We start from the raw sequence: 563,621 nt of genomic DNA, 5'->3' as shown, positions 1-563,621 counted from the left end.
CTGTTAAAGGAATAGTTCGACATTTTGGGAAATTCACTTATTTGTTTTCCTTCCGAAGGTTGGATGAGAAGATTGATTTTACTGTTGTATCTGTGTGTTGTTAAGCTGGAGTTATCAGCTCGTAAATGGGGCTAGCCTGGCTCTGTCCAAAAGTAACAAAATCCTCCTCCCACCACCGCTAAAGCTCACTAATTAACACATATTACAAGTGTAAAAATGATAGTTTGTTGTTTTACTTGGTTGTCAAGTGTGGGACTATTTCTCGGACGGGCACAGGGACTTCCTGGAGTCCCGTTGTCACCATGAGGTTGCCATGCAAAAACTCTCAGAAGTTACCATGCCTGAAGAAGAAATAGTCCCACACACAACCCCCCGTAGAACCGCCTTTTGTTTTTTTAGATTAAACAAACAATATAAAATGTGTTAATTAGTGAGCTTTAGCGGTGGTGGTGGTAGGAGGACTTTGTTATCTTTGGACAGAGCCAGGCTAGCTTGTTTCCAGTCTTTATGCTAAGCTAAGCTAAGCTAAGCTAAGCAGCTGCTGGCTCTGTATTCATATTTAACAGCGTGGTATCAATCCTCTCATCTAACTCTCAACAAGCAATAAGCATAATTCCCCAAAGGTCAAACTCCTTTAAAAGATCCTTTGGGAAACAGGGAGTCTAGTTTGTGTTTGATTTCCCACCCAAAAGAGTAGAACACTTTAAATTATCTTTGCTCACAAGACCATTGTTGATTCAAAACTAGTCTGAACAACAACAAGTTCCCATCAGTTTGGACGTCTGACTGCAATAACTGATGAAGTTATCCCCAAACTAATGTTTGAAATTAGCGCTAATTGTGATTCGCCTCAGTATTTAACAGCAGATTTGATACAACATCCCATGTGCTGTTGCTAACAGATATGCATCTCCTCTCACCTCCCGTCACTCCTAGTTAAAAAAATAACGTAGTGGCGCCTCGGTCTCGACGAGATTTATTTTCCTAATTCCACCCCCCCGACCGACGCTCCCTTTACTTTCTATGCAAACTTTCTAACGTGGGAAAACACATTGACCTCTCTGCAGACTGAGTCAGTGACGGGACACGACACTTTAACGCTACATAGGTAGACGACCAACCCCTGGTACCAAACTCCAAAACAAACCTGTAAATACTTAACACTATATTTAAGTTCTGATAATAATAATCCCAGCTTTTTCTTTTTGTCTTTGAAATTTTAAAGATAGAGCTGTATTTATCGTTGCTGTCAGCATATACTGTAGCTTCAATTGACAGCATTATGTACATAGGTCACCTTTTAGTATTATTTCACATTGAAAAGTAGAGGATGGAAATGACTATTGAGCTTCTAATAGAGTTTCTCTCTAGTTTTGTACGGTAGAAGGAAGGATAGTGCTAACACGGTACAGTAGTGGCAGTCCACTTGTTTCAAAAGTTTGATATATAAATATATATATACATACATGCATATAAAGCTGCTAGATACAATCACTAATTTTATTGTGTTGACAGAGAAAAATCAGCTATGAACGACTGTTAAACCCTAATTCTCCAACAGCATATAACCATGACAGTGAGTTTTTAAATGTTTGATTGCTCTGTGTGATGTGCATGTGTGTGGGTGCGCGAATGTTACTATATACGTGCGTTCATGTGTGCCCACGACTGTGTGTGTGTGTGTGTGTTAGTTTGCTGGCCGTGTGCGTGCGGGGATGGTGTGTAACCAAATGTTTGGTTGGTTGTCATATTCTCCCATTGTAATTGGATATGCCCTGCGTTATTGCAAGCTGAACCAAGGTTTGATGAACCTGATTAAAACTTGCTGGCTGAGAAGCAAAAATGTAGGACGTGCATTTATACAAAGTGTAGAGAATGCTGAAATAACACTTCTCATTCTGCATTAACCAGCACAGTGCAACTTCCTGTCATGTACTGTATTATATATGCAACATGTGTCTGTCTGCTTTAATATATATATTTTTTTGACCTGCATTATATAAGACTTCAGTTTTAACCACTTTGCTGCTAGTCTTTTATCCTCTTTCAATCTTGGAAAAATTGTGCATATCTTTGGGGAATGCATATACAAGTGTACATTCTTGACATTGTGTAGATTAAACAAAAAGAAAAAAAGCTATATAAACCTGTTTCTCTTCAATGTATTGTTTTAAAAACGGTTACTTTTCACAGCAGTTGAGTGGTTATGTTTCAATTCTCCGATGCTTTGGTGCACTGATGATACTATATGTAAGCTTTTTTTCATCTTACAGCGCTTGATGTAACATTTATGTGATTAGTTCTAAATAGTGGAAGACATTTGTGTTTTGAAACTTGCAGTATAAATGGTACTACTCTTAACTATTCTGTAAACACTGCCTGTTTTCTTTCCTTTTTCTTTCACTCTCTCTTTGTGTATATTTCTTTCCTGTGCATCTATTTTTTCCCCCCTTGAAGTTTCTTAGTGCCATCGGCTTTCACATCCTGACAACCTCAAAAAAGTGCCTCACGTCCATCCTAGTTTCCATTTTATAATTTAACATCTCTCGTTCTGGTTCTGTTGGTTTCATTCAATACGTCTAGGTATTTCTTCTCATGGTTCGAGAATACCAAGTATATGATTTATAGTCCCAATAACTCATGTCATAGTTGTATTTTCTTTATACAGATGTAGCTCGTTACTTTTCATAAATATATAATGTAAATATGCATACATATGTTTGTAACTGTTTTTATGTTACATCATACACTTGTAATTTGACATATCAAATAACATTATCATAATAAAATGGTGAGTTTTAATCTTTTGCTGTGTAGGCATCATTGTGTTTCTTGTAAATCAATCCTTTGAACAGAAAGGAGTGTTGTATCGCGAAGACAAACCCGAGTGCACATGCTGTGCAAGCGTACTGTGATTAGGAGTCCATTTAAATATCCTTCTTCCTCTTTTGTAGTTCAACTATCAAGACTGAAATCCCCAGTCAATTCTACTTCTGCATTTTCAAAGACACGCCGGTACTAATGTGTGTAAAATCCAGACGGCTAAATTTGACCGGAAATATATGAAAAGTAGAGCTGAAACTATTTGTTCTAACAGCAAACATATCTGCTACAATTCTGATTATCAATTAATGTGTGGGTCGTTTAGGTCAATTGTCCAGCAAAAATGCCGAACATTATTTGGTTCAGCTTCATAAATGTGTGACAGTAATATGCTGATCCTCTGTATGTTTAAGTTTTGTACCGTTGGTCAGACAAAACAAGACATTTGAAGACGTCAACTTGGGCTCAAAGAAATTGTGACAGGCTTTTTTTTCCCTCTATTTTCTGGCATTTTTATAGACTTAATGATTCATTTGGGGAAAAAAATAGATTAACTGATAATGAAAATAATCGCTAGTTGGAGCCCTACTCCAAAGGCTTCAAGGAGGTGACAAGACACTGTATTATATTGGTGATTATGTTGAAGAAGAATGCGATTTAAATTGGCATAAGTTACAGAGAAACTACTTACTCTAACCCATACACATCATTTCCTATTAACAATTTTTGGAATTTTCTTCATTAAAGGGACTATTTGTAACTTTCAGAAATGCTTCTTAACAGCGACACCTGTGGCCTTGAAATCAATGAAAGTCAGCGTCGCGCTTGCTCGCTCTAAATAGACATGGACGTGCATTGCTCAAAACAGTGAGGCGACACACGTCAGCTAAAAGCACAATATCACTCTATATTTCAGCTGCTTGGCAGTAATGTTAGCTGACCAGACAAAGGTCTCTCCATGAATCACTGCTGATCCTAGTGTTGGCTTTTCCTGCCTCAGCGCAGGCTCAGGCAGCGGGGCTACTCAACGAGTTACGTTATCGCCTCCCGACCGCAGCCGGCAGCCGCAGGGAGACACCGGCACCCGGTCGGTAACGAGACGACAACGTAACACGTGCAGGAGCCCCGTCACTTCACAAGACACGGAAAACCTCTGTTGGTCTGGAGGAGCTGCAGCATTTATTTCTGCACAAACGTCCCCTGTACATTCACTAGATATTCTCAGAGCTTAACTAACTCTTCTGCAGTGTGGAGTGAGCGCGCGTTCACGTCTAGTAGAGGTGGAGCGAGTACGCGAGAACGTGCACTCTGTCTGAGTGAAGGTAAGCAGGCAGCGGAGACGAGGCTCCGGCCACAAGCGAGCGTGCATATGCGAACGCGCATGTGTGGCGACCCGCTACATTTATAGCTTAAAAAGTTACAAACAGTCCCTTTAATGCATCAATAAGTTAACACTCTGACAAGAGCCATACTTCACAGTGAATACCTTTACTGTTGAAACATTTCATTGCTAAAATGTGGGTACATTTCTGAATTTTAAATTGGAGTTTTCTATTGTGGTATATCCAGTGTTGGGGAAGCTACTTTGAAAGCATTGCTTTGCAAGCTGCCAATTACTTCACACTGGAAGAAGTTGAACTACAGCAAAAATACCCTAGGGAGACATCTAGTTTGGTTAACTAAAGCTACTTAGAAAAAAGTAGTTCAAACTACTTTGTAAAAAATGATCAAATTGATAATGTATATGTGATACAAAATTATAATAAAATATAATACATATACGTGCCCACTTGTTCACAGGACATACATAAACCAAGAAAATAAAATACCACACTAAAAGATTTTAACCTGCACTTTTTTTTACACCGTTTGACCGACTTGAGCACCGGTCTAAAAACAAAGGGCCTGTTGTCTTACTCGTCAGTTTTGTAACCTCTGACTTGTACAATCTTAACAACTAAAACAATCTTTAAGTTAAACTAAGTGAAGATGATGACGCCGTCGCTGTGTGCGCACTGAGCAACGCCCAACCTTTTGCACATGCAGGCACTAGCCTACAGAAAGGTCGTTCAAGGTTCGTTATTTGTCATTTGTCAATTCATGCAAAGCAGATCACTGGCAATGAAAATCTTTGGTTTCAGGTTCCTTCAACAATGCTCATTAAATATGTAAACATAAAAGGTGAAATCACACAAGCAAAAGTAAAATGATAATTGGACATTTTTTAAAAGGAAAATGATAATTGGAATTTTGTTAATAGTCTGTTTATTGTCAATGCTGTATATATTGCTCCTATTTTTATACTTCCTTCTATTTAAATGGTTCATATTTTGTTACACTTTGTTTAGCTCTTTTTTTTACTGTGTTAGCTGATGCATCTTGTTTTTTGCACTATCCCCTTTGCTGCTGTACACTGCAAACTTCCACACAGCAGGACTAATAAAGGAATATCTTATCTTATCTTATCTTATCTTAATCTAAGGCATAAAATAGTGCAGTTGAAATATAAGGCTTAAATATAAACATAAGTGAGTATAAATTAGCAAATTTGTAATTTTGTTGAAGACAGGTGAAAGGTGAAAGGTCAGGTGTGTGGTGGTGGCTGCATGGTGAATGCATTTAAATAGAAAGGGTGGGCAGGGCTGATCAAAAGGGGCTCAATTACAGTAGAAGCAATGGTAAAATAATAATAAAAAATCATTCCTTACCTTTATGGCCCAAAATAGTTTGTAGTTTCAATAGATAACTAGACAAAAAATGACCAAAAAAAAGGAATTTAGCTACTTGAATCACTGTACAAATATGAATGTAGATTTAACTACTAGTTTAATTACATGTATTTCACTACTCCCCACCAGGGTCTGAAACTAACCGTTTTCCTCAACTGCCACTGTGGCAGGTCACTGAACATTTCTACCGGCCACTCCTTTATTTTGTCTGCCACTTCTGAAACGCTTTAAAATTGTAAACACTGAGTCAGTGGTAACAGACTGTAGAATTATGGAATATATCATGTAACCTTAATGCATGACTATATTTGGTAACACTTCATTTTACAGGTCCGCAAATTTCATGGTAATTAAGTGATAATTAGCAAGTAACCTATTTGAAAATTCTTTGGAATTACTGCCAAATTAACCCCAATATTTACCTCAATTTATCAAAAATGACTTTATTATTAACATGATTTAATAATTCTATGCTAAAATAGTATGTAATCGTTAAAATAGGGCCCTTAGACGCTGCTCTTCATCGGAGGTGGAAAACCAAAAGTAATAGAGGACACTTCTGATCAGCACAAATCTCACCATTGTGTGACTTATTGTCTACACAAATGTAACCTGGTAGCTAATGTCATGATTCAGGGAGTTTTAAAAGACATTTCAAAGAAGTTATTTGCTAATTATTATCTATTGACCAGCAGACATGGACATACAGCATATCAATTAACTTTTTATTCTTTTCCTGGAAATGTATTAAATAAATTACCAGCTATTGAGAAATAGCAGAATTTAATTTTCAATAAATGTATAGGTAAATATTGGGGTAATTTGGCAGTAATTCCGAAGAAATTTCAAATAGGTTACTTGCTAATTATCACCTAATTACCATGAAATTTGTGGACCTGTAAAATGAAGGGTTACCATATATTTAATTTAGGCTTTAGAATTGCTTTTTAAAAATAATATTTCTTAATATAAGGAAAACCTGCCATGGTGGCAGGTGACCTGAAATTTCCACCTGCCACAACCAACATTTACCCTGTATTTGGCAGGTGCTAACTTCATTCCCTGCTGAAAAAATATGTCTGGAGCGGCAAAACATTTGAGCATTGTGATGAAGGTAACACAGTTTATAGCCTAAGTATATAGTATATAAATCTAATGCAGTGAGGGCCAAATGTACTACGGAGTATTAGGGCCACATTGAGGGAAAAAACATCTGAGATTTCCAGAATAAAGTCTTAATATTACGAGAAAAAAAGTTGTAACATTAAGAAAATAAAGTCATAACTTCACAAGAAAAGAAATTGTAATATTACGAGAATAAAGTCATAACTGTACGAGAATAAAAGTCGTAATATTACAAGAATAAAGTCATAATTTACGAGAAAAAAAGTCGTAATATTACGAGAAAAAAGTCGTAACTTTACGAGATAAAAAAGTCGTAATATTACGAGAATATAGTCATAACTTAACGAAGAAAAAAGTCGTAACTTTACGAGATAAAAAAGTCGTAATATTACGAGAATATAGTCATAACTTAAAGAAGAAAAAAGTCGTAACTTTACGAGATAAAAAAGTCGTAATATTACGAGAATAAAGTCATAACTTTACTTGAAAAAAAGAAAATAACAAGTAAAATTACTACTTTATAATATTATGACTTTATTCTCGTAATATTATGAATTCATTCTCGAAATCTCAGATTTATTATTTTTCCTCAATGTGGCCCTAATACTCCATCGTACCATAGACCTACAACAATGATAAATAAAAATGAAATGTAAACAAAAAACAGTTATTATTATTATATATATATTATTATAATTATGAATTTCCATTTTAAAAATCCAATGCAGACCCCTGGACTACTGTAATTGTTATACTTGGGGCGGAACCATTGCGGCGGAACCAAAAGTCTTCAAAGTCGCACGTTTCACTCCGGCTCACGTACGGAGTACACCGGAACTTGCAAGGAAGGAAGCATGAGAGCGCTGCAGAAATGAATGAGTGCAAAACCTGTTCATGTTGACCGTGTTGTCATGTTTTCAGTAGAATAACACATATAAAAGACACAGATTGAGCGATGGAGAGCGACATTCTGGACTCGTTGGAGCAGCTTGGGTAAACTAATCCACTGTTATCATGTTGTGCTGTTATCCTCACAGTCACCGTTATGCTCCTCACTGTGTGTGTTTATAGAAGACACGCGTGGCTGCAGTAGCTGGTTGAAACAACACCTCTTATTGAATGTTTTAATGCCTCATCTCTCTCTCTCAGCTACACCGGTCCTCTGCTGGAGGAGAAGGCGCTGCTGGGAGCCGCAGAAGGAGGCCTGTCCTCACCAGAGTTTGTGGACCTGTGCAGGTGGCTGGCATCCAGCTTAAAGCCTCTGTGTGATCTGGAGGAGAGCATCACTTCCGGTCCAGGTGAGCCACATACATCACATTCACACCATTCTGATGCTCAAAAGGTTAAACAGACTTAACTTTCTCTTAAAGTGCAATTGTCATGAAGAAGAAAGAATAAAGGCACTTTATTGATCCCCGAGGGGAAATTACATTTTTTCACTCTGTTATTTTTACATGTACATAGTACACACAGGACCTATATACATGCATTAATGGAGAGATGTCAGAGCGACGGGGCTGCCCCTGACAGGCGGCCCGAGAAGTTGGGGGTTTGGTGCCCAAGAGGCAAACTGGCATCTCTCCAGCTACCAGTTCACACTCACCCTCCGGTTCCCAAGCCAAGTCCCCATGGACTGAGCTACTGCCGCCCCAAAGCAATAGAGTTGTGATGTCACATGAAAACTCTATTGCATGTGTGCAAAAAGGTAGTAATTCACCCAAAACACTTCATTCATGCTTCAAAACCGTAGTTATTGTGTCAGTCCATTGGCCAATGCCACCAGAAGGAAAAGTTGTTTTGTCATTGTGTGAGCCGTACTGGTCAAAATGTTTAGATTCAACCCTGGAAATGTTTCTTATATACAAATCTCTGTTTTGTTCTAATTTTTCCTTCACACTGATTGCTTACAGTATGCTACTATACCAGAATGTCAGTTTTGTCCAGCTGTATGCTATTGTGTATCGCACTGAGCTTTTTATTCTCATTTCAACAGTAGGTCCAAGTTTACTGGGAAAAGTCAATACTGTAGTAGCTACACAGGAAAAGGATATGCACATTTGTATGTATACGGTAAATATATTAGTGTAGGTAATGTGTTGTTATAAATAGAAAATTCACCTTTGAGCTTTCATGTAAAGTCGTATATAGTGAACAGAAAATTTGACATCCTTGCCCAAAAACAAAACCAGCAACAAGCAGGTGGTTATTGTTCCAAATTGTAGACAAACTGTACTTATTCTTTTGCATAAGTGCCAAACCACGTGCAATTTGCTAGATTTCCTCTCTGTCCTCCCTCCAGACGACATGGACAGCCTCCAGGTGGAGATGAGTGGTTTGCTTAAAGAGCTGCACTCTCCTCACGAAGAAGCCGTTTCAGGGATTCTCAAGGGCAGTGTGCGAACTGCAAAAGATCATCTCAAGTTTGTCTGTATGTAATCAAATCGTGCTCCTTTATTCCAATCGTTGTGCTAAAAGTTCTCCGTGTGGTCAGTAACTTAAGAATATGATTTTTCTGTTTTGTTATTAAGTGTTTCTAAGCTCCGAGCTCCAGGCAGCTCAGATTGTGAGGAGCAGAGGAGTCGCTCACAAACAACAAGAAGAGAGTCCGGTGTGTGAGGAGCTCCTGGCAATCTTTCAAACACTGAACCTACCAGAGCCCAGAGGACAGGACGCAGCGGGAGTTTTCTCTCAAGTCCAAGACAAGGTGGGACTATTTAATGCTGTTAAAGTACACTTATATCAGGGCCACCATATTTACCCTGAGAGTCTTTGTTGTCACTCAAGGCCAATAAAAAGTGTAGTTGTTGTGCATGCTGGTTTGAACATTGTAGTATGGAATAAATATTCCCAACCACGTATTGCATTGTGTTGTTTTAGATATGACAGCTTCATTGTTTTTACTTCCTGTATATTGTGCTTAATGCATTTAATACTTTGTGTGTGATTGTAGGTTGATAAAGTACTTAAAGATCTTCCAAATGGCTCCATTGAAAAGCCAGTATTAAAGAAATCTCTACTCAGTGAACAGTGGGTGAGTAGATGAACTGAAATATGAACTAATATGTCTGTATATATATATATATATGAGTTGCTGTGTGTGATTTGTAACATTTAAAAGTGTGTTCAACTCATTTGGGCTTTTTTTTTTTTTTTATCTCTGCAGGAGAAGTTGCACAACATAAACACAGCTCTGTCCTCAGAGTACGAGTGTCGGCGCAGGATGCTGATCAAACGGCTGGACGTCACAGTTCAGTCATTCGGGTGGTCGGACAGAGCAAAGGCACGTTTAATCGCGTTTGTTTGCCCTCTTTCTCAATCATAAAAAAAAGTCTAAACTGATGACAATTATGGGAGTAAAAGCTGATTTTTATCGTATGTGTGCCTCTGTGGTTTGTCAGGTAAAGGTGGACAGCATGGCGAGGGCCTACCAGCCCAGGAGACACTCTCTGAGGCCGCAGTCCACGGTGGACATGGCTAACCTGCTGGCCGCCAGAGAAGACATCTGCAACGTGGTGAAGACCAGCAGCGGCTCCAGCAGGGAGAAGACGGCGTGTGCAGTCAACAAGGTATAGGAGAACTTTTCCCCCTCTCTCTCTCAGTGAATGATTTGATGCTTTCTTTCTGACACAACATCTCTTATCTACAGATTCTGATGGGGAGAGTCCCGGACAGAGGAGGACGACCCTCAGAGATACAAGCCCCGCCTCCTGAGATGCCACCCTGGCAAAAACGACAAGATGGAGGAGGTGGTTGGGGAGGCCGCGGTGGTGGAAGAGGTGGAGGTGGTGGAAGAGGAGGAGGTGGCTGGGGAGGAGGAGGAGGTGGTGGTGGTGGTGGTGGTGGTGGTGGTTGGGGAGGTGGAGGAGGTGGTGGATGGAACCAAGGAGGACATGGTGGACATGGAGGAAAGAGAGGACGGTACCAGTATTAGTTTTTGCTCGCACATTTTTTTGCGTTGGTATTATTTAAAGTGATCCGGATGTCGTGTTTGACATGAACTCAATTCTGTTTTTTCCCGTGTTTTCTATGGAGGGAGAAAACAAGTTTTTTTTTATGTGATGGCAGTGAAACTCTTCCTCATTTAGATGATGCAAAATGCTTATATTTTTTTTTACTTTTATTAGTGTTTCATTTTGCATTTTTTTTTTTTTTTAAATACCAGTAATACCATGACATCATTACAAGTACTTTTTTTGTACAAGTACAAATGACAAATGATTGAACATCTGCACTGGGCCATAATACTGTAACTGTGTCTCAAGTCCATACTAATTCTAAGGAGGATTTTAGTATGTATTGTTTTCACACAGTTAAAGTGACTGTTTTAAGTACGCTTAATTTAGTCAGTAAGGGTACTAAAAAAAAACTTTATTTTTGAGCGTGTTGTTGAAAGACCCTATTCTCCCACAATGCAATGCACAATAGGAATAGAGGACTGTTCCAAATCGCATACTTTTTAAAAAACTTTTAGTACATACTGCAGCTGCCCTTATAGAGTACGTACTGTTGCATGGAGTATGCATACAATTGGGGCATACTACTTCGTCATAACATTGCATCTTGACCCTCTTGCTCATATAGCCGCTGCGGAGAGGATTGTGGGTCAGAATAAACAGAAAAGCATGCTGGCTTGCATTCTGCAAAATGCAACCGCATGTACTAGGACATCCTGGTATTTTTGGCATACTGCGTATTAGGACATACTAAATCTTTTTCTGGCATACTAAATAGTATGGTAGTATAGTATGGGTATTGGAACGCACAATGAGTGGCTGCGTCCGAAATTGCATACTATCCACTACATACTCAATATGTGTACTATTGTTCAACATACTTAAGTGTGAATAAACAGTAGTATGTATCTTTTCGGACGCACTGAGCAGTTGTGTTTACGTCGTCACTTCCTGAGAGCCTCCTTGCCGGTTGGAGACGCGAGACCTGTGCCAACCTCATGTGACCAAAACAACGGTGTGTGAGAATCAGTCTGAATTAATTTAAATTATATATATTAAAGTTAGCAAAGAGAAATCTTATACTTACTTAAATTGAAGCGTTATTGACATTACAGAGCTGTCCGTCAACGTCTGTTAGGAACCATGTCACTAACGCATTGCATTGTGGGATATTTATGCCCCTGTAGTGTCCATATTTCACCGGAAATAGTATGCAATTGGCGTTCTATTGGTTTCATACTAAGGTTTCGGGACATACAGAAAAATCTCACATACTGTTCTAAGCGTACTAAATGGCATGTTAAGTGTGGAATTTCGGGCGCAAATTTGTGTGTTGTTGAAAGACGCTATTCTCCCACAATGCAATGCACAATGGAAACGTTGAAGCTGCTCACAACTGGAAAACATTAAAATAAATTAAAAAAAAACTTACTATTCAAATTTTGGAAAAGAATAGTTCACTGGTAAAGTAAGTAGATTTCTTTCATACTAAGACTACAGATGAGTATATACTGTATACAATTAGTTGGTAGTGTGGAATTGAGACACAGCTTGCATTTTTGTCAAGGTCGAGAGGACCTAAACACTACATACTTTTCTTTCCAGCATAAAATACGAGTTGGTTACTGTAAACATTTTGTCCTTCATGTAACTGAAGTGTTAGAGGGATTTAAACATGGAGTGAAGGATGTTGAAGAAGATGTCTGCAGAAAGTAGACAAGCGATCTTTGCGTAACTAAAGAGGTGTCGGTGTGCACCTTGAAGACTGAAACCACTGCTACCTGTCGAAAAATGAGCTGAGGACACGAAGAAGATTGGACTCAGGATAAGAGACTCTTTTAAAATCCGTATTTTACAGTTTGGACTGAAAAATATCAGCTCTCGCCTCATTTCCTTGAAGATTCTGTACCAGCTGTGATCTATTGTCACATCTGAATTTATTTAATAAAGACCTCTTCCAATAATGTAAACTCCTTATGTTGATCTAACAGCTACTGAACTAGTGCAACCAAACATGGAGAGCTACTTCCCACCACAAGGTGGCATCATAGATTGATGTAAACTGAAATTTTATTTCCAAATATTTATTCTTGGCTGAAAAGATTTTCTACACTCGTTTTTGTTTTTTTCCAATGGCATACCATTTTTTTTTTTCAATAGATACAGTTTATACATAGTTTGTACAATAACCAATATTCATAAAAGCAGAATTTTACATTGTGTACATTATGAACAACATACCTGTACATGGGCAAAACAGTTACACCTTGGCCACAAAAATCACTTTTCAGTCTCCACACTAAGACTCAATCAGTATCTTAAAACCAAAAAACACAAAACCTGAAGCAAATTCATACGGGCTTTTAAAAAGATCCAGTTAAAACACATCTCAGTTAAGATGCATGTTTCTCCAGTTAAATTAGATCACAGCCCACGCGTCCAGACACAAACAACAAAAACATCAGGGTAAGACAAATGAGGGATTAACAATCACTTCACTTTGGCCACATTATAAATTAAGTTGGCGCCTTGAATTGATAATATATATAGGCAAAATATTTCAAATTAACATTGTTAAAAAGACTTCATGTAAACTTTGCCATGCCTGTGAGCATTGTTTGTAAATACGTCCTGTAGCTGCAGCAGGAAATTAAAGTGTTCATTAATAGTCATTTGTAACAGCAGAAAGTGTCCACACATGGACATTTCTCACTGGAGGGAAAACTTCTAAATGCTGTCAAATGACCTCACTTCCCAATTGGTATGTACTAAATAATGACACAGTGACAAACCTTAAGGGGTCTGAGCCAAATTCAAGAATCATCATGATCACTATTGATATGAATCATTGTGCTTCATGCAGGGATGTTTCTCAAATGACTGGATTGGCATTAATAAAACACATCACTGCAATCAAACGAGCATTAAATGACACTGAATGAGAACACTTCAATTTCCTTCTTACTATGCAAAAATAGTCTTTTCAACTTTACAAGGTAGATTTAGGCACTTTGTCTTGACAAAATATTTTTAAAGTACTTTGATTTTGCTCAAATACAGCACTCCAGATTTGATAAAAAAAAAAGTATAAAATTTCCAGTTTTACTGTCGACTCAAAAACCTGCCGTCTTTCTTAGCTCATAAGCTAAAATGTATTTCTGGAACCTGTGCAATGTGTTCGTACTTCGCATCAATCCAGTGTTTAACAAAGACCAATCCCTCTTTGTGCACAGAGAATATACATTTGTGTTCTTAGCAGGTGTTTTTGTTGTGGATGATGTTCAGTGGGGCTTTTTTAACATGAAAGTTACTCATACCAAATAGCACAGCTGAATCACATTAGCGTCATTCTGTTGAATATAAATCTATATTCTTAAGTTAAATGCAGGGACAAACCCCCCCTGTCTGTACCACCACAGGCCACATGATAAAGTTAAAATCCATCTGGGCTCCGTAATGATATTTTTCTTCATTCCTACAGAAATGTCCTTCATTACCAGAACCAATAGTTACCAAACAGCAATCCAAAACATTTAATTAAAAAGTGACCTTTGTCAAATGAAAATGCAACTGTTTTTGTTTTTTTATACATATCCATAATAAAGTTTTTTTTCAATGCAGCTTAACATTGGTTCATTATGTACAGCAAAAGTACTGTAAAAGTGCTGGGCTTTATTAAGCATGTAAAAAATAATATATATAATACTGTTTAGAGGCAGGTCATAAGTCTTTATGCTCCTTTGTGTGGTATCGCTTCTTTCTTGTATATCCACACATCATTCCTTCAGCCTTGCCTAATTTAATACTTCACCAAACACGAGGTCCGCCACATACCGACCGCTACGATGAACAGATTCACACAGCGGCTGCATCGTCACAGTGCAGTTTGGCATAAACCTGGAGCGAACTCCATCCTACTATCACCTGTGATGGCGGCGTACACCGGGGGGGACGAAGACGGGCCACTTGTGTGCTCATATAAGCCTGGAGTTGCGGAGGTACTGGATGATGACCTTGTAGATGAAGGTGTACTGAGACAAGGTCTGAACCATTATCATTCTCTGACTGCGCAGCTTGAACAGGTATTTTGGGACATCCAGCGTCTGAAATAAGACATCTTTTTTAGTTTGATGGCAAAGCAAAACCAGGAAAATATACACAAGCTGAGGTCATAACTTGGAAGAAGCTGTAGTGCAGAGGTTTTATTTCAAGTGAGGACGTTACCTCATTGTGCTCCAGACAGGCTATCATGATCTCAGACAGGATGACCACACCGGTCCGTCCCACTCCAGCGCTGCAGTGGACCAGCACAGGTAGGTTGGTGTTCTTTGGGTCACTGATGCTGTTCGTGTGTCTCCTCACAGACTGGATCTCCTCCAGGTAGGCTGGAAAAAAGACAAGACTTCGAGATTTAATTAGGTACACAATAATATGAATATTGAGAGATTTGGAATATTTACTAGGGCTGTCGATCAATTCAATATTTAACATGATTTTACATAGTTAATCGCGATTAATAGCACATTTTTTATCTGTTCAAAATATACCTTGAGGGGAGATTTGTCAAGTGTTTAATACTCTTATCAACATGGGAGTGGATAAATATGCTGCAATGGATCATCTTCACTAGTTATCTTAATTTCCTGATCTAGTATCGTGTGGAATGAATGTTGCCATCAATGCAAAACATAAATCAGACGTTCAGTCTTCCACGTAGATATCTGATCATGAAAGCATGATGACCATAAAAGGATAGACGGATACAGATCCCACTCACTGAGGAAGCCTTTCAAGTCCTCAGGACACCCGTGGTCAGGCCAGTCTGTGTACTGCAGGTGCCAGACAGTCCTCTCTTGGCCCGTCAGGAGGTGTTTGATCTTCAGCCCCGTTGTGGCGTAGCAGCCGGACTCTGTGCGGAACCGTGTTGTGATCTTGAAACGGCCGTACGTCACCGTGTTGTGTCGTGAGCCGAGTCGGGGCCAATACCGGAAGCTCTTTTCTCGGCCGCTCTCCTGAAGGAAGCAGATGACGAACAAAAAGGTAAGTCTGGGTAATGATGAGGAATGACTAATGTGGAGCAGTAAATATGAAATCGACGCACCTCTTCGGCGGTGACCATGGCGATGATAGAGACACCCTGTTCCCACACCATCTGCCAGAAGTCTGGACACGTGTTCGACAGGGGACCCTGCGAGGCAATGTAGCTCCACTCCTGACAACCTACTGACATCTAATAGGACGGGAGACAAGATTATTGTAAAGTCACAGGAGCTCAGTAATTCTTCTAAAAACTGAGATTTAGAAAGAGAAAGAGCAGCAGTAGAGAACTTCTATTGTGTCAGAGACTTAATAATGAAGGAGTGAATGTGACTAAGCAACACCCCTGTATGAGTAGCATGTCTTCTACTCATGAGCAGCTGGATGTCTGGTTATCAGGGCGGATGATAGACGCAATCTAGTAGATGACGGCAGTTATTGAAAGCACGAACAGTACATGTAGGTGTCCTCGTAAAAGCCTTCAATTTGACTTTAATCCATTTTAAATACATACCCATCTGTGTTTATTATCTATACCAACCAGTTACGCCAGTTACTACGAGCATCAATACGGCTGAAATTCACCAGTTAACACGGTTAGCAGACACTGAGTCACTACGACTTGCCACCGCAGCAATGACGGCGCTGCTGGATAGCGGAATACACAAAGCAGCCGCTGGATTCGTCTATAATGTCTTCGGAGGAATAATAATGCACAACTTCAGTTATTATGGGAATAATTGCACTAATTAATTTAATCTGACTCTCTCAATTGCTGAATTTGAAGAAGGCCATTCTTATTTCAAAGTGCTTCCATTGTTTTGAAATGTCAGTGATGAACTGATGGTGTTTTGCTGCATGTCAAAATCTGTGTTAACTCAAGAGGCAGACAGATGTGAACAGCTGTTCCATCCAAACAAACTAAACCAGACAGGATCTCAAATCAAGAAGACAGTTGGCAATTAATTAAATCACTGTTAACTCACTAAGTCTAAAGTAAAACTATAGTCAAAACATCTGGTTTATCACTAAGGGAACTCTATAGAAAATATGGGAATACAACAGGAGTTTTCCCTTAGTGTATTCAGGAGGCTCTAACATGGTTTTCCCTTTGTGGTGCATATTGGATTTTGTCATTATTGCCCAACCCCAATAGATCAGAGAAAAACTGCATTTTCAGCAAAACTGAGTCTTGACCTTACTGTCTGGGTGTGTCGGTGCTTTATCTTGATGATGAAACAACATCATGTACAAGAGATAAGTATTACGCATCTCTGCATAACTTACTTTAATATGTGACGCATTGATGTATCCTGTGTTGTTCTCTTTAGTGGGAACCAGCTCCACTCGGGTGTCGTCGTAAGGCAGGACGTCCTGGAAGCGGTTTTTGTCTCCGCTCTCTGGCAGCAGGGCGACAGTGCATTCCCCTGCTGGACGACGCTTCGGGATGCTCTCGTACTCTTTCAACAGCTCTCCCCGCTCCATATGCTGCTCCAGCAATTTACACTAAGACATACACAAACAAGGACACAGTAAATACATCAGTACCATGGATAATGCAGTCCTGGATCTTAAACAAGTTAACCTCATTTTGACTTCCTTAGCCCAAATCTATTTAATTTGATAAGTACATAAATGATGTGGTGAGATGCACAGTATCATTCCCAGATCTTTGGTCAAAATTGAATCAGCAGTGATACTTTGCATGACACATAAACAAATTTGGATTAACAATTATTATGAGGGACTCTGATACACAACCGGCAGCTCGTTTGTGCTTTACTTTCTATTAGAGTAGTTTTACTTTCTATTAATGTAGTTTTACTTTCTATAACTGCAGACATTTTCGTGCTTGCCATAAGAGGCAAGACTTGTCAAACCTGTAAAAACTGGAAATATGTAGCACCACTAGTTATTTTTGACAGTGTCAAAACACCAAAATGAGATGTATTATTATCGTTTTGACAAAATTTGATGTGCAGTAGCTACATTTTGTACATGATGAATAGATGGATGACATAAGGAGATGGATTCATACAATAAATAAAAGGAGCATGCAAACAACTACCGTGTGTAAAAGTGAACACTCAATGAACTACTAGTTTGTGTACTGAAATAAACTACATCTTTGGTTGATAATTCTTGTGTGTACGAGACATTTGGGAATCTATTGTATGCTCACAGATAACAAAACATAAACAGTGACAACTGTATTTTCACTAGCAAAGCAACAAGCATCAAGATTAACAAGGCTGACTAGTTCAACTGTACGTTAACGTCTGGAACAGGAATATTGACTAAGACTTTCTTCCAATGTAACCTACATAACAAGGCCTCACCTACCGAGAGCTTAATAACACCCACACAACCATGGACAAGTCATTACCAATACACAAGCAACATGTAACAAATCTCATATGCTCTCATATTTGCTTTACAAACCCTTCTGTCAAGAAGCAAATCACTGACAAAATCAAAGACTAAAGCGTCCTACCCTCTCGTCATTAGAGAATCTTTCAGGCTCATCCTTGATCTCTTCGTGCATTGGCTGCCTGGAAACTGACAGGCCATTGAGCTGGGCCACCTTCAGAGGGCCCATCTTCTTCACCTCTGACCTGGCTCCTTTCTTCATGCCCTGGTGTGACAACAGAACGGAGACTGATTAAAAAGTGAGGATGATTGTGTGTGAGCCTCGCAGTAAGTATACAAGAGGGGAGGGACAGCGCAGCCTCGCCTGGTGTTTGCTGAGTGAATGTCACCTATCCGGTTTTCCAAGGTAGTCCAACCACATTCTTTCTTTCAATACGTGTCAGAGTGAGCTTGTTTGCGTCACTCAAAGCTAGCCACTGAAACTACCTCTCTTACAGTGTGCGTGCATACTCATGTGATCTTGATATGAGGCAATAGACATGTCATGCTACTGAGAAAAAAACAAGTGCCTACAACCCACTATTATAGAAAATAATAACATGTACTTTATTAATCCCTCGAGAGCATCTCGGTGCCCAGGAGGCGAACTAGCACTTCTTCAGCTACCAGTCCACACTTGGTCCATGCGGGGACTTGAACCGACTACCCTCCAGTTCCCAAGCCAAGTCTGCACGGACTGAGCTACTGCTGTGTCTGGACAAGACACAGGGAGCAGTTCTTTGGTGGAGCTGGGTTCTCTGAGGTATTACAGCGCAACTACAGAGCAATATAAAGCTGGAGTGTGACTGAATGTTGTGCATGTATGTTAATAAATTACAGTAAAGCTGCTCAAAAAGCTGAAAACATTAACCAGCTGCTAAATCATCAATCTTTCTTTCTTGAACATTTAAAGACAAACATCTAGACATCTTTAGATAGGAAAAATATGATATCTCTCAGAGATATCATGGAGAAATATCTCCATTTCAAAATGTTAATTAACTACTGCACTATGCTAATAATGTAATGTAACTGGGAGTAGGACTCACCGGAGGTGGCAAACCTTCTACTGTTTTCTTCCCAGGAGGCACATCAGACACAGGCCTCTTCTTGAAGTCTTTTTTAGTCTTCTGCTTGGCCTGGCCGCTCAGGTCTCCCTCAGAGACCGAGGGCATAATCCTGGGCTGGCGTAAATCGGACCGCATGTACAGAGGCTCACCCTCCTGGATCAGGTGGTGAACCTTGTAAGTCAAAGAGCTGGCTATAGAGGGGTCAAGAGAGGAGCCTATGGGATATGCTGGAGGCGGCTCTATGGGTGTCTGTTGCTGAGGCGTCAGAGAAGAGAGAGATGTCAAGCTGCGGTGCTGTTGTGACGCCTGCTCAGGACCAGCCGCTGCTACTACATCCTGAGAGAGTGGAGTGTGACGTCCACTGTCGTCCTCAAACTCCTCTTCTTCGCCGCTACTGTGAACCAGCATGGTGGCATCTGAAAGGGACTTTTTGTGTCCATACTGCACGTCCTCCTTTATGCCACCCCTGTCCGCTGTCTTTGTACGTTCCAAAAACACGTTGAGCTGAGAGCCCTGAGAGCGACCGCCGCGCAGCGCCGGAGGGGGCGTGGCAGCTTCAGCCGCCGAAGAAGACACGGTCCGCTCTTTGACCCTTATCCCCTCGAAACTGTGTGCTAATCCAGCGATCTCAATGGAGTTCCGCTTCTGAGCGTGGTATGGGTGTCTCTGTGGGGGTCCGTAGTAAAGAGGCTCCGACACTTCCTGTAAAGAGTGGGCGACAGGCAGGCTGTCCTCTTGGAAAGTCTGGACAGAGTGATGCACACGCCTCGTGATGATCAAGTCTGGGTTGCTGCTGCTGACATACAGGTGACGCGACAGGTCAGGTGTGCTGTTGGCAGGCCGAGGGTGGGCGTATGGGTAGGGTGGAGGTGGTCGGTACACGTGTGTTCTCATGATGTTAGGGGCTGGATACTCCTGTGCCTGTTGTAACTGGACGTTAGTGAGCTCCGGGACACTAACGGCCCCCACTACGGGCCTCCTCTCTGTGGGGTAGGGGTATGGAGAGGGGCTGTGGAAGCTCGAGCCGAGATGGAAGGGATAATGATAGTGTTGGGCTGCTCCGCCATGCTCCCCCCTGATCTCTGGCTGGCTGTAAACTAGAGGGTCTGGTCTGCTGTAGGCGTACGAGTTTCCAATGTTCAGGTTTCTCATGGAGTGGCTCTGCCGGTGCTCTTGAGACAAAAGCATCCCTCCTCCTGCTCCCCGGTTCTGCTGACGCATCACCGTCTCATAATCGGGAGTGGCGCGGTAGGAAGGGGGGATGAGAGCGCTGTGGCGATGCGAGGGGACATAATCCGGCCTGGTGATGTCACTAGTGATAGAGGGGTTGGAGGACATGGGCGAGGGCTGATGGTAGTGCTGGGGATTGGTTAGAGAGCTGGTGCTGTGGGCGCTGTACACACTGCCGTTACGTAAACGCCCTCCGCTGCTGTATTCCTGAGGAGAGCAGTCCAGGCTGGTCTGGGAGTGGTAGTAATAACCGTTCTGACTGTTCATGTACAGGTTGTCTGTGGGAGAACAAATAAAAAAGACATCCTAAAATGAGCAATGGATTGTAATTACAAAACAATGCAACATTAAAATTGAGCTCATTTTCAGGTTCCTAGTTGCAAGCCACTCTCTATGTAACGGTTACCTTGTGATGATGTGTAAGGCTCTGTGAAATGACCATTGTAGTGCATCTGTGGAGGGGGCATCATGTAGGCCTGAGGCTTTGGCTGTAAAGCAACAAGAGGGATTCAGTTACGGCTCATATGATCCAAACACTGTCCGAGAGCAAAGAATTAAATATAACTGTGTGGTGATGCACCCCTAGATAAAGATGTGAATATACATCATGTGATGCAATACAAGCCAGGAAATCAAAATTTGAAAAGTGAAAAAATGAGTGAGCATGGGCATTACCAGAGATATTCTAGTAGAGGATCTTCGTCTGACTGGGTTGACGACTGGCTGGGTTTGGCTGGTGGGAAAAGAAACGTTGGTCAAAAAACGTTGACCTAACCCAATAGTGCTACTACTAACAATGCTTCTTCCAATACCTTACTTTGCCATTTTGTCATTTAACTTTGAGAAAGCACACACAGCAAGGTGCAGACTTCTCCAGTACACCATGCAACATTTCTGCTGAAGCACACCAGCAAGCACGGTGTAATGGAGAAGGGTTGTGCGATGTCTTTTTAATTTTGATTGACTTGCATTTAACAAAACTCAGAAAGCTTCTCCATGTTAAATCTTGTCTTAAAGGAACAGTGTGTAGGATCTGGCGGTATCTAGTGGTGAGGTTGCAGATTATAACTTCTCCTATGTGACAAGCGTGTATGAGGGCTACGGTGGCTGATGAGGAAACGCAGATGGCCCTCTCTAGAGCCAGTTTTTGTAAGAGTAGAGTGCTTAGAGTGTGTGTGTGTGTGTGTGTGTACGTGGGAAGTGAGTGGTGAAGCAAGAGAGAGAGCACGACGGCGACGGGAGCGAGTAACATTATCGACTCCGGCCCAAGTAGGAAAAAATTAACAGTGATTGGTTTGTCCGTTCTGGGCTACTGTAGAAACATGGCGGTGCAACATGGCGGACTCCGTCGAGAGTTTCCGCAGATATAAATGGCTCATTCTAAAGTAATGAAAAAACACAAGGTGATTATACACTAAATAAAACATACTTATTAATATTATATTCCATTTCTGCCAATAGATCCCCCTAATTGTTACACACTGGTCCTTTAACACATGGAGCCAAACAAAAACTAAATAAAACTTTAACTACTTCTAAAATAAGAAAATTTTGATCTGGAAATATCTGATCAAAGCAAAAGTAAATGAGTTACTGTGACAGATACTGAACAACAGATTGTAATTCAAAGATTTAAAATGATTTCATTTCAGTGATTATGATCCCCTTTAGCTTCATCAAAACAGAAGCTATTCTTTCTCTGGTCAAATCACACACAACAATAAATAATAAACCAAATATATTATTTCCTTTTACATGGGTGAAAAGTCACTACATGCTTCACAACCCACGGCCCATTACATATATACAGTAGAGAGTCTGTTCACTTTGGCACAGTTGGCAAAACAACCAGGAAGGGATGGGTGTTGGCACCTGCTTGATAACCACACTGTAGGCGGTGGCTGATAGTGTTGCTCACCCCTTATTAGAAGGCAGAGAGGGACGAGAGAGCATTGGAAAGCGAGGAAAGGATAGATTGAGAAGGGACTTCTGGGAGCCCTCAGAAGGCAGGGGGTCACACTCCTCTCTGAAGAGAGAGGAGGAGAGGAGGATAGAGGTGAGGCTACACCAAAGAGGAGACACATGCACGAGACGACAAGGAACAAAGAGACAGGAAATAGGCTAGACATGTAAAAAAAACAAAAAACAAAACACTTACAGGCTACTCTTGTTAATCTTATAAAACTTGAGCCTGGCCAGACACATCCGGCACACATATTTGGAGGTTTCCATGTCTTCCTACAAACAGAAAGAAGAAAAATCATTAGATGCTGAGACAATTAGTACAGAGGTGGCGTTTGCTCAGTTATCTCAAAGCCATTCCTGTGTGCCCTCAAATACTTCTACATTGAGTTTCGGCTAATGGTATGTGACTTTATGACCAACACATGCGCAACATATCCAAACAACCCCAGTGACAGCCACACCCATTGAAAAAACATAGGTACATTGTTCAGACTGGCTGATGGTAAGCTCCAGGACGACGGCAATTTCTAATTTTGCTAAATCTAATTAGAGGCTGAAATGTCCCAGGGGATGGGTAGAGAAGAGAGGTTGCAACGGCAGCAGAGACTTACAGTCTGGAACTGGACACTCTCCTCTCTGTTGGCGAGCTCCAGGACAAAGAAGGACCTGTTGTGACTCATGTTGTTAATTTCATTCCACCTACATAGCCAATTTAAGCAGAGAGAAAGAGGGGGAAAAACACATGATGTCACGGCGGTCACAAAACCATGAAGCATTTTTAAAAGGGGCTGTGGCACTGCTTTAACAACGCGTAATAAAAACTATACCCGTGGGAGTCAAAAAGGTATCTAGCACTCATAATGGTATGTACTGTAGGTAGATACAATGTACACTTACTCACTAGACTGAGAGATAATGCTCCCACAGACCGTATCAGTTAATATCTACCTGACTCATTTCCTCTAGGGCCACATTCAGGTCTAGAAAGCATTAAGGAACATTAAAGGAGACAACCTCACCTATAAAGAACTTTGAGCTGTGCCACAAATCTCAATCTATACTGACATACAATTACTGCTCAGTCACAATTTATCAGACAAAGCTTTTATATTCCGATCATATTTCAGGACTTTCAGGAATTGCTTTAATAATCAAAAGACTAAACTTACCTATATAAAAGAATCGGCCTGCCATTTTTATGCTTTACAAAGATGCCATCGAGGCAGGATCCCATGGAAACATCTGTGCCTGTACTGTCCTATTTTGATGAAAGGGGAGGATAAAGACCAGAACAGAGCAGTCAGCAGAACAGTCTTTTAGGTGAAAGAATCCAGACAGACAATACGCAGCTTATGAGTACAGATTCTAGTAAGATCAACGTCATGCTTCTTCAACGTTTAGATTGCAGGCTGGACTTAAAACCTACCTTGGCTTGATAGCTTTCCTGGCCATAGCCTTCCATTTTCTCCACCTCCTGCATGTACAACATCTCTGCCTCTGGGGCTGACAAACCCCTGAAAAAGACAAAAACGGCAACAAAAATACAACCGTCAAAACCCACTGAACCTACATAAAACAACAAGACAGGAAAACTAACAAGCAAAGCAATGCATAAACTTATGGTATAGTCATTCAAAAAAGTCATTGTGCAATCCAGTTTGATGGCTTATATGTGGCCTTGATGAGATTATACATTAATCCAGATGATGACAGATAATAAAAAGGCAATTAGATTAGCGATAGATTGCCTAGATAGATGCAAAAGAACTGCGTTTGTCTGTTGATCCACACACAGAACAGGCCGACTGATGCTGAGAACACCTGCTGCTCACCTGAAGGACTGATAATGAAGAGCCACTTTCTGAGTGGCCTCTTCCAGCACTCGCTCATCCTGGATCCAGTCCTGCAAAGACAAGAGTCGGGATTGATACAATGCTGGTATTAAAAAAAACAAATGAACACAGGACAGATGCAACATTTTTCATTTTGCATGTTGACCATAAAAAAATAAAATGCTTACAATAGGGAACAGCGCAAACTTCTGGAGGAACTCCTGGGAATCATATCGATTGAAGTCTCCAAAGTCAGCTGTGGACACAAAAAGACACTAAATGAGTCAAGGCATACTCTGCATGAAACTGCTCTCTGAATAAACTATTACATGTACATTTCTGCATTTAGCACAAGTCAAAATAAAGAATTGCTGGTGTAATGCCTTTTGGAAAGCTGCAATGCACGATGACAAGACAAACTAATTTTAGGAGAGGAGGGGCCCGTTTGGTAAGAAAGGGAATTGCTTCAGCGTCTGACAACGTAGAGATCCAAAACTGTTACCAGCTTCAGGCTGCCTGCTGGCAACATTCACAACTATGTTGGGTATCCCAGGCATCAGCACTGCTCAAAAGCTACAACTGCCCTTCACACCAAAATATCCTAGCCAGAGAGAGAAAATGGGAACAGCACATTTACAGCACAAATGCAAAGTTTGCATGGCAACTCAAGCAGTGACTAAGGGAACTTGCAATATGATTCTATGGGCTTTTCTTCAAATGCACACATTGCATGCTGTCCAGTTATTTGAACATGGCTGCAGCAGTAAGTGATCTCAGCAGCTCTGCTATGCTAACACCCAGCCCAGTAAGTTGCAGTGCCTGATATAACTTTGCCAGCAGCGTTTGAGATTCTTCTGGCTGGGCAGAAGTTGGAGGACGAGTTCACATTCACACACAAACACACATCTGACAATTTTAACAGGCTAATTTAGGTTTAATGGTGCTTGTTAAGTGCTGTATATTACAAGAATCATGAAAATGTTCTTATAAACCCTTGGATAAGTGATTGAAAAGGTTTGAAAAACTACTGTAAGCCGCAGACACAGAGTATCAAAACGAAATGTGGTTCGCAACACAAATTCAACCTATAGTCCCTTTTTTCCTAGCTGTGCTTTGAGAAGAAACTGAGTTCTGGATGCAAAAACTATTTTTCTCCTGCAATGATGGAGATTAAAAGGTAACTGTTTGAGATTCACTAGGCTTATTGGAGTTTATTATATCCCTAACTCTGTCAAACTTACAGGGTTTGGGAAAAAAAAAATAACTGGCACAAGCCTCCTGTCCAGAAAGCATTGAAAATAATTTTAATGCTTCCAGTACAACAATTTTGTAGATGGGGGGGAAGTTTTGTATTTCAGCAGCCGATATCACAATTTATGGACAATTGCTGTGTAATTGCACCAGTAATTACTTTGCCTGGGACTTAAAGATGTCACTTCAATCAGATTTATGCCAAGAAACACCATGCTTTTCAAACTGATTGACTGTTTTTGTTGCACGGCTAGTATAGTACATCCATATTACCTTGCACTGCCAGGCTAGCTAAACGAATAGCTTGTTCTAGTGAGCATGAGATCCTGCCCTCCAGAACATCCTTCTTCAGTTGTAGGTAATACTGATATCTGTGGAGAAAGAGAGGGTTACTTATGAGTGGAGAATAGACAAGCAGCCAACAACCAAATAGGACAACTTTGTTTAGGTTTGCAGAAACAGCTGAAAAGTCATCACAGAGCAAACCTTCTCAAATGCAGCTGTATTCAAATAACTTGATAACATACACAACATAATATTGATTCATATTTGATCAGCGCTGCCTAGTTTGACCGTTCGGTCAGAGTTCGCGAGTGGTTGATAGCCGGCTATCATAGACAGCAGACCTCAGATCAGCCCCGACTGCTTTATTTCCTGCGGTCTGTGAAATCTGGGTAAGAAGACATCACTCTAAACTGGCATCTGGGTCAGGGGCTAAAAACAAAAACTCAGTTGCACTAAACTTTGCTTGGCGCAAATTTCATAACTAAAATGTATAACCTTTTGACTGCTATTTCTGAAGATAAATAGTCACTAAGCTAATAAGCTGAGACAAGACACCTCATGTCACTGATAGAACATCACCTTGTAATCTCCTGTTGCAGCTGGGTGACACTGGGTATGTAAAACACGACTCCAAAGTAAACGGTGGGCTCCAGCCCGTACTTGTCCAGCTGCTTTTTCAGCGGCTTCTCCAAGTCGATCCATCTCTGCTGGTTCTGCTTGTTGAAGTACCACAGGCTGAAGTATGTTATCTAACAAGCAAAGAAAGCAGGCACAAACATTACACCCAAACATTACACCCAAACGACGCTGTGATCAAGGAAACTCTAAGACGACTTGTATATCTTGCAACCACAATTTCGGTTTTTATTATCTGTCGTAAACTAGAAGGAATGCACACTTACCAAAATATATTACATATTAAACTTTAACGATATTGTGTGACTGCTTGAGATCAGTATCTCCAGTTTTGTCACTTAGTGCACAAATCTGCAGGTCTTCTCCTAATTGTCTACATAACATTCAAAACATACGTAGACCTGAAAACTCAATCATTACAAACTTCTCTAGATTTATAGGCTGTTGGCACTCCCTGTTTAGTCTTGTGACTGCCTGAACATCTCACAATGAACACTGGTAAGAGAAGTAACCTCTAGGTTTGCTGTTTATTTAAGACAATTTAGCTGAAAGAGGCCTATTGTGATTTGATTTGCAGCCACTCTCAAACCACAACCAGAAAAAAACTATTTTTTATTTCATAATCAGGTGAAATAATAATGACCTGGAGCAGAGAAATAACACATAAAACATAAATTAGGGCATCTAATTTCTTTGAAGGTTGCCTGCAGTACAGTGCAGCGGTTGAGGTGTGACAGTGAACTTTGGTTGTTTGATCATTGAAAACAAATATCGGTACTAGTCTTAGTAAAAAAAAAATCTCATTCCTAAATCAATTATCCTGCATAACCTTTCTACCACAGACTGACTGAGGACCACATGATTGCATGAACAACCTCTGTGACATCAAAAGCAAACAATACGGTTATCACCCTATGCATACAAGAAAAAACTGTTAACGAGGGTGGAGGCCTGTCAGTAGCAAATGAAGCCTTGCTACATTATGCAGCAAAATAACAGTTCAGACTAGGCCAGATCGCCTGTATATTCAGCGGTTTTTACTGTTGATTTGCAGTGCAACTGGAAATGACAGCATCTCTTTCAGCTCATGACCAACAGGTGGTTTTCACTGTGTGACCATAGTGACCAAATGCAGTCATGAAGCTCAGTACATTATTCAACCCTGACTCACTGAACTACTCCCTGACCATGTTGTCAATGCTCTGTGAGAGCTGGCACTTCTGTTTGAATGAAAATGTCAAAACATGTATAATATGTTTGATAATCTGTGTCTAAGTTGGTTACATACATGTAATATTAGGGCTGTCAAAGTAAACGCGATAATAACGCAAAATCAAGGCTAAATAACGCTCCAAACTTGCTTGAAAAACTGTCGTGGCCATTTTCAAAGGGGTCCCTTAACTTCTGACCTCAAGATATGTGAATGAAAATGTGTTCTACAGGTACCCACGAGTCTCCCCTTTACAGACATGCCCACTTTATAATAATCACATACAGTTTGGGGCAAGTCATAGTCATAGTTATGATTTGAGCATATTTTTTTTATGTTAAATGCAGAACCTGTGAGGGTTTCTGGACAAAAATTGTCATCGCTTTGTGTTGTTAATTGATTTCCTATAATAAATATATACATACGTTTGCATAAAGCAGCACATTTGCCCACTCCCATGTTGATGAGAGTATTAAATACTTGACAAATCTCCCTTTAAAGTACATTTTGAACAGATAAAAAATGGGCGATTAATTTGCAATTACTCATGGACAATCATGCGATTAAATCACAATTAAATATTTTAATCAATTGACAGTCCTAGTAGTAATTAATGTAGAGAATGCAATTGACACATTCCTAAATCATGTCATAAACAGGACAGAGATGTGATGAGTAAACAATGATGAACTGGTTATTTCAGTTTTCTGTTGTCAAGCTTAATAGTTCCTTCTAAGAATGTGACCAAAAGACAACCTTGAACTTGTGGTGAGTTAAAAAAAATAAGGTCTATAAGAGAGAACAATCAGCACTTGTATTGCATGAAAAACACATACATACCTCTCTTAACTCAAGTCTCTGAGCAACTGCCTCCAAACATTCCTGCCCGGTGCTCTCCACTGAAAGTGTAAACTCAACAAACTCTCCATTGAGCAGCTGAATCCGAGTGACAAGACAGCTCTTGCTTGAAACTGTATACCTTCGAGTCCTTTTGAGTTTTAAGCCAAATGGCAAGGGCATGTTTTCACACTTCTTTCAAGAGGGTGGTGGTCTTCACTTCAGTCCAGAGAAACTATCCTCCTTGCTGTGCCCCTCTGATTCATCATCATCATCATCATCAACAGACAGATCTGGGGAAAAAACACAAGAAACCTCTTAATACATCTCCAAAACACCACAACTCACAAGAAAGTCTAGTGTAGAATCACAAACTTGGAAAAGGGGGGGATGCAATTTTAATTTCCTAATTTATTTCGAACATGTAGAATAAAAAAAATAAAATAAGAAATAAAGAAAAAGAATGATCAGTGGACAGTCATAAACAAGTAGTATTTACATACAATGAAAAGCATAAGAAAAATAAATTGTCAGCACTTGATGCCTTGATTTACATATTCACTTCTCCATAAGTCAATTATTAATGATTAACCAGCTTCCTTATTGAGCCATACATATACTCTAATTCAATTTTAACTATAATTATTATTATTTATAATTATTCTAACTATAATTATTACCTTTAATCTGTTTCATACAGAAATATAAATACTGTTATAATTATCCTTTATCAAAATATACATTTGTTATCAGTCCAGAATACCAATTCATTACTTATAATATAACTTAATCACAATACCAATTCGTTACTTACATATTTATCTAAATCATATTGACTATCACAACTTTAGTGACCATACTCATCACTAAGCAATATGTTAGGATACTTTTATATAATCCTCACACCCAGTCTGTCACCCTGAGACCAGACAAACATCTTAATCTTTAAGTAATCCTCTTAAATGCTGCACATTTTGCTTTAAATTAACTTGCTACCAGTGTTTCCATTTCTCTAAAAGTTAACACTGAGGAAAATAAATAAAAGAAAATATATAGAGACTTGCAGCATTTTGCATTAGGCTACTTTACCTGTGTAATAAACATTGTTTATAATACATTTTTAAGCTATTTAAAGAGTTTAGATTAATCCCCTTCCAGTGAATAGTCTGATCCCAAACATTGACAAGAGCTACCTGATTCAAAACGCAGCTAACTAACTTCACTACATCAATGTATTACTTTATCTACGTTATAACTTAACTAAACACAGCGTTACTTAACTTTAAAGAAGTTTGTTCACACTATTTGACACTAACTAGCTACTTTTCATTTCTACCTTTAATACATGCTTAACTTTAAACCGTAACAACTAGCGGTAAATTAGCTTAGCATATGTTCCAGCGAGTAGACGGCACCCTGTTCGGAAGCTGACGTCGCCGGTAAATATTTTGGGGAAAAAAAAAACGTTACCGTTAAACCCCCCAGATGCTTTGATGAGTAGCCCAACTCTAGGATTCGGTCCTGAGGTTATTCCGCCACATCAAAGTCAATGGGATAACTCCACGTTTGAGATATTTATCGGATATTACAGGCAACTCATGAGTCTAGTAGTTTGTTTGTGGTTCAAAACTAACGTAGCACCTCCATGCCTCTTGGTTCTAGTGATGTGTGGGTCGCGAACGAGCCGGTTCAAAGAGCCGGCTCTTGTAATCGAACGATAAGAGCCGGCTCCCGTCCGAGAGCCGTTTTTTTCTTTTTTTTTTCTTTAAAGGGACTATTTGTAACTTTCAGAAATGCTTCTTAACAGCGACACCTGTGGCCGTGAAATCAACGAAAGTCAGCGTCGGGCTCGCGCTTGCTCGCTCTAAATATACCTGAACGAGCATCGCTCAAAACAGTGAGGCGACACACGTCAGCTAAAAGCACAATATCACTCTATATTTCAGCTGCTTGACAGTAATGTTAGCTGACCAGACGAAGGTCTCTCCATGAACATGATTTAGATCTGATGCTAGTGTTGGCTTTTCCTGCCTAAGTGCAGGCTGAAGCAGCGGAGCTCTGCAGCATGTCTCCCTGCTCTCTCCGCCCGCAGCCGGAGAGAGCAGAGGAGACACCGGCACCCGGTCGGTAACGAGAGGGTAACGTAACTATCTGAAGAGCTCCGTCACTTCACAAGACACGGGAAAGCTCTGTTGGTCCGGAGGAACTGCAGCATTTATTTCTGCACAAACGTCCCCTGTGCATTCACTAGATATTCTCAGAGCTAAACTAACTCTTCTGCAGTGTGGAGTGAGCGCGCGTTCACGTCTAGAGGTGGAGCGAGACAGCGAGGACGCGCGCGCATTCTGAGTGAAGGAGAGCAGGCGGCGGAGACGAGGCTCCAGCCACACGCGAGCGCGCATATGCGAACGCGCATGTGTGACGACCCGCTACATTATACGCTTAAAAAGTTACAAATAGTGAGGACTGTTTGTAGCTTTTTACATGTATAAATCTACCGGGTTGGTTTCCCATGCGCGCTTGGATATGCGCGCTCGCGTGTGGCTACGCTGTTCAAACAAGACTCCAACACAAACTACACGGAAGCACCAAAACCTCAAAGTTATATATGAAGCCCATCTTGCAAAACAGTGTTAGCCGCGGTCGTAATACGCGGGGAAGACCGTAGCTTTGGTCTCCAGGGCTGGAGTCTCTGCTGTACTCTGCTCCACTGCTCCTCTGCCTGCCTGCCTTCTATTCACTCACACACCGCGCTCGTTCTTGCTCCACCTCTGCACGTGCATGCGCGCTCACTACACACTGCAGACGAGATAGTTTAGCTCTGAGAATATCTAGTGAATGTACAGTGGACGTTTGTGCAGAAATAAATGCTGCAGCTCCTCCAGACCAACAGAGGTTTTCCGTGTCTTGTGAAATGACGGGCCTCCGCAGCGAGAAACGTTATCGTCTCCCTCCGGCTGCGGTCGGAGACGATAATGTTTTTCTTCCTGCTTCAGCCCCTGAGGCTGAGGCAGGAAAAGCCGACACTAGGATCAGCATTGATTCATGGAGAGACCTTCGTCTGGTCAGCTAACATTACTGCCAAGCAGGTGAAATATAGAGTGGTATTGTGGTTTTAGCTGACGTGTGTCGCCTCACTGTTTTGAGCGATGCTCGTTCATGTCTATTTAGAGCAAGCAAGCTCGAGCCCGACGCTGACTTTCGTTGACTTAACGGCCACAGGTGTCGCTGTTAACAAGCATTTCTGAAAGTTACAAACAGTCCCTTTAATTCAAGGCAGAATGATAGGACGATGTTCTCCGTGCCACAGGCACTCCATGCACTGACTGTGACTGAATGTTGTGTTAATGACGTCCGTGCGACCAATCAGGTGATGACAGACAAGGATCGTACCATCAAGCAGGGTGGGGCGGGGGTTGCGCGGCGCGCTGACGGTCTACAGGTACAGAGCAGGAGGGAGCGGAGGAGAGAAAGAGAGAGAGGAGTGTGGTGCGCGAATAGCAGACAAGATGAGTAACAGTTGGAAACGAAGCAGCATGTTAAATTATGGTATTCTGGAAAATTATAAGGTTTAGTATAATTAAATTGAATAATTTAAGTGATTTATGTGCACACATACTAATTAAAGGTCAAAACAGCGCTAAATTTGGCTGAATTATAAAAGGCAGAAGTGGTAAAATGAAGAACCGTTTGGGAGCCGAAAGAGCCGGCTCTTCTTGGTGAGCTGAGCCAAATGATCCGGCTCACTAAAAAGAGCCTGAATTCCCATCACTAGTTCACTCAAGTTCCAAGCGTTGTTTCGCTTCCTGGGATTGGAAGAGCAACAAGCGTATTCCTGTCTACATCCGCAGCGGCTCTGTATATATAGCTCTAATAACTGTGCTTCAGCACTTGAAAAATCGCCGAATAACATTGGAATTTACTCAGACTTTTCAATAATTGCACACAAAAAAATATGGTTTGCGGTATTTTTGTGTGGCAGACGCTTCCGAAATGCATTGTAGTGCCTTCCGTGGCGGAGGGATACACGGTTGGTTTTCAGAGCCATGACATCAGACAGCTGGAATGCCGAGCGGTGAAAATGCCAGAAATGGGACAGCTGGCCTGCTGCTGCTGCTGCTGCTGACCTCTCTGTTTACCTTTTTACATTGACTGACAGCTGTAATCGCAAACACAGAATTTTTTGACAACTTTGTTCAGGTTTACAGAAACAGCTGTAAAGTCAAAATCATTTTTTAAAATTTATTTGCACATATATAAAACTGCAGAAAATCCAGTCAATGAAAAAAAAACAAGAAATGTGTCAGGAGAGGTCAAAAAAGGACCTCCCCCCAACACCAGGAGAAAAAAACAAATAACAAAAAAAAGGAAGAAAGATCTAAACTAACATAATTTTAAAAATTCAACAAAAGTTAAACAACAACAAGAAGCACACCAAATGTGCAGAGAAACCCTAACCAAACAGTGGGAAAACAATCCAATAAAAAAACAATGAAATACATACCCTTGACTTGCATATAGACAAATGTGCAAATAAATGAAATAAAATAAAAAATAAATAAATTTTTTTTTTTTTTTTAAAAATTGACAATTTATCAGAATAAGTTTTTTTTTTAATTATTATTTTTTATACAAGGAATTTGACTCCAATAAAAACAATGAAATACATACGAAAAACAGTACAGAAGAAAAGAAAATATATCTAAATATATCAAAAGATAATTAGACATCATGAATTAAATGTGATAATTTCTTTTTTAAAATGTTCTAAGGATAACGACCTCTTGATAACGTGTATTTTGGTGTTCCATATTTGTACACCACAATATCTGAGGGAGTACTGGCCATGTTTTGTTTTGTGAAAAGGCAGGTGAAGATGATTAACCTGTCTAGTATTATGTGAATGAATTTGAGAATTAGATTTAAAGAAGTTGCTAAACGATGATGGTAAAGAAGAAGGCAAGAACATATATTTATATATAAACACACATATCTGATAAATATGTATGTCATAAACTGAAAGAATGTTCAGTTTCCTGACAAGTGGAGCAGAAACCTCCTTAGAGTTTGACAAAGTTAAGGTTTTTGTTTGCAACACCGTCTTATTTTTGTTTTTAATTAGCCTCTACTGAGTCACCAATTTGGCTTTAAATTTGTCCCTGAAGGAAGATTGGATCATTGTAGCTGCTAAGAATATAATGTGGTTGAAAAACATTAAAAAGAGAATACTTAAAGAGAAAAATGAAAGAGACTAAATGGAATAGCCAGTGAATCCATAGTTAAGATATCATCACAACACAAATGCAGTACCAGTTGGCTATAAACAATGTTCTCTGACTTCTTATTTCTTCTCTTCCCTCTGTAATACTGGGCAAGATGGTGTTTCAGTTCCACAGCTACTTCTTACAAAATGAAGTGTAGCCTGCACTTCTCCATGCACTGTGCGCTGCAGGATATGCAGACACATCTGCTCCATCTGGCCAGAGAGGGTGAAAAAAAAGGGGTGATATTCACAACACAGACCTACACCCTTCTACCACTGAGTCATGTAAAAATGAATAATACATAGTTACTTGATTTGTCCCCATGGGGAAATTGGTTTGCAGCACAATCACAAGGCATTTCATCAAAAATAACCATTCTGTGATTGTTTTTGATGAAATGCCTTGTTATCATGCACTGATTTTTACTCTTTTTTTTTAAAGAGCTGATTAGTTAAACCAATTTTCACTTGGATTTTCTGTCCACAAGCACACAAAACTTCACATAAAAGCTGTCCCCTTTCACAGCAGCCACCTTGACATGTCATTACAGGGTAAACACAGGTGTAATTAATAACACTAGTTATGGCCCTGATCCATTGAGGTGGGCCAGGGCCCTGGTATTGTGCATGCTGGCTCACTGGACCGGCTGTGACACACTAAATAAAAACGAAACCTTAATTAATTTCATCAATTGCACCTGTGTCTACCCTGCGATGCCATGTCAAAAGAGAGAGCAAACAAACAAAAATACTGCTAATTATTGTTGAAATATGGAGTGTGTGTGTTTTTTAACATGATTTTAAAGGGGACATTTTCAGGTTCATACTTATATTTTGGGTTTCTACTAGAACATGTTTACATGCTTTAATGTTCAAAAAACACTTTATTTTTCTCATACTTACTCATATTGATGCTGTAAGCCATGTTTGAATGTTTATATGTGTGTCTATATAGGTGCTGAAACTGCTCCAAAGATTGTGGAAATTACAGTTTGAACGATGCATCTTCACCCTTCACATAACCTCTGTCAGCAAACCATTGCACACAACATCATCATCATCTTGATTGTTACAGAGTCAGTTGCGTACCCTATAGTATAGGATATGGTCTACTGTATATTCACTGTCTATCATTAGAAATTCTTTCTGGCACTTTTGGAAGATTTGCACTGTTGTTGTTGCTGGTTGCAGGTTGAATAATAAACCAGTTTCTAATATAGTCTTAATAATCAGATGCCTGCATACAAGAATCAGAAGAATAGAAAATTTATTGCAATTGTAAAGACACTTTCTGGTGACGGTCAACTTCTAGTAGCTACATCTCAGAGGCATAATGTCAAGTCAAACACACAGAAAAATGTAACCGTTTCTTTACAACAAAAGTGTTTTTTCTAGAAATCTGAAAATGAAAACTGCAGCTACACTATATTTAACACTGACTGGGCACACTCTCTGCAAACCACTCAGACTAGAGGACGCCACTAATTCCACACATCTGACATCAGTGGGGTGCTATGGACTATCCTTTGCAAATGTGCTAATCATTCTAGTTACTATGGGGCAATAGTTCACTACGGGCAGTATGTGCTCACTTTACAATATCCCAAATGAGACATTCAAGTCTCTGGTGTGCTCACAAAACCCTGTTTGCTTATGTGAAAATGTCATTGTGCTTTTGTAAAAAGATTTTAAAAAGCAGGATAGAACTACAACACCATATCAGTGCGGCTTTTAAAACATGGAAAACAACCAGTGTTAAAACACATTTACAAAACTATACTTTCAAAAATGTCAGGCTACATTTCACTCTGGAAAAAAAACACTCACTTGGTAACAAAAATATTAAAGGACATTCAATTCCTGCAGCAAAACTCAGAACTCGTCGTCACTGATGGAGGCGACTGTGTTTGCATGTTGCTCAGTGGCAGTCTCCACATTGTTGGACACGTGAAGCGACTCTGACAAATGTGTCCCCAGATCGTCAAGCTCTTTAGATTGTCCATCATAACTGACTTCAGCTTGGTCTTGATGACATTCTTTGTCGCTGGTTATAGTGGTGTATTCCTGGTTTTCATTGCTGACTTCTTTGTCCGTCTCAGCTGTGCCTACCTGATTTTTATGGTCCCCTTCACCCATTCTTGTATTATCAGAAAAATGCTCACTGAGCCAAGGAGAGCTAATGCCCCTCTCCTGATTGTCTTCCTCTCCGTCCTTTTCATTTGTTTTAGTTGGAGAGGCAGCGGTCGTCTCAGGAGAGCATAAGGGTGTAGACACCAAAAGGGGATCAGCATAATCTGACGAATCACAGTATTTAATAGGCGACGCATAAGGGAACAGGTCATTGTCCTTTTTGGTCTTAACTTGTTTACCCCTGGATTCCAGATGTGGTAGGAATGAATCAAGCAGATCACTCTCCTTTTTTTTGAGCTCTGTACCGGAGGTGGATATGTTGGTTGGCTCTTCAAAATCTTTACGTAGTACTTCCAGAAGGTGGCGCATTTTACCCTAAAAACAAACAATGCAATCAGATGCATGAGAAGAAATTGAAGAGTCCTTTGTGACAACCTTTAACCCAAACACTTAAACAAGAACTTGCTTAACATATTTGGTATTCTGCATGAAGTTCTATACTCACCACATCAAGCTGATGCCGGTTCATGTCAATATGGCGCTTTATCACCCGATCTAGGAGCCTTGCAGAGGACATAGACACAGACAATGACTCTGGAGGTAGTAACACACACTAGCCACTGTTTAACACTCATTATGAGACACGTATCGCTATTAACAAAGTGGCATCCAGGCTGCACATATGCTGTAAATATCTGTGAGCTAACATAAAGCATAGACAGTAGTCTTTGTAGTTCATCGAAAATAGTCACAGAAAAAATGACAAACCTGTCAGAGATGTGCCCCCTTGACAATATATCCTCCGTTACAGCTGAAATGAACTCGAGGTACATTAATTCTTCTTCCCTGTTGAACAACAGTACAGATATTATTTTAGATGGTACTTAAGATTCACAAGAGCACCATACTGTCAAATCGTCATACATAAAGCAATAGCTTTCTACTATATACATTGAAAGCTGTATAAGGATTATTAGACATTATCAAAGAGAACTTACTCTGCAGATACACTCCTCATAAAGGTAGACTTCCCACCTTCTTGTGAGACCCTAAAACAGGAGATTCAAATTTATCTAGAACATCACACAGGACATTATGCTTGTAATGCAACATAGTATTTTCACTTCATGATTTTACCTGGACAAGGAGTCAAAGAAATCCTGGTCTCTGCTCTTGTTTGCTTGACTCAGTTGTCTAGATGCTGAGAGATATGTGCCATTGAATTCATCTTCAGACCACTCATGCTCTGTATTAGATCCCTGTAAAGCAACAGGACGGTGAAATGAGGAGGCATATTCAATATTGTCAAGGCTGTCTGGTGATCAAATGCTTAATGTTGCTGTAAACACTTCAGTTCTTTATGGTTTGAAGGGACAATAAACCACACAAGGACTACTGACATTGAGCAACAAATAATTATACCCCTCTATTTTTCAGTCTTTACTTGGATACTGTGCCACAGAATGTCATCCGGTTTGGTCAGTGTGGGTAATACTGTAAATAATAATTAAATCCTCAAAATTACCTGAGATGGCTCATAAAATTCCTGTGTGCATTCCTTGGTTTTTGTGCTGCATAAAAAAAAGATAGAAATCAAGTTATTTTTTAACATATTAGAAACACGTGTTGCACTTGTTAAGAGAGTTGTTATATAAATAGATGAGTATAAGTAAATATAGTTGAGATATTAAGACATATCTATTGCTTTCCTTTGAAAGATGCATCCTTTGAAAGATGTTTGCTGAGTACCTTCCATGATATGTCTCCTGTCGCATCAATCTTGAGTTGGTGCCATCCTGAGTAGGTTTCCTCCGTGGTGCTCTGTAGTAGCGATATTGTGACAGGTATGAACTCTTCTCTGATTTCAGTGTCTTAGGGGTGAACGGTTTGTCTTTGGTAAAGCGCTGTGAATGTTTCTGGAGCAGGTCTCCGCTGTACGTCTTCTGAACGGGGTCCTGGAAAGTCTTGAAGCAACTCTGATCTTCCAAAGCTCCCAGCGAACACGCCGACTGCTTTCTGCGTGCCTCCGGGCTTTGGTACATTCTTTCTGACGCTGGGCGAATGTGATGAGAATGGTTCTGGGAACCGACTTTCTGCGATGGATAAACAATCTCCTTGGCATGGAAGGAGGAGTTGAACCTCGGGCTGGAGACCGTGGAGCTCCTTGAGCAGAGGTAGTGGCTGTCATCGTACTGCACAGATAATCTACTCTGAAAAGCAAACACGTTTGCATTGAAATAATATACTGTAGGCTTTGCTTTAAAGCCTTTGAACGCTTGTGATCATGGAGTTTTCTAGTAATGGCTTCTGCATAAGACACGTGTGCATCATATGAAGCAAGGAGAAGCACACTAGTGACCCTGGTCTTGATTTCTTACCTGGGCTGAGGAGCAGGAGGCTATGCCATTCCTCTGTGAGAGAGAGTGGGCTGACTGAGGACGACCCCCTTTCCTCAACCGCTCCTGTCTGATCTGATCATTGTCTGTAAACAGGCAATGAAAAAGTCAATAGATACAGGAAATAGTCTATAATAGGCAAAGACTATGGGAGGGTCAAGAGAGCAAATGTGATAGCACAGGCTTAAGCAGAGAGCATTACTGTTACCATTAAAGATGAGGATGAGTTGCATCCTGTACTCATATGGGATGAGTTGCATTATTGCTTATTGAGGTTACCGTCAGTGCAGTAATTGGCCTCTGCCTGTATTATGATTCATGGAACAATTTGAATGGTGGTGCAAAGTGGTGAGTTCAAATAGAAAACGTTGATTCTGATTACCACGGAAACATCAATACCTGACTGTTACTGGTTACATTTAGACAGCATTTAAACTATTATGCTATTAAAAACCACTGTGGGTGTGCTAAAATTAGAAATATATTACCCATAGAAAATGAGCCCAGAAATGTAAGGTACAAACTCATTACAACACGGAAAAAGTGTTTCCAGTTGAATTAGTCATTTATTATTTGATACTTACATTTCACACTGTGTATCAAGCTTTTGGGTACTGAGGCATCAATGGCAGCTACGGAACAAGGCACAGATGTAAGTCACAACAGATTATTAATCTGATTATTATGCAACAGAGACACGTGTTCTAACCACTTCGACACATAAGGATATTATAAATGCAGGAGCTGAATTAGTTTGGTCAACTGTAAGGATCATAATGCATCCCTGCCATATAGCTCACCTTTAGCTGAGTAAACCTTTTTGTAATGAGACACCATGTGGTCTTTGACGATTGACTGTGTCAACTTGCTGGAGGAGCGAGGGCAGAAAGCTAAAAACACAAGACAGAGAACATCATACACTGTAAAATTAAGCTTGTATCTTATCTTACAAATGGCCAATACTCAGTTGACTTATCTCTCATTGTAATATTAGTGCATATTAATACTTACGGCTGCTTTTTAAAGTCTGACCTCTTGCACCAGGGCTGCACCCCATTCCAGATGATACACTCCCTAAAATGAACATAGATGTATATGAACATGTTGACTCCCATAGTAATCTAATAGGTTTATAAACTGACAAATTATCAATGACAGTTTTAATAAATGCTTAAATATTTTTGTAAACTGAATACATTTCTAGGTTTTTTTAATGTTGGTCAAATATATACGCAATTTTAAGACTCACTTTATGCTTTGTGTCATTACATATAACATTTATTGACTAAACAATACAAAATATTTTTCTTTAAATATCGTTTGAGTAATTATATGAGTATCATTACATTGACTAATTATAGAAAATAATCTTGCAGTCCTTTAATCAGGGTAATATCTAGTGTTTATAAATTGATGTTCTAGCTCAAGTATGTTATTATTAGTATAGTTATACTTTATTTTTTCAAGGTTGTTTTCATATATGCAATGTACAGTTCGTAATTACAATAGTTTATAAAACAATTTTTAGGTAGATGAGCTTATAGACAAACTCATTAAGTACACTAGAGAAAACAACTTCAACATTGAAATAAAATTAAGAAAATAAATAATAATAATAATAATGATAAAAAGAAAGAATAGAGTTAAAAAAAACAACAAAAAAAACACACACATAACAAAACAAACAAACAATAATAACACAAAAATAAGAGAGTAATAATAAATTAAATCAACAAAATAATATATTAATAATATAGTATGTAATTATTTGCTTTAAAGTAAGTTCAGGACAGATGTTTTATCAACAAGTATGTGATGCAAACAATAAATAAATAATTTTCAAAAAGTTTGTTTATGAGCAAAACATACTATTGGAGTATTAAGTTTACAGTGATTGGAGTTTATTAGTCTTTTTCAATGTTAATATAGTTGGTGTTTACAGTAATAAATGGTCATATGGTACAGTCAAAAACGAATACCTTTGTGAAACTAAAGCATAATGTCGTCTTCATCCTAATGTAATCTTAATGTGTTTATACATTTCTGTCCTAGCTCTAGTATGTCTTTATTAGTATAGTATGTAATTATTTCTTTTTATACTTTATTTTTTCAAGGTTGTTTTCATATATGCAATGTACAGTTCGTAATTACAATAGTTTATAAACCAATTTTTAAGTAGATGAGCTTATAGACAAACTCATTAAGTACACTAGAGAAAACAACTTCAACAATGAAATAAAATTAAGAAAATAAATAATAATAATAATAATGATAAAAAGAAAGAATAGAGTTAAAAATCAACAACAACAAAAAACAAACACACATAACAAAAAAAACAATAATAACAAAAATACGAGAGTAATAATAAATTAAATCAAGAAATAATATATTAATAATATAGTATGTATTTATTACAGGACAGATGTTTTATCAACAAGTATGTGATGCAAACAATAAATAAATAATTTTCAAAAAGTTTGTTTATGAGCAAAACATACTATTGGAGTATTAAGTTTACAGTGATTTGAGTTTATTAGTCTTTTTCAATGTTAATATAGTTGGTGTTTACAGTAATACATGGTCATATGGTACAGTAAAAAACAAATACCTTTGTGAAACTAAGGCATAATGTCGTCTTCATCCTAATGTAATCTTAATGTGTTTATACATTTATGTCCTAGCTCTAGTATGTCATTATTGGAATAGTATATCATTATTTTTTTTAGAGTAAGTTCAGGACAGATGTTTTATCAACAAGTATGTGATGCAAACAATAAATAAATCATTTTCAAAAAGTTTGTTAATGAGCAAAACATACTATAGGACAAGTTTACAGTGATTTGAGTTCATTTAATGTTAATATAGTTGGTGTTTACAGTAATAAATGGTCATATGGTACAGTTAAAAACGAATACCTTTGTGAAACTAAGGCAATAATGTCTTCATCATATTAATGTACCAAAATAAAGTAACCTAACCTCAGCTAGCATCGTGTTACAAGCTGCTAACATCCCTGTTTTGGTTATGTATAACAAGTTGATTAAAAGGCTGACCACTGTCTGCATAAACCTGAAGCCACATTAGTGAGTTTTATCTGCAGATAGCTGCCTAAGCACTATTTGATGCTGATTAACTAGCCAAGCAGCTAGCCTAATGCTTACAGTATTTACATACCTATTCTCGAGTCCATGGTGATGTTATACTCATCGTATCCCATTTTCCTCAGAGATACTCTTGGCCAGCGACGGCAAAGCTTGGATAAATCCAGGAACTACAGCTGTACACATGTTTACCGCTGAAACGTAACGTATAAAAGGTAACAAACAAGTCTCTGCTAGCTGTTAGCTTATGATAAGCAGATGAGCGGTGGAGCAAAGCTTCTCCGTCGCCATGCTGGTTGCTATGATTGCTTACGTCATCACGCTCATGCGTAAGGAAAGTCACGCCCACAAGCATCCCTCGTTTGAAAACACACACCTGCCACTTGATTGGGAAAAGGAACTGAAAGTTTTATTTATTTATTTATTTGCACATATATAAAAGTGCACAAAACAAATAAAAAAAAAAGGAAGAAAGATCTAAACTAACATAATTTTAAAAATACAACAAAAGTTAAACAACAACAAGAAGCACACAAAATGTGCAGAAAAACCTAACCAAACAGTGGGAAACAATCCAATAAAAACAATGAAATACATAAAAAGAACAGTACAGAAAAAAAGGAAATACAATTATTTATTTATTTATTTGCACATATATAAAAGTGCACAAAACAAATAAAAAAAAAAGGAAGAAAGATCTAAACTAACATAATTTTAAAAATACAACAAAAGTTAAACAACAACAAGAAGCACACAAAATGTGCAGAAAAAAAACCTAACCAAACAGTGGGAAATAATCCAATAAAAACAATGGAATACATACAAAGAACAGTACAGAAAAAAAGGAAATACAATTATTTATTTATTTATTTGCACATATATAAAAGTGCACAAAACAAATAAAAAAAAAGGAAGAAAGATCTAAACTAACATAATTTTAAAAATACAACAAAAGTTAAACAACAATATATAAATATATATATTTATAATATACATATATAAAACTGCACAAAGTCCAGTCAATGAAAAAAACAAACAAGAAATGTGTCAGGAGAGGTCAAGAAGCCACAGGCTTATACAAAGGACCTCCCCACAACCCCAGGAGAAAAAAACTATAACAAAAAAAGGAAGAAAGATCTAAACTAACATAATTTTAAAAATACAACAAAAGTTAAACAACAACAAGAAGCAAACAAAATGTGCAGAAAAACCTAACCAAACAGTGGAAAACAATCCAATAAAAACAATGAAATACATACAAAAGAAACAGTACAGGAAAAGAAGAAAATGTATCTCAACATATCAAAAGATAATTAGACATCATGAGTTAAATGTGATGATAATTTCCTTTTAAAGGCCTATTTAACCCAGAATTCAATACAAATCTAATACATGAATAATTATCTAAATTATTTGTCATGCAATAAATGTTTGGCTTTATTTTAATCCCACTGGCAACAAACAGCACATGTCTACTAAAGACAGCAGAAAGAAAAGTAGACAAAATTACTAATATCCCCCCATGTGTTTCAATATTGTGATATTTCAAGATTCAAGATGTTTATTGTCACGCCGGTTATACAAGTACAAGCGTGTGAAATGCTTTTTGCTGGGAAGCTCCATCAAAAATAATAAGTTATATTACAATTATAAAAGGAAATACTTTGTACAAGGCATATTAAGAACATATACAGTCATATTAAGAACATATACGGTATATACAGTATAAGATATATGATTGAGGTATTGCACTTGTTTATTGCACTTTTTGTGTGAGAAGGAGTCGTATGATTTATCTATTTAAAAGTCTGATGGCCTGGGGGAAAAAAACAGTTCCTCAGTCTGCTGGTGAGAGTCCTGGGGGTCCTGTATCTTCTACCAGAGGACAGGCTGTTGTGGGGGTGTGTGTTGTCCTTAATGACCCTCAGGGACTTCCTGAGGCACCGCATCTAAGGTGTGGATGTGATATTTTTGGAGCCACTGTTTGAACGTTAGACAAACAGGGTGAGGCAGGTGGAGCCAGTGTGAAAAGCCCATAAACTGCAGGAAAAAGCCAGGCTATATATATTGCCCTCGCTGGTCATAAAACGCAGTGTTGTGGCATGAACACTGGAGCCCCTGTGTTTACCAATTAAGAGCTAGATTACACAGAAATGACTTTGCACCTGCACTGAATTTTATACAATTGTTTTCCTGATACTGAAGTGCAATTACAATTTTTACCAAACAGACAGTAGCTAGAAATTCAGGACCCTTTGAAAGCAGATTTCAAGGGCCCTGAAACAGTAAAAATTTATTTATTAATACTTGTTCAGTGCCATCCATGGTCCCAGGGTCCTAAATCTCTACTGGCTGGTAGCCTATCTTGTTTATTAGCCTGCTGGTGTGCTGTTTTTAGGACATCCATCCATCCATTCATTATCTGCAACCGCTTATCCAAAACCAAAACCAGCAAAGTTACCTCATTTACAGAATGTCGCAATGGGATTAACTGACCAATGTGGGAAAACACAGTCTGCAACGAATATAAATACTGATTCAACTGAGTGCATCAACAACAATCTGTCAGCAGCATATTGTTAATTCTGCCATGTTCCTTGTATTGTTCGATAGACCTTTTAACCCCTCACGTCATTTACCAACAAAGGATTGTGAATTACCTAATCGTGATGTGAAACAGACTCTTTGAACAGCATAGTTAGTCTTAAAATCAAGTCGTGCTTAGTTTAGTTTTTCATTACCAGTTTTAAAAGGTACAAATTCATTTAAATGGCCTATTAATACCTAATGTTGCAATGTTTTCTCATGTTTTTAAACCTGTTGTAAACCCCAGTGGGCTTCTCTCTGTACAGGAGTAAAACGGGACTATAGCATATTTTCAATCGTGATGAGTTGAGAAAATCTTTATTTGGCTTTGACAATATATATGTCAAATTGATGTGGACATAAAATCACAGTTTGTATAATGCTCCTAAACATTTTGTGCTCCGAAACACTTCCATGTCATTTTGCTGTCAGAATAAATGCTGCTACACTAACCCTTGATTTTGTTTTCTTTATTGTTTCCAATTGAATCAAATTCAAATAGCTTTTTCACAGTTTCTCATAATGGAGAAAGCACAGGTGGAACTAATAACATCACTGATGGCTCAGGCAATGCAGGAGGCCTAATTAACTGTATTAGTTACACTTGTGTTTCAAAGTCTCTGTTGTGAAAACAGACCTATTCATGTTAGTTTTACTCCACATTTTCCCCCTGGATAACTGTTCTGTATGCTGAGTGTCTAAATATTACATATATGTTACATGTTACATCACTGCTAACCTTTTTTTCTTTCTATAAAAAATGTCTGATTGTTTTGGATTTCTTATGTGTTTTTACTTTCTAGGCAGCCATGAGTTTCTTTCTTTTTTTCATGGCTGGCCCTGTCATCTTCTCATTAAACCATCATTAAACCATTGATTTTATTTATATAATCAATTTTAAGTACTTTCTCTGCTTGATTTTCTCCTTTTGAGTGTGTTTTTGGCAATTTTGTTTGTTAAAACTGTAAAATAAGGACTATTATTAACATAATGCATTGGCTAATGAAGACTGTATTTGCAGTTACAGTACCATAACATTGACAAAAATAAAAGTAGCTTTCTCAAGCATGTTTCAGATCTTTGCAAGCGTATACTTTCACACAGTCAATGAATGGGAATCAATGGGATTAGGCAGGATAGAAAATAGGTAAAAATACATAATGTAAATAGGCTTGAATGGGTGGAAAAAACATGCAAAACCAAGAGTACGGTCCTTTATATTAATATAATATAATAATATTGATACATATATTATAAAATATTAATATATATTATATTATATATATTATATAATACTAATATATATATATTATTAATATATATATATATATATGGTCCTTTATAAATATATATATATATTTTATATATATATATATATATTTTTTTTTATATATATAAATATATATATATATATTTATAAAGGACCGTTGTCTTGGTTTTGCATGTTTTTTTCCACCCCTATATATATATAAATATAAACTTGAAAACAGGCAACACTTGTTGGACATCTTGGCAACACAATCACAACAAAAGTGCAATATTTTGAGTTATACTACACACATACCTATATGCCTACAGAATTAATCTGATATATCCTGGTCTATTGCTCCCTAAAATGCTCATCCTCATCATCTGATTTAGCAAACTACATAGTTTAAACAAGGGGTATGAGGGGATGGAGATGGAGATGATGGAGGAGGTGACTTGTCTTTACTTCATAAATAATGCACTGTTTCCCATACATGCGAATGATGTAATGCTTTAAGTCTGCTGCTGATTTGGTGTAGTACATCTCTGCACCATGTGCTCCGTCGCCGGTTGCCAAACGATGAGAGGATAATCCTGTTTTTGGGGTGGATAAAAACACAAAGAGTGAGTATTAAAAAAACCGGATTATAAAAATGAATGAAAAATAGCTGATTGCAAAGCTATAGAGGCGAATTTCCTCCAGCTATAGTTACAGTATAGAAGGCAGGTGGAGAGTGGAGCATCTTTGAGGGATGAAAAGGGAGGAGAGAGCATCCTTCCTTCTCCTCGTTGTTCTTGCTAAATTGCTTTTTTTGGACCCACTCTGGCGGTGTTTGTGGAACCGGACCACTGTGTGTGAGTGTGAGACGTGATGTGGGTTGGTCTGCGGCTCAGTGAAAGGGTCTCAAGTAGCCTATCTCTCTCTCTGTCTCCAGTCAGACGAGCACCAAGCGTCCAAGCGAGGTGGAGACAAAAAGGAGGAGGAGGAGGTGGCACAGAGGCAGACAATGCGGTTTACTCCTCCGTTCAATTTACACCCACATCCACAAAAACATCATGTCTCGAAGATGTGGGAGAGAATTCCTCGCGATTTTGCTTATTTTTCTAAATTTTTTTATATAATCGGATTGGACAAAATTTTCTCCTGTGCGTTTTGATTGAGAACCAAAAAATAAAGATGAAATTTCCAATAGAGAACCCAAGGAAACAAGTTAACTGGGACCCAGAGCAAGGTTGGTGAATATTCTTATTGTCTTATAACTTTAGATGTGAAAAATGTGATTTAATGTTACTCCTAATCTCAGCAGCAACATCTCATGGAGATATATATACCTGAGACACAATAAATCACACCAAGCAGGCTGCATTCACAGGCTTTTTTTGCACAATTTCTTATTCATTGTACTTGTTTTCTCTTATTCTATGTTTATATTCTGCTAAAAAAAAGAAAAAAAAGGACCCTTGACATGAGACAAAGCGGTTGGGGGGTATTTCTTTATTCTCCATCCTCCTTGTGCTCAGTTGTGCGAGGAAACGCTGCTGGCACAGCGGAGCTTCAAGCGCGTCAAGGTAGCAAGAATAATAACCAGCGTGAAACCGGAAAAGGTGTCAAAATAAAAGCATGGAAAGTTGTTAAAACTAAAAGAGTGCTCCACAAGGAGGAAGCCAGGAAGTTCCTGGTTCCCTCAACAAAAAGCCAATGGGATTTTTTCCATTGGCTATTGGTATTGTATTCGCTTTCCGCACCGTTGTGACGAAAAGAGACCTGAGCCGGAAGGCAAATCCTCGATCTACCGGTCTATCTTCGTTCCTACTCTCACCTATGGTCATGAGGGCTGGGTCATGACCGAAAGAACTAGATCAATCGGCCGAAATGGGTTTCCTCAGGAGGGTGGCTGGCGTCTCCCTTAGAGATAGGGTGAGAAGCTCAGTCATCCGTGAGGGACTCGGAGTAGAGCCGCTACTCCTTTGAGTTAAAGGAGCCAGCTGCGGTTCGGGCATCTAGTGAGGATGCCCCCTGGGCGCCTCCCTTAGTAGGTGTTCCAGGCACGACCAGCTGGGAGGAGACCACAGAGAAGACCCAGGACTAGGTGGAGAGATTATATCTCCACACTGGCCTGGGAACGCCTCGGGATCCCCCAGTCAGAGCTGGTTAATGTGGCCTGGGAAAGGGAAGTTTGGGGTCCCCTGCTGGAGCTGTTGCCCCCGCGACCCGACCCCGGATAAGCGGTTGAAGATGGATGGATGGCTTTTGGATTATTGCAGAAAATAAGCTCTGTGGCAAACAAACATTTATGATACTTACATGTTTTGTTTAGCAGGATAATCTTCACATAATGAACACCACTCCTATGATTTTTGAAGCGTAAAATGCAATAGCCAGAAGTAGAAAGCTATACGTTAGGCTAACAAACTACACCACAGTCACATGAACACAAGTATACACAAGACTGTAATGGTACGTGTCCACAGGGGCGCTTTTTTTTTTATCGCTTCCCAGCATTGGATGCTTGATGGGCTGCAATAAGACACCTGATTGTAACAATGTGGCGGCTCGTTTGGAAACTTTCTTCTCTCATTTCATGAAAATAGTTCACCGAAATGTGTTTCTGAAAACATTTTATAAAAGAAATAGACCATGCAGTTGCTGAATCTGTCTTTATTTTGGATCGACAATGCTTAGTTTAAAAGTTTTTCCGGAGTTTCCAGAGGCGGCAAGTCGCGTCGGACACCCCTGATTTGCATAAAGTAGCCTTTATGCAAATGAGGAGCGGGCGATGTGACGGGTCCGTCTCTCGAATCGTGTCTCCATGCTACCAGAATGCATTGCAGGGCTGGTTACATTGACATTGAATGGGAAGCGTGGAAAGGACGGAGCCTGTGGACACGTACCTTAATGGCGGACGAGTCGGCGTGATGACGTTTAGTAGTCTCATTTAGCCACTTGTTAGCAACCGCTTTTTTTAAGACACGCAAAATTCACGAGTGGGGTACTTATTAGTGTATTATATGTCGTAGAACTAAACTTTAAAATCTCTTCAGCTTGTGTTAACCGCAGACCTTATTTCAGCCATTCTATGCATGAAGCTATACTTTCCAACTACCAGAAATGGGTTATTTTCATAGACGTGGCTGGTCACTCACGGTGGGTTATTACCAAATAATGCCACAGGAAATAGGATATGACTCTGTGCCTCATAATGCCAATATTTTTTAGGCCTATAGTTACAAAAATCTGGGGGTTTTGCTTGGTGTTCTTGAAATTAAATGTTCTAATTTTGTTTTGAGATATAGGCTATAGCTAGATTGACAGACAGACTAGGCTACTTGCAACGTCCTCAGTAAAGGTTTTATTTTGAAATTATTTTTTGCCGGAAGTCTTTGGCCTTCTTATGGGATTCAGACTGGCTTGACACTTGATTTTGAGTCTCAGCTGGTGAGTTTAATTTAAAGCCTACCACCCGTGTCAACCCAAAATATGCCCTCATGTTTATCATTACTAGCCTGCTAGTTTTGTATTTTGTTCATCAGTGGTTAAAAAGTGTATTTTTTTACACACAATATGCAGCTGACATAATGAAATGTTGACAAACTGAGTGTTTCAAGTGTCACACCACAATTGTGCCACAATAAACAGTGAGGTAAATGGTTGATGCAACACTTTATTGCCATCATCAAAATCCTTTTTCTTCCATTTGTTTTTATGTACCTGAGTCTCCTGTGAACATTTTTTCTCTGCTTTGCCCAGACATGTTTGAAACAGAGAGTGAGGGCTGAGAGAGAGAGAGAGAGAGAGTATCAGATACTATCAGATAAAAAGCACTGCTTTCCACTCAGGCCTTATTTAATTTGCAAAAATCAATACGAGGCAAATTCAGTGGGCTGAAAAGGATTTAGATGAATGCCACACAGCCTCAAAATCTGAAATGCAAACCAAATTATGTTCATCCCAGTGTTTGCCTCTATAAAACTTGGATATACACATATATTATTTACTTATGATTTTATTATTTGTAGTTTTTTTTCTATCTTTTAGCTGTACTAAAGCCAGTGAAATCCAGCTTTCTGAACCGCCCTAGAATGTATAGCTGTCGCTACCAGGCTGCATAGAGCTGATTTATTCCATTTCACTCAAAATGAGATGAAAGGCAATTAATGCCTCAGTAACACTAGTTATGGGCTTAGTCCAATTTGCAATTAATGCACCCATTGATGTTCAACCGCATCCATCAACACGAAATACAGAAGATGACGTAGGGTTATAATCTTTTTGCTGCTTTACCTCTCAGCCTTAATTTCCTAATTCATCTCATGTTCTAAAAATAGCCAGACACCGCCCTAAAGGCATGTACTATAGATTGAAAGTGGCAGTTTTGCACCTTCCTAATCTTTTGACATCACTTTGCTGTTATTGATCCACTTGTGATACTCACTCAGGCATTACCTAACAGGATTCATAGTTCCTGGATCAGCGAATGAGACTTCCTGGATGCCCTTGACTCATCAGGGTGGGATGTGTGCTTACATTTGACTTAGCATATCCCGTAAGTAATCACATTCCAGTGAACAAAAGAGTGCATCTCTCAAACAAATCCATTTGGTATTCCTACCAACGAGAGTTGCATGATTATAAACAACAGGCTCCACCCATGGCTCGGAGGCACGCCAAGCTCTCCTGATCTGAGAGAGACGGGGGCGTCGAGGGGTGAAGGCCGGAGCTCTGAATAGCTTATACCATGCTTTATACACATTAAAGGAATCTAAATTTGGCTGCCTCCTAGGTGCTTCTTGCCATTTGGTTGACCTGCTCCAGCACCCATGCATTTATTATAAAACCCATCCAGGAGCCAATGACTGAAAGTGGCACTTATCCGTCCCTCTCTTACAGTCTATTAGAAAAATTGAATCCTGCTTCTTCTCAGCAAAAAGGGTAACTCAATTTTCACCTCCACCTAGCAACACTGTAGGGGTTTAGTTGCAAATGGTGTGTCTGTAAATGTAATGTTTTTTGTGTATGTACCTCCATGTAATATACATACAATAATTTGATTATTTACCCTATTTCTGGTTTTTCATTCATGACAATAATTTGATTACAAGGTTTCCTGCATTGAGGCGAGATAGCTGTGGACGTCTGAGGCTCCATTTGACAGGAATAATGGCGTTTATCACGTGTAGAACCCAAAAGAAATTCTCAGCATGTTAAGATGTAGGCCGGATAACAGGCCTTTTTGCTGATAGCTTTCAGTGTTTGCTTTGTGAAGAGCCATTTATTAACTCAGAGTAATGGAAGGAAATCACTTTCTAATGCATCATGCAGGAGGCTATAGGTTTTCAATGGCTGTAATGAGCTTGTGTTTATGTCCTTGTAAACTAGTGTTCAGTGTCCTTGTCCAGGTGCTGAGTCCAAACCTGTGCAGGGATTTCTGCTTCCCAAGGAAGGGTACATAATCAATTTTGATACCTCTGAAGACCAAATTTGGGCTCGAAACACCGAAAGGTTGTTATTTTTTGGTGCAAATCCTTGTGAAATAGAAATAATTTATAAACGAGTGTCCCTTTGCTGTTATAGTATTTGACAAGCCACATGAAAAGCTTAAAGGTGGGAGGAAATACTGTAATTAAACTCATTCCATGCATTGCAACAGACTGGTTATCACAGACCCGGACAAAAGAAAACACATAGGGATCTGTAAACATATCAACAGTGTGTAATCATTTCAAACTCACTTAAAAAGCCTCAATAACCGCCTTCAAAACAACATCTCATCAGAAGAATTTTTTCTCAACACTCAATCTGTCTTCACATTTCTTCGTATCCAGTCTGTAACAGATTCAGGGCCTTCAGCCAAGAACAGTCTGTTAATTTTCATTTGCCTAAATCAGAAGATACAGAGTTGCTGTTTCTGTCTTAGTATCCTCCAACACAAAGTTAAACAAAACATAAATTAATCTCTTTCCTCTGACTCTTTCCTAGTGGCGGTCCAGACCAACTTGGTCCCTCCCAAAAAGGTCCAGTCTGGCATGGCGAAGTCCAGTCTAGTCCAGGCCAGCGTGGCCACCATGCAGAACCCCATGAGCTGCGAACCTAAGGCCAACGGTCACTGTCCGCTCCCGCGCCTGTCCATCTCCTCCCGCTCTGCCAGCGTGGTGGCCAGCATGGACGCCAGCAGCTGTGACGGCGTGGCCGCGGCGCTCCACTCGGTGATGAAGTGGAAGACGGTGCTGGCGGTGTTCATCGTGGTCGTTCTCTACCTGGTTTGTGGAGGTCTGGCGTTCAGGGCACTGGAGCAGCCGAACGAGAGCGACCAGAAGTACAGTATCACTCTGGAGAAGGCTTCGTTCCTGGCGAACCACCCCTGCGTTACTCCTGAGAAGCTGGAGGAGCTCCTCAAGGTGAGTGATTGAAGGTGGAGTTTTAGATAAAGTGAGACATGGTATTCACATTCAACAGACTTTTCTCCTTCCAGCTGTTCAGACAGACCTAAAATAGTACATTGCATTTGTTGAATCGTCTCATCACCGAACATATAAGAGGATAGGAAGATAAGATAAATGTAGTGAAAATGATCTGACGAATAATACAGAGCGTCATTCAAATTGATTGGTGGATAAGAGGAAGAAAGTCAGAGGACTGACCTTTATAGCAGCAGTTTTCTATGGTGATTGCTATCAGGGGTAATTAGAGGTTCTGGGTTTAATACATTCTGGTTTCATTAGCTCGTCAAATGATCTTGAAAGGCTTAGGTGCTATTTCCTTTCATGACCAGATCACCCTTTAGCAAATTAAGCCTTCAATTCTGGTGTCCACCGACTGCTGCATAATTTTACAGAATAGTTCACGTCCATGTAAAACTTGTCGTGTAACAACATGTCATGTTTGTTTTAATACATAATACATACAAGTATTCTATTGTTGTGTAAAACATTTTGACTTTTTAGCGGACTCATTTAGAACAGTTTTGATTTCAAAGATTATTTGTATTTATGACAAACTAGCCTGGTCTTAAAGCAGCTTTAATTGATATTTTCATAATAACAATGTATGAAATGTCAATGTGACAAGAATGCTATGCCAATGTTGTGTTCACACCTCGTTTCCGCTGCCTCCAAGTGGTAAAAAAAATCGGTTATGGTCTTCATCAGCAGATAGAACAGCTCAGGGTTCATCACATGACTGTGTGGAACTGTGTCAGCCACGGGACAATAAGCGGTCATATATGGATACTAATATATGATGATGACACCTGTGCTTGTTCCATTCATTAATGAAGATCATGACATGCAGCTGAAAGCTCAGAAAAAGCTAGTAAGTTGACCTTTGAGTTGAGACCAAGGTCAAAAAGGTCAAGAATGAACTTCCATGCTCAAACTCTTGTTGCTAAGTCTTGTTACTTATTTTCTCCTCACAAATGTGTATTTATGGCTTCAGACTTGGAGCAAAGCAAGTTTGTAACAGAGGAGTGGCTGTACCTGTTGCTTTCATTTTTCAAGTCTAGTATGTGTTGCAAATTTTAGAAATGATTGTCAACCCCCAGTACTCTGGTTTGTTTTTTTATTGTACTACCCTATTTAAGTCCACTTAGCTTACTAAGTTTTAAGGGTTACATTGAACTCAATTACCCACTACTCTCTGCCCCCCCGGGTTGATGACAGATGATGGGTAAATGTCATGAGCACACTTAGAGGCAAGTCCATCCTTCAGCAGGAAGCACATTAATACCTTCAAGGTCACCACAGAGATACCCATGATTCTCGGTGACACTTCACATGTGTTGACAAACACGCTGTGCAGTGCACGCCGGCACATGTTACATAACAGTACATAAAAGTAATCTCGGACAGCGTCAGTCAGCGTGACCTTTATGCTGCAGAGGGGAGAGTTGTAAATTGTAATTGCAGAGCTACATTGATTTTGTTGTAAAAATTGTAGTGAACAACCTACACTTTGTTTTATTACAATAGTACAGTGGGTTGTTTTGGATAGATAGATAGATAGACAGATAGACAGATAGACAGATAGATAGATAGATAGATAGATAGATAGATAGATAGATAGATAGATAGATAGATAGATAGATAGATAGATAGATAGATAGATAGATAGATAGATAGATAGATAGATAGATAGATAGATAGATAGATAGATAGATTGATTGATTGATTGATTGATTGATTGATAGATAGATAGATAGATAGATTGATTGATCGTCAAACCAATAGGTGACGTTACGGTGACTATGTCCACTATATACAGTCTATGGCTGCAGCTGTTAAACCGGCTGAATAAGCTGCTGAGCTGCTCTGCAAATGAGTCATGGTCTGGACAGTCAAATCACTGCAGGTTTGGGGGCTCTACCCATCATGATGTTTAACCTCCCGCCATGCCTTCTTTGCATTTCCAGATAGTTTCTGCTCCACCATGTCTGTGTAGTGGATCTTGACCAACTTGGCCTTCCTTCTGAACTCTTTCTCCAATTCCCTCACCCTGAGCTTGTCTTCTGAACCAGGCAGATCTTCATTTCTTGTTGTTTGGATGAAGCGTTATTTGTTTGGTGGGAGTGTCTCCTCACTGTATTAGATATAAAAGGTCACTACATTGGTCAGTGAATTAAGATCACCACCACAATCATTAAAAAACAAATCCCAGTTCGGTTCAAAACACCCCTTTAGTGTTTCAGCCTCTTTATTGAGTTGTATCTGAAGGCCTTATACACTCAATATGTATTAAATGAAATTGAATAATATTCCAGAGTGAGGCTTTAACAACACCCACACGTTTTAAATAAAGGAAATAGCTCACGGCCACAAGAGCACTGTTTTCTTAACTGTGAGAAATATTTGAAGCCATGTTTCTCTTCTACCAAAAAAAGGTGTTATATAGCTTACTATTTTAACAAGAAATTTAGTAAAACTCAAGGTTTGAAAGATCTAGTTAGATCTCAGGAGCTGAGTGACCCTGATACTTTACATGACACTTCATCATAGCCTGTCTGATCACAAAGTGAAATATGCCATCTATAAGAATGATTCATTTAGTGGCAGATCTATCACATGATGTGAACCTGGATAAAACAGTCAGTTATAAACATGACTGACAACCCTTTAAACTGTGACACAGAGGTTGATTCAAGCTGACCTAAAGCACGCTGTCTCTGCAATAATCCACATGTTTTCAACATGTGGCGTAAAAAGCTTTTATTCTCAACCAATACCTGTGTGAACAGGACCAGATAACAAGCAGATCGTGAAAACAAAATATCATTCCCCATCACATCATGACTTAACTGTGCATGTCGTTTTATGGTGTCAGCCGCTTTATAACGCAGGGTATAGCCATGCTTCACGCCGATCTCTGCTATCACATCCAGAATTATAGGTCGAGATTTAAGGTCACTACATCAAGCTGACAGGTGCAACTGGAAGCGGTATTGGAAAATAATTTGAGATGTGTCGGCGTGCAGTTTGCTGAGTGGAAAGTTTGATTTGTGAGGGAGTGCGGTGATGGAAAAAAAGCGGGACTGAGATCAGTCAAACACTCCTTTGAAGAGAAAGAAAAGAGAAGAATATTCTGCGTCAATATTATTTTCTTTGCAGGTTATGGCTTTGTAAAGGCAAATCCCTTTAACCAACAACAGAAGTACCTATTTAGCAGCATTCTACACATACCATATGGAAACACAGTAGATCTTGCAGAATAGAAGAAAGCAAAAAAATATAAAATAATGTGCTTTTCATGTTTTTCTCATGTACACAGAATAGTAAATACAAGATTAGTGCCACCGTGGACCCCTCTGATTCTCTTGAGCTTTGAATAACCCTAAAGAGTGAACCGACAACGTGGCGTTTGGTGTGCTCCACTTTCCGCTAGAATGGCTCCATTCGACGATGGCCTTTTCAACATTGCTCCGGTGAATATTGGATTGGTCTCTCCTTCTCCACACCCACGTCTGTTCTGTTATTCTTTCCCAGCGAACCATCCTTTCTTATTCTTCCCTTGCAACGCTCAACCTTTGAGCCACAAAAGTGCTATGATGAGTTTGTAAAAAAAATCAATGACAGTATTTCCTAAGGAGACAATGTGGACCTGTGGTCCGGAGGGAATCAATTATTTACTGCACGGGCCAGCAGATGCAGACCTCCTGCTGCTCCAAGCAGCAGCAGCACTAGTAGCAGCCGCTGAATCACAGAGGAGACCGTCTCCTGGACTTAACGACCAGATCCAGACACATGACATAATGTATGATGGCACGTCGCATCAGTTATTTGCCCCTATGAAATTTCCCAATTTACAATATTACACCTGACAAATTGAATGCATTGAAAGAATAGTTTGACATGTTGAGATATTTGCTTTTCTGCAAAGAGTTAGATGAGAAGATCAATACTACTCTTATGTCTAAATGGTATATAAAGCCAGCAGCCAGTTATCTTAGCTTAGCATAAAGACTGGAAACACGAGAAATAGCACAAATCTGCCAACTGTTACCTATGAAACGCACAAAGAAACATATATATATACATATATATATATATATATATATGTATATATATATATATATTTATGCAGTATAACTTAACGCAAATTTGTTTTAACGCCACATAATTGATCTTTCAGAGGTTGTAGCGGGTCAGTTTTAAAGCTAGAGTGAAAATACTGGTATCATATGAAACTAGAAAACCTAATTGAATGGAATGGAATCCATTGGTACCAACCATGTCACATTAGCTTGTGCGAAGGAGGCTAAATAGCACTCCAAACGTATGCTAAATTTTGGCGAGGTAAAACTGGCATGGCCATTTTCAAAGGGGTCCCTTGACCTCTGACCTCAAGATATGTGAATAAAAATGGGTTCTATGGGTACCCATGAGTCTCCCCTTTACAGACATGCCCACTTTATGACAATCACATGCAGTTTTGGGCAAGTCATAGTCAAGTCAGCACACTGACGGCTGTTGTTGCCTGTTGGGCTTGAGTTTGCCATGTTATGATTTGAGCATATTCTTTTATGCTAAATGTAGTACCTGTGACAATATATGTCATTGTTTTGTGCCGTTAATTGATTTCCAATAATAAATATATACATACATTTGCATAAAGCAAGCATATTTGCCCATTCCTATGTTGATAAGAGTATTAAATACTTGTGCTATTAAATACTATATAATTAGTTCTGCACCTCACCTCCTGCTCACCTGTTCTCACTTCTCCTGTGCACCCGATTCGACTGTTATCAGGCCATTAAATAGGTGTTATTGGTCGCTATAAGCACCATAGAATAGATGTGGGTCAGTTTAGGGGTCCTCTACGTAGTAAAAAATAGAGCAAAACTTAAAAGCAACATGTTCTATCACGTTGTAAAACTGAATGAAATGTTACATTTTGAACATAAACAAAAAGTCGTCTTTAGGTTTAGGCAACAAAAGTTAAGTTTAGGGAAAAACATTATGTTTTGGCTTAAAATAACTACATTTCAAAAGTGAAAGTGAAACTTAACATTCACATGGGATGTAAACCCTGGCCTCCTTGGTGAAAGCCCTGTGTTTTGTGTCCCATCCATCACCCACTACCTCCACCTCATTGTGGATTTTCCGCTGTCTATACTATAGTGCCTGACTTCCGCTTCTGCTCCGGTCATAATTACTACAGTCACTAGACCGGTAGTCGCTGTTGTCTTCTGTTATACCTTCTTTCGGTAATCTACCATGTGAATAGATGATAAAACCTACTATTGGATGCAGTAGGCCCCTTTTAACCCACATCTATGGGGCTTATAGTCAACAGTCACTATCTATACCACATTTCGTCTTTGTCTTTCGTCACTCTTGGAGTTTGTTGTGCTAGATTATGTTTTGGCTGGGAGCAGTGACTTAACTCCCTGTTAAACCATAACTTGTCATATTACGTGTTGGTAGGTAGATTTTGTTACCTTTGACCAGGCTAGCTGTTTCCCTCGGTTTCAAGTCTTTATGCTAAGTGAATTTCCCAAAATATCAAACTATTTCTTTACATCAAAAAAGATAATATTGATTCATCACTCTACTTAACTATGGTGCTACTTTAACGTATACTATAAGCAAAAATAACGAATGTCATGCGAAGTGTGAAACTCAAACTGACAAATGACACATTTTTTTTTGTTGCTGTCTCAAGTAAAGGCCCTCGGGACATGCTTCTTCACAAGTACTCCATCAAAGAGTCTGTCTGGTCTTTTCACAGGTTCTGTTATCGGTCCGTTCGTGCTTTGTCAACCTGTCACTCAGACAAAGATCCTCTGTGGCGAAACAGCAGTGGTGACTCACTGTTGTCGAACTGTTTGGCGGAGGAGTTAACTGAAAAATGGCAGCGTGTGTGTGTGCGTGTACATCGTGTGTGTGCGTGAGACGGAAGAGGACGATGTATAGTAAAGTAATGCTCAATAGAAAGTGTTAACAATGTGTGTGTGTGTGTGTCCATGCATGTCTGTTGACCCCCTCATGTCTGCTAAAGTATCTGTGCTGTCCACCTACCCACTGTGCACCCACTAAGGCAGCAGACCTAATTGGCTTTTTCCAGCGCTGTTGGGATGACTCACACTTTGGCTCAATGTGAAGCCGTGCTGTTATTGACACCAGTCAGGACTCATTTTTTAATGACTCACTTATCTACAAATAAACTTTATTATATACACTGAGCTACCTGCAGTAAATCCACGTCAGGACACGCAACCAACACCGTCATGTCTTTTTTATAGCATGAATTACATGATTTAAAGTTTATTTATTATTCTTTTTTTTAAATATATGGATTTATAGTTGTTTTTGAGCACGACTATCAAAGTTAGGCTGCTTTATTAAAATGCCCATGAGGAATCGACTCCTCAGGGGTCGACACAATGTGCACCAAAAATGTACAGACGTGTGCATTATAGACCCTTAATGTATGTCTTCAAATGTCTTAACACAAGATACTGTGGATACAGTGGTGGATTTCCATTTTACGCTAATTTACACTCTTCTATACAGTATATAATAATACAATAATACACTTTTTTACTCCACTACATTTATTTGTCTATAGGTTTTAAATACAAAAAAAAAAAAAAGAGAATATATAAAGTAGCTAAAATGAGGTGAAAACAGGTGTACCTAATAAATTGGAGTGTTAAGCCCCAAAAAAACCACTAACATCTGGCTGTTGTCTTCAAAGGCCACAATTGGCATTTATTCCTGTGACAAATGACTCTGCAGTAGTCACGGGTATTTATCAGCTCCAGCAAATTTTCCCTTTCCGGTGCGATGCTATGTGACGTGTGCTGAAGTGAATATATAATAAATAAAATCAACAGATTTGAACGATTATTATAATTTATTAACTTACAAAACATAAATTTAAAATGTTTTCCTTAAAGCCACCAGACTCCAGTCAGACAACAGTAATTTCCTCGCTGATCATCGTAAAACACACTTCATTCAAACTCGACAGAAACAAAATAAAACTCATCTTTGTTAGTCTTTCCACTGTTCCAACAATCACCAACTCTGGTTTGAGAGTTTGAAAGAGAGATTGAATAAGTAACAGACATAAAAAAATAAGTAACCACCGTACCATTTTCACTGTTTACAGTGACATTTTCCCTGCTTCCGCCTGTTCTCCTTTGAATAGTGTTTCCCTCCTGTTAAAATAATAGCATCCGCCTTAGTGGTTAGGGTTAGGGATAAGGGTTGGTTCAGGTTTAGGAAGGGGGGAAACACATCTTGACGGGGAAACAGTATTTGACACACTGGCATGTCTGTGACGTCAAACATGACACAGCAGGAAAAAAACAAACACAGAAATGCCTGTGCAACGGCACTGGCATACTCTCAGTGGTAAAGGAGTCTATCGCTGTTTTAGCGGGTTTTCCCGTGTTTAAAAAAACCTGCATATACACACTAATTTTGGTGGGAAATGGGTATAATATATACTATTATGACACTCACAGGAGTCATTCTGCTCTCATTCTGCTACTTTAAGTACAGTTTGTTGTTAATACATCTGTGCAATACTTGTACTTAAGTAAGATTTTGAAAGCAGTATATTGGAGTATTTGTACACTGTGATAATTCTACTTTCACTGGAGTAAAGGATTTTCAGTGTTCTATTTTTTTTTAAAAACAGTAGCCTAAGTCACAACTGTAAGGTAATAGTAAAAATTATGAAAAAATAGCCAAAACAAAAACAAAAACAGGCAGATTTTGTGCTAAAAAAAATCATGTAATATGTCTGTACTGCACTTTATGGATTTTGTTATTCTTCCGCTCTCTTCACAAACAGTTCTGATAAATTTGAATCAGCCTTATCTGTGATGGACCAGAGTCCTTCCTGCCTGGCAGTCATTTGCTTTAATGCTTCAAGGTGGTTAGGGCAAAGCTACAGATATTAGTGATGGCGAGAGTGCTGCAGCGGAGAGTGCTTGGCACCACGCTGGCTGGATCGCTGCCGTCACCTGCTGTGGGGTAGAAAGACACACTGAGAGGATAAAGATCTACAGTGAGTTAGCTTTGCTCTCTAATGATCCTGCAGCATAGAATACGAAAAACACACATTAGCGGAGAAGAGGTGGTGCAGCGATTGTGTGTCTGCAAGAATGTCTGTGTGCCGATTCTACCGTGCAATCAAAATGGAGGAGAGCCCGTGTGAAACGAAAACACCATGCGTCGATCTTATTAACACCCTGCAACACAAATCAAAGTCAGCACCCTCCTTGTGGCTCAAAAGTGCCCGTGGAGAAAGAGGATTTTCCACATCTTTAATGCAGCGTGAACTTGGCTGTGAAAAAGGCGAGAGACAAAAATAGACCATCTCATAAAGTATTCAGATAAATTGTGAGGGTATTTTTAGCTCTCCCTTGGCTCCAGAATTAGGCTATTTGGGTTATAATTACCGCTTTGATATTGCCCCTGTATAGTGGCTGTGTCTGCTAAAACCTATGAAATAGCATTACTGTAATGGGCTAATTTTAGATACAAAAATCTGTCTCATCAAGGGGGTTGCACTGATGGAGCTGAGGTAATCACATGCAGGATTATGAGTAGGCATGTGCAGCGATGTGTGTGGAAGTGGCCCTCCACTCTGTCTGCTTTGAAATGTATGTCACGAGAGTTGATACATATTTTATTGGATGGACGTGCATCTCACTAACAGCTTGCAAGGATAGATTGAGGGGTTGCCCTGAATGAAGAAGTTGTACTTTTTTGTATATCTCACCAGGATGGTTGGTAGATGCACCGAAGCTATTACCGAAAGGCATCCCTCGCAGTGACTTCCATGTCAGCAGAAGTGATTACTTGAGCCCGGAGGCAAAATTCAAACTATTAATTTCCCACGGAGATAAGAAAATAAATGCTTTTCTCACAAAATGCCCATAAACAGGGAATTCAGAAAGAACACAAGATAGCAGATTAACTTTTCACGGTCTACATAATGGAGCTCAGAAGGAGATCATTGAGAATAATGATGCAGTGAACGCAGAGCATTGTGGCTTCTTAATGTTTTCCCTAGACAAGCTGGGGATAAAGAAAAAAGCTCAGGGACCGAAGAAGAAGGCTGACGCAGAAGAAAAGAGCAATAAAGGTCTCTCTGCTGCAAGTGAAAGTCTATGTAGATTTAATCAGCGTGAAGTGTTAAAAACATACAAAGTGGAGAAACAGAGCCAGACACTGAGTAGTGTGAATAGATCTCGTATTGTATGTTTGTGCATATAATGTACACACTGTAGTCTACAGGAAGTGTTTTTCATATGTTGACATTATAATGATTATACGCATAATAAAACAGTGACTGTATTGCAGAATACTAAAATTACTTGCGTAAAATGTTTTGTTGTTGGGCTCCAGAAAACTTTAATTGTAACAACGTTTCATTCCTCAGACCTTCATCAGGTTATTTTCAATAAATACCTGAATACCAATACCAATAACTAATAGAAATAACCTGATGAAGGTCTGTGTAGTGAAACCAAAATCTAATATTTTCTGACTGGAAGTGAAGAGGACAGTGTGTGGGAGTTTTTTTGCTCTGTATTGTCAACCTGAGGTTTTCTCCTACGCACCTACTGACATACAGATGTGCAAAAGTTCTTCTCTTCTACATTTTTACGACTCCAATAAAACCTGAAAAATCACCCTATAGTTGTCGCAACCCGCTGATAAATGCATCTACACTGCTTAATTTTAAGGGGTCACAAGCCAAAAAGGTTGTGAACACTTCTCTGGATATCTAGGGCTGGGCAATGTGGCGGATGTAAATATAAATGTATGCAAAATGTAATAATATTGAACAGACTGAATCAATTGTAACTGCATCCACTTACTTGTTATCACAGCTTTATGACGTGGGTCTAGGATTAATTCAATTCTCTCCATCTAATATGTATTCCCCTCCCTCATTAACATTATAATTTGTATTTTTTTTCTCTTTCCAGCATGCCATCGATGCTGTGAGTGCTGGAGTGAGTCCTATTGGAGACACATCCAACAACTCCAGTTACTGGGACCTGGGCAGCGCCTTCTTCTTCGCTGGAACTGTCATCACAACCATAGGTAAAGTTTTAATGTTGCTTAAGGTATTATTACAGAGGTGTGACCGATTCATTCAGACAGTAGTGTAATGTTGATCGGTGAAAATCACTAAAATGGTACAAAGAATTATCACAAGCTGCACAAAACACTTTTTATTCAATTAAATAAAAGTTTCCAGCATGGTCAGACAACTATGGAAGCCCAAAGTGTTCAACATTAAATAAAAAAAAAAATACATTATTACATAAATGATTATATGACTAAATTGTGAGATATATATATCAATGAACCAACAATTGGTGCAATAATTGAAGAAATAATTGAATCTTAACTCATTTGTATGAGACGCAATTTCAACAATCTTATTTTCATAATAACAGACTTTAACTGTATATAATTTTTATTCCGTTATAGACATTTTTATTTCAAATTCAGCTTTTATTTTGTAATGTGAGTTTTATTTCATGTCTCTGTTTCATGAAAAAAAATAAAAAAAAATTTTAATGAATTTTTTTTAAAAAATATTTCTGACTTGATTATTTTCATAATTGTATTCATATATTTGACCTAATTTGGCAACACTGCTTATGTGTAGAGAAAAAACAATATTACATTGTCACTATTGCAAAATTTGAATCTTTACAGAAAATGCAAGACTAATGGCAAATAATTAATTTTTCAAAAGGCATTGAAGTGCTTTAGAAGGGATTTGTCCTTTCAGTTTATCAACGGTGTTTTCTGGTTACACATCTCTGTAAAGCTATGTAAATCCTTCCCTCTTATTGCTGCCCTCAGGTGATTTTTTAAAATCCCTTTGCCCTCATGAGGCGGTGCTAAATGATGCAAAGCCAACGCACATTGGGATTTAACAACCTGTGAATTTCAACATTATCAAGGATGCTGACAAACTGCTGACATGGTGGTTTCACTTTATGTCGGTGTCTCTCCCTTAAAAGGCTTTCTTTTCTTTCACAAGACAAACAATTTGTGATTTATCAAAATTATTTTAAAAAGGAAAGTGAAAGGCCTCTGGATGCCTTGAAGCTTTGAGCATCTACAATAGATATAATCCCATATAGGAGCCATGATTCCAACATCAAAGCTGGTGCATTCAGGTTTTCTCTATTAGCTGCATGTTCCTTCATATAAGCGGTAAAAAAATCACAATGTCCCTGACCTGTTGTTATAGTGTAGTCCAGAGATTTAATTAACTATGGCATTTGCTAATACGCCATGGAACAGTGGCTTTCAGTAGCTTCATTTATCTGTCCAGATATATTATTTTGAAATATCAGAAGACCTCCAGCTTTTAAATGACATAACAGTTATCTCCCTGTCTCTCTAGGAGCTTATTTATCGCAGACCCCTGCAACGGGAACTAAGAAGTATAACATATGGGCTTCAATTGATTATGTTGCATAAGAAAGACTTGATTGTCTTCTTCTGCTTCTCATCATACTCTTAACACTCCAACCTCCTCTTCCTCCTCCTCACCACGTCTTCTCTGCCATGTTTCTTCACTCTTTTTTTCCTCCTCTTCCTCATGTTTTCCTTGTTTGTGACAGGTTATGGAAACATAGCTCCAAGCACGGAGGGCGGGAAAATCTTTTGCATCCTTTATGCCATATTTGGCATCCCCCTCTTTGGCTTCTTGTTGGCGGGGATTGGAGACCAGCTGGGTACCATCTTTGTGAAAAGCATCTTGAGAGTTGAGAGGATATTCAGGGTGAGTTGCAAGTTTAAGCTAAGTTTTAATTCGGTTTTATTCATTTTTTTCAATGGGATGTTTACCCGTTTCGGATTTGTTTAATAGATTGTCAGTTCCTTTTGATCACACTAACATCGCTTGTATTGTTCTAATATCATCTCCTGTTTTGTTTTTCTCAGCAAAAACACAAACAGATCAGCCAGACTAAGATCAGAGTGACGTCCACCATCCTGTTCATCCTGGCTGGCTGCATTGTTTTCGTCACCATCCCTGCTGTCATCTTTAAACACATCGAACACTGGACCACACTGGACGCCATCTACTTTGTTGTGATCACACTCACCACCGTGGGAATAGGAGACTACGTGGCAGGTAGAGCTACGCGACAGTTGGCTGTTTCTGTCACAGATTACTATTCAGTCGAACTATCATGACTTATTGTTGGTATTTTCCCTTCCCCTCCAGGTGCTAACCCTTTGATCGACTATAGGAAGTGGTACAAGCCTATGGTTTGGTTCTGGATCTTGGTGGGTATGGCGTACTTTGCGGCGGTCCTCAGCATGATTGGAGACTGGCTTCGAGTACTGTCTAAAAAGACCAAAGAAGAGGTGAGGCTCATTTAATTACACAGTTCAGTATTACATTAGAGAGGTAGAAAACAAAAGGTCACTCAGTCACTGCCTCCTCTGCCCCTTGTGTCTGCTCTCTTATTTTGCCTTTTAATTGCTGCTTAGACGTCAAAATGTTCTGTAACAGGCTGCTATTGTTTGAGACGTTCAATATGAAGCTCTATAACCTTTAAGTCCAGACAGAAGACAGAGAATAAGATGTATGAACTCAGTGCAGGGCTTGAATAGACTAGATCAGGGGTGCCCAAACTTTTTCCCTTGGAGGGCCAAACCTGCCCACTTCAAACCAGTGAGAAAATCAGAAATCTGTCATGTGAAATATCCAAAACTGTTCCAACTTTGGCAGAAAATGTTGTCATCATTCAAGACCCCATCTCTCATATGAAGAACAAGCTGATTCAGTAATTGGTTTTCAGGGACTTTAAGAAAGTTTAGTTTAAAGAGGACCGATTATGCCAAAGGGAATTACTGCTCCTGAACTGCCTGATACGCCTTGCTTGAAGTCCCGCCTTCTCTTCCGTAACATGGTGATGTCACTAAGTAACACATTTGACAGAAGCAGACAGACAAACAGAGCGTTTCAGACAGAGGGTGAAAAGATGTGATGCAGCAACGGTATGAGAAAAGTAAAGTGTTTTTTGAACATATAATGTTCTAGGAGAAACCCAAAATACAAGTGTGCACCTGAAAATAAGCTTGATCGGTCCTCTTTAATACAATCACAAGGTCTTGCTGCTCCAGATTAGTACCCCATGTGATTTCCAGATCTGTTTCTGATCCTTTCCTTACTGCACTGTTGTCACAGGTTGGGGAGATTAAAGCTCATGCAGTCGAATGGAAGGCAAATGTTCGAGCAGAGTTCCGTGAAACGCGACGGCGCCTGAGCGTTGAGATCCATGACAAGCTCCAGCGGGCCGCCACCATCCGCAGCATGGAACGCCGTCAGCTCGGCCTGGAGCAGCGCGCTCTCTCCCTGGACATGCTCTCTCCAGAGAAGCGGGCCCTGTTCGCCAGCCTGGACGCTGCCCGCTTCAAGACGTCCTCCCAGGAGAGCATCGACACCAAGCTCAACAACCTGAGGCTGAAGGGCGCCTGTGAGCCGTACGACCATCAGGGGAGCGAGCAATCGCCACAGACGGCGTCTTCCTCGGAGGAAAATCTCTTCAACCTGCGCTTTGGATCCCTCACCAAGCTGGCCAGACGCAACAAGAACCGCGACTTACGGAGGAACATTTACGAAGACGGACGACGGGCGAGCGTAAGCATAAACAATGGCAGCGCCATGCTGGGTGAGGAGAGGACGGAAGAAGAAGAAGAAGATGGGGAGCCAGATGAGGAAAGCGGAGAAATGAAAGAGGGAAACACCAGTCTGACAAACCTGTCACAGTACGCAATGGAGCGCAGCAAGTTGAATGAGTTCGCACCAGTGGAGGCCAAAGACATAGAGAACGACTAGGCATTGAATGGAAGAGTGCTTCAGAGACAGACAGAGTGAAAGAGACAGAGACATAGAAGAAGAGTGCATGGACCTTTGAGATGTCAATAAATGTGCCTTTCTGTTTCCTATGCTTAGATTGGAACTGCTCCCAGGAAATTCAGTCATCGTGCCATAGCCATGGGAAGAAAATGTGTTGCCAAAAAATTGAAGAGACAGAAGAGGCTGTAGTTAAAATACCTCATATTGGATGTTACTGTAGAATGGGCTACTTAAGAACTCTCCTCTCTACAGGAGCTATCTTTCCAGCTCCGTTGTCTTTCGGCCTTGACGACTCTTACGAGAGACACTTGGGCAACGGCTGTCTGTTAATGTTGAATTTTATTTTTTAACAATGTGGGCAGGACATCCAGAGAGCTAGCTTCATGTCATCCATCTTCAGAAACATTATCGATCCCCACTTTGTCATCTCAGACTGCGGTGGCTATTTTTAGCCTGCAGCTACTAAAGGACTACAATGCTAAATGAATGGAGGGTGGGAGGTTGTGTTTCTGCCGGATCAATAGACAATACGAGCATTTACCTACCTGACATGTACAATTATTCCTACATGGTATGTGACTTTGAAAATGCAGCCTTGGGGTATAAACTACTACATACTAAGAGCTCTATTCACCTTGATTGTGCATGGTTATTAAAATACAACCATAGCAGTTAATTGACTAACTTGAAAGCTTGAAATGACAGCTGTAATGATGTTTCTTTTTGTTTTAATCAAATGAAAAGTACTGCTTTCTTTCATATATTGTGAAAAACAACATGTGTTTCAGTAATGATTTCCACCACTATGGATCAACACTGTCAACACATTTAATCACCTTTTGGCCATGAGATTGTCAGCCATGTTGAAAACACTTTTGTTTGTATATGACATTCACTTTTATCAAAAAATGTCTTCAGACTGCTTAAATTATTTTTTAATTGACGAATGTGATGCTGTTGACTTTGTGCTCATCAAGCATGTTTGCATCTGTGTTTACTCCTTTTTATATCAGCCAAGAACTTGAGTTGAATTTTCCATTGAACTGTAAAATATGAACGAAACATGTCATGTTTCTTTTTTCGTACTTCTTTTCTGAAACGTGGTCAATCATCTTCACACGGAAATGTGTTTTCACCATATGAACTTTTTTTTACAAACAGGCACTGACACTACCCGACGCCTTCTTTAAATACAATTATTAAATGTATCACTAGCGTGCACTGCATGCATTTCTAAAGGCGAATTACACACACTGGTTGTTGTCCTGTTTATCTGATATCATTAACGTTTTCATGACCAGGACCTGTGACAAGTTTGTTGTGTACAGTTTATTTTATGAACAGATCACATTAAATGTAGTGAGTGCCTTTTTCCAGATAATAAACATGAAAAAATGTTTTCGCTCTTCTCCGGACTGGTTTCAGCAACAGTTTGATTGACAGATGGTTCATCCAATCACCTGCCATGTATTTTTTGAAAGTGCCTGCCCTTTTCCAAACAATTTCCAATGACGTCTTCTCAGATGGTTCTGTGTAACAAACCAGCTGGCAGGTCAGGTTAGGGTATATCGGAAGTGTATTGCTTTTCCAAGGGCATTGCTACAAATTATATATTATATCATAGGCTTTTTTCACAGCAGACAATATGACTTGTCAGACTAGAAAAAGCACAGGTGTTACTAATAACCTTAATGATGGCTTTGTTCTATTTAAGTCACCAGTGAGAGACAGTGAGTCAGCATACCAGGACCCTGACACTGGAGCAGCTAACTGGGATTTAGCCATCATAAATTTTATTATTCACACATGTGATTTCGTCAAAATTCAGACTAAAATTTATAGCTCCTCACTGAACTCATGTTGAACTGTGTTTGTAAAAATTGTCCAAGTAGTCTCAGAGGCTCTAGGCTACACAATACAAAGAAAGAATCATGTAACTTAGCCTACACACACCAGAATGCAAGCTGCTCTTACAGCCTGTTCGTACAAAAAGGCAGTGTAATGTTGTGCTATTTATACACTTTCCTGTGAGACAGGGTTGGCTCTATAGGGCACGGGTTACAGACTGTTACTTTTTGTGGTGTTTTGGCCATCATCCGCTCAAAATATTTTGGCAGACATAAAATTGGCAGTTTTGAGATGAATGTGTTTTCAGAGGACTGTTTTTTTTCCATTTTTATTATATATTAATTCTTAGGCCTAAACACAACATCTTCCCTTGTTAAACGTGTACATCCTTTAACTGCAAATTTCTAATAGATGAGTTTCTCCTGGTAGGTGGCTGTGAGGAATTATGGTCCATTTAACACCACTGAATGGTTACATTTGACCTCTAGCATAATGTAATTGATTTCTGGTGCCATACCTTCCTGTAAAACATTGTAGACAAATGTGAAAATATTTTTTTAGCAATTTCATTATCCAAACTGCAGTTATAAAAAATATACTAAATGCTACTATATATGGTATTAATATTGAACTGTTCTATCTATCTTGAGACCAGAAAAGAGAAAGGTTAGATTTGTACTTGTACTAACCCAAAAAATACCAAGGCACACTGTTTTCAAAAATTAAAAAGCCAAACAAACAAGTGATAGCTCACAGATAGACCAAGGCTGGTGTCAGCTGCAAGGCAATTGTAATCAGGGTAGCACAGGATAATTGACACAGGTGCTGGCAAGCAGGTAGGTGTGCACATAATTGGGTCAATTCTAACAAGGCATCAGCATCTTTAAGGTTCAAGTCCAGCATAAATAAACAATGACATTGGATATTGACAGACATTCATATACTGTAGATAAATAAATATACATATATATATATAAAATAAATATACCTATATTAAAATAGATTAAATATATATATGTATATATATTTATATATACATATATATAAACTTGAAGATCCAAAATCCAACATGTTCCAAAATGTTTCTCCCCTCTTAAACATTTTTATGGCCTTTATACCTACCTTTATATTCTCTTTCAGTTTTCTTTTTGTTCTCCCCTCATAGTAATAGCTTCATACATCAGACCGGCACAAGTCAAGGCAACACCCCCTTTTCGGGGCTAGACAACCAAAAATCCCATAGACTTCAATGCAATTTGACATGTGTTTGGATTGTAATTGTGACAAGCATGTATGCATTCATCTCTTGTTAACAATTGTTTGTTTTATACACGTGTCTAATAATGGTTACACTGTTGCCGTCTATTGTTTTCCCCCAAAAGGGGGCGTGGCCATAAGAGCCTACTCTGGATGATGTAGTGCCGGTCTGATGTATGGGCTTTGTAGGTGGTATACTACACGAGTTGTAATCCAAAATAACTATAAACAATTTTACACTATAAAAGTTTTAATTAAACCTGTACTAGGCAAAAGTTTTTTTGGCATCATTGGGCAATAAATCCATAAAAACTTTTCAGCATATTGTAATTCAAGTGTCAACGAGACTTCTGCACCTCCTCAAGGCTCTGTTTTCAGGCTTTAAAAAATTTAGCCTGTGACGGGACACTCCAGCTGGTGGGCGGTGGTATTTCCTCAACTGATCTCAACATTGCTGCCAGGTCACAAACTTTCTCATTTTACAGCTAAACAGTATACCACAAGATGATTCTGAAACCATTTGAGGTGAGAAATAGGTATTACAGTAACAGAATATTGATTCATATTTGATCAGCGCTGCCTAGTTTGACCGCGTGATCTGAGTTTGCGAGTGATTGGCAGCCGGCACCGGAGGACACAGAGGCACATGATGTTTTTCAGATTACCTGTCTCATGCACTACTGTCAGGATATAGTGACCGTTTTATAAAAATAACTTTTTTTAATCATATTTGCTCCATTTCTACCCACTGCAGCTTTAACTGGAACACAATGCATGTAGTATACCACCTACAATGCCCATGTGGCTGTTTCTATGTGGGGAGCATGAAAAGAAAACTGAAAGAGAGAATTCCTGAACATAAATATACCATTTACACGGGAAACAGGGCCAAGCATTATAAACAGCCCCCAGACTCAAGAAAGAAGAAACTGCTTGAACGAAGAGCTGGACTATGTTCCATAGCTGTAAATATATTTGTTGTGATAGGATGACTCACCTCCCCCCATAAAATCCCTTTACTATCCTCCGTTATCTCTCTGACTCCTCACTGCACCTGTGTCAATTATCCAGAGCTACTCTGATTGCAAAAGCCCAGCAGCTGACACCAGCCTTGGTCTATCTGTGAGCTGTCACTTGTTTTTACATGCCCTGAAGAAGACTGTGAGTTGAAACGCGTCGGCGCTGGGCCCATTTATTAAAGGCTTTTTAATTTTTGCAAAACAGTGTGCCTCGGTATTTATTTTTTAGCTATGACTTATTCATCACAAAGTACAAGTCTAACCTTTCTCTTTTTTGGTATAATAAAAAATATTCTTGGATCCAAAGAGCACCTGTTTTTTGATACAGGCATTCCTGAAGCCAATTGGTCGCTCTATTCTATCTATCTATCTATCTATCTATCTATCTATCTATCTATCTATCTATCTATCTATCTATCTATCTATCTATCTATCTATCTATCTATCTATCTATCTATCTATCTATCTATCCATCTATCCATCCATCTATCTATCTATCTATCTATCTATATAGTACACACCTCAAATCCTCTCATTTTACTGAATTTATTCAAACAATATATCAACAAAGCATCACTTCTCTGCACACATGAAATATATTTTTATTACTTTCCTTTTTTCACTCATCTCATGTATTTGCTTTGATGCCGCAATTGGGTAATTAAATGACAGAATTCATTATTATGTAACCGACTCCTCGCGTGTTGCAGGATGCTGCAGCCCAAGGTCTCCATCCGTGCACGTCTGTAGCTCGTAGCCACAGTCACGTGTGTCAAAGTGTGTATGGCACCCAGGAAAAAAACAAAAAACCCGGCCGACAGCACCACAAAAGAAATTAATCAGGGAGACAGGTCAGTAAAGGCAGAGCTATAAATTGCATGTACTGTAATAGAAAGGGTGTGTGTGTGTGTGTTTGTGGAGGTTTTCCCTTCAAGGTGGAAGTGACCTCAACCAGCTCTGCACCACCCCTCTTTTGTCTGTCTCTCATTATCTTTCTGTCCTTCTATCTCTGTTCCCACACATGATGAACCATTTAAAATTAATTATAATATATATTTTCTCTATTTGTGTGTTGTTCATTAGTCTTTTTAGTTCTTAGACAGTCAATCAGAGACATCGATATGGAAGAGGCAGTACAGTACACTAGGTTTTACTACACAGCAGGAAAAACATCAATCTTCTGACAAACATGTCTATCAAGCATCGAGCGATGAATCAAAATGCGATAAAAGTTTTTGGGGGTTTTTTTTGCCACAGAAATTACAGCAATATTCACAATGGAATAATTACATCTAGATGAAAAATAATAACTTTTTTGATTCCAAAAATGATTATCATTTAACGTGCCAATGCAATCCCATACAACACCACCAGGCAACAGAAAGTCTTTTTTGACCCTCACACCCTCCCAGTTATAAATAGTCTAATTTTGACACATTGTATCACATGATGGCATGTTTCTGATGAATCAAACAAGGAGCTAAAGTGGGTTTGATGTTACATTTTAAGCCAGTAGTGCAGTAGCATACACTTTCAAAACCTTATGTAGTGCAGTGCCAGAAAGGGAAAGTGAATTTTGATAACACCTTTTAATCAAAATTGCTAGAAAAAGTACAAGAATGTGCATTTAATTTCTAAAGATGATTAAATATATATTTCATTTTTTTTAATATATATATTCATAAACTGTGACGTTACATTTGCAGCCTCAAGTGAGTGGGTGGGTTGATAAGTGGGCAACTCCGGGTCTGAGAAGTGAAGCCAATGTGGAAGTGCCTTAAACTTGCATTCTATCTAATAGCCAGCAGGGGGCGACTCCTCTGGTTGCAAAAAGAAGTCAGATTGTATCGAAGTCTATGAGAAAATGACCCTACTACTCACTTGAGAATTAACTCAGTAAACATTGTAAAACATGAGTTTATGGTCTCAATCGCTAGTTTCAAAGCATGATGTTTATTTAGTAAATTATGGTCCCATTTAGAGTCAAATAGACCATAAAGCAGGGTATGCTTTAGGGCGTGGCTACCTTGTGATTGACAGGTTGCTACCACAGCGTTGTCCGGTCTGGGAGTTGTCCACGTTTTTGTCTTAAAACTTTAAGTCTTTCACAGTGCGTTTTCAGTTCATGAAAGTTAACCTTTTTGGTCGCCCAAAAATGTCTTATTCAGAGTTGTACTTAGCTCCACCCTCTTGTGTCACTTCTGATTGCAAGAAAAACACATGGTGACGGCCAAACTCAAGGCCACAAACCAATGCGTCATGTCACGGTGACTACGTCCACTTCTATATACAGTCTATGGGGTTGACATATTGTCATTATTGCAGTACTTATTGGGTCATACGTAGCAAACATTTGAAAAATATACATCTACTGCTCTCTAATCTGTCTCTAATTATCTCCTGCTCAAAATCTGCACACATTTTTAATCTTCCTATGCTGCTCTCTGCTTCCTCCCTTTATTTCCTTTCGTTATGTGTCCGTAGTGCAGAATCTTCCATATCAACTGTGTTATTTTACAACCAGTAGGCAGAGAGATGAACTGTTATGGGTGGCTGCTCACATCTGATTGCACCCAAAGGCCTCCTTTAAATCGCAATGAAAGGTGAGAAGGAAGAGTTTGACCTTGATGGCTTCTTGTGTTTTATTCCTTACCTCCATATTACCTTACTGGTGTGAAAGACTGCATCTGTCTCATTGGCATATGCAATTTTAGGTGCAGTTTAGATTAAATTGCAGATTTAATGAGATGATTTAACAATGTATGCAACAGAAAAAATCTATTTATCCGGCCAGCTTTGGCCAAGTATTTTCATCCATCTGGCCTTCTTAAATTATGACACTTTGCTCGAGTGAGAGAAACTGATCTTACAACTTCTCTGATGCCAAAATGCATCTCTTATGGCACCATTTATTTCTGGCATACTGACAGTCAAAGAAACATTAACTGATGTCAACTATCAGAGCTTTACAGCTCTTACTGAGCCATTAGAGAGCTGTGCAATTTACCCCGAAGGCTGCTGCAGAATCACATCTATCAAGAATTATTTGAGAGTGTATGTATGAGAAAAAAAGGCTTTTGTGTCTCGCCCAGAGAGGATGGCCCTGCATGCATGAGCACACATCCTAATCTCACCAAGTCCACAAGTGCTCTTAAATGAAGGCAATCTCTGCAGTGAAGGCAGCCACAGCTACAACAGAAAAATCACTCTTATTTCTATTTTTACTTTATTTGCGTGATGGAGGGCACAAAACAAATTCACTCTCTGTTGCAAATAGATCAAGTAGAGAGATTGTAAGAGTGAATCTACCCACTTTCACCTCCGTTTAAATGTGTTCAAAATGGCCATGAATCACCCACAAGCAAGGTCTCTGCGGGGGCTAACTCATCTCCTATGTTTGTGCATCTTTAGTCATGCATAAAGCTTTCACGTAACGGGCAATTATGCACCCAAAACCACAGCTTTTCTTAGACAGAAATCGGCTCCCTCTTGTTAGTGTAACTAGGATCTTAAAGCATTATACACTTTGCCTGACTTTGACCTGCGAAGTGGCATGACTCACCGAGGCTGTGGGTGGAATTCACTTTGTGTCTTCTCCAAAATTCAAAATGGAGGATGTTGAGATATTGTTTCTATTTTAGGTAATCCCCGAAATACCAAAAAGCGCCTTAAAGACTGAAAGGAGAAGATAGGATGTTGTATGAAAGATAGGATCGGTAATGCTGAGAAACTAGTAAGAGTAAGCTAGATTTAAAAAAAAAATATCCAATCAAAAAAGCCAGCCCAGTTTTGCCAACTCTTTTCCAATGAAAGTAGCTAGTACTAGCTCCAAAAGTCCCTAAATCTGGTGAGAAAGTCGACAAGTCGGCAACACTGACAATCCATCTGTTTAAGCCTCCCTTCAAAGCCACTCCCCCAAATTATCATAATGAACTTTAACAACGAACATGGCTATTTTACTAATGATGCTATCAGCCCCACCTTGATTTTACTCTGTTAATTCAGGTCTGAATGAGAGGATAGGGCGTTTTCTTTAGCCAACATTTAGTCTGTTTTAATCAAACTCTGGTGCGGTTTGTTTGGGCAGTTGTGAACGCAGAAATCCTACTCTGATGCGGACCAAAACAATCGGTCTGAGACCGTTTGCGAGAGGTGGACTTTCCACCAAACCCTAAACCCAAGCGAACCCTAGTGCAGTCCGATTGCAGTGAGAACATAATCCGACCAATTGATAGAAGTGAATCAAATTGCAGGCTTCCGGGTATTTGTTGAGATGGACATAGGTAAACGACAGGTTAACATGAGTGGGAGAGGACTGACTTGGACTTCTTTAATTTTGCTTGACATCTGGGCCGAAGAGAACACACAGAATACGCTAAATGAAGTCCACAAAGATAGTGACGATTATAAATTCAAAACAAACTGGAGGAGAAGGGATTTGTGTGCACAGTCGATCACAAAAGGAAAAAACTTTGACAGCAATATTTTTTAAGTTTAATTCAAGTCCGTGATTCCCTTCATAGAAGTGGCATCTCTTTTAATTTTGTCTACTTTCATTTGTGCACTGTGAAACTGAACCAGACTAAATAGAAAACGAACCAAAAGTTTCACTCTGATTCGGACAAGCCATACGGACTTTGGCTTGTGAAAAAGCCCTAAGAGAACAAATCCCTGATCCTGCCATGTGAGATTATTGTGAAAAGCAGAAGTCACAAAAAAGGTTAATCTAAATTTTAGATGAACGCCACAAATTAATTACAGGAAACACATGAGCATCAAATGTGCATGTTCTGTTACCTGTGTTTTGATCATGGCTCATACCAGCCAAAGGGAACATTTACAGAATTATATTGAAAAAAAGCAGTTTAAAGATCATTCATCTTCCTGTTGGTGAACTGAGTTTGTAAACTGACATTTAACAATTTCAAACAAATCAAACCTCATATGCAGATTTTTTTTATACCCACATTAAAGGTTGACTGATAAGTGCTTCTTGTAAAAAATCACTGAAAAGAAAAAGTACCAAAGAGGTAGATGAAAAAAATTAGTTAGGCGTTCAAGAAGACAACAAAATGCCATTTTCCTATTTTCAGCTTCAGCTGTCGATCACCAGCTGAATCAGGTTCATCTGATTCATAATAAGTCAAATTGGTTACACCTGATCTGCACCACAGGAGGCTAGAAAAGCCTGTTTCTTCCAGCATTTCTGGTTTGTCTTTCTTGGTTGCTGCAGCTGTGCCACTGCCTGCAACTTTTTAGCACACAACAACTTAAAAAAAAAAAATTGTTGTATTACTTGGTCTTTGTAGTTGGTATAAATTATATAAGACAGAGCCAGTTGTAACAATCATTTCAGCAAAATGAAACCCCAAAGAAAGAAAAAAAGCATTATGAACCAAGGTTTTTATGTAGAAAATTGAAAACCGAGATAGAATTTCATCTAATACATTAAAATTAAACTCAAACATTACTGCATTATAGTGCAGAGAGTTGCCACCTCCTTTAAATGATTATAATTTCCCCACATGGATTTGAGAGGTTGTTACCAGAACAAGGATTATGTTGTGAGGAAAGTGTGAAAGCGCTGATAGCGACAGGGAGGATGATGAAGAGGAAAGGTTGGAGGGAGTGTCAGACAGTCATCTGGATGAGCCCAGCGTGCTTGACATCAAATGCAACGGCAGAGAGATGTGAAATCTGCCTGACAACGTGTCTGGCAGCTGAGACACTGAAGTTAAGAGAGGTGCAAGATGATGTCATCTAAATCAGTCACGAGAAACTGACAAATCAAGTACATGTGACACTGAAGAGGGCTTTAGCTCAGACCAGGAGTTGTGTTTGAACTTAAGACAGATTTGGGATTGAATGGGGTTGACAACTACAGCAAAACTGTTTAGTTATTTAAAGCAATTGTTGGGGTGTACTGGTGCCCCATTCATAGATGTATAAAGAGAACTGGATACAGCGTTGTAGGCAGGTTCCCGTTCAGTCCTATGAAAGTTGCTCAGTGGTGAATGAAGCCAAAATAGCTTGACTGCCGAGTCATAAAGTACCCGGATCACCCGGCGCAGTAGCGTTTCCTTTAACCCCGCTTCCCAACCCTCGCTCCAGTCTCAGTCTGGGTCTCATTCACATGAACGGAGGAAGGGAAATAACTCTGGATTTGTCTATCGGTGCATTTTACAACTTTTAGCACCTAATGATTTAAATAAGGTCTATTCAAGTATTCATGCTGGGAAGTTGATTTACCTCCAAAAAATTATCCGCCGAGTTACAGACGTCTCTTTCCCAATGTAAGTCTATGGGAAAAAGTCTTTTTGGGCCCAATGGCATCACGTGACGGGCACGGAAGTTGTAATTCCACTGTTTGACTGTTTGTGTGAAATTTGTGTGAAAAGGGGCTTGGTGAGCATATCCCATCAGAAGGTGAAAGCCTGATTCAACAGTGGAAATCCTGCAGCAAAAGCTGCTATTCCAGCATTGGCAACAACTGTCTACACTGCAAAGCAACCCAGAAATGGAAGATGTAGCCAAAAGTATTACCAACCTTTGTGTGTGTGTAGCCTAACTGAAACCGTGAGCTCATGGCTACGGTTAGCAGAAGGCTCATTTTCTTTCCATCTCTGAAACGTTTTGCCAATATTGTAGCTCGCTAGAGCCTCAAATCACAGTGTGTCATCTCAAAGGGCTTTACAGGCCCACAAGGTTGCAAAGAAAACAGGACGGTAAATCTCATAGAATTGCCGCTATATAACGGCATTGGGATCACAATCACGATCGGGATGATGTTAAATGAATGACTAGTAGGTCCTCGTACAGGTTACTGTATGAAGCATGTGCATATGCACGTGCTCTTCTGGTGGGAGGGGCTTAGGACAGAAAGGGGAGAGCTGCAGGATGAGGGCTGTATTTTAAAATTCTGGTGTTTTTCTGGTGCCTTTTCCAGATAACTGCCTACCCTGGGGTTCAATATGTTGAAAGATTATTATGGATTTTTTGCCCAATGATGCAAAAACACAAAGCAAAAAAACGGCCTACCACAGCTTTAATCAGGTATGTCCCATTGAGGTTGGAAACATCCAGGGGATACCTGAACAAGACAGCAGCGTTTTAAAAAAGTTGTGTACAAAGCAACCCAAAATCAGAAAACAGATAAAAAATTTAAAAAACAAACAAACAAACACAATTAAGAATGGAGGCATTTAACATATAGTTAACAATGGTCTTGAATTCTGCCAGGAATAAGATTAAACATGTTGATGATACATATGTACAGACAGTATATTCATTTCTTCAAAAGGACTTTTCTTGATGGGAATAGAAAAAAATGTTTGTAAAGAAAGTAGAATTTAAATTATTTTATTTAAAATCAATGCAAACCAATGTTCTCGCAAGTCCTTCTGGTTAGATGGCCAGTTGAATATGACTTGATGCCCTCGTAGACAGATAAAATGCTCACATTTCCAGCATTATGCTGCACCATAACAAAGAGCTCTCTGCTTCTCTGCTCTCCAGTGACTAAAAATAACTGTTATTATGACTGAGTCAGACTGCGCACGTCTGGCAAGTGGGAAAGAAACAAGTGAGGCACAGTGAGAAAGTTTGGATTATAGATTGGGAGATAGCCGGGCAGAGATGCGTCTGAGGAAAGCAGATTTATTAATGGTTTTAGATTAGAATAATTAATATTTTAAATAGACAAAAAGGCATGAAAATGAGTGGCAGCGTTAAAGAAAGGAAAAAGATTTCAGGCAAATGAGTCAATGAGGAAGGAAATATTACAGTTATAGTTTTACTGCAGCAGTTTATAGCTGTATAAACTGCTGTAAAACCACTGTGGTAAATACAATAAAACTACACTTCTTTATCACATGTGTGTGTTCAGTTCAGATGTTCTCCGCGGCACGTGTATGTACATTACCCAGACTGTTCCAACAGCCTGCCTGCCAACACCCAGTGCTGGTCACAGCTGCCAGGGCTGGGATTGGCCAAAATGTGGCTGTGCATCCTGATTCAAGATGCTGTTTTTTTCTTTCAACCACATTTCCAAAGGCTTGTTGCATGAGGAGGACCTTTTCAGTGACAAGATCCCAGAAGTGATCTGGTCAATACATACAGATTCACTATTGAGGTTTTGTCCTCAACCAACAATTTTACTTTGAACACAGAATCTACTGCAGTACCTACCTTTTTATTACAAGGAAGATTATGTTTTTATTACACGTGTGTGCATACAATCACATCACCAGTGTGCATTACCATTCGTTTATCATGCCTGAGAGCGAGCAGACTATCACACACACGTGCCACCGCTGAAACTCTGCCAACATCCAGGTGAGTCCCGGGAAACCCATTGATCCTCCGTTATCTCCATCTCCTCATACACCTGTACTTTACATATAAAGAGGGCTGTCTGTTGCAGACTCAAGGACGGTGAAAGGTGAGAAGATGGGTATTCAGATGGGCTTTTTAGCCTCCAGCTTCTGCTGATGCAAGTTATTCAGTGTTAAGTGAAGCATATTATCTTACATGGATGGATGGAAGAAAGTGGCGGAACAAGGACTCACATGAACAGCACATGTCCTTGCCAGCCTTCGTTGTTATGAAGGCAGAATGCCACACACCTGAGAAAAACACGTGAGATGCAAACCCACATCTGAGGTTGTCATATTATACATCAAAATAAATAAGTGCACGTTTAGAGCACATTATGGGGACTCACCTCCCATCTGGGGACATAAATCTGGTCCCCACAAGATTGATCTTTGTTTAAAGACCAATGGTCAAAGTCTGTGTGTGCATGTGTGAGTTTGTGTGTATGACCTGCAGGATTGTGTACTGTATGGCTAATGTTATGCACACACTAGAAAGACCACTACAGACCACCTCTTAGATGTATCATGTTGTAAAAGTAAAGATAAAAGAGGACAATACATTTATGTGTTAGGTTTGATGATGCTGCAATAAAACACTACAGGTTATGTAATAAAACAATTTGTGCAAAGGCAACACCGAAATGATCAACTATTCCAAGTGTAAACAGCTTGCTGCACTTCCATAATTGTCCACTAGAGAGCTTCAGATATCCACGTTCAGCTTGCCGCACCTTAGACCAGCAATTAAAAGTACTTGTAAAATTCACTGTTATTACTGAAAAGCTTCTTGAGCAATTTATTTGCAAAATCACAGCATTTTGGATCATAATGTGTTGGTAGTGAGTGATTATATTTTCTATTAATTTCACAATATGTCCTTTCAATGTTCAGTGTTATATAATGGGATGATGGCACTGACTTGACACATTGGGAAAGAAGGAAATAATTTGCGTTAAATTCAAATACACCCTTTCCATGACAACTGATCCACGCTTGTGACACAAAAAGCTGAAGTAAAACAGAGTAAAATGTGTCCTGTTCACACTTTATTCAAATGATGAATGGCGCCAAATTTGCATTAAAATCCCTCTATTTTCCTTGGGCCTGTCTAGAGAAGGTTTCACACAACAGAACAACTGTGATGTTTGACAAATACAAATAGACAAAACAAATGTCCACATGAGTCACTGGCACTGCTGATAAAGGGTGTACAGTATGCCGTATACCCTTGATAGCAGGATGTAGGCCTACTATACAGTACAAGCAAAGGAAACTGTCAGTTTAAACATGCAGGGGGAAGACAAAATAATGCAGAATGATGCATGTCAGAGTTTGACACTGTGTGCTTAACTTAAGTTTAAGACATGTGCATGCAAACATGATTTTGTGACCTCACAACTATTTTGGAAGCCAATTGAGGTCCAATATGCAAACCTACACAAGTGAGATGTGCTAACATAATGAGAACTTTAACCTATTTTAAACTTTTAAAATGAGAAATATTTGCATAACTTAAAACATGTTTTGCAGAGGATCTTTAAAGAGTAATTTCATCGATAGGAATGTATGGAATGTGGTACATTTAATCAAGTATTGTTCTTAAGTACAAATTCAACATACTTTACTTGAGTATTTCCATTAAATGCGATTTAACCCTTCTGAAAAAGCACATGTGAAATGCAGTCTTTCAAAGTGAAGTGAAAGAAGTGAAACAATTCTTATGCAATGCTGTGAATCACATGTGAAATTAACTGACTGACCGGACTAACTAACTACCTAACTAACTGACTGACTGACTGACTGACTGACTGACTAGTAACTAACTAACTTTGAACTACAAACTAACTAGTACATAACTAGTAAGTAACTATGAACTAAAAGGTAACTAACAGTTAACTGTTAACTTACTAATAACTATCATTTACATTTGTCTGACTTAAGTGTTAATTACTAGTTTCTTTCCAGATTACAACTTTTCATACCCATACAAGGATGACGTGTTCCTTGATGGGTTGAGGAAAACAGGGCTGTTTTTCTGAGCTCATGTAAAATTTATATTTTAGAGATGTGTGGTTTTCACAGGACAGAGATGCTACAAACACATGGTGATGTTATAGAATATGATGCATTGCTGTAAATTAAACTACCTAACAGTATATAAAGGAGTTAAAATTCGCAGGAGCCTAATATTAATCCAAAAACATAATATATAATAGTGAAGCACTGACAGGGACCATTTTACTGCACAATGAATACTTTTAATACAAAATGTTGCTGATAATACATACATACTTTCACTTGAGTAAGCTCTCTGAATACTTCTTCCACCACTGACGGGGTTGGGGCAAGTTGAAAAAGACAGATTAATCCATTGTTAGTGTTGGTCTTTTAATGAGATTAGTTGACAGTAAGAAAAATATAAACAACGCCAGCTTTGTCCTTTTAATATCAGACAACTTTTGCCATTTAACAACTGTCTTACATTTGAAGCAGTGTCTGTAATTGTGTTGCCAACTCCAGGATCACTGTTTAATGTCTAACAGTAAGGTTTACCACAAGGTTGTGACATGATTTAGTCCCGCACTTTAGTTAACCTACACCACATCTTCATCTTTACTCCTCTTCTTTACCTGGAAGAAGAGAACAACCTGATCGACATTTGCCTTCCCCGTTCTAGTGATGAAGCAGTAAAGGAGGGGGTCAGCAAGGCAGTTGAGGCATGAGATAGCTATGCTGATCTTGTAAGGATAAAGGAGCCATGCAACGTTCCTGCAGTCGTCCCATAATGTGCGGAGGAGCATCATGACGTGGATAGGTCCGAAGCAGAACAAAAGGCAGAGCAGAACTACTGTCAGCAACTTCGAAATCCGTTTACGTTCCTGTTCCTCTGTGGCCTGGTTGGATTTCACCGCCTCACAGATCCCCCAGGTGGAAAACACCAACAGGAGAAAGGGAATAATGAAACCCAGGATGAAGCGTGCTACATTAACCCGAGCCAGGTTCTCTGACATCGGGAGGAAAATATCAAAGCACAGTGAAAACTTGTTGTATTCATGGTACGAGTCCTCCCAGGTGATGGTGGCGGCGTTGAAACAGACCACCAACACCCAAATGGCAACGCTGACCGCTGCTGCAGTGCCGACTTTCCTCAAGAAAGTGAACTTTAAAGGGTGAACCACTGCCAGGTAGCGGTCAACAGCGATGCAGCAGAGGAAAGCATCGCTGGTGTAAAAGTTAGTGAAGAGAGAGCAGACAGACAGCACACACACGTAGCCGCCGTGGACCCAAACTCCATTCCAATGGAAGTCGAGCCACAGAGAGAGGCCGATGGTGAAGGTCAGGTCACTCAGGGCCAGATTGAATAGATACACACCGAGCTCGTTCTTCTGTCTAATGTGCTGCCAGGACACGTAGAGGGAGAAGGCGTTGGACGGGATGGCAGTGATGATGATCGCCAGGTAGAAAAACAGAAATGACCTCCTCCTGGACGCGCTGTCAACCGAGTAGCATTCTGAATGATTTGTGGCCAGGCTTAAGTTTTCCATCGCAGATGAGGCGTTCATATGCTCACACCTTGTAGAGAAACAAAGAAGGAATAACACAATGCATATGAATTCAGTTTATTCATCAGAGAGTACTATTCAGCAACAGCTAAATAATGTCTTCGGTGGTTATTTAGACTTAATGACAACAAACTTTTAACAGAAAGTCTATTATAAACTAGGGGTATGGTGTTTAAAATTCATGGGCGTTTGTAAGTCAGAGAGGATCTACTGAAAGATGCTATTGAGTTGCATCATGGGAAATGTAGGATTCAGTGTTTTTGGGGCTTGACCCATGCTTGAGACTAAAAAGTCAGGCTATCTTAACCTCTGCTGCTTTGATTTTGACATTTAAAAAACACTGTCTCATGTGAGCCCCCCAACTTTATAGAGGTGACATAATAAATCACTGGAGTTAAACCAACAAAATACCCCTCCACTCACTCCTCCCCTTTTTCAAGACAACGGTAATGTGAGCCGCCGAGTAAAAAAACGTCAGAGGTCATCTTTACCATAATAACACTACTTTAGGAGCAACAGAAGTCAGACGGCGGCTGGCGTCACCACAGTTTTGCACTCTGTGGCTCACGTTACCGCAGTTTCACAAGCATGTCGCAAAACTTTGCTGGCATCAGGTGACATAAAAACGCAAAAGGCCCTCTTTCCAGTGTTTGGTTTGTCCTGTAGAAACATGGTGGACTCTGTGTAGAGGACCTGCTCCCTATGTAGATATGAAGGGCTCATTCTAAGGTAAAGAAAACACAACAATTCTTAATTTCAGGTGATTATACACTAATGAAAACATAGTTTTTTTATATTCCATTTCATTTTTATATTCCATTTTTGCAAATAGTTGCTGCGAAATGTTACCGTTCCTTTAATCACAAATTGCTTTACCTTACTGGTGATTTTTTTTTCAATCAAGTCTTGATTTGTTTCCAGCTTCCAGGAAACTTTTGGTTTTAATACATTTCAGTAAGTTTGGAAATTCATCTTGCCTGGTTGTAATTTCATCAGCTTTATTTCTTAAATGTTTTTATATATGTTACACTATTTGCTATTTTCAACTACTCAGAGTGTTCTGTCTAAAAACATTTCTCTTGTAGCTGGCTCTAAAATCTCTGATGTTGCACTTTTTTTTGGAAGGAGGTCATTTCACAACACATCCTGCATCACCACATGACAAGAAACATGATGTAACAAAAGCAACTGTTGATCAGATGTTATCTGTGATGGATAATCTAGCTAGTGCAACTTTCAAGTCAAAATAAAAACTGTTTACACCTTGTTGAAATGAATTAAAACCAATGGCCGACTAGAAGTTAGGACATCAATCTAAAAACATATGCTTTGGATTTAGAATGGGCCTATACACTAGTAATGGGCTACTTAATGGGCTAAAACATGAAAAACCTGTGGTATGATCCTTTAAGTCTTCAAGTGTCAATCATAAACATACATTTAATCAGCAATTATATTATAAGAAAAAACATAAACTCAACATAACTCATATGAAGGTCTACTTACTCTTTATTCAGATATGTTTCCGCTCCAAATTCTGTCCATAAAACTCATTATTATCAAAATGAAATCATTAAATCAGTTGCATTCAGTGGATTCATTCAGTTGTCTCGTCTTCCACTGCTTCAATCAGCCAGCTTAAAGAAACAGGAAGAGTCAGCAGCTGCCTCCTTGTCGTCCCTGACTACCGTATGTCATTTACTAGGTGACAGGCCATGACGGAACAAACTGCCGGTGTCAGAGGACCACACGGCAGATTTAATTTGGGTACTAAGTCTATATGAGGCTGCTTGGCTTTTTGTGTGGTATGTCAATATAGACATGGACTCAGGTAAAGCTGAGGCTGATTACTCTGCCTGTTTGAATAATTGTTTCCATAGCGTACTTATGTTGTTATGGCTGAGCCTATATGTGCTCTTAATGGATAAGTGCATATATATTTTTAAGTATGCATGTCCATACATTGAAAGCATAATTTTATCAGTCCTTGTTCTGGGTAAAAAATAATTTAAAAGTTCAGCCAAAGTTAATATGAAGCTTCAGCAAAGTTAGACAAATTCAATGGAAATCTTCCACCAAATGTCGTCTTTTAGTTACCATCCCTCTGCTGTAGCTCAGCAAACAAACACTGTCTGCAGAAGCACAAAGAGACCAATAACTCTTTCAATGTACATATAGACCTGTAAGTACTGCATTAAGAAAGACTTGCAAAACTGTGAACCAATCCTTTAATGCAAAAATGAACCAGACAAAAACAATCCAATGGAGGCTAGTTTAAATTTCTTCTGCTCAACTTCAATAATCAATTATCATAACAATTAAAAAAATAAATGTAAATGTGATCTTATTCACAGTTGACCATTGTACATTACAGTGATAAAAGAGAGGATTTGTCCGTTAAAACATCAACAAAAAGGCGTAGGTTTGGTTTCAGAAGTGGGGAGGCACAATAAAGTCAAATTAAATAATTTAAAAAGGAAAATAAAAAAAATTTATGCAGATTTATATAAATGTGTGTGTATATATATATATATACTGTATATATAGAGAGAGTGCATCAGTACCGTACCTTATACTTTCTGAATATACAACTGATGAGGTATACAGTATGTGCCTTTACTACAGCAACACTACAGCTCTGTGCTTTACTGTCTTATCTTTGACTGGTGTTTCAGTGGAAATAACGCCCTTGCATCAACAAAACATTGTCAGTAAAAAGGCATCAGTATATAAACACTTAGTTTCTTGGTATTACCTCTTAAAATACAGTCCGAATTAATAGTTTGTTTTCATTTGATTTGTACGGAAACCTTTCATCTGTTTTCCCTATAGGAGGCAATGAAAAGTAACTTCTTAAAAAGCCTACAATTTTTTTTTTACTTGTTTCACAGACAAAAAAGGAACTTAGAAAGATTATCCTGACAAACATTTTTTCCCCACCTATTCTTAAGTCATAAACACAGGAGAGAAAATAGTTCCGATCAGACTTAGAAAATGGATCACCAGAAAAAAAAAATTCTCGCTTGCCTTTCAGGGCTTCCGTAGATTTACAATTATGGGTTATAAATAAAAATAACAATAAAAAAGATCATTCTGTTGTTAGGAAATTGACTGAATTCCACTGGAGCTCTTGGGCCATTTCCTCCTCACAAAAACTCCCCAACATTTATCCACAGCTTTCCTAATCTCTCTCCGAGCGCTCTCACTGATTAAACAGTATATTATGGGATCCAGTACACTGTTTATGGTCGTTGTGGCAACTGTGACCAGGTACGGATCCCTGAGCCTCGTGGCCCAGATGCAGGCCCCGGGCTCCAGCGTGGCCCTGAGCAGCATGACAATCTGGTATGGCAAAAAGGCCACTATGTAGGTTAGAAGAAGGAGGAACAACAGCACTCCTACTTTCCTGCGCTCCTCTGTCAGGATGGAGGCGCTCTGTCGGAGTGACTGCATGATCTGCTGGAAACAAAAGGTCATGATGAAGATGGGGAGCAAGAAACCCAGGATGACTCGTGTGAGGGCGAGGTGGGCATCTTCTTGTGCCATGGGTATTCGCTCCTCACACAGGTCTCTTGAGGAGAAAGCTTGCAGCGCCTCCGTGTGGTCAAGCAAGATGATGTGGATGGAAATCTCCAAAGTCCAAACAGCAAGACTCACAAGTGCTGCTGTTCGCACCTCTCGGACCCAGTGGAAGTGGAGAGGGTAGACCACTGCTAGGTAGCGATCAACGGAGATGCAGCAGAGGAGGCCTGAGCCGACGTAAAAGCTGTTTTGCATGATCACAGCCACTACGCTGCAAAGACCACCCAGAGGCCTCTGCAGGGCCAGCTCAATCCACACAGGCAGAGAGATGGTGTAGAGCAGGTCAGAGATAGACAGGTTGATGAGGTAGACCGCTATGTTGTTCCCATTCCTCATCAGCATCCAGGCTACATACAGAGACAGGCAGTTAGCCGGGAAGCCCACAATAAAAAAAAGAGAATAGACCGCTGGATACATGTGCTTTTCTATTGAGGAGTCCACGGTGCACGATGTAGATGTTGTGGTGTTAGTCTGGTTGAGAGGTGCTGCGTCCATCCTTACGTGATGGTGATCAAACCTGAATGTGGATGGAAATAGAGAGCTCTGTTGAACCGAGATAAGGTCCGCAATGCAAATAATTCCTGCGGCTTTCCTTGTTGTCGACTGTCATTTCCGCAGCAATGAAAGTCAACACAGGGTGAACCCAAAATATCTGAACGTTTGTAGGATTAAATGGAAATCATATGTGTTGTCAGCTGTTCCACCAAAGAGAAATTCCCCCTCTAACCACCTCAGATGTTTTTTATTTAAATGATAGAGGGAAAATTATCCAATATTTCATAAAAAAGAAAACTAGAATGATTTAAAAAAATATATATAATGAATGAATGAATGAATGAAAGACTTTATTTCGAACATAAAAAAAATAAAAACAGATACAAAATAATAACAAACAAAACAACAAACACAGTAATAGTGTCCGAAAAGGAGTAGGTAGAAGAAAAACTTATATTTCCCTACCCCTTTCTCACTTCTCCTCTAATAACTCATATATCATAGAATGATAATATAATATAATACAATATAAAAACTATCCCAGATTTATTTACATCCCAAGTTGAATATATGAACAGCATCCCAAGTTTATTTACAACCCACAAATCCATCCGGAGTTAAAAAGTATATAACCAACCTTTAACACAACTCTTTCTCAACCATATACCTCCCAAAAATATCTTTTTTGTATAGCTTTTTTAAATTGATTTATATTTGTGCTCCGCTTCAACCCATCACCTAACCCATTCCACAAATCCACCTCACAGACTGAAATACACAAACTCTTCCTGTTGTACGAACACAATGCTTTTTAAAATTAAATTTCCCTCTTAAATTATAACCCCCCTCCCCGTCACAAAACATTTTTTGAATATTGCCCGGAAGTGACAAGTGTCTTGCTTTAAACATAATTGTTGCGGTTTTAAATTTGACCAAATCCATAAATTTCAATGCATGTGACTTTAAAAACATTGTGTTCGTATGTTCCCTATATCCCACATTATTTACTATCCTGATTGCTCTCTTTTGTAGTATGCATAATGGTTGTAAGTTGCTTTTATAAGTGTTACCCCAAACTTCCACATAGTAATTCAGATATGGTGATACAAGTGAAGAATACAGAATGTGCAGTGATTTATGGTCCAGTATGTGTCTTGTTTTCCCTAAAACTGCTATATGCTCTTTGCCAGCTTTGTTCTTACATTATTTATCTGAGGTTTCCAGCAGATTTTGTGGTCCAGTATTACACCCAGAAATGTATTTACATATACTCTTTCAATATTCACATCATCTATTATCATTATTGTACTTGTATGTCTATTTTTTGGTTTCCAAATAACATAAATTTAGTTTTGTCCAAATTTAATGACAATTTTTTTCTGTCAAACCACCGTTGCAATTTTCTGATTTCTGTTGTGGCCACCTCCAAAAGCTGCTGCAGATTTTCCCCAGAACAAAAAATATTTGTTTCATCCGCAAATAAAACTAAATTCAGTGTCCTTGATACCCTACCTATGTAATTTATATACATAATAAACAGTTTTGGACCCAATACTGACCCCTGTGGGACCCCACAAGTAATACCTGAGCATGTTGATTTGTAGTCCCCTATTTGCACGTACTGCTGCCTGTTTCCTATATAACTTCTCAACCAGTTCAGCACTACCCCCCTTATACCATACCTTTCCATTTTATTGAATAATAACAAACGTGTCATTTTTTTCTTCTTCATTCATATCCCATTAATCATCTCATGACCCCTCAAATGTATTTTGTGACCTTTTGGGTCAGTTAATGCTATTTATGCATCGATGCATCAGTATCACTCTCACAATCTAATGATATATGATAATATATCAGTCATGGGGGCAATTTTTCTGCACAAAGAGTACTTTTACTTTTGTTGCTTTTAGTGTATTTTGCTGATAATACCTCTGTACTTTTACTTGAAAAGGATTGAATGCAGGACTTTTACTTATAATAGAGTATTTTTACATGTTGGTACTTTATATATTGGGCTTTCCAGGAACAGCATGCATTCGCATACCCTATCATTCCCTGCTATCAGTGCAAATGCAGTGCAGTGGAGGATTCTGTTAGTTCAGTTATGTTTCATTAAGATGACATTTGGCAAAGCATTGTGCTACTGAGGTACAGACAGCCTGCAGGAATAGAGATCTGGTTGTTGACATGCAGGAATACAGATCTGGTTGTTGACATTGCAACAATACTCTGAAGCAGGGAGGCCTCGTTAGTCTATTTTTAGTCTACAATTTAGGGACCACAGCTCACCAAATAAAGGCTTGTTGACGGTGCTGGAGTTGAATTCCGATGCTAAATTAAAAAAAAGGGAAAACATCCACCCACTCCATTCTGTGCAGCATACCCTATCATTCCTAAGAAATCAATGATTCACAGATTAGGCAGTGTGGATGCTTTTCTTTAGAAGAATATTTGCATGTAGGTAACACTGAAGATCAGGAAGCAAATTGTTTTTTGACAGTTGTGTTAGTCTCTTGTGGTTTCTAACAGCACAATATACGTGCACTGTAATACAGACATATTTCAACAAATACAGTTACAAGTAGAGGCATTGTAGATGTAAACAAGCAGTGGTGGATGAAGTACCTGAAAGCCACACTTGTGTAAAAGTACAGATATCTAACCAGAAAATGAGTTTAGTAGACGTTAAAGTAGAATATTACTTTAGTAAAAGTCTTAAAGGATCAGTGTGTAACAATTAGGGGGATCTATTTGCAGAAATGGAATATAAAATTAATAAGTAGACCACATTTTGATGTGTAAAATCCCATTTAAATAAACATATATTTTTTTATCTTCCATATTTTGATAGTTTAATAAATAATAATAAAACATTGCACTCACTAAGTAAGATGAGCAACCTCAGTGAAAATTATTCAGGTTACTGGGCAAGAACCTCTGAAAATAAGAAGCAATATGTAATATGCTGATATTCTGCTGTAATATTTGTGTCATCTTGCAGAGAAAAACAAATGAAAGCCTTTTTGTTGGAAGGAAATTTAAATGTATTAAAGGTGCAGTGTGTAGGATCTGGTGGTATCTAGTGGGGAGGTTGCAGATCGCAGCAAACTGATTCTTCTCCTGTGTGCCAAGCGTATAGGAGAACTACGGTGACCGATGTGAAAATGCAAATGACCGTATCTAGAGCCAGTGTTTGGTTTGTCCACTCTGGGCTACTGTAGAAACATGGAGACCGGCTCCATGAGGAGGACCTGCTCTGTATGTAGATATAAATGACTCGTTCTAAGGTAATGAAAACACAACAACATTTATTTTCAGGTGATTATACACTAAAGAAAACACATCATTAGTATTTTCTTCCATTTCTTCCAAAAGATCCCCCTGAATGATACACACTGTTCCTTTAAATAGACTTGCATCCTGAACTATAGACAGAACTCTACCTTTTATTCATCGTGGAAAGCTTTGTCAAAACTTTGCAGTGCTGACAAAAAGAACTCATAAGAGCATACAGTCACATAGGTGTAAGTTTATTCGCAGGTCATGCAAAGATTAAGTCTTTGCATTCATGCCACTCCAGGTTTTACATAAAATTGATGATGCAAATAGTTTAACAACTGATTCCCAGAGGTTGTTTCGGCAACAGTGCCGTTTGTTCAAAAAAATACCAACATGACTGTGTGAGTCATTCTTTAGGCTTCTGTTACTTTGAATAGTATGCAAATGTATGCACAGTGTGGAGGCCATTCTCTTTTTATGTTAGCTTTCTGGAGTCAAAGAAAGGATACATGAGTTACAGTTTCAGAAACAGAGAGAATACGTGGTTATGAAATATATTTTGGGGTGTTTAACATTAAAATATTCCAAGACAGTAAAAGCAACACCATGTAACGGTACAGAGAAACAGATTCAAAGACATATCCAGAGACGTGCACAAAGATAGGCGTGGAACATCTTTCCATTAGTGTGTCATATTAACACTTTAAACTGTTGCACAGAGACACAAAGTCTGTTTCCTTCTCTTTTAAACATTACTTCCATTATCTTAGTTTGTGCCCATTACTTCTGCAATATAAAACACAATCTGGTAATGCGGTTTAATTATGTGGCAGTGTTATTGTTATATTAAGCCTGAAAGCATTTCTGATGAAGCAACAGTTAGGGCATGAGTGTTAGAATGGCAAATACGGTACATTTAGTCTCACATCCTGTTATGAAATATCTCATCCCTTGCAATAAAAATGACCACACCATTGATTTCCTCTCATCTGTTGTTAGTAGACACATCAGAGCGTTGATATATCTGGCCGTATATGATCATCTGTGATGGTGTCTCGTCCTCCTTCTTCCTAACTTTCCTCCTGAAGTGTTGCCCAGAGAAGACATGAGTTCAAGACACTGTTTAGAAAGGCCAGATACACTCCAGGTCAGTTTTTACTCTGAGATCATATCTTCTCATGGAATGTGTTGAGAAAGGTTTAAGACAGCGAACAGACCCAACACAGTAAGAAGTGTAGTGTGCCGGCATACATCAGAACACCTTAGCTCACCACCCAATTCGACTGGTATCAGGCCATTAAATAGGCGTTATCGGTCGCTATAAACAACATAGATGTGGGTCAGTATAGGGGCCTATTACACCTACAACATTGTAATACTGAAAGCAAAACTTAAAAAGCAACATGTTCTATCACGTTGTAAAACTGAATAAAGCGTTCCGTTTGGAACAAAAACAAAACGGCTTCTTCAGGTTTAGGCAACAAACTCACTTAGTTAAGTTTAGGGAAAAACAACGTGTTTTGGCCTAAAATAACTACGTTTCAAAAGTGAACACTTGTGAACAAAAAGACAAGTACACATTGTTGGTTTCACACAGGATGCAAACCTCAGTGTCCTGGATGAAAACCCTATATCCCATCCATCGCCCCAGACCTCCACCCCATTATGGAGTTTCATGTTTCATGACAGCTCCTGATTTCTGCTTCTGCTCCGGTCATAATTACTACAGTCGCTAGAGGTCGCTGTCGTCGCTAGAGGTCGCTGTCGCCTTTTTTCTGTGATTTCTACCATGTGAATAGATGATAAAACCTACTAGTTGGTGTAGTAGGCCTCTATTGACCCACATCTATGGTGCTTATAATGATAGCCTGACAACAGACTAATTGGTTATCTTAAGCTGGGGAGACACCAAGCTGACATCAAAGAACTAGCGGTGACAAAGGTGAAATACATACATGAAATAAAGCGGCGTTTGCCGACCATTTTCACACCATTCTCACTCACCACTTAGCTTCATTCCAGATGGCCATGTCATTATGATATATCCTTGTATTGGAAAGATCAGATGAGATGAAGATGGAAAAAGAAAAGAGCCTTCTGTGTTTTGCCTCTTGACTTTACTCGTTGGCTTGCTTTCCTCACGTCTGTTTCTCTTCTCGTGCACTGCTTCTTTTAAGCTGAACAGCCAATCAGAATGATTCCTCTCACCGACGGACGTCGCCGCCGATTCAACAAGCTGAATCGTCCAAAAAAACTAAAAAATGGGCAGACGGCGGTGCGGGACACGCAAAAACTAGGCCGATGGGCGCTCACGACGGCCCCAAACTGTCCGACGGACGACCGTCAGCTTGGTGTGCCTTTAGCTAAAGCCCATGGTTATGTTCTGCCCGGAGCAAACAATCAAAGAGGGTGTTCAAACCTCATCATATTGAGCAGGATCTTATTACTTCAAATATTTTTCTTATCTTACTTCTATGAAAATTATAAAAAGTTAAAAACAAAACATACCCCAGCTTCTTAGAAAAAAAAATAAATAAATAAAATCAGCCTGAACCTGCAGATCAGCTTGAGACAGTTTTAACACTTCTCAACAGTTTGGAGCGTATGAAGGTGGTGTTGAGGGTCGTTGTTCTGTCAGTGCTCCATTGCTTAAAGACCTTCCTAACTTTTTTACGGAAGTTCTCTCCTACAATGACGTATAGGATGGGGTTGAGAACACTGTTGAAGAAGGCTAAGTACATGAAGATATTCTTGCAGGTGTTTAGGATGGAGGTGATGCTACACCCACTCAGGACTTCGGCTTTTAAGAGCGCTTCTAGTATCTTAACCACGTGGAACGGCACCCAGCAGATCATAAACGCCAGGAGGACCGCCAGCACCAGAGTGGTGGCCTTTTGCTCCATCCTCTGTGTGTTTAACATTAACCGGTTATTCAGAGCTTGAATAATCTTGAGAGTGCAGTAAGAAATAATGAAAATGGGGATGATGAAGCCAAAAACGAACAATATCCCATCAAAGACCAGCTGCACAGTGTGGTTTGGGTAGTCCAGATAACATGCAGTTATATTATAATCAGGATAATGTTTCACTACCCTATAGACCAGTGTGGGGACACTCAGGAGCAAGCCGAAACACCACACCAGCAGACAGCCCAGTTTGGCATATTTTGGCCTACGCATTCTACCATGGGACAGCGGGTGCACCAGTGCCACATAGCGATCTACGCTAACCAGAGAGAGGAAGTAGATGCTGCTGTAGGCGTTCATATTGATGCCCATGTTGATGACTTTGCACAGGAACACACCAAAATGCCAATTGAAATCGTTGGACGCGCTGACAGCCCAGAAAGGCAAACAGGACATCAGGACGAGGTCAGCAGCAGCCATGTTGCTCAAGTAGATCTCAGCCACGGTGCAGGCCTTCTTGTGGAAGTAGAAAACCATCAGGACAAACACATTCAACACGATTCCCAGCACAGTGATGAGCAGGATATAAACCGGCAGCACAGTGGCGTACCAGACCTTCATTTCTGCACCAGGACACTGCTGTTCTGCTGTTCCATTGGTGTTGTTTTGGTCTCCATATATAGCGGCAGTGCTGAAGTTAGAGGGGACGCTGTGGAGAGTTAAAGAAAGACAAGGTAACTTTGACATTTTCTTTAAAATGTTGTTTCACTCCAATTTTACACAAATGTCGAAGTTCACATTGAGTTGATAAAGAAGGACCATTGTTAATGTTAACACCTGGGGTTTTCTTGCTAAGACCAGTCAAAGTGGCTGTTGTGAAAAAAATCCATAAAGTGATTCATGAAACCTTTAATCTTTTTCAATTTGTGGAGTTCTAATGTAAAATAGTTCCAGCGACTTGCAACCCCGCCCACACTATTTCCTCTCTAACCTCCTCCTCCTTGTCAATTTGACAGAGGCACAAAGGGACTCCGTCAAAATCCAGAGGGAATCGGTGTCATGCCGAACGAGAACTGTGCGGTGGGGCATCCAGCAAAATCCAGTTGAAATGAATCTGAACACATTCACACAAGTTAAACAACATATTCACTGCAAAATACACTTGAGTCTTTTCCAAGAATGTGGAATGAAAGGCGTAGCAGCAAGCTACGGAAATGGAATGATCACAACTATGCATGGGCATAAACAAGATTAAATTCGGCAAAAACAAAGCCTCACAGTAATTAATTATCATAATATGGAATATGAGAAAACACTGAACACTGTGAAATGCTGTGAGTTAATGCTGTCTGTTGTGACATTGAATACTGAGTGACACAGAACCCTGAAATAGTTGTTTTCCAACTTTAATGCAGTTCCCAGAAAAGTTGATTGTGGATAAAATAACATTTAGGCTCAAGATGAGTCAGTTTTACAATCATCTTATCAGACAAACACTAGCTCTTCAAGACTGCAAACGTTTTCTCATAACTCTGCAAGTAAAGACAGTGGCATGGTTTGTGGTCCGACCAAGGTCGTGATCTTGTAAATATAATATTGCCAACCTATGGCTGTTTTTGTGTAAATTTTATGTTTTTGTTGTTGTTGTATGCTACTATTTTTTATTTTTTTATTTAGTCAAAGCAACCCACCACCAGTTTGATTGAGTGTTAACTGGAATGCACAAAACAACCAAAAAGATTTATGAAAATTAATAAAAATGTTGATGTTTTCTTCTCATTTACAATTTCTCATTATTTGTAAGTATATCATCAAATTAAATATTCTGTTAAATGTCCCTTGTGAGCTGTTAAATGCTGATAAGCTTAACAAATCATTTTCAAACATTTGTTAAGGATAAATACAGTATTTGTTTGATACTTGACTTATTTTTGTGAGCTGACACAGCTCTTAACAAAATGATGAAGACCGGGAAAATAAACCATGAAGAGACGTGAGACACTAACAGGACAATTATTATAATTTGACTGATTAAAATTAGTAGCAGGATAATTTCTGTAAATATTCATGCTATTTCAGGGGGAGAGTGCAAAATAATAATAATAATAATAATAATGCAAGCAATGCAAAAAGTGAAAGAAATTCTGGATTCAGATGTTTCCACAAACATTTTATGGTGAAAAGAAAGAAATAATGGAATAATATCTGAGTAACATGAGTAGGTGGCAGCTTCCTTGCAATGACTGATGAAAGATGACATTCACTGGGATGCCCAGCTGGCCATGAACCGCTATGTTGCCAGTTCTCGTCCCCCTTTTAGAATGAATACATTACTGTTGCATCATTTGTTTGTACTTTTTTGTGTGTTGCTCTTTGTACTTAAGCCATAAACAATTGTAATTTAGAATAATCTTTTTGATATAATATTCACATATGAAATACTGCATTCATGATAATACATATTTTATGTAATACATGTATATTTATGTATTAGTAAAACACAAACCAACTTTTAGCAGTTTCGATATTATCATTTTCAAAAGATTAAAAGCAGTTATGTATCTGTCTACCAGTAACAACACGGCAGCCCGTTTTCCCCACTTGTGTGCTACGGTTGAAGTTTTTCTTGTGTATTCTTTCAGAGTTGGAAGAAGTACTCAGATCTTGTATTGAAGTAAAATTAGAGATACCAGTGTAGTAATACTCTGTTACAAGTGAAATTCATGCATTCAAATTATTAGTATTAGCATCAAAATATACTTAAAGTACCAAAAGTAAAAGTACTCATTATGCAGAGCAGCCCATTTCAGAATAATATATGTATCAATCATTGGATTATAATTATTGTTGCATTACTTTAATGTTAAAGCTGGTAAAGGTGGAGCTCATTATATGGAGCTCTTTATATACTTTATTTGCTGGGTAGCTTGTGAATTCCTCCCAGGGATCAATAAAGTTGTATCTATAATTTCACATCATAATCGACATATAGTTGATTATATTTAGTATCATTAATCTGAATATGAAAAGTAAGTGGAGTAGAATTATTAATAAATTAGCAGAAAATGGAAATACTCAAATAAAGTACCTCAAAATTGTACTCAAGTACAGTAGTTGAGTAAATATACTTAGTTACTTTCCACCACTGATTACAATTTTGCATGTATTAATTTAATTTAGATGCATTAAAGAGTAATTTTCTTTAACTCTCCTTTCTATATTTCTGTATCAAACACTGGTCAAACCCTTTTTGTTGGCTAAATCTCATCAGCATCTCACAGTAGACATGTTGAGACAAGTATTGTGGGAGAACTGCAATCTAGATGCTGGAACAACAAGTTACTGGGTTTCATTTGAACATGTCGCGTCTGGATTGAACTATTTTTTTCCGTTTGAGATCACTTATTTATCATAAAGATGAGTACATTTCTATAAAGACTCTGTATACCTTCATTCATAGACAGTGTTATAAAGCACCAAACATTACTGATGACGAACATTGTTAAGTTGTTCATGGCTCTTGTTAATATTCTAACTACAGTGAATAATGGTGAAACATAAAAAACAAATAAAGCGTATGCATACCTTGTAGGCAGGAGAGCCATTCCTCCAGAGGAAGTCCAGATGTAAAATGCCCAGATACTCTTCACTGTTCCAGTACCTCCTTCTACTGTCTTCTGTCTCTCTCTGACTCTCTCTCTCTTAATGAAAAAAAGAAACTAACATCCAATGATGTCAGACAACAACGCTTGGAGATGTCGGTTGGCATGCTGCCTGATTCTGTCAGGTTTGTATAAACTGAACCTGCAGCCACCAGCACAACATTCCTTTCCAGCTATAACAGTAAGGAGTCAACATCACTTCACTAAAGCTATTTTAAATAAACTGATAATAAGATTAAGTTTGCTGTGACATTGTTTGCCAGGCAACAAGGCGTGCATTAGTGCATTAATGTGAAGCTTTTCTTCTTAAAAAAACAAAACAATAAAATAATTTTTTTGGTATGTTAAGACTTTATTATAGCGACAGTAGAATGATGACAGAACAGGTTTTCTGACCTTTTTAATACCTTCCTAGCTACAGGAGCTAGCAGTAGTGACAATGCTTGCAATAGTTCTGATGGTGCTGACCATAGACTGTATATAAAGATGAAGAACATGACACTTTCCCAAAAGAGAAGCCAAAACATCTTGATTGCCCCCTGGTGGCTGGCTGCAGTATAGGTCATAAAGCCAGAATCCTCCATGTTAACGGATGGGACGTGAGCCAAACTACAAAGTCAAAGTACATGTCAAATAATTTTTTCCCAGAGATGGTTTCTGTCATTTAAGGTAGTTCTTATCACGCTTATGTATGTTCAAGTGTTAATTTTTCTGATAAGTTTGGTTTTAATTAGTTATTTGATGATATAAAAAGGGGGTGAAATGTCGTAATTTACAGCTGTGAGTCTCTCTCGTTGACAAGCTGCGGCCGTGCTCGGCTCGTGATTGGTTTGGGCGGGTGACCTCGACACGGCTTCACCGCCCAATCACTACTGCGCAGACTCTGGCTCCAAATGACCATCTGACCATCTGAGACTTTTGTAAATTAAATTTAAGAGTTTTTAATACCTTCTAAGACCTTTTCTTTTTGGAAGAAACTGAATTCAATCCTTCTTAAGACTTTTCACGACCTGCAGATGCCCTGCAGGAAATAAGGGTTGTACAAAACACCGGGCTTTTGCCCAGGAGATTGGTGTTCACGTCCCGTGTGTAACCAGAAATCATCATTGATTTATCACGAAACTTTGGTACTTAAGTTACGCCACTTCCGGGGTTATTTTAACCCCACGATCTTTTCCTAAACCTAATAAAGTAGTTTTTGTCACGGAACATTGGTACTTAAGTTACGCTGCTTCAAGTCTGGCGTAACTTAACCACGATATTTTCCCAAACCTAACTAATTGGTTTTGTTATCTAAACCTAACCAGGTTGATCATTTCCTAAACCTAACCAAGTAGTTTTGTTACCAAGTTGTTTCCTTTGAAGATGGAAGTTTATTTTGAAAAGACTTAAGCGGAAATTGACGCTGGACATTCATAGGAGAATGCACGAAAAATGAGGAATATGTTTTTGTAAGATATCATATGAACCCTTGTATGAGAATACATTGTGTCTGTACATACATGCTAACTCTTTTAATGGTGCCAATTTGCCATAATGTAAAAAAATATAGGCTTAAAAATGGCTCCAATGGCATAATACATGTAGTAACAGCCCATTTGCTGCACTTGTATGTTTCTGTCAGATTATCAGATTAGCAAAAATATTTTTTGACTCACTCCAATTTTACACAAATGTCGAAGTTCACATAGAGTTGATGAAGAAGGACCATTGTTAATGTTAACACCTGGGGTTTTCCTGCTAAGACCAGTCAAAATGCCTGTTGTGAAAAAAATCCATAAAGTGATTCATGAAACCTTTAATCTTTTTCAATTTGTGGAATTCTAATGTAAAATAGCTCCAGCGACTTGCAACCCCGCCCACACTATTTCCTCTCCAACATCCTCCTTCTCGTCAATTTGACAGAGGCACAAAGGGACTCCGTCAAAATCCAGACGGAATCGGTGTCATGCCAAACGAGAACTGTGCGGTGGGGCATCCGGCAAAATCCACTTGAAATGAATCTGAACACATTCACACAAGTTAAACAACATATTCACTGCAAAATACACTTGAGTCTTTTCCAAGAATGTGGAATGAAAGGCAACAAGATTAAATTAAGCAAAAACAAAGCCTCACAGTAATTTGATTTTGATAATAGGCCCCTGGAAATGGATGTTGGAACATACAACAGACCAAATGGCTGACAGATCATGAGTTACACATGAATACCTTAGAGATTTATTCTTTTTACTACTGCTACATGTCAAACCTCTCATCTTTTCAGTTAGATGTTAGTGAGAAACTTTAGGAAATATCAATAATACAGTCGATATGGTGACTTGTTCACATTACATTAGCAGACTAACGTTAGTGTGATATGTTAATTGACTTCAATATATAGCTAAAGCTCACAAAAATTAATTCATTTAGTAAATAACCTTTCATGACTTAATTTATTGACAAGTTAGTGCTGCATAATAGTGCTTCACATAAAGGAAAAGTTAGGGAATCACCAAAATAATGAGTTGAGGAATATGAGTTTCCAACAGGTTATGCCTTATGTCATGTCTTTGAATTAATGTTTTTATTGTTTAGTATAGTACTTCAGGTGTTCCATTGAGTTGATTACACAAAGTATACACAAAAAAAGCTTAAGTAATGAGTGTTGATACTAAACTGTATATGTTGCGACTGAATAAATGTTTTGTTTATATGTCAAGATATACCGTACAAGGGGAAATATGAATGTAAACGTACACAAAGTACATGGGTTGCCATACATGGGTACATGGGTTCTCTCATGTTAGCCTGCAGAGTGTGAAACTGCTTTGTGGAGTCAGTACAATGAAACAGATTCAGATACATACTGTGTGTCTGTGTCTTCATGGAGACTGTAAACATTAAAATCTGCTTCCATTTCTTCTACAGATTACAGCCATTATCTCTGGTCATATCCATTATTTCTTCAAAAAACAGTATTAAACATCCTGTTATAGTACAGTTAAGCCATATAACAGCATTATTATTGTGTTAAGTCTTGTGAACATTAGACTCATATCCTGTATATTGCATTGATTTTTCCATATAAGCAGCAACGGAAGTGGATGTCATGTTACATCTGATCCTTTGCATTAAAAATGATCACGGTCTTAATTTGCTCTGTTCTGTTAATGTAAGTGGACACAACAGAGCGTTGATATGTGGTCATGTCTGATCCTCTGCGAGGATGTCTAGTCCTCCTGTAGATGGCGCTGACTTTCCTCCTAAAGTACTGCCCTGAGAAGACGTACAGCAGTGGGTTCAAGGTGCTGTTGAGGAAGGCCAGATACACTGAAACCTGGCCTCCTATATCCAGAGTGTGACCCCAGAGCTTCTCATCCAGCGCTCGGACATCACAGAGTGTGTCGAGGAAGGTGAAGACCTGGAAGGGACCCCAACATAGTAAGAATAGTAGTGTGACAGCGTACAACAGTGCTGTTGCCTTTGTGTCATTAGTGTCATGAAAAGCAACACTTTCCTTTCTCAGAACTAAAGCCTTGATTATGTTTCCACTGCTGAAAACAATGACAATAACAGGGAGTACAAAGCCCACCACATTCATCAGAATCTGATGGGCCAACTTCCAAGAGCTGTCATGACTGTAATCCAGTACACAGGACATTGTCTCCAACCCCTTGATGAACTTCACCTTTCTGTGAACCATGGTTGGCATGCTCAGTATGACCGCTAATATCCACAGGATGGAGCAGATCACCTTGGCATAGAGTGTCCGTCTCAGCCACCTGGCCTTCATGGTCTTCACAAGTGCCAGGTAGCGGTCAACGCTAATCATGACCAGCGTGTAGATGCTGGTGTAGAAATTGATGATGATGACGGAGTTGACCAGTTTGCATAAGGCATCTCCGTACGGCCAGTTGAAGCCGCTGAGGATGTACATGGCCCAGAAGGGGAGGCCACACAGGAGGATAAAGTCCGCCAGCGCCAGGTTGCTCAGGTAGATCTCCGCTACAGTCAGTCGATCCTTGTGGGCGAAGAACACCACCAGGACAAAGCTGTTAAAGAGGAGGCCTAGCAGGGATAAGGTGAAGATGTACGGGGGAATGATGGTGTGGACGAGCTCCCATTCTGCAGAGATGGGAAACTCTGATGGACCGAATGGCGGGGACGTACTGCTGTTTTCAGACCATGGTGTCGCCACAGATACTAGCGTCGTTGGCTCCATGGGCTAGGAAACAAAATAATTATACGTCAGTAAAATCCTCTTATTTGATTTAAAGGAACAGTGTGTAACATTTTGGGGGATCTATTAGCAAAAAATGGAATATAATATTCATAACTATGTTTTTTTTGGTGTATAATCACCTGAAACTAAGAATCATTGTGTTTCTGTTAGCTTAGAATGAACCCTTCATATCTACATAGGGACCGGGTCCTCTTCATGGAGTCCGCTATGTTGCTTCGCCATGTTTCTACAGTAACCCAGAACAGGCAAACCAAACACTGGCTCTAGAGGGAGCCTTTAATGTTTTTACGTCACCTTCAGCACTGAGGAAAATAAACAGTCACACATTAATAAGTTGATTAACTTCCCTTTAGTTTTAACAAGACTTCAAATATTTGCCAAAATAACTTGTTGAAATTTGTTTGCATGTAGTACCTCAAAATCATTTCCTGCTATCAAAGAGGCTGAACAACTGACTACATTATTTCTTCTCAAGCTGTGTATTAAGACAGTGTAACACCTGTTAGTATTGTTTAAAGTACAGACTTTGACGCTAAAAACAAAAAATAAGACGGGACATGAAAAGTTCTTACCGTACGTTTCACGAAAATGTTCCTCCTATGGTCCAAATGATAACAGACACGTCTGTTGCGAGGCTCATGTGTGTGTACACAGCAAGTCAGAGGAGAGATCTGCTGCAAGAGTTTTTGTATATAGTTGGATTCTTCCACACCCTTCGCCAAGGAGGTCAATATATCAACTTGTTTATGAGAGAGTCAAATCTCATACACATATTAGAGAAAAGCTGAAACTGCAGTGCACTAACTGTGTCAAAGAGACTGTTCACCATCATCAGCGCTACTGCAGACTAGAAAGAAAGAAAGATAGCATTGCTTCATTATTACTAATGTTTAATATTAAAGGAAGTATTATGTTATTATTTAAAATAGTACTTATGTGATACTGACACAGTGTTTTCATGCAGTCATAACAGCATTTCTCAACTCCAAAGGGAATTATTACGTGGAGTTGATATAAATGTGCTACCCATCCATCTGATTTAACCGATTAACGGGGTTATTGTCTGTTTATACAGTTGGTAGTACCTGACTTATGTTGACATATCAAAAATTCATTATTTGCTTTTTAATTTATAAACATAACAAATGTTTGCCTGAGTAATAAAACATGATTTATGTCCCTATTTATCATTGTACCCGTGTGTAATCCTATCCTAATCAATCCTAAATTTCAAGTCAAGCTGATGAAATGGCAAAAATAACAAACTTGATATGGCTTGAAACCAGATAATAATCAAATTGGTCAGAAGTTTTTTTTGTCAGTGTGCAATGTGAAGTGTTATCTAAAAATGAGTATGAGGCAGTCTGAAAAGTGAAGTCAATGCAGAAGTTCCTTAAACTTGCATTCTTTCTAATAGCCAGCAGGGGGCGACTCCTCTGGTTGCTAAAAGAAATCAGATTGTATAGAAGTCTATGAGAAAATAAGCCTACTTCTCATTTGATTTATTACCTCAATAAACATTGTTAACATGAGTTTATGGTTTCAATTGCTAGTTTCAAGTCTTCTTCAATACAGCATGATGTTCATTTAGTAAATTATGGTCCCATTTAGAGTCAAATAGACCATAAAGCAGGGTACGCTTTAGGGCGTGGCTACCTTGTGATTGACAGGTCGCTACCACGACGTTATTCGGTCTGGGAGTTGTCCATGCTTTCGTCTTAGAATTTTTTGGGTGCCTGAAAATATCTTATTCGGCGTTCGGTTTTACTTAGCTCCACCCTCTCATTTCACTTCTGGTTGCAAAAAAACAAGAATTGCGACGGCCAAAATGCCAATCTCAAGGCCTCAAAACGGCATTGAACAAACCAATGGGTGACATCACAGTGACTACGTCCACTTCTTATAAACAGTTTATGGTATGAGGCAGCGGCATCCCTTTTAAGGTCAAAATGATAACAGCCCGGTCCATACAGTCCATTAAGACATTCTGAAAGGGAATCTGGCTTGTTGTCATTGTAGAAACAAACCTTCCTTATCAAAACAAAGACACTCCATGCTTCTAATAGTCAGCTAATAGATGATACTTTATTGAAGACAAGAAACACTCATACATTATTGAATTATCTTGAAAAACATCAAAGTTATCTTTTTTAAAGCCTTAGTAGACATTTTTTTATTCAGGAATTCAAATGCTTTGTGGTTGATATATTGTTCACTCTATTTTTTTATATAATGATAGAGCAAAAGCCAAAGTTATATTTCACTCTTCACACACAGTACAGTGGCAGGATAACACAAAAACATGCTGGATTCACTTCAAATATTTTGTGGCATCAGTTGGAGTAAGAGCCAGTTTCAACCTGGGAAGTTGCCCAAGAAAACAAACTCCAACGTCTTAGAAAAACAACAATCAGCAACAATCAGATGGTAGCTATAGAAACAGAAAGCACAGCCTCAGATTACGCCCACCAAATTAAGCTTTAAGACAGCCAACCTTGGCTTTTGTTTAACAACAGTAGTGAAACTGCTCTGATTTAAAATAATTATAATCATATGACATCAAGTTCAAGACTGACAAACACAACACAGTACAGTATAATGGCAAATATTTGACAAAGTTAGTTCTAGAGGTTATTTTCAAATAAAGAGAATCTGAATTATTTTATCTCACAACAGATTACTTACAGAAGATTGATACCACTCTTGTGTTTGTATGGTAAATATGAAGTTGGTTAGCTTAGCTTAGCATAAAGACTGGAAACAGAGGGAAACAGCTAGCCTGGCTCTGTCCAAATGTAGATAATCTGCACTTCTAAGATCACGAATCAACACATTGTATCTCATTTAATTAATTCATACAAAAGTGTAAAAACTACAAAGTATGGTTTTAAGGGGGGTTATGAAACAGACTATTTTTTTGCTTTTTGTACGGAGTGACAAACTATATATTATGTTAATTAGTGAGCTTTAAAGCCAATACACAACGGTGGCATTTTTTTTCGTGTGATTAATTCACATGTCAATATATTTTTTTAACTCCTTTTCTCGAAAAATAGAAGACAAATATTACGCTGCCAAAAAGCGACATTCACATAAGTAGCGCAGTCAATCTACTCCTTCCGTTCTTACCTTTCACAATAAAAGCCCTAGATATATAATATTCGCAGGCGAGTATTTTGCATTTTTGCGTATTCATCACGCCCCCGGTGTGTAACAGCCTTTAGAGGTGCTGGTAGGCAAATTTTGTCACCTCACAACAAACAACAGGCTCTTTCCAGTCTTTATGAGAAGCTTAGCTAATAGACTGCAGGCTGTAGCTTCATATTTAGCCTACAAACATGAGAGTGGTGTCAACTTTCTCATCTAACTCTCATCAAGAGAGCAAATAAAGTGTATTTCCCAAAATGTCAAACTATTCCTTTAAGTGGCAATGTGACTGTATGATGGTAAGTGTATACAAAAGACACCATCTGTTAAATAAATAGATTTTTTTAACAGCTGTTTTTGGTCAAAGTATTCTCAATATGTGTTGGTAGATTTAGATTTTAGTACTCTCAGTTTGTTTAGTTGAGTTGAGATTGGCATTGGAATGACCGGACTTCCCCCACTGCCTTTTCCTCCTGCACAACATTAGTCTAAACACTTCCCGTGCCCTCTGCTTAAAGTGCTTCCCCACAATCACATACAGGAAGGGATTCAATGAGCTGTTACTATAGCCAAGGTAAGTCGCCAACTGGTTTCCAATGTCCAACACATACGCCCACGTACATCCAGAGATGATTTTGAAATGATCCAAGGTGTCCAAGAAGACCAGAACCTGGTATGGCAGCCAGCAGAGAACGAACACAGCCAGAACGACGAGAACGAGGTACGCCGCCTTCCTTTCCACGCTGCCTCTGCTGCCTTTTCTCATCTTCTGGCTGCTCCGAAGGACTTTAGTGATGTGGTAGCAACAGAAGGACGCAATGGTAACAGGGATAAGGAAGCCTACTGTGCTGACAGTCATGTTGTAGCGCAGCCTCCAGCCTTCATGGGGATATGCAAGGAAGCATGCGTCAATGCCCAGACTAGGGAAGAATTCCACGGAGCGGAAGAGGATAGCAGGGAAGCTGAGCAAGATGCCAGCAATCCAGATACTGAAGCAAATCCCGCGTGCCCAGAAGGCCCGTCTCTCCCTCCCCTGTGTCAGGGGTCTAGTGAGGGCCAGGTATCTGTCTACGCTCACGAGCGTAAGGAACAGCACACTGCAATAATAATTCATCCCAATGACAATGTTGATAAGCTGGCACATGGGCTCCCCAAACCTCCAGTGGAACTTGTTGATAATGGTTGCCACCCAGAACGGCAGGCAGGAAACCATCAGGAGATCAGCTGCTGCCAGGTTGCTCAGGTAGATGTCGGCCACAGAGCTGCGGCGCTTCTGGAGGCAGAACACACACAGCACAAAGGAGTTGCCGATCACGCCGAGGAGGCAGATGATGGACATGTAGGCAGGCTGCATGGTGTGAACCCAGTCCCATGCATCTGTGTTGTTGCAGACGAGCTCAGCTCTTGTGGCATTCTCCATAAGTGATGCGGATCACTGTGAGAGCTGTTGCACGGTAACAGCGATTTTAGAGTTAGAAAAGCAAGGGTGTGTTCAAAACAGCTATATATAAAACCTTTTAACTGTGTAAACACAGGTTAAATGTCTGCGTCGCCACCTTTACGTCATGATTCAAGTTCCAAAGTGAGAAGGTATAATTGATTTACTGGAGTGTTAGTGATTTAATGGTGGTTTATCAGTCAGAGCACACATGCCGGCGTCCAAGAGGAGAGTCTTAGCAACAGATATTGTATGGAGTATGTCTATGATTGAAACCCAGGCCACAAATGCATACCTGCATGGACTTACAAACACATATTGTCTAATTACAAACACACACAATGAGAATTTATATATTAAAAGAACTGTGTGTAACATTTAGGGGGATCTATTGGCAGAAATGGAATAAAATATTAAAAAGTATGTTTTCTTTAGTGTATAATCACCTGAAAATAAGAATCGTGTTTTCATTACCTTAGAATGAGCCGTTTATATCTAAATATGCAGCAATTTCTCTTCACGGAACTGGCCGCCGTGTTTCTACAGTAGCCCAGAAGGACCAAATCGAACACTTGCTCTAGATAGGGCCATTCTGGTTTTCCCGTTTTCCCGTCTGCCACCGTAGTTCTCCGACACGCTTGGCACACGGGAGAATTTCAGTTGGTTGCAATCTGCAACCTCACAGCTAGATGACGCCAGATCCTACACACTGCACCTTTTAAGTCAAACTGAAATTTGGATTCTGATCACTTTTTGTGTAAGGAAATATAAACTAAGCAGCCCTGTCTCCTAAAACTGACGTTCACATACAACTAAACTGCATTCTATATTATGTTCGGAAGGAAACGTATTTCGTTACAGATTATGTGTGTCTTTGACCTATCAAAAAATACGTTTGCAAGTCCGCGGACGGCTGCAGCAAGTGACGTAGTACAACGAGCGATGCGCAGAGTAGGCGACATAGACACACAGTATATTGAGCGACCGTCAATGAAAGGGAGAAAGCGGTGGGAAGGTTGGTGAATGGATCAAATTAACACACTCGACTTCCCCCCTTGAGACTGTCGTGAAACATAGTCATGTTAAGCCAAACCTTGATATTTTTTATTAAATCTAACCCTGTAGGTTTGTTTCCTAAACTAAACTAAATTGTTCTGTTGCGTTTTTGTTTTGTTTTGGTTCAATTTACAACGTTAACCACGTGTTTAAAACTGCGAACGTAATCCAGGAGAAAACACATTTCCCTTGAAACGTAATTGAGAATGCAGTTTAGGGAACAAAATGTTGTAGGAGACAAAGTTGAAACTAAGATGATACTGCAACTATTGTGCATACTTTTCCCATTTTTCAGAGGAGATTAAAAACATTTTTGGACTTAGCTTCTAAGCTTCAGGCCTTTGGCGAGACTTTACTCCTGGCAGACTGACATTTGAAGGCTGGCTTTACAAGGAGACACGCTGTCAACTTCCATGATGCTACTGACAAGTTTTTATTCCACTCAGAAAGTGTAATTTAGCAAGCTAGGCTAACCAGCATAATCCTGAAAGGCAGAAAAAGATACATGGAACCAGGTCAAATGAGTATTTTTGGCATGCATTTTCCCGTCTGAGGTAAATTTGTCTGCCTGCATGTTTTTTTGTTCCACAACAATTTCCAGCTCTGGCAATGGTCATGCAGCCTGACTCCTAAAACACAGATTTCCTGTTTGGCACGACATGCCTTCATTTTGGTGACAACTAGGGGTGTACCCTTGGCCACAGCCCACAATGAATCAACATTGGACCATTAAATTGGGTGTGGGGAGAAATGTAAAACGAGACAACTGATGTCCATGCAGCCAACAAAATGGAGCATGTCTGTGTGTCACCACTGGAAACTCTTTGACAGGATCCTGTTTTTAACTGCAGACAATGAGTCAGAAGCACCAGAAAACAAATAGCAAGCACGTTGTTGAGGCTCTCTTACTCTGCGTCCACAGGATGAAGCACGTTTTTGTGCTCAACTCAACATTTAAATACGATATAAAGATTCAAGAGACATCCATAAAACCATATGTATGTTTTATTTGACCTGTTATGATCAAAGAAAAACAAATACTGGTACTATTTACAATCTGAGTTATCAGCAATACAAGACATACTGTATTTAGATAAATTATTTTACAGCAACCAGGCTGATTTAGATCTCACCACCTGTACATTCAAGATACAGATGTTTGCATTTGTTTGCAACAAGAGGACAGCTGTAGTTTATTGTATGTAATGAAACAGTTACATACATATATAACTACATTTCTTAAACATGATTAAGCGTGTTTATCTTTTTGAGAAGACGTATCGTCAAAGATTGATTTGACGAAGGGTAATTTGGTCCCATTACAACACAATTACATCCACTGCAAATCTAATAATAAATTTAGCTTATCATTGGAATCATTTAGATTTGCGCAAATGCCTGTTCACCACAGTAATCTTTCTACAAAGTCTATTTTTAAGGGGAGCAATGCTTTTGAAAGCAGTATTTTATACCAACGTCTTCAATGTAGAGGACATGTTTGATGAACGTGAGGACTCAATGGTGGCTGTTCTCCTAATTCTCCACTGCTTGAAGAATTCACAAACTTTTTTACGGAAGTTCTTCCCTACAATGACGTAGAGGATGGGGTTGAGGACGCTGTTGAAGAAGGCAAAGTAGGTGAAGATCTGATTACAGATGTCTAGGACGTGCTCGAGGTGACACCCTCCCAGGACGTCAGCTCGTACGAGCACGTCCAGCGCGGTGACCACGTGGAACGGCACCCAGCAGATGAAGAACGCCAGGAGGACCGCCAGCACCAGAGTGGTGGCCTTCTGCTCCGTTCTCTCAGCATTGAACCTCTCTATCGCCTGGACCTTCAAAGCCTGAATAATCTTGATGGTGCAGAATGAGATGATCGAAATGGGGATGACGAAGCCAAAAACGATCAACATCCCATCAAAGAGCAGCTCCACGGTGTGGTTTGGGTAGTGGAGAATGCATACAGTACCATAATCAGGAAAATATTCCACTTCCCTAAAGACGAGTGTGGGGACACTCAGAATCAAGCCAAAACCCCACATCAGCAGACAGCCCATTTTGGCATATTTTGGCCTACGCATTCTACCATGGGACATTGTATGCACCAGTGCTACATAGCGATCTACGCTAACCAGAATGAGGAAGTATATGCTGCTGTAGGTGTTCATCTTAATACCCAGGTTGACGACTTTGCACAGGAACACACCAAAAGGCCAATTGAAACCGTTGGATATGTAGACGGCCCAGAAAGGCAAACAGGACACCAGGACGAGGTCAGCAGCAGCCAAGTTGCTCAGGTAGATCTCGGCCACGGTGCAGGCCTTCTTGTGGAAGCAGAAAACCATCAGGACAAACACGTTGAACATGATTCCCAGCACGGCGATGAGCAGGATATACACCGGCTGGCCGGTGTGGAGCCACTCCCAGTCGTACATATCAGAGCAATCTGTGCCATTGGTGTTGTTTTGGTCTCCATATAAAGCTGTGATGCTGAAGTCTGGGACGCTGTGGAGAACATAAAACAAAGACAGTTAAACATTATCATGGCAACAAAAACACTTTTTCGAGTCAGATGGGAAGATCGATACCACTCTCATGACTGAAAACCGTGGGAAACAACTGCAGTAGCCTGGCTCTGTCCAAAGGTAACAAAATCCAAGCTGTTGAGATGAACACAACAGCTTGTACAGCCTTTCCATTACTATCAAACTGTGTGAACATCCATCCATCCATCCATCCATTATCTGTAGCCGCTTATCCTATTCAGGGGCGAAGGCGGGGTACACCCTGGACAGGTTGCCAGACTATCACAGGGCTGACACATTGAGACAGACAACCACATTCACACCTACGGGCAATTTAGAGTCAACATTGTCTTTGGACTGTGTGGAGGAAAACGGAGAACCCGGAGAAAACCCACCAGAACATGCAAACTCAACACAGAAGGGCCCCAAGTCCTGCAACCCTCTTGCAGTGAGGCGACAGTGCTAACCACTGCACCACCATGCAGCCCTGTGCGAGCATGAACATGACTGTAGTAATTGAGCTTCTACAGACGGTTCATCATAAGCCTGTGAGCTCTCTAACTTCGTCACATGCACCACCAGCAGCCCTGCCTCTTCCCATAATTTGATTAGTACTTCCCTTGTACCTGCGTCTAAATCACGTAGAACAGTAGTCACCATGTTCCAATAATGAGCATCATGCTTGGCCCTGTTCACCTTAATTTCCCTAAGGGCATTTAAATTTGCTTTGCACACAATATGAGATATCATCCTAGTTGTCCGGGAATCTGTTTTGCACTGAACCGTTACGTCAAAGTCAATCATATTTTTAAATGATAGGCACATGAGAATGTTTCTGAATGTATTAAGATTCAAGAACAATCAATAGAGCTGCAATTTTAGAGTGTAGGTCTACACCAAATGTATCACAGATGAGTTTTTTTTTTATTACTGTACTTAAAGTAGAAGATATCAGCTCTGTGTCAGTGAATGCATAAGCAACTGTTGCAAATAGATACTTTACAATAACCAAATATTTGTTATAAAATGTTTTCTTTAGTGTATCTTCTTATAATTGGGGCCAAAACTGAGCTCATATATGATCCACCGCAATCAATGTAATTTTCATTAAATTTTCCATTCCATCAAAACATCGATTACTGATATTTTTGTGTATCAGCATAGAACAATAAAAACATTTAACCAAAATTGACATAGCAAAAACAAAAGGGGGCACACTAACATTAAACATGTTGAGAGGAATTTATGAGATGGTAAAAGACAAGTCTCTACTGGTAGATTCTATTCAGGTTTTCTATATCCTAGTATGTTTTGTTGTAATTAACGGTATTGTTCAGTCTTGTGTATCAATATATTATATATGTTACCCAACACATCTTGACGTATAATACATCTGAGGACATGCAAATTTATTTTGAACAAGTTTCTGTACATAGTTATTGACATAAAAAGATTATAAAGCACAACACTACTGTTTCAATTCTCAATGTTAAAGAGGAGGAAATGTATCAATGCTAATGTGAAATGTTTCACAATATATAAACGAAAGGAAAGTCATATATACCTTGTTGGTTGAAGAGTCATTCTACCTGAGTAAGTCCAGATGTGAACCGTCCAGATGCCTGACTACACTGCTCCAGTAACACTCCCTTACTCTCCTCAGTCTGACTCTGACTCGCCCTCTTCTACGGTAGGGAACTGCAATTAAAAGGATGTCAGCCAACTTCAGTCTTTATGCTCTCTCTCTCTCTCTCTCTCTCTCTCTCTCTCTCTCTCTCTCTCTCTCTCTCTCTCTCTCTCTCTCTCTCCTGTTTTTCCCCTGCCCTCCTCTGAAGATCACACACGTCAATGTGTTTGTGATTTGGCGTAGTTAGTGTTTATTTGCTTGATGTTTTATCATTGGATAAAGATTTTCCAGTATGCAGCCACTTGAGCTGATCCCAACCGACTTTACTGTCTTTCAGAGGCTGTAGCAAGTTCAGTTTTAGTGCTAGAGTGAAGGGAATGATATCAAATGGAACTAGAAAACCGAAGGAATCCATTAGTACCAACCATGCTAGCAGTCATGCCATCTTGTCAGGAAGGAGGATAAATAACGCTCGAAATTTGGGCTGAATTTTGGAAAGGAAAAACTGGCATGATCATTTTCAAAGGGGTCCCTTGACCTCTGACCTCAGGATATGTGACTGTAAATGGGTTCTATGGGTACCCACGAGTACCTATGGTTACCCCCTTTACAGACATGCCCACTTTATGATAATCACATGCAGTTTGGGGCAAAAACCATGCAGTTTTTTGCATGCGGTATAAATGTGTTGTTTTTGCCTATTCTAAAAATGGTTTGAATATATCTGCATATTTGGGTCCCTAAACAGTCTTGGAATTACATAAATTGGGTATCACTGTAATGCTGAGACTCCTGTGGATTCAATGAGCCTAACTGTATTCATGTGTGATGATGTTAGTCCCAATAGTAGCCATTTCATTATAGTGAGACCATTTTTTGTAATTTGATCTCCCTGTATAAAATGACCTGTGGTCACCTCTAGGATAATCACAGCCTCATGAAACTTTACAGCCACAAACTACAGATCTAGAGCATTCAGAGGATGGATGGCTTTCCTAGCTAGATTGACAATAAGGGGGTTTCTGAGCAGCTTCCAGAACGGAAGTGCTCACCATCCAATCACTGAAAAATGCAGTTCTTGCAGAAATCTCAAACTATTAAAAGGTTTTGATACCAAATCACAGCATGGCTGTTTCTATGGTGTTCCTCAAGGTCTTGGTGTCTTAATGTGGTATTTTGGAGGGATTTTGACAATTTTTATCAATTCTCGTGTCGTAAAAAAAGGTTAAATTTTGCACCAAATCTGTGTAAAAAAATGGTATCAACCCCCAAATTGCTGCAATAACTTATGAAACATAATAGAGCATGGGAATGGCCATCATATACTTCAGTCATAATGTTCTTAGCCCTTATACACTTTTACAATTTATTTTAAATAATTGATTAATTGATTAATTGATTAATTAATTAATTATTTCATTCATTCAATTATTTCCAATTTATGACTAGAACAACTTGACACACAGTGCTGATCTCAAGGTTCCCAGCTTTCAGATGATGTACACCACTTCTATGTGACATATACTGCTAACCCCTAAAGACCCCCTGTATCCCCCTAAAAAAGACAAAAACGGGTCTATTGTGGGTCTCAGAGGGTAAATGAATTTATGCACTGCTCGTTGTGCATTAGAGACAAATGAATCAATTTCCTGCACTGCATTGTGTTTATGTAAGATTGCTATTACAGTGAATAACTCTGTGAGAGTCGGGTCTGAAGTACATTTTAGAATCAGAATCAGAATCAGAATCAGAATTGTGTTTATTGCCAGGTGTAAGAGATTTACACTAGGAATTTGCTTTGGTTATGTTGGTGCAAGTCAAACAGTATAATAACAAAAGGAATAGATAAAAACGTTGGAATAAAATAAGAATAACAAAAAATTTAAATAAGAATAACAAAAAATTAAAATTCTCCCAATATACAATATACAAAATAAGCTATAAACAAAAATAAACATGATATAAACAGATAGTGCAAATATTGCCGGAGTGCAAACAATCAGGTATCAGAGGGAGAGAGAGGGATACAGTAGGGGGTGGTATTTAGAGTGTATGAAAGAGGGGGAGAGCCAGTGTCGGCGGGGCAATAGTGTGTGTGTGTGTGTGTGTGAGGGACAGAGTCACAGGGGGGCAGAGGGGCTGTTCGAGAGCCCCACTGCCATGGGGAAAAAACTGTTTTTGTGGCGTGAGGTTTTGGTCCTGATGGACCTTAACCTCCTGCCAGATGGCAGAGTCTGGAATAGATGGTGTCCAGGATGGGAGGGGTCGACCAATCTTCCCTGCCCTCCTCAAGGCCTGGAGGTGTACAGCTCCTGGAGGGAGGGAAGGTTGCAGCCGATCGCCCTCTCTGCAGCACGGATGTGTCATGTTATCACCTGGGCAGTATAGTAGTTTCCCTGTGTTTCCTGTGTTTCCCTGTCCTTTTGTCTCCTGTGTGTTTTACCCTGTTAGTCTGGTCTGTCTGTCGAGAAGGAGGTGTGGCCATCTCCTCCTCCCTCTCCTGGGCGGTGGTTGCTGGAGCAGCTGACACCAATCATCTAATCAAGATACACTCTGCAGTATATCAACCCTGGTCTTCCTGCCACTCATCGCCAGATTGTTTTCGTTGCCACAGTGGTAGTACGCTTTCAGGCTCACTTACCTTGCTCATTAGCTTCCTTTTTTGACTTTGTACTTGCTCGCTTTAATCATGTTGTGCTCATCCTGTTTTTGTATTTTTGCCCTAGTGTGGTATACCTACCTGCCAGCTGCCTCCGCTTCCTGCTGCACCTACCTGCTCACTCTCCAACCTCATTGCTTCCTCTTGGATCACAGTGGACTGGGATTACCATCTGGAGGAACACTGGAACCCCATTCCCCATGCTCCTCGCTCCCCTTTAAGACTTTCAGTCTTCAGTCCATCCACAACAGACTTGGAGAACCCTGCCCTGTTCACTATTTAAATGTATTATTATTAATAAATTCTTTCTTGTTACACCTTTAAAACCTGACTAGTGTGTGCTGCTTTTGGGTCCACGTTTTGTTTAACCAGAACATTACAGGATGACCCGCTGCAGCCTGGCCTTGTCCTTGGCGGTGGCAGCGGCGAACCAGACGGTGATGGAGGAGGTGAGGATGGACTCGATGATGGCCGAGTAGAAGTGCACAATCATGGTCCGTGGCAGGTTGAATTTCTTCAGCTGCCGCAGGAAGTACATCCTCTGCTGGGCCTTACTGATGAGGGAGCTGATGTTTAGCTCCCACTTGAGGTCCCGGGCGATGGTCGTGCCCAGGAAACGGAACGACTCCATCGTGTTGACTTGGTAGCCGCGCAGGATGAGGGGGGGGGAACGGGGCTGAGTTTCTCCTTAAGTCCACCGCCATCGCCACTGTCTTCAGAGCGTTCAGCTCCATGTGGTTCTGGCTGCACCAGGATGCCAGGTGGTCAACCTCCCATCTGTAAGCGGACTCATCACCCTCGGAGATGAGGCCGATGAGGGTGGTGTCGTCTGCAAATTTAAGGAGCCTAACAGATTGGTGTCTGGAGGTGCAGCCGTTGGTGTACAGGGAGAAGAGCAGTGGGGAGAGAACGCAGCCTTGGGGGGCACCGGTGCTGATGGTCTGTGTGTCGGAGACTTGCTTCCCTAGCCTTACGTGCTGACTCCTTTCTGTTAGAAAGTCTGTGATCCACCTGCAGGTGGAGTCAGGCACGCTCAGCAAGGAAAGCTTGTCCTGTAGCAGAGCTGGGCTGATGGTGTTGAATGCGGAGCTGAAGTCCACAATGGCTTCAGAAGTGCATTATGATAGGGACACTGTTGGTTGGTTCCTCAGGGAAACATGTCTCTAAACGTGTTCCTAATAACGATTCAAGAGACATCCATAAAACCATATGTATGTTTTATTTGACCTGTTATTTTCAGAGAAAAACAAATACTGGTACTATTTACAATCTGAGTTATCAGCAATGCAAGATATACTGTATTTACATTCATTATTTTACAGCAACCAGGCTGATTTAGATCCCAACACCTGTACATTCAAGATACAGATGTTTGCATATGTTTGTAACAAGAGGACAGCTGCAGTTTATTGCATGTGATGAAACAGTTACATAAATTTATAATTACATTTCATAAAATTGATTAAAACTCGATTATCTTTTTGAGAAGGCGTATCGTCAAAGATTGATTTGAGGAAGGGTGATTTGGTCCCATTACAACACAATTACATCCACTGCAAATCTAATAATGAATCATCATTGGAATCATTTACATTTGCGCAAATGACTGTCCACCTTTCTACAAAGTCTATTTTTAAGGGGAGCAGTGCTTTTGAAAGTAGTATTTTATACTGATGTATTCAGTGTGGAGGAAAAGTTTGATGAACGTGAAGACTCAGTGGTGGCTGTTTTCATAATTCTCCACTGCTTGAAGAGCTCACAAACTTTTTTACGGAAGTTCTTCCCTACAATGACGTAGAGGACGGGGTTGAGGACGCTGTTGAAGAAGGCTAGGTAGACGAAGAACTGAGTGCAGATAGTTAGGACGAACTTGAGGTGACACCCGCCCAGGACGTCAGCTCGTACGAGCACGTTCAGCATGGTGACCACGTGGAACGGCACCCAGCAGATGAGGAATGCCAGGAGGACCGCCAGCATCAGAGTGGTGGCCTTCTGCTCCGTTCTCTCAGCATTGAACCTCTCTATCGTATGGATCTTCAAAGCCTGAAGAATCTTGACGGTGCAGAATGAGATGATCGAAATGGGGATGATCAAGCCAAAAACGAACAACATCCCATCAAAGACCAGTTGCACAGTGTGGTTTGGGTAGTCCAGAAAACATTGAGTAATATTACCAGAACGATTATCCACTTCCCTAAAGACGAATGTGGGGACACTCAGGAGCAAGCCGAAACCCCACATCAGCAGACAGCCCAGTTTGGCATATTTTGGCCTACGCATTCTACCATGGGACAGCGGGTGCACCAGTGCCACATAGCGATCTACGCTAACCAGAATGAGGAAGTAGATGCTGCTATAGGCGTTCATCTTAATGCCCATGCTGACGACTTTGCACAGGAACACACCAAAAGGCCAATTGAAACGGTTGTATATGTAGACGGCCCAGAAAGGCAAACAGGACACCAGGACGAGGTCAGCAGCAGCCAGGTTGCTCAGGTAGATCTCGGCCACGGTGCAGGCCTTCTTGTGGAAGCAGAAAACCATCAGGACAAACACGTTGAACATGATTCCCAGCACGGCGATGAGCAGGATATAAACCGGCTGTCCGATGTAAAGCCACTCCCAGTCGTACATATCAGGGCAATCTGTGCCATCGGTGTTGTTTTGGTCTCCATATAAAGCTGTGGTGTTGAGGTCTGGGACGCTGTGGAGAACATAAAACTAAGACAGTTAAACATTATCATGGCAACAAAAACACTTTTTCGAGTCAGATGGGAAGATCGATACAACTCTCATGACTGAAAAAGGTGGGAAACAACTGCAGTAGCCTGGCTCTGTCCAAAGATAACAAAATCCTACTGGGTTCAACTGAGTGATTTGTTGTCAGGGAAATACGGTCATCCCCTGAGTTTGCCTTAATGTTTCCACAGGTGCAGAGATGAACACAACAGCTTGTACAGCTCTTTTCATAACTTTCAAACTGTGTGAACATCCATCCATCCATTATCTGTAGCCGCTTATCCTATTCAGGGGCGAAGGCGGGGTACACCCTGGACAGGTTGTCAGACTATCACAGGGCTGGCACATTGAGACAGACAACCATTGACGCTCACATTCACACCTACGGGCAATTTAAAGTCAACATTGTCTTTGGACTGTGTGGAGGAAAACGGAGAACCGGAGAAAACCCACCAGAACATGCAAACTCCACACAGAAGGGCCACAAGTCCTGCGACCCTCTTGCTGTGAAGCAACAGTGCTAACCACTGCACCACCGTGCAGCCCCGTGCGAACATGAACATGACTGTAGTAATTGAGCTTCTACAGACGGTTCATCATAAGCCTGTGAGCTCTCTAACTTCGTCATAAAACAGAGCAGCCTATTTAAATGTCCATCTCCACACTATATATATATATATATAACTGCTATTAGGACTACTAATTGCTGCATTGCAACCTTTACATGCACCACCAGCAGCCCTGCCTCTTTCCATAATTTGATTAGTACTTCCCTTGTACCTGCGTCTAAATCACGTAGAATACTAGTCACCATGTTACAATAATGAGCAACATGCTTGGCCCTGTTCACCTTAATGTCCCTAAGGGCATTTAAATTTGCTTTGCACACAATTTGAGATATCATCCGAATTGTCCGGGAATCTGTTTTGCACTGAACCGTTTCGTCAAAGTCAATCATATTTTTAAATGATAGGCACATGAGAATGTTTCTGAAAGCATTAAGAATCAAAAAACAATCAATAGAGCTGCAATTTAAGATTATAGGTCTACATCAAATGTATCACAGAGCAGTTTGTTTTTTATAACTGTACTATAAGTACAAGATATCAGCTCTGTGTCAGTGAATGCATAAGCAACTGTTGCAAATACGTACGTTACAATAACCAAATGTTTGTTATAAAATGTTTTCTTTAATGTATCTTCTTATAATTGGGGCCAAAACTGAGCTCATATATGATCCACCGCAATCAATGTAATTTTCATTAAATTTTCCATTCCATCAAAACATCGATTACTGATATTTTTGTGTATCAGCATAGAACAATAAAAGCATTTAACCAAAATTTATATTGCAAAAACAAAAGGGGGCACACTAACATTAAACATGTTGAGAGGAATTTATGAGATGGTAAAAGACAAGTCTCTACTGGTAGATTCTATTCAGGTTTTCTATATCCTAGTATGTTTTGTTGTATTTCACTGTATTGTTCAGTCTTGTGTATCAATATATTCTGTTACCCAACACATTTTGACGTATCATACATCTGAGGACATGCAAATATATTTTGAAAAAGTTTCTGTACATAGTTATTGACATAAAAATGATTATAAAGCACAACACTACTGTTTCAATTCTCAATGTTAAAGAGGAGGAAATGTATCAATGCTAATGTGAAATGTTTCACAATATATAAACGAAAGGAAACTCATATATACCTTGTTGGTTGAAGAGTCATTCCTCCTGAGTAAGTCCAGATGTGAACCGTCCAGATGCCTGACTACAATGCTCCAGCAACACTCCCTTACTCTCCTCAGTCTGACTCTGACTCGCCCCCTTCTACGGTAGGGAACTGCAATTAAATGGATGTCAGCCAACTTCAGTCTGTATGCTCTCTCTCTCTCTCTCTCTCTCTCTCTCTCTCTCTCTCTCTCTCTCTCTCTCTCTCTCTCTCTCTCTCTCTCTCTCTCTCTCTCTCTCTCTCTCTCTCTCTCTCTCTCTCTTCTCTATCCTGTTTGTCCCCTGCACCTCGTTTCAAATAAATATCTCATTACAAAAACGTCTTAACCCTCTGAGATCCGTAGGATCGCGGATGATCCCAACCGACTTTACTGTCTTTCAGAGGCTGTAGCAAGTTCAGTTTTAGTGCTAGAGTGAAGGGAATGATATCAAATGGAACTAGAAAACCGAAGGAATCCATTAGTACCAACCATGCTAGCAGTCATGCCATCTTGTCAGGAAGGAGGATAAATAACGCTAGAAATTTTGGCAAAATTTTGGCAAGATTGCATGATTATTTTCAAAGGGGTCTCTTGACCTCTGACCTCCAGATATGTGACTGTAAATGGGTTCTATGGGTACCCACGAGTCTCCCCTTTACAGACATGCCCACTTTATGATAATCACATGCAGTTTGGGGCAAAAACCATGCAGTTTTTTGCATAAAATGTGTTGTTTTTGCCTATTCTAAAAATGGTTTGAATATTTCTGCATATTTGGGACCTTAAACAGTCTTGGAATTACATAAATTGGATATCACTGCAATGCTGAGACTCTTGTGTATTCAGTGAGCCTAAATGTATTCATGTGTGATGATGTTAGTCCCAATAGTAGCCATTTCATTATAGTGAGACCATTTTTTTGTAATTTGATCTCACTGTATAAAATGACCTGTGGTCACCTCTAGGATAATCACAGCCTCATGAAACTTTACAGCCACAAACTACAGATCTAGAGCATTCAGAGAACGGATGGCTTTCCTAGCTAGATTGACAATAAGGGGGTTTCTGAGCAGTTTCCAGAACGGAAGTGCTCACCATCCAATCACTGAAAAATTCAGTTCTTGCAGAAATCTCAAAATATTAAAAGGTTTTGATACCAAATCACAGCATGGCTGTTTCTATGGTGTTCCTCAAGGTCTTGGTGTCTGAATGTGGTATTTTGGAGGGATTTTTGATCATTTTTATCAATTCTTGAGTCGTAAAAAAAGGTAAAATTTTGCACCAAATCTGTGTAAAAAAATGGTATCAACCCCAAAATTGCTGCAACAACTTATGAAACATAACAGAGCATGGGAATGGCCATCATATACTTCAGTCATAATGTTCTTACCCCTTATACACGTTTACAATTTATTTTAAATAATTCATTATTTGATTAATTAGTTAATTGATTAATTCATTCATTCATTCATTCATTCATTCAATTATTTCCAATTTATGACAAGAACAACTTGACACACAGTGCTGAGCTGCATCTCAAATTAATCTTCAGGTTCCCAGCTTTCAGATGATGTACACCACTTCTATGTGACATATACTGCTAACCCCTAAAGACCCCCTGTATCCCCCAAAAAAGACAAAAACAGGTCTATTGTCGGTCTCAGAGGGTAAATGAATTTATGCACTGCTCGTTGTGCATTAGAGACAAATTAATCCATTTCCTGCACTGCATTGTGTTTATGTAAGATTGCTATTACAGTGAATAACTCTGTGAGAGTCGGGTCTGAAGTACATTTTAATGGCTTTAGAAGTGCGTTATGATAGGGACACTGTTGGTTTTCTTAGGGAAACATGTCTCTAAACGTGTTCCTAATAAAGATTCAAGAGACATCCATAAAACCATATGTATGTTTTATTTGACCTGTTATGTTCAGAGAAAAACAAATACTGGTACTATTTACAATCTGAGTTATCAGCAATACAAGACATACTGTATTTACATTAATTATTTTACAGCAACCATGCTGATTTAAATCTCACCACGTATACATTCAAGATACAGATGTTTGCATATGTTTGTAACAAGAGGACAGCTGTAGTTTATTGCATGTGATGAAACAGTTACATAAATTTATAATTACATTTCATAAAATTGATTAAAACTCGATTATCTTTTTGAGAAGGCGTATCGTCAAAGATTGATTTGAGGAAGGGTGATTTGGTCCCATTACAACACAATTACATCCACTGCAAATCTAATAATGAATCATCATTGGAATCATTTACATTTGCGCAAATGACTGTCCACCTTTCTACAAAGTCTATTTTTAAGGGGAGCAGTGCTTTTGAAAGTAGTATTTTATACTGATGTATTCAGTGTGGAGGAAAAGTTTGATGAACGTGAAGACTCAGTGGTGGCTGTTTTCATAATTCTCCACTGCTTGAAGAGCTCACAAACTTTTTTACGGAAGTTCTTCCCTACAATGACGTAGAGGACGGGGTTGAGGACGCTGTTGAAGAAGGCTAGGTAGACGAAGAACTGAGTGCAGATAGTTAGGACGAACTTGAGGTGACACCCGCCCAGGACGTCAGCTCGTACGAGCACGTTCAGCATGGTGACCACGTGGAACGGCACCCAGCAGATGAGGAATGCCAGGAGGACCGCCAGCATCAGAGTGGTGGCCTTCTGCTCCGTTCTCTCAGCATTGAACCTCTCTATCGTATGGATCTTCAAAGCCTGAAGAATCTTGACGGTGCAGAATGAGATGATCGAAATGGGGATGATCAAGCCAAAAACGAACAACATCCCATCAAAGACCAGTTGCACAGTGTGGTTTGGGTAGTCCAGAAAACATTGAGTAATATTACCAGAACGATTATCCACTTCCCTAAAGACGAATGTGGGGACACTCAGGAGCAAGCCGAAACCCCACATCAGCAGACAGCCCAGTTTGGCATATTTTGGCCTACGCATTCTACCATGGGACAGCGGGTGCACCAGTGCCACATAGCGATCTACGCTAACCAGAATGAGGAAGTAGATGCTGCTATAGGCGTTCATCTTAATGCCCATGCTGACGACTTTGCACAGGAACACACCAAAAGGCCAATTGAAACGGTTGTATATGTAGACGGCCCAGAAAGGCAAACAGGACACCAGGACGAGGTCAGCAGCAGCCAGGTTGCTCAGGTAGATCTCGGCCACGGTGCAGGCCTTCTTGTGGAAGCAGAAAACCATCAGGACAAACACGTTGAACATGATTCCCAGCACGGCGATGAGCAGGATATAAACCGGCTGTCCGATGTAAAGCCACTCCCAGTCGTACATATCAGGGCAATCTGTGCCATCGGTGTTGTTTTGGTCTCCATATAAAGCTGTGGTGTTGAGGTCTGGGACGCTGTGGAGAACATAAAACTAAGACAGTTAAACATTATCATGGCAACAAAAACACTTTTTCGAGTCAGATGGGAAGATCGATACAACTCTCATGACTGAAAAAGGTGGGAAACAACTGCAGTAGCCTGGCTCTGTCCAAAGATAACAAAATCCTACTGGGTTCAACTGAGTGATTTGTTGTCAGGGAAATACGGTCATCCCCTGAGTTTGCCTTAATGTTTCCACAGGTGCAGAGATGAACACAACAGCTTGTACAGCTCTTTTCATAACTTTCAAACTGTGTGAACATCCATCCATCCATTATCTGTAGCCGCTTATCCTATTCAGGGGCGAAGGCGGGGTACACCCTGGACAGGTTGTCAGACTATCACAGGGCTGGCACATTGAGACAGACAACCATTGACGCTCACATTCACACCTACGGGCAATTTAAAGTCAACATTGTCTTTGGACTGTGTGGAGGAAAACGGAGAACCGGAGAAAACCCACCAGAACATGCAAACTCCACACAGAAGGGCCACAAGTCCTGCGACCCTCTTGCTGTGAAGCAACAGTGCTAACCACTGCACCACCGTGCAGCCCCGTGCGAACATGAACATGACTGTAGTAATTGAGCTTCTACAGACGGTTCATCATAAGCCTGTGAGCTCTCTAACTTCGTCATAAAACAGAGCAGCCTATTTAAATGTCCATCTCCACACTATATATATATATATATAACTGCTATTAGGACTACTAATTGCTGCATTGCAACCTTTACATGCACCACCAGCAGCCCTGCCTCTTTCCATAATTTGATTAGTACTTCCCTTGTACCTGCGTCTAAATCACGTAGAATACTAGTCACCATGTTACAATAATGAGCAACATGCTTGGCCCTGTTCACCTTAATGTCCCTAAGGGCATTTAAATTTGCTTTGCACACAATTTGAGATATCATCCGAATTGTCCGGGAATCTGTTTTGCACTGAACCGTTTCGTCAAAGTCAATCATATTTTTAAATGATAGGCACATGAGAATGTTTCTGAAAGCATTAAGAATCAAAAAACAATCAATAGAGCTGCAATTTAAGATTATAGGTCTACATCAAATGTATCACAGAGCAGTTTGTTTTTTATAACTGTACTATAAGTACAAGATATCAGCTCTGTGTCAGTGAATGCATAAGCAACTGTTGCAAATACGTACGTTACAATAACCAAATGTTTGTTATAAAATGTTTTCTTTAATGTATCTTCTTATAATTGGGGCCAAAACTGAGCTCATATATGATCCACCGCAATCAATGTAATTTTCATTAAATTTTCCATTCCATCAAAACATCGATTACTGATATTTTTGTGTATCAGCATAGAACAATAAAAGCATTTAACCAAAATTTATATTGCAAAAACAAAAGGGGGCACACTAACATTAAACATGTTGAGAGGAATTTATGAGATGGTAAAAGACAAGTCTCTACTGGTAGATTCTATTCAGGTTTTCTATATCCTAGTATGTTTTGTTGTATTTCACTGTATTGTTCAGTCTTGTGTATCAATATATTCTGTTACCCAACACATTTTGACGTATCATACATCTGAGGACATGCAAATATATTTTGAAAAAGTTTCTGTACATAGTTATTGACATAAAAATGATTATAAAGCACAACACTACTGTTTCAATTCTCAATGTTAAAGAGGAGGAAATGTATCAATGCTAATGTGAAATGTTTCACAATATATAAACGAAAGGAAACTCATATATACCTTGTTGGTTGAAGAGTCATTCCTCCTGAGTAAGTCCAGATGTGAACCGTCCAGATGCCTGACTACAATGCTCCAGCAACACTCCCTTACTCTCCTCAGTCTGACTCTGACTCGCCCCCTTCTACGGTAGGGAACTGCAATTAAATGGATGTCAGCCAACTTCAGTCTGTATGCTCTCTCTCTCTCTCTCTCTCTCTCTCTCTCTCTCTCTCTCTCTCTCTCTCTCTCTCTCTCTCTCTCTCTCTCTCTCTCTCTCTCTCTCTCTCTCTCTCTCTCTCTTTCTCTATCCTGTTTGTCCCCTGCACCTCGTTTCAAATAAATATCTCATTACAAAAACGTCTTAACCCTCTGAGATCCGTAGGATCGCGGATGATCCCAACCGACTTTACTGTCTTTCAGAGGCTGTAGCAAGTTCAGTTTTAGTGCTAGAGTGAAGGGAATGATATCAAATGGAACTAGAAAACCGAAGGAATCCATTAGTACCAACCATGCTAGCAGTCATGCCATCTTGTCAGGAAGGAGGATAAATAACGCTAGAAATTTTGGCAAAATTTTGGCAAGATTGCATGATTATTTTCAAAGGGGTCTCTTGACCTCTGACCTCCAGATATGTGACTGTAAATGGGTTCTATGGGTACCCACGAGTCTCCCCTTTACAGACATGCCCACTTTATGATAATCACATGCAGTTTGGGGCAAAAACCATGCAGTTTTTTGCATAAAATGTGTTGTTTTTGCCTATTCTAAAAATGGTTTGAATATTTCTGCATATTTGGGACCTTAAACAGTCTTGGAATTACATAAATTGGATATCACTGCAATGCTGAGACTCTTGTGTATTCAGTGAGCCTAAATGTATTCATGTGTGATGATGTTAGTCCCAATAGTAGCCATTTCATTATAGTGAGACCATTTTTTTGTAATTTGATCTCACTGTATAAAATGACCTGTGGTCACCTCTAGGATAATCACAGCCTCATGAAACTTTACAGCCACAAACTACAGATCTAGAGCATTCAGAGAACGGATGGCTTTCCTAGCTAGATTGACAATAAGGGGGTTTCTGAGCAGTTTCCAGAACGGAAGTGCTCACCATCCAATCACTGAAAAATTCAGTTCTTGCAGAAATCTCAAAATATTAAAAGGTTTTGATACCAAATCACAGCATGGCTGTTTCTATGGTGTTCCTCAAGGTCTTGGTGTCTGAATGTGGTATTTTGGAGGGATTTTTGATCATTTTTATCAATTCTTGAGTCGTAAAAAAAGGTAAAATTTTGCACCAAATCTGTGTAAAAAAATGGTATCAACCCCAAAATTGCTGCAACAACTTATGAAACATAACAGAGCATGGGAATGGCCATCATATACTTCAGTCATAATGTTCTTACCCCTTATACACGTTTACAATTTATTTTAAATAATTCATTATTTGATTAATTAGTTAATTGATTAATTCATTCATTCATTCATTCATTCATTCAATTATTTCCAATTTATGACAAGAACAACTTGACACACAGTGCTGAGCTGCATCTCAAATTAATCTTCAGGTTCCCAGCTTTCAGATGATGTACACCACTTCTATGTGACATATACTGCTAACCCCTAAAGACCCCCTGTATCCCCCAAAAAAGACAAAAACAGGTCTATTGTCGGTCTCAGAGGGTAAATGAATTTATGCACTGCTCGTTGTGCATTAGAGACAAATTAATCCATTTCCTGCACTGCATTGTGTTTATGTAAGATTGCTATTACAGTGAATAACTCTGTGAGAGTCGGGTCTGAAGTACATTTTAATGGCTTTAGAAGTGCGTTATGATAGGGACACTGTTGGTTTTCTTAGGGAAACATGTCTCTAAACGTGTTCCTAATAAAGATTCAAGAGACATCCATAAAACCATATGTATGTTTTATTTGACCTGTTATGTTCAGAGAAAAACAAATACTGGTACTATTTACAATCTGAGTTATCAGCAATACAAGACATACTGTATTTACATTAATTATTTTACAGCAACCATGCTGATTTAAATCTCACCACGTATACATTCAAGATACAGATGTTTGCATATGTTTGTAACAAGAGGACAGCTGTAGTTTATTGCATGTGATGAAACAGTTACATAAATTTATAATTACATTTCATAAAATTGATTAAAACTCGATTATCTTTTTGAGAAGGCGTATCGTCAAAGATTGATTTGAGGAAGGGTGATTTGGTCCCATTACAACACAATTACATCCACTGCAAATCTAATAATGAATCATCATTGGAATCATTTACATTTGCGCAAATGACTGTCCACCTTTCTACAAAGTCTATTTTTAAGGGGAGCAGTGCTTTTGAAAGTAGTATTTTATACTGATGTATTCAGTGTAGAGGAAAAGTTTGATGAACGTGAAGACTCAGTGGTGGCTGTTTTCATAATTCTCCACTGCTTGAAGAGCTCACAAACTTTTTTACGGAAGTTCTTCCCTACAATGACGTAGAGGACGGGGTTGAGGACGCTGTTGAAGAAGGCTAGGTAGACGAAGAACTGAGTGCAGATAGTTAGGACGAACTTGAGGTGACACCCGCCCAGGACGTCAGCTCGTACGAGCACGTTCAGCATGGTGACCACGTGGAACGGCACCCAGCAGATGAGGAATGCCAGGAGGACCGCCAGCATCAGAGTGGTGGCCTTCTGCTCCGTTCTCTCAGCATTGAACCTCTCTATCGTATGGATCTTCAAAGCCTGAAGAATCTTGACGGTGCAGAATGAGATGATCGAAATGGGGATGATCAAGCCAAAAACGAACAACATCCCATCAAAGACCAGTTGCACAGTGTGGTTTGGGTAGTCCAGAGAACATTGAGTAATATTACCAGAACGATTATCCACTTCCCTAAAGACGAATGTGGGGACACTCAGGAGCAAGCCGAAACCCCACATCAGCAGACAGCCCAGTTTGGCATATTTTGGCCTACGCATTCTACCATGGGACAGCGGGTGCACCAGTGCCACATAGCGATCTACGCTAACCAGAATGAGGAAGTAGATGCTGCTATAGGCGTTCATCTTAATGCCCATGCTGACGACTTTGCACAGGAACCAACCAAAAGGCCAATTGAAACGGTTGTATACGTAGACGGCCCAGAAAGGCAAACAGGACACCAGGACGAGGTCAGCAGCAGCCAGGTTGCTCAAGTAGATCTCGGCCACGGTGCAGGCCTTCTTGTGGAAGCAGAAAACCATCAGGACAAACACGTTGAACATGATTCCCAGCACGGCGATGAGCAGGATATAAACCGGCTGTCCGATGTAGAGCCACTCCCAGTCGTACATATCAGGGCAATCTGTGCCATTGGTGTTGTTTTGGTCTCCATATAAAGCTGTGGTGTTGAAGTCTGGGACGCTGTGGAGAACATAAAACAAAGACAGTTAAACATTATCATGGCAACAAAAACACTTTTTCGAGTCAGATGGGAAGATCGATACAACTCTCATGACTGAAAAAGGTGGGAAACAACTGCAGTAGCCTGGCACTGTCCAAAGATAACAAAATCCAACTGGGTTCAACTGAGTGATTTGTTGTCAGGGAAATACGGTCATCCCCTGAGTTTGCCTTAATGTTTCCACAGGTGCAGAGATGAACACAACAGCTTGTACAGCTCTTTTCATAACTTTCAAACTGTGTGAACATCCATCCATCCATCCATCCATTATCTGTAGCCGCTTATCCTATTCAGGGGCGAAGGCGGGGTACACCCTGGACAGGTCGTCAGACTATCACAGGGCTGACACATTGAGACAGACAACCATTGACGCTCACATTCACACCTACGGGCAATTTAAAGTCAACATTGTCTTTGGACTGTGTGGAGGAAAATGGAGAACCGGAGAAAACCCACCAGAACATGCAAACTCCACACAGAAGGGCCCCAAGTCCTGCGACCCTCTTGCTGTGAAGCAACAGTGCTAACCACTGCACCACCGTGCAGCCCCGTGCGAAAATGAACATGACTGTAGTAATTGAGCTTCTACAGACGGTTCATCATAAGCCTGTGAGCTCTCTAACTTCGTCATAAAACAGAGCAGCCTATTTAGATGTCCATCTCCACACTATATATATATATATATAACTGCTGTTAGGACTACTAATTGCTGCATTGCAACCTTTACATGCACCACCAGCAGCCCTGCCTCTTTCCATAATTTGATTAGTACTTCCCTTGTACCTGCGTCTAAATCACGTAGAATACTAGTCACCATGTTACAATAATGAGCAACATGCTTGGCCCTGTTCACCTTAATGTCCCTAAGGGCATTTAAATTTGCTTTGCACACAATTTGAGATATCATCCGAATTGTCCGGGAATCTGTTTTGCACTGAACCGTTTCGTCAAAGTCAATCATATTTTTAAATGATAGGCACATGAGAATGTTTCTGAAAGCATTAAGAATCAAAAACAATCAATAGAGCTGCAAATTAAGATTATAGGTCTACATCAAATGTATCACAGAGCAGTTTGTTTTTTATAACTGTACTATAAGTACAAGATATCAGCTCTGTGTCAGTGAATGCATAAGCAACTGTTGCAAATACGTACGTTACAATAACCAAATGTTTGTTATAAAATGTTTTCTTTAATGTATCTTCTTATAATTGGGGCCAAAACTGAGCTCATATATGATCCACCGCAATCAATGTAATTTTCATTAAATTTTCCATTCCATCAAAACATCGATTACTGATATTTTTGTGTATCAGCATAGAACAATAAAAGCATTTAACCAAAATTTATATTGCAAAAACAAAAGGGGGCACACTAACATTAAACATGTTGAGAGGAATTTATGAGATGGTAAAAGACAAGTCTCTACTGGTAGATTCTATTCAGGTTTTCTATATCCTAGTATGTTTTGTTGTATTTCACTGTATTGTTCAGTCTTGTGTATCAATATATTCTGTTACCCAACACATCTTGACGTATCATACATCTGAGGACATGCAAATATATTTTGAAAAAGTTTCTGTACATAGTTATTGACATAAAAATGATTATAAAGCACAACACTACTGTTTCAATTCTCAATGTTAAAGAGGAGGAAATGTATCAATGCTAATGTGAAATGTTTCACAATATATAAACGAAAGGAAACTCATATATACCTTGTTGGTTGAAGAGTCATTCCTCCTGAGTAAGTCCAGATGTGAACCGTCCAGATGCCTGACTACAATGCTCCAGCAACACTCCCTTACTCTCCTCAGTCTGACTCTGACTCGCCCCCTTCTACGGTAGGGAACTGCAATTAAATGGATGTCAGCCAACTTCAGTCTGTATGCTCTCTCTCTCTCTCTCTCTCTCTCTCTCTCTCTCTCTCTCTCTCTCTCTCTCTCTCTCTCTCTCTCTCTCTCTCTCTCCTGTTTGTCCCCTGCACCTCCTTTCAAATAAGTATCTCATTTCAAAAACGTCTTAAATGTGAGCATAGTGACGTTATACCCTCAGCATTAAAGTGGAGCAGATGTGTGCTTGGACTATGATGAAAGCCACTTAACCCTCTGAGACCGGCTGGATCGCGGATGATCTCGACCGACTTTACTGTCTTTCAGAGGCTGTAGCAAGTTCAGTTTTAGAGCTAAAGTGAAGGTACTGATATCATATGAAACTAGAAAACCGAAGGAATCCATTAGTACCAACCATGCTAGCACTCATGCTAGCTTGTCAGGAAGGAGGATAAATAATGCTAGAAATTTTGGCAACATTTTGGCAAGGATAAAATGGCATGATCATTTTCAGGATCATTTTCAAAGGGGTCTTTTGACCTCTGATCTCAAGATATGTGACTGTAAATGGGTTCTATGGGTACCCACGAGTCTCCCCTTTACAGACATGCCCACTTTATGATAATCACATGCAGTTTGGGGCAAAAACCATGCAGTTTTTTGCATAAAATGTGTTGTTTTTGCCTATTCTAAAAATGGTTTGAATATTTCTGCATATTTGGGACCTTAAACAGTCTTGGAATTACATAAATTGGATATCACTGCAATGCTGAGACTCTTGTGTATTCAGTGAGCCTAAATGTATTCATGTGTGATGATGTTAGTCCCAATAGTAGCCATTTCATTATAGTGAGACCATTTTTTTGTAATTTGATCTCACTGTATAAAATGACCTGTGGTCACCTCTAGGATAATCACAGCCTCATGAAACTTTACAGCCACAAACTAGAGATCTAGAGCATTCGGAGAATGGATGGCTTTCCTAGCTAGATTGACAATAAGGGGGTTTCTGAGCAGTTTCCAGAACGGAAGTGCTCACCATCCAATCACTGAAAAATGCAGTTCTTGCAGAAATCTCAAAATATTAAAAGGTTTTGATACCAAATCACAGCATGGCTGTTTCAATGGTGTTCCTCAAGGTCTTGGTGTCTGAATGTGGTATTTTGGAGGGATTTTTGATCATTTTTATCAATTCTTGAGTCATAAAAAAAGGTAAAATTTTGCACCAAATCTGTGTAAAAAAATGGTATCAACCCCAAAATTACTGAAACAACTTATGAAACATAACAGAGCATGGGAATGGCCATCATATACTTCAGTCATAATGTTCTTAGCCCTTATACACGTTTACAATTTATTTTAAATAATTCATTATTTGATTAATTAGTTAATTGATTAATTGATTCATTCATTCATTCAATTATTTCCAATTTATGACTAGAACAACTTGACACACAGTGCTGAGCTGCATCTCAAATTAATCTTCAGGTTTCCAGCTTTCAGATGATGTACACCACTTCTATGTGACATATACTGCTAACCCCTAAAGACCCCCTTGTATCCCCCAAAAAAGACAAAAACAGGTCTATTGTCGGTCTCAGAGGGTAAATTAATTTATGCACTGCTCGTTGTGCATTAGAGACAAATGAATCCATTTCCTGCACTGCATTGTGTTTATGTAAGATTGCTATTACAGTGAATAACTCTGTGAGAGTCGGGTCTGAAGTACATTTTAATGGCTTTAGAAGTGCGTTATGATAGTGACACTGTTGGTTTTCTTAGGGAAACATGTCTCTAAACGTGTTCCTAATAAAGATTCAAGAGACATCCATAAAACCATATGTATGTTTTATTTGACCTGTTATGTTCAGAGAAAAACAAATACTGGTACTATTTACAATCTGAGTTATCAGCAATACAAGACATACTGTATTTACATTAATTATTTTACAGCAACCATGCTGATTTAAATCTCACCACGTGTACATTCAAGATACAAATGTTTGCATATGTTTGTAACAAGAGGACAGCTGCAGTTTATTGCATGTGATGAAACAGTTACATAAATTTATAATTACATTTCATAAAATTGATTAAAACTCGATTATCTTTTTGAGAAGGCGTATCGTCAAAGATTGATTTGAGGAAGGGTGATTTGCTCCCATTACAACACAATTACATCCACTGCAAATCTAATAATGAATCATCATTGGAATCATTTACATTTGCGCAAATGACTGTCCACCTTTCTACAAAGTCTATTTTTAAGGGGAGCAGTGCTTTTGAAAGTAGTATTTTATAACAACGTCTTCAGTGTAGAGGACATCTTTAATGAACGTGAGGACTCAGAGGTGGCTGGTTTCCTAATTTTCCACTGCTGGAAGAGCTCACAAACTTTTTTACGGAAGTTCTTCCCTACAATGACGTAGAGGACGGGGTTGAGGACGCTGTTGAAGAAGGCTAGGTAGACGAAGAACTGAGTGCAGATACGTAGGACGAACTCGAGGTGACACCCGCCCAGGACTTTAGCTTCTACGAGCCCGTTCAGCATGGTGACCACGTGGAACGGCACCCAGCAGATGAGGAACGCCAGGAGGACCGCCAGCACCAGAGTGGTGGCCTTCTGCTCCGTTCTCTCAGCATTGAACCTCTCTATCGTCTTGATCTTCAAAGCCTGAATAATCTTGACGGTGCAGAATGAGATGATCGAAATGGGGATGATTAAGCCAAAAACGAACAACATCCCATCAAAGACCAGCTGCACCGTGTGGTTTGGGTAGTCCAGAGAACATTGAGTAATATTATCAGAACTATTATCCTCTACCCTATAGACAAATGTGGGGACACTCAGGAGCAAGCCGAAACCCCACATCAGCAAACAGCCCAATTTGGCATATTTTGGCCTATGCATTCTACCGTGGGACAGCGGGTGCACCAGCACCCCATAGCGATCTGCGCTAACCAGAATGAGGAAGTAGATGCTGCTATAGGCGTTCATCTTAATGCCCATGCTGACGACTTTGCACAGGAACCAACCAAAAGGCCAATTGAAACGGTTGTATACGTAGACGGCCCAGAAAGGCAAACAGGACACCAGGACGAGGTCAGCAGCAGCCAGGTTGCTCAAGTAGATCTCGGCCACGGTGCAGGCCTTCTTGTGGAAGCAGAAAACCATCAGGACAAACACGTTGAACATGATTCCCAGCACGGCGATGAGCAGGATATAAACCGGCTGTCCGATGTAGAGCCACTCCCAGTCGTACATATCAGGGCAATCTGTGCCATTGGTGTTGTTTTGGTCTCCATATAAATCTGTGGTGTTGAGGTCTGGGACGCTGTGGAGAACATAAAACAAAGACAGTTAAACATTATCATGGCAACAAAAACACTTTTTCGAGTCAGATGGGAAGATCGATACAACTCTCATGACTGAAAAAGGTGGGAAACAACTGCAGTAGCCTGGCACTGTCCAAAGATAACAAAATCCAACTGGGTTCAACTGAGTGATTTGTTGTCAGGGAAATAGGGTCATCCCCTGAGTTTGCCTTAATGTTTCCACAGGTGCAGAGATGAACACAACAGCTTGTACAGCTCTTTTCATAACTTTCAAACTGTGTGAACATCCATCCATCCATTATCTGTAGCCGCTTATCCTATTCAGGGGCGAAGGCGGGGTACACCCTGGACAGGTCGTCAGACTATCACAGGGCTGACACATTGAGACAGACAACCATTGACGCTCACATTCACACCTACGGGCAATTTAAAGTCAACATTGTCTTTGGACTGTGTGGAGGAAATCGGAGAACCGGAGAAAACCCACCAGAACATGCAAACTCCACACAGAAGGGCCACAAGTCCTGCGACCCTCTTGCTGTGAAGCAACAGTGCTAACCACTGCACCACCGTGCAGCCCCGTGCGAACATGAACATGACTGTAGTAATTGAGCTTCTACAGACGGCTCATCATAAGCCTGTGAGCTCTCTAACTTCGTCATAAAACAGAGCAGCCTATTTAAATGTCCATCTCCACACTATATATATATATATATAACTGCTATTAGGACTACTAATTGCTGCATTGCAACCTTTACATGCACCACCAGCAGCCCTGCCTCTTTCCATAATTTGATTAGTACTTCCCTTGTACCTGCGTCTAAATCACGTAGAATACTAGTCACCATGTTACAATAATGAGCAACATGCTTGGCCCTGTTCACCTTAATTTCCCTAAGGGCATTTAAATTTGCTTTGCACACAATTTGAGATATCATCCGAATTGTCCGGGAATCTGTTTTGCACTGAACCGTTTCGTCAAAGTCAATCATATTTTTAAATGATAGGCACATGAGAATGTTTCTGAAAGCATTAAGAATCAAAAACAATCAATAGAGCTGCAAATTAAGATTATAGGTCTACATCAAATGTATCACAGAGCAGTTTGTTTTTTATAACTGTACTATAAGTACAAGATATCAGCTCCGTGTCAGTGAATGCATAAGCAACTGTTGCAAATACGTACGTTACAATAACCAAATGTTTGTTATAAAATGTTTTCTTTAATGTATCTTCTTATAATTGGGGCCAAAACTGAGCTCATATATGATCCACCGCAATCAATGTAATTTTCATTAAATTTTCCATTCCATCAAAACATCGATTACTGATATTTTTGTGTATCAGCATAGAACAATAAAAGCATTTAACCAAAATTTATATTGCAAAAACAAAAGGGGGCACACTAACATTAAACATGTTGAGAGGAATTTATGAGATGGTAAAAGACAAGTCTCTACTGGTAGATTCTATTCAGGTTTTCTATATCCTAGTATGTTTTGTTGTATTTAACTGTATTGTTCAGTCTTTTGGATCAATATATTCTGTTACCCAACACATCTTGACGTATCATACATCTGAGGACATGCAAATATATTTTGAAAAAGTTTCTGTACATAGTTATTGACATAAAAATGATTATAAAGCACAACACTACTGTTTCAATTCTCAATGTTAAAGAGGAGGAAATGTATCAATGCTAATGTGAAATGTTTCACAATATATAAACGAAAGGAAACTCATATATACCTTGTTGGTTGAAGAGTCATTCCTCCTGAGTAAGTCCAGATGTGAACCATCCAGATGCCTGACTACAATGCTCCAGCAACACTCCCTTACTCTCCTCAGTCTGACTCTGACTCGCCCTCTTCTACGGTAGGGAACTGCAATTAAATGGATGTCAGCCAACTTCAGTCTGTATGCTCTCTCTCTCTCTCTCTCTCTCTCTCTCTCTCTCTCTCTCTCTCTCTCTCTCTCTCTCTCTCGCTCTCTCTCTCTCTCTTTCTCTATCCTGTTTGTCCCCTGCACCTCGTTTCAAATAAATATCTCATTACAAAAACGTCTTAACCCTCTGAGACCCGTAGGATCGCGGATGATCCCAACCGACTTTACTGTCTTTCAGAGGCTGTAGCAAGTTCAGTTTTAGTGCTAGAGTGAAGGGAATGATATCAAATGGAACTAGAAAACCGAAGGAATACATTAGTACCAACCATGCTAGCAGTCATGCCATCTTGTCAGGAAGGAGGATAAATAACGCTAGAAATTTGGGCAAAATTTTGGCAAGATTGCATGATTATTTTCAAAGGGGTCTCTTGACCTCTGACCTCCAGATATGTGACTGTAAATGGGTTCTATGGGTACCCATGAGTTTCCCCTTTACAGACGTGCTCACTTTATGATAATCACATGCAGTTTGGGGCAAAAACCATGCAGTTTTTTGCATGCGGTATAAATGTGTTGTTTTTGCCTATTCTAGAAAAGGTTTGAATATTTCTACATATTTGGGACCTTAAACAGTCTTGGAATTACATAAATTGGATATCACTGTAATGCTGAGACTCTTGTGGATTCAATGAGCCCAACTGTATTCATGTGTGATGATGTTAGTCCCAATAGTAGCCATTTCATTATAGTGAGACCATTTTTTTGTAATTTGATCTCCATGTATAAAATGACCTGTGGTCACCTCTAGGATAATCACAGCCTCATGAAACTTTACAGCCACAAACTACAGATCTAGAGCATTCAGAGAATGGATGGCTTTCCTAGCTAGATTGACAATAAGGGGGTTTCTGAGCAGTTTCCAGAACGGAAGTGCTCACCATCCAATCACTGAAAAATTCAGTTCTTGCAGAAATCTCAAAATATTAAAAGGTTTTGATACCAAATCACAGCATGGCTGTTTCTATGGTGTTCCTCAAGGTCTTGGTGTCTGAATGTGGTATTTTGGAGGGATTTTTGATCATTTTTATCAATTCTTGAGTCGTAAAAAAAGGTAAAATTTTGCACCAAATCTGTGTAAAAAAATGGTATCAACCCCAAAATTGCTGCAACAACTTATGAAACATAACAGAGCATGGGAATGGCCATCATATACTTCAGTCATAATGTTCTTACCCCTTATACACGTTTACAATTTATTTTAAATAATTCATTATTTGATTAATTAGTTAATTGATTAATTGATTAATTCATTCATTCATTCATTCAATTATTTCCAATTTATGACAAGAACAACTTGACACACAGTGCTGAGCTGCATCTCAAATTAATCTTCAGGTTCCCAGCTTTCAGATGATGTACACCACTTCTATGTGACATATACTGCTAACCCCTAAAGACCCCCTGTATCCCCCAAAAAAGACAAAAACAGGTCTATTGTCGGTCTCAGAGGGTAAATTAATTTATGCACTGCTCGTTGTGCATTAGAGACAAATGAATCCATTTCCTGCACTGCATTGTGTTTATGTAAGATTGCTATTACAGTGAATAACTCTGTGAGAGTCGGGTCTGAAGTACATTTTAATGGCTTTAGAAGTGCGTTATGATAGGGACACTGTTGGTTTTCTTAGGGAAACATGTCTCTAAACGTGTTCCTAATAAAGATTCAAGAGACATCCATAAAACCATATGTATGTTTTATTTGACCTGTTATGTTCAGAGAAAAACAAATACTGGTACTATTTACAATCTGAGTTATCAGCAATACAAGACATACTGTATTTACATTAATTATTTTACAGCAACCATGCTGATTTAAATCTCACCACGTGTACATTCAAGATACAAATGTTTGCATATGTTTGTAACAAGAGGACAGCTGCAGTTTATTGCATGTGATGAAACAGTTACATAAATTTATAATTACATTTCATAAAATTGATTAAAACTCGATTATCTTTTTGAGAAGGCGTATCGTCAAAGATTGATTTGAGGAAGGGTGATTTGCTCCCATTACAACACAATTACATCCACTGCAAATCTAATAATGAATCATCATTGGAATCATTTACATTTGCGCAAATGACTGTCCACCTTTCTACAAAGTCTATTTTTAAGGGGAGCAGTGCTTTTGAAAGTAGTATTTTATAACAACGTCTTCAGTGTAGAGGACATCTTTAATGAACGTGAGGACTCAGAGGTGGCTGGTTTCCTAATTTTCCACTGCTGGAAGAGCTCACAAACTTTTTTACGGAAGTTCTTCCCTACAATGACGTAGAGGACGGGGTTGAGGACGCTGTTGAAGAAGGCTAGGTAGACGAAGAACTGAGTGCAGATACGTAGGACGAACTCGAGGTGACACCCGCCCAGGACTTTAGCTTCTACGAGCCCGTTCAGCATGGTGACCACGTGGAACGGCACCCAGCAGATGAGGAACGCCAGGAGGACCGCCAGCACCAGAGTGGTGGCCTTCTGCTCCGTTCTCTCAGCATTGAACCTCTCTATCGTCTTGATCTTCAAAGCCTGAATAATCTTGACGGTGCAGAATGAGATGATCGAAATGGGGATGATTAAGCCAAAAACGAAAAACATCCCATCAAAGACCAGCTGCACCGTGTGGTTTGGGTAGTCCAGAGAACATTGAGTAATATTATCAGAACTATTATCCTCTACCCTATAGACAAATGTGGGGACACTCAGGAGCAAACCGAAACCCCACATCAGCAAACAGCCCAATTTGGCATATTTTGGCCTATGCATTCTACCGTGGGACAGCGGGTGCACCAGCACCCCATAGCGATCTGCGCTAACCAGAATGAGGAAGTAGATGCTGCTATAGGCGTTCATCTTAATGCCCATGCTGACGACTTTGCACAGGAACACACCAAAAGGCCAATTGAAACCGTTGGATACGTAGACGGCCCAGAAAGGCAAAAAGGACACCAGGACGAGGTCAGCAGCAGCCAAGTTACTCAAGTAGATCTCAGCCACGGTGCAGGCCTTCTTGTGGAAGCAGAAAACCATCAGGACAAACAAGTTGAACATGATTCCCAGTACGGCGATGAGCAGGATATAAACCGGCTGTCCGATGTAGAGCCACTCCGAGTCGTACATATCAGGGCAATCTGTGCCATTGGTGTTGTTTTGGTCTCCATTTAAAGCTGTGGTGTTGAAGTCTGGGACGCTGTGGAGAACATAAAACAAAGACAGTTAACATTATCACGGCAACAAAAACACTTTTTCGAGTCAGACGGGAAGATCGATACAACTCTCATGACTGAAAACGGTGGGAAACAACTGCAGTAGCCTGGCTCTGTCTTGTACAGCTCTTTTCATTATTTTCAAACTGTGTGAACAACATCCATCCATCCATTATCTGTGGCCGCTTATCCTATTCAGGGTCGTGAGGGTGCTGGAGCCGATCCCAGCTGACATTGGGCGAAGGCGGTGTACACCCTGGACAGGTCGCCAGACTATCACAGGGCTGACACATTGAGACAGACAACCATTGACGCTCACATTCACACCTATGGGCAATTTAGAGTCAACATTGTCTTTGGACTGTGTGGAGGAAAACAGAGAACCCAGAGAAAACCCACCAGAACATGCAAACTCCACACAGAAGGGCCCCAAGTCCTGCGACCCTCTTGCTGTGAGGCGACAGTGCGAACCACTGCACCACCGTGCAGCCCCGTGCGAACATGAACATGACTGTAGTAATTGAGCTTCTACAGACGGTTCATCATAAGCCTGTGAGCGCTCTAACTTCGTCATAAAACAGAGCAGCCTATTTAAATGTCCATCTCCACACTATATATATATATAACTGCTATTAGCACTACTAATTGCTGCATTGCAACCTTTACATGCACCACCAGCAGCCCTGCCTCTTCCCATAATTTGATTAGTACTTCCCTTGTACCTGCGCCTAAATCACGTAGAACAGTAGTCACCATGTTACAATAATGAGCAACATGCTTGGCCTTGTTCACCTTAATGTCCCTAAGGGCATTTAAATTTGCTTTGCACAATATGAGATATCATCCTAGTTGTCCGGGAATCTGTTTTGCACTGAACTGTTACATCAAAGTCAATCATATTTTTAAATGATAGGCACATGAGAATGTTTCTGAATGTATTAAGAATCAAGAACAATCAATAGAGCTGGAATTTAAGATTATAGGTCTACATCAAATGTGTCACAGAGTTGTTTGTTTTTTATGACTGTACTATAAGTAGAAGATATCAGCTCTGTGTCAGTGAATGCATAAGAAACTGTTGCAAATACGTACTTTACAATAACTAAATGTTTGTTATAAAATGTTTTCTTTAATGTATCTTCTTATAATTGGGGCCAAAACTGAGCTCATATATGATCCACCGCAATCAATGTAATTTTCATTCAATTTTCCATTCCATCAAAACATCGATTACTGATATTTTTGTGTATTAGCATAGTACAATAAAAGCATTTAACCAAAATTGATATAGCAAAAACAAATGGGGGCACACTAACATTAAACATGTTGAGAGGAATTTATGAGATGGTAAAAGACAAGTCTCTACTGGTAGATTCTATTCAGGTTTTCCATCTCCTAGTATGTTTTGCTGTATTTCATTGTATTGTTTACTGTTGTGTATCGATATATTCTGTTACCCAACACATCTTGACGTAAAATACATCTGAGGACATGCATATATATTTTGAACAAGTTTCTGTACATAAACTCGGGATTTATTTTTTTTAATTTGTGTTTGGTGGATTATTTCTCTGTTGTTACAATGCTAATTGGCATTGCATTTTACATGGTTGGAAAGCCTGTTTATTTACCTTCACAATGATGTCCAACTTGTAAGGATCATGCATTTGTGGGATGAGCAGCACAGCTGATTATGTGGGTAGCACCGAAGTAAAATTTGCCAAAATTCTCTGCCAATGCTAAACAGTGTATTCTCCTGTTGGTATTGACTCTTGTTTTGAGCTACAGGTGCTGCCAATCAGGTCTAGCCTGTTGGCCGCTGCACCCTACTAAATTGATCATTTGGTGTCTGCTACAAACACTGACATGCCACATTGAACTAATCTGGATAAGGCCCGTGCGGTAAAGCAAGATAAATCCTGGTTGAGGAATGGAACGCCATCCCACAGCAACGTGTGACCAGGTTGGTGACCAGCATGAGGAGGAGGTGCCAGGCTGTTGTGGCTGTGTATGGATCTTCCACCGCTACTGAGGCTCCTGACGGTGTTTTAAATGAATAAAGTGTAAAATTGCCAATATGTCTTGTTTGTTCCTTGTTACTGATAGAGAGTTCAATCATCCAATCCACCAAACAACTCAAAACAAGAGTCAATACCTATAGGAGAATACACTGTTTACCATTGGCAGAGCATTTTGGCAATTTTTCTTGGGCACTACCCACATAACCAGCTGTGCTGCTCATAACAAAAATGCATGTTCCTTACAAGTTGGACATCATTGTGAAGGTAAATAAACAGGCTTTCCAACAATGTAAAATACAATGCCAATTAGCATTGTAACTACAGAGAAATAATCCACCAAACACAAATTTTAAAACTTTTTTTTTAGTTTAGTTTAGTTTAGTTATTGACATAAAAATGATTATAAAACACAACACTACTGTTTCAATTCTCAATGTTAAAGAGGAGATAATGTATAAATGCTAATGTGAAATGTTTCACAATATATAAACAAAAGGAAACTCATACATACCTTGTCGGTTGAAGAGTCATTTCTCCTGAGTAAGTCGGGATGTGAACCATCCAGATACCTGACTACACTGCTCCAGTAACACTCGCTTACTCTCCTCAGTCTGACTCTGACTCGCCCTCTTATTTGGAACTGCAATTAAATGGATGTCAGCCAACTTCAGTCTTTATGCTCTCTCTCTCTCTCTCTCTCTCTCTCTCTCTCTCTCTCTCTCTCTCTCTCTCTCTCTCTCTCTCTCTCTCTCTCTCTCTCTCTCTCTCTCTCTCTCTCTCTCTCTCTCTCTCTCTCTCTCTCTCTCTCTCTCTCTCTCTCTCTCTCTCTCCTGTTTGTCTCCTGCCCTCCTCTGAAGATCACACACGTGTCTATGTGTTTGTGATCTGGCGTAGTTAGTGTTTATTTGCTTGATGTTTTATCATTGGATAAAGATTTTCCAGTATGCAGCCACTTGAGCTGGAAGTTAAAGTTTTAAAATGGGTGGGTGACGTCTCAGTCTAAATACACTGCGGGTATTATAGAGAATTTAAGCAGAAGCCACATTTTTGAGGAATTATTGGATATTATGTGGGAAATAATAATGACATTCACAATCGTTTCAAATAAATATGCCATTATAAAAACGTCTTACGTGTGAGCATAGTGATGTTATATCCTCAGCATTAAAGTGGAGGAGATGTTTGCTTGGACTTTGATGAAAGCCACTTAACCCTCTGAGACCCGCAGGATCGCGGATGATCCCAACCGACTTTACTGTCTTTCAGAGGCTGTAGCAAGTTCAGTTTTAGTGCTAGAGTGAAGGTACTGATATCATATGAAAATAGAAAAACCGAAGGAATCCATTACCCCGTGTGAACATGAACATGACCTTTGAACTTTGTCATAAAACAGAGCAGCCTAATTAAATGTCCATCTCCACACTATATATATATTTAACTGCTATTAGGACTACTAATTGCTGCATTGCAACCTTTACATGCACCACCAGCAGCCCTGCCTCTTCCCATAATTTGATTAGTACTTCCCTTGTACCTGCGTCTAAATCATGTAGAACACTAGTCACCATGTTCCAATAATGAGCAACATGCTTGGTCCTGTTCACATTACTATCCCTAAGGGCATTTGACTTTGCCTTGCACAATATCATCTTAGTCGTTCGGGAATCTGTTTTGCACTGAACTGTTAAGTCAAAGTCAATCATATTTTTAAATGATAGGCACATGAGAATGTTTCTGATATGTATTAAGAATCAAGAACAATCAATAGAGCTGCAATTTAAGAGTGTAGGTCTACATCAAATGTATCACAGAATAGTTTGTTTTTTTAACTGTACTATAAGTAGAAGATATCAGCTCTGTGTCAGTGAATGCATAAGCAACTGTTGCAAATACGTACTTTACAATAGCGAAATGTTTGTTATAAAATGTTTTCTTTAGTATATCTTTTTATCAACAAATCAATTACTGATATTTTTGTGTATCAGCATTGTACAAACAAAACATTTAACCAAAATGTATATAGCAAAAACAAATGGGGGCACACTAACATTGTGACATTCTGTCACTCTCACTCTCACTCTCACTCTCACTCTCTCTCTCTTGATCTATCTATCTATCTATCCCCCCATCCGGTCTCGGCAGATGGCCGCCCGCCCTGCGCCCGGTTCTGCTCCAGGTTTCTTCCCAGTAATCGAGGAGTTTTTCCTGGCCACAGTGCGCTTGGTGGATACTGTTGGGTCTCTAAACTATGGTGTACGGTCATAGACCTGCTCTATATATAAAGCGTCTTGAGATAACTTCTGTTGTGATTTGACGCTATACAAAAATAAATTGAATTGAACATTAAACATGTTGAGAGGAATTTATGAAATGGTAAAAGACAAGTCTCTACTGGTAGATTTGTCATGTTATCATCTTGGCAGCCTAATGTTTCCTTGTGTTTCCTCTGTTTCCCTGCCCTTTTGTCTCCTGTGTGGTTTTCCCTGTTTGTCTAGTTTGTCTAGTTTGTCACTGGGCTGAAGCAATGTTGGGAAGAGGAGGGATAAATTCTTTGTCCTATGATTGTTTCATGAGTGAAATGAAGAAAGTTTTTGATCACCCTGTATGTATTGGAGACGCTGCTAAACGTTTGCTTAACCTACGACAGAGTCAAAGAAGTGTGGTGGATTATTCTGTGGAGTTCCGGATTCTGGCTGCGGAGGCTGGATGGAATGACGAGGCATTAAAAGGAGTTTTTCTACACGGTTTGTGTGAGCAGTTAAAGGATGAACTTGCTGTCCGTGATGATACTAACTCCCTTGATGCTCTTATTGATCTGTCTATAAGACTGGACAACTGTATGCGGGAGAGACGCCGGGAGAAGAACTACAAATCCCACACTCCCGTGAACTCCTTTGCTGCGACCTCTACTCTCGCGAGAGTTGCCCCCGGCCCGTCAGAGACTCACGGCTCCGGTCCCAGCTCCTCTGCTCACTCTGATGAACTCATGCAGGTGGGCCGGGCTAATCTCACTCCCGCTGAACGTCAGAGACGGATCCGAGCGGGTGAATGTATCTACTGTGGTCAAGTCGGACATTTCCTTGCTGCATGTACTCTCCGCCCAAAAGAGCGGGCTCACCAGTAGCTGTGGGGATACTGGTGAGTAAGACTGACGTCCCCATCAACACTAGACCTCGTACTCAAATACCTGCTAAACTGTGTATGAGTAAAATGTCCTTGCCCCTGTTAGCATTGATTGACTCCGGTGCAGAGTTTTTTAGATGCTGAGTTAGTCTCTCAGGCTGGCATCAGCATTGAACCCCTTGAGACTCCTGTCAGAGTCTGTGCTTTAGACGGCAAGTCTTTAGCGTTAGTCACTCACCGCACTGAGCCTCTTTCTCTAATTCTGTCTGGTAACCACCGTGAGCTAATACAGTTTTTTGTTTTCTCTGCCCCTAAGACTCCTCTTGTTCTCGGACACCCGTGGTTAAAGCTACACAACCCCCAGATCAACTGGTCGACCAGTAAGATTATGGGCTGGAGTAGTTTTTGTCATTCCTCGTGCTTGCAGTCGGCTTTACCACCTGTAGAGATCAGTGTTGCTTCTCCGCCCTGTGTTCCTCCTGACTTGTCTGCTGTGCCTAGTGAATATCATGTCGGGGAGGTTTTCAGTAAGGAGAGAGCGTTATCTTTGCCTCCTCATCGTCCATATGATTGTGCTATTGAGCTGCTACCTGGTACCACTCTGCCTTCAAGCCGCCTGTACAATCTGTCACGTCCTGAGAGAGGTGCTATGGAAACCTACATTAATGACTCTCTGGCTGCAGGCCTCATCAGACCTTCCTCTTCGCCTCTAGGGGCAGGATTCTTTTTTGTTAGCAAGAAAGACAAGACTCTCCGCCCGTGTATTGATTTTCGAGGGTTAAACAATATCACGGTAAAGAACAAGTACCCTCTGCCATTAATCAGCTCTGCTTTTGAACCACTACAGGGAGCCACTGTCTTCAGCAAGCTGGATCTGCGAAACGCGTACCATCTGGTACGGATTCGGGAAGGAGATGAATGGAAGACAGCATTCAACACACCACTGGGTCACTTCGAGTACTTAGTGATGCCTTTTGGACTGACTAACGCTCCTGCAGTGTTTCAAGCACTGGTTAATGATTTTTTGGACCGGTTTGTGTTTGTCTACCTGGATGACATTTTGATTTTTTCCTCTGATCTCGTAGAACACCAGCTTCATGTGCGCCAAGTGCTACAGAGACTACTGGAGAACAAGCTGTTTGTGAAGGCTGAGAAGTGCGAGTTTCACGTCAGCTCTGTTGGATTCCTTGGTTACATCATTGAGAGTGGGCAGGTGAAGACGGATCCGGACAAGATCAAGACGGTGGCAGAGTGGCCTGAACCATCCTCCAGAAAGCTCTTACAACGCTTCCTTGGATTTGCCAACTTTTACTGCCGGTTTATCCGTGATTACAGCAGAATTGCTGCGCCACTGACCAGGCTCACATCTCCTGCTGTTCCTTTTCGCTGGACTCCTGAGGCGGATCAGGCATTTGCCTTATTAAAGGACCGCTTTACGTCCGCACCCATCCTGATGCAACATGACTCTTCTCTTCAGTTTGTTGTGGAGGTTGATGCCTCGGACATTGGTGTGGGGGCTGTTCTCTCCCAACGCTCCAGACCTGATAAGAAGCTACATCCCTGTGCTTTTTTCTCTCGACGCCTGTCTCCAGCTGAGAGGAACTACGATGTGGGGAATCGAGAGCTGTTGGCAGTGAAGTTGGCCCTGGAGGAATGGAGACACTGGTTGGAGGGTTCGGAGATTCCGTTTATTGTATGGACTGATCACAAGAATCTTGCCTACATCCAGTCAGCCAAACGATTGAATTCCCGCCAGGCTCGGTGGGCTTTATTCTTTGGTCGATTCAACTTCACCATTACTTACCGCCCTGGTTCCAAGAACATCAAGCCTGACGCTTTGTCCCGGCAGAGGAATCACCAAATGTTCCAGACACCATTCTGCCGGCAGCCTTGGTGGTGGGGACATTAACCTGGGAGGTTGAGTCAGCGGTTCGGGAGGCTCAGCGTGAAGAACCGGATCCAGGTACTGGCCCTGCTAATCGAATGTTTGTTCCTGTGTCAGTTCGCTCCCAGGTCCTGCAGTGGGGACACGTTTCCCGGTTCGCTTGCCATCCTGGGATGAGTAGGACTTTGTCACTCCTCAGACGACACTTCTGGTGGGCCACAATGGAGAGGGACGTCAAGGAATACGTCCTCGCCTGCACAATCTGTGCCCGGGGAAAGACATCTCATCGGCCGCCTGTGGGGTTGCTCCGCCCATTACCCATACCTGGTCGCCCTTGGTCCCACATCGCCTTGGACTTTGTCACTGGTCTTCCTCCTTCTAATGGTAAGACAGTGATACTTACCATTGTTGATCGGTTCTCCAAGGCCGTTCATTTCATTGGTCTTCCCAAGCTTCCTTCAGCACATGAGACAGCTGATCTCTTGACTAACCATGTTTTCCGTCTGCATGGTATTCCTGTGGACATCGTCTCAGACCGTGGTCCTCAGTTCATTTCTCAGGTTTGGAGGTCTTTTTGTCAAGCCCTTGGAGCCACTGTCAGTCTGTCTTCTGGTTTCCAGACGAATGGACAGTCAGAGAGGGCTAATCAGGATTTGGAATCCGCCATACGTTGTGTCGCTGCTATTAATCCATCTTCTTGGAGTTCAGTTATGTTGGATTGAATATGCGCATAATTCTCTCTTCTGCTGCCACTGGTGTTTCTCCTTTTGAAGCCTCATTAGGGTACCAGCCTCCACTGTTTCCAGCACAAGAGGAGGAGTTGGCTGTGCCATCTGTGCAGCACCACCTTCGACGCTGCCGCAAGGTCTGGAAGGACACTATGGCTGCTTTACTTCGTACGGCTGAGAGAAACAAGAGGATCGCGGATCGTCACAGGACCCCGGCTCCTGTCTACATCCCAGGTCAGAGAGTTTGGTTGTCCTCTAGAGACATTCCGTTGAAAACTGACTCCAGAAAACTGGCTCCCCGTTTCATCGGACCGTTTGAAATTGAGAGAATTATTAACCCTTCCACTGTCAGACTCATCCTGCCAAGATCCCTAAGGATTCATCCTTCTTTCCATGTTTCCCAGCTGAAATCGGTCCTCACCAGTCCTCTGGTCCCTCCTCCCGCCCGGATCATTGACAACCAGCCAGCGTATACGGTCAGACGATTACTGGATGTTAGACGGCGAGGCCGCGGTTTTCAGTATCTGGTGGACTGGGAGGGATACAGTCCAGAGGAGAGGTCCTGGGTACCTCGTTCCCGCATCCTGGATGCTGAGCTGGTCCAGGATTTTCATAAAGCGCACCCTGACAAACCTGGAAGATCGCCTGGAGGCTCTCGTTAAGGGGGAGGTACTGTCATGTTATCATCTTGGCAGCCTAATGTTTCCTTGTGTTTCCTCTGTTTCCCTGCCCTTTTGTCTCCTGTGTGGTTTTCCCTGTTTGTCTAGTTTGTCAGTGTGTTGGGAGGTGTGGCCTTCCTCCTCCTCCTCCTCCTCTGGGCGGGCACTGCTGGAGCAGCTGAAGACAATCAACTAATCATCACACAAACCTGCAGTATATCTACCCCGGTCTTCTTGCCACTCATCGCCAGATCGTTCCGTCACCCACAGTGGTACATATCGTATTCAGGCTCCCTTATATTTTGGCTTTTTGACTTGCTCGTGCTCGTGTTTTTGGATTCACACTATTTTTGTCCTCTGTTCAGGTCTGTTCACCTGTCAGCTGTTGCTGCTTCCTGGAACTACCTGCCTGCTCACTCCTGCACGCTGCTCCCCCTCAATCTGAATCCTTCCCTCCAGGAACTCCAGCCCTGTTCACAGATATATATATATATATATAGATATCTTATTTGTAATAAATTATATTTGTTACACCTTAAAGAGACTTGTGTTTGTGCCTGCACTTGAGTCCACGCTTCTGGTGAACAAAACTATAACAAGATTCTATTCTGGTTTTCCATCTCCTAGTATGTTTTGCAGTATTTCACTGTATTGTTCACTCTTGTGTATCGACATATTCTGTTACCCAACACATCTTGATGTATTATACATCTGAGCACATGTAAATACATTTTGAACAAGTTTCTGTACAAAAATGATTATAAAACACAACACTACTGTTTCAATTCTCAATGTTAAAGAGGAGATAATGTATCAATGCTAATGTGAAATGTTTCACAATATACAAACCATATGAGGCTCATACATACTTCGTGGGTTGAAGAGTCATTCCTCCTGAGTTTGTCCAGTTGTGAACAGTCCAGATGCCCGACTACACTGCTCCAGTAACACGTACTTACTCCTCAGTCTGACTCTCACTCGCCCTAATATGGAACTGCAATTAAAACAATGTCAGCCAACTTCAGTCTGTCTGCTCTTTTTCTCTCTCTCTCCTGTTTGTCCTCTGCCCTCCTCTGAAGATTACATGTGTTTGTATTCTGGCATAGTTAATGTTTATTTACTGGATGTTTTATCATGGGATAAAGATCTTCCAGTATGCAGAAACTTCCGCTGGAAGTTAAAGTTTCAAAATGGTTGGGTGAGGCCTGTCTTTGTCTAAATACAATGTGGGTATTATAGAGGATTTCAGCAGGATTTTTGTGGAATTATTGGATATTATGTGGGAAATAATAATGATAATTACAATCGTTTCACATAAATATCCCATCTGACGTGTGAGCATTGTGATGTTATATCCTCAGCATTAAAGTGGAGCAGATGTGTGCTTGGACTATGATGAAAGCCACTTAAATTAATTTATGCACTGCTCGCTGTGCATTAGAGACAAATGAAACTATTTACTGCACTGCATTGTGTTTATTGTGAGATTGCTATTACAGTGAATAACTGTGAGAGTCAGGTCTGAAGTACAACATTTTAATGGCTTCAGAAGTGCATTTTGATAGGGACACTGTTAGGCAGTGGTTACCTGCAGATGGAAGCATTGTAAAGTCACACATCCTTGACAGATCATTGTGATGTGATTTGCATATTTTTAATTTTTACCTTGTGATCACTATGATAAAATGATTGTTGCCATTTCAAAAAAGCAATTTGTGAGCACTGCTTCCTTGATCATATTTCATCATTCCACGACACAAGTTTTATTTTTTCTGTTTTTTTTACGCCTAGAAACACATCATCCATTTCAAGCGCCTCTCTAAGGTGAAAGAGAAGACATTTGAAAACATGGCCTACCTTCAACTTAATGTGTCCACAACTTAAGATCCTGCAGGTTGCACGTCTGACGCGAGGATGGGTGTGCTTTCACCTGGTGTGACTCACCGAAAACCACAGGATTGGACTAATAATGGTGGCTGGTGTAGGCTTCTCTTCTGTCTGCTCTTCTCTTGCTGTAGGCAAGGTATGTTTTATGAGTAGAGAGGGTAAATGGCAAAGTTCTTAACCCCTACCATTCTGCCCTCTTTTTTATTGGGGTGTTACAACGATTTGGTTAGAAGAATTTATTAAAATGATCAATAATCTCTCCAAAATACCACATTATGAAATACATCCTCTGAATGCCTTAGGTCTCTAGTTTGTGGCTGTAAAAGTTTCATGAGGCTGTGATTATCCTCGAGGTCACAACAGGTCATTTTATACAGTGAGATCACGTTTAAAAAAATGGTCTCACTACAATGAAATGGCTACTATGGGGACTAACATCATCACAAATGAATACAATTGGGCTCATTGAATCCACAAGTATCTCAGCTTTACAGCGATACCCAATTTATTTAATTCCAAGACTGCTTATGGACCCCAGTATTGTTGGATTTATTATGTACAAGAATGCTTACAATAACCTGACTGTTGGATTTGTTATGAATAGAGTGATTGTGAGGAAAGGGAGGTAGCAGGTGCTGTTTTTCCTTTGCAAGGTCAAGAAGAGGAAGGAGTCAGAAGGAGATAACGAAGAAGACGTGCAGCAGAAACATCACGCGCCATAAGTTCATGAATATTAATATTGTGTAAACTATGAATAGGCTGGATCAGGGATAGCTCGGGGTTCAGACTTCGCGAACTGACCCATGCACTGTATGTTGTCAGGGACACGTAGACTGGATCCAGATATCTGTATACTCTTTTATTTTACTTATGCAACATTGATTGTTCGGAATAAATTGTATTATTATGCTTTAACCCGTCTGTTTGGAAAATCTCTTTGTCACACAAGATTAACCAGCACGTAACTGGGCCTTGACCTCTCGGAGGTAGAAGGCCAGTTCCTTCAGTATGCAGAAATATTTAAATACACCATTTTAGTATTGACGAAAATAACACACATATTTATACTGCATTCAAAAAAACTGCATGTGATTATCAAAGTGGGCATGTATGTAAAGGAGAAACTCGTGGGTACCCATAGAACCCATTTACAGTCACATATCAAGGTCAGAGGTCAAGGGCCCCCTTTGAAAGTCGTGATGCCAGTTTTTCCTCGACAAATTTTAACATAACCTTGTAGCGCTATTTAGCAATCTTCCCGACAAGCTATCATGACATGATTGGTACCAATGGATTCCTTAGACTTCTAGTTTCATATGATATGATATGATGAAACTCAACCCAAAACAAACCTCTGGAAGAAAGAATAGTGTCCGGGCATGCCGGCGGGCCGTCGGAAACAATTCACCCATTTGGTATCGTCTGGCACACTCATCATCCATTGCTGCTCTCCTGCTCTATAAGGTCACAGACCCTTCCCCTCTGTGTGATGTCAATATTGACCCTCCAATCTCTTCCTAATCTACCAAACTAAGATTTATAATAGACCAATTACACTAACACATTTTTCTGTACACAAATACACATGTGTGTCTGTCGCTGTGTGTATTGCTAACAATGCAGGATGATGGACTTGTGGCTCAATCATCACGCCTGTGGTTATCAGCTATTATCAGAGGACTGATGATCTTCACAGAGGTAACATTTGGATGAACAACATGGCAGTTTGAGAGACATTAAGAGCTAAATAGGGGGAACGCACTTTAAACCCACGGCCATTTTCAAGTTGGCATTGATTAGAATAGACAAAAGGCTTAAAAGCAGTCAATAATGTGTGCAAACTGAGCTGGTGTGTCATATTCATGTGATGAGGGTGCAGTAGATGCATGACCATGGCTGCGGTCTTTCTTGAAGTAATGTTAAAAGGATGAATTTGCCACTTCCTGTTGATCCTGACACTTTTCCAAGACATTTCCTTGGAACCAAACAGCATAGGAAACTGTATATCCCAACAATAGAATTTGGGCTGAAGGATGGGGTGAAGCCATGAAATGAATTGCATGAACCGTCTCTCCCTAAGAAATGTCATTCGGCAAACTGTGTTATTTATTGCGTTATTTCACCAGAATGACCTGCACTGCTGCTTCCCAGAAATGACTCCATGATCTCAACTGTCAACCAACAATTCTGTGACAACGCTAAAACACTGCCAATGAAAACATTCATGTGTTTTAGTGTGGTTTGTCATCTGAAGCCATGTGCTTGTCCCTCCTAAAGTTAAAGTAAAATAGGCCTTTTGTATTGTAGACAGTTTTCATGAGAAAGTTTTTTCCATCGAACATAAAAAAAAATACTGCTAAGTGCTGACAGGAAGTTCTGTGGTTTAACCAATGCATTGTTTATGGAATGAAAAGTTGCTGTTTTCCAATGCAATTAGCACCACAGACACAATGGTTATCTCAAAACCTCAGCAAATAAAACCTCAATTATGAGTGAAAAATGAAAAAATATGTTATTTTTGTAATACGACCCTTTGAAGCACAATGGCCATTTCCAAACATAACTAGGACTGTCAATCGATTAAACTTGCCCCAAACTGCATGTGATTATCATAAGGTGGGCATGTCTGTAAAGAGGAGACTCGTGGGTACCCATAGAACCCATTTTCATTCACATATTTTGAGGTCAGAGGTCAAGGAACCCCTTGAGCCATGACAGTTTTTACCAAAATTTAGCGTAACCTTGGAGCGTTATTTAGACTCCTTCGAGACAATCTAGTATGAAATGGTTCCTTAGGTTTTCTAATTTCATATGATACCAGTATCTTCACTCTAGCTTTTAAACTGAGCCCGCTAAAACCTAAAAATCACAAGTTGCGTTAATGCATTAAAGAAATTAGTGGCGTTAAAATGGATTTGCGTTAATGCATTATTATCACGTTAACTTTGACAGCCCTAAACATAACATTTATTAGATATAACAGCATTGTAACTTCAGTTTAATACGTGTGATTTAAACCTCTACCATGGCCCTATAAGTTTATAGAGACACACTCGATGAATCCTTTACATTGTGTCGACTACGTGAGGGTTAATGTATTGTAAAATAATTTATCATAGCAAACTGAAAGGACATTGAGTAATCATGACAACGGACTACAACTCTGTCCGCTGCCGTTAGTTATGTCTCAGTGGTGTGTAATGAGGTATATAACAAATGTCTGGACGAGGGGGCGGCAAGGCTCATGCTGATCTTCGGAAATACTCAGCTCATTTCCTGTCTCCTTCTGCCTGTCTGCTTAATGCTTTTTTTCCAGTCTGTGTGCTCTATTACTCGGTGCTGATCCCGCCCCCGTTTCCTCTTTCGTAACTCCTGGGGCACGGCTCTTCTTGTGAAGTTTAGATATTGTTTTGACAGCTGTCACGTACAATCAGGGCCTTTGAAAGGACGGTGAATGAGGCCTCATCATACCAATCCCAGGGTCTGATACAGGGAGTGGCCTTGGCTCTGGTGTGAAACCACTAATGCAACTTTGAAGAACGCTGTGTGATACCACTAATGCAGCCAACCCTGGAACAACAAGCAATCTCTTCAAAATTAGGATAAAATTCAACCCATGCTTTTAATGCTGTGCATTTGACTGCTCAAAAGTTCCTGGCAGAAAATAAACAGACCACCCAATATTACATGTTTTTACCGTTATAGAGACTGAGGCAGGTTTTGGAAAGGGATCTGCCTCTTGCACCATATTTTTCTCTCTAATTTGAAACGCTGATAAATCATTTTCATCTTGCTTTCAAATATAGGCAATGCCAACAGAGCAAAGTAAATGTGGTAAAAATAGGATTCAATTTCACATCCCTTTTTCGTATTAACAAACCAGCCATCACAAGACATTATGCAACACATTGAGAAAACTGCCGGTGGGCGGACGCAACCCAAACATCTGTTGTCTGGGTTATAGTTTTGTTTTCATTATGTAAGTTGAATGTCAGGACAAATAAAAAACAGTTTAGCATACGCCCGGACATCTGCCATTTATGGTGAAATAAACATGTTTATGTGTAGCGACCAGGCTGAGAGCTTGCGTCTCTAGATGTGGGTGTTAATAGTTTAGAGAAGAACTGAGTGAGGTTGGAGTGAGAGGTAAACTATGTGGGAGAAAGCAACGTAATTGCGAAATTGTTGTTATGACTCACAAATGATTTTAGTGAACTACATAACTTCTAAGTGAGTCTACTTTGTCAACATTTGAAAATGCTATTGCCAATGCCATTTTCAAAGGGGTTCCTTGACCTCTGACCTCAAGATATATGATGAAAAAGGGGTCTATGGGTACCCACTAGTCTCCCCTTTACAGACATGCCCACTTTATGATAATCACATGCAGTTTAGGGCAAGTCATAATCAAGTCAGCACACTGACACACTGACAGCTGTTGTTACCTGTTGGGCTTGAGTTTGCCATGTTATGATTTGAGCACATTTTTTATGCTAAATGCAGTACCTGAGAGGGTTTCTGGACAATATTTGTCATTGTTTTGTGTTGTTAATTGATTTCCGATAATAAATATATACATACATTTGCATAAAATAAGCACATTTGTCCACTCCAATAAAAGTATTAAATACTTGACAAATCTCCCTTTCAGATACATTTTGAACAAATAAAAAATGTGTGATTAATTTGCAATTAATCATAATTAACTATGGACAATCGTGCGATTAAGCGCAATTAAATGTTTTAATAATTGACATACCTCATTCAAAGGTATGTCTGATAAATGAAAACTAAAATACAATGTAAGACAAACAGACAGACAGACAGACAAACAGACAGGCATGTCTTGTCTTAGACAGTCAAATAATGTGTCTTTTCACTCCGATGCTGACTGACAGACAACAAATGTTACCCTCAGAGGGACAAAAGAGATGATGACTGCTTGTTTTACTGAATGACTTCTGATAGTATGGTGATACTCACAGAGGGAATTGCTGCTGCATATCACTAACTTGTCTCCTCTATATCCCTGAAACACCTCTTCTACCTAAAAAGGAGAACTTTTAGAAAACCTGATGCAATGAAAAATTTATTTTGTTAAAACTTTCACTCTTTCACTCTTTCAACCATCTTTCAAATAAGTTGCTTCTTATTCCTGTAATTAAACTATAGAAATACAGTATATCTTGTACCATATCAACTAAACACATCAATATTAGAATTAAAATAATCTATTACTTGTCCTGTATGTATATACAGTAGATACAAGTGTGAGTATATTTAGAACTACTGAAAACTGAAGACAAATTCCTCGTTTGTTTGCCAAAAAAGTTGATTTTGATTATACAGTATGCAGTATAAAATGCATGTACCGTTTACCCTCCTCACCCTCATCAAAAATATTGATATGGAGCCCTCTACTGGATGAAATATAAATTGTTCTGAGGCTGGACATTTAGTAGACAAAATACTGAAAGGGAGAGCTGGGCTCTCCTCTTTTGAAAACACACATGCACATTAGAGCATGTATGGAAATAATTAATCAATACTTAAACACACACACATTGCGTCCCTGTGACTGTCATCAGACGTGATATTTGTCTCAGGCTACTGAAATATTTGGTCTGTGAGCATGTGAATTTGTGGATTATCTCATCTGACCTGTCTAAAATCTGATAACATACACTGTAACCTTAAGAAGTTATTAAGTATATTTACATTTATTTATGTACTGTACTTAAGTAGTTTTCTGCTACTTTATACTTAAAGTACATATTTGCCTCTGCATAGTAGTGGAGTAGAAGTATAAAGTAGCAGAAAGTGAGTACCTCAAGTACCACAAAATCGCACTTAAGTACAGTACTTGGGTATATTTTCTTGGTTACAGTACTTCCTACAACTGGTAATAAGAATTTAAACACTTACACGGGCCATTCTTCACAATGTATATATACATATATATATATGTATATATATATGTATATATATATATATATATACGTATATATATACTGTATATGTATATCCTTTATTTAATCAGGTAAAAGTGAGTGACCTGGCCAAGACTGCAGCATATGCATTGTTACAACAATAAACACAAACAATACAAATAGGCAAATACAACTAATATTAATTAGTAGTTTATATGTAATACATAAACATAGTTATAATGCATAAAATAGTTATAATTTTAAAAACATTTCAGTGAAACATTTAGCAATCACACTGACCAAGAGTGCTATTTTCTTGATCCTTTAAAATCAACTTAAATTCCCTAATAAGTACTTTTGATGTTTTATTTCAATTATAATACTTGTGTGTTTTTACTACACTTTAACGCAGGACCTTTACTTGTAACGGAGTATTTTTACACCATAGTACTGTTACTTTAGATACTGACCTTACAGGTGTCATGAATCATAAATAACATGGTAGATATAGGAAAACAGGAAACAGTGTTTCAGAGTGAGCAAGAGATGACAAAGATCAGCATCGATCAATCTCTGAGAGAACACCTGTCACGCATTCATCACAACACAGAGAAATGGACAGAGGTTTCCACTGTTAATCCCGATCCTCTTCCTCCCCATTCTCTTGCATTTTTGCTCTTCTCAATCATCCTGTCATTTTCTGTCAGACAGTCCATCTGTCTCTTAACTTGTCTTCGCTCTCTGTTCAATGGATCCCCTATTAGCCCCCAGAGTGGTTTCCACTTTAATTTTGGCCAGCAACCAAGTAAGTGAGGCTCAACTGTGTCTGCCAATGGGTGCGTCAGGCAACCGGAGTGATACATGTCAGTCTCCATGGTGACAGGCTGCATGTTCTGCATGCTGATATCAAATCATATTCAGTGTAGTGACAGAGCTGTGGCGGTGGTCTGCTGAGGGATGGGCATCTTATTCCCACAACTCCTCTGGTACCTACATTTAATGTTACATCTGCTTATAGATCAAACGTCATGTCTACTTAATGATTAATGATTGAAGAAGTTTGCCTGTGACTTTCATTGTAGCCTACAGCATAAGAACAGCTGTGCTGGTTGTATTTCAACCCGCTCTCATCCCAACTTTCTAACACACTGGGTATTTTAGCATGTCAAACTCAGTGGTTAATCTCTCAGTCTGAAAAGTGAAGCCAATGCGAAAGTGCCTTAAACTTGCATTCTTCCTAATAGCCAGCAGGGGGCGACTCCTCTGGTTGCAAAAAGAAGTCTGATTGTATAGAAGTCTATGAGAAAATGACCCTACTTCTCACTTGATTTATTACCTCAGTAAACATTGTAAACATGAGTTTATGGTCTCAATGGCTAGTTTCAAGTCTTCTTCAATACAGCATGATGTTCATTTAGTAAATTATGGTCCCATTTAGAGAAAATTGACCATAAAGCAGGGTTTGCTTTAAGGCGTAGCGGTTGTACTTAACTCCACCCTCTCGTTTCATTTCTGGTTGCAAAAAACAAAAGATGGTGACGGCCAAAATGCCGAACTCGAGGCTTCAAAACAGCAGTCTGCAAACCAATGGGTGACGTCACAGTAACTACGTCCGCTTCTTATATACAGTCTAAGGTCAAACTATGACACTCCACTATGGTCGAAGTAAACACGTGGTTAACACTGTGAGTTCAAACTAAAACATTTGGCAAACATCATAGTTTGGCTTAAAATGACTGTTTGTAAAGTGAAAGTGAAACTTAACATTGTGAACACAAAGACAAGCAACACGTTGTTGGTTCCACATGGGACACGAACAGCGGTCTCCTGGATGAAAGCCCTGTGTTTGTTTTGTCTAACATTTTGTCAAACGTTTTTTGTCAACGTGAATTATTGTTGTGAAAGGTGCAATACATGGTGCTAAATAAATAAACTTTCCTTGGCTTAACTTTTCATCCGGCGCAACCAGCAGGTCAAAATTTAAACGTGTCCACCACTTTGGTTTCTGACCAGATACCTGCAAAACTGATGGCATTCCATTCAGCTTCAGCTGTACTTTGTGTTTAGTGCTAGTCAGCAAATGTAGCATGCTAGCACTAACTGAAGTGAACATGGTATGCATTACTGTGCTGTCAGACAGTGAACAGCGGCCGCCGTGGCTGCCACCTGGCAACATCAGTGTTCCTGTATTATGAATCGGCCGCCATGGCTTTGCTCTCTGTCACTGTCCTTGATAAAAATGAGTGTTGTATAAGAAAATAATAACAGCAATAAGCTTAATATGTAAGAGATTTGGCTCAGGGCACAGGAGGGCAGGGCTGTATCCATCTTGTTCAAAGGGCAGCTTCCTCATAAATTGCCTTCTCTTTCTAAGGATGTTTTCTATATGAGATGACAGGCAGAGAAGGATGCTTTGTCTCTCTTCCTGCCTCATAGAAGAGAGGGAGAGAGAGAGAGAGAGAGAGAGAGACCCAGCCATATTAAATCAAAAGAATAGGGCTCCTGCCTTTTGGATGACGGGTAATGCTGAGCTCCCATCATGGAGTAACAGTAATGAAGCATTTTCACCGAGGCTGCTGCAGCGTCAGGGGGTGGCGGAGCCCCCGGGATTGCATTAAAGACTTTCTGTTCCCTGTCACACTTGGCACACTATTTACCATCCCATGCGATTGGAGGTAGAAAGGAAAGCTTAATGCACAAGTGGATTACATGTGATTTCTTTCACATCTCGCCTGCATTTTGTGTCTTAACAAATGGCAACTATACTAAATTAATCAGTGGGGGGGGGCTTTCAATTATGACTCTTTTTTGGAGGGAAATTAACAAATTGAATCTTATTGCGGGTGCACATCATCAGTTAACTACTCTGTGTCAATTTCTGCAGGGGCTTATCATCTTGTTTAATCGTTCTGCTCAGTCAGAGCTGAAGGTGCTGCTCTGTGAGCTCCTCATCAGAGGTTATTGCATCTGTAATGAGCAGCATCATTAGAGGGCGTATTTGTGTGTGAGAGAGAAAGAGGAAAACCCAAGATAGAAACAAGCAAAATCAAGGTCCAGAAATGGCTGCCACAAGCCAAAAGGTGCCGTCCAAATCCATTATAGCCTGCTGTTGCCATGGTAGCAGCCCACCTAAAATCATTTTCTCGCCAACCTTTCTTCCCTCTTGTATGTTACCAAGAGGCACACAATGCCAGACAGTTGGGGAAATCTCTGTAAAATCTCTGTTAGTGTGATGACAGCTGTCAGTTCCTCACGTCGTCATCGGACCGGAGAATAAAACTCCATCCTGCTTGTGCGCTCAAGCAGTTACATCTATCATTCCAACGTCAGAGTCGATTACAGATGATGCAAACACAGCATAATTCATATTACGCTCTGATACCTTGTGCCATATCAGTGCCTCTTTGGATCAGAGTTCAACAAATATGTCGTGGAGTGGAGGCCAGCTGTGGATCTGATGGGAACAAGCACTCTTTCTTATTCTTGGAAAGTGACCTCAAACACAGGAAAAGTCCATTACTGATTCCGATAACAACCTAATCCCATTAGTCAGAAAACCAAATTAACTTACATGAAGCAAACTAATGTATCTCCATTACCTCCCCTCTATTGTGGTCTGCTGCAATGAGCTCATTCACCTGGGGATTGCCATTAAACTTTTGACCTCAGGTCCCTGCTGCACAACTATTCCCATGTCCGGATGCTGATGACTGCTGGTAACATCATTATAGAAAAATAGCTCCGTGTCTAATGCATCTGGTGAGGTGCAAAAGTTAGAAAACTCTCAAATCATCTCAAGGTCTGAAAAGACCAAGCCAACTTTTTGAGAGTTTGGTCCAGTTTGTCAACTTGTGGGACAGCACTGTAGGTAGCTCTGTCAGCTCTGTTAGCAGCATATAGTATGTTAGAAAGTGTGATATAGTTTGTAGCAGGAGGAAGGAAATAATCTTGACAGGACAGAACTCCAGCAACACTTGTAGTATAAAGAACAACTTGGTCATAGCATCTATATGTTTGTCTGCAGAGTTACAGCTTCTTAAAAGAAAAAAAACACTACTTTAACCCCTCTATTTAGCATTTATAAACACTATATATACATTAACACACTATAATGTAGTTGTAAGCACATTTACAGACATTTTAAAGTGCTTATTTGTATACAGTATTTGCAAACAAATAAGATATCTCCTATAAAGACATGTTTTGTATTATTACAACTGTGTTTTACTATATTGTATCTGATTATTAATACATTAATTAGTGGCAATTAGTAGCAATACCACAGTGTAGAAATACTCTGTTACAAGTAAAATTCCCACATTCCTGCAATTTTACTTAAGTAAAAGTACAAAAGTATTAGAATCACTATGAACTATAAAGTATGAAAAGTAAAAGTACTTTTTATTAAGCAGAATGGCCCATGCCAGAATAATATATATGATATTATGGATTAGAATTATTGCTGCATTAACGTGTTCATCACTTTGCTATTGCAGCTGGTTATGGTGTTTCAAATTTTAAATACTTAACTACTCGGCAGCTTAATCTACAATAATATATATATTTATTAGTTGATTCAGATTATTAATACAAAATATATATCTGTAAAGTAACTACAGCTGTTAGATAAATGTAGTGGAGTAAAAAGTAATAAATATTTCTGAGCTGTAGTGGAGTGGAAGCATGAAGCTGAAAATGGAAAAACTCAAATAAAGTACAAGTACCTCAAAATTGTACCTAAGTACAGTGAGTAAATGTACTTAGTTACATTGCATAACTGCCATCCAGGCATAGATCTGCTATAAGGTTTGTTTTCTGAGTTTTAAATTAATGATGATTAGGTGCCAGTCCTCTCATGATAAGTTGGTCTAATCATATTATGATCAGTGAGGAATCATTGTAAATAAGAACTAATAAGAACAAACACTGTTGTGTATTTGTGTTTTTCATTCCTGCATGATTCGGTATTCACTGACAGATAAGTGTGTGTTGAAGCTGCATGCAGCCTCCTGATGATACTGAAGAGCTCCAGTGTTACTCACACCCACATATACTGTGAGCCCAGACACTTGCACGCCGTAATAGACGTCCTCTCCTTCCTCCCCCCTCTTGCTGTTGCAACGCTTTTTCACAAATAACAATTTACTGTTATGGGCATATTGATGTGACAAATTAAATAGATGGTAATGTATAGCCTTTGTTGAGGCACAGGGTACGTATAGACCCATACTGTACGCTCTCATGTGTCTCTGAAGTGACAGTTTGACAAGATGTGTCTAAGCGGCTTGGCATACATTAGCATACCCAGCACCTCATCACCAGGCTGTCACTCTCCACTGGTCAGGAGTTGGGCTGAAGTGTTACATCCTGTGAGACTTGGGGGCAACAGAGGAGGAGACGACAACCTCTACTCTCGTCTCCTCTCCTCTCGTCTCCTCTCCTCTCCTCTCCTCATACTTTCAGACCGATTAATCTCACCCTGGCTTTAAATTAACGACATTATCTATTATTCACAGGCAAAGGCAGCCTCCATATAAATGAAGTCTTAGCCACTGTGGATTTCACCTGAAAGTCTAATAATTGCCATGCATTAGCATAGATTAGCCCAGGCAAGGTCAATGGTTATCCATTTCATCTCGCTCTTTCGAAGGAATTTTTTGAGACTCCCTTGCCTCTAGGAGTCGGCGGCTGTGGCGAGCCCCCTGGGGCTTTTTTTTTTTTTTTTACTTCCCACAATTGAGTCACTTGATCGGATAAAGAAGAAAAGCACAACAAGCAGCGGAAGCAATGTGAAGGTTGTTCAAGGATCGTGTGCAGCCGACTTTACTTACAGCTCTATCTCCTCGGCTGAGGGGGATCAGAAAGGCCCGTGGCGAATTTGAAGGGAGCTGATCCAGACATTATGAAACCAAGCTGCCTTTTCAGTGTGGAAAAGGGCTGGTTCAGTTTGTGAGATGGCGTAAAGGTTGAGCAGTAGCCTACACTTTCATGGAATTATGAATGTGATCTCTAAATGTATTTGACATCACTTCTCCCCAGGGTGACAGGGATTTGCAACCACTAACTTCTGGGAGTAAGCCGTTCTGGATATGATTGTTACAGTTATAAAAGCACCTGTGATGCTGTGGATCTCAGTAAAAGTGGAAAGTCATGATAAAAAAAGGTTGGATTACTTAATCATTTTGGTTGGCAGTGGATCTTTAACTTACAGAACAAATGTATTGACTGTACACAGAGAAAGTAAAGAAGCATTTCTTTTTTTGTAAATAGACAAAATCATCTTACTAATATTGTTTTAACAAATTTAGTTTTTTAAGTCAGCAAGGATCTAGGGATCGCAATGTCGGTCAGGTGGCCTGTTGGTTGTTGAGACTGATGTATCTAAAGAACTACAGTAGCCTACTGGTTGATTGCCATAACATTTTGCACAAACATTCATGGTTCCCAGAGGATGAATCCTAATGATCCCCTGTCTCTTCCCTCCAGCAAATTGACATTTTTTTGTGAAATCTCTTGACAACTACGGAATGGATTGTCATCAAATTTGGCACAGATGACCAGCAGGTCATCTCATCCAGGAAGCAACCTCCAGGTCTGAAAAGTGAAGCCAATGCTGAAGTTGTTATGTTCTGGTTTACAACAATAGCTTGAACTCAAAATGCAGACACAGACTCAATTCTTTAAAGGTGAACAAAGATAATTTATTTACACAGATAATAAATGTTCAATGAACAGAGCTAATTGGTTCCTGGTGGTCCGCAATATGCAGAAACAAAGTCAATACTTAATATACGGAACGGGGGCACGGGGAGGGGGTGTCCAGAAATCCTTCCGGAGGAACAGATGAATCCACAACAGCTCCGAGCGGTGGAATGGCGTCAGAGAGTGAAATGGCAGGAATTAACTACAGCAGGGTTCCAGGTTGAGGAGGAGCAGAGTGCAGGAGTGAGCAGGCAGGTTGGAAGCAGCCACAGCTGGCAGGTGAACAGACCTGAGCACAGAGCAAAAAACGAGGTGAGTCCAAACAATCAAAAACAAGAGCGACAGCAAAGACAAGAGCAAAATACTAGGGAGCCTGATTTAGTTTAATACCACTGAGGGCGACGGAACGATCTGGCGATGACTGGCAGGAAAACCGGGGTAGATATACTACAGAGGTGTGTGTTGTGTGCCCAGAAGAAGGAGGAGGAGGAGGAAGGCCACACCTCCCAACACACTGACAGACTAGACAAACCAGGGAAAAACACACAGGAGACAAAAGGGCAGGGAAACAGAGGAAACAAAAGGAAACACTAGACTGCCAAAGTAATATCATGACAGAAGTGCCTTAAACTTGCATGCTTTCTAATGGCCAGCAGGGGGCAACTCCTCTGGTTGCAAAAAGAAATCAGATTGTATAGAAGTCTATGAGAAAATGAGTCTACTTCTCACTTGATTTATTACCTCAGTAAATATTGTGAATATGATTTTATGGTCTCAATCACTAGTTTCAAGTCTTCTTCAATACAGCATGATGTTCATTTAGTAAATTATGGTCCCATTTAGAGTTAAATAGACCATAAAGCAGGGGATGCTTTAGGGCGTGGCTACCTTGTGATTGACAGGTCGCTACCACGGCGTTGTCCGGTCTGGGAGTTGTCCGTGTTTTCATCTTACATCTTTAACCATTTCACAGTGTGTTTTCAGTTCATGAAAGTCAACTATAACCTTATTGGTTGCCTAAAATGCCTTATTTAGCGTTCGGTTGAACTTAGCTCCATCCTCTTCTGTCACTTCTGTTTGCAAAAGAATAAGATGACGGCGGCCAAAATCCAAGATGGTGACCAAAATCTCGAACTCAAGGCTTCAAAACGGCAGTCCACAAACCAATGGGTGATGTCAGTAATTATGTCCACTTCTTATATACCGTCTATAATCTCAACATCTACCCCATGGATTACCAGAAAACTTGGTACAGACATCCACGTTCCTCTCAGGATTAATTGTCTTGACTTTGGTGATCTCTTAACTTTTTTATCTAGTGACCACATACCTGCGATGACATCCCTATCAACCTAAGCTGTACTTCATGTTTAGGGCTACTTACAAATTATAGGATATCAACTGTACACAGAAAAGCCCTGAAGCATTTCTTTTTTTAAATAATGTGCCTTTTTTTAGGTAGGCAATATCATCTTTGTTTTATCATTGATTTAATATTGTATGTTTTTTTAGTCTGTTGGTTCAGCAAAACCAGTATGAAGACAGAGAGAGATAGAGGGGTGCAGGGGTCCACAGAGGAGGGAATCCAGGTGGTTTCTAAACAACTTGTGCCTGTGTCAAAATGACAGATGGCGCCATCTAAGTTTAGCATCAATCTCACCTCATGGTTTAGCAGCGACTGGTGATGTCTGTCAGTGGGTTGGCTTCGCCAGGAACAACGCCAGGTGATTCAGACGGGGAAAAGATGGAGCTAAAACACCTTCTCGCATGATCGAGCACAGTGCACAAAGCCAGAAGGTTGCATTACAGCCAACAACGTTTCCAGTGAATCATTCTTCACTTGACACTTAAGGTCCAGAGGAGCTGCTTCTTTTGTCAACAGAGAAAAACTAAAATGTGTTATTACAGAAATTTTAATAGTAGCATATGTCTTTACAAAAGGAGCATTGTGTATGTGGTTTACAACATGTCTAAATACAGTATTTCTACAGCAACCATTTATTAAAAATAACAGGCTTGAAAAGTCCTTCTTTGAACATTGTACTCATAATAACAGTGTGTCTGAATTTCTCCTTACATTGGCACAGTTGATACAGTAAGCTAGTATTGTAATTCGCAGTGTATGACCATTTGAACATGTACAGTAGTGTTTACAAGACAGGTTCATATCTTTTAACCTAAAGCATATTGATAATATCTCCTAAATCCCAGAAGAAACATAAGATTACTGAAAAAAAAAAAGATTCTCTTTCTATTTCTCTCTCAGTCTAAATATATAGATCAGTCAGTTTGTCAATAAAATAAAACTACTCACTGACTTTGAATTCACATTCAGAAAGAAAAAAAACATTTCATCAGTGGCTTGCTTAAAACATGGAAATAAAACAGTGTAAGCAAAGCACAAATAATTTAAAGTTTAAAAAAATGCAATGGTTACCAGATGTAATATTTGTGTAAATCCAGTGCAATACTTCCTGTGATTTTCTTTGTGTGCAAGCAATTATTGAATGCTCAGAAGAAAAAACATCAGTGGCTGCAGGTTGATGCTTCAGTCTCGCAGTAAAGTTGTTGCTCCCAATTAGGACGAGGATAGGTTGCCATGGAGACAGCTGCCTCCAGACTCCACAGTAACACAAAACTAATTTACTGAACAGTGACAAATTTAGAGGGACAGCTTGATATATGACAACATTTCATTTCAAACTGAGGCATCCTTTCCCTTCTCACATTTAGTATACATTTATCACAAAGTTCACTACAGATCTTGTTGGTGTTAAATTAGTTTTGAACACGTATATTTTCCACATCTGCCATGCCCTGTTGACACTATTAAGTGATAATAAATCATTTTACAGAAAACAACAACACAAAACGATAAGGTGCAGTCAGTAAAGTAGGGTACGTCATCTTGCGATTCAATTTGTGCTTTTAATTGTATTTTGTTAACATCTGTAGATAATATCTAAACATGACTGAACAGACCATGACGATACAATTAGATTTTCTAATAATCCCTGGTGAATATTACTGTAAATATTGAACAATAAGAACATTCATTTCAAAGAGTTTGACTTAGTTTTACACCACTCATCTAATCATAAAGCCATTCATTGTGTATAATTGAGTTAGCATTGCATTGCAGATTTTAATGTGTTTCTTTGTTTCCTGTCCTGTTTAGATACTATATACATGTTTGTTTTTTATATATGTTGCATCCACAAATTAGTCCTTAAATGAGCTAGGGCCTCAGGGCTGCCTCCATGGCATGAACATAATCCCAGCGCTTTCTAAATGTTTTAACACCCACCGTCTCTGTTCAGCTGCATAATTAAACAGCAGTGCCCTAAATTGCTAAGCAGCTATCTGGTGGATGTTTAAGATGGCCTGGATCAACCTGAATTTTAAGCCCCATTTAATCTCCATTCTCATCTCCGCATTATAATGAGGGTGTTGTCTGAGGAGAAACATGGAAACAAACTTAAGCTGAAAAAAAAGAAACACGTTCCTTTGATTCTTGGATGAGAGCGCCGGTTTCTGTTTTTAACTAAAGAGCCGTCGAACACAGGAGCTTCTTTTCAAACTTCCAGTTGTAGCATCCAAAAATGCTCTGCAGCAAAGACCCAGTCTTCCCCTCTGATGAAGAAATATAGTAGTCTATATGTCATTGTCTAGTGTCACAACTTCCACACCCTTAGGGCTCAAACTGATCCAAAAGCCAAGTGCGCGAGAGAGAGAGAGAGAGAGAAAGAGAGAGACATAGAGAGAGAGAGAGTGTCTGTCTACAAAGCGTGGCCTCGCTCACGGGTCCAGAGAAAAAGCAGGATGTGTGTGTGTTTGTCTTTGTAAGCATATGTTCATCAGAAAGTGCAGGCGTAGACAACGCCAACCACCACAATGTTTCCAATTGTGGCGATGATGGCGATCCAGAGCCAGATGGCGTCGCTGGACATGGACTGCGACTCGTCCTGCTGGCCGTGTACCGAGGCGGCAGAGGCGGCGGCGTGGACGCTGGCCGAGGAGTTGAAGAGCGAGTGCTCGCCGCTGTAGTCGTCGTTGGGCGAGGAGTCCATGAAGGCTCCCGTCATAACTGGGATCTAGGAGGGGAGGAGGAAAAGTAAGGAGAAATGTGAGGATATATTTCAATTTTAGCACTTCTTGTTTACCTGCATTTGAAGGATGCGGAGAGAGAAGTGAGACGTTTCGCATCAGGTGTTTCGTTTAGGTTTTCATTTTCCAATCCCTCACAACTACTACCGAGGACATGTCCTCTGTACTTTTAACACGTTGTCATCCGAACTCGACACATACTGACGCTTTCTCAGGACCACTTGGCGGCGCTTTACATTTGCAGTGAACACGTGGTTAACGTTGTGAATTTAAACAAAAACGCTTGCTTAGGTTTAGGCAACAAAACCACTTAATTAGATTTAAGAAGAAACATCATGGTTTTGGCTTAAAATTTCTACGTTTGTAAAGTGAAAACTTAACGTTTTCCACAGTTACAAAACTTACATGTGGTGAGTATTATTAAGAAACATGAGGTAGCTGCGTCACGACATCATTAGTAAATGGTTACAAGGTTTCCCACAAAGGCATGCGGGGTCCTCTACCGGCGCTCAAGGGGTGCCTTTGCGTCGGTATCACACGTTGAGGGGCGTGACATCAGTACCCTATGCCTTGGGAATGAGAACAAGTTGGTATTTTTCAGGGAAAATTATGGTTTTAGCAACCTAGGGGAGTTACATTCCACAGTTAAAAACTTACATGTGGTGGGTATAATTGATCCTGATTCCAGTACTTTTAGACTATATTTATATTTCACTACTCTTGGGCAAATAAAATCAGGATGCTTCCTGGCAGAGCTTTGAAACATCATTCAGCCCAATTCAAAATCTTTCCGATACTTTGGTTTATGACCAAATACCTGCAGAAATAATGACAATGTGGGAACATCGTAAACATCATACCTGCTAAACATCAGCATTATGAACATCATTTGGCATAACGAAGATAGCATTTAGCTCAAAGACCTGCTGTGCCTTACAGCCTCACAGATAGTGATAATGTTTTCAATTACATTGCATTTTTTCACAGTGTTGTTTTGCTTAAAAAGGAGTAACCATTTTAAGCCCGATAAAAACAAACCACTTTACATTCCTAGTGCAGGGAAGAAAAAGCTCGCCTTTACTGACGATCATGGCACGCCAGATCGTTTCCTATTGGTCATGCATTGGCAAGTCTGAGTGCTATATTAAAAGAAACGAGAGGTTGCTGCGTCACGACATCATTAGTAAATGGTTACAAGGTTTCCCACACAGGCATGCAGGGTGCTCTACTCTATCTCACACACCGCTGAGTGTGTGTGTGTGTGTGTGTGTGTGTGTGTGTGTGCGTGTGCGTGTCTTTGCATGTGTGTGTATTTAGGAAGCAGTGCTTGATTAACTTGGAATGAATATTTCAGATGTGGCAAGTGAAAATGATTTATTGCTTGGGACAATCGGAGCCCTGTGAAGGTTAGCCAACTGAATCCTTTCATGTGTGCGCGAGAGTGTTTCACATGTGTTTCCATAGCAGGGTATATGATTGAGAAATGCATGAGAGACCCGTTCCAAGCTCAGACTGGAAAACAGACTCTGCTGAAAATGTTGAAAAACAATGCTAAAAATACCTCGGAGGAATGTTGAGCGCTCGCATACACAGAAATTCTCTCTTGCTCGCTCATTTGCTCACCTCTCTCACTCTCACCCTCTCACACTCCCCTTTCTCTCTCTCATGTACACACAGGCTAATGCTCAAAGGCATTAACACACACATACTTCAGTTCTTCCCTCACACGGGGGAAAACACTGTTTAGAAAGCATTCTGCTGCTCTCCGTTCATTGGCCCCTGGTGGTGAATAATGACATGACACATCCTGTGGAGCGCCTGCTGTTCACATGAGCATGATGAAGGCAGACAGGCGTGCATGAAGTCCAGCAACCTGGGTCTCCCTGCCCCCCACCCAGTGACGGCTGATTCCTCCTGCTACAACATCTCATATGTACCTTTCATCCATTTCGACATTTATTTTTTCTATTATGAGAAGATTCATATCAAAAAGTCATACGCACATCACATATACATAGGTGGTAGGTTATTGGAAATTAGCATCATGAGAAAAATAACGTCTGCACACTGATTCCAAACTACAAATTTATTTAAATGGACAATATTTTGATTCTTGTTGGGTCTTCATCATTAAAAATGGTCACCACACCCAAACTTTTAGGCTCTAACAGGTGTGGTTAACCATTCAACCTCCTCAGGGTGATAAACTACTAAACATTTCAAAACATACGTACATAATAACTTACCAAGTGTGGGAGTACAGAGACAACAAAACATCAATATATCAAGTATGTCAGTTGTTGTAATTTATATTAAAGGAAACGTTAAAATGTTGTACACAACAAAAAAATATAAAACACTAAAAATGAAGAAAATTTCCGCATACATACATCATAGTTTTCTATTAACATACATGCATATATTGTTGAGACTATACAGACAACCATTGACAAGAAGCTATTCCAAAAAATAAACTTACATTTACAAAAATCTAAATTTACAAGAAATATTTCTTGGGTCAGATACCAGTTCATAAACTCTCTGTTTTGGACAATCAAGTAGAAAAATATATCTCGATGAAAAAAACAACATATTAAAGATTCCCTGAATTGTTTTGTCTTAATGTATTTATTTAGAGTAACCTTGTAAATAAACCAACCATGCAATGGTTGATGTTGACGGATGTTTTATTGCTCATACAGCATATGATTATATGATTCAAGGGCTACACTTTTTAATAAAATGTGCATGACACAATAACCAACATAAGTAACTGACTATCACCTAACCCTATAGGCCTCTGGCTCTGGCCCCTGCTCAACAATGACATGCCCAAAATGAATAGAGTGTAACTCTGCAACTACAAGGTCTATTTGTATAATCTTGGTATCATAATCAAAGTAACACTTGGGAGATTTCTGCAAAAGTGTAAGCATCTGTATATATGTTACTGGGTATATGTAAATGAAGATGGAACAAAGCATAAATTAAAGAATTTATTTCCGCCTAACAAAACTGTACACTTTTAGAGTGAATATCCCTTTGGAATAAAGCAGTTGTAGCCCAAAACCTCTAGCAAACCATAGCACAACACCTGAACAATACCTGTGCACAGACTGATGCTAATGAAGGTGAAGTAGAGCACAGTTGGAGAAGTTTTAGTAGAGGCATGTTCAGGCAGAATCTTCAAATCGGCCATTTGGGTACATTTGGGTACCATCTGTGCCATTATTTTAATTAACTGTAAACCTCATTTAATTTCATTTACATATTACTATAGGTATTAATTTCATCAAATACAACTGTTTTCGGTTTTGTTTTGAAAAATCAATCAATCAATTAGACCTCTATACATGTTCCCATTCAAAGAAAACAATAAACCATTGGTCTATGTGGACAGCTCATGCCTGTATTGAAGCTCAATGCCTTTAGGATGAGTGCAGTACCACGATTCATCCACCAGATAGAGACATAAACCAGGTTTTCACATGGATGGCTCAGAATAGGCTGTTTGATGCTGGAGGAAGACAGAGTGCAAATGCTCCTCGATACCACGCAAAATAATCGAGATGGTTGGAATCGACTCAAAACGACCCAGAGACACTGGAGTAGCCATTAGCAATGTTGATATGCCAAACACAATTTTTTATCACGAAATAGGAAAGGTAAGACATAATTCATGGTTATAACTGTATATAGTGAAGTTTATTTTTTCTCTTAACGCTTATAAGACTCATACCAATGGAATCTGTGGAGTCTCCGCTTTCACAATGACATAGTTTGGGCAGGTAGCATGAAGTAACAAAATCACTAGCACCACTATGCGCCCACACACCTTTAGCGTGTTTTTGCTATGTGCTCATTTGGTTGCTTGGTGTTGGAAGTGTGTTTTGTTAAAAATGGTTATCATGACATTTTAGCCAAGCCTCTTGTGTGGGTATGAAACATTAAATAGCTGATTTAACAGAAAAAAAAATATTTAAACTACCCTCCGGTTCAAAATCCTGAGGAAAGTTGCATTGGGCCAACTCCAAGAAGTGTTGACAGTAATAACTTTATTTTTCTGACGTATAACATTAATAAATCAGTTTTGTCATTCAAATCTTGTCTTAAAAGGTTATTTTGGAGTCTAAAGGTCTCATCTGACCTCCCTCATCAACATGCTGCTGATTTAATTATTATTTTTTTTTTTTAAATCAGACCACACTGTGATCTCTAGACACAATGTAGAAAACCTTATCCTGCATTCAAAGCTGCATCTAGCTTAATCTAACGTTCAGTCAGACGATAACTGAAGCTCTCCACCCTGTCTGCATTCTTTATATTTATGTTTTATTTATAAGTAACTCATTGTCCACAGAGTGAGCTGTTTGCATAAATGGGGAAGTGTACCGAATAAAATGAAGTGGATGCTGGGAGTGTGTGCAAAAATATTCCAGTAGTAAGCCTGAATCTAAATATTTGATTGCTCACTATTTTTTGGCAGAGATGGTATATACAGTCATGTAGATAGGCGGTTTCAATTACATGTCAGAAGTATATCATCATTTTTCAAGGGACCTGCTCCTCTATCCAGTCATCCAAGCCCACAACTCCCATGTGGATCATGCACTTGAGGTTAGCGCAGCAAGCGGTTAAGCACTAATGGAAAAGAGGGAAATAGAGACCTGGAAAAGGAGCATCACCAAGCATCTGAGCACTTATGCGGGTATTAAAGGTCATCCCCTAAGCATTACTTACAGAAAACTCGTGCGCGTTGATATACATGGATGACTTCTGTAATAAACTGACCAAAGTTTCCTGGAAACTGTACACACTCACTTCTCCTTCCACTCTTATTACGGTAAACTGATAAACTAAACATCCACACAGAAAGATTGGTTCTAAATATCAGTCATTGTGTAAGAATTGAGCTCCTGCACACAGCGTAGATACTCAACAAGTATTCCCCTGGCAAAGGTGAAAGTGGTCTGATTTCCCAGGTTATCAAGTCCTTTCTTTAAACTTTAGATTAAAACTGAAGGTGAACTGGTTCAAACTAGGAACTAAATTGTAAAATTTACTAAATTGTCTCGAAGTTCACAATTACAATTGCATTGCTTCCTAAATGAGCCAACTTTGAAAGGCATCAAGTTTTTGCTCATTACTCTTTTGCATTACGAAATAATAAAGGCACAGTCACACATACGCAAAATTAAGATTTGCCTCCCGTTCACTTCCACTCTATGCGAGCGATGGGGCGACAAAACATTTGCTTTCGTTGGCAAAGCAAATGCGCATCTTTTGCATTCAAAATGCAGTTCAACTTTGTTGAACTTTTAGGCAAATATCACCATGGCAGGAAATGGTCACTCGCCTGCATTCATGCATGTCTGACCATGCCCTAAGGATCCAGGAAATGTGAACCTCAAGAGACAGTTTTCTTTTTAACTTAATGTTGTTCATGACCTGTTTTTAATGGTTTAAACCAGGGGTGTCAAACTCATTTTCGTTCATGGGCCACATTCAACCCAATTTGATCTGAAGTGGGCCGGACCAGCAAAACCATTGTATAATAACTTATAAATAACAACACCTCCAAATTGTTCCCTTTCTTATAGTGTGAAAAAGTACAAGTACATTTTGAAAATGTTCACAATTAATGAACAATCCATTTACAAAACAGATGATGAACAGCCTGAGGTGTCTCGCTGATCCCTCGTCTACGACTAAAAAGAGACTGCTGTTCCTCAAACCTGCCAACAATTCATTTATCGTCTCTGTTCTCAGTTGTCCTTGCAAGTTCTCATATTTGTCACGATGATGAGTCTGATAATGGCGCCAAATATTATATACCTTGAGCACCAAAAGTTGCTGTGAACACACCAAGCCCACTGACTTCCCATTTACCTCTGAGAAGAAATAGGAACTGGTCAATTTTCTTGGCAAGCCCGACACTCTGTGTCCACTTTTTTCCTTTTTGACAAAGACATTTTCCAGCGGCAGCTCCTGCTCCTGACTGACTTCCCTGCAATTTTCTCACTTTGCAAGTCATCCAGTGGACCGGCTTGGACCCTTTGGTGGGCCGGTTCTGGCCCTCGGACCATATGTTTGACACCCCTGGTTTAAACGCAACAGGTAAACAATCTTTAGATTGAAAAATCATTTTAGATGTCCTCCATTTTATGCTCTTATTTGAAAACAGACCATACTACCATCTTATGATCAGTTGCTGTAACTAATCATAGTAGTCGGCCAAATGGTGGAATAATAGAGGTAGCTTATTCTCCACAGAGGCCCCATTTACACTGATAAAATCCAGATTAGATTTAATGCACTTTCATTTACAGTAAATTTAGCCACATAAAGTGCATGAGTCTCTGTTGGCTAGATCATAAATCTAAATGCAATCTGTCTTGCTTTTCTCAGGGCTACATGCAAATCAGGGTTGGCTCTACTCCAGTCCAGAGTGTGGTGGTAATGCACCTGAAGCTGTTTGGTAACTGCTACAAAACAACAGAAGGAGCACGACTTCTTGCACTTTAGCAGTTTAATTCCAAATATGACAGTTAAGCCAGCTCCCGAGGTGGTTTAAACAATTTGATTTCAATCTGTCTCGAATGCTTCTTGGATGCATTTACACATAGCTTTTTGGATATCCAATAGCTTTCCAAGCCTCCCAAGACGACTAAGTGTAAATGAGTTCATCTCAGCGAGATGAACACAAGAATCAAAGCCAAACATTGCATGTGAGATATTTGCAATCGTTGTAATCTTGTGTGGATTTACATCCCTCATGTGGAAAGGAAGAGAAGCACAAACACTGATTTCAGAAAGCTTTGAAAGGGACTTTTTCAGTAGTTGAAAGGAAAGCTATTGAGATAAAACACTTTTGTGGTCTGCTGTAAAACTACAATTTGACGTCTAGATCTTGGATTTGATAGGTGATGAGTGAAATGAATGGGATTAAAGGTAAACAACTGTTTCAATTGTGTGGTATAGTTTGGAGAATAACATCCCTCCATTAACCAGCACCAGAGAAATCTCCTGACTTGCATATTTCACACCTCCTTGGCTCTGAGTGATGCCTACACCTGTGCAATTCTCCACACGGGAGGACCCCAATCTATGGGAGACGACACAGCTCCTTTCACTGTACGATTCCACCTGCTCTGCACTCCCAGCTTTGATTTATTCGTCCCAGCTGTTCCTCGAGCAGTGCCATCCTACACGGGTGATCACAGTAATTGTGAAATAGAATGGACTGTAATTGCCTCCTGTGGGACGTAGCCACCAGTAAGTGCTCAGTGAAATGGCTTCGGAACAAACAAGCAAAACCAAATAAATGTCTTTGGGTAGCGGGGAAACCAAAACATATACCTAACCACAAAATCACTCAGCTGTTGAGACAAAATCAGAGAGAACAAGTTGGTGTTCTGCACTCAGGGATAATATGAGGTCAAATCAAAAAGTCGATAATTGTGTCCTTGTGGAGAACAAACTTCAAGGTGTACTCGAGAGAACAAACTGTATCGGAGAAAACAGGCACAGAGGCGGACCACTGCTGAGCAAAGAATGGCCACTGTGTTTGACATCACACGCACATCAATGAAAACACGCAGTTGTTGATTTTCCCAACCGTCACAACCATCTCTGCTCTATTGACTACAGTACTGCAGTGCTTGGACGGGTGTGACTGTGGGCTTTGTCTCCATATGATGTAAGCTTTGGTTTTCATGGATTTTTAGCCGACTTTTGTTTTGAAATCGAACTTCAGCCATGACGTTAGAATAGATTACTGTAGGACACAAGGGCACACAAGATTGCACTTTAAGATAGAGTGTTGTAGCTACTGGAAAGTGTACTGATTTTAAAGACATTGCTTCTGGATTTATGTGCTTTTGATATGAACAAAACCTACAGCTATTATAAAAAGGCTCCCTATCTTTGGTCAATGTATCCTCAATCAATGGTTCAAAGTTATTCCTCATTTTTCGTGCGTGAGTAACAGGATCTGTTTACTGCCGTGGGTCCTCTCTGGCCGCACTTCGCCGCAGAATCAAACACGAGCGAGCAGCTTTTCATAGGCATTGCATGGCAGCTCGCCACAGGCCGCACTTTGTCGCTGCTCTGGTGTGAATTTGGTGTTAGGCAACAAAATTACTTAGTTAGGTTTAGGAAAAGATTGAGGTTTGGGTTAAAATAAGTCCAGAGGTGGCGTAACTTATAAATCAACATTGACTTCAGGATATATATACGAATTACAATGCATTACTTTCCTGTTTTGGTATATATGAAAGAAAAGTTTTTTTAAAGACAGTACTAGCCCTGTTCAAAGAGGAGTTCTCTCTCTAGGCCAAGTCACAAAGTTGTAGTCCTTGCAGTACTACACAGTCGTGTTGATGCCTTAAAGTTTGTACGATATCGTCGGTGCTGTCCAGGGATCTCAGTGGTTTCACAGACCGGGAAATTAACTGTGGCTCATGCATGCTGGAAAACATCTTTAAGCACTGCTGCAGTGCTTTGAAAAACATGCATACCCCTTGAGGTTTTGCCCAACTTTCTGAACTACAGCATGGTTTTAAAATATTTCGCAATTGCTGAAGTTATTCAAATAAATAAGATATATTTGTTTGTACCCACATCTTTATTTGTATGTGTGTTTTGAGTCCAAATCTGTACCGGTTGCACCATATACTGCAATGACATGGCTTTCCTTGTTTTCCCTATCTTTTTGAGGCCATATTACCACAGCTATTTTCATAAAAATAAGCTTGAAAAGACACTACATTTCCATGACAGTCATGCTCATCTGAATTTAAAAGCAATGACTGAGTAAAACAAGGAGCCATGCAAATATTTTATTACACACATCACCCTCAAAAATTAAAAGGCCTGTTTCACAGCAGACATTTTCACTTTGTCATAATAGGAAAGGCACAGGTGTTACTGATAACAGTAACAATGGCTCTGCTCTATTCAAGTGAGGGAGCCATGACAGCGAGCCAGCATGCACAATGAAAGGACCCTGAAAATAAAGCAGCTAAATGGAATCCAGCCATCATTCATCTTATTATTTACACCCGTGCTTTTCCTACTGTGACATGTCAAAATGTCTTCTTTTAAAAAAAGGCCCATACTGTCCAAACATGGCTTTTGTTAGTCACCTGAAAGCAGCTCACCCAGCAGCAGCTACTCAAACACACACACACGCACACACACGTAATTGCACACAGATGTGACTTGTTGCTCTGACAAACCTCTCACTGCCTCAACTCTCAATCACCACCCTGCTGCTGCCACAGGTGTGTGTCACCATGTAGATTAAAACATCAGATTAAACTTGCTGCGTTAATGCACATTGAAAAATATTTACTGCACGATAGTCACAACAAGCTCATTTGGCAAAATATCTTAATAATATATATAACAATATCGAAATCTATAATAATATCTAAATAAGAAATCAAAGTGTTTACCAGGCACATGGGTCAGGTTATGCACATCTCCCTGCATGTAATTGTAGGGAGAAACTATATTAAATTTAAAAACTTCCTGTCATCTCCAAAGTGCTGTGGCATCATAGTGGTTTTGTAAGAGAATCACTAAACAAAATATCTTCTCTTTAATTCATGTGTGGAGTCAGAAAATCACTGCTTTTTGAAAAATGGATGCATACCGCACTAGATGCTTGTCTGGTGTCTCCATTACTGCCCCACATAATCCCTATGATAGACACTACGTAGTGAACGGTAAATGGAGCCTTAGACACTTATGAATCATTGTTATTTTGCATCATCACTGAAACTGTAGGCACTATATGAGGCATACATGCCACACAGAATTGGGACACTCAAATTAAATAGTGAACAGAAAATATTGGGCTCTATAGTAAATAGGGAGTGATTTCTACAACGGTGAATTAGGGCCATTGTAGGTAAAAATTAATAATTACGGAGCTGGGGGAGGGGGCTAATATTCTGAGAAATTTGCAAGATTATGAAGACATACATTTACAAAAAAAACTTGGATATTCTCTGATATTAAAGTGGTAAATTTACAAGAAAAAAATCAAACATTTGCAAAATTTTAGTCATAAGATTACAAGAATAATTTTATGACGGAAAAATAGTGGAGTGCAAAACTGTGGTAATGAAAAATAATGGGTATTTTTGTTGTTGTTGTCGTCACTTCACTTTAAAAGGTTGGATCAACCTCATCACACCACATATGCCACCGTTAAACAATGCAGTGACGTGAGCCGCCGGGTGCAAAAAATATTATATTGTAGCGGACTCTCCATCCATTCATCCATTCTCATCCGCTTCTTGTAAATCTTGTAAATGTTTTTCTCATAAATTTGCCACCTTAATCTTAGAGAATATTTAACTTTTCTTGTAAATTTACGACTTTAATCTTGGAGTTTTTTCTCAAAACATTAACCCCCCTCTCCCGGCTCCGTAATTTTTGTACCTTTTATCATAGATGTCAGACACAGCTACACATGTCCCCCTTTTGCAGGGCTCTTTGAGCTCTCAGCTAGTGCACACAGTGATTCTCCTAAGTACTGCAAACTATGTTACAGAAGAACACACAAACTTACTTGGTGGACAAAATGTAAAAAAGGAAAACATTTTTCCACTGTCACTTCCACTTTCTTGCTATAATTCTGATGGCCAAACTAAACTATATACTGCTAACTCTGCTCTTACATTAAATCTGTTTGTATGTTTATACCTTGGTTTCTTTCCACCTGTACAAAACTGTAAAGTTACAACACCTCAAAATTTCCCAAAGGAAGGATAAAAATGCTGACAGTTTTTTTTGACAGGTGGTGTTATCTCTACAATTCATGATACTATAGATCAGGGGAATAAATATAATGGGATTACAGTATTGCAAAAAAGCAAAAGATTAATCTCTTGCGTGTAAGGTTGGCGGCTTGCAAATAGAAAGAAGTAGCCACTCCTTCTGTACAATAGCAGCCACTTAGTGAAAACAATAGATTTGGTCTGTACAGTACTATACACCTAGTCTTGCCATAAATCTGGAGGGAGATTTACAGAGGTTTTAGGGAGGCTTGTTCACCCGCGTAGAAGTGGTGAGACCTCTAGTTTCAGGCCTGGTTCCTACTGGTCAGATTTACAGCTGTGCTTTCATTGATTTTCCCTGTCTCAGCAGCCCAGCAGCATTTTTCAATAAATCTTATAATTCAGTAGAACAAGTGTAGCCCAAGTGATCCTCGCCTGACACCCCGGTCAATCTGTTGGCAAGGTGGAAACTGTGCAGCGCAGGGGAAAGTTTATTATACTTCTTTGATATCATGAATGATAAATGCATCACCTTCATGTTTCTTTTCTCAATGGTATACCTGACCTCAATGTGATAGATTTTGTACTATTATCTGCATTAATATTAAAACAAAAAATAGGAATAATGAATAAAGAAATCTTTAAAACATGGCAAGTGGAGGAAATAATGCATGCTCACATCTGGAGTTGTTACTCACTGCTGATATATGCTGCTAATTAGTAGTTGCGTGATGACTCGAGATTTGAGATGAAACTAAAGTTATGAAACATTAAAATCCGCCACAAACAAAGAGTGATTTCTTATTCCTGCCAGATGACAACTGGGAAGCAGTGCCGGATGATCACACGGGAAAGGATTTGAAGTGATGAGAAAGAGTGAAAGAGACAGAGGCTGTATGTGTCTGCAAAGCTGAAGTTTCTATTGTCCTAGAGTCTGACTCTTGACATGTGTAAGTGTATGTCTGAGTCTGTTTGTTCTGTGACGCCCCGAGCTGTAAAGACCCAGTTCACACAGGAATAAAGAAACAAATCCTAAAACCAAACATGACAACTGTCAGCAGTGTCTAAAACACAACAAAGACAGACAGGATGAGGATGAGGGATAAGTGGAGCTGGAAAGTTGAAAGACTTTTACACTCTGACGACGAGGCAGTATTGCATCTTTAATCTTGCAGAAGATGCACTGACTGCACCCACATTTTCTCCCCAAAACAAGGAATTAAGAAGCTCCGATCACAGACGATGCAAAGCTGGTACAGTATCAAACAGTCAGCCTTGTGAGTCTTTTCCACATGTATCCTGTTCTATTATTTAGATGATTATTGTGGTGAATACCTCTCTAGGCTTTAAGATTAAACTGCTGAAATTCTACTCATGCTTTCTTCTCTCTTTGTCCGCACGACTTTGGTTGTTGAGACAGAAGAAGAGTTCAACACAGTGGGCAACCTCCGTGTCTGAAAAGTGAGGACAATACGGAAGTGCCTTAAACTTCCATTCTTTCTAATAGCCAGCTGGGGGCGACTCCTCTGGTTGCAAAAAGAAGTCTGATTGTATATTAGTCTATGAGAAAATTACCCTACTTCTCACTTGATTTATTACCTCAGTAAACATTGTAAACATTAGTTTATGGTCTCAATTGCTAGTTTCAAGTCTTCTTCAATACAACATGATGTTCATTTAGTAAATTATGTTCCGATTCAGAGTAAAATAGACCATAAAGCAGGGTATGCTTTAGGGCGTGGCTACCTTGTGATTGACAGGTCGCTACCACAGTGTTGTCCGGTCTGGGAGTTCGGTTATACTTAGCTCCACCCTCTTGTATCACTTCTGGTTACAAAAAAAACAAGATGGCGACATCCAAAAACCAAAATAGCGATGGCGACGGCCAAAAACCCAGATGGCGATGCCCGAAAACCAAGATGGTGACACCCAAAAACCCAAGATGGCGATGCCCGAAAACCAAGATGGTGACTCCCAAAACCCAAGATGGTGACACCCAAAAACCCAAGATGGCAATGCCCAAAAACCAAGATGGTGACACCCAAAAACCCAAGATGGCGACGCCCAAAAACCAAGATGGTGACACCCAAAAACCCAAGATGGCAATGCCCAAAAACCAAGATGGTGACACCCAAAAACCCAAGATGGCAATGCCCGAAAACCAAGATGGTGACACCCAAAAACCCAAGATGGCAATGCCCAAAAACCAAGATGGTTACACCCAAAAACCCAAGATGGCAATGCCCAAAAACCAAGATGGTGACACCCAAAAACCCAAGATGGCAATGCCCGAAAACCAAGATGGTGACTCCCAAAACCCAAGATGGTGACACCCAAAAACCCAAGATGGCAATGCCCAAAAACCAAGATGGTGACACCCAAAAACCCAAGATGGCGACGCCCAAAAACCAAGATGGTGACACCCAAAAACCCAAGATGGCAATGCCCAAAAACCAAGATGGTGACACCCAAAAACCCAAGATGGCAATGCCCGAAAACCAAGATGGTGACACCCAAAAACCCAAGATGGCAATGCCCAAAAACCAAGATGGTGACACCCAAAAACCCAAGATGGCAATGCCCAAAAACCAAGATGGTGACACCCAAAAACCCAAGATGGCAATGCCCGAAAACCAAGATGGTGACTCCCAAAACCCAAGATGGTGACACCCAAAAACCCAAGATGGTGATGCCCGAAAACCAAGATGGTGACACCCAAAAACCCAAGATGACGACGCCCAAAAAACCGAGATGCAATGCCCAGAAGCCAAGATGACAATGCTCAAAAACTAAGATGGCGATGCCCAAAAAAACAAGATGGTGACGCCCAAAAACCAAGATGGCGACAGCCAAAATGCCCAACTCTAGTATTAAAAATGGCAGCCCACAAGCCAATGGGTGACTTCACGGTGACTATGTCCACTTCTTATATCCTTTCTATTGTTCAACAGGAGTAAAATGCAAGACAGTGGCTTATTAGCACTTTCTCTGAGTACTTTTTAAAGAACTACAAGGCGGGGGACATAATTCAAGCTTTTTAACATAAGGTTACTTAATGCATGTACATACATTACAAGAGTGTCAGAGATATGATATATAACACATTTACTCATTTTTAAAAGAAACTACAATTCAGTTTACAGGTCGATTAATCACGAAAATGCTTCTCTCGCACTGCCAAATCCCTGCACTAAAGTACATCCCTTTTTTATTTTGACATTTTTAAGCTTGATTCATTGACTATTCACATATTCATTTTGAGATACTTTTCAAAAATCTACAGAAAAATGCTTTTTCACCAAAGCCTGGGGGGCCATGTATTATTTATTGGAGCAGATATTTTAAATATGCATAAAGTGGATTATGTGCAGCAGCATGTGTTCTATGGTAGAGTTTACACCAAAGAACACGTCATGCTATAGAAACACAGATTTCTGACTGAGCAATGTCGCACACCACTTCGAAAATCTCCATGCAGAGCTCATGTATTTTACATTGTGAGCCATTTCAATTAAAACACACCCAGTGGAGTCCCATGTTACCTCTTGTATGTTCATGACTGGTAAGAAAAGAGACGTTATTCATGGAAAAATCACATCTGTTGACTGATCTCTGATCTCTGATCTCTGCAGCTCTTCATGATCTGTGTAATGTTCCATTTTAATCTGTACCATGAATAATATTATAGTCGTGGAGAGGAGGAGGAGAGTGGGTAATCTGTCAGCAATAAACACATTTTAAGTGACTTTGAGAGGCTGAAAATCCCTGTGCTTCATTTATAAATGAGTCTGTGAGATATTTACATAATTTCCACTTTCCCAAAAACATTTTGGCTGATAAATCATTTCTTCAATTTAAAAAACAGTCTAATCATAAACCTGTATTGTGAAATCATGAATTTATAAACAGAATATAAATAAATGCAGATAAACAAAACACATTGTGCAGGTAGAAAATGGCTCATGTGGGTTCGGCGTGGGTGTGAAATGTGGATGTAATTAAGGTAATTGGCATGCACCCCCCGCTCTGTGGAGAGCCTCTCCCTGTAGGAGCCTGAGGGTGGAGCTGATGCTTATCATGAAGATTCAGCTCACCTGTGCTGATTACACAGAACACTATATAAGCTTGTGGCCGTCAGTCTGTCTCTGTTTGTCTCCTGATTTACACGCTTTTTGTTTGGCTGTGTTTGGGCTGTCTTTTGTTTATTTTCTCCCAGTTAAGGAAAATACGCCTATGCTAGATTTCAAGTCATTAATGGCCTCTGCTCTTTGTCAAACCTTGGGCTCACACAATGTGTTGGATTTAAAAATTTGGCTGCATTAAAACCATATGAGCCGATTCTAACAGACAGTCAATGTCACTATATTTAGATCATACAGAATGGTAAAATAAAATTCCCCTTTTTTAAGACTGCGAAGAAGAAGAAAAAAAAAAACAAAGCTTATGACTAATGTAAAAAAAAAAAAATCATCTCTGAAAGCAACAAAAGTGAGGCTCATTTCAGATTTTTTTTTTGCTGCAAATGATTGCAGTGTTCTTTATCTTGCCATGGTTACATATACTAACTCTTGTTGCATTGCTTTGCATTGGGAATATTGTGGGCAGAGTTCATGGAAACAAGTCTTACCACAGATTGTCAAAAATGTAAAAATATAAAATAATGGTGTGTATAAAGACACAGCTTGATTAAATGAAAATATCTAATCATGCATCTTTTTATTGCAGACAATTTCCTCTGTAATAAAGTCAAATCATTATCATTATCAAACCTGAGGGAGGTCGTGTATCTGGGGAGCTTTTTGCATGTTGTGTAAGAAAGCTGCCTGAGTGGGGGGGAAAAGAGATCACCACACTCTGTGTATCTGTTGCTGGTGTCAGCCGCCCCTACGGCTCCATCCATGCCTGCTCATTCACTGTGCAATACAGAGAAATTCTAGGCGAAGAGATGGAAGCCCTTAATTGAATCTCCACTCATGTAAGACTTGGCTCGGGGTGAGGTGCAGCAGGGGTGGTCCTGCTTTGCACCCACTCTTAATATACAGAGCCAGCAGAAACCCACCGATGGAAGATGAAAAGCTCTCATTTTAGCTCAACTATCGACTAAATCTCTTGGTCGCACAATTTTTAATCTGCAATCTGTGTCCCTTACAGTATAAAAACATACTTTTAGCAGCAGGAAAAGCTTGTTTCAGCACAGTAAGATGCTCCCTGCTTGTAGGGACTAATCTAATGTTACACAAGTAAAGGATGAGTATATCCAACAGTGCTTCATAATACTAATATTGTCATTTGCTCTGCAGACTACTTTCAGCATCTCATTGATATGCACGTCCTTTGACTTCTCACCAGTGCGATGTGAAAATGCGGGATTGCGGAAAATCCGCATTTGAATTTTCCGCATCGACAACTATGCACATCGGATCTGGTGTGAATTATCCACGTTGCCGTGTTCCATTTTCGTCAATGAGGCCCAATGACTTTCCTTCTAAATAGTGCATGTGTCCACTCCACACAACAAAAACCTATCCAGACATAGAATGTCTGAGGGGCTAGTGTTTACTACAAAATGCATGAACTAATCCCAACCCCAAATGTGATGCTAACGCTAAATGTTGTGGCTAGCCCTGTTCCGTAACCAACATATAACTTTAGCAAATGCATATCAGCTCCATTACCATCTTCATTGTATCCCAGCTGCTGAGAGATCTCAAGCCTTTATTTGTGTTTTTCGTACTTTATTGGGTGTTGAGAAGGGGACTGCCTATTTTTAGTCCGAAACACCAATAGTCTGAAAAATATCCGAAAAAAGCCCATTTGTCTGACCGTCCGTTACCCCGAAAGCAAACGCTCATTGTTCGGAAAATACACTCTCTCTGTGCAACAAACGGAAATACATGGCTAATTATAATGCAGAATGACGAGGATATTTTTTATGACATCCATTGGAAGAAAAGATTTTATTGGTCAAACATATATTTCTGTAGATGGAAGTCCGCTGAAAAAGCGGTTCGTCCGAATATTTTTTTCCCAATGCAAGTCTATGGGAAAAAGTATTTTTGGGCCAAATGGCATCACTTTACGGACACGGAAGTTGTAGTACCACCTACGAAAACTTGCTTCAAAGCCTGGCACTCTACAAGGCCCAAAAGAGATGTGCACTCCCCTCCAACCCCAACCAAGCCTCCGGGTCATGGTTCAGTCTTGGGTCCCAGACCTCACTCCGTCATCGTCTACCATCTATTTTCAGCTCTCTCTGCTCTAACCTTGTTATGGCTGGCCTCAAATCTTTTCCTTCCTCATTCCCCAAGGCTGCAATAACTTCAGAACAGCAGAGTCACTCCTCATCTTAGGTGGGCCAAAAAGTAATCTCCTCAAGAAGTGCAACACCCAGCCTGTTCGCCCCCAAAAAGGCGTATGAATGACACGATAATGTGAAAGGCATTTAGTCTGTACCTATACTGACTGCAATGTTGACGCTAGTGAGGTAGAAAAAAAGCGGGAAAGACCACTTAAAACAAACACCAGGCTTTTATTCTTTCATCTTTCATTCATCCTGAATGACATGTTTTGCAATGAATGTATGGAGTTTATGTTCTTGACAGAAAGACTTTGCAGACCTTTATCTATCTATTATAAAGCTATACAAAGTCCTAGTGGTTGGAGATTTGAATCTTCATATAGATGACACTACATGTAATACTGCCTCTGAATTTCTCAATCTCATCGAGTCCTTCGATTTTAAACAACGTGTATCTGGCCCTTAATACACAGTTGAGCACAATGGACCTTGTTTTACACATGGTATAGATGTTGAACCTGTTGTCTCTAAGGATTTATGAGTCTGGGACCACAAATGTATTTTTTTTACATTAGTCTCAGCCTTCTTGCCATATGAGACGGACCCGTTTCATAAACGTCCTATCATTTGTACACTGATGACATCCAGTTGTATTTTTCCTTTAAACCTGATGAGCCTCATAAAATTTCTATACTGAACGACTGTTTACATGAAATTAGGAACTGGATGGCAAATCATTTTCTGCAGTAAAAGGCATATAAAACTGAAGTCCTGATTCTTGCTCCCGATAACCTTCACTCGGTGTGAGAGTGAGTTTTGATGCTCACATTAGGATGCTGACTCGATCATGTTTCTTTCACCTAAGAAACATAGCCAAACGTAGGCCTGTTGCATCAAGGAATTATATAGCAATGCTAATACATCCTGATCCTATCGTCAACTTTAAAATCAATTTTTAAGTAGTTAAACAACTTTTTCTTCTCAATGTAGCTAGCTTGCATACTGATGATCAGATAACAGACTCTGCTTGTTTTTCTCCACCTTAGTTTTTCTTCTCTCCTATTCTTGTCCTTTGACCTCGGGTGAATATGGACCCGTTCTTCAGGCCCCTAACTGCCTTAAAAACCCCACAAGTTTTCTGATAAATTTATGAGGTTTACACAATGGTTAAAAGGAAACCTTACTGCTGACTCTTGCACCTTCTTATGGCTTGCATGTAATATGTATGATTACAGTGCTAACAGCATCTGCATTTTCCTCAGCGTCTTTATCCTTTTTTTCTGACTAGGCAATTTGTATTCACATATTTCTGCAGCTCTCTCCTTAATATCATGACTGATTAATTTCTGTGTTCCAGAGTTAAAGTGATCTGCATGACCCCGCATACCATGAAATATTTACATTTACATTTATAGCATTTGGCAGATGCTCTTATCCACAGCGACTTACACTGTACTGTAGGGCTGTGTCTTTCTGTACAGTAAGATAACTCCACTGGGAAATGCGAATGAAAGGTAGCAGGAGTTATTCAGAAACGATAGCCAGATGGAAGGAATTTCTCTCACTCTAACTTGCATATAACATGCATTGAAGTTAACATGCCCACACACTTTGGACGTAATTAGGTGCTTATTGTTCTGCTCAGTGTTTGTTTATTAGAGGTATAGTTTGACAACTTCTTTTTTTATTAAATTCCCAAAATGCAAACTTTGATTCAAACACAGAGCGGACCTTTTAGTAGACCTACATCACTCATTAAGCAGTATCAGCAAACTTTCTCCACTAACTTCTCTTTATACTCTTATAATCCTGTGTGTGTGTGGAATATATCACCAGAATAGATGTACTGTAGGGTGGTTATTAATGAAAATCCCTCCACTTTTCTGATCAGCTAATCAAACACTGCAATCTTTCTTGTTGTGCACAGTGTGTTTGCGTCAACCTGTTCGGCAAACCTCCAGCTGCAGACCCCTCTGAACCATCACTCTTCCTGTCAAATATAAATTAAGCATAACACGTTTCAATTCCTCAGAGCCTTTATCCCTGTATTGTTTGTTTTTTTAACTCTATTTTTTACATATAAAAGCACCCTTACAATTATTTTCCCCTTGTTCTGTTCCTCTCTTGTGTAATAGCCTGCTAGCTGCCGTCACAAACTGTCAATCTTATGGAGAAACATGACTAATTATCCCCCCTGTTAAAGCTGTATCCCACTTCCATACTAATTCTAAGCAGGTTATGAGTATATATTTCTATTCACAATGGAAAAGAGACACATTTAAGCATATTCAAAAGTAGGGATGCATACTAAAAACTGCTTAATTGGATGCAGGATGACCTAAACCTGTCCAATACCTGTCAGTCCTATTAATAGGGATACACCGATTCGACTTCTTCAGTCCCGATAGCGATACCTGGGCTTTGGGTACCGAGTACCGATCTGATACCAGCGTTTAATTAACAAAGCTGTATGCCTCGCTGTGTGGAAGTGACTGGGATCATTCTTTTATGTGTAAGGCAACATCAGGCTTGACTTAAACATTGCTTTCCGAACTTTGTAAAACAAAATGTGACAAATAAATACATAGATGTAAATTTAGTGAATTGTTATCTATTATTAAAATAATAAATCGTACATCAACAACTTGGTGAAAAATCTTCAAATTTAAAACAATTCAGATGTAAACCGTTTTAATGCAGCAACAAATTGGTCAAAACTTATTAAGGAATTAAAATTCCAGTATATATTATATGTAGCCTATAAACATAGAATTGAATTGAATAGATCAGCCCCATTGTCACCGATATCCGAACTAGCTATTTGAGTCGGTATCGGCCCGATATCCGATCCGGTATCGGTGCATTCCTAACTATTAAGTCATGTTTACTCCTTTTGGTTCATTTGTAACAAGCCAGTGTTTTTTCACTGGCCATTTATACATATTTATCTCAGCCTCTATGATAAAGTTTCTTCAGTCCCAATACTGTTCCACTGTACTCTGTACATACAAGTGATTTAAGATCATTTGTGGCATTCACCTCTTGTCTCATGAACAACTGAGCAGACCTGAAATCATAATGCCTAAATCTGAATGAATTTAGAGTTTAAATATAATACAGAAATTAACAAAAATAAAAGATATAACTAAGTAATATTCTTTTTGCCATATCATGATCTCACTATGGCTTGCCATTTTACTTCACTTTTACTTTCATTTGCTTATTTCTCCATACAAGCACGTATATATCAGTAGTTGTTGGGAAAATTCTGACTCTGACCCGCCTCGGGGTCTTTATGCAGGTCGCTGTCCAGTATCATCATTTGTAGCACCAACAGTGTAACATAATCTACTGTAGGCTATAATGTTCTCTCTCCTCTAATATCTGTCACATGACCACCTCTCATACTGCATTAGTCATGGACCGCTTTGCTTTAGAAACATTATTTAGCTGCTGATTTTCAAAGGCAGGACTTGAAGCTCTGCTTTGGGAATTTCTTCTTTTTGGCTGGACCGCAGAGGGCCAGCCCTACAAACGCAAAAGTCTGTCACTGAGTGAGTGAGTGACTGAGCGTTGAAGTTACATGATTGGTCAGCCGAGGAATGGAGTTTCCTCATAGGCCGTTGCTCTTTCAAAATGAAAAGCAAATGAGCCTGTCTAGCGCGACGCGTCCGGCTCATGAAACGTGGCCCAAGCTGTTAAAACTATGCGATCTAGTTCTACAATGAAACGCGATTCAGCAGCCGCAGAGCCTATCTCTCACTTAAATCGCTAAATGTTTTCAGACGTAGACTTTGGTGGATTGTTTAGACGGAATAACAGAAAGTTTACGAACAGCCCGCCATGTTGTTTCCTGTTTGAAGCGGCAAGCAGAAAACCAGGGACTAATCAGGTGCATTTCACGATACGTCAACGCTTGAACGGCCAGTTGAGTGGAGCAGCGCATCCCCTCGTGTCCTCACCGGACCTGGTGGACATGTAGCACTGGATTTAGCATTATAGGTATGACCACTGACTATTTGTATAACAATTTAGCCACAAATTCACAGAGTCTTGTTACTCTTTGGCAACATTTTTGTGAATGAAACTTGCCCACAAACAGCACAGAAACAAGTTTGTTCAGTTACGAGAGTTTCCTGAATCCAACTAAGAACAGAAACGAGTAAGAGAGGTTTAGGATAAGAAGAGGAAATGTTCTTGCATAAGGCCCGTTGTCTTTGTTGAAGCCATGATCGACTCTAGTGTTTCTTCAGTGTCTAAATTGCCATCAGCACGACAACACAACTGCTCAGCATCTCACCGCCTGTACCGGTGTAGCTGCTACAGTACTGTATGTACCGCTGCAGGTTGGCATCAGCATTTATGAATGGTTGCTGTATGTATTTTCCCTGTGGGAGGAGGGGGTGTTATGAATTTGTCACGCGGGTGCCATGTTGGCCTAGTTACAGTGTTTCCAGATACTGTAACCGCTCAGCATGTGCTCCCTCACTCTGCATGCCCTCAGTCTTGAATTAATATGATGTTTACAGTATGTGTGTGTCCATGTATTTATAGTGTGTGTGTGCATGTACAGTGTGAGACATTAAGAAGAGTTTATGAATAATGTGACGTAACACATGTACGCAACAGCTCAAATCATATTGCAAAGAAAAAAATCCTTATTCACACACACTTGCACACACTCTTTAAGGCGCTGTTTATTGTTTCGAGCCTTCTGTCCATAAATCACAGCTGTAAATAAATAGATCTATGTGTCGTTCACACTGTGAGATGGATAGGGAGCAATGAGGTGGGCGTCACGACACACAGCCTTGCCTGTACGTGTGTGTTTGTGTGTAAACTGGCTGGGAGGAGCATCACATAAAAGCCAACAAGACTCCCAGGTGTGAAATTAATCAATTACAACGTGTTCTCAGTCTCTGATTAGTAATTGCTGCAATAAACAATGTCATTGCTTCTAAATGATACAAGTGTTTGACTGTTTTTTTTACACACAGGTAGGTAAATGGTAATCCAACACAGCATTGACCCTGTAGGGGCTGTGTAATGCTTACAGAGTAGCTGTAAGCCCAAATGGATATGGAGGTGCAAACCAGAGTGTCGTGTTGCACTACAGGTTGCAACATGGAGAAGCTTAATAAGCAAAATGCAGGAAATCATGGTAAAAACCTCATAAGGTAATGTGTTGTAAATAGCTCAGGGGTAGAAACTCAACACCAACAGAGAGAGACCATAGATGCACTACTGAGATTGGTGTATTGTTAAGACTGAAACTGTGGTGAACACAACATTATGGTAGGCCTATTTAGCTCAATACACATTGCAGCATCTGCAAAAACAATGGCTTGAAGCTCTGGCTGCGAATTGAATCACAACTACTTGTAAGCGCCATAAAAAATTCAACATTTTAAGAAAGATCTAAGTTAGTGTACTTCTCCACCGCTCATGCATACCAGCGGGCATTCCAAATGATTTCCATACGTAATACAACCGACTGTACCGTAAGTGCCTGATTCATCATCTGGACATTAAAGTTGCATGCACCCAAAATGAGAAGGTTCGCAGTCAGATTTGCTTCATATAAAACATGATAAGAGCTGTGGAGCATTAAGCCAGGCTGCTATTGTATGACTAAAATAGCTGCTATTAATCTGATGGGGTAAAATATCAGCAGCAGACTTCAGCACGGAGGAGGGGTGTAATTTACCTTTTGAGGAGTTCATCAGCGGGGAAATTGAAATTGGTCCATTTGTAGCCGAATAATCAGATGCATTTGACACAAATGAGCTATGAGACTGAAATGCAGTGAGTGAGATCTCAGGGGAAGGGTATCGCATAATCCAGGATAATGAGATGCTGTGTAGATACAGTCAAATTAGTCCTGCCTGAGCTGCGGCTACATACTGAGAAACCTTAAATTCTGCCTTGTACTTCACATTTAAGATTTTTCTCGTAGGACAACAGTCTTTTTTTGGGGATTAAAGTTAAATTATGTTCGATATAACCTCATCTTCTTTGCAGATTGAACTAGAAGTGAGTGAGAGGGAAAGAAGGAGAGAAAGGCCTGCCTGAACGCTATTAGTTTCAGGGCAGCTTTCTTTGAAAAACCCCAAGGTCAGACTCAAAGTGTAAGGCCCAGTGATCAAATCAAAAGCAGGTGTTGATGTTGGTGTTAATATAGAGGCATTGTTTGAAGTCACTAGGGCTTTAAAGCTCAGGGTGAAAACTGACATAAATCGTGGAAAAAAAACTGTGCAAGAAATGCTGTTGTCCAAAAATGGAAACCAATCTAAAAAACCCTTTAAAATTATGTCTGATAAATTTGTGCTCTCCACTCTTTCTGTTTGTACTCACAGGGGTAATTTACTGAAATTGCACCCAGGGATGAAAAATTGACATCTCCTGGCAAGCTGGAAAAGCTGCGCTGGAGACTCACTACATAACATGATCATATAGTTTTATTACTTTGTTTAGCATGCTAATGATTAAAAAAAAAAAAAAAGCATAATGATCTCGATGAATTACGGCAGCCATGGTGATATTTAACTACAATCATAATTCATCTCTCCTTCCTCCCTGATAGTGTGTAATCAGCTGCTGCCATTCAGCATTTTGCCAGCCTTCACAAAGGCAAAGCAGTCACACACTGTTTAACTCCCATCATTTCCACCCATGTTTCTTTTCATTAAAATGAGCTCATGAGCTGAATTCAGATTTTAATTTTATGTGCGCTACAATGGCAAAAACGTCAGCATGGAGCTTAAAGATGAACAGGATGAGTCAATATTTATCCGAGTTATACCCCAAATCATTTTCCTGCAGAAATATATCAATACAGGAGGACAAAGCTGCTTTGAAATTATCTCAGGATGAGTTAAGAATAGATTATTTATATGGGAATACATAATTCATACCTGCTGAATATCACAGGCACAGTTATATGGGAAGCATCATGCAGTTAGGGGGGGGTGAGGTCTATCAGGGAAAGATGTTATTACTTCATACTTGGCTGTCATAGTCCATTAAGTCTCCCTTTCATTCTCCCCGGGTCTTCTTTCAATATGCAATCACTCATTTCAGGTGCAAAACATCTGGGAGATGTTTGTGTCTACAGCCCAAACATGCTGTAAGCTAAGATAGCATGGAGACAGTGGGAAATTACGTACAGTAATGTGGCAGCTGAGTCGCATAATTTTCATCACTGTGTTCTGTCAACTGCCACTCAATCTAACCAGTAACTGACACATCGGTAAGCCCTGCCCTTAATTACGGTTGCTACAGCTGTCAAGCTCTCTGGTCTTGCATGGCACAATGAAAATGATGTCAGATTTACCCCATCAAAAAGTTATTTTAAGTGTTTTTCAGGCTGAAATGACAACTGACGCTAACAGATTTTATCTGCTATATTTAGGTGGCAAATTAAGCTTAGCTTAGCGAGTTTTAAAACGAGAACCCTGTAAAGAGATCGTAAATATGCACTAGTTGGCTATGTAACTGATATTGTGCTAAAATACTGTGGCTAAAACTAACTTTAGGATCAGTGGGCAATCTCCTGTCTGAAAAGTGAAGCCAATGCAGAAGTGCCTTAAACTTGCATTCTTTCTAATAGCCAGCAGGGGGCGACTCCTCTGGTTGCAAAAATAAGTCAGATTGTATAGAAGTCTATGAGAAAATGAGCCTACTTCTCATTCGATTTATTACCTCAGTAAACATTGTAAACATGAGTTTATGCTCTCAATCTCTAGTTTCAAATCTTCAATACAGCATGATGGTCATTTTGTAAATTGTGGTACCATTTAGAGTCAAATACACGATAAAGCAGGGTATGCTTTAAGGCGTGGCTACCTTGTGATTGACAGGTTACTACCACGGCGTTGTCCGGTCAGGGAGTTGTCCATGTTTTCAACCCTTTCACAGTGTGTTTTCAGTTCATGAAAGTTAATTGTAACCCTTTTTGGCCGCCTAAAAATTCAGCGTTCAGTTGTACTCCGCTCCGCCCTCTTGTGTCACTTCTGTTTGCAAAAAAAGACATGGTGACGGCCAAATACCAAGATGGCGACGGCCAAAATGCTGAACTCGAGGCTTCAAAGCGGCACCCCACAAACTAATGGGTGACGTCACGGTGACTACGTCCATTTCTTATATACAGTCTATGTTTAGGATGAAGAATAACCATGACGAATGTAGTGCTATATTTAATAATGATTTTGGCTGTTTGGTGTGCTAACACAGACAAACACTGTTTAATCCCTTCTTTACATTTTTGCACAAATGAACAATCTTCTAAACCTTTTATATAGGCTACTGAGTTTCACTCTGGCATACGTAGCCTACACTGCTTCAACTGACAGGCCTGCCGTGCTTAGTTACGGTTGCTAAGTTATGATTGGACAATCGCTGCTCAGGGAAGCAAACGTTCAATTTGTTTACAAGGTTTGTCGCCTGTTCAACCGTTATCAGAGCCAAAAATAGAGACCAGCAGCTTCCTGGTGGTTACTCAATTGTTCCCAATGAGAACATTAAGATTTCTCTCTTTAACAGGAAGAGACTGAACCTGGTGCTGCTAATTTAAACCGACTCTCTCCACTATCAGCAACAACTAGAAAACCTAAACCATTATTTTTTTTAGTGAGTCTTTGGTTTGATTATGGGAAGGATGACGTAAAAACCTGTCATCCAAAACAAACCTCTGACCAAAAACATTGTTTGTTCTGAATGCTCCTGCCTCCAGTGTATTATGTTCTCTCATGCAGTACATCCTTCAAGTAAACCATGAAGTGACCCTGCTGTGAAAAGCAGAGTTACATCTTCATCACTTTTAGGCTTTCAGTACATTTTCCTCATTAAAAAGGTCTATTTTTTAGCATTGCATACTGGCCCTTCGCAGCCTATTTATGTCTTTGAATGCTCCTGCTGTGAAGTCACACATTCATATTCTACACACAGAAAAACTAATTCACGCTCACTGTGGTTTGATTTTTAACATTCTTCTGAACAATGATAGAATAAATGAAAGAATAAAATGTGCAGAAAAAGCAAGTATGAACGACACCGAAACAAAAAGGCTTCAAATCGTCTTTTCCAGGGGAAGCTGCTAAAAATAGAAAACAGACTTAACAAAGACAGATTCACCTGCTTTTCGTGTATTTAAAAGCATTGATTATTCTTGTGCATACGACTCCTTCTAATTGGTTTCAGGTAACTGTTGTTTTCTCGACCTGTTTACAACACTGCAGGGTCATAAAAGAGGAAGAAGGCTGAGAATTGGGGCTGTTGCAAGTTTTCACTATATAAAAAACAATTGCTGAAAAGGCAGACAAAACACCAGAGGGGAAATGAACTCCTAGAGATGAAAAGGCTGGTGTGCCATTATTACACACTTCAAATAAGCCTCCACTATAGAGACCGGGAGATTTATTTTTTAAAAGGGACAGTCCGGGCGTGAAGTATACACAGCAAGATAACATGATTATGTAATTGAATTTTTGATGCAATTGAGAACAAAGATGGTATCGATATAGGCCTTGTGGCGCCGGCTTTTCTTGCAAACTGTGTTTAATAGGAAAATAATCTCATCTGTGAACTATTCAACTCGCATTTCCATATCTGGCTTCATATCAGGGGGCGGCGCTGCACAAACAAGTCTTCCTGCTACATATCCAGCCAGCCTTTCTATGATCATAATGTCACTTATATGACAGTTAATTTGGTCCAATCGTTTTATTTTGACCTTATCATCAAAGTAGCTTTTGCAAATAATTCTGCAAACTACAAATACATGCTTGTTGTAACCGGCATGAGCATGTGGAGCTGACATCAGGACAACTTTAAAAATCATCTACTCTGATTGTATTGATTTTCTGGCTCTTATTGACTTTCTGGCTCTTATTGTCCTATCACGGCGCCAAAATGAACCAAAGTGTATTTGCCGGTCTAGTCTGTTCATGGTCCTGTTGTTGTGGGTAAATACAGACAGCTCTGTTTGTGTTGAGGCTGTAAATCTCATCTGTCCTTTCTAACACAAGCAGAGATTGACAACCCTGTTCGGTAGAATGACTGAGAGCCACAGCTTCACTGAATAACTAATTGAGTAATGAGAAATGCAAATGTCCTGTCGTGAAAAGACAAAACAGGTTTTCAGCAAGAAGCTCCTGGTAATTTTAGACCCAGGACTACTTTTCAAGGAACTAAAAGGTTCCTTCAGCCCATTGTTGTCAGTGTTTCCACCACGGTCTAAAGACCTGCAAAGATTAAGCAAATTAGTCCGCTGAGGTATGAAAAAGCAACATGACATCGGACGAGGGCTGCTGGTGGTCGCACGGAGGTTAAATAACGCTCCAAACAATTTTGGCGAGGAAAAACTGTCATGGCCATATTCAAAAGGGATCCTTTGACCTCTGACCTCAAGATATGTGAATGAAAATGGGTTCTATGGGTACCCACAAGTCTCCCCTTTACAGACATGTCCACTTTATGATAATCACATGCAGTTTGGGGCAAGTCATAGTCAAGTCAGCACACTGACACACTGACAGCTGTTGTTGCCTGTTGGGCTTGAGTTTGCCATGTTATGATTTGAGCATATTTTTTATGCTAAATGCAGTACCTGTGAGGGTTTCTGGACAATATTTGTCATTGTTTTGTGCTTTTAATTGATTTCCAATAATAAATATATACCTACATTTGCATAAAGCAAGAATATTTGCCCACTACCATGATGATAAGAGTATTAAATACTTGACAGATCTCCCTCTGAGTTAGGCTACATTTTGAAACAGATAAAAAATGTGCAATTACTTTGTGATTAAATCATTATTAATTAAAGACAATCATGCGATTAATTGCGATTAAATATTCCAATCGATTGACAGCCCTACTTTTAATGTTATCAAAGAAAGAGAACTAGTCTCCCCTCTTCCTAAAATGGTCCTAAATCGATACTAGAGTACTTCCTTGTTTTATGAATGAAGCGGTACACGAGTTGATGATCGATGGTCATCAATGCAAAGCCCAGCCCGGAAGTTCCCTACTTTCAGAAAGTACTACCTCCCGACCAAGCCCTTTTTGGGGTTAAAATGTCCCCGGAAAACGTTCCCCTACCTTCATTAAGACCCTGGTCCCTACGGTCAAAAAGCAATGTTCCTCAAAAATGTCCTAGTTCCGGGGGAAAGTTCCTGCGGCGGAAAAGAGGCTAATGGAAACAGACCTATAGCATCTCATTTAAGAGTTAACTGTCCAGACATGTAAGTAATGGAAAGAAAATACACATAGAGAGTTCTGTGTTGACATTAGTTCTGTGGCTTTTTTTCACGCATGGGGATCAGATGTTGCCACAATAGTACATTTTTAAAAAGGTCTCTGCGTGCATGCACGTGTGTACATGTAAAAGGCCAAGGCCAGTGGGTCACTGTGTGCTGGATAGACAGAGCCTTAAGGGTTTCCCTGCCCTGTGTGGCAGATCTGTCAGCTTAAGCGAGTGTGAGACTGGCAAAATGCCCAGGATGGCTCCGGAGCCTGTCTACAACACATCAAACTTGACCTCAACATCAGTTAGTAACCAGGGCTCATTTTTGTATGCCTTAACATCTGCCATTTTGATCATTTCGACAGCATCTGCAAATGGTGCAAAGATGTACACGGTGTGATTAACACTCACAGTAGTTGGTCTGGGGAAGAAAATGTATAAGTGAGTGCAATTTAAAAATAAATCTTAATATCCATATCTAAGGAGCTAAGGGAACTTATCTGAAACATTTCGCAATTCAGTCTATTTGTAAAGATAAAGAAGAAATCGCCTCATTGCCCTCTGATTAGTATTCCAAAGCTTCACCGTGATTGTCACCTATTAATCCATGTTTTGCAATGCTTGAGGATGCCACCACTTTCAGCCTAATGAAGTATGGCCTTTTTCATTTCAAGCCAGTGAGGCATCGCTGCCAAATGCAAATCATTCGCCAAACACAAAAGCGCACACATTGTTCTGCAGAGAGCTATTTAGCATGTTTCTGTGATATTGTACAAAATGATTTTAATAAAAAAAGAGTGGCAGCGAAACAACGGCCAATTATGGTATAACACACGATGCATGTTCTTGTCTTGGAGGATGTGTTTTTGCTGAACGTCACGGTCTTTAGGAAATTCAATTCTGAAAGATATATACCACTAATGAGTTTAATGTGTGCAGCAATAACAACCAGTACATCCTCTTCCTCATCCTCTGCAACACGGAGAAAATCAGTAACCAGCTCCTCTGAGTTGGACTTCTCTAAAAAGTTTCCCTGTCTTTAGGAGAGAACAGTTATGGCGGCATCCGTCATCTTTCAGAGACAAAGTGATGGCGAAGGTCCAATGATTTGCAGGCGGCAGAGCTACGCTGAGATGGATGGGCAAAAAAATCATCCATTGTGAAGTCAATCTTCAAAACTCCAGGGACATTTGCCTGACTTCATTCGCAGTCACCATTACAGAGTGACTCAGGGCACTGAATTTCACCTCAGCAAAATTAGCCATTAGCTTTCTGATAGGGCTGCATTCTTTAGGAGGAGGTGAATAGATGCCAGGGCAAAAAGGTGAACTGGAAGAGCAGCCAGAAATAAATATGATGTGATAGGGTTCATGGGGAACTGGAAGCAAAACCGAATTTAAGTTATGACTTCTTGCACTAAATAGTTGTCACCTTCCATCATAACAACCGTGTATCAATGTATTAATCAACACTAATTCCGTAACCATCTTTTTTTGATGCTTCAAGTCTGTTTTTGTTGCGTTTAGTGAAGCGTATTCTGCATAGACAGCTGATTAAATCACACATAATATCCAGCTGTATATGTGTTTTGAACTTATTAACCGTATCTACATTGATTGAACAAGGCGACTGTCTGTCTGTTCCAATACAGGCAGACTCCCCTCACTCACTATCGGGGAAATAAAATCAATGACTCAATACATAAACATTGTTAGTTTTTTGCCATGGAGCCGACATGAAAACTATTTTGGTTCAGTAAATTTCTGCTGTCAGTCAGCCAGCCGCTGTCCACTCAGCTCTCCAGGAGCTGCTGCTGACAGACGGCGAAGACGGTGTCAGTGTGGATTGGATGATGGACTGCTCGCGTTGCTCAAGTCTGGCTCAAGTCTGGCCCGCGTCTAGCTCAAGTCTGGCTCACATGTGGCTCATTTTTATCACCAGCTTTTCTTAACAGCCCTGCGTTATGCGGGGCACATTACATGAGAATCAAGCCAATTTTGGGCCCGATTTCCCCTTGCCAGACAATAGTCAACAAAGCCCCAATTTTCTTATGGTTCTAAAGATTATCTTTCCAGATATTCTTGTGGTGTCATCAGTTCGGAAGTCCATCCTGGCCGCACCGATTTCAAATCCTAAAATATTAAACATGCTCAATATTTATGATCAGATATCCTGTTGTGTGTGTGTAGGGAACCTCGAGGACAGACACTGACGCTAACGCAGTCACGTGGGAAAGAACGATAGCCAACTGAGAACCAAGCTGACTGAAGGAAAGACAACAACCGCTAATGCATGATCTAATGCAAAACACAAAGCATAATGTAGTAGTATGATGGACCTCAGAAATGGAGGAACAACTTGTTGATTTGTGGCAACAACACGAGTGTTAATTACCTCCGCCAAGGCCGAAGGCCTAGGAAGGAGGTTATGTTTTCACCGGCGTTGGTTTGTCCATTTGGTTTTTTTAAGCATTACGATCAGCCAGAACATTAAGACCGTTTAGACCGTTTAACTTATGCACAGTGTAACTGATGACGCGTTGATGACGCATGACCCCGCCTTCTTCCTTCAAAGAGAGAGTGGGGGTTGGGGGGGAACAACTGTAGAATCTGCGTTTTTTCACTTTAAACTCGGTTAAATTACAGTTGAGTTCGACCAAAGCACAATTGGTGATTGTTGGAAAAGTAACGACGACGGTTTAGGTGAGTTTTATTTTGTTTCTGTCCAGTTTGAATGAAGTGTTTTACGATGCTCCGCTACGTACAGCTGATCTCAACATAAACAAAAATACACGTGGATGATGGCGCAAGCTGAACGGAGAGGGGGGGCGGAGGTCTGCGCTCTCCGAGTGCCATTTTAGTTTAACATGTCTCCATGACGTCATCCACTTTTTTTATTTTTTCTTCGTGAATTTTAAGTACAAAGAAGTGCAAAAACATAACATCGCTAATTCGTCTTGCCCGTCTTCTGCCATGTTTGGCCACGTTTGATCGCGAGAGATTTCGCGAGATTTCTGGTTTTGAGAGTCGGGACTCTTGTTGTTCATAAATGAAAGCTATTAGTGTGGTGTTCTGTTTTTGCCAAATCGTTGCTCACCACACACTATAGGAACAAAACTGTTATATTTAACATAACATGTCGTTATGCGTGGGGTCTTATCAAATCTTTTAAGATTTGAAGAATCTTTTGGTGTGGGCCAGCCTTTAAAACAGAGCAGGACGTTGGTGGGGACGTTTTGTTTGGTCACCATCTGCTCTGAGCACTTTCACAACTTCATTTTATAGACGGAAATGATTCATCAGTTTCATCAAGAAAATAATCAGTAGATGACTGCATCTTTCACTGGTGATAATTTAGTTTCCCTGTTACTGCACAACCACATTTTTACTATACATTTGGTCTACCACTTGTTTACGGTTTCTATTTTCTTTTCTTGTAATACCTATCATTAAATGTGTTGTCCAATATTGTTTTCACAGTTTCACAATTGCTTGCAATAAAGATTCAAAAGAGCTCCTTGTCTTCCACTTTTACTGACGACTAGTTTGTTTTGCTCGCTGCGTAGCTGTGCATCCTCATGCGTAGTCAGGACAGAAGAAACATCAGCACCAGAGTCTCCAGCTCCAGCTGAGTGCTTTCAAACACTGGTATTCAACCATTCCCAGTTGTGAATATGAGTAACTGACTGCCCACATAAACAGGCTGACAGCAGTCTGCCTCCTCCACTGCTGTCAGCTGCTGTACGCCTGGTTCCCGAGCACTGCTACCTAACCAAAGTTTCTAGAAGCACAAGAGCACATATAGCCCTCGAAGACATGGTATCACCAGTGTAATGAGAATTATAACATTGGTTAAAAGTTTGCACAATATGCTGACTGTTTTGGCGTCAGGTCTCTCCACTGTTATTACTCCACCTCTATTTCAATCACATTGAACAAAAATGTATTCTCAGATGGCTCCATGCTCCAATGCGTTTCTATTTAGGGGGTTCTTGATTTAAAAAGATTTGAGAGCATTTGGCTTAGTCTGGCCCGCAGAAGGAACAGCCATTGGCAGCAAAGATAATGCTCCCAACCCTTTTAATAGCAGTTGCACAGAAAATGGCAAAGTAGATGGCACCAGACGAACCACAAGCAGCCAGACACTGAGAGGAAGAGGGGAGGGAATAATAGCCTGCCATATACTGTATGTATGTATACATATAAGCTCCTAATGAAAACAAACCACATGTCAAAAACGGATGCACAATAACAATGTTCTCTATTAAGACAATTGAGATTCAAATGTATTAATATGCAAAGCACAAGTAATACAATATGCCACAAGGTCCAATCAAACTGGTGTCATTTCACTGCAAAAATACAATCAAATAAAAGAGCATCATTAAAACTCCCACTTATTTCATTTCATTTTTGTCACACACAGTCCTGATACAAAATCACACCAAGGTACATCATGTCCAAGTCAGACATCACCTTAAATACAACAAGCCTAATAAACTTATAAAGGATGATTACATCAACTATTTTAAAAGACCACTACAATAATATTATAGGGGGGATAAGTGCCATTAGCAATATGGAAATATATATAGATTTTCCAATTGAACTAAATTATGATGACATACATCTTGATTAATAGTGTTCAGTCATAATGTATTGAAAATGTAGAATAGTCGAAGCGCACATGAACTTGTTGACCGGCCACGCCCATAAAATCTATGGACAAATGTAATAAAAAAGTTGGGACGAGCCGAACATCTGTGTGCAGATGTGGAGGAAAGACGTCTCACCTGCGCGGCCATGAATGACAGATCCATACTGTTGCTCCGGTCAAGCCAAGGCACTCAATGAAAGATGCAAACGTGCGTAGTTCTCTTTCTCCTCTTTATTCCCTCCGATGGAGCATTTGCCTTCTTTCTTTTTATTATTTTTCTAACTCGGCATCCACAGAGCTCTGTCTGTCTGCAAGTTGGCGGACTTCACGTGAGGAGAAGCATGTCGAAGATGAAGAATGAAAATAAAAAGGAGGAGGAGGAGGAGGAGGAGAAAATGAAGGGATGTGTGACAAAAGAAAAACAGGAAGAGAAGCTGAGCAGGCGGAGAAATGAAGAGATGAGGATGCGAGAGACAACATGCGAGTGAGAGAGGGAGGTAGAGGAGGAGGAGGAGGAGGAGGCGGAGGAGCTGGACTGTCACATGGAACCTCTCTCTCTCTCTCGCTCTCTCTCTCTCTCTCTCTTGTTTTTCTTTCTTCTTTGTCTCTGTATCTTTTTCTCGACTATTTGCTTATCATTCAGCCTTTTCTCTAAAATCATTTTTTTTTTCTCTACTATTACCTTCTTATTGAGATGTACACTACATTTATGAGTATACACGCCTACCAACTCTACCTACCTGTGTACCTGGGGCTGTTTTTTTCATAGTTTAGGGATGACAACATATTTAAGAAATATAGATTTTTGTAATGAAATATAAAATAATCGAAAGTAACAGTGTGTAACAATTAAGGGAGATCTATTGATACAAAATTTAATAGAATATTAGTATGTTTTCTTTAGTGTCTAATTACCTGAAACTAAGAATCGTTGTGTTTTTGTTACCTTTTGAATGAGCCGTTTATACAGTATCTACATAGCGAGCAGGAGTTTCCATATTTCAGTAGCCCAGATCTGACAAACCGCTGTGTTAACTCTTCGTGCTTGGGCCGGAGTCGATAACGTTAATCGCTCCGGATTTAACCAACCGTCACTCCACTCAGCTGCCAGGAAACCTTGAGGAGTTGCACCATTTATTTCTGCACAAACTGCAACTTCCACTGTACATTCACTTGATATTCTCCAAGCTAGACTAACTCTGTCTTCTCCACTCACTTGTTCGCTCACACATATTTGCCGCCGCTCTCTCTCTTGCTTCACCACTCACTTCCCACGTACACACACACTCTGGATCTGCTATACTCCTACAACAGCTCTAAATAGGGCCACTCGCCTTTTCACGACGGCCACCGTAGTTCTTCTACACACTTGGCACACAAAAGAGGTTGCAACCTCACAGCTAGATGCCACCAGATGTTACCCACTGTAATTTGGATTCATGTCATACTAATTGAGCATGGACATATGTCATAGTCGCAACTTCAGAAATGGTTTAAAATCTTCTTCATCTTTGTTTTTTGACACAATATTTTTCAGTTAGATGGTTAGAAATGGTTGAGCAAGGCCCTTTACTCCCTGTAATAGACAATTTATTATTTGTTTTGAGTATTATCTGCTTTTGCTCGGGTCTTTGTTTTCTTTTGTAAGAATTGGGCAGCACTATAGGCACCTCTGGTTTATATACTGTAGCTAGGTAGGCACCCTGGAGGGGTCAAAGGAGCCATAGCTTATTTTTTGTTTTTCGCTTGCTTGGCAAAAATTCTAAACTTCTGTATGGAGAGTACACTTCTTCTGCCGAGGTAAAATCCATTTCCATGGTGCATCATTGACCTTTTGATATCAGGTTTGCTTTATTTCTGATACTGACTGCGAGAAATAAACCTAGTTGTGTTTCCAACGTCATCCAGGAACACAACAGGTGTGTGATTGAGATGTTCTCGGGTAAATTAAATCTGCTGATGAGCAGATGTCAAAGGTGCGAGCGTGCGCACTTGAGCTTTCTTTCTCCAGAGCCCTTCCCCGAGGCTTGAAAACCCGTGACCTAAAACTAATGACACATTCTTGAATTAACTAGGCCTGCAGAATAAAGGATGCTGCTATTATTCATCGGAGAGCCTCTTCAAAAAGCCAATTAACAAGCTCTTACAGTACGAGGAGTGATTTTGTTTAATAGTGACCCCGGCCTTCACTGTGAATACTAAAATGGTTGAGTAACACCATAGTCTACATACAAAAGAGCTCAGACAGATTGCACTTAAATTTTCTTTGGGTTAAGTATCACAGACAGACTATTGTCTTCCCTTCTAATCTTAAACTTAATAATTTTCCCTCGAACACAAACACAAAGTTCTTTGTCCTTTCAGAAAGAAATTGGCTTTTTGTACGATATTTGGCAACAACAATCAGTGATTGTCCTTGGAGTTATGGGGGGAAATACTAATGGATCCTAGCTCATGTTAACATCCTAAGTTTGTTCCTGTGGTGTGTTTTTTTTATATAGTTTACCATAACCTCTGCCATGGAGGGGATGAAGCAGATCTCCTAGATCAGCAGTTAAGAATCCATCCTCCATGTCTGCTTTTTTGCTGAGCAGGCATACACAACATCCAGTCCAATCCTCCGGTGTGGGGGAGTTCACCTCACTTCAGTTCACAGCTTCACTTCCAGCTTCTCAGAAGAAATCTTCCAGCTTCTTTATTAACTTCTGTATTACAGTAGCTTTATGTGTCATTTAGAACTACTAATATGTAGTCATAATGCCTCAGGCACACAAATGTCAATATTATTGCATTGCATTGTGTAGTTTGTCATGGTTCAGTACATTTATGTTGATCTTTACGGGTGATATTTTAGGTGTCTTGCCATTTTTTAATGAATATGTAAATGACTCACTGGGATATTACTGTAATTCCTGGGAGTGACACATTCACAGTTAACATGCTTAGTTTTAAGCACTCAGTTAGCATAAATTAGCCCTTAGGTTCAATGTTTTTCAACCAAGATCTAATTAAAAGGCTGTTTCCCACCATTTCAAATCACGTATGGCACAACCTCAATAAACTGTGTTGCAGCTTCTCACAGAGATTAAACACAGTCCAATAGGGAAATTGTTGAGGCCTTCAAACACGGGGATAAATCAGGATGTTTTCACAAACAGGAAGCTCACAGGATCAACAGACATGTTTATATGCAGTGAAAGGAGAGTGGCACGCTTTATATCAGGTTTTATTGACTGTAGCTACATCTGCACCGAAAGCAGCGTGTTAAAAGTAAATTAAAGTCGATTGAAGCTCACGGAAAAGCAACGTTTGTGATCCTTTTTATTGGAAGAACTGATAGGCATACACTTCCCATGTTTGACAACAAAGATTTAGTAGCTATGGCTGTTAAAGGCTTAGACGATTTCCCCCATTTGGGCTGTGTTTAGGAAGCTGCGGTAGTAACGTTATCATTGTGCTGCACACATTCAAAATGATGAGAAAACGCTTTGATAAGCCGTGCTCTGAAAAACAGGCATTTAGGTTTCGGCAGACAAGGAATTCAAAAGTTGAATTCTCCAGTAATATTGTGTCACTTTGTCAGACGGTGGAACGCTTTGCCTCGAGTGACTCAGTGATCCAGTTAGCAACGCAGCACATATCCATATTCCCCACTGATGCTGTGATTTATTAGTAGCAGAAATATCTTGGCATTGAGTTTACCGGCCAAATTATTTATAGAAATTAGATTGATTAATGAGCCAATACTGGCGTAATGCATGGAGGAGTTACATCATTACCTGAACACTAATCATTGAGCCATCCATGTAAAGAAAAATCAGGTGGTCCAAATACATAAATAATGATAAAGAAGCATCTTTTCAGACTGATTAGCACTTTGATTTTATTTCATGACATATTAGAACCACGTTTAGGAAAAGAAATCTGAGATTTTGAGAATAAAGTTTAAATATTTTGAGAAAAAAACTCTTTATTGAAACATATTTCAATAGTTGTAATGTTAATACTCCATCATAGTCTGTCTGAATCATTGTGTCAAATGACCTGATCTATAGGTTTCTCCTAAAAGCATTTAATTATGGAAGATTTTAGGATACTGAAATTAAATGAAACCAGTTACTTAATGTATGAATCACATAACAGGACATGTTTTTAGGAAGCTTCTCTCATAATATCATGACTTGTTTCTCACAACATTACTATTTTATTCTCAAAATATCATGACTTTTTTTCTTGAAATACTGCGGCATTGTCTTCAAATTTCATCTTTATTCTCAAAATATTTTTTTTTGAATTTTTTTTTCTTGTAATATTATTATGACTTTATTCTTGGCCTTTATACCATGGTCTTCTTTAAACCTTGATCAAAAAAGAAAAAGTATACATTTTTCAACCCTGTATGTTGAACCACTGTCTTAAAGGTCAAGTCTGTTAAACTTATGATTAAATTGAATATCCATCTGTACAGTAACGTGGTAAAACACTAAAAACAGTGCATTTGTTCGCAAGAAAACATTACGTTTGTCTTCATGTCAATGGCCTCTCAGATGGTTCTGTGAAACAAACCAAGGATCAAGTTAGCACACTGTAGCTACCAACAAAGACAAGGCTTCAACAACAGCATCACAGCCACACAAGACACTCCATCACCTTTTTCTGTGCTTTGAATACAAGACAATTGCAGCCACAGTAACATTCAGTTTAGTCTGATTGTGCATCTCTGCGGTTGCCCTCCTCTGTAACAAACCTCGTCTGTTCTGCAACCTCTTTCCTTTTGTGATGGACGTGCCACTGGGCATTCAATGGCCCTGATTCACAGCAGTATAATCTTGGTAAAAATAGATTATTAACAAGCATCAAACTGGGTCTTGTCATGTTACAATATTCCAGGTTGATGGTAATGAGTTGGAATAATGCCATGCCACCTACTAGGCCGGGCTGCTCAACATTTATGAATGCCTGTGGTGTGACTGATGTGGTCTGTCACCCAGGCCTACATTGCCCAGAATGTGCGTGTATTGTATTTGTGTGATTTTATGTATTTATGTATAACCTGTGTGTGCGTGTACTTGTGAATTCATGGAGGATCGGTCATGCTCTTTGATTAATCCTAAATATCCTGGATCTTGGGGGACTTTTGTTGTAATTTTGGCTGTGACAGCTGCGTGTCAGAACCTATGAATAGCATTACCGCAGTAGAGTATCTATGCGTAATCAATCAAAAAGCAACATATCATGCATCAAATAGGGGGATTTTGAGCCGATACCATAAGGGAAACGATATGCAATGACTCCTCCTCCACACACACACAACGGTTTATTATTTGTCTAAGAAGATGTGAGTAAATTCATGCTCCTCCTCCCACACAAACACACCATGCGACACACACTTCATGTGCTGTATAAGCTCTTTTCTCGGCTTCGTGCACTCACCGTACAGTACGGCTTAGTTTGCCACTCCTCAACTGATGCATAGCCAACAAGGCAGGTGATTCATAATTAATGCGCAACTGAATATATCAAAATTCATCATGTGTGTGTTTGACCATGGATAACACACTGGGATGCAGTCTTAACATTGCTTTACACACCATGTTTTTCCCCACATTTCTCACACGAGCCGACTGCGAGTTCATATTCCAGTCAAGTTTCAGTCTCCCTCTTGAAACTGATAGCTTATGAGTTGTTATTTTTTTACTTGCACCTTATGTGACCAGAGTCATCTATCATCATGGTGCCCTTTTTTGTGTGTTTCCATTTGGCCACAAGTCTGTTTGATTTTCATCAACAAAACAGTACGAATGGAGAAGCCTCTCTGTGCATCTGCGCGCCACATCTGCTCTGGCTAAATTAATGCATCTCAACCATATCACGGTCCAAAATTGCAATAGCCTCTCTGGCTTTGTTTCTGTGACAGCGGCTGTTATAGACCAGTCAGATGTGATAAAGCACATTTCTCAATGACCACAGGTGAAAGAGAGTCGTGTATGTGTGTTTGTAACACACACTCATGCATATACAGTACGTAACTGTAAGCCAGAGCATATTTCTACTATGTGTATCATGCTTGTGTATGTTACCTAAAGCTACATATATATGTAGAACTTATGTGATTATAGTTTCTTTTGAGACATCCGGATCACATGTATTTTTGTATGTAGAAAAACACCTGCTTGCTTTAGGCCTTATTCTGCTGTCTGTGTCTTTTTGATACAGTACTACAGCTAGAGCTGGGTATCGTTTAAAAACGTATAATACCAGTACCCTTAAAGTGATACCAATACCAGTAGAGTACTTCATTTGATACCTTTTAGCCTAGTAACCATTTATCTTACCTGAAGTAATCAACAGTTGCGGCGTGTCCTCTTGAAGAAAAGATGAAGACGCTGGTGTTGAAGAAGCGAACACGATGCAGCAATCCACCCTGAAGTTTTCTCCATGCTTGATGGGGTGCTTTATCATGTTTTATCATTTTATGCATTTATGTTTGTCAGACGCCACAGGCGGGTAGTATAGCCATACTTTCAAACTTTTCGGTGGCATCTCGGCACGCTGAACTGCCAACTCCTTGAAATACACAGCGCAACAACCATACAAATGGTCATTTTTTTCTAAGTCTTGGTTTAAAACCGATCAAATGCAGGTATCGTTTGACTGGAGAAGTTTAGATACTACTTGGTACTGGGTTATTTCGGTTAATATCTTAAAGGTATTGAGTACCGATACCCAGCCCTAACTACCACTGAGAGTCTCCAAAGTAAAATTTTCAGAGTATACGCATCGTGGCTCCTCCAAAGATCTAAGTCAGCCATGCATCACCTTGCTACATTTGAAGCAAATTTTAACTTTTTTTTCAGGATTCTGTCCATCAAGAAACAGAATCAAGAGTCAAAGTTCCCTGAGTAAAGACATCCCTGAAGAATAGATGTTCTTAAATGACTAATGCAGGGGCCATTTGGAGCACATGCCTGTTTGGAGTAGGCCGATTGCCTGAAGTGCTGCTTGCAGCGTTCTTGAGAACCGCTCATTGCTTGTTGGCTCCAGAGAAGTCATGAAGAGTTTGGTTGTAACGTTAGTATATCCAGCATCCAGCAGCAAAAGGGACCTGCAGTCAATGAGCTACGGCCTGTAAAGGCCCGCTGCGGACAACATGCTTGACTCAGTCCGCAGAGCCCTGAAGCCCGCCCCCGCACAGAGCGTTGTTCACTTGTTCATTCAAAGTTTAAAATTAAAATTAATATTGAACGTGCCGCATGTCCAAATTGCAACATATTCAACACTGCATGTCCTTGGGTCCCCATCAACACATCCACCAAGTGTGAAATAGATCGGATGGACAGTTCATGAGATATGTGAAGGACACACGCACATACCCACACAATACAGAGATTCCTTGCTTTATAGTTAGATAAGGCCAGCATTATTCTATAGTTTTGTTATTGTCAAAAAATCCCTTTGTTAATCCCATTAAAAGACCAGAAGCAATTATTTCTTTGTGTGTGGCACTCAGCACCAACACCTTTGGTTCCTACTGAAGATGTAAATCTTTAACATTTTAGCAAAAGAAGTAAATTCCATTGTTGGTTTTGGTATTTTCGTGGTATCTGTACACACTTCTTTATTGCCAGACTTATATGTTAATACTATGCCACAAACAGTCAGTTCAATAGCTATCCTGCTAGCCTGAATATTCTCACTGCTCCTAAATACCTGCGAGTAGTTTCAGGTTGTATGTGGAGTCCTAAGAGAGCAGACACTCTGTGCCCTTTTCCCACTTTGAAAGAAAATTAATCTGCGTAACACCATGAGCCGAGCTCCCTGTGTGCCACTGCTTTGTTTTGCTTTAATGCTACCAGGCAACTTCTCAGGCATGGGGAAGATTACCAGTCACATCAAAAGAGCCAACTGCCAATCTCAACCTGATGAGAGCTGGAGAGTTTCTCCCCTTTTACTTAAAGGATTCCCAGAGGTAATCCTCTAACTTTCCACATGTATGTGTGACCAGAATACCTTTACTTCTTTATGTAACATAACAGATTTTAGATTTTATTTTCAAATGGGAAATTTGATAATACATTTATATCCAGTTGCTGGTGCCCCCTCTTGTGTTTATTGCCAAGGGCTAATACACATCCTGCTGTCTATATACCACTCAAGTTAGTGGTGGTGGAGCGGCCAAGTGTGTGAGCTTGTTCACTTGAGATGGAGAAGAAAACAGCACAGGAGTTTGACCCCTGTCCGTTCACCCTTCAGCTCTCATTGCATCAGAAACGCTCCTTTTGCTGCAGCAACAACATCAAGGTCCCATACGTATAACCATGGCCTTTGACAGCTGGAATGGGGCCACACACACACACACGGTCAAAAATACCCATAAACATTACAACATAACTTTTAATCCGCAGGAAATATGGGCTGTGTATATCACGTTCATTCCAAAGAAGCATGGAAATTAAATAATTTTTCTCTTTCTAACTTCCACAAGAAAAAGGTTTAGCTGAGTAGAGTGAAAGTGTTCAGCCGTCTGGGACTAAACTAAAAGCTTTCATTATTAAAGCGCAGATTCAGATCTGTCCGTCTGTTCTTATTCTGTCACATTCGTAGCAGTGTTATTGATCATATCTGTTCTCCCGGAATCAGCTTTTATTCACCCTACAGTAGGTGAGTGATAAAAGTAGGCAGAGAATGATTTGACAGCGCTGTGGGTCTGATGAGTTGTAAAGCCCCCGGGGTGACAGGTAGCGGACCAATTGGTGCACGTAAAAGTGCTGCCACGTGCTTGAGCTGTCACCGTTGCTTGATCATGAAAGACCTGAAGCACGGCTCGCTGATGATTTTGCAGCGGTAGAATTTATCCGTTCCCTGTTGTTGTGACTAATAAGCCTATGGGTACATCTCATAAACAAATAGTGTACAGTATATGAAGAAACACCCTCTGGCAAACATATCATTCCTCACTTTGGCTTCCACTCGTTGTATCTTATATTCATAGTTCAGGTATAACTGCCTTGGGCGTCACAGTAGCTCGGAGGAGTCACTCGGAGGAGTGAAAAGCTTTCTCTGTGAGTTTGCCTGTTTTCTCGACATCTGGGGGGGTTTTCCTTTGGGTGCTCGGGTTTAGGCCACATCAAATGAAGTCATTATAATTTAGGCTTAGGAACAAAAGAAATGCCTCACTCTAATCCAATATCCCATGCCTAGGTGTGTCCAAAATCCTTTTCTACTTCCTCTCTTTCATTACAGGAACCACAGGGGGCACGCTGGAACAAATCTGACTCCCTGGGCTCCTCGCTATACCGCACCTCCCGGCACATCATCGATCCCAATTCAGCCCTCCGTTCATCCCTTCATGCTTGGCCCCATTTCATAACACTCTTTGATCTTCATTCATCCCCTTTCCCATGTAATAATATACTCGTTCGCACACTTAAATGCTGTGGTCTTTGTTAGTGAGAAGAAGAACCAAAAGAGCTGAAGAATTATCACTGGAGTTGCCCCCCAGGATGTTGTGCTGTCTACTCCTCCTAAACTGTTAGAAAAAAAAAAGGTCATGGGTCAAATGCAGTTGGCAACTTTGGTCTGAGAAGTGAAGCCAATGCAGAAGTGCCTTAAAATTGCATTCTTTCTAATAGCCAGCAGGGGGCGACTCCTCTGGTTGCAAAAAGAAGTCTGATTGTATAGAAGTCTATGAGAAAATGACCCTACTTCTCACTGGATTTATTCCCTCAGTAAACATTGTAAACATGAGTTTATGGTCTCAATCGCTATAGTTTCAAGTCTTCTTCAATACAGCATGATGTTCATTTAGTAAATTATGGTCCCATTTAGAGTCAAATAGACAGGGTATGAGATGGAGATGGCCAAAATACCGAACTCGAGGCTTCAAAACCGTAGTCCACAAACCAATGAGTGACGTCACAGTGACTTCGTCCACTTCTTATATACAGTCTGTGGTCAAGAGCAGTGAATTCTCTATGGACTTACTATAAATGTTGGGTAATGATCAATATTTATCTCTCAAAGGGATATGACACAACATGCACATCACAACTATCAAGCCAACCTTTAGGCCATGTCTTCCTTTTGATCACACATATCTCTTTTTACTGCCATTCAGGTACAGTAATATCTGCTCCATTCCCTCCTGGAGCAATATTTAATACAGTCTTAAAAGGATCTGCTTCCATTTAATGTAAGGCTCATGATATCTTCATCCGAGGGAAACCATGTGACACAGCAAAACTCATTTATTATATTATTTTTTTGGCTGTCTTCCCACGTCCTCCATGTGCTCTCACCCATCCTAAAAAAAATGGAAATGAACTACCCCGCCATAATCTACTTCCATGATCACCTGATTAATTTTGGGTATGTCTGTCTGGGATATTCATCTTAGCCCGAGGCTTGACTCACCCCCGTCCTCCACTATAAATAAAATTGACTTTCAAATGTCCTCTTGTCATTTTTGTGCTCTTCCTGGCACTGATTGATTTTTCCTGTGTGGTAATGCATTTAAACAGAAGTGGACCACAATGAAAACAAGCTTTTGCAACAGGTTCGGTTGCATGCACAGACACAAACAGTCTGCTTGGATGCCATGGCACACTGCCACTCTGCTGCTGGCCCACTCTGCTAGGGCGTGGAAATGTGCACACGTTTGACTTTTAGTGGCAAATACAGGGCAAACCCTCCTTTATGGTATTCCCTCCCCTTGTGGATGTTAGTGTGTGTGTACAACATTTTTTAGTGTGAAATGAGACCAACATTGGACAACCTGAGACACCTTGGAGGCTCAGTTGTCTCAGGTGCATGTCATGTCGCTGGAATGTCTTGCGTGTGAATCTGGCCTTGGATCATTGCTGCATGTCATCCTCTCTCTCTCAAAGTTTTATCTCTACTATGAAATATCCAATAAAGGGACACTGTAAAACAGCCCCTTCCACTGCAATTTTATAAGAAAAAAAATACAACAAACTACACCCTCAAAAATGACTACACTTGTGTGGTATTGACTTTTGGGACCCATTTACGCTATTCGCCGGGTCAAAACGACCCAGGACATAATTGGCATTTTAAATCAATACAGAAATTACGTGTAAATACTTCACATATTTTACATTGATCTGGGCACACATTGTCTCAGCAGTATGTGAGGTGTTACGAGAAACTCATCTAGAGGGTATCTTTTCTTCTGGAGGTTTCCATGCCATCCAGATCACAAAAGCTTTTTGATGCCAAAACATCCAACATGTTATAAAAGACCACAAATGGCGATTGTAAGGTTTTGTTTTTTTGGGCAGCATGGTAGGATAGCCACTTATTTACATTGCTCTTTGTGTCATTATAGACCAGTATATGATTTATTTTACTGTAAGAGAGGTAGTGATAAAGAAAATCCACTAGCCTGCTAGAAATAACAAAAAATGAACTTAGAGGTGTAGTGGGTGGGATTTGGCGGCATCTAGTAGTCAGGTTGCAGATTGCAAATAACTTAAACCTCCTGTGTGCCAAGCATGTAGGAAAATTACGGTTCACGACGCGAAAACGCGAATGGCCCTATCTAGAGCCAGTGTTTGGTTTGTCCACTCTGGGCTACTGTAGAAACACAGACTCTATGAAGAGGACCCATGTAGACCTATACAATTCGTTCTACGTTAACAAAAACACAATTCTTAGTTTCAGGTGATTATACACTAAAGAAAACATAATTAATATGATATTCCATTTTTGACAATAGATCCTCCTAAATGCTTCACTCTGGCCCTTTAAACTTCTCAGGTCAAACTGACCACCAGACAGTAGCGATTTTAGACTCTTTTTAGTGGTGCTCAAGCACACCAAATTTCATCTTAGCACCCCTAAAAAATAATTATCAAACACTCTGCGACCTACGGGATTGCCGATGGAAAACTGGCATGGCCATATTAACAGGTGTCCCTTTACCTCAAGATATGTGAATGAAAATGGGTTATATGGGTACCAACGAGTCTCCCTTTTACAGACATACCCACTTTATGCTAATCCCTTGCGGTTTGGGGCAAATACCATGCAGTTTTTATATCCAGTATAAATGTGTTATTTTCGCCTACTTTAAAAATTGTGAATTTGAATATTTCTGAATACTGGGGTCCCTAAACAGTTTTGGAACTGCATAAATTGGGTATGACTGGAAAGTCGAGACTTTTGTGGATCCAATGAATTGTATTAACACCCGGTGCCTGAATTTTCCTTTACATAAATATCACGATGCAGAAAAGGCAAAAATTGGTGCATAAAATTTGTCAGAATGCAGGAAAATAAGTGATTGATGCTCAAAAGAAGGACATCAATTCTTGGGCGTGTACAGCATGTGTACTGTATAGCTTTTCTATAGTTTTTTAAATTTAGAACAGGTGGACTTGAACGCCACACATGGGTTAAATCAACACCTCTCTCACACAGAACACCTTCACTAAGCTAGACGGTTCTGCAGGAATATTGCATTACGTTGTACAAAAATACAAAACCACAAATGGGTTGAGGTTGATTGAGATGTTTAGAGTGAACCACTCTTGTGTGTCAGAAATGTGTCTTGCAACCAAGCTATCAAAATGTTACTATGGTATCTATGGGACTTTGTTTGTGTTGTGTTGCTGCCTGTGAATCAAAGCAGACACTCCTGCTCTGAATATATCTGACTGACAGGCAGCAGCTCCTCCACCGCCTGCTGCCAGTGTATTATTCCGATTTTACACTCCGCTGAGTTTGTGTCTTGCTTCCGTATGCCATTACTAACAACATGGTTATGGGCTTCCCTTGTGACCTAAGGGAAAGCACTCTCACAGCACACCCAGGTCAAAGGTCGCACTGAACCACGAATTGCATTCAAGGACAATGGATGATTCATCTCCGTGATCAAATCCGCTACAGTAAATGTCATCTGCTATTTTCTGATTAGAAGTCCATTTTGGCATCAATTTCCTTTTATTACTCTGTAACCTGCTCAAGGTCGTTTTATAAGAGCCTGATTTTATTTAGAAGCTGCAGATAAATGTCAAAACACAATATTCAGTGTTTAATGATTTCATTTAATATAAACTCCTTTAGATCACACTATTTATCATCATTTTGAAAAAGTTATTTAATCACATATTTGGCCAAGACTATCAACTAATGGAGTGAAATTATTTGCTTAATTTTAAAATTTTAAAATGTAAAAGCAAATCTACAATCTAATAAATGATATAGTGGAGCTGAGGCAAGTTTCAACAACAAGCACAGTAATTGCATGCCTCCCATTAATTAAACACCTCACATTATCTTAACTTCACTTGACATTTTTGCCTCTAGAGAAGTCCAAACTTTCATGCATAATTTGTCCTTTTGTTCAGATTTAGCTTTACTTTCTAAATCCTTGTGACAGAAGGATTAAAGATGCTACCAACCATAAACTAAATAAGATGAAATAAGCACAAGATCCTAACATGACTCTTCACTTTTTCATGTTTCCTACAATAAATGTGGGCTCATGCTGTCTCACCTACTGCGTTCTGGGTTGAATATCTCATGGAAACAAAAAGAACATTTTGAGCATCACAGCACTTGATAGAGCAAGCTGTGTCCGTTATTACTGATTGCACAGACTTTAGTTGAATTTTAAATCTTACTCATTTGGGTATTTGCAGGCCTTTTTTATCTTGAAGAATGAAAATAGGAACAAAACATCACTGCACCTTGTGAGGTGTAGCGTTAGCAATGTAGGTGAACATTGCATCAACTAAGTTAACTAACAAAGTTGCTAGGTGCTACGGTGGATGACTTGAAAGTAAAACTCTGTATTGTAACACTGTTGAATGCATGAATTATCTGTTGATTTATATTGATGGAATGAACATGAATTAACTTTTTCCACCTCAGAATATTTCAACAAAAATATATGTACTGTGGAAAACTCATAGGAACATCATATTTATACCATAAAAGTAAAGAGTGTATTAGTATTATACAAATTATTTAAAGGAACAGTGTGTAACAATTAGGGGGCAGAAATGGATTACAATATAAATTTTTAGGGCTGTCAAAGTTAACGTGATAACGCATGCGTTAAAATGTGTGATTAATCTCAGTTAATCATGGACAATCATGCGATTAATTGTGATTGAATATTTTAATCCATTGACAGCCCTAAGAAATAACTGTTTTCTTTGGTGTATAATCACCTGGAAATAAGAATCGTTGTGTTTTTGTTACCTTAGAATGAGCCATTTATATCTACATAGGGAGCGGGTCTTCTCTCCACAAAGTCCACCATGTTGCACCAGACCGGCTTGGGCCGGAGTCGATAACGTTACTCGCTCCCATCGCCGCCGTTCTCTCGCTCTTGCTTCACCATTCACTTCCCTTGTACGCACCGGCCCTGCTACAAATGACCTACGCTACTCTTACAACACCCAGCTCTAGATAGGGCCATTTGCTTTTTCACATCGGCCACCGAAGCTCTCCAACACGCTTGGCACACGGAGGAGGTTTCAGTTGGTTGTAATCTGAACCTCACCGCTAGATGCCGCCAGAACCTACACACTGCACCTTTAACATGAATATCAGAGGTGTGCTGCCTTCTAAGAATATTATCAGAAATGTCCACTGCAACTCCGAATGGATAAAATGTATGTTTTTACAGAAAACAAATCTTAATTTTTCCACCTACTGTTTCTGGATGTTTCTCTAAACAGATGACCTAGAAGAGTGTTGATCAAAACTGAGACACTTTTTGTCTTTTTCTTGCTACAAGGCTTTCTCAACAGCGAGACAGGGCTTATCCCACACTTATCCTTTGTGATTTAATACAAATAGCATGGCCTGTCCATCAGCTGGCACCCACGAGGTCTTCAGGAGCACGGCTTTGTCCTTATTGCCTGCTGTAAACCATAAACAGCAGACATTTCTCTGAGCTATAACGTGTACCTGCCAACGCGCATCCACAATCCCCTGCTGCACTGTCACCGGCATGCCCACGACTTAACCTTTCACTTCTCATTCTCCACAGCTGCTCTTCTTCTCCCTTCCTGCATCGCACATTAAGATTGCCGCCTGAATATGTCATGGTGCATGGGGAAGCAGAAGGTTATGGCTTTTGTGCTGTGTGATAGATGGGACGCGCGAAGTGTCACAAAGCATCTATTGAACATCTGGAGGCGAGAAGTGACAGGTGCTGATTTGCCCACTCTCGAGGCTGTGCCCTTCAAATGGTGTACAAGGGTCAACGCTATTTATTTTTTTAGCACAACGCATCATTATCATGTCACAGTTTGTATTTGGTACCTGGAAAATTGTATGTGTTTTCAGATGATATCAGGCTTTCCTTGATGTTGCAGCCTGAAAGTGTGTGTGCTCATGTGCATGACAGTGTGAGAACTCGGGTCACTGATGACAGGGGTCTTATCCTCCCCTTGAGCCTCCCCTTCAGTAGATTTCCCAGTGGAGCCACCTTTACCTTTCCACACTGTGTGTGTGTTTTTTTTCTCCTTCCATTTGTGTCCGGGCTTTTCACTTTCATTTTAAGCTGCAGGCCATTTCAGCTCTGTCACTTTGATCCTGTGCACCTGCAAGCCTGCTGTTGTCATCTGGGAGGACTAAGGCAGATGGAAAATACTAAAGAATTTAATGTAGTAATTTAATTTGATCGTTTTCTTTTACAAGCGTGCACTTTGACTTTTACACAATCCAGCAGACACAGAGCAACATTAGCATTTACTTGCAGCAATGTTTCTGGCCACCAATGTCACTCTCATTTTAGCTGTTTTGGGCTCTATCAGCTACTGAGGGAAATATCTGGCTTTTCAGCTGCTAAATGCTCCACCAGCTAATCACTAACTGTGTCTCACTGCTGTTTGGTGTTGGGCAGGTTGTTTACAGTGGGTTTTTAAAACTTTCGCTGGAAATAGCTGCCTGCTGTGTCCAACAATGATGCTATGAGAGCGGTGAGAGTGAACCAAAACAGTAAAGTTGTGGCCCGGACAAGGTGCTCTATACGATATTCAGAGCATTAATATGTTAAGAGACGTGTGGAGGCAACCAAATTGCTCCCAATTTTGCATTTAACACCTTGTAACAATGAGCTAACACCCCCCCCTTTCACATTGTCATTTGATGCATAGTTATGATTAAAACATTGAATATGGACAATTCAAGTAAAAACATCAAAACAGCATTGTTACTATGATGCTAAGAAATATATTAATGCTGTAGCTAGTTGAGCTTATTTAACAACTTTATATATGTTCGATACTTCAATCTGTAACAATGCAGCATATTTTATAAGCTCATCATATGTTTTGAATGTAGAATCTGAATCTGCGTACTATAATTCCCACTGAAATGTAGTGGCGTAGAATTATAGAAATGGAAATAGTTAAATTACAAGTAAAAGTGTACTTGAATAATGTACTTTCCACCACTGCTATAAACCCTTAGATAAAGTATTTTAAGTTTTGTAAAAAAAAAAAGAATAATACCAGAAAAATTATAAATTCACATAAATACAGATACATGTGTGTATACGGCTATCAACGCACTTTAATGTTTGTACTGTCGACACATGTTAAGATGATGCTGGTTAGGTTGCTGCTTCTTGCAACACCTCTACGGAGCCACATAAGACAAGAACCCCTGTTTTATATTTCTTTATGATACCATATAAACAGTATTTTTTATTTGTGGACATAAAAGGCCCTCAGTGGACCACTGCTTCACTCTAGCAGGCAAGGAAAGAGTTTAGGGGTCAGCGTATGAATCGTTGGAGGATTTTCTTGTGATGATGTTTGTGGGCAGAAGATGTGCTATTTAGCATTTCATTAAGAATCCTTCAACCTCAAATGTTGAGACGTTTATCTGCACCTCGGGGTCTCTTTGGTGCAGTAACTAAAACTCAGCTTTCATAATGTGAGGCTGGTAGTTCCTCCGTGTTCCCCCCCCTCTGATTTATCACATCAATCAGCCAGTTACTGTATGTATTGTTCTCACAGTCGCAGCGGTGAATCGGCTGAATGAGTTAGGATGCAATTGGGTGATGACGTCTAACGGAAGCAGCAGAGGCCAGTAATGAGCTTGTATGTCAGGGCTGTAATCTCATCTGCATGTAAATGTATTCTGCTACATGTTGGCCCACTAATTTATTCATCCAAATGTAACTTCATCAATTTTATCTCGCTATCAACACCCCGCAAAAGTCGGTCTGAAGAAGAGAAGTGGGGAGAGGGGGAAGTATGGTTCCGCCATATTGTTGAAGTTTCAGCGGGAAACATGGGAGAGGTATTTTTATTCTCTCTTGAAATGCGAGAGTGAGAAGCAGTGTGTCTTGTGTAAGGTTGTGTAATTGCTTCATATTTAATATGACAAACATGCAGCCGGGTGGCTGAGAGGCTGCCTCAGACGAAAGGAGCGGTTGCGTGCTCTTCCTTTTATCCTTGTCGGCGTGTTTCCGGTATGCACTTCTCGTGTTTGCTGCAGCGGTGCATGAAACGTGTCGCCGGATGAGTGTGGCCAAGCACTCACGTTGAACCTGTCTCACTGGCGTGTATGTGCAGACGTGTATGTGCAGACGTGTGTGTGTGTGTTTAGTGGAAGTTGGATAGTCATGTAAAATCTGTCTCGTCTTGTTGCACTCATGAAATGTACTTCGACTATTTTTGGGAGAAACATAACCTTGATTTTTTTTTTTTCAGAATCTCAGTTTCTTTTCCCAAGTCTGTTGTTCATTATGCGAGCAGCACTGTTGCCTCATAACATGAAGGCCCTTGTTTCAAACCACCCAGACGCTTGGGAACTTTTTGTGGGGAATTTGCATGTTAAGTTTGTGTCTTTCTTGCCGAGAGTTAGCTAAGAAGGTCGAGAAAGATGGAAAGTTACATGGTAGTATTTTAGTAGTAGTTATTTTTGATGGCCGACGGTTCATACATCCGCCCAGTACCTCTGTTGCTTGGCAACCCTCTCGGAAAACAAGACTCAGGGAAGTCACTGTGCTCAGCTGTTGTTCACCAAGAAATAGGGTCAAGACGGTAGCCCATCATTTGAGAAACTCTTGTGAGATGGTTAAGGTTAGGCATTGACCTTGAATAGTTATGGTTAGGATAGGTCATCAGGCAGCGAGTCTTGTGAGAGTTTTTGCACGTTTTTGCCATTTGTGGGTTACCTTCTAGACACAACCAAGAAATAGCTAGAGCATGTAACTCCCCCTAAAATCAAAAACTGTCTTTTTGTTCATATACGGATTAATTAATTTACATTGTGGTAATCAGTGAGATTTAGAGGTGCAGATTTTTAAACTTTGGACTGAGCCAGGCTAACATTTTCCACCTGTTTGCCATCTTTATGCTAAGCTAAACTAATTAACAGCTCAGGCTGTACTCATTCACTGTTTGCACTTTAACCTATGAAAAGTAATGCACCATAATTCGTATAAAAACCCACACAGGGCTTTCACCCAGGAGACTGCTGTTTCTCTTCCACGTGAAAGCAAAAGTCAACATTGACATATTTTACCTTAGTTTTGTTACATAACTTACGCACTTGACTATGTAAGTTGTATGAGTATATTTTGCCATACTACACAGACGAGAGTGGTATCAATCCTCTCATTTTCTCGCAGCTCTCAGAAAGAAAGCAAATAAGCCTATTTTGCAAAACTAGTTCTTTAAATAACGTTATAAATTGAGTTTTGATATATTTACTGTTAAAGGGTCAATGGGACTTGTGAAAATGAGGTTTAAAAGAGAGGTAAAAATTGATGCAGCAGAGAATGTGATATCCTTACTTTAATGGTCCCTCGTATGAGTCGAGCTCCAAGAACACTGGATTCTATGCCATAATGCTACTCTGTATCTTGACCTTTGAAATGACTTGCAAGTTGAGTGCTCCCTGAATGCACCATTAGTTTTGGTCTCTGTGAGGGTAGACGTCTCACTTGGAGGTGCAGGTTCAGGCTCCGAAATGGGACACAGTTAGCCCTGTTATAGACTGGTGTCCTGTCTAGCATCACCTCTCGTCAAATGCATTATAGAGTCCAGGCCCTCATGACCCTGCTAACCAGGTAAAGAAAATGGATGGACTGATGGAAGACTGTTGCACGTTGCTGCCAGAGTTTCCTAAAATATGAATCCTCACTACTGAAATATTGATTTTGTGTTTTCTTGCTGTCACGATGCCGTCTGGGGACAATGATTCGATCACTGCGTAGTTCCACTGGAGGGCTTATAATCTTGTAGACCAGATGAATGGTAAGTGGCCTCTAAAAGGCTGTCAGTGTTTATTAAATGATAGCTCTCTGAAAAGGCCACCAACCCTGTCTGTTCACACACACACACACACACACACAACCATAACAACCACACACACAACCATAACAACCTTTCCCTCAAGCAATGAAGACGTGCAGTTTGAGACACAACATTGAGGGATAAACATGGAGACCAATGTCACTCTGTCAAGTAACCGAGCTCAGGAATCATGCTATCATTTCAGATATGTTAGCTTCATTTAGCTGGTTAGATGGACCATCGAGGGTTTGTCTGTGCTGTTGAATACCAGATAAAACAGATAATAACAGATGTCAGTTTGTGGTTTACTCAAACACATTACAAAGTTAAGCCACATTGTTAACTGGTTAATCTATTAAAAAAATCCAGTAGCCAGTCATTTCAAGCTATGAAAAATATTGCTAATCATTTTCCTAGTTTGATCAGATATTGCAAATGTACACTTTACCCCATTGCACTTGCAAAATCTGTGAGTTTAAAGTAGTGATCTGCATTATTTTCCTTTTAGCAGATGCTATTTACACCCAGGTATCAACAATACTATTTGCACCCTACCCGGGCACACATTCAATATTGTATGTGTATATGTAGTGTATGTACATTTTTCCTAAACCTAACCAAGTAGTTTTGGTGCCTAAACCTAACCAAACTGCGACTGAAAACTAAGTCATCTAAGTGAAAAATGGGCTTCTCACAGGACTGAAACCCCAGTCCAGGGTTAATGTCCTGAGTTTGTCTCATTCTTCCACTACAACCTACTCCTTGCATGTACTTTGTCACTCTTTATATTGCTACCTGGTGTAAATAGACGAATAGCTGCTGTGTGACTATTTTCACCCAGGTGCAAAAAAAACACTTTCCCTTTTATAATCACTGATTTGTTCAGTATGATTTTAATTTTAGGGTTATGTTATTTAAATAAAAAAAAAATCCAGTCTCTTTGTTTTAGGTATTTTGTCTGAACATTAAAAACAGTGTAAATCTAATTTTCAAAAAATAAAAAATGCAAAAACAATTTGATTAAAAATTCCATTTGCAGTGCAAGTATTTAGCTTTTTAATTACATTTTGAAGGACTTTTGAGTTTATCTCTCAACTTCATATTAGTGAAAGAATATTCTGGGCTGTCCTCATCACAAGAGGACACTTTTGCTGTTACTAGTGGTGGTCTCGTTGTCTGAGGGGCAGTGGCAATAATTTAGTTTATTGGCTTTTTAATTACTTTGAAGGACTTTTGAGTTTATCTCTCAACTTCATGTTAGCGAAAGAATATTCTAAACTGTCCTCATCACAAGAGGACACTTTTGCTGTTACTAGTGGCGGACTCTCTGTCTGAGGGGCAGTGGCAATAAAAATAAAAAGGGCACCAGCTGCATGTGTTGGGACACCAGCTGCATGTGTTGGGACACCAGCGTGCAGAAAGTTTTCTAGTATTAGGTCAGCCTTCATGACGTTGCATCATGTTTCCTCCATTTTAAGGGCATCCAAGCAGGCACTTCATCATGTTTTCTCCACTGGGCTGGCACCTTAGAGGGCACTTTAGGAAACAGCAAAATGTGGATGCTTGGAAAGATAAAATGAAGGTGAAAGTATACAGGGTAGTCAGTTTAAAGTGAGTGTATTCCTTTTATTTGTTGAAAAGCAAAACGTGTATAAATTCAATCAACTTCATAAAAACATTTGCTCCTTTAAGTAATCATCCAGTAGAGCAACAGAGTTTTATTGGTGACCTTGGTGGCGGAAAACAAATAGCACCTTGAGTAACTCAAAAAGCACCACTTAAACATGGCACCAAACCGATCAATACACAAGAAATTTATGGCTGTTCCAAAATAAAAACATAATTGAATAGCGCTTTGCTCCAAAGATGTTTCCAAAATGGAAAAAAATGTCACAAAATATCACTTCTTTAAAGCACTCTGGGACCCAGACTATATGTATCGTGTGTCACGCTTTGTTATTCCTGTTATGTTTTACAGCTGCTTTTATGAAGAGAACATTTTTCTTTCCTCCTTTTTCCAAGTTCTGTTCCCAAATCCACACAAGAGCCCAAGATTAAATGTATAATAATGTGGTTTCTTTTCGAGGGTTGGATGAGGTCGTGCGATGGGTGCAATTAACGATTATGAATTATTCATATGTACAAGAAGATGCAATACATTAGCCGTTCATCCCCAGAAGGTGACACATTCTCGGCCAAAGCTAATGGAATAATTGTCTCCTCTCATTTTGTCGGTGGAGTCAAACGAACAGACACTTGAAAATTACCGGCTCCAAAGGTCGTATTTCATGTTGGACTCATATTTTACCAGACATTTAAAGAGGAAGAGGGACGAGTCCAAGGTCATGTCCGTTTGTAGACTCATTAAGAAATTGGTCTGGTGTTACACAGTCTGTAATGACGTCATATTTATTGTTAGTATTAACGTGTAAATCTCATGAAGCTCATGAATGTGTGATGCCTTTATTTTCACTTGTACCCTACCGAGCATTAAGTGGTATTAAGTTGTCTCTTAAATTATGTTTTGACATGGGTGTTAGTCTTCAGTGTGTTTAACAGCTTAATTTAGCTTCACATAACATGTCTTTTTATCCCTTCATTTTGAATTTAAATGAAACACAACGCTGAGCTGCAGCCGGTAGTCGGTGGCGCTGTGGTCGGTTCTTCAAACAACTCACTAAATCAAGGAAATAAATAATCAGCTCTTGCAGTGCAGCTTCTGTTCAGACTCTTTTCAAAACCATTGCATTATTCCCCTTGTTTCTGTGTCAGTTGTTTGTGTCTTTGGGATAAAAAAAAAACCCTGATTACCTGCAGGATGAGTTCAGCAGGGGGCGGCTGAGTAAGCCGGTGTCTTGACATGATCGCCTGGGAAGATGGACAACTACACTTTAACTATTGTTAAACAATGCGCTGTAGCGATTTAACCACAGTTTAATGTTTTTTTTATCTCAGCATGAAGCCACATCCCAGTGGGAGGCAACACTCAGATGTCATTGTAGTGTGTTTGTGTGATTTTTCAAATCCTTGGCTGAATATTAGAGTCAGAAATGAGATTTTGTTCTGAGTGGAGCACTGCCTGTTTAAATCACCATGTTGAATATCAATCGGCAAGTGGAGTGGACACCATTTTGCAAAAGGCTGAATACAGATCAGTAGCGAAGTCACACGTTTAAAGCTCCAAACGGAATATAAGCAGTGAAATAAGTCCCCAAAACCTCATGCAAACAAATAGGATTTTCCTCTTGTTGGTGTCTTTGTTGTTACCTTCTGCATCAGCTAGATGTCAGCAGCTGACAGATTTTGGTGGGGTCGCATATTTGAGCAGACCACAGTGAAATGTCGGGATGACCTCATATCTTATAGAGCATTTCATTTAGTGGGCTGGGAGGAGACAAAATATCAGAAATACTGCAAACCAATCTAAAAACAAAACAGATAGTGGCTGGTTTTCTATCTTTAGTTCACAATATGTTTAATTTTAGAGGCTTTTGTCTTTGGTGGTGTATCAGAATCAGAATCAGAAAATACTGTATTGATCCACAGAGGGCAATTGGGGCATTACAGTTGCTCTTGTATAAACATAAAGAAATGTAAGAACATATAAATAAAGGAGTAAATAACATGTAAATGATGTACATATTGCTATAATGTGTACATAATGCTACAATATAAACACAAAAGAAATATAACTAAGACAATTTAAAATGAGAATATAAGAAATATGTACAAATATTTGCATTAAGATGTGCATGTATTGTGTATATCATTTTATATTGATTATGTAGCATTCCCTGTACTGCATTTTTGTGGTTAATTAATGACCATTGCACAGATTAAACTGTATATTGATTGATACTTGGAATACACTGAATAAAATGATGATTTTCAATTAGAACAGCTTTTAATATTCATCTTGAACTGTATAAAATACTGATTGGCTCCCCCCTCTCTGTATCCATCAGCAGAGGGCAGTGTGTGTCTTCTCTCCTTCACTCTCTCCTCTCGTCTTTAAAACAGACTTGTCTTTGGAGCCGTGAAATTACTCTGGCGGCTCAAATGAAGACATCCCCCCTCTGTTACTTGGCAGTCATCTGCATGCTTGTTTTGTCTGCCTCTGTCTCCTACTCCTGTCCTTACAGCACCGCTTAATGTCAAACAAAGCAACAGTAGCTCTGTGCTTTCAGCCCGACAGAGGAAGGTGCTCGTGTCCAACAAGCAGACAGCGACTGTGATGATCGTGACCCCATTAAAATGTGACTGTGTGCCAAAGCTGGACTGCTGCTGCTGCTGTTGCTGCTCAAACACCTGATGAGGGTCCTCGTTTATTGCAACCACTGATGAAGATGATTGATGATAATTAGTCATGTTGGGGTAGTTTGTCTGTTTTGTTTGTGTATTTTAACAGTTGCATCTATTATTCAGGCTTAAATTTACCTTTACAGTTTAAGCTTTTCATGTCAGATTATGTGACAATTATTTGAAACTTAGCTGACCAGAACCAGAGCTCATGAAAGGATGAAAAGTTCACTGGTTTTTGACCTTAACTTTGGCTGGTGAGCATGAAGTGCGTTGGCTCGCTGTGGTGAGGATATTAGCCTTGTTATCCCTCTTGCATGCCATGAAAAACCCTGCGCAGAAACTTCAAGACAAATCTTATGATTCTAGTTTTGATATATTCAACACATGATGCTCACTGTGCTGACTGTCGAAATATGATTCACTTTCTTATGTAATGCATCCCTTTGTAGGGGGAGTGTTACCAGATCTTCAAGTAAGGCTTACATCAGCCTGTGTCATTTTGATCTACGCTATAGTGTGGATTTCTGTCATTTTTTTCAAGGCAATTTATGCCTGTTTTCACTTTTATTAAAGCATTATACTGCATAAAACAATGTGAGTTGAGAAAAATCACTTGATCTCTTTTATGTTTTCTTTATGAAACCTCAAACCCACTGGATGAAGAGCTGAAAACTTAGTTATTGGTATCATTTTTCTAATAAAGCACCCTTTATAAAGGGTTTATAACTGATGGCCATTGTTAATTATGTACTAATGCTTTATAATTCAGTTATGAGCTATTATTAAGAACAACTTTAGGGGTGCCAGGTTATGAAAAACCTCCTCCAGTATGTCAAAACACCAGCCAAAGAGATTTTTTATAGTGCTCTATAAAGCTATAAATCTATAAAATAGTAATAAATTATTGACCAATAATGAAATCTTTTCAACTTATAAACCCTTTATATTATATCGTAATAAATGCTGTTATTATGTGTTGTTTTGAAACTGTTTCCCCAAAGTAGACAAAATACAAAACTCTTATAGTAATGGTGCACATACAGTATGTTGTCATTTTCGTATGAAGACGTTGCACCAGGGAAAAAAATCATACAAACATAAGATGCTCCTTGGATACCAGAGATGTGCTTCAAACAGCAGGAACGAATGTACATTCAGCGACTGCCCGGCGTGTGTGCCACCTCAACAACCGGACTGATTGAAGTGCACTGGGGTGTTTCAGCCCTTGAATACGACCGGTGTCTGGACGGTGGCTTTTTTTTTCTGCTTAAACCTCGCTTCTACCCGGCCTTAATCATTTGGCCAGGGAGTCATCCATTCCTCTCCTCTGGGTACAAATCAGACTCAAAGTGAGAAGTACAGTAAGAGCAAAACCTATTCTGCTGAGCTTATCCACTACGATCTAAGTAGTTAGCGAGCATTGATTTCACACCAGATCCAATCTATCTTGTTTTTTCTGACCAGCAGTTTAATGTTTTAGTTCCAATGCAAAAAAAACAAACAAAGGTGGATATATCTGAATAAGTAGTTTTTCATACACGCTGTGCTCATAAACAGACATTTTTCCATAATAGTCAGTTTTGCAGAAGCCCCACGGTCTGCACTCTATCGATCAGCTCAGCAGTGACAGATACTGGGAGCTGAGTCGTCCAGTCTCAGCTTGAGACACCACAGCCGTCCCATCCTCCACTTCTGCTTCTCCTCTGCCCATTAAAAGAACTGCTTGCTGTGATCTGTCCTTCCCCATGCAGGCAATCCATTTCTTTATTTTTACTCCAAAGTCTAAAATCCAAGTGTCATGTATATTTTTTCACAGTAACATCATTCAATGACATAACTCAGTGAAGTCAGATTTTATTAGTTGTGATTGATTATTAGCTCATACATATATTGTACATCCTTTAAATCTAAACCCTAAAACTTCCAGCACAGTAAGCTGAGACGCAGCGTGATCTCCAAACCACAAGTGAAAATCTTCCAACTTACTGTAAGACTTTCCAGTCGGCTAACACAATACTTAGGGAGATCAACCTGGATTAAAGAAAAAAGCAAAAGTTGGCTGACAGTTGACAAGAGATCTACTTAATCATGCCGCTCTGTAACACCAGACCCTAAATAGATATTAACATAATTAATCATAGTCAGTCACTTGAGGTCAAAGAGCTGCACTGAAATTAAAGAGGACCTATTGTGCTTTTTGTGCTTTTTCCCTTTCCTTCAGTGTATTATATAGATTTTCTTTGTGCATGTAAAACGTCTGCAAAGTTACAAAGCCCAAAGTCCAGGCCAAAGGGTGTTACTCTCCTCCACAGCAACACTGCTCCTGAACTGCCTGAAACACCTCGCTTGAAATCCTGCCTTTTCTTCTGTAACGTGGTAATGTCACCAAATGACGCATTTGCACAACTAACCAGTTTGGCTAGTTAGAGTTTGGTTCGGTTGATGTTTATTTCAACACCCCACCTCTTCCACCAGAGCGGAATGTATTAAAGGTATAATATACAGGAATTTTCTGAAAAACAACGTATAGACTGAGACAAAAATAATACCTCTCAAACATCACTTATTACCCAATATGGTGTCTGTATCTGCAGAGACCCTGTCCTCTGCTTGTATTTTCTCTTTTCTACTTATTTTGCTGTGTTTTGGATGTTTCTGTGCTTCAGCAATGATGTTTTATTTCTCTGCTTCACTGCTTTGTTCTCACTAACGCCGCTCCCTCTCTTCATTCACTCTATAGCTTGCTTGACCATCGCTGCTCTCTCTCTCTCCCTCAACAAACAGCAACCAACAACTGTTACATATTATACCATTACATATAATAATAATATAATATATAATACCAAGGTCAGTTTACTTTGAACACATGTGTTTCCTAATGAGTTTACTAATTTAATGTTGCAATGGTTCCACCACTATTTTCATAGTTTGTGGCTGGAATGAGCATTTAATTAATTCTAAAATCAACACATCTACATTTTCTAAATACGTATGAATGACAGAAAAATACAGGTCAGTGTCTTACCAAACAGAGGCTCATAAACTTTTATATTCCATTCACTGTGTTGATAATGATGACCCACTTTCTAAGGTAAAGATGACTACAAAGCATGTTTGCTCTGTCAAGTGAGCATCCTTGGCTTGCGTCCTAAATGCAAGACAAACTGCTTTGAAGCATCTTCTCCTTCTAATGACTTTCTCTTCCTCGTCTTGTCTACTGCTAATAAAGCAGTGTGAGAGAGTGTGCGTGTGTTTCTTTGAGTGTGTGTTTTAGGGAGAAAAGAGATGGATGTGTGGGTGTGTTGTTTGCATGTGTTTTATGATCTTAATACAAGCATAATGATACGAGAACACTTTGGCTCTCGCATAGTGAGGGGGAAACTAATGACTTTTTTTCTCATTACTTTCCGCTAGTCAGGTTTTAGCTCCTAGTTTTTCAAATTGTGCAAAGGTGGCAGACAGGTAAATTACTCACATCAAAGTTGTACGAAAATGTATTCCTCACTTTTTGTGTGTAAGGAAATATAAACTATAATGATACTTCTTTTTTTTTTAAAGGAACATAAAACTTTTTTTGGACAATGTCTAACCTTCAGGCCTCAGGACGGTTGTTTCCTACGCCAGCGGACATCTGAGAACATCTGGTCAGGTCCGAATTTGACTTGGAGATAATTGCGGGTAACGGGTCGGTTCTAGTTCTGAGCTTTGCTAACAATGCCGGTGCTCCTAGCTGGTTAATTGCTCATGTTGAAGTAGTATTATGAACTATATTTAGTGCCTGTCCACACATATATTGCACTGATCAAATTGCACAACCCGGTATCACGGCAAAGCACGTAATAGACTCACCTGTCAGCCAGAGGATAGCGTGTAAGTGTCACTTTTGCCTCACCAAGGCATGACTATTGCACACGTATGTGACGGTGCAGTACCAGCAGGGGGGGGCAACAAAACCACTCACTTCGGTTTAGGAAAAACCGAAGTGAGTGGTTGGCCTTAAAATAAGTACGGAAACTAAGTACAATACGTACGGAAACAACGTAACATAAGTATGGAAAACACATCACAAACGTAACATACAAAACAAAACACCAGTCTCCTGCTTGAAAGTTCTGTGTTGGTTAGACCCAGCCACCTCACCTCCAGCCCACCATAAGCAGTCTTTCTCACTTGTTATTCTACATCACTAACTTACCTCTAACCACTAACCAACCATCCAGTACCAACTACATGGCGTGCAAATGACACGCCTATAAAGCAACAACGGTGTTCTTATTACACGCTTTGCCTTGCGCATTATTTTGTCATTTGTACGCCTTTTCTTGCGACCGGGCTGAATTACAGTACCAACATAGTCGGTCAATATCAAAAATGTAGGCTCTCACTTTAGTTAAACGAAATCAAAATGTCTTTTTAGTCAATACAATTGAGGTTTGATCAAATATGTCAAAATTAAATACTGATTTCCTAGCAGTAATGGATTTTATTTTTAAGAAAGGAAAAACACCCTTCTCAATTCCTTTAAAAAGTATATTCGGTGCACCTCCTGTACCTTTGCTAATCCTCTTCACCTCACTAGTACAATAAGATCTCCGGTGAGGACCTCAAATGTGTGATCTTGAGCAGCTATCTTAGCCGACAGGTTGATCTCCAGCATAACACGACTAAAAACATTTCCCATGCAAAAAAAAAAAGATTTGTCATCTCTAACAGTCGAGCTGAACCTTACGCATTGACACTTTCCTCTCTCAAAGTTTTACATTTATATCAGGATTTGTCATGGCTTTCAAGCCCGTCCTCTGATTTTGATCACAGGATTTATTTCTCTGCATGAATAAATGTGAAGAAAGGCAGCTGGATATGTGCACCCTTTGTGACGGGAAATCTATATAGGACACATCTGTTGGGGGAATCGTCTCAGATCTCTAATTGAGGGAGGACTTTGGATTCAGGGAAGTCACGACATCGATACTCTGGAGTGAACTGTGACCTGGTTAGGTAGAAAAAGAGTTGCTTTGTTTCACTATTTTTTTTCAAGTTTTTGAATTTCACCTTTGACTGAGAACGCAGACGGTTATTAGAAATCGGCACGACCTGGATCTAATCTACTTGTCTCTTGCCTCAGTTTGTATTTGAGTGGGGGGGATGAACCAAGATGTGTCCTGTCAAGATCCCCACCTGAGATTACATACAGTATATTACAGGAGGGATGTATTTTACCTTCATGCTGTTTCCTTTCTCCCTCAATCTGCTTCAGCTTCACTTACTGGTTTCCTACATTTCCCAGAATGCCTTTTGACAACCCCAGAGAATGTGCAATTGTGTGCATCCAACTGTTGGGCCTATATGCATCGAGGAAAAGAAAACAATAGTGACAGTGATATTAAGAGCAAGGCGGCGAGTTTTTCCAGTCGAGAAAAACAGACATATCCTGGTCTATTGAGGAAAAAGATTCGGTGCAACTGACCATCAACTTGAGTACTGATGTTTTTTCACTGCTGGAAATATCTCATTGTTCATGACTAGTTATCTCAGAGAATACAAACCATTCAAACCAACTAACAATGAGGCCCTGGAGATTAACTGATGTGTATTTTGATGTTAACTGCATATTTTATATTCTAAAAAATCCTTATTTTCATATTTAGATGGTATTGTTTATCCTTTCGTATAGCAGCCATTAAACTGGACCCAGTTGCTCTCCAGAGGAAGCCGTTCCCCTGCTTTTACTTTTACCTTAAATCTGAATTTTGCTGTAATGCTCTTTATGATAGAATTTCTCTTTTAAAGGTATAGTTTGACATTTTAGGAAATACTCTTACTCGCTTCTTTGCGAGAGTTTTTGTGCGATTATTTTGCACGTTAATATATTTTTTCAAACTGTTGTTTTTGTCATGAGTAGTTTCACACAGAACGCCAAAATTACTCGACGAAAGTGACATAATTTTTTTTTGGAGCAAGGTCAATTTTTGGATCTTTCGCACTGCAAATAAAGGTATCAACCAATCACATTATGCTGTTTGAAATGAGTTGCGCCAATATTTATGAAACAACAATGTGGAGGCTCCTTCATCCGAACCAGGACGGCAAACTTTATTACTCCTTTCATCCTTAACAAAGGCAGCTCCCACTCTTTCCGTTCTTACCTTTCACAATAAAAACCCTGGACATATAATATTTGCAAGCGAGTATTTTGCTTTTTCGACACACACCCAGTGTGTAACGGCCTTTAGATGAGCTGGTTGATATCATTCTCATGTCTGTCCAGTAAATATGAAGCTACAGCTAGCTTAGCTTAGCATAAATACTGGAAACAGGGGGAAACAGCTAGCCTTGTCTGGGAAAAGAAGAAAGAGAATAAGTATATTTTCTAAAATGTTGAACGATTCATTTAGTAATCTTGCAAAATATATATAAATTTACTTGAAAATGCAACAAAATCAAAGAGATAAAAGGTGCAATTTATGCTCCATGTTGTTAACATTTTGTACTGTTTGTTGTTTGTACACGTGATATTGGTGTCTTTAAAAAAAAGTGAGTGAGAGAGCGAGACTGATCACTTGCTACAGCTGAGAGGCCTCAGAGGTACGGCAGCAGAGATAAAATGATCCTGGATCAGCTCTCTTTTTAGCTTATATGGTGTAAAGCTGCAGCCACAGCTGCCGTGTTTGTAAGTGATAAATTATCAGTCGGTAGTGTTTAAAAAGAATACAAATGCTATCAATTTCTTCTTTAGATTCTGACTCTGAACGCACTGTTTGGATTTAATTACAGCAAAACTTGTTATTGCCAAAAACAGATTACACATTTGACCCTTTTCCCAGTCGAGTTGAATTATTTTCACATTGGGTGTGATCATGCTTGAAGGGTGGTGTTTTGTAATGAAATAATCTGTATTCTGTTGATATGATTATTGGAAAAAAAAGCCAGCGAGTTCGAGTCCTACTGGAAACTCTGCTTTGCAATGTGACATTAAATTTTAATGTGTTGCTGCTGCCACAGGTTGAATTGCGTTTGAATCGCAACAGAAGCCGCCTGACGTTGCCAGCCATGAGTATGTCTTGTTGATTTGGTGTGGCTTGTGCAGTAAATGGATTAATCGCCCGCACAGCTTTTCTGTGAAACCATCAAAACGATGTCAGCTCAGCTAGATAGAGATGGAACGTCTGCGCGGACAATCTGCTCGCTTGAATCATCCATCTGCGATGCACCACAATCTCCTGCACATTGTTCATGAAGCATCTTTCAGCTTCAAAAGAGGGAGAGATTTCGAAAGGCTGTGCTGGCTGGATCCAGGTGAAACAATAGCTTAAAGCAGGCTTCTGGGCATGTGTGAATTTAAGCAGCTGGGGCTCCTCAAACAACACTGTTTTCTTCTTGGTTCGTTGCCTAATCCATTATATTTAAAGAAAAAGTGGAGACAAGCTGTTTTTAGTCTCATTTTTTTCTCCCCCAACAGGATTATTCCAGTATGTTACCAGTCACAGAGCACTCTTAATGGAGTGGGAAATTATCCTGACACATATATGACCTAAAAGCAAAAGGAGATGGAATGAAAATAAATTTGTTTAGGGCGATTTGGTTTCTGTGTCTTTGTCCTGCTCCGTCCATTTTTCTCCATCTTTCAGATCGATTTGCGGCGAGACAGAGAAATATGTCAACGCTGTAGACTCTTTAAGGTTTGGTTTCTTGCTCCATCCTATTCTTCAAGGCTCTGTTGTAATCTCACGCAGCTGTCAGATGCAGGAGAATATAGATTTTCAGACTTTTCCACTTGCGCTAAACGCTTTCTATCTCAGAATTCATGATGCTGAAAGTCTTTGAGAATTGATGTATATTACATTTAATGAATGTAGCGAGAGTGCACCGATGCTAGAGTTGTGTTGCATGAAACGGAATTTATTACCATTGATCTCCATCCTTATAAACCAAGACAAAACATCCGGATGAAATCAGTTTCAAGATGTATTCATTTAATGTTTTTTAACCAAGCCACAGGCTGAAAAAACTTTGAGACCTTCCATTTGTCACCCACAAGAGACTATTCAATGAGTTTAAATAGATTTAGCATACACATAAATAAAACATAAGAAGTTCAGATTACATAGCAAGATAAGTAAACAATAAGGATAATAGGAATAACCAACTTTTACATCAAATATGAATACATTCGTAAGACTTGTCCATGTGCTTACTAAGCTTTCATTTTCCTTATTCTGTTTAATAAGTAGGAGCACCTCACCCAAGACAACTGACTTTATTATAAGCAATATTGTAAAAATCCAGTCCCATTATTCTTCTTCTACTCTCCTGGCTGTGTGACGGGTGGCCTTATAAAGATGTGGGTTTTTTTTTATTTTCCTTTCCTTCAACTCTCGACTGGTGAGGTTGAGACACTTTGATCTCAGGCACTTTCTGAAATCATGAGGTGGTCGACTGACGAACACAAACGTAATATTTTAGCCTGTTGTTGTTTATATCCATACATTCTGTACATACTGTACATCATTTATTTATAGGCCTTTTCTTTCTGGCTTCTGCCAAGGAATAGTTGGACATTTTGGGAAATACTCGCTAGTTAGATGAGAAAATTGATATCACTCGAAGATCTGTCCGTTAAATATTAAGCTACAGCCAGGAGACGATTAGCTTAGCATAAAGACTGGAAATGTTGAAAATGACAGAATGCAAAATTGAAAATGCACCTGAAACATTTATTAATAAGTGTAACTTCCTCATACAGCGGTTCGCATGATTTCTTACGAAAAGTTATTCCTCATTTTTGTGATGAAACGCATGTCAATTTCTGCTCCAGTCTTTTCAAAATAAACTTCCGTCATCATATGAAACAACTTGGTTAAGTTTAGGAAAAGATCATGGTTTGGGTTAAAATGACACCGGAAGTGGTGTAACTTAAGCACGGAAGTTACGTGACAAATAAATCAACATTGACTTCTCTGTTTCACACGTGACACGAACTTCTGGGTGAGAGTCTGGTGTTATTGACCCAACCACCCACCCCGACCTCCTCCCTACGCAGCGTTTGTCACTCTTTAAAGTCCCTGGTGATTATACCAATTGATTTTGTGGGATATATACGGATTATAGTGCATTACTTTTCGTAGGTTTAGCTACGAACGATGTATGAGAACAGCCTGCACTCTCATATCTTTCAGTTAAATATGAAGCTACAGCCAGGTGACGATTAGCTGAGCATAAAGACTGGAAATAGGGAAAATAACAAAATACAAAATGCACCTAAAATAATTGTTAATCAGTGAGAAGTAAACAGAAGTATAATTTGTACAAAGGGTTATGCACCAGACTATTTCTTGGCTGAGCGCAATGACTTCCTGGAGTCTTGTCGTCACTGCGAGGTTGCCAGGCAACCTGCGGAAACTCTGATGCTGTGTTCACACTACGAGCGACACAGCATCAGGCTACAAGTCATTTTCAATGGAAGCTGGTGACATGAAGCTACAAACTGACGCCCAACACTTGTCGCTGTGTGATGTGCTACAAATAAAGTTGAGCTGGCCTCAACTTTTTTCAGCACTCCAATGACACGGTGTCAACCAATCATATGTTTTTGTTTCACCCTGAAAAAAAAATGCCATTATCCAGTTCCCAGTGTTATTAAACAACATAATACATCAACGAGCGCTTGAGCAACACTTCAACAGCAACTTGTAATCAATGTAGCTGGCCACGCTGGCTGTTTTGATGCTTTTGTCACTCATAGTGTGAACCCAGCATCAGCGTATATTTCCCAAAATGAAGAACTATTCCTGTAATGCATTTTAATGAAATAAATCTATAAATAAGAGGTAACGAAGAAGATTGTTACAGGGAAATAATTTTGTAGGCCTCTTGTACAAAAATGAATGAAAAACAGAAAGTTGATTTCAGTTGAGACTGTCACATCACCCGACCTGATTCAATTAGTACAAGCTGAAACATGCTGGCCCAGATTCTCATCAACCTATAAAAAAGGAAATAATCTTCGACACACTTTCTGCTCATGTCTTACCCTCAAGTACATAAATGCTGCCTTATTTTCAGACCTGGGTCAAATCAAATTTAGTTTATGTCTGAACATATTTCATCTCCCAGAGAGACAAAGTCTAAGATATTGAGGACAAATGACACAGTGCCAGTTCAGTCAATCAAAGAGCAAAATACCAAAAGTCACTCTAAAAAATCCTGTGATCATGTACATTTCACAACATTCACAGTATTGTCCAGTGTGGTGAAACCCACAAAAGGATAAAAATGAAGAAAAGTTGGCCCAGGTCTGGGAATGACTGAAATTCCACATTTCACAGAGTCACAATTTAAGAACTTAAGAAAAGATTTTGTATGTTGTTTCAGACAAAAGTAGGGTACTTTTATAAAATCACCCAATAAATGACCTTTCATCAATAAAAACAACATGACACTGGCATTGAATTATACGTATATATACAATAAGTGAAACCTTTCACAAAGTAGTAATAACCTGATCATTGTATACATCATGGAAATAGCCATTTCCTCATGTTTTAAGGCATACAGTCATTATGCACAAGTCTATGTTTGGATCATTGGTGCACAAACTGAGATCGACTGGCTGAAAAATGCAGACTATTCTAAATGATATGTACACTTATGGGTGAACAGGTTACGGTGTGATCATATCTGTTTGTAAATGTGCATGTTGGTGTATTCCTGCAGGCTGAAATTCATGGTAAATCTCAGTGTCAACCTAAATAGCTGCATCTGGCTGAAGCCGAGTAAAACACTGTTTTCTCCTCCAGAAAAGATGCCGCCAGAGCTGAGACTTTGACAAATGTCAAAATCATTTCCCCACAAATGGATGCATCTTATCTCAGTGTTGATGACCCTGAAGTGGCGCATTAAAAACTTGAATAATAAATGCTAATCAAGCCATTTTGTACTAATCTGTCTGATCTCCCACCAAGCGCAATGCCAAGTGCACCCATTTCAGCACTCTAAACTGACTTTATGCCATTTAAAGACACTGTTTGTTTCAGTAAATGCACGTTAAACAACTTAGAATTGTGTGAATGTAACCCATTTTCACTTGATATAGTCTCCAGTGAAATAGAATGCCACCCAAAGTCAATTTTTACACAAAACAGTGAGAAATACAGTATAAAAACAAACATTAAATCAAGCTGCATAATAATTTTTCTTCACTGTTTAAATCTTATATAAACGTATGTATGTTGTGTTTTACTGAGAGATAGAAAATAATAGATAGCAATGCAGATACCTGTGTTTACCTTCTCTGTACATCTTCATCTTTTATCCTCTATGGAAGTATTTCAGATCATTTCCATATTTCAGTTAATAAGAACATCTGAAAAATATTTTTCCAAAAGTGTCCACGCTCTCGCTGCAGTCTTTCATGTCCATGTGTTGATGGGAAAAGCTGCATCTCTTTGAGCGTCTCTTGTCAGCGTCATGCATTTATGTACAAGTCAAAAGTCACCAGGTATTCTGGATAATAAAGGGGAGAGGAACGAGCCAGTTTCCCATAGTCTTAGTTGTTTGAAGTGATGCAGGATGGACGCCATATGGCGATCACATAGTCTTAGATCCAGTTCACCACTGGGGAAGTTCAGCCTCTTCCCTGCTCCTTCCATCTTTATCTCCAAATCAGTCAACATAACGTATAGCTGCAAAGATGAGCTCTGATCTGCCCGCTGATGGAGTTCAACAAGAGTTCAAGACCTACAAGGTGGTGTAGATGTAGACAAAGATGATGACTACCAAGTTGAGAATGGTCCCAATGATGCCCAACAAGGCCAAGATGCTCTCCTCCTTACCCTCCTTGTCTTGGATTCCCTTTTCCTCATCACTGTGGAGAGTGTTTACCATTTTCCCTGGAAAAGTCTGCAGTTTTCGTCTCAGACCAATCTGGAGCGAGCAGATAAGAGAGAAAACAGAAACACAATCTGTATGTTAGTTACTGCAACTGGTTAATTTAAGTCCTTTGAAGATGCTCTTTGCACAGTGTATGGTGGACAGCGATAATGGCAATAAAACAAAGAGAAAATGTGTTTGTGAGGCAATAAAATAATTAAAAAGTAATTAACAAAGTGATATTTTTTCTTCTTTGATCACCAGTGTTTTAAGAAAATACTTTGAACGGTAAACGGATTACATAAAAATACCAGTTTAATGTGTTTTTAGTGATACAAATGCATTATCATCTGAGATGGCCACATCTGTTTTACGGACCGTTTAATCTATAAATGCAAGTAAAATATGGGGTAAACAGATTTAAGAGTCAGTGCTTGGGATGAAAAAACAACAGCAGGGGTGTGAGATGTTTGTTTGTTGCTTTTACTGTTTGTGAAAGACAGAAAAAAAAGTAAGTTAATGTGTTGTTATTCCATCATGTCGTACTTTATTAAATATATTGGTTTGTATTAGGGCTGTCAAAGTTGTCGCAATAATAACGTGTTATTGTGTTGTTATATGTGTTATGCAAACTTGTTTTAACGCCACTAATTTCTTTAACGCATTAATGCAACTTGCATTTTTCTGTTTTTTACTGGTATCACATGAAACTAGAAAACCTAAGGAATCTACAGGGAATGGCCATTATCAAAGGGGTCCCTTGACCTCTGACCTCAAGATGTGTGAATGAAAATGGATTCTATGGGTACCCATTAGTCTCTCCTTTACAGACATGCCCACTTTATGATAATCACATGCCGTTTTGGGACAAGTCATAGTCAAGTCAGCACACTGACACACTGACAGCTGTTGTTGCCTGTTGGGCTTGAGTTTGCCATTTTATGATTTGAGCATATTTGTTTATGCTAAATGCAGTACCTGTGAGGGTTTCTGAATATTTGTCATTGTTTTGTGTTGTTAATTGATTTCCAATAATAAATATATACATACATTTGTATAAAGCAAGCATATTTGCCCACTCCCATGTTGATAAGAGTATTAAATACTATATAATTGTAATACACTTTTTGAACAGATACAAATGTGCAATTAATTGCGATTAAATAGTTTAATCAATTGACAGCCCTATTTTGTATGTAAAATTCTGTTACTTGTAAAATATTTAATTTAAAATGTTCGACCTTTGGACAGAGGTGTCCCATACACACAGGCCAGGCCACACATACACACAAATATACACATTAGAAGACTGTATATGTGTGGGGTCTACGTTGATACTTCACGTTAAGTGCTGATCTCTGCACGTTGCACCAAATTAAGCCTCTGTAAAAGTATGTTTTATTCAAGGATATGGGAAAGATTTTCCATCAAAAGTAAATGACTTATCTCTGCTCCTTCAATAAAATATAGTCATCCTCTGAGTTTAAATGTGGAAAAAGAAGTCAGTGAACACACAAGATTTAGAATCTGGTGTTGAGCAGTTTAAACTGTTTCATTAATGTGGATGATTGAAATCAATTTGCATTCACAGGGTTAAACGCTTTATACATTATCAGTGTAAAAATGCATCGTCAATAAAGGCCTAATAATAAATGTGTGCTTTATGTCAGATTTAATCCAGGACAGTTAATTGATTACGCATTAATCATGACTGGTTGATCTATTTTTACACCAACTGTGTATCTGGATTCTGAAGGCTTTCTGCAAATTGTAAATCTTAAATTTTTTACTACAAATGGGAGACTAAACTATAAAAAGCACTTGAGTGGTTGAATAAAGCCGACAGCTTGTATAATTCTGCCAATTACTTGCTATAAAAATTAGGAATACATGTTTTATTTCTCTTAGAGATGGTTATTGCCACATTGAAATTTATTTAAAAAAAATGTAGAAGTGCTTTTCAACTCCTGTGACACAAATAACACAGGTTTACCTCTTATATGAACTTTAGCATACCATGCTTCATCTATTTTTCAGTTATTATGAATATGTTATATAGTATGATGTAAGACATGTTCACATGGCTGTTTTATTCATTTTGGCTTATTACCTCCGCCAAGGCCGAAGGGAAGGAGGTTATGTTTTCACCGGCGTTGGTTTGTTGGTTTGTTGGTTTGTTGGTTTGGAGGATTTCTCCAAAAGTCTGCGATGGATGTGAATGAATTGTTTTGGAGGGGTGGGTTGTGGCACAATGAACAATCCATTAGATTTTGGTGGCGATCCGGATCATGGTCCGGATTCAGGATCGTTTTAAGCATTACGATCAGCCAGAACATTAAGACCTCTGGGTATAACACATGCACAGTGTAACTGATGACGCGTTGATGACACATGACCCCGCCTTCTTGCTTCAGAGAGAGAGACAGAGAGAGACCGTGGGATGGGGGGGGAACAACTGTAGAATCGGCATTTTTTCACATTAAACTCTGTGAAATTACAGTTGAGGTCGACCAAAGCATACTTGGTGATTGTTGGAAAGAGTAACGACGACGGTTTAGGTGAGTTTTAATTTGTTTCTGTCCAGTTTGAATGAAGTGTTTTTACGATGCTCTGCTACGTACAGCTGATTTGCAAAATACACGTGGATAATGGCGCAAGCTGAACGGAGACGGGGGCGGAGGTCTGCGCTTTCCGAGTGCCATTCTAGTTCTTGTTGTGGTAATACTTGTAATACCAGAATGAACGTTTGCAATCGTGATAACAGTGTATACCTCACAAAACAGACACTCCTCTTGACTGACATGTTGGACATCAGAGGAATAACCTTGGCAGCTCTTTGAGTGAAAAAAAGACAGCAGAAATCCCAAGTTCTGAGCGTGCCAGCATGCATGTGTGAGTTTTCAGGAGTGTTTGTGTATTGATTGGTGTAGCCCGGGGTGGTGTATTAGAAACTAGCTGTATGTTTTCAGCCCGCAGGCGCAGCAGCTTGTGCAAGTTGGTATCCAAATACCCTCTCAGGAGGAAAGCGCTCCTTTTGCGGGTCAATGGGTTTCATACGTCGACTAGCAACAGTAAGGCTTGTAAGCTAATGCAGACTAAAAATAAACCTTTTAAGAGGGAACTGTTCCTCTTAGTAAAAAAGCTTAGACACAAGATAAACAACACATTTTTGACTTCCAAAGAGAGTTCACAAGAAGATGCCCTACCTGGGTACACATTGTGCCTTTTTGGCTAATGTACTTTATGAGAACGGATCTGACTTGCAATAATAAAAACAATTCTGTCTTTTAATGCTTTTGTGTAGAGACACTGCTCTGTTGGACCAAGAACACACTGCTAAAATGGCAATTCAAATGATTCACCATTTATTTGCTTTGGCATCTGTATTGCTTTCTGTTTACCTGAAGAGGAATCATCCATCAGAAACTGTGATGTTGTCCACTGATCACCAAAATTAAGTTTATTCAAGTGTACTATTAGTATACTTCTTTTGAACTTAAAATAGGAGAGTATACTTTCAGTTTACTTTTTATGTACTTATCAGAGATATACTTAACAAAAGCATACTTAAGTATACTTGGTTTATACTGACAAGTATACAGAAAAGTCTAAATTGGCTTATATGCCTACTCACTTAATCTTTTCTTCGAGATATACTTAAGAATAGTATAATTAAGTATTCTTGCCTTATAGGCCTACAGAAAAGAATACTTGACTTGTAGTTGTGCTTACTTTTTGATAGAGTAGCCTATTAAAGTGTGTGAGAGTCTGTTAAAGGATGTTTTGATATTAATTTACTTCAATTCATCAAGAATTTTTCATCAAGAATTAATCAAGTTTTTGGATTATCCGTTCACCGCAGAGGCCTGCGAGAACAACACATTTAATTATTATTTTTAATCTCATCACAAATCATCAAGTCAAATAGCAAAAGGCAAAAGTCTCTTTATGTAATACATTAATCACTGGCTAAGTACTATAAGTTAAAGTATACAAAGTATTCTTTCATGAACTAAAAAGCAGAGATGCTCACAAGTCATTTTTTGCAAGTCCAAATCAAGTTTCTATGCCTTCCTAAACATTTCTTTTTCCAACAACTTCACACAGTTGTTTACAGTAGTTAACCTTTGCAAAGCCCACATTATTAAGGCCCATTTGCGGGCCGTCCTTTGCAATAATTGAAATTGATGTAACCTTTTGAAGGAGCTCTGCCAAAGTGGAGATTTTTACGTCACTAGTGCAGCTTTGTTCCCACCTTTTCTTTTGACTCACTGATTGTTTTCTTGGACAGTTTGGCAGAGGGAAAAAGGTCTTGGCAGAAATCTATTAGAGTGCATCGATGTTTAGTTGTCGTCTTGTGTATATGAATTAACAAAGAGGGAGAATCTGAGAGAAGAAAACTGAGAGAGCTGATCACAATAAGATAAAGTCAGTCATTTGAATAAGACAAGGCCAGTGCTACCTTTGAAATATTAGATTTCAAACATATGAATCATAGAAAATTCAAGTCAATTATAGAAAGACCACCATCAAGCTTTGTGTTTATGGATTACCTAACTGTATAAATTTATATAAAAGGCTTTTCATACTGTTAACGTCAAATGCCTTTTGTTCAGGTCTGTTTATATAAGGTTAAGAGCATGAAAGCCGGTTGTCCTCACTGAAAGGCTAAACATCCCACACGGTGACTCTGAATGATGGCAGTGTCCAATCATCGGCATGCATTGTGCTCTTGATGCACATAAAAACCCCATCAGGTTGTGTTTCTGTGTTAAAGTGCGCCCTCCTCCTCTGATCTGTAACAATGGGCTTTGATTGCCTCTCCTGGGGAGCACCATAAACGGGGCTTCCCTCAACATGAATGGAGATCTTTGTGTGGCGCGCTGGCTGGATGTGCCCTCATGCATGAAGACGCCTGCTCGCTGCTGATATAAACAAACGCTCAGCAAAAAAAAAAAACAAGGGAGGGAAAAATGTGCCAGAGGAGGTTAAGGGAGGTGGAGGAGGACGAGGAGGAGCAGTGGTGGAAAGTAACTAAGTACATCTTCTCAGTACAATTTTGAGGTTTTGTATTTCACAAAAAAACAAAGACTATTGAAAAAGTCAGAAAAATTATGTTTTTTCCTCTTACCTCTCCCATTATTCATCTCATGACGCCTCAGATTTATCTAGTGACTGTGTAGGTTGGCAACCACTGGACTAATCTACCGAACTGTATATAAAGTAGTTAAAACAAGCGCCACCTCGACCAGCTACAACCATAAAATGGTACTTACAAAATGATGCATACATATTAATGATCTAATAACGTAGGCTGTTCTCATACACCGTTCGTAGCTATACCTACGAAAAGTAATGCACTGTAATTTATATCCCACAAAATCAATTTGTATGTAATCCACGTAGTTGTGAACCAGGAAATATAAAGAGCAACACATTTTGCATAGGGAGGAGGTCGGGGTGGTCAAAAAACACCAGACATTTGCTCATGAGACCGCTGTTTATGTCCCATGTGAAACCAGAAATCAACGTTGATTATTTGTCACGTAAAACGGTCGCTATATCGTGACAGTAGTACATGAAACAGGTAACCTGAATAAAATCATGTGCCTCTTTGTCCTCCGGTGTCCTCTGGTGCTTCTAACGGCATCTGCAAGATTTCACTTACCGGAGGAAAACAACCAATCAGAGCTGATCTGAGGTCTGCTGTCCAGCTGCCGTCTATGAGAGCCGGCTGTCAATCACTCGCGAACTCCGACCAAACGGTCAAACTACGTTGCCCTGATCAAATATGAATCAATATTATGTTACTTTGATGCCTATTTCTCACCTCAAATGTTTTCAGAATTATCTTGTAGTGCATGGTTTAGCTGTAAAATGAGAAAGTTTGTGACGCCGCCGTCATTGTGAAATCTGGTGAAGGAACGCCAAATTCCGGTCACATGACCAGAGCACAGCCAATAGGAACACTCTCAATGAAATGACCTGTGATTGGTCAAAGTCCCCCGTCACAGGCTAGATTTTCTAAAGCCTGAAAACAGAGCCATGATGAGGTGCAGAAGTCTAGTTATCTCTCAGAACACTTGAATTACAATATACTGAAAGGTTATTATGGAATTTTTGCCCAATGATGCCTACTGCTACGCTGCTTCTGGAGATATCTTAACCCAAACCACAATGTTTTCCTAAACTTAAGTAAGTAGTTTTGTTGCCTAAACCTAACCACATTCGTAGGAAAAAGCACAAAAAATTAGGAATAACTTTTCATAAGATATTTTACAAACGGTTGTATGAGGATACGTTGAATAATGTAATTTATGATAATTGGCTATATCAGTCACACGATACATTTTACTGCAGAACAAGTCATTTTACTTTTGATTGAACTTAATTTTACTGATAATACTTAGGAGTAGGATTTTGAATGCAGGACCTTTACTTGTAATGGAGTATGTTAATGTATTGGTAAGGATCTGAACACTTCTTCCACCACTGAGGAGGAGGTAGTGAAGGAGTGTCCAGGCTCTGCCAAAACATGGGTGCTGAGAAAACAGCTTTACCACCGAGTACAGCTGTGCGTCACACAGCAAACCTTCTGGACACCTTCCAGTGCCTCCTCAACCGTCGTCTCCAGTGTTCAACAGAGAGCGTTCGGTTTCAAGTGGCAGCCAGCGCTGGCATCCTGCGATGTGCCATAATCATTAACCACCCATAACGACTCCCCGTGTCTGTTTAACACTCAGGACAAGCTGGACAGGAAAGTCACTGAAATATACTCACGTTGCGTGGCATATCAAATGAAAGCATTATTAATCCAGTCAAGATACAGTGCACCGTCTCCACCTCTTATTGATTAGTCATTTGACTGTGTGCTATTCTAAGGTAGGATTTAGTTATCTCAGTATTGATTCCTGTTGTCACTCAAGAGCTGGTTTCCAACGATTCCAACACCCCTACGTCTTAACTTTTTAACCCTCTGTGATTAATCTGTGCAGGTCTGCCACTGTCAGGGTCACTCATCATTCAAATATGATACATCGCACCACCTCTGGATCAACAATTTCTCAATCAGAAATGAAAAGCATCTGCTTGAGAGTTCTTTTTTTTCTCTCACACACCTGGCTCTTCACTTGTACAGCAAAAGCCAGAAGCGTATTTGTATAAAAAGAGCAGACAGAGAGAGTGAGAGAGAGGGAGAAAAGGGGGCGATGCCATACCTGAGACAACAAATCCGGACACTCCTGCTACACTTAACAGAAGCTAACATCCTCAGATCAGATCAGTGGAGAGTAAAACCTTTTGCCACTTGAATAATCCCGAGCATGTCAAACGACTCCAGATGCTAACAGAGTCTGACAGGCAGGAGTCGCTTTTGGCATTGTTATAAAATGGAATTAAAGCAAACAGCTCCCTCCCGAGTGTGTGTACACACAGACACACACACACAGGTTGATGCCCATCAAACGCTGACACAGACACGCACATTCAGAGCATCTCCTATAGAAACATACTGTCTCGTAACAATGCATATATGTGGAAAAATCCAAAAAAAGAAGAAGAGGAAGAGAAGAAGAAGAAGAAGACGAAGTCATGAGATTTCACAGTTTTGTAGTGAAATCGTATGATGAGATGCTGCCAATAGTGAGTGTGACCCATTTTCCATAACCTGTACTCATTGTTCTGTGAGTGAAATGGAAGTGACAGATCTATTTTGGATGGGACAAGAATTGCATTCGCAGGGAACATTGATCAAAAAAAAGATCCTGTGAAAGACCCAACAGAAAAGTTCAGACATGCAGGAATCTGCAGCTTGAATTGACGGACGTGGGATTTAAATTTGACAAAAAAAAGGGTTGTATATTGTTACAAAAAAAGCATTTTTGTGTATCATTTCCATATGAGGATAGCGTGTAAGTCTATAAGGACTGCGGAAGCTTTGTTTGGAATTAATTTGAACTAAGAAAACTAATGAATTGTCCCATATACAAAAAGCTAAAGAGAGACTTTCATTTACGATCCTGCTGTTACATAAGAAGCTTTTAAACTTGTTAGCAACATGCAACTCCCAGAGGGCCATGTGGACGTGTTTTCTGGACAAACACATCTAATAGTGTCTCTCAGAGTAGAGCAGAAAAGACAGTTTGATTGTGAGGCGGCAGCATCCAGGGTGTCTCTGCTGCCCTAATCAATGATTCATACAAAGACAACTGAGCCTGGAAATATCCCACATTTATAAAGAATATATCATGATGATGCATATTAAATTCATAGCTACATACTGTCATGGCATTTAAAAATGGTGAAAAATGTATTTGTTGATGGTTTATAGTTGACACATGATGATGAGTTTAATAAATAAAAAAAATATATGTGGGATGACAGTGGTAGTTTAAAGACCTACCTTGCAAAGCATCAGGAATAATATAGCATTGGACATGCTGGAGGGGGACGCCTTTCCGTAGTGCACAGACATCCCTGGCAACTAAGGTGAAAGTCGACCCCTCTCATCCTTCGGCTGTGGAGGTGCACAGGATCCAGAGAGGGCAGGCTCGTCCAATTTTAGGGCTCTCGTTGGATGTCGTACCCTGCAGCGCTCCTCCAGCGTCTCCTCCCCGAATTTCATCTCACTAGTGGCCAAGTTCTAGCTGCCGTCACTTTCTCCTCCTCAGCCTTGTGAGAGCTGAAACTGTGCTGCCCACCTCCTCGCCGCTCTTCCTCCTCTTTCCTCTGTCTGTTTTGTTTGCCTCCCCACCTCTGCTTCTCCTCCTCTTCCTCTTCTTCTTCTCGTCTGTGAGGAAGGATGATGTCAAGTTGAAGAATGGAGTCAGTTGATGGGCAGATGGGGGTGGGAGGGTAACAAAGCTGTTTCATGTGAACATTTCCATCCTCCTTTTGTCTTTATTCCGCAAAGCTTTTAAAAAAAAGAGAGATTTCAGTCTCCTCCTGCCAAGACGCCCCTCTGAAGCCTGATTAAAGGCTCATCTCCTCTATCAAACTTTTATACTGCTCTCAGCAATGTAAAACATGTTTAGCTGATGTCTTGGCTTTTTAAATGTTTCATGCTGAAATAAAAAAGGAAAACCCCTGCTGAAGTGGTGGAAGCCCCTGATTGCTCTACATGATGTGTAATTCAACATACCTTTTCTTGTGCTCCAGTGGATGAGCGTGTATCCCTAACTAACTGAGCAGAGCGAGAACGCTGGACGCCTATAAGAGAGAGACAGAGATAGAGAGAGAGAGCAAGGAGAGGAGAGGGGGGTGCTGTGAAGGAACCCGTCGCCTCGAACTGACGCTGTCGTGGTTGCTTTCGCTCCACAGGCAAGAGGTATCCCCTGCTCCCTTTCTCCCGCGCATGTTAATGCAGCCACGGTTGCCTGGCAACCGACACAGGGGAGTCACACAGAGCCTGACGACAAGAGGCATTTGTGACAGAGGCCGGGATGAGGGGCGAGGGTCTCCTCGGTATGTTTTTGTGAAGATTTTGTGTGCGTGTTCATGTAAAATATGCCAAGCTGACCAGCCATCGGTCAATGTGTGCGTGTGCGTGTGTGTGTGTGTGTGTGTGTGTGTTTGTCTTTCTTTGTTTGTCTTTCTGTGTTTGTGTGGATGAATGCTCCTGTCAAAGTTGGACAACCGTCAGTTAATGGGAGTGTGTGTGCAAGACAGAGTGAGTAGGTGTGCGCTTGAATTGTGTGTATTCATGCATAAGGTATAGGTGTGTGTGTGTGTGTGTGTGTGTGTGTGTGTGTTTAGGTGCGTGTTTGTGTGTGTGTGTGTGTGTGTGTGTGTGTGTGTGTGTGTGTGTTTAGGTGCGTGTTTGTGTGTGTGTGTGTGTGTGTGTGTGTGTGTGTGTGTGTGACAGAGACGTGAACAACTGTTTTAATGGATAAAGCCGGACAGACACTGTACGCATTAAAGTCCTGGTCAAACCAGCGCTGACTATATTTCACTCCAATGGAATCAGCATGATTTAGTGGATTTGCAAGTGCGGGCAAAGTAAACAGTAAAAGTAAACAGTAAAGTTAATCTTTTTGTGAAATTTGACCCCCAAATCTGGGCCATTGACCAATGAAAAGCTGTATTGACGGTGTTGACCTTTGCGGGGACCGAGAGTCGGAGAGTCCTAAATGGAGGAAGCTGTCGTAGCTTATTAGATGTGTTGCACCATTCACTTAACTCATCTCTGTCAGAGTAAAACAATTCCGCTGTTTATTTATTGTTTTTTTACTCTGTATTTATTGTTTTTTGGTCTTAATGTTTTATTTAAGTGCCCTGTGTTTTTGTGTGTGCTAAATGTATGCATCCCACTGCTGCATAACCAATTGCCCCACTGGGTAAAAATAAAGTCATTGATTGATTGATAAAAAAAAAAAAAGCAACGGTTTGTGGAGAGTTATGATACCCCTTTTGCACCAAGGCAGTTCATGAGCCGGTTTGGGGAATCTCGAACCAGTTCAGCTCATTTCGACAGCAAAAGAACCTGCTCTCGGCCAGGAAAAATGGCTCCGCTGCAACACCAACACTAGGCTGGTCCAGAACCACAAACTGCGTACATCACCAGCTGGGGCTGGTTATCGTGACCAACCATAACTTTGTGACCATCATTTTTAAAACCAAGAGCTTTTTTAGGGACCTAAATTCAAACCAGTGGTCCATGGAAGAGACAAACTGTCTCCTTGCACTGTGATCCTCCACAGAAATTCAAAATACACCCGAGCATTGGAGACATAACCTGCTCGCAAAGCCAAGAGCAACACTTCTTAAAGTGATGATGTAGTCCGGCACTGTTGTGTTGTGCTTGAAGTTGGTGTTAGCGTTGCTAGGAAACCGGAGGCTTATACAGTGACGTGATGGGAAGGTTTGCTAGTTGAACCAACTGCGAACAGACACCAACGCCAGCCCAGAACCAGAACTAGGTTGGAGTCGATGGTACCAGTAAGCCTTTTGAGTGTGAACTTATCATCCCGTTAGCAACTCAGAGAGCTGAAGGCTTGTTTTTCCCTCTTCAATAATCTTTTATTTTTAATAAAATGGTGTTAAATGATGATGCTATTGTGACTGACTAGTTTTAGCCTGACCTAGCCTACCGAGTTAGCAGTTAGCCAGCTTCAGCGGCTCACCAACTGTGAGTGTAGTCACTATATCACAAAGCTTCTAGAAACAAATATTTAGCAAAGATGCAAAGATTAATTTCGCTGTACCACTTTCTTGTACAATCAGGCCTTAAGCCCAACTCCTTTCAGAATCAGGCTGATTTTCTGCCATAGTCTGTCATTTGACATTCAGTTTTGGGGCGTTCAAAGAGCCTGAAAGGTTGTTTATAAGGTGTAGTTAACACACAAAGATCAATACATGTCAGCCTATAGCTAGGTGCAAGTGTGTGTGTGTGTGTGTCAGAGAACAACCGTCAGTCAACAAGACTGTCGTATGTGTGGACAAAGAAAGGTACTTGGTGTGTTCACAAGTCAGGTGTTTTCATGCATCAGATGAAAATGCGTGTGTTTGCATATCTGAGTTTCTTACATTCTTTTCACAAACACACGCGTCATTTCGTCGTCATGCGCATTCATTTACAAAACTTCCTTATCTCGCCCTCGGAAATGCGAGGGAAATACGACACATCAGTGTCAGCGACGGGAGCGTGTAATGGATATATTGATCAAAGCTGAATAACCTCCGGGACATTTACTGTGCAATCCGACACCAGGACAAACCCTCCCAGAGTCAACCGTCCCGTCCCATTCCTCTCCCTCCGACTCTGTTTTCTCACTTCACCTCTGCCAGAGGGAAGGACACAAGCTTTCAGTGTTTGAACTGCGAGCAAGCGAGAGAGAGACTTATCTCTCTGTCTTTTAGAAGAAATGACTCACCCAGGCCATGCCACCCATTTCTCATTTAAAGAAAAAAGCAGTTTCACGACTTGAATATTTATAGTTATTCATCAATTCACAATTGGGCCTTTGGCTTTCTGCAAGGGATATATCTTTCCAGTAAAGAGGACAGAATAACTGCTGCATCATAATGGGTTTTGTTATGACTTTTGGGGTTCCAGCTTGCTTGTGTTTTCATTACCACGGACGGTGAAGAAATTTTGTCTTCCTGTGTTTCTTTAAGCATTTTCCATTTCACTGATTCTTGAAGAAATATTAACAAAAGTAGTCTGATGTCACATTTAGATACCGGGTGATAAGGTTTATATTTCAGCAATGCTGGTGAAAATTCAGAATCTGTGGTAGTGAAATTAAATAAAATCGTTTGGAAATAGATTTTCCTTTGAACAATATTTCATTATGTGGATGCGTTCGGCTGCTAATGGAAATGTTTAGAATGTGAAACAGCTGCCAACAAATTAGTTTAGGCTTGATGTTGCTTTGCGCACGAAATGACCCGGAATGGACAGCAATAAAAATGGAAATGTAAAGGAAACATTCCCTCCAAACTGAAACCACCGGTGTGCATAATTTTATTGCAGACTACCCATTCCTCTCTGCCTCGAGATTAACTAACTTGGACTGTCGCTGCCTGCACGAGCATTTATAACAATTAATCAGGGTGTCCGTTGAATTTGTTCTTTGCCATCTGGTAACCGAATCACGGAGCGTTTCTTCTACTGCATGGTGATCATCCTTTGGCTCACATCAGTTTCCATTCAAAGAAGCCAACATCAGTCTCAGCACATGGCTCAGGTATACTCTTTACTCTTTATACTGACCACAGAGTGTGCTTTATCCTATACTTGTTTGAATGTCCAATTATTAAAGCTGCATTAATCAATATTTTCATGATAACAATGGATCAACTCAACTCTGCCATCTTGAGATTTTTACGTAATTTGGAGCCAGAGTCTGCGCAGTAGTGATCCGGGAGCTGGACCCGCGGAATCGAGGTCCACACACCCACCCGAGCCAATCACGAGCCAAGCACGGCCGCAGCTTATTAGCATGAGTCACCTAGCTGCTACGTTAGCAATATAGCTGTTTGGCTAGAAAGACACACCAACTAACCATAATATCTCTATAACTACATTTATGATCAAATTGACACATTCTATTACTCAGACTTGTGACGGTTATGGAAAGTTAAAGTTACATCTTCGGCTCCACGACTACTAAAAGAGATCAGATCCTCAACGATCCTACCCATCCTCTCCATCAGAAATTCAAAAGGAGTAGCAGATCAAATAGCAGATTCCTGCAGAAAAAAATTAGAACAACGTGGTATAGCAAATCTTTTGTGCCGACGGCAATTAGACTTCTAAATGAGAGGTAAATAGACTTTAGCCCACCCTTTACTGTATACTGCTTTGGACGGTGTTTTCTCTGTATACTAAGACAGTCGGATTGCACTTTGCATAGAGGTATATTTTATATTGTGGAGGGTGTATTTTTTGTACCGGCGGTATTGTACTGGATGTTCTGCTAGTGTGTGTGTGTGTGTGTTCGTGCTTGAGGGGGGAGTGTGCATGGGAGCGCGCTGTGCGCAGGATCCTGGGAAGTGTGTGAGGTTTTTATATGTTGTTTTTATGAGACGTGTATATGACCACATGAATTTCCCCTTGTGGGATACTAAAGCTGACCTTTGGCTTCACTCAGAGCAACTGTCAATCACAGCTGTAAATCATGATGTCACACACCCTTTTTATAGCATCAAATAACTAATTTTAAGAACTAGTTTTGCCCATGTCGCATCCGCTTACATGGAGGGGGCGGGATTTATGATATGTACTGCAGCCAGCCACCAGGGGGCGATCAAGATGAGTTGGCTTCACTAATAAGGAGCTGTCATATCGTCCATCTTTATACACAGTCTATGCCCTGGATGTGTAAATAGCTTTTTAGCAAAAAACAATTTATAAAATGATGTTAATGTCACAGTAGGTTTACAGTTTGCTCAGCTGCTAACAATCAATTAATTCAAGCTTAACCTTATAAATATGAATTGGTTTCAATGTTCTAGTTGGAGAGAAAAAAACACACCTAGAGGTGATATTGGCAGAGGGTATTACAGAAATAACTTTCATGTAAAGTAAGCTAAAAAAGAGCGCTGAGAGGGTGTCAGATTTCAAACTCTGAAAGCCTTGAGTTTACTTTAATTAATTTCAAAGGGTAAGCTACTCTAGCACACCTTTCATGAGGTAGATCTAAGGACACGAAGGCCTTTACTGCAAATTGGGGTGAGAGAAAATCTCATCCACACAAACTCCAGGTATTAGTGTTTTGTTTTAGATTCAAGGGTAAAGCTAATGGAATCTGAGGGTCTTCGCAATTCGGATTAGCAAAGAAGTAATCGGCAATTAATGCCTCTGGTTTTCCTCATCACATCTGCTCTGTTTAGTTTGTTTGTATTCGCTCGTTCAACCTGTGCTTTCTAATTTGTCCTTCAGAGAACGCAGCTCAGTAATGCCACCTCATTAATTCTTGAGAAGCCAGAGAGTCGTGCCCCGTACGAACAAAGTTAAACAAACACTGCACTCATAACCCTGAACTTCTGTTGATTTCAGAAGAAATGTAGGCTATGAAGTTGAGTCCGCTAAACCTCTTATTGGCGTCGGAAAACCTTAAAGAAACATCAAACACTATCTGAAGGTCTGAGAAACCACAAAGCGATAGTCTTGAAAGAAAGCTGTCTAGACATCTCCACAAGACTTCAATCTCCACGCAGGCATTTTTCCTTTTTTTGTGGGGCTAAAGAGACATGGCTGAAAGTTAAGTGGGATCCTAAGAGTGGTTGTACGAGGCTAAGGAGTAAGGCAGTGTCACGGCTACCATTAATCCTAATTAGCGGAGAACATGACAGCAGCGGTGTCCTCCAGTCAGAGAGCCAGACGGCTAGTCCGGTTTCTGTCACTAATAGAGATGCTAAGGCAAGGGAAATAAAAAGATTCAAACTTTGAAAGATGTTTCATTCCTTCATTCTCTCTGGGAAAGATGGATGGGTGATGAGCAGAAGCAAGACAATGTAAAAGCATTCCTGTTGATCCTGTAGTAATGGAATCCTAGTAACTTCAAATTGGCGCTGTGTGTGGCTTGAAGAATGTAAAACAACAAGACAAGCCATTAAAGATTGATCTGAAAGTTTTTGTGATGTGTGTTTTCTTCTGCTTTGGTGCTCAAGGGGCTTAAAGTCTGATAGAATGAAAAAATGAAAAACGCTTGACCTACAGAAAAAAGCTAAATCACTTAGAAATAGTTGTAGTAATGCTTTTAGGCTTGATTGGTCAAAGCCTGCTGCGGGCCAACATAAGACTTGGCTTCCTATTGGCATTTTCATTCAATTATTTCATTGTGGAGCTTCATAATCAAATAAGATCCTATATGTTCATTGGAAGTCTGATTTGACCCCTACTTCAAGATTTTAGCAGTCTTCCACATATGGCTTGGATATAGAATTATGTATTGCATTTAAAATGATGGATGGGAGATAAATTAGTGCTCATATTGTGATTAGGAATGTAATATTTCAAAATGAATGAAAGATTAATGCTCGAGCTGGAAGGCTCCCATAAATTTAATTTACTTAGTTGTTCAATGCATTTCATTACATATTTAAATGATGTGTTTTTGTGACAGATGTGGTGTCAGAGGGGGCACAGTCGTGACTTGTTTAACATATAATTTGGGATTACAAGCACTTTGTTTCTTTGTAAAAAGGTAATGTGTTACTCCCGAGGTCGAGGCACAGATCATTGGTTCATCACTGGTTCTTGTTTTAAAACAAATCCGCCAAAGAAACATTTTCAACCAACTCGTGGAGCTAACGTTAGATAAAATCTGCCAGAAACAGTTGGAGCACTTCTCGTCCATGTTAAAATAGTTTGAATCGGCACAAAGTCTGTTTTAAAGCTGTTCTGGAGCTTTGGATCGAATCACATGATCCTCCTCAGAAAAATTAAAATCTACAAATCCATATTATTGGGCAAACGCCATCTGCCCAGGAAGACCGTGTTATATATTTTGTATTTAAAATCGTAGACTATTCAGGGTTCAATGTTAATGTTTTGGGATTTTTTCAATTGCACTGTCGGGCCCAAAGTCAATTTTTACTTGCCCCTATAAAAATTGTTTTATTTATTAATGGTTATCAAATAACAACAAAGACTAGGTAATTGTCATGTTTAATCTAGATCTAAGCAAATTAATCTGGAGTTTTGTGCACATCTTCTAACGCCACCCAACTAAACTCCTGTTTCCAGGAAAATTGAAATGCTGGCTTGCACTTCAGTTCATAAACTTTGTCTTTGCCTGCCGCCATTTTCACACGAGTGCCCGAGCCGTACTGCACATGTGCAGCTCTCAACAGAGATGAGAAGGAAGCGATATGGCTCACTCTTTTGCTAATTCCATCATCAGCTCCAGATAAAACTATGTGTTTAATTATTTTTTGATCAGGCAAGTGAGTTGCTAAATTTACTAGCCCGACTTGCCCCGGACACGAGGGCAATCCTTATTGTTGAGCCCTATTTGAAGGTCAAGAATAAACAATATAATACTATATAAAGACAATAAATATTGTGATGAGAATAGAGGTTGACATGGCTTGAGACAGGCTGTTTTCATACATCGCTCGTAGCTACACCTACGAAAAAGAAATGCACTGTAATTCGTATATATCCCACAAAATCAATTAATATATAATCCACATAATTGTGAACCAGGAAGTATAAAGAGCGACAAACGTTGTGTAGGGAGGAGGTTGGGGTGGATGGGTGGGTAAAAAGACACTGGACTTTCGCCCAGGAGACCGTGGTGTTTATACCCCGTGTGAAACCAGAAGTCAATGTTTATTTATTTGTCTCATAACTTCCGTACCTAATTTACACCACTTAAGGAGTTATTTTAACCCAAACAACAATCTTTTCCTAAACCTAACTAACTAGTTTTGTTGCCTAAACCTCACCAAGTTGATCTTTTCCTAAACCTAACTAAGTTGTTTTTTCTCGTAACTTCTGTACTTCAGTTGCACCACTTCTGGTGCTATTTTAAACCAAACCACAATCTTTTCCTAAAACTTACTAATTAGTTTTGTTGCCTAAACCTAACCAAGTCGATCTTTTTCTAAACCTAACTAAGTTGTTTTATTTTGAAAAGACTGGAGCGGAAATGGACACATGCATCACGTGTTGCTGGACATTCGTAGGAAAATGAGAAATGAGGGACAACTTTTTGTAAGAAATCATACGAGCCGTTGTCTGAGGATACGTGCTTGAGAATATGAGTCTTTTCTCTCTGAGAATGAATCTTCTCAGATGCTCAGACTCTCTCTCTCTCTCTCTAGAGATATTGTCTATATCAAGCGAAGAGCCAAAAAAAGCAGCTGGTGAGAATACTAATGAGAGCTTTTAACACAAAGTGTTTGATTGTTCCTTTCAATAGCAGTTTATAAACTACACATCTCAACATAGACCTTAAGTGGGATATCATCTTTAAAAACATCAGATACACCCCCCCACACACTCACACCTTTCTTCTCCTCTCTGTCTTCCTCTGTCTCTCCTCCTCTTCTCTTTCTCTAAAGGCCAGCCCGATATCCTCCGAGCCTAATCTCAGACTCTGCTACTTACATCAAAAGCCTGTCAGCTTGAGCTCATGAAAGCCTGTTTTCTGAGAGCTGCAAGTCGTCCGACTGGAACACTCGACGCAGCAGCTTTAATTTTCATCCTCCGAACATTCGACGGAGGAGCGTTATGTGGTAGCCCATCCTGAGGCGTCTGTGGGTCAGCACATATACACTTTAATAAGTGCTTTCTTCCAATGGAAATGCATTCAAATGTATTCCCGTTTACATCCCTCCCTCAGCGTCAACTATAGAAGACTGAACTTTTGCAACACAAACAAAACCTCATCATCAACCGGGCTGATATGCGGAATAAAAAGGCGTGAGGCAATCAGCTTTGATGTTGAGCTGTTGTTCAATATTACTGTCAACTTTTCAGAGTCAGTTATGGGGGCCATCTTTGTTTGCCAGCAGGTGTATGACGCGTCTACACTTCAATAGATACAGTAAACAACATCTTGCTTTGTGGGAATTTTTTCATGAAATTTATGCATGTTTAAAATATCGAACACATCTACTGACACAATTACTGTGTGTATAAACAGCTTTCTGAATCTTGAGGTGTGTGTTTTTGAGTATAAATGACATGAATGGATGCATGAATGCATTGAGATAATAAAATGTGACATTGCCAGCAGCTGCAGGTAGAAAATAGCCTGCAAATTAATCAGTCTCATCATTTTAAACATTGATTAATAGAAAAAAGGAACAAAAGCAGTCTGAGATTGCTGTCGAGAATTTCTCTAACGGCACGCTGTCTTCCGAGGCTCTGATGGTACAACAGAAGGTGCAGTAATAAATCATGTGTTGCATACCAAAAGCATCATAATAGCTCACAGGTTATTCAATATTGAGATGCTGAGACCTGAATCCGAGTGTAGAGAACAGCCTTCAGTCGACTTCTCTTTGAAAACAACTTTTAGCAAAACATCGATTTGATATTCTGATGGATTTCTCCCTCAAATCTTCTTCACCGTTATCGTTGTTCAAGTCAACAAATGCAGTGTTGTCCTCGCTCAATAAAGCAACTATGCACTAACAATCTCCTCCTTAAGAAAATTGGCCTTAAGCGGTGAAATAATAAGGATAATAATCAAGGACAGAGCAGCATTAGCAAGGCTAAGAAGCATCCACAACATCAAATGATTATTTTTTTCCTCCAACTTAGATAAGTAGGCTAAGTAGGACACTGTGGAACTGAGAAATAGATCATTATCTAACTGAAAAAAATAATGTGTTGAGAAATTATTCTGGCAATTCAAACATACAAAAGCCTCTTTTATGTTGGGTCTTCTGGGTAGTGACAATGTTCATCCTTCGCCGTGCACCATCTTTAATACGCCTGGAAAAAAATTTATCTGGGGTAACTCATTGGTCCTGCTTATGATGCATTCTCTGTTCATACGATACACAAATTTGTTGTTGTATTGATGGTGAGTCGAGTGTTGAAAAGCACACATAGGGTTTTAAAAAGGGGTGTTGATACATCTGTCTTTTCTGAAACGGTTGCAAACCCATCTGCCAAGTCTGTCTGACGAATGATCCATTTGGTGGGAGACATTAACATATTGAACATGGGGGATATCGAGCCAAGGGATTACAGCAACACAATCCTGGATGGATCCGATCGGGAGGTATTAAAAATGAAATAAGAAATCTCGCAGCATCAGGCTGCTCTGTTCTGCTCCGCTCACTGCAGGTGATTTAGGAGGTTTAACAATAGTACTGATCCTGTGGGAAGATAAGTCTTCTTCTGTCTGACCGTTCTTCTCTTTTTCACACACAAAGAAACAGCAGTTCTCACTCAGACATGAGAGATTATCGGTCGCAGCTTTGGACTGAGTTCAAGCCCATCGCTGAGAACTTACTTTCATCGACACAACAGTACAGTATGTTCCAGACTATCTGTGTTTAGCCGGAGGATGTGTCTGAGTGTTATGATTCAGTCAGTTGCACAGAGAAAGAAAAAATAAGTTACGCTTATATATAATCAGATGTTCTCTAATCATTTAGTTATTCAAATAAAACAAGGAAAAATCACTTTGTTTGAACTGGTCACAAGACGTGCAACTGGTAAGAATGGTTCGAAAGAAAATCAAGTATCAGAATCAGTATTTAAAATGCAACTTGATCTCATCCCTATGCGTCATATTTTGCCGCATGGGCACTAGCCTGCATGCTTTTGCGTAGTATCTTGATGCAGAAGATTCACACATGGTTAACATTGTGAAACATTCGCAGTTAGGTTTAGGCAACAAAATGACTTGGTCAGGTTAGAAAAAACATCATGGTTTGGGTTAAAAGAAGTACGTACTGTAACTTAAGCTACAGACTCAGCATCATGTCACGTGATATAACGTCATCAGTAAAAATAACTCAACGTTTGGTCTTCTGGGTGAAAGTCCTGTGTTCGTTTGACCCATCCACCACCGCTCCTTCCCACCCTTAGCTGACTTTCTCTTTATACTACATCAGTTGCTCTGAGCATCTAATGATGTAGATGAGTTTACATTGCAGTTAGTTGAAATCCTGGTGTGTCTCATACAGACGCTAAAGGGTGCCTTATGCATCGGTATCATCAATATGCCAAGGAACACTGCCCAAGCATCGGTATTTGATGAGTTGGGAGTGAGACCAGGCTGTTCAATTCAATTCAAGACTACATTAAACTATACTGTACTTTTATTTCTCTATGATTTAAGGTCAGCTTTGTACCTGAAAGATCCCTTGTCCTTAAACTGAAAAGAGTCCAAAGTTATGTATATTTTATTTTTATAGTTTCACTCAGATGATGAAATCTGGAAATCATTTAAAAAGCAAAAAACGATTGACTCTTTTACCATTTCTTGTCTGTGCTGGCTGGTAATTCATAAAGTATGGATACTGCTGTGGTCACAGCTATCATTTCTCAGCACCACGTTCCTTTATTAAATATTAAAAGAAAAATGATTTTAGGATTTATTAAACCTTCTAAAAAGCAGTTGACTTCATGGGTGTGATTTTATTCAATATTTCAAAACCCATAGTAACTGAAAATACACCTCCATTGTTCTTCTTTGTTAAAGCAACAGTGTGTAACATTTCGGGGGATCTATTAGCAGAAATGGAAAAAAATATTCATAACTGTGTTTTCATGTTTAATCACCTGAATCTAAGAGTTGTTGTGTTTTCGTTAGCTTAGAATGAGCCCTTCATATCTACGTATGCAGGGAGCGGGTCCTTTTCACAGAGTCCGCCATGATTCTACAGTAGCCCAGAACAGACTAACCAAACACTGGCTCTAGAGAGAGTCTTTTGGATTTTTAGGCTGTAGTTCTCTGACACGCTTGTGAAACTGCGGTGACATCAGCCACAGAGTGCAAAACCGTGGTACCATCAACCGCTTTCGGATTTCCAGTGCTCCTAATGTTATTATGGTAAGGATGGCCTCTGAGCGAGGTGAACGGCGTTACCATGGTTTTGCACTCAGCGGGTCACGTAACCACAGTCTTGTAAAGAGAGGAGTGAGCGGAGGGGTACTCAGTTGGTTATTGGTGTCAGTGCAGCACATAACAAATCAAGTTGTGTCACCATTTAAAGGAATGGTCCTGATTAAATTGATAAAATGTAACATATATGCATTTGTATAATTCATTCTGGTGCCTGTTTGTGTCATTTTAATAATGAGGACAGTGGCATGTCGATCTGAACACTAATTCCTTCCCTTTAGCATCAGAGGACCAGTTTCCCACCACTAGAAACTCCCCCAGCATCAAAACTGTTCCTTAGTTATTAAGCTCTGAAGATACTGGCCCCGGTGGGGAATTATAAATTCTCGACGACTGCTGATAGCCGTCTTATTTCAGTATCTTCATGATAGGCGAAAAGCGTTGGGCGCTCAGTGAAAAAGGCTGATATGGAACATGTCATTTTTTAGATGATAAACCTGTTTAATTCCACTGTACTTGACACGGCACGGAGAATATGCATGAGTGAGTATGCATTATTAAAACGGCCTGTTCAGGCAGCCCTAACGCAATAAGGAGAGGGATCCTCCGTGTTAATCTTACAGGCGTTTCCCTGCTGCTGACTGTGCGTGTACCAAAAGTTAGAGACTATGTTTCAGGTCTCATTTCATAATCGTGTGCAGCGTTTGCATATTTTACTGAAGATTTCAGAAGAGGGAGAATCTTGATAATTTCTCTCTTTGGATTTCTTTTATATCCGTACAAAGATATCAGAAAAGATGACTAAAGTGACAAATTAATCTTCAGGAGGGGTGTGTTGAGCAGGAAATAAGCACAATTTGAGGCAAGTGAGTCAATATGTTTGAACAAAAATAAAAAGAATAGATGCTAGTTACATCTAATGTCACTTAGACTAATATGGGATTGAGTGAATGTCCACATAGTTGTGCAAGAATATGTTAATTTCCTTGCTCACAAGCAACGGTAAATACATTTAGCTTCTCCAGTAGACTGTAATAATTGAGATCCAGTTTCATAAACATTAGCATTAGCAAATCTATAAACTACCCTGTGAGTTTTACAACATTTACCGACAGTAAATGTAAAATTGAAATTGCACCCTACATCTTCTCTCCCTCTTGTGTTAAGTTTTTGAGAGTCCTGAAGCTCCAACCTCTTTATGCAAAAGAGATTTCATCAGCACATTTAGAGAATTTATTAGAATCCGTGAGAAACTTTCACCGTCAAAGCCATCTGCACCAATTTCATGAAACCACATTAGAGGAATTTTTATCTGTTTCCAGCTTCTACCTTGATTTATATTGCACTTAATTTCAATAGGAACAACATATTTCTATGTCGGCTTCCTTTAAAGTATGTGCTGTTATGGATGGGAAATTGTGTTTTCCTTTTTTTCCACACAGGCAGACAAGGGAAGCATACTTAAAACTCGGGAATGCACATTTTGATTTGTGAGAATCTGACTCTTTGTCAACCCAAGTGTGTTCATCAATCTCTTAACATCCCCTGAAAATAGACGTACCATAGGCGGTCGTGGGCATACCAACATGCCCCCTGATAAACATTTATCTGAATTGCTATTGTCACCCCTCGTTAGTCGTCATTTCATTCAGCGAACGGCTGAGTATTAGCGAATCTTCACTCGCTGGAGCCACAGCGCCAGGCCCTCACGTGGCCCCCGGAGCAAGTCCAAGGAGCTGAGGGAAGCAGACGTCAATAGCGGTAAGCCAATTAAAATCACTCTTCATTTAAGCTGTGATCTCTATTGATTTGCCTTTCAATTCTCATCCATCAGACCAGCGGACTGGCTTGAAGGATTGGAGGGATAGACTGTCTGACTAACTCAGTTTCTCAGCTGCCACTGTACCAACTACCAGCAGCTTTTCAGAAAACCAAGGCAGGCTGTTTATACAAGCTGTTCTGTAGACTAAACAAAACCCTGAGCCTTCAAGACGTAGAGCTTGTGGATTTGATTCTGTTGCGAAGCTGCAGAGGGAAGTAGCTGAACTGAAATGTCGACTGCATGTCAGGCAAAAACACAGAACACACAGTAAACAATAGAAATAATCAGAAATCAATATGGATCCAGGTTATTAAACTGGACGTGAACATATGTCGTGACCTTGTAGGGTGTAAACCTTTTGTTGATAAACTGGATCAGTACAATTCAAGAGAATTTTCAGAAAAACAAAGTAGTGTATTAGAGAATATTGATAATCAACTAAGCAAACTAATCCCATGTTCAATATGCCAAAAAGAAAACATGCAACTTCCACTGTACATTCACTTGATATTGTCAGAGCTAAAATAACTCTGTCTTCTACTCCACTAGCTCAATTGATCGCTGACTCTGCTATTCCCAAATCACCTACATTACCCTAAAATCTGGCTCTAGATAGGGCCATTCACGTTTTCACGTTAGCCACCGTAGTTCTTGGCACACAGGAGAGGTTTGTAATCTGCAACCTCACCGCTAGATGTCGCTAAATCCTACACACTGCTCCCTTAAAATAAGTCTTTCTGGTCCCAGGGAGACTCGTCTACTCTTGGCTTTAGCCCTCTGAACTAAGCACGGAAGTTAGTTGACGCTGCTTTTCTGAAAGACAAAGGTCGTAATCCACGTGTCAACTAGAAGGCCTCGTCAGGTAAATGTAAACGTAGATGGTTTTTAACCTTTGAACAAACGGACGACGCTGGACGTCTGTGGTAAAAATATCTCCACTTGTTTTTCCGTAGATCATTATCAACTGATACTGTTGTTTATCCTGGAAGCAAAGTCTCACAGAGCAATGATAAAACAACACAGATAATCGTCTCATCGTCCAGTCTTTGTTTTACTCTCACCATCAGCTCTGTTGAGACGAGTTCAAAACATGTTCTTCAATGGAGTCAGAAACCTGTCAGAGACAGTCTGCTTGATGATCAGCTCCATGTGAAGGTCAGATAGAAGATGTGCTTTGGCCCAGAGGCTCGTTTCTTCTTTTTCTTCTTCTTCTTCTTCTTCTGACACCGTCTCTCCCCCTCCAAAAGGCAGAGGGGGTCAAACAGCAGGGTAGGGGTTGGAGGTAGTGACTTGACATGAATTGCAAATGAGTGAATAAAAGTGTGGATGTGAGCGTCCATCTACACAGCACTGCTTCAGCCTCTCTCTTTTTTTTTTTTGCTTACTTTGATTTAATACTGTCTTGTAAGCATACCTAAATGTTAATAATTCCAGTGCTTGCGGATGCATTTCTACCAAGCGCCCTGTTTTCTTGCAGACTCAAAGGCCTTGAACTGTCAGTGTCTTCCCCCTCGAGCACATATAGCACACCGTAACAACTTTCTGGTTCAGCAGCTTTGATAATAATCTGACCTCACCTGTTTGGTTGACTTGGGGAGTTATGATTTTCATTCTGTATGCTGTGTGAACACCGCAAAGTAGGAGTGAGTATTCATCTCGCTGCTTTAACCCTCCTTTATTTCACAAAGGTTATTTTGTGTCAACAAACCTCCTCTAATGCAGTGTCGTCTGAAGCAGCTTTGTCCTGGACTGAGGCCATATTTTTTTTCACAAATCACTGCCAATTAACATTAAAAGCTGGCAAGAGATGGCACCTCCATTTTCATTACCGTCCCCTGATAAAGAGCACCCACACACAAACACACAGGAACAACACGTTAAAAGGTCAACGTGACAAGCTGACAAGCTGGTGATAAATGTGAACTTTGGCAAAAACAAAAAGCAAAATAACCTGCTATCAATTCAATGCAAAATATGGTTGGAAAAACTGGACCTAAAGGCTCTATACATTATTTCACATAACTTCCATAAAATAATGATCACACTCGAGAGGAAGGTTGCTGTTATGCTTTTGATTTATTCATAGTGGCGTTTCAGAGAATGTGTGTACAGCTGACAGACCTGAAGTAGGTTATCTGTACTCTTACACTTAATACACCCTGAATGTCCGGGCCACATCTGGCTCTCTTTCAGCCTTATTTTCTGCCTGCAGGCTGTGTTTCCTTACCATGCCTGATGCACTATGTTTTACTGCTCTGACAAAGCACCAGAGAATCCAAGTACATTTACTCGAGTACTGTACTTACAGAGCGGGTCCATTTTTTTTTACGCTTTTATATCATTCTGCAACATGTTCTCACCCCAACTCGTCACATACTGCCACTTTGTCACACCCAGACTGTATATAAGAAGCAAACGTAGACACTGTAATGTCCCCCATTGGTTTGTGGACTGCCGTTTTGAAACCTTGTGTTCGGCATTTAAGCAATGTACTGCTGTGTGGACGTCAAGTTAGTTCTGATACCAAAAGTCACACAATAACACAAATAAACTAACCGATTGAAGCAGCGGTACAACAGAAACCACCAACCTCCTGTGTACTGCGAGGTAAAATTACTGTTTTTGTCAATGCAGTCTGGTGGCTTTGAAATGATTGAGTCGATCTTTAAATAAAAATATTGAGGTGCTTCACTGGAGTATTCTGTTTTTGTGACACTTTCTACTTTTCCTTCATTAGATTTAAGAAGAAAATGAACTCTTAAGTATACTATTTGTTGTTGACTACTTTTCATTCACATTTAAAGACTTAATAATGAGTATAAAAAGAGTATTTTTTATTGTTGCATTGATACTTTCATTACAGCAAAGCACTGAATGGGTTAATAAAGCTGTTGATTAGATGCTGTGTTAGAGTACAAGACAGGTTTCAGTATGCTGGTATTTAGTGTTGTGGACATAGACAATGCTGTTAAACTTTTTTTTTAATGCCAAATACAAGGGAATATTCCTTTACCAATGATTAAAACATTTAATTACAAAGTATAGTATTGTAATTCTCTGCAAAGATTTTTAGTAGGGTCGTTCACATTAGCTGGATCCTGTCTGAAGAAAAAGTTGATTACATTGGTTTCAAAGCAGTCATTTCCCATATGTCTTTAAGAAGAAGAAATATAATTACATTTACAAAAAGTTGAGTTAGATTCAACAACTTTTGAGACTGGGAACTTTGCACAAGAGTCTCCAAACTGCAAAGAAGTATCACACTTTCACATGACAATAATGGGAAGTTAATATATATCATTAAAATGTTTTTATAAATCTTCTTTTTGCAAGCTCTCCTCTTGTCACGGTTAAAGATTTCTTAATGAGCATGTTTGGAAAAGTGTTCTCCAGATCTGGTCATTGCCATCATTTGTGCAGACATGGAGCAGCCCGAGTGTCTAAATCCTGCTCGCAGGTTAGAGTTGCAACCCGTGATGCCAACAGATGTCACAGTGGGATGATGTTCCCCCAATGCTGCTGAGGTTTCACCATGGCAACGCCTTTGCCTATCGCACCCATGGCGTGTGCCAAAGAAGGCCCCTGGCAACGCTCGCTCTCCTCCTCAGCACCGTGGCAGCCCCGGTGTTCCAGGCCACCACATTGTTTCGGCAATGATTAATTACCGCCCTGATGAAATGTGAAGGCTCTGGAAATGTCACAGGGATGACATGGGCTTGTCAGTGTGGGCCAGCGGGGAGGAGCGTATCGCACACAGACATCTGGAAGGATATGGAGCACCAGCCGCTTGCTGCCTTTTCAAGGAAAGGACTTATTATTACCTGAGCTGGTTTCTGTTGGATTTTATGTAACTTGTTTCTTTTTTTAACCTTTTTTTTTATGTATCTTTACATTGGCAAAGTGTGCTCCCTGAGTCTGGATTTCAAGCTGATCTCTTTACTGATTAAATGTAAACCCAATTAAAGTCAAACCAATTTATCATGCAATACCAGAAATTGTGTTTTCTCTCCTAACTCAACAATCAATATTAGCTCTCAAGTGAATGAGCAGTAAACACCTGATTATATAAATTATTGCAATGCCTCCACACATGCACTCGTCTCTCCTCTTTTATGCTGTCAGCACACAATAACCTCTCATGCAGATGCACTGTGGGTTCAAGATGTCTGCGCAGAAAGTGTTTAATCCATTTGTGTTGGGGGGAAAAAAGCGGAGGAAGGTATCGCTTGATGAAAAACACAAATGACATGCCAAATTTCCCTGATGAATTGGTCCATTTACTGAAATAAATTGAATTGATGCAAAGGATCCCAGAGGAGCAGAAAATTGTTCAGCTATGGATGAAAACCCTCTCGGAGCTACGGCACCTACAAGCAGCCACGCTTATTTGTATTACACATAAGACTTGTAAAGATGTGCTGACAGACCCTGTTTATCCCACTTAATAAGAGCTGATTTTTTTCTCTCTGAGTTAAAATGTTTGCTAATTAACTTGGGACAAAAACAGGAACAAATGCAATTATTTAAATGAATGAATCTGATTAGCTTGTGTTATTACATGAGAGAGGCATGTGTTGAAATCTAAGTGATAGCTTTGATTCGCAGACTGTTTGTTTACCTGTTATTTTTAGCCCATCTGTACAAGGTAAATCCTCCATTCAAACATCAGGTATCCGTATGGTAAAGCAGATTGTGAATTATCCTGAAATCAGACTGGGCAGTCATCAGTTCCTGTTAAACCGTATGTTCAAAAATTCAATCATTTCATGCTCATTCCCAGTTAAGTTTTGTGCCTTTCAAAGTCACATTCAAGGATCTTTCTTTTTCCAGTCGCATATGTTCAAGACTATGGGTGAAAAAAACATCATCACAATTCATGGGTTTTAATCTTCTCTGTTAGTTTTCTTCATTTTGGCATCAGATCGTCACACATCCATCTCTCGTCATCGCTACTTTAACCAATAACATCTGCTCACACAGCCATTCTGGTGATTTGCCATATGTTTCGCAACCTTAATGGAAATGCATTTGATCTTGAATGATTAGTGTCCATCAGAGCATTTCCTTGTTTGGTGTCCTAATGATCGGGCTGCTGTGACAGCGTGTTTCCTCATGCTGGTTTTATGGGCAACTTATCCACACACCATTACCAGTTCCAGATCACTGGTGTCAGCACTGTAGGTCAATTTATAATGCGTAGTGGAGTATTATCAACTCATCTGGATGCACAGAGAACAACATCATTAATTCAGCAGCATCAGTATACATACAACGTGTGTATTACCTGACAGTAAACAAAAGAAAAAGAAGTAAGATAAGATACATACAGTATATATTTTTAGGTTTAAAGAACACAAAGTTGCTCTTACCTCCCTTTGACATACTCTTATGCCCAACAAAGGTCAGCTACAGTTGAATTCCCCGGGCCGAGGCTGATGCTGGGTCAAGAGCTTTAAAGTAGAGCTAATCTGTTCGCCATCACACAACCCTTTTTCCATGCAACCTTATAGGTTAGCAGCAGTGTTTCTACATCCACTTTTATATATGCATATCTTATCCAATATGTGGAGAGATTGGAAGCAAATGTATCTCTTCTAGTTGGTTAAATTTAAAGACACATCTAAACCTGCTTGGCTTTTGAAGGGAATTGGCAAAATACAGAAAAATAAAACCCTCGAGATCACTAAATGTCTGGAAAGTTTGTCTTCCCTCAAGACTTAATGAGCATGAATTTTAAGTTGAGCATGTTAAGTTGAAACAGGAAGTGAATGAAATGAACTAAACATCTAAAGATATATGTGATGTTGGTTTGTAATTTGCTCCACTAATGATGAGGGTTGAAGTTTTTAAGATTTTAAATCTGCATGCCAGCAAAAGTGGTCAAGAAGCCAAATAAATGTATTTATTTTTCATTATTATTATTATTATTATTATTATTATTATTATTATTATTATTATTATTGTTATTGTTATTATTATTATTATTATTATTATTATTACCTTCTGATGTGGCTATTTTTTCTTTCTTTGTAAATCAAAATGGTATGACTGATTGCTTGTACATTCTTAAATAAAATCAAATGTGTAGACTTCCTGTCACTCACTTGAGACTTACACAGCAATAGAAGACTGAAAACGGAAACTAAACATAGATTTAATGAGCTAAAACTGTAAAAGACTCAGATATTTTTTATTTAAATGTCTGGTGAAGGATTTGCTCATTAAGCCATTTAACAGATATAAGCAACTTTTCACAGCTTTGATTTATCTTTTAGAGATTTTGACACTAACAGCCTTTTATCAATGTCAGTTTTCAGATTCCCTGCTGAGTTTGTTATCATCAAAACTGTCTCACAAAGTGAGTAATCATCAGTATATCCAACTTGCAATAATATCATTTATTAGTCACAATCAACCTATCTTTGGCTGTTTGTTTGTCAGATATTCATTTCCAATGAAAGTAGACAGTTGGCTTCAAACTAAATGGTTTGAAAAAAACAAATTATTCCTGCATAGAAGACCTGCTTACAGCGTATAAAAAGCCCAATGCTGTTACATTTTAATCACTCTTACTTCAAACCTTCTCCCGACATCAAAGACGGTGTTTGGGGCACAAGTCAGACAGTTACCTACGGATCAGAATAGAGCGGGAGCTGATTTACATGGAGGAATATTCCCGCCGAATGGTAATTTGCTGTTTCTGCCCCATATTGGCAGTGACCTTCTGCCCCTTGTGCTTTTGAAATGCTCATCTGATCAGGACGTTCATGCGGGAAGAAGCACAAACGTGGGAACAAGCTCTCCAAAACACACAGATGATAATACCAGCTTCTCGTTTCATCTGCAAAACAACTTTGTTATTTAGACTACATGTCTCTTTAATAAGTGTAGTTCAGACTGTGCAGTTTTCTCTGAATCGCGGTGGTCATCAGCTTCTCACCTTGCCTTTCTACATTCTTTACTTCCAAAAAAATATGTTGTAAACATAAAATTCAGACATTATAGAATTCACAATAAAGCGCACTACTAAAATGCACCAATAAGCAAACATCAACACACTTCGCTGAACAAACCAAAACAAACACCAACAGCCGTCCTTGGGCTGGGTTCAGGCCGGGCAGAGGGGCAACCTAAAGACTCAGAAAGTGTGTAATGAGGATTTTACTGCTCATGGGGACCGGAGGAAAACAGTGGTCGGCAGCCCTGGTGGCTTGTGCCGGGGATCAATGGTCATTAATCTTTCTAGAGAGGCTCCGGCTGCACTTTTTAGGGGGTATAGAAGGATTGCTGACCCAAGTACAGGACGTCTTTCTGGGTCCAACAGGCAAGGTTTTCTGTGTTTGGACGCCACAGCACTTCTCGTCTGTTTTGTCCAGCTCCGAGCAGAGCTCAGTCGGGGTGGAGACTCAAGTGGAGCGCAGACACAAATCATTAAGCAGCAGCTGACACACATGAACTTACTTGCTCTTTTCTCTTTTGTGATTCTGCAGGGGAAGATTTTGTTAACTATGTATTGTCAACGCTGGTTGAAGTATTCAGTGCTCTGAATTTCAGATTCTACCTTTTGGCTCCTGGTTCAGATTCCCCCTTTTAAAAAGCAATAGATAGAAGCACTCATTCATTCCCACTGCCATTTCCCTCCTGAACTCAGGCCAGGCCAGCAGGGAGGTAGTGGGTGAGTGCTTTGATGATGAGGATGGTGTCAATGTTGATAATGATGATGTCGGTGATGTCGGTTATGACAGTGTTTCACGATGCTGGCCGTCTGTGTTGACTTTGCTTGTTTTTGCACTTCTCATTGTATTTATACTGGCGATTTATCTATTTATAGTAGTGATGTTGATCTGAATTGATGTCCTGAAATTCAGCATTTTTATTCTTGTATCTTGTAATTCCTGGGACCACCTTCCCCCCACCCCGCTTTGCATCTTATTGTCTTACCTATATCTTGATGCAAAAAGCAATCGCCCTCCAGAGACAAATAAACTTAAAAGTTGAAGTTGAAGATCCTGTAAATACAAGTACTGATACAAGAACAAAAAATACAGCATTACAAGTATAAGTGCTGCATTCAAAATCCAACTGAAGTAACAGCATAAGCTGCAAAATATACTTACATTGAATGTTAATATTGATGCAACAATGTGTAATGTTTACTTTTATAGCTGGTTGAGTTGTTGCTAGTTTTAACTGCTTTATATGCTGTTCGGTAATATAGTCCAGTGGGATCCGAACGAGGGGACAGGCCCCTTTAAAGGGTCACAAGATAAATCCGAGGTGTCATGAGATGATACTGTTCCTGTGATAGGAAGGCAGAAAAAGAAAGCTCTGCTACATACATTTGTATTGAATTTTCTCTAGGCCTCTTTTATCCTGTTTTTTAAATTAAACCATTTGAGAAGTTTAGAGGTGGAATCTCTCTTTATGTAAACAATGTGTTGTATTTTCGAAGCTCATCGTATGTTTTTTTAATGTAAAATCTTCATTTGGGAAGTAAATAGTGACTTTAACTGTCAGATAAATGTAATGGAGTCATTTGGGCTGCACATTTATGGCCAAAACGATTATTTTTGATCAATATTTAGATCATAATTATTTATCATTAATATTCATTGATTTTAGAGACAAAATATTTTGATTGCACTTTCACATTTAAATAAACAGAGCACCTCTTTCACTGCCCTGTTGTGCTACATGCCTGCTAATGTACAAATGCATCAAAATAAGACTGGTCCTTTTTCACAGTGCATCTCCTAGAAGCAAAATAAAATTCTACCAAAGCTTTTTACCCAAAATTAAATCAACAGAGCACTGTTTACACTTTCACGTCGTGCTATATTCCTGCTAATGGTCAAATCTTCAAAATAAGACTTGAAATAAGGTTCTTCTTCGCCTGTGCATTTTCCTTTTGCCCCTCTGCTCTCTAAAACGAGTAATATACAGTTTGTTTCTCTTCTACCTTTTCAAGAAAATTTCTCACAGGCTGCTGCTCTAGGGTGCGCCCGCAGCAATGCATTTTAATGTCAGTATTGCAGTCGATATATATAATATAATGATCGCGATTAACATTTGATTAATTATGCAGCCCTAATTTCCATTTGAAATGTGGTGAAGTAGAAGTGTTAAATAGCACAACACGGAAAAACTCACCTCAATATTGTACAGTGCTTGTGTAATGTTACTTTCCACCACTTTGTATTGCATGTAGGTGTTGCTTATGTGCTGTAAAGGCACTTTAAACTACTGTACCTGAGATACATCAAGTGTTATTATTTCTTTACAGCTTTATATCTCTGATAATGATACATAACAACAACACATAATAGCATTTACCAACAATCTTAACTCAGCTACTGTAGCTTTTGAATGTAATACTGGCCCTGTAAAACCAACAGTCTTCACTGACTATAATAATTTAATGTAAAACATAATTTAAAGCATTTAAACACTAATATTTTCTGTCAGATGCAATCATATCATGCTAATATTTTCCCGCCGCAAGGTTAGAAAATTGCCAATAAACCACCTGGGAAGGAAAGAGCAGACCTCCCTACCGCTGTGGAAAATATTTGGAGGGTACCTTTCACTCTCAAGTGAAGTCATGAAACTTAATGACACAAAAGTATGGTTGAATAGTTTAATGAACCTGCACATATAATCCCTGTGTGATTCAACCGCCCACGCAACACTTTCAGGGAGCAGCTAATGTAACGTTATAAAGAATTATAGGCAGCGCTCTAAGTAAAATAGAGCTGTCATCTCACACGATATAATAACAGTAGTTTATACACTCTTACCAACATTAGTGCAGTGTACTATACTGTATATGACATTGTACCATTAAAGTAGGCAGGCGACCTATTGACATTCTTTGGCTCTGTTCAGACCTGGCATAAACATGCGTCTCCGGTGGTTTGCCTGAATAGTAGAGGCCACCAGTACACAATAACCTCATATTTTTATGTCAATGAAATGTACCCAAATTCACGAATATGTGGGATATTACTACCAAAGAGTAAAAATCGTTTTGACAAGAGCCGCTGCCGCCATTTTGGACTGAAATAGGCGAAATAGGCGCATCCTGATGCCAAGTGTGAATAGACGTACCACTTGTGATCAGATCACCCAAGACATACTGTATGTTAATGCCAGGTCTGAACAGGGCCAGTGTCTTAATGTAAAAGCTACCCAAAAAAATATTTTATCTCATATCTTCATAACCTTGCTGATATGTGTGACTATTATAGCTAAAAAATGCCCAGGAGCGCCAGCGCCGCATCACAGATGATGCCTGAGGAAGAAAATCAATGAGCTGAGCAAGGTCCAGAATACACTGATCTGGGAGAGGCAGCGGGTCAGTCTACTGGATTGTAGTCACAATTTAATCTACCATCCACAGACCAATTGTACTTGAAGTTTTGTGATGTTCACTCATTCGTCTGTGGCTTTCTGTAATCTCCAGATAAGGGATGAGATATCTGATCAGACAAAGGACATACAGAAAGTGGTGGGTCGGATCAGGAATTGTGACTCCAAGTTGCATCAGGCCGACCACCGCCTGGACATCCTCAACCAAAGACCCAGAGTACTTCACTTTCTCCCTCAGGTCAGCACAGCTTGAATAACTAAATATCACTGAGTCATATAGGAGTTTGTATCCTTCATCTGCCCCGCGCTGTGCAGAGCTGTGTTTTGGGGGCGTAGACTGTAAATGCAACCCGGACCTCACCGACAGGCACAGCGCTGCTTGACTGGAGTCAAGGGCACTTAGTGACATGATACTAATAGAGGGTGGCACCGAGACATGAAAAATACAAACACATTTAGTTAAGAGGGCTTCAAGGATCTCATAGGGCAAAGCTGTAACTCCTTACACCCCGACAACAGCAGCTGTGCTTTTATGGAACCGTAAATATGAGGTTTTCAAAAGAAGCAATTCATCTTTGCATCTCTTCTACCAAGGAATTTCAGTGCCAAATATGGTGAAATACATGAAAAGCTTGAGACAGATTCCTCAGTTTTCCATCAAATGATGCTCGAACAAGACACACATGTCCATACTACATACTAATGCTATACAGCATGTACTACATACTAATCATCATAGTATGCTGATTTAGCAGTTAGTATACAAACATGTCAACATAATTTGCCAATTTATACTAACAGGAAATTACATTGTGTGTCAATCAAACTGCAACGTTGGAAAAATACGGCTACTTAGATGCAAATTTCCCAAAACTGAATATCTATTTTTTGTTTAAGATTTTTTTTTAGCTGTTTAACCACCACCTACAATTTATGTAAAAAACATCGACTGTATTTAGTACACATTATTCTGTCTGCTTTGAGTACAGAGACAGATCTACGCACAGGCATTGTAGGCACATGCCTAGAGCCTTTTTGCCACTAGGGGGCCCAGATAGAGGGGCAAAGAATATCACCAGCCTACATAATACAAATATTTTAAAATACATGTAAAACATTATTTCATGTAGGCTACATTAAAAATATTTATGTAATATGAATATAACAGGCTTTATGAAGACATCGGGTTGACTTTTATGTAAACTATCAGTAGATAGAATTCACCGATGTTCCCTAAACGTCTCATATGCAGGCTACTGCTACTGTCCAGCGACTCCACATTGCAGCCTGTAACAACAACAAAAGGCTACTGTATATGTATTAATCAGAGCACTCACATAAGAACGTATAGCACTAAATATTTTTTTTATTGAATTGAACCATATTCAACTGTAGTTTCAGTCATTTTGGCTCACAGCTACAGTATTTTGTAAATCCACAAATGTTTTCTGTGGTGACTATGATTTGGATTGTGATTGTTAAATAAGCTTTTTGTCTGCGTTTCATTTGTTCATTCTAAATTGACGGAATTATAGTTGTAGTAGTTTTATAACACTAAACATTTAGTAACACGTGCATTTCTATTATGAAGCATATTGACCCGGGATCATTGAATCTCATTTTCTTTTGTAGTATTATTTGTTATTGTTTGTGGCATCGAAATTCATTAGCACCTTCCAGAGGGTGGCTGTGTGTGTGAATGGGTTGTCGGAAGACTAGAAAAGCGCTATATAAATGCAAGTTCATTTACCATTTATAAACAATCCAGCCCCCCGTAGCTCCTCCAATCACAATTCTGTCACGCCGCTGATAATGTGGCAGATTAAAAGTAATTTTGTTTGTTTACCAAAGATTAAAATGTGCATGTAGGGGGCCCGAAAAATACACTCTGCCTAGTGTAATCTATCCATTCAACCCGGCTCTGTTTGAGTATACTATTTTGTGTTTTCACCGGTGGGTTGTTTTGTAAGTTATGTTAGTGACGTGTTTTTTTTAGTATCGTTTGTGACATGTTTTCTGTACTTATGTTACGTTGTTTATGTTGTTTTTATGTATTTTACTTAGTTTACGTACTTATTTTAAGGCCAGTCATGACGTTTTTCTCAAACCTAACTAAGTGGTTTTGTCGCCTAAACCTGAGTAAGTGGTGTTGTTGCCCTTCTGCTGGTGCTGGTATTGCTCCTTCATGGTGCTAGATGAAAAGCACCCACTGACTTAACACCCCTAGAGCACCTCCAGCATGGCTAAAAAAAAAAACAGTCATTGGTGAATGAATTCTTAAATCAAAAAGTTGTTGTATTTCTTTCTCTGGCGGCTTCACCAACTCTGCAGCCCTCAAGCGTCATGTTTCTATCTTTCTGTCTCTTTCTCCAGTTTTACTAAAATGTCATTAAATCCAAAGCAGGATGCAGTTAAATGCCCTCTTGCATTTGTTTTGACACACTGGCAGATGGTGTTGCTGGTTATAGAACAAAGCTGACTTTATTGAAAACTGACAGAGAGACAGCAAAAAGCTCAGATACCATAGCCCATCACTTTGACCAAATGGGAGATGAGAAAAGATTATTACATTTCATACAAGTGAACTTTTGACCCCTGCGCTGCTTCCATGTAAACATCCCAACACAGCAGGGGCTGTACTGTACATGCATCACAACCTTTCCTTCTTATAGTAGTTCATTTATTTTTACTGTCTTCTAGCCTACTTTTTTTTCCCATGGTCAGTATCACAATGGCACCGAGGAAATATTTTATACATTCGGCTCATTATTCACTATGTCTAATTAATGCTACACTCGAAATAGAAAGTCGAAAGTGCAATTTAGCATCTCCTGCCTGTCCCTGCAGAGGAATCCATTTAGGTGCAATGTAAAATCCTCTTTGATGTAGAAATACTTTTTTTTCATTGGTGTCCAGAGCTGTTGATGTGCAACACAACAGCTGACCCTCTGTTTTATATTCTCAAAGGGATTCATTTTGCTGCAGCCCCTGTAGCTAGTCGTACTTCAGAATTTCAATTATTATTATTATATTTTTCTTGGGTTTCATTGAATGTTTTTGCATCTGCTCAATCATGCATTTACCAGCTCTTGTACCAGTTGATAGATATCTTACATGTTGCATGAAGCGATAAAGGATCACCCATTAGGAATATTAGTGCCATGTTTTGATTTTAAAAAATTAATAAATAATAGTGTAATATATAATCTACAAAATAGAAGGTAGAAAATTACCTTTAAACCACTATTGTTTACATTTTACATCTTCTCAATGCTTAAATTTAAAGCTCAAAGTACTCAAATTCAATATACTTAATTACAAGTAAAAGTCCTGCATTCAAAATCCTACTAAAGTCAAAGTACAGAAGTATTCACAGCAAAATGTACTTTAAGTATCAGAAGTAAAAGTACTCGCTGGCCCGTCGGTGATATTAATACATGATCGTTTGGTAATACTGATTCATCAATAGCATCCTAAGCTTGCAGCATTTTACTGTTATAGTTGGTCAAGTGGATGCTGGTTTTAACTCTGTTATATTAGTAGTTTAGTCCAGTGGTTTCCAACATGGAGGTCAGGCCAATCTCCAAACAGTGACAAGTTCATTCTGGGGGGGCATGAGATGATTAACGACTGCTGAAAAGAAAACAAAGTTGTGCTACCCAAATTTGTATTCATTTTCTGAACTTTTCTCTTTTTTTATTACAAATTTGAATAATTTTACCACTTCTGGCCTGGAGCAGTTATTTGAATGAAACCATCTGAGAAGTTTAAAAGGAGAATGCCCCTTTGGTGGAACTGCTAACGACTCATACACATCTGAAAAATGTTTGCAACCACAGGTTTATACTTTAAAGGGGCTAAATTTGAATTTAAGAGCATATCTGTTGCCTCAGCACGGCTCTCAACATGGAGACGGCTGAGTTGGCAGCTCCCAGCTAACAGTGCTAACAGCGCAAACAACGGCAATACTACTGACAGAGCTAACAGTGTTAACCTGGGGGTAATCGGAGGGTGGGCGCTACACTTCCGCAACGATAACGTTGGTCGGGATGCCGTTATCAGCGGTAACCGCTGTATGAGCGCATTGCAGAGCAGCGGATGTGAGCGAGCCAGCGGGGCACGCTCACATGCACGAACATGCACGAAAAGGCACACGTGTGACTAAATTGTCTGCTCAAGTAGACATTACTCCTCTATATCTTTACATAGCAAATAGCTGTTTGCTGCTATATTAATGCCCTGAATGTCATATAGTGAACCTTTTTTCTCTTTGAAATGTAATGGATTTGAAGTACCTCAAAATGGTGCTTAAGTGCAGTACTTAAATGAGTAAATGTAATCAGTTACTTTCCACCACTGATGCATAAAACTAAAATGCAACAAAGTGCGTAGTGATGGACATGTCAGCTGACACGTCCTCTCTCCAGAGAGTTCATTCACAGGAAAGGAGTATTGCAGTTTTTCAATTAGAGTGTCCCACTTTTTCCAAACCTCTATGAGCAAAAAAAATAATAATGTAAAAATTAAGCTCTCAACTGCAAGATGAGGATAAGTAAGCAGCCTTCTTGTTATTGCATGAGCAGAGCTTCGCCCCGTAGCAGGCTGTGGTGGTTTAATATTTAATGATCTTCTCTGACTCCAGGAGCAAACCTTGGCAAACCACTTCTTCACTGTGAAGAAACCACGATTATATTTATAAGTGCAATGTTGTTTGAAACTGGACTCCTTTTAAAAACTGTGTCACATATGAGAAGTCGATTGAAGTAGTTCTGGCGAGGTTAACAGCTGTTTCACATTCAAATTACAAATTGTGGGTCTGTTTGTTTGTGTGTTTGGAGTTTTTTTCTTTCTTGGCCCTAAGCAGTCCAGTGAAAAGCCCAGATGACCCAGATCAGGGCCAGTCGAGCTGAGCAGAAAGCAAGGAATCACTGTGGATCTCATCTGGCCTTCAATGTGGACACATGACGGACCTCAGCTGGGTCTGAGTTTACCACAGCATGCACTCACAGGAGAGCCAAATACACTAATTAGTTACATAAAGAGTTACTTTCCCAAACTAGATATCCACCATCATACAAAGCATCGTTTACTCTTTCAAAACGATTGCTGGCATCAAAGCAGGACTCCCTGTGGAGGCTAATAGCATCAGCAGATGTCTGCTTGCAAAAAAGTGGCATTTGTAAATGTGAGTATTGATATATTCAGCAGGAGTACTTTCTGTGGCTATACAATAGCAGAAGATGCAGGAAAATGAGTGTGTGTCTGTATGTAAATATATATATTGTGTGAGTCTTTGAGTCTCTGTATATTCATAGGAATGAATTAGCATGTCTTAGGCTTTACAGTCGCCTATAAAATAGAGCTGATTTGTTGTCTGAATAACTGCAGTACATCTGCATTTTCTTGTATGGACGACTGTTTTGCCGTCATTTTGCTCCCCTAAAAGGCTGAAAATCCCATTAAATCTCTTTCAACATCCCTTATGTTAATGTTTGTGCCATACTGCAGGTCTTGCCCTAAATTCCTGACAGGCACTATTCCCAGTAATTAGGCTGACGCCAGCTCGGCTTTGAGATTCCCTCTGACAGAGTGGCAAAGAGTGTCAGGTATAAATTATATTTACAATAAACTCAGCCAGCGGACCGTGTTTCTAAAGCACGCCAGCCCTTCAAACGACATCATTTAGTCAACATGCAGCATTACCAAAGAAACAGATGTTTGGTGTTATTTGGTGTTTTTTGGCCCACATATCCTGACTTGAGCTTGTGGGCATTTATCCACTAATAGTAGATGTACCTCTTTATTCACTGACTTCTTTTTGTTTTATGTATTAGTATACTGAGATTTCTATTTGTGTCCTTATATTGTGTGTCATGGTTCTCCTTGTGTATGAGTGCAGCATTTGTACTTAAAATCTGTTTTTTACCATTATAAGCAAAAGCAGGGTTCACAATCCTTTATCTTTATCTGTTTCAAAAGGTAAAGCAAGTCCCTGGTTCACATGTTGCCTCTGGTTGAACTCTGTGTTGTCGCACAGCATAAGGACGAAAATGATGTGATGCAGATTGAAGCCTCGGAGAGCCGTCTCTATCAAAACATTTGTCATCCAAACTAATCAAGGCGAGGCAGCTACATTCATTAGCTCGCCTCAGTTTCGTGCCCACTTGTCTGCAGACTTCAAGCTCCATTATTGTTACGGGATAGCTCTGTGACATTTGGCTTCCACTCTGAATATTCATAATGTCCACAGTGAATGCGCTGTGAGTGATCAGCAGGCCTGACGTGCTCAATGTACAAACATCAATAGTGACTGTGCTCCGAATTAGTGAATGTAATTTCAGTGAATTAATCCCATGGTGGAATATCATGGTATGTTGTTATTTAGAAGACTTACAATAGATGGTGTTTGGCAGTGGTTCCCAGCCTTTTTGGCTTGTCATCCCCAATAGGCAACCTCCACGTCTGAAAAGTGAAGCCAATGTGGAAGTGCCTTAAACTTGCATTCTTTCTAATAGCCAGCAGGGGGCGACTCCTCTGGTTGCAAAAAGAAGTCTGATTATATAGAAGTCTATGAGAAAATGACCCTACTTCTCACATTGTAAACATGAGTTTAAGGTCTCAACCGCTAGTTTCAAGTCTTCTTCAATACAGCATGATGTTCATTTAGTAAATTATGGTCCCATTTAGAGTCAAATAGACGATAAATCAGGGTATGCTTTAGGGCATGGCTACCTTGTGATTGACTGGTCGCTACCACGGTGTTGTCCGGTCTGGGAGTTGTCCGCGTTTTCGTCTTAAAACTTGTGTTTTCAGTTTATGAAAGTTAATTGTAACATTTTTGTTCACCTAAAAATGTCTTATTCAACATTCAGTTGTACTTTGCATCACCCTCTCGTGTCACTTCTGATTGCAAAAAACAAGATGGGGACAGTCAAAATGCCGAATTTGAGGCATCAAAACTGCAGTCCACAAACCAATGGGTGATATCACGGTGCCTATGTCCACTTCTTATATATAGTTTATGGTCTGGACGCACAGAATCCAGGAAAAAAAGGTCTCCTGTTTCTGAGACTTATGATTTAAAAGTTACAGGCCAAAATATAAAGTTCTTTGTTATCGCACTACCATCTGGCCAAATTGTACCACATTCAACACTGTACTCCCTTGGGCCCTGAGCAGTGCACCCGCCAAGTGTGGAGTCAATCGGATGAGCGGTTCTCGAGATGTGTGAAGGATGTACGGAAAGACAGACAGACAGAGATTCCTCGCTGTATAGTTAGATGGTGTTTGGCAGTGGTTGCCATGGCTTTTTGGCTTGACATCTCTTATAACAAAGCTTGTGACCCCTCGTCACTGGCTGCACATGTGTCTGAACATCGTGCACCAATATGGAACAAAGGTCAGTTACTTAAAAAAATCTAGTTTTTCTAATGGAGATCGGTGAAATAAACTCACTTTAATAAAATTAGATTTACAATTCTTTTTTAAAATAGAGATTTTTGCACAGCACAGACTAAACATTGCAGTTTTACTTTTTGATGCAATCAAGCACTAGCTGTAGTTCACATTTTTCTCAAAAAATAGAGAGGAGGTGCTCGTCAGTCCAGACTTTTCTCTCAGTGGATGACTTGCTAAACACTGCAGAATTTCAGAAGTGGGTGGGAAGCTGGTAAACAACAGCAATCCCCCCTGTTCTTGTAGTGAAGATGAAAGTGTCTCTGTCAAAATAAGGGAGAGAGCCTGACAGTTTTCTTAGTAAGGATAACTACAGGCGAGATGTAAAAGATTAATGAGAGGGCCCTGTCGGGAACGAATCAGTCAAGTTAAAGCTCAGTCATCACAGGCAGAATTGGTCTCTTGCCTTTTTCCTTTCTTGCTTTTTTTTTTAAACATACTACCGCCTCTTTTCTTTGTCCCAGTCTGTCATTCTCTGTGTCTTTTTTCATCACAACAGACAAGATGACAGTCTCAACAATGAACTCAAACTGCCTGACTAACAAACTGTACAAAACATGGGCCAGGACCTCATGATGTAACCTTGCATGCAATCAAACCCTTGCATGGTGATTGGTGTTATCCTGCGAAGCGACAGATAGCTAAAGGTCAACCACGAAAAGTCCTAGACAGCATGCAATACTAAAAGGCTGCCATCACCTTCAGGCAGTGGCATTCTGGGAAGAGGAGAGTGGCGTTATGATGTGGGGGGTAATTGAAACACAGTGCTGTAATTAGTGGAGGTTTTTATTCGTGACTTTGTGGTAGTGAAAGGTCGCAACAAAGCCGAGGACGTTCATTTTGATTTTGAGTCTTGAGCACTGCTGTAGCATTTATATCACTGCAAAAGAATGAGGTCAGTTAAATGTAGTAGTCAATGAACCTGATTTAAAAAAAAAAAAAATTATGATATAGAACCAATGTAGTTGCAGGAATCATCTATTATCACTTGAATTATCGCGGCAGATGGATTTTTCGACCCTTCATGGTATCACAGTTTAGAGGATCAATAGTTCACAGTTTGCTCCTTATCAAGAGATAATCAAAAGCAGTTTGATTACACACTGGCTTCGTCTCGCATGTTTTTAAATGTATTCACTTGTCCAGAGGCACATACTATAAAGTAAGGATGGTTACACACACTATTAAACTTAGTGTCTTTCAGATGGATTAACAACTTTACAGATGTAGGCGGAACCTTTTTTCATTTTTCAGAAGGAGAAAAATTAAAGACCATGAGACCGAATATTTAAAGTGTGATAATTTGTTGTAGTTAGTCCTTGAAAAGCTCAAATTAATGCGTGAACTTAACGTTTTCATGTATGGAGAACGAAAAGTGTTCAATATTAAAACATAAATAAGACTTTATGAAATAAATAATCACATGAATAAAACATATGAACATGAAACTGCAAAATAGTCCAATAATTCAGTATTATTAAATATGTTTAACTCTGCTTCTTTTCACAATAATAAATTATTTCAGGTCATGTTTATTTCATTACAGCATCTGTTATTTCAAAGTTGTCAGTTTTTTATTTCATCACCACTTCATATTCAACTGTTTTCAGGAGAGGGGAATATTGTCCTGCAGCCAGATGTAAAAATAAAATAATAAAATACATAAAACATATTACAAAAATACGTAAAACATAGGCTATGCTAAAAAAAATAACATGCAAGCAACCCACTTTCCTATAGATCTTGAGCTGGTCATACTGGGATTTAAACATTAAACATTTTGTGGTGATTTCAATTCATTCCAGTGGAATCGCTGCGATTAGTGGATTTGCTTGCGGGGAAGTTCATCTTTGGTGAATTTTGACCCACAAATTCTTACCATTGACCAATAACAAGCTGTTTTGACAGTGCTGACCTTTGAGGGTACAGAGCACGGAGGTATTATAGAACTGGATACGGCGCTGCTGCTCAGCCTTGCTGCGATCCCCTGCGTCCCAAAAAGCATTTTCCCCATATTGTAAAAGAGATGTCTGTAAAACTATTGACAGGACACCTCCCGCTATAAAACATGATCATTTCTTACTCTTTGTATTGTACATTTTTAAGCCATGTGTGTTTAATCTTTGTAAAGCTTTTAAATCCCAGAAAAGTCTTCTTTTTTTTCCTGAATGGCGTCACCACTGTGTATGAGCACGCTGGCTGGACAAGAGGCATGATGAGATTAACACTACTGCGCATATTCAGTGAGCCGCGTAACCCTGGGAGTAACCCGAAAGCTAGAAACTTTTTGGGCGTATGCACCAGGCGAGCAATTCACATTGGACTGAATAGGCCACATCTTGGGGTCCGGTATCCAGTTTTTATAATACATCCATGGGACAGAGAGCCGGAGGGTCTGAAATGGAGGACGCTATCGTAGTCAGTGTGTTGTACCATTCACTTTTCTTTAACCTCCTCTGTCAGAATGAAGAGCAAAAGAGCAATGGTTTGTAGACAATTATGAGACAGTCAATGATACAGATACATCTTTTAAAAAGTTTGCTAACCATTTGCAAGCTTGGAGAACTTTATTACGCTCTTAAGTAACATATTTATCTAACAAAATGATGTATAATTGTGAACAAAATGCTGGTGGTAGTAAACATAACAGTAGGAGCTGTTGTGACTGACTAGTGACTAGTCTAACTCGCCACAGCTATAGGCCTACGAGCAGATTCATTTTGTTGTACCACTTTCTACTGTGACCAGGTCTTTACCTGTCAATCAAGGCAGAGCTAGTTATGTGATTGGCTGCTGCTTGATCTAAATAAGCAGAGAGCAAAATGTTGGCTAGAATAAATCACTTCCATGAGATTGGGTCAATTTTGTTTTAACGTCATTGAAATAACAAAACGTCCCAGTAATGCCAGCCATGCAATTAGATTGGTGGTTAAAAATCAAGGCAAAAAACCTTATATTAATAGCATTATTCTGGTATCTTTTTTGACGTGACTAATATCTACATTGCTTAAACAATCTTACAATCAATCTTTGCGTCGCACCTCTGGTTTTAAAACACTACATTCGATTTTGGCCTAAAGAACAAAGACAGATGTGGGTTTTTTTTCATCTCTAAATGTCCAACCAGAGAAATCTATGTACAAATCAAAGCCTAGATGAGTTGAACTACAACAGAAGGCCAGCTTGCTCTATTGCTGCTGACGCCCGGGGTAATTGCCCTGCTCCACTGCTGAAATGTCACGGCTGCTCTTATCCCAGGTGGGCTATTCCATCAACTAATAAATGCCATTGCCCCTCTCCCAGCACCAAAGCACCATAACATAATATGGCACAACACTCGTAAAAATCTGCGGATGACACGCACCTCACTGCAGATGTAATTAGCAGCACTTATCAAGATCTAATTTGCTCGCTGCTAACATTGGGACTAATTTGTTATGTGACTGGTGTTTTAGTGCTCTTTGTAATCAGATAGCTTTAAGGGGATTAACGGGATTCTAAATAAGGCCGTTTACCAATGTTAATGTTTTCATTTGCTCTTATAGGCATGTTTCATCGCTTTATGGTGGCAGGACTATCTAATCAGATTTGTTTTTGTTCGGGAATATCTTGCAATAGACAGAAGTTTAAGTAATAACCTGCCATTATGCCATTATAGAGTAGATTTCTGCCTGTTTATCACACTTTGTTTCAACAAAGACAATAGCTGTGGCATAAAGAAGTATAATCATCTTTAAAAAATACATTAATTCAGGAAGTCAATCTACTGTAAGACATCACAATTTCCTTCCACATGCAGACAAACTGTCTCCGACGCATGACTATTTGGCTTTAATTTCAGCCAGCAATTACCAAAGACCTTATCTAATTTATATGGTAATAACACCTCTGATGTCAGCTCTGGCAGTGCAGATCGCGAGCTAAGCAGGGATGGCCTTTTGTGGCCGGGCTCGTTCACTTCATTCTCCTGCCTGACTGCACTGACCGGCAAAGAGAGGTCAGCGTCTGAGGAGATCGAGCAGCAGCTCCAGCCTCTGTGCCGGGGAAATTTAATTTACTGTGACATATTGTTGGTAGCACTTACAGAGGTAATATGTAGTCTTTTGTTTTGGGATACCGGCACAAGGAGTAGCTTGACCTTCAGCTGTGTTTATTAGCAGCAGGGATGTTGTTGTCCATTATGGCAAAACAACAGTGAAAATGACTGACATTAGACCAGCAAACCACGACAGACAAATGCTAAAAGTTGACAAGAAAAAATAGCACAATATTGGAATTGTTTTGTCATTGCTGAGTCATAAATGAAACCATACTTGCAATTGACTGTTTGCTAAACTCGTCCCCCAAAAATAGCTTAAATAGCTATCAATAGCTTAGCAATTGTAACTACGCATCGCAGGCCTGTGTCAAGCAAGTAATGCCCAACTTACTTGCTTACAACCTGCAGTAGTAACCCAGCGTTACTACCAATGCCAAGGAGCATTTCATACTACATTATTTTGTGGGGTTACAGGTTATGTTATAGAAATACAAGCCCCGTTCCCAACAACATATCTTCTGTGTAGCATTTCCCCACTAGCCGGTCCTGGATACCATATCAGACTTTAGGCTGACATTAGCAGCTCCGTCCTCTTTGTTGTATTTGGGGAAATTTACACTCCAGCAACCAAACTCATTAGGCACGTTCGAGATGAGCAAGGTCTGCGCAGAATCAATCACCAGCGATCGCTGCACAATGCATGTCGGTTATATTTGTGTCCGACTTGATCCCGACTTGCTCTGACATCATGCTCACGTGGACAACGATAACCTCACAATATCGAGGCGGCTGCAGTTTTTAGAGCCAGGCGCCGCAGTTGATCTCCACAGACTGCAAAACCCAGGGCATTATGGGAAGCGGCTGGCTGTCGCCTGATCAAAGAGTTGATTGGCTCTTAGTTTTGACAACTGTTGTTTTTGTTATGTGTTCTTCTACACAGAAAGCGAATATTACGCGGCGAAAAAGCAACGTAATTTTTCCAGAACGAGGTTAATTTTCTGAGCTTTCGCACCACGAATGAAGGCATCACCCAATCAAGTTGTGCGGAATGGGTTGAGTTGCGTCTATATTTGTGAAACAACAACACAGAGGCTTCGTAGTCTGTACCAGGATGGCAAACTTTATTACTCCTTTCGACCCAGCGCAAACCAGATGCACTTTTTTTGTTCTTACCTTTCACAATAAAAGCCCTGGATATATAATATTCGCAGGTGAGTATTTCACATTTCCGTGTCGTTAATTTGTCACGTCCCCGGTGTGCAAAGGACTTTAGCCTCTCTTTTTTAGCGCATTGTCATGCATATAGCCATCAAGTGCATCTTTGAGACCCTTTTACTGGGTTCTCATGTTAACATGAGCCAGCTTGAAACATTTGAAAGCCAGCCGGCTCGCTACAGCTGTTAAAATCTGCCAGTGACAGTTGTTGTTTCAGCCGGCGAAATCAACAGTCACCATTTAGAAATGAGAAGCATAGGTTTGTCTATCTCTGTCTGAAATCCATGACCTATTGTTTTAAAACTTACTAAGAATTTTGAGTAGTAAATCTAAATTGTGAGTAGCTTGACAGGCATAGCAACAGTAACTAAGGACTTAGCAAGAGTTCAATTGCTAATGGCATAAAAAAATAGCAAAAAAATGCAATGTCTCTTAGCAAACATGTTACTTATATGAACGTGAAAACAGTATTCCAGAAAACAAACATCATCAAGTCTGGCGAGAGAGGTTTTCAGTTACACTGAGCCACCTGATTACTAATTTCTCACTTCTAATCAGTATTCCATATAAACATCTTGCAAGTGTTTTAGGAAAGAGTTTTTTTGGCAAATGGGGAGATAATTCTTTCATTTTTGCCCAGAATGGATTAACAGAAACTTGGCAGGGGAGGCCACTCTGCATCTGAGGTGTGATTTGAATATTGACCTGAAGCAGTGATATCCATGTCAGACTGTGATAGCTGCTGCTAATGGGAGGTCAGCCAAAGGTCAAAAGAAAGAGGGAAATGTGCTGCGAACATGAGAGGTGAGAGTAATGAGACTGCCTAAATATCTCTGAAAGCTGAACTCAATTTGTTGAAACTTTTAAGTTAAAAGAGCTCTTTTAAAGGGAGAAATCATAAAGGATTCCTCTTGTTATGTTTTTGTGGCAACAGATTGTGTTATTAGTGTATTTAAAAGAACATTGTTTTCTCTCCTCAAGTGTCCCTAATACTGACACCGACTGCTCTCTCTTTTCTTCAGTGTTCCCTGCATGTTGAAAAATCTGACCTGTCTTCTACACAGCAGTATGACGACATTAATGAGAAGCACAGTATTGATTTTCAATGAAAACACTGCACTGCTTTGTTGCATTCCCTTAACCTTGGCTTCCCTGAACCTGAGGCTGCCCAATTCAATTTTTCTTAGTTGGATTTTTCATCTCTCTCTCTCTCTCAAGGGGAAATTTCATTAACTCTTTACTCCGGTGCTTGGCATCTGTTGCTCCACTCTTAGTTTAGTTGAAAAAAAACAAAAAGGAAAACATGGGAAAAGTCAATCTATTTCTTCAAACCGAAGTGCACTGCACTCAGTAATACGTGCATTTACAATTCCAAAAACTTTGTGTTCCAAAACAGGATTTTGTGTGACGGATCTGTACTGTCACCTCTCAACAACTCTTGAATCCGAAGCTTGTGGCGAGCAGACTCCCACTCGCAGATGAGCGTCGACAGCCTGGTGTTTCATGCTGCGTTTTAAGCTCATTTGGGCTCAACAGTCTTTGGCAGGTCAAAGGAGAGCTATGAGCAGCATCAGGCTTGTCACTGAGCTGAGCCTTTTGGATGCTGGTGGTCTGTTTAACAGGCGTAGCATTTCTCCTTGTCAGCCTGGCAGGTGGTTGAACTAACACTGCGCCTCTGGATGGAGCTCAAAGTAAAGTCCTGTTTGACTTTTGGACTTGTGCCGCTGTGACTGTCGTTTTTAGATCAACTTTGATGACAGAGGGCACCCAAAAATGTACAATTAGGGAGCGACAGTGTGACACACATTCAATCTAATAATACATTAATTTCCAAGACTGTCAAGGCTGATCTTGTATACAGAGGAGTTTTTTTTTCCAGACCAGGGTTGATAGCCAAGGCTACAGGGCTGCGAGTCTCCAGCCCCCTGCCCGACCTGTAAACTCCTGATGTAAACTAGGTCGGTGCAAAACAGAGAGTGAGAGCGAGAGAGGGGTTCTGCTGGGAGCATTGAATTATTCAGCCCAGTCCGCTGAGCTCTGATAACACACAGAACAACAGCAGCGTAGAGCTCTGTGCAAGACAGCCGGAAAGCCAAATCAGTTCATACGGGCAATACCTCACACACTGAGTTAGCCTCACTCGCTTTTTTATATCAGAAAAAATATGAAAAGAAGAAATGTCATGAATGGCTGGGCATTTTTATAGGTTACATGGGCTCATGAGGGACTGTGCTTTGAAAATTGAACATTTTTGTAGGGCAGTTTCTTATAAAAATCATATCTTTATGTGTATACATTACAAGCTTTCCTCCAGATATTCAGATAAGAAAATGTCATTACGTGAAGAAACGCTGAAATCTCAGTACCCTCCTGCTACCCCTCATCTAAACCCCATCGTAAGGCTTTGATCAGCATAACCTGCCATATGTCAGAGTATGTTTACTGCATTGCTATTATATGCAGAGGTTGTTAACTTTTACAACCTTGTTTTGAATGACGGGGGAAGTGCATACGTCTTCACAAAAAACTGTTGAGGAAATCTCCTTTTTTTTTTTTTCCCCATCATGGACTTTCTGCCGTGTCTGCCAGATCCAAGTGAATTAGATGTCGATGCAGACGTGCTCATAAATCTTACAAACACTGAGGTAACGTGTTTCAGACTTGCTTACCAGGTGTAATTTGTCAAGAATGGGTAACTCTATTCCACACAGAGCTCAGCCTTCTGCTTCAGTAGCTCCGTACAGCCGTTAGGGTTTGGTGTTCAGTGTGGCATCACTACATCAGGCCATGGCAGAGTTGTTATCAAGACCGAGACAAGACAACGCACAAGGTGTCTTTACTCTGAACCAATACCACACTAACAATAGCACGCCAGTAGTTTGTGTTATGATATTATGAAGCTTGGGATATTTACAGTTTTACACACAAATCCTAATTTTCAACTTTCAATTCCAAGATGTTCGCTTTAGGTTGCATTCACACAAGATCAGGCGCTGCAGCGATTCTCCACATGGTTGTGTGAAGGTCTGGGGGTGTCACTTTAATGGCCCATTAACTGCAACGATTAACGTCTTTTCTTCCTTCATGGCTGTGTTGTACAGCGTTAGATCGCCGGTTACGTGATTGGCCATCGTGATTCCTTTTGACACCCCCTGCAGCCACCGCAGGGGGGGGCATTACCCCGTTCAAAATTAATTGAAAAACTGCCTGATCTTGTGTGAATGCAGCCTTAGATTGTAACCTAACCTGTAAATCTAAGTATATTCACTCAATTACTTCAGTACAGTTTTCAGTTACTTGTACTTTAGCGTTTCTCTGTGTTGTAATTTCAAGCTTCTCCGTGCTTTGTTGACATAGCTGGGCTGGCCATGTGGGCCTTTTTGTGCAAACGTGCCCCACTAGCTGGCTCATGGCCGCTGCTTTGCACTGCGCTCATACAGCGGTTACAGCTGATAATGTCGTTGTCGTGGAAGCGTATCGCCCACCTTCTGGTTCCCCCTCAGGTAAATACTGTTAGCTAATGCTGTGAGCCAGAACAGATGAAAATTAGCTCAATAACTGTAATTTCAAGTGGCAATCTTTACTGATAATATAATAAGAATGTGAGGGGAAAGTTTAAGACTGAAACATTTTGGAATTCAAAGCACGAAAAGGATGCAAATTTGTAATTACCGTTATGTAAAAATCGCATCACTATACACAGCACTTCCAGAAGTCCTCCATGAAGTATGAGTCAATCAAGAGGTCAATTAGCAGGTAAATCAAAAGCTCATTACCTAATACAACTCTGTCCTTTTAATCTACACACTAAGCTAGTGGCATATCCTCATAAAGATGAATTCCTTTTGACTTTACAAGTGTGTATACCAGCTTGTCAATGATGTTGGACATCGGGAAGGAAATATCATCAGGGCTTATGGACACTGCAAATGAAAAAGGTCTTACCGTTGACTTTAACTGCATGTTAATTAGGGGGAAACATTTAGCCAATAATGCTGCTCTAATCACACTTGAGTAGATTCCCTCCCCGGAGTCTGATCTGTAAGCACGACACGCTGCAGAGGGAACAGAGGATAGCGTCACTCTAAACAAGGAATTACCTCAACGCGTCCACATGCTGCTACCTGATAGTAAAGGTTTATGTGTGATGTTTACAATGTCACAAAACAGCATTGAGATTGCTTTTTTTTCCTTTTTTTTGTTCCGGAGAGGTGATCAAGAGGCAAAATGGTCCCTCGCTGAGGTTCTTGTAAATACATTTTATCAAAAGGAAATAAGACGCCACATGCTTAGATTTCTCAAACGTTGAAGTTTGTTTTATAACGTTCAATATTTATTTACTAAATAAGAAACAATCAAAGTTTAAATTTAGAAAAAAATGGTCTTTAGGTATTATTAACTGACTGTTCTTTTTAAATTTTTAAACGGGCATTCAATTTCACACAGCAGGCTGCTCACAAAAGCAGGCTTTTCATTTCTTGCCAACAACCATAATTTTGTCACCTGGAATGAAGTATTGCTAGCTGTCTCCAACCAACTTATTCATGTTGAGTCGTTTTAAATGAGATCCCTGTAAAAGGCTCTTAAATATGTGTGTGATGCTACATACATGATATCTAACTATAAAAAACGGAAAAACTGATGCGGTATTCACAGGAAATCATTTGCTGAAAATTCATCCACAAACTTCATGCTGTTCTTGCGTTCACTATTTGGGTTAATTGTACAGTTTATCAGTTGTTCTGTACTGTTATTGTTATGCATTGAATATAATATGAAATATCCATAAAATATGTCTTTTAGGAAAAAGGTTGGGAACCACTGGTGTAGTGGATTGAGAGGGGACCCTTATTAACTATTACGCCGCCGTACGGCATGCTGGGTACAGCTCGCTCTCCGTCGCTCTCGATGTTCGTGTGAGCTTTTGCACCTGAATGACGCGTATACTGTAGCATTCCTAGGGGATGCAACTATGTCATGGCAGGTGCATTGCTCAGGAAGCGCAGTGTAGAGTGTGAAGTTGTTTGTATGAGCGGTTCTCGAGAAGCAATCGACCCGTATTGAACGGGCACTGCGCTAGTAAAATTAAACGGCAGAAGGCTGTTTGTGTAACATACTGTTGCATTAGCAGATGATGAACCACAGTTTGAAGAAATATGCTGCAGATGAGTAAAGGTGTCTTTGCAGGTGGCCCTTGTAGGGATATCTAAAATGTGCATGATAATGGAGCTGAGACACCTCCACCTCCTCCGCACCTCTGCCACTACTCCCTCAACAGTCAACCCCCCACACACACACAACTCCCTCCTGCTCTCTTTTTACTCGAGTCTGGATCTTTCCTCTTCGGCCGCCCTCTCTGTCACATTGGCTCTGGACTGTCATAGAAACAGCTTGTGATCCAAACCCCTCTCCTGTTCTCTTCAGTTACATAAATGCCACATACTGTTGGAGTCCTGAACCGTATTTTTAGACTGGCATAGACAGGGCCGATAATGATGCCAGCCATCAACAGTCCCATTATATAACATGGAGGGGGGGTGTGGTGTGCACATGCATGGCACTTTTTTCAACTGCACACTATACTTATTCCCATATCTGGCAGGCAGGTACAAGCATTCACACACACAGTAAACTCTGAGCTGCATTTCTCTATGTCATGCAGTGCATCCATACTTGTGTTTGTAGGGGAAAGTACACTTTCTACAACCCTCCACATGCTCTGTTGTTTGGCAACTCTGCAGCAAAACCAAACGTGGATGTTATTTTATTTTTTAGCCACCTGTGAAGGTTTTCTTATTACAAATCAGTTAAAAATAACAATTTTGTTTCCAAATGTGTTAATTCTATAAGGTTATTGTAATCCACATACATTTTAAAGGACTTGGGGATTTTAGAGGGTCTGCACGAAATTCCTGACATTCCCCCGGGACTTAATCAATTAAATAGTAAAGTTTTTAGTACAGCTGTCAGTTCAGTGCCATCATTGGTCTGTCAGCACCATGGACAGCATCAAACTGGTGTTGCTTCCTCTTTTGGTCCCTCCGTACTTTTCCTCTACTTTCAAAATGTTTTTGGAACAGAAATACCTAGGGAAGGAATCAGATCAAGTTTCATATTCTCTGTGTTGTTCTTACAGAGAGTAAAGGAGAAAGGACAGGAAATCACTGACAAAACACTGTTTGAGGAGCTGTTCAGCAGCTGTTTTTGTCACAGAGGAAACCGGATCTTAGCAGCATAGCTTCTTACTTGGCCACATTTCGTGGAATTGCTTGCTTTTTATTTTCTTTAAACGTTAGCCAGTCAGGATTGTAGATTTTTTTTACAGTAATGAAAAGCCTGCTTTTGATTTCAATTTGCCATGCTATCAACTGGGAGAAGTCTACTGTAGCCATGAAGGATAAAACAAAACAGATGTGCTTATGAAGTTGTGTTATCACAACTCTATTATTCCAGTGCTAAGAGAGTTTACTGACAGCTGAATTGCTTTGAGCACCAGCAGATACAGACATCAGCCCAATCAAACTTATCACCCAGCAAAAACAAGAGTTTAGTTTATTTTATTTAATACGGACATCACAGTAGCATTAGACTTGTAATATACAAGGAGTAGATGCACTGTGTTAAGTGATTTTAGCGAAACACTAATTTAAAACACTTTTCAACTGGAGGCCTTTAAAAAAAAAGAGTTAAAATAGCAAAAGAAAAGAAAATACATCCACAAATACATCCATAAAAACATACACAAGTTACAAATACAGTTGTGTCTAGGGGTATTAGGTGTGATAACAATGTTGGTTCTCTTTTAGCCATGATTTATTGCCTAATAATAATAATTATTATTAATTATAATAATATAATATAATAATAATTATTATTATTAGTAGTAGTAGTAGTAGTAGTAGTACTAATAATTACAATTATTAATTAGGTATTAATAAGATGTGACAATGCTGCCACCACATTGGTTTTTGTCCATAATCTTTATTGTCTGATTATACAGAGAGATGGTGGGTTTTATAGTCGATTGTGGGGCTTGTGACCAGGTAGGGGAGAGCCGGTACGAAAGCAACACTTTTCAGATAAAAATAATTTTAAAAGATATCGTTACAGACAGAAATTCATTTTTGTTATGATCAACAACTCACATGTGTGATACCGGGCTTTTGTTTTGTACAAACCTGGAATGACTTTGGTATGATTTGACTTTGAACGGACGTTGCGCATTGTTACTTTCGACCCCGTCAGTCAGGACGAAAGTAATACAGCCGTATAAACTTCAATTGTTTATGTGAACTGTGTTAAACATGTCTGGCAATGTCCTTGTTAATATGTGATTGCAAATAGTATGTCCTTTATCTTTTAAAAAAATATATAAATTTCACTTTCAATGTCATTGAATGAAACAGAGAGAAAATGTAACAGTATAACAGTGATTCAGATTCAGACAACTGACTGACGTGTCAAACTTCATGAAACATTAAACATAACTTGTCATTCAATGAAAATGACCGCTTGAGTGACTTTACTTTACATGATCCAAAACCGTTTTCCGGGTAAAACACTGTGACAGTATGACATATCCACGCGATATTTCACAGTATGTGTTGCGTGGTGTACGTGCTGACGTATTTAGGCATATCACTCGTATGGGCTCGGAGAAAATCACCACATATAACTTTCTTCCTGCGTTACTATCATACCAGCTCTCCCCTTAGTGATGCAGTATGATAGCTGTGAGAAGATCATGGCATTCATGTAGAGCGGGGCGGTGCTTAATGGCCAATACTTTCTGATGTTCTGATGCAGTTGAGATTTGATTTGATTTAACTTTTTTTGCAGACATTACGCACTTGTCATGCACACAATAACAGTGCAAACATGTTGATGTTTTGTTCATCATCTTAGTTTAGCATTTTAGCATGCTAACATTTTCTAAATAAATACTCAGTAGGATGTATGTCTGCACAAAACTTCATGGCAATCCATCCAACAGGTGTTTAGATATTTCAGTCTGGACCAAAGTGGTGGACCAACAGACCAACGTTGCTGGCTTTGCTAAAAACAAGCAAAAATTACAAATACAAAGTATATTTCTCTTCTGAGTGTAGACTTTTTAAGACTTTAACTCTTCACATCCACCCTTAAAGGCTTGGTTTTCCAAACTCACAAATGCACAAAGACACACAATGCAGCCAATGAGAACACGAGGGATTTCTGAGAAACAGCTGTATGCAGTTTTACCTTGGTGTATTCTTTCCACGTCAACATCGGAGCCAGGACTTGACTGAGCCAATACTTCACTGCAACTTGCTCTAATCGACATGACACACTGTCTGCCAGAGGAGGTATCCCGAATAGCTAGGGAAAAATAATTTTTTAAAAAACCATCCCTAAACAAAGGAGAGGCATTTAAAACGCTTGGTTGTGTAGGCAGAACCAGGTTAGCAGTAGCCTGGGAGCAAATGGGTGAAATGAGACTAATGAGTAAAACCAGGATATACTTTCAGGTCACAAGTTTACAGCGGATTAAGTTAGCACAGGAAAAAGTAACAATAAATGCAAGAAAATTAAATATAAAAAAGACACATAAGTAAAGTTAATCAAATGTAATTGAAGTGAACAGACCTGACACTTCCAATCTGACACATTAGGATGCTGACAAACAAGCCACGTATAATGCAAGGATTGATTGCTGTGAGGTCCTCTCCAAATGAAGCCTCTCACATAGTAGGTAATTAGGAAGTGAGCAGATGCTGGTATTGAGTGCTTTGAGGGCCTGAGAGAGGCAGTAATTGTTTTCTGTTGATTACATGGCCTTTTGACAGAAAATGGGTCACTGCAGTAGTGACCACAGACTACTGGGCTGAGAAGACCTTCCAGCACACGGTGTTAGAACAAGCACAGCAGCATGGGAAAGTCAGTGGAAATCCAATCAAAAAAGCTCAGACCATTTATTTACAATGTATGTACATGTGTGCTAAAAATACTTTTACTATAATGAATATTTTTTCAAATGACGATGTGAAAACAATATGAAAGGTATCGTCTTAGTGATGAACCTATAGATAATTATCACCTGAATCTGCAGCTCCCCTTGGTTTCACAGAGCTTCATAGTGAGTTTGAGTTCATCTTTTAGCTGTCCAACCCACAACTTTACCGCTTTGGTTCACTCTCACGGCTCTCATAACGCCATTTTCAGGCACAGCAGGCAGCTGTTTTCAGTGAAAAGCCCACTGTACTCTACCTGCTCAGCACCAAACAGCAGACAGACCAGTGTGATCTCATCCCCCCTCGTCATAGTTTGCAGCTTGGGCAGATGCTCCCATGGCGTCCTTTTGCGTAGTATCTTGATGCTGAAGGTTCGCACATGGTTAATGTTGTGAAATGGGGGCGGTTGACGTTGTAACAGGCGGTTAATGTTGTGAAACCAAGGAATGTACCATTCTTCTCCTTGCCATCCTTACCAATTAAAAGTTGTACAATCAGTCTTACTTGTTCTGGTGTAACCAGTAGCTTATGGTGGCAAATTTTATCTTAGGATAGCAAACTTTCGATAAATATTGATGTCTAATAGACTAGATTACTTGCTCAGTGACTTTATGACTCATTATAGACTACATTTTTTCCTGTAATTATTACTTCGAGCCATAATGGCTGCTAGTGATGCGCAGGTCAATGTTTTTTATAACCCGCACCCACTCGACCGGTTATGAGAGCCAATCAACACCATCCGACCCGTCAAAATATGCGTTAATCAACCACCCGAACCTGACCCGACCCATTAACCGCCAACTTTATGCATTATGTAACACAATTGTCAGGACTGAGGTCTGAGACAAGGACAAAGACAAGCACACTCGAGCGCCACGGCTCGCGGTGTGTGTGTGTGCAATGTCATCTCACAGACATTTGTGAAATTACCACGACCTCTTGACAGTGCATTATGTGGCGGTGTCACAGAATGTGTTAATATTACGTGCCGCCACCACGGCTGGTGTGTGTGTGTGTGTGTGATTGAGAGAGAGACAGAGAGAAGGGAAGAGAAGGTGAACTATTACACGCACTGTTTTTGTGAGTTATTTATAACTTACTCTGAACGCTGCTTTGTCAATTTGTCACCCGCCCTAAACCGCAATATCTTCTAGTGAGCTCACCCGAACCCGCCCGATCCCCGGGTCAACCTGCGGGTTCTGGGTTGACCCACGCATCACTAATTGCTGCCATTTAGCAAAAGTTATAGTCTCACTTCAATGTGTATGGTGCTTTGTTTTTTGTGTCTATTTTCACATTGTCCTCCTTGTCTTGATTGCCAGTCCTCAGTGGCTTTTAATGGTTACAGCATGCTTCCTATTAGGTCATTGTATTCATGAATTAGTCCATTGCTTTGACCAAGTCATGGTAAAAAAAAAAATTCAACATACTGTACAATGTTTCTTTTACATTAGTGTATCAAATACTGACAAAAAAAATATATCGATACAGCATATTTTGGCTCAAACGAACCCTCGTACAAGGAGCTCTTTGTTTACAGTATTGCTCAGTTTTTTAAATTAAAACTGAAAGGCCTCCAGTGAGTTTAGCAGAACCTCCCTTCCATATTAAACCTGGAGAGCAAAGTTGTCCTTGCAGATGCGGTGCGAGCTACTATTGTCCTTTTCAAGGACCCTTCAGTCGCTTTACTGGCGGGAATCAACAGAGGAGATACTGTGTGGTTTCTTGAATACTGGCTCCATCTGCTGGTTATAAGCTTCCTCTCACCATGTGCTGCTTTGGCAGCATGAACAAAAAAATCATGAAGTCAGAACAAATGTTTATCCCTCTTACAGCTCTTACAGCAAGCGGTCAATGAGAATTACACTGGGTGCGTCATTATGAATGTGTTGACTAAATGTGTTTGCAGTGAGCGCTGAAAAGGTTTCCTGCAAAAACCTCCTGCAGACGGAGGTCAAAAGTTCATCTCTGTGACGTACTTTCAACGTCAACACGACTGCAAAAAGCCTTAATTTACATGTAGTGATCCAGCAGATTAAGAGGGATAGCTCAAAGTTAAACAGGGCTGCCCCCGCTTCTTTTACTACAGTTGAACTCTTCCTGGCTGCATTGACGGTTGTCCTGACAACCTTATGTCATGGTGTCAGAGGTACAATATGACTCTGTCTCAGCTTTGCTCATCTGTTCACTTGATTACGTCTGTGCGGTGTCTCGATGGATGGAGGAAGCTTTGGTGTCTTCCTCATTAGGAAATGTCTCTTGTAAGAAAGGACATACATGTCTGTAAAGAGAGAGGACATTTTGGCTGAAATTATTGCTAAGTTTTACATCTTTATTGGGTCCGGAGCCTTATGATGTGCTAGTAAACAGTAGACCCTCAGAAAAATAGTACTACAGGATGTGGTGTGTGTTTATGTTGGTGAGTAGTTCTTCTTGACCCAGTCATGTTCATGTTTGTGTACCTGGCGGGGTAAGAGGCCCAGACCTCAGTTTTACTGGAATGCCTATCAGCAGGCAGCTGGCTTGTTAAATACTCTCCAGAGATTTGGTTTCGCCAGACATATGGCAGAAATGTGTCTTTGACTCAAACATGACAACAATAGTGTAATTTGTTGTCCTTCAAATGGAGCAGTTGAGTCATGATAATTAAAATTTCCTGCTGTTGGGAGGGAACAATAGGCATTTGTGTCCATTACAGTTGCAAAAGCAGCTTACGCATTGTCTAATCGCGGTCCCAAAGTCATCTCAATTCACACAGTTTTGGAGGATTTGATTACACAAAACCACGCAGAATCCCCTTTTTGTCTTCCATGTCGCCGTCCATGGGAGGAGGAGGAGGAATATGTTTGAAACTGGGAGAAGTCAGAAAAGCCACAGCTATGCAGCGAGCTGGGCTGTGGCCTCGGTCTTGCGGCAGATCCTCCCCCTCGTCTGGAAGCTGTTGAGTTCTCTTCCAGATGTGGCCGCCCGATCTTTTTAATGATACACTGAGAGCATAACAGAAATGGGGGTCGAAAAAAAACAAACACAAACAAGACTCAATGAAAAGCAGGGGTTGGAAAGTAAGCTTGTTTGTGAACTTTTACTCTTATAACAGCCTAAAAGTAGGACTTCTACTTTCACTAAAGTAGATTTTATTGGGATTTTGGAGAGGCAAGAACTATAGTACACATTTATGCAGTTATTGCACAATCTATAGTATGCATTTATGCAGTTGCACAATCAGGAGGATGTTCCAGTTTTGTTCTGAAGCAACTGCGAACAGTTCAGGAGGTTCAAGAGTGGATCTGTAAACCCCTCACATTCACAGATAATCTGGGCCGAGCATTGGTGCCGACCGAGCCCCTGTACCGGATTTCCCCTCCGATTGCCGGGAGGGATGAATCTGGGATAAATCACCCCAAAACTCCTTTAGTCTGAAACCAGTTTAAGGCAATCTCTGAGAAAACTGTCTTATAAAGAAAAGATAATCTTAAAAACATCACTGAAATGTTGAGATTGGTTAAATATTGATATTCACATTGTAAAGGTTATAATCAGGATGCCACACTGGGCCTTTCATGAAGACTAAAAGTGCTACGGAGAGTAGTCTTCAAAAGGGCTACCTTTACATGTTTTCAGCTTAAGCATCCTATTTCAGTAACATTTAAGTGAAGGAACAATGCATGTTCTCTAAAAAAAAATCAAAAACTAAAGCAGGAATTTCCTCGATGAGACATCTGGGACTTGCAGGCTGATTTGTCTCCCCCCCACCTCCTCCCTCCCTCTCTCTCTCACATTCACAGTTTGGAAAATGCCAGTTGTTTAAGCGGCAGGTGTCTTTGACTTGGTCATCCTCCAGAGAGAACAGGTTGCACAGCTGTCTGGCACACACACATATGTGCACACACACAAGAGAGAAAGAGACACTTAATGAAAGATAGCAAACAACTCCTTTACTCGGGGTGAACTCTGGGTTCTCGTCGGACAGCTCTGGCAGGGAGATGCTCCTGCTGCGTCTTTTGTATGTGCAAGTGGATCAAACAAAAGCTTATTGAGGAATCTCTGGGAAGCCCAAGCTGTCGGAAAGGAATGCCCCCTCTCTTCTCTTGTGGCTCGAGTCTTAATCAGTCAGCGGAGGGGCTGCTGAGCTGGAGGGTGGGGGGAGGGGGGCTCCTGGATCCGGCTGGGCCGACAGGAACTCACTCACTCCTGACCTCACTCGCCTCAATAAAATCTATTAGCTGAACACAGAGGGGCAAAAGGCTGGTCATTGTTGCTGATGTGATACAGATAAATCAAACAAATTGGCCCCCTGTTGGCCCTTTTCATAGACATACTGTCTAAATCCTTATGTAATCTCTTTCTCAATCCAGGGAATGGCTGAATATTTAAACGTAGAAATTGTTTAAATTCTATGATAAATACGAAAACATTCATCAGGTTGCCAGAAACACGACTCAGGTTAATGTTGCTCTGTAACTGCCGGATGTGTAGATAAGCAACTGTTTCTCATACCAACCTAAAATGAACAACAAAACCACTTAGGGTTAGGAAAAATCATCATGGTTTGGCTTAGAATAAGTATGCTTTAATGTAACTTAAGCTATGAACGTAACGTCATGTGACTCAGTGGCATAGTGTCATGTCACCAGACTTCTCGCTCTTAATACTATATCTGTTGCTATGAGCGTCTAATAATGACGTGGACAGGTTTAGATTGGAGTAAGTTGAAAGCCGGTACGTCTCATACAGACGCTGAAGGACGCCTTGTTGTATCAAGGTGCTTTACCGTTTTTTATTTGGGAGTGAGATCAGGCTGGACCGACACAGTAAAGGACTAGCTGGTGAACATAGTGGAACATTTAGCAGCTAAAGGGACAGATATTTCCCTCAAGAGTTCATAGAGACCAATATTAACAGAGCTTAAAGAAAGTAAATATTTGACTAACATTCATCAGGTTGCCAGAAACACGACTCCAAATTAAGGTTAATGTTTCTCTGTAACTGCCGAATGTGTAGATAAGCAACTGTTTCTCATACCAACTTAAAATGTGATATGTCAACGCTGTGTTCAAAGCTTGTTTCCGCTCCCCCCAAGTGTCCAAGAAAAATTGCATTTAAAGTGACAATATGTAACTTTTGTTAAAAAAAAAGAAAAAAAAAAGTAATGTACCATTCTTCTCCTTGCCATCTTTGCCAATTTAAAGTTGTACAATCAGTCTTACTTGTTCTAGTGTGACCAGTAGCTTATGGTGTCAAATTGTATCTTAGGATAGCAAACTTTCAATAGATATTGCTTTACTTGCTCAGTGACTTTCATGACTCTTCTGTACTGGACATGCAGAGGCAGATGTTCCCTAAAGGAAAAGTGGGAGTTATTTTTGTCCAGTACAAATAATGGAAACATAAAGAGGGTGTGTGTGTGTTCCCCTCTCTATAAGAAGGAGGAGTTTTCTCCCTGGGGTCCTGAGCCAAACTGGTGTTATGTAACTGATGCACTGCTTCTCATCCTGATGTGGAGTTACTGGAAAGTTTACAGGCAGCAGCAGCTCTGTGAACCTGGAGGAACATTTCTAATAAAATTTGCCTTTTAGAGCTTTTAGATCAGCCAAAGATCTGTCTTACAGCCGTAAACTTAATTGAAAACTGACCTTAAAAGCGCTGCCAAGAATCTTTGTTGGTTAATGTTCAACTCTGGAAGCACTTGGAGGAATTTGGAAATGGGACTTTGCGTTTAGATCTTGCAAGCAGCCAGACAGGACAGGAGGGGACATGGGCAGCGGTACAAGCCGAGGGAAGAGGGTTGCACCTGCGTGTGTCAGCGAGGTGAACGTGACCAAAACAACCGCTTCACCCAAAGAAGACAGCCGTCCGTTCAAGCCGCTCAAAATCCACGCTGCGATTTTACGCAACGCGCGTACCCGTGCGCAACCGGCGGACTGCCACAGCGAGGGACACGACTCCGACTTCTCCAGAGAGGACGACGACATCATCATCGATGGAGACATGGACACGGTTCTGCAGGAATACGAGGAGCGAGGGAGAGCTTCCGTGAAGAAAGATCCTCCCAAGAAGACGGTGGTCAGATCCAAAACATACGGACTGTGTCATTTTAGTCAGGAGGACGACGAAGACTGCAGCTCAGAGGAGCCACGTGGCTCTCACGGTGGATCAAGAGATGTAAACAAGAGGAGCAATGATGCTTTCACTAAACACACACCTGCCAGTCAGCACAGTGTAAGGACTTTTATATTTCTATACTATTTGATCATTATTATTATTGGATAAGGCAAGGCAAGTTTATTTATAAAGCACATTTCATACACAAAGGCAATTCAAAGTGCTTTACATATATAAAAGCAAGATAAAAGATCACAAAGTGCATAAGATAAAAACGAAAATATATATATAAAAGTATAAGTTAAAAGAAAAGAATTAAAAGGATAATAAAAAACAATCAAAAGACAGTAAAGTGCAGCATTTGATCAATTAAGAAAAGCGTCTGAGAACAGTTTGGTCTTGAGTCTAGATTTAAAAGTGGCCACTGTTGCTGCTGATAACACATGATTTCTCTGATTGTTGTTCAACAGTTTATTATAAACTCTGAAAAAAAAGTTTGGAAATTTGTGTTTGGTGGATTATTTCTCTGTTGTTACAATTCTAATTGGCATTGTATTTTACATCGTTGGAAAGCCTGTTTATATACCTTCACAATGATGTCCAACTTGTAAGGATCATGCATTTGTGTTATGAGCAGCACAGCTGATTATGTGGGTAGCACCCAAGGAAAAAACAAACAAGACATATTTACACAATTTATACAATTTTACAATTTATTCATTTAATGTGCAGTCAGGAGCCTCAACTGCCTGGCACAGTGTATCAAATGAATGAAGTGTAAAATTGCCAATATGTCTTGTTTGTTCCTTGTTACTGATAGAGAGTTCAATCATCCAATCCACCAAACAACTCAAAACAAGAGTCAATACCAACAGGAGAATACAATGTTTACCATTGGCAGAGCATTTTTGCAAATTTTTCTTGGGTGCTACCCACATAATCAGCTGTGCTGGTCATAACACAAATGCATGATCCTTACAAGTTGGACATCATTGTGAAGGTAAATAAACAGGCTTTCCAACGATGTAAAATTCAATGCCAATTAGCATTGTAACAACAGAGAAGTAATCCACCAAACTCAAGTTTCCAAACTTTTTTTCCGAGTTTAGATCATAACAGCAGGATGCTTTTTAAGTAATGAGTCTGAAGAATTGTTCAGTGCTAAGATGAAAACACATGATATCCCTTATTTCCTCTCTGTCTCAGGGCTTTTTGACAGGAGGGGCTTTGTTGGAAGCTGTTCCCACATCAGAAAAGCAATCGTAAGTAGACAGCTCTAATAAATAATGGATTGGTGAGCTCATTGCAGTAGTAAAAAGCCCAGCAGGGCCAGATCAAATTCACCTTAAAGGGAGGGATCGAAATACCAACCCATTATTTTCAAGGCAGGTCAGATTAGTCACATGTCTGCAAGCAGGACAGAAACAAACAAGTGTCTGTTGTTGCTGCTTTGTTTGAGGTGAGTGTGAAAACCGGAATCTCAACTAGGTAGAATATATTCCATACCTCCATACCCTTGATGGCCCTTTAGTGCATCACATTGGAAATTCATCTGTTGATTGTTTGATGCTGTTGTGGGTTGATTTATTAAAAAGATGTGACAATAACACATGAAAATACATACTTATATTTCCTGTATTTATTACCATGTTGCTGACATGTTCTTCCACTTTTTCCAGGACTTTTGACAGCTGCCATAGCTCCTCTCTCACCATGCCGGTCATCCTGTACGATGGATCAGAAGAAGAGCTGATGGACACTATTGAGAAAGAGTTTAGTTGACCCCCAGCTGAGAGTGCTGCAGCAAAGCTGTTGTCCTTTTCAGCCAGCCTCGTGGCATTACAGCAGTTTGCAGAAGAAATTTTAAAAAAGAGAAAGGGAAACAGGGTTTCTTTTAGACAATTTCCTGCCGCTAAGGAAGGCTATACGTTCACTGTATTTAAGCAGGATTTCCAGGATAAATTTAACATTGTTTGTGTTAAACTGCTGCACTCCAGGCCTTTGCATTTACCCAAGTCTTATTTAACAACATGAAGCAGTGTAATTGCAGAGTTATAACACCAACTTGAACAGGTGCCAGGAGGTTCAAGTCTGACAGAAGCCTCCTCGGTTTGTTATCTGCAGTGGTGTCACTGTCACCCCCCTGAACGCTGCCGGCCTCCCACAGAGCACTACTTATTTGTTACCTATTACTTACTCTACTTTAACTTGTCTGTTAATAGGTAAAGGAGAGAGCACATATGCCTCTGGTTGCTGAAACTGAAATCTAGCAGTTAAGGCACATTCTTGTGGCCGTGCTATATGCAAAAATAACATTTTCCACCAGCAGATTTTGTGCGTGCAGCACAGTGTATAGTTTTTCATAAGTGGCAGCCCTGCAAAGGTATGAGCAGGGACTGTTGATTTAAGGTTTCCTTCCTGACCACAAGTTCCTGCACTTTTCCACCCTTATGAAGAAGGAATGTGTGGCAACAGAGACGTTCAGTCAGACTCACTTTGACCCAGCTGTGTTTTAGGCACATTCACACATACAGGCCTGCTGCTGCCGCTTAGTGGTGGAACACAGTAGTGCATGAACACATACTTCACCATTGATGAGAATACTGCATGTTAGGGGTGTAAATCACAAGTTTCATCATGATACGATATTATGTTGATTCTTCAGACATGATACAATATTTATTGATATAACAAAGTGTGCCACAATACAATTCTGATTTGATTCAATTCAGGGGGCTGCGATCGATAAAACGATATCATATGTCCATTGACACAATCTGTGGCATTTATTTCAACTCAGAAAAAAAAACTAAAATATGATTTGACGATTTTATTACTGGGCTCTTCCAGACATTTAAATGAAAAACAATCTATTTTACTTTTTTTTTTTAATAAAAAGAATAAATATAAAGTGGGAATTTCAAAATACAGGCATATCTTAAAGATGATATGTGTCAATATTTTCAATTTGCATCGATGATATTGGATCGTTGATCATTGAATTGATATATCTATCCAGATCGCTGCATCGTTACACCCCTACTGCATGTGTCAACAAACTGCATTTGTCACTGTCTAACGAAGGGTGGATTTCAACCAGAAATGTAGAGGAAGAGTTTTGTAATTTTGTTTTATATTGCAAATAAAAATTGATTATTGCTGTATTTATGATCATGCGTGAAATTTCTGGGAGAATCAGGTTGTGTGTTGACTAATACTTCAAATACCTGTCTAGTTTAATAATCCACATCAGGCAAAAACAGTTTGATGTGCCATTTAATCATCACAGGAACAGTTTGTTAGAGTATTTCAGCAGGCAGACTGTACAAAATAAAATGTGCATCTCTAAAACAATAAAACAACAAAATATTTTGCACAATATATTTAAAAAATAAAATCACTATACCCTGCAGTGTGACTGAGATGTTCACACTGAAGGGAGTACAGTACTTGAATAAGAAATTGCATGATATTGCATTGTTTTTGGCAATTAAGACATTCTTTGAACTAATGCTGTTGCTTCTTTGAAGGCCTGTAGAAAGACATCCTCTTCTGTACTGCCGTCAGGAGTTTGGGCGGCAAGAGAGGAAGCTGATTTCTGAGCGTCTCATAGTTCCTTACAGTCTTTGCGATGTAATCCTCACAAATCCTGTCAGAAGAAAGAGTCTGTCATTTCTCATTTCTATTTTGGGAAAAAGATTACATAATCAAAATAAATTTAATCCTTGAAAAGTAGACGATACGATACGTCTAAAAAAAAGGACCTTTTTAACAGCAGATATTTTTAGCACGCACATTATCAGGGCCGTGGAGCTAAGACACCTAAATGTAATTCATCCATCGTTAATTAATGTTATTAATACTAACTATGTTTGGCAAGTCAGAATGTCTGTTGTGTAAAGGTCTATTTCTGCTATAACATAATTTTCTTTCTGTGGTTGTTGTTTTTTTTATATAAAATGACATATTTGGGATTTATAAAATATAGACTATTCTTACCTGAATAGAGGATATGGCTGCGTCTGGAAAACAAGTGCATCGTTGCAGTGACCCTGAAAAGAAATATGCAATGTTTGTAAAGGTCCATTTTTTAATATATATATTCAGCACAACATACTTTCTCTAAAAGACGGGCATCCTATGTTCCTTTTTGCTCAGTGTTTTGATTAAAGTATCAACTGTGGTATACATGGACCTACTGCAGGGTAGATCTGTATGTGCAGTATACTGTTGATTATATAAAAAAGTTATTTATGGGGAAAATGAAATCATGCAGGTTTTCTCTGATGTGTCATTCAGTACAAGGACACTAAACAGCACCTGAACACATCTTTATCATAGAGCTGTTGAGAGTTAATTAAATAACTGTCGATTTGAACGTTTTTACTGGTCTCTCCACATAGTTTCAGAGTTGTCCCTGTGCTAATGTGAATTTGGGAGGCTGTTAGGGATTTAGTTCGTCATGTGATGATTTAGGGTCTCTTATTCAGCTTCTAAAGGGTCTCCGTGCTACTTACGGTGTCAACGAGCAGGATGTAGTCACAACTTCCACCAAACACAATCACATCAGAGTCTTTGCCTGGACTTGCCGTGTGCCACAACCTTGAACAGGAGAAAAGATGCTATTTAAAATCTGCTCACAATTTACAGTAACACTCTGTAACAATTTGGTAATATTCATAAATTGCTACCTTGGCTTATTCTTAAAGGGATGCTCAACCTCTCTCCATTTCTTTGTTTCAACATCAAGCACCCACCCGTCGCCTGATTGAGAAAAATAGTGAAAATAAATCTAAGAACCCTAAAATAACGAAAGGAAAAAATAAAATAAAAGTGAAGAAGTGGGTACATTTTCTTACTCATTGGTTTGCAGTCTACACTGAGACCTCCAAATAGAAACAAGGTGCCGTCTGATGCCGCTGTGAGCGTGTGCCACGACCTGCCCACTGGAGTGTTGGATACCGGGACTCTGCAAAACAGATTTTGCACAATGCTGTTAAAGACAAACCAGCCAAAAGCTTAGGTTTTCTTTACATATTAAGGACTATGTTGAAATATAAGTCATTTGGGAGCGCTTGTAGTTTGTCATACGTACATTTCTGACCACGTCCACGTTTGAAAGTCTAAGCAGTGAATATCACTCGTCCTGGTTTCCTGCATTTAAAAGAAAAGGAGCACAAGTTAATAATGGCAGACTTTGATTTGTGTTTCTGTGCTTTTATCTTCTTGCTGCTACTGATGACTTCTTGTTGTTATGAATATATGAGAAGAACTGAAATAACACGTAGGGCTCTCACCATGACTCTACCTCCACAAACGTATCCTCTACAGCCGATTGTGGCACTGGCGTGGGCGGCCCTGGGGGCTGGAGCACGGCCCTGCACACAGAAACTGTCACTGTCAAACTCATCTGAGTATTTTTGAAATTGTCTTAACAGATTTCCAATACTGCTAAACTACCCTTGTATATATTATCTCTTAAATCTAAAATGCATGAATCGCAGTGACTCACATGGGTCTGTGGTTCACTCCAACTGGCTTGCGTGGGGTCAAATATATGAATCTCGTTGTTCCATCCCCAGAATACATCTTCCACCTGAAAATACATTTTTAACATAAAATTATTCTCATTTATATGTAAAAATTTGTATTCTTGGTCAGTACCAGTACCATACTTGGTCTGACCTGACACATTTTAGAGCAAAATCTCATAAAAATGACAAGAAAAAGTAACAAAACAACACAGAACTCCAAATTATCAAACATGTGTCATTGATATATATATATATTTATTTTATTATTATTTTTTTTAAATATCTTGAATGTCTAAGTTGCACTGTTGGGATAGCAAATGTGTACGGAGACCTGTGACAGATTTATAGTCAATAAAAAAACATTACCCATGATGCTTCATCTACAATGAAGCTTCTGTTCCTGCTATCGACACTATTCAGCACTTTGTGGCCATATCCTCCAAAGTAGATGATCCTGGAGAACATTAAACACAGATGATCACAATTAGCTCTTATTTCCATTTCACCATTAGACATATACCCTTAAACAGATGTAAACCTCCAGCCCCGCCCTTATGCAGATGTGTTACTTGGTGACATCACCACGTTACTGAAGAAAAGGCTTGGCTTAAAGCAAGGCGTTTCAGGCAGTTCAGGAGCAGTGTTTCTGCGGGGGAAAGTAACTCCCTTTGACGTGGACTTTGGGCTTAGTAACTTTGCAGACCTTTTACGAACTATATAACACTAAAAGAAAGGGAGAAAAAAAGCACAATAGGTGCCCTTCAAAACCTACAAAATACCATGTGGATTTTTAGTCATTGCAGCTTCAAATGGAAAAAGAACAAATTAAAGAAGAGAAGAATATGAGAAATTGATTATGTCTTATAAATTTACTGAATGTAGAATATATGATATCAAAATAAACCCAATGGTGTGCACATCCAACCCCTGACAAAAACAGCAACAGAGGTAAAGGAGAGGCTTCCGCACACTGAAATTTTCAAGCTCCCATGTTTTTTATTCATGTAACGGTTTGAGCTACAAGGAAAACAATCAATATTCAACCAAAAAACATGGAGTGTGTCCAACCCTCTAAATGTGTGTTTTGACCAGTAATAATGAAGCAGTAGTTACAACTTGCCCGTAGTGAATTATGCAGTAAAAAAGTGCTGGAAATGGCGGTCAGTTAAAATCCACATTTTCATTGTGCTTACCTTTCATTGTAAACCCAACAGGACAGTTTGTCTCGAGGTGAGGGAGCAGAACCGATCTCATGCATGATCTTCCTCCATGTGTATTTACCGTTTGTCAGGTTGACACAATAGATCTGTTTGAAGTCAAACACTGATCACTTCTTCATGTCAACTCTGCTCAGTCTAAGATATGACCTTTGGGTGTGTTTACATTGAGTCATTGTGTCAGACACCCTACAGGAGATTTTACATATACTTTGATGTTTATAGTTATTATTTAACCACACAAAAACAAATTTAAAAAACAGTAGTTTGTATGAATTAATCAGGTGTCATGGAGCATCAGCCTCACTTGATTGGTCTGTCCGTTGTCATCACAACCTCCAAATATGTACAAGTGTCCATTCAGAGAGCAGCCGCAGGTCCCAGACATAGAGGGAGGGACTTCTCCTGACATGTGAAACACTTCCCTTCAAAAAGAAAAAGTACAAATAATGTGGATAAACTACTCACATTCACTTATGTCATGACACATTTTTACTACAACAACTAGACAGGAGAAAGCTTCAGGCAAGTGCTTATCAATGACTAGACTGGGTAAAAAAAAACTATGAAAATCAGAGAAAGCAGGAGAGAAATTAAGACATAATGTGTAAATATTATGGGAAAACGTGAATTACTTTTCTTTGTTTTGACCAAAAACAGCTATATTAGGAATATACTTAATATTCTTACCATACACCTCGTTCTAAGTCATACAGCCAGATTTCATCATTGGGAAGGAAAACTTCATCATCAGCAATTGACTGTAGAGAACACAACTTTATTATGATTATAATTATGAAATATAAGTTTAGCAGCAATACGTCTTGAGTCTGTCATTGCTATGGAAATAAATCATTAATATAGAAAGAAAACAATTATGTCCAATGCAAAAGCATGCAAGTAAAAAATTTAACTTATTACCGTGGCAAAAATAATTCCCAATAACAATATTATTGTGATATCTATTTAAAATCTGAATAACAATATTAATAATGTTATTATTATTATCAGTCAAATCCATCTTTAACTGTGTTTATTGTGTGTTTTGTCTGTTTTTTGGCAAATGAATTACACTCAAAATACGAGTGTGGAGAGAGAGTCTGTAACCAAAACTGTACAAAAGTGTGACTTAAGAAGCACTGAATTATTTACACAATATTGTCATATGTGTATTATTAACATGAGATTAATATTTCATTTTTTTTTTTATATCACAGTTATGGTCAATACCAGTATATTGCAACACCCCTAGTGTGTATGTAAGGATACTGCGTAAACGGTGGGGGAGGAAGTAGTCAGGTCTTTTACTTAAGTAAAAGTAATAATACCACGTTGTAAAAAATACTGTGACAAAAGTTCTATTTAAAATGTTTGAGTAAAAGAAGTATTATCTGCTGAATGTACTTAAAGTATGTGGCAGCCGCCCATTCTCTGGTGCTTGCTGTCGTTTCCCTTTTCCCAGGTGTTTTTTTTTTGGTTGAATTGCTTAGTGATTGGAGCATTACTCAGTTTACCTGTTGTGCAGGTTGTGGGGACTGGCTTTTAAATGATAGTTGAGAGCAGCTTGGTGCATTCACCTCTTGGCCAATCAAGGTGTGACGACGCCCTCTCTGTAGGGCTTAAGAGAGGGGGGAAGTGCAAACCCAGGGTCATCCTTTACTAACTGCAACATCTAGTATCAGCCAAGCCAGAAACTCTGGTCTGTTTGAGGCCCTTTTGAGATTCTGTGCTCTTTTGTGTTTTGCTTATTGAGGGTGTCGACTATCCTATAGTTGGGGAAACAAAATAAATACCCTTCAATTAGGTTACCTGCACTAGGACGTTTAGGTGCTATTTGTGCAAGGATCTGGTTTGCCTCACGATAGCCTAGCACCTGCAGGCTTTATTTTGTTATTCTATTCATTTGTTGATTTTGACTGAAACCCTTTACACCCATTTCTTTTGGTCTATTTCATTTGGGAAAACTATAAAGGAGGGTAAAAGGAAAAATAAAATGACGTTAGTTTAGATCCTTCTTCCTTTTTTTTATAGTTTTCTTTTCTTCTGGAGTTGGGGGGGAGATCCTTTGTATAAGCCTGTGGCTTCTTGACCTCTCCTGACACATTTCTTGTTTTTTTTTCATTGATTGGATTTTGTGCAGTTTTATATATGTGCAAATAAATACAATAAAAACAAATTTAAAAAGAGGTATACAAAAATTATAAAAACAATAATAGAGATATAAAAGATACAGAGTGAATGGGTGAAAATTGTGTGTACAGTCCGTCAATAAATAAATGTAATATGTACATATGTACAGTCTATAAAGTGGTCTATAGGATGTAAAGTGTAAAGTAAGTCATATATGTGCCATTACTGGATTATTATTGCCATTACTGGATTATTATTGATGTATTGTTAATAATGCACCAACATGTAAGCAGCATCTTAATGTTGTTGCTGTTTCTGTAACCATTCATCATATTTCACAAACTTTGATTGGAAAAGTAAAAAAAACAGGTAAATGTAGTGGAATAAAAAAAGACAATTTTTCCACCTCTAATGTACATGTTAGAGCCAGTACACTGCTTGAGTAAATGTACTTATTTCCCTTATATTGTCATCTATATGAAGCATAAACTGGCCTTCAGCAGGCTGTAAACAGCTGGTTTCGGTAATGTCAGTGTGGCTCACCATGTATCCGCCCCACACATAGAGCAGGTTGTCCTCCACCACAGCCGTGTGTCCGCTCCTCTCCCGGGCCACCAGCTCCGAGCAGTGCCTCTCAAATGCAGAATCCATGACTGGTTGCTATAAATAGAAAAGACAAGACAAGACGTGCTATTGAGCCTCAAATTGTGAGAAATATCAGTCTAAAATATGTCACCTATGTTTCATTATCAGCTGCAGTGTTCAGTAAGAAAAGCAACATAATGACTCACAAAACAGGCCCATCATGATGTTAATCTGTTTATGAGAAAGGTTAATAAATTATAGGCTGTTGTATTAAATTGGAAGCTATTATGACCGGAGAGCAAACGATACACAGCCTTGTAAAACAACTGACAGTGTCAACAATACAGACATATTTTAAACAGTTTTCTCCATAATAACATTTGTAAACACACTCACCTGTCGCAGTAGCTTATAGCTTTTAGTTGTCGTGTAGTTTTTTTCTCATGTTAACACCAAAACACAGCAGAGACAGAAAGAAAATCGTCTCGATCCACTCCCTGTTAACATAGTTATGAAATAAAATACTACTTCCGGGGCTCTTATTTTTGCTTTTCAAAATAAAAGCTTTCTGCCTAAATTCGTTCTTTTGGAAAATTATTTGTAATATTTGGAATTATTTTTTTTCCATAATAATAATACAAAATATATATCTTACATTTAACATTTAATATGTACATACATAAATACATAAATACACACATACACGTCGCCAAAGGAATGAGCGCAGAATTATAATAAATAGAATTATAAACTTGATTAAAAAAATAGCATGTATTATTATTATTATTATTATTATTATTATTATTATCAGTTACAATGACCCATAAAAGAATGAGAGCAGAATTATAATAAACAGAATTATAAACCTGATAAAAAAAATAGCGTGTAATATTATTTTCAGTTACAATGACCCATAAAGGAATGAGAGCAGAATTATAATAAACAGAATTATAAACCTGATAAAAAAAATAGCATGTAATATTAATATCAGTTACAATGACCCATAAAGGAATGAGAGCAGAATTATAATAAACAGAATTATATACCTGATAAAAAAAATAGTGTGTAATATTATTTTCAGTTACAATGACCCATAAAAGAATGAGAGCAGAATTATAATAAACAGAATTATAAACCTGATAAAAAAAATAGCGTGTAATATTATTTTCAGTTACAATGACCCATAAAGGAATGAGAGCAGAATTATAATAAACAGAATTATATACCTGATAAAAAAAATAGTGTGTAATATTATTTTCAGTTACAATGACCCATAAAAGAATGAGAGCAGAATTATAATAAACAGAATTATATACCTGATAAAAAAAATAGCGTGTAATATTATTTTCAGTTACAATGACCCATAAAGGAATGAGAGCAGAATTATAATAAACAGAATTATAAACCTGATAAAAAAAATAGCATGTAATATTAATATCAGTTACACTGACCCATAAAGGAATGAGAGCAGAATTATAATAAACAGAATTATATACCTGATGACAGAGCAGCCAGACCCCTCCTGTCTTGATGTTGTATGAAGTTTCTCGGGGTAAATGTTTGTTTTTGCCACTGCAGCATTGCTTAATGTTGACTAATATTGTTAAGTCTAATAACAATAATAATAATAATACTACAATCAGACAAAAACTTTTTCACATGCCATTTAATCAATAACACAACTGCAACAGTTGTAAAGTGCATTTCACGGGGCAGTGCAAAATAAAATAGCATATGTATATAAATATGTAATATGCAAATGTGTAAATAAAAACAATAACATTTAACACCATAAAACATTTGCACAGTATATTTAAAAAAAAAAAAATGCTACCCCACTCAAGTACATAAATGATAAGTTATGTGAGGATGCTTTGTGCATAGTATTTAAGAAATTAGTTTAACTAATGCTGTTGATTCTTTGAAGGCCTGTAGAAAGACGTCCTCCTCTGTACGGCTGTCAGTAGTTTGAGAGGCAGGAGAGGAAGCTGATTTCTGAGCACTTTATTGTTCCACACAGTCTTTGCAATGTAGTCCTCACATATCCTGTCAGAGGAAAAAATAAGAAAAAAGCAATGTTTTTTATTTCCATTTTGGGTAAAGATATTGATAAGATATTAAAGGTTTTACCTGAATAGAGGATATGGCTGCATCTGCAAAATTAGTGCATCATTGCAGTGGCCCTGGGGAGAAACAAGAAAGAAAACTGCTTCACACTGTAGCTTTTTCTCCAAAATCCAGTGTCTGAAATTAACTTTTTGACTCAACACCAAGTGGACTGGTAGATGGAAAAATCCACCGGCCAAGCATATTTTTTAACCGGCCAAAATAATAAATTGCCTTTTTACATTTGTTTCAGTACATTTCATTGAGATAATGAAGTATGATGTTGAAAACAAACATGTAGAAGAGGCCAGAGCAAAATAATTTAAATATATTGATGTTTAATCAGTGCTTGAAGTGGGCCAGTACTCACCGGTACGCTGTACCGGCACTTCTTCATTTTACTCTTTGGCGTACTTTGACTTCCAAACACATTTTATATTGTCCCTGGACGGTAGAAAAACGAGAACCGCCACGTTTTCAGAATTTTGGCATCAACTACCGGTTCTCGTAGCATCTCGAGTGTGTGTGTCAAACTCCGACACAGAGAGCAGAGTAGTGTGCCCGTCAATGACACCAAAAACGCGGTAGAGACTCTCAGTGTAACCGAGCATATTTTTTTTATCACGTGACTGTTTTAGTAATAAATGTTTACCTGCCAGTGTGGCGGAAAGCCTTGCGAGATTTACTCGCCAAACGGAACATCTACCCGCATTTGGCGCTTGGCGGGTGTTAATCTCAGACCCTGCCAAAATCTCTTCACTCCTTTAACAGGGACACTGTACAGCAGCTCTCAGGAAGGCATTTCTTTTATTTGTTTAGTTGTTGAAAGTTTTCTTAATCTAAAACTGTTCTTTATTCCCTCTTTTTTTAGTGTCTCTGATACCTACTGTGAAGACATCATGGATGTAGTCACAACTCCCACCAAACACAATCACATCGAAGTCATTGCCTGGACTCGCTGTGTGCCACAACCTTGGACAAGAGAAAAGATGCAGGACAAACAATTTAACATCTTCTCGCGATTTCAAAAATCCTAAAAAATTAACAACCAGCAACTTTTGGTTACACAGTCTGCAAGTATTCCTGCTCTTCTACCTTGGCTTAGACTTAAAGGTATGCTCGACTTCTCTCCATTTTTTCGTTTTAACATCAAACAACCACCGATCACCTGATGGAATAAAATATGTTTTATCGAGAAGAAACATTTCAAGGGACATATAAATATATCAGCGGTACACTTTCTTACTCATTGGTTTGTAGTCTACACTGAGACCTCCAATCAGAAACAAGGTGCCGTCTGATACCGCTGTGAGCGTATGCCACGATCTGCCCACTGGATAGTTGGACGCTGGGATTCTGGGAAACAGATTTTGCACAATGCTGTCAAAGACAAACCAGCCAAAAGCTTAGGTTGCTTTACATATGAATTGTTATGTTGACAGAGCACATTTTGTAGCTTACAGGACTGCACAAGTACTATCTGAATGCAGGCATATTCTATGCTGGTCCAACTCCTGTGTCTGTGCTGTCTTTGTATGTTTTTCTGCCTCTCTTCATCTCTTCACTGTGTCTATTATGTAAACCTAAAGAAAAAGAACTAATAAAATACAGGATGGAAACTTCAACATGTTTTAAGACTGTCATGCAATCACACACAGTGCATACATTTCTGACCACGTCCATGATTCAAGGTCGAGGCAATGAATGTCACTCATCCAAGTTCCCTGTATTTAAAAAAAAAAGAGGAGCACAAACACAGACTTTGATTGGTGTTTCTGTGCTTTTTGACTCCCAGGTGTCTACTAATGAGCCCAGTCGCACAGTAGTTTGTGAAATAGTCACAATAATAAAATGTATTTATTTGTGTACATAGACACGAATTTCCTTTTTGTGAGGGTCAGCACAAAAACAATTCTTATGTAATCCACATAACTGTGAACCGGGAAGTATAAAGAGCGGCGAATGTCGCATATGGAGGAGGCTGGGGTGGATGGGTGGATCAAAAAACACCTGACTTTTACCCAGGAGATCACTGTCATGTCCCGTGTGAAACCCGAAGTCAGCGTTGATTTATTTGTCACGTAACTTCCATACTTAAGTTGCAGCACTTCTGGTGTAATTTTAACCCCAACTGCGATCTTTTCCTAAACCTAACTAAGACGTTTTGTTACCTAAACCTAACCAAGTCGATCTTTTCCGAAAGTAAACAGTTTTATTTTGAAAAGACTGAAGTGGAAACTGACACATGCGTCACGTGTTGCTGGACATTCGTAGGAAATCGCATGAAAAATACGTTGTTGAAAGTCATGCTGAGCATCTTCGGGAAAGAAAACAAAATTCGGGTTTATGTACAAATCGATAAAATTTTGTGACTTTTTCATGAACTGCCATGAGACTGTGTTGGAGCCAATGACTGTGTGCAGATATATGAGAATAACTGAAACGCATGTAGAGCTCTCACCTCGACTCTGCCTCCACAAATGTATCCTCTACAACCAAGTGTGGCACTGGCGTGGGCTGCCTTGGGGGCTGGGGCACGACCCTGCGTACAGAAACTGTCACTGTCAACTTTTTAGAGCTATCAAAAATATTCTTTGAGTGTTTTTACATTTACTAAAATTGCCGTCTTATGAAGAAATATCGCTAACCTGAATCTACATACTGTATTCAGTGTGTTCAGTGTTTGTAACTGACTCACATGGGTTTGTGGTTCACTCCAACTGGCTTTCATGGGGTCAAATATATGAACCTCGTTGTTCCATCCCCAGAGGACATCCTCTAACTTAAAAAAAACAACTAGATAGCTTTAAAGGTGCATTAACAGGAGTCAAAACAACAATACAAACTATGATTTCAAGGGAAAAATAGACAGTATCCCTTCCAAAATATTACCCATGATGCTGCATCTATAATGAAGCTTTTGTCCCTGATGTCAAAATCATCCAGTGGTTTCTCACCATATCCTCCAAAGTAGATAATTCTGGAGAATATTAAAGAAAGGTTAACATATTTGCCACCATGCAAGTGCAGATTATGGCTTTAGTTCATAATGGAGTGATCAAAATCTAAATTTCAGATATTGCATCCTTGTAAATAAGGTTTATACCAAAATAAAGAAATAATGGATGCAAAATATATTATTTTAAATTGAACCAAAGCAAAAAATGTACACAGTGAGTAGATTTAAAATCACAATATACATATATATATATACTGTATATACATATGGGCAGTAGGTTAAAAGCTTAAAATGGCAACCCTTCCTTTGTGAATTCTGCAGTAAGAAAGTAGTCAGTTAAACTATGCATACATCCTCATAGACATAGCTTACTTTCCATTGTAAACCCAGCAGGACAGTTTGTCTCGACGTGAGGGAGCAGAGCCAATCTCATGTATGATCTTCCTCCATGTGTATTTGCCGTCTGTCAGGTTGACACAGTAGATCTGCTTGAAGTCAAACACTGATCACTTCATGTCAACTCTACTCAGCCTAAGCTGTGATTCTTACTGTAGGTCTGTCCACTCTGATCCAGTGTTTGTCCTTATTTGTTGTATTTAAATGTTTTTTAAAGTGTTTTTTCCTTTCTTTACATTTACAGAAACGTTTAGAAGAGTTTCTTTTTTGGTAACTGATGAAAATCCCTTACGACAGTAGAAATTTGAGGTGTTTTTATGTTACCAAATAGCTATCAAATAGTACACATTTTATAACAAACTGCGACAGCTCTTTATAAAATTCCTGTCCATTCAGCAGTGTGCCCAACCCTTTAAATCTGTCACATCTACCAAAGCCAATAATCTCACTGCTTTCCTCAGATATCAGCCTCACCTCATTGGTCTCTCCAATGTCATCACAACCTCCAAATATGTACAAGTGTCTATTCAGAAAGCAGCCGCAGGTCCCACACATAGAGGGAGGGACTTCCCCTGTCTGTTGAAAAGTTTCCTTCAGAATAAGAAAAAATGTGGTTAAACTACTAATGACACAGCGTGCAGCAACAAGACAGAAGGCAGTTTAGAGATAGTACTTATCATTCCAAACAAAGTACAACTTTGTCTGAAAATAACAGAAAGAAAAAATGAATATAATGGGAAAACAAGTGTTTCTTTTGACCTGTAGCAGCTATATTTTGAATTTAATTAATATTCTTACCATACACCTCGCTCATAGTCATATACCCAGATTTCATCACTGAGTAGATAGACGACTTCACCAGCAACTGACTGTAGAGAATACAACATGTTTGTTACTATGAAATTAATATTATAGGCCTATATAATATATTTATATATTTATTTTTCCTTTTGGGGCAGGTTGCTCCAAATTCCTGCTTCTTGTATCATTTTAAACATAGGCCCCTATCTGAAAATGTACCCTAATTTAACGCCAAGCTTGTTAATAATAATAATAATAATAATAATAATAATAATGAATTTAATTTATACAGCATACTTTAAAATACAGCGAATTCTCAATCACAATACAATGTTAAGACATTTTAGAAACATGCGATTAAAAGTGTCAAAATAGGATGAATAAAATTATAGACAATATATTTCCTGACAGAAGTTAAAAGTAACTAAAATTACTATAAAATTATAGTAATTCTAAAAACCCTCGGGAAAGCTAACAGGAACAGGTGAGTTTTAAGATTAGATTTAAAAACAGCAAGTGAGGCCCTGATTTTGGGAAACAATGTTGTTATATACTGTATATACATATACATATACATACAGACAGATAGATAGATAGATAGATAGATAGATAGATAGATAGATAGATAGACTAGAAAACCCATCTTAAACCAAACACTTGTTGTGTTTTTGCTTGTTTTTCATCTTTGTTATTTGCAGTATTGGTTTAAGCTGTAAAGCATGTAAAACTTTTTTTATTATTATTATTATTTTCCTTACCCTAAAGCCTCCCCACACATACAGCAGGTTGTCCTCCACCACAGCCGTGTGTCCACTCCTCTCAGGGGGCAACAGCTCCGAGCAGATCTGCCTCTCAGATGCAGGATCCATGCCTGGTTGCTGTGAATGTAAATGTAAAGGAAGGGTGTTCATGCAAGAAAATATCAATTCCACCTCTCAACATTTGCCTACCTCAAGTTCGGCTAGAAATACAGGTTCCCACAAGGTATGCACGCAGTTGAGGACAAAGTTGCAAGTAAAAAATACACCACAGCATTCCTCAAAAGTTGCATGCAACCTAAAGCAGCTTAAAAAAGTAAAAAGCAGTAACACCAAATTATGAATCCTCAATAATAAAATAAAACAAAGTTGTAAATACATATGTTTTTAAATAAGTAATCACAGGCGCACCAGTGTCATCAGTGTCAATACAACCACAAACAATGACAACTTCCGGTTTTCTTTTCATGTCAAAATAAAAAACCCTTAGAGGGCCACTGCACTGTTGCATGCTGAAAGTTATTATTGTTATTCGTATACAATACGCTAAGTGCTATAATAATAATAATAATAATAATAAAAGTATTAATTGTATTGTCCTTATTATTATTGTCATTATAATAATAATAATAATAATAATAATAATAATAATGATAATAATAATAATAACAATAGTGATGGTGTAAATTTTAAACAACGTTGTCAATTCCAGGGAGGATTTTTTTAACTTCATTGAAAGCAATCATTAACTCAATGCAGTCACATATATACATTTATAATAATAAAAACAGGACATATACTGCTAGGGAATTAGATGGACAATACACAAATAAATATTAGGTTGAACTCTCCTAAAGGAAAAACAAATAACATTTAGGAGCAGAGTTGAAAAGTCCCATTACATTGAACTAATTTAAATGTCTGGGTCTGTGCTGCTTTTCTTTATTCTTCTTCTTCTTCAGCGGAAGTGATGAAATTAGTGAATTTTGAAGAAATTAAGTTGGGCTGTGATCTAAGTGATCTCTTATATAAAGAAGCTCTGGGGAAAAGTGTTATTTATTTTTGATCCAATATCTCAGAAGAACGAATTTGATAGAGAGAATATGACTCTATTTGTGTATATGTGTATATATACATATATCATATTTTATCATTGTTTTTAATTTATTTAATTTATTTAATGTATTTTATTTATTTTATTTATTTTATTTATTTTATTTATTTTATTTATTTTATTTATTTTATTTATTTTATTTATTTTTATTTATTTTATTTATTTTATTTATTTTATTTAGCAGTAAAACTAGTGAGTAGTTGGAATCCTGATCCACACTCCAGACCAGCTGGTGGCGGTAATGCACCATAAAGTTGTTTGCCAACCGCCATAAAAAACTCCAACGAAGAAGAAGCAGGAAGGGATGAAATACATCCGGAAGTTAACATTTAGCGCCAAATCTTGAGTCTGACAACAACAACAACCATGGATGTTGCTCGCAAAATAAAGACAAAAGTGTCCTCTGGCTTCAAGATGCGGGGACTTATACTACGACCGTATGTATTGTAATAATAGTTAAGCGTTGTTATAATGTTTTTGGTGGTAATGTTGTAACATTAGAGAGAGATAAACACAATAATGTCACACCAAGGCAGCGATGGTCTGGACGGAGTCCATACTTTCTGCTTAATGTTATGATAGTGGCAACAGGAAATAAGCAATATTAAGTTGGTTAACATGATTCAGACTGTGGTTTTATGTAGATGTTCATGTTTTCTTACTATAACCAATTTCAACAATGAGTTGCAGAGATGAACCTCAACTGCTTTCATCAAATACACTTTAATTGGCACCTCAACTCCTTTCAATGTTTACACTTAAGGTGAAACTTCAAATCCTTAAATGCTCCAATGCTTAAATTTAAACTGATGTAGAAATATCTAACAAGCAAACAGAGAACATTATAAAACATTTCAGCCTGTTAATATTGTTTCTAAAGTGGAATAAAAGAAATTTAGAAGTGTTAAATGTTCCCAGTGATTTTGTTTTTAAGTAAAGCAAGCATACACACACACATTGTCTTGAGGAAATTTAGCTTTTTCTAGCTCTATATCAGCAGTCAAAATGAAGAAACAATAACAACATGCATGTTTTCTTGTTTTTGTGCTCCAGTGAAGCCAGCAGATACCTTGTGGAGGCCCTGGAGTCTGTCAATGCCTCTGAACTGGATGATATTATTGAAAAGGTCCTGGATGCAGTGGAAAAGCAACCATGTAAGTACAGCACTATGTGTCTCTAAGGATCACCAGGGTTGGAAACTAGCACCAGTCAAATGCTGGTACAATATTAAAGTTTAGGGCTGTCCCGAATACCATTTTTAGGGCTTTTTTGCAGGTGCACAAAACAGTTCATTTCCAACCCTGCAGATCACTGTACTGCAGCACTTAATGTGTTTTTGTGTTTTCCTGTAGCATGTTTGCAGGTTATGACTACAGCTTGTGTTTTCCAACAGTGTCCTCTAGTATGATAGAGCTGTCTGTGGTGGAGAGTGCTGTTCAGGATTGCACACAGTCTTGTGATGAAACCATGTAAGTGTTTTTTTTGTTTTTTGATTAACCAATCATAATGCAAGAATTACACTACAAACTACATTTTGCCAGCTTGAATAAGCTTTAAATGTTGTTGAACTCTCTTCCAGAGATAATGTTTTCAACATCATTGGAGCCTTTGATGTGCCCAGATACATTTACAGTGTGGAGCGGAAGAAATTTGTACCGTGAGTAAAGGGACCGTTTCTTTCTCATTTGTGTGAAATAAACCCCAAATTATTTCAATTTAGATTTGCTATGTTTTTGCTGTTGGTGTTAGACCCAGTTTATACACTTACATGTACGCAGACAAAGTTTTAAAAGTTTTGGTTTTGGCTTTTTCATTCAGCCTTAGTATGACGACCCACTCAGCACCCAGTCTGTGTGGATTGGCCAAAGACAAAGCTGAACTCTTCAGGGAGCGCTACACCATCTTACAACAGGTCAGTAAGCTCTGGTCATTATTTCATTTCTAGATTGAGGAACTAACCCACTCCCTTTGGGGCTATTTCCAGTATGTGCTTGCATGTTGTATTTATACAGATATATATTTTTTTTAGCGTATACATCGGCACCAGCTCTTCACCCCACCTGCAATAGGAGCCGCTGTTGAAGAGGGACAAAACAAATTTCAGGTAACAAATCTTAAAACACTAAAAGATAAAAGAAAACTCATCTTACTGTTTTGCATTTGACTAACTTTTTTTTTTTTTTTGGTGATTTGTCTTTTCTAGCTCAAGACAATTGAAGCACTTCTTGGTAGCACATCTAAACTGGGAGAGGTGATTGTACTCGGGATGGTCACACAAATGAAAGAGGTGAATTAGTGAAGTTCTCCGAAGCTTTCCTGTCTGTTTTTCCAGTACAATGTATATTTCCATGTAGTTTCTGAAACATCTCTGAATTTTTGTTTAAGGGTAAATTTTACCTGGAGGACCCAAGTGGAACAGTACAGCTAGACATGTCCAAAGCAATATCCTTTCATATGTTTGGGAGCTGGTCAACAAAAACTACTTTAAATTATACAGTGTCTTGCTGTTTTTAAAGTGGATGTATTCCTTAACAAGGTTTTCACCAGTTTCATAATGGCCTGTACACAGAATCATGCTTTGTACTGGCAGAGGGTAAGATAACTACTACTATTACTACTAGTAAATGAAAAAAGATGCAATAAGATTAAAACAAAAAAGTATTATGACATGCATTATTAGAAGTGACATTTTGCCCTTTGTCCTGTAGGTTGGTACGAGGATTCGGTTTTCCACGTCAATGGCTTCGGGTTTCCACCAACAGAGTCGTCCTCAGGCACACGGTCAGAATCGAGTCTTCAATTACAATATTATATATTCATTTAAAAATATATATTTCAAGTTCAAAGGGGAACTTTGGTATTTTTCAACCTGGACCCTATTTTCCCATGTTTTTGTGTCTAAGTGAATAATGGGGACAACAATTTTTTTAATTGGTCCAGTATTAACAGGCTGCAATGTAATTGCTCAGGGCAATTCCTCACCGTCAACTTGCGTTCTATTTTTCTGTAGGGCCCTTTCCATAATGTTGTCAGACACTTATCATAGCGCTTTTAGTGGATGTAAATTTCCCAGAGCGATCACATTGCACCCCATTTAGCAGTTGCTGACTGCAGTGTTCTCGCTAAATGCTGGACCAATTTAAAAAATTGTTGCCCCCATTAGTCGCATAGACACAAAAACATGAGAAAATAGGGTCCAGATTGAAAAATAAAAAATGTGCCCTTTAAGTTCAGCATTAGGTTGCCTTTTATAGGATATTAAGCTCTTGTAACTTAATGTCACAGAATAGTGAGTCACTGATAATCCTTGCTTTATTACCAGGGCATACTACGGCAGTCTGAACTTCTTCGGTGGTCCATCCACCACTTCGGTGAAGGCTTCAGCCAAGCTGAAGCAGCTGGAGGAGGAGAATGAGGACGCCATGTTTGTGATTGTTTCTGATGTGTGGCTGGACAGCGTTGAAGTGATGGAAAAGCTCAACATTATGTTCTCAGGTCTGGTATTGAATCATAGTCTTAGACATTACAGGTCCAGAATATGCACTTTATGAGACATCAATCACATTTAGCTTCACTTTGTTTTTTTCTTACAGGCTATGCTTCGATGCCTCCCACCTGTTTCATTTTGTGTGGCAACTTCTCTTCTGCCCCGTATGGAAAAACACAGATCAAATCACTCAAAGGTGAGACTTTAGGATGCTCATCAGTATAACATGCTGTAGATTTTGAGATCTCTGAATGTAATAAAGGGATAAATAGACAGCATTTCAGAATCTAATACATTTTTCTCTTTTTAGAGTCATTGAAGACTCTTGCTGATGCTATATGTTCATACCCCAGCATTCACAGCAGGTAGGATCTGATAGAATTGTTAATGTGGTCTATTCTTAAAGGTTCCCTGTGGAGTTTTTGACCTCTAGTAGTGCTATGGAGCTGTTTTTCTATGAGTGGGTCCCTGTTTTGTTGATCTTTGTTGAACACAATACACTCCTGCTAACGGTTTCACACTATTCCACTGATCTACAGGGGTCAGTAACTAACCAAGATATACTTCAATGCACCAACAAAGGCAAAGAAGAAGAAATCTGCAAGCTAGTAGACATAGATGTAAACAATTCTGGGTTTAAAATACTTGTAAAATGCTTTTTGCAAATGTTTTATGAGGAAGGAAATACAGTCAACGTTTTTGTTAGAGCTTAAGGATACACATATTTTGGTGAGCAACACTGAATGTAAACATAGCTTTTGTTTATGTATAAGAAAACTCCACAGGGCACCTTTTACTATTCAAGTTTCAATTGGTTTGACTTAAATTTGATCACCCTTACCCCTGCAGTTCTCGCTTTGTGTTTGTTCCTGGCCCTGAAGACCCTGGTCCAGGCACCATCCTGCCACGGTAAACATTTACATACATCTGCTTTTTGACATCATTATGCAAGTTTTGTTCAGTTTGGACAAATGTGGATAAATATGTTTTCCTCAGGCCTCCTTTGGCAGATCACATCACGGACGAGTTCAGTCAGAGGGTGCCATTTTCCGTGTTCACTACTAACCCATGCAGGTGAAACACATTTATTTAATGTCAAAGTATTTGTAATGTAGAGTGATCAGGGTTCTGGTGTACACTGAACTCATGACATTTTGGCAGTATTTCTGTTCTTGGAAACTAAAAGTGACCTGATTGGTTTTTCCTGTCAGGATCCAGTACTGCAGCCAGGAGATCGTCATTATCAGGGAAGACCTGGTCAACAAGATGTGCAGGAACTGCATCCGGTTACCCAATAACAATCTTGACATTCCAAACCATGTGAGTTTCAGCTTCTCTGAACAAACCTTCATACTGAGTGAAATTCCTCTCATTAAACAGACATACAGTATTGTTAGTTGTGTTGCCAGAGGTTTTATTTGCCTTTATACGTAGTATTTTAAGTTTTTGCCATCAATTCTAAGTGCTCCTTAAGCAATGCAAAGATATTGGTAAACTAATCAGACTTGTCTCATTTCTGACAAAACACAATTTGAATTGTTCTCCTTTTCTCCCCAGTTTGTTAAGACCATCCTATCCCAGGGTCACTTGACTCCACTGCCTCTGTATGTCAGTCCTGTATTCTGGGCGTACGACTACTCACTGCGTGTCTACCCAGTCCCTGATGTCATCATCTTCGCAGACAAATACGACCCATTCAGCATCAAAAACACAGACTGCCTCTGTGTCAACCCGGTAAGAAACAGAAACATAAGTGAGGGCTCTAAAAATGATCCTTTGACAGAAAAATGATAAACAATGTTTTGTTTTGGTCTTGTCTCAATACGGACTCATGTTGTATTTGCCGCCTAATATAATTTGTCAATAATTTATTTCTGCAGGGCTCATTCCCAAAAAGTGGCTTCACATTTAAGGTGTACTACCCATCCAGCAGAACTGTTGAGGACAGGTGGGATCTGTTCTTGAGCTTTCACTTTCATTCACTACAGATAACTAGTTTCAACCATCACTAATGTAAATACTAATCATTTGTGTTCTTGTGTGTTCACAGCAAACTTCAAGGACTCTAAAGAAAATCATGGATTTAGAAGAGGATCTGTTTCGGTCGTTTTGTACATTGCTTGTGTATGATACTGTATTCTTAAAATGGATTGGTAATTAAATCGCTGTAGTGTTTTATTTTGTATGTATGTTCTGTCAATAAAGGTTTTATTCTTTGTACTAAACATCCTGGCATCTTTTTGTATTCACAATGATCAGCCCTACTTTATTATAATTTTAAAAATTATATAGTCTACCTTGATGTCTTCAAGGTAGACTGTAGTTTTTAGTTTTTTAATTTAATTGCACTAATATAGTGCCAAATTAGGATTTTGATTGTTCACATTTGCAAGCAATGTTGTCTGAAGTTAGATTTTTTGGGGACTCTTTATGGATGACTTATGCTTATTCATTTTATTACGAGAGCCGACAACCTGGCAGGTGTTTAAAACCACCAGGTCGAAAATAAAAATAGATATGTGCCGAGGTGATGGTCTACTTTGTTTTATGCCAACCTTATTTTTTTTCCCAAAACTTAATTGTAAAAATATACAATATACAAATATTGCAGACATGTACCCAACATAAATGTACAATCAGAACTATGACTTTGGATATAAGAAAAACAGAAATCATAAAGACAATTAAAATAAATAGAATAAATAAGGTTCAGTAAAAAAATAAGGGGGAAAAATATATTCTTCTTTATAAAGAGTTCACTATACAGTACGCAAGTTTTATTGCTCTTTTTAATGGATATAAGTTTGAGAGTTTTAATAGATTCTTTAAATTCATATTAAAAAAAAAACAGTGAAATTTGGGGTGGTTTTGGCATTTGTGTATGAAAATGGGGGGCAAAGGAGGACGGTCTGCAGGACAGATAATAATGCACTATATTCATTTTTAACAGTCTCTTCTGCACTTTATTCACTTTTTTTAATAGTCCTGTATCACAGCTGTTACCCGGCACTATACTCAGTTTTAACAGTTTTCTTCATCTCCTTGTATTTTTATATCTGGTATATTTTTTTTGTAGTGTACTTTGCACTACTAACTTTTTTACTGCCTTTTTATTAACATGTTTTGCACTATGGAACTTGAATTTCCCTCGGGATTAATAAAGTTACTATCTATCTATCTATCTATCTATCTTCTTTTTCTTTTCTTTTTTTTATTGTTTTATAAAGTGATTACAAAACAAGTGAAGACATGTGCAGGGACATATATAAAAAAGACCAACATATTATACAGAGAAAGACAAATAACAAAGTACAAAAACAAAACAAAAACAACATAAGGGGATAAAAGCAGGTTGAAGTGTGTGTGCGTGTGTGTGTGTGATGTGGATAATGGGTGTGTGTTTGGCATTGAATGCTGCTAGATGGTCATATATGACATATCTACTCTTAAACACATATACTGTACACATGCACACATATCTACACACACACATACAGATATCCTTCCTTTTATGTGTAGAGGGGGAACAAAAAGAAAATAAATGAGTAAAAAAAAATATATATATATATATAATACAGTATATACACATACACATATATATTAATAATATGAATAATAATAAAGATGATTATATCTATCTATTTATGTTGACCTCACAAAGATGGCGCATTTAAGAGGACGACAACTTCCGGTCGTGCCCCCAGGACGCTTGTCATGACCTCACTACATGGCGTACTGCTTTTGAAATCTTTGCAGGAGCAACAAACATTTGACAATACGACAAGGTAACGACGATTAATTCACCTGTACCTGCAACTACATGTAGATTACCTTCGACATTTAACTTGAGGAATATAATGTTAGAGTATTTCTTACACCGAGTCGTCTGAGTATTTAGTATTTATCAAGTTAACGGCGTTAACTGACGAACAGCTGTTAGCATGCTAGCTATCTACCAGCCAAGTAGTTTGAGGTATTTTAATCAAATAACGTTTATATTCTTTAACTTGGCGCTCAGTTAGTCTTCCCTCTAACACAAAACAGCCATCTAACATTGATTCAGTAACCTAAATAGTTAAGCTTGCAAAGTAGGTCAACATTAATCGTGCTGCTGCCAGCTAGCTAACGTTGTCTCGTTTGTTGTCTTTGTATTAGTTTATAGTTTATCTCGCTATAAAAGTGGACAAAGAGGTGTGTATCTATTGTTATTACAAACTATTCTTACACAGAGATAACAGACCCACGTTGTGTCTATTGTTGTTCTGACTGATGAGTGATTTTCTGACATCCATTGTTTTGAATGTGGGTTTTCTGTTTGTTTGAATTAGATTATTAGAGTAAAAACTAGCAATCTTAATCAGTTAATATTAATAATATCAGTACTATTAGAGTCCCTACATTTAACCTGCATCAGGCTAAAGAACTCTTTTGTCCATCTTGTTGCTAAATAATAATTAATGTGCTGCTAAAGACATGTAAATCCAGAGGACAGATGGTAATAGTGTAATGGGTTATGTATGAATAGTTGTGATGTGTTTTTGTTTTTTGTCTGATGGGTCTTACTTGTGTGTCTGTCTATGGTAACAGTATGTCTATTGTATGTGTACGTTTTCTCAAACTGAGCTGCCTATGGATGCAAAATGAATTTCAGTGCAAACTGACAATAAAGTTGTATCATATCGTGTCATACTAACCTAAAGGTGATTTCTCTTTCTCACTTCTCGCCCTGACAGGAGACAGTAGACATTTGACATGGCAGAGAGAATGGCAGAGATGGAGGAAGACATTGGAGATGTGCCAGCCGGAGAGGATGACAATGACTCAGACAGAGATGAAGATGAGAGACTGTTTGCTTGGATGGTGAATGACGATATGGATGAGGACGAGGAAGAGGAGGAGGAGGAGGAAGAGGTGGAGGATGAACAGCCCTTGGACACTGAAGCATCTGAGTCGTTTGAGTTGGACACCCCAGCTGAGCGCAGTGGTCATATAGCAGTGATTGATAGAAACATCATGTATGTTTGGGGAGGATACAAGGTAAGGAGTTTATTAGATAAATGTTCTAAAAAACAAACGGCATTTTTCAGTATATTTATGATTTTTGTCTGCATATTTATTTAAATATATTGTATTCTCTCTTTGTACAAGAATGCCCAAAACCACGGATTCTTTGACTTGTATCTGCCGAGAAATGAGATCTGGACGTACAACATGGAGTCAGGAGTCTGGTAATAGCTGTTACATTTAAGGGTGTTTTCACATATAGTCCTTTTTAAACGAACCAAACTCAGTCCTCTTAAAGTAGACCAACATAAAAAGGGGCTCAGTTCTTTTTGCGTTCACATTGTCAGTTCATTTGAAAGCTCTAATGGGGCCTCAGTCCTCTTTCTGTTCACATTATAGTTTCTCTGGAGCTCAGACCCACATAGTTTTTTTTTTGACTTGGACGTGGCACTTGCCATGCAGTCCAAATGAAATAAATTCATTAAGCCCATAAACATCTGAGTGGCAGCGCTTTCATCAAGTTGCTGCCACCGGTGTTTTGTGGTGTTTTAGGATGTCCTGCCTGTGCAATCAATGCAATAATTAATGTGTTTTGTAATCAAATATTACAATCATAACGAGCATTCTGGAGCAGCACAGATACACACAGAAAGGGACTTTTCTCTATCTTCAAGCGGTGGTCATAAAATGTACATGCATTGTGTCTTTATTTTATATTGTAAAAACTGTAAAACATCTCCTTCAAACAATTGTATTTATTCAAGTTTCTCGCCAAAATCCAAACACATTTTCTTTTGTCCCTGGTACGACAGGACGCTATAAGTCTCGGGCCTCGACGATATATATGGTACCTGCGGTACCATAGAAAAACGAGTACCGTCACCTCTTCAGAATTTTTGCATCGAATTGGTATCGAAATATTAGTCCCTAAAGCGAACCTGGAGCGCTTTGTGCTCACAATGTACAGGTTAAGCGAACTCTAACGCAGACTTGAAGCAAACCGTACTCCGACCACCTCTGAGTTCGGTTTGTTTCAGAGGAGTCTGAGTTCTTTTGGAGTGTTCACATATGCGCGAAAAATGCTGACTAAATACTCTGAGTTCATTTGGAGGGCTGAAAGGGACCAAGTGTGAAAACACCCTAAGTTGCATATTGATACCATTGTCATCAGCACCAACTTTATGTAATTTGCACACAAAATAGACAAATAAAAAAACCTGACTGTTCACAGGACAAAGCATGTAACTGGAGGTAACCTGCACACATCCATGTCCGGCAGCTGTGGGGTGTGTGTTGATGGAGTCCTCTACTTGTTTGGAGGTCATCACGCCAGGGGAAACACAAACAGGGTACAGTTTGTGTTACATTAAGCACATTTCTTACCCATCCTCTGTTACTTTCAAATAATTGCCTCATGTTTTATCATAAGACCTTGAAGCAGGTCAGCGTGTTGTTTATATTTCAGAACTCCTGTATTTTGTGCTTTGCAGATCTACCGTCTGGCCCTTAGAGCTCCCAGCCTTGTTTGGGAGGAAATGAGGGATCTTAAAGGAATCCTTCCAACCTGCAAGGACAAGCTCGGGTGCTGGGTTCAGAAGAACAGGTGAGGGATGACTACCCTTTTTTTCCCTGGGTTTTGATGTTGAGTAAACATTAAAAGTGCTATTGATAACAATCAGCCACTAGATGTTGCAGTCTCCCTCCTCTGTTCCATTGCACTTCACAACAGTTTGTTGTACAACCTGCATAGTTTATGGTCGAGTGGAGTGAGACTCAGGCAGACAGTCATGTTAAGTGATGAATCTTTCGTGGTAGAGTAATGTAGTCATTTTGCAACATGTAGCTATAGGCCTACAATAGGTTTGTGTGTGCCTGTAGTTTCAGCTGGGAGATAAGCTGTTCGAGTGGCAGAGCATCGTAAAACATAGTTCATTCAAACTCAATAGAAACACGTGATACCAGCATCGTTATACTATTGGCTCACAAGCCTTGTTAGAAGTGGGAACCAAATGTCAGCTGTCTTCCACAGAGATAAACAAAACATCCATTTTGGACCAGTCAAATTTTTTAAAATGATAAATTCACAATCATATATATATTTTTTTTATTCAGCACCTTTCTAAAAGCTCTTTAGATGTATTATTTTTTTTTTTTATGTTTTTGCCTACATAAAAATGTTATTAATAAGACCTTTAATGTTAAACAAATGGCACACTTCAGAACATGTTAATGTGGCCATCAAGTTTCAGTCATGTGATCACATTAACCATAGTATGGGTGGTTAAATCAAAATAGTAAATTCACAAGAGTGATCACAGATTGTTATCTTTGGGGAGATATTTTAAGTGATTTTTGTCTGATATTGTTTCCACAGACTTATATTCTTTGGGGGATACGGCTACGCTGCACAAGGACTTCATCAAGGGACTTTTGAATATGATGAATCATCTTCACTTGTGGTCCGTAAACAAAAATCCTCTTGACACGATAAACACTGACTTCAAGTGTTGCATCTTTTTTATCAGTGTTTATTTCAAAATGTTATTAGTTTAAAGCAATTTATATTCATAGAAAGTTATACAAAAAAGCTGGAGTGTCTTTTTCCTGTAAAGACACAGTTTTTTATTACATTTGACTTTTAAAAAATCATGTGTTATTGTTGCTGCTACAGTGGGACAGCCCTGGAAGAGGTTGGAACAACCACATCCACATCCTGGACCTGGAGACATCCACATGGAGCCAGCCCAACACCACGGTAAACACATACACAGACACTACCAGTTTCACCTCGCACAACTTCATCGCACACTCGCATGCATGCACGTGTTGAAAGCCTCATCCTATTTAACCAGTCTCTCCATTTCTCATCCATTGTCCTTGTCATTATCCTGTCATAATCAGTTATTTTTTTACTGTGACACTTGAGGAATATTAGAATAACCACTGAGAAATATTTGACATCCATTCTCTCTCTGTTGTTATGGCCCGCTGTAGGGGAACACCCCGTCACCCAGAGCAGCTCATGCTTGTGCCACAGTTGGTAACAGAGGCTATGTGTTCGGGGGACGATACAAGGTAAGGAAATTAAAACTAGGAATTGAAGATGTGATTGTCTCAAGCCTCTTTGTTGTGGATTCTTGTCATTTGGTTGATATTACTTACCTGTTCACTATGAAATTAATTCCAACTCCCATCTCCTTTGGTCCACAGAACTACAGACTAAATGACCTGTACTACATTGACCTGGACACGTGGGCGTGGCATGAAATGTAAGTGGTGTACTTTTCATTTACGTTGGTCCCACCACAGAATAATCTGGGAAGACGACAGTTTAAAATTATTTTAATATCCGGTCATCTTTTGTGAATGTGTGAATCTAACATGCCTCAAAAGTTATACATCTTTCTTCCACTTTTTCTTTGGAGCATGCTCACCTTTGAGCATTCTCTCAGTTGTGTTTTTCTGGCTATAATGTGTCCCTTCTCACCCTGTTACAGGAGCGTTCCCCAGCAGGGTCCTGTCGGCCGGTCTTGGCACTCCTTCAGCCCTGTGTCACCAGATCACATCTTCTTATTTGGAGGTTTCACCACAGACAGAGAGACACTGAGTGAGTCTGACTTGTTCTGGAGTAGCAAATAATCCCTCGCTGCCCTCAAAATGATCACTGGTCTCACAGAGTTCTGTTTTTCAGGTGATGCTTGGCTGTACTATGTGAGCAAAAATGAATGGAAGCCTTTCAAACACAGTCACACGGAGAGCCCGAGGTAATCCTCTCATCTTAATCTACAAGCTCACAAACATTAGTGTTCACATTACATTTCAGCTAAATGACTCTGGGGGATGACCACTCATTTGGGTGTGTGTCTGTGAGCGAACATACTGTATGTAGACAGTTCCTGACATTGTGCTGTGTGTATTTCAGGCTGTGGCACACAGCATGCTCCGGTCCTGATGGAGAGGTGTTTGTTTTTGGAGGGTGTGCCAACAACCTGTTGTCTCATCACAGAGCTGTAAGCTGCAAGTCATATCTTAATATAAAACACTTTTTTTTTTTTTTTTTAATACATTAAAATGTTTTCTACTCAATTGAACTCCTTTTTTTTTTACTCAACAGGCTCACAGCAACGAGTTACTGGTTTTCAACGTTCAGCCCAAATCACTAGTTCGGTGAGTGTGAATTTATTTACATGAGAAACTGAGATTAGGGCAGCAAATAACAATTATTTTCATTGTCGACTAATCTGTCAATTTTCTTGATTAATCGATTGTTTGCTCTATAAAATGTCAGAAAAGCCAAAGATTAAATCCTCAAATGTCTTGTTTTGTCCCAAACTCAAAGATATTCAGTTTAATGTCACAGAGGAGTAAAGAAACCAGAAAATATTCACATTTAAAAAGCTGGAATCAGAGAATTTTGACTCTTTTTCTTGAAAAAATGACTCAAAACGATTAATTGATTATCAAAATAGTTGGCAATTAATTTAATAGTTGACAACTAATCAGTTAATCGTTGCAGCTCCAGCTGAGATGTTCTCCTTTTATTATTTTGTGCTCATATTTTCCTGTACATGCTCTCCAGGTTCTGTATGGAGGCTGTTCTGCAGCACCGGGAGCGTTTGTCCAGTTACTGGGACTGCTTGCCTAAACACCTCCTGCACAGCCTCAAACTGCGAATGGCACGCGTCAACACACTGGGCTCCTAGGCTAAGAAGAAGCCGTTAATCCAGTCCAGAGGATTACAGGAGAATATGTACAGTATGTATGTATGTATGTGTGTATGGATTGTATGTATGGATGAGATGAGTGTTACTCTCAAAGCAGGTAGTCCTATTGGAGCATTAGTTTAATGTGTGTGGACACAAAAAAATTCCCGAAGCAATAGTGAACAGCTGTGGAACTGTTGGAAATGGGTCCTGACTGGCACGCCAAGGTTCACAGGCGACCCCTCAAAGCGATTAATTACCTTTTCTGTATATTATTTTATAGGCGTTGAACTCTTGCAAAGCCAGTAGAACCTTTTAGTGGAGTAGCAGTGCTGGTGATGCACAGCGTATAAGAGAGAGCAGAAGTCCTTCCCTTGGGTTAGTTTTTGTTCCGAGTTCTTTGCGAAGCATAATAATTTTCAGGTTGACTTCTTTCATTGCTCCTTCTGAAAAGCTTAAACATAATAGCGTTGTTTTTATTTCCCTGTTCTAAGATAAATGGATTGCTACATCTGTACTGGATAAGAAAACTTGATGAAGCTAAAAGTTATTTTTGTTACCTTTTAGTAACCGCAAGTACAGTGAAGCTATGCCAGTGCTCCTGTGTTTAAGATTCCAGGGAGGTTTTGTGGTTTAATGCTCACACAAAAAAACAACTTTATTTGATCTTTGTTAAAACAAGGTGTTAATGTGGTGCTAGCCAGTGCAGTAGAGTAGTAGATACATGCTCTGTTTATAATATGGACATAAAAACCCCAGTCTCATTATCAGCTTTTCAGGAAGACCACTGAAAGAAACTGAGAAAATGCATTGTGTTCTAGAGGGAAAGAGGGCAGGACTTCCCTTTCTTCCACAAGATTATAGCACATCCTGTAGGTATTGCCAAGAGTCAGGGGAAGTGTTCTGGTCCTTTTAAAACAAACATACACCAGTTGCTTATTGAAATTGTGGTTTTCACTGGTATGCCTCAGAAATTGAATTAACTTAAAATAGGAGTCTAATGTCTTAACACTAAACGCAGTGGTGCAAGGCTGAAACAGATTTTTTTTTTTATGGAGCATGTTGGTTAAATTTGCTAAATCCTGGATAATTTAAGATCTCACAGACCTAAAACTAGTGCTTTGTTACGCAAGACTATCTTCTCTGAAGCCACAGAAATGTTAATTTTTATTTATATATATAGGTATTTATATATTTGTGAGGAAATGTGTGGGTTCTTTATTCTGAAAGAGGCTTTTAAAGCCTTCAATTGTCATGAATGGCTCCTGTAGCATTTTCATTTTATTTAATCAACAACTTAAAAGGTGCTAAATTCGATATCCAGAGTATTAATATAGCAGCAAACAACTATTGTCTATGTAAAGATATAGTAGAGTAATGTCTCCCTGAGCAGAGAATGAAGTCACTCTCCCTCTGTGTGTGTTGTAATCCGAGTTTCTCTGTACTTTATTGACATAGGGCCGGCCATACATGCTTTTAGTACATGTTATGCATGTGAGCGCGCCCCACTGGATGGTTCACGGTCGCTGGGCTGCACTGCTCTCATACGGCGGTTACAGCTAATGCCGTCCCAAACAGACGGCGGCGACGCTGAAGCATAGCACCCACCCTCCGGGTTACCCCTCAGGTAAACACTGTTTGCTATGTCAGCATTTTCGCCGTTGTTTCTACCGTTAGCGCTGTTAGCTGCCAGCCACCAGCCACCGGCTTGTCGTCGCCATGATGAGAGCCGTTGAAAGGCAATAGAAATGCTCCCAATCCCGTATTTAGCACCTTTCTATGCGGCGAGTGAATTGGATGTTGAGCCACGTTGCACTGAAATGCCTAATGTCAGTAGGGCTTTGTTTGTATTTGCCTGGTTTGCACAATGTTCCCTTGGTGTTTTTTATTGTAGAATACATATACTTCGTACTTCGGAGAATAAACACATACCATAACTTTTGTTCCGTTCAGCTTTGTTAATTTACACATTTTATTTCAAACAAATTGTTGGTCAACAAATACAATCAATATTTAAAATTATTGATATCCAAACAGGGGATCTGCACTGTGATGATCGGAGGCCTGTACTATGAAGCAGGATTTTTGGGTTGACGGTGGTTCACTTCTAACCGGGGTAGATCGCCATGGTAACATTATGCTGAACACCTAACCTGCTCCGGAGCAGATTATGTTCCAGATAAGAGATCAACTCGTATAAAAGCACCGCTTACTGTCCAATCAAAGCTCGGTGTGCGGGTTGTATGATAATATTACACAAACATGAAGAAGTTACAGTCATAATCCAGGCTAAAAGCAACACAGTTTAAACTGACAAATGCAGGAAGGACAGCTGGCTGTATGCTGTGGGTGCTTACCACTTTGAATTATGTTTTCATATTTCTTTTTTTACTTGGTCTGAAGTCCGTTTCACACTGCCGGAGTCAGAGACGCAGCTGATAGAAGGCTGACACAGTCCTGCGTGCCACATCCTTGTCAAAGGTCATAATGAAGTGTAATTTATACACCCATTATATTCTGAAAGCTTTTTATAATATCACTGCCTCATCTAGCCGGCTATATTTGACTTTTGAGTATTGCGTTAAATTAATAAATTTGTTAATTTACACATCCACACTGTCATTTTTTTCATTTGGCAGCTTCAACTATGTTACTTATTAGTATTGGATTATGTGTTTAACTTTTTCGTATTTGTCTAATATTATAGTTTGCTCCTTGTTTGTAAAATATGCCGCTCTGCTGATAGTAGACTTCTGTGTGATAACCGTTTAGCGGTATCGCGGTTGTTAGTTAGTTAAGCCAGATAACGAGGATACCCTGGGTATGTTGAACTCACTTTGTAGTACAGGCCTCAGATCTTGTAACACTCCTGCTTTAAACGTAGATTAAGTCTGCAGAGTCTCACAGGTCTGTGTTCACCCAACTCTCATTTCTTCTTTGCAGCCAGGAGGTTTGGAGCAGACACTTTAACTTTTCCTGGCATGTTTCTGGATAGATCCGTATCCTGCAACAAAGGATGATATTAGAGGGAATACAGTTTTAATTGTAACATCAAGAAAAACAAACTGGCCTGTGATACGGGCTGCAACTAATGATGATTGATTGCAGATTAATCTGTAAATAACTTTAAAAACATTTTGTTTAGTCTATAAATTCTCAGAAAATAGTATAAAAAAAACAAAACAGACCAAGGTAACTTCAAAGTCCTTATTTTTTCCAAATCCCAAAGATATTCCATTTACAATCACACAGAAGAGTAGCAAATCCTTACATTTAATAAGCCGGAAACTGAATGTTTGGCATTTTTCCTTGATAAATAATAATTCAAGTCATTCAATTAGTTAATAAACAAGAGTGCAGATTATTTTTCTAACTGTAAATCATCCGATCATGTCAGCTCTACAAATTATTGTTAATACTTAATAGGATTTAGGTTTACTTTTTACCGATTAACTCAAACCCCCAAATTTATTTTGACACACTACATATTACTTTTTGTCAACGTACTATAATATGGCTTTTTTTTTTTACATACTATACTACGACTTTTATTAACCTTTTTTGACAATGACTTTTTTCACTATACTATGACTTTTTCGACATACTACACAATGATTTTTTTTTGGCAAACTATACTACGACTTTTTATGACTTTTCGACATACTACACCATGACTTATATTTTGAAATACTACACCATGACTTTTTTTTGGGCATAATATACTGACTTTTTTTCATGAAATTTTTCAACATACTTTACTATGACCTTTTTTAGTGAAATTTTTTTTATGCCATACTATAATATGAGTTTTTCATGAAAATTTTTGACATCCTATACTATGACTTTTTTCATGAAATTTGCGACACACTATACTATGACTTTTTGCGGTGAAATCTTTCGACATACTATACCTATGACATTTTTCGAGATACTATACTATGACCTTTTTTAGTGAAATTCTATGTCAAACTGTACCATGACTTTTTTTCATGACATTTTTTCGACATACTATACTATGACTTTTTTGTTGAAATTTTACGACATACTATACTATGACTTTTTCAACATGCTATACTATGAATTTGATGAAATGAAAAAAGTCATTATAGAATGTCGAAAAAAGTCACAGTATATCATGTCGATCAATGCCATAAAAAGTCCTATTATAGTACATCACAGCATTCATGTTTTACCCTGTCAGAAAATAGTCATTAAAAAAGTCATAGTATAGTATGATAAAACACAAAAATGTCATGGTGTAGCACTGTATGTCATAAAAATTAAAAAAAAAATGCTGTTAACTTCTTTACCTTGACACTGCGGAACAGGTCTTTCTCTCTGGTTGAGGCATCTCTCGCTTTCACAAAGCTTAAAACTGCAGTGCGTGCAGCTGGTATGAACAAAAAATAACAATCAGTTCTACAAATAATTGTCACTGTAAAAACATTCAGCAAAGGTTTTCTGAATATTAGAATGGATCACTATTCTTACCTTTTCCTTTCTTCTGAGCACCTGGTGTCAGTTTCACCTTGTGTCTGTGGAAAACAAATGACTCATTTAGCCCCTGCAAGCTTCACTTTATTTCTTAAACACAGAAAGGTTAATTGCACATACTTGTAATTGGAAAGGGCGGTGTATGGAGCACAGACTGGCACAGCAAACAACAGCACGTCTTCAGGATGAGGCTGTCCCGACAGCGAGGTGAGCAGATTCTCTGCTTCCTGAGGCAGCACAAAGGAAAACTAAAGTTAGACTAATGCAGTAGTAAACTTACTGGTGGGTTAAAGGTCCAGTGTGTAGTATTTTGGGGGATCTATTAGCAGAAATGTAATATAATATTAATAACCATGTTTTCATTAGTGCATAATCACCTGAAACTAAGAATCGTTGTGGTTTTTTAAGCTTAGAATGAGCCCTTCATATCTACATAGGGAGTGGGTCCTGTTCACAGAGGCTGCCATGTTGCTCCGCCATGTTTCTACAGTAACCCGGAACAAACAAACCAACCACTGGCTCTAGCGATGGCCTTTCGTGTTTTTATGTTACCTGAAGGCCACCAAAGTTCTCCGACAAGCTTGCGAAAATGCGGTAATGTGAGCCAGGGAGTGCAAAACCGTGGTACCACCAGCCACTATCTGACTTCTGCTGCTCGTAATGTAGTGTTATTATGGTAAGGATGGCCTCTGAGCAAGGCGAACGGCGTTACCATGGTTTTGCACTCACCGGCTCATATTACCGTAGTCTTGGAAAAGAAGGAGTGAGGTACTCAGTTGGTTGCAATCTACAACCACACCACTAGATGTCACCAAATCCTACACACTTTACCTTTAAAATGTATGAAACATGCATTGATCCCCAAAATGTTCTTTGAATTATTAAAAAATATATATCAAAGAGGGAATAATGTTTCATCTCTATTGGCTATTAATCCACAGTTAAAAGTTTACATCAAGAAGAACCCACCTCTGCGCCGGGGTTGTCCGGGTCCACATCATCTTCCTGAGAGAGAGGAAAACATTTACAATACAGGGTTGTTCAAAATATCTAGGAAAATGTGTTATCATCACCAGACAAATGGTACATTTCAGACACTGGTATTGGATCTTCATTGTGTCACATACCTTGTCCTCCTGTTCAACAGGACCTCCCTCCTCTCCTGGCGGTCTCTCCTCTTCACCTTCCCCTCCTGTCTGCTCAGGTTTTTTCACTGCAGCCTCCACATTACGAGGTTTCTGGGGTTGTTTCTGAGGGGCTGGCTTCCTGACGGGCTCGTCTCTCCCCTTCCCCTTCTTTCCTTTCTTCCCCTTATCCTTCTCTTCCTTAGCGGAACCAGCCGACTACAGAAGAAAAGTGGTTATGCTGTTATTTATTGTGTCGGTCTCAAGGAGTGCGCACATGACAACTGTGGAGACCTGAGTTGAAGTTACAACAAAAAATGTTGCAGATGGCGTGACGGCAATGTCACTGTACAGAACATAGTAACGACTGTGTGTTTGTTGAGGGTCGTTTTTATTCGTCCTCACCCCGAGCAGCTGCATCATCAGCTCCCTGTCCTCTTCATCCTGGTCTTTGTACTTCTCTTTGATCTTCTTCAACTTGTTCTGCGGTGACAACAGGAAAGAAATACACACAGAAACAACACAGATTGAAGTACTGGATCAGTGAAGGCTCAAGACTGATCCCTCAAATAAACTCAACGTAACAATAGTTATTGTTTATAAAAACTTGACTTTATCCAAGATGTTATCTTAAATAACTGATATTTTGTTACAAAATTTAATATTGTATACATACATTTTGTGATCAAAATGATAGCCTCCTTTTAGCTGCAGATTATAGAAAAACATGTCCCGACTCATGCTTTTAATAATTATACTGGCGTTTGCCTCCTAATCCCTTGTACATTTATGATGGTTCTTCTTTTATTCCTTTTTTGTGTATGTTTAAGTCTTAGATTTAATTTTTCTCTTCAAAATTGTACCTCCTTTGGAAAGATTTGTAAATTTAAAGGACCATGTATTGTTGAAGGTAGTACTACTTAGTTTTAGATTTGGTCCTTACAACAGAACGTCTTATCTTATCAAACTCCTCTTCTTACCCTTTGGCCTCTCTTCGGTTGTGGCTGGGAGGGGCCTCCTCCACCTTTGGATCCCTGATTGACTGCTGCTCCAGCGGACGAAGTCTCAGTCTTCTCCTCAGTCTTCTTCACAGTCTTCTCTGCAGTCTTCTCCACAGTCTTCTCCGCAGTCTTCTCCACAGTCTTCTCCGCAGTCTTCTCCGCAGTCTTCTCCGCAGTCTTCTCCTCAGTCTTCTCCTCAGTCTTCTCCTCAGTGTCGCAACCTTCCTGTTTCTGCTTCTTCTTCTTGTCTTCTCTAGTGGCAAAGACAAAAAAAACAACTTAAATCAGCGACTGGACGACATAAAATAAAGCACCTGAAAGCCTCTTATGTTTGTGGTATGGGCTTAACAGGAAGAAGTACATATTAACTGTAAGTTGTTGTATTTTATTCATTCATTCACCTTCTCTTCTTGGCAGTCATGCGTTTCCTCCCCTGTGAGTCTACCTCAACCTGAAGAGAAATGAATGAATCAACATGAGTATGAAGTGTTATACTTTTATGATTTTACTTAGATGAAACGCCTAAGGTGGCGAGTAATTACCAGAGTGGTCACTTCCTTTTTGAAACCAGGGTTCTGAGTATTCCTAGAAATACGGAGAGACACTTTCATTAAGTAACATTCATTGTCACGTGCAACGCCAGAACCATTAAGTGTGTAGAGCCATTTCCATTCTCACACTGTTAGCACTGTACTGTTAACATTACCTGCTGGGCTGTAAATGCGACAGGGAAATGGTCGTGTCCGGAAAGCTGAATTCTTCACCTTCTTCATTCTTCATCTCCTTTTCCTCGCCGCTGTCTTCCTCTCCATCCTCCTCTTCCTCCATGTTGTCCTCCTCAGGAACAGCGGCCAGTTCTCCACTCGCACCGCCATCACCCTCAGCCCTCTTTTTAATCTTCTTTTCCATCTCTCCGTCTCCTCCTGCCATTTCCTCACCCTGATCTTCATTGCTGCTGTCATCACCTGCAAAGAAAACAGAATCAGTTACAACACCTGACTGACTTAATTTACCGTGTATGCAAACAACTACAATCATTTAATATCCGCTACCTATCAGCTCCTCTCCCTCCTCCAACAGGTCGGCAGTTCTGGATGAGACGTCCTCTATGTCCTCCTCTACAGTCTTCACCTTTCTCTCCCCTCGGTGCCGAAACACGCTCTGCTCATCGACCTGCACAGAGACGAGCGTGAAACGGAATTGTTTTAAAGACAAAGATTTAAACATGCACTCACAGCTCATGACGGTATTTACCTTGAAGAGGAATCCAAAGCCCATAATCAAGTAAGAAGGTGGCAGAAAGTTCTTCTTTCCTGGAGAGGAATATGTTAAATGTTAGGTCCTCTGTTAGACATCATCATTAGCAATCTCATATTTTGCACCGCTGCCTTAACACATGTATTACACCTCAGATTTTAGTGTGTCATACCTCTGATCATGAAACTTCCAGTGGTCAGGTACTCTCCAGTGGGAGCTGTCTTAGACACCTGAACACAAATAATAGACATAACACCACTAATTAAGAATAAATAATGCAAACATTTCTATTATATTTCTAGTATATTATATACTATATACAGTTTATGTAAAATTGCATCAGTATTCAGTATGTGACCGATACAAATATATATATATATAGCGAATTTAGTTGCACGATATTGATGACTCACCTGATGATGATGAACCCACCAAGCACTGGTGATGATCTTGGCATCCCAAGCAGCACTGTAGCACACAGACATAGTGCCAGCTTCTGTCAGGGTACGAGGAGGGATGGGGTTACCTGGACCAGGAAGATGGGAGAGGCAGAGACACGTACAAATGAGTGGAAAAAGTAACATCAGGTATGTCAACAAAGTGAATACATTAGGTCAAGTAGCGGATGGAAAACAACAAGTTTACCTGAGGGGTTTTTGATGACACCGCTAGTCGCTCCATGGAGGTCAGCATGAACATAGACATCACCTGACAAAGAAAAGGCACAAGTGAGGGGATAAACCAGCTCCATGTTGAAGGTACTTACTTTTTAACAGGTAAGAGTGTGTGTGTGTGTGTGTGTGTGTGTGTGTGTGTGTGTGTGTATGTGTGTATATATAAGTTCATTCATTACCTGCCCGGAGGTAGCGTTTGACAATCATCTCGTTCTGCTGCTGATCCCTTCCTGCGATGACGAGATAATTCTCTGAGCTGATGAACCACAAGAACTTCTCAAACCTGCCAGAAGGGGAGAAATGGTTGAGAGAATGAAATGTACACATATAAAAATACTGCATCAAAGTCTGAATATACATATGATGTATATATATCAAATATGGTGATGTGTGTCTTACCAGTAGACTTTCCTGGCCTTCTGGATGGTGGTCACAGTCTGAACTTCTTTCAGTGTTTTCTGTGTTTTCTTCTCTGCAGATTTCATAGCCTTGAATGACATGAAAATAGAAGAACTTTTAACAGTATACAAAAGCATGACGACTGAACTGCAAAGCTGTCTTGTGTCAATAAATTGCAAGTGGTTGTAAGCAATGTTCCTTAGAAACACAAAAACAGGCCTTGCTTTGATGTTAAAGATGTTCCTTGCTGATGATCATACAATCATTTCTCATCATAACATTTAAACTGCAATAAATCCTGAGTTTGCACATGGACAAATGCTTACACTTTTTTACCTTATCTGCTGCTTCAATGGTTTTATGTTCCTTCTTTTCAGCACTGCGTTTGAAGTCATAGAACCTAAAAAAAAAAAGCACAATGACAAGATCCATCAGCTGTAAAAACAAACACCATATGATTCTCAATTCTATGTCTACAGGATTACATGTAAACCCACTTTTTGGCATTGGCGTAAGCCGACAGGCCAAGATCCACGTCCACTAACGTGGGCTTGTTCCTTTGCACCTTCTTGTTCTGTCCTTTGTCTTTATTTTTGTTTTTCTTCCCTTTCTCCTCCACCACATCCTGTTTCTCTTCCTCTTCCTGGTCTTCCTCAGAAATATATGGATTCCTAGAGGGGACAAAGAGACACATGAGCCAAATGGAGTTAGAATAAGCAGAGCGTCTGTGGCGGTCTGTTCTGTATCAGATGGTCTCACTTTAAAAGCATGGTGATGTGGTTGGTCTGCAGCTTCAGCTCCTTGATGGCGCAGGCCACCGGGTCTCCAGCATCTTGGGCCTCTTTGACGATAACGCCGATCTCAGTCCAGTCCACCTGATTCGCCAGCGCGCTGCGTACCACCTGCAGCGCCCTTTCTACCACAGGCAGATTCATCTCCACCAGTTCGCCCTTTATTCTGTCCACCTCCTGCAAAACACGAGACAAGATTTCTTGTATTTCAGCAACTAGTGCAGTGCCCGCTCGGAGCACGTGCGCAATAGGCAGTAATGCTGACCTGTGCTTGGTGCAAGGCCTCCAGTCTCTGCACGTGGTCCTTCTTAACATTTTCCAACTTCTTCATAGCCTGTTTCTCCTGCTGCAAGGCCTTCATGTCAATCCTCTGACTCTCCATCTTAGAAAAGAACTCATCCACCGCCTGAGTGAGAGGATCACATTGGATTCATATCACATTGTAAAGGAGAAAGGATCAATATTCTTTCCTATGCATCAAGTAATAAAAACCAAATGAGCAGCCATCCCAATATTTACCTTGTCAAAAGTATCAAACTCCAAACAGGGGCTCTTTGCATGCTGGGCAAAGGGGAATGGGTGGAATTCATCATATCTGTAAGTAGACATTGTTGACGTGAATAAATTAACCATATTATAAAAAAACAAGTGAAAAAAGTATGTATCTATATATACAAATTGTGTGTAAAACAAAACCGAACGTACGTGAGCAGTTCTTCGCTGGGTTTGCCAGGAGTTAAGCTTGGTTTCTTCTCACTCTTTTGAATGATGTAACCCTTGAATTTAACAAAGCAGAGTTTGTGAACATAACAAATCTATTACAGGATCCCAAAGACCTTTCCCTCAAAATAAAGACTGCTTATGAAAGATCCCTTACTTTGCCACTGAAGTTCTCCGTTTTTTCCATATAGCTTTCTGCAATCTGCAGGGCTTCCAGGATTTTAGGTGCAACTGAAAAAAGCAGTCAGATCAAATATTGTAACATTACAAATAACAAAAACCCAATCTTAAACTAGAACCACTACATGCACTGATATGTTACTGCAATCAACCTTAAGCTTGTAACTTCTATTTTTCTACTATACCTTGGGCAGCATCAACTTGGCTGTCAACTTTGACAAAGCCCGGCAGTCCCGCCTCTATCAGACTGTGTTCTATCAGAGTGGCGCCGTAGGCTGGAGGTGTGTTTGGAAAGGACACAAAACATGGTTCATTTACTTGATAAAAAACAAAAGTTTAACACATTTAAACTCGACTGTATCTGTTTTAGTTTAATAATTTGGGGGCGTTGCCTGGCTACTTACGAAGGTGAGGGTTCAGGACCCTTTTCACTTGCTCTCCATTCGTCGCTTTGCTGAGGATTTCAGTGAGTCTACATAAAAAAAAAGCAATAAGAGAGAATTTGTTTTCACTGTTAAAAGAATAATATTTGTTTATTGAATTCTGATGGATGTCCATCTGGTCCACAAACTCAGAAAGCACATGTAAAGATGTGATTACCGCTCTAAACTGATGAGAGGTTCAGGAGGTCGGGCGCACTCCACAGGGTACCGCTCTCTTACAGCAATCTTAACATCTTCTGCCTCTGCTGCCTCTGCTGTACGAAACCGCAGCAGGTTCAGGATGGTGTACTCATGATCAGCAAGAATGACGTTACCCTGAAGACAGATACGGACGGACCAACACAAACACATATATCAATGTCATGGGATCGGGATCAGGGCCGATATGATCAGAAGTTTGATATACGCATCTCACAATGTTTTCTCACCCTGTCATACAGCTCGATTATCAAGTGGTAGGCAGCCTCATCTGAACCAAACTGCATGTCAACAATCCTGTCAATCCCGAGCTGCTTAACCTGGGTCAACCGCCGGGACCTCAGGTGTTTTCGACACTATGGAGAAAGTTCATCACAACTAATACATAAATAAACAAATACAGGAAAATCAATAAGAAGTTTGTACGGATATTGACATAAATAAAAAAAATCTGTTTAGGGATGGAAAAACATAAAAGCCTACAATGCGGTTAAAATTATACAGTAATGATAAAAAAAAAGTTGTTCAGTCTTATTCAATAAACAAGATGTTCTTACTTTCATTGCAAAGCCCGAAGGCATCATGTTCTTGGGCCATTCAAAGTCTGTGGAGTGAATACGAGTCCCAGACTCAATCAGGATAATAGCTTTGCTGTCAGGCCTGAGACAAAAATATGACACGGAGTTATACATACTGACTGAAAGTACATTCAGTAGGTTCTGCACTTAAACCTGCAGTGGGGAGTATGGTTTTGGCATCATTGGGCAAAAATTGCATAATAACCTTTCAGCATATTGTAATTCAAGTGTTCTAAGAGATATCTACATTTCTGTACCTCCTCAAAGCTCTGTTTTCAGGCTTTAAAAATCTAGCCCGTGACGGGAGACTTTGGCCAATCCACAGGTCATTTCAGAGAAAGAGCGTTCCTATTGGCTGCACTGATCAAATATGAATCAATATTCTGTTACTGTAATGCATATTTCTCGCCTCAAATGTTTTCAGAAACATCTTGTAGTGTACTGTTTAGCTGTAAAATGAGAAAGTTTGCTCCGGCTGGTGGGCGGTGCTTGGTATTTCATCAACTGATCTCAACATGGTTGCTGGGTCACAAATGTTCTCATTTTACAGCTAAACAGTACACTACAAGATGTTTCTGCAAACATTTGAGGCGAGAAATAGGCATTACAGTAACATAATATTGATTCATATTTGATTATAGCGCTGCCTAGTTTGACCGTTTGATCGGAGATGCCAGTGATTGACAGCTGCTCAGAGACGGCAAGGCTCCAGCTTGGCTCTGATTGGTTGTTTTCCTCCGGTCTGTGAAATCCTGCAGATGCCATTAGGACCACCGGAGGACAGGCACCTGCTTTTTTTTCAGATTACCTGTCTCATGCACTACTTTCAGGATATAGTGACTGTTTTATAAAAATAACTTGCTCCAATTCTACCCACTGCAGCTTCAAGTACAATTTTGTTCTTTCAAGTTCTTGTACTTTGATTGCTTACGTTCATGCTACTTTATACTTCTACTCCACTACATTTCAGAGGAAAATACTGTACTTTTTACACCACATTTATTTGACAGCTATCATATAATATATATATACGTAGTATATCATATAATAGATACTTTGCAGATTCAGATTTTGCATACAAAACATATGGTGAGCTAATAAAATACCAGTGACAGGGCCACACTGCTGCATAAATTCCTACTTTTATTTTGATACTTGAATCCCATGTGAGTGATAATATTTTCTTACTTATAGTGAATTATAATCATCATTTTTAATGCATGTTTTTATTTGTAATATATTTATATGGTGGTATATGGCTACTTAACTGAAGAGCGTCATGCTATTATGAAACACCATTGGAGTGAAACTTTTAAAAGACAAGTTTATCAAACTATCCTTACTTTTGCAGACGGATGAGATACGTCTTGGTGTCGATGTCATACACGTTGTTCACTCTCATGCCAATGTAGCTGTGGAAGGAAGAATGAAGCACAAACAAATGAATGGCTGAAGCAACATTTTGTAAGACAAACATTGAAACGCTGGTTAGCTTATAGCCACCCTGGCTGGAGAGGCAATAACACATATCACACCTACTTGGCATTAATCTCGGCAATAACTGCCCTGATATCCATGGTGGTGAACCTGGTTTTCATGGTGACTGTAAAGCTGGCTACAATTAGAAAGAAGAAAGGAGAAAACACTGAGAAATTCACATGTCTAAAGCTACATCAGCAAAGGAAAACATGCAGGAGAGTACTGCGCATGTGCACTAGTGATGTGTAGGTAACGAACGAGCCGGTTCAAAGAGCCGGCTCTTTTAAGTGACTGATAAGAGCCGGCTCCCGTCCGAGAGCCGTTTTTTTCTTTTTTTTTTCTTAATTAATTCAAGGCAGAATGATAGGACGATCCTCTCCGCGACTGTGACTGAATGTTGTGTTAATGACGTCTGTGCCACCAATCAGGTGATGACAGACAAGGATCATGCCATCAAGCAGGGAGGGGCGGGGGTGCGCGGCACGCTGGCGGTCTAGAGGTACAGAGCAGGAGGAATGGTACGTGTCCACAGGCTCCCTGCTTTCCACGCTCCCCATTCATTGTCTATGTAAGCAGCCGCGCAATGCATTCTGGTAGCGTGGCGTCGCGATTCGAGAGGCGGAGCGTCGCAACGCCCGTTCTTAATTTGCATAAAGTTGAGGTCTAGTCTACTTTATGCAAATCACAGGCGTCCGACGCGACTCATCGCCTCTCAACACTTCCGAGAATCTTTTAAAATAAACATTGTTGATCCAAAATAAAGACAGATTCAGCAGCTGTGTGGCTTATTTCTCGCCTCGAATGTTTTCAGAAACACATCTCAGTGAACTATTTTCGTGAAATAGAAGAAGAAAGTTTCCAAACGAGCCTCCATACTGGTTCCAGTTTGAAAGCTGGGAGCAGTAGCCAACAGCGGGAAAGCTATCGTCCAATCAGGTGGGGAGAGCCTGTGTCTAGCCACACGCCCACCAAACGTCCAATGTTGGGAAGCGTCGCGTCCCCTCGCAATAAAAAACGCCCCTGTGAACACGCACCAGAAGAGGAGGAGAGAAAGAGAGAGGAGTGCGGTGCACAAATAGCAGACAAGATGAGTGACAGTCGGAAACGAAGCAGCATGTAAAATTACGGTATTCTGGAAATTATAAGGTTTAGTATAATTATATTGAATAATATAAGTGATATATGTGCACACATACTAATCATAGGTAAAAACAGCTAAAGCTAAATTTGGCTAAATTGTAAGAGGCAGAAGTGGTAAAAACGAAGAGCCGTTTGGGAGCCGAAAGAGCCGGCTCTTCTTGGTTATCTGAGCCAAATGATCTGGCTCACTAAAAAGAGCCGAAATTCCCATCACTAATGTGCACAAATGACAACTTTCTACGGAAGCCGACGTGGGGCTAAAATAAGCAGATCCACGCCTTTATCAACATCCACTAGACTAGTGAGTGAACAGAATGCATTGAGTGTCTATATGAGGATGCATACTGGTGCCTGGTAACGTTATATGCTGCTATGACATGAATGCAGTGGTGACCGGTGGTGCTCTTTCTTGCAGGGACTGTTTCTGGATCTTATTATTATTATTATTAAGCTCATGGTAGGCTCTTTAGCATCAAAAAGTGCACTAATGATGCACTACTCAAACTGGCTTATTGGCGTGAAAAACAGGGCAAGCCTTCGAAATGCATGCAAAACACCAGGTAACGTGGATTATTGGAACAAAAGAGGAAACAATCCGCAGCGTGATGATGATGAGAACACATCCGAGCTGGACGTCGCCACACACCTCTGGAAAAAAGGTAAGGAGGTGTGGAAAAAAACACCGTTGCGTCAAAAATCTAGGCCTTTAAGGAATAAAAGGGTTGACTGGAACAAAGCAGGGTATGTTGTGCTGCGTTTGTTGCTTTTAAATGTGGATATTTTCATCTGTAAAGGCCAGAGAGAGAGAGAGAGATGCAAACATGCAGCTTCAGTTTCCTCCTCGGGTCAGAGTGGAGGTTGAAGGCGTGCTCCGTTACCAAGGCGACGGTCAGCTAACAGGGCTATGCTAGCAGGGCTAAGCTAAGCAGCCGTAATTTCGTAGTTTCGTGTCCTTTTGACACCAAAAACAACAACATTTCAACCCTAACATTGACATGTTCATGTCCAGATACGCGTGTTATGGATAATCGACGTAAAAGCGGCGGATAAGACACAAAGGAATGCATTGTAAGTGAACTGGAGTTGATGATGATGATGACAGGTCTGACACTGGCTGGTTGTTGAGGTGTTTAGGTTATAACTATCTCCAAAGATTTCTTTCTTTCTTATGTTTTCTTGCTGTTTTAACCTAACAAATATGTCAGATTACCTACCTCACCTGTTATTAACTCATTTCTCAATCCTTTTTGGACACCTAAACCAGTAAAACTCAGATAACTGTCTCCTCAAACATGAACATCAGAGTTCAAAGATGAGTTCGTCTTATAATAAGTCACACTAAACTGTGGGCTTTAAGAGATAAAGCTGCAACAAGGACGATTAGTCAGTCGATCAGTGAGCAGCAATGATAATAATTTATAATTTTCCAGTAAAAGAATGAATAAATAAATAAATAAATAAAAAGCACTGGTAATGATGTGCTTCTTTGGATTAAACAAGAAAATAATAAACAATAATTAAAATAATTGTTGCAGCCCTGTTTCGATTTTTTTGTTTTTGTCAGAGTCTTAATTGGTGAAAATATTAATTATATAATTATATGTAATATAATTATACATTTTATAAAATAATTGGATATAATACAAATTATTAAATAATCAATTAGGCAACTAGAGACATTTAAAGAAACATTTTTTTATCCAAAAATACAATATAGTTCCTGTCTCTCATTACCTGGTTATAACATCGGAAGCGTGGAGGTCTGGCAGTCACAAAGAGAGGATTTGGTCAATACTACTCCAATCTCGCCTACTTCAGCTTTAAAGTACCAAACATAAAAGTACACATTATAGATAGATAGATAGATAGATAGTAACTTTATTGATCCCGAGGGAAATTCAAGTTTCCAGAATCACAGTTCCATAGTGCAAAACATGTTAGTAAAAAGGCAGTAAAAAAGTTAGTAGTGCAAAGTACAAAGTACAAAAAAAACAGCAGCAATTCGATAATTGATCATTTTCTAATAAAAAAAGAAAATCACTGGTAAAGATGTGCTTCTTTGGATTAACCAAGAAAATAATCAGCAGATAATTAAAATAATTGTTGCAGCCCTGTTTCGAACTTTTTGTTTTTGTCAGTCTTAATTGGTAATTTAATATAAATTATAAGTTCTATACAATTATTGGATATAATACAAATTATTAAATAATCAATTAGGCAACTATAGAAAATTCAAGACTTTTTTTTAATCCAAAAATACAATATAGTTCCTGTCTTTAAAATATGAATATTTGCTGCTTTCCTTACTCTTCTATGATAGTAAACAGATTTTATTTTATTTTGGGAATTATTTTTGAAATATGTCAGCTTGGGTTCTGGGAAATTAAGAAGTTGATTTTTCATTATTTCCTGACGTTTTATACACCAAACATTTGATTGAGAATATAATCGGCAGACAAATTGATACTGAAAATAATCATTGGTTGCAGCCCTATGTAGGGCTTCCAGCAGTGAATCAGAAAATCACAATTTCCTATCCCAATAGAATCATCATAGGCTTTAATGTCCAGTATGGTAATGCAAAACTTTCCCTTTTATCAGTCTTTGTCTTTGTTTTGTTTTATTGTTGTGCAGGCTACAAAACAATCAAGAAAATCGGGGAGGGCACATTTTCAGAGGTGGTGAAAACTCAGAGCCTGAAAGATGGGAAGTACTACGCTTGTAAAACCATGAAGCAGACAATTAACAGGTTTGTCTTCTGCAACAAAATGCTGTCTGTGCACAGGCAATCAGTGGTGTATTTTTACATACTCTATTATGTGTGTATGGACTCTTGTACTGTAACTTGAGTCAGCAGCTTGACACCCCCTTTGTCTTAAGTATCCTATTAGATGTCAGCTTACTCTGCCTTTGACCTTGTAGTGATGAGGTAACAATAGATGTCTCTGCTTTGAAATGTGAGTTGTCTGTGCACTGGTTTTTACATTAACTGTTCCCTTTGAATCCGTCATTTATCTTTAAAATAAATTGTTAAGTTGTCCATATAAAGCAGATATGCAATTTTACTGTACAATTAACAATATTATATGTTTACACCTGTCAAATTAAATGTCATCTGTCCTCTGTCATCAAGTCTGGAGCAGGCCAACAACCTGCGGGAAGTCCAGGCAATGAAGAGACTGAGCCCACATGCAAATATCATCCAGCTACATGAACTGATTTTGTGAGTACTATAGAGTGTTGTCTATTATGAGGTTATTGTGTTGCCTCAGGCTAGTTTCATGTGGCATGTCATAATAATCCAACACAATCTTTCAGCGACAAAGAAACTGGAACTGTGTCTTTGATTTGTGAGCTGATGGAGATGAACATCTATGAGTTCATACAAGGTAAGTCTGCAAGTATGATAAGCATATAATAAATCATTATATGGATGAACAGGAACTAGTTTATGGGCTTATATTGGTTCTTCATTCCTTACAGGAAGACACACGCCACTGCCTGACAGCACAGTAAAGAACTACATGTACCAGCTTTGCAAGTCACTTGAGCATATGCACAGGTAGTTATGAAAAAAGCTTCAGTTCACATGACATGGTAAAAAATATAATTAGCTATGTTGCGATTGTTTTCTTTTTTTTTTTTTCTTTTTTTTTACAGTTGTGGGATCTTTCATAGAGATGTGAAGCCAGAAAACATACTCATCAAAGTGAGATGCATCATCATCATAATTTGCTTTATGGAAACATAACAGTGGTCATTTTTGTCATACAACATTTAAAAAATGATTTTGTGCAAATTGCAGCAAAATGGTCTGAAGCTTGGCGACTTTGGCTCGTGTCGGAGCGTGTACTCCAAGCCTCCGCATACAGAGTACATCTCCACACGTTGGTACAGAGCCCCAGAGTGCCTCCTCACTGACGGCTACTACGGCTTAAAGATGGACATGTGGAGTGTTGGTTGCGTCTTCTTTGAGATCATGAGGTACCTCCGCAGGGGAAGGGCACAACATTTCATCTGTAGAACCTAAATAGGACAGCAGTTTATGAGTTAATACGACAGGATTGGAACACTCTTATGAGGTCATACACAGACTTGATTACATGTACAATTACAAATGTTACCAACGTCTGCATTCAGTTTTTTCTTTGTTCTATTTGATCGTGATCCTGTCTGCCACCACAGCAGGCATAAACAAATGTCAAACAAATGCTATGTAAATAGTTTTGTCGTGACAGTCAGATACCTGTGTATTTCCAGTTTGAATCCTCTCTTCCCTGGAACCAATGAGTTGGACCAGGTTGCCAAGATCCATGATGTGTTGGGGACACCAGATGAAAGTATCCTCCAAAAGTTCAAGCAGTAGGTGATCCTCCTCAAATATGTTGTTTAAAGAGTGTGTGTGTCTTTGTTACAGAAACTGTGCACACAAATTGTGAATATAATTTTTTTTCATGGTTTCTTCAGGTCTAGAGCGATAAATTTCGACTTCCCCCCTAAAAAAGGCAGCGGTATCTCGCGGTTACTCCCTCACTGCCCGGCTCCAGCTCTGTCACTGCTCTACCAGATGCTCGCCTATGATCCCGATGAACGCATCACTGCAGAAACAGCCCTGCGGCACACATACTTTAGGGAAGTCAGGTAAACCGTGCAAATATGAATCAATTCATCACCTTAAAGGTCTTATTGATAACATTTTTATGTAGAAAAATATTTAAAAATAATAATAATACATCCACAGAGCTTTTAGAAAGGTGCCAAATCAAAGTATGGCTTTTCTTAAAAAAAATATTATGACTGTGAATTAATCATTTAAAAAATGTTGGCAGGTCCAAAATGAATGTTTTGTTTATGTCTGTGGAAAATATCTGACATTTGGTTCCCACTTCTAAAAAGGCTTGTGAGCCAATAGTATAACAGTGTTCAGGTATCACGGGGTATCGCTATAGGTTGTCAGTTAGTGTGGAAAAAACGGATAAATGACTGAGATTGACGGTTAGTGCCTGGCAACGGCTTGTTGTGAAGTAAATGCAATGGAACGGGGGAGGGAGAATGCAACAATGTAGTTGGCTGAATTTTATCAATAGCACCTTTAAGTCAAATTTAGATAACAAAATTGCCAGATTTGTTGGTAAGACAAACCGTGGAGACAAAGGACTTTCATTTTATATACTGTACTCATATCATATGTCATTTGTGATAGAAGTCTTGCTTGCTCTTGCTTTTTTTTTCTCCCAGACTGGCAGAGAAGAAAGTCTCTGGGTCCATGGAAGGACTGGAGATTAGTGGGACGCACAACTCCTTAGACCACATCTGGCGCCCAGCCAGACTTGGCAAACAGCTGAGGGGAAGACACACAAGGCAAACCCCTTTAATAAGCGTAAGTCAATATTTAAGTCAACTGAAGTGAAATGTCCTAAAGAAATATGAATACAACTGGCACCATCTGATACTTCCTCCCTCTCCAGCACAACCTGAAGCACGTAGCAGAGCCCCTCATGCGACGGAACGTCCCTCATCATCCTACAGAGCTGCCCAAGATCAACATGGTCGTACCAGGACCACAGATCTCCTTCCCGGTCTCCACAATGCCTGCATTTACTGTCACCCACCGAGGCACGCTGCCAACCATCGTGTCGAAAAAGTGCCAGACACGGTTGGCCAAGGTAAACACACAGACGTCAGGGCTTTTACATCTTTGAATCATTCAGTCAATTAGGGAAGTCACATCTACCAAGGGCACTGTGGGAATTAAGCAGCTGTCAGGTTAGTTTTTTGCATCAGATGTTTTAGAAGAGGAACATCACATTAATATATCCAAACAAGTGCCTTGGTAGTGCTTCCATTAAGGGCTTTGATTTGGCATTCAGGCTGTATTTCCTCTCTTCACAGCCCCGGGATGAGTCACACCGCGCAGCTTTCAAGACCTACTATATTCCACCTCTGGATAGGAAACATGGAGGCTACTGAGAGCCAAAACCCCTTCAACATTTTATTAAAAATTGCCTCTTAAAAACAGGATAGACCTTTACTGTTAAACACATTGTTGAGAGGACAATGTTCGGACTGACCTGATGTTGAAATCTGTGAAGCAATACAAACAAAACAAATGCAATGAAGACCGCCAAGCCTGTCATCTCACCAGTTATGACTGCTACATCAAACTGTTCAACCCTCATTGTAACGATAAAATTCAACGTGATATCCACACAAACAAAAATAGTCTGTCATATTATGTTGGATTGAGAGTTTGTAGTTCAGTTACAACCTCAGTTTTACTTGATCTAGTCAGGTGTTACATGTTTACAACTGTTTAGAAATATACTTCAATCTGAGCCTATTACACAAGCTAAGCAATAAGATAACAAGTGAACAGCCATTTACCATTGGTGGATGAAATGGGTTAACATCTTTGATGAGAACATAAGTCAGCTTCCTGGAAAATAATAGAGTGCTTTTAAAAAGTCATCACACCCCTTGGACTTGTTCTGGTTGTATTATTTTACAACTTTGAATTAGAAATGATTGAGTAAGCTTTTTGTTTTTTACACTGATCAACACAAATATAACTTGTCTACAAAGTGAACATGTCTACCAACAGATCTAAATTAAGTGCAACTGTAAAACACAAAATATGTGTATTCATTAGAGCTGCCAACAATAAATCGATTAGTTGTCAACTATTAAATTAATCGCCAACTATTTTTCGATTATCAATTATATTGATTAATCGGTTTGAGTGGTTTTTTTTATTAAGAAAACTGAACATTCTCTGATTCCAGCTTATTAAATGTGAATATTTTCTGGTTACTTTACTCCTCTATGACAGTAAACTGAATATCTTTGAGTTTGAGGACGTAATGTTGGGCTTTGGGAAACACTGATCGACATTTTTCACCATTTCCTCACATTTTTTGGACCAAACAACTAATCTATTATTCAAGAAAATAATCAACAGATTAATCGAAAATGAAAATAATCATTAGTTGCAGCCCTAGCGCTGTGGGACACCTAAAATATCACCAAGTTTAAATAATAAATTGAGTGAGATCACCTGTATGTAATTGTGGTGTGACAAGTAGACCTGGAAGATCCAACAGTCAATGTCCTGGTAAAAACTATGTCATGAAGACATTTGAAACCGGAGAGTGAAGAGTATTATTCTGGGATAAGATACAAGAAAATGTGAAGCTGTACTGGAGAATGTTAATGTCATGGATATTTGGCAGGACTTTAACCAAATACTACACGCTGACTAATAGATGTGCAAATTTGTAGAGCTATAAACAAGAAAAACTCCAAGGGCGAGGTTGAATACTTTTCAAAGGCACCGTATACTTGTAATAAGTTTCTTTTCAATAGCTGTGAACAAAAACAAACTGATTTGTAGGGCAATAGTCTTCCTGTGCAAAAAGGTTAACAGCAAACACATTAACATGAAGTGCTTCACATTTATTCTAAGCCACGACATCGTCTTTGGAGAAGTATTTTAAAGGCACATTACTCGATCCAACTGTAATGTAAATAAATAGCTCCCCTGCGGGCAACAAAACACAGACTCGGAATAGTTAATAATGTATGTGAAAACATCTGTATTTTGTATGGCCTTAAGAAAGTCCTGATTTTTTAAAAATGTTTTGTTTAGAATGTAGCTCAGCCAGTGCTTCAATTGAAGCATTGTGGCTTTCAAGAAAATACCATTTCATTCAGAGCTGTGAGCTCAGTAACATGGACTTTATGTTGGGTATTGTGGCGCATAATCAGAGTGAAAAAGTTAAGTGTCATTTGTATGATGTTGTCGTCACGGTGGTACAACCACCTGACACAAAAATGTTAGAGAACAAATTGATGAGAAACATGATTCCTTTTTAATGAATAATAAAGTGGGAAATGTGAAACGTTATCCACTTTAAAAAGAATATTTGCTTCATTAACTTTCTGCCTAGTGTATGGGGGTTTGCTGAACTCTACGTGGCATCAACAATGATTGGTTATCACACAAAGATAAAGTACATGAATACTGCAGCAGTCTCAAATGAGAAAGACTCCCGGGTTGAAGTTTCTTATCTGAAAGCTTTCATGTGACTTTTGTAAAATTCTTTTAAGGAGAAAATCTGAGGATAAAAAGCTCCTTGTTTTCTTCTCAGTATAATTTTTTTGTGGCTGAGGCATAAAGCGAGAAGTCCTTTGAGATTCAATCGTTGTCTTCCTGAGCTTCAAAGACTTCCATACTTGACAGCTCCTTTCGTGCAACTTTGGCACTTTTTTGACAATGTAAGCAATTTCCACGCCAGCGGCATTACAGCTTTGTTATGTAAATACAGTACATGTGGGTGAACAAAAAAGGGAACAGAAAACAGTGTATTCAAGATTATTTTAATATTATTAATATGTATACTTTAGGCTTTAGAAATATAACTATCAATGACAAAACTTCCACTGGAGTAATGGTAGTTTGCTTAGGCCCCCATCAAATCAATTAATTACAATATACACATTATGATACAGAGCAGATTTTAATCTGAAATAATATTAAAATAAATGCTCAATAGATAAAGGTTTTAATATTTTTTTTAATCATTTTTCTTCACCTACTGTTATTAGCCATCTGTGAGTTCTGAGCACACCCAAAAATGTAAAGCCATTTTCTTCTAATAAACTAATTTAAGTGCAAACATTTTTTTTCTTTAAAAAGACTATGATTGCAGCATCCAACTTTATAGATTCAGATTTCAAGACTGAGGATTGTTAAAGCCGAGTGCAACAAGGCAGTCCTCAACCCTCTGTTTTTTTTTTGTTCCATTAGAGTAGTTATAAAAACAAACAACAAAATAACAAAATCAGTGCAAAGTTGTTGATGGGGAGATTCCACTTAAGCAAAGACAGAAGTGGTGGGTGAATGTGGATGGATGCAAAATTTTCAGATGCTCACGCACTTGTTCGTAAAAGGATAGTTCATCCAAAAATCATATTTTAGTCAGTAACCCTGAGCCGAGACTGGGCTACACAAGGAGGTTAAAAAAAAAAAAGGTACACACAGATTATGACACTTAAATGAACTATCCCTTTAATCTCAAGCCACAATTGTCTGGTTTGCATCTCACAAAGCAAAGCTTTATTTCCAGAGGGGACAACCGTCTGATGAGATTTGACATGGAAGAAAGATTTTTAAAAATCTAAAAATGTGTTAAAACTCCAGAGAACAATAGTACATCAGCGCAATAGTCCACAATTGCACCACACCTTTTCTTGCTTCATTCCTCCACTAGGTCAAGTGAGTGATAAACGAAAAGAACAGAAAAGCCATTAACAAAAATCGGAGGGGGGAGGAAGGGGAGGGGTATAAAAGAAAAAGGAAAACTTGCAATGCTTGCAGGGTGAAGAGCAGCATCAGACTCTGGGTTGCAGGGTTCTTTAGCAGCAGAAATATTGTGGCTATACTACTGTTCCACTGGGAGAGCTGGCTTGGTTTTGGGATGACAATAAACCCTGGAAAAAGGAAAACAAGGAGATTTGTATTGGGAAAGTTCACATACTGTAGCAAAAAATCAAGCAACAAATAGCGCATTAGAAATTAGTCTCTAGCGTCTTCTTTCCATATCCCGGTCCCCTGCATTTAATCAAAAGCCTGTGCACAGCAGTCAAAGCGGATGCCGAGTATACAGTGTAAGACTAATGATGTCTTTGAGAGGTTTGCTTGATCAAGGCACTTTTCCAGAGGGCTTTTATAACCTCTTGATCTGACCTTTTTTTACAGGGAGAACTTACCAAACTGTTAAGCGTTACGTGTTTATTGCACTTCTGCTATTACACACTCAATCCTTAACCATAAAAATTAGGTTTGTTTGAACTTTTTTCTTATTACTGGATTCTAATTGCAGTTTTTATATTAAGTGGTTTGCAATAATCACAATTTTTCCCCACTACAGGCTGTGTGGAGCCATGATTTTAACTGCTACTCCTCAATATCATGGTATTGTTTGTGTTCTTACTTGCCTCTAGCGCCTGTTAAAGTAGTAACAATCTCACTGGACTAACTAGCCTGCATGTTCCAGATCCAGACTATCATGTGCCTCGTTCTGGCAAAGTCTCTCAAAACACAGACAAATAGGGAAGTATATAAGGGTGTATACACATAGTAAGCTGTAAGCATGTGAGGAACTGCAGAGATTCTTTGGGCAAATACAGAGCCATTTGCATAAAAGCTGAAATGTGAGAGTGTATGCAGATGACTTCTTGGGCTATGCTGCTATGCATTGTGGGATGATTATGATGAACCAATGAACACACTTCATATGGATTAACGTCTTCTTTCCCCTCGCAGGTCTACACAGGAAATCCTCCTTATCAGGATGTATTATATAACCAGACTAATATTTTCATAGCATGGGTTATATTTGAAACTTATGCATAATAGGTCTTTCACTGGAAAGCAGATGTACATTACACAAAGTCTGATATGTTACTTGCCTGTCTGCAAAGAGCTTAACTATAAAAGCTAAAAAATGCTATTCCAAATGTCCATACGTTTATTATATGCTTTCAGAATATGTCTTGATTTTTAGTTACAGCCCACCAACTGATTTTTAGGACAACTTAAGATTGAAAGACACTTCAATTTATCCCCACATTTCCTACATTAAAAAGAACTTACCACTTTGCCTGGCCTCGCCCATGTGCAAATAAATCCCTCCTGACAAGCAGTCACTAAACAGTCCTCTAAAAATATGAGTACAGTCAGTCTCTCGTGTGCTATCTTTTTACAGATGAGGGGCTCAAGGAGGGGCACGTCCTCCATGCGCGGGCACAGCAGAGTGCCCAGAGTCTTAGCAGGGTCTGTTTTGGTTTTTGTCAGCAGGTTGAGCTTGTCGCTGCTCTTGCTGGTGATGTGACCCATGCTGTGGTTGCGTTTGTGGTCCTTCTCGTGGTGGCGCTCCTTCCGGTCATGGAGTGACAGCGTGGCAAACTTACTCACACCTGTAGCAATGGCACTGTCCATAATACCACTGCCGATGCCACCGCCACCGCCTCCGCCGCCGCCACCACCGCCACCACCGCTACCACCGCCACCACCGCCGCCACCACCACCACCACCACCACTGCCAGCCTTGTTGGTATTGTTTGCCGTTGTTGTTGTTGTTGTGGTGCCGGCTGAATGGGGTAGGCTGTTGGAGCGTGGTAATGTAGTAGATTGGGAGTTAATGCCAGGAGTATTGGCACCACTGTTGTTTCCATTAGTAGTGTTACTAGAGGTGTTAGTGATTATAGTAGCACCCGCAGGGGGGCTGGTAGCATTCATCACGTTAGTGTGTGTCCGTGTCCGTGAGAGCGGAAGATGGGGGAAAAGGATGTCCTCAGTGAGGTCCCATAGGCACAGCTGAGTGTCCTGGCCCACTGAGCCAAACCGGTATGTGACACTAACAGGCCGGCTGTCCGTGGAGTTGCGCTTGGAGAGTCGAGACTGCGTACTGTTGGCCCGGTCTCGTCCAAAGTGGATCATCTGATCCTGGAAGTCCTCATCGCTGCCACTGAACTCCATCGGGTCACTCTCCTCCACGCTGGTGGTGTAATGGTCAAACGCCACCACACTAACCCACGACTTGTGCCCATGACCTCGGGCGATGACTCTGCAGTCCAAAAACGACCACACAGTCACTAGATCGTCCTCTCCACCTGCAACTATGTACTTTCCATCAGGGCTCCAGCACACGCACAACAAGCCGCCAAAGTAGCTCTTCATGGTGCCGTGAAGCTCGACCGCGTCAAAGTTGAAGACTCGTAGGAAGCCGTCTTGGCTAACACAGGCTAGGAACTTCCCATCTGGAGAGAAGGCAAACTCATTCAGAGCCCCCTCACCCACTGTCCATTTAAGGAGAGGGTTCCGTGTGGATTTACTCTTGCAAGTGTGTACAGAGTAGTTCTCTCCCTGTTTAAGCAGCTGGTAGTGGGGTGCCGTGGTGCCACAAGTATGCTCCACGTTGTACAGGTACATATTCCCACTGGCATGAGAGACCAGAAACAGGCTCTCAGAGCCGGGCACCCACTTCACGCATGTTACTCTGGACTTGTCTATTAGTCTCTGACAGGAGGAAGGGAAGGTTGAGGTTTGAGAGGCAGTCAGGGAAGGAGAGAGCGGAGGGAGAAGGGGAGAGAAAAAAAAAAAATAATGTCAGCACAGCATCATCAAGAAATTGATAGTCTGAACATGTTAAAAGTCTTAAAATTTCACAGTGAATACTCTGTTAAAGTCCTATGCCATTTGGTAATATTCTGTTTAAAGGTGTTGGGCAGGGAAAATACAAAAAGTACTAGGGCTGGGACAATGCGCCTATCTCCTGATTCAATACTATCACGATGCTTGAGTGCCGATTCAATATGTATTGGGATTTTTAAGTATTGCAATCCTACAAGTATTACGATTCATTATTACGATTTATGTTCACTTTTTTAACACTAGACCATCAGAAAAAGTTGAATAATACGCTTCTAGGGACTTTTACTTCGGAAAATATCTACATTAATACAGTAAAATGTTTTGATTTTCAGCATGTATGTAGACAGATATGTCCTGAAGTCAAATATATTAACCACTTTGGATTTAAAATGTGAGGGTGCAGGTCGTATCCATGCAGGCCGTTTTCTGCTTTGTCATTTCGGCTCGCTGCGGTTTGTTTTGGTGATGGATACAGAACGGATATGACATCACGTTACTCTGACTACAACAATAAAAGCAGTAACTTCCTTCTAAATTTGCATAGACTCAAATGAAGCAAATATATCGATTGATTTCAAAATCGTAAAAAAAAAAAAATCATGATACAAAAGTGAATTGATTTTTTCCCCCACCCCTAAAAAGTAGCACAAAGGACAAGAAAAACTATGGGAAATCCTTTGAGCACATTAAACATTTTTATCATTCAGATGCTTTAAATGATAATCGATTTAGTGAAAATGAATGTGAAAATCCACCGTCTCTACTAATTTTTCTTCTACTGACACACACAACTCTTAATAATCTAAACTCAGAGTCCTACCTCCTCATTGAAGAGCTTGCTCGTCTCCTTCTTGATAGGGTCAATGAGCTGTACTTGTCCTGCCGAGAAACCCACCAGCAAGGACACACTCTCTGCTGTGGCGGTGAGGTGGTTGAAGTCATGACAGGTGGGCTGCGTTCCCTTGTAGATGCGTTTGTCTATCGGCTTGCTCAGGTCAGCAGCCTGAAGAGAGAAAGCATGAATGCACATGAAGTAACCTTTAAATATCTAAAATGACTTTATGTACTTTGTTGCATTACAAAATGTCAGTAATAAATCATTGGAGCAGAATGTGCTTCATTTCAAACACAAGGAATTTAGAGGAGCTGAGGGTACAATGTTGAAGACATTCAAGTTGGCATAGATTCAATTATAGAGGTATGGCTTTTTCTCTGTAGATGGATAGATGTTAGCAATCATACTGTATGATTTACAGTTTGTTTCTGATGTCAGGGAAACATTATTTTTCTGCAGTTAACAAGACACCCTGGGCATATACTGTAGATAACAAGTATAACACCGGTTCCATTTGTTAATGATTTACAGTTTACACTACTGATGGAATGGGAAATTCATTGAAGATGATGACTCAGTGGTTCCTCCACTACTGTTAAATGTGACATTGGGTGTTTCTGTCTCGCCTCAGAGACAAAATGTCAAACCAAGTCTTAAAACTAGATCAAATCATCAAGAGTCCAGTCAAAAACACAGCTCTCATGCCTCAGAACAGCATGCATGATATTAAGACAGTGCTTAGATGATTGACATTATCGGCAAAGAGGGTAGATAAAAAGCGTATGCCAACAAGTTGTGAAGGATACTTTGAAGTAAATGGACTTGAATTTATATAGCGCTTTTCTAGTATTCCGACCACTCAAAGCTTGTTACACTACATGTCAGCATTCATCCATTCACACACATATTCACTGATGGCAGAGGCTGCCATGCAAGGTGCCAACCTGCCCATCAGGATCTAATCTAAATACTCATTCACGCACCGATGGCACAGCCATTGGGAGCAATTTGAGAATAAGTGTCTTGCTAAAGGACACTTCCGACAGGTGACCGGAGGAACCGGGGATCGAACCGCTGAACTTCGATTGGTGGACCTACCTCTGAGCCACGGCCACAGGAAGTAAGAAGGTTACGGATGTGCACATACAGAAAATAAACAGGTCTGTTAACTGTTGGCTGTATTAATGTAGCCATGTATCTGCTCCAGCAAAACATATAGAAGGAATACAATTTTCAATCTCTTTCAGCTTCTTTTAAGTCTTTTACTACAAATTCTGTACTACAAACTCTGGAACTGTTCTATCTATCTTCTGGTTCTTCAGTTCAGTTTAGCCAGTCTAAAGCTGTTTTGCGGTGGAAAGATAACATGACATGCACATGTTTCTGTGTGAATAATTAAAAGGCCATGAGTCATTGCTTCAAGTTAAAAGTCAGCTGATTTCTGTTCAACATGTGATGTCAAGTCAGCTGTTAGCTGAAACCCATCTAGGGTTAGATAGACAGATAGATAGATAGGTGTATCATGTGGCAGAGCCTGTATCTTCATATACCAGTATACTGTAGGCAACGTATCGTGATAACGCTTGATAGCGAGTCATCATATGATTTCCACCTTTGCTCTCTCTTTTTGCATATACGTCAGGACCCACCATCACCAAGAGTTAACGTTAGCATTTCCCTACAAGCAGAGCAAAGTCAGCTTAGTTTGAGGAGAAACATCCCCCAAGCTGAGAGCAGAGTGTCATTATTAATCAAAGGGTGACGGCAGCAGTTAGTTTGTCCATATACTGAATCGGCATCATCATCAGATGATCAGAGGGCTCAGAGGGTAGAGCAGGTTGTCCACCAATTGGAAGGTTGGTGGTTCGATCTCCGGCTGCTTCAGGTCACATGGTCGATGTGTCCTTGAGCAAAACACTTAAACCCAAATTGCTCCCGAAGGCATAGCATAGGTGTGCGAATGAGTATTTAGATTAGATCCTGATGGGCAAAGTTGGCACCTTAGCAGCCTCTGCCACCAGTGTATGAATGTGTGTGTGAATGGGTGAATGCTGACATGTAGTGTAAAGCACTTTGAGTGGTCGGAAGACTAGAAAAGCGCTATATAAATGCAAGTCCATTTACCATCATTGTGATTTTGTCGACACCCGTCAGTCAAAAGGCGTCGACAGGTGTTTATGGATGGCAACGTACGACCTGTCACTGTCATCACAAACTAATAATCGTTACAGCAGCAATGTCAACCCTGACAACTTATATTTAATCAAAAAGATCAACTTTATCCTAGTGATTGTTAACAAAAACTCACGAGTCCTACCATCCAGTAAAAGCCTAAAACAGGTTGACGGACTGGGTACATAATTTAGCCCCCTGGCCTCGAGAGTAGCTGCGGCTGCTAACGTTAGCTAGTTCCGTTCAAGGCCTATGGAAGGAGGTCAGGTCACGGGTCTTGGAGTATGGGGGTATCACGCAAAGCTTAAAACGTTCCTGTTTGCTGCTTGCCTTTTCTTAAACCAGATAATGATCTTATATACTGCACTAGAGCTTTTACTCTTGTGTGTTATACTCTATTTTAGCTTCCATCCTAACTTTTATTTTTAGCTTTTTATTTTCTAATCTTTAATGTTTTTATAACTGTTTTAATTATGTCTTAATGTTCTTTTGCACTTTGTCGCAATGTTCTTGAATGTTTCTGTAAAGCACTTTGAATTGCCCTGTTGCTGAAATGTGCTATACAAATAAAGCTGCCTTGCCTTGCCTAAAATGCAAAACAAAGTTTTGTTTAACAGTGTATCAAGGTGCCTTATCTTGCCATCTTTTCCCATGATGATAAATCATCATCAGATATGACATCATTCTGCATTGTGAAATAACCCCTCTACCATTCCTCGTTAAGGCGTAACCAACCTTCTGGAGGAAAAGGTGCTACCTAAAAGTTGACTTTCAGACTTCCTGTTTGAGTTGAGGTAGTTTACACAAGTAAATCCAGTAAATTAGACCCTGAGGGTCATTAAGGACAACACACCCCCACCACAACAGCCTGTTCTCCCTACTGTCCTCTGGTAGAAGATACAGGACCCCCAGGACTCTCACCAGCAGACTGAGGAACAGTTTTTTCCCCCAGGCCATCAGACTTTTAAATAGATAAATCATACAACACCGTCTCACACAAAAATATATCTTATATTGTATATGTTCTTAATATATATGTTCTTAATATCAAGATTCAAGATTCAAGATGTTTATTGTCACGCCGGTTGTACAGGTGTGAAATACTTTTTGCTGGGAAGCTCCATTAAAATAATAAGTTATATTACAATTATAAAAGGAAATACTTTGCACAAGAGCATATTAAGAACATATACAGGCATATTATATATTTATACCCTTGTACAAAGTATTTCCTTTTTATAATAGTAATGTAAACTCTTTCCCTCCTGAAATAAGAAATGCTTCATCCCTGGACACTTTCAAAAAACACCTCAATCACCACCTAGTTCATCTAAGCCTATGATCTCAGCTGACTCTTCCTACACATCACTCTTTTAATTACTTAGCTATAGTTTCTCCTCTATAATTTAGTTATGTATGAATAAATGTGATGTGTTTTGTTTTTTGTCTGATGGGTCTTACTTGTCTGTCTGTCTATGGTAACAGTATGTGTACTTTTTCTCAAACTGAGCTGTCTATGGATGCTAAATGAATTTCAGTGCATACTGACAGTTAAGTTGTATCGTATGTTATTTATTAGTATGATTTTGTGTGCCAAAGGGCCAAAATACATTTCTGATCTTCTGCTGTGTTATGAACCATCCAGACCTCTCAGGTCATCTGGATCAGGTCTGCTTAGTGTCCCCAGAGTCAGAACTAAACATGCAGAAGCAGCATTCAGCTTTTATGCACCAAATATCTGGAACAAGCTCCCAGAAACCTGCAGGACCGCTCCAACTCTCACTTCTCTTAAAACTTTCCTGTTTGCGGGTGCCTTTTATTCTGACACTGCACTATAACTTTTACTCTTTTGAGTTGTATGCAATTTTAGCTTCTATCCTAGCTTTTATTTTTAGCTTGTTTTTATTTTCTAATCTTTAATGTTTTTATAACTGTTTTAATTATGTCTTAATGTTCTTTTGCATTTTGTCGCAATGTTCTTGAATGTTTCTGTAAAGCACTTTGCATTGCCCTGTTGTTGAAATGTGCTATACAAATAAAGCTGCCTTGCCTACTTTGTAAAGCGTCCTTTGGTTTCTGAAAGGCGCAATATAAGTCAATTAAGTCAAGTTATTATTATTATTATTAAATCACCCCCCTTGCATGTGTGGTACCCCCAAAGCTATGACGTATTGATGACACTGTTTCCATAGGCCTTGGTTCCGTTGAAGCTCTAACGTTAGCTCCTCTCGTTAGCAGCTTCAAGCTAACTAACTTAGCAACCAGCTAATTTCAAAGTCAAGCACCTGCCTGAGTTCTTCAGCTACAACAGCCAACACAAGCCTAGAAGTTCAGCAACAGATAACCCAGCAGTGATGTGTCTTAACAAGCAGTATTGATGTCTTTCCCGTTGCCAATAGCTACCTTTCTGACGCCTTTGTAGATGTAGAAGTAGAGCTCCCGGCCCACATTGAAGCAGATCCGGTCGCCGTTACCGGACTGGTCGTTGACGTTCACGAAGGAGACCTTGACCGGGTTGGACCCTTGCGAGTTGAAGGGCACCCTGTTCGGGCGGCTGTATTCGGAGTGAGTGAGGAGTTTGTAGACGCCTTCCCGAGTGGTGAACTGAGTTTTAATTTCGTTCATCTCCTTCCCTCCTCCCTCCGCCGCCATCTTTGAAATTTAACATTCATTCCCTTTTCCTTTCCCCCAGAGCCCGGATGTGACGCACGGTTAGGGGAAGGGAGGGGGGAGCGGTGGTGCCATGTAGCGGGCAGTCCGACTCTCCCCGTTCCACCTCTTTTAATACATCCATGGTTCCCCCCAACGGTTCAGTGGGGAACTGGTGGAGGAGGGCACGACTAGAGCTGTTTTACAATAATAAAGATGCCACAGGTTTTTTACTTCTGTAAAACTTAAAAAAAAATGTGGGAGAAAAAAACCCAAAAAACACAACATATAGCCTATATATTTTACTGTACGGATTTTGAAACTCTTTAAGTATTTTTTAAATATTTATATATATATATTTATATGTATTTATATATTATATATAAAATGTATATAATATATATATATTTCTCTCTATATATATATTTATATTTATATATTATATATATCATATTTATATAATATATATTTATATATACAATTATATATATTTATATATTATATATATAATATTTATATTATATATATTTATATATATTATATATAATATTTATTATATATATATATATATAATATATATATATTATATATATTATATATATATACAGTATATATATATAAAATATATATATGAAAAAACAGGTTGACAGGTGGTCAGGATGAATATAAAATTATATTTAGGCTGCAGTGCACTACCAGCAAGAGCAGGTAAAATATGAGTTTTATTTTGAAAATAAAAAATATACAACATATAGCCTATATATTTTACTGTACGGATTTTGAAACCCTTTAAATATTCTTTAAATATTTATATATATATATAAAATATACATATGAAAAAAAACAGGTTGACAGGTGGTCAGGATGAATATAAAATGATATTTAGGCTGCCGTGCACTACCAGCAAGAGCAGGTAAAATATGAGTTTTATTTTGAAAATCACCGGATGGACATATTATTTTGGTAAAATCTTGAAAAGGTCAATTAGCAAATTAAGTGGCGTTTTGAACTCGTGTCAATGCTGTTTATGGTGTGTAGACTGCTGCTCACCTGTGTGGCCACACTTGGCTGCATCATATCAAAGGCACCTGGTGGTTAATTAATCTACCATCTTACAGGACTACACAATCTCACAATACATCTTTTAAGTTGGCCTATTTTTACTTAAACGCGCCAAATGTCATGGCATATAGAGGAAGACGACAACTCTCCCTTCCAGGTATCAGTATTTTCCATTTATTATTTATTTTTTTGCAAAATTAAAAACATATACTAACTTTATATTAAGTAACATATTATATTAAGGTTTGCATGATATTCATTTAGTAGGCCTATATGCTTTCTTGGACATTCTGGCACTGAGTGGGTCATTTGAGTAGCTTTTTCTACTTTTTTTAAACAAATATGTGTGATGTCTTTTGAATGTGCTTAAATGCATTATTGCACTACAAATTCATATTTGTTCTCTCCAATTAGATCACAAGGATAGACATGTGCCCAACAACATGGACCAGCTTGCTTTCAAATACATGGTGAGATCAGTTTATCACCATATTGAGAGAGAGGGAGAGCTCTGGTCCTTTTTTCCAGTCTTAAAATTAAAAATCACTTGCATTTCACTGTTTTCTTGCTTTGACATATAAGTGTGAACTGGAGTGACCTCTGTTCTCTGTCAGGAGATGTGTAAAGTGGAGTCCAGCACCGATTCTGACTCAGAGATCAGTCCAAGATGGTCGGACACCAGCACTAGGGTATTGTTTTATTTTTGAATGTGAACATTACACACACAATAAGCACAATTACATGAGTGACACTGTAAACTTGTGTAGTATACGTAGATTTTAAATGGCTTAAAAAGAGTGTGCCCAGTCCCAAACATAGGACTTTTTCCATTGGATATCTCCATGAATTTTGTTTTAAAGGGGACCTATTGTGCTTTTGTGCTTTTCCCCTTTCATTTTGCATGTTATATAGTTTTTTTGTGCATTTAAAAGGTCTGCAAAGTTACAAATCCCAAAGTCTACGCCAAAGGGAGACAGAGCTCAAACAGAGCGTTTCAGACAGAAGGTGAAAAGAGGTGCTGCAGCACAACCGGTATGAGAAAAGTAAAGCGTTTGTTGAACATTAAAGCATGGAAACATGTTCTAGTAGAAACCCAAAATACAAATATGCGCCTGGGGAAAAAAAGCATAATAGGTCCTCTTTAAAATTGGATCAAATTGAGTTTCTTTCCCAGAAACTGACTCTACATGCCCATTATCTTGGCACCAGACATACACCTTTCTACTGTATCTTTTGTGGTCTCTGTAACATAATTTATGAAGGGCACACTGGGATGGTTTCCAGCATGTATTGAGCTTTTTGATTGTAAAAATGAATCACTTGTTGATGCAATAAATCCCTGAATTCCTCATTGAGCAGGGATGTGTGAGCAGTACACCAGAAAGCGGGACCTTTCGGCGGACACTGCCGTTAACACACAAGCCCGCTGGAAGGCACGGCTGTTATTCTTTAGTAAGCTTTCTCCTTTGTCTAATAAATCCATTTCTGCTGCAAAATCCTCTACTGTTCTATGTGTTCATGAATGTATGCATGTGTGCTTGTGATTGTAGTTTCTGGACCCATACGACGGGAGCTCTGAGGATTCTGACGAGTCAAACATCGATGTGGGTGTCTCCGGCAGGCGAACGAGACAGCAGGGAACAGGGGGAGGGGGAGGAGGAGGAGGATGCTGTCGGTTCTCGGCGAGGAGCAGGAGATTTATCCTTCATCACCCTGCTTCTGTTGCCCCCAGAGAACTGGTGAAAAATGGGATGAGAGATCCTGTAACAGAGCAGCAACATCCTATGGATGTCCAGATGAAATGTGGGAGTGACTCTGATCTGTGTGACATTATGCCCTTGCACAGTGGTTGTAGAGATCTCACAGAGGAAATGGCCAATGATTCAACTATAAACACCCAAACCATGGATGTAGAATTGCATTCCCAATTTGATGATTCAGGCTTGCACACTACAAGATCCTCCACACCTCACACACCTGGACCTGTAACCCCAGTGGAAGGGAGTTCGTCCCAGATGCTGGATCGGTCCTCTGAGAGATCCCACTGCCCCTTTGACCCCAGATCGCGTCACAAGAGAAAGCTGGGTTTCCCTGGAGCTGAAGTGGTGGAGCCGGGGCAAAGAAAGAGGCAGTGTGTTGTCAACATGGAGTACAAACAAGAAGAAAGGGACTCTGCATTTGAACCATGTTAGAGCCATCCAATCATGGACTGACAGACTGAAGTACTGCAGTCATATTCAATGCCTTAAACGATTTAAGGTACAATGAAAGACTCTAAATAGTAACCAGGCAATGCACTTTGTCTACTCATGAATAGATAGATAAAACGGTGTAGTGACCTGAGGGTTTATATTCTACCTCCAGTTATTTTGAGTGTCTCACAGGTGTCACATAATGTGCTGATTGTCTTTAAGCAATTACGATTTTTGTTGGGAAAAATTACCATAGTAACCTCGGTCTCCATAATAGACACCTATGCACTGGCAATGAAGAAACTGTATTTTCCCATACACCAATTAAAGAAAAACTTCTGTCCGAAAAAAATTAAAAAGAAAATTAAACATGATACTGTTTTGTTTTTTTGTCCACATAAGCTTAATCTGTTTGAGCCCCTCCTGATTTTAATGATAAAGACCGCACTCAGTAACTATAGCTCCACTGAACTCTAGCCACAGGTGCCCCATCAAAATATAATTTTGTTAAAATGAGGTGCTGATAAAATTTTACATTCTAAATATGTATCAATGAGGGAAAAAAAAATATATATATATATAGATTGCAAATTCCTCTTGGAAGTCAATGGGTGAGCAATATACGAACAAATCTGCTGTTATTTTTGTTCATATCCATGAATTATTTTGTTGGTACCCATTTATTTCTGGGATTTGCCAATGTTTTCTTATTTTTGCTCATCTCTTAGGTAAGAGAAAATTTCACGAGTGGTCTATTAGGGGGTTGTCGCAATATACAAGTTTTGACGCTAACCGTGATATTTAAACTACACACAATAAACAAAGCATGAAGACAGAGAGAAGGAACTGAAGTTCAGCACAAAGTTCAAAGTCCACTTCCATGTGCTCTTTGGTTCGGTGTTGAAAGTGTCACCATATCCAGAGGTCAAGAAATGATCTGGGATCTGGGAAACAAGAGACCTTCATCTCCTCTGCAAATTCATATTAAAGTTATTGGATCCATTCTCTGTGATGCTGTCTACTATTCCAGTTTGCTGAACCCAATTTATAAAAGACAAGAGTGGGATTCCCCTCAGAAGTATTAATTAGGACAATCTGTTTCCCCGTTAGCGTCAATTTTATTTATCACGAAAGACCACGCTTAAGTCATTAATGCAGTTAATTTCATTCCGACAGCCTTTATTCAATCTAAAAACATAACAGTTTCCTTCATAAAAACATTTTTTACTTTCAACTTTCCCTTTCCACAGTTCATCTTCTCTTCATTTACCATCTGTCATCATTCTCTTCACCTTCTAAGACACTTTGCAAAAACACTAAGAATGACTACATGTTAATTACTGCTCCACGAATGTGTTTAACTACGTTCTATATCGGAATGCAACAAGCCACAAACTACTTTTTAAATACTGGTTAATATAAGCAATGAATGTAGGTGATTATGTGTGGTTTAATAATCAAGACTCTCTGGTCTTCAGGAATGACTCATGGTTTCATCTACTCAGTGCACAGGACAGCAACTCCACGCTCATAGAAGCTGTGTGGATCTTCCTTGGTGGCGATGTCAAAGTCAACAGTGAAGATGAGGTCGGACCTGGTGAAGTTCAGGTACACGGGAAGAGTCACCTGCGATGACGAGAAAACAAAATGTGATGAGACACAAAGCCATTTCAAAAGCTGAATTCCCTCTGGGATCTGAGCCCTTTTTTCCCATTACTAGGGCTTCAACTCTCTTAATATATAAACGTGTGTAAACTCAGTACTGTAAGGCACAAGCAAGTAATATCCTTAGTTTCAGCACAACATGGGCTATTTGAATATGTATGCTGCAGAGATATCACATATTATAAGAAGTTATAAGACCAAGAAGTCAAAAGAAAAAGTAAAACGGAATTTGAATGTTCCAACAATCCATTCATTTTCTACAACAAACTGTGCAAAAGTTTACTCTCTCCAATCACGTTTGTAAATCGTCAATACACCATTTTACAACCGTCATTGGCGCAGTGCTTCGTGCACGGTTCACCATCTAATACAGCTTGTGATTGGAGAGGAGAGTCAACATGTCTGCCAGAAATCTCATTCACCAAACAGAAACATTCAAGAGTTGTTTGTATAGTTGGCATTGGATAAATAAGAATATAATATATCACATTATCGCTTTTTGTATTTTAGAAAGTGTCCAAAAACAACAGCGTTTCCTTGATGGATTACCAAGCCCCTGGATGGATTATACGAAGAAGTGATGGCTCGCTGTAACGGAGGAACGGCGTGCTGCAGGACAGTTTTTAAAGTAAGTTGCTACATACATCTGTTATAGAGATATCATAAAAAGTATGAAGTGAGTGACATGACCCCAGAGGTTTAACGGCGTCATCATATCTTTTTCTAAATCGTCTGACTGTATAGATTATTTGATAGAAAGATTAATAGTTTTATGTCTGTGTATACATATCTTGTTCATACCAAGTTTCTCTTCTCAGCGTTGCTTTGCTTGATCCAGCGAAGCTGAGTGAGAGGCAGCTCAGTGGAGATGGAGGTGGACAGAGACAGCTTGTTGTTGGCACAAATAGCTCCCTGCAGTTTCAGACCTGAGAGAAACAGTGAGGATGTTACACATTAGAACCCTTGAAACTTCATTTTTACAAACCTTTGGGGACAATCAACTGGATTAAAATGTTCAAGAGTTGTGTGAGTATTTGTCACATTCGTGACTAGGGCGCTAGAGAATTAGTAGGACCCTGCTTGTCTGACCTTTGATGCCGAAGCTGCACGCATCCAGTGCGGCGCCCTGGGCGGTGGTGACGTTGACCTCCAGACACAGCTCTTCCAGAGACCAGCTGTTAGCCTGGGCCACATACTGGCGTGTAGCGGTGATGTAAGCCTCTGGTACAAACAGGCTGCCGAGGCACACGTGGATGTTCTGGAGAAGGAGAGACAGGAGGAGAAAAGAAAGATACCAGTACTGTGAGTGGCTCTGTCAATGTTTAAGAAATCTATCATGCTATTTGTGTACAGGTTGTTTGATGCTGTACACAAACAGTACCTTCAGTTCCTTTGCACCCCCGCTGGCAGCACCCTGGGAGATCTGCTGCAGCTGTTTGATGCGCTCACTGAAGTCTGCCACCCACTGGATCACAGTCATGGCGGCTGGAACGGTGTACCGACACCAGCTGCGAGGGAGGATGCCTGGGAGAAAGAAATACCGGTGTATTCCAGTTAATCCCTCAAAGTATTATCTGTTCAAGGACATCTTGTTGGTCGAGACCATATAGACTGTATATAAAGATGGAAGACATGACAGCTCCCCAAAAGTGAAGCCAAAACATCTCGATCGCCTCCTGGTGGCTAGCTGCAGTATAGGCCATAAACCCTGCCCTCTCCATGTTAGCGAATGGGACACGGACCAAACTAAAAAGTAAAAGTACACGTCAAATAATATTCTCAAAGATGGTTTCGGTCATTTTAGTTCAGTCTTATCACGCTGATGCATGTCCGAGTATTCATTTTTCTGACGAGTTTGGTTTTAATATGTTATTTGATGCTATAAAAAGGGGGTGATTGACAGCTGTGATTGGCCGCTGCTCTGAGTGACCTCGATACCGCGGCTCCAGGCCCCTGATCACTACTGCGCCGACTCTGGCTCCAAATGACATCAAAATCTCAAGATAGCAGCTCCCGTATCCGGGATATTTTGGCTTCACTTTTAGGAAGTGGAGACGCGTCGTCCATCTATATACACAGTCTATGGTCAAGGCCGACAATGAGTTATTTTAAGTGTGCAGTGACTTTCCTATATTTTCTTAAGATATTACCTTTAACAAGTTCGCTAATGAGTGTGCGCAAGTCGTTAGTCTGCTTCTTCTTGCCCCCGCACACTTGCACCACATCGGTCAAATCCTGACGGACCTCCTGCAGCATTTTGCCACCCATCTTCACCTCACGCTCGAAGAACCGGAACAGTGGGTCCTAGTGTTTGTGTGTTTGGACAAAGAGGACATTAAATCAAATACAGAATGACACCAGAAAAAGTAAGTACATATTCATCTGCTGAAATTCAAGCCTGTGCTTTTATTTTGTTTTATTTTACCCTCGTCACCTCATGAGTCTACATAAAGTCATATAACAAAACAACTGATCAACATAGCAGTAATTGCCGAGTATGTTGCACAGAACACAATGTTATGGGTCTGTCTCCTGTCCTGAAGTCTGCTTGCCAACCACCTTTCCTCTTATTTCTGCCATTACCTTGATGTTCTCCACTGTCCGTTTGAGTGGATTGACTGTTTGGGGCACGAGCTGCAGCCAGTTGCTGGCAGTGGTGTAGAGGATCCTCATCCAGGCCGGCTGGGCATCAGTTGTGGACGAAGCGCGCTCCTTTATTTCCGTGTCGTAGGCAAGGTCGTCCTCATCCTCCAACGTCTGCATTTTCAGCATCTTACCCATCATGTCAATGCCTGCGCAGCCGGGCGGAGGGAGGGAGTGAGCGGGGAGGGAGGTGGAAGACAAGGCCATGGTGGGAAGTAGGGGGAGAAGAAATTAATAGTGGAACAAAGACACAAACAGCTCACCTTGAGGGTGTGTTAATAAAAGGTTTGTTTTTATATCAAAAAAGGAGTTGTGAGAGACACAAACAAATTAGAAGGACGAAAGACACACAAGGCTTCAGGCAATATTTCCATCAAGTATTCAACATAGTTCCCAAGTGGATAAATGAACCGCATTCTTGACTGGCTCTGTAAAAGAAATAAAAAAGAACCAATGTAGGGTAATAGGTTGTAGGGGTGAGGATGAGGGAGAGGGGTAGTGAGGCAGGTGGATGCTTTGGCAGCTGGGACGGTGGAAGTTTGGAGAGGGTGTGGAAATCAATCTGACAAAACAGGGAGGGAGGGGATGATAGAGGGGATGGGGAGGAATGTGGTTGCTTTGAATCCTACTCTGAGGGTGGGGTGGGGATAATATTTCAGCAAAGCGACATGATGGCTGTGAAATACAGCCGCTGGAGGGTGAGGGCACACACACACCCTTCCTTTGGGCAGAGCACCTTTTTAAAGTATGATGGCTTTAACTACAGCTAGGCTAAACTATGGGACTACGATATACAAGACTGATACTAGGAGCTACTTGTGATAGCATAGAAAACTAACTGGTGAAATGAACCCATGAGAAGATGAGAGATTAGTGGAAGGGAGCACCCTTAACATATTCTTTGCCACCACACACACACACACACACACACACACACACACAGTATTCTGCCCAAAGCAGACACAAAAATATTAAGATCTTGACTCCTCGTCGTACCCTGTCAAAATAAAAGTAAAGACACTAGAATAGAGAGAGAGATGGTTAATGAGCTGCTCTGAGAAAACATGAAATCTTAACAGATGGATTGAGGAAGAAGAAGAAACAGGATGTGTTATGGTCCAGTTACTGTGACAGAACACCAGAGTACAGATGACGAAGATGACCAGCTGTGGCGTACCCTGAGTGGTGAGCAAGACCTTCTCAGCATTGCTGGGCAACCCGAGCCAGGATGGAGTCTGAGTGTCGGGAAGCATCTCGACCCAGTGCATGAACTCCTCGCGCCTGTAACAAATCAAAATAAATATTTCTTTAACTGGTTGAGGTCATCAGGAAAACAACCTTACAATATTAATAAACTTAAAGTGATTTTAAGAAAAGCCACTACTGACCTGATACCGTCGGGCATCTTGATGTCCTTGTGCCCGTCGACCTTGAGAGCCAGTTTGAACTCGCTGTCGAAGCTTTGCTTGGTGAAGATGCGGTCCAGGAAGGTGTTGAGCAGACGCTGGTCAAACTCATTGTCAATGCGACCGCCATAGATGGACTGGGCCATCAGGGTTTTCAAGGCCGCCCAGGGGATCTTGTCTGGTGCAATATTTTGACGACCCTGTGTGTGTGTGTGTGAGTCATATTTTTAATACACTGTCAAAACTCTAATACTGAAGTAATTTATCTGATGAACTTACTGTTTGAACTGTATGAATTTATAGGTTGTTGATATAAGTGTATATTGCCAACAAATAATTCTTATGATGACACGTTAAAAATCGGAATTGAAATTTGATTAAATAATTGATTGAAATAATCTCCAACCTTAGCAGTGTCATCCAGCCAGGTGTCAATGGTGTCGCAGGCAGAGCGGAGGTCAGACTCTCCAAACTCATATTTCTTGGACCAGCCCAGTGGTGCATAGCGCAGACGCTCCTGAATGACTGCGTGGAACCAAGCCAGCAGGAAGTAGAGACGAGCACGCTCGTTGGGAGCCTGCAGAAACATAGAGAAAAGTCATTAAGATGGCAAAGGTGGAGGACGTGTGCAGACAGCATTAATGATTAAGCTTTTGGTGGAAAAGTGTGAGTGTGAGTATGTCGGCAAGATAAAATCACCTTGCACATGCGAGCCACAGGGATGCTGCTGAAGGTTCTGAGCATGTTGGCCTTGACACCAGGAGGAGGCTCGAACACAAAGATACGACCGGCACGAAGCAGATTCACGGGAACCTGCCGGGAAAAACACAGTACTGAGACTTTGAGGAGGGAAAGAAAAAAGAAACTCTGGGGCTAGAAGTGAGAATTAATTCACAGCTTCATTATAAAAGATTATGAAATGTTGGAAATATTTTTATGAGTGATGTAGTTTACCTTGGGGTTGATCTCCATTGTCAGGAAAAGCCTGAAGCTGGAATGAGGCTGCAGGGAGTGGAGCTTCTTTTCTAGCTGCATCAGCCATCCGGGGGCCAAGTGGACGTTCTCCAACATCACCCACCTACAAGACAAAAACGGTCAGGATACCAGCACAACAAAACAAAGTGTACATACTAAAAGAAATACACAGAACAAACGTTACCCACCTGCCAGACTTGACGGCAGTGTTGATGTCTCGTTCTGCCTTATTGAAGCCTTCAGCCGAACCTGTAGACGGTGTAGGAACACAAACATTGATCAATATCCTCACTAAACGTTTAACTTGAGGATCTTATTTGTGTGTCAAGACAATGAGCTTATTCCTTCCTTACCAATAGAGATGGAGGTGATTTGTTTGTTCTCCTCAGCAGCCAGATCTCTGACCAGGCCGCTGGCGTCATAACCTGGTACTGAACACATCAACACTGGAGTGCTCGGCTTCACCTACAAGAGACAGGAGACGGAAAAGTCAGCGACGGATTTAACAACACCGACGATGGCAAACGCCACTGGAGAGAAAATGATTAAAGAAATATTGGTTCCTACCTCCATATCCACAATGTTAGCCAGGTCAAGCGGCTGTTCGATGATGTTCATGAAGGTCTCTCCCAGCACCTTTGAGACAAAAATGTGCGACATAGCCTGCAGACGGTCGGGGCGGAAGGCCTGAATCAGCAACAGCTGGTGCACTGCCTGGCCAATGGGAGCTGGTGTACAGGGAAGAGCAGAGCAGGTCATGTATACAGAGAATATATACATTCAATCAACATCTGGTTGGTCTTAATGTTCATGCATCATTTGCAAAATATGACAAATCGGTATACTCACTGGACTGCTTCTCCTCTGACCACAGATAGGGAACAGCCAGATCGGGAGTGTTGCTCTCAATCCACATAAAGAATTGCTGAAGTAACAAAAGAAAGCAATAATGATCACTGATACAGTTTGCATTGAAAAGAAAGTAGTTTATTAAGAGGTATGCTTATACTTATGTTTGTTCATGAGCAACTTCTGTTTAATTATCACAATATAAGTGATACCAGATGGACAGTATCTGCCAACACTCACCTCATCAGCCTCAACCTTCTCCACCAAGTCGCTGAATGCTGGCAGGCGGCTGAGGCGGACCATGGCCTCACACTGGTCGGTGGTCAGACCCTTCACTTTGGGCAGCGACATGCCAGTCAGAACAATCTCCTTACCACGCAGGAAATGCTGGAACTCTGTATCATATGAGGGCTCACTGGAAAGAGATGGATTATGTTGTCTGATGTTACTGAGAAACCTTGTTTTAAGTCATACTATCACTAGTCGTACATCAGTGTAATACTGGCATCTTACCTGGTGATGCCTTTAATGCTGATCTTAGCCAGCAGCATGGCAAAAGTGATGTGGTCCTGGTGCAGCATACCTCTGGCTGCCCTGTTGAACACCACCTACATAAAGAAATAAGCAAATTATGTCTACTACAGTCGTACCACCAAAGAAAAGGAGTCTCTTGTTTTCAAACTGTGTGGTTCAAACCTGGAAGAGGTCCTTGGTGATGACATCGAGTCTCTGTGAATGATCGGTGATGCCCTTGAGGTGGGGGTTCTCGTACAGCACCGTGTGGTAGGTATCCAGGAAAAAGTGGAGGGAGTACTGGTACAGGAAGTGCATCTGGAGCAAGATACAAAGAGAGATTTGTTTATTAAATGGTTGTTTGGCTAGTTTACAAGTATTAGGCAGAATAGCTTAGTGTGCATGTTTAGCATTGGTGAGATTTAAAGCTGTTACACACCGGCATTTTTTTCCGTGTGATTAATTTCACAATAAAAGCCCTATATATATTATATTCACAGGTGACTATTTCGCATTTCGTATCATTTATTCATCACAACCCCGGTGTTCAACAAAACAAAAAAAAAAATCTATAGCCAAAAACATATACAAAAAGGATTGGCTGCGAGAGCAAGTAATATGTGTCCAGACCTGGTTGAGAGACTCCATGGTGAAGTAGATGCTGCTGCAGGCAGAGGACAGAGACAGGTATTGCTGCGACACCGCCTCCACTTCTGCCATGACGATATCGGTCTCCTCCACCTTCCTGGTCACCTCAGCTGCCTCCTTCTTCAAGTTCTCCAGCGTGGTGATGATGGTGTCATCATCAAGGATGCGGCCTTTAACCTCATTGAGGGCTTGCAGCAGGGATTTTTCCAGCTGACGCAGACGCAGTTGGAACTCACCTACAAGAGACAGAAGGACAGTTGTTAATCGACTTTATCGTTTCACTGAACTCTTTTTCCACCGTGACTAAAGTCTGAATCATCTTGGATCCCTGTCAGTGTGCGTCATCCCCAGCTGTGCGCTATCATTGTGTTAGCACATCTGTCTCACCCTGCAGTTTGAGGAGGTCGGAGCGTTTCTCATCCACATCAGGCCTCTCTGCCTTTAGGACCTCGTTGAGACACTGGCTCTGAAGGCTGCTGCGTGTCACCGTGAAGTTGACAAATGTAACACGAGAACACAAGTCTGGTGGGAACTCGACCTGCATACACAAGAGACACCATACAACACAGATTAACTTCCTTTTACAATCCTTTCAGACGAAAGCCAATTTTATTTATGATAGACGTTGTTACTAGATCTATTAAAATGGTTAAATACCGTCTAATAATCTTACATTATCCATAGATAAGACCTAAATGATGAATCTACTCACCGTTGGGTCTCGTGTAGAAAGGAAGATGACGAACGAAGGTGACAGATCGATGTCCTGGTCTCCCAGGGTGATGAGGACACGCCCTCCAGTCCTGCGAACCTCTCTGTTCAGCACCGGGTTAAGGATGGGGTCGTAACTTTCTACGTCCTTGAGGGCAAAAAATAAATAAATTGCTATAAATGAACAAATCCTTGATGAATATTTTGGACAGTGACAATTTAATGTTGGCAATGTGAAGTAGCCGTTCATACCTGGACCAACAGTGGGTTTCCGAAACGCAAAGCACTCTCCAGGTTCTTCCTGAAGGCGTCATCCAGGAAACTGGTTCTGGTGATCTTGCGTTCTTTGTACTCATTCATTATGAACTCTGTGGCTTGGCCTGATGGGTCGATGATTAGCGGGTACCTAGAAAGAGGGATGGTGTAGAATAGATCAACGTGGGAAGTTAAATCAACTCAAGGCCAATTAATACACAGGAATGCTTAAACAACAGTAACAAAAAATCTAAAAACATTGCCAGAGGAAGAGAAAGATACTGACCTGTTGAACCTCTTGAGCATGATGGCGTTCTCAGTGCAGAGGTCATCAGCTGGGAGGGAGTTGGCTTGCCAGCGGAGCCTCTCGTCAGCGTTGGACAGGTACTCAGTTCTGGCAATATCAGTACGGAACTGGGGGGAAAGAAATGCGCTTTTATGATTTTAAGTCCTCCACATATGTGTGTGCCTTGAGACACGTTTTAAAACAACAACAGTCAAACAAAAATCCTGATCCACAATTAGTTTTTAGTGAATTTATGGATCAGGATCAAACTCACTAGGATTATCTATTTACATTATTCTATGGCTAATGGCTATACATTTGGCAAATCTGCTTATATGATCATGACATCCTTTGTGCATTCCTGACCAATAGACCATTTCACATTTGTAAACATAAACATGTGTCCCAGTTTATTTCCTGTTGCAGTATATGTGAATGACATAAGCTGACAGGAAGTAAACATGGACCCAACCTGTTGCCTTGAAACGGTCTAAAAGTAGATGTGCTTAGGTGTACGTTTGATGTCTTGAACACAAGAAACACAGTAACAAAAAGAAGTTCCTACATACATACATACATACTGGTAATGTGAGTGAGCCTTAGATTTGTAGGTGTGATGGTGTATCAGAGCTTTAACTACCTGAATGTTGGCCTGCTGCAGGTGGTGAGACCAAGTAGTGAACAGGTTCTGCCTCATCTGTTGCTCAAAGTAGCCGGCGTAGGTAATGAAAGCTGCAGAGAGCAGACAGTCTCCAGCGATGGTGGACATCTGGTTCTTGAAAGTCTCACTGGTCTTCTCCCAGCGGTCCCTTTCAGCTGACAGACTCTTCAGCAGGGCGTGGCTGCGATTCACCTGGGAGGAGAGACAAGAGTTCAGAGAAATGCTGCAAGATCCTTCAGTTTAAACTGGATTAAAAAGAGACAGATACAGAGGGGTTTGATGACCAGTTACCTTAGCCTCGACGGCAGCCAGGTCAGCCTTGATGGCCTGGGCCTCTGAGATGAGGACAGCGTACTCCTCCTTGTAGCGAGCGATGCTGGCCTCCAGGTCTCTGATCATCTGCTCAACCTCTTCTGCCTTTGTCTTGTTGTCCGTGGCGTCATCTTCAAGCTTCTGCAGTTCATTACGCAGGGGCTCCACGCGCTTCAGCATGTCAGCGTAATTAAGCTAGGGGAGTGGTAGAACATGGTATACATTAAAAGGAGTACTCTTTTTACCCAATTATTACCCTTCATTTTCATATTGTCTAGGCTTCCTTACCTGAGCGATCGCCCATTTCACCATAGGCCCACAGGCCAGAGATGCCCTGTTGACTTGGTCATAGTTGTAGCTCGGGTTGGACATGTAGTTCTTCTTCATCTTCTCACGGATGGAGTCACTGGATAAAGTAGAAACAGTCCAAGAAGTTAGAATAAAGCAGCACTTCACACAGTCAAATACTTAAACGTCAAATGTGGAACAATCATCGTGAATCACAGGAAATGACATGTTGCAAAGATCATTTAAAATTTGTTTGGGGTGGGACAGGTGGTGCAATTTCTATCATCTTCACTGTGAGAAATGAAAAATCATGACAACAACCACTAAAAAATAAGGATAGTGGCCGTTGTTACCATCAGCTCATTTTCTGATTCAGCAAAATCAACCGATAAGAAACCTAAAATCAAATTCTGATCACAGGTGTCACTTGATTAATATACTGATTGATATAATTTGTGCTTCCATTAAAGACTAGACGGACGTTCTGACACCGGTACCTCATTTCCTCAGAGGAAAAGTTGACTATGCTGCTGATGAAATTGTCCCTGATAATAACTTGTCTGATTTTTTTCCAGTCATTGGTCTCCTCGCCCAGCATAAGGCAGATAGACTCCATGGCCAGCTTGACTGCCGCTGGGGGATTGGTCATAGCCCGCACTTCTACTAGGTGATGCCGCCTAATAGAGCTCACCGCTAGTTAGGTGGAAAGAGCAATGTGTTGGAAAGAAAGAAGCAGTAAAGAGGAGAGGGAGAAGGGGAGCGTAGAGGGCAAAAGAAGGGAGGAATTTGAAACAGACTCAGGGGTTGAAAAGTCAGAGAGAAGCAGAGAGAGAGAGGAAGAAAGCTTTAGTGAACAATTGCAAAATACATTTCTTTCTTATTTCACCTGATCTCATCAGCTTCGAAGTTTACAATAGTGGGGATGAAGTTCTCTCTCATGATGATGGAACGGATCTGCTTCCAGTCAGTCGTGCTCTCTCCCAGGAGCAAGCAGATGGACTCGAGGGCCAGCTTCACGGCCGCGGGTGGATTGGCCATGGAACGCACCTCCACCAGGTGCTGCTTCTTAATGGACTTAACAGCTATCAACACCAGGTGGACAAAGAGGTGGATTATGACAAGGAAGGGGCAGTGATGAAGGGAGGATGCAGGTAAAGATCAAGTTGTTAACCCGGAAGCCAACAAGTGAGTATTTGATAACATTGTAATAGAGCGCTGCAGGATTGAGTCGCATGTTTCGCACTTCCGGTTCCCTCGTCACAAAGTCAATGTGCTTTTTGGTTGGATGCCTGAAATAAGGTCTGTGGTTAACACATGCTTAAGAGAATTTAAAGTTTGCTCTGCGATATAAAGTACAATTTTTGATGCTTTTATATGTCTATGTAAAAAAGGCGGTTGCTAACAAGTGGCTCAATGAGACTACAGAGGTTGTTGGGGACATTAAACATCATCAATCCAAACACTAGTCTGCCTGTAGCTTAGCGGTGGTGACGTTGAAGTCATGCGACCGTGGTGTAGTTCATTTATAGCCTAACGTTAGGGGTGTAACGATGCATCGATCTGGATCGATAGAGCAATTCAATGATCCAATATCATCGATGCAAAGTGAAAACATAGATACATATCTCATCTTTAAGATATTTTGAAATTCCCATGGCACGTCTGTGTCACCATATCCATCCAAGCGCACCTCGTTCCTATAATTCCAATAATAAAATTGTCAAATCATATTTTAGTTACTTTTTGTGAGTTGATATAAATGTCACTAATTGTGTTGAATGGGCATCTGATATTGTCTCTTATCAATCGCAGGACCCTGAATTGAATTGAATCGAAATCGTATCGTGGCAGACTTTGTGATTTCAGCAAATATCATATTGTTGCCCAAAGAATTACTATATACTAATATCGTATCATGATGAAACTTGTAATTTATACCCCTACCTAATGCTTTTACTTCTGGCTATTGCATTCACGCTTAAAAAAAAAAAAATCATAAAAGTGGTGTTCATTTGTGAAGATTATCTTGCTGCAAATAACGTGCAAGTATCATAAACGTGTGTTTGCCACAGAGCTTATTTTCTGCAATAATCCAAAACCCTATGGAAAAATCAAATTGTCTTTTTGGCGAGGGAAACACGGCGATGCCAATACCCTGGTTTGCCTACAAAAATACTTCATCCCTGCAGCACTCTATAAAAAAATGGAAAATGATTGTACAGGGATGAACAATAAATCAAACAAAAAAATCGGCCTCCAATCTTCTGGCATAACAGTAGCACATATTTTAGTGCATTTATATAGTTCTATTGTTACGTCCTTGCAGCACAAGACTGTTGTACTCATTCTCTGCCAACAAATCAAAAGCACTATAAAGACGGATGTGAGTAAATAAACCAATGTACCATTCTGAGCCTCAATAACAGCAGGCTCCACTTGGTCCAAGTCCTCTTTGACATCCAGCTGTTTGTCCTTGATCACCTCCTGCTGCTTGTACACAGATTCCTGGATCTCCTGGCTCATCACCTGGTGTCACAATAGTAATAGTAGTATAGGAGTATTACATAAATTATATATATATTATAGAGATTTTGATTCAATCCAAATGAGCAAGACTTAAGGGATCAGTGTACAACAAGGGGTTAGGTTTGTCTCCAAAAGGAGAATAAATTACACTGCTGTGTTCTACGTGTTAAATTCCTTCTTGTGTACCTTTTTCTTTTCTGCCTCCTGCTGGTCTTTGACCATCTTCTTCAGCTTGTCATTGGCGGCGGCGTTCTTTGCCTCCAACTCCTGGCTCTTGATTCTCAGGTCACGACGAAGCTCCTCCACCTTGAGGAGGAAGCACACGTACAATCGAGGAGTCAGACAAGAGCAAGCAGCAGTTGGCGAGCACCGACAAAAATGACACCTTTTTGTTTTTTAGAGACCAAACTCTCGTCAGGTTTTGAGAAATAGGTGGAATAAAATTAAATGAAGCAAAATGCAAAGTTTTCTTTACCTGATCGACAGTCTCCTTGATCTTGCGGAGACCAACGTTGAGGTGCATCTGCTGCTCCTCCAACTCGCTGCGTTTCTCATTGAACAGGTTGGCATACTGGTTGATGAAGTCCAGGTAGTGGCGAGGAGTGATTGACATCGTGTGACCACCTCGCTTAGCCAGACGGTTGTTAGCCTGTGTAGAGTTAACAACTTATGAAGCATACCACACAATCACCTCATTAACCACCACTGCAAACGTGGAAACATGCCTACCTGGTGAAGTGTCGTGTGTACGAACACACAGCCGTTGACGATAGCCTCGCGGTGAGATGGTGGCTGGGGCAGCTTGTCATAGACGACGGGCATGTAGTCCGGCACCTTGTAGTTCGGTTTCTCCAGATCCATCTTGCTGGTGAACTCCTTACCCACCTGATAAAGGGCCTCTGTGGACCAGTCTCCAAACCAGTTCAGCACACACCTAACACAAAGAAAGATACGGCATTTTGTCATTTTAATGTTGCAGTGTCCATTTCCTGGTTGTGATGTAATAAATGAATTCATTGCTCAGTGTTCAGCATGCGTCTCTGTACCTGTTGAAGAGGGCAGGAGATGTGGCAGCCCTGTCCTTCAGGCCCTCTGATGAAGGGTTCATGGTGAAAACAACATGGAGGTTCCTGATAACCTGGCTGGTGAACCATTTGTACAGCTCCTCATGTGTGTCGAGCATCAGGCCCTCTTTCTGGGCTCCTTCTTTACACTGAGTCATCAGGGTGGCATACTCATCTCCCTCAAACAGCCCAGGAACCTACGAAGAACAGGTAACATTAACATATTAGGAATCTGAATTATTACGCGAGGGATGCACAATTAATATATTATTAATCATGATTTTGGCTTCCCATAATTAAATGAACATGATTGACTGTGATATTGATGTTTAAAATGCTCATAGAAAACTCTGCTGCATATCAAATCAAGCGCTTCCTAAACTAACAGCCAGCCACCAGGGGGCGATCGAGATGTTTTGGCTTCTCTTTTGGGGAGCGGTCATGCCGCTGCTTTCCTGAATGTTACAGCTGCAGTCCAGAGTAGAAGTATATTACTCGTTTTAACAGAGAGCAAACGAGCAAAACATAAATGCACAACCCCAATAGATATTTTATCTCAGAAAACCAAAGGCAGTGTTGTCATGTTGCTCCCCTAATGAGTTGTACTGATGCATTATGGATCATGAAGGCGGCAAGTTACCTCTCCGTTGGCCAGCAGTGTGTTCATTCTCTCAAGGAAACCAGAATCCAACACGTTGGACTCATCCATGATGAAGGCAATCTTCTCGTTCTTACAACCTGAGCGACGCAGCACTGTACGCAGGTCCTCATCAAAGTCCTCTCCAGTGTATTTCCTGTGTACCTGAAAACACACACACACACGCATCAATAAATACAGACAGATAATTGTATTGATATGGCTCCAAATATCTTCATGTGTTGTACCAACCTTGATCTGGTACACACTGAGTCCGTTCATCCAGGCGACGAAGCGAGACAGAGTAGTCTTTCCTGCTCCGCTCACACCGATCAACAGGAGATGGCCCTGAGGCTGACGGAAGATTCTGGAGGAGGAAATTTAATTTAAAAATTGACTCCAAAACAATTATTTCAGACCTGAACATTTCTAGACTAACACCAGATGAGAAGTCAATCAGCTCAGAGGCTGTTACTCACCGGTCAATTCTGAGGACATGGTCCAGCACCTCATTGAAGAGCACCAGAGGGACGTCAAGCTCCTCCTCATAGAAGACCTTCAGACGGGCCTTCACATAGTCCCTCAGCTCCTCCTGTTCCACTGGGATGTAGTCCTGCATCCACAAATGATGAACTCAGTAAAATGGAAATCTAACTGCTTAAGACTTAATGTTTCCACATCATTACCAGCATGGTCATCCTGGTTTACCTTGGAAAGCCAGTTGCTGTAGAGGATAGGCCTGGTGAGACCCTTCTCCTTATCGATGTTGGGGAAGTGTTTGAGACCGACTACGTCGATGTTTTCATCTGTCCACCTTCTCTCGTCATCATCAACCAGTCTGGAAAAAGGTTTAAGACGAGCCACATTATCATTCTTTAAATACTTGTGCATTTCTTAGGTGGCCGATTATCAGATTTATCAGTAAAAAAAAACTAGCATACAAATACTCTACACTCTACTGTTCACATCTAATAAATGCACTGTGATTCTGTTAAAACATCAGACTAGATACGAATAGCCTCTTCTTCAGCCTCTTGCACTCACCTGTCTTGGAAGAGACGGAGAGCTTCATGGGCCCAGATGCGGATGAGTCCCTCCACAGGCAGAGTCTCAAGTGGCCGCAGGGCCTCGAAGATACCCCTCACCCAGCGGGTCATCTCTCTGGGAGAGTAGATGTAGTGAGGTTGGGTGTCCTGGGTGAACCGCTCCTGAAGGGAAGGAAATTAGACATGCAAACAAATTAGTAATAGTGTGACTGAAATGATTAAGTAAACTTTATGTTTACATATTAGATTGTTATATAGATATTTAGTAATCTCCTCTACCTGAGACATGGTGTAGAATTCAACCATAGCAGCAGTAAGAGGCTCAGCGTAGGTACGTAGGGATGGGATGAGGCGCAGCATGGCACGGTTGAAGGTTCCATAGATCTGGGTTAGAGAGGCTGGGCCTGGGTAGTCCACGTACACCACAGGAACATGACGCAGGAACCTAGAAACAGCACACCACAACATGACCACTGTTAGGGCTCGTCATATGCAATGTTCATTTTTCTAATTATCATTCTCATTTCCTTTTTTATGCTAATCATAGTATCAATTATATTATTGTTCTAATCAGTCTGAAAACTGTACCTGTGTGTGAGAGGCTTTCTGCCAGGGTCAGTTGGAGGATTACAGGCTCCAACAAACTGGATCCTCTCCAACTTGACCCAAGTCTGGTCTGAGGTGCGGTAGAAACCTCCATGTTCCACCATCTGCAAAGAAAACAAATCAGGGGAGCCTTTAACATACAAGGAGGGATACCAAATGTATTATACTGCAATGATTTCAGTTTGCACACTTGGGTGTTGCTGCAAAATGCAACAAGGGAAAATAAAATAGTAAACAATACCTGTCTGATGAAAGAGATGACTCTCTGTGTGCCGTACTTGTCCATGTCCGGCAGATTGATCTCATCACAGAACAACACCAGCCACTTGCCCAGCTGGACGGGGGCGAGGACCACGCCGTTGGGGGTACGGCGGTACTCACAGTAATGATCAAAGGTCTTCAGCAGCAGCTCTGGGGTGGTGGCACTGGAGAAGTTCAGACCCACAACCTGGTAGAGAGTAGCAGGAATATTTGATTTCCTCATTTTAACACAGCATATTCATATTCATTCAGCAGTTTAGATATGTTAAAATCTAATATACATAATTATTAATTTCTTAAGAGCTTTCTGGTAAAATTCCTATAGTGATGTAAAAGGATTGCTACTCATCAGTTACATGGTCAGGTTTAAAGATTTATAATATATTTGTATCCAGTCTCTCACCTCCATATCAGGCAAGGCTCTGAGGGCGCTGAACAGAGTCATAGTCTTTCCAGAGCCAGGAGGTCCACACAGCACCAGCGGTTTGTGCTCTGCTAGCCATGTGTAAAGCAAAGCTTCATGGCGAACAGTGTCCAGAGTGGGAACCACGACATCGGGGGACGCCACCTTGTGGGTCTCTACCTCAATCTGGGGCACCTTGCCCTGCCAGGACTGCCATTCACCCGAGATGCACACCTGCACAACGCAAATAATAAAAAAATAAGATGCAATGGTTATTCTGCAGACTGTAGTAGTCTTGGTTTGCTTTCAGTGACTTGCAGAGAATCAAATATTTCTTTTACTCAAGAGAACAATCAATATCTGTTTGAACACGAAGAGGCTGTACCTCGTAGTCAATGATGGGGACATTGGGAGCAGAGGGGAGGGGTACTGTGGTGATGCGACGGATGTATTCTCCAAGTTCAGCCCTCATCTTCAGCCGTCCGTCACCAGAGAAGGACCACAGCACAGCGTAGATCAGATATTTCTGTTGAGAGTTAATGTGATAAAATGTATCAGCTTTAAGAAAATACATATATTTTTGCAGTGATTAAGTTGATATAACAATAAGACATGTATGCTTCTTTCAGTTATATGGAGAGCAGAAAGCAGAACATTACCTGCATGTATCTCTCCATCTGTTCATTGGGCATGGGGAAGTCAGGGTGATTGTTGTTGTAGAGCGCCACATTACGGCAGGCCTGGTGCAGCATTGAGAACAGGGAACCCATGCAGCGCAGGCGGGTGTAGTCCATGATGTGCTCCATCTTGGAGGCATGCTCCAAGGCCTTGATCACCAGGCCTGTGGAGGTGAAGTAAGGCTGCAGGACAGCTGCAGCATCACGCTGAATCTAATGTAGAACATACAACAGGACATTAGTAAAGAAGAGAAGTCATAAAATATTCTAAAATGATAAACTGCTGCCATTTTCTTTGCTTAAGAGGTCCTGTTTTTTTTTTTTTTTTGGAGAGATTTTTCAAGCATTTTTATTGATAGGACAATGGATAGAGTGTTGGAAAGGGGGAGAGAGAGGAATGACATGCGGAAAGGACCACAGGCCGGATTCGAACCCGGGTCCACCGCTGCTAGGACACAGCCTTGGCAATACATGGGCGCTCGCTCTACCGACTGAGCTAACCAGCCGCCTAAGAGGTCCCGTTTTAAAAAAAATGTTTTACCTGCAACATTGGTGATGCAGTCTCGTCCTCATCTTCCATGCCCTTCCTCTGACGCTGAGCTTCATCCTCTCCCTCGTCCAATGGGATGCTGCGAACGCGAGCCAGGAAGTTATTGAAGATCATGTCGGTGCTGAGGACATCCTCACTGAACCAGACCATACCACAGCGAGACACAGTGGCCAGGGTGGCGTACTTCAGGTCCTGTACTTCAAACATTACACGCACCTGCAGAGAGAGAGAGGGAGTTATTCCACGTCAACACAGCTTGGAATATAATGAGAAAAAAAACCCATCTGTGTTTGAAATGCTGCGCTCTTACATTTGGTGGCAAGCTGAGACGCTCTCCATTGGGCAGGGTGAGCAGCTTGTTGTCATCCAGGACTGAGTTGAGATTTTCAACCCACTCAGGATCAACATCACCATCAAAGATGATCCACTGACGCTTTTGCAGTTCACCTCGAACATTGTCAATGATTCTGAAATCGAAAGAAACAAATATTTTATGCCAGTTATTTTTAAAAAGTCCTATTTAGCAGGATAAAGATGAACTGAGGTGATTTATACCCTTAACAATGAAATGTGTTACAGAACTCACTTTCTGAGGATGTGTGTGAACAAGCCATCGGTCCATTCACGGGTGTTGGGATCCAGGGTTCCATACAGGTGGTCCTTGCTGATGGCCTTGGGGTCAATGATGTGGGCCACTCCCTCAATACCCTCCAGCCTCTCCAGGGCCTTGAGCAGCACCCTCCATGCCATGGTCTTCCCACTACCAGAAGGTCCCACCATCATCAAACCGTGGTTGATCTGTGTGATCTGGAACAGCTGGAGCACCTGGAAGGAGATGAATGGCAAGGTTTCAGAATATTAGAGTAACTACTTATTATGCAATAACCTTGAATCTTGAACCTTGAATGGAAATGCAAAAAAAAAAAAAGTGTAAAGTGTAACAAACAGAGCTGAATTGAACTGCTTGGTGGAAACGTGCCATTCGCAACATACCTTCTCCACCCACATGCTGCCCACATCGTCACCGTCTCCGTAGGTGAGGTACATCTCCGCACAGACTTTCTTCAGCTCCTCCCTCAGAGCGGTCATCTCTCCACGCATGTACTGGACTCCAGGGAACACATCGGACAGCAGACTGAACAGCAGAGGGATATCCTCCGCCACCAGCTTGGGAACCATAGTCTCGCACACACTCTGGATCAGGATCTAAAGTAACAAGACAGAATGAAATAACCATTCGAGCCCCTCAAATTTCTAGCTGGATTCTAAAAATAAATTTGCCAGAGCTGGCAAAACAATACAGAAACTTCACTTCAAGTCCTACAATGTATAATTTTCTATACCTCCTGCTCGGGAAGGTTCTCAGCGATGTCATTCTCATCAACAACCTCTCCGCGCTCCAGCTTCTCTCTTTTGATCTTCTGGATGCGCTCACGCTTGACGTTGCCAGCACTGATCAGCACGCTCTTGAGAGCTCGGAGGCCGAAATCGTAGTGACTCTGGGATGACAGCTGCTCATCACACAACCTGAAATAGAGGCACGGGAGAAATTCAGAGAAGAAAGATCTCTCAAAATTCTCTATGTAAATTTTTCTTAAACAGTACATACTTGAAGAAGGGTACAATCTTTTTGGCGAGGGTTTCAGCTGTGCGGAAACCTTGTGAGTAGAGCATGACCTGGGCGATGAGCTGGCGATCGGGCTTGGTCATGGCCAAACTGCGGAACAGCTTCTTCAGATTGTCAGGCAGGTTGGAGCGGCCAGCGTAGCCAGGGTTCATGGTGATGAAGATGGCCATATCTGGACTCACCTTTACCTGCTTGTTCAGGAGCTCTGTCATGATTGGGACACCTGAGGGGGGAGACAGAGGTGTACTTGTTTACAATGCACAACAATCTCTTTAAAAGGACAGTCTCCTTAAATAACATCTGAGTTTCCACACGTTATACATACTCCTGTCTCTGTTGGGGTTGCTGTGCTCCCTCAAGGCCACCTGGATGTACTGGACCTGCTGAGAGACGGCAGAAAGCATTCTCTCCTCCAGACGATTGAACTCGTCGAAGCAGCCCCACGCTCCCACCTGGCACAGACCCACGAAGATACGACCCATGGCCTAAAAAAAGAGGAGGTCAACCAAAGAGATTTGTAAGTTAAATGAACAATATGAGAAACAGCTAAATCCTAAAAAAAGACCAGTGTTTCCCCTATATGCAAGCAGCAGTGGCAGTACGTCATTACATTTAAGTAAATGAACACTGTTTGATAATACAACAGTGTGGTGTTGTGATTTATTATGTTCAATAAAAGATACTTTCCTAAATCTCGAGACACCTCATATGTAAGTTAGACGAATATTTCCCATGCTCATTACTGTGCACAAATGTACTGTATGTAATTAGGCCTCAAGGGCCTTTCTGATGCAGGGCGCCATTTCCAAGCATACAAAAACATTGTGCAGCACACTTGCAAAAGAATCAACTCCGCTGCTACAAGTCCATCCTAGGGGAAACACTGAAGGCAAATGATAATCACATGATGTGCAAGTGTTTACTGATCTCTCATGGTGTGTTGTTGTTGTTGTTGTTTTGTCTATAAAATAGCCTAAGGCTGCATTCACACCAAATCAGTGTTGCAGAATCTGTGTGCAGTTATATACCTGGAAGTCAAATGTCTCATCACAGTTGAAGACCAGGACAAAACGACCCAGCTGGTGACCAAGAGCTTTCACAGACTCGGTCTTTCCTGTGCCAGCAGGACCTAGATGGAGGAAAAAAACTCAGTGAAGTTGATCGTTTTATATGTAAATCTGTAATTTTCTTAAAATCTAAATCTCCATTTCTTAGGGAGTATAGAAAAAAAGCTTCCATACCAAATGGTGACCCTCCAAGGCGGGCCTCCAGGGCCTGGGTCATGGTGAGATAGCAGCGATCTGTCAGAGGGGTCTGGACCAGCTTGTCCTGGACACCCAAGTACTCAAAGCCATAGTTGAACTTGGCATTGGCCATCTGAATGGACAGCTGTTGCAGGACATCTGTCTGCTTGGGGTCAAAATAGAAGCGCATCTGGCTGAGCCACTCAAAGGACTTAGGGTGGTCGATCTTGTTCTTGATCAGAGTCCTGGTCACATCACGTTGGTGCACCAGCTCAGTGATCTAAGACGGAGCAGAAGAGGGATTTCAGACACACTTTTTATTGGACAACATTCTTCTAAAAATGTACTTTTAAAAAATCCCTCTAACCAGGTGCTCCAGTTTCCTCCTGCGGAGTGGAGGCTGCTCCATCAGCACGGTGTCAGCCAGCACGTTGAGGGTGGCCTGCACATTTGACAGCACTGTATCCATGACTTTAATGTCGCCACCACCAGAGATGCTGGTCAAGGCAAACTCGACGTTCTCAGACCAGGCGATCTGAGTGGACAGGACCACCAGCTGGGCCTGTGAAGAAAGGGAACAGATCAAGTGAAAATACATTAACACATTGCCTGATTTCAACTATATTGAATGATTAATTGTGTGTAGAATGAATGTTCTCAATACCAACCTGGTAAGTATCAATCCAGTCGATGTACTGAGACAGGTCAACTGTTTCGCCCTTGTTGAATGATATGACCTCTGTGACAGACTCAGCTAACAGCTTGGCCAGCGTCACCCTCATCTCCTTTTCCACCAGCGTCAGCCACTCGTTGATCTTGGGGTGATCCGTGATGGAGACTGGTGTCTTGTAGACAATCTCCTCGCCCTCGCGGGAGCAGATTCCCAGCACCACGGTGTTGTCCTCGTTGAGCAGGATGCTGGAAACGCCAGCAAACATCTTCTTGAAGTGCTTCTGCAGTTTGGCCACGTTCTTACTGTTGCCGATGATTTCAAGCAGGTCCTCGTCTCCCACGAAGTAGAACCTGGAAACAACATGAGCGTGATGGATCAATAATCATGAACATCTACGTTTTGTGTTTTTTACATGTACATTGATATCAATGCACATTCCCTTTGTCCCCTATCATCGTCTTACCTGGGGAATGAAGATCTCTCTCTCTCCAGGTATTCTCCGAGGGCTTTCTGGATTTTTCCCAGAAGGTCGGCCAGTCGCTCCAGAGACCTCTGCACTCCCTGTATGTTCAGCACATCCATCACTAAAGGAGACTTTGACACCTTCTTCATCAGTGCCAAGAACTCTGTGCTGATGCTGTGGAATAAACAGAGACATATTAGTAAGTCCTAGTAGAAAATATTAACTAATAAATTCTGGTTTGTTAAAATAAAGTGTACAAATAAAGGATCCTTCATTTACCTCTGGAATCTCTGGGTTTCTACAGGCAGCAGATGTTTAATGTCAGCACTGCCGGTAAAGATGCCTTCCAGATAGACCCAGCGACGCTGGACGTCAATCCAAACGTCAAACAGAGCCATGATGCGATTCAGCTTGTCCTCCCAGCTCAGGGCGTCTTCCTCAAACACCTGGGAGGAAGAGGTAGAAGAGAAAACTTAAATATTTGTAAAATCTTAAACTACTGTTTTAGCTTATTGTAATGTCATTTCTTGGGGTATCTTTAAATGCATCATATCTCTAAAAATCTGTACAACCTAAGCTAAAAGGTTATGTCAGTCAATAAACTATAATAATTGATAAAAGTATTGCAATTGTGTCAGAAAAAAAAAAGAAAAAAAAAGAAATCTGACATTATTCTTACATGTGACTAAATAAACACTCAAAACATATTGATCCAAAAGATTTCTAAATGTAGAAACATGAACAAAATATTTCACACCAACAAAGTAAAAATCCATAATTTACTTGAACTATGCACATTTTTTTGTTTTTGAGATATGCTCATCTTTATGAGCAGATTGAGTTCCGCACGGAACGTAATAACGTAATCACAAGTGTACAACACAATGATGTAAAAGACAGAAGCCTTAGCTTTCCGCTGCAAACAGAATGATTGCTCTAGCTATTATGGTTTGTATTTTAGATTAATTTAAACAGAATCATGCAAACAACAATGTCCCCATTATAAAAGAGTTAATGAACACAACATGTAATTGTGTTTACCTTGTAGTATGGAGACAACTTCATGGCGGACACGCTGTTAATATGCTCTTTGACCTTGTTGAAGAGGTCGTCCCAGCCTCTAATCAGACGACACTTGTTCTGGTAGTTCACCAGGTCAAGCTCGTATGAGTTCCACACTTCACGGATCTGAGGACCAAAAAACCACAGAATTATTATTAGTAGGTCAACAAACCATAGAGTAATTTATAAACAGATTTTAAAAAAACTGCCAGTTGCCCCCCTAAGAGCATCAACTACACTGCCCTCCCTCTTCACCTGTTTGAGGAACTCCTCCAAAGCCATCTCTCCCTGGGCTACCAGGAGAACGTCCTTCACCACCATCTCATTCCTCTGCAGATCCACATCCCAGACCTGTCCCAGGGTCAGCTCTGACGGGACCCAGTTCACATGCAAACGCTTCATCAGCTGCTTCCAGTGGCGGTCCTTCAGAGCCTCTGATTTCAGTTCAATCACCAACATGTTAACCTGGTGAGAGAAAGGAATAGGAAGAGAATTTAATAACCCATTTTTGAGTTTTTTTGTGAGAAAAAATGTGTAAAAACTAGCTGCCTGACCTTCAGGTATCCTTTAAGCAGCCTCTGGATAAATTCGTAGGAAGCATACTGTCTCAGTCTCGCTTGGAAGTTCTTCAGCTGGTTCAGAAGACCATCCAGAGTCTGACGAAGCTACAAACACAAAACACCAACACAAGAATAGTTATATGCTAAGAATTTCACAAACAAACAATAGATATTCAATGATCTGAATGATTTTTGAGGGTTTGTTACCTTGCGAGGCTGTACAGACGGCCACGGCTGCTCTTTCATCTGGTCGATCTGCTCCCAAACCTTTGACAACTCGGACCAAACCTCCTTCAGGTCATGCAGCTCTTCTAGTGCCACCTGCAAATCACCACAAAGACAAAAACAAGTAGAAAAAAAGATTAGGAATATCCATAAAAGTAGAAGTTAAGAGCTGTAACTTGTGCATAATATGCTGAATACTACTCCTATTCCAAATGAGAGTCTGTGAGATATTTGCTGCCTGTTACTTGGTCTTGGATTGTTGATTTGAAATGCTTTTATGTGGATGTTTGCTGGCATTACCTGCACCCTCTCTTCACTTCCACTGAGCAGGCCCGTGTCGGTGAGCTCCAGGGCTTCTTTGGCTCGGGCACACTTCTCCCTTTCAATCTTCAGACGGCTAAAGTTGCCCTCGTAGATCGTCAGAGACTGAAGTGCCTCCTCTGGACGCAGGTTTCCCTGGTGAAACACGTCAGTTAGACATCAAAAGTTTCCAAGTTATTTCAGTCACAACAGTAAATGCTTCAATGGCTGTAGTTTGTACAGAAAGTACAAATTAGGGGTGACTGTACAGTATATTGTATTTCAAATTTAACTTGATTAAATTTTTCTTACAGCAACTGGTTTGGTCTTCTCCCACTCATTGAGCAAGTCAGTGGTGCGGTTTTCCACAGCTTTGTCCTCCTGGACGATCTTTAGCTGCAGGTTGGCCACCTGCTGCTGGATAGCAGTATCCTTGCGCTTCATTATGTCACTGAAAGCTCCCCATTCACCTTCGATGTTGTCAATGTAGAGCCAAGATGGAGGGAACTGGAACCTCTGCTTCTCCAGCAAACGCTGTCCATTACGGAACAACTAGGGGTAAAAGGAGGAAGAACCGGATTAGAACTGTTTTTAATGAAGCATGCCGTGATACAAAAGAATAAAGGAAAGGATACTCAATGTTTTAGAGTACTTACGTCCACATTTTTCTCAAACTGTTTGATCTTGCGCTTCAGAGTCTGGACATAAGTTATGAAGTTGACAGCATCTGAGGTGCTAGCCGTGTCCACCGAGTGTTGCTCCAGTTCTTGACGAGACTATTGAGGAAACAGAAAAAGAAAGGTGAAGAGAAAAAAAATCGAGTTCATAGAATTATCTTCTGATCAGTGTCTTAAGGAAATCAATGTTACTGAGCTGGTCAAAAGACATTTTATAGACATATTATACGTTACCTTGGAGATCTGAGAATGGAAGTCCTGCATGTTCTGGCCAAGCATCTGGCCAAACTTGCTGAGCACTTCTTTGTGCCAGGAGTCGTACTTCAAGTTCACCTTGGACTGGACCTGTTGTCAGGGACAAATACGAACATTTAAAAATAAGCCCATAAAAATACAAAAGGATACTCATTGTAACATTGCACAATAACATTGCATTGCAATGAAACAAATGTGCTCAAATAAGGGGGTTTTAAGAGATCTCACGCTTCCCTTAAATAAGTAACATGTCTTGTTTTAAAGACCATTTCAAAACATTACTTTTAAAATGTTTTAAGTGATTGCCGTTTGAGAAATATTTTTCAAATACAGCCTATAACCGTCATTATTACCTTGCCATAGTCGATGACCACAGGTCCAAAATCCTTCCGTGTCTCTGCATTGTCAAATGTTCCACGTGCTTTGCGGATCTGGACCAGCAGGGCCTGCCACTTGGTGAGATCTTCACCCAGACGGTTGTAGATGTTCTCGGCTTGCATGTCCCACAAGCACTGGTACTGCAGCCACACCTGGACAGGGGCGGCAAAGAAAAGAGATGAATACTCACAAACTAATGTACATGATAGTTTGTATTATGAATGTTTATGAAATGAAGACAGTACAAAAGAAAACAGTAATTGGGGATTTCATTTCTTTAAATCTTTTTCTTCAAACAAAGCAATGCTATCAGAAGTAATCCTAAGGCATGATGACACGTTGTAAATGACTCTTACCTTGACATACTGCTCCACCTCAGTGACAATGTCTTCGACTGCATTGTAGGCCTCCTCTAAGGCTGCAGGGCCATCTGGCATCCTGGTCAGGGCATTTCTGTAGAACTTCTCTTCCTCTGACAGCTCATAGTGGACTCCAACCTGGAGAGGAAGGACAGATTTGCTTAGATAAAAGCTACAGCACAAGTGCAAGAAGACAACATTCAAACGTTTCTACATATATCATATTTGAACTCAAATAAAATAGAACGTACTTTATGTTTGGTAGATACTTTGTTCAAAGTGGCTTGTACCTATTTGTTTACATACCACAGCCATTCAGACATGCATTCTTATCATGGCTTTCTGCTCAAACTGTTTAAACATCTCTACCTGGTATCTCTGGCTCTGAATCCTGGGAAGAGAAAGGATGACCATCTTCCAGGCAAACATCTCCTGATAGAGCTTGTAGCGACAGTCTTCAATAGGTGGGTTCAGGTAGATCACCTGGTTAGTAATCCTCAGCTCATGGACAACATTCTGGGAGAAGAAAATAACAGTGTTATAATAAATAGTGAATCCAAGGTTTCCCAAGGTTATATAAGGAATAATCAATAAAACAAAACATGGTATAAGGCACCACAGAGTCACAACAGTCACAATGGCTACCTTGATCTTGGGATCCCCTCCAGGTTTGTGGCTCACTTGTGGAGCCTCTGTGTCCATGTCCACATCAGCTTTGTCCTCTGCCTGGCCACGGAGCACCTGGGTCCAGGCCTTAAGGCCACACTGCAGACGCACTCCCAGGATACGTTCAATCTATGGAAACAAAATGAAATCCATCCTGTTTGAAAGCCATTCAGACCAATCACATATGTAAAAAAAAAAAAAGGTTTAAATGTTTCCATTCTGACTCAAAACAGTCACAATCCAACTTGTATTGCTGTGTGGTGCCAACCTCAATGTCGAGCTTGTTGACCCAGATGGGCAGGTTGGAATACGAGTGGAGATTGAGGTCGTCCACGGCCTTCTGGACTCGGTTGAGGATTTCAGAGAAGGTCTTGTTCTCGAACATGCAAGTCTCCAAAGAGCGAACCTCAAGATCAATTTTCTCCTCAATCAGTAAGAGGTCGTCCACCTGTAAACAACATACAGCAGAAAAAAAACATGAGAAGGACAATTAAATAATAGCACTTGTTTCATTCATTTCAATATGACACAGAGGTGAGACTGTACTTATGCATGTAACCATTTTATAGAGACACACTGACCTTCTCCTGGAAATTGAAGACAGTCTCAGCCAGCCTCTGAACATAAGGATCCAGCTTGTAGGACTCCCACACCAGAGTGATGCCTTCAGTAACGAGAGCTTGAACCTCTTTCTTGAGCCCAGCCACCAGCAGGGAGATGGAGAATCTCTCCTCCACCTTCTCACAAGTGCGCTCGTAGGTGCGCACGCTCTCGATCAAAGAGATGGCAAACGGGTACAGCTGGTTAGCCTGGTGGGCTTTGTTGACGATGGCCAAAGGAACACGGAAGCTCAGCCACTTGAGGTTACGAACCTCTTTGGACAAGGTGATGATCTCTGGGAGGAAGTTGACTTTAAGCTTAAGCATGTTTCCGGTGCGTCCACGGGCACGAGTGCTCTCAATTGTGAAGATGCGGCCAGACACACCAAGGTTACGCTGCTGCACCTGATTTACAGAAAAAAAAAGAAGAACAAATATTTAAAAAAAAAAACAATAAAAACATAAAACACAATAGAACATTTTTCAAATATTTGAGAAAAATGCTACACTATATTAAAGTCCATGATCAGCTTCATACCTTGCGAGACCAGTCATCAAATATCTCTTGAGTATTGAGTTTAGCCCTGAAGCTATCTCCATCCTGCTTCAGCTTCAGCCCTTCCACATGGTTCTCCCAGCCTTTTCCCAGAACATCCTCCACTCTCTTCATGTACGCAGTCAGCTGACGGTCGATCTGCTTCGCCCAGATGATGGAGCCGGACACCGGCGGCAGGTCTCGGACGTGGCTCATCTTACAGGCCTGGCTCTGAGGGTACTGCACTTTGAACTTGTCGTGCAGTGACTCAATGTCATCCTTCACGCGCTGGATGAGCTGCGTCTGATACTCTCGGATGGCGCCGCGGATGTGGGGACGCACAAAGAGAGCGTTGAAGCGGGAGAAGATGCGGAACATTTCGTTGGCGTTCTTGGCGGTTCCCAGCTGATCACGCAGGCGGGCAGTGATACGGGTCTCCACGCGGTCGATGCGTTCGTCATAACGTTTCATGGCGGCTTCCCAGGCTTCCATACCTTCCTTAGACACATCCAGACCATCGACCTCTTTGACATTCTCATATGCCAGGTTGACCTCCTCGATAGCGTTGGCGTCAGCGGCATCAAAGAGAACTCCAGCTACCTTCATATCTTGAGGCTCAACTGTCTCTCCGGGGGCATGTTGTGGCACGGCAGAAACCTGGGGAATAAACAAAAGAAAGAACATTTTCTCAATCAAGTGTGGACAAAACCAGATATTAATTCCTATTTTGTCAGGAAAACAACATTAAAATGATCAAAGGAAAATAATGACAAGACATACTGGTCAGTTCAAGCGTAGCCATTACAGATGCTAATGGTACTTTACCTGAGGCCTCAGCACACGGACGATGACGGCCCTCAACTGCTCATGCTGCCTTCTGAAACGTCTCATGTGATCCAGACGGGATTGGAGCTTCCTGTGAGCTGGGCTCAAACGCCACACCATCTTCAGGTTCTCCTCTCTCTTTCTCTTCACAATGTCCCTCAGAAGCACCTGCAGTTTCTCATACTCATCCTCCCAGGTCTGGAACACCTCGAAGCAGGCCACCATCACCTGCTCGCAGAAGTTTAAAAGGACATTTAGGAAGACGTAGAATATTTGGAGTAGCTAAAGTAAGTGTGTACTTCAAGGGAAAAATAGACAATAGGTTTGAGTTTATGCTAGAGACTCAACCACACCAACCTTTTCAAATTCCTCGTAGGCAACATGCATGAGCTTCCTGGTGCCCAACACCTTGAGGAGCTGGGAGCTCAAGTCCCTGGAGATGGCCTCCACTAGACGCAGTGCTCTCTGGATAGGGTACTTGGTGTTCCTAATCTTTTTCAGATGAGTGAATATGGCCATCAGGGCCTGGCGGATCTTATCAAGCTCAGAAGCAGAGAGCAGGTCATTGAGAGGGAAGTCCTTCATCAGAGGATTGTAGTCATTGACCGTTTCCACAGCCTGTTTCAGACCTGTGAGAAGTAGAAAAAGGATAAACAATTAATCATATTGTATTAAAAAAATACTGCCAGTAATGAAAAACTGTCTTGGCTGATTGTCACTCACCAGTGTCGGTGTCAAAGCTGACAGTAGCATGGAAACGTTTGCCGTGTTTGAGGATGTCCAGTGTGAGCAGAACCTCTGGGCTCTCCCTCTTCTCCTGGATCCTGTTGAGTGCTCTCTCCAGATTCAACCAAAAACTGATCTCCTGCAAGGCTGTGCCAGAAGCTGGGTCACGGTCGAGCTTTGTCACCTGATAAAAGGTTGAGTGGAGGAGACAAATAACCCGTGAGTTTAATAGATAAATATTTTTCCATATACCTGTTATTATATGAAATTTGAGATAGAAATATGGGAAAGCCTCTTACCTTTTGGATCTCCCTGATCCAGCGGTTGACTCCAGATTGCAGCTGGTTAAGGAAGGTTGGGTCCTCCACTTTGTCGCCAAAGTCAGTGACCTTGGGCTTCTCCCCGCGCTCGTATAACTGCTTGGCGATGTTTGTGATGATGGGGTGGATGAGGAGGCTGATCTCAGGAATCTCAATGTTCTGCTGCAGGTGGAGAAGTCCCATCTCCAGCTCAGCGATCTTTTTCTCCACCGAGGGAGCCATCTTATCCCCATCTCTAGAGGTTTAGGACACAGATGATAGTGCAGATGAATCCTCCATCCGTGTTACATTATTCCTCCATGTGGAGTTCATGATTCAGTTTTACTATATTAAATGTTTTTATCAAAGCATAAGACACATTTTGAGGATTACCTGTCTGCCTTGCCAGACTCGCGGATGTAGGACTTGAAGAACGGAGCGACAGCGTTGCTGATGAAAGAGTGGAGTGTCTCGTAGGGAGAATCTTCACTCAAGGTCAGAACTCGAACTTGGGTCGATATGGGCTTGTCTGCATCAATCACAACTGCCCTCTTGATGAAAGCCAGGCTGCAGGGGAAAAAAGAACGAAAACATCATGAGTTCATTAATTAATTATTTTTCGGCTTTACTGTTTACAGTCTTCTCCTACGCACATACAATTACGTAAGGCTGTCATGGTGAAGGAATTTCTCCTGCGGTGATAATGATTGGCTCAACAGCGCAATATGCGGTAATAGCACCAGTTTTTTATGTTTTAATTTTTTTTAGCAAATTACTTTGTTTATCCTTTTAGTGCTATATGAATAAGCTTTATTGTTAAGCTATTTTTAGGTATATAGCTGCTTTTTAAATGGCAAAGTTGACACTGTTTTAAAACAAATTAAATACTTGTTTATTGTTGAATGCAGAACACAGAAGGGCAATGAGGCGCAGTGTTTTTTTCAGCTGAGACACTTTTGCGTTTTGTGGTTGCGTCTGGTTGCGATGATATTGAATATCCAATAAGTAAAAACGACATGTCTTTGTGGTATTTGTCCCACCCTTCCGGACTGGACGGCTGGGTAAAAAAATGGCAATGTTTTTACTCTCTGCAACCAGAAAAAATACCAAAACATGCAGCACTCAGTGCAGAATACATGCTCAGGGCTTTTTGCCACAATGCAGGATGAAAAAAGAAAAAATAGCAGTTGCTTGCCATCCTCTGCAGTTGGCTTGTCAATAGTAGAAATAATAGTATTGCAATATTGCAGTTATTGTGGCAGCCCTAATTACACGTCTGATAAAGAAGACCTCTGTTCAGTGCATTAAATGCATCACTTACCTGTTGGACTTCACCCCATAGTGTATGTCAGTGCTGATGTTATAGGTGATGCATTCCTTCTCCTCCTCTCCTTCATCTCCAACATCCTCTGTGTGAAGAACAAATAAAATCGAATTCTTATCTGACCAAGTAAACAATCAACTCATGAAATATTATTCACATTGCCAATCTTAATGAGTGTTTTCAACAACCATTTTCCACACTGAAATCAAGCTACATCATCAAGATATATTATGCACCACGCAGTAAGGACTGATTGCTCAAGGCCAACAAAATTACTCGGCTACTGCTAATGGTACATTATCTGGATGCTAGACAGGAGTTGAGTTTATCAGAGCATAATGATAAGCAATGTTACAGTAAGATGGATGACAGAGCAATCCTGAAGTCCATCCATCTATGTCCCCACCCTTCTTTACAAGCGAGGTCATGGCTTGTAGGAAAATAAACTGCACTCTCTGCATTGCAGCATCAGTATTATCTCAGTGCATGAAAATAGATTGGCTGAGACAGTAACTCTCTGTCTGGGGTAAAAAAACCTACAGGCTCAGACTCAGTGGCTGGTCATGTGCATGTATCAAGGGATCAAGGTTCAGCAGCACTTATAATAAAAGCAGCTCTGAAGCTCAGGATTAACTCGCCTGGAGGAAACTGAAGATACTGTGTTCATTGACACAAGCTGGTTCACATGATAAAACCCCCCAAGAAGGAGCACATAACATGACTTGCAGTTTACTACAAACGATTCATTCTCTTTGAATTGAGGTGGTTTTGGTGCTTGTGTTATTATTAGCACAGTGTCACTTGTCAACAAACAGTATTTCTACAATAACACAATGGTAACGCTAACAGTGGAGCCACAGTGGAGAGTGTCCTGGTCTTCTCTGTCACAGTCTGGAAGGAGATGGAAGAGTCTGAGGTGTAGGACATCCCGCCTCAGGAACAGCACGTACCCTGATGCTATTAGGCACATAAACTCAAATGCATAGGCTCTATGTGGGAGGAAATTGAGCTCCAGCATACATGCACATACATGTTTTGCACTAGACACAAGTTGCAATGGCACAAGGCTCTTCACAGTATTTCAGCATTTTAGGATTTTATTGGTCTGAATGATTGTATAAATGTAGGTCTACACTACAATAGCAAACAATTATGTATTAACTGCTTAAGTTAACCAGTATCACACCTAAACTGAGGATCTTCATAGGAGTGTGTTGTTCTCTTCCCCACCCAGTGTGACGTAGTTGCCTTTAACAATGTGATGGATGGAGCCAGCAAGCTATAGCATCACATTGCTACTACTTGCCCACTACTTGTTAAATGTAGTAGCTGTTACCTTTGAGAGCACTTCTCTCCACCAGGATGGTGTGAACTTGCGGGTCGGCCAGAAACTTCCTCATCTGCTCCACGGCGCTCTTCTCCTCCAGGGCGGTTTCCAGAGCCGCCGGGGCCTCGCCGCCATCTTCCAGGAGCAGCGGGACCAGCTTCCTCATGTGCTTCTGCAGCACCGAGGTATCCGCCACCGTCTGAACGGTCGACACCTCCATGGTGCCGGAGTTCTCCTCCGTCCCTCCGCCGTCCGACATCCTTTTGAAGCGAAGTCAACGATGACTGGTAAGCTGTGTGACAGTGAACAAAGGGGCTGACGTTATGTTGCTGTCTGCAGTGTCTGGGTCAGAGACGGACTGCTGCTGTCAAAACGCCGCACCCGTGGAAGGTCTGGTTTATTCGCGCAATGGATTATGGTATTTGTAGTTCAAGGGGTTTGGTATTTCATTGTGCTGTACAAGCCAAAAACTACAATACCCACAATGCAGATGAACAAATCAATTTTTTCTCTCTTATGACAGAGAGAAAGGGAGTTGTCTGCATGATGCAGCTAAAAATCCAGAAATCCTCACAGTTAATGAACAACTGTTAATAATGATATTACTAATTCAGTGATAAGGCACACTTCATGGGTTTTTTTTGGTTTGTTTTGTTTGTTTTTTACATTTATCCTTTGATATTGCAATATATTGTTATTAATTGTTTTGTATTTGTTTGTTTGTTTTATTGACACAACAAACATTAATTACTTCTTTATTGTTTTTTTTCATTTACGTGCATGTTCTTTTTAAATATCTATATATTGTAATTTGCTTAATGAATTGTGTATATATGTTTTTATTTTTATTTTGTTATTTTTTTATTTTTATTTATTATTGAATTGACGCTTTGGCAATATTGTTCACCTGACAGTTATGCCAATAAAGCAAATTGAATTGAATTGAATTGAATTGAATTGATAAGACACTGCTATATTTACCATAAGATAATCACACCCTTTGTCACAATGTGACAGGCATTAACATCAATGCACTTTTATGCAGACTCATGCTATCACAAATGAATGCATTCATCTATAAATTTGCCATGCATCTTATAAAATGTTATGCTTATTACTTCTACTTTTTTATTTTATAAACCTGAACATCCAGACCAATCAAAAATAAAATAATACCTGGAGCTTGGACTTGAGTCAGTTGAGAAGGCAGACCTGCAAAAGGCTAAAAAGCTTGCAGAATATAATGATAATTCGAGATCTGAAAAAACTGAAACTATAGACCTCTGAAGTCATAAAATACAAGCTGAAAACTACAATACCCACAATGCAGTTGAACAAATCAATTTTTTCTCTCTTAAGACAGGAAGGGGAGTTGTCTGTAATGATGCAGCGAGAAATCAAGAAATCCTCACAGTTAAGAACAAATGTTATATTACTAATTCAGTGATAAGACACTGTTATATTTACTATAAAATAATCACACCCTTTGTCACAATGTGACAGGCATTAACATCAATGCACTTTCATGCAGACTCATGCTATCACAAATGAATGCATTCATCTATAAATTTGCCATGCATCTTATAAAATGTTATGCTTATTACTTTTTATTTATAAACCTGAACATCCAGACCAATCAAAAATAAAATAATACCTGGAGCTTGGACTTGAGTCAGTTGAGAAGACAGACCTGCAAAAGGCCAAAAAGCTTGCAGAAATATCATTCGAGATCTGAAAAAAATTAAACTATAGACTACCTCTGAAGTCATAATAAAGAAAGCTGAGAGATAAAAACTTTGCCAATTGATAATGGGAAGCCCGCATTTCCATATAATCCATCATAGATGGTTAAAAATGATGTAAACATAGCATGGCACTGTTGCCTGTGGAACCTAAATGTCATAATAATAAGACAGAGATAATTGTTTTTTGTCATTTTATTTAATAAATATCAACATGAAGTAAAATAACCATGGCACGAGTTAAAACATGGGCTTGCATAGCCTGTACACCAGATCCCTGAGTTAAAATTCCCACATCTTACATCATTATTTCCAAGCGAAGCTAAACATCTCACACAATCAAGTAAAAATTCTTGTCCAGTAGAATATGGCTTATCAAATAGTTTATGGCTTTATAATGATTTATTACTGACCTAAAATGAGGAAGAAGCTCATTTTGTGATGATGTAAAAATTTAAGAGACACTGCTTACAGCTGTTCCACCAGCAAGGAATGGTAGCTGACTTTGCAGTGTTTTTGCAATCAGGAGAGCCTAACTTTGTAGACAAGTAGTGTCCCCATATTATCCCAATATGTACCCATATTGAAAATCATCCTATTTTGCAGTCATGGGGAAACTCCAGTGTCGAAACCAGGCATCTTCGACTCCTCAGGATACGTCTTCATGTCCAGAATATCACGTGTTCATAAGTGGAGTCTCGCTCTTTACTCCCCTTTGTGGGAGCACTATACTATGCGCTCATCATCCCATTGAGTAAAAACGGATAAAAAGAAGGAAAAAAATGTTGATAGGGTTGATAAACCTCCATCCTCAGTCTTCCTCAGGAAACTTGAATTTAGCATAGACGATGAGCATGACTATGGACATGAAGACGCACAGTGAACCAACCACGAGGTAGGCAATGCCCAGGAACTCATTCTTGCCACCCATCCAGGACACGTTGCTGAACACCACCTTCTTTCTCCCATCAAAGCTCAGAACAGGATAGTCTGGGGGACAAAACGTTAAGGATAAACAGCAAAAATGGAAATGCATAAAATAACAAACAATAGTGACCTTGTGCCAATATGTTCACTGAAGCATTCAATATACAAAACTGCATTAAGATGCTGTATTAAACAACCAGTGGTTGTCTTAACTGTTTGTTTTTAAATGTTTTAACTCCTTGTTTCCAAAACCTTTTGTGGGGACCCACTTTTTAAAAACGACAAACCAATTCACAATAGGATATATCTATAAATCAGGCGAAGACTGAATTTGTGCATAAAATGAACATTCCTGAGCATTTCCGCATCACCTTATATTATCTTGAATAGGTAAACCAGCTATTTTAAAGAGATACACGTTTGATATATCACAACTTCGTTGTATGCATGTGTTATTGAAAACATATACACAAGGTAAATACTTTATAAATGAGACTAAATAAATACATTTAGGCAGAGTTAACAAGCTCTTGTTTTTTCCTCTCATCAGTAAAACAAACAGAATGTACACTAGCCTTTCATGTTAGATTCAATGTTATAAGGAGGCTACAATTATCAGAACAATACAAACCTTCAGGCTCCCTCATGTGGCTCAAAGGTGTACTGCAGATATAAATCCTAAATAAAAGACTATGGAAGAAATTCTGCAAATTTAGATGGCGACCCTAATAAAATCTCCTGCGACCCACCTGTGGGTCCCGACCCAGTCTTTGGGAATGACTGTTTCAACTCAGTTACTACAAATTATGTATGGAGCGGATCCTCTTCACAGAGTCCAACATGTTGTTCTGGCATTTTTCCAAATGTCCGAACACTGGCTCGAGAGAGAGCCTTTCGCATTTTTACATACCTGAAGGCCAGCGTGGTCCTCTGACACACAAACTGCGGTAACATGAACCACAGAGTGGAAAACCGTGGAACTTCTGTTGCTCCTAAAGTAGTGTTATTATGGTATGGATGGCCTCTGAGCCAGGCGAATGTTGTTACCACGGTTTTGCACTCAGCGGCTCATGTTACCGCAGACTTGGAAAGGGAGGAGCGAGCGGAGGGGTATTCAGTTGGTTGTAATCTGCAACCACACCACTAGCTGCCGGCAAATCCTACACACTGCACCTTTTAGGTATTTAAACTTGGAAACACAGTGGTATGGTCCTTTAAGCAATATGAACCATGTCTGAGGTATTTACATAGGCCTTCATAGGCTTCAAGTAAAACGGCAATCAATCATGTGAAAAGATTATTTGCCTAGCACATTTACTTATGTCAGAAAATTTACCTGTTTCTTTCTTCACTTAAGGAACTCCTGAGTCATTGTGTTCACTCTGCCCAGCTAAAAACAGAATCACACCCAACTGGTTAAACAGGTTAGGCTGTTGTTGTAACACGACACAAAACGTGGCAAAAACAATAGCTGACCTCTTTATGTAGATTTGAAGCTTTGTAAATCTGTAAATCTCATGTGGATGGAACGGTGTAAAGCTCTTTCAACCACATAGATGTTCTTGTTTAAAGCATAATATCCCCTAATGATAAGATTCATTATCCAGATTTACATGCTGTTTTAAACAAGTAAAGAGTGTCTTCTTCCTCATACCCAGCACAAGGAATGGCACAGCATCAACACAGTGATGTGTTTGAATAACTTATCACCCCTTGCTCGTGTATACTTTTGCTCTCACTTGAATAGCTTCACAAAATCCACCATATTTACACCTTTCTTGCCAGCAGGCACTTGATTTAACACTTAAGACTCACTGTAAGATAGGCCTTTGTTAAATACTTTGGCCATTGTCTTGTCTCATCACAGTGTGAGTGTCAATATGTTGAGAAAGATGTGTTATAGCTATAGAGTGCTAATTTGAGTGATGGAATAAAGATTAAACAGGGTCCAAGTAAAAAATGGCTAGTGTAAGCACCATCCGTAAAATCATCCCAGAATCTGTAACATGTATGAAAGGATACTGTAGGTAATTTCAAGGGAGTAGTTTCCAGCTGGCAGACCCTCTTTATAATCCCCCTCTGTGATTCGTCGATACAGCTTTCTGAAATCTGGCAGAGCCGCCCTCCTCATCCACACCAGGAAGTCTTGATTGATGAAGCCGTTGTTAGCGGGGTCTGAGGTGTCCAACTCGTAAGCAGGCCTGGGCCAAAATATGGGTTTCACAGTACCTGGAAGTCAAGATTTTAAATCAGCTATCATGATTCATGAAACATTATATTAATATGTGATTTCCCTGCACTAAACTAAGTTACTCATTTCATCCACAATACTCCCTTCAATACAACTTGTTTACCACTTGTGACCAGCCAATTCATTTTGAGCCGACTGGGAACCCCTCATTAAAAACACAATTAATCTGCATCATAGCACTACTTGAACAGAACAGACAGCCAGTTACAGTAAAGTAAGTTTTTACCGTTGAATGCGTCCTTCAGAGGAGTGACACTGGGGTTTCTGTATTTCACGTTGTAATCTGTCCACCAAGCAATCCCTTTTCCATCGAAGGGCACCAGTTTGTTTGCCCCATTGACGATCTGATACAGCTTGAAGGTGTCTTAAAAAAAAACAAGAATTAATACGCAAATACACACAGCAAATAAAGGACCAGTGTGTAGGATTTAGGGGGATCTATTAGCAGAAATGGAATAATATATTCATAACTATGTTTTCGTTTGTGTAATCACCTGAAACTAAGAATCATTGTGTTTTCATTACCTTAGAATGAGCCCATCATATCTACATATCAAACACTGACTCTAGAGAGAGCCTTTTACATTATTATGTTACCTGAAGGCCACCGTAGATTTTTCAAAACGCTTGGGAAGGGAGGGATTGAGCGGACGAGTATTCAGTTGGTTGCAATCTGCAACCTCACCGCTGGATGCCACTACACACTGCTCCTTTAAATCCAAATGAATTTAAAACATCCTTACATACCATTGAACTTGCTGTTTGCTATTGATCCACATGGTACAATTGGTTTGTCGTTGCTGTCATAGTCATAGGGTGCACAGGTGTCATCGGGACCCTTCAAGAGACACAGAGAACAGAATTTTCATCAATCAAATAAATACTTAATAGAGAGATGGGCAATGACATAGAATATCACCATGCAGCTATATGATCCGTGCATTGTTACAAAAATGTACACTGATAAATATGAACTGCACACATATGTTTGACCAAGGTGACAAAACGTAACTCAACTCAGCATATCTTTATTCCAATTGAGAATATATGGATTTTGTTTTCCCCATAGAAATTTAAATCAATTTTTCAATATCCTATGTTGTCAACTCACCTTAAAGGCATCCAAGTCTCCAGACAGCTGGTTATCATCTTTGGACGCACCGTACCTCCTGTAGTTCTGGAAGTAGTTTGTCAACCCATAATAAAAGAACACGGGTCCCTGTGGAGGAAAACAGAATCACAAAAACAAACATTCAAGGTTCAGCCGCAGCCAGAAATATAGTTCAATTTCATTACTGTTCGTATGTGTGTGAATGTGTTTGTGCAAAGCTCCAATGCAACCTTAAATAAAGTGTCAATGTTGAAGGTCAGATTGCACACACAAGGCATTGGTTTTGGGTCAGAGCACATGAAGCATGCTGAATCTGTGGCAACCCCAGTGTAGTCCAACTGTGTGGAAAGAACAAGAAAGGCCATTATTAATTATTGATGACTACAACACCTGTCTCCATCAGGTGTTACAGACACAGTACAATATCGCTTACAAGTGACAAGTCTGTGAGCAGTGTACAGTTTTGTACTGTACACCGTTTTCTTTCATCTCAACACTGAAAACACAAGTTTTAATATTGACTCAAGGTTTGTTCACTTCAACCCAGTTACTCTGTCTCCTCCTCTCGTGGCGATATCTGAGCCTTAATTCCCAGCATATGCCACCCAACTGAATTGTGTGCTCGGCAGTCTGACTTTCATACCTCCAACACCTGGATGCTCTGTGAGGTGACAAAGAGTGCAACGCCAATGCCGATGAACGCCAGGCCGATGACGACAAACCCTGGGATGACAATGCCAGCGGAGAGCATGGGCTGCCATGCCGGAAGCCTCTGCTGAGTGAAGGCGGTGTTGTCAGGCCGGTTGGCTAACTCCTGCTCCTGCTCCTGCTTCACCATTTTGTGGTTCTGTTGGATAGATTGTTACTTGCTGGTATTTAAGTGTATTATATAATAACCATGGCACACATATGAAACACTCCCTACATGTTTGGAAATTAGCACCAGCCAAATGCTGATATAAATTTGCAAGTGGCTGCTAGTTTTGCACCCATTTCACCATGCAGCCTAACTATTGAGTGTAGATTTTGAAACTTGCAGGGGTTGAGTTACCTTTTGTCACCTTGGTCAAACATATGTGTGCAGTTCATATTTTATCAGTAGATTTTGAAATCAGCCACAGTGGCAGGTGGACAAAAAGTTAATTTCCAAACCTGACTTCCTGCATAACCAAGATGAGTCTTTATTTCCCCTGTTCTGATACTATACAGACTTAATGTTTACTCTCATTTTGAGTTAATGTAGGACGTTGCAGACAGCTGCAACAGTTAATAAAACTTATTTACAACACATAATAACCAACCCCACCCCTAAAATGCTTCATATTACACACAATAATCTTAAAATCTCAACCACCAACAACACCCAGATTAGCCGAGGGCAAAACACAGACGTTTCACTGTATTCAAATTAAATGGTTGAAGCACAAACATACATATTCACGATATTACATGTGGATTTTAGGCGTTACTTACATACAGTCGGCTCAAAATGGAGAAACAAAGGAGTCACACAAAACGTCGGTGTATTTCCCTGAGTAGTAGTACGCGCGACAGAGAGGAGCTCACCTTTACCTGTCTACCCCCACCTTTACCTGCCCATCCTGTTCTTCCTCCATACCTGTGTGACGTCACTTTGTAGTTCTTCTTCTTCTTCTTCTTCGTTGGTGTTTATTGGCGGTTGGCAAACCAGTTTATAGGTGCATTACTGCCACCTACTGAACTGGAGTGTGGAGCTGTAGATTGGTAAGGAAAAAAAAGAATAAATAAAATAATTCAAAAATATATTAAAAATAAATAAATAATAATAATTAATAATAATAACAATATTAATAATAATATTAATTAAATTCTCTCCATTATTCCTGTTGCCCTTAAGTAATTAATTAGAAGATTGTGTACTTTCTTAGATGTATTTCCTAGCAGATTCCCCATTGTAATAATTCCATAATTTACTGATATCAATTCCCTTCTTTCTTCGTCATATTTATAACTTTGTAGTTTCTCCACAAACGGAAGATAAGGGCGGAAGTTAGTTGGTCAATTGGTAAATAATAATGATCTGTTGATGTCATATTCAGAATTTCTTCAAAGATTTAAGATACCAGTCACACCCAAGGAATATGCTTTTATTTTTTGATGCAGCTCCCACAGGTTCTCTTCAATTTTTTAAAGAATTGTAATCCCACAGAAACTGACATTATTAGCACTGAGCATATTTTTATTGGAGATATTAACATTCTGAATAAACCATGCACTAACAGACACATTAGAGATGTTTTGAACTGTGTTACACCTCCTTTTGGTCATCTATTATGGGTGATTTACAGTGGAAAAAGGCTTGTTGTATTCTAAACAAATATTGTATCAATAATAAAGTGAAAGAATTATCCTTCAAGATTTTACATAGAATTTACCCTGTTAAAGAAATATTAGAAAGATTTAAAATAAATGTAGACTCTACATATGTTTTCTGTGACTCAGATCGAGAAACAATATTTCATTTGTTTTTTTCACTGTAATCATTCGACTTTATTTTGGACTGATAGGCAAAATTTCATAAATAGAAAAATGAGTACTAATGTACAGATTAATGTATTTGATGTGATGTTATATTTTGTGTTTTATGGGATGGAGAGCAATATTACCTATATAATTCAGCTTCGTATTATTATTATTTTAAAGTCTCTCAATATTTTAAAGGAGGTACATTTGAACTCCTCTGGCATTAAGATTTTTTTTTTTTTATATATACTGTTTCTTTGTATTCCCTATACTCTTTTCTACATGTCTTTGTTGAAATAAAGTTCTGGGGGAAAAAAAAAAGATAAGGGCGGAAACGCTGAATCCCGAACAGCAACTTTAACTCTTTTTAACTTTTATACCCGAAAAAATAGTGCGGATATGTTATTAAAACACATATTAATAAGCGTAAACTAAAAACAACAACAACCCCATTGCAGTTTGAGTATTTAATCCCCGCCTACTTTTTTTTGATTGACAGTTATTTTTGACCAATCGTGTCGCTTGAGTGGTGTTGGGTAACATTGTCGCTCAGCCAATCAGGAACGAGTTCATTGAAAGGAGACCTGCCACTGTGCCCGTCTTTGTGTTGACATCTTCGGAGGACTTGAGAGGTAATATTGATATTTTCAATATTTAATAAGAGCATTTATTAATAAAAAAATTATCTTCCCTTATGTAGGGAAAGTCTGCTTATCACTCAGCAAGTTTGTCAACACCGATCTCTTTGTAAAGTGCTTTGTTTTATCACTATAAGCTCGCACCTGCTACTGTGTTACTGTTGGTTCTAGCATCTCATTGTTAGCTTGTTAGGCTAACATAGCATGGTCTCCTAATGTAAAATCTGTAAGGAAATACATTTAGTTAGTAGTGATCAAATCTATGTTTGCTGTGCAGCTTTTGTTGCAATCATATTACATGAATATAATATTATATTCGTCGGTGCTGTGTGCAAGTCGCTGTAAAGAACAAAGCTACAGTTAGCTAACGCATGCTAACGTGGGTAGCCATAGCTACCGTTGCTAGTTAACAAAAGTCTGATGGCAATCTAGGATATATTAAGGTCTTTTAATGTTAAATTAATGAATCAAACACCAGGGTTCATATGGGAACACTTTCAGCTCTTTCAGGTTTTTGAGTGGGTAGTGCTAACGTCCTGATAAACCAGTGAGCTGTGGTGAAACACATTGTTATCTGAGTGCCTTGCTAGGTAACAATAGTCAGATGGCAAATCTAGGATATATTAAGGTTCATATGGGAACACATTCAGCTTTTTTGTGTGGGTATAGTGCTAACTTTATTCTCACTCTACCCAGAACTCTTTATAGATATTTAAACAATATCCTCCTCACAAACACTAACCAGATAATAATGCACACAGTGCACTTTCATAGACTAAGCTACTGGAGTTACCCTGCACTACACTCATTTTTAACAGTCTCTTCTGCACTTTTTAATAGTCCTGTATCACAGCTGTTACCCTGCACTATATTCAGTTTTAACAGTTTTCTTCATCTCCTTGTATTTTTATATCTGGTATATTTGTTTTGTACTTTGTACATTGCACTACTAACTTATTTTTACTGCCTTTTTACTAACATGTTTTGCACTATGGAACTGAGATGCCTGAAACTTGAATTTCCCTCGGGATCAATAAAGTTACTATCTATCTATCTATCTATCTATCTAACCAACCATACACTTCCATGCAACACACACACACACACACACACACACACACACACACACACACACACACACACACACACACACACACTTGTCTTTTTTATATATTTACTGTATTGTTATTGTTGTTATTACATATATATATCTCTTACTAATTGTTTTGTTATCACTATTATGTAGTCATATTATTTCTTTATATTAATCTTGTCTCTAGGTGGAGGCTTCAGATAAGTTCAGTGTTTTTTTTTTGCCTCTTCCTGCACTGTATATTATTCATTTATTTCTTTTGTTATGTTTTATAGTCTTAAATTATGCAAAATAAATAAACAAACTTGAACTAAGTCCTGTTAAACCAGTGAGCTACGGTGAAAACACATGTTTATCTGATTGTCTTGCAATGTTCAGTGGAATTTGCTAACAGGTTTTTTCCAAACATGTTTATCTAAATCTCAGTGGATGTACAGTAATGTGAAAGGCCAACCTTTTTTTTTGTGTCCAGTTGGTTCCTGTCTATGTAACCATATTTCTGGTTCTGTCTTCATTTCTTAGTGTTTGAATGGATATTACCAGGTGCCCGGAGAAATGGGTAAAACAAGACAAGGTTACTGTTACCATAAAACCCTCATTTCACAAACCATGACATTCATGCATAGTTGTTTAAATCATCCAGTGATGCAGATGTGTGACATTATTTGGGTGAAGAAGCATCTCCCCAAAGCCAGACAGGATTTGGTGTGTTGTTAGCCTTTTGTTGAAGGTGCATTCACCGCCCCCCAACAGCACAGTGACCAGTTGATATAGGGGTTGTAGTAGTTTAGCATGGATTTAGTAAGTTTTACATATTAACTATTATAGGCTATAATTTTCAGACAAATTTGGGAATGCCAAAAGGGCACATGTTAAATAGTTGTTTTTGTTTGGTTGTTTGTTTTCAGCACGCACAACCCACACTTCATAATTTTCATCTTTTCTTTTAGAAATATTTTGTAATCTTTTTTTTCATTGATTATACTATTTCGAACATTTAAATATCAACCATTTCCCTTGGGCTGTTTCATTTTGATGGGTTTCATCAAATTTCTTTTCCCCCCCCTTTGTTCAGGAGAGGCCTCCAACATCCTCCATGATGCTTTCTAGCAAGAAGTCAGATGCTGGCTCCTCTTCCTCCACCTCTTCTTCGACTGCGGCAGCAGTGGGAGGTGATAGGGTACAGGTTTCTGATGCCCAGACTGGTCCGTCAGCCCCGGCTCCAGGACTTATGGATGTAAAGAAAAAGGAGAGGTCATCCCCTAGTGGGGAACCTGGAGGAGCCCCTTTGCCTCACCAGGCAGGCCCTGGGGGGGCAGACCCAGACTCAGCTGAAGTTCGCAGAACAAGTCGCCGCAAGCGAGCAAAAGTAAATATTTAAGGGTGTGTGTCCTCTCGCTCAGAGAGGAAAAGATGCTGCCAAAACTGATATGTGTGAAATAAAAACTGCCAGTGCCAGATTTCACTGTATTTTATCACCATTTGTTTACTTTAAAGGATCAATACGTGTGTCGTAATTGAAACTTTAGGTGCAATTTTGCTCTCTATCTGAAGTCACAGGTTCTCACTTGCATATGTGCGCCAGTGGAAATTAGCAGTAGAGGTAATGTCTCGTAGTCTTTGCAGTGTGCTGTGTTCATGGTAATTGTTTCTTTGTTGTTTTGGCACATCTACTGTACATGACGTGGGAGCACTCCAACAAATACACCGTAACGCCGGTTTTAATGATGCTTTTATTGTGCCGACCGTTGCAGGTGGAATACCGCGAGATGGACGAAAGCCTGGCCAATCTGTCGGAAGACGAATATTACTCTGAGGAGGAGAGGAATGCCAAGGCAGAGAAGGAAAGGAAGCAGGTCATCCCTCCACCACCTCCACCGCCAGAGGAAGAGAATGACAGTGAACCAGAGGAGCCATCTGGTGAGTTTGAAACTTGATGCATCATATCAAAGCAGTGAAATAAAACTGATGTTTTTGTTGAGGAAAGAAACTAAAAAACGTGTTATAAAAAGCCCGATCTTCTCTTTGGTCGAGAATGCATATATTCTTCTCTACTAACATGAAGGCTGTGGCTCATTGCACATGAATGCTCTTTCTTTTGGTCTTGAATTGATCCCAAATGGCACTCAATGTTGTGTGAATAGTGATATAGTGATATGTATGTTTATTTTTAGGTGTAGAAGGAGCTGCTTTCCAGAGTCGTCTTCCTCATGACCGTATGACCTCCCAGGAGGCCGCCTGCTTCCCTGACATCATCAGCGGTCCCCAGCAAACTCAGAAAGTCTTCCTCTACATCCGCAACCGTACGGTAAGTGCCTGTGTAGAAACATTACTTTGTGTTAAAAAAACTAAGGATCGTTGTTTTAAACATATAGACTATTGTATCTTGATCCATATTAACCTCATACAGCTCCAACTGTGGCTGGACAACCCTAAAATCCAGCTGACCTTTGAGGCCACAGCACAGCAGCTTGAAGCTCCATACAACAGTGAGAAATTAAATAAAATATTATTTTTCTACATTTGAATTCCTTTCTTTTATTTTAAAAGAAGATTGTAGTCCTACAGAAGTTGAGATTCTATGTGCTTTTTGTTCTCTTTTTAGGTGATGCAGTGCTGGTCCACAGAATACACAGCTACTTAGAAAGGCACGGTCTCGTTAACTTTGGCATTTACAAGAGGGTCAAGCCTTTACCCAGTAAGTTCGGTTCATTCATTGCACTAGTAAAATAACACCAGCCATTAGTCAAATGTTTGTACAATTTACTGTATGTATTCCACAAGCCACTTGTTTGAAGGCAAACATATCTTGGATTTGTACCCCCATAAAAACAAAGTCTGGTTTACCAAAGTGATTGTCTTACATTACCTAACGTACTCCCTGCCTGCTGTTGCAGCTAAGAAGACCGGGAAGGTTATAGTCATCGGTGGAGGTGTGTCTGGCCTAGCTGCAGCCAGGCAGCTACAGAGCTTCGGGATGGATGTTACAGTATTGGAGGCCAGGGTAGGTCACCAACAGGGTTTCTATTAATCTGTTATTTCAAGTATATTTGTCACATTGTCTTAACCAGCTATTGGTATAAATCATTTTTATGATTGTAAAACATTTCCTTTTTTTTTTTTTTACAATTGATAGCATTGTGAGATTAATGCCACCCTATATACATTCTCTATATGGTAATTTGTGCATATGTTTTCTAAGGGTTTAGATAATAACCAATCGAGTGACCTAAATGTACCTTGCTTTTTTTCCATGCAGGACCGTGTTGGAGGCAGAGTGGCCACATTTAGGAAGGGCAACTATGTCGCTGATCTGGGAGCCATGGTGGTGACGGGGCTGGGTAAGATTCATATCCAGTCTCTACAGTTACTAAAATCCACCTGTAGAGGGTGTTATTGTCCATGCTTATGTTGTGTCATTGTCAATTGTGTGCGTGTGTATTTGCAGGAGGGAATCCCATGGCAGTGATCAGCAAGCAGGTTAACATGGAGCTGGCCAAGATCAAACAGAAGTGTCCACTGTATGAAGCCAATGGCCAGGCTGTGAGTATAATAATGTAATCATTTATTAATCTGTAAACTGAGTTGCCTCTCATCCATTATCTTGCCAGAGATAACCTTACGAGTGATTAAATATTGATTGTTATTTGCAAAAAATCCTAGGTTTACTCAGAAAGCAACAGTTTGATAGATAGCAAGAGATTAATGGCAGCAGGGCTATGTGTGTTATTTACTCCAGCCAGCTGATGCCTGAGAAATATCTACCTGCTTCAGTCATACTGACATTTATAGCTACGATCAAACAGCTATCCTCTGGCTACAGCTGCCTTAGACATGTGTATCCTAATTTCAATTTTTTGAAACCAGGACCTTGTGTTGTTTACTTCCTTTTAACAGAATATATTTACTTATGCACAAGAGTTCCCTCTTGGCATTGAAGTGCTCCGTGTTTGGGTTTATAGTTGTTCTCTAAGCCCTGTTGTTGTCCTGAGGCGGGGATCTGGCTTTCCACAAGCCACAAAAAATACATGGATGAACGGTGGATTCATTTAACTGCTTAGCCTTGCGTGTCATCAACAACAGCTTCAGTTCCTTTCAGAGCAGAGGAGACCAGAAAACAGATATAGCCTAATGCCGTTAAATTGGAAATAAACAGCCTTTTCCCCTTCTCATTTTTCTCCTGTCCGTCAAGTGGCAGCAACGGTAGTAGGATGTTTAGATTCATGTTCGGGCCTCTTCCATTGAAGTAGAGACCAACCACATCATGTGTAACTGGTTTCTTCCTCCGCAGGAAATGGCAAATTAAATGTACATGTTTCCCTTTTGTGCAAACCTGTTTGAGGTTAAAGATGTGTTTACTTAATATGTTCTCTCTCTCTCTCTCCCACCCTCCCCTCTTGTCTTTGCAACCTCTTCCATGTTCATCTTTTGGTGAACTACCCAAGGGTGAACGGTGCACAAGTGTATGTATTGGTTTATTTACATAATACATTCCTTACCTATGCTTCTTCTGCTTATATTAGTGAATATAGAATAGACTCAGTTACAAGTTGGATGATGGAGTGATGTATAAAATGCCATAAATTACATCAAAAATACAAATCTTCTAGTGAAATTCTGCGTATTGTACCAGTTATACTATTTTTTGTGGCTTTAAATGAGTCTGGCGTGCTTTGCCTACTGTTTACTTTCCTATAAATTCCATCACTGCAGTCATCGGTGTGACTGATGGTCCTTGTGGTGTGATTGTGTGTCCAGGTGCCAAAAGAAAAAGACGAGATGGTGGAGCAAGAGTTCAACAGACTGCTGGAGGCCACCTCTTTCCTCAGCCACCAGCTGGACTTTAACTTCCTCAACAACAAACCCGTTTCTTTGGGACAGGCCCTGGAGGTGGTCATACAGTGAGTATGGTGTACACTGCATGAGCTGGGTTGACAGATGTATCCTACACATGTGTACCAAAGAAGAGATGCACACAAACACTCTAATCTTGTGTGTGTGTGTGTGTGTGTGTGTGTGTGTGTGTGTGTGTGTGTGTGTGTTTGCAGGCTGCAGGAGAAGCATGTAAAAGATGAGCAGATAGAACACTGGAAGAAGATTGTAAAGACGCAGGAAGACCTCAGAGATCTTCTTAATAAGGTGAGCGCAGGTTTTTTTGTGGGGCGGCAGTAATCCGCACCACAAGACGAAATAAAATAATGCACAACAATTTACTGTTTGCACCAACAATAGATACTACTGATGATCATCCAACTCACAGCAAGAGATGCTGTGAGTTAGATGAGAAGATTAATATCACTTTTGCGTCTGTAAGCTAAACATGAAGCTAGAGCCAGCAGGCGATTTGCCTATCGTAGCATAAAGACTTGAAGCAGGGGGAAACGACTAGCCTGTTCTACCCGCACCTCTAAAGGTCAATAATTAATAATATGTCACCAGACGGGGAGTAGCGCATTGGAACTATTTTCTCACAGGGATGACAAGACTCATATATAGCATACAGACGTGTGAGTGGTTAGATTTCATCTAACTCTCAGAAATAAAAGTGTATTTCCTAAAATGTTGAACTATTCCTTTCAAGACTACTTAAAGGGAAACCTTGGAAAGTGGTGAAGAACTTTTCATTTTCCACTTTTTTTTGTCATGTTTGTTTGAAAAAGAGAGACATGAAATTGGACTGTTAACATTTAATTACTGCTCAAATTTGGCAAACATCTGTGAACTGGTATGTCAGTTATGTCTGTTTGATTGATTCGCTAAGAGAGCTAATAGATGGAGTACACTTCTAGTAAAGAGCAGGCGTTAGACTGGAACACTACTGGTTTCGATTTCAGGATGATCTGCTTCCACCATCACCTTCATGACTTCCTTCCCCTCCCTCTCCTATTTAGATGGTGACCACGAAGGAACGGGTTAAGGAGCTCCACCAGCAGTATAAAGAGGCCAGCGAAGTCAAACCACCCAGAGATATCACAGCCGAGTTCCTGGTGAAGAGCAAAAACAGAGACCTCACCGCGCTCTGCAAAGTGAGCTCAAACACTATTTCAGTAAAAAAGAAAGAGAAATGTGATCAGCAGAAGAAAGTTGCAATCGAGCTCTTACACCATCTTACAGTTTGTACAAATATGTCCAAGCTGTGGGCAGTTATCTAGACTGGTTGTTGTCCAGAATAGATTCCTGTGTGACGCTTTTCATTACTTCCAGGCTGCCGAACTTAAAATACTTTAGTCGCGGCAGTTAAGTTTAGAAGCTAACTATTTCCAACTGTGTTTGTGGTGTTGTGGGTATTACATAGAGTATGTTGCTGTAGTTTGAACTACTTTGAAACAATATTAGATTTCCTTTGTTGATTATTAGGCGTACCTGCAGGTCAGAAGGTCGACCACAATTTTGCGGAAACATTTGTATTTGTTCTGAAGATCAAATAGCAGTATTATAATGCAGAAGTACTAGAATGTATGATGGGTATTTTATGGACTACTAGGTCAGGGTGGATGCCTCACAGAATTTTCAATGCCGTGCTATCTAAGTAAACCAGACAGGCTGTGTTTAAGTGGTTTAATGCCTCGGTAGGATGTATTATTAGAGCGAGCGCTGCCGTTTTATTTTTGCTTCAGATAAATCACCTCCACTGCTGCTACGTGTGTATTTTAGAGGGAGGTTTTTAGTTGGTTTAAACACAGCTGGTGTCTGAACTGAATTTGTCTGCTACCCATCCGCTGTCTGAGAAACCACTTCAAGGCTTTGAATCACGGTCTGACTGTCTTTATGTCTGCGGATGTACACACACACACACACACACACACACACACACACACACTTTCATCAAGACAGAATGAGCATTCAATTTAAGAGTGTGTGTCTCATGACATGCATGACTGCATCATGTAACAAGATTTTAAGGCTGTCGGGATGTTTTCGCTGGGGATGTTTTCCAGTATTCTTGAAGTGTTTTTCCCAGGTCGTCTCGCTAGCTGGAAGGCGTCATTACGACGTCAAATGTTCTAGACTCGGTGTAGCTGTAGTGTCCTGGGGCCTGGCGTGGTAGGTGGTATTACCAGCCTCTGCACCGCTGCTGTAGTTGGTTCTATTGTGGTGAACTGATGAACAGGTTGAGTCAGCCCTCTCTGTCATGACTGCTTGTCCTTTCTGCATGACCTGAAACCCTCTGGGTGTGTACCTTGTGCACACACACACACACATGCACGCAACACATGCTCACCTAGTTAAAGACTTTAGCAGCTCCTAAAGTCAATTCAGTGTGATGCAAAATATCAATTTTGAGAATTATTTGAAATCATTTAAAGTGTATAATGGTAAGATACTAGCACATTAGTTATATTATAACATTAAAATCAATATTAATTGTCAGTTTTAGTGGAAAGTTGTCAAGATGATGATGTTAATGTGTAGCAAAACAGTTTTGCTTCTCAATTAATTTCCTCATTAAGTTTTAGCTCATTAGTTTTAATGACATTTTAATTGTGATAAATATTCATGATCATAAAATCTCGAAAGTAAAAAGAATTTAGGGCTGCAACTAATGATTATTTTCATTGTCGATTTAATCTGTCGCGTATTTTCTCAATTAATCTTTAATCTTTATCTTAATCTCATTAATTCTTTAGAGGAGTAAAGAAACCAGAAAATATTCACATTTAAGAAGCTGAAATCAGACAATTTTGACTTTTTAAAAAAATATAAAAAAATTACTCCATCTGTTTATTTGATTATAAAAATAGTAATTTAGTAGTTGACAACTAATTAATAAATTTTCAGCTCTAAACAAATTCTCATTGTGTCAGTATTTCCCGGCATTGATACTACGTGGATGAAATGAAGATGTGTTTACATCTCTGTGCTCGTCTGCTTGGTCCCTGTGTAGGAGTACGATGAGTTGGTGGAGATGCAGGTCAAGCTGGAGGAGAAGCTGCAGGAGCTGGAGGCCAATCCACCCAGGTAACCAGTCCTTCTGAAGCTTCGGCATAGTATCCTCAACTGCTACTCATTCTCCTTTTTATTCGGTATCACATATAGTACTGGCTAGAATGAAATTGAGCTTGTCTCTATTTCACCCATCTTTTCTTAGCATGCAAATATTCTTTTGTTAAATGGTTAAAAATCACATTCTATATTGATCACAACTTAGGAGGGAGAACCATTATGTACCTTCACAGTATATATGTGATTACTGGACAATAGTCAAATGACACCATAATGTACTTTTTTGGTCATACTTCCCAGCTCTATTTTGTCATTACACATTTTTTTCACATCAGTAAAACTTATATTATTATATATATATTTGAGAGCCTAATGCAAACACATCCCAGGGTCTGCAATGCTTCAGTGTAATGAATAACTACATGAAGCTCTTATTTGAATCCAGCGAGGAACAGAGGCAGCAGCAACTTGTTGGTCTGGTTTGGATCAGTACATTAGCCTGTTGCAGAACTCCAGAAGACTTCTTTTATAAATTGTTCTAATCAGGAGCTATCCAGACTAAGTATGCTAGATTGCTAATGTTGAAGCAATATTGGCTTATGCGCTGGAGTGAAATTATTCTAATGGTAATAACAGATAATTGCTTGTTGGAGCCCTGCAGCCATTAGCAACACATGTTTACCTGTGTATGTCCTGTGGCTATATGCCGATTTTTTTTCTTTTTTAAATGGCAATGTGTTCAAATATGTATTTATTATTATTATGTGAGGACCAGTTTAAGCTTTCTCAGCTTGTGCATGAGTAAACCTGTCCCTCTGATGTGCGAATAGCTGTCAGTATACATCACCGCGTCTCTCTCCTTCCCTTCTTTCCCACAGTGATGTTTACCTGTCATCCAGGGATCGGCAGATCCTCGACTGGCACTTTGCCAACTTGGAGTTTGCCAACGCTACGCCCCTCTCCACCCTTTCTCTCAAGCACTGGGATCAGGTAAATACATGAATCCATTTTGTCATAACTGTGTAGTTCTGACAATAGTCTTGCATCGCAAAGACCCTCGGGCCTCTTACAAACCCATGCGCGTAACAAGTTATTGCTAGTTTAACTATGAGATAACCTCTTGCCATTCTGTTTTATTACAGTAGGAAGATAATTGTGCTACTGGGGTGACATGTTATTCATTTCTCCACAGGATGATGACTTTGAGTTCACTGGCAGCCACCTGACAGTAAGGAATGGTTACTCTTGTGTTCCCGTGGCCCTGGCTGAAGGCTTGGACATCAAACTAAACACAGCTGTGCGGCAGGTCCGGTACACGGCCTCTGGTACGTGCACAGGACCACGTGTTTGTCTTCTGCTACTTTTAGCCACAAGTTCCACTATGAATTTCATAATTGATCTTCTTCTTCGTCTGTTGTTTCTCCAGGCTGTGAGGTGATAGCAGTCAACACTCGCTCCACGACCCAGACCTTCATCTACAAGTGTGACGCTGTGCTGTGCACCTTGCCTCTCGGCGTGTTGAAGCAGCAGCCCCCCGCTGTGCAGTTTGTTCCCCCTCTGCCCGAGTGGAAGACGTCTGCTATACAGAGGATGGGCTTTGGCAACCTCAACAAGGTACTTAGCATTTATCAGACTGAGCTTGTTGCCATTTATCCTTAAAGAGGACCCATTATTATGCTTTTTCCTTTTCTTTTAGAGTGTTATATAGTTTTATGTGATATAAAAGGTCTGCAAAGCTACAAAGCCCAAAGTCCAGGCCAAAGGGAGTTACACTCCCCTACAGAGACACTGCTGCTGAACTGCCTGAAACGCCTCACTTGAATTCCCGCCTTTTCTTCCGTAACATGGTGATGTCACCAAGTAACACAGTTTCTTAATACCTGCCAGCGGCTAGTTTGGTACGCCCTCAAACAAAGCTAGTTAGAGCGGAGCTGGAGTGGAGTCCGACGTGCTTGGTTCAGTTGACCAATCACAACAGAGTGGGCTAGCTGACCAATCAGCAGACTGAAGCTCAAACAGAGCGTTTCAGAAGTGCTGCAGCACAGCCAGTATGAGAAAAGTAAAGCGTTTTTTTGAATTGTTCTAGAGTTGTTTCTAGAGTTGTTCTAGTAGAAACCCCAAACACAAGTATGCACCTGGAAATAAGCATAATAGGTCCTTTTTAACCAAACTACAGAATCCCATTCTGATTTGTCCAGATTTTACTCGTAAAAAATTAACATGTTTGATATAGTCAAGACAGCCCAGAGTAGTCCGACATTTAAGTGGGAGGCCGGGGATTTTAACGCTAACCCTTCCACCCACTACAGGAAAATGTGTGCCAGGTGTGTTCTGCCACATTTCTGTGCAGACCAGTGCAAACTTTCCGGCCTTTTAAATGAGTCACAAATCAGAGTTCAAGTCAGGTTTTAAATCATGTATTGCGCTTCCGGCAGAACTGGAGATTTTGTTCCTTAGAGAGACCTCCTGCTTCTCGTTCTGCTGCAGTGTCCTTATGCTAGGAACTTGACCTTCAGTGGTAGAGGGCTAAAAACACAACGAGTATTCAGAATTTGTGTGCTCCTTGCCTATGTGATATTGCCTGTTTTACATCTGGGCTCAGACAGAGGATGGAGAGTGGGATTGAAAGGGTGGCATGGGCAATGTGTAAAGTATAGGAGTGGAGAGGCAGTCGGAGCCTGATGGCGTGCGAATCAAAAAGGTGCTTTTTGCCAGCGTGTTTGTAATCGGATCAGAGTCCTCATTCTGCGTCACTCCTGACCCACCAGCTCTCTCTCTTTCTTTCTCTCTCTCTCTCTCTCTCTCTGTTGCTGAGCATCATCTGCAGCAGAGTAGTTTATCTCCTAATTCTACTGCAGCACAGAGGAGAATACTGCATTATTATGCAATCTGAGCTGCTACTACTGCTATGTCTCCAGCAGAGGGCGCTCCACCATTCACACATTCATAATCATGAAGTGAATGTGCTGAAGCTGAGATGTGCTTCACAGGCAGTTGAGCTTTTGTATTAAAATAAGCACTTTGATTGATCTTTGTGTTGTGTTCCTCCCTGTGTGAAGGTGGTGTTGTGTTTTGACCGCGTGTTCTGGGATCCCAGCGTCAACCTGTTTGGTCATGTCGGCTCCACCACGGCAAGTCGGGGCGAACTCTTCCTCTTCTGGAACCTCTACAAAGGTGACAATAGATCCCTTTTTAGTTTCACACTGCAGAGTGATGTGGTTTTGAGATAAATGTCCTGTCCATATGTACTGAATGGCCTTTGCTTCTCTAATACATTTATTAAAAAGTCTCTGCCTTTTTCTCTTTTCAGCCCCGATCCTCCTCGCTCTGATGGCTGGCGAGGCCGCTGGCATCATGGAGAACATCAGTGATGACGTGATTGTCGGACGCTGCCTGGCAATTCTCAAAGGAATATTTGGAAGCAGTGCTGTACCACAGGTATGATAAAGACTCTCACACACTGTTATTTCCATTTGACATTTGTCTTTCTTCACCTTGAGCTTTCACTTTAAGTTCTCCTTTAAGTCCACATCCCAAATAGTTTATTCCTCTCAAACACGATGTCTTCAAAATTCGACATAGCTGGCCGTTTTTTGTTTAAATACAATCGTTATGTTTGCTGTTTACAGAAAAGTAGTGGTGGCTTTTATTTTTTTAAGCTCCATCATTAGCGTTTTCTCTGGTTTTTCCACTACTTTGAGTGGAATGTCAAATCCGTTCCTGAGTCGACCCCCCTAACCAGCACCACTTTACACAGCGAGCACATGTGAAAGAGGCACTGGAGTCGTATCCAAACCACCCGTCATTATAAATCATTTGCTCATGGTTTCAAATGGGATAAAATCACATGCATGGAGGCCAGCGTTGGAACTGTTCGCCATCCAGCTGTTTACAGGTCCCTCTAATATCCTTATGGAAACTCCTCAGAAATATGTGTTGTTGTTTGTCGTCATGGCAGCCAAAAGAAACTGTGGTCACCCGCTGGCGTGCAGACCCATGGGCCCGGGGCTCCTACTCGTACGTCGCAGCAGGTTCTTCGGGTAACGACTATGACCTCATGGCGCAACCCATCACACCTGGCCCTGCTATACCGGGAGCCTCACAGGTAAGCAAACCAACGCTACAGAAGCCTTAGTATTAAAGTAGGGCTGGGCAATATGAGGAAATATATTGTCAAAACTTTTTTTCTCTTGAATTTCACTTAAAACTGTTATGTTCATTTTGCACTCAAGTTCATCTCAAGTTCTGAGAAAATAGTACTTTTTATTTGTCCAATATTTAATTCACACAAGACTATACAATACTAGGCATTACCATGTGGTTATTTCATATAAACTGCTAACAGCATGAACTGTGTAAACAACAGCAACAGTGCAGACAGAGCTAATAGTGTTTACCTGAGGGAAGAACCGGAGGGTGGGTTGCTACGCTTTAGCGACGACGCCATGGGTTCGGGATGGCGTTATCAGCTGTAACCGCCATACGAGCTCAGTGCAGAGCGGTGGCAATTAGTTAGCCAGTGGGGCACAACAGAGACTTGCGGCCGGCCCGGCTATGTCAGCAAAGCACAGAGAACCTCAGATTACAACACACACATAAAGGGAGAGTGACTTCATTCTCTGCTCAGGTAGACATTATTCCTCTACATCTTTACAAAGCTAATAGTTGTTTGTTGCTATATTAATACTCTGAATCCCGTATAGAGAATCTTTAAGTTTTTATTTGGGCGAGAATGTCAGTTTATATATGTGTGTGTGAGAAATGGAGGGAGAGAAGGCATCCCAGCCTGCCCACAATACTCCACCAAACCAAAGCAGAGCAGTTTATTCTCCACGCAGATGTTTTTTTGGCCGGTTTGATGTCGGCACGCTGATTGAGTCATATTTATGTGTTGACTGATGAGTCCTGGCAGTTTACTACCACACTTTTTCTTCTCCCACCAATCCCCTATTTCCTTTGAATTCTTTATTGTCCTCACTGTGGTTTTTTTCCGTTTCCCTCTCAGCCCGTCCCCCGTCTCTTCTTCTCTGGGGAGCACACGATCAGGAATTACCCCGCCACAGTTCACGGCGCCCTGCTCAGCGGGCTCCGGGAGGCCGGGCGCATCGCAGATCAGTTCCTGGGTGCCATGTACACGCTTCCCAGACAGGCCACGCCCACGGTCGCCAGCAACCCTCAGCAGCAGGCTCAGCCCACCCCCAGCGTCTGAAAATCGCCTCTCCCAGTTCCTGCCAACTCTGTGGGACTGTGGGACCAACTACAGCAGTTCATGAGAAAAGTTTATCCATAAACTGTTTATTTCTGTACGTGGAAGATCTCGGAAGTCCCTGACAACACTTTGCATCATTGCCTTTACTGAAGAAGTAATGACAGAGAATTCATTTTCTGGCTTTAGGTGTGATGTGAAATTGAGTTTTGGAGCATTTCAGTTCCTCGGACTTATTTTGGGACGTCACATTTCCAGCAAAAATATGGAGACAGATGTAACCTACTACAAAGACGAATGATGAATAAATCCCAATTTTATTACATAGTGATGTAATAACTCATCTTTAGAAATGTGTGATTTCCCAGTCTTAAAAAAAAGAAGCATGGCATTATGTTTGAAGTGATTCAGTGTATTTGATTCCACGTGGAGCATGTCTGCAAAAAAAACTATTTATGTCCCCTTGTCTAAACCCTAAATGTACACAGAGCCAGATATCATTTAAGACAGATGACCAACTCAGTAGCTCAATCTCAAGGCCTTGTCTTAAAACATCGCTATGTACTGTAGCTGTATGCCTCCTAAATTTACTTTTTGATCATTTAGGTTGCAGGAGTGTAGTGAAAATAGTTTGTATTAAAAAGCTAAAAAAAGAAAGATATGTTGAAAGAATTGTGAATGTTTTTGTTGCCATAGCAGTTTAAGTATTTTATTATGGTTGTCATCCCATACTTTTTTATATTGTCGATTGTTTTGTTATTAAAAAAAAAAGACGGAAATTGTAAATGGAATCGGCGTGTTTTTCTTCAAAGTGATATGTGGTGTGTATGCAGACAGATCACCTGCAGTACTTTCTGTACTTGTACATGCATGTACAAAAGAAACATGACTGCTTCTGCTTTGACCCTCCAATGACCCCTCCTTCATTGCAGGTCTGGCTGCTTCCCAGAGTCTGTGGCACTGTGTGTGAGGGAGAGATGAGGGTCCCTGGCAGCAGCTCCACATAGTGGGGGATCTGATGAATGAGGGGGGGGATTAAAATGGTCAACCATGAGCTATGAGGCTTCTCTGTGGAGTTGTATTTCAGGGCTCTGTTGCCCCTCTGTTTCCATGCACTATCGAGCGTCACCGGCCTTGTTTTCCCCAGAGATGCGGTTATTATTATCGCGACCAAAGGAGATGTTTGATGTAACAACAGTAATTTGAGCTGGGGTTTTTGGACTGCGGCGCTCGGGGTATTTTCACCTCCCTGGTAAACCATATAGGCTCAGAGCGGTGTGCAACTGTTGACTGGTGAGGTTATTTTTCATAATAGCCTCCAGCCCACATCAACTGGTTAGTTGAGAGAGAGGCAGAGATGTAGAAAGTGTAATAGAGAGTTATTAAAAGTCCTTTGAATGAGAGACCACGGCGTGTCTGAGCACATATCGTGTGATTCATAGGTGTGGGGTGGAATGTACCACAGGTTCAAACAGCTCCCACATGCTGCATTTTGGACATCATCCATAATAATCCAATATGAAAATAATCCACAGATTATAGAACAACTGTACATTGGTTTTAATTTTATGTCAGTTTAGTACTTTAGCCATAGCGGCATGGCTTTAAGGTTGGTCTGCCTACCACTTTGGGTCAGACTGAAATATCTTAACAACTATTTGATAGATTGTTGTGAAATTTTTTAAAGACAGATGATGAATCCTACAGACTTTGGTGAGACTTTTCCTCTAAGGCCACCATCAGTACTTTGGTTTATGACTTAATACCTGCAAAACTAATGACAGCCCCATCCAGTGGTGGAAAAAATATTCAGATAATTTACTGAAGTAAAAGTACTAATACCACATGGTGAAAATACTCCACTACAAGTCCCGCATTCAAAACTTTACTTAAGTTTAAGTATGTAAGTATTGTCAGCAAAATGTACTTAAAGTATGAAAAGTACAGTTTTTATGATATGTAATGCTTATAGATTACTGCTGCATTCATGTGTATGTTGCATTTTACTGCTGTAGATGTTTTTTTTATAACTCCTTTATATACTGTTGGGTAGTTTAATCTACAGCAATGCATCATGGTCTATAAGATCACCATGTGTTTGTAGCGTCGCTGTCCCGTGAGTACCACACATCTCAAAAAAGTCAACTTTTCATGAGCTCAGCAAAACAGCGCCGTTTTCAGCTTCGTGGCGATGCATTTTCCAGCTGATCCAAGAGGCTTTCTAAAGAGGTTATTTAGCTTAAGAAGTAGGAGAATTTTATCCACACGTAAATGAACACTTCATCCTTCAGTTTATTCAGCATCAACACATCTGGAGATATGTGGTTTTCTCTGGACAAGAAGGGGATGAAAAACTGTAATCTGTCAGATAAAGAGGAGTAAAAAGTACTATATTTACTATTGAGTAGAAGCATAAAGTTACATACCATGGAAATACTCAAGCAAAGTACAAATACCTTGAATTTGAACTCAAGTACAATACTTGAGTAAATGTACTTAGTTACATTCCACCACTCAGCCTCAGCTGAACTTAACTGCACTTAGTAAATTACCTAAAATGTCATATAACATTCACAATTATCAAGCTACTTCCAAAGTTATTCAAAGCTGCAAGCTCATCAACCCTTTTTATGTATTCTCACAATCAACACCTCTTCCCTACGACACCTGTTGTGGACAGTGAGGCCTCTTTCTCACTGTCACTCCTCCTCATCTGAGTCATTTCCATGGTTGACTTCACAGCACTAATTCAGGTCAGGCATCGGCGCCGAGGCTCAGGAGTACCAGGGTCTGAACAGGCACCACTGTGTTAGGGTAGCACCTCCCTGCATCGGAACTTGGGACAGATTAAACCACACAAGCAGGAGACAGGAGTGTTAACCCCTGACTCTCAACCAGCTTGACTCATGACACCCCACAAACAAACAAACAAACCAAGGCCTACTCTTGATTATTCCCTTCACTAAATGGTGAACTTTGATGATAAGTGATGATTTTTCTTTATCTTGTACGTCTTACTGTTTACTCTGAAAGGAGACTGCAGGCCTTTTTCACATTGTAGGTAAAGCACAGCTGTTACTGATAACATGTCCCATTCACACCTGCACAATATCAGGACCCTGAGACTGAAGCAGCTGGCTGGCGAGGGGTTTTGAATCAGGAATTAAACACTTTTTTTCCAGTCTATTAATTGATATAGCTTGATATAATTGGGATTATTAGTGTAAAACTTTAATTTTCAAATCCCAGAGGAGGAAGTGTCCATTAGCAGTATAGCCTCAATAGACCAGAATGCAATGCAGCTGAGCACCAGGAGTTGATCTTTTGCTCTATAACTCTCTCCACCTACATATACTGTAAAAGCCATGCAGCTGAATTCAACACGTTCAGGCTTGTTCTCTGGAGTTTTACTAAACGGTTCTGGGAAATGTTGGAAATTACCAGGCCGCTTGAGGTTGAAGTGAAAAAGTTTCACACGAAAAAAAACTTTCCTGAGACGCATTGAGCATTACTGATGGATAATAAATTAACTTGAGGATCAGAGGTTGGTTGTTTTCACATGAAAACTTAGATCGTGTAAATTAGATGATTTAAAGCAAACTGAAGTTGCAGGAAACAGAAGTGCTGGCTTTCACAAAGTGAAGGCGTAGCTGTTTAAGAGAAAGTCGTGCGTGCTGACTTTGCATTCCACAACAGCTTGTGGTTTTCGTCTTTGTTACCTGACCAAATTTGCCTCATTTGTCTGCCTCCTTATTTTGCGTACCGTCAGCTGCTGTTCAAACCAAGGGGATCGGACACACACACACACACACACACACTCACAGAGAGGGTGTACCGCTATGAAATCAAAAACTTGCTGAGCTTGTTCAGCAGAAAAAGCATAAAAGAGATTAACGTTCATGGTTTGAGTTTAACACACACACAGGTTCCAACACAGAGGCGTGTTACAAACAGGTTGGTTTTTATTTTTATTGGAATACATATGGTCTGCTGTACAGTTGGCAGCTTCGAGAGACCTACATGCAGAGTGCGCCAGCCACAGTAAGGTTAAAAACATGCACAATGTATTAAGTCTAAAACAGAAAAAAAAAGCCTCTCCACACAGTCCACCTGGCATTGACCGACACACTGACTGAGAAGCAGTTATAAATCATAAAACCCTTTTGATCTGATTTCATTACATACAGTTTTTTGTGTTTGACATCTCTGTCTGTCAGTCTCCTTCTTCTGCAAACAAAATGACACAATAAAAAACAGTTGATTGTACAGGCCTGAAATTCTTGTATCTGTGCATGTATGCGTGTAAAAGAGATGAGATCCAGTTACATGTTAAATTCCTATTAGATTATTTGTGTGTGTTTATATATATATACATGTGTGTCTGGGGCTTGCACGCTTCTTTCTTTGGCAGCACTTAGAAACATACAGCACAGAAGATGTACGAACCCTGAATTTAAGAGCGAGGGAGAACAGAGCGCCGAAGAAGCCGGAGCGCTGAATGGTTCCCGATAAAAACACATGGCGAACCACTCAGCGCTGCAAAACCTGCTCAGCGCTGATAAAACACACATAGCTCTCATTCTTCAACGGCTATGACACAACCCTGGCTTCTCTCTCTCTCTCTCTCTCTCTCTCTCTCTCTCTCTCTCTCTCTTTCTAATCCGCGGTGTGCCATCATGTCTCCAGGTCGTGAGAAATGTCTTGCATTAAAACAACAAACACAAAATACAGGAAGAAGTACTCTCCAGGAGTGTATTAACAACGAGGAAGATACATTATCTTGCAAAAAAAATATCATTCTTAAAATCAAGATGGACAAATACTTAATATATTTCAATAATAAGGCCCACTTTACAAAATTACAAGAGTTTCCTTAAATAAAATCTATCCGATATAGCTTCCAAAATAAGACATCTTTTGTTTAACAAAGAAATAAAAACACAAACAGAAAAACCCTCAAATTGAATATTTCCCCTTAATTTCAGTATCTTAGAGACAGGGTGACCATCCGGGGAAGCATTGTCTCTAACTGTAAACTGGAAATACTGTGGAATGATTTTGGCACAATGTTAGAAAGGCTGAGATGCAGGCATAACAGGGTGCCATACCTAAAATAATATTAATTCACTGAGTGCACGCCAATTTCTTTTCTTGAACAGGTGAGATGATTCTTAAATACTCTAATTTGGCTGGTGCAAAAATACACATATATCTGACTGTGGTACATTCAGCAAACGGCTACTGAAACAGAGTTAAAGTACAATTCTGGGACACAAAAAGAAGAAACTTTTTGACGAAGGGGACTAAGGGGGCATTAGTCGTTTGAGGTCTTAAAGTTAAGTGCTGGTTAAGTGCAGATTATGGCCTACGCCACCCAATGACACCGTGACCCTGCCTCCACAATGGAGGCTTTTGAGGACAAGGGCCTGCTCGCTGCCTGAGAGCCATTTCTGCCTCGCCACTCCAATCTCCACTAAGTACATTCTAGTCTACTTTATAAGACGGAAAAAAAAAAACAATGACTTGTAAATAACGGATGTTTATACACACACCACCAGAGCTTAAGAGGATTTCTGTTAACTCTTAAGTTGGTATTTGAGCAGGAGAGCGGAAGCCGACACTTTTCTCTCTCCACTGCTTAACCACCTCTTTGTCCTCGTAGGAATTTTCTATCATAACATTCGCAGCCATGTCCTAAATATTCTGCTCTCGTTCGACAAATGTTCTGCGAAACTGGAACCGACAAAAACCTCTGAAAACAGCCCCCAGCTGTTTCTTTACGGCGCCACAAAAGCCATAGAAGTCTTGAAACCAGTAAAGTCTTCACTCGAGTCCCAGATGACCAGTCTGTACATTCCACCGTGTCAACACTGTACCGGCTCTCGCCACTGGAAGCAACGAATAAGACCTAGAACATGTGAGTAAGTGGCATGTAGCCCAAAACATGTACAGGTAGAAGCTTCATCCTGGCACACGGAGTCCAGCTAGGCTTCAGTGGGCGTACAGTCGGGTGTTAGTGTACTTTGGGGCCTTGTAAGGAAGAAAGGCATCACGGCGGAGGATGGAGTTTCAACTTTGCCCTTTTTAAAAAGCCCTGCTTTCTTTGAAGCCCGTCTCCAGGAGGGAAACCCTCCAACGCGTCATAAAAACCTACAGTTTCCGACAGCTGGGCTCTTCCTGGGACCCCAGACTCGAATGCTCTCTCCAGGGACGAGGGAGACAGGTTTAAGAGCAGAAGGTAAGAAAGTGAAAGAGACAAATGATAAAGGTTGCACAGTATATTCGTAGAAAGGACGGGCGGAGGATTGTCTGCGTGGTAGATTTATTGGGCGGAGGGAAACACACGAGGGAAGTAAAGCAGGATAAAGGTTGAGGAGGGCATTCGTGTTAGCACTCAACAAAAACAATCTCCGTCCCTGCATGCCAACTCTGACAAACACACGTGCACATTTGTCAGTCAGCGCCCTCTTACTCTGGAGATCTGCAGCAGCTTACAACACACCCGTTCACATGTCCAGCTTTAAAAACGGGATCCCTCACTGACATATTAATAACGACGCACACCGATGCACGACCACACCGCGTGCATCTCTGGCAGCGTGAGCTCAGGCAGAATTGGACATTCGACACCTTCGGGTGTTTTAATTATCCCTAAAGTGGACACCACTGCCAAGCTGTCGGTCTTCCTCTCTCCTGTATTTAGAAGCCCTGAGTCAATACGTAGAGACAGGATTAGATGCGGCCCTGACCTCTGACCTTTCAGCTACCCAGGGGAGCTGCCCATTACAACTCTCTGTCTGAACCAACAACACTTATCGCCGCTGTTTAGGACAAGGCCTTCCCAAGGAAGATGCAGATAAATAGAGGAAGAGAGGAAAAGGGGGAGGGAGGGACACTTCTCTAAAACACTAAAAGGAAAATTGGAATCGGTTGAGAAGATGAGAGATTTGGGGAAAAGATGGCATTCCCTCTTGGTAAATGAGAAGAGTGGTAGCAGAAACAATAACAGAGAAAGACTATATGATAATCAAGTCTTGGCATGTGCACTAAGAGCTGCTCTGAACGGTACGTCTGGTCTGTTTTTGCTCTATCATAAAGCCGGCAGTGGCCATGAAGAGGCCACATGGCAATCCTTTCCGAGGCCGCGCTGCACCCTGCGACTCTGACAGACAAATCCAGAGGACATAGCTTTTTGGGCGGTGCGGTTTATACTCTTTAAAAGGGTACTTTGAAGTTGGGTTAGAAAAAAAAGCTTATTCTCAGGGAACCTTGCTCCGACATCCCATGGGGAGGAGTTCCCTCGGAGGAACTTTTTTTTTACGCTTAAACCAAAATACTTTTACGATGTTCCAACAAAAAGGAAAAAATATAAAAAACTGAACCTCACAATCAGTATTGCATGTCATTTATATGCACAGCAAGACTAAAAATATGGTGCAAGTCTGAATTAGTCGGGACAATCTACCTCTCTTACTGTATCTCAAGGCACAGATGAACATACTGTAGATATTTCTAGCAAAGTAATGGGAATGAACATTAGTGTAAAATGCGCATTCTTAAGGTAAACAAACATTTCAGTTCGGAGTTCGTTCAGTATGTACATCATGATGACTGATGGGGGTTTACAGTTTATTGATTGCATATAATCTCCTGCTTGTATAAACAGTAAAGTGACAAAGCGGCGACAGACTTGACTCCTGCCACCGGGCAGACCTCTTCACAATTAAAACAACCTGTACATGTATGGAGACTAATAAATATTACAGCTAGATGGCGGCTGGTATGAGGAATACAGGAGAACTGAGAAATGCCTCTGAAACAGGCCAGCCCCGCCAGGGTCTGACTCAACACAGCATTGAAATCCACAACAGCAGAGGAACCAGATGGAGCTTTAAAAGTCCAAAGTTCTTCAACGGATTTCATATGTCCCAAATTGTCACAGTTATGGTTACATGATCTTGTCAGATAAACAGTGCAGTCGTGTTGGATTGGGGCATTAAGCAATTGGTCATTCTCAGCTGCATTCAATAGCAACATTCATAAATTCTGTTTACATCGCCTGTCGTACTGCAATAAATGTTGAGTGTCAGATCTAAAGTCCAGCAGGAGCCTGTTAACAATGTTTCTGTCATAGATATGCACCATTTAACTCAATGAAAACACCTTATTTAGATTACTGGCCACTATTAAATTGGTTTCTATGGCACCCCCATTGCTGCAGTTGCACCATCCAATGAGAGATTGCTCCAACATACCAACCACAAGTTGATATTTTTATGACGTAACAAAAAAATACACCTCTATAGAAATAAGAAAATGGAGATAAGCTGGGACGATTCGCACGGCGAACCCAGTCATGTACAAGCTGAACAGTCAGTTCCTTGTGTTTAGAGGAGTCTTGTGTCTTCCTATGACTGGCTGGCATGTACACAGTATTTACAGTAGCACTGGAAAAAAAAACGTCCGCCTTGCCAGGCCAGGTTTGCTGGTAATCTGTAGTCCAGTTAAAACAGAAACTCCGTTTTGCTATGGCTCTCTCAACATACATGATTGAGGACAACAGCTGTAAAACAAAGCACCATGGAAATTGTAGCATGGTTTGAGGTTATAAACAATATCCCCCCGCCCCCCACAATTATGTCTTTTTTTTCTACATGTGCATTGCATTTCATTGCGTGCAAACTACGATTTTTTTTTTTTGTTCTCTTGATATGGTTGAGCAGAAAGGGAAAGGATAATGCAGAACAGGAAGCGAATTACAAAGAATCGAAATAAAAATGTCAAAAATGTGAAAAAGCATAAATAAGATCCGTAAGAACTAATTTATGTGTGTGTGTCTTAAATGCAGCCAACCAGCAATCCTTTAAGCAGAGTGCATGCTGAGTCACAATCTTTCAAGTGTTCTTCATTTATTACTTAGAAACATGCAAATGTTCGCTCCACATCCAAAGACCCCCAAATTAAATCCAGTTCGAGGCTGCATGCCCGAGAGTGGCGACACAAATAAACCAAAAATTTAAAAATGTGCATGTGTTTGTATGGTTTTGTATATTTATGTGTGGGGAAAATCAGAAAAAAAAGCACATATGGAAAGCAAATATGTAAGAAAAAGTGAATATCATGGGTACGAGTCAGCAAAGACGGTAATTCGCTTCCTGTTTTTGGTCACATTAAAAAGGTAAAATCCCTTCGTTTTGTGAAGATCCAGCCCTGTGAGATGAAGATGCATCTTAAAACATTGTACTGCTGTTGATTGTTCTTTTTCAGGTTGAAATTCGGATGCAGAAGCGATATATATCCAGCTCCATCGAGGTCACTGTCAATGGTCCTCTGAGAAAGGCATTCTCAATGTTTGAGTCCTTCTTCCTCTAACTCTCTTTAAACCCTCTCTGGCACGCAGGAAAATCCCCCAGCCGTCCCCAGCATGCCAGCCTCTCCCTTGTCAAGTTTTCGGGATTACACTATAATACATCCAACACGAGAAGCAGAAGAGGATACATGGGCTGGTGAGGCGGCCTCCAAAAACACTGTACAGGCACTGTCTTTTCCATTTATGCCTCTTTTGGGACAGAGAAAGTTCCGGATAGGAAGAGCTGTTCACGTCTCGGCGTACACTCAGGGTCAGAGTCAGGATGTCAGGTCTGTGGTTTGTTGTACTGTATGGCTGCTATTTTGCTTTTCTTTGCTTGCTATAAAAGCTGTTGACTTTTGTGGAGATGGAAGCCATTAGTTGATGGGAGACTGATGTTTGGCCCTCCTTGTGCCATTGAGAGCTTAATGAGGTGCTGTTAAGGAAAAAAAAGAAGAGAAAAATCGTACTGAATCCTTCATATTTGAAAACAACTATTCATCTTAAGATACATGATTGGTCTGTAATTTCCAAATTATTTCCTTGAAAGTTTGCCCGAAGGAACAAGATCATTTTGTACTAATTATGGGGGATAATATTCAAATGGTGCACTTCCAATAAAAATAAATGAACAATGAATGAATATTAATTTGGATTCAAATGGAGCTTTTCTTTCAAGAAAGCTCTAAGGCCCAATCCCAATGTCCCCCCTAAGGCCTCTGATTTCATGTGTTTTTTTATACTATCTTAAATCCTTAATGTTTCTGTGCCTCAAAGTCTGTGAGTCTGTGAGTGTGGACATTGGGATTGGGCCTAAATGTCTCCTTATTAGTGCTAAAGTACATAGTTCCTCCCAGGAAACTGCTGAGTAATCAGGAAAATATTCAGAATTACGAACAATACAGGATTTCTCTGTCACGCGTGCTTGCAGGTTTAGCTACGGTACAGTTCACATGGAATTGCCTTGCTCAGGGACGCCTCAGCAGGGTGGATGCTAACCATTACATGCAGTGAAGCTGGGGCTTCCCACTGGGGGTCACTCTACTCATTAAACCACTGCACTGTTGCCACCATGATGGATGTGCTAAACCCAGTGCTGTAAAATGTACTACAGCAGTGTCGGGTCAGCTTAATACTGCAAATTTGATTTGAAACCCCCTTAAGAGATGTGACATCATTGCAACAGGAGTAACTAACATCACTTTCCTTTAATTAATGAGTTTCAGGAGTCAAAAGAAAAAGAGCCTGCCTTCTCCTACCTGTCCTCTCGCTGTAGAAGTCCTGCTCAGACCCAGCAGGTCTAATGATGCTCAGAGTGACGTTGGTTCCACGGTTTGCTCCCCGCTCCGCTCCTCCCTTCGGCTCTGGCCCCTGACCCTTGACCCCGACTGGACCACGGATCCCCTCTGGAGGAGGCCCCTGCTGTCTTGGACGCCCGGTCATAAGAGCTCCCCGGGTGGGGAGAGTCGCTGCTGGGCAGCTGCCGCCTCCAGGAGGCTGGGCTGTGGGTCGGGTTTGGACTGGGCTCTGCGCTATCAGTATCCTGGAAAAGGTTGGAAAATTTCATCAAGAGAAGTTCACAGTCTGAATTGGCAGCTGCAGCAAGTTTATTATGTGGATTGGTTTGGCATTGGCATGGTCAGAAACACAAACAGAGGTCAGTTCATTCACTCATATTCTGGAGTTGTGTCTGGGCATTTTCTGTGGACGGTTTGGGGCCTTGTTTGGACTTTTGTATTATGCGGGCATTAAATACACGCTGCTTATGTTAACTGGTGTGTGACAAGTAAAGACTGCCATGTGGATGTCTGCCAGGGGAAAAATCCCCAACCAAAAACCCCAAACATACCCCAAGCTGAGAGATTTATAATTTGGTGGGCTGACTAGAAAACAAACCCCGCGTTACTAGTCTGTGGTGGCTACAGCGGCACGTCCCCTCTCATAACCTCAGTAACCCTGCTCTAAGAAAGCGAGAGTTAGATGACGATGCAGTTCCTAAAGCACACAGAAACAGCACCCCGCGCCTGTAATTTCAGCTTTAAAAAAGCACCATAATTAGTGACATTTGGTGGGTTGGAGTTGGCTTCTGATGCCGTTTTAGAATGCATTCTCGCTAATTGGCTTTAATGGAGCCCTGCTGGACTGCCTTTCTCGGTCTCCAGGGGTAACAGACAGGATATCAGTCACCAGCGATCCCTGCCAAGTAGGCGTGTTCAGTGTGGTCACTTCCTGCTCCAGTCACGGAGGGGAGGAAACGGCAGAGTGGCATATTCTCCTTCTATGGTAAGCCACTGCTGCAAGACCGGGGGCTTTCACAAGGTTGCCATGTAATGCACTTCCAGTGTTCCTCCTACACCCAACAGGAGGCTTGTGCATTGTTCAACACATTGTAATAGACTTCAAATAACAAAAGAATCATAAAAATACACATGACAATAAAGATTTGGTAGCTGAAGGTTAAAAGAAAAAGCTTGAAAATGACAATAAGTGTAATGCTCTAAACAGCTTTTAAAAGACGTGTGGCTTCAGTCGAAGGAAAATTAGTAACTTCTGTGTGTGTGTGTGCCAATGGAGAGCTTTTTTTCCCCATGTGGCTGAAAGTTAATTTAAGAAAATATTTGGGCAAGAGCAACGTCAGCCTGTAATAAATGCTGTTAAGTAAGTTGATGTGCCACAGCAGAGGAAATCTACTGGAACAGCAAGTGCTGCTGTCATCACAGACCTGCTCCAGCTCACACCAGAATGCCTTCAGCTTGGAAAACACACTTTTATAGGCTGTTATAATCAGAAACACTAAATCATGTCTGGCTGCGCAGCGTGATGATTTGACACAATAAAAACAGAAAAGGTGGGACTACAAAAAGCAGCGCTGTTATATCTCGTACCGACTTTTGTGTCAAATGAACAGGGTAGTCATGTTCGGTGATATTTAAAGGAACAGCTTGACATTTTGGGAAATATTCGTATTTGCTTTCTCGTCGTGAATTAGATAAGAAGATCGATACCACTCTCACATCTGTAAAGTTAACTCAGTTAGCCTAGTTTAGCATAAAAACTGGAAACAGGGAATAAACATAGACTGTATACAAGAAGTGGACGTAGTCATCATCATCTGTTTGTAGACTGCTGTTTTGAAGCCTCGGGTTTGGCATTTTGGCCGTTGCCATCTTGGTATTTGGCTGTCACCATGTTGTTTTTTTGCAACCAGCAGTGACACGTTAAAGTTAAGTACAACCGAACGCTGAATAAGACATTTTCCGCTTACCAAAAAGGCTATTATTAACTTTCATGAACTAAAAACACACAGTTAAAGGGTTAAAGTTGTAAGACGAAAACATGGACAACTCCCAGACAGGACAACGCCGCGGTAGCGACCTGTCAATCACAAGCCGCACCCTAAAGCATACCCTGATTTATCATCTAATTGATTTCTTAATGGGACCATAATTTACGAAATGAACTTCATGCTGTATTAAAGAAGACTTGAAACTAGCGATTGAGACCATAAACTCATGTTTACAATGTTTATTGAGGTAATAAATCAAGTGAGAAGTAGGGTCATTTTATCATAGACTTCTATACAAGCAGTATTCTTTTTGCAACCAGAGGAGTCGCCCCCTGCTGGCTATTAGCAATACTGCAAGTTTAAGGCACTTCTGCATTGGCTTCACTTTTCAGACCCGGAGGTAGCTCACTGGAAAAAGCTAGCCTGGCTCTGTCCAAAAGATAACAAAATCTGCCTCCCAGCACCTCTAATGCTCCCTTATTAACATGTTTTATCAACTTAGTTTATTCTGTTCCACAAAGTGTAAAAATTACAAGTTTTGGGCCGGTCTATTTCTTGGCCAGTCTTTAAGGCTAAGATAAGCTATTTGCTGTCCAGACATGAGAGTGGTATCAATCTTTTTCAAAAAAATGACTTGCTCCCGCACAAACTTTTCTCTGCTTTATTCGTCAACGTCTCGGTCAACAAGGACCTTCATCAGGTCATTAAGCTTAATGACCTGATGAAGAGAAAAGTGTTTGCGGGAGCAAGTCATTTTTTTGAAAAAGTACATATTGGAGGGGATCTACTCCCAGCACCACAAACAATTTTGAGAATGTGCATGTTTTCCTCTCCTTGAAGTGGTATCAATCTTCTCATCTAACCCTCGGCATGAAAGCAAATACACACATTTTCCAAAATGTCAAACTATTTCTGGGTTCTAGGCTTTATGTGTAGACATAGTTTTATGAGAAAAGGATCTCCATTTAAGAATCATCAATACAGTTTTCCAAGAGTTCACTTTGAAAACCAGACAGACACTGTAAGAAGACTCTGGTTTCAATAGGACCTACTAAATGAAGGCCAGCAGATTTAAGAAATAACACAAGTAGCGTGTCGGAGCGTCTGCAGAAGAAATTATATCCCTACTTTAAATCTGTCTGCCCTTGGTCTCTCGCCCAATTTTGGGGAATGGTGTTGTCTCGCCAACCCAAACTCTTAAATCACCTCTCCAGAAAGACAATACTCTACACTCCAGGTGAAATGTTTCAGAAAAAGTGGAATTTGTGTTTGATTTAGCCAGGTGATGATCTGTTTATTGGTTATGATTTATAAAAGCCATTCTTTTATTGCTTTTCATGGGGCATTTTACATAGCTTACAGTGTCTGTTGTCTGATATTCTACTACTGAAAACAATCACACAGTCCAATAGCTGCTGCACAGACTGTTATTCCAGAGGGCTTTTTCTGCACGGGTCACATCAGGCGAATGGTGAATAGTAGAGCAGCCCTGATCCCACACTTTACCTTGCTGCCACTGGTTTTTGACTCAACAAAGGATGTTTTGGTATCTCGCTCATCGGCCATATCGGCCCCGCTGTCCTCAGCCAAACATAAGTTCACGGTTCATTCATGTACAGGCTGAGGTTTCCTACTGCTGCAGCGGGGAGAAATTACTACAATACTGGTCTGTTCTGTACTCTGCGGTGTGGAGTGACTGCTACAGAAAGCACTCCTCATTTTAACACTGACCTGTTAGATTTATTCATATCAGAATTATGGTCCAGATGATGGTTATTATGACTGTATTAAATTGACAAATGGTCTATTACACAGACTTGTGACGGTTATGGAAAGTTAAAGTTACATCTCCTCTCTTGTACAATTCCCGAGCCTCCGGATGCACAACTACTTCACTCAGGGCAGCTGTCAATCATGACGTCTCATCCTCTTTTTAGAGCATCAAATAACTAATTGAAACTTATTTGACGTGTACTTTGACTTTTTAGTTTGGCAAATGTCCCATCCGCTACCATGGAGGGGGCGGGGTTTATGACCTATACTGCAGCCAGCCACCAGGGGGCGATTCAGATGTTTTGGCTTCACTTTTTGGGGGTGGTCATGTCGTCCATCTCTAGAGGAAAAGTCAGGGGATCACCAAAGTCATCAGAATGCATTGTCTTGGAAATGTGCGTGTCTGTTCAAAACTTTGTGCCAATCCATCCACCGGTTGTTGAGATATTTCACTAAAAAACAAAAACATCAACGTCATGGTGGTGCTAATTAAGGGGATCAACAAAGTCGGTAGGCTTCATCCTCTGCACGTGATGAATGTACGCACAAAATGGCATGGCAGTGGTGGACCGACTGACCGACACTGACATCCATAGAGCCATGCCACTAGAGAGGGAAAACATTGCAGCGTAAACACTGGTTTGGACAAACCAGAGGAAAACAGTCAAGGTTAAACAGCAGCTATGGATTTGGACCATGACGATAACGACAATGACCTTTCACTAGATGAAAAGATGTCATTCTCTGTCCCATAGAGGTTTAAATAAATGACATCCAAATAATTTATACATGAGGTTTAAAAAGAAAGCTAATCAATAAGCTATCAGTTCTCCCAGGTCGCTCCAGGGTGCTTAACGGAATTGGGAGTGTTGTCTCCTCCTTAATGACTACTTATCGATCGCTGCTGTTCAGTCTGCTCTACTCTCATCACTGGGAAGCCTTCGATGTAAATGGTTATATAAAGAAATGTAAGTCAACCAATCTTTTTGTATTGAAAAAGCATTTAGGAGAAGTAAATGTCTAAAACATTAACATCATATATAAACAGCTTCTATTTACATGCAGTAACTTAAATGGATCAAGTCTCAGGCAAAAGAGTCCTGAAAGAAAGATCAATGGGACGTCAGTTAATGATGACTAGCTACATTCCTCTTCCATCAACCCGTGTGCCTCCATCTACAAACTTGTAATAACACAAACCTCTTCTATCAACCTTTGACACTGCAATCACAAACTAATCCCAACCTCCCACTGTCCTAACTACAGCTGTATTTATCCAAACCACTTGGGAATGGACGCCGTTCAGACCACTGAAATGTTCTGACAATCCAAACCAAAGATGATCGGCTGTGCTCCAAGACATGCTTCAAAGTCCATTTATGAATTGAAGTACGTTTTTTTTCTTTTGCACTGTAGCAATTTTTGCTCATAATTGCTATCCAAATGGAGTGACCATGTTCGTGCATCAAATATCAGGATGAACAAAGTTTTACCGCACCGCAGAGTCAACTGAGTGGGTTTGGGAAATTCCCATAATGCAGTGCATAACTGACAAAAAAACAAAAACGGAATAAGTGTCAACGAGAAAGGCAGTTCATCGGGTCACTGCTGATTTACCACATCAGAGACTCGGGGCTTTAGGATAACCAGGGCTATCGAGGGTGAGTGATGTGGGACAGGGTCAGAAAGAGAGCAGGAGACTTATGAACTGAAGTGAGAAAAGAATGAGTGGTTGTCCAGAAAATGTGGAGCTGGGGTCAAGGCCATGCAAGTAGACAGAGCTCCTGAAATACATGACTTGAAGCCACTTTGTTCATGTCAGGGCTTGGATGACAAATTAAGTCGGTGGGGATTGGGGATGGAAAAGAGAGGAAGGGAGGGGAGAAGTCAGAGACAAAATGAAGGTGGCTGTCCCCTAATGGTCTTTGTACTAGTCTATATCAGTGCTGAAGGGGGGTGTTAAAGGTCGAAGATCAGTGACAGATTTCATTGAGCCCATTGAGGCTAAAAAGAGGGAGGGGCTTTGTAGGCAATTACAGCTCTAAGGTCATGTTAGTTGGTATGTTTTTATGCAATGATCATCTAGTTGGAGATGAGAGACCAGCTGTGTTCATTGGAGCATGGGCTACTGGTGTGTGTTTGTATGAAACTGACCGATTCTCACATTAAACTGAGAAACCGGAGGGTGGGTGCTACACTTCTGCAATGGCGCCGTCAGTCGGGGCGGCATTATCAGCTGTAACCTGCAGAACGGCGGCCGTGAGCTCGCCAGTGGGGCACACTCACACGCAAATAGCTGTTTGATGCTTTATTAATGCTCTGAATATCATATAGAGCACCTTTAAACAGTCCAAACTTGACTAAAAACTTTAAATCAAGAACTGATCGAATCTGATCAAAGTTTTCTGAAACATTTTGGTCTGCATTAAAAAAAGAGTTGATGCCAACCATAGTGAAAGTTCTCAGAGGAAGAGAACCCATGAACACAACAACAAATCCCTAACAGCACTGCGCAACTTTTGGTGCAGAACACAACCACGGCCCTGTAACCCCCTGAAGTCCTGGTCAATAACCCTTCAATGCACTACTTCTGAAAGAAGACCCCTTAAATCATGACTCAAGCATAGCAGCAACAAACAACAACGCTGCGGTATACCACAGGATCTGCTCATGCATAGTATGCCGTGTGAAGTAAAAAAAAATAATGATTAAGTCTTAAGAAATCTCTCTAGGATTATCTTCTTCAGCAGATCTCTATGTGCTGTAAAGACATAAACATTGTAATTCCAGATAACGTTATTGCCCTAGAACGCAAATGTGAGCAAAGATGATGGATGAGACCGCTGACACTTTGCATGTGTGTGTCTGTCTCCTTGGCAACATCCAGTTTATTTATAGGGGAAAACACTGAGATCTTACCCAAAGGCCTTTAGTCCAGCAGTTTGTCAAACTGACAGACTGACATGTTATTGTAGCCATGGAGCCCACTCTGTAAGCAGTACTACAGCCATTTGACAATATATTATACGCCAATAGACAAGTAAGTTAATACTGTAGCCCATTAGTAGTTTTCACCTCATCTTGCTGATGACTTGTATAAACTTTCACACTCCATTAATTAAGTGGTAGCTATGCACACAATCTCACATACTAATGCGTAGGCACACATACATGAAATCAGAGGGCTCAATCTGGCTCTTTGCACAGAAATTAGTTATTTATAACGTAGTAAGTGTTGGAGAAGTTATATATCATGCTGTGCTTACAGAGGTGAACATTTTCTCCCATACTAGATGTGAAAAGAAACCCAAAATATCTCATAAATGCAGATTAAAGCCACAAATATAAGCGCAGTGACAGATTAAATAAACATGTATGTGGATCGACACACAAACGCACAATAATCCAGTACATGTACAAAGTGGGGGTGAGTATTCAAACAGTTATTTTCAGTAATGTTTGCATAGAATAGCAATGTCGCCTGGCCGGGGCACAGACTGTGGTGGCACATTTAAATACAAGAAAAGCTATTTTCTTCTCCTTGAGGTTTTCCTAACCTTCTTTTCCCCCTGTTGAGGTCTTTTTTTCATTTCCATCCTCCCTCTTTTTTTTTTGTCCCACCCTTTTCTCTTTGTGCTTACTGGGGCAGCAGGAGTGGGGCCTACAGAACTGCTGTGCTAAGCTTGAAGTCGCAGAGAACTGGCGTCAGGGAAAAATACAAGCTGCTGAGCTCTCATGCAAAGTGGACACACCAGGAGCTCAGCCCTGCGGTTTGTACTTTCTGGACTTTTATCTGCAAGACAAAACTATTTGCAGAGTGGTACGGATAATGCCTTCACCTGCATAGCAATGCGGGGGTATTTTAGAAGCCACATCAGTTCAGTAATAGCGCAGCCACATGTTTGTTTGATGCCAGAAATGTTTGAGCAGACACAAGGACTAATTTTCCAAGAAGGGAGGAATGAAATCGTAAAATGAGTTGTTTTACTAGCCACATTTTGCCAAACCTTGACACATGTTTTGTGCTTACCAACTGATGAAAACTAAATCATTTGAAAAGAACGCAGCTTATGAGAGCAGATATAAAGTTGGTCGTCCTACCTGTGGTTGTTGAGTGTAGGACCGGCCCCAGGACTGAGAGGTAACAGGTGCGTGGGGTACGATCCTCGCCGGGCCTCTTGCTTCCATGGTGGGAGACTCTGAGCTTTTTCCTCTGCGCTGCACTGGTTCCTCCACTTCTCTGGTGTTAGTGACCACACTGTTGATCCTACGCATGTACACCTGGGACAGGGAGCAACACAAAGAGCAACATTATTATGAGTGGGGGAAAGAAATTGTTTAAAATCGCAATAAGATTGTATCGTGACTTAAGGACCGTGATAATATTGTATCATGTGGCCTCTGGTGATTCCCACCTCTAAACATTATACAGCTATAAAGTAGTTGCTATCCTCCAATGTCCTTTGTGTAAAGACTCATTTGTCTCGTACATTTATTCATTAGCTCACCTCTGCAGGAGACGGCTTGGCTCCCTTCTGTGCATCAGCATTCCCACCAGCTCCTGTTCCGCTGTTCATCATTTCTTCTGTATCGAAGGTGGTCGCCCGGTAAGCCCTCCATGTTGTTGCAGCCTCCGTTTCGTCCTCCGACCCGCCATCGGTCATCGTCCTCGCGCCCCCTCTTCCCCGGCCTGTCTCCTCCACTGACGCGGCGCCCCTGTTCTTCCAGGTGCTCCTCACAGTCACATTCTTCATGTCTGGTACACTGTCTTCTTGGGAGTGCTGGCTTTGTCTTTGGTGTCTCCAGCTAGTGACCGTGGTGGTGCTACTGCTGCTGCTGCTTTCGAAGCCTGACTCCGTGTCGTTAAAGTCCGCGGAGGTGGTGTCCGACGACTGGAGGCTGAAGTTGCTGCGTTGGCAGCACAGGTGGCTGGCGGTGGTCTCCACTCTGGAAGTGTTGTGGTGTTTGGACCTTGATGAGGAATCGTTGTGGTCGTCCGGCCCGCAGTCCTGGTCCTGGCACGGCCGCAAGGTGATCTCACTTTTGGGAATGGAGATCTCATACGGGACGGAGATGCTGCCATGGTGCTCACTGCTCAGTCCTGGCAATGAGTAAAATCATATCAAATATTTTCTAAGCAAAACATTTCATTGATGCAACAAGCTGACAGTAAGAGTGACAAGGCAGTAATGCAGCGGCTTGACTCTATGGATGGCAATGTCAGTCTTTGTCTAATACTTTAGATTATGAACTAAAACCTGCTAAACTAATGTAATTTCCATCTAGGGCATCAACTAATGATCATTTTCATTATCAATTAATCTGCCGATCATTTCTCAATTAATCGTTTGGTCTATAAAATGTCAGAAAATGGTGAAAAATTTACATCCCAGTTTCTCTAAAGTCCAAAAGGATGTCTTTAAATGTCTTGTTTTGGCAGTCCAAAACCCCAAAATATTCACTTTAATATGATATAAAACAGAGAAAAGCAGGAAATTACCATATTTGAGATGCTGAAAAGAGCATTTTCTAGACTAGAATCAACAGAATACCTGTACTATTAAAAACATGACCGCCATCATTTACATAAAGCACCATGTGGATCTTACCTATGACGATGTTACTGGTGGAGGTGTGGCGTTCTTTGACCGGCACGGGTTCACTGGACACGCTGCTGCTGCGGCTGCTGGTTCTGGAAGAGCTCGGGTCATTGGGGTAAATGGTTATACTACTGGTCATTTTACTAGTGGTGGTCACCATAGGTTTGGTGGAGATTTTGGGTTTGCCGTTTGTAGACAAAGGTTCTGTAATCATCACTTCCTTCCTGTCGATCTCGACGATCGCAGGCTTGATGACAGCTTTTGAACTCCGCGCCTCACGTGGGCTGCACACTCGCTGGATCTCGATCCCCGATGCAGTGTGCGTGGGCGCCTGGTGGCCTCCCTCGGCTAACAGTGTTCTGTTGTGGAGCTCCTCGTCAAACGAGCTCCTGGAAGAAGAACCCTCTGAATGCGAGTCGTGGACGTGGGGGTATCTGGGATATCTGGAGGTTGGGGTCCTACTGCTTACAGTTGTAGGAGTCGTCGTCGTCGTCTCAGGTACAGGCTCTGGCTCAGAGGGCCTTGAACCAGTAGATTCGGTTTCGGAGGCAGACGAATGACCTTCTGACCCCTGGTCGTTGGGCAGCAGTGGAGTGACTTGGGATCTGAAGGCTTTGTACGCTCCATTGGCTTTGGACAAGGTGGAGGCGACGGACACGGAGACAGATTCCTCAACCTGGTCTGTTGATTCCTGATCTGAGGCAGACGCTGCGTCCTTCTCTAAACCAGAGATACTGTTGATGTTACTGGAAGTGTCAGGCACTACGTCAGAGTTGTTTGATTCACTATCACTACCAACGTACAATTTTGAAAACTTTTCTACTCTGCTCTTTTTACTCTCCCCATCCGTCTGTTTGTGAGCCGTCCTCAGCGGCTTCTGGTCGTTAGCTGCTGGAGGGTAGCGGCTAAGAACGGGCGCTTTCTTAGCGTCACTAGAGGACGCGTTTACAGAGCCGGGAGTGGCTCCTCTTGTCTTTTCCTCAGTTCCTCGTCTTGTGTCTCTTATTCCGTTATCAGATGAAATCGCAGTAGTTGGGGTTTTGGGTGTCCTTCTACTCTTGTGAGCAGGACTGAGAGCTCTCCTCACAGTTTTAGGAGAGCTCTCCTCTGAGTGGCTGGGATCTTTGCTCCTCAGCTTGGTCTCTTTCTTACGCTGAGGAGAGAGCTCCCTGTTCCTGTGTTTGGGGGAACTCGGCTCTGAGACGGCTGCAGCACTCCTATATTTGGGCTTCTCTTGTCTGAAGACCTTCACCATATTCTCTTCATTATCAGCTTTGCCATTTTCAAGGACCTTAGCAGGGCTGTTTGGGCAAATGTTAGCGCTCCCATTGCCGTGTTTATCCACATTACTGGTTCCATTTCTTCCGATTCCTCCTTTCCCGCACAGCTGCGTCCTGAGCTGCTCCACCTGCTCGTTCAGTTGGCGAGCCCGGTTTCGTTCCATCTGGAACTTCTCGTGAAGTTCGCCGTTTTTGGACTCCGAGTTCTTCAGATCCTCCTCCACTATCTCCAGCTGCTTAAGGCGGTTCTTCAGCCTCTCTACTTCCTGCGTCAGCTCCTTTACTTTGTTGTCCTCGTCCTCAAGAGGACCGCTGTTCTTCTCATTCTCAGATTTGTTCACGAGGCCGATGTTGTCGTCGGCCAACTTCAAGTACTCGAGGCTCTTCTTGCGTCCAGCCAGTTTACTCGTGAGGAGCCCCGTGGATGAAAGCTCATCTTCAATTCGTGACCTCATGAAATCTGCGCGACCAGGGTCCGCCGACAAGCCGAGGCGATTCTTCTGGTGCTCCAATTTTTCTGTCAGCTTTAGAATGACCTTCTCGTCCTCCCGCTGTTTCTCTAGTAGCCTCTTGCGCTCACTCATAAAGGTCTGAGTGAACCCTTTGAGTTTTTCAAGCTCCATAGCTAACGCCTGCTCTGCTCGGTCCAGCTTCGTTTCAGACCCCTCCACCTCCTTCAAACGTGCTTTGAGGGCCTCCAGCTCAGACGAGAGCTTCTTGGTCAAGTTCTTTTCCTCATTGAGGCTCAAGCAGAGCTGGCTGCAGTCAGACTTGCTTTTCCCAAAGGCTTCTTCCAGTTTTTCCAGTTCTGCCATCCTCCGTTGTAGACGTTCGATTTCAGCCTTCAGCTCCTGCGTCAGGCTTTCCTCCTCTTCCAGTTTCTCTCTGACTGTGCGGCAGAGATCTTCAGCTTTGCGTACCTCCTCATCCTTACCCTGGATCTTAAGGAGACGTTTCCTCAGGTCCTCCACGTCTCCGAGCAGGGATGAGTTGCTGCCTTCTCCCTGGATGACTTTGTCCTGTAGAGAAGAGTGTTCAAACATTCATTAATCTATTTATTCGGTGTATTTCTATTCCACCTCTCATTGCCTCTGATATGCACACAAAAACTCAAGTCTACCAGTACTGACCTGCAGGTCAAGTAGTTCATCCTCAGACTTCTGCAGCTTGTTGGTTGCTTCTTCCAGTTCATCCAGTCTTCGACCGAGACTCTGCAGCTTGTGCCGCAGATGGCGATGTGTCATGTCTTTATGGTCAGACATGGCTACAAAATGATTTCTGTTATTCTGTTGGGTTTGTTTTGTTGTTCAGATTATTTGATGACAATGTTTTGGGAGGTCCACATTTGTGTGGTAGTGTTATCAAGTCCTTTAGGCTCTTGGGGGAATTGCTCTTTTATCTCTCGGCGGTCTGTCTGTCACTGTCGCTTTAAGACTTTGAAGTTCCCTCGGAGTGGCGTTTAGCAGACGAATCTGTCATCTGTAGGAGGGAGAGAGGAAATAACACTTAGTCATCCTTGATTTGTCAATGACAGTCATTTGCATTCTCAAAAAGTAGCTCGGTAAGTGAGGATAAGGAATGCACACCAGAGAGTCAGCACACTGTATGATTTTACACCTCTGTCTAAATGCTTTGACACACACAATCAGACGAGACTAAAAGATGCCAAACACCAACGCATGTAGACCTTTCCTGTTCATCAAATGTCTTGTTTTGTCCAAGACTCAAAGATATTCAGTTAAATGTCATAGAGGAGTAAAGAAACCAGAAAATATTCACATTTAAGAAGCTGGAATCAGAGAATTTTAAATTTATTTCCCTTAAAAAAATAAATACTCAAACCAATTAATCGATTATCAACATAGTTGCTGTTCAATTTAATAGTTGACAACTAATCGATTAATCGTTGCAGCTCTAAATGCATGTACAATAAAAACTCACACACAATTTGACAAATACAGAAACAAATATTGCTCTGGCTTCATTTTATAACAATTACAAATATGACAAAGAATTAGTTTCTCAATTACCATGAAGTTAGTTGACATCCTTTCATTCATAAAAATAAACATTACATTATGTGGCAAAGGTAACATTCATCATTATGACAATCAAGTGTGCATTAAGTGGACATAATACACACACTGCACTGAGCCACCATGTATTTCACCTTCATTGTCCTCTGAAGGAGATGGGGGTGGCACTGCTTACATGTGTGTGTGAGTATGGGGGTTTCAACATGCCTGCACACACAAACAAACAAACAAACACACACACACACACACACACACACTTTGTCACCTCCCTGCTGTTGTATCCAACATCGATTTACGCTTGCCTGCCTGCTTCCGCTGACAGCAGCATATCTCAATAACACCGCCTCCTTCACATACCCCCGTCTGCACACATACATACACAGCAGTCACCGTAGCAACCACGACATCACAGGCCCCGTCACAACACTACAACATTCATGGTCACATGGAACGGATGTGCCGATAAAAGAAAAGTGGTTCAGTCTGCGACAGAGAGACTATCAGGTAGAAATTAATAAGCTCGGATACAAGAGCAGACATTGAAGAAATCCCATAATGAGAAATAGTAGTCCTTTGCCTTGTTATATAAATATATATATACAGCCATTACAGTGTGGTAATACCCATCTGTGGGCCCAGCATGCAGCATATGTGATGAGACAAAGATTATTAGCACACCGCAGTATGTCTCCATAAATCTAACAGCTTTTGTCTCATGCATGATTCAGGTAGTGTGCTTTCCTAAATCCTATTACTCCCCTTCCCCCCCCGTCATTCTGGCGAGCTTCCCCCACTGACCGCGAGGGAAAATCGACCTGAGGGTAGGACATAACATCTGCACACATCATCACTTATCGACCCCCCCTGACAACCGTCTCCATGTCTCCTCTCTCCCCTCGTCTACAGTACCATGTTCAAAGCAGAAGCTACAAACCACGACATATAAAGACTACTGTAGTTTTTCCTTTACATTAAATAGCTTTTACTGCTGTAAAAACATCAACCAATGCAGTAAATTCACTCCATCGTTTTATCTATGTGCTTACATGGTATACAACAAGGTAGGCTAACTTACCATTATGGTTATGTATGGTTTGTTTCAAATATTTTCTTTCGTTTCATTTGGTGTAAAAAAGCCCAAACCGCTCTCCCCACAATTCATTAAATGTCTTGTTGAACATAAACCGTGGCAATAAGCTTTGAACGTCAATATGGCAACGATTACTTTAAGAAAAAGCACAATGTGAACTCAAAGCGCTTAGCTGCAGCGTTTTAATTATTCTTTACTTTCATGAGGTCTAGTGGTTTGGTAATCTTCTCAGTAGACTTTCAAGGAACTACTGCAAAGGACCGAAGAGGGAGCAGTGGAAAAGACAAATGGAGGAAAAATGTTGGAGAGAAAACTGCTAGCCTAGCTGTCCACTTGATTGCCAAAACACCTTAGTCAATAAAGTCATTCTGGGTTGCATAGCTTTGCCCAGCTGTGGCTTGTTAAGTGAGCTGTAGACCAATTTTTCTCTGTTGTCTCGAGGTGGTCGCTGTGATCCAAACCTGTCCTGACTGATCCTGTTCCAGCGAAGTAAAAATACTATGAAAAAATTCCCATGTATCCATTAAAAGCAGCGCAGTGCCTCGCTGGCACAAAGAGATTTACATAGCTACAGTTCAATTCTTCATGACAGCTCTTCACACAGCACTATGCAGCTCAGGGAAAAAATGTAACCACTGTAAAGGTTAAGAGAATAACTTTTAAATAATGTGCCTCGGGAGAAAAGGGTGGTTCTAGATGGTGGACCTACTGTCCTGACCCAGTCTTCATTATTTTGCCGTTAACAGATTTCTGATTATCTTGTGGTTTTGGGCCCCTACATGATTTCAGCCCTGGTTGAGCCTCGTCCTGGTTAATAATGGTGTGTCACTAGGTCCAGCTACTCCTGTCTTGGCAGGCTGCCTACCTCTCCTTTCATTCTCCCTTTATTTATTTGCCAGCTCTCTACCTCCCTCCCTCATCTCTCCCCTCCATCTCTCTCCGACACGCACACCAGCGCGGCCAAGTGGGCGCTTTAAAGGGGCGGCGGTGCGTGCAAAGCGACTCTGGCAAGGGCCCGCCTCAGCCAATACCAATCAACATACCTGATTCACTTATCGCAGGGGCTGGGGCCCTCATTAGCTACATACGGGACAAGACAGGAGGGGATAAGATGGGTGGTGGGTGAGATGAAGGAATGAGAAGATGCAGGGCAGTAGAGAGATTAGGAGCTGAAGAAATGATGGAGTGTGAGGCATCAGTATTCAGTCTTAGACCACGACTTTCTTCCATTTAGTGCCATGACCTACATAGATAAGTGTTCATGAACACTCAGGTGTGAAGCTGTTTGGCCAAGATCAGGTTTGAAAACGGGGAGAAGGGAGGGAGGGAAGTGAGGCGGGAGGGGAGTCGCTGACGTATTCTGCTCAAATTAAACAGTTTCATTCCCCTGTTCTGTGCGTTGTTTGACAATTACGGAAAAACCTGGAGGGGGTAGGAGCTGCGAGGCAGGGGAACTGACCCCTTTTACGCAGACACATTCCTAATGACGAACTAACCGGGGCACTGCCAGTCCCTCGCTCTGTCTTGTCTGCTCTTAACCAGGCCACCGACAGACTCTCCCAAGCCCTCTCTTTGCAGAAGCCCATTCCTAACCAGGGCATCGTCTGGGTTTCATGGCCAAGGCCCGGGCAGCATATAAAATGTTTTCTAAGATTTAGCTTTAGTCTGCTCTGAGCATCAAATGGATCAGGACAATGTCAGTGAACACATTCCTGCGTTCGTCTTTGCCACGTAAGGTGATACAGCATCTGTAGCTATACTCAACCCCATATAAACTAAAGAGAACTCTTTAAACAGCTTAAACCTGAGTGCTCAGTCCAACACTGTATGACTGGCTGCTTCCACTTTCTGATATCTGGACAGGAAGTTCCCTACTTGACCTTTGGCACTCCCACTGTCGTTACGAGAAGCAGGACGCTGTCAACGTTTATCGGCAGCGAGAGTGTAGATGTGAGAATGTAAGAGCTTCTGCAAAGTTGATACGTGTGTCACCTTCAGGGAGTGTTACAGCTGGAGTTTAAGGTTTTTCACATTTTAAATGTATGGGTTTTGTTAACTGGAGCATGTTTTCTGGGATACTGGAAAAAGTACAAACACAGGCTAACCACATCTATAAAAAAAACTGAAGCTGTAACACTCATTCCCTGCAGGTGCAACTGTTAAAAATTCTTTGCCTGTTATGGGAGCAACATCAACATGCCGACATCTGCAGGTCTAAACTGGTTCCGCTATTGCTTTCCTTTGCTGTGGGTGGCATAGGTTGGCACCATAGACTGTATATAAAGATGGACAACATGACAGCTCCCCAAAAGGGTCATGGCTAGAAGGTAACACAGAAATAGCGAAACTATCACGAGATGGTTAAGGTTAGGATACGTCATCGGGCAGCGAGTCTCACCAGAGTTTTTGCAAATTTCTGCAATTTGCGGGTTACCTTCTTGACATGACCCCTCAAAAGTGAAGCCAAGACATCTCAGTCGCCCCCTGGTGGCTGGCTGCTGTATAGGTCATAAATCCCGCCCCCTCCATGTTAGCGGATGGGACATAAGCCAAACTAAAAAGTCAAAGTACATGTCAAATACATTTTTCATGTCATTTTAGGTAGTTCTTATCACGCTGATGTATGTTTTAAACCTATTACACGTTCCATAACCGTAACGAGTCTGTGTAATAGAACATGTCAATTTGATCATAAATGTAGTTATAGAGATATTATGGTTAGTTGTTGTGTTTTCCTAGCCAAATAACGTAGCAGCTAGGTGGCTCACGGTAAAAAGCTGTGGCCGTGCTCGGCTCGTGATTGGCGGATGTGTGGGCGGGACCTCAATACCACGACTCTAGCCCTCCAATCACTACTGCGCAGACTCTGGCTCCAAATGACGTCAAAATCTCAAGATGGCAGCTCCTGTATACGGGACAATTTGGCTTCACTTTTGTACAGTGGGAAAAGTGGAGACACGTCATCCGTCTATATATACAGTCTATGGTTGGCACGTGTAAAAACTGGTCACACAAAGACTGAACAGAAAATCTCTGGCCTGCTAAAAGTGAATTAGGGAGTTTGTGAGGGTCCGTGAGTGAGTTACACGCCGGTGTTTCACATGTACAAAGAGAAAATGAGATTTGACGCGTATGGACAGACAGATAAAGATGTAATGGGAGAGCTAGACAGTGATGGATGCAAGAGGAGGGGAAAGAAACAGAAAAGCTTAATTTTGTCTTGGATCAACAATCCCAAACGGACCTGGAAGTCAAACTTTGTTGAGGAGGTTCATCCACTCCGCTTGCTCTCGCTCTCTCTCTCAAACACACACAAACACACACACACCAAGGTTACAATCATACACCATATCATTAGGGCTTTAGCCACTCTCTTCCTGCCTGCCTGCTGCCTTCAGTACATTCTGTTCCCTCCATGAAAGAGAGAAGGAAGGAAAGAAAAGGAAAAAAAATCCCCTCTCTCTCTCTTGCACTTGACGTTGGAACTTAAGGTTTGAAGCTCTTCTGCCTCATAAACAGTAGTTAATAAAGGGCCCCAGTCCAATCAAAATGCCTCAACCACATCTTCATGTAGGGGGTTATTGCCAGTTTGCATACGTGAATGTGTGACAAATACTTTGTGTGTGTGTGTGTGTGTGGAGGGACGACTGCAGTGGATGGATGCTGGCGCAGCGCTGGAAGCCACAAGATGGTGGAGACCTGATGCTTGGCCTGCATTTTCCCCTTTTTCCAAGAAAGAGAAAACCGGCATCCCATAATGTTCGGTTTGTCGTTTCCTGTACTGTCATGTTCCCTTTTTTCTCTGTTTTTTTTTCACCCCTTTCAGTTTTGCCCCACTTCTGGAAAAATGTTAAAAAAGAAAGAAAGGCAGTGTTGCATTTCAGCAGAAAAATGGATGAGGAACTAAGGTCATGTAGCGTATCCATTGGAACAAGCTGAAATGGGATGGGAATACCCACTCTCCTTAGATTTTTCCTTAAGATCCTGTACGAAATGAGCACTTACAGTATAAGTATTGAAATGTGGTGAAATAGTGGGTAAACACAACGTTGTCACTGGTAGAAAAAATAGATTTGTTTATGGGAGAGGACATGGAAGTTAACCACAATACCACTATAACGGCAAAGCAGATGCTCTCTGTTTGTCGTCATCACTCAATGTTAAGATATTCCTCAGTGACATTATTTCCTTTTTTTTCTCTTCCACCAGTTATACCTCCCCTTTAAAAATAGAAAGCTAAATAAAAATTGAGTTGATAGATCACAGTTTTGCTCCATTTACTCTTGAGGGTCTTTCCTCCGAGGCCTGGCTGCCAATGACTGGGAATGCTCAGCATGGACACTTAGCTTCATTTCAGTTTGGATTTCCTGTCATTTGTTAACTGTCTAAACTCATTTTACAATTTAAGAGAAACAGTGGCTCTTTATGGTTTTGAAGGCAGGGTGTCACAAAGCCAAAATAACAGAGAGAAAGAAGGGGGGAAAAAAGGAAAGGAAGTTGATGTCTGGATTGGCCAGACACATACTTGCCAATCTTCAGACGTCAACAATAGGGAGGATTTCAAAACGAAAGCAGGGAGTCTGGGGGCTTTTTGTCGCGTCGAGCAAAGCTGACTTTTGGTGCTGCGGAAACAAAATTTGGTGTAGCCCTATTGTCGTCTGGGTGGAAACGGTATGGCTTATACACGCTTTACAGTGCCAGAAACAGGTTGAGATAAAGAAAAGGAAAAAAAGGCGTGAAAATTTGCCATAAATCAGAAGAAATACAGAAGAATTGTGACCATAGTAGGAAACCTGGAGAGGGCGAAGAAAAACGTGGGAAAATTGGGAGCGCTGGCAAGTATGGCCAGACATCAGCAGCCGATTATCAAGAGTATGTGAAAATAACTATTCTTTGTGAAATTGTGAAGGACATTTTTCACAGTTTTCTGATGCTTTAAAGACAACTAATCAATCAATCAAGAAAATAATTACCAGGTTAGTTGACAATGTAAGTTACAAAGAAGGTGAATAATGTGCACAACCAACCCCAGTTTGTTACAGGTGCAGGATAAAAAAAAACTTTTTATTGATGCAATAAAGCACACACGCATACACAGAGTCGTGAAAGGTTGTAATAATAAATACTTTAAGATTGTAAATCTTACTTACAACGCACTATTCTTCTGTATACCAAAAAAAGAAAGTGAAATAAGGTCAAACTTGACACTCCAGTGAGGTCAAAGGTGAAGCTTAGGGTGAAGGCTGTACTTATCACAAACATTTATGTGAACAATCATAGTCAGTTTCAGTTTGAAAGCGTGGCTGTAAAGTAACAGTCCTGTCTCCGATCTTAGCCCAGTAACCCAGAGCCTTTTCTAGGTCTCTCCTCCCCTCCCATCCAGAGTCTTGTTGCTGGGGCTTAAAACCAGCACCCTGCTTATGATAAGAAGATGAGAGAGGGAAATATGGGGATGGGGGATAAGAAATGCCAGAGAAAGCTGGAAGACACAGTAAGACATAACGGAGAGAAAAGGGAGAAAGTGATGTTTCTACACATGCACTACATTTTTGGCTTCTCTGTTTATGACCTAATTGCGGATGTAACTTTGAAGAATCAAACTGAAAGCCCTCAGAGCTTCTCAGCTCCTGATCTTTGGTGGCATAACAGTAAATTAGAGCATGTTGTTGATCAGACATCAGCACTACACACAGGATTACATGCAACATTAACTACTGCGACCAAGAAACAGAGCAGGGGGGAGGATATTAGATGCTCTATTTAAAATACTAGTCAGTCAGTAGCTAGCTGTACTGTAGGCCTCAGGCAGATCTGCAGCCGAGGAGATCTGGAGCAACTTTTAAAGATAATCAGTTGTGATAGAAACACAGAATATCACACACCATGATGGATGCTCACCAAAACGGGTCAAAGTCGCTACACTTCAACGCTACTTCTAGCATCCCTCTAGGATCTCTGTTACACGCACATCTTTGGACATCTGTTGGATCATCATCTCTGTATAAAACTGCACATATTCTCTATACATTATACTGTGTGAACTTTTGCACATCCCTACACTCTTAACTAAAAAAATATATATTGTGCATATTTTTAATGCTATTTTTTTAAATATTTTTTGACTGTTTACAATACTTGATTTTATATTTTCTTTACTCTTACTGTGTTTATTGTTATACAACAAACACCAAGGCAAATGCCTTGTATGTGCAAACCTACTTGTAAATAAAGGTGTTTCTGAATCTGATCCTAAACAATCTGCCAAAACGGCACAAAAAACAGTCACATCATTGATAGTGTATAAAGTTATTGGCATGACAGGTGATAGATTAAAAGGTCTTCATGAGTCCACTCTGTTCCTTTTAACCAAGACCTGATCCAGTCTAAATTATAGTCAGTCTAGGGCTGTCACACTATTAGATTTTCACTACACTATTAACATGGCCAAAATAATTCACCATAACTTTGTTGTCAGGCATTGATACGCCTTTTTGTGCTGAATATTCACAATTGAGATGCTAAAAGTAGGGATTTGTTTTGAGGGAATTTCTACTAGAAAATTGACTTTAAAAATAAATATTTGTTTTAAATAGTTGCAGATTATTTTCCTGTCAACCGACTGATTAATTGACTAATCTTTTCAGCTCCATTGTCAATATGTGTAATACTCAAGTGGATCCAGCCGCACTCGCAATCAGCTCTTTGCAGTTGAAAAATGTGCTCCAAAATAGTTAGTCACTCGTAATATACAAACTTAGCCCAATCATTTCTGAATATATGTGAGGCTCACTTGCATAAGTGCTTCAAACAAACACAAGTTTGGCAATACTTATTGATGTAAACACACAGATTTATGTCCCGTGTGACTTGCCGTCATGTTTCCACGAAATATTTCCCAACTTTACCCCAGCAGCATGCCCTCAGCCCGCTGACCTCTGTGTTCGGGGTCAGAGGTCACTGACACTGTAAACATGAAAAACACTCCTCACAAGACACTGGGGCAAACGGGAGTGAGGCCCTGATTAGGAGAGCAGATTGTGTTGTTTTGTGCTGCAGCTAAGCCAAACCGAATCAGTCCAACTAGAATGTGGGGAACGAGAATGAGAGTTTAGTTGCTAAATAGTGTGGGGTTTTTTTTTTTCGGTTAACAAAAGACACATGGATACTTCAAATATGGGAGAGACAATAAAATGCTAATAAAAATCTCCTCTAACAAACGAGTTACTGAAGGATTGCACATTCAGACTGTAACATGAGTGAAATAAATGAACTTAATCAGTATAAATCATGTGTCCATAAAAGCCATGTGCATAAAAAAACCAGAATAATTCAAGAATTGTAAAAATAAATTTGGAATTTAATAATGTCAGTAAACTCTTTTGACCTCTGCATGGGTTTGTGTGTGTTATGTGTGCGTGATTAGCTATCTTGTGGACTGAAACCACGGGAAGTCCCAGTTGTGAAGTGAGAGACAGGAAGACTCCAGTAGGAGACGTAACTGTCCGACCACACTGTAACATTAATACGAGCTGTGATTAGATCGGCTGATCAGAGAGGAGAGTGAGAGAGAAAAAGAAACAGAGGCCCTGTCAGCATCTCAAAGACGGTATCTCTGCTTCTGCTGCATCGATTTTGATGCTTTTTTTTCCAAACTGTCGAAACGACGGCAAAAACAATAAAAATCTCCAGAACAGCTACGAAATTGTCTTTGTGGTGAGCTTGTTTTGTTAACAAAAGAGCATCATTTTGAATAATCCAACAACTGAAAAGAAACTCTTTGACCTCCCATTAACAGCGTTTTTTTTAAAGCTGTGCTCAACAGCTGTTCAAGCGCTTTCAGGTGTCAGCACAGACGACGTCAGCAAAAACTTTATATGACTGAATGTACGCTCTCACACACACACACACACGTGCAACAATGAACTGCTCGGGAAGGAATGTGTGTCGTTGTTTAACACCGATAAGAGAACACGAAAACGTCACGACATGATGACACTTGTCAGACACAACACTGGCTAACTAACAGTCTGCGTGTGTCTGTGTGAACAAGTATGAGTAATGAGGGGAAAGAATGAGGCGAGGCAGACAGACAAAAGTTAAGAGAGAGTTAAAGAGTGATAAGAACATAAAGAGACAGACTTACATACTATTTGTTTGTCTCTTTGTTTGACAGCTAGCACAATGTCTCAAAAACTAGAGGTCGACCGGGGTCTTTAACAGTTGTCTACATTATAGGTACCTCGACAATTACTTCAAGAAGCTAGAAGACGTTCACAATACCAGAGCTAGGGTAGCCAACCTGAATCTTTTTAGATTCAAAACTATTATGGGTGAGGTGTCTTATCTATTCTGGTCCAACAGAGTGGAATAAACTTACTCTCTCAATCAAGGAGGTGCAGAACCCTCAAGCCTTTAAGAATAAGGTCAAACAGAGGCTGCTAGATAACCTCTCCAAATAAAGACATGGTTGCTTTAATTCATTGAAATCAGGTAGGAAAAAAAGGAAAACAAATGTATGCTATTAATTTGTTTCATTGGCATATTTATCTGGAAGTGGATTGTTATGCTGGGATGTGGCTTGTGAGATGTGGTCGTGTGTTTCCCACCTTGGACGTTGTAAGGCTGTCTCAATCTTGTTGTGGCGAGGGCGAACTGATGGAACAACAGGGACCACGACGGAAGTAAGTCCTGGACTTTGTTAAATTATCCCTGACAATATCTCATACGCTTGTATGTTTTTTACTGCTTTACTTGGATTCTTGTCAAATAAACTAAACTATCAGGAGCTCATCGCATGCACGCAAATATTTTCAGCAAAAGTGGTATTAATTATGTGTATGGAGCTTCCATGCAAAATGATGATGTACATCCCTGAGTGACTGGCGAAGGCTGCATACCATAAACCACTATCGGAGCCCATTCTGCCAATAACAATAGTTTGCAAAACTTCCTAATCGGCGCCAAATTAGTCGACCTATGAAAAAAAAATCTATGAAATGTGGAGGAAAGCCAAAGACCAAGTGATATGTTTTTGGTGGGATATAGTTCCAGGATTTCTTAACATTGTTAGATGTGATCAAAAATGCTTTTCTCTCAAACTACTGCACTTGTATAGATTAATATCCAGATGATTCTTATGAATTGTTTAGGATTGTGCAGCCTTAGAGAAGATACACACCTGGCTGCTTTCTAGCTGAACTTTAAATTGTAAAGACTGACTTTAAAATAAGCTCACACAAACGTAACGCTTCATGTATAGTCAGAAGGTATAACAGAGCCACACACTGTGTCTGCAGCATCCGCAGAGGGAGATCACTGGCAGAGAGCTTCTGCACTGAAAATGTGAGAAATGTAACTAGTGTATAGTCCAGGTGCCACAGAGCGTACTAATGCATTAACAGGCTTATCAGAGTTGTGAGGGGAGATTTATGAAAACGCTACCTCACATCCGTTTACAAACTCGTCCCAGATGGACGGGGTTAAAGAATGAAAATCAAGTAAAAGTCTGTGGCAACATAACACAGCATCATGCAACTCTATGTGGCTTATGTCATTTGAATGTAATGATGGTGGTGTGTTTAAGTAATTCTCACAATTGCAGAAATTACTTAAGTGTTAAATTGAAGTGGAAGCAATTGTGTATTTTGCCATTTCCTCCAGTAAAAGTCCAGAACAACACCCCCTTCTTACTATTCATTCTTTTCTTTCCTCACGCTCTCTATTCCTCTCCTTTTTTACCATCAGTCTCTGTCACTGTCATCCCCCTTTTCATGTGACCTCTACCTCTAAAATATCCCCCCAACCCACCCCCCCATTTCTGCTGCTGTTTCCTTCCCTTGCCCTTCATCCTCACTCCCCTGCCTTCCTGCTGCAGTTATACGTCCCTGCCACTGTGTCCAAGAGAGGAGGAGGTGACAGCTGATCATCAAACTGTCCGGTGATGATGGATTGGGTACTTTACCAGGCGTGGCCCCCTCTCTCTGATGGTCGGCGACAACTGCCTACAAACACTGTCGATTCACAGACACATCAATAGCTCTTAACATACAGCCCTTCAGCCTCCTGCCTGGCTGCTTGACATCCTGCTCTTTCACTGCTTTCCCATCCTAGCACAGAGCACAGAGCACAGAGCACACACACACACACACGACAGAGCTTGGCAATGCTTCATCAGCCTGAGCCTTGGCATTAGCAGCCTGCTCCGGCTGAATGGAGACCTCAGTGGCTCTCTGATGAGGAAGAAACAGAACAGAGAGAGAGAGGTAGCAGCGGAAAAGCTTAAACGGGGCAAATGTGCAGAGCAAAATGCATGTAATAATGCCATGTAAGCAAAGAAATAGAGACAGACAAGGAGGGGAGAGAGAGTGAGATGAGGGGAGTGACTCCACAGAATGCAGAGCAGGTAGCTGCCAGAGTGGATTACTGCAGCAGGAATGCAGCACTGGCTGCAGGAGGGAGGGAGGGAGGGAGGGAAGAGGAGACGAACAGAGAAGGAGGTAAAGTGATGAAGTTGTTATATCTGAGGAGAGATACTGAATCATATAGTTATTACAGGCCATCCTATTACTGTAAGTAAAGTAAAGTAGTTAGACTGTAAATGTATGTTAAAGCAAGGATAAAACGGCTGATAAGCTGAGCTGCTTATTAAATTTCACATCAAGCATACAAATGTGCTCACACGCACTTTAATGTTTGAGCACGTAAGAGGATGAATTTAAAAAATCAGCATGGACTCTGATATGAATAAATATCCCTTGAAATGCCTCTAGTGCACAGGAAGTGAGACAGTGTTTTCAGAAAGAATTAGGGGCCATTCACATTGCTGCGTTTTTGGCTCCCTTAAATCCATTGTTGTCAATGTGGACGCGCGCAAAACACGGGACCGACGGCATCGCGACACGCAAGCGTTCCCATGCGCCCGTTTTTCCGGGCGCAACAGCTGCGCCCTGAGATAAACAGTGCCTTCAAATGAAACTCGTGAGCGCGTGTTTACAACATGGGAAGTTGTGTACACGACATGCTTGGCGTTCAGGTGATTAGGTTGTGAGAACACCGCTGCTAAGCGACGGTAATATTAACGTTTCTGTCCGGCATCTAGAAACCACAGAGGCTAACAATTTATTGGCGGCAATTTTTTGCCGGCGCTGGAAATCCATTTATCTTTGTTTTGACTGAGTTTAGTTTAGTCAGTGAGGCTTACTTTTAAATTATCGCAACTTCATCGTCATCGCAGCACGCATGTTTTGGTTGCTTAGTGACGGCAGGTGCGAGAGGAGCGCCCAAGCACCTTGGATAAAAGGATGAAAGCGGCACGGCTGGCGTTTTCCGCGTGTTTTTAGATGCTACATGTGAACGGCTCCTTAGGCAGTTTGCATAAAGAGCAACAGCCACAGCTGAACAGAGAACAAGAAGTGTGCCAGCTTCTGATTATGAAAAACCAAGTGGGACAGAACCATTAGTAACAGGACACTGACACGAGAAGCTCCTTTTCCTGTTTTACTGTCGGTTTTCATGGTCTTTGTTAGTTCCGGACTATTTTTTTAGGATGAATTCAGCTCAAGCAGGATGTGAACTAGCATCCGGAATAATAAACGCAACTGTAAATGCAGCTCAGTGAAGACGCACAGAACACGCCTTGGCCACATATTGACCTTAAGCTGTTGTGTGAGCAGACAGCCGAGCAGACAAGACAGTGACACATATAATGTATCTGCTGACTAACCTGGCCTGATAACACACCAGCTGCTGTCGCTGAGAGCGGTGTGAATGTTTATGCATATGACCGCACTGACCCATATGTTACAGAATATATACAGTATGGTATATGTTTGCCACTCCTGTGTGACTCCAGGCTACAGGGAAGGAAGTGCGGCGCCGGCATTTGTGCCCAACGGGAAACAGACTCACAAAGAGCAGAGGAGGGGCGGAAAGAGGCGAGGAGGAGGAGAGGGAGGGGGAGAGGAAGGGAGGAAGAGGTGAGCAAGAGAGGAGGAGGAGAAGAAGAGAGGTGGAGGAATGAAAGAAGAGGGAGGACGGAGGAGGGAGGGGAGCCAGAGGAAACATTATCGATGCTGTGAATCGATTTTGTCTGACTGGGTGACCTGATATACAAGATAACACACACTCACACACAAATAACTATACTAATGTATCTCTAGGTTTTAGAAAAGCCATGTTTTTACATTTTACACATCATTAAATGTCACTATAAGAAAAAGGACATACATACAGGAAATACATTTTTAGGAATAATTCCACATTTTGAGAAATAGACCTCTTTTCTTTCTTTCTGTAAGTTAAATTAAAAGATCTAAACACACTCATGTCTGTGGGTTGGAGCGAGGAGGTATTTTGCATGGCTTAGCATTATGGCTTTATGGCTATAAGCTTTTTTTGCCCTGCTGTTGGAAGCATGGGGAAACAGATGGACCGACTATCTTTAAAGTAAAAATAAATACTCCTAAAAACAACAGTTTGAGGTTAGGGGGAGTTAAATGCTGTAACTACTCCTTGGCAAACAACACAGTGACTTCCCGTAGTCTTGTCGTCATATCAACGTTGCCAGACAAGCCGCGCTATAACTGGAAATGCTCTGGACAGAACCTACTAGGAGAGATGGGTAAGTTATCGTAAGTGTGTCGTTCAGCGTGGGACTCGCACTGGTCTGGTCTGGTCTAGGTCTTGACTTGGTCTTAACCCCTCAAAGGCTTGGTCTTGTCTCATTCTCAGTACGCTCTAGCCTTAGTCATGACTTGGTGTCTTAAGGTGGTCTTGACGACGACGGTGGTGTTGAGCAAAGCTCATAGATTGCATACTGTACAAACCCTGCATTAGTTGTAATGGGTAAAATGTAATATGTAAATCGTTCACTACAAAAATCTCTTGTTCTTAGATTGAAGACATTTTGATTTGGCATTTTATTATCACATTTTTATTTTATTTTATTAAACTTGATGACTTTCGTTGACTTTCAGTGACCCAGAGACACCCTGAATATGTGCAGAAATAAATCAACATTAACTGTAGCACAGGACGCCATAACTTACATTTTAGATGCATCCTTTTGTCTGTCCGTCACACGTTAAGCTCCTCTTCCCAAAGTCTCCATCCTGTGGTCAAAAACACACAAGCAGGGCACGAGGTTAGTAAAAGTGGTCATCATAATATCAAGACACACACACACACACTCATGCCATCTTTCACCATTGTTATGCTTGGCAGTGTTGGCAAGGCCTCGAGCCTGCGGCCGGGCTGACAATGCAGTCACTGTGGGGGAGATCGTTCACAGTCAGGCTAACGGGCTAAAGAATGAGCTAACTGCTCAGATATGGGACGCATTCGGGAGGCTTTGCAATAGACTCATGCCTGAGCAGACAGGCAGTGTTTGGCCACGACAACAGAAGGCCCTATTCAGTTCTCCGAGGAGGCACACAAACACACACGCACCATTATCATAATCATCATCATCCTAGAAGCTCTCATCTGCTTCAAAACATGTGCATGGTTAAACACACACACACACACATACACACACAGAAAATAAGCCAGACTTGGAGCATTCCTCTACAGTAGCATTCCATATGTTTGGTTAAGCACAGAGAATCCAGATTTAAGACGCAAGTCTGGACTGAATTTAAAGGATGAGAGAGGGAAGTGGAGGGAGGGGGAGAAATGAGGAAGAGGAGGGGGGAGGCTGAAGGAGAAAGAGAACATTCCTGTAAGCAGCAACAGGACACTCTGGTACCGAAACATTACATACAACTTACATTAAAGAACGAACTACCAAGTCCAAGAGGTGCTCAGAATAACATCTACAGTTTCATGACAACTAATCAAACTAAACCTGTTTAGTTGATGTTGATGTTTAAAAACTCAAGAACAAGCAAGTAGGGAAGACTCGAGTTGTTTTGTCACCTGTATAATAGGGAAAAGGATGGGAAAAAACTAGCATGAAAAGCATGTAGGGTTGCAGCTCACAATACTTTCACTGTCGACTAATCTCCCGATAATGAATTTGATTAATCGTTTGGTCTATAAAATGTCAGAAAATAGTGGAAATGCTGCTAATTTCCAACTGTTTATTATATTTATTATATATATTATTGGGGGCTGCACGGTGGTGCAGTGGTTAACGCTGTCGCCTCACAGCGACCTGTCCAGGTTGTACCCCGCCTTCGCCCAATGTCAGCTGGGATCGGCTCCAGCCCCCCCAGATGGGATAAGCGGTTACGGATAATGAATGAATATACAGTATGTTATTGGCCTCTTTGGTCTGCCATAAAGGAGACGTCTTCAAATTGTTTTGTTCAATCAACAGTCCGAAACCCAAAGATCTTCAATCCACAAAAGACTTCACAAATCCTCACATTTGAGCAGCTATAACATGACTTTAAAGATTTAAAGATTTCTGTTGAACTAATCAAGCCTGAAATGGTCATAAACTGTTCAGAAAGAGGTATCTCTCTTGACTTAAGCCCCAGAAACACCAAACTGACATCAGAGCCGACAGTTGCGTCGCCTCGCGTTCTGTGTCTTGGCCAAAAAGTTGCAACCGAACACACCGCAAAGACTGCAACAAACGGCCGACTACCACGTAGGCTCTGCGCTTGCGTGAGGGGAAATAACTCTCCACACCAGCAGGTGGCGGTAGTCGGTATTTGTCATTCAAAAAGGGAAACCGGAAGACCGAGGACGGTGGATATACAAGCCGTTGTTACGATACGTACATGAAACAAAGCGGTGTTTGCCGACTCCGTGTATTGGAATGATCAGATGAGAAGAAGATGAAAAATGAGAAGAGCCTTCTGTGTGTGCCTTCTTGACTTGCTGTCCTCACTTCTTCACACAAAAAAACTCACACGGGTAGACTAGAGCCGACGGTGCGGGACACACCGCAAAAGCTAGGCCGACAGACGCTCACCGACTTGAGGTGTGTCAGGGCCTTTAGGCTACAGTAAGTGAGAAAGCAGAGGCAAGCGATGCGCTCAAAGACACTTCGATCATGTAAGTAGCTGCTGATGGACAGAAACAACCAGCCTTTTCGTTGCTCCTGCCACTCTCAGTTCCTCTCTGTGTCATCCTCTCAGTTTGTTCCCACACATCTTTTCCTTACAGGAAGGAGACAGCCCTGCTGCTCTGCACTCAGCTCCGTCATGTTAGATTCATGAGGGCAGCGGCATGACACCGACACGCAGGTTTTGCTGAATCATCCGACGTTCTCACGCTACACGACAGCGCTTCCACGGTGCACCAAACCAAATGTGTGATTATGCAGAGTGCAAAGCCAGCTTTTTGGCACTGAACACTAATTTTAATGAAAATATGTGATTTTACAAATGAGATTCAACACATTCTTAACGATCCAGAAGACGCCAAATACCCTGGTGACCAGAGACCACATGTTTGTCTGTGTTTGTATGTGTTGGTGGGTTATGTGTGTGTGTGTGTGTGTGTGTGTGTGGGGGGGGGGGGGGGTGGGGGGTCGGAGCTATTCATTCAGACAGTTAGCCAACCCGTAACCAAGCAAAACTGAAAACAGCTGTCTCCTGCTCATCCCTCCTCGCTCCCCCTCGCTTCCCCTCACGCACACAGCATGTCAGGTTGGGAGGATTCATTACGTTACTCAGCAGAATGAACTGAATCAGTGTGAGGTGGCACTTCCCTCCAGCGTCTGTATCCGTCTCTGAACAACCAGCCGTCAGCTCACTTATATTAACACAAAGTAAGTGTCATTTCCAGCACACTGTATCCACTTTACAGTACATTTATGTGTCATAAACAGAATTTATAGAGTAGTTGTAATCATTATGATTGATGAGCATATTTTCCAGTATCTGTATGTACCAAGATGTGAATGCAAAAAAACACTCATAAAATAATCAAACAGATGTTCAGAATCATAAATTTAGACACCAGAAATTTGTAAAATGATGATATTAAAAGATCATATCATCACAATATTGCTAATAATAATAATACATAGGGGTGGGAATCACCAGATGCCCCATGATACGATATTATCATGATACAATCTTTTTGCGATTTTAAACATTTTGCAATATGTTGAGTATTGTGATAGGACATATTGCAATTTATTACAAATTATACAGTTTGTCAACATCTGTTTTATCTAATAAGATAACGTTTTCACTCTGTTCATCTCAGAGTTTTCATCTGGACCAAAGATAATGCAGGATTTTCTTTTATGATTCTTCTGGTTACAATTGTATTGTTATGATCATCATATAGAGTTCAAAATTGATATTCAAGTCTCATCTGAAATGTGTCCTGTCCATTTTCACAACAAACACATTAGTACGCTCTGCATTGTACTAATGAGGAAGCTACTGTTCCTGTGCAATCTGTGTCGATGTGCGATAGGATTATCTGTGAAAACATGTCACCAAGATACGCTTCCGTATACTGATCCATCTAGGTGTATTTAAGCACTTCTTGCCCTGGCCCACAATGACTGTCCAGTCAGTGTGCTAATATCACAAAGCAACACAATATTTCTTACCTGAAACAGAGCAGGAATAACCCTCACCTCCCTTTTCACTCTACATAAACATTTTATCTTCTTCTGTTTATCTTTGAGTACGGCTTTATCCCACATATAATGTGAGGCAGTTGATACGTTATCAGCTTTTTGAGCACTTAAGCTTCCCAAACACATACAGTACATGTGAGGCCACACACACACCCACATGCATATATACAGAGACTGACTGCAGGAGATGCTTTAACCTAACATTGATCTGACTGGGACCAACAGCATGAAAAAATACTCCCAACATCCAACATATTGCTTCCAACTGTATGCATTAGCCAGTCTTAAACGGCGATGTTTCACAGCAAAATGGTGTCAAAAGAAAAAGGAGAGAGGAACCACGGCGAGTAAAACATGAGGGGAAACGAGGGGAGAATGAAAGAAGGGGGAAGAGAGAGATCATGTTCAATTTCCTCCGCTGGAGAACATTTCAAGGCCTGAAACTCCATCCTGGGTTCCTCTGGCCAGGCGGGCCTCGTTTGCATGGGAGCCCATTTCCTGTGTGTGATTAGCAGAAGGGGAGAGTGTGTGTGTGTGTATATATGTGTGTGTGTGTGCGCACTGGGGGTTGCAGTTCAGAGAGGTCTGGGGTTGTTTTGTCTGCTCGGGGAGGAAAGGAATGCCCAAATCAAACACAGTGAACAGGATGCCTAGAGAGGGGAAAAGACAGAGAGGCAGAAAAGAGTAAGCAGAGTGAGGGGAAAGATGGGGAGAGACAGGAAGCGGAGTAGCAGACAGGGGGAGCTAACAAAAGAAAGGCGGCGTAGAGCGATTGATTTTTTCATTCCCTGCCAGCGAAGACTGCGAACAGCATTCCTCCGGCTGCTATTTGCATTCCAGCCGAGCAGCAAGGTGGAGTAAGAGTTTGTCTACACGCTGACGAGCTGTCAAAAGGAAAAACCATCCACCTCTTTAACTTCCCCGTGAACCTGAGGAACCAGTCCTAATATCTAATGACTTTTAGCCCTGCCTGTTCCACAAACAACAGCTGAGGCTTTCACACACTAACTGCTGACTACACAGATAGATTAGTGTTGACTATTTTTCATTTATACAACAGTAACATGACAACTAGCAATGTCACACAACACCTCCACAAAATAGGAAGCTCCTGGCAAAATGTCAGCAGTCGTTAAAGGTCAAATCTACTATTTAGAATAAACAAGACTAAGACAGGACTGTCTGACGTAGAAATCGAACAAATGGGATTTTAAAGCATTTTGAAAGACAATAAGATTTAGGGTCTCGCTAAAGGACATTTGCTGGCAAAGACAGTTTCAATCTGAGAATGCTTAAAGATAGGGTCGACGATGTTGGAAAGCTAGCATCATTTGAAAGTAGCATCGCCTCAGGAGCTCCGTCTAAACCCACCAACTCCCCTCTGGGCTCCTTCCAAGGCAACGCCCCCCACACACATGCACAAGCACCGCCGCATCGTCACTACTTCGCAGACAGTTTCTCTTCCATTCTCCAGTAAACTTGCAGCGGCGACGCGCTTTGAGTTCAGGCTGGTGAACGCCAAGGGTAGAGTACAAGCAGGGAGGCATCTGATTGGTTCTTTCCAAGCGGACCGTGAGGCAGTGATTGGTAGACGTTTTTACAGGAATACAGCAGCTACAGATGACGGTTCTTTTTCCGGTCCCCTTTCAGAGCTCATAAGTAATGGATCGCTGTCGGGGGGGTAAAGACCATTTCTACCAATATAACAATTAGTGTATAGTCGATAACATCGTCAACCCTGCCTTTAAGCTTAAAGTGTTTCATCTGAATTTCTGATTACTGTTGGAGCGTGGGGGAAAAATGATATATTTGAGCTGTAATAATCTGTTAGAATTAAAAAAAATTGTCGATGAATAAGCAAAACAGGCCGAGCCTTGTCCACAAGCATAGGTGCTCATATACAAATACACAGTCACTCTGACATGGTTCGATAAAGGTAAGGCAAATGCCTGACAGCAACATTAGCTCGTCACTCACATGATTCATACACAGTTTGTGTCACGTTGAATTTCATCAAACTTGATTTTTTTGAAAAATACACACACATTGAGGACACTAAAGGTATGTTTTCTGGCAATTTGGGGGTTTTACGAACTGAAATACATGTGTTTTATTGGCTAATTCCATTATCTTTTAAATCAAAATTAAAATTGAACTCCCTTTAGGCCAACGCATAAATAAATTGTGGATTAACAGCATTTAGGCCTTTAATGAACAGAATGGACTCATGACCCTGGTATTTCCTACTACAGTCCTGTACAGACAACACACACCTATAAAATAACAAGAAAAAAAAATTTACTGGGTCGCTCTCATTTCCCTGCAGTTTCAAAGTTCACTTTCCAAACACTTCCTTGTGTTGTGTGCGTGAGCAGCTGGACCCTGCCCATACAGGAGTGAGCCATTCCTTGACTGGCAGAGCAGAATTGATAGGCCGCTATTGTTTCCTTTTAAGGTCAATTGTGTCTCAGATGCTTGGCATGGCTGGGAGTGTGAGATGCAGCTGGCTGGCAGGAGAGAGGAAACACTAATTTAACTGCATTCTTCTGTGCAGTCCACACCTAAAGAGAGAGAGAGAGAGAGAGAGAGAGAGGAAGGGAGGCAGAGAAAGAAGAGATGGAATGAGAGAGAGAGTATTTAAGGCAAGTAGGGATGAGAGAGGTTGAATTGCAAAAGATTTGTTGAGGTTTTTAGACAGAGAGAAGAAAAAAATGTATGACTAGAGGGTGAAAACAAGGAGGTAAAAACTACAGCGAGTTTGTCCAAGTGGGTGGGCGAGAGCCACGGGCATCGAGCTCTGCTGTATCTTTGTTTGCCCAGGCGGTTAAAACACGCCACCACATGTGGTAGGCCTGTTTGTCAAGAGGAGGGTATACACTTATACATCTTTATACATACATGTCAACCCATGTAGAGAGCTAAACTTCTCACAGGGAGACAAACAATGCTGTGGCCTCAAGTTCACGTTAGATTCCTCAGCCAAAATCGTCTGTTCGTTCCTCTGAAATTGAATAAAGGCATCAGCTAAAAGTCTAAAATGCGATGTTTAAATATTCTGTTAAAGAGGGAAGGGAGCACGGATGGCCAGACCGGCTTAGCCTCACAAATAAACCTAGACGCTTGGTGAAAAGAGAGGGAGCCGGCTGAAGGTTGGATCATAAAATATGCCTGGTATTCCACAATGTTCCACAGTGCACAAATGAGCCACTCAGGGAGTGTTATGGGATTCCTGTGAGGCTCCTGTGTCTGAATGCATCCACATGCACACACACATAGTACTCACACAACTCAACTGTGGGTGAGCCAGACATCCAATGCTCTACCAGTTAAAAGTGTCGATAATAAAAGGTCAAATTCAACCAAAAAGGTTAAATCCAAATAAATAGGTAAAGGGTTGCTGTCTTTACTATACAGTAAATACAACCTACATTGTGTCCTATATAGGTATCCGAATGTTAGTTGACTTTGAGCCATAAAGAGACGCAAAGAGAGGAAAAGAAGAAGAGGACAGATGACGGGACCACCAGAGGTGAGCCGATGACTCGCTCACAGTCTGAGTCGCTGTGTGTGTTTGTCTGCTTCACTCTGAGCAAGGGATGTGTGTTATCACTGAGTGATCCAATGTGTTTAGGTTAATACAGAGATGTTCCAGTGACTCAGGACATTTTAAACTCAGACAAAGCACTTAAACGAGTCAGCTAATTGACAAATCAAGCAAGAATTTGATGTTAACAGGTGAGAATTTACTGCTTTCCTTGGTCTTACTTTGTAATAAATTGAAAAAATAGAAAAAAATAATTAAAAAATTGTTCTACTCAGCCCAACTTCCCATTCTACTACTACAAAAATATTGGACATGAAAGGGTTTCAAGTCTCTTCAAGTAAAAGCTGCATTTTAGCCAGTCTATTTTTACGGCCTCGCCATGGCTCGCATTGTGCTGCTTCATTTCCCCTGGTCGGGACAGCTAGCATGAGAAGGAGCTCCAAAGAGCAGCGTTGGCATGGAGGGGAAAACCAGCCAACCCAGCCCTTTACAAAAGGCAGAGATCTCCTCCAACATAAAACCAAAGCAGAGAAGAGAAGGAGGGGGAGGTAAAGGGTACAGAGGAGGGGAAAGAGAGGCTGAAAATAGCCTAGCAGTCGGGGTCTGCATGCATCAGCACCACAATGATGAAAGCTCCTAAAACCAGACTTGCTAATGCATGGATGGACGGAGGGAACAGAGGGAGGGATGTCTGTTGGAAAGAAGAAAAACATCTTTTAAACGATGGGTAGGTGAGAAAAAAGGACAAACAGAAAATGAGGGAAAGTCCGATCAAGGTCATGTACATGAAAAAAGTTGCGACAAGTTCATTAGATTTACCGACGTACTGTAGAACTGTAGAGAACTGTACTGTACAGAAAAATAAAGTTGAGTAGAAACAGAGCATTGAAGACAAAACAGCCGAGGACGAGAGAAACAGAAGAGGGGGAAGTTAGCAATCGTCAGGTTGCCATGGCGTCTGGACATTCCTCTCTCCGAGAACATGTATATTTTCTGATCACAAGAAAAATAATCTGCGGGAGGAATTTTATTTTGAGAGCCGCCCTGGAGATCCAAGGATTAGAGCAGGTCAGACAGGAGTGTGTGTGTGTGTGTGTGTGTGGGTGTGAGAGTGTGTGTGGATGTGAGGGTGTGTATATTCCTCATACAGTCGACGACTCATGCATCAGCAAACAGATCATTTGCAAAGGACGAGCACATGAGGATCCAAACCCGGGCTGTTCCACAAGTCACATTTGATCAAATGAACAAGTATCCACACACAAACACACACACACACACGCACACACAGCTACACCAAAGTAAATTTATGAAGGCTACTTTTCAGGATGTTGACACACTAGTCCAGTTTTCAGTCTCATTTTTTTTTTTGTCAAGACAAAAAACAAAGTGTGAAAACGATGTACTGTATTTGAAAGTTCGTTTTACAGATCGGTATGTGTCAAAACATATCTTTTGGTCGGGACCAGTAACTTCCTGGCACCTCTGCTGGTTGCCTGGCAACTAGTCAGAGCCAAGAAAGAAGTAAGCTTTTCATTTTTTTAACGGTTACATATTCATTTTCAGAGAAAAGAATTATAGGCTAATTTCTCTGTCTTCAAACTAAACTAACTATTTTATACTCAAATATCAATATACAATTTTTTTGTTATGTTCATTCAGGTGGACAACAACTATTCGTGAGGCTCACTAAGAGTACAAATAGGTGCCAAACTAAAGGGAACACTAATCTTTCTAAACATATCTGAATATGAATGCAGAGTCCGTAGGCAACGGGACAAGATTTTGGTATTGGAAGCGTCATCTGAAGTATTTCCAAATAGGCGCGTTTGCTTTTCACTTCCAACACCAAATCCTCTGCCATCTCTAGGTCTGGCAAACTCTCTCTCGTCCCGTGTGTGAAATCTGACTCCTGCTACTCTGAGCTGACTCCTTATGGAGCAGGTGCATTCACTTTCAGATTGTAGCATCCGTCGTCCATCTATCGATTGATAACATGCCGCTGATACGCCAAAATTAACGAAATGGGTTTTATTTCTGTAAAAAAAAAAAGAAAGCAAAACGACGGTGGGGACATTGGTGGTGGGTGCGTAATGAAATCGGGTTTATGCCCGACCACCGTGTAACACCGGTAACACTGACTATCGTGACAAGCCTAGCCAAAATCAATCTCGGCTATTGTCTGTTGTCTCTCAATTCCAACTTCATTCTTGCGTCTCAAGTTAATAATCAGACAGTAAACAATGACTGATGCACGGAAGAGTAAGTCTTGGCCCGAATATCTGTCGTCCATGTATCCAATGGCTCCACCAGAACCCCCGAAATATTAACCCTAGAGGCTAAATGGGTTCCTAGATTGAGGGTATCACCACTCTTCCAAAAGATTTTGAATGAAGGTAGTGGATAGTTCTGTTTAAAACATTGATTTCCCATAGGTGTCCACTTGGGTTGAGATCTAGTGACACCCATCAAACCCTTCATTCTGTGAGCTTCTGTAGATGCTCTGCACTCATTTATTCTGTTTTTTCCTGTAATTTGTCACAGTTGCGGTGGTTCCCTGATCCACATTTTCCTGCTAAGACCAAAACACAAGAGACATCAGACGCATCAAAGCACATTTGATGTCGTCTCTCTGGGCCTCACCCAGAAACAGCAGCACCAGTGACAGGACAATAAGCACCCAACAAGTAGAAGTACTTGATAATAGTTTGCCATTTCATCAGTTCAGTCATTTTGATTTTAGACAGTGATTCATAAAACAAAAAAGAAATGTTTTGCTGTAAGTTTCAGAAAATAAAAGAATGAAACAAAGACACTTTGGCCGGTTAGGAGCACATCTGTACACTCTGCTCCAACCGGGCCCTCGACACAGACCTCACGATGAACCCGACCTCTGCGGAGCACTGGACTGGTACCGCCACAGTGAACTCCTGCCAACCGCTGTCACGTCAGTCAGCAGCCATCCGACTGCAAATAACAGGCTGAAACATCATAAATTCTAGGGGGGAGAAGCAGTGACTATAATGCCACGGAAGAGAGGTTGAAAGGGACATATTACAGCTCTCTGCATATAAACACTCATTAAAGTGTAGTGATGGTACCCAAGACACACAAACCCTGCTGCTGGGTGAAGGACTTTGTTCAATATTTAGCCTTTTAAAAGATATTATTGAGGTTACAGATGTGGTGGGTTAGACATCTGTGTCTAGGTGGCATGAGGTAGTATCTTTTTACCACCTGTGTTAGTGGCTTTTTTAAGCTTTTCTGCGCCATGTTCCACAACCAGCATCACAAGACTGATGGGAAGTAGAGCGTGATGTTCACCTTTCTTCCCCCTGCCTTGATTGCTGTCTGTCTGGCCGCTCAGCCACATCTCTAGGAAGAAGAAGAATGCATCTTGAACCAGACTGGAATGGCTCCTGAAATATGCCAAATATGCCCCTGACCCCCCTCCTTTCCTGAAGACGTAGGCCTGCTCGCTAGCCCACCCTCCTTCCTTTTCTAGCCCCCCAACCCACAGCATTCCTGCGCTGTACGCGGCACCGAATGCACGCACACTTACAATCACAGATGACCCACTCGCATAGAAAATGTTAAGGACATTAATAACACAAGTTTCCACCCAGCTGACCCAGACATGCCTTTTAAGGGTAGGCAGTTCAGATTTCTCTTTTCATTAACTTCCAAAAATACTCCTGGACCAGGCGGGAGGAGGGGGAGTGACGGGGTCTCCTCGTTAGCGAGGCGAAAAGAGAGGGAGAGAGTGAGCGAGACAAGATAACAATCAGAAGGAGAGAGGGGGAATATTGGCCCGTAGAGGAGGAGAACACCTAAAAAAATAAGGAATTTACAAGAAATGTCTTAACTTTAGCTCTCCCCTGTTAAAGGTCCCTTTCTCCCCTCCCTCTCTCTCTCTGCCTCCTACATGTTTTTGAAGTTCCTTTGCACTTCTTTCCTCTTTTCTTCCAGGATCGACGAGGTAGCCATTTTTTGAGGAGCCTGTACAGTGTATGAACAAAACAGGCGCGCAGGGGAGCTTCTGTAAAACAACTTATTGGAGGCTGAAACGTCCAACAGAAACCTAAATCCCACGCAGGAACCAGTTGGGGAAAAAAAATTCCAAAAACCAAAGAGGAAACTTGTGTTTCAGGTCAACTGGAAAGCATGTAAAACACAAACACAGTAGCAGAGTGACCCACATTATTGGTCAATGTGGTCCAAACTCCAGCCATGTGGGGCAGCTGGCCGCTGATTACACATTAGAGGACTTATCACCTGCAGCTATCAGGGTATATGTAACGGCCACAAACACATTCTTGGCAGCAGTGTTTTTGCTAAATAAACTGACGCTCAGCACGGAGGACAGAGGTTGTGAGAGAAAAAGACAGCTTGACATAAAGACAGCCACGATTCACATAGAAATCTATTGTGGTTATCATCTACAGTATATTTACACCTGTAATAAGCTGCAATGAGTCAGGGCCATTTTCAAAGGGGTCCCTCGACCTCTGACCTCAAGATATGTGAAAGAAAATCTGAGATGAAAAGAGTGAAAACTGTATCTTATTCAAACAGATGTTGACAAACTGCATAATTTGCAGTTGAAAAAAGGTAATAAATCACAATATAACATATCACTAAATGTTTAAAATCACAACAAAATTGTATCGTGACTTAAGTGTCGTGATAGTATTGTATCCTGGGCCCTCCGGTGATTCCTAATCCTATCTGAAGACCAAAGTCACTAATTCACAATTAGCTTTACACTAAATTCAATATCAACTGGAAGCAGTGGAAAAAATGTGGGAAAAATGTTGAATCATCAGTCAAAAGTACCGCGAATAATAAATGACATTGTGGTATAGCATCTATGGACTTGTCTCTCTCTGGTCCCGTGTGATAAGGAAATGGTGGACGGTTGGGAAGCCAAAATGAAGACCAGATGAAGAGTTTCTAGCTTTAGAAGCATCACATGGTCAACAGCAGGACAGCTGCCTGGTTTTGAGGGCTGCAGGGGAGCGATGGGTGCTCTGCTCATAAATTAAAATTCCTGAAATATGGAGCTAGGAAGCAGTTTGGAAGCCTGGTACATGTCTGAATTACAACCAAAGGGTAATTGCTGGGGAATAGTGATAGAGGAGCATTACAGACATCTGTTTTGAGACAGTAACCTTAAGAGTGAGTCGAGTATCCGAGCCTTTTTTAGCCATGAAGAGATGCCCAGAATTGCATTTGTTATCAAGTTCCTCAGGGTTTTCTATTCCAACAGCCACATGTTGTAGCCCAGATTTTAACTTCTCTATCGACATACCGTAATTTACAATTAAATTTAGCTACTGAAAGGTCGTATATGCTGTCATGCTATCCTCTTAGATTGGTGGCTTTCAGCTACACACAGAGCAAAATGATTTAATTGGTAAAGTACAATTATAGCTCTGCATTGAGCTGTGAGGATTTCTTTCATAATGACAAAGGAAAGGCAACGTCCGTCTGCCAAAATTGGTTAGATGACTGGTTTGCCGGCTTGTCACACGTAAAAGAATACAAGGAAATGGAAATGTGTCATTCAGATTACCCACAGGGAGCAGAGGTTTGGGCCAAGTTTCAGGAAACGTTTCAAACAAACACGTTTTTCCTCAAACTTGATGACTCATTATTGACAGCTTCTCAGTGGTTTAGATAAGAACGATTTATGAACCTCAGATTTTGGCTCTGACCACAATTTTTGTGCCAAGTGTACAAGTCGTTCAACAACGGCCTGATTTGCCCTGCAAAAAAATCCTATTTCATAACCACGCGCTCATGTAACAGGTTCAATAACCAACCACACAGTAACTCAATAACAGGTCAGTTATTGTTTTGCACTATGGAACTGTGATGCTAGAAACTTGAATTTCCCTTGGGATCAATAAAGTTACTATCTATCTATCTATCTAAATACCAGAGATGTCCGTTTGTCTCACTGGTTAAAAATGAGTCTTGGTTACACAATATGGCAATGTTGCTGAAGATTATGACACAAATTACAAAATACAAGATAGAAGATTAAAAGAAAATTAATGATTTTCTGAATAAATTATTTTCTAGTAAGTAATTCAAGTTTTGATCAGAGATTAAATGCAGCAAATCAAAACCATTCAAAGAAAGAAAACTGTTTTACATTAAGGTCAATCTGAAGGTCAAACATTTGTTGTTAGGGACTAATTCTGAAGCCCTATAATGCAAAAAAAGGGTGATCACTTATCTATTTCATGTAGGGTTGGCTGATATGACAATGTATGCGATAATACTTCAAATGTGTCTACCACCATATTATTTATGCTAAGGTAGCCCTCCCTTCACAATCTCAGGGTGTATAACATCGTTGTGTTTTAACTGGTGACATGAAGCTACAAATAAAGCTGAGCTGGTCTCTTTTTTCAGCGCTCTAATGACGTGGTGAAACATCAACCAATCATATGTTTTTGTTTCACCCTGTTACGTTCTGTCAAAAAAAAAATCCAATTAGCCAGTTCCCAGTGCTATTTAATGACATGACTATATCAACGAGCCCTTAAACAACACTTCAACGGCTACTCTGCAACAATTTAGCTGGCCACGCTGGCCGTTCTGTTGCTTCTGCCGCTTGTAATGCGAACATAGCTTAAGGCATAATACGGCGGTTCACTTGTATCAAAATCTGGCACAACTGCGCTCTTAGCAACGATCTTGTTGTACATAGCAACATATCTGCTACAAAGAAATAACAGACCGCAGAACTCCGTAATTAACCAGAATCAGAATCGAGTATTCAACAAAGTAATAATGGAAATTAGTGATGGCTGAATTCCATTTAGCTGCTTTGATTTCCAATTTGTGTATGCTGGCTCCCTGTTACTCTCACTATAACACTTGAATAGAACAGAGCCATCGTTAGTGTTATTAGTAACACCTGTGCTTTTCCTACTGTGACAAGTCAAATGCCTGAGAAAGGTCAGGTCAAGTGATTATCTCACTCAACTGATATGTTTTTCCACCTGCTCTGATGGGGGTGAAAAAAGACTTTTAAGACCCCATGCTGTGTTATCATGAATATGTTTTGTTGTTTAGTGGACACAAGCATGCAGCCTTTCGCTGGAGCAGATCTCCGTGATGAAACCGTTCACAGTCATCACCTGTGTGGTGGTGAGACCTCAGTGACGCTACCACAGGGACAGAAAGCCTGGTAATGAGCAGGCTGTTTGGCACGCTTTAGAGGACTAACGAGGAGGATTCATTCGCACACGCAGAACAAATTGTGTGAATCCATTCTTGCTTTGAATTCTCAAAGAGTGAGAGCACATATCTGTTGCTCTGTGTGTCAGCGTATGTGTTAATGAGAGCCTGAGGGAGGCGTGTGAACACTTGGAGCTGAGATGTGCTTCTGGCTACTACTCGCTGAGTGATTGACACTTTCGGCCCCTAGTATCCGATGACAGATCGACATGGCTGGGAACAGCACCGGGAAAAAGTGCTTTGGCACGCAGACATACGTGCACGCACACACGACGAACCCACTAATACACACGAAGTTCAAGTAGTTTGAACTCCCAGCTGAAATCACAGAGCCCTGCCCCGCCACTGGCCCGCCACTGATAAAGAAAGCTGGCAGGGAGGGTAGGCAGGAAGAGAGGGAAAAGGAGCGGGAGAAAAGAAGGAAGAGGGAAATTAATGTATACAGTAAAGGAGAGGCAACATAGAAGGAGGTGATGGGGGAAGAAAAGGTCTGGAGAAGAACCAACTCAAGAGTCTGATGGGTGTACATCACATCCACCTAGTGCTGCAACTAATGACTATTTTCGTTATTGATTAATAGTTTGGTGTTAAAATTACCAAAAATAGTGATTATTATAAGTATCAAGAACCTAAGATTAAGTTCTCGATCGTCGAAAACTCAAATTATCTAACTCAAATTGATGTAAAACAGAGAAAAGCAGCAACTCTTAAAATCTGACAAGCTGAAAGCAGAAAGTTTGTTTGATAAATCGGATTATTGCTTCATAGTTGTTGATACATTTTCAGTTGATTTCAGCATCTCCAATCCAGAGATCATACACATGTGCATGGCCAACCTGATCTCAAAGGAAGGCGTATAAACAGCATGACATTACACAGATATTTTGCGTGTCATTTGTATGCCACATAACAAAACGGTACTACTACGGTGATGTCTGCAGTTGATGCAATAAAAAACACTTAGTTAGATTTAGGAGAACATCATGATTGGCCTCAAAATAAGTACGTAAACTAAGTAAAATATGAATGTAAACAACGTGACATAAGTAAGTAAAACACGTCACAAACGTCACTCACAAAACACCAGTTTAGAACCCCGGTCTCCTGGTTAAAAGTTATGTGTTTGTTGGATCCCTCCTCCTCCCCACAACTAAAAAAACGGAAAATTGCAGGTACATTTTCTGTCGATTGAATAATTGATTAATCGTTTCAGCTCTTCCTACCTCCAACACACACACTTGCACACACTCCAGAGACACAGTACGTACATGCACAGTCTCATTGAGGCGTCTTTATGGCATTAAGCCATCCTCCTGCAAGTCTGCTAATAGACAGACAGCAACTCCAGCTGGCCTGCGTTTTGTCAACAGCAGCCTCTGTCCCGGATACTGAGCCCATTATTGCATTATCACAAAACACACACGCTCACAAAAAGATATACACACACACAGGCTGTGTGTGGGCTTTAATATGAGCCTCTAAGAGAACATGATTCATCTGAGCTATTTCAAGGAGGCCCCGAATTGTAATATCACTCCGTGTATCCTCGGCCTCTCTATTCCTGGGTGAGAGGGTTACGGAGGCTAAAAGTGAGAGTCTACCTCTAATAATAACCGACACCATCCGGTCCAAAATCTATCTGAGCTATCCATCACAGCATGTATAGGATGTATAGGTTTTACTGGAAAGGACACTCGTCGGCTCATGTGGGTGATGACTTTTGCCAAAGTCGTCTTAAAAATTTAATTGATTAGTCGATCGGCAGTAAATTCATCAGCAACTATTTTGATAATTGATTAATCATTTCAGTCATTTTTCAAGCAAAAAAGCCAAACACTCGCTGGTTTCAGCTCCTCAACTGGGAAGATTTGATGGTTTACTTTCGTCTTTTATATAAGGCTGCAACTATTGATTATTTTCATGTCGATTAATCTGTTGAATATTTTTTCGATTAATCGATTAGTTGTTTGGTTTATAAAATGTCAGAAAATGGTGAAAGAAAGTGTTTCCCAAAGCCCAAGATGACGTCCTCAGATGTCTTGTTTTGTCCACAACTTAAAGATATTAAGTTTACGGCCATACAGGAGTAAAGAAATCAGAAGATATTTATATTTAAGAAGCTGTCTTAAATACTGAAGGCAATGTACTGCAAGTGATTTTCCGTTTTAATATTGGCTAACTGTCCTCCTTGTGCTTTTTTCCTTGTGGATCTTGATAATAATACAGGTTAAAGGTTGAAATAAAACCGGACTATTGCCCAATATAAGTTTCTTTCCATCCAACTAAGCAATAACCATATCCATTTTTATTTGCATGCACTTGCAACACATGACGTCAACGTCCACGTGCTGTAATTCCACACTGATGTGACGCTACTACACTAACAGCAGGGGCTCTGTGCTGAAACCTTGATGTTGCGGAGTGGCAGTAATATCACCACCGACAGGCTGGGTTTGACATTCCCAGCGGTTTGATTCTCCCAGGCAGAAAACCTCAATATTTTAATTTAATCCCCAGAGCAGTCATTTAGCCACTCTGTAATCCCCAGGTCCAGTGCTTAGTCTGATAATTACCCTTATTGGACACCCATAATGATTAGCTTTTGGTTTCACCCAAAGCAGCGCAGGCAGTTTCATGGGGCGGTCGCGGCGTTCTGCGGAGTGGAAAACCAATCATGCGTGGTATAGCCCAGGTCATAAAAAAAGGAGCGAGGGGTATGATTATTACTTTGCATGGCAGGCGACAACTCCTGGACAGGACATGGTGCAAACTCTGTCTTTGTGTTCACTTGTTGCCATCGAGATGACAAAACAGGTGGTACTCTCACCGTGTCAACCATTGCACTGAGGAATCATGTTAAGATACTTGGAAGAGCCAATGCAACCAAACTTGGATTTCCCAACACTGTAAATGCACGGATCAAGCAGTGATCAGGGGAAATTTAGACATCTCACTCTTCACTTTGCTGGTACTCTCATTTAATTTTCCCTTTGCATTTCTCACAAACATTTCCAAACTTGACAGCACAAACTGCAGACATTCCCTCCACATGCGGTGCCACAATACCCTCCAAAATACCGTAGGAAACCCTTTTCGCACATCTACCGCCATGACAAGCTGCCATGCAGAGTCAAGCTGGTAGCTCAGATGGTATAATCTACAGCTGGTTGGGAGGGCGAGCCTTACTGGAAAGTCATCAGTGATTTTTTTTTTTTGTCTCCTTCATGTCTGAAACAGGTCAAGGCAGGTCCCCTTCCCTCCCTGTGCTACTCTTTACGAGCCCCACCTGGCATATTAGTATTCCACCACTACAACTACCTTTTCTGCTGTTGTTGACACACACACACACACACACACCTCTATTGCTGTTCTGGTGAGGCAGCACAGGGCACATACTGTTCAGACTTCAGGCTCTGCCACCCCTTAAGTTTCATACATGTATGTGTAGGCTGCAGGCAGCACAACACATTCCACCTCACGTGAAGGAAAACAAACACACAGTCAAACAGAACAAACATGTCTTGCAACTTGCAGCTATTTTGGTTATGGTTTAAAGTGTAAACTTCCTTTCATTTAGTCTATAAAATGCCTCCCAAAGCCAAAGGTGACCTTCAAATTGCTTGTTTTGTCTCTAAATATTCATATGACAGTCATATAGACAGAGAAAAGCAACGCATTCTCACATTTGGGAAGCTGGAACCAGAGAATATTTAGCAATTTTCCTTGATATATTACTATTCATTTTCTGTCCATTCAGTGCTAGTTTTCAAACTAACTTTCAGCACTAGATCCAATGCTGATTCAGTTCTTTTTGCACTTACACGGAGTTTGTCCACCATCCAAAAACGGACCGCTGCACACAGGAACATGTCCACAACTCATTTATCATTACTGTCTTCCTGCTAATTAACAGTGAACTCATTTAACAGATTAAATACCTAATACAGGACAGGTGGTGTTCAAATTCCCTTCAATGTAAAAACCACTAGGGTTGTAAGAAAACATCGAGAAATGGCGATATTATGTTTTGTGATACTGTCGATTCTCCAAAACACTATCGATTTTCATAAACCTCTTAAAAATCCATTGGTACCAACCATGTTATAGTAGCTTGTTGGGAATAACGCTCCGAAGTTACGCTAAGTTTTGGCGAGGAAAAACTATCATGGCCAATTTCAAAAGGGGTCCCTTGACCTCAAGATATGTGAATGAAAATGGGTTCAATGGGTACCCACGAGTCTCCCCTTTACAGACATGCCAACTTTATGATAATCACATGCAGACATGCAGTAGAAATTTGTTATTTTCACCTATTTTAAAAAGTTGTGTTCTTTATACGATGACAGTTTTCCTAAAATTTGATTTAAAAAATAAATAAATCACAATATATCGCCTTGCTTACAGTACAATATATTGAATCGTTACGCCATATCATGATACGTATCGTATCGCCAGATTCTTGACAATACACAGCCCTAAAAACCACTATAATATTATTTCAGTGGTTTGTGTAGTGTCCTGTTCCTGGGTGAGAGCAATATCCTTATTTAGTGCTCAGATTTTATTGTACCCAAAGTGTGATTATAAGCTAACCCCAAAATATATTTAGGCCAGTCAATACTGTATGCCACCTTTTACACAAACAACTGCAGTAGCTGCTAACATATGTCACATCTACAACACAGAGCATACAGTATATCCTTTCTGTACTGTACACTTTAGAATATAGGAAATATATTTGTGTGCATGTGTAAACACTGAAGGGAAAGAGGGCCAAAAACAGAGTGTGGTACAAAGTCTAAAATATGCGAGCTTATGCTGATGATACCGAATGTCAACAACAGAAAGCAAAACATTTTGATTTCATTCATAAAAATCCCCTAAAATTCCCAAAGACTTAAAGAAACAGCAGCTTGATTAAGTTGCATTTTACATTTTGGAGATAACATCCACACCAAAAACGGACTACATGAATGTGAAGAGCATGTACAAGTAGCAAACATTTAGTTTTAATGTTATCATATGATCAACCCCATGTTGTGAGCTATAGCTTAGTTATGCAGTAGAATAAAAAGCTTGGTGTTATTAATAAGTGCGTAATCGCAAACATGTATCAATTATGTTGCCAAATAACGTTCTAAACGTTCTGCAACATGTAAATGGTTCTATACGCACCGCTACATTGTAACCACCTGAGGTTTTCGCCGCAGTCCTGGATGCTTCCTTTTGGCTACAAAACGAAGCAGAGGAGGAGGAAGGAGGAGGAGGAGGAGGAGGGTTGAAAAACTTGCCGCAGTTCAGACTTCTGCAGTCCCGACTCTCCTGGAGCTCAGGAAGCTGTGTGAACCCCCTAAAAAAACACTGTTCCCATGTTCAACACTGACAAATAAAGACTCCCAACTTTACCTTTTAGCTGGCTCCACCGCCGGGTGTGAAAAACGCAGCGGTAAATCCACAACTTCACTCGGTGTGAGGAGCTCATGCGGACCGGAGGACTCGCTGCTGCTGCTGCTGCTGCTGCCGACACAAGTTCATCCACATTATCCTCACATACAACCGGAGAGTTGGAGGCTGGTTTCCACCTTTTCCCCTGAAATCACTTTCGTCGGTCTCTTTTCCTTCTCGGATATTCCCCTCCCTGAACCCGTTCTGAGATCAAACCATCACATTCCTCCGCGTCCTTAACAATGAAAAAAGGTGGGTTTTCCTTTACTGCTGCTGCCGGAGGACCCACCCCTCGGGATGACTCTGCCCGGCCTGACCGCAAAGAGAACGCCCTTCCCGGCTAAGAGGTCCCGCCTCTCTCTCTCTCTCTCTCTCTCTCTCTCTCTCTCTCCCACATAACACACAGGCAAAGTCTGGCTGTTGGGGAGGAACCAATCCACGGCTGTGTAGAGTATTTTAATATACTCTGAGTTAAAACTTCAGTAGGCAGAACGTTTTTTGGCATCATTGGGCATAAATTATATAATAACATTTTCAACATATTATTGCAATTCAAGTGCTCTGAGAGAGACTTGTGCACCTCATGGCTCTGTTGTCAGGCTTTTAAAAAATCGATCCCATGAAGGGAGACTTTTGGCCAATCACAGGTCATTTCAGAGTTCCTATTGAGCGTTCCTATTGGCTGTGCTTCGGCTGGTGGGCGGTGCTTGGTATTTCCTCCACTGATCTGAATGAATGAATGAATGAAAGACTTTATTTCGAAAAATAAAAATAAATAAAAACAGATACAAAATAAAATAAAAAAAAACAAGAGTAATAGTGTCCGAAAAGGAGTAGGTAGAAGTAAAACTTATATTTCCCCATATCCCTTTCTCACTTCTCCTCTAATAACTCACATATCATAGAATGATAATATAATATAATATATAAACTATCCCAGATTTATTTACATTCCAAATTAAATATATGAACAGCGTCCCAAGTTTATTTACAACCCACATATCCATACGGAGTTAAAAAGTAGATATAAACCAACCAACATGGCTGCCGGCCGCATCACAAACTTTCTAATTTTACAGCTAAACGGTACACCACAAGATGTTTGTGAAAACATTTGAGGTGAGAAATAGGCATTACAATAACAGAATATTGATTCATATTTGATCAGCGCTGCCTAGTTTGACCGTTTGATCGGAGTTGGTCGACTGATTGACAGCTGCTCAGAGACGGAAAGGCTCCAGCTCTGATTGGTTGTGTACCTTCCTGGTACACCATGATCCTCCACAGCAATAATAAAGCACTATTTTTGTATTACCATTGGGGATATAAAATATAATTAAGAACAAATGTACTCATATATCACAGTTAAGGTCCCGATTGCAATATTAAGAAGTAGTGATACAGGAATTGAGTATCATAAAGGCGCTATAAACTCAATGAGTAACACCTGTGGCAATGTTACAGCACTCTTAAAGTAAGCAAAAGTGGTGAAAAACACTGATAAGATTACAATAAATGTATTTTCCAGTAGACATATTATAAATCCCCATTGTATTGTTATAAAGCTTTTTTGGAGGTAATTGTGTGCACTGCAATGGGCCATAAAAATTCCAGGATCTGCAATCCGACCACCACAAAAATGCAGATTATTCTGCTTATAAATGTGCAAATACCACAGTTAAAGTCATGCAGCTTTTATGGTGTCAGGTTGAGAAATGCAAGTGGCATTGTTGTGTCGAATGTTCAGTGGAATTTAAGGCAAGTTTAAGAAGCAGCCTAAAATGTCTGCAACTGAGACCCTGGGCCCCTTTTTGACAACAATGTCAATGATGATATAATCGAGCAATTCAAATTCTGGACAGGAAACCAATAAAAATCACATCATTACCATTTTCTTAAGGAATTAAATATGTAAAGTTTTGATCATTTTATTAAGTGTGCTAATCTTAAACTCATCTATTAATGCCTACATAATCAGGCTCCTCAGGTGTTCAGTGACCTTGTGGTTTCGGGGTCAGTGACATGTGGAGCATCCAACAGGAATTGTAAGGTGCCCTTACATAAATCCTCATTTGGACAAACATCTTTTTTTCTATTAGGGGGATTAACATGTATAAATACATATAAATAGGTATAAATACCTACATAACTCAAACTCAAACTTGATCCCGACTGGGATCATTTTAAACGTAAACAGTTTCTGAAGAGGGTTCAGTCATGTAGTCATGAATGATCTCAGCTGGCTTAGGATAGCTTCTTTTGAGCAGCTTATCCATGGAGTAAATAATAGTTTATATGTTTACAGAAATATCTGGAGTCCCTATCTGGAAGTGATAGGTATAGATGATCACCATGACAACTGTGTGTGTCCCATCCTTGTTCTCTGCACATAACATAATCATTTATGCTCAGTGGATGAATATGAGGTGTCTTATTTACTTATTTTTGTATATTGTTTATACATTTGTATTGTATGTTCAAATGCTGAAAAAGCAATAAAAATATGAATGATATATTATGGTGTTGAATTGTATTATAGTTTGCATTTTGTATTGTTCTCCCTGTATTTTCTTGTTGAGTTCTGAGTTTTGTATAGTCTCTTATGTATTTGTTGACCCATAGGGACGGATATTGCAAACTAGCTTAGGCTATAAATGCTGTGGTGTTTGGCATTGGTTTGTGCTACATACTTGTCTCTATAGAAATTAAAGGTGCAGTGTGTAAGGTTTGGTGGCATCTAGCGGCCAAGTTGCAGATTGCAATCAACTCAAACTTCTCCAGTGTGCCAAGCAAGTAGGAGAACTACGGTGGCCGACGTGAAAACGCAAATGACCCACTCTAGAGCCAGTGTTTAGTTTGTCCGTTCTGGGCTACAGTAGAAACATGTTGGCCGGCTCCGTGAAGAGGACCCACTCCCTATGCAGATATAAACGGTATCATTCTAAGGTAACAAAAGCACAACGATTCTTAGTTTCAGATGATTATACATGTGTGTGTATATATATATATATATATATATATACATATATATGAATACTTATTAATATTATACTCCATTTCTGCCAACAGATCCCTCTAAATGTTACACACTGTTCCTTTAAATAAATAAATGCATTTTAAAGGTTCTCTGGATTTGGTAAATGTGACTTGATACGGACTAAATGTTATCCTAAAGGCAGTTAAGCCTCTGATGCAAAAGTTGTTGTACCCTCTAGTGAGTTAATAATGATGAGTTTTTTTAGCCTTATCCTCAATGTATTTATTAAAACCTATTATTATGTAACATTATTATTATTATAATAAGATATATTACCATTTTCTTCAGCTTGAGTCCAAACCCAGTGAAGCTCAGAGAGCCTGACCTTCAATACAAACACACAGATTAATTAGTGCAACCTATTCACTATCACTGTAACAGAGTATGAAATACTTACTGGTTTTAACTGGTGCAACTGGTGTGCTAACTTCAAGTCCACTGCAGTCATACAGCGTGATATCTGTAACAGAAGCCTATTGTTTACTCTGTGTATATGGTTGGGCAGTAAATCCTTCACTGTCTTTCAGTTATGTGGAAATGATCTCAGTAAGATGATAAAAACTCTCATGAATGCGATGGGCAACCAGCCAGCCAGGTGAAGTCCTGCCCACGCAAACACATGCCCTCACACTGTGAAGTGTTTGTTTTTATGTTTCCGGAACAATTTAAACTGATTCTTGCGAAACACTGCTTTTATTCAGCAGCAGAGAAGGACAAAACCACTGCCGTCATTTTAAGACTCTGTTGTGTTATCAGAAAACTAAATCTATACTGCCTGATTGCTATTCAAAGTATCATCAACAGCATGCTGTTGCTCTCTGTGAAAGGAAGAGGCTGGAAAATACAGTTATTGGATGTCAAAAGCCTCACGTTCATCAGTCTGGTGTGACTTCAACGGTTGTGTCATTAAAACAGTCCTTTGTGGAGATTTGTTTTCCCCCTCATTAACCATCCCTCCCTCGTAAAAGGCCATGGCGCTCTAATCATATCATTTCACATAATGGGCCGAACGAGGTAAATAATGTTTCAGTGTTGCCCTCTCCAGGTGGGGAAAAGGCCAAAGATACCAAGTGATCAAAGAGAAATTAAATCCTTTCAGAAGCTGCTGCAAACTAAAGGCATAACCAGGCATGCCCAGACACCTGAACGCCACAGCAGGAAAGCCAAGCGCAGGTGTATGTGAATATGAACACATATTTCTGTATAAACTCTACGTCTGACTGTATATTTCTTATGTTAATGTGTCTTAAATGATAAAGGCACAGCGTGAGAGATAGGTTTAGGAGCCGTAGAATATGAGTTTACCCCTCAGATTCCAGAGCTACTGGTCTGCTCTAGACATTAAAAGAGCTTTTGATCTATGAAGAAGCAAAACACACAAAAATCCATCAGGGCAATAGAAACAGTGGGATGACAGATAAGTAAAGACAGGCATGGAAAATGCCTCTTCTTTATGAGGACGTGTATCGGCCATGTTTCATCCGTCTTGAGAGGGTTGGCTCGTGCACAGACAAGTTTCTGTCATTCTGGGAATTTGCCTTAATACATCAAATGATATAAATGCAAATGCATAATACAGACTGCAATCTGATGCATAAGGGCAGGGTTGCAGGGAATGTAATCTCCTGCAGCACATACTGTAGCACACACACAGGATTCAGGAAGAGCCGTGTTCAAGCCAACATCCTTCCTAATCACAAACATCCTTCACCACCCAGTAACTTGTTTATTCCAATAAAAAAATGTGTGGATGAACAGCACAAATCATAATCAAATTAACACATTGGTTGTCTTTTAAAAGGAAGCCCTGTCGATATGCTTTATTTGTGTTTCACATTTTAGGTATTTTATCTTATCCAGAGCAGCTTGCAGTGGCTGCAAGAGCAGACTAATCTCTAATAATCCTGCGTAGATCACCAAAATTACAAGCAGCCAATAGTACAGAGTGCAAGGATCGGGTCAATAGTCACCTGATAATATTCTTTTGACGACAAAATGAGCATGTAAGATTTTTTTTTTGACCAGAGTAGGAGGATTTAATGCCACATAAAGCTTCCCTACTTTGTGTCCGTTTTACAGCGGGGGATAAGGATTAATGTGCTTAATTCACTCTCCCCTCAGAGTGGGTTACGGCCAGTATTTAAACAGATGTAACCCCGATGGATCAAAATGTCGGGCAGCTTGTCATGGAGGGAAACATGCACTTATCTAATGCCATCAAGCACTGACAACATTGTGCAATATTGTGTAAACTAACATTGAGTGCCATGGAGATATTATGTTTGGTTTGAAGGGACCCTTTTTAAAGACAGCATCACTTGTACAATACTGTCATGTGAATCAAAATAGTACTGGTGGACTCGGGGGCGGTGAACGCCCTCCTTGGCACCGCCTGTTAAAAAAAATCCTCTTGGATGCCCCTATGGTAGATAAAAAATTATGCAGTGCCCTCTTGGGTACCCTTAAATGAAGAAAACAATATAAAAAAGACTATGGGGGCCCTTCCAGTAGAGAAGATGTGATGCAGCCCTATAGGGTGCCCTTCCAGTAGAGAAAACGTGTTGCATTGCCCTCTAGGGTGCCCTTAAATGGAGAAAACTTGATAAAAGCCCTCTAGGGCGGCCTTAAAATTGAGAGGATGCGATGCAGTGCCATAAAGGCTGCCCTACACACTAGAAAACTGTGCGCTGCTGCCCCACCACATTCACCTGGTGCCCTTTTTTCTTTATTTTTTTTCACCCCTGACCCCCAGACAGCCTGAGTCCACCACTGCTAAATAGCTTAAAATAGGTGTTTTCCACTTTAATCACTAACGGGTTACTTGCAGCAGCGTTTACTGAGTTTTGATATTTGAGGATTGTATGTCTTAATCTGGAAATTCACAGAATGTCCCATGAGAGAGAGAGAGAGAGAGAGAGAGAGAGAGAGAGAGAGGCAGCTACAAATCCTTTGATAGGAATAAAACAAATCTTGTCTTGCTGTCAGGTTCTATATAATCTTGAAGTACAGATGCCTCAGCCTGTCTAGCTCACCCTCCTATGGCCCTCTCTGTCTCACTGCAGGGGGACATTCCTCAAACCTCAGCCTCTGGCATGCAGTAAATCTGACTGAGAGAGACCTCACTTCACTCTCTGCTCCGCCAGGAACCCTCTGCCAAGCAAGACGTGCAGCTAAACACCTATTTATCAGCTTCTCTCTGTTCTTCATAAGTTGCCTGAGCGTGCAACCATCTGTAAATTATCCTACTAGGGCGTTTCATGTCCGCCAGAGGCAAAGTGCCACGGATCAAGGTGAGGTGAAGGAGCAACTGTGAAAAGGTGTTAATGGGACAAGAGGAGCTCCACAGGCAGCTCCCTCCCTTCCTGCCTCCCAGAGGAATGCATGACTCTGACTTCTGACTCTATAGCTCTTCAAGGGCGATAGCTATCCCATTAAAAAAAAGAAAAATACATTATGAGGCCCTGGCAGCTTTCCCTCTCTGTGTCTCTGCACACCTGGACTGAAAGTACAAACCACTCCTTGGGAAGGAAGGATTCCTTGGACTGACCTGTGCAGCAGTGCAGAACATCAGGAATCACCTGCATGAATCTGTATCTGATTATTTTAATTTTTTTTCTGAGCCGTTTAGAGGCCGTATAGAGGAGCATGTTTGAGAAAAAGAATCAGTTGGCAGACGCAGGTGTTCAGCCTGTGGAAGGGTTTGTGAAGCGTATCACTACTGCCAGTGCAACATGGGAAGTCTATACCCTTACGAATAAGTAGTATACCTCAAATTAATTTTATGAAGTAAAATTAAGTATAGTTTAAGTATATTTCCCAAGTATACTTTATGTAGTAAGTATACTAATATCAGTGTAATATCACTAGTAGTATACTTTTAAGTGTACTTTAAGTGTAAGAATAGTACATTTTGAGTACACAACTAGTTTACATCTAAGTTGTATTTATATATTATGAAGTGAACTATACTACAACTAAACTTATATTATCCTATCATACCTTTTCATATGTAATGAAATCCATCATCTATGTATTTTTTTAACTACAAAAAATAATAGCGTCTGAAGAATCTTAACCCTCAAGCAAAGCATGCTGGGAAGTTTGCTAATATATTGATCATGTTTCAAACATTCAGCGGTACATTCATCCAACTCATTGTTTCTAGTCACGTGACATCAAGTCAGAATAACTCGTGTTTATATGCATCTGAAAAATAGATTTATTTCAAGAAAAGATGAGTTATTTCTGCTAAATTGCTGTATGATGTTTAATAATATATATATCACAACATCACACTTTGAATCAAACCACATCTCACATGAGCTGCTTTCATGACCAAGACAAATCACACTCGCTTATTGAGGAATCTTTTGAATCCACACCCAAAAACACGAGCAGCAAGATGTATCGTGAAAAATATATATACATTTTTTACAGTGTAATCCTGTATATACCCAGCAATGGCACAGCACGTCTGGCAGTCATGCAGGGCACAACCACTAAAAAAGCTCTGCTCTCTTGTTACACCGCCAAGCCATAATAACAGCAATAGGGTTGGGGAGGCTTGTTAACCTTAATCTATAGGAATCACACTGTGGCACCATGAGGGAGAGGAGGACATGATGTCTTGCTGTGTGCTTGTACATTATAGGAGCCTGAATTAAACATTTACCACAGAGGGAGGGCTGCTGCTAGTTTGAACTACACATAGAGTGAGTGTGGTGGTTCATGTAGTTCACACAGTGCTGTATGGAGCCTCACCTGCAGCTAAAATCACTCCACCACTGTTCACTGTCTGAAGCAAGAGTCCTTTGCTATTTTTATTAGCCTCTTCCTCCTCCATGTGGTTAAAATGCATTACTGCACACTTGTCTAAGCTGCTAATGAGCCAGAATAAAAAAAAACACTGTTTTATATATAGGTTTAGAGAACTACACAACAAGGTTATAATAGTTTGGCATTTTCAATTAGTTATTATTTTTATTTTAGTTTTGCCCTTCATGTTAGTTAAGTTTTAGTTTGTTTTCAGAGTGCGTTTTTTTATAGCTAAAAAAAACTAAATTAATTATTTTTTTTGTTTTTTTTATTTTTTTTACCCAGACAATATAGTTTTAGTTTTCAGAAGTTTTAATTTTTCTTTAAGGATATAGTTTTTATTTAGATTCAGTTTAAAAAAAAAATATTTTCACTGCCTATAAGCATATTTGTGTAAGCACCTATCCAGCTGGGAAGTAGACTTTTCCTCATCATACTGTACAGTACAGACCTTTGTCGAAAATCATTTTATGGTGTGCCAACATCAGGTGGAGGCATGGGCACAGTGGGTGAAAAAAAGGCCCTCAAAATGTCTGTGCATGGCCCTGCATGAGCTGCATAAAGAACCATGAAGACATACTAATGACAATAAATGAAACATCAGACAAAACTGTATTTAGACTTGGCGATTAATTGTCATCGTTCAGACTATTAGCCTCGATCATGACTCACTGAGGAGATAGAAACTTGCTCTCACAGCCTGTAAATTAATTACAGGCGTTAATAATTAAATGTTTAATGGGGCTGATAAAAAGAAAGTAAAACTTGAGCGACTGCTCATAAAGTTAGACTGACTTTTTGGCTGCAATTTGGGGCAAATCGAAGTTGATGATGTGATTATTTAATTCTAGAAATAAATAAAGTGTCTTTAATGCCCAGAAGTGAGTTAAAAGTGATATTTGTGATATCCCCATGGCCCATGATACATTTATTTATTTATTTTCATACCTTAACGCTGTGTGATATTTGAACAAATCCTTGAAATATTTAACTGATTATAATCATTTCTTTATTTCTTTATTTATTTTTCATATCTTAACGCTGTGTGATATTTGAATAAAATCCTTGAAATATTTAACTGATTATAATCATTTCTTTATTTCTTTATTTATTTTTCATATCTTAACGCTGTGTGATATTTGAATAAATCCTTGAAATATTTAACTGATTATAATAATTTCTTTATTTTTCACATCTTAACGCTGTGTGATATTTGAATAAAATCCTTGAAATATTTAACTGATTATAATTATTTATTTATTTTTTATTATTTTTCATACCTTAACGCTGTGTGATATTTGAATAAAATCCTTGAAATATTATAGCATTATACCATATAATGGAAAAATATTATTATTTTTTATTTTAGTTTTAAACCTCATATTTTAGTTGTAAACCTCATAGCTCAACTATTACTTAATTAAATCATATATATTATATTATAGTCATTATATAAACTGGGGAAAAAAAGTTTGGAAACTTGTGTTTGGTGAATTATTTCTCTGTTGTTACAATGCTAATGGTCATTGTATTTTACATCGTTGGAAAGCCTGTTTATATACCTTCACAATGATGTCCAACCTGTAAGGATCATGCATTTGTGGGATGAGCAGCACAGCTGGTTATGTGGGTAGCGCCCAAGAATTTTTTTTCCAAAATGCTCTGCCAATGGTAAACAGTGTATTCTCCTGTTGGAATTGACTCTTGTTTTGAATTGTTTGGTGGATTGGATGATTGAACTCTCTATCAGTAACAAGGAACAAACAAGACATATTGGCAATTTTGAACTTTATTAATTTAATACACCGTCAGGAGTCTCAGTAGCGGTGGAAGATCCATACGCAGCCACAACAGCCTGGCACCTCCTCCTCATGCTGGTCACCAACCTGGTCACACGTTGCTGTGGGATGGCGTTCCATTCCTCAACTAGGATGCAACTTGGTTTTGCGGAACACCAGCTTCAATTTACCCTATCACACGGGCTTCATCAAGATTAGACCAACGTGGCATGCCGAGGCTTGCATTGGCAAAATTCTCTGCCAATGCTAAACAGTGTATTCTCCTGTTGGTATTGACTCTTGTTTTGAGCTCCAGGTGCTGCCTAACAGGTCTGGCCTTGTCTAATCTGGATAAGGCCCGTGCAATAAGGCAAGATGAATACTGTTTACCATTGGCAGAGCATTTTGGCAAATTTTTCTTGGGCACTACCCACATAATCAGCTGTGCTGCTCATCCCACAAATGCATGATCCTTACAAGTTGGACATCATTGTGAAGGTAAATAAACAGGCTTCGCAACTATGTAAAATACAATGCCAATTAGCATTGTAACAACAGAGAAATAATCGACCAAACACAAGTTTCCAAACTTTTTTTTATATAATGTGGCCACATTATTGGTGGTGTCTCCACTTGCTCACAACAGCAACACATTTTTTTATGAACAGGGAAATAAAGACTAACTGTAAAACTCCAAGATTTCCTCAAAGTGGGCGTCTGTTTTTTTTCTCGCTTTGATGGAAAGGAACAAACAAGAGAATATATGGTGATAAAACAGCTTCTTGCACCATGCGGGGGTTTTCCTACGAAGACAGAAAAACGGTCACACCTCCTTCGTGTTGAACTTTGAAGTACTCCCTGTGAACAAACACGCCTATCCAGTCAGTCTAACTGTACTTTATAGCTGCTGAGACAGTCACAGTGGCCACTTCCTCAGAGATACTAAAGGAGAAGAAGGAGAAGCACTCTGGTAAGATTTTAAGTCTTTTTCTTAAGAAAGATAATAAAAATAGTATGGCATGTTAAGGCAGGCAGATCAAACCAGTGAAGCTGACTTAGTAGTAAATATTGATATGTTAATATTACACATATGTTAATATTGTGTAAATAAGCCAGCACCTGTTAATCATCATTTTATATACACAGTTATGATTACAGACTCTCTCTCCACCTCCCTACACTCGTATTTTGAGTGTTATTTATTTGCCAAAAAAAGAGACAAAACACACAATAAACAAAATTAAAGATGAATTTGACTGATAACATTATTATATATATATATATATTGTTTAAATTTTCTATAGGCCTAGATATTCTTTTGGCAATGACGTTTGTGTTGTAAAAATCTGATATTGTGACAGCCCTAGCTTATAATTAGTGCTGCAACTAATGATTATTTTCATTGTCGATTAACCTGTTGATTATTTTCTCGATTCGTCGATTAGTTGTTTTGTTTATAAAATGTCAGAAAATGGTGAAAAAATGTCAGATGACGTCCTCAAATGTCTTGTTTTATCCAGAACTCAAAGATATTTAGTTTACTGTCATAGAGGAGTAAAGAAACCAGAAAATATTCACATTTAAGAGGCTGGAATCAGAGAATTTAGACTTGTTTTCTTAAAGAATTACTCAATTATCAAATTAGTTGCCCATTAATTTAAAGGGACTATTTGTAACTTTCAGAAATGCTTCTTAACAGCGACACCTGTGGCCGTGAAATCAACGAAAGTCAGCGTCGGGCTCGCGCTTGCTTGCTCTAAATATACCTGAACGAGCATCACTCAAAACAGTGAGGCGACACAGGTCAGCTAAAACCACAATACCACTCTATATTTCAGCTGCTTGGCAGTAATATTAGCTGACCAGACGAAGGTCTCTCCATGAACATGATTTAGATCTGATCCTAGTGTTGGCTTTTCCTGCCTAAGTGCAGGCTGAGGCGGCGGGGCTCTCCAGCGTGTCTCCCTGCTCTCTCCGCCCGCAGCCGGAGAGAGCAGAGGAGACACCGGCACCCGGTCGGTAACGAGAAGACAACGTAAATCTCTGTAGAGCTCCGTCACTTCACAAGACACGGAAAACCTCTGTTGGTCTGGAGGAGCTGCAGCAGTTATTTCTGCACAAACGTCCCCTGTGCATTCACTAGATATTCTCAGAGCTAAACTAACTCTTCCGCAGTGTGGAGTGAGCGCGCGTTCACGTCTAGAGGTGGAGCGAGCTGAGCTGTCTGAGTGAAGGCGAGCAGGCAGAGGAGGAGGGTACAGCGGCTACACGCGAACGCGCATATGCGAACGCGCATGTGTGACGACCCGCTACATTTATGCGCGTACAAAGTTACAAATAGTCCCTTTAATAGTTGACAACTAATCGATTACTTGTTGCAGCTCTAGTTATAATGTTATGTTTTTGTTGAAATAATAGTGGACAAAATAATAGAAACACCTCCAAAATGACCAAACAGTTGAATCAAGATCTAAACGGTTTCAACCAAAACAATATAACCTTCATGAAGGTAGGATTTGTATTCTATTATACTTAGTTTCAGCTAGGTGTACCTTTTAAACTGGCAACAAGTGTACTTCTTTTGACTATAAAACCCCCCAGAATGCTGTAGGACATTACACTGATGATGTTTTGTTTCCCACAGACAGAAATGCTGTCCTCAACCACTGAACAAGTAGCCGTAGCAGGGTCCTCTGGTCTGGGCTCTTCAGCTGGAAATGGCTCAACCTTCCTGGACTCTGGGTTTCGTTACACCCTCTTCCCAATTGTCTACGGCATCGTCTTCATCCTGGGCCTCTTCGCCAACCTCTATGTGCTGTTTGTCCTGCGCCACCTCCGCCAAGCCAAGGCCATGGGCGAAATCCGCATCTACATGACAAACTTGACCATTGCTGACCTCCTTTTCGTCTGTGCCCTTCCCTTCTGGATTGGCTACTACAGTCGGGGCGGCCACTGGGTTTACAAAGACTTCCTGTGCCGGCTGACTGGCTCGTTGTTCTTCATCAACACCTACTGCTCCATCCTCTTCCTTGGGGCCATCAGCGTCAACCGATACTGGGCAGTCACCCGGCCTCTGGATGCGGCCTCGTCAGACCACAGACGCCGCGGGATCATCGTGAGCGTTGTCATCTGGGTGTTGACCATAGCGATGGCCATTCCATTCCTGACCTCTCCGGGGACCAAAACTGACGAGAACAACGTCACTCGCTGTTTCGAGGGGTACCAGAATGAAACCGATGTGGAGAAGAAAATAGTGGCTGCTACTCATTTTGCAATAATCGGAATGTTTTTTATTGTCTTTGTTCTGGTCGTGGTGTGTAATTTCCTAATTGCTCGAGCGTTACTTTCTCAAAGTCCTGCAACGATCATATCCAGAAAGTCCATCAGGACCATGTCGTCCTCTGCTAAAAGGCCCCGGGGGGTGAAACGGACAGCTCTGCAGATGTTGTTAGCAGTGGTGGGAGTGTTTGTTCTGTGCTTCGTGCCCCACCATGTCATTCAAGGCTTCTGGACTTTGGCGGTGTTGCAGATCACACAAGGCTGGGGCCACGTAGACTGGGACAAGAGCACTCTTCAGATGCTCAACGACGCACATCAGATCACATTGCTTCTTATGGGCCTCAACTGCATTTTGGATCCTGTGGTTTACTATTTCGCCACAAGGAGGTTTAGAGGGTTCATCATGGCCCACTTAAAAAAGTTAGTAAAGGGAGAGGGGTGCTCACATACGGTCACCTCACAGCTCTCCATGGACAGCAGGAATCAGAGCCAGAGACTCCCCAGCGAAAACCAACAGCCCGAAATGGATTGATTTAATGTAATATTTGTACAAAATGTATCTGTGACTTATGTGTGAAAGACTGATTCAAGATTACATATCATACAGTATTTTGTTGCACCTCTGGAACAACAAGCAGTTATATGTAGCTAGGTGTCGGCGGCTCCACAACCCTCAGAACCCATCTCTGCATCCTGTAGGGGCTGCAGTCTGAATTGCACCAGCCCTCCTGCTCTTCCTGTGTGAAGCACAAGCTGAAAAGCAGAAGTTTTGCAAGCAGAAGTGCATCATCGAATCGATTACGGCCCTGGGAGTGTTCCACTTTAGCCTATGAAATGAACTGATGAAGCAACAGACGCATTATTTAAATCCTCCCACAAGTATTATTCTGAACAAAATGGGTCATTAGAAACACTGGAGAATTTAAGGATAATATACATACAGAGCCTCTGTTTTTGGGTGTTTAAGAGTGGAGCTTCTCACTAGATTACACACACACACACACACACACTTCAACTCAGCAGGCGTACCCGCCGTGCCTGATGTTTTATCAGTAAAATATGTTGTCTCATATCAGATAAGTTACAGGTTTTCTTTTTTTTTTAGCTTTGCCTGGACACGTCGTATTACTGGTATTGTGAAACAATGGAGCAGAAGTAATATTGCTTGAGTTATGTTTCCTTCCTGTCATTCAATATTGTGACATTACATGTCTCATGATGAAGATCCCATGACTCACAGTGATAAAGAAACCCAACACTTATGACTATTCACCTATCTACTGTATATATATATTGTATTGTTTATATACTGAGAGCTTACCTGCTGTTGCAAAACAGATTTATGAAGCATTGTTTATTCAGTTTTCTTTCTTTCAAAAGTGTGTGTAATGTTATTTTGATCTATCAAAAGGAAAATATGCTGGTTTTTACTCCATATAGACAACTCTTGTAATTACAGTTTTATTTGTGTGTTTCTTTTGCTGCATCATGATGATTAAAGTAAATTAAAAAGTCAGTTTCTGACATATCAATAAGCTGGGAGACATCTCAATGTGTGTACACAAAAAAAATAAAAATAAACACAGAAAACTATAGCAAATGACAGTTTAATTGAAATGTAGAAACACAGGGAAGAAGATCGGCAGGTTTTACCACATTCAGATTGTGTCAAATTAGATTAAATCAAACATATAAGGCAAACTCATCATTCAGGTTCATGCCTAGCTCTATTTGCAGATATTCTGCTGCTCTTTTTGTCTTTTTATTGCACATCTCCACCTTCCTATGAATGCTCACGATAGACTTGAGTACACATTATCCTCTTTCATACTGGGGTCCAGATCAGAGTAGCTTGGGCTGGTGTTTGTGTAATTCATGTACATCCCCCCGTCACTTTCAGTCTGTGGCAAACCTCCCCTGGCGTTGAGAAAAATGTGATCAGGCTGTTAATATATACACAGCCTTGAACAGCATGTGAACAAAATGCAAACACCAATATATATTTTTTCCTGTAGAGACTTACTTTGGTGACTTTTCAGGTGCAGGAAAACCTTTAAAAAGAAGAACCAAGAAATTAAAATGGTCCACAGAACATTTGCTAAAAATCTGATCTGACAGGAAATGCTTTCTGGTGTTCTTTACCTTCAGCTGCAGTGTTGGAGGTGGTTAGTCTTTGCCAGCCCAGCCAAACAAGAATAGCAATGTTGATGATCAAGGCCAGGAGAGAAAGGGCAAAGGCAGCTATTCCTAAATTCTCACCTACTGTTGTAAGTCGGGGAAACAGCACAGAATTGCAGGAGAAAGGCTTTAGTTGTATAGGTCACTAAGACAAAAACAACATTTTATCTTGTGCACGACAAACACAAACTTTTTCTTAGATAGTTGTTCAAATATATTAGGGCAATATTAGCATATCAATATCTGTGCAGGCCAGAAACAGCTATGAGAGCAGTGAGAGTGAACCAAAACAGTAAAGTTGTGGGCTGGACAGCTAACCAATGAGCTGAAAGACGCATTAAAGCTTCTTAGAGCTGAGGGGAACTGCAGAGTCAAAACAGACCACCAACCTGTTGCATGCATGGAGACGATATAGACTGTGTGGTTCTGAGATAACTGGCTCCCGGCACTGCAGCGGTAAAGCCCGCTGTGCTCTGGTTCGGTAAGGGTCAGATCCGTACTACTGTCGCCCATATCTCGCCAAGTCTGATCTTCCAGGTGCTGCCAAGAACCCGTGACGCCGTCTGATATGGTGAAACCGCCGCAGTGCAGGACAACATGTTGACCTGCTGCAACTGGGTGGTCTGGTATGGCCACCAGCTGCAGAGGAGATGGCTGTGCTGTGAGGTGAACACAGAATGGAGGATGGTGGATGGAGCAAGGAGAGAGTAGATAAAACAGTTACAGACAGAAGATATTGGTATTGCATACATTTTCAGCCACACAATGACTGTTGGTGTCTGTTGGGTTGGTCGGTCTATCCACCATTTTGGTCCGGACTGAAATATCTCAGCAACTATTGGATGGATTGCCATGAAATTCTGTACAGACATTCATGTTCCCCAGTGGATGAGTCCAGATGGCTTTGGTGATCCGCTGACTTTTCATCTAGCGCCATCATCAGGTCAAAGTTTAATTGCCCAAAACGTTGGTTTATGACCAGATACCTGCACAATTAATGCCATTCCCATCAGACTCATCTGTACTTTGTGTTTAGAGTTAATGAGCAAATGTTAGCATGCCAACATGTTAAACTAAGACGGTGACCAAAGTCAACATCATAGAGCTGTAAAATGCGAGGCGCTATTTTGGACGCCGCTGACAATATTATGTGATTAACAGTTAGAAAATATCTGGTTAAAAAAAGCCGTAAGCACAAGCATTAACTAATTAAAAATGTTGCCAACAGCAATTGGATGAAAAAGATTAGGCTGTTGAGGAAACTGAAAACACAATCTGCAGCTTGAATCAACTCACTTTTAAATTTGGCTTAATTCGGCATTGTTGTACCGTGTGTTGTTCTCAACTGTATCAACAAAGCACTTTGAATTCGCAATCGCTCTTATTCACGCCTCTGACTGTCCTATTCTCCATGCCATTGGCAGCTGAGGCTCATGGGTATTTAGTTTTAAGGATGTTCTGCCATGCCTAAATTATATACAAAACATGGTTTCTCAGAAAAAAAAAAAAGAACACTGGTGGCTATAACATAAACCTATAGCACCATTACATTATGCGGGGGAGTCCCGTGTGTCTGTGTTCAGTACCATTGAGGATATTGTTTAAAGAAAAACTTTAAAATGGGAATAGTCACCAAGCCGTCACACATTGGTTTGTGGAGTGCCGTTTTGAAGCCTCGAGTTTGGCATTTTGGCCGTTGCCATCTTGTTTTTTTGCACGAGAGGGTGGAGCTAAGTACAACCGAATGCTGAATAAGACATTTTCAGATGACCTAAAATGTCAAAATTAACTTTGATGAACTGAAAACACACTGCGAAAGGGTTAAAGTTCTAAGATGAAAACACGGACAACTCCCAGACCAGACAGCGACTTGTCAATCACAATGTAGCCACGCCCTGAAGCATCCCCTGCTTTATGGTCTATTTGACTCTAAATGGGACCATAATTTACTAAATGACCATAATAAGGTATTGAAGAAGACTTGAAACTAGCGATTGAGACCATGAACTCATGTTTACAATGTTTACTGAGGTAATAAATCAAGTGAGAAGTAGGGTCATTTTCTCATAGACTTCTATACAATCTGACTTCTTTTTGCAACCACAGGAGTCGTCCCCTGCTGGCTGTTAGAAAGAATTGTCATTGTGCGCATTGAGCTCAAATCACTGCTGTGTAAAGTACATCCTCACAGAGCTGCCAGCGTGCTCTTGTTTTTAACAGTTTCATTTGATTGAATTACTAAAGAATCACATTCGGTATTACCTTCCGTACTTGTAATAAGTCCAGTAGTAGGTGAAGTAGCCAATGACATAGTCTGGGATTTCACTAGAAAGAAAACAAGAAGCACAAATAATCATTGACAGTATATTTGAAACCCTGGATTCTGTTATAACATCCAGTGATAAAAATGTCCTTACCTGTGCTCTCACACAAAAAGAACAGGAGGAAAAAGCTAAGCAGCATGTTGTTTTGAGATGAACAAAAGGTAAATGCCACTCTCACTTCAGGCAAACAGGTACAAGAATGAATAAAATGTTGTAATCAAAGCACAGGTGAGAATGGAGGAAGTATGACACTGGGAAACTGAAAGAAAGGGAAGTTTCAAGTTCCTTTTTCCAAATCAAACAACTGCATAGAAATAATTATTAACATTCCCCAATTTGTAATACAAGGCAAACAGCAGAATGCAATGTGTCCCCCTATAACTTGTTATTGGAAATATTGGCATGGCATTCAAATAATTTGGGCAAGGTGCAAGGGCAAAAATTAAAAAATAGGAAAATCACATAAAAACATAAAACCTTATTTAACTAAACCAAAGGATAAGAGCAATGCAAATACAAATGCACAAATGAGCATAAAGAGAATCATAATTAAACTTAATCTCACCCTTGAAAGCATTCAGTTTGTAAAATTTAAAATCCATCAATCAATTTATGACCCCCAGGAAAAACAGTTAACCAGACTCCACTGAACTTTTAATGGTTTTTTAAATGTCAGGCCTGGCGGGCAAGTCTATCAGACTCTCGACACACTTGGTTTTAAACATTTCATATCTGCGTCAGTGGTCACCTTCAGGCTCAGGCTGTGATGACAGCTAAGATTGTTGCTGTTGGACAGTTTGACACCAGACCTCTCACCTGAGGCAAATGCTCACTGGCTGCCAGAGCGGGTCAGGAGAAGCAAGTGGATTTTTGCAAAAAGCACTGAAATTAAAGTTCCTAATTCATGCTTTAGTTGTATTAAATGCCATTATATTGTTAGGTGTTCCTGTCACACTCATACTAACATACTGTTTTCATCAATTGTGGGGACATTGTATATTACTTGCTCACCCAAACCTTAACCATAACCACTATGCTGAAACCCAACCAAAAAAATCATCATAAATTCTGCGTAATTCTAATCACGATCATCTCAACACCAAAATAAATTTGGTCCACAGATGGGAGGTTGGTCATCTTTTTGTCCACACAATGTGAGTGGAATATTGATTTAATTCTTGAATACTCATGCTGATAGTCTATAACTATCTACAGACGTAGGCAAAGTTGTTGGTAACGTTCCGTTAAAGAGAGAAAAACCCACAATGGTCACTGAAATAACTTGAAACTGACAAAAGTAATAATAAATAAAAATTTACTGAAAATTAACTAATGAAAATCAGCTGTTGCTTTTGAATTGTGGTTCAACAGAATCATTTTAAAAAACAAACTGATGAAACTGGCCTAGACAAAAATGATGGTACCCCTAGAAAAGATGTAAAATAATGTGACCATAGGGACATATTAAACTAAGGTGTGTCCTGTAATTAGCATCACAGGTGTCTTCAAACTTGTAATCAGTCAGTCTTCCTATTTAAAGGGTGAAAAGTAGTCACTGTGCTGTTTGGTGTCATGGTGTGTACCACACTGAACATGGACCACAGAAAGCTAAGGAGAGAGTTGTCTCAGGAGATGAGAAAGAAAATTATTGACCTTCATGTTAAAGGTAAAGGCTATAAGACCATCTCCAAGCAGCTTGATGTTCCTGTGACTACAGCTGCACATATTATTCAGAAGTTTAAGGTCCATGGGACTGTAGCCAACCTCCCTGGACGTGGCCGCAAGAGGAAAATTGATGACAAATTGAAGAGATGGATAATACAAATGGTAACCAAAGAGCCCAGAACAACTTCCAAAGAGATTAGAGGTGAACTCCAAGGTCAAGGTACATCAGTGTCAGATCGCACCATCCGTCACTGTTTGAGCCAAAGTGGACTTAATGGAAGACGACCGAGGAGGACACCAAATCATAAAAAAGCGAGACTGGAATTTTCCAAAATGCATATTGACAAGCCACAAAGCTTCTGGGAGAATGTCCTTTGGACAGATGAGACAAAACTGGAGCTTTTTGGCAAGTCACATCAGCTCTATGTTCACAGACGAAGAGATGAAGCATCCAAAGAAAAGAACACTGTACCTAATGTGAAACATGGAGGAGGCTCGGTTATGTTATGGGGCTGCTTTGTTGCATCTGGCACAGGGTGTCTTGAATCTGTGCAGGGTGCAATGAAATCTCAAGACTATCAAGGCATTCTGGAGCGAAATGTGCTGCCCAGTGTCAGAAAGCTTGGTCTCCGTCGCAGGTCATGGGTCCTCAAACAGGATAATGACCCAAAACACATCTAAAAACACCCAAGAATGACTAAGAACAAAACATTGGACTATTCTGAAGTGGCCTTCTATGAGCCCGGATCTAAATCCTATTGAACATCTGTGGAAGGAGCTGAAACATGCTGTCTGGAGAAGGCACCCTTCAAACCTGAGACAGCTGGAGCAGTTTGCTCACGAGGAGTGGGCCAACATACCTGTCGACAGGTGCAGAAGTCTCATTGAGAGTTACAGAAATCACTTGATTGCAGTGATTGCCTCAAAAGGTTGTGCAACAAAATATTAAGTTAATGTTACCATCATTTTTGTCTAGGCCAGTTTCATTAGTTTGTTTTTTTAAATGATTCTGCTGAACCATAATTCAAAAACAATATCTGATTTTCATTAGTTAATTTTCAGTGAATTTTTATTTATTATTACTTTTGTCAGTTTCAAGTTATTTCAGTGACCATTGTGGGTTTTTCTCTCTTTAACGGAACGTTACCAACAACTTTGCCTACGTCTGTATGTATGTTATAATACACATTGTTTTAGCACACAGCACGTACAAAGTTGGACCATATATGTCCTTGAAATGTGGGAAGTGGCTTCTCTTACATCATACAACTGTTGCTTAAACAAACCAACAGTTGCTGTTTCTTTCTGCAGAAACAACAACCACCGTAGGAGACAGGGAACAACTCCATGACAGCAAGTAGTGAAAAAACTTTTACAGAAGTAGATGTTGCAATGGCACCATGTAAAAGACTCAATTACAAGTAACAAAATTGATGCGAGTACTGAACATCAAAAGGTGTCAAATGCGTAGAAGCATAAAATGGAAATGCGTGAGCAAACTTCCTCTAAATTCTGCAGTAGATGTACTATCAGGAGCAGTTAACACTTAATAACTCATCATGAGTCATGTATTAGTTAAGCATGTGTTTTGTACATCTATTATAAAGTGTTACCTTCAGCATGAATCAACCAGAACCAACCAAAAGCAGGAATCATCATCATTGTTTTTCTTTGAGTTGATGCCTATTTTACAATCATATTGAGTCAGCTTAGTACATATAGTGGCCAAGGTTTGAGGTTTTAAACCATGGTTCTTCATTGCTGTGCACCAATATCAACATCACAAATCATTATTGACGTCAGATGTCTTTCGTTGCCATGCGCTGTAACAACAACACAACAACTTCATTTCCACATGGTCACCCCAAAATTTGCAATAGACACGATGAAGAATTGGTCAGTGAAGTTCTTTAAAAAAATCACATAAACCACATTGCTAAAAGGCATTAAGACTTAAAGCAGCATCAAATGTGCATGTTGATTTGTTTTGAGTGATATTTTCAGAGGGTGAACTAGTTACAAATATATAATCTGAAGACCTGGAACAGCAAATTCTCGCTGATATCATCTGCACCCCTATTTCCTGAAATATGTTTTTTTGAAAGAGGGTGTTAAACCGTGTTTCTTCACATACCCTGCGCCCATCTGTGACTTCCTCTTAATGAAGTTATGTGTACCAAAGGGGACAGAGGAACCTCTTTCTCGCTCTCTCTCTCTCTGCGAGAAAGATAGATGGTGATATCGTATAATTATCTAAGTCTGCCCTCGTGTGTGTATGATGTGTGCATATCAGTGTGTATGCATGTGTGTGTGTGTGTGTCTTTTCCCCAAGTCATTATTCTTCATTATTCTTCTATTATTCATTACTCGTTCATTATTCTTCCCGCTGGCTACAGTCATGCCTGTTGGTTCGCACCGCAGACACCACTGTGGCCCTCGTCCAAGTAGATGACAGTAGAATAATGGGATGAAGTCTCTGCGATGTGTGCATGTGCATAAACACATATGTAATATTGTTACACATGTTTGTGTTTGTTTTTATCGACTTGGATGAATACAGTTAGCATAATTCACGTTAGACTTTATTGACTACCGCTATGATATTGACTGTGTTGATCTCTAGGGGACAGCATCCGCCTAGAAGCTGATTTGGGACCAGATAATGAATAGTGTGAATCCATGTACAGGGTGGGGGTGTGAATGTGAATGTGGTGAGGAAAAGTGAAGGAGAAATGGTTTTCCTCTGAAGCAAGCAGCTCTAACAGTCGTTATCTGACAGTTTTAAATCATGTCAAACAAAAACACATAAATCTATATTTTCTCAATAAGTGTTCCGATACCTTTTCACGTCAAGGACCCCTAAACTGACACAAATTAGTCTATTTAATAAGATTTTGTCCCAGAGTTCCCCATCTGTTTTGCTTTAAGATATTTTATTACTGAAAGTGTATGAAACCCATGACCAAAATAGTCATACATTGTCATTGTGTACAAATAATGTACAGCTTTATTATTTTATATACAGCGCCTATTTACCCTGCACTATATTCATTTTTAACAGTTTTCTTCATCTCCTGGTATTTTTATATCTGGTATATTTTATACTTTGTACTTTGTACTACTAACTTGTGCCTTTTTACTAACATGTTTGCACTATGGAACTGTGATGCTGGAAACTTGAATCTCCCTCGGGATCAATCAAGTTACTATCTATCTATCTATCTATCTATCTATCTATCTATCTATCTATCTATCTATCTATCTTATTATTACAATTAATTATAGTGAAAATAAATGATTCCCCTTTTTGCTGGAGACCCCCTGGAACCCCTTCAAAGACCCCTGTGGGTCCCCGAACCCCACTTTGAAAACCAATAACATCAGACTGTGGACTCCCAGGTGGGATAAAAAAAGCAGCTGAGATTTGCCTCTTTGCTTCAATATATTCTTTAGTTATTATAGGGCAACATTAGCATTCATTTGGAGTCGTGTTTCTGGCCACCTGATGAATGTAAGTCCAATATTTACTCTCTTGTAGTTCTGTTTCTATTTTCTACGAAAACTCTTGAGGGAAATACCTGTCCCTTTAGCTGCTAAATGCTCCACTATCACCAGTTAATATTACCCACTAACTATAGCTAACTGTGTCTGTCTGTCTGTTTGGTGCTGAGCAGGTAGTGTACAGTATGTGTCAAGAGCTTTTTTTGGCAGGAAATGATGCTTTGAGAGTGACGGTAGTGAACCAAATCAGTAAAGTTGTGGGCAGGTGTTGTGTCAAGTGCTGTTTCCCGTCGCTTATATGTGTTTCCCCCTACCTAAAACTGAGGGGGGCGCTGTCATTTGAACATGAAGGAAACACATTACATTGCATTAAATGCAAAGACAGCCAGTGATGCTGCAAACAAAGCAGGCAAAAACAGTAACAAACACATTTTGGACCCTTGGAAATTATCAGTCACCTCTAAATGTCTACCAACTCACTGGTGGAAGTGTGAAAAGTACAAGCTTTATGGTCAGTGTATGTGTGACGACCCCTCCACTCCACTTTTTGCTGGTTCACTTTTGTTTTGCAGGAGAGAGGGTCGTCAGGCTGATGAGCCACACCTGGGCTTGGTGTGGTTGGGATAAAAGCTCTCTACCTTTCAACAGATGTCGCTCTCTTCCTTGGCTGGCACACCTGTTTTGGTTTTGTTTGCAGCAGACATTTTCACACATGCCTACATCACTGATTACTGACTTTCCACGTTTATTTAGTTATTGATTGTTAGTTTGTTAAATAAATGCCTGTTACTATTTTTAAACTCGTCTGGTCTCCCATTTTTGTTGCAACCTTTGAGCCGGGTTGTAACATATGTTTTGGTCATTTGATTTTTTCTTTCACGGATATTAAAAGACAAAAAATTTAGATTTTTGTTTTAAATTACAACAAATAAAATTGAAATACAAGACGCTTTTCTTTATCGGGGTCAAAAAGGGGATGAACTAAATTTAAAAAACGGGTTGATTTTAATTTTCTATTTCTAAAAACTAAAACTGAAATCACTATAAGACAGAAACGAAAAAATGCCTCGTTTTTTTTTTTCATATTCTGCGACAGGAAGTTGCCATTTACAAAGTAAGAGCGGGTATGAGGACGGTGCTGTGTATGAGAGGGGGAAGAAGACATGACTGCAGAAAAACTATTAGTTTTATTTCATCCCCTTTTTCACCCCTGAGACACACTTTTATTGTTTCTAAAAACTATGTACTAATCCGTGTCCATCACCTTCAGTTACACAGCAGCACCGTCCTTATACATGCTCTTACTCTGTAAATGGCAACTTCCTGTTGCAGAATATGAAAAAATGAGGCGTGTTTTCATTTCTGTCTTCTAGTGATTTTATTTTTGTTTTTAGAAATAAAAAATGAAAATCAACCCGTTTTTTAAAGTGTAGTTCATCCCCTTTTTGACCCCGATAAAGAAAAACGTCTTATATTTCAATATTAATTTCTGTATTTTAAAATGAAAATCAAATAACCACTCATTTTTTGTTTTTTGATATCCGTTTGTGAAAGGAAAATCGAATGACCAAAAGATACACTGACCCTTTATGCATTTGAGGGTGGATTTTCCATTTTTCCTGTGCAGCTGCATGTGTGTTTCTTCTCAATGAACCACTGGGTGGCGCTCAGCACTCACAGTTTCCAGCCACTTTCTATTTGTTCATGCATCAAAGCCTCAGAGAGTACAGTAGCCTTCGTTTCAGGCTTTTTCCCTCCTGTGATCCCCAACCATCAGTCTGCAAATTTTAGCTGCTAGATGTAGCTGCTTGATATGGATTGCTATAGGTCACATTCATATTAACTGTATAAACTAAGGAGAAATCCATCAGGCAGGTTTTCCAGTGCACTGCAAGATTTTCACTTAATTGCAGAAATATTGAGTGCATTTTGGTTTGGTTTTTTAATTTAGACAGTGTGATATTATTCAAATCTGGTCAGCGTCTTTTGATTTTAGATTATGTAAAACAAATCTATATGTATGAGAAGACTATTCTCTGGTTTATAGGTTAATTTCCTTCAAATGAATTCATGCTTTGTCTACAGCACAACCACAAACTTCCCTTCAGTGTGACAGTCTCTGGCTCTGGGGTGTTTTTTTTTTTTTTTTTTTTAGTTCACACTTGAATTGCTGTTTCCCTCCTCTTGTGCTTTCAGTTTGTCTGTGTGTTCTGAACATTATCCCTATGGGGGGTTACAGTCACTTCGTTAGAGAGGAAAATGCATTATAATGTTGTTGAGCGGAGAAAAAGCATGAGATTCAGTCAGAGATTTCCTCTCGGAGACAGTTGTTCGTGATGACCCAAATGAAATATGATGGCATTGTGTGTGTGTGTGTGAGAGCAGAGAGACGAAGGAGTGCACTCATCCCTGCATCATTTTTTGATGGATAACTTTCCTCCCTCCGCTCGTCACGCGTTGGATGTCACGGTGATGACGAGTGGCTTCCTTCTGCTTTTCTGGCGGGCGGTGGGATGTGACAGTCGTACGGGCAGCTGCCAGCATGCGTCTCGCTGCTCTTCCTCCTACAGACTCCCCTCCACTGCCTCTATTACCCACCCCACCACACTCCCAGTTCAAACAATAAACACCTCACTTAATGTCCATTTTACCAGCCACGTCCTCAACGATCCACAACACAGCATCTTAAACTGTGAATATCATTTCTTTCTCCCTCAGCTGACCTGTGTGCTGCTTCAGAAATAATAACAGCGTTGAGGACAGGAACAGCAGTGACAAGACAAGCCATTACAACGCCACGCAACACAACAACAGAGGACAGACAGCACTCAGCTCCAGATGGGCGCTTCCTGTGCCAGGCAGGAAATGGCACTGAGCTCCCTCGCCATCATATTTCATTTTAGCAGAGAACGGAGATGATCATCACTTCATCTTCGGCACATCCATCCCCCAACGGGTGAGCTGTAAATTCATTTCAGTCTTTTTGTTCTCCTCTGCGTGGATCCCACTTGAGTTGTTGTCATCATTGGCAAGAAATACTGGCCATTCAAACTCCAATATTTATTTACCCTCGGAGCCTTTTCCACTGCCTGCTGTGGCGTCTCCCTGGGTGGGACAGAGATGATTCGATCGCGGCTGACCACACACAGATGCGTACAATTGTGCCCGACATGTGTGCTCATGTGCAGACAAACACACTTAGTTAAATGCACATGTATACGGCACGAAAGCTCTGGTACCATCCTGACAAATAAACTGGATTCCAAGTTATGTTCATTAAAGGGGCCCTCCACTGATTTTACTCATGATCGTCAGTGGGCAACTCCGGGGTCCGAGAAGTGAAGCCAATGTGGAAGTGCCTTAAACTTGCATTTTTTCTAATAGCCGGCAGGAGGCGACTCCTCTGGTTGCAAAAAGAGGTCAGATTGTATAGGAGTCAATGAGAAAATGACCCTACTTCTAATGGCAATGGCTAAATACCGAGATGGCGACGTCCAAAATGCCGAACTCGTGGCTTCAAAACGGCAGTCCGCACACCAACGGGTGACATCATGGGTGACATCACGGACATCGCTTCTTATATACAGTCTATGATGATGGTGATGTGGCGTTCAACTAAGCCTCAGTCGTATAATGTCTTCTGTGGCTCTGTGGAAGCTTTCTGAAGACTGAAAAAATCCCCCTGGTGACATCTTCAGGGTGATTTTGAGTTCAGATTGAGCTTGGGCAGTTTAAATTCTCGACAGGAAGCTTGTGTTACAACCCAAATGCAGGAGTTTGAAAGACGTATACTTATAAAGTATGTACTGTTGCATGCAGTATACATACAATTGGGGCATACTACTTCATCATAACATTGCACCTTGAACTTTGACCCTCTTGCTCATACTGTATATCTGCTTTGCAGAGGATTGTGGGTCAGAATAGCCAGAAAAGCTTGCTGGTATACAGCAAAATGCGACCGGATGTAGTAGGACATCCTGGTATTTACTGCTTTTGACACACTATGTATTGGGACATACTAAATCTTTTTCTAGCTTACTAAATAGTATGGTAGTATGGGTACTAGAACGCACAGGTAGGCATTTAACAGATCGGGAGGGTATAACAAATGACACTATGCATTATTGAAATTATGTTTTTAACAATCCGTCACAAATAGCGTCAACCAAAAGAGATGAGTAGATTATAACAGTTTGAAATCATACCATATTTAATATGGATAAATAACCCAGCAGTAACATTAAAAGTAACACTAACATTGGGTCAAAACAACCTATTGGCTCGGAAGGTTTCGCGATCGCAGTACATGTTATGCGTCTTAACCGCTAGGGCACCAGGACAACAGTTTGTACAACTATTAAAGCACTTCTTAATGGCCCCAAATCACAAATTTGCCTCAAAGGGCTTTCCAGTCCGTACAAACAGTCTGTTTTTTTTATACTTGGTTCGGATACGGAAAAACTAAAAGGAGCAAACTAGCAACAACAGAGGAGGGATCCCTCTTCCAGGACGGGCAGACATTCAATAGATGTCGTATGATTAGAGTAGACAGAAATAGCAAACATAAAACAAAGAACCTCCAAAGGAATAAAGGGAAAAAAACCAACATTAAAGGCATTATAAAACCGGAAAAACACACCAATATCCTGCATGGACATACAATATATGTGTGTGTGACTGCATGCAATGTGTGTGTGTGTGTGTAGCGACTGCTTCATCCCTGTGCTGCGCAGTGCAGATGATGCGCTCAGTTCTGCTGTGTAGGCCCTGTGTTGAACAGATGTCGCGGACGCTGATACTGTCCCCGCGCTGAGCGCGAACAAATTACAGGCCGATATACACATGAGAACACACACACACACACACACACACACACGCGCACACACACACACACACACACACACACACACACACACACACACACACACACATGCTGGAAATATGACCTTCAGATTACAGATGGCCCCTATCAGAGGCTGCCGGCTGGATTTGCAAGATGTAAATACTGAGGGAGTAATCCAGTACAGGGCAGAGGGGGGTATAACATGGGGCAGGATGGGCACCAGATGGCGCATGTATGTGTGTGTGTGCGCGTGTGTTAGAGGGAATGTTAAGCATGCTGAGGCACTGACATTGGGATTATGGTAGTCTGTTTTTGATGTGCCACAGATGGACCTGTAGTGTTTATTCCTCAACTCTAAATGCAGGTTGATAATAGCCCTCAACATGAAAACCCCCCGTTTTTGTTCACCTTCTCTTTGCCCACGCTGCACCATGGAAGAAAGGTTATGAACTTCCATTATTAGTTAATGGATGCCTGCGCCAAGAGTGACCTTGTGTAGCATGTGAGCAGTAAACCGAGGAAGAGAATGCGAGCGTGAGTGCTTCGACTTTCAACCTCGATTTCCCCCTGGTGTTTGGCGAGTAATATCAGACAGATAGGGAGGAAGAGAGACAGAAAAAAGAAACACAAACTGGGAATAACAAAAAAAAAAGGGAAACGGCGTTGTCATATGAATGAGGCCTCGTTTAAATCTTTGACTTGCAGAGGTCACAAGCCAATCGAGCTGGCACACCGTGATACGGCGTGCCATCCCGGGGAACATTTTCTCCCGCACATCCTTTTTCATTTCACCTCCTCCCCTCCTTCCTCCCCTACTCCCCGTCTCTTACATCCTTTTTGTCCTTGCCATAATTTCATCTCTTTGCACGTCATTAGCAAGCTGGCGCCTAATGAATTTCTTATCTCTCCGAATTCAGTGGCTGTTGTGATAACGTTTATTGTGTTCGGTTTTACTATTCACCACATCGGAGGCATGGGTGTGTGTGTGTGTATGTGTGTGAAAGAGAGGGGGAAAGAAACAGTAACAGTGAGGAATATTTAGACAGAAAGTCAGAGACAAAGAGAGCTCTCGCCAGTGGTGGCATTTCGGTTGTGTAGCATCCAGTATTTCAGTTTAAAACGTGAACGGGAGGTATTGAAATGTTTGTGTGAGGTGTAGAGGTGGATGGCAGCACACTGGGAGGGATACGGTACATGGATACACATCAAGAAGAACAGGTGGCGGGAATGACAGAATGAGGAGAGGAGGAAATGGAGGAAAAAAAACCCCACAAAGGATTGGCTGAACCTTTTGGAAAAGAGCTTGAAAGCAAAAAAAGAAACTAGGAGCCACTGATTAGAAACTGATACAGCGAGCGAGTGGAGAAGAAGGAGCTTAGAGATGATTAAACAAGGAGAGAAAAAAGGGATGGGAGGCAGATCGAAGGACAGCAGTGGCAGATGGGAGTGTTCTGGTCTGTTACTAATGTTCCTCGGAAGAATTAAAGTCCAGGAAGAGGTGAGCACACACACACTGGCTCACACACACACACACACACACACACACACACACACACACACACACACACACACACACACACAAGCACACTATCAGCTCAGTGTAGGTGTTAGTGAGGGCCCCTGTAAACATCAGCAACCCCCTACTGGCTTTCCCTCAGCAGTAGTTAGTGACTTAGTGACCCATGCAACCCCTCACACACCAGCATCAGCCCCTGTAGTAGCGCATGGTCGATCCAAAGTGTCACCTCACTAAATACGGGCACACACACACACACACGCACACACACACACACACACACACACACACACACACACCACTTGCTAAAAGTGTTAAGCACATTCCTCTGACACCTTTCCTAATAACCGAATACATGTGGGGTGAGTTGTGTGAGGAGGAGTGAGGAAAAGAGGAAAGGGAGATTGGTTGAAGAGCAGCTGTGGCACACTGTCAGCATTAGTGTAATGTGGTGTCAAAACAAGGCCTCATTGAGCACTGTATTTTAATGTAGTACAGTAACACTATTGTGGCTCGGGAAGCTGATTTCCTGTACAATAACATTAGGGCTTAATGCGACGGTTAATGCGGCATGTGTCATCCAAGCATCTAAATAAAGGTAATTGCATATTTAACCTGCAGAATAAAGTCTATTAAAGGCTGGAACAAATCTCGTTGAGGCGAAATAATTGCAAATATTCTATTAAATTGTCCGAGTAAGGGTGAAATCAGCAGCTTTAAATTATAGCCTTTGTCACAACTCCCTTCAAAAATACTGACACTTTAATGTTGCCTTACTCTTGAGCAAACATTACAAACTTTGCTTACAACTTGTTTGTATCTTTTGTAGCATCTTCTGGTAAGACTGGCATAAAAGTAGTACATCAGATTCAAGTTGTTCTGAGACACATTCAACTTCAAAAATCTGATTCCTTCTGTTCACTACCACCTGCTGTTGTCACAGTTCCTCACCGTACAGTTTTTGAACAAAGAGTCTGGAGCCGAATTCCCAAAGTTTCCTTGAAGTAACAGTTAGTCTCAGTGGAAATACAATAAAGAAAAGTCATGTTTATTGCATCCATACCAATAAAAGCGTGTCAGTTTCTGAGGACAGCACGGAAATAAATAATAGATAATAAAATATTTGATCTAAATTCTTTGGGTGCTATAAATATTTTATGCAAAAAATTCAAATGTTTTTTTTTGTGAACAACTTTTTATTAGTTCATTTTGACAGAAAAGAACATGTATACATATACAGATATAGTTCCAAAACAATTAAACTTAAATTGATTCATGGTATATTGTGCATGTACATAACAATACCTAGCACGCAAATAATAATATAGAAACATGCATACAATATACCTTAACATAAACGTATGTCTGCACAAACAGATACAGATACATGATGTACTTATATGCATGTATGCACACACACTTACACATGCACGTATGCATGCACTTACGCATGCACACACATGTGTCTTAATGTCAGCAATTTGTTTTATAACTATATTCAACCCCCCAATTTCCCTCCCTGGTGGGTCAAAATGTAAAAGTTGACAGTATTATGGAGTGGTGTTGAAAAAGATCAATCCATTAGTATTACTACTGTTTAGAATAGCAGCGTCCTTGGTGATAAAGCAAACCACACCTCCTCACTGAGATAAGAAATAAAATAAAAAGATAAAATCTATAGCTCACTGTGAGAGCTTTCCTTAATCACTCATATACTAGAAACTACTGCAAGGAATTTTTAGACTCTTTTTTCTGTTGTCATAATGTCTGTACATACTGCCACTGTTGTGCAGTTTACCCAAACATAGTGTCACAGCGTCTGCTCTTTGAAAAACACTAGTACCCCTTATGGCAGATTACCCTCCAAAATACCTTGAAAGCACTGTGATGCAACACACTTAATTGTTCTCCAATACCGCAAGGGTCAGGGACATCACCAGTGCTTTAGTTGGAGTGTCAAACAAATTAGACTGGTGTGCTCTGACGTCTTTGAAAGAAAGAAAGCGTAGCTCCTAGATCGATATGTTGAAGGACAACAGGCAGTGAGTGTGAAGGGAAGTGACACATGCACACATGTCTGTAAATCTCTCCCAGAGTAAAGGTCAGAAAGAGGTAAGCTGTGCGTTTAGAAATTATTTTAACCCAAGTTAAGGCTATGAGGAAAGGAGAGGACGTCTCTGGAGAGGCTAACGCTGGCTTTCATGCTTTCATTTGATGCCAAAATTCCTCTTTGAAGGCATTTTACATCTAGCCGCTGGAGAAAGGATTCATTTGAGGATGCCGAAAGGGACGAGTTAAGGCAACTCATGGGCCTGTGATGAGGACTTCTATCATTCTCTTTCATCGTGCATGCAATTTGCGTGTATCTGTGTGCATATGAACACAGATCATGCCAGTCATCCTTTATGAAATCTTCACATCCATCCTCATCGTCTTTTGTTCTCTTGCAAGAGGAGCTTACACGGCACTCGCACAGTTCCGCACCAGCAGCTCAGACAGGCTTTGTACACGGGGTAGCGAGTCAACACAAGGACCCAGAAGCTTCATTACTCTCCCACTCCCAGTCTCATCACAGTAGAAGCAGCCAGAAAGCAGCCACCGTGTTGTTCGGCGCTGCAGCGCTTGCCAACTGTCCCCGTGTCCTGGGCCAGGCTGAAGTGGGCGCGGTCCGCAGAGAGATGCTTAACTGCCTCAGCAGGAACATCAGGAGCGCAACTCTGCTAGCTGTCCCCACGCATATGGCCCTGTTTTTCATTTTTTGGGTGTACACAGTGGAAAGGAGAGGAGGTAGAGCCGAGGAATGGATGAGACAAGATAGAAGGATAGGTTGAAAGAGACGGATGGACAGGAAAAGGGAGACGGAGAGACGAGAGAGACTGAGATGGAAAACCAGAGTGGCAAGAAATGAGTAATTGAGGGAGACAGAGAGAAAAGGGTTGAGAGGGTGTGAAATGCGAGAAGAGAGTTTAATTTGTTTTTCGGCAGTGTCGTGCCGTCACAGAAATGTGTTTACCAGCCCCTACTTTGCCATTAGTGACACTCGGGCGCTCCTGTAGAAGAAACCAAATAGGTTCATAACTGCCTCATGTATCCTCCAAATGTCCCTATAGCTCTCCGTCTGTTGGACTGTGTCCGTCCGTATGTCTCCTCTCCTCACTTCATCCATCCCCCTCTCTCTGTCTGTCTCTCTCTCTTTTTGTGTGTTTTTTTCCTTTCTTGCTCTTGTCTGTTCCCTCCTTGTGTGCTCAGTCTTTCTCCACGTTTGAACCGCTGCCTGTTGTCGTGATAGAAGGCTGACCCAGAAGTGCCACGGTGCAATGAGGGGTGGAGGGGTGGAGAGCATGTAAATGAGAGAGAGCAGGACACATGCAGACACTGTGTCCCATTTTAGGGGCCACCTCCTTTGACAGATGTGACCCACCATGTTGTAGCCTCCCAAAATGTGATGGTCTACACAGATTCATAGCAATATCACTTTCTACCCCTGCCTCTCAGAAACCTAAGCTAGTCCATGTCAACTTGTAAAATAGCACAACAGCTGTCAGTGTGTCAGTGTGCTGACTTGACTATAACTTGCCACAAACTGCATGTGATTATCATAAAGTGGGCATGTCTGTAAAGGGGAGACTCGTGGGTACCCATAGAACCCATTTTCATTCACATATCTTGAGGTCAAAGGTCAAGGAACCTCTTTGAAAATGGCCATGCCAGTTTTTTTCTTGCCAAAATTTAGCCTCCTTTGCGATAAACTAGTATGACATGGTTGGATTCATTAGGTTTTCTAGTTTCATATGATACCAGTATCTTCACTCTAGCTTTAAAACTGAGCCCGCTACAACCTAAAAAAATGTGTTAAAGAAATTAGTGGCGTCAAAATGAATTTGCGTTAACACGCTATCGTTATTATCACATTAAACCTTGACAGGTGTATTTTTGCTTGCATGCTTTTCAGGTTAACAGTCCCAAGTTCTCCACCACCGCGGTGAACCATCCTGTCTAAAGCAGCCTGGAGGTGAAAGGTGTGACTACACTGACTCCCGCTGTGGCTGCTGCTAAACTATTTAAAGGTGTTAACTTCCTCCCGTATTCTGGTGTCAGACCTGTCGGCTGTGAGCGCCGCTCAAAGAGCGAGACGGAAAATACCCTTAGTTAATATTTTAACAGCTGAAAGAGTTGGAGATCAGCTAGAGTGACAGGTACATGTGAGGCAGATTGAATCCAAGTGTCAATACTTGGAAGAGAGTCGGACCAAAGTGTGCTAGTCCGAGGTCTTTTTTGAGTCAACACTCAGCATCGCTGTGTTGACTTAAAGATGTTGACCTGAGGGACAGAAAAATAATAGAAAAGACAGAAAAAGACGAAGGAGAGTGTGAAATATGGTAGAAAAACATCAAAGGGAAAAAATCTGTTCTGTGGGTGTGTGTCGCCATCTGCGCAAGTCCATGAAGTTATGTGCTTGTGTGTGCACGTGTGTGTATTTGTGTGTGTGTGTGTCTTGGGAGCAGCTTGTGAATGGGAGGCTTTAGGAGGGAAAAGTTGGAGCAGAAAGCTGCTGGAGGTAATCTTGTGGCCTACAGCTGATAACAGCTTTCCACCTGGAGCCTCTTAACAAATGCCTGGACCACCATCAATCAACCAAATGTCCTTCAGAGAGTGTTAGAGAGAGAGAGAGGGAGAGAGAATGTAATGACGTAATGCAATGTTGAGACCAATACTGTATGTATAACTACGATCATTGAATGAGCAACAAACATGCAACATTTTAAGATTTTCACACACTTGCGCTACTCCATTTTAAGGGGCACTCCAATAATTTAATATGGCAAATGACTGGAATTACTACGCAGCCTGTGAAAATAGCTGTATAAGGTCTTCTGTGGTCCCTGAGGGAGTTTTATCAAGTCTGAGAAAATTACTTAAGTGACATCCCTTGGGTATCTCAGCTTTGGCTTGAAAATTACACATTTTGACACAAAGCCTGTGACACAAATTGGCTGTGTGGAGAAAAAAAAATAGTGGTTATCTTAATCGGTGCTGCTTTGATTTGACCATTTTTTTTTTTTAAATCTCCTGCTAATAAAGGCATGACTATGCTATTGCTGGATCATTGAATCTCTCTGATGTCAGGATCTGGGCGCTGTGTCCTTCACCCCACCCCTACACTTTTGCCCTGAGACGTTATCGGGAGACTCTTTGTACAAATAGTTCATTTTAAGCATACCCTGGCCTTAAAAAGCGACTTAAGATCAGCTGAATATCTTGTTATTGCTGGCCTTCAGTGGTTTAACTTCACATCTTGCTGCAGTGATGTACAGGTTTACTACAGGGTGTGTCAGTAAACTGTGACATGAGTGCGGTTACTGGTGCAACCAGTCATTGTTGTGATAATGTCTGTCTGACATATAAAGCTCTAAATAGACTGATACGACCAAAACAAGCTTCTCCTCCATTTTCTTGGTAACCGTGGTGACGAATCCCGCCAGATGATTGGTTGCCTGAAAAGGAGCGACGGCGATGTCACCAACACTTTTCTGAAAAGTTCAGAGATTTTCAAATAGAAGTTCTCTGAGCAGACGAAAAAAATGGAGAAGTGCTTTGAAAAAAGACGCTTTTTCTCTGCGACTGCATACGCTCTCTCCTCATTGAGAACAACTGCAATAAAGAAGCTGGCGCTCAGAAAAAAAATGCTATATAGACACAGGCCCTTACAAACTTGTATTAAGTTACTCTAAGTCCCCCAATTTTTTTTTTAATTGCTGGAAATCTCTTTTAACTGTCTGGTCTAATGTAACGGATGTCCCGATCCGATCTTAGAGATCGGTATCGGGGCCGATCAAAGCATTTTTTAAGTGATCGGCATCGGCTATATTGAGCTTGATACGATCCTTCGTTTTACGTCAGCCGTCACACAGGTGTTTTTACTCGCGAAGCTTCCATGCACAGCAACGCAACGAATGCAGCCGCCATCGACTCTCCAACTCTCCGTTGTCCGTCTCTCCTCCACTCCGCTAATAGCAGGGGCTCGAAACACCACACATCATAAACGGTAGCAAAAACGCCGTATGAGACTGTTTATTTGTTATTATTATTTTACCTAATTTATGCACACTCGTTTGATTTCAGCACAGTGTGAGAGTCTCTGATTGATTTTAATCTGCACTGTGCAGCTGTATTATCTAGGAAAATAGAAGTATCGGATCGGGACTCGGTATCGGCAGATACTCAATATGAAAAGACTCGGGTCGGGATCGGTGGCAAAACAACTTGATCGGGACATCCCTTAATGTAACACTGGAAATGCATGCAGCTTTTAACCCCAGAGTTGATTTGGATGCACGAGGCGGTGGCACATCAAATGGCCTAACTTTGTGTGTGTGAGTTTGCGTGTGTGCACATCTGTCCGTCTGTCTGGTCCTGGCCTAATGGGCTTCAGCCCTTGCATTGCTGACAGAAAATCAATGACCCTCTTGGTAGGCTCAATACCGCTAATGCTGTGCATCGCAAGAGAGAGAGAGAGAGAGGAAGAGAGAGAGGGATAAAGGCCGGTGGACGGTTGACCAACTGTAAACGCTATGGATTCATGTCCGTGGCTTATGTGACAGAGTTGTCACACATCTACTTTCACTGAATCTTGATTTCCATTGTGAGTTCTAATCTTCTTCTAAACTCACACACAACCTTGTGGACTCAGACAACACACAGATTAGTGCACTGGATGCATAATGCCATCTGTATTTCTGAAAAGCATTAGGCCAGAGACTTCCAGCATATAACGTCGCACAATGGGGTCAGGTTAACCAGATTACGCTCAACTTTAGAGAGTCATTAGAGGAGGATGTCAGAGAACAGAGCGGACCGACAAAAATGAGGGAAATGGAAAGACGACATCAACAGAATTAAGTGCAGGTTGTTCACAGTCTCGTGGTGCATCCTGGCAGTCAAATGTGGTTCTTCTTTCTGAATCTGGGGAATGTGGGAGCTGTGTGAAAATCTGCAGTGAAGGTGTGAGGACTCAAAGTTAAATTTGAATTTTAAGATGAGGAAAAAAATTAAACTTTAATGATCCCTGTGGGGGAAATTAGTTTGGTGTAGCAGCAAAAAGTAATATGATTCAACAGCAAAAAATGACTATATAGAACATATTAAATAAGCAATGATATAGCAGAGAAAATAGAAAATGAAAGATATCAAAAGCTAAGTATAGAACATGAACCGACTGAGCTTCTGTTATTGCATTTACTTATAGTTTTCATACAGATAGCTTGGTACTGTAAATGACATCAGAAATATGTGTTTTATACAACATGTGTTTGTGAAATGAAATGTAATGATTCAGAGTTTATTCTTGACCTTGGAAACAGCTGTTGAGAAAACAGTCTCAGCACAACCTCCATTTAGTAGCTCTTCTGGAGCTTTTAATCATATCAGATGATGCTCAGCAGCCGATGAAGAAAGAAATGGAAATTTGAACATCTACAGTTACATGACAACTGAGCAAACTCCCATCTGCTGAGGAAGCTCATGTGATTAAATAAAAATAATAATTACTTTTAGCAATTTGACAAAAAACTCTTAACTCAAGGGCAAATCACTACATTTTCTTTGAGCAATCTATTGAGAAAGACCATGAGATGTGGTTGAAAGCTAGTAAGTGGACCTTGATTTAAGATTTTTTTTGTCAAATAAATTAATTTAGTGTGTGTGGATGTAATGTAATGGATGAGCCTTTCCTGAAAAACCCATCCTCACATGTTTAACAGTTTGACTTTGACACAGGAGACTCTGCTGTTTGCTTCCTGTTTCCTCTTGACAGTCAAAGTTTGTCTTTTTTAACCGTGACATTAATTTTCGTGCCTAAACCTAACCAAACCTTAAAGGAATAGTTCGACATGTTGGGAAATACCCTTATTAATTTCCTTGTATATACTACAATTATAGAGATTTCTAATTTTACACTTGATATATTGTATGTATTAAACAAACAAGATGTTAATTAGTGATCTTTAGAAGTGAAATATCTCCCCTTCAAACAGAGCCAGGCTCGCTGTTTCCCCCTGTTTACAGTCTTTATGCCAAGATTAATCTCTATAGACAGATTCTGCATTCATATGTAGGCAAAGGGACCCAGATATTGGTAGCGTTCTGGTTTCTGTTTGTAGTCCAAGTAGTATTGACCAATCACATTCGAGCAGGCTTTGGTTGAATGCAAGTAAACAGTCCATGTAGAGAGCAAAAGAGGCAGCACGCATCAGCCGAAATGCAATCCCGGATCCCACCGGCAATTATCTGACGTTGATTTAGCTTTTTATTGTTTTAAAATGATCTTGTAAACCGGCTACTTTTGAAACAAACAGTCGTTTATCAACTCCAGTCTTGCATCTCAAGTTGCTAATCGGACTGACGGATCAGGAGGAACTGAATTTGGTTCTTGATTAATGAAACAAAATGGAAAATAGAAGAGAAGTGAATAAAACTGAATTTGAGCATAATAAAATGGAGCAGACTGGAGTGGATGGAGGCAGGAGGACAGAACTGCAGAAACACAACTCAAGAACCAAAAAACGGCGAGGCCAGAGGTGAATCAAATCAGGCAGGAGGTCAGCGGAGTCCCTCAACAAGCCCTGCTGTGTGGATATCCCTGCGAAATGCTGGATCACATGGTAATCTCAGTTTAATACACAAATCCCCAACCCCAATCCAATCAAACCTAATACCCCCGCTGGGGCCCGGCATGGCAGAGCCCACCAACATCTCCATCCCTCCCGTCATCTCATCGAACACTGACATCGCCTCACGGTAGAATATCCCTGTCAACTAGTGTAAGTGTGTATGAAAGGATTTAGGTGTTTGGTACTAGAGAGTGTTTGGATGAAATACACTACAACACACTCAGATCAAAAGATAAATGTAGTCGAGCCTGAATTTAGAGGGTTATTTTCATTCATGCAAATGTACACACGCAGTATTAGTCAAATAAATCATGTAGTGTTTAAAAAAGACACACCAAAAGGGAGAGAAATACAGAGAGAGAGATGGTGTGTGTGTGACTGAATGCGTGTAATGCCCAGCCGGCGGTGTTTAATGCTGTCCCAGAGGGTTTTAATCCAGATTATCAGGAGTATAAAGTCACTGAGTCTCCCTCTCAGCTCGGCCTAGCCTACCGCTTAGTGCACACACACACGCACACACACACACACACACACACACACACACACACACACACACACACACACACACACACACACACACACACACACACACACACACACACACACACACACACAGTCTGTTTTTCAATCCCTTTCACTCACACACACACACACACACGAGGGGAGTCCCTGTTTTAGATTATCCTCTAGGGGGTGCTGTGTATCCAGACAGGAAGCGTCGTCCGGTTAGTGTGTTTTCAATCCTGACACAGTCGCCTCACGGATGCAGCTCACCCTGCTGCGTAAAGACCTCAGATCAACTGCACTCAGCTTGACCTATTTCAACATATTCACAACGTTATTGTTGCCTCATTTGACATTTATATGATGCCTTCACCCCGAGAGATCCTCCGTTGTTTTACACAGCGTGAGCCTTTGATCCTGTGATATGGCAATCAGCGCAGACGTCTATATCTGTGCCGTTCGTTTCGTGACTCCATCGACAGCCCCTAAACCACACGGCTGGGTTTCACATCCACCTTCGAGACAGCTGCTCCATCATTTACATACGGCGGTGTGATCTGCATATCGCCCAGTTGGTCTGGATTAATTTCAGCGCCGTTTATTCTGATGGTGGAGATTGATGCTTGCGGCGGGGAAGGCTGGTCTGTGTGCGTTTCCTCATATTTGCTCGCTCACTCACACGTCCCAGTGACAGGCAGTCTGATTGGATCACAACCAGTCATTTTCCACTCAAATAGACAGCAAATGAAATGTCTCTGCTACATGGAGCGTCGCTGTCTGGTCAGAATCCGGGAGGAGCATGTGGCCTTTCGTCTGTTTTCTTCTCTCAATATATATATTCTTCAATCTCTGTCCCTCATCTCGTCTTTAGCTCTAATCACGCTTTCTCCCCCCTGATCGTCTTGCTTTTTCTCCTCCCTCTTTTGCATTCTCCCTGCATGCATGTTTCCTGGTGCTCTGTAAATTAGGCTGAAAATGGAAGATTAACCTCTGGAGACGAGAAGCTTCCTTAATGCGCTCTGCTCCTCTCCGCTCCTGTTCTCTTTTCAGTAAACCACTGCATTACAATATTATTTAATGGGAGCATCTAATTGGAATCAGCTGGAAAGCGGAGAAACTGGGTGGCCAAACCTTTTACGAGGCAGTGAGATTCAAACATGGAGGATTACGCTCATTAAGAGACTGTGCCGCTGAAGTTATTTTGCGTGTAATCGTGTGTGTGTGTGTGTTGAGCGGACCTTGTGCTTCCAGAGGAGGAGAGATCTACAGCAGGTAGCTGCACCCAAAGTGACATAATACATTTTGGACCAATACCACAGTTGTTTGGCCTCTAAACACTTGATTCATGCTGCATTATAGTCATTTTTTAACTGTCCTTTTTTGGACCTCTAAGAAACAAGATTCCACCCACCTCAGTGATATCGTTGAAGGCTTAGACAAAGCTGTGCCAGCTAACTTCCTGTTTGGCATACAAGCTTCACCACGGTTCCCACTGACACCAGGATGAGTAAATGCACCGTGTCCATGTTTGCGGATCCTTTAAACAATTACAAAGGAAGTGTTTTTAGCAACTGTGGGCGTCCTCTTCTGCTCCTTTTCAGTGTGAATGTTGCAGTGCTTAAATCAGAGCGTGAAGCTTTTCTTTGTTACTCTCTTTTTTTCTTCTTCTACTGTACAGTTGGGCAACTGAAAGGCAGGACGGTGATTCACAAACACGTAGAGGAAACTTGTAACTACAGTATTGCTGATCAGTATTTCACACAGCTGAATTAAAATAATTGTCAGCTTGCCTTTGCTTCTTTTTTTTCTAGAACTGGGGTGCCCAAAGTGGGGCCCGCAAGCCAAAGTTGTCCCACCATAAGGTTTAATTTGGCCCACCAGATGTTTCTAGACATTTTTTCCCTTTAAATTAAAAGACCCTTGGGATTGCCGATCCCGACTGTCTTTACTGTCTCTCGGAGGCTGTAGCAGGCTGTTGTAGAGTGAAAATACTGGTATCATATGAAACTATAAACCCTAAAGAATCCATTGGTACCAAGCATGTCATGCTTGGAAGGAGGCTAAATAATGCTCTAAAGTTAGGCTACATTTTGGCGAGGAAAAACTGGCATGGCCATTTTCAAAGGGGTCCCTTGATCTCTGACCTCAATATATGTGAATGAAAATGGGTTCTATGGGTACCCACGAGTCTCCCCTTTACAGACATGCCCAATGTGTTATTTTCACCTATTTTAAAAATGGTGTATTTGAATATTTCTGCATACTGGGGTCTTTAAACATTCTTGGAATTGCATAAATTGCTAGCTAACAGCTATTAGCATTTAGCTTAAAGCACAGCTGTGCTTATACAGCCTCGCAGAGCCGCTAGCAAGGCTGCAAAGTCTTGTTTTTCCTCCCATTTAAGATTATTTTCACTGCATTTTGTCTGTATCATTAGATAGCTGACAGGAAACCAATCGAGGACATCGCAATTAACATCCTAAGCAAGTGTGTACAGCTGTTGTCATTAATCTCTTTTGTTGAGTCTGTACCAGAGTCTTGCAGTGTGTTTGTGACTTACTAGAACTCAAGGTGTGTAAGTACATACATACTGCTAGTATGTGAACGCAACTGTTTTTTTTATTTGGGGTGTTAATATCCGTTAAATGCTTACAGTAACATAACGGCTCAGGTATTTCTCATCACAAGTGCAGAAGCAAACCTTCAGGTATCAAACACACAAACACCCGCACACACGCACCGCTCTCAGGTTATTACGGGCTGTCATTGTTTAATTCTTGCTCATTAAATGCTCCAGACAATGACAAAGCGCCTCATTCTCTGACAGCCTCTTTGTTAACCCTCTCCCTCTTATCTCTTTCCGCCTCCCATTCTCGCCCCTCTCCACTCCGCTTTGTGTCTATTGTACGACACTCAAGGACGATTTGACGGCGTCCCGAGCCACCACTTAAACATCCCTATTCATCTCGAACTAAAACCTGCGAGAGAGAGAGGGAGAAATACCAACTCAAAAGTGTCGAGAGAACAATTTGCAAAAGCCTTGGAATGTCAGATACCACTTGCCACTTACTGGTAATATAAAACTTGCAGCGATGGAGACAACGCTGATGGCATTGGCGGCAGTGACAGTGGTGATATAAGATGTCATAACCTCGCGTCCTTGCGCCGCGCGTTCCAGAACCATCAATCTGCTTGACCTTTATCCAGGACTCAGGCCCGTCACACACTCAGACCCTTTCTCTCAATTTATTTCACTCTCTTCAGACCTGCCCTGACAATGATTGTTACAAAGAGTTTTGGGATGTGTGTGTGTGTGTGGGTGTGTGTGTGTGTGTGTGTGTGTGTGTGCACGAGAAAAAAAGACTGAGGAAGACGGAGAGTCAGAGAGAGGCCGCCCCTGAGTGCATTCACGTAAGAACCGGAGCCACCTGAGAGCAACGGAGCACAGAATAGTGAAGATGAGAGAAAATGAAGAGACAAAAGCACTTCCCTGGTGTAATTATGCTTTCATTTCATGGCCAAGTATCCACATTATGTGCCCTGCATGCAGAGACGCTCATTAGAGTTATTGCACACCAGAAATATAACTGGCATCTGCCAGTAGAGAGCATGAGTGTATGTAAAGTGAGGGTAAAATGGCGAAAATAATTTCAGTAAAAGACGTGGAAGGTTATAACTGAGTGGAGGCGTCTTCTTGCTTTTGATGAACTGTAAAGTCTGAGCCTTGAAAGAGAGTGCTTTTGCTCGCGAGTCAAAAAAACAACACAATTATTCTACATTTTTTAAACAAACAGGTGTTATAATAATGGTTTCAGCAGTTATGTGCTTTCCTTTTATACCAGCAATTGTTTTGCTCGAAAAAGAGCCTTCTTTCTTGTCCTTTCAAAGGGTTTATATCACATTTTCGGATCAGAAAAGTCTCACCCGTGATGCTCGTGAAAGGAAAACACAGCAGCAAATAACAAACCTTCTCAAGGCATTACCACAAATACAAACAAAGCTCAAAGCGGATCGGCAGAACTCGCACTACTTCATTGCAAAATTCCCCCTGCATCCCCCTCTGCTAGTAAAGCGGCAGCATCCTGATGCTCGGATCAATGTTGCAACAAATAACTGTAATGTGTCCGACTGTGAGCGCTGTCATGCCCTACCTGATGCACTGTTGAGGAGGAATGGGATGCTAATGTAGTTAAATCTGCTCACTCATTACTGCAGCAGGGACTCACTTCATTAACAGCCCCCTGCTAATGTGCCACTCTACTTTTTTTGTGCTTTTATGTGTGAGTTTCTTTGCCAAAGTCTGAGTGTTATCTTACAGCGAGACATTAAGAGGCAGAGATGGAAAGATGATTTGTGTGTGAATAGATAGTCTCTGTTGTACGGGCGTTTGAGTGCAGCTATATAGATGATAGGGTGTGCTTTTGCAGCGGTACTGAATTTACAAAACATAACACTCTTTGAGATTTATCAATCCACATCTCTCAACTGTCTCAAACTTTAAAAGTCTTTGTCCAACTCTTCATCTACGTCTCCCCTTTTGTGACTATCAGAAATCAGTGAGGAATAATGACTTTTACCTAGATTATTCTCATAATTTATGGAAAGAATAAGGACCATTCATGTTTTGTTTCTGCTGTATCAGTGTATATAAGGAGTTCTTTTTCATCAGCGAGGCCACACAGAGTGGTTTTACAGCACAAGGTGGAGGTTTACTGTCAGTGACACATCCTGGGTAGCCTCTCTGCTCCACCTTCTTCCCCCAATACACTGCCGCTACTTGCAAACTCCACACATACACACACACTTCTCTCACCAGTGTCTGGGATTCCAGCAATTAATGGGGCGGTAAATGAGATTGTTACTGATGTGTGGTAGCGAGGTGAGCGAAGGTGTGGAGGTGATGGAGGGAGACAGGAGGAAGACAGAAGAGAGCCAGGGGGAGGCAAACGCCGTGAAGATGTTGTGATGCAAATTAGAAACTTTTGCATGATTCAAATTTAAGTTAGAAGCCCTGAAAATTGAGTTTTATGTAACTTTCATATCTCGGTGAAACAGGCGTGCAGCAGTGGGCTAGTGAAGCCAATGCTGAAGTGCCTTAAACTTGCATTATTTCAAATAGCCAACAGGGGGCGACTCAGTTTATGAAAGAAGGTTCTAACCTTTATGGTCGCCTATGTCTTATTCAGCATTCAGTTGTATTTAGCTCCACTCTCTCAGCCAAAAACCAAGATAGCGACGGCCAAAATGGCGAACTCAAGGCTTCAAAACAACCGTCCACAAACCAATGGGTGACGTCACAGTGTATACATCCACTTCTTATGTACGGTCTATGGCGTGCAGCTAAAACACTTGCAGACAGCAGCAACATCAGTGCTTCAATAGTAAGAAAACTTTACGACTCATGTTTGCGTCGGCTCTGAATGATGTGTAGTAAAATACTTTAAAAAAAGTTATTTTACATTGGTTATATAACTCCCGCCATAAGTAAAATTCTACCCTCTGATAATCAGATATATTGAAACCGTCTGTGATGTTAAAGGGATAGTTCAGGTGTTTTGAAGTGTGGTTAAATGAGGAACTTATCCATAGTCAGTGCATTACAGTAGATGACGGTCGGCACACTCCCAGCTTGGAGAAGCAGGCAGGATTTACCGCACCAAAGCAAAGCAATGTACTGCTGTGGACGACGCCGTCAGCAAAACGTATTTTAGCCACCTAAAACTATCTATATCAGTTTAAGTGTACACTATATTTAGAATAATTTCACCGCTTTATCTTGCTGTGAGAGAGCTTTACATCTATGTTTCCGATGGGGAACTGAAGCTGTTATATGCTCTCGCCAAAGCAATAATTTTACCTCGCCGAACACAGGAGTTGCTGGTCTACCACTGCCTCAATCGGTTTGTTTTCTTGTGTTATTGTGTGACTTTGGTTAGTTCAGATTCACCAAAGTCACACATTAGCACAAAAAAACTAACTAACTGATCGAAGTAGCGGTAGATCAGCAACCCCTGTGTTCTGCGTGGTATAATTAATTTTTTTTTTTAATGGAGTCTGGTTGCTTTGGCGAGAGCATAGATGGAAACTACTTCAGTTCCCTGTCGGAAACTCACGACAAGGTAAACAGGCGAACATATTCTAAATATAGCGTATTCTTAAACTGAAACAGATTTTTTTAGGTGGACCTTTCTTTTAGGTGGCTAAAATATATTTTGCTGCCAGCTCCGTCCACAGCAGTACATTGCTTTGTTTCTGCTTCTCAAGCTGGGGGTGTGCCGACCGTCATCTACTGTAGGTTATACAGGTTATACTATGGATAAGTACCTCATGCAATACCTCTTCAAAACACCTGAACTATCCATTTAAAGGCATATCGTAAATAATCCGGTGATTATCCTGAAATCTACTTTTGTGCTGAATCCACTTTCCCTCAGCTGCCAAATTCTGCTTCAGGTAGTGATTTTCTCAAACATTTCCTGAAATGCCTTCTGACAAACCCCAGAGACCCGGGGTAAGCTTGTTGGCTGGCTCTCCGTGTAGTGGTGGAGAGTGATGCTGTAATGTAAGAGCAAGAGTGTGAGTTTTTCCGCTGAGGACAAATTAAGCTTCAAATCTCTTCAACTCCAAACCCAACAGGTGTTAAGGCTCCAATGCATTATGGTCCTCATGTTCTATTTTCACTGGAGAAATCAGTCTTCTGTAATGGATTTCTTCCTGTTTGAGAAGTATAAAAGTCTTGGTTTTAGACTCCTTCTCGCGGGACTGGCTCTTACATTTACCAGTGATGTTTTGGAGCTGAACATTTTGCCGCTGTACCCATGCATGGGAATGTCCTCCCATGATGTCATTACTGTAGTTGGCTAGAAAAATACACCAATTAATGAAGGACGCAGTGTTTTTCCTTTAAAATGAAACTGATTTAGCTTGACGATGATCACACCTTTTCTAGAGGTCTTTGCTACTAAGTTCTGCCTTTGCTCCGTCCTGGAGGAACATCCTATTGTCTTTTTACTCATTATACATATTATGACCCACATCCTCTGACAGCGAGACTGATCTGAATTGCTGATTACCTCTGCTTCTCCATTTGTCTCCCTCATTGCTGATCCTCAGCGACTGCAGCAGTGGCCCTGGAATACCATGCTCCAGAAGGGAGAGAGGCGGGGGGGGGGACAATAAGGGGGGGTTGGCCCTGTGCGACGACGTCCCCCCTCAGGGGGCCTATCTTTCCTGCAGGTGGATGGTGCATCAGGAGGAAAAGCTATCCATTTATATCACTTAATCCAGAGGACACACTATTAGAGCGCTAGACAGGGGGAGGAAAACACACACACACACACACACATGTACGTGCTTGGCCACTTGTACACACACACACTCATGCACGTCTACGCGCAGACAGTAAAACACACTTACAGGCACAGACAACACACAAGTACACATGCATATTCGTACAAACATTAGCTCATGTCTACACAGATCTGTCACAGACAGCACATCTTGTAAGTCTTGTTAATGCATGTGTGTGTGTGTGTGTGTGTGTGTGTGTGTGTGTGTGAGAATATGTCCTTATAGTAATGCAGTATAACATGTCATCTTCATGTCATTAGTCAAGGTACAGATTTGCATAATCTGCCGTGGCTTCATCCTATAATACACCTTTAGCAATTTATTTCATTATATTCTGTGATTTTCTGTTTAAACTGTGAAACAGTTTTATTTCCTGTTATTCTAGACGCTCTATAGTAGTTTTTAAAGATTTTTCAATGTTAGTTGTTTTCATACAGTTTTTTCTGTATGCACGCTGCTCAGTCACACAGGTTAGCGAGTGTAATACAGGCTGTTCTCATACACTGTTCGTAGCTACACCATCGAAAAAGTAATGCACTGTAATTTGCATATATTTCACAAAATCAATTTATATTTAATGCACGTAATTATGAACCACGAAGTGTAAAGAGCGACAAACACTGTGTAGGGAGGAGGTCGGGGTTGGATGGGTGGGTCAAGAAACACCAGACTTTCGCCCGGGAGACCGGCATTCGTACCCTGGTGTTCACACCCCGTGTGAAACCAAAAGTAAACGTTCATTTATTTGTCAGGTAACTTCTGTACTTAAGTTACACTACTTCTGTAGTTATTCACGATCTTTTCCTAAACCTAACTAAGTACTTTTTTCATGTAACTTCTGTACTAAAGTTACACTACTTCCAGTGTTATTTTAACCCAAACCACGAGCTTTTCCTAAACCTAAGTAGTTTTATTTTGAAAAGACTGAAGCAGAAATTGACATTTGTTGCTGAACATTTGTAGGAAAATGCAAGAAAAATGTTGTGACTTAAATCTTAAATCATACGAACCGTTGTATGAGGAAACATTATGTTATAATTAATCGTGATTAACTGCATGATTGTCCATGATTAATCATGAATAATCGCGATTAATCACAAATTAATCACACATTTTTATCTGTTCAAAATGTACCTTAAAGGGAGATGTATCAGGTATTTAATACTCTTATCAACATTGGAGTGGGCAAATATGCTTGATATATGCAAATGTATGTATATATTTACTATTAGAAAAAATTAACAACACAAAACAACGACAAATATTGTCCAGAAACCCTCACAGGTACTGCATTTAGCATAGAAAATATGCTCAAATCATAACATGGCAACAACAGCTGTCAGTGTGTCAGTGTGCTGACTTGACTATGACTCGCCCCAAACTGCATGTGATTATCATAAAGTGGTCATGTCTGTAAAGGGGAGACTCGTGGGTACCCATAGAACCCTTTGCAACAAGCCAGTATGACATAATCAATGGATTCCTTAGGTTCTAGTTTAATATGATACCAGTATCTTCCCTCTAACTTTAAAACTGAGCCTACGACTTTAAGAATCGCATGTTGCGTTAATGCGTTAAAGAAATTAGTGGTGCTAAAATGAATTTGTGTGACAGTGTTTTGACAGCTGTCACACAAATAACATGCCAGTAATAACATGCATTAAGTGTGTAATTTGTATTAACTATGCAGCAGTACCCCTCCCCCCCAGCCGTTCTTTTCTTGGATGTATGGCTGGCAGCGCTGGTTGTTGTTTTTTTGTCACCGTGTCTCTCAGTAATCTTTCGGACGCCACGCAACAAATGTCTTCAATCTGCTGTCTAATCACGGCTCAAACCAGGAGAACAATAACATGCTGACATTATAGAGCAGATTATGGTGAATCTGCTCTGCTCTCACGAGGCTCTGCCGATCTGTTTCACCACTGTTACTCTTCCACACTGGAAGCAATAGAATAGGATAGAAAGGATTTCTCTTATCTTGCAGATTTCTTTAATAACTTCTGTGTTTTTCTTTTCTTTTTTGAGTTCAGGTTCTTAACTGTAAAACTCATCAAAAATAAAAATGAAACCCCAGTAACTTTTAGAAACTAAAGCTTCATATTTTACAAATAGCAATTATAATTAGCCGAATTTCAAGCTATGTAATTTAGGATGAAAAACAGCAATAAAACAGAGTCTCAGAATAATTTCACCCACTGGTTTTTTGTCATTATTCCCCAGAAAGATGGCAGTGTTCGTTTGACGTCCCATTTACAATTGACTCCCGCTGTGGCTGAAAATACAATCCATTTACATGGACTTATCAAACTCCAAAAACGCACGAAATGAATGAGAGTCGTCCATGCATAATACATTTAATATTTAAAATGACTGGAACCATATTTTATCTATATGACCACGCCTTTGGCATATAACAACCTTTCCAATCTCAGCCTCGCAGAATCCGGCTGTCACTCAAATGATATTACTGCAGTCTCCCTGCAAAAATATCAAGCTGGGAGCAGAATCAATTGGTTATGGCACGAATGGTAATGATATAATCAATATGCATCATGTTCTGTGTTTTAGATAAGGTATTTAATCATACTAATGACTATTCTTTAAAGTGAGTAAGTGGAGCACGATGACACATTTCAAATGCTACACTTGTCCTCTCATTCCGGTTCGGCTTGTGCGGAGAATTGAATCTCTTCAACTGAACAAATTGACTGTATGCAGTGAGCGAGGCAGCACTGTGACCTTTTCCCAAACTGTTCCGCAGTACAGCGGAGCTCCGTTTTGATATCTACTGTGTACAATTGAAAAAGATACCGGTTGAATAGGCAGCCCATTCCTCTGAATCTACCGCAAATAAATCTATATGTCCTCCCTCCTGCCCCTCTCATACCTTTCTGAATCCACTTGCAGGAGACCCCAACCAATAAAACCTGCTCTTCATAAGTCTGGAGGGGAGAGGCGGGCTAAGTTTTGGGAAATTGCTGAATGGAAAAGGCAATATATGGCTTAAAGATAAGAGGGAGCAGAGGGACTAGCTGCTTAAGGCTCTGATTTACACTCAGGGTGCAGAGACAGGAGTGAGGGTGGGGGGGAGGCCCTGAGCTAACTGGCTGCTGGCTGCAGACATTAGTATGTGGTTGGTAATTTCCATGGAAGGATTACGAGACAACGGGCCCCTGGGCACAGACACGTAAAGGGCCCCCATCCTTCCTACATAAGAACAAGTTTTGGTGTATTTTAGTTGTTTTGCACCTCTTTTTGGTTCTCCTGCATCTCTATGTAGTCGTTTTGTGTCTGATTTTGGTTGTTTTGCATCTCTTTGTAGTCGTTTTGCATCTGTTTTTGGACATTTTGTATCTATTTGTTGTCGTTTTGCATCTCTTTGTTTTGCGTCTCTTTGTTTTGAGTTTCTTTTTGGTCATTTTGCATCTATTTGTAGTCATTTTTGTGTCTGTTTTTGGTAATTTTGCATCTATTTGTAGTCGTTTTGCGCCTCTTTTTGGTCATTTTTATCTCTTTGACGTCGTTTTGCGTCTGTTTTTCGTTGTTTTGCAGCTATTTGTAGTCATTTTGCATCTCTTTTGGGTCATTTTGCATCTCTTTTTGGTAGTTTTACATCTATTTGTAGTCATTTAGCATCTCTTTTGGGTTGTTTTGCATCTCTTTTGGTCGTTTTGCATCTATTTGTAGTCACTATGCATCTCTCTTTGGTCATTTTGCATCTTTTTGTAGTCATTTTGCATCTCTCTTTGGTCATATTGCATCTATTTGTAGTCGTTTTGCGCCTGTTTTTGGTCTTTTTTTATCTCTTTGCAGTCGTTTTGCGTCTGTTTTAGGTTGTTTTGTATCTATTTGCAGTCATTTAGCATCTCTTTGTAGTCATTTTGCGTCTCTTTTTGGTAGTTTCACATCTATTTGTAGTCATTCTGCATCTGTTTTTGGTTGTTTTGGCTCTATTTGTAGTCGCTTTGTGTCTCTTCTCTAGCTTTGTGTCTGCTTTTGGTTGTTTTGTGTCTCTTTGTGACTTCCCAACAAGAAACGTTAACAGTAACTTCAAACAGAAGCTCAGGCCCAGGGGCCCCCTAACCTGTTGGGCCCCTGGGCCTGTGCCTAGTAGGCCTGTTCAGTAATCCGTCCATGGTAATTTCCATACTATAATGACTTATTCGTAAGATTAAGGCTAGTTGACTGACAGATTGTGCCTGAAATGATTCTAAAAGAAATGACAGCTCACTCAAGAGTGAGATTGTTACCGGCAGACAAGCCTTAAAGCTATAATTTTTTCATCTGTCAGCTTCTTTTATTCATTCGCCATCTCCATCCACCTGTTCAGATAGTGTCCCTGTCCCCATCCGTCCTCCGAGACGGAGCAGAATTCAATGTGACATCCTACAAACATCCAGTGACGACCAAATGAACAGAAATAAGGAGAAAAATGGGCCAGAGCCTAAACGCCAACAGGTTTTTTGAGGTGTCATGTTCAGTTCTTCAGCCCTCAACCTATTTCTCACCATTTCTCTTTCTACTGTATATTGGACGATAAACGACATGACATTCCATCAGCATATTTTTCTACACTCGCACGATGTGAGCATTTCTGTGTGTGTATGTATGCGCTCTCTGTGTGCATATATATGTTGCAAAGTTGATTGATGGATGGGCGATGACAGGGCTGTCATGCAAGAGTTGTCATGCATTTTCTTATTTGTCTGCCTGGAAAACGAGGCATGTCTCAAAGTGATCCCTACTCACTCACACACACACACACTCACACACACACACACGCACACACACAGATCTATACTTTGCACATGTACACATACATCCATGCCAACGCACGTAAACCCGCACACACAGTTTTGTGGCTGTTGTGTCATGCTGGGTGATGTGTTAGTGCTGTTTTAGCTCCCACTGGCAGACAGGAGTTTTCCACAAGGCAGGAGACTTGGCCCCGGGCAGGAGAGAACAGATAACGGAGAAGGGAGGGAATAGGGACAAGTGACGGGTATAAGAGAGGAAGGGAAAATGGGAGATGGATCGACTACAGAGCACCAGGCAATCAAAATGAAAAATGCTTAAGGGATACTACCGCTAATAAAAAATCAACTTGAAATATTGGGGATCTGAGACTAAAACCCCTTGAGTCGTCACAGAATTCACACTCTTGGTTGTTGAGTTCATGCTGTGAACCATCTCTACCATGAGTCTGAGATGGGAGATGAACAGTATCCAATTAGAGTGCAACAGGCAAATTGGTGGCAGGGAAAGAGGGAGGAAGCAGATATACACATACACCGTGACGTCTCATGTGATTTCGTTGAATCTCATTGAATCATTCGCTCCAGTCACAGATCTCTGGAGTTTTTCTTGTAATCAGTACACCTCATCTGAGATCATTTGTGTCATTTGTGCAGCCTCATGTCAACATGACAACAGCCTGGGACAAAAAAAAAAAAAGTCTTGTAGCGTGAACACTGCAGCAATTCTGAGATTTTGAAAACATTGTAGATTGCACCAGCTAATAGAGCTTCAGAAATGTCAAACAAAATCTGTGCCAAAGCTGCATAGAGAGTTTCAATCCAAGGGAAACACCCTAAAGAAATCTTGACAATATACTGTATGCCACACACAGTAATGGCATTAAAAAGGCACTCAAGTGATGCACTTTAATAAAGTTGTGAGACTTTAGAAACAGATGAAAAGAATGGTCAACACAATCTACACAGTAGAGGCTGAAATGACCTGACTTTTAATCCCTGCTGTGGGTCAAGATCCAAAAACACTGGATTCTCCAATTACCATAATGCATCTCGTTTTTCATTAGACCCTACCTGACTAGTAAATACCTACGTTCTTCAAATTCCACATTTAACACAGGCTTTCTGTTATGAAGGTGGAGTCTTAAATGGATAGATTGGGTGTTTTGAAGTGGGGTTGTATGAGGTAGGAATTACCGCAAAAGCAATGTACTGCTGTGGACGAGGCTGGTAAAATGTATTTTAGCCACCTAAAAGAAAGGCCCGCCTAAAAAAATCAATATCAATTTAAGTGAACGTTATATTCTGAATATTTTCGCCGGTTTACCTTGACGTGAGAAAGCTGTACATCTATGTTTCCGACAGGTAACTGAAGCCTTATCAATGCTCTTGCCAAAGCAACCAGACTCATTAAAAAAAACAGTCATTTTACGGGAGTTGCTGGGTTATTATGTGACTTTGGCTAGTTCGGATTCACCAAAGTCACACTATAGCTCAAACAAACTAACCCCTGTGTGCTGTGAGGTGAGTCTGGTGGCTTTGGCTAGAGCATAGATGGATACAACGGTTTCAGTTCCCCATCGGAAAGTGCTGTCTGATGGCAAGGTAAAGCGGTGAAAATATACTAAATATAGCATACACTTAAAGTGACAATGATTTTATTAGGTGGTCCTTTCTTTTAGGTCACTAAAATACATTTTGCTGCTGCCCCTGTCCACAGCAGTACATTGCTTTGCTTCCGCGCGGTAACTCCTGTCTGCTTCTCCAAGCTGGGGGCGCCGACTGTTATCTACTGTACGTACTGTAAGTACCTCATACGATACCCAAACTATCCCGGCTCAATTCGAAATAAGGATGATATCACCAGGGTTATTTTCTTGAACTTTAGAGAGCTCCCCTCAGAGCCCAAAAAAATTACATTATACAACTATTTCCTCAGGAGGAGTGGCACTCCTCGTGATGAGACACCTAATCATCGTGCCTGAAAACGGTGGAGTGGCCCGGTAACAAAAGGAAATTAAAACTGATCAACAGGGGAAAGAAAGAAAGTCTTTTGTCCTCTCTCTAACCGGCAGGTGAGCACAGCAGCCAATCACGGCCCTGCTCACCACAATCACATCTTTGAGAGGCAATCTGGCTGAGCTCGGCTTGGTCAGGAGGCGTATATGTTAAAGCACCCTGCTCAGAGAACTGTTAGCGTTACGCAGCGTATCGCTGAAAACACATCAGCGTCTCAGACACCTCATTACAGTGATCCCCCCCTCCCTCTCTCTCTCTGCCTCTTCTTGTCTGTCTCGCTCTCCCAATCGCCGCCTCTCCATCTTTCTCCTGCTCCCCCTCCAACAAACACACACACACACACCAATACTCATTACAGCCGTCCTCATTGTCCAGGAAGAGGAAGCGATAGCTTTTTTTCTAGTTATTTCCGTCACCCCTCTGCTCTGCCGTCTCTTGGCCTCCTCTAAGATAATACCCATTTATCCCACAGTGTGTTTACACAAGCGATTCAGGTTAAGTGACTTGCAGAGAGGAATGACAGACAGCAGCTTTCCTTTATTCAAAGAAAATTGGATTCATCAACCACTGCTTAATGGTTGCATTCAAGCTTTTGACTACACTCCATCTAGCACATTAGAAGGTGTCTGTGGCGTATTTATCTGTGTGTTTGCTCACATGTATGGCTGAATTAATGCCGAAACCTTATGATCTCAATAAGGGGAACGAGCTTTAGAGGAATATGCTATTGGTTTTTGCTATCAGCGCTCAACAACCGTAAAGCCTGAAGCCTTTACATCCCTGTGCCTTATAAAAATCACTCTCTGGGTTCCCCATCATAAACTACAGCAATAAACAGCCCTATATCCACTATGCTAATATAAGAGTCTGTTTGCATGTTTCAACCTATTTGCATCAAGTGTATTTTAAAGTTTTACTGGAGAAGCTGGGGAGCAGCTGCAGATACCGAGGTCATTTTAATAGCTTATTTCAATTTAGCTGCTCTGTAGGTTACTGGAGAGGCACAAGCATAAAAAAAATAGTGTTTTTATTCTCTTCAATTCATTTCTTCCCCTTTCCCCTCTCTATCTTGGCGCTTCTGTTCAATTACATGTGATCAAAACAGAAGGTCAGGTTGAGTGCATTTTAAACAGAGTCCAATATTAATCTGTTAAACATAAGGTTAAAAGAGATGGGAAAAAAAGAAGTGGAAAAGTGTATTCAAGTGAAAAACTGAATAAAATACTGTTACTCAAGTGGAACTGAATGCCTTTTTTTGAGCTTTGAAGCCTTTGTACAGGTCCAACCATCCACCCACCATTTCAAAGTTGCTAACCCTGGTTAGATATACATATATATATATATATATATATACATATATATATATATATATATATATTGCGATTTATAACCTTTTTTCAACTACAAATTATGCTGTTCGTCAACATCTGTTTTTATCTAATAAGCTACAGTTTTCACTCTGTTCATCTCAGAGTTTTCATTCACATATCTTGAGGTCAGAGGTCAAGGGACCCATTTTAAATAGGCCATTCAAGTTTTTCCTCACCAAAATATAGTGTAACTTTGGAGTGTAACTTTGGAGAATAACTTTCGCGTTCTTGCTGAGAAGCTATATGCTTGGTACCAATCGGTTCTTTGCGGTTTTTAGTTCCATATGATACCAGTATCTTTTAGATTTAAGACTGAGCCTGCAACAACCTCTGAAAGACAGAATAGCGGCCAGCCATCGGATTGTTAAGAGGTTTATATAATAAAAGGTCGATACTTTACGTCCGTGTATCGATACAATATTGCCATTCAAAATATTGCGTTACTATGCTTTGTTAATTTTTTTTCCCCTAGCCCTAACATTTATAATCAAAAGCAATATTTTAATTATCCAGAGGACTCCTATGTTTTGGTTTTCAGTAACATCCAGGTATAAAAATAAACTTTAAAACGTGTATGTGCAGGCAGGAAAACCCAAACTAAAAGCTAAAAGTTGTTAAAAGCTGCAAAAACCTTCAGAGTTGGGTGTTAATTCTCAGTGGGTTTAGCACCAGTGAACCTTTCAAAAAGTAATTAAATCCAATGTTAATGGTTAATGTTAATGCTTCATAGAGCTGAAGATCATATCATGAGGACTTGTTCATGCATACTTTAATTTGATTTTAAATTGAATACTGCGATATATGAACAGCTTTCACTTTTGTTTTACATTTAATGGCAACTCAGCTTAAAGAAGAAAACATGGACACATCTTTCCATTAAAAAGTTAAGATGCACATTTTTACACTTTTTGTTTTGAAATATTTTAGCTGTGCCTTGGACTCTACAGGTTAGGGGGGAAAGGGCAAAGGGTAGAATCATAGTGTGCAAGCAGCTTAAAGGAGCAGGTCACCATAAAAGAAAAATGATGTAGGCCAGTCATTCCCAAAGACTGGGTCGTGACCCACAGATGGGTCGATCACAGGAGATTTTATAAAACAAAGTATGATTTATCAAACGTATATCTCTTCGAAATGGCCGTTTTACCTCTTCAAGATAATATATTATGATGCGGAAATGGCAGTAAAAATGGTCAAGAACGTTCATTTACGCACAGATTTGCTCTTATCATGATTTCTAGCAGAATAAGCTTATTGTGAATTGGGTTGCAACGGTTTGTCATTTTTAAAAAGTGGGTCCCCAGAATTTTTTTTTTGCTACCTTCAAAACACAAAAGCATGACCTTTTCAGAGAAAATTGATGGACACTTAATGCTTTTTGGTGAAACAAAATGCCTCGAAGGTTCAGATTGGCATGAGGTAAATATTGATTGAGTTTACATTTCAGGGTAAACTATACCTCCATCCGGAATGAGAGCTTAACTGGAGAATAACGTGGTCAGTAGCTCTGTGTGTGCAGGTTATATTGTTTCTGATTGAATAAAAAAAATTGATTTCACTTATAATTACTTTTTTATCACAGTATTGCTCTATATACTGTAACACTCCACATAATTTACTGTGTAGAAATTGAGAAATGTGATTAAAGGGAAATAAGAATGCATCTAAATAATAAGGAAATAATAAGAGACACATTACGGCTGCATCTTGAATCCTTTTCCAATCTTCTCCTTATGCTCTCTAACATACCCACCTCTCTAATGGGCGATGGATGGCGAACCATTTCATTCTAGTTTGTTTCACTGGTGGAAGGGCTTTCTCATTGTAATTAGTTTCTGCGGGACAACAAACCATCAGAAGTGTTCTTGCTGTTTCTGATTTATGAAGCATTTAAAAGGTTGCAAGGGGGGGAAAGAAAGACAAAAGGTTTTCCCGACTAAATAAAGCAGGCCTCAGCTAAGCTTTCAAAGCCAATGTCACAGAGAGAGAGAGAGAGAGAGAGGAGCGGGAGAAAGAGAGCAAGGCTTCGTGATTAACTTTCATTTCCTATGCCTTATTATTCCTTCCCCAAATGAAATTTCAGAGGAGGAGATAAATCTTCCGGCAGTGCCCGGTTTTGTGCACCTAACGTCCAGGAATAGCTACGGCTCGCCACTGCTCAGCTTATCGCTTTAAATTCACAGCAAACTAGCTGTCTAGCTTGCCCCAGCAATATGAAGGCCTGCGTTACTGTAGTGTGTGTGTGTGTGTGTGTGTGTGTGTGTGAGAGAGTGTGTGAGAGTGCGTGGGTGTGTGAGGGAGAGGAAATAAGGTCGTCAGTCAGTCTACCTCAGGTTGATATTTATAGACATGGACGGAGCATCTATATGTGTGTGTGTGTGTGTTCCTATGTGCTATGTGTGTGTGTGAGGCTCTAGTAATGGTTTATATAAGGAGATCAATAGAATTGAAAGCATGAATCACGCAGCCTTTTAATCACATTCCTCTCAGCCGATTTCTAGATGGACACATGGATAAGTAGATATCGATGTCATGGCTCAACCATCCATCCTGCTCATAATACTATTGTAGTGGAAGGGCCGGCTGTCCATTGACTCCTGTACTACTATCGGCTCTCCTGTGTTATAGAGCCAACAGGTAACGACCACTTGCCTTTTTCTCATTTACTCCAACCAGACGCTTGGACTTATTCTAATACACTACACTACACCAGCTCTGAGACTTGAGGGCATTAATGCTTTGCTAGATTTGAAATGATATGATATTGCAAAATAGTATTGAGGCACTGCACTATAACTGTATTGTCCCCAAGGGGAAATTTGTATAACAGCCAAGTAAAACATGACAAAATACATAAAGCATGTGATAAAAATCAACCGATTAGACTGTTGTCAGGCCATTAAATAGGTGTTATTGGATGCTGTAAGCACCATAGATGTGGGTCATTAGGGGCCTACTTCACCCAATAGTAGGTTTTATCATCTATTCTCATGGTGGTGGTTTTGTTGCCTAATCCTAAAGAAGCCTTTTTGTTTGTGTTTCATGCATTTTTTACATATTAGAACATTTTGCTTTTTAGTTTCGCTTTCACTTTTACAACGTAGTAAGTGTAGTAGGCCCCTAATGACCTGATAATGCCCATTTAATGGCCTGATAACAGTCAAATTGGGTGCAAAAATATGTCAAACATTTACTGTAATAACACCCACAACACAAGGTCAGACAAAACAATGTTTATCAGTAACAGCATGAATGAAAACATCGACAACTTATCTTTCACATTAAGTTTGAAAGATTTGGGCGTAAATAGTGATACATTGGTATAACTATTGCAAAAAATGAGATTGTGGAGAAGATGATTGATAGCCTTACTAGAACGATTCACCACATTGGTTCTTGTCGCACATATGTCAGTTGTTATGGCGAGGTTTTCTCTGTCTGAAGAGGATAAACAAGCTCAAGCATGCAAGTGAGTCTTCCATCAGCCTTTCACTTATTGCACCATCTGCCATCATGAGAAACACTCACAGCTTTAGCTCTGTTTTTGAAGGAAGAACAGTAACGGGCTTTCTGTTTTATGCTATGAAACAAACCTGCAGATTTCCAGTGAAAAATCTGAACAAATACCCAAACGAGTGTGGCGCACATTGACAGTCTTTTTTAACAATGGTCGAGATTGTTAACAATGATTACATTAGCACAATCATTAGGAAAATTAATGTTCTCGTGATTTATTTAGCTTCATAGGCTAACATGATAAACCACATTAGACTGTAATCAACTGATTTCTATTGTCTGTGCAGCTTAATACATTTTTTAAGCATTTATACCTTCAAATTAAGATATCATACTATTGTATACCAAATAATTCATACTGAAAAGTCAGCATGGTGCTGATTGCGTCTCAATAGACTTCTCGCATTTGATTAGGACTCTATTGTAAACACTGAAAAACATGATGAAGGCAGAAATAAACAGGACGGTCATCACGAGCCTTGGGACATTTCCTGGTCCAGTTTAGGGTTTGGAAGTGCTGGAGATTTGTTTGCCAGGACTGTCATATTCCCCATCTTGCATTGATATTCATGATGCCTGAGACTGAGCCATTTGCTCACTTTCTCTGCCAACTGTGGTCCACCCATCATTTATGAAAATGTATGTGTGCCTGTTTGTAGACCACGGAGACTCATTATAAGATAAAGGAGACCCAGAGAACCAAGCGTGTGTCCTCTCCTAGTACCTGTGACTGCATATCCCTGTACATAATTTGCGTGCTTGCTCATACTTCAATCAAATGTGTCTGCTAAGCGTTACTTCACTGTAATTACAGGTGTGGAACGGAGCTGTACACCCTCAGTGCTGCAGGTGATGATTATTCTTCACATACATAAGAGAAAATGACTGACAGACGACGATGGACAGGTAAAAAAAAAATACAAAAACTCCCCCTTAATTATTGCTAATTTGCATTAGGTGTCTATATCTAACGGGGGAGTGTAGTGATAGACTGATTGTGCTTGTTAATTATCTCATGTCCTCACAACACCTCTTTTCTCAGTATCAATTATTCTGCGTTATCTGTATCTTAGCTTACATCACACACAATGAATAACCTATAGATTCTACAAACTATCATGTGGTATAAAAAAGACACCAAATTAATCATGTGGGATGTCACGTCATTAAAACTGAACTTTTGACTCGGGTGCGTATTGTCGGTGGTTCAAGATTCCAGTCTATAGGGGCCAGACCTTGGCGCGCTGCGGCGCATAACCGGAGGACTGTTTGTTTCTCTCCCTCTGTGCATATATAATTTGTGCGTCGGCGTATGTGTTTTGCATATGGGCACCTGTCAAACTGTGGGCTGTAAAAACAGGGTCCCTGTGGCTTGAGTGTGTGTGTATATATGCTGTGTGTGCATGATGCTAATTATACCGGCAGTAATGCCACATTCACAGCCATTTTCCTCTTTTTCACTTGCTTTGTCTTTCTGCCAATTCAATCATACAGGTACACACTGAAGCCATACATGCTGACGTGTGTGTGTGTGTGTGTGCACAGAGATGCCTTTATGTGTTGGCAGCGTCTGTGCGAGTACGTAATTGTTGTCAGACTTGGATCAGACAAATCCGTACATTCTGGAAAGACTGAAGTTGACGGTGTGTGGCGGCTGCAGGAGGCGGATCTGAGAGCGGATTTGAAACGCTGCCTAAACTGGGAGAAGCGATGAGCAGAGCAGGACCTTTAAGGGATGTATCGCGTTCTCAGGCCATTAGCCTTTAGCCCAGGTTTTTTTGTCTACTGCTTCTTGGTTTCCGTTGGTGGCACGGTCAATAGTTAATTAAAGGCTGACACAGGAGAAGGGCCCCTCATACTGCCGGAGGGTGGAGCGGGTCTTCTCTGATTTACCTTTACTCTTCTTTTCTCTTCTCTTTTTTAAATTGAAGATATTTCTTGTTTATTACAATTTATTACTACTAGTTGTGGCCATCATTCCTGTGGAATTACATCCGTGTCAGACAGTTATTCTACACCTCACAATTTATGTCAAATGCCAACGGTCAGTGCAGGAAGTAGTGTGCCCTTTATGCAGCGAGATGGAGAGTCAGGGTGGGGAGGATGGGAATGTAGCTCGCCTGACTTTCATGCAGGAGACTGGAGTTTGGGTCTTGTCACAGACATGCAATTATTACATCCATCTTTTTATTATGCTGCCACGCTGATGACAGCCGTGGCCGCAGGCATTATGTTCTTGGGTTGTCTTTGTGTCTGTCTGTCTGTCCGGTCCATACTTTTGAATGTGATAGCCCAGGAATGCCTGGAAAGCCTAATACAGAGTTTTGATTTTCTGCTTCTCCAAATAGAGCTCTGGTTTGAGGGCGCAGGTTGGAGAGACAACCTTTTGTACTGCCTCGCATGGGCAATAGGCCCCTTTACACACGTCTCCCAACATCTGGAGCTGAAGGTGTATAGCTCTTTGGGAGAATTATGGTTTTCTCCCTGAATGCCACTGTTTTCATTCCGCGCTGGCCTAAAACTCCTGCTGAGTTCAGACTGAACTAAATCCGCAGCTTCATAAAACTCAGCTCTCCATTTGAATTCACCTGTTGCCCGTGACAACGCTTCAGGGCTGACCTCTTCAGACCATGGGTGGCGCACACTTAACTACCATTTCAGCCACCATGTTGTCATCTCTCAGTGCCACTACTTTGACCTTGAGCCTACACTCAATGGCATCAAGCAGAGGAGGCTGAAGAGAGTTCTTCCTTTCAGTGCCTTTTTGCGCAACAGTGTACTTTGAGCAAAAGGTCTTTTGTGCACACACACAGCATCTTGTTGACAATGATGTCATCACAGCCAAAAAGTGTTCTTTGATAATTCTTTCTTTGATAACACCTGCAACACCCTGCACAAAGTTTAACCCCTCAGCTACTGGGCTCACATCACATGCAACTTCTTGTAGCACAAGGTCCAGGGAGTTGTTGTTGCAATGAAAACATACAAACACTAGGGGACAAGCGGCTCGACATGTTATTTGTACCATCAAAGCATCAATCCTTGAATGCGATCCAAAGGGATGTTCAGTCTCACAAAGATGTCTTTCAAACACCTAAAGGGGGTTTCTGCTGTTGTGTCAGGGCTTGTGTAAAATCCTAAGAACTTGCAGTGAGACTCAAGATTGCTGTCAACAAATTGAAGATTACATGAGAATAGTTCCGTAGTGCTGATATCCGTGATGCTGTCAGCTGTCAGTCCATAGAACGGGGCCGTCTGATGCACGAGTTAGTATTTCCCTTTGAACAGCCTGAGCAAACTGTTCGATTATCTCATTCTGTATAGTGTCGGACATCCAATTATCCCTCCTCGTTATCCACTCTCTTTCTTTGGATAAATTATAGGTCCGTTGCAGCATCAGCTCATAGAGTACATCGGTGTCACCCCTTCGTCTCAGGAATGCTACGGTAATTATAATTAGGACATTACTTTCTGTTTGCTGGTCTTATTGGTGTTTTCTCTAACTTGGCAAGAATGCAAATGGCATATTTATGAATTTATGAATGGCTGATTTCTTGTGCAAACTGAAATTTGCAGAGGCCTTGAGCCAGTTAAAAAAATCCTTTCTCAATGAAAAGCCCATCTTTACTCCCATGCTGATGGGAAGCCACCAGTTTCTTTCTCAACAGTCTGGATACAGGCAAAACAGAAAGCGCAATCTTTTGTCGTAGCGTAGCGACCTCCATTTGTCAAACCGCTGATGCTGAAAGGAACGGGAAACATCCTCATCTCCAAAACGTCTACCTGGAAAAGTCTGGTCCCGTGGCTGGCATCGCTGAGTTGACAACGTTACCGTTACTCCCCTCGCTGCCACCTTTGTCTGGTCAGCGTTCGTGCATTTAGGGGCAGTGCTGGTTGGTTAACGTTAGCTCCTTCACTGTCTGTTGCTAGCAGGGTCGCTCCGGGAGTGACAGGTTTGGTTGTAGAACGAGATGTGCTGCTGCTACTTCTTCCGATTTCACTTGCTGAGTTTTCTACCTCAGATCTTTTAGGCTTTTAAGCCCGGGATGGAATTCTAAAGAAAGCCGAAACACGCTTTTGTGCCATGTTGTAGCTAGGGATGCAACAGGGAAAAAGTTTCCCTTATGGTTATGGTTCCCTAATAGCATTGGGTTTAAATCTGAAATATTGCCAAATATGTGTTTTTGCCTTTCCCCCGCCATCGTCTTGTCTGCCAACTTTTTCTTGTCCAGTGTGTGTGAAATCTGACTCCTGCTGTGTACGGAGCAGACACTTTCCCTTTCAGTTTGTAGCGTCCGTAGTTCGACTATGTATTGATAACACGGCGCTGATACGTGAAAATTAAATAAATGGGTTTTATTTCTATAAAAAAAAGCAAAACAACAGTGTGGGCGGTGGGCAAGTAATGTAATCGGTGTATGCCTGACCACCGTGTAACACCGGTAACATCGACTACCGCGGCAAGCCTAGTTTTAGCTGATATCTGTACAAGCACACAAACTGTTGACCCGGGAAGTTCCCACCACTATTCATGCATGAGCGACAGCGGCCAGCCTCGCTCTTGGTGAAAATAGTAGATTCATTCTGATCAATTATGTGTTTAATTTCTTACCAAGTCATTTAATTCATAATAATGACTAAGGGGGAGGGGGTTAACATCAATAATTATTTCCATTTATTAAAATAAATCTTTGTAATTCTAAATTATGATTGTAGTTTGTCTACATTTCGCTGGGGGGTGCTGCACCGCTAATTCCCGCGGCCTTGCCATCAGTTTCCCCCTACAACAGGGAGCGAACATCTTTCAACTAATGATCTACTTTACATTTGTTTTAATTAGGTGCATTTAAATAGCTCTGAGCAATAATTAACTAGCCAGAGCATCGGAGTGGGAGTAAGTGAGTGAGTAAGGCTTTTCTGTTGTGTGGGGAGGTTGTTGTTGTTCTCCTTCTGCAGCTATAGTTCCATCAGCCAGGGCACTGTGCCAACACTGCATTAAAGGGGAGCTTGTTCTTTCTTCCCCTCTTCTCCTCCTCTGAACATCTCCAGAGGGGAGAGGGCCTGCCTCTGGTAGCCTGCGTGACAACAAACAACCCACCGTGGGACAGGTGCAGAATGAAAGAGCCAGAGTGCAAATCAACGGTCGAACGCAAAAACATGATTGAGAGAAGAGAGCGGGGAAAGGAAAAGGTGGAGAGAAAATGTGACACAGGAAGGGAGGGAGAGGAGGGGAGGCGGGTGAAGGTGGGCGGATGTTTCCAGGGCACAGCTCAAGATGGTGTTTGAAGTGCTCTGGGGGTCTCCTCCCTTTATTGTCTCCCTTAATAAGCTTTTTATGTTCTTGTGTATTGTTTCGTGGCCTCCTGATGGATCTGTTCTTTTTTATCCGGCTATTCACCACCGCATGTAAATTTAATTATAAGCATCTGGTTAGTGAATAGGACTAATTAGCAGATAGGGGCGAGAACATCAGGTCAGAGGCTCTCCTCTCCCTTCCGCCCCCGTGTCCTCACCCTCTCCCCTCTTATCCCTCAGGCAGAGATTATGTCCGCTGTTTTGGACAGGCGTCTTGGCTGTGTTTGTGCTTGCGGTTTTCAGTCTTTAGGACGGAATAGTTGGAGCAAATACCAATCTGTGCGATGCAAAATAAGGTTAGGACAATTGAAAAAGTTCTTCAAAACCAAACTAGGAACAAGCTGTCAGGAAAATAAGATGAATAACACTCTGAATTCAAAGGCACAGCCGGGCTTATAGAAAAACAAGCAGCCTATAATTAGAGGAGAAGGGTGAATTGAGGTGAGCGCGTAACCTGTTAAGGGGGTTATGAAAAGAGAGGCTTCAGGAAACTCCAAACAAACACTAAAGTTTGCTTTCAAAGATTCTGTGTGATTTCAAACACTGTACTGTCTCAGAGCCAGGAGCTGCTCCCTGGGCATGTTTTCCACCAAGATATCGCCTATAATGATGCAGCCTGCGGGGTGTCGAAGTATCCCCACAGACTTTAAAATTAACGCCTTTTTCTGCATTCTCACTACTCCAAAACTTAAAAAGAACCCCCCACCCCATCAGTAGATATGTTAATTTAGCCTGTGGATGGATCCAGCAGCAACATTTCCTTTTTTTTTTTTTACGATCCAAGGTTACTTGTCTTTTCCTAAATTGGCAAAGACTGCTTGAGTGTGAAAGCGAAAGATTGATTCATTCATTTGTTCTGTGGTATTTAAAAGCACACAGGAAGAGCAAATGCGGTTTCTCTGGTCCATGAAATGATCTGACAGCTGATGTTTAAATGCTGAAGCTCCCACTGTCTCTTTGTCATGTGATGGAAAGCTTCTACTTGCCCCATTTCCACGATCATTGCAGCACACAGCAGCAGGTTATAACTTATTGTCTATTGATGTTTTGCCATCAGCCTGAATGTCTGAGAATAGATATTTTTTTTACTTCTGACCCCGTTTTTATCAGCATAAAACCAGCAATTAGTGGCTGACATGAACATTAGCCCCCGTCTGTCCTCTCTGCCTCCAGGTAGCCCCGGAGGTAATAGCCTGGGTCAAACAATAACAACATGCTGCACAATATGTCAAAGTAGAGTTCGCTAAATGGATGTGATGTTTTAATGAGGAACAAAAGGGATGGCGTTGAATAAAAGCGAGGTGGGAGGAAAGCAGGAATAGACGAAAGGAAACGAGGTGCTCTCTTACCTTGGAGGAGGACACGAGTGGTTTAATTGCACCGTAATGGAGGTCAGTGCTTACATGGTCTCTTGGCAGTCGGCAAAGCCTCGGTCCCCCCCAACCAGCCACACAGTCTCCAGGGCTCCATGACTAAATGTTAGATGTCTGTTAAGGAGATGAAGAGTGATGGTGGAAGAGGATGAAACAGAAGACAACATGGAGGACCTCTAAGGCCGTGTTTCATTTAGTCCTCTGGTCACAGGGGGGGGGGAGCGTTGACTGACAGTAGAGGTGACTTGCCTGTCTGCTCAGCTGATTGCCGCTCTGACTGACTCTCCCTCTCTCCCTCGCTGTCTTTCTCTTTCTATCTACCTCTCTCGCACTCACAGACTTTTCCCGTCTCTTGCTTTATCTCCCCCTCTGTCTTCCCCCCCCCCACCCTTCACCTCTCTTTCTCTCCTGTGGGTATCTGTCATCTAAAAGGAAGGTTCGGTTTTAGAATAAACATGATAATGGGTTGGGATAAAGAAACAAGAAAATGTCAGACAAGTAAGTCACACAAGGAGATACAGTTTCTTTGTCTTTTCTTTGACAACGCTAGGTCAGAGCATTCACTTTGCACTTTCATTTCTTTGCACGAATGCTGGCAGCAGTTCAGGTCAGCTGTATTTTGGCAGGGGGCAGCTCTACAGAGGTATATATATATATATATATATATATTTCTGGGGCAACCGTGGCATAGCTTGGCTTGAGGAGAAGTTTGAATTTTTTAAACTGAACCTACTGTAAAGTTGCAGTGGATGTATTAGTGACGGTGCTTTCAGACAGCAAGGCTGGATTTATCATTATGTAATATATTAAATGGAGTTGTAGCACAAAAGAGAGGGAATGGTTAGAAAAATGACTATATAAACACTGTTTTTAGGTCATCCTCATCCTCATCCTCATCTGCAACCGCTTATCCCGTTAGGGGTCGCGGGGGGGGCTGGAGCCGATCCCAGCCGACATTGGGCGAAGGCGGGGTACACCCTGGACAGGTCGCCAGTCCATCACAGGGCTGACACATAGAGACAGACAACCATTCACTGTTTTTAGGTCATATAAAGAATAATCTAACTTTGAAGCTGGTGTTGCTCCAAGCCCCCTTTCTTCATTAATATCTTTGCAAACTCATGTGACATAGCTAATTGTTCTCAGGAGTACTCAGATAGCATTAACTGGCTATAATTTGGTTTGTTTTCCTCCAAGTGGTTCCCATAGTTGCCACAGTTACAGTACACACCGTAGCTGCAGAAGCGAACTGGAAGAGTATAATGATTGTAAACTCTTTGGCAAATGGCTGTGGAGTTTACACGTTCTCCCCGTGTTAGCGTGGGTTTTCTCCAGGTTCTCCGGCTTCCTCCCACAGTCCAAAGACATGCAAGTTAATTGTTGACTCTAAATTGGCCGTACGTGTGAATGTGAGTGTTAATGGCTCCAGCCCCCCCCGCGACCCTGAATAGGATAAGCGGTTACAGATAATGGATGGATGGATGGATGGACGTACGTAGTATTTCTACTGTTAACCTCGCAATGGTTGCAAACGAAGATGGCGTTATTGTCACTGTGATAACGTTCTAGTGTTGTGCAGTGTTTTGTCATCTGATAAGCCTTCAAGCTAATGGATCTGTTCCTCAAACTGGACGTCCTGGTTCATATTTCATTGTCTCACTGGTACCTGAAACAACATGCCCCCACCAACACAGCTTGCATTCTCATGCAGTGCCGTTTTCTGTCTGGACCAATGGGCAACCTCCGGGTCTGAAAAGAGAAGCCAATGCGGAAATGCCTTAAACTTGACTCTGATTGTATAGAAGTTCTATGAGAAAATGACCCTACTTCTCACTTGATTTATTACCTCAGTAAACATTGTAAACATGAGTTTATGGTCTCAATTGCTTGTTTCAAGTCTTCTTCAACACAGTATGATGTTCATTTAGTAAATGATGGTCCCATTTAGAGTCAAATAGACCATAAAGCAGGGTACGCTTTAGGGCGTGGCTATCTTGTGATTGACAGGTTGTTACCGCGGCGTTGTCCAGTCTGGGAGTTGTCCGTGTTTTCGTCTTACAACTTTAACCCTTTCAAAGTGTGTTTTTTGTTTTCATGAAAGTTAATTATAACCTTTTTGGTCGCCTAGAAATGTCTTATTCAGCGTTCGGTTGTTCTTAGCTCCACCCTCTCGTGTCATTTCTGGTTGCAAAGATCAAAAGATGGCGACGGCCAAAACGTCCAACTCAAGGCTTCAAAACGGCAGTCAACAAACCAATGGGTGACGTCATGGTGACTACGTCCACTTCTTCTAAACCGCCTATAGTCTAGATGCTTACTAATTCTGCAGCAGGGCCTCCGTCATGTCTACAGATTGTTTGAAAAGGACCTTTAATTGACATTAACTAGCATGCACTGCAATGATTAATGTGTTAAACATAACAATCTTCAAGTTAAAAAAACCTTTGTTAAAATGTTTGTTAGACATCACTGGACTGGTAGTGATATCTTCATCTCGCGTTCTTATCACTGAGTGACAGAATCATGTCTGTACATCTGTACATGGACCACACTGTTAGTCCAAATCCGTAAGAAACAGCCAACAATCATTTCCACTCTGATGCCGTTAAAGGCTCGCAGCAGTGGTCTGTACAAGAGAAAACTCAATACCACACATCCCTTTGGACCAGAGGGAGTTGAAGAAAAGAGTTTAACCGGAAAAGACCCAAAACAATTTACTGGGTTTTTAAAAGGTCTGTCCTCATAAAAGAGATGATTAAATGTTTTTTGTGCAATGAGACGTAACATTGGTGAGGCCGGGAAACTTTTTGATATAGTCAAAACAAAACACCGAAGCTGGCAGCCTATCTCCTAAATGGCTAATAAAAGAAGTGTTTTGTAGGCTTAATGTTTTATTTGGTTTATTGAGAAGGAATTGTGTGACATTAAGCTTTTTTCCCCTCCCTTGTAAACACAACATAAGCAGAGGCCTCAAAAAAGTAGGCGAGGGGACAGAATGAGAAAAGGAAAAAGGGGTGGGTGGGGGGGAAGCATAAACAAGTCGGGTCTGGCTGAGTGAGCAAGCTAATTAACTCGAAAAACTATAAAAATGTAAATTGCAATTTGCTACCGTGGGCATCTAATTAAAGCCACTGGAATGTTAAGGACCAAATTGAATTCGCTAAAGAAGAGGAAAAATATATGATTTCGCCACATTGTCAGGTATCGATCGCCTACAGTGGCCTCCGTCACAGCCATATGGAGACAGAGAGAGAGAGAGGGAGGGTGGAGGAGGGACGTGAAGAGCACGAAAATATGTGCAGAGAAAGCTAGAGAGACAGATATGGTGAACAAAGTGTTTCCGCAAAAGCAAAACAGTTTGGCAGAGACAGAGAATGCAATCAGAGCCAAATGGCCCTCCTAATACTCCACAGGTGCACAACGCAGACGGTTACATGATACTTGGAAGAATTATATTGAAATGAGGATTGACTGGGACCTGCTATGAATCCTCACAAGGTTCACCAAGCCTCTAAGATCCTTCATGGCCCTGGAGTTAATTGTGTTAGCTTAATTGGTGCAGTGTATGTGGTGTAATTATTGTGCATGCAAAATTGTTGTGGTTTATCTCGTTATATCATGTCCTCTGGGCATGTGATTAGTGCGTACATGTTTGTGCATGCTCGTGTGCGGCTGTGTCTTTTGTTGGAGTGTGTACGGGCGTGCGCGCATGCAGGTAAATAAAAAAATTACCCCTCATGCATCATTGTTGAAGAGCCAAGCGGCTGCTTTTAAATGTCAGTCCATTTCTCAATCCAAAACTGGAAGTGTATGACAAAAAACTAAACCCTGAAGGGAAGCTAGCCAACATCTCTCCACACATTTTATTTTTTACTCATTCTGTTTTTTATTTTACGGCTGCACGGCTCTGAATATTTAAGCTGTCATTATACCAGATGGGCACAGGAAGGCTGAGGATTGTATGGCTTTTATTGAAGTAATAAACAATAATCACTAGCTCCACTAACAAACAGAGCAGGCCGACTGAATGATCTGGCTTTCTCCGCTATGATGTTAAATTCATAAAGCTAATGAGTGGGATTGTGGTGCGGCAGAAAGGTGAGTTTTTTTGTGGCTTTGCATAAATTCTCATCTCTAAAGCTTTTTCTCTCTCATTTCATTCTCGTCTGCGTGTGAAACAGTCCACTCATGAAATGTGTTCGGCGGCTCGAAAAACACATATTTTCCTTTATTTTCTCCCTCTCCCCCCAAATGAAACATCTTTTCATTTAGAGTTGAACACACTGTGTGTGAAGGGGTAGAATTGATCTCATTTGGAGTGCAGTCTAGACGGCTCATTGTGGAGCCAAGAGAGCAAATGTAGCTGATAAGAACGAAAGCCCTGATGGACAAATTTACAAGCCGCCATAAATCCTCCCTTTTCTTCTCTCCCTCGTTTCCCTCCCTCCCTCCCCAGTCTACCAGCGTCCCTGTCGACGATTGCAGTTTGTTAGCCCAGTAAAAGTTTCATACGGGCAGAAGAGAGGAATGGTCTGTCTGTTGCTGCCGTGAGTTACGGGCTGCAGTAAACAAACTTGAAAAAGGCGATAAATAGACTGAATCGGGTTGGCAGCACCAATAATGCATTAACAAGAGCTGCTAGGCTGCTCCAGACATGCTACTGTGGGTGCACTGTATGAGTGTGTCACGTACATATCTGCCTTAATGTTTTCCTAATTCTTGTTGTTTCCTTGAACAGCCTGATTTATAACCCTCTCACTCAAGCCTTTAAGTAGTGAATTTGTTCCTTTAAGTAAATATCTTTTTAAATAATATCCTTATGGTTATGTTTTACTGTGACTTCCTGTGCGGGATAGACAAAATAGCCATCTGGCAATATAATACCATCCACAACAACAATAACACAAGCTACAGCCTCAGAAAATAAGAGAGTTAAATAAACTCCTGTGAGAGGTACTGTAGCATTTATTGAGGGGCTCTGGTACTGGAACATATTGTCAAATATTCTCCTTATTTTGTCCACCCCCTGTATGTATGAGCGTTTAAACAGCTGCCGGAGAAGCTGCAGTCTCCTCTGCCTTAGTGCTTTGTGTAGCATTAAAGGGGAAAGAGTCTGTGTCGGGGACTGATACAGCATATCTGAAACAAAGTTGTATAAGCCTTTAAAGTCCAGTCTGTAGCATTTTGGGAGATCTATTAGCAGAAATGGAATATAATATTCATAACTATGTTTTCATTAGTTTATAATGACCTGAAACTAAGAATTGTTATGTTTTGGATAGGGTCCTCTTCAAGGAGTCCGCCATGTTACTCCGCCATGTTTCTACAGTAGCCCAGAACGGACAAACCAAACACTGGCTCGAGAGAGAGCCTTTCACGTTTATACGTTAGCTGAAGGCCAACGTAGTACTCCGGGAGCCGCAGAGTGCAAAACCGTGGTGCCGCCAGTCACAGTCTGACTTCTGTTGCTCCTAAAGTAGTGTTATTATGGTAAGGATGGCTTCTGAACGAGGTGAATGACGTTACCACGGCTTGGACGTGTATAGAAGGAAGTTCACAAACCCCGAAATCTGATCTGAGATCTGCTAAAACTTGCAAAATCTCTCGCGAGACTCACTGCCCGACAACCTATGCTAACTTTAACTATTCATGGTTCCCAGTTTGCGGGCTCACTTCTAGCCATTACTGCCTATCGCGTCTGTTCTCGTAAAACCTAAAAGTTAAGTTTTAAGTTTAAGCTACTGTGTGCAAAAACATGGTAACGCAATTCGGTGGCTGACGTTACCGCAGTCTTGGAAAGGGAGGAGTGTGTGAAGGGGTAGTCAGTTGGTTGCAATCTGCAACCACACCACTAGATGCCGCCAAATGTTAAACACTGTACCTTAAAGGTCTCTAGTGGGAGCTACATGAAGTCTGATAATTGCCTAAAGTGATGTCACTTGAGTCAGTGTCAGATGGGGGTGACGACTACAATTTTGAAAATGAACAAAATCTCATAGAAGTGAGCTCAACAGACCTCTGTAGCCCACTCCTCATCTCTGCTTGAGGATACATTAGCTGCTACTAGCATAACATACCCGATGTCGGTGAACAAGTTGCACTGTGGGTGATGTATCTCTAGTAGCATTTCCTTTACTATTAGCCACCCGTTATGTTTCTTCACCTTTGTCCTTCTTGCTACTATAACACTCACAACCGCAAACAAACAGAGATTCTAGAAAGAGACAAGGTCATATTGATTGTATGACAACTTCACTAAGCAGCGTGTTATTTATATTTCATTCAGTTTCATAAAAATGGATTGTGTCAGTAGTATGTCATTCTTTTATTACAGACACATATGCACACACACACACACACATACATAGATCGATCACAAGTAAAACTCATGGAGCAAAACTGAGTGAGATCGACCATACATTTATGAGTTGTAGAAGATGACAGTTAACGATTACCTCAGCGTTGTTTTTTTAATATCAGATAAATAAAGGCCTTCATATATTTCCTCTCTGCTGGTTGTATCACCTGGGGCCATTTTTTCCCCCTCCACCAACTGCATTCCAACTTAACATATTCATTGCCTTAAGAACAAAATAATTTATTACAACAAACAACCTATTAATAAGAAATCAATATTAGACTCCCAGAAGAGTTTGGTGCAAAATGTTAATGAATTTTTAAAAACCTCTTAGGTGAAACAAATTGAAAAACTGAAGAAAATAAAGTAAGAGGGCGCTGGATGCCAGATACACTGAAGTAAATGATGTGTAAAAAAAAATGCTAAAAATTTGAGAGTTTTTTGTGTGTATACATTGTTAGTGATGAAATTGTTCAGTGTGTGTGTGTGGGTGAGAAAAGAGGGAGCGTGGAAGAGGAGAAAAAAAACCTTTCTTGAGGGGCGAAGCCATTAAACATCATATTTATTGCTCCCCACATATCATTTTAATTTACATTTATGGGCTCGTTGATATCTGTTAGACATGTATTGATGTTTCGTGAGTTTGTGTTTCATATTGCTGGGCTCATTTCCTTTTATTTGACCTCCAAGTGCCTTTTGGCTGCTCCGTGTGAGGAATCAGAATAAATACGTTTCTCACATTTGTATTTTTCCCCCTTCTTTTTCTTTTAGAAGTGACATTTTAGGTACTCACATATTACAGAAATAAATATAGGTTGACTATTTGCATAGATACAGCTGATATTATAAAGGACAGAAATTTGATATTTAAAAATTGTCAAATGCCACCTTTTTATTGTTGCAACCATCACATCTTCCATTATATCATGTACAGTATATTGTATTTAAGTCTGTCAAAGTTGACGTAATAATGCAAATTCATTTTAACGGCACTAATTTCTTTAACGCATTAATCAAACTTTTTTAGGTTATATCGGGCTAGAGTGAAGATACTGATAGCATATTAAACTACAAAACCCAAGGAATCCATTGGTGCCAACCATGTCATACTAGCTTGTTGAGAAGGAGGTTAAATAACGTTCCAAACTTGTGCTAAATTTATGCGAAGAAAAACTGGCATGGCCATTTTCAAATGTGTCCCTTGACCTCTGACCTCAAGATATGTGCATGAAAATGAGTTCTATGGGTACCCACCAGTCTCCCCTTTACAGCCATGCCCTCTTTATGATCATCACATGCAGTTTGGGGCAAGTCATAGTCAAGTAAGAACACTGACTCACTGACAGCTGTTGTTGCCTGTTGGGCTTGAGTTTGCCATGTTATGATTTTGTGATGAGCATATTTTTTATGCTAAATGCAGTACCTGTGAGGGTTTCTGGACAATATTTGTCATTGTTTTGTGTTATTAATTGATTTCCAATAATGAATATATAGATACATTTGCATAAAGCATGCATATTTGCCAACACTAAAATACAACACCAAATACTTGATAAATCTGCCTTAAAGGTACATTTTGGACAGATAAAAAATGTGTGATTAATTTGCAATTAATCGCAATTAATCACGGACAATCATTAAATTAATCGCAATTAAATATTTTAATCAATTGACAGCCTTAATTGTATTTCAACCTGTTTCAACCCCCTTCAATTTGTCTCGACACATGCTTCATACCATCTCTCTATATGCAGTTGTGTTTTTAAGAAGACAATGTACAAGACTTTACACTGCTGCTGAGAATTCTTCCGTCGTTTGTATTTTCCTCAAAAGCAGCTGGTCTTTTATGCTCAACAGTGGCAGTTTTTAGCTACTTTTATATTCAATCCATTAACTTGAACAAACATACAAGCAACCGCTCGGGCAGGTACAACACACACAGAAAATAACAGACTTTGAATCAGATGCTGCAGCCTCCCAAAAATGTCTTTGTTTGTACTGCAGGGCACCAGGATCCATGCAGCCATGTGTGTGTCATGTGTATGTCATGTGTGTCGTGTTGGAGGCTGAATCGCCCCCCTCGCTCTCTCTCTCTCTCTCTCTCTCTCTCTCTCTCTCTCTCTCTCTCTCTCTCTCTCTCTCTCTCTCTTCTCTCTTTCTCTCTCTCTCTCTCAGCTGGCAGGAAGACCGCACAGAGCCTTAGTACAGAAGGACACAATGAGGTGGCAGCTCCGCTTGGCTGGCCAGGCATAGCCGGAACAGGAAGAGAGATTACCTCCCAGAGGGTCTCTGTCGGCGTGTGCTAGTGTGTGTGAGTGCATGTGTGTGTGTGGCATCCTTTTCCAATTAGGGACACATTCACCTCTTTGCCACCAGGGTCATTGGTGCATTATCTTCTTTTTGGGAAAACACATCCCACTATCTCTGCATAGTTTCTCCAAGTTGGACTAAATTACAAGACAAGGTGCTGTTAACGTGTTTTGGCAGTATGAATGAACAACAATGTGAGAGAACATGCTACAGATGTTTACCTTTCGCTGATTGGCAACATAGTGTATGTATTGTATTGGGGTTTTACCAGTATATCACAGTGCTGTGTACAGTAACAGCATAATGTTAAAGTCGCTCTATTTGATATCCGGAGTATTAATATAGCAGCAAACAACTATTTGCCATGTAAAGATATAGAGGAGTAATGTCTACCTGAGCAGAGAATGGAGTCACTCTCCCTCAGTGTGTGTTGTTATCCGAGTTTCTCCGTGATTTGTTGACATCGCCGGGCCAGCCGCGCATGCTTTTAGTGCATGATCGTGCATTTGAGCGTGCCCCACTGCTCTCATACGGCGGTTACAGCTGATAATAACCGCCACCGCCACAGAAGCATAGCACCACCCTCTGGTTCCCCCCCAGGTTAATACTTTTAAACTCTCATGACATTTTTAAGGTTAGGCATTGACCTTGAATAGTTATGGTTAGGATAGGTCGTTGGGCAACGAGTCAAGAGTTTTTGCAAGTTTTGCAGATCCCAGATCAGATTTCGCAGTTTGCGGGCTCCCTTCTAGACCCTGCAGCTGTTGCCATGTTGAGAGCCTTTGGGAGGCAATAGAAATGCTCCCAATCTTGCATTTAGCACCGTTAATAATCATTGTTAGCTATGCACCAGTCATTTTCAAAGACAAATCTGAGCAATCTCCCAAATTAACTTCAACATCAACAATACAACCACATGTCAGTCAATCAAACAACCTATAGGCTACAAGTTTGTAATCTTTTTTCCATCCTTGTTGCAGGTTATGCACCTGCCAACTCCACCAGCATGCTTACGGTTCCACTTTGCAGTGTAAGTTAAAGTTTCATATGTGCACTGAACAATTCTTTGGCACACAGGGAGATACAGTTATACCTCCCCAGGGGATGATGAGATAGGAGAACTTATACTGTACATAAACTGAATATAGACCAATAAACCAAGGAGTCCCACCCCCAATAATAGTTATATTGTATGTACTATGATGTATGAGCCAGCACATGTCCTCAGATCACATTTTAACAAGAGGACAGAAACCTGCAAACTCAAGAGGGCAAAAATCCCAACAGATAAACTGTACTGCGCTGTACAAATGCATCCATGGAAAGATTATTATGTCAAATCTGAATATTTCTATCATGGTGACAGCTTCACCTTAGTTTATTTCTAGACATCTAGTGCATTAGTACCTGCCTTCATATCTGCCCAGCATCCCCCCTTAATTAGCCACTAACTAAACATACAGTAGCTTCACTTATTTGCCAGTCTTTTGAGCCTACCTGTTGCTGACCTTGTTTTCACTCAGAGTGCAGGAGTTGAGCTTTCATAGGGGATAATAGCTACTCTTTAGGCTACTGTCTTTTTCCATGAAAGACCCCCAAGGGCTAGATAACATGCAACCCGTTTCCTACTAACTAGATTTCCATGATCCCGAATGTACATCTATGAGCGGCATGTAGACAAAGAGACAGATAGACAGAGAGAAAGGCAGACAGACGGGACATGTATCCGGAGGGGAGAGTGGTATTCTGTGAGGATTGATAGACTCCATATTGTGAGCTAATGATCTCCCTAGGGCGCTGGGGAGAAACGATGAAACCAGCCTGCATGACACTGTCACACTCCCTATGTCACGCTGCCACCTTCATCTCTCCCCCTCTCTCTCACTCTCTGTCTTCCTCTCAACCTCTCTTTGTCTCTTCCTCGGGGAAATGCATCGATTCACCTTTGTTTGTACTGTCACCCACACATATTCAACTGTCACAGCGAGGAACGGAGTTCACCGAACTGAAGGAGCTGATTTAGAGTAAGAGGCATACGCTGTCCTCATTTCCCAAAAAATGAAACTCCACGACATCTATTCTCATTTAGTTCAATCTGGATTGAAAAATCCCAGAAATGTCTGCAGGAGGCGTTTAAAAGTTACATGAGTGATGGTTGAGACTAGGTGGAAGATAGCATCGTTTGCAGATGTAGTAGGAAAAAGATCTTTCTAAACCAATTGTTGGCACGCGTACAATCGCAGGCACAATGAATGCATTCACCGGCTGTGTTGACGGAAAAGCACAATCATTTCCTGCGATCTGATTCTCGTTGCCGTGCAAAGCTGTCACCGCTTCAAGACAAGACGAGGTGGGAGAGGAGGTGAAGACACAAAAGTGTATAGGTTTGATGTTGACTGTAGGTAGAATGTTGGAACGCTACCACTGAGGCGTTGTATCTGCCAGTATCTGTATCTGAAACAATATTCTCCAACCATAGAGTGGGTTTGTGTGTGTACTGTGTCCATTGACGAATTATGAGACAACGGGCCCCTGGGCACAGACGTAGAGGGCCCCACCACTCCTCCTACATAAGAGCAACACACCCAGACTGTAAACCAAGAAAAACTACAAAGAAGACACAAAATAATCTAATTTTGTGTCTTTTTGTAGTTGTTTTGTGTCTATTTGAAGTAATTACGCAGTTAAGTGTATCTGTGGTATTTTTTTTTGTATCTCTTTGTAGTTGTATTGTGTCTCTTTGTAATTGTTTTGTGTCTCTTTATAGTTGTTAAGTGTCTTTGTGGTAGTTTTGTATCTCTTTGTAGCTATTTTGTGTCTCTTTGTAGTAGTTAAGTGTCTCTGTGCAGTTTAGTTTTGTGTCTCTTTGTAGTCATATTGTGTCTCTTGTAGTTGTGAATTGTCTCTTTCTAGTTGCAAAGTGTCGTTGTGGTACTTTTGTGTCTCTTTGTAGTTCTTTTGTGTCTATATGATAGTTTTGTGTCTCTTTGTAGTTGTTCTGTGTCTATGTGGTAGTTTTGTGTCTCTTTGTAGTTATTTGGTGTCTCTTTGCAGCTGTTACGTGTCTCTGTGGTAGTTTTGTGTCTCTTTGTAGTCGTATTGTGCCTCCTTGTAGTTGTTTTGTGTCTCTTTGTAGTTGTATTGTGTCTCTTTATAGTTATTAATTGTCTCCTTGTAGTTGTTTTGAATCTATTTGTAGTCATTAAGTGTATCTGTGGCAGTTTTGGGTCTCTTTGTAGTTGTTATGTCTCTTTGTAGTTGTTAAGTGTCTCTGTGGTAATTTTGTGTCTGTTAGTATTTGCTTTGTGTCTATTTGTAGTCATTTTGTGTCTCTTTTTTAGCTGTTAAGTGTCTGTGGTAATTTTGTGTCTCTTAGTAGTTTTGTGTTTCTTTGTAGTTGTTTTGTGTCTCTTTGTAGTCGCTCCCTGACCACTTGGAGCCTTTGGTTGGTCCGTTCAGAAATCCATCTATATCTGTGCCTATGGTTGTATCTAAGACAAAGAGGTTGAAATAAGAAAAAATTTTCCCGGTGCCATCGCATCATCTTTCCAGTTCGTAACATGTGACTTGTGCTTCTGCCCTCCTCCGGTGCTGAAAACAAATAATCTCCTCTTGATGCTGACACCATGCCATTTTCAGTTCATTTCCACATTTCCCGTGAGAGGAAGTCTTTGTAGTCTAGAATTACAGTTCTCTCAGCATCACCTCTCTTCACCTCCCCTCAGTTCTCAATCAAATGTACACAGCGAGGTCTGTGTTTTGATTGCTTTGCTGCCTTCATTTTGTTGACTTGTTTTATATAGAGATAAACACAGAGGGAGAGAGACAGAGTAGGTGAGTCGCAGCTGGTGAATGGACTGAGATGGGGTTAGATGTAGGCTGAACTATGTGTTGGCTCGCTCTGAAATTGCCAAGACTCATCTGTCTGAATTCCACTGCTATTTCAACCTTATCTGTGCTGCACAAGATTGACAAAGAAAGTGCAGCATTTCAAGAGATTTATGCACCTAGGCTACTTGTTCAGAGTGTACAAAAACATCCTCTGTACTTCTAACTCACCATGATGTTTTCTGTTAATGGTTCGGTTTCTTGAGTCATTCTCTTTGTTTTTTTTTAAATTTACACACATTTTTGCCATTACACATGCCATTACAAATTACAAAAAAGGAAGAATAACATTGATTGAAGGCCCAGGGGACTGTGAATCACTTACTGAGGCAGATTCATCTCAGCAGCTTCATCTTGACACATGCAGGCGCCAGCATGTTGTCCTGTTTGTGCCAAGAAAATAATGGCATTTCTGAGTATCTGGAAAACATATTTTGTTTCACTTGAATTTTGAGTTATTCCGCACTGCAAAGGCAAATACAGACAAATGAAGGTTTAGCATTGCTGTATCAACTATTGCATTTAAGCCATAAATGTTATTGAACGGACAATAAGATTTTTATATGATTTTTACCATCCAATCACACAATCATCATAGTATAGCCTGTCTGCTGGGATTTGACAGGGTTATTGATCAATGCCAACTCAGTCATTATTTTGCTCGGCTTTCAAACATGACTTCCCAGATTGTACTCTAGCTTGTAATAAAACCACAGCTATTAAATCCCCCACCTACTCATGCTTTCATCTGCCAAAAGATGAATCCTCTAAGGCCATTAAACTGCTAAAGCAAATGAAAAAGCAATGCTATTATTACAGTAGTTTGCATTTTGATATAATACCTCTTTCCTGTAATTTCAAAACACAGGAGGTTTCTATCAAAACTTAAGATGATGAGAACCTCCTGGGTCTAGTGCTCGCCTTGGACTAATCAATACGTAGGATGTATCCTACATGGGACATATCCTGTGTGTTAATGCCTCTCTAATTTGCTTGCTTTGTCATTTCAATACACTGTGTCATGTAGCTTACTGCAAAGATGGATGGCACAGACTCCTCTCGTTAGCAAAACACTGGTGGAAATAATTGTAGAGCAGTTAGCATTAACAGGATTTTTTTAGGCATTAAAAGAGTATAGACTGTACTTGTGAATGTGCAGTGTGATGACACTGCATGATCAGTATATGGAGTAGTTTTAGCACATTTTGATTCAACAATAAAAGGTGACATAGACTTCAATTCAATTCAATTAATGAATTCAATTGATGTTTAAAATGTTTAGATTATGAAAACAATCGACGTCTTCTTGTGACCTCTCTTCACAGGTTGCATATGTCCAGTTCCTGATAGGATAATTATTCTATCAGTTGTTATATTTGAATGGCTTTCAACCTTCATCCTACCAACCTATTTAACATACAAGGACTACCAACTGGGGAGACTACTGTACTCAACTACTGTAAGAAACAACCATCATAGCAAAATGTTAAGTTATTTCTTCTCAAAACATTATCAGTTATGTAATTAATGCCATCTAAAGGAAGAAAAAAATGACTGACTGACTGACTGACTACGTTTACATGCACAACATATTCAGTTTTTTGCCCTTATTCTGAGAAAGACAATATTCCTACTAAGCTGTTTACAAGGCTAATGAAAATTAATATTCCCAATTACATGCAGCCATGCAGACTCTGATTAACCGGTGGCGGACTTGTTCGACCGTGCGAACACAGCCTATCGCTTTCATTTCGTCAACCACCTTCTTGAAAAGGTCGGCGTTATTTTTGCGCATATCCAAAAACCTTCTGATATCCAAGTCTTTCATAGTGTTTAAAAGTATGTGTGCTTTTGTCCTTCCGAGCAGAAATTTGGCCTTTTCTTTTGGGCATACATCTCTACAAACTGTCGGCTAGTTGGTTTGTGTACAACACACAGAGCTGGCCGCAAACAGGGACGTGTGTCGCCATAAAAACCCCAATTGAGACGCATATTCCGATTGTGCTGTATGTCCAAAGAATGCTCCTAAAACCTGAATAATATTGAAATATCCCCTTAATCGGAAAATGTTCCATTCGGAATAAGGCCTAATTCAGAATATCCTTCAAACAGAATATGCTGTTTAAATGCCCCCTATCAAATCTGAAATATTGTCATTCAGAATAATAGTGGAATATTAGTGTGCATATAATGTAGTTACAGTGAAGTTACTTTTCCTCTGTTGGGTCTGTATTTTCAACATGTGTCCAATGCAGATTTGTATGGATATTAAATGTCAAACATGGATTCTTCACACAGTAGGTTCAGGACTAGGTGCTTTCTAAAATGCACAAAACAGTATGAATACAACTGGGAACACAATTTTCACCCCAAAGACACATATGATTGTACGTTTCACCACATAATACCATATATTCCACACAATTTACATTCATTATCACCTCTGAACCTCTCTTTTTCTTTCTCCTACACACTCGCACACACACACACACACACGCATACAGTACATACAAACCCATTCATACTGCTGAAACAATTACAGGTACTTTCCCTCTGTGTTAGGAGAGCAAGTGAGGTGTGCTTGTTCTATAATTACAACTCTCATTGTGTGCGTCCCACTGCAGTGCCCCGAATCACCATATCTGCCTCAGCCACTTTGTTCAGTGGATGTCAGATCCCACCGTGAGGTCTATGTTGAGAGAGACCATTATATTTAAAACACTGCAGGATCTTCTGAAACAACAGGGACACTCAGCTCCTTTGTTCTTACTTCCTCCCATCCTCCATTTTTGACACTAGCCTTCTTGTGATTTTGTCTTTGGTGCGTGGCGACACCTGCTCCTTTTCTTCTTTTTTTTGTATTTCCTTTTTTTCCTCGCCTATAGTCTTTTTATATCTCCCCCCACCAATCTTTATGCCTCGCATGCTTTCACACTCCATTTTCCATGCTGGCTCTGGGTATCCCCACTGTGGAGAACTCTGCCTGTTTCATCTGGGTGTGGAAACAGTGTGCTAATATCGCCTGCTTATACCCATTGGGTGGGATAATGGCAGCCATCACTCACTGATGCAGCACAAAAACTTGACATTTCGCTCTCCTTGTGCTGACAAACAGCATACCTCCCACTGCTCCGTCACTCTCACTGTTTCTTTGAGCCCCCCTTCTCTCTCTGATTCTTGTCTCTCTGCCTCCAAGTCTGGTATCGTACAACAAGGCAGAGGTCACGACCCCTGCAGGATGTTGTTGCAGAAATGGAAACAGCACTTGATTCTAAAAGCTTTACTACTGATCATTTTACTCATGCATAAATTATTCAGGCAGGTCCTAAACAGGGGGACACATTAAGAGTCATGGCTACTATTACAACTCAATCATCCTGCAGGGGATTCTCATTGCAGCTCACTGATAGCATTATTGGCAGGACACATGACAGGTATACGGCCAATATACGTGCCTTTAAAGCCAGCAGTCATATCAATTTCTTTTCTCTGTGTACATTAGGAGCTAATAATAACTGATTTGCATATTTTATTTCATCAGATAGTGAATTTTCGTTTGAAATTCAAAGTCAACTTCACCTTAGCTGTTTTGGGGTTATTTTCTCTTCATGCGTTAAACCTGCATGAACTAATTTCTTGGTCACAACACCTTATAAAGTTGGTATGGTGAACTTATTTACTCATTTACACATTTAGGAGATTAGCATTCATTATAATGTTATAAGAAAATATCAATACACTTGAGTATCCCGATATTATGTTTTGTGATACTGTATAGATTGTCAACATTACTGTATTGATTTTTAATTAGTAGTTTACATGCAAAGATTTGTGGCAGACAGTGGCTCAAACAGAGCACGTTTTGCAGTTGAGGCGCACCGCAATGCCCTTTTGTAACCCTTTTCATTTTTTATGTTGCCCACCAACCACCAAATGAGTGCTAACGTTACCTTATTACAAACCATGAGCTGTACGCGACCCAAATAGTTATTAGTACAGTTTAAATTAAGGAAAACATCTTACCAGAAATCTCAAGTACCGCACTCATTTGCTCCCTGCTGTTTTCTGTTCACATTATGGTAACTATGGTTGGCAAACTCATAAACAGTAGCTCCGGGTATCCAGCAACATCCTGTTTTCTGTTCAGATCATGGTAACTACTGTACGATTGGTAAAGTCATAAAGTATCAAGCAAAAGTCACCACAATGAGAGAAAAACGCTAATGATGTCGGGCGCTTTTCTACTCTGAGTTAAATTTTTTTCAACTCGAGGCGTTCAGGGCGCTCCTGTAAATACGTGAGCAGATAAACTTTAGACGCTCAGTAATGCAAAAGCAGAGCGCAAAACGCTTCAATCTCATTGAAAACAATTACAAAAAGCTGCCACAGAATGCTAAAACGTATTCTGTCTGATCGGGGCCTCAGATTGCACAAAAAGTTGTGCTATGATGTTGGATGTTACAGGGACTGTGATGAATGCAGATACCACTGTGATTGCATAAATAAGTCAACTCTTTTTACTATTATGTGTATGGTGGTGTGTTCCTCATACTATGACAGTTTTCCTGAAATTAGATTTAAGAAATTGCGATATATTGCCTTGCTTACAGTATCGCAATATATTGAATCAAAAAACCCCTGTATCATGATACGTATCATATCGCCAGATTCTTTGCCAATACACAATACTAAATCATTAGTGAATGAAAGTCCAATAGCCACTCTCTTTCAGCTCTGTTTTTAGTCTCTAATTACACAACTGAAGTAAACACTTGACATGAAGGACAACAAACAGCAGCCGCTCTCTGCGAGGAGGGCCTCGAGTGGGAGGCATTGTTAAGAGGCACGAGAGCAAAAAGATTTCTTTCACTCAATTAGAATTGCGAAGGTATATCTGGCACGTCTGTTCGTCTCGCACAGGAATGAACTGCAGAGGCTTATTTGTGTAATTGCTTTGACTGGTGTTGGTGCCCAGAGGTGAGCCCAGCAAAACACCAGAGTGCCCCGTCTGTTCACTCGCCTGAACTCAGAGGCCAGAAAACAAACTGTTCTTTATTTTCTGTAGTAATGTTGTGTGTATGTGTGTGTATGTGTTCATACTGCACAACAAGATACTCAAAGGCCTTGTTTCTACTCTAAATTTCACGAGTAGGAACATCTCCTCTAAATACCACCTCTTGGTGGTCTCCGGTATTGTGGCTGCATCTGCTGCCGCGTTGGTGCCTGCTTGACACCAACTGCTACCATCCCTAATTAACTACGTCTGTACGAGGGACTACCAATGCTAACGAGGGATTTCCAACACCTAGTGACAATGTGGCAGCCTGGAGAATAACAATTCTCAATCACTGCCAAAGACATCAAGAGCTCCCAGCAAGCATGCTGATGCTGCAGGAACCAACGCACGGGCATCGATCGCAGGGACGTCCCACACCAATACACATGGACGTACTGAGGAGAGATGCTGGACAGTGCTGGCTTTCCGATAGTTGTATTATCACTCTTTCCATCCACCACTATTGGTTTTGTGTTATCAGTCCTACTTGTATTAGCTATTACAGCTGCTAGACTGCTATTGTGGCTGCTTCTCTATCTCTCTCTCTCTATCTATCTCTCTCTCTCTCTCTCTCTCTCTCTCTCTCTCTCTCTCACTCTCTCTCTATCTATCTATACCCCCAGCCGGTCTCGGCAGATGGCCGCCCGCCCTGCGCCCGGTTCTGCTCCAGGTTTCTTCCCAGTAATCGGGGAGTTTTTCCTGGCCACAGTGCGCTTGGTGGATCCTGTTGGGTCTCTAAACTATGGTGTACGGTCATAGACCTGCTCTATATATAAAGCGTCTTGAGATAACTTCTGTTGTGATTTGACGCTATACAAAAATAAATTGATTTGATTTGATTTGATTTGAAATACTGAAGACGATGTTTTATCCATTTTAAACACACTACAATAACATAATCAAACATTATTCACTTTTTCCTCTTCTTTTTTGCTTTTAGCACATCCCTGTTCTGTTTTCCGTCTCCCCTCCTCTCCTTTGTTGTTAATCTGATGGTGAAACAGGGACTGTTAGGTTAGCAGGATGCACTATTGTGGTTGAGAAGCCATTAGAAGACACAGGTTTGATTCCCACAACAGTTCAATAATAGCAATCCTTCCTGTTGAAACACTCTGCTGCAGCACTCTGAACCCCTTAACGCTTTACACATTGTGATTGTTGTAAATTAGCACATTAGAAAATGTCTGAAAATGTAAATAGCATTTGAATCTGTGAGGGGGCGTAGTGAAACACACACACGCCTGCTTCTCCTCTACCAGCATGTACAGTCAGGCTGGTCTCATACGCTAATCGTAGCTATACCTACGAAAAGTTATGCACTGTAATTTGTGTACATTCCTTGAAATCAATTCATGTGTAATTCACGTAATGGTGAATCAGGACTGTTGAATTGACACGTATTGAGGGACATTCGTAGGGAAACTAACGAAAAAGGAGGAATAACTTTTTCGTAAGATATCATATGAACAGTTGTATGACATTATGTTGGTATAGCATGTGTTTCTGGGTGAAGGAGGAAAGCATAAGGAAGCTTAGGTACAGTATAGGGCTTTCTTCTATTTGTCACAGTGTACTTTTGCATCATGCATGAGTTTTCCAGCTGCTAAAACAGCACATTGCTGCTACAATGAATGCACATAATATGCAGTGTTATTTTTTACAACAACAAAGAAAGGTGAAACAAACACAAAGAGGTATTCACTTGATTTTCTCACAGGAAGCTCAAGTCTATCACAAAATGTCATTTTCTAAAGTGGCAGCATGCACTTTACAGTAAAGTTGAGCCTTTTCCCATTAACCCAACCGATCCTGGAGCCGATTCGTCTGCCCTTTCAAATCGCTGTCTCCAGGGTAACTGAAGCAGTAACTCTTGCACCTGTTAAGTACTGAACAGAGTGAGCAGATGATTCACCTGCAGCCAGACTGCAATCACCTCTATTCATAGATTAATAACCTCCTGTAGTTCCAGACCTGCAGCATTTCAGTATGTGTTGTGCAGTGTTGGTGGGAAATCTCGCTAAACTCGCTAAGCAATCAGCTGAACATGATTGCTAATTTTGATGGAGGGGAGGTGATATTTTTTCTTTTTTTCATGCACATCTGCACAGTGCACATATACTGTACAGACGCGCCCACACATACAATACCATGCCTCTCTGTGGTGCGGGCAAGAGTTCAATATATGTGGGATGAGCAGAAGACAGCTGCTAGGCTCTCCAGAGGTTGCCAATGGGCTTACTGAGGGTCAGTGATCTGCAGCCACACAATCCCAGAGACGGCGGCTGTTTGTGTGGCTACAGCGAGACAGCACCGCCCGGCTGCAGGGTCAAGGCACCAGAGACTACGGGTGCTCTACCTTCCAATGTGACAAATACGATGTGACATGCCAGTGCATGCTCGAGAACATCGCCCTCTTTCACTCATACTGGCGCACTATTTTTTTTTTCCTCCCCTGTCTCTTTCTCTGGCACACCAACACCCACACACACAGGAACAGACACATAAATACACACAGAAAAAAGAAAACAGTAGCTTTCTCTATTTCTCTCTCACAAAACCAGACACAGAAACACAAAGGCACTCAAACAGAGAAACGTAGTTACTCACTCTTGCATGAGCACGCACGCACGCACGCACGCACGCACGCACGCACGCACGCACGCACGCACGCACGCACGCACGCACGCACGCACGCACGCACGCACGCACGCACGCACGCACACACACACACACACACTGGTCTCCGCTTCTCCTTTCCTCCTGCTCACTACTCCTTTCCTCCGCGGTGTCTTCCAGTCTTTCCACGTCATCCCACCTCTCCGACACCTCTCCTACCTCCCAACGGTTAAGTGCACTTGCAGACTGTCTCAGATAGGCTGTCATATATATTTCAAAGCACACATTCAGAGGCCATACAGAGGCTTTTTAGAGTCATTTTTCGTTCTTGAATAAGACATTTTTTCTTTATGTAATGCTCTCCTACTCACTCTGGCGTTTAAGCATAGTTATGCCTTTCACAGTGGGTCAATAAAATATTTGACATGTCTTTTATAGGCTTTAAGGAAATGTCTCGCATTAGGAAAACAACACTGTCAAAACCGAGTATACAGTATGGCTGGACCGTATGGTCTGTGAATTTGTGGCTAAATTGTTGTATAAATAGTCAGTGGTCATGTCTATAATGTTAAATCCAGCGGTACATGTCCACCAGGTATGGCGAGGACACTAGGGGACGTGCTGCTCCACAAATTGCAGTACTGCCAAACGGCGATACTGCAATTTCCGTGTCAGTCACGTGATGCATTGGGCCCAAAAATATATATATTTTTTAATTGTGCAGCCCTAATACAGATACAGATAAACAGATGGAAAACATGTTATGATTAATGATGCACAGAAGAAACACTAACATAAAAAGGGTGATTAAGGAGGAGAAACACACAAACACCCATCGCGACAAATGGAAAATCATCCCAATTTGTATTTCCTCCTTTGATGCTGTTACGGAAATTGTTGTAATTTCACCTGCCCGTCTGCTCGTCCTCATAACCCCTCCACCCAGGATCTTAGAATGCTGGGAAGTGTTAATAATATTTAAAGTTAAACGCCATCTGTTCCCAGGGCCTAACGTGAATACCAATACGGCCGGCAAACGTTGCAATTAACGGAGCCAAGATGTCAGGAACACCGGAGAGGGAGACTTTGAGCCTCCTGCTCCAGGAAAAGAGAGGCAGATGTGATGTGAGCAGAGATGACTTTTCTGTTCTGGGGGGAAAAAAACACCCTCCACTTGTCCCCCCCTTTCCCCTACCTCCATCTGCCCATATGTGCTAGGATCCCCAGTATCATCTTTATCTGCTTTGAAATATATCGGCTTTATAAATGCTTGTCTGTCTCTATTTGAATGTTTTATATGCCGAGCGGAGAAGCATCAGTCAGGTGAATGAGAGGCATGCTGTTTTTTCTGAAATGAAAGCAAATTGCATTTGCCCTGCCATACAGAGTTTGTCGCCGCAGGGATGTTCTGTTTGTGTTTGTGGAGAAGAAGGGAAAGCATTTAGATAACAAAAAAGCAACAACATATGTACGTCAGACAGAGAGATTCAGACATTCATACACTTTACATTACTGAGACTAATGTGGATGAATTTGAAAATGTAATTTTATGGATGGAAAGTTTGTTTTTTATGCGCTGCAGTGTTTTTGGATCCTTATCTAAAAGTTTCCTCTTCTCCATCTCCTGCTTCTTTTAGTTTAATGGCAGTTAGTCGGGTAAACACAAAATGGTGCATTGAAGTCACGATCCGATGCTTCTGCTTATAATTACTATGGTCGCTAGAGGTCACTGTCGTCTTCTTATATACCTTCTTTCGGTGATTGACCATGTGGATAGTAGGGATGTGACAGTGAGGAAATTTTACCACTGGTTAATAAACTTGTGACCGCTCCGTCCTCCTCAGTACGATTGCGTCATTAACGTTACGTTTCCCTTATAGCATTGGGTTTAAGTCTGAAATATTGCCAAATAGGCGCATTTGTTTTCACTTCGACACCAAATCCACCGCCATCTCTCGGTCTGTCAACTCTCTCTCTCGTCCAGTGTGTGTAAAATATGACACCTGCTACTCTGAGCTGAGACTCCGTATGGAGCAGATGCATTGACTTTCAGTTTGTAGCGTCCGTCATCCGACCATCTATTGATAACACGCTGCTGATATGCCAAAATGAACTAAATTGGTTTTATTTCTGTTAAAAAAAGCAAAACGATGGTGGAGGCGGTAGGTACGTAATGTAATTGGTGTGTGCCCGCCCAGCCTGTAACACTGGTAACACCAACTACCGTGACAAGCCTAGTGAATAGATGATAAAACCTACTAGTTGGTGTAGCAGGGCCCTACTGACCCACATCTATGGGGCTTATAACCATTAATAACGGCTATTTAATGGCCTGATAACAGTCTAATCTGCTGATTATGATTACATTGCATTGAAAGTCATGTCATTTTTAGGTGATACTTTGGCTATGTATGTTGGAACACAAAATTAGACATCATAGAGTGAGTTGTATGTGATAGAACACTGTCTTCTTGCAAATAAGCCATGTTCCTGATAGCTTCATCACCTCTTACATATGGAGCTTAACAGATATATTTGAAAACACTCTCTGGCCCTCTATTCACACCAAGTTGGTATTTTTGACACCCAAAACTCCGCTTTTCAATGGGACTCTCCGAAGTAGGTACTAGACATTTTAAAACACCATTATCCCATCACTCTCACCTCCTCTCTCTCTCTCTTCACCATCCCTAACACCATGTCCACAGTGGAGCCGTGTGCAGGAGAGGCCAGCTTTTGTGTGCCCCTTTGGGATCACTGGTGTCACTGTTCACACATTCAGGTTCATGTGACAGTGACCTGTGGGTGACAGGAGAGCTTGATTCTCTTGAGGGTTTGGTGTTGCCAAGGCTGCTGAAAGCACCACCAGTGAGGTCATATACTGTGAGGCACGCAGCATTCATTGGATTTACTGTGATGATGCAAGCTGAAAAAGCCTGACAGCCCCACAGTGACACAATGGCCTGTAATCTATTTAAGATTAAAGTCCGTCAGCCTTTGACGGTTTCAAAGAGACATACACTACCCATGAACTTAGAGAGGGCAAATAACAAACATAATCACGTAAACAATTATCAACCAGAGTGCAGCGATACTATATTAGATGTATTATCCATATGTTTATCATCAAGACCTGTGTCTGATTATTGCTGCCATGGTCCAGTGGGCATGTTAGAGTGTATGCTCCGAGGAAGAGCAAGCTGCCTTCCAATATCAGCTGGCCTCAAAGCTGCTTCTATAATGCATGAAGATCAATACGTTGTGGCTTTGTGAAGGAGGCCTTGCAACTTGCAACTCTGTTCCCATATCAAGTATTCCCAACAACTGCCCTGCCGTTTGAAGAGATCTATGCCTTTGGATTTATCAGGGCTCAGGGGAAAGCAGACTACAGTCAGGATACACAAACGGCTATTGTTTAGAAGAAAAAAAAAAAAAACTATTGCTGTGTTCTGTGTTTGGGATATTTCCGACATTTGCAGTTTTATGACAAGATTTGATGATGACTTTCACAAAAGCATTTTTACAGAGATCAGTACCAAAGGGGCATTTTCTTCACGCTCTAGCTTCAACGGTTTGCCGTTGTCTTGTGTTGTATGTTCCAGCTCTCTTGTGCTCACTATATCAACACATTTGGATCATTTCGTCACCAAAGGTGTTAGCACAGTGGTTGTGAATCTGCAGCCATTGTTGTAAAAAAGAAGAATCCAGTCAAATCTGCTTCTCTAACACTCTCCTAAAGCAGCTCACCCCCTACCCTGGTGCAGTGACATTTTTGTATTGCATGAAGACAGCCCAGATTGAGTGTAGATTACTTAAAGGTACCCTGTGGATTTTCTCATTTTGAAGAAACATGGCTTTATTTACATTCACATTATCTCACCAAAATGCATTTTTTTTGTATCCCTACCACCCAGCAAACACATGGAATGCATAAAAATGTTTGTTGTAAAGCCTTTTTTCAAATGTTTAGAAACTGTGCTCGCTGTGTTCTTCTCTTCTTTTGCTAACTTACTTCGTCAAAACCTTTCTCTACATTGCCACAAGTGGTCAAAAACTCCACAGGATACCTTTAAAGGTGCAACGTATAAGATCTGGCCAGAATTTCAGTTAAAAAACATTAAAAAAAATTAACTAACATTATCAAAAGAGTGAAGGAGCAACTTGTCAATAATACATCCATGGTCCGTGTGCGTTTTGATAATTTGTTTATTGGATTAAATTAAAAGTTGCAGAATTGAGAAAACGACTTGCTCAGCTTTTTAATTAATTATTAATATTTCTTTTAACCGTTTAACCGATAGTGTTAATCAGTTAAAATGTTTAATGTCGGTTAACGGTTAAACGGTTAATTATTAACATCCCTAGCGTCCTCATGACACACGGAATGTCCTTGTAATATCATGTCATTTATACACCTCCCCGTGAGATTGGGTTGCTTTGTTAGACTGTTTTTAATTATAACAGTTCTTGGAAGGCTGAGGTAAGAAGTGTTGAAACTCTCCAGCATTTAATAGGAAAAAAAAAAGATTAGAGAAATATAGATATAGTATTTTGTAGCAGATATATGTTCTTCTTCTTTCCTATCTTGTGCTCCCCTGTTCAATTTCCCAAACACATCGTCACAGTGAATCACAAAATTGCCAAAAACAGACAACCGCAGCTTTAGTTCATTCGTCTTTGAGGACTCAGGCCATACCACTTTGTGTTTGATTTAAACTTTTATCGAGCACCAAATTCCTCCTGATTAGATATTAAACCAGTAAAGGCCCTGTGCACCCACACAGGTGTTTTCACTTATTCTGGCTGATGAGATCTGTGCTGAGGTTGAAGTTGGTCACCAAAGTCCTTGTACTAATAAAAATTGTAAAAGTGTAAGTTGTTCGAGGCATAACAGGTGCAGAAAAAACTAAGAGGAAAGTTGGGTTGGTGTCAAGCACAGTCTGTACACACCCACACAGTTTAGAGAAGCGCGCTAATCAGGCAAAAATGAAAACACCTATGGGTATATAGATGTGGTTAATAACTAAAAGTAGTTCAGTATAATCTCAGGTCAAATTACTGTGTGAAAGAACATAGTTCAGTTTGATCAAGTGCCACTAAATATACACTATGGCTTTACCCCTCATAACAAATCACCACAGTATTCCAATAATATTCCTTCTGGAAGGACTGGATCATGTATTAGGCTCAATAGTGCTGTTATAGGGAGTTTATGGGCTTTAATATATCTTCTATAGTGTCCCTATAGGACGTTTAATATATCTAAGATTAAATTTTTCTATTCTGGTTTAAGTCATAAAACGTGTATCATAGTAGGCAACCACACAATCCTGCTTTTCCACTTTTGCATTGGGTGGTATTTATCTACCTTGTACACTTTGTGTGACTTTCACAACCTGACGAACTGTTAAACCCAACAAGCCCCTGGCCGCTCTCCCTATAGCCTAATGGCCAAGTCTAATGGCTGTTTGTCTTGTTTCATGGTAATTGGGGGGCAACTGACTCTGCAGCAAAGTCTCTGCTATCCTTTTCCTGCTGAGATTCTTCTGCTGGCCCCCTCTGGGTCCTCTGCTTTGTACAGTAGGTGCGGGTTTCTGCTCTAATGATATCATAATTGCTGTTTTTCCTCGCAGTGGACAATGGTTGCCAAGCCTGAAGGTGGCCCAGCAAATGAGCTGGAGATCAGACCAGGGACACCATGATGATGAAGGCACAGTGTAGATGCAGAAAAAACAACACGTATTCATCAAAGCGTGATGTTTTGCGTTCTCTTCTCCACGCTGTTACTCACATTTTTTCGCCCTCGTTCTTTCCCTACCTGCCGAACCACCTGGTTATCCACAATACATCATTAGCGGCGAAAAAATGCAAATGAATCTTCGCTGTGTAAGTCAATTTGGACTTTACGCGTGTGTCCTTGAAGCGGCTGGAAAGAAACTGAGATATTAACTTGACCCGTGTGGTGACCAACACTGATAGCCTGACAGAGATATACACACACACACACATACGTTCACACATGAACACACAGAACCCGAGAGACTGGCGAAAACTAACGGTATATTTTGTATTTCACGCATCATTCCTGCGACGTCTGAATTCTACAATTCACAAAAGGCCAGCTCGCCTCCTCGCCGCACACTCACAGGAGTGAGATAGTGCAGTGCTGTTTGAACAATAATTTCTCAGTCCAGCTGAATTCATGCTGACGCTCCAGTTTGCTCAGTTTGCTTTCTGAAAACTCCCCTCTTCCTCTTTTTAATCCTCTGAGGGGAAGCAGAGAGAGTGAGAGAGGAAGAGAGAGAGACCAGCATTGAATGCTGACAGGGACATAACTTGCCTTCCCTGCATACCTTGTTTACAGTCTCCATCCCTGCTGCTATACCCTCCTCTCTCAATGGAGCCATAAAAAACAAATAGGGGCTTTTAGAGAAATTGCCTGTGCACTGAAGATTAATAACAGTTGCACCAGTTCACCCAAGAAAGTCTCCAGAGGCAAAAACGATATCAGAAGATTAAAAGTGCCACATCCCTAAATTGGAATGATTCAGAGCTCAGGCTGCTCTCTAACCAGCTTATTCAGAGTCAAGGCCGTGGTCCACCTGCCAGACAAAGAGCATCATTAAGTATTTACTTCTGGATGAGGATCCGCTGCACGAGTATAATGATGAGCTGTGGGTGGGATCGATCCTCTGTGTCTAAGATGGAAGTGTGGTGGCCCCGGAGCTGCCACAGGAGAGTAGACATACACAAAAAGACAGGTCTTCCTGTGTGAGGTTAGGTCACCTTTTCACAGTTTGTAGCCCATTAGTTAAAATAGGCTGATGGCAAGGAGAGCAACAATTTGACCTATTATTATCATTGAACAAAAGAGTAAAGTGGCACTCAAGTTCAGTACAAATCTTTCAGCCTGCTGTCGGACCTTCATTATACCTGCACACCTTTGCAAACAAAGAAAGTCTAAGTCTATATGCACTCTTCTTACCTCATGATAATTAAACCTGCAGTAGGCAGAATGTTTTTGACATCATAATAACCTTTCAGCATATTGTAATTCAAGTTTTCTGAGAGATAACTAGACTTCTGCACCTCCTCAAGGCTCTGTTTTCAGGCTTTAAAAAAATCTTCAACGGAGGCAGCTGTCAATCACTCGTGAACTCCGATCAAACACTCAAACTAGGCAGCGCTGATCAAATATGAATCAATATTCTGTTACCGTAATGCCTATTTCTCGCCTCAAATGTTTTCAGAATCATCTTGTAGTGCACGGTTTAGCTGTAAAATGAGAAAGTTTGTGACGCCATTGTAAAATCTGGTGAAGGAACGCCAAATAGTACAGCCATAGGAATGCTCTCTCAATGAAATGACCTGTGATTGGTCAAAGTCACGGGCTAGATTTTCTAAAGCCTGAAAACAGAGCCACGATGAGGTGCAGAAGTCTAGTTTTCTCTCAGAACACTTGAATAA

The 563,621-nt window shown here is 40.5% G+C and overlaps 31 protein-coding genes and 1 long non-coding RNA gene across 52 annotated transcripts; 10 read left to right on the top strand and 22 right to left on the bottom strand.

The window, feature by feature from the left end:
- The first annotated feature begins 6,536 nt into the window (after positions 1-6,536).
- Positions 6,537-12,600, top strand: fam98b (family with sequence similarity 98 member B). The gene is given in 9 exon segments (XM_074661709.1): positions 6,537-6,598; positions 7,599-7,670; positions 7,827-7,975; positions 8,977-9,105; positions 9,206-9,381; positions 9,628-9,708; positions 9,841-9,957; positions 10,076-10,243; positions 10,324-12,600. Coding segments are annotated over 9 exon segments (1,239 nt in total). The 3' UTR covers positions 10,609-12,600.
- A 98-nt stretch (positions 12,601-12,698) lies between these two features.
- On the bottom strand, positions 12,699-30,050 carry ptpn21 (protein tyrosine phosphatase non-receptor type 21). Its single transcript, XM_074659822.1, has 19 exons — positions 29,863-30,050; positions 28,396-28,685; positions 26,289-26,458; positions 25,698-25,795; positions 24,362-24,429; positions 24,174-24,244; positions 23,768-23,855; positions 23,511-23,599; positions 22,953-23,040; positions 22,535-22,614; positions 21,052-21,109; positions 20,783-20,864; positions 19,126-20,654; positions 18,162-18,302; positions 16,955-17,173; positions 15,732-15,860; positions 15,408-15,642; positions 14,855-15,015; positions 12,699-14,733 (listed from the first exon to the last, which is right to left on the bottom strand). The coding sequence occupies exons 2-19, from the start codon at positions 28,573-28,575 to the stop codon at positions 14,605-14,607; spliced, it is 3,615 nt and encodes a 1,204-aa protein (XP_074515923.1). The 5' UTR covers positions 28,576-28,685; positions 29,863-30,050; the 3' UTR covers positions 12,699-14,604.
- Positions 30,051-34,905: 4,855 nt separating this feature from the next.
- spata7 (spermatogenesis associated 7) lies at positions 34,906-41,602 on the bottom strand. The gene is made up of 12 exons (XM_074660995.1): positions 41,356-41,602; positions 39,193-39,255; positions 38,982-39,071; positions 38,766-38,813; positions 38,164-38,267; positions 37,535-37,995; positions 37,311-37,356; positions 36,923-37,044; positions 36,784-36,834; positions 36,554-36,631; positions 36,291-36,348; positions 34,906-36,160 (listed from the first exon to the last, which is right to left on the bottom strand). The coding sequence occupies exons 1-12, from the start codon at positions 41,396-41,398 to the stop codon at positions 35,528-35,530; spliced, it is 1,797 nt and encodes a 598-aa protein (XP_074517096.1). The 5' UTR covers positions 41,399-41,602; the 3' UTR covers positions 34,906-35,527.
- A 4,011-nt stretch (positions 41,603-45,613) lies between these two features.
- Positions 45,614-66,870, top strand: kcnk10b (potassium channel, subfamily K, member 10b). 2 transcript variants are annotated; one of them, XM_074661172.1, is made up of 7 exons: positions 45,614-45,740; positions 51,094-51,512; positions 61,562-61,679; positions 63,224-63,384; positions 63,546-63,738; positions 63,832-63,974; positions 64,801-66,870. In XM_074661172.1, coding segments are annotated over exons 1-7 (1,686 nt in total). In that variant the 5' UTR covers positions 45,614-45,739; the 3' UTR covers positions 65,452-66,870. The 2 variants fall into 2 exon arrangements, with proteins under 2 accessions (XP_074517273.1, XP_074517272.1); XM_074661171.1 differs by lacking the exon at positions 45,614-45,740 and adding an exon at positions 46,115-46,348.
- A 13,337-nt stretch (positions 66,871-80,207) lies between these two features.
- On the bottom strand, positions 80,208-83,196 carry gpr65 (G protein-coupled receptor 65). The gene is made up of 2 exons (XM_074660465.1): positions 83,041-83,196; positions 80,208-81,544 (listed from the first exon to the last, which is right to left on the bottom strand). Exon 2 carries the CDS (start codon positions 81,532-81,534, stop codon positions 80,566-80,568), a length of 969 nt encoding a protein of 322 aa, XP_074516566.1. The 5' UTR covers positions 81,535-81,544; positions 83,041-83,196; the 3' UTR covers positions 80,208-80,565.
- Positions 83,197-83,381: 185 nt separating this feature from the next.
- Positions 83,382-85,722, bottom strand: LOC141783267 (ovarian cancer G-protein coupled receptor 1-like). The gene has a single exon (XM_074660464.1). It carries the CDS (start codon positions 85,609-85,611, stop codon positions 84,634-84,636), a length of 978 nt encoding a protein of 325 aa, XP_074516565.1. The 5' UTR covers positions 85,612-85,722; the 3' UTR covers positions 83,382-84,633.
- Positions 85,723-89,333: 3,611 nt separating this feature from the next.
- Positions 89,334-95,491, bottom strand: LOC141783803 (B2 bradykinin receptor-like). The gene is made up of 2 exons (XM_074661320.1): positions 95,385-95,491; positions 89,334-92,508 (listed from the first exon to the last, which is right to left on the bottom strand). The coding sequence occupies exons 1-2, from the start codon at positions 95,402-95,404 to the stop codon at positions 91,455-91,457; spliced, it is 1,074 nt and encodes a 357-aa protein (XP_074517421.1). The 5' UTR covers positions 95,405-95,491; the 3' UTR covers positions 89,334-91,454.
- Positions 95,492-98,128: 2,637 nt separating this feature from the next.
- Positions 98,129-100,398, bottom strand: bdkrb1 (bradykinin receptor B1). Its single transcript, XM_074661061.1, has 2 exons — positions 100,259-100,398; positions 98,129-99,668 (listed from the first exon to the last, which is right to left on the bottom strand). The coding sequence occupies exon 2, from the start codon at positions 99,663-99,665 to the stop codon at positions 98,556-98,558; it is 1,110 nt and encodes a 369-aa protein (XP_074517162.1). The 5' UTR covers positions 99,666-99,668; positions 100,259-100,398; the 3' UTR covers positions 98,129-98,555.
- A 1,225-nt stretch (positions 100,399-101,623) lies between these two features.
- Positions 101,624-106,170, bottom strand: LOC141783745 (B2 bradykinin receptor-like). Its single transcript, XM_074661209.1, has one exon. It carries the CDS (start codon positions 104,251-104,253, stop codon positions 103,225-103,227), a length of 1,029 nt encoding a protein of 342 aa, XP_074517310.1. The 5' UTR covers positions 104,254-106,170; the 3' UTR covers positions 101,624-103,224.
- Positions 106,171-106,314: 144 nt separating this feature from the next.
- LOC141783744 (B2 bradykinin receptor-like) lies at positions 106,315-109,573 on the bottom strand. Its single transcript, XM_074661208.1, has 2 exons — positions 109,417-109,573; positions 106,315-107,832 (listed from the first exon to the last, which is right to left on the bottom strand). The coding sequence occupies exons 1-2, from the start codon at positions 109,434-109,436 to the stop codon at positions 106,794-106,796; spliced, it is 1,059 nt and encodes a 352-aa protein (XP_074517309.1). The 5' UTR covers positions 109,437-109,573; the 3' UTR covers positions 106,315-106,793.
- A 446-nt stretch (positions 109,574-110,019) lies between these two features.
- On the top strand, positions 110,020-324,689 carry klhdc2 (kelch domain containing 2). 3 transcript variants are annotated; one of them, XR_012597194.1, is made up of 16 exons: positions 110,020-110,029; positions 316,769-316,830; positions 317,779-318,082; positions 318,194-318,273; positions 319,281-319,398; positions 319,540-319,652; positions 320,424-320,508; positions 320,721-320,804; positions 321,044-321,124; positions 321,260-321,318; positions 321,547-321,656; positions 321,741-321,813; positions 321,972-322,059; positions 322,164-322,216; positions 322,629-322,804; positions 324,211-324,689. XR_012597194.1 is itself a non-coding variant. In XM_074659850.1 (15 exons), the coding sequence occupies exons 3-15, from the start codon at positions 317,798-317,800 to the stop codon at positions 322,750-322,752; spliced, it is 1,353 nt and encodes a 450-aa protein (XP_074515951.1). In that variant the 5' UTR covers positions 110,020-110,029; positions 316,769-316,830; positions 317,779-317,797; the 3' UTR covers positions 322,753-323,342. The 3 variants fall into 3 exon arrangements, 2 of the variants coding, with proteins under 2 accessions (XP_074515951.1, XP_074515953.1); XM_074659850.1 differs by lacking the exon at positions 324,211-324,689 and having other exon boundaries at positions 322,629-323,342; XM_074659852.1 differs by lacking the exons at positions 110,020-110,029; positions 324,211-324,689 and having other exon boundaries at positions 317,782-318,082; positions 322,629-323,342.
- On the bottom strand, positions 113,339-116,799 carry LOC141783273 (B2 bradykinin receptor-like). Its single transcript, XM_074660472.1, has 2 exons — positions 116,594-116,799; positions 113,339-114,842 (listed from the first exon to the last, which is right to left on the bottom strand). The coding sequence occupies exons 1-2, from the start codon at positions 116,611-116,613 to the stop codon at positions 113,804-113,806; spliced, it is 1,059 nt and encodes a 352-aa protein (XP_074516573.1). The 5' UTR covers positions 116,614-116,799; the 3' UTR covers positions 113,339-113,803.
- Positions 118,491-121,956, bottom strand: LOC141783263 (B2 bradykinin receptor-like). Its single transcript, XM_074660456.1, has 2 exons — positions 121,746-121,956; positions 118,491-119,994 (listed from the first exon to the last, which is right to left on the bottom strand). The coding sequence occupies exons 1-2, from the start codon at positions 121,763-121,765 to the stop codon at positions 118,956-118,958; spliced, it is 1,059 nt and encodes a 352-aa protein (XP_074516557.1). The 5' UTR covers positions 121,766-121,956; the 3' UTR covers positions 118,491-118,955.
- Positions 123,638-127,087, bottom strand: LOC141783799 (B2 bradykinin receptor-like). Its single transcript, XM_074661315.1, has 2 exons — positions 126,900-127,087; positions 123,638-125,141 (listed from the first exon to the last, which is right to left on the bottom strand). The coding sequence occupies exons 1-2, from the start codon at positions 126,917-126,919 to the stop codon at positions 124,103-124,105; spliced, it is 1,059 nt and encodes a 352-aa protein (XP_074517416.1). The 5' UTR covers positions 126,920-127,087; the 3' UTR covers positions 123,638-124,102.
- Positions 128,830-132,221, bottom strand: LOC141783794 (B2 bradykinin receptor-like). The gene is made up of 2 exons (XM_074661305.1): positions 132,099-132,221; positions 128,830-130,348 (listed from the first exon to the last, which is right to left on the bottom strand). Exons 1-2 carry the CDS (start codon positions 132,146-132,148, stop codon positions 129,310-129,312), a joined length of 1,089 nt encoding a protein of 362 aa, XP_074517406.1. The 5' UTR covers positions 132,149-132,221; the 3' UTR covers positions 128,830-129,309.
- On the bottom strand, positions 132,720-138,191 carry LOC141783793 (B2 bradykinin receptor-like). Its single transcript, XM_074661304.1, has 2 exons — positions 138,023-138,191; positions 132,720-135,474 (listed from the first exon to the last, which is right to left on the bottom strand). The coding sequence occupies exons 1-2, from the start codon at positions 138,070-138,072 to the stop codon at positions 134,436-134,438; spliced, it is 1,089 nt and encodes a 362-aa protein (XP_074517405.1). The 5' UTR covers positions 138,073-138,191; the 3' UTR covers positions 132,720-134,435.
- Positions 160,323-240,397, bottom strand: LOC141783536 (protein TUNAR-like). Of its 4 annotated transcripts, none has more exons than XM_074660907.1 (3): positions 240,123-240,347; positions 239,385-239,894; positions 160,323-162,519 (listed from the first exon to the last, which is right to left on the bottom strand). In XM_074660907.1, exons 2-3 carry the CDS (start codon positions 239,454-239,456, stop codon positions 162,283-162,285), a joined length of 309 nt encoding a protein of 102 aa, XP_074517008.1. In that variant the 5' UTR covers positions 239,457-239,894; positions 240,123-240,347; the 3' UTR covers positions 160,323-162,282. The 4 variants fall into 4 exon arrangements, with proteins under 4 accessions (XP_074517008.1, XP_074517009.1, XP_074517010.1 ...); XM_074660908.1 differs by having other exon boundaries at positions 239,385-239,771; XM_074660910.1 differs by lacking the exon at positions 160,323-162,519 and adding an exon at positions 227,068-231,037 and having other exon boundaries at positions 240,123-240,397.
- Positions 291,305-295,122, top strand: LOC141783360 (uncharacterized). Its single transcript, XM_074660614.1, has 3 exons — positions 291,305-292,075; positions 293,165-293,220; positions 293,638-295,122. The coding sequence occupies exons 1-3, from the start codon at positions 291,611-291,613 to the stop codon at positions 293,738-293,740; spliced, it is 624 nt and encodes a 207-aa protein (XP_074516715.1). The 5' UTR covers positions 291,305-291,610; the 3' UTR covers positions 293,741-295,122.
- Positions 295,219-301,947, bottom strand: LOC141783359 (kelch domain-containing protein 1-like). 2 transcript variants are annotated; one of them, XM_074660612.1, is made up of 14 exons: positions 301,821-301,947; positions 301,383-301,499; positions 299,400-299,485; positions 299,017-299,134; positions 298,686-298,798; positions 297,859-297,946; positions 297,471-297,554; positions 297,256-297,336; positions 297,054-297,112; positions 296,818-296,927; positions 296,650-296,722; positions 296,476-296,560; positions 295,958-296,010; positions 295,219-295,607 (listed from the first exon to the last, which is right to left on the bottom strand). In XM_074660612.1, the coding sequence occupies exons 2-14, from the start codon at positions 301,488-301,490 to the stop codon at positions 295,466-295,468; spliced, it is 1,200 nt and encodes a 399-aa protein (XP_074516713.1). In that variant the 5' UTR covers positions 301,491-301,499; positions 301,821-301,947; the 3' UTR covers positions 295,219-295,465. The 2 variants fall into 2 exon arrangements, with proteins under 2 accessions (XP_074516713.1, XP_074516714.1); XM_074660613.1 differs by having other exon boundaries at positions 299,400-299,470.
- On the bottom strand, positions 303,082-308,867 carry LOC141783842 (kelch domain-containing protein 1-like). The gene is made up of 13 exons (XM_074661417.1): positions 308,445-308,867; positions 307,684-307,754; positions 307,360-307,477; positions 306,862-306,974; positions 306,423-306,510; positions 306,229-306,312; positions 305,992-306,072; positions 305,196-305,254; positions 304,777-304,886; positions 304,626-304,698; positions 304,418-304,502; positions 303,555-303,607; positions 303,082-303,470 (listed from the first exon to the last, which is right to left on the bottom strand). The coding sequence occupies exons 1-13, from the start codon at positions 308,595-308,597 to the stop codon at positions 303,329-303,331; spliced, it is 1,230 nt and encodes a 409-aa protein (XP_074517518.1). The 5' UTR covers positions 308,598-308,867; the 3' UTR covers positions 303,082-303,328.
- On the top strand, positions 309,844-315,270 carry pole2 (polymerase (DNA directed), epsilon 2). Its single transcript, XM_074661103.1, has 19 exons — positions 309,844-309,995; positions 310,612-310,712; positions 310,952-311,027; positions 311,138-311,215; positions 311,377-311,470; positions 311,588-311,662; positions 311,762-311,845; positions 311,944-312,000; positions 312,103-312,151; positions 312,267-312,339; positions 312,881-313,053; positions 313,152-313,241; positions 313,356-313,410; positions 313,895-313,954; positions 314,042-314,119; positions 314,257-314,365; positions 314,603-314,779; positions 314,926-314,993; positions 315,096-315,270. Exons 1-19 carry the CDS (start codon positions 309,925-309,927, stop codon positions 315,112-315,114), a joined length of 1,587 nt encoding a protein of 528 aa, XP_074517204.1. The 5' UTR covers positions 309,844-309,924; the 3' UTR covers positions 315,115-315,270.
- Position 324,690: 1 nt separating the features above from the next.
- On the bottom strand, positions 324,691-336,334 carry nemf (nuclear export mediator factor). 3 transcript variants are annotated; one of them, XM_074659843.1, is made up of 33 exons: positions 336,151-336,334; positions 335,955-336,023; positions 334,591-334,693; positions 334,264-334,389; positions 333,993-334,150; positions 333,797-333,864; positions 333,578-333,667; positions 333,370-333,443; positions 333,198-333,268; positions 333,012-333,087; positions 332,758-332,898; positions 332,461-332,669; positions 332,199-332,372; positions 332,038-332,101; positions 331,702-331,790; positions 331,482-331,585; positions 331,274-331,336; positions 331,042-331,154; positions 330,801-330,858; positions 330,626-330,684; positions 330,424-330,544; positions 330,078-330,336; positions 329,914-329,956; positions 329,773-329,822; positions 329,520-329,624; positions 329,351-329,459; positions 328,776-328,853; positions 328,374-328,589; positions 328,216-328,251; positions 327,367-327,473; positions 327,244-327,287; positions 327,063-327,142; positions 324,691-325,756 (listed from the first exon to the last, which is right to left on the bottom strand). In XM_074659843.1, the coding sequence occupies exons 1-33, from the start codon at positions 336,207-336,209 to the stop codon at positions 325,679-325,681; spliced, it is 3,294 nt and encodes a 1,097-aa protein (XP_074515944.1). In that variant the 5' UTR covers positions 336,210-336,334; the 3' UTR covers positions 324,691-325,678. The 3 variants fall into 3 exon arrangements, with proteins under 3 accessions (XP_074515944.1, XP_074515943.1, XP_074515942.1); XM_074659842.1 differs by having other exon boundaries at positions 329,351-329,470; positions 329,531-329,624; XM_074659841.1 differs by having other exon boundaries at positions 329,351-329,624.
- A 1,140-nt stretch (positions 336,335-337,474) lies between these two features.
- mok (MOK protein kinase) lies at positions 337,475-343,775 on the top strand. 4 transcript variants are annotated; one of them, XM_074659847.1, is made up of 13 exons: positions 337,475-337,531; positions 337,646-337,889; positions 339,865-339,979; positions 340,364-340,453; positions 340,549-340,619; positions 340,714-340,792; positions 340,891-340,939; positions 341,036-341,214; positions 341,491-341,592; positions 341,698-341,871; positions 342,469-342,610; positions 342,699-342,896; positions 343,123-343,775. In XM_074659847.1, the coding sequence occupies exons 2-13, from the start codon at positions 337,685-337,687 to the stop codon at positions 343,198-343,200; spliced, it is 1,482 nt and encodes a 493-aa protein (XP_074515948.1). In that variant the 5' UTR covers positions 337,475-337,531; positions 337,646-337,684; the 3' UTR covers positions 343,201-343,775. The 4 variants fall into 4 exon arrangements, with proteins under 4 accessions (XP_074515948.1, XP_074515947.1, XP_074515949.1 ...); XM_074659846.1 differs by lacking the exon at positions 337,475-337,531 and having other exon boundaries at positions 337,538-337,889; XM_074659848.1 differs by lacking the exons at positions 337,475-337,531; positions 337,646-337,889 and adding an exon at positions 338,110-338,298.
- Positions 343,776-345,587: 1,812 nt separating this feature from the next.
- On the bottom strand, positions 345,588-355,215 carry wdr20a (WD repeat domain 20a). Its single transcript, XM_074659844.1, has 5 exons — positions 354,855-355,215; positions 350,265-350,447; positions 348,313-349,309; positions 347,885-348,258; positions 345,588-346,719 (listed from the first exon to the last, which is right to left on the bottom strand). The coding sequence occupies exons 1-5, from the start codon at positions 355,101-355,103 to the stop codon at positions 346,666-346,668; spliced, it is 1,857 nt and encodes a 618-aa protein (XP_074515945.1). The 5' UTR covers positions 355,104-355,215; the 3' UTR covers positions 345,588-346,665.
- An 867-nt stretch (positions 355,216-356,082) lies between these two features.
- On the top strand, positions 356,083-358,728 carry LOC141783791 (uncharacterized). 4 transcript variants are annotated; one of them, XM_074661301.1, is made up of 5 exons: positions 356,083-356,319; positions 356,577-356,632; positions 356,780-356,851; positions 357,519-357,614; positions 357,713-358,728. In XM_074661301.1, exons 1-5 carry the CDS (start codon positions 356,283-356,285, stop codon positions 358,352-358,354), a joined length of 903 nt encoding a protein of 300 aa, XP_074517402.1. In that variant the 5' UTR covers positions 356,083-356,282; the 3' UTR covers positions 358,355-358,728. The 4 variants fall into 4 exon arrangements, with proteins under 4 accessions (XP_074517402.1, XP_074517403.1, XP_074517400.1 ...); XM_074661302.1 differs by having other exon boundaries at positions 356,085-356,319; positions 357,522-357,614; XM_074661299.1 differs by having other exon boundaries at positions 356,085-356,319; positions 356,777-356,851.
- Positions 358,729-359,507: 779 nt separating this feature from the next.
- Positions 359,508-391,841, bottom strand: dync1h1 (dynein, cytoplasmic 1, heavy chain 1). The gene is made up of 78 exons (XM_074661298.1): positions 391,470-391,841; positions 390,131-390,218; positions 389,203-389,376; positions 388,810-389,065; positions 388,508-388,694; positions 388,142-388,413; positions 387,785-388,012; positions 386,963-387,616; positions 386,407-386,829; positions 386,094-386,273; positions 385,805-385,954; positions 385,529-385,675; positions 385,157-385,297; positions 384,776-384,952; positions 384,402-384,512; positions 384,147-384,266; positions 383,803-384,042; positions 383,491-383,646; positions 383,173-383,286; positions 382,960-383,070; positions 382,661-382,870; positions 382,385-382,531; positions 381,623-381,789; positions 381,344-381,517; positions 380,876-381,230; positions 380,575-380,769; positions 380,205-380,487; positions 379,992-380,092; positions 379,289-379,448; positions 378,946-379,186; positions 378,680-378,863; positions 378,330-378,542; positions 377,923-378,161; positions 377,647-377,803; positions 377,328-377,552; positions 376,769-376,999; positions 376,495-376,635; positions 376,110-376,343; positions 375,687-375,893; positions 375,428-375,549; positions 375,119-375,284; positions 374,838-375,001; positions 374,502-374,631; positions 374,273-374,406; positions 374,046-374,160; positions 373,797-373,958; positions 373,139-373,353; positions 372,822-373,026; positions 372,568-372,741; positions 372,279-372,398; positions 371,972-372,092; positions 370,453-370,648; positions 369,567-369,684; positions 369,258-369,473; positions 368,946-369,158; positions 368,306-368,433; positions 368,017-368,170; positions 367,766-367,912; positions 367,441-367,591; positions 367,036-367,289; positions 366,589-366,723; positions 366,406-366,500; positions 366,133-366,307; positions 365,893-365,968; positions 365,611-365,771; positions 365,397-365,508; positions 365,232-365,292; positions 365,023-365,146; positions 364,768-364,881; positions 364,475-364,645; positions 364,051-364,268; positions 363,840-363,943; positions 362,603-362,811; positions 362,170-362,323; positions 361,401-361,543; positions 361,109-361,277; positions 360,821-360,945; positions 359,508-359,980 (listed from the first exon to the last, which is right to left on the bottom strand). Exons 1-78 carry the CDS (start codon positions 391,717-391,719, stop codon positions 359,852-359,854), a joined length of 13,923 nt encoding a protein of 4,640 aa, XP_074517399.1. The 5' UTR covers positions 391,720-391,841; the 3' UTR covers positions 359,508-359,851.
- A 1,541-nt stretch (positions 391,842-393,382) lies between these two features.
- On the bottom strand, positions 393,383-399,133 carry tmem30b (transmembrane protein 30B). 2 transcript variants are annotated; one of them, XM_074660813.1, is made up of 8 exons: positions 399,110-399,133; positions 398,135-398,338; positions 397,722-397,829; positions 397,492-397,599; positions 397,128-397,218; positions 396,607-396,744; positions 396,152-396,358; positions 393,383-394,192 (listed from the first exon to the last, which is right to left on the bottom strand). In XM_074660813.1, the coding sequence occupies exons 2-8, from the start codon at positions 398,327-398,329 to the stop codon at positions 394,014-394,016; spliced, it is 1,026 nt and encodes a 341-aa protein (XP_074516914.1). In that variant the 5' UTR covers positions 398,330-398,338; positions 399,110-399,133; the 3' UTR covers positions 393,383-394,013. The 2 variants fall into 2 exon arrangements, with proteins under 2 accessions (XP_074516914.1, XP_074516913.1); XM_074660812.1 differs by having other exon boundaries at positions 398,965-399,115.
- A 1,386-nt stretch (positions 399,134-400,519) lies between these two features.
- Positions 400,520-415,660, top strand: kdm1a (lysine (K)-specific demethylase 1a). 5 transcript variants are annotated; one of them, XM_074660264.1, is made up of 22 exons: positions 400,520-400,625; positions 402,247-402,298; positions 402,800-403,093; positions 403,479-403,644; positions 403,899-404,032; positions 404,135-404,213; positions 404,330-404,422; positions 404,622-404,728; positions 404,984-405,065; positions 405,173-405,267; positions 406,170-406,187; positions 406,483-406,625; positions 406,773-406,863; positions 407,616-407,750; positions 409,610-409,683; positions 410,547-410,658; positions 410,861-410,993; positions 411,095-411,282; positions 412,728-412,842; positions 412,979-413,106; positions 413,627-413,773; positions 414,674-415,660. In XM_074660264.1, exons 2-22 carry the CDS (start codon positions 402,254-402,256, stop codon positions 414,875-414,877), a joined length of 2,583 nt encoding a protein of 860 aa, XP_074516365.1. In that variant the 5' UTR covers positions 400,520-400,625; positions 402,247-402,253; the 3' UTR covers positions 414,878-415,660. The 5 variants fall into 5 exon arrangements, with proteins under 5 accessions (XP_074516365.1, XP_074516364.1, XP_074516369.1 ...); XM_074660263.1 differs by having other exon boundaries at positions 403,476-403,644; XM_074660265.1 differs by having other exon boundaries at positions 400,526-400,625; positions 402,247-402,283; positions 403,476-403,644.
- Positions 415,661-418,814: 3,154 nt separating this feature from the next.
- On the bottom strand, positions 418,815-472,385 carry luzp1 (leucine zipper protein 1). Its single transcript, XM_074659840.1, has 8 exons — positions 472,042-472,385; positions 452,335-452,397; positions 437,293-437,641; positions 434,892-437,181; positions 433,791-434,383; positions 433,384-433,563; positions 425,483-425,766; positions 418,815-424,659 (listed from the first exon to the last, which is right to left on the bottom strand). Exons 3-7 carry the CDS (start codon positions 437,422-437,424, stop codon positions 425,524-425,526), a joined length of 3,438 nt encoding a protein of 1,145 aa, XP_074515941.1. The 5' UTR covers positions 437,425-437,641; positions 452,335-452,397; positions 472,042-472,385; the 3' UTR covers positions 418,815-424,659; positions 425,483-425,523.
- Positions 472,386-482,545: 10,160 nt separating this feature from the next.
- ptafr (platelet-activating factor receptor) lies at positions 482,546-486,570 on the top strand. Its single transcript, XM_074660883.1, has 2 exons — positions 482,546-482,680; positions 484,355-486,570. Exon 2 carries the CDS (start codon positions 484,361-484,363, stop codon positions 485,519-485,521), a length of 1,161 nt encoding a protein of 386 aa, XP_074516984.1. The 5' UTR covers positions 482,546-482,680; positions 484,355-484,360; the 3' UTR covers positions 485,522-486,570.
- An 8-nt stretch (positions 486,571-486,578) lies between these two features.
- On the bottom strand, positions 486,579-489,674 carry LOC141783525 (uncharacterized). Its single transcript, XM_074660884.1, has 6 exons — positions 489,585-489,674; positions 489,430-489,492; positions 487,557-487,826; positions 487,132-487,251; positions 487,013-487,040; positions 486,579-486,906 (listed from the first exon to the last, which is right to left on the bottom strand). Exons 1-6 carry the CDS (start codon positions 489,628-489,630, stop codon positions 486,783-486,785), a joined length of 651 nt encoding a protein of 216 aa, XP_074516985.1. The 5' UTR covers positions 489,631-489,674; the 3' UTR covers positions 486,579-486,782.
- Positions 489,675-494,536: 4,862 nt separating this feature from the next.
- LOC141783125 (uncharacterized) lies at positions 494,537-530,106 on the top strand. Its single transcript, XR_012597216.1, has 3 exons — positions 494,537-494,667; positions 497,376-497,613; positions 530,013-530,106. It is a non-coding gene; the product is annotated as an uncharacterized LOC141783125 (long non-coding RNA).
- The last annotated feature ends 33,515 nt before the right edge of the window (positions 530,107-563,621 follow it).

Source organism: Sebastes fasciatus, chromosome 15 (genome assembly GCF_043250625.1).
Source record: "Sebastes fasciatus isolate fSebFas1 chromosome 15, fSebFas1.pri, whole genome shotgun sequence".
NCBI lineage: Eukaryota > Metazoa > Chordata > Actinopteri > Perciformes > Sebastidae > Sebastes > Sebastes fasciatus.
The sequence above is the reverse complement of the archived record's forward strand: the minus strand, read 5'-3'. Positions and strand labels throughout refer to the sequence as shown.

What these genes read in the sequence shown, in the direction of transcription:
- luzp1 (XM_074659840.1), bottom strand. Translation starts at nt 437,424, where the DNA reads ATGTCTGACCATAAAGACATGACACATCGCCATCTGCGGCACAAGCTG. An exon ending in CACCAGTAACATCGTCATAG is followed by an intron (nt 434,384 to 434,891) that starts GTAAGATCCACA and finishes ACTCATTGCCAG; the next exon opens with GACTGAGCAGTGAGCACCAT. An exon ending in CCTACACTCAACAACCACAG is followed by an intron (nt 425,767 to 433,383) that starts GTAGGACGACCA and finishes AACCTTTTCCAG; the next exon opens with GATACTGATAGCGCAGAGCC.
- kcnk10b (XM_074661171.1), top strand. Translation starts at nt 46,294, where the DNA reads ATGAAATTTCCAATAGAGAACCCAAGGAAACAAGTTAACTGGGACCCA. An exon ending in AACTGTCATCACAACCATAG is followed by an intron (nt 61,680 to 63,223) that starts GTAAAGTTTTAA and finishes TGTTTGTGACAG; the next exon opens with GTTATGGAAACATAGCTCCA. An exon ending in GAGTTGAGAGGATATTCAGG is followed by an intron (nt 63,385 to 63,545) that starts GTGAGTTGCAAG and finishes TGTTTTTCTCAG; the next exon opens with CAAAAACACAAACAGATCAG.
- LOC141783273 (XM_074660472.1), bottom strand. Translation starts at nt 116,613, where the DNA reads ATGACTCTTCAACCAACAAG. An exon ending in ATGACTCTTCAACCAACAAG is followed by an intron (nt 114,843 to 116,593) that starts GTATATATGAGT and finishes TGTTCTCCACAG; the next exon opens with CGTCCCAGACCTCAACACCA.
- nemf (XM_074659841.1), bottom strand. Translation starts at nt 336,209, where the DNA reads ATGAAAACCAGGTTCACCACCATGGATATCAGGGCAGTTATTGCCGAG. An exon ending in CGGAGAACTTCAGTGGCAAA is followed by an intron (nt 333,269 to 333,369) that starts GTAAGGGATCTT and finishes GTTAAATTCAAG; the next exon opens with GGTTACATCATTCAAAAGAG. An exon ending in ATGACTGCCAAGAAGAGAAG is followed by an intron (nt 329,625 to 329,772) that starts GTGAATGAATGA and finishes CTTTGCCACTAG; the next exon opens with AGAAGACAAGAAGAAGAAGC.
- kdm1a (XM_074660263.1), top strand. Translation starts at nt 402,254, where the DNA reads ATGGATATTACCAGGTGCCCGGAGAAATGGGTAAAACAAGACAAG. An exon ending in TCTACATCCGCAACCGTACG is followed by an intron (nt 404,033 to 404,134) that starts GTAAGTGCCTGT and finishes AACCTCATACAG; the next exon opens with CTCCAACTGTGGCTGGACAA. An exon ending in CTGGAGGCCAATCCACCCAG is followed by an intron (nt 409,684 to 410,546) that starts GTAACCAGTCCT and finishes TCTTTCCCACAG; the next exon opens with TGATGTTTACCTGTCATCCA.
- klhdc2 (XM_074659850.1), top strand. Translation starts at nt 317,798, where the DNA reads ATGGCAGAGAGAATGGCAGAGATGGAGGAAGACATTGGAGATGTGCCA. An exon ending in ATGTTTGGGGAGGATACAAG is followed by an intron (nt 318,083 to 318,193) that starts GTAAGGAGTTTA and finishes TCTTTGTACAAG; the next exon opens with AATGCCCAAAACCACGGATT. An exon ending in TGTTGTCTCATCACAGAGCT is followed by an intron (nt 322,060 to 322,163) that starts GTAAGCTGCAAG and finishes TTTACTCAACAG; the next exon opens with GCTCACAGCAACGAGTTACT.
- LOC141783794 (XM_074661305.1), bottom strand. Translation starts at nt 132,148, where the DNA reads ATGGTTCACATCTGGACTTACTCAGGAGGAATGACTCTTCAACCAACA. An exon ending in ATGACTCTTCAACCAACAAG is followed by an intron (nt 130,349 to 132,098) that starts GTATATATGAGT and finishes TGTTCTCCACAG; the next exon opens with CGTCCCAGACCTCAACACCA.
- LOC141783745 (XM_074661209.1), bottom strand. Translation starts at nt 104,253, where the DNA reads ATGGAGAATGCCACAAGAGCTGAGCTCGTCTGCAACAACACAGATGCA.
- bdkrb1 (XM_074661061.1), bottom strand. Translation starts at nt 99,665, where the DNA reads ATGGAGCCAACGACGCTAGTATCTGTGGCGACACCATGGTCTGAAAAC.
- LOC141783263 (XM_074660456.1), bottom strand. Translation starts at nt 121,765, where the DNA reads ATGACTCTTCAACCAACAAG. An exon ending in ATGACTCTTCAACCAACAAG is followed by an intron (nt 119,995 to 121,745) that starts GTATATATGAGT and finishes TGTTCTCCACAG; the next exon opens with CGTCCCAGACCTCAACACCA.
- LOC141783799 (XM_074661315.1), bottom strand. Translation starts at nt 126,919, where the DNA reads ATGACTCTTCAACCAACAAG. An exon ending in ATGACTCTTCAACCAACAAG is followed by an intron (nt 125,142 to 126,899) that starts GTATATATGAGT and finishes TGTTCTCCACAG; the next exon opens with CGTCCCAGACTTCAACACCA.
- spata7 (XM_074660995.1), bottom strand. Translation starts at nt 41,398, where the DNA reads ATGGGATACGATGAGTATAACATCACCATGGACTCGAGAATAG. An exon ending in CTTGATACACAGTGTGAAAT is followed by an intron (nt 38,268 to 38,765) that starts GTAAGTATCAAA and finishes GCCTGTTTACAG; the next exon opens with ACAATGATCAGATCAGACAG. An exon ending in AGGGGGCACATCTCTGACAG is followed by an intron (nt 36,349 to 36,553) that starts GTTTGTCATTTT and finishes GTCCTCTGCAAG; the next exon opens with GCTCCTAGATCGGGTGATAA.
- pole2 (XM_074661103.1), top strand. Translation starts at nt 309,925, where the DNA reads ATGGATGTTGCTCGCAAAATAAAGACAAAAGTGTCCTCTGGCTTCAAG. An exon ending in GCTACACCATCTTACAACAG is followed by an intron (nt 311,471 to 311,587) that starts GTCAGTAAGCTC and finishes TATTTTTTTTAG; the next exon opens with CGTATACATCGGCACCAGCT. An exon ending in CCAGGCACCATCCTGCCACG is followed by an intron (nt 313,955 to 314,041) that starts GTAAACATTTAC and finishes TGTTTTCCTCAG; the next exon opens with GCCTCCTTTGGCAGATCACA.
- LOC141783267 (XM_074660464.1), bottom strand. Translation starts at nt 85,611, where the DNA reads ATGGACGCAGCACCTCTCAACCAGACTAACACCACAACATCTACATCG.
- LOC141783360 (XM_074660614.1), top strand. Translation starts at nt 291,611, where the DNA reads ATGGGCAGCGGTACAAGCCGAGGGAAGAGGGTTGCACCTGCGTGTGTC. An exon ending in CACCTGCCAGTCAGCACAGT is followed by an intron (nt 292,076 to 293,164) that starts GTAAGGACTTTT and finishes TCTCTGTCTCAG; the next exon opens with GGCTTTTTGACAGGAGGGGC. An exon ending in CCCACATCAGAAAAGCAATC is followed by an intron (nt 293,221 to 293,637) that starts GTAAGTAGACAG and finishes CACTTTTTCCAG; the next exon opens with GACTTTTGACAGCTGCCATA.
- gpr65 (XM_074660465.1), bottom strand. Translation starts at nt 81,534, where the DNA reads ATGAACGCCTCATCTGCGATGGAAAACTTAAGCCTGGCCACAAATCAT.
- LOC141783791 (XM_074661299.1), top strand. Translation starts at nt 356,283, where the DNA reads ATGGCATATAGAGGAAGACGACAACTCTCCCTTCCAG. An exon ending in AGCTTGCTTTCAAATACATG is followed by an intron (nt 356,633 to 356,776) that starts GTGAGATCAGTT and finishes GTTCTCTGTCAG; the next exon opens with GAGATGTGTAAAGTGGAGTC. An exon ending in GGCACGGCTGTTATTCTTTA is followed by an intron (nt 357,615 to 357,712) that starts GTAAGCTTTCTC and finishes TTGTGATTGTAG; the next exon opens with TTTCTGGACCCATACGACGG.
- LOC141783525 (XM_074660884.1), bottom strand. Translation starts at nt 489,630, where the DNA reads ATGCTGCTTAGCTTTTTCCTCCTGTTCTTTTTGTGTGAGAGCACAG. An exon ending in CGTCTCCATGCATGCAACAG is followed by an intron (nt 487,252 to 487,556) that starts GTTGGTGGTCTG and finishes GACTTACAACAG; the next exon opens with TAGGTGAGAATTTAGGAATA. An exon ending in CTCCAACACTGCAGCTGAAG is followed by an intron (nt 487,041 to 487,131) that starts GTAAAGAACACC and finishes TTCTTTTTAAAG; the next exon opens with GTTTTCCTGCACCTGAAAAG.
- ptpn21 (XM_074659822.1), bottom strand. Translation starts at nt 28,575, where the DNA reads ATGCCCTTGCCATTTGGCTTAAAACTCAAAAGGACTCGAAGGTATACA. An exon ending in AGCTAGCCTGGCAGTGCAAG is followed by an intron (nt 24,430 to 25,697) that starts GTAATATGGATG and finishes TTGTGTCCACAG; the next exon opens with CTGACTTTGGAGACTTCAAT. An exon ending in AGAGTGTCCAGTTCCAGACT is followed by an intron (nt 22,615 to 22,952) that starts GTAAGTCTCTGC and finishes TTCTGTTTGTAG; the next exon opens with GAAGACATGGAAACCTCCAA.
- LOC141783842 (XM_074661417.1), bottom strand. Translation starts at nt 308,597, where the DNA reads ATGAACACCCTTCCTTTACATTTACATTCACAGCAACCAGGCATGGAT. An exon ending in GGAGTGAACCACAAACCCAT is followed by an intron (nt 306,073 to 306,228) that starts GTGAGTCAGTTA and finishes TTCTGTACGCAG; the next exon opens with GGTCGTGCCCCAGCCCCCAA. An exon ending in TCATGGACGTGGTCAGAAAT is followed by an intron (nt 304,887 to 305,195) that starts GTATGCACTGTG and finishes TCTGTTTCCCAG; the next exon opens with AATCCCAGCGTCCAACTATC.
- LOC141783793 (XM_074661304.1), bottom strand. Translation starts at nt 138,072, where the DNA reads ATGGTTCACATCCCGACTTACTCAGGAGAAATGACTCTTCAACCGACA. An exon ending in ATGACTCTTCAACCGACAAG is followed by an intron (nt 135,475 to 138,022) that starts GTATGTATGAGT and finishes TGTTCTCCACAG; the next exon opens with CGTCCCAGACTTCAACACCA.
- ptafr (XM_074660883.1), top strand. Translation starts at nt 484,361, where the DNA reads ATGCTGTCCTCAACCACTGAACAAGTAGCCGTAGCAGGGTCCTCTGGT.
- mok (XM_074659847.1), top strand. Translation starts at nt 337,685, where the DNA reads ATGGTAGGCTCTTTAGCATCAAAAAGTGCACTAATGATGCACTACTCA. An exon ending in GGCAAACCCCTTTAATAAGC is followed by an intron (nt 342,611 to 342,698) that starts GTAAGTCAATAT and finishes CTCCCTCTCCAG; the next exon opens with CACAACCTGAAGCACGTAGC. An exon ending in GCCAGACACGGTTGGCCAAG is followed by an intron (nt 342,897 to 343,122) that starts GTAAACACACAG and finishes CTCTCTTCACAG; the next exon opens with CCCCGGGATGAGTCACACCG.
- wdr20a (XM_074659844.1), bottom strand. Translation starts at nt 355,103, where the DNA reads ATGGCGGCGGAGGGAGGAGGGAAGGAGATGAACGAAATTAAAACTCAG. An exon ending in TCTACAAAGGCGTCAGAAAG is followed by an intron (nt 350,448 to 354,854) that starts GTAGCTATTGGC and finishes TTCTCTCTTCAG; the next exon opens with GCTGCTGACCTGAGCAAGCC. An exon ending in GCAAGCTCTTCAATGAGGAG is followed by an intron (nt 349,310 to 350,264) that starts GTAGGACTCTGA and finishes TCCTCCTGTCAG; the next exon opens with AGACTAATAGACAAGTCCAG.
- dync1h1 (XM_074661298.1), bottom strand. Translation starts at nt 391,719, where the DNA reads ATGTCGGACGGCGGAGGGACGGAGGAGAACTCCGGCACCATGGAGGTG. An exon ending in TCTTCAATTTCCAGGAGAAG is followed by an intron (nt 386,274 to 386,406) that starts GTCAGTGTGTCT and finishes TGTTGTTTACAG; the next exon opens with GTGGACGACCTCTTACTGAT. An exon ending in TTCGAAGCTGATGAGATCAG is followed by an intron (nt 369,685 to 370,452) that starts GTGAAATAAGAA and finishes TACTTTATCCAG; the next exon opens with TGACTCCATCCGTGAGAAGA.
- LOC141783359 (XM_074660612.1), bottom strand. Translation starts at nt 301,490, where the DNA reads ATGGATTCTGCATTTGAGAGGCACTGCTCGGAGCTGGTGGCCCGGGAG. An exon ending in TTTGTGGAGGTAGAGTCATG is followed by an intron (nt 297,113 to 297,255) that starts GTGAGAGCCCTA and finishes TTTTAAATGCAG; the next exon opens with GAAACCAGGACGAGTGATAT. An exon ending in TGTAGACTGCAAACCAATGA is followed by an intron (nt 296,723 to 296,817) that starts GTAAGAAAATGT and finishes TTTCTCAATCAG; the next exon opens with GCGACGGGTGGGTGCTTGAT.
- tmem30b (XM_074660813.1), bottom strand. Translation starts at nt 398,329, where the DNA reads ATGGTGAAGCAGGAGCAGGAGCAGGAGTTAGCCAACCGGCCTGACAAC. An exon ending in AGAGCATCCAGGTGTTGGAG is followed by an intron (nt 397,830 to 398,134) that starts GTATGAAAGTCA and finishes CTTTCCACACAG; the next exon opens with TTGGACTACACTGGGGTTGC. An exon ending in ACATTGACACTTTATTTAAG is followed by an intron (nt 397,600 to 397,721) that starts GTTGCATTGGAG and finishes TTTCCTCCACAG; the next exon opens with GGACCCGTGTTCTTTTATTA.
- LOC141783536 (XM_074660907.1), bottom strand. Translation starts at nt 239,456, where the DNA reads ATGTCTGTGCACTACGGAAAGGCGTCCCCCTCCAGCATGTCCAATGCT. An exon ending in TATTCCTGATGCTTTGCAAG is followed by an intron (nt 162,520 to 239,384) that starts GTAGGTCTTTAA and finishes CTCCCCTCCTAG; the next exon opens with ATCCCAGTTATGACGGGAGC.
- LOC141783803 (XM_074661320.1), bottom strand. Translation starts at nt 95,404, where the DNA reads ATGGCTCTCCTGCCTACAAG. An exon ending in ATGGCTCTCCTGCCTACAAG is followed by an intron (nt 92,509 to 95,384) that starts GTATGCATACGC and finishes AACTCTCCACAG; the next exon opens with CGTCCCCTCTAACTTCAGCA.
- LOC141783744 (XM_074661208.1), bottom strand. Translation starts at nt 109,436, where the DNA reads ATGACTCTTCAACCAACAAG. An exon ending in ATGACTCTTCAACCAACAAG is followed by an intron (nt 107,833 to 109,416) that starts GTATATATGACT and finishes TGTTCTCCACAG; the next exon opens with CGTCCCAGACTTCAGCATCA.